Here is a 495,692-nt window from a genome sequence, read left to right on the forward strand (position 1 = left end):
AGTAATAGGAAATTCACTTTAAAATATCTAAAAAAATAAAAATAAAAAAGGAAATTGACTAAAATATACTGACTCAGTCGAGAGCAGTTTGGCCTCTTGTGTGAGTTAAGCCAAGAAATGAAAAGCCACGGGATACCAAGACAGCCCCCTCTTCAGTCACACTCCCTATGTCTGGAACCACATTGACCTTGATTTCTACATATGGCTTCTAATTCTCTGCTGCCTGACTTCCTTGGCTTTTTCTAGCACCTGCTACCTCACCATTCTCTGGTGCCAGTCACAAACAGAGATTCAGTGACAGCTATTTCATGTCAACTACAACTTCCTTGGAGAGGAAAGCTAATGGTTCGGTCTGGGTCACACATCACAGCTGCTCCAGATAACAGTCATGCAGTAACAAACATGGCTGCTAAATGATTCACAATAGCCAACATGTGGAAACAACCCAAGTGGTGAATGGATGAATGGATATAATGTGAAATATACATACACACACAATGGGATATTGTGCAGGCTTAAAAAAGAAGGAAATCCTGCCGTTTGCAATAACATGAATAAACTTGGAGGACGTTGTGTTAAGTGAAATAAGCCAGACACAGAAGACAAACATTGCATGAATCTCACTCATCATGGAAACTAAAAGAGTCAAACTCACAGAAGTAGAGGGTAGAGTGATGGTTGCCAGGGACTGGGAGTAGAAGGAGAGTGAGGAAATGGGGACATGTCAATCAAATGGTACAAACTTTCAGTTATATGTGAGATAAATAAGTTCTGGAGACTTGATGTACAGCATGGTGACTACACTTAATAATGACATATTGTACACTTGAAATTTGCTGAGAGGAGATCTTAAGTGTTCTCAACACACACACACACACAAACACACACACAGAAAATAATAACTGTGAGGCAATGGATATGGTAATTCAGCCCTCACAGAAACACACAACATATGTTAATATGTTAACATATATTAATTGGCTTGATTGTGGCAATCAATTCACAAAATAAACACATACAAAACATCATATTGGACTTTTAAGTATATGCAATTTTTTTGAAGACAGGGTCTTGCTCTGTTGCCCAGTCTGGAGTGCAGTGGTGCTATCATGGCTCACTGCAGCCTCCAGTTCCCCAGGCTGAGGTGATCCTCCTGCCTCAGCCTCACAAGTAGTTGGGACTACAGATGATGCCACCACACCTGGCTGATTTTTTTTTTTTTTTCCCAATAGAGACAGGGTTTCAGTATAATGCTTAGGCTCGTCTTGAACTTCTGGGCTCAGGCAATCTGCCCACCTCGGTCTCCCATAGTACTGGGATTATAGTCATGAGCCACTGCACCTGGCCATAATTTTTATTTGTCATTCAACAGATTTTTATTTGTGTCAATAAAGCTGGGGGGAAAAAACTCACGTGGCTGCCAACACTCCAGTCAGAGCAGGAACATAGGAGGAGGGGACTTACTTAGAGGAAGGATACTATGAGGTCTAAGCAGACACCATAAGGAGATATTCTACAACCACTATCTTAAAAATAAGAAAGCAGAGACACTGAGAAGGTGAACAATTTATCCAAAGCCGCTAAAAAGAGAAGCCAGCAGGATTTCAGCTCGGGTCTGTGTGACTCCTAAGCCCACGTTGTTAAGCTTTGCTCTCAGCTTCCTGTAGAGCATTCACCGCAGTTCATTGAATCACCGTCTTCTGATTTTATTATGTGAATTCAGATACATACAACTCCTAAGTAAATGAATAACCCATGATCATCATAATCCTCAACTCGTTTAGACATTTTAAAAATTTTTCAGTTAACCTGTCTTCTCCTTAAGGATTTATCCAACATGAATACACACTGGAGAAATAAGTAAGATTTAAAAAGGCTTTCTATTAATTTAGTGGATTTCCCAGAAGTTGAATCTTCTGGGAAAAAATGTTTAACTCATTGATAGGCAGAAATCTACCCATTGAGTAGGTAGGTAATATGGTTCCTCCAGAGGTGCCTTTTTTTTTTTTTTTTTTTTTTTTTTTTTTTTTTTTTTTTTTTTGAGCTAGGGTCTCACTCTGTTGCCCAGGCTGGAATGCAGTGACACTATCTTGGCTCACTGCAACCTCCACCTCTCCTGCCTCAGCCTCCCGAGTAGCTGGGATTACAGGTGCTTACCACCACTCCCAGCTAATTTTTGTATTTTTAGTAGAGACAGGGTTTCACCATGTTGGCCAGGCTGGACTCAAACTCCTGACCTCAAGTGATCTGCCTGACTCGGCCCCACAAAGTGCCGGGATTACAGGCATGAGCCACTCACTGCACCCGGCTAACATTTGTAAATTCTTAAGGCCTGCTATTAGCTGTAGTTAGAGACTTGTAATTCTTCTTCATAACCAAAATAAAGGAACGCCCCCTGAACCAGCTGGTGTCTTAGTTATGACACTTCTGTTCTGCAAGAAGTGAAGGTGAATGGATGGTAAAGTGTTTTCTGCTATCAGAAAATAAAGATTTTATGATTCCGAGAAAACAAAAAGTAATAACAGCAATTCCAGGTGAAAGATTCTGAAAAATGGGTAAGCTTTTAATATTACCAGAAGAGGAGTGATTCTGCTCTGTGGTGCTTGAACCTGTCTAAATGGAAACAGGCTGTCACATAAAATCAGCATGAGTTCATACATGCGATGGCTTTTTGATGTGGATTGACTATCCTGTAGGGCCCTCTAGGGACTGAACTGTAATCTCCAAAATGCGTTTCAATCAGACCCGAGAACGAGAGGTGAAACCACTGTGTTCAGGTGACCCACGTCTTCAGCTCAATCTTCAAGAGATTTTCTGCAATATGTCATTTGACTTCATTCCCTAGGTACAAAACTAATATTTGACGGAGGAAGGAAAAGGGACACCGTCATATTTTCTTAAAGGATTATTTATTTTAGTGGAGAGTAGCTATGAGGGGACTGAAGTTTCATAATCACCACTATCTAATAACCTGCACTGTGGCTACATCAGATTTGCTCTTCTCTAGAAATGAAGGATTAGCAGAATTGCAGGTGCTGAAATGGCAGTTTAATAGAAGCTTCTATTTTCTACCATTTAACAGAGGTGAGAGCGGTTGACACTGCATGGGACACAAAGGTGTCCAGTAGAATGCATAATGCTGACAGGCATGTGGAAATGTACCTGCTCTAATAGATGATTCTTTCTTGTTATCTACAGAATGCTACTCACAAGCTATAAACTACAGAGAGTCAAAATATTAGATTGCAACCACGGGACACATTAAAAGTTAAACCGGCTGGGAGCGGTGGCTCACGCCTGTAATCCCAGCACTTTGGGAGGCTGAGGCGGGTGGATTACGAGGTCAGGAGATCAAGACCATCCTGGCTAACACGGTGAAACCCCGTCTCTACTAAAAATACCAAAAATTAGCCGGGAGTGGTGGCAGGTGCCTGTAGTCCCAGCACTCGGGAGGCTGAGGCAGGGGAATGGCACAAACCCGGGAGGCAGAGCTTGCAGTGAACCAAGATCATGCCACTGTGCTCCAGTCTGGGCGACAGAGCAAGAGTCCATCTCAAAAAAAAAAAAAAAAAAAAAAAAGAAACCAAGCTCTCCAGATTGCTAAATGGTGACTTGGTCTGATAGTTATTTTGAGCTTTTGATTTTCGAAGGTTTCTGAGGGTACTTTGGGTTGCTCATGGGTCAATGTTCCTCCTCTTTTTGTTTCATAGGGAAATAAAATTCTCACCTCCTGGGTGTGGGGACAATTTCATGTCCTCAAAAAATTAAGTGGCAGGGAATAGTGGAGATTCTCCAGCTTGCTCAGGATTCAACTTGTAAAGCCTCCAGTATTCATAAATTTCAGCTCACGTGATCTTTATTGTAGACAATTTTAAAAATTCTTGCCTGGATCTCTTTTATGAAGTGGGTCTTCTGTGCTATAAATGATTTAGTGGGAACTCAAAAATATTTATTGATTCGTAATTTCATAAATGTGGTGCAAGTGACTGGGGAAAACGAAAAAATAGTGCTTCTTTTAAAATAAAATAACACTCGACAAAAAGTTAGTTCTTCTCCTCTCCCTTCTCAGGCTAGATATTGATCCCATGATGTTCTTGGCATTCTGAAATACAGTAATCCAAAGGAAATATTTCTTTCTTTCCATGCACATATGTATGTTTGAATGAATGTAAGCTACCTTCTGTGTTTTCAACTGATTCTGAATTACTGGCAAAACAGCAATGATAGCTCTGCCACCAGCCATTTGACTAGCATGAGTAATAGTGACACCAGGTTATAAAAAGTAATTATGACTTCTTCCCTTTTATCTTTTTTCCATGAGGTCTTCAGGGTGGCAGCTCTTAACCAGTAGTTCAAAAGAGCAACGTTTACATTTTGATTTAAAAAGAAAAAAAAAGTAACTCTCCACCCAAACAGTACTGACTCAATATTACAAAAAGAGATTGTTGAGAAGAGAGATTATTTAGAACTGTCTTCATATGCCTAGCAGCAGCCTCTTTTTTGCATATTAGTAGTATACTAAGTTGAATTTGGTTTATTCAAACTAGAACTATTTATCAAGTGACTTTTGTAGCCTGTGCCACTTGTACATATAGCTTGAATCCTTAAAAGGCGCATAGTAAATGTATATAAATTTACTTATAAAAGGTGCATGGTAAGTGTATACAAATTTACCTATAAAAGGTGCATAATAAATGTATATACATTTACCTGTAGAAGGTGCATGATAAACGTATATAATTAATGTTATACATGCATAGTAGCAGGTGGAGTGTTGCACAGAGCGGACGGGAAATGCGTTGTGGAGTGAGTACCTGCTCCTGCAAATGACTGATCTCACTTAACTTCCTGTCGCTGTCAAGGAAGGAAAAGCATTTAGGAAGGGGGTGAACACTTGAACTCCTGAGTAAACAAAAGAAGGCTGTCAAGACAGGAAACTGTTGTATTCAAAAGATGCTAAGGGCAATTAATTGTAGAAGCCGAGGAAGCCCTCAATTTCACACCATGTTGTATTCAAGAAATAATTATTACTGTGGAAATCCGTTTCTGACCATTCGTTTTGTGTTATGTGAACCCAAAGGTATCTGAGACGTATCACAATCAATTTAGAAAGTTTATTTTGCCAAGGTTAAGGACACGCCCGTGACACAGCCTCAAGAGGTCTTGAAAACATGTGCCCAAGGTGGTCAGTGAACAGCTTGGTTTTACTTTTTTTTTTTTTGAGACGGAGTCTTGCTCCGTCGCCCAGGCTGAAGCGCAGTGACACGATCTCGGCTCACTGCAAGCTCCGCCTCCCGGGTTCCCGCCATTCTCCTGCCTCAGCCTCCCGAGTAGCCGGGACTACAGGCGCCCGCCACCTCGCCCGGCTAATTTTTTGTATTTCTGTTAGAGACGGGGTTTCACCGTGTTAGCCAAGATGGTCTCCATCTCCTGACCTCGTGATCCGCCCGCCTCAGCCTCTCAAAGTGCTGGGATTACAGGTATGAGCCACACCGCCCGGCCAGTTTTACACATTTTATGGAGACATGAGACGTCAGTCAACATGTGTAAAAGGAACATTGGTTCGGTCTGGAAAGGCCAGACATCTTGGAGCTGGGAAGAGGGCTTCCATGTCGTAAAGTAGTTAAGAGGCAGTCGGTTGCATTCTTTTGAGTCTGATTAGCCTTTCACTGAATACACAATTTACCTGTGAGAGGAGGGTAGAGGAATACTTGCTCAAGCCTTAGTGTGGCTCAGTGAAACAATAGGGCAGTGGAAGCAACCAGATAGGCATTTGCCTCAGTTGAGCAGAGGAATGACTTTTAGTTCTGTCTGTCCTTTGTCCACAAGGAATTTTCTTGTGGGTAAATCATGAGGGAGGGAGGTAGCTTGTTTATCTTTGTGGCTTTGTTATTTAGGAATCAAATGGGAGGCAGCTTTGCCTGATGCCGTTCCCTGCTTGACTTGTGCTTTTGGCTTAATAATCTTGGGACCCTGAGATACGAGTCTCTAGGTCCCTCCAAGTATATCCCAGCTTAGCACATTTGCAAGAATTAATCAGACATGGATCCTATGCTCAAGAGTGCAACACACTAGTTAGGGAAGTAAAATATGTAAGAAGTAATTCTAATAAAGCCTGGAAGTGAGCCACAGCGTGTGAGAAATAGAGGGGGATAGCCCAGCTATGCTGTGCAGGTTTTCCTGCAGATCCTCCGGGAGGGGACCTGCTGTGGGTGGTGGAGTTAGCGAAAGAGCTCCACCGGCCACGTCTCGAGGACCCACTGCAGACTTCAGCCAGGGCAATGCACTCCCTGGGCTGCTCCCAGCCAGTGAGGATGGGACACCTGAGCCAAACCATTCTGCCCCAGTGCAGGACTCTAACAATCTTTGCTCCAGGGCACTCCATCATCCTGGCCAGACTTTCTCAGAGCTGCGCTGGAGTCTGAGCTTCTTCCTAATTACTCCTCCTTCCTCTTCTTTCACAGGTGTCGGACTGCAAGCCTGGCCTGGAAGCTCCGCCGACTCTTGTTCCTCCTCTCCTTTACCTTCTACAGGGAATTCCAATTCCCCTAATAAATTTCTTGCATGTGTTACTCTATATTGATATCTCTTTCCTGGATGACATGAACTGATACTGAAGGCTAAAGTCTTTGAAGGTAAGGAAAAGTGATCAGTTTTCATTCATTTGCAGAGATTAGGAAAGAATACAAAGATAAGGGAACATTTGAGCCGGGCCTGTCTATGAGGCAGATGGGAGTAAAAGTAAAACAAAGTCTTTGGCACATTTAAAAATATGAAATAGTTTATATTCATGAATGAATTCTAAGACCATTCTTTTAAACTGTCATAGTGATGCTCCATTTATTTCAACACCAACTGGTATGATTTGCATCTGTATCCCCTCCCAAATCTCATATTGGATTATAATCCCCAGTGTTCGAGGTGGGGCCTAGTGGGAGGTGCCTGGATCATGGAGTGGATCCTTCAGGTATGGTCTAGCACCATGTTCTAGGTGCTGTTCTCATAATAGTGAGTGAGTTATCATGAGATCTGGCTGTTTAAAAGTGTGTACCTCCCCGTTTCCTTTCTCTCTGCTCCTGCTCCGGCCACATAAGATGTGCCTGCGTCCCCTTCACCTTCTGCCGTGATTGTAAGTTTCCTGAGGCGAGACAGAAGCCATCATGGTTCCTGTACAACCTGCAGAACCATGAATCAATTAAACCTCTTTTCTTAGGCTGGGTGCGTGGCTCACGCCTGTAATCCCAGCACTTTGGGAGGCCGAGGTGGGTGGATCACTTGAGGCCAGGAGTTGGAGACCGGCCTTGCCAACATGGTGAAACCCCATGTGTACTAAATATACAAAAAATTAGCTGAGCATGTTGGCACATGCCTATAGTCCCAGCTACTCAGGAGGCTGAGGCAGGAGAATTGCTTGAACCCGGGAGGTGGAGATTGCAGTGAGCCTGTAGCAAGGTGAGATCTCATGACTGCACTCCAACCTGGGTGACAGAGCAAGACTCCATCACAAATATATTTTTAAAAAGCTCTTTTCTTTATAAATTACCCTGTCTCAGGTATTTCTTTATAGCAGTGCGAGAACAGACTAATATACCAACCGTAGCAAAATTGATCATTGGGATTTCATGACATCTCTTTCCCACCAGGTATTCTAGCAGATGGCTTACCTTGACCCCTTCTGCCCTCCCTGCCTATGCTGTAGATGAGGGAACTACAGAGTTGTGAAGTTGCATAAATCACTGGGGGCAGCTGAGGGACAAAGTGAAGGAAAAAATATTCCACTGATGATCTCAGCCTTAAAATACTCAACTGCCCCACTGGGATTTTGTCTTTGAGAAGAGAAACCATTATTGTCCAGCACCTCACTTCTACATTAATTTTCCTAAAAAATTTACTAGCTTGCTCAAAAAGCTTCTGTGGCTCTTCACTCCCTAGAGAAGGTCCAAGAAATACAAGAATCTCAAAGTGCTTTCCACTTCACAAACAGGGCAGGTGTTGGGCACCCTATGGTTAAATAAGATCTAGAAACAGTTTGTACCATAGCATATACTGAGGGGGACTTACCACGCACATCAACACAGAGAAGGTCCTGGAAGTTCTAAAGTAAAGAAAACATTCAACTTCATTTACTGTTGTGTTTGCCAAACTTATTTGCTCACAGAGTTCTTAATTCAGCCACCCCTAATAAATATCTCACAGAATTTATCCTCTTTGAGAAATTCTGGCTTGCAAGTTTCCTTTATTTCATTTCATAAAAGTTTTATTTTCCTTTAATCATTAAAGAACGCTGTGATGGTTAATTTTAGGTGTCAACTTGACTGGGCTAAGGGATACCCGGATAGCTAGTAAAGTATTATTTCTGGGTGTGTCTGTTCAGGTGTTTCCAGAAAAGATTGATATTTGAGTCAGTGGACTGAGTAAGAAAGATCTACCCTCACCAGTGTGGGTGGGCACCTTACAATCCACTGAGGGCCCAGACAGAACTAAAAGGAAGAGAAAAGGTCAATTTGCTTGCTCACTCCTGGAGCTGAGATGCCAATTTTTTCCAATCCTTGGACATCAGAACTCCAGGATCTGCAGCCATCAGACTCTGGGATTGCACCAGTGGCCCCCAAACTCTGGATCTCAGGCCTTCAGACTGGGGCTGAGCCACAGTATTGGCTTCCCTTGCTCTCCAGCTTGCAGACAACCCATTGTGAGACTTTGAAGCCTCCATGGTCTTGTGAGCCAAATCCCCTCATAATCTTTCTTTTCTTTCTTTCTTTCTTTCTTTCTTTCTTTCTTTCTTTCTTTCTTTCTTTCTTTCTTTCTTTCTTTCTTTCTTTCTTTCTCTTTCTTTCTTTCTTTCTTTCTTTCTTTCTTTCTTTCTTTCTTTCTTTCTTTTTCTTTCTTTCTTTCCTTCTTTTCTTTCTTTCTTTCCCTTTCTTTCTTCCTCCCCTTCCTTCCTTCCTTCCTTCCTTCCTTCCTTCCTTCCTTCCTTCCTTCCTTCCTTCCTTCCTTCCTCTTTCTATCTCATTTATCTGTCTATCAAATCGTCTATCTATCTCTATCATCTATCATCCTATCTATCCATTTATCTCTACCATAATCTCTCTCTCTATCTCTGTTAGTTGTTTCTCACACTGCTATGAAGAAATACCTGAGACTGACTAGTTTATAAAGGAAAGAGGTTTAATTGATTCACAGTTCCACATGGCTGGAGAGGCATCAGGAGACTTATAATTATGATGGAAGGCAAAGGAGAAGCAGGCACCATCTTCGCAGGGCAGCAAGATGGAGTTCGTACAAGCAGGGGAAATGCCAGATGCTTATAAAACCATCAGATCTCATGAGACTCACTCATTATCACTAGAACAGCGTGGTGGAGACTACTCCCACAATCCAATTACCTCTGCCAGGTTTTGCCCTTGACACATGTGGGTTACAATTCAAGATGAGATTTTGAGTGAAGGCACAGTCAAACCATATCATTCTGCCTCTGGCCCCTCCCAAATCTCATGTCCTCATATTTCAAAATGCAATCATACCTTTTCAACAGTCCCCCAAAATCTTAACTCATTCCAGCATTAACCCAAAAGTCCAAATCCACAGTCTCATCTGAGACAAAATAAGTCCCTTCTGTCTACAGGCATGTAAAATCAAAAGCAAGTTAGTTACTTCCTAGATATGATGGGAGTACAAGCATTGGGTAAATTCTCCTGTTCCAAACGGGAGAAATTGGCCAAAACAAAAAAAATTGGCCAAAACAAAAAATTGGCCATGCAAGTTTGAAATCCAACAAGGAAATCATTAAATCTTAAAACTCCAAAATGATATCCTTTGATTCCACATCTCACATCCAGGTCATGCTGATGCAAGAGGTGGGCTCCTAATGGCCTTGGGAAACTCTGCTTCTGTGGTTTTGTAGGGTATAGTCCCCCACCTTGGCTGCTTCCACAGCTGGCATTGAGTGTCTGGCATTGAGTGTTTTCCAGGTGCACGATGCAAGCTGTCAGTGGATCTGCCATTCTGGAGTCTGGAGGACAGTGGCACTCTTCTCACAGCTCCACTAGGTCGTGGCCCAGTGGGGACTCTGTATGGGGGCACCAATCACACATTTCCCTTCTGCACTGCCCTAGCAGAGTTTCTCCATGAAGGCTCTGATGCTGCAGCAAATTTTTGCCTGGACATCCAGGAGTTTCCATAGATCCTCTGAAATCTAGGTGGAGGTTCCCAAACTTCAGTTCTTCACTTCTGTGTACCCACAGGCTGAATACCATATGGGAGCTGCCAAAGTTTGGGGCTCACAGGAGCTCACACCCTCTGAAGCAACAGCCCAAGCTGTACTTTAACTCCTTTTAACCACAACTGGAGCTGGTACAGCTAGGATGCAGGGCATCAAGTACCAAGGCTGCACACAGCAGCAGGACCCTGGACCTACCCCCATGAAACCATTTTTTCCTCCTAGGCCTCTGGGCCTGTGATGGGGGCAGGGCTGCCATGAAGTTCTCTATTATGCCCTGGAGACATTTCCCCCATTGGTTTGGTGACTAACATTTGGCTCCTCGATACTTATGCAGATTTCTGCAGCTGGCTTGAATTTCTCCCCAGAAACTAGATTTTTCTTTTCTATTGCATTGTCAGGCTGCAAATTTTCCAAACTTTTATGTTCTGTCACCTCTTGAATGCTTTGCTGTTTAAGAATTTCTTCTGTCAGGTACCCTAAATCATCTCTCTCAAGTTCAAAGTTCCACAGATCACTAGTGCAGGGGCAAAATGCTGCCAGTCTCTTTGCTAAAGCATAGTGAGAGTTACCTTTATTGCAGTTCCCAACAAGTTCCTCATCTTCATCTGAGACCACCTCAGCCTGGACTTCATTGTTCACATCACCATCAGCATTTTGGTCAAAACCATTTAACAAGTCTTTAGGGAGTTCCAAACTTTCCCACATCTTCCTTTCTTCTTCTGAGCCCTCCAAATTGTTCCAATCTCTGCCTGTTATCCCATTCCAAAGTCACTTCCACATTTTCAGGTAGCTTTATAGCAGCACTACACTCCTAGTACCAATTTACACTGCTATGAAGAAAAGGGTAATTTATAAAGGAAAGAGGCTTACTTGATTCATAGTTTAGCATGACTGTAAGTCTCAGGAGACTTACAATCATGGCAGAAGGCAAAAGAGAAGCAGACACCTTCACACAGCAGGACAGAATGAGTACAAGCAGGAGAAATGCCAGATGCTGATAAAACCGTCAGATCTTATGAGAGTCACTCATTATCATAAGAACAGCATGGGGGAAACCACCTCTATGATCCAATTACCTCCACCTGGTCCCATCCTTGACACACAGGGATTACATTTCAAGATCAGATTTTGAATGGGGACACAGCCAAACCATATCACTATCTATCTTCTTATCCATATATCTATCATCCAACAAATCATCTATGATCTATCAGTCTTCCTATCTTCCTATCATCTATTTATTTATCTTCCTATGTATTTATCTATCCATCTAAACATCTATCTGTCTCTGTCTACCTATCATCTATGTCTATCCTCTATCTTCCTATCTATCTCCCTATCAAACTAGCTATTAAATCATCTATTTATCTCTCTGTTTATCAAATCATCTATTCTCTCTCTCTCTCTCTCTCTGCCATTGGTTCTGTTCCTTGGAGGACCCTGACTAATACAAACACACATTAATTAAAATTAAGACTCAAAAATATATGAAAGAGAGAGGCAAAATCATCTCTGATATCTTGTCATATGATACTATTTAATTATGGAGACCTGCTTTTCATATATTTCTTTATATCCATACACATATAGAATGATGCATAGATATTGATATGGTTTGGCTCTTTGTCCCCACCCAAATCTCATGTCGACTGGTAATCCCCACATGTCAGGGGATGGGCCTGGTGGAGGTGATTGAATCATGGGTGCAGATTTCTCTCCCCTGTGCTCTTCTTGTGATAGTGAGTGTGTTCTCATAAGATCTGATGTGTTAAATGTGTGGCACTTCCCCACTCAGTCTCTCTCTCTCTTCCTACCATGTAAGAATTGCCTTTCTTCCCCTTCACCTTCCACCATGATTGTGTTTCCTGAGGCCTCCCAAGCAATATGGGATTGTGTGTCAATTAAACTTCTTTTCTTTATACATTACCCAGTCTCAGAGAGTTTTTTATAGCAATGTGAAAACGAGTTAACAGATATATATATATTTTTTAATCTTGGGTCTCTTTCTCTCTCTTTCCTTCCCAAACATTGGCATTACTACCATCTCTCCCCGCCACCAGCAGAAGCAGGGTACCTTGTGTACCAAGCTACTGAGCATCCTTCTAGACCTTCCTTCATACTTTTGTACAAGCATAAACACAGATACAATGTGATTTAATTTTTTTTTATTAAAATGAAATCATATTATGGAAATTCCCCATATCTTAGCTTTCTCACTTAACAATACATTGAAAAATTCTTCTGATTTGATCCATTTAGATCTAACTCATTTTAAAATTTTATTTTATAAGTTTATTTAAAGTTTTTAAAATTCTTAGTAGAGGTGGGAATCTCACTATGTTGCCTGGTCTGCTCTTGAACTCCTGGTCTTAATTATCTTCCTACCTCAGCCTCCCAAAGTGCTGGGATTACAGGCATGAGCCACCATGCCTGGCCATAACTCATTTTTAATAGCTTGAACAATTGTACATGGTATGGAGGTATTAATATGTCTTTAGCCATTTTCCTATTCATGGGCATTTTCTTTTCTAAAAATTTCTACAATATTGCTGTAAAACCTCCCTGATCATATATTCCTATAGATTGTTGCTTTTATTTTATTTCCAAGGGATGGATCCATAGAATTGGAATTGCTAAAACAAATTACACACACACACACACACACAAACTCACGCACACACAACTTGAATTTTGATGGATACTACTGGATTGTTTCTCAATAGGTTGTGACAGTTCATATTTCCATCACCAAATATAAGAGAATCTTTTTTTCATGTGGGTCTCCAGCCATAGGCATCTGTAATTCCTCCTTGTAATTGCCAATATTATGGGGCACAATTATGGCTATTGTTTTAATGTGCATTTACTTGTCTACCAGGGCAATTAACATATTTTTGCCCTAGTAGTTGTTGCAGATACTATCAGTGTTCTGTCATGTCCTCTCACTCTTACCTTTTCTGTAAATGCCTGCTGGACTTCCAGCTGCCAATACCTGCATCTCCTTGCTAGAGGGCTTTCGTCAGCTGTGACAACATCTAATACTGCTGTCTCTTAATTGTAAATCTTCCATTCTCTTTTCCATCCCTTCTGTGGTAATTTGTTTATTCATGATTTTTCCTTCCTCTGGGATCAGTAGTGGCAGCTTATATTTTGCTCAAAAAATATACATTTCCTCCAGGTTTTGACCTTTATTTCTATGCATTGTATCTAGGATATTCTTAAAACTATTTTAATGCCTTCCTTATCTATGGTCATGTTTTCTTTCTCATTCCTAAGCTTGTATATCTCTGTCCTCTTTAATTCTTGGTTAAACTCATGAAAGTTTGTCTATTTTTTTGGTCCTTTGGAAGAACTGGCTTTGGGATATATTTAACCTATTATTACGTTTTATATCTTTTTGTTATCTTAATTCCTTTTTGTGATATTTTTTGTCTTTTTTTATTTCTAATTTCTTAAACCAAGCATTGCATTTAAAAAAATTTATTGTTTCTTCTATAATCATGGAGGCATTTGTGCAGAAGGTGCTAACTGCAGGTCTGGCTGCTAAACTGCACACATTCCCAAAAAAGGCCTGTCTTTAAGATCAGCCTTAGTTGGCTCCTGGGAGCTGAGTTCTGAGATGTTGAAATATTCTGCAGGATCAGAGAGTTTTGCATGACTGAGGTCTGGGGCTACCTGGTACTAGTTTAGTCAGATTGTTTATGCTAACAATGTGATTTATGGGGATGCTTATTTTTGCTATTTTTGCTCTGAGAGGCTGAGGTCAATCATGCATGTACTATGTCTATGTTACTGACTCTGCATAAAAACCCTGGATACCAAGGGTAAGTTTCCCTGGCTGGCAATACTTTGCAAGTATAGTCACACATTCTTGCCAGGAGAATTAAATGCATCTGTGCTTCTCTATTGGGAGAGGACATCTGGAAATTTGCCTTGGTTTCTCCTGGACTTTGCTCCATGACCTTGGCATTTTGCTGATTTTAATCTGCATCCTTTCCCTGTAATAAGCCATAATTGTGAGCACAATAGCTTTTCTGAGTCCTCTGAGTCCTTCTAGTATATTCATAAGCCTGAGGGTGGTCTTGGGGACCCCCAAAACTGCTTTCAAGGTTGTAATCTCCCACTGAGTATAGTTTTCATAGTGTACCAGATGTTTTATTATTATTATTATTTGAGATAAACTCTTACTCTGTTGCCCAGGCTAGAATGCAGTTGTGTGGTCTCAGCCCACTGCAGCCTCCACCTCCTGGGTTCAAGTGATTCTCCTGCCTCAGCCTCCCAAGTAGCTGAGATTACAGGTGTGCACCATCACACCCAGATAATTTTTATATTTTCAGTAGAGATGGTTTTCACCATGTTGGCCATGCTGCTCTCAAACTCCTGACCTCAAGTGATCTGCCCGCCTCGACTTCCCAAAGTGCTGGGATTACAGGCAGGAGCCACCATGCCGGGCCTGTGTGCCAGAGGTTTTAGAATGTAGTGGCTTTCCTTTCACTGGTCTACCTATAGCTGATGATTTTATTTTGACTTTTCTCTTCTATCCAAGATTTACGTAGAAGTGGATTTATTATTTTCTGAGTAATAGAGGCATAGTTTTATTTTTTGCCTAACTATATCAGATTATGATCAAGGAATATGGTCTCTTAAAATTTCTTCTTTTGAAAATGTGTTAGTTTTTTTTCTTTGTTTGAACAAGCAGCTTCATAATTAAATACTGTTTCTTGACTATTACATGAAAGCAGATAGAATTCCTATATACTTCAGATACTCTATTTCCCTACTGCTTTTATTCATGCACCAGAAAGAAGATAAATTTAGACTACTTTTAATTTTACTTAACTCACTCCCATCCCCTCAAGTCCTAGCTTTCGCCAAATTTATAACTTTTAGTACAAGACTGTTGTTAGTATTTCACTCACAGTGCGTGGAAGAAAGAGGCTTTGTACTGTATATGGATCAGATCTGTAAGAGGCAGCTTAAATCACTTCTATACCTGTTGGGAATAGAACTGGTAAGGGAAGAAAAAGCTCTCTGAAAAATAGGAGAACAGGCACAGTGTGGCAGATTCATTATCACAAGGCCAGAAAGTTCACATCCTGAGTAGTAGGTTACTTATCACAAAACTGATGAGTTAATTTACAGCTGAAGTGAAGAAAATCAATTTCCCATAACAAACGTTTTAAAGCTTTGTGGTTAAACTATTATATTTACAGGTCTTGTTGTCAAACACTTAAATTTCTCAGGAATTCTTGTTGTTGTTTATTTTTCTTATAAGTATCAGTAAATTTAGGGACAGCACTTCTAACTGAGTTAGCATATGGTTTGTTCTCCCAGACCATGAATGCTTTTAGTTTCTAGCACTGTTTGTCTGTTCAGAGTGCTCTCATGGTCACCAGGATATAAATATTCTTTACCTTTTTTTTGTTATTGTTATCTTGCTAACGTTGGAAGTAAGAGCTCGGGGTCACAAAGAAAATGCACACTAAAACAAAGAATTTCTCAACAAGGCAAATTTACTTCCGCAGAAGGGTGCTGCTCATAAACCTGGCTGCCACGAGAGCATGCAGAACAAAAGAGAGTAGGGGTTTTTCTTCCTAAGGCAGATTCTGCCTCTGTGTCTTTCCCCCATTGGCTGGGGTTGGACCGCACAATGTAAACTAACCCCAATTGGCTAAACATGTAAACTTTCTTAGATAAGGTAGGCACGTGATAGAGGAGAGAGGGAGAGGAGGAAGGGGTCACCTACAGGGGACTAGAAAGCTAACCTATTCCCACATAAGGAAAGGAACGTGGACTGGGGCTGTGGCATGTCTAAGTATATTTAGACAGGTTAAGGCACAGCCAAAGTGGGGGTCGGGGGCGGGTACTTGGAATTAGAGAATAACGAACGGGGGACCTGGGCAAGCTGTTTGGAGAGGAACCTAGCTGTATCTAACACTAAGAAAGGCAATATTAGCACAGCCTTTAAGGACTTAAGTTAGCAAGTCTAATTTCCTCACAGGGCTTCTCATCAAATAAAATGGCAAATTAGATTTCTATGACTAAGATCAGTCAAAAAAATTAAATGCATAATGTCTAATTTTTATATTCTACCTTTCTCTGTTTAGACTTAAAAATGTATACATTTTTTGAAATGCTCATTATTGGCCACTATTTAATCTTCTTTCCCCCTTTTTCTGTCTGATCTCTGAGATATTTTGTTGTTTGGCTAAAAGCTTTTTCTTGAATATTCTCGACTGTTCACAGATTATATAGTTTTGGAATTCTGGCATATTTATAAAAGTCTTTGTTTTCCTTGATGGGTGAATGATATCTTAGATGGAAACACATTTCCTGGATTTTAGTCTGTGGGTGTCCATACTCTTCCATGTTCATTCTACAGATAAATGTAATGCTAATCTCATATGTGCATGTATACATTATTAAATTTTACGTCTAGAATGTTGTAAAAATTTATTCTTCATTTTGGAATTCAGTAATTTTGACAAAATGCATAGAGATGCCCTAGAACTCTCAATTATTGAATTTTAGACTCAGTTGAGGTAATAGGCACAATAGTGGTCTTCCAAAGATGTCTAATCCCGATAATTTGTGAGTATGTTCTATTACAAGGGGGAATTAAGATTGTGGATGGAATTAAGGTTACTAATCAGATGACTTTGAGATGGGGAGGTTATCCTTGATTATCCAGCTGTGGGAGGTAGGAGGGTCAGAGTCCTGTAGAGATTTGAAGATGTTCCTTTGCTGGCTTTGAAGATGGAGGAAGAGGCCATGAGCCAAGGAATATAGGTGGCCTGGAAAAGGTAAGGACACGGAGTTTTTCCCTAAAGCTTCATGTAAAAACACAGCCCTGCCAACAATTTTGTTTTAGTCCAGTGAGACCCATTTTGAACTTCTGACCTCCAGAACTGTAAGATAATAGATTCGAGCTGTTTTTAAGCCTCTAAATGCATGGTCATTTGTAGCAGCAGTAATAGAAATCTCATACAGTTGATCTGGCATCAAGAGGGAAACAAATCCTGCCTAAGCTTCTTCCTGTGGGCCTGGGTAGAGGCTTTGCTGACATCCTCCAGGTCTGCTAATGGCTTGCAGGTGCCAAACTGCAGAGAAACAGCTGGAAATTGGAGTCCAGAGAAGAGGACAGGAGGAAAGCACTCTGGAGCCCTCTTGGTAAAATCCTTGTTACTTAAGCTTTTCAACCTTCTCTCCTGCCATTCCTAGCACCGTATCTTCATGTTAGCCCTGGGCTTCATTTCTCTAGTAAAACCAGGCTACATACTGTTTCTCCATGCCATTTGTTTGAGTTGAAATATTCTTTTGTGTAACAAATGTAGAGGTTCCAGGCAAGAGAGAGGAAAACAAAAACACCAAGATCTGAAAAACAAACAAAACCATTGTCAAGTATTATTCTTGCTGTCTGGGAGATAAAGCCAGAGTTATGGGTCACAGAGATTTTGACATTCCCTGAACTGTGTAGGGTAAGAGAGCCTCTACCTGCAGTAAACAAACAAATTAGTGAGAATAATTAGCATGACCTACAGTAAGACCAGGGTTAGGCTAAAGAAAATAACTGACTAAATAGAGTTAAAGCCATGCCTGAGACTTTCAGTGAGGGAATTAAAAAGCAACAGATCTAATTAAGTAGTCTGGTACACCATTTGGAATTTGGAATTTGCTTGTTAATTAGAAGCCTTGCTCTATTTGGCAATAATTATTGCTGACTGGAAAATGTATACATGCAGCAGTACTCTTTTTAATGAGGGAATGCACTCTCAAATATACTTCTCTGTCAAAAGTACATATTACCACAGGCAAAAACAAGATAAAAGGCATAGGAATATGTTTCCAGATATCAGACAGCAGTTTAAGAAATGTAAGTAAAATAACATCAAATGTTCAAGGAAGAATAAGCTATGTCAGATTTTGTTTGGAGGTGAGAAGATGGTGAATTGCAGAGGAGAGAAACCCACCAGGGATGAGCTAACACTGGATGATGAGGGGAGATGAGGGTCCTGTCTGAGTCCAAGAGTGGGCAAGAGGTGGTTAGATGAGGAATTAGAGCCCATGAGTCCAATCAGCCTGCTCATCATTGCAAATAAAGTTTTATTGGAACACAACTAGCTCCCACTGGTTGAGTCATCATCATCTACAGCTGCTTTTGTATTACAGCAGCAGGGCTGAATAGTTGTGGCAAAGATCATGTGGCCCCCAAAGTTGAAAATACTTACAGTCTTACCCTTTACAAAAGTAGTTTGCTGAGCATTGGTTAGAGGAAGGTCTCTGGTAATAGTTCTCCATAGAAGCATTGAGATTAGTTGTGAGGTACATTGGGATTCAGTGGTACCTAATCATAGTTCAATTGCCCAAGTTGACAAATGATTCAATTTTTAAAAATTAAAATAGAGCGGATGCAAAGTTATCTCCATGAACAGCTCTCATATACTCTCCCTGGGAAAGAAAGAGATAGTAGGCCAGGTGGCTCATGCCTGTAATCCCAGCATTTTGGGAGGCCAAGACGGGTGGATTGCTTGAGACTAGAGTTCAAGACCAACTAGACAACATAGTGGGACCCCCATCTCTAAAAAAGAATGCAAAAATGAGCTGGGCAAGGCGGTGCACACCTGTAATGTCAGCTACTTGGGAGGCTTAGGCGGGGGGATTGGTTGAGCCCAGGAAATCAAGGCTGCAGTGAGCTGTGATTGTACCACAGCACTCCAGCCTGGGTGACAGAGTTAGATCCTGTCTCAAAAAACAAAAGCAAGAGAGAAGAAGAAGCGGAAGAAGGAGAAGGAGAAGAAGGAGAGGAAGAGGAGGAAGAAGAAGGAGGAGGAGGAGGAGGAAGAAGAAAGGGGGAGGGGGAGGGGAAGGGAGAGGGGAAAGGGGGAGGGAGGGGGGAGTTACAGCTACCAAGAATTTTACATTTCACGAAGGGAAGGCAGGCAGGCAGGCTGGGTTACAGCTACCAAGCAGAATTTTATATAGAAAGAAAGAGAGAGGGAAGAAAGAAAGAGAGAAAGAGAGAGAGGGAGGGAGGGAGGGAGGGAGGGAGGAAGGATGGAAGGAAGGAAGGAAGGAAGGAAGGAAGGAAGGAAGGAAGGAAGGAAGGGGAGGGGNGAAGGAAGGAAGGAAGGAAGGAAGGAAGGAAGGAAGGAAGGAAGGAAAGAAGGAGCGAGTTACAGCTACTAAGCAGAATCTTCTATTCTCTGGACATGAAATGAGAATGAGACTCTTATCACGTGACTCACTCTCAGGTTAATCCCAGCACTCCTTTTGAGTGAGTCACATAGTAGACATGACTCATATCTATCGTGAATATCTGCTCAGAAAAAACAAGCTGAAAACTGCTTCCCTAGAGAAGCCTGAATTAAGGGTTTGGGGAAGTGTGTGTGTGTGTGTGTGTGTGTGTGTGTATGTGTGCACGTGTGTGAGAGAAAGGTGTCAGTGATGAGGACACCCGGGGAACATTTCTTATTCAGTAACACAGCCTGGGCTCTACCAGGCTCACCCTGAGTCTTTCAGCTCTGATTCAGGGGTCATTCCAGGGATGCCTGTTTGACAGCCCCTGCTCCTGGTCATCCATCCAAAGGTCAACATCAGGTTTTCCTTTCGATCCACTGAAAAGGCCTAAAGGTGATTTCAGCTGTTCCTTGTATCCCAAAAATGTTCTACCCTCTCCGTTGGAAGTTTAGGGTGGTGAGGGTGGCGGGGAGATGGGTATGGAGTTGGGGACATAGGATGAGAGGTTTAGAGAAAATGCAATGTCTGATTGAGCAGATACCTAAGAGTGAATCTGTAAGGTACACGGATGTGCTTTGGTCAAGAATTAGGCTGAGGCGGACATCCAGGGCTGCATGACTTAGTGAGTTTAGGGCACAGGCGCAACACTCCACTTGTTACATAACCTGTTTGTGTAAGCTCATACCTGTCTTTGAGCCATTATTGTTTGAAAAGGTATAACTGCCCTGATGACACTGTGCATATGGCTTGGCTCGGCCCAGCACAGAACGGAATGGCTCGACATGGCTCAGGCTCTGGTGCCCAGAGCGAGTAAGGCTACTGATCCCTGTAAGGGAGAGTGGGTCACCTTGAAGGCGGGCAGTGGGGAGCCAGGAACCGGCTTGTGCCCAGAGGGAAAGACTTAAGCTGCTCTCCCTGTAAGGCAGAGCTGGCCTTGTAGACCAGAGAGTGCAGCTGCAGGTGTAGGGTCGGCAAGAGCCACAGAGCTGGAGCAAACAGCCAAGATACAGGTGGACAGTGTGAGTAAGCTGCTGATGAGACAGCTGCTGCATAAAACCATATTCACCTGCCTGCGGCCTCCTGAGTGTTCTTTCGGCTATCTGCCCATCCACCCACTCCCCTCGAACCTCAGCTGGGGCTCACACCTGACAATCATTTTCTGTTAGTTCCTGCTTACTTAACTGATACCAGATTCTTCCGGTTTGGGGAATAGAAGGAGGTGGAAAGAATAACGGTAAAATGGTTTCCTAAAAAGTAGGATGTCACAAACTTTTCCCAAGGCAGACCTGGGAAGGTATTGAAGGCAGAGACCGGATCTGGGGGGAGAAATTTTGAAGCTCATAATTTTATGAAATGCTGAGCTATTTACCTTCAATGCGACCAGGAAAAACAGAAGTTTTATGTCAAAATACGTCATTTTTTTTTATAAAACAGACCCCCTGCTTTAGATTACAGAGAGATACTTGAGTTTGTCTTGATTACTTTAGTCTTGTTTTTTAAAAAATCATATATGTAAATTCCATATGCTTTAAAGGTTGGGACTTTATCGTATCTCATGTTAAATGCATCTGTTCTAGTGCCGGGTAGCACTCAATAAATGAGTTGATTGCAATTAATCACAGACACTCCACAAACGGTCATTTAACAAAGTTGAGCAGTGCTTATCCAGGTGTTTAATATGGAGGAGTGATTTCATTCCTGGAGGTGGGGGAAGAAGCTAGTGCTGCATTTGTGAGATCTGAAATGTTTTTTGATATCTACCACCATAAACGTATTGTTCCAAATTCCCCCTTACACTCATGGTCTCCAAAAGGAAATAGAAAATGGGAAAAATTCACTATATATATATGTGTGTGTGTGTATATACATATGTACATATACATACATATATATACCATATATGTATATATACATATATGTGTGTATATAAACACACAATAGAATGTGTATATATTGTATATAAACACACAATAGAATGTGTATATATTGTATATATACAATAGAAATAGAAAATGGGAAAAATTCACCATATATATGTATAGATACATATATACACACATATATGCACCATATATGTATCTATACATATATATGTGTGTGTATATCTCTATACACATACATAGTATATGATCTAAGCTCCTGGAGAGCAGTCTTTATCTTGTTCACTGTGTATTCCCAGCACTTAAAATGTTATCTGACACACAGAAGAGAACAAGTTTTTTCTTTCTTTTCTTTTTTTGTTTTTTTGTTTTTTTGAGATGCAGCTTTGCTCTGTCGCCCACCTCGGCCTTGGCCTTGGACCTACCTGCCTCGGCCTCCCACAGTGCTGGGATTACAGGTGTGAGCCACCACGCCTGGTCTATTTATTTGTTTTTGAGACAGAGTCTCTCTCTGTTGGCAGGCTGGAGTGCAGTGGTACAATCATAGCTCACTGCAGCCTCAACCTCCCAAGGTCAAGCGATCCTCCTACCTCAGCCTCCTGAGTAGCTGAAAGCACAGGTGCACACCACCATGCTCAGCTGATTTTTATGGTTTTTGTCAAAACAGCATTTCACTATGTTGCCCAGGCTGGTCTCAAACCCCTGGGCTCAAGTGATCTTCGTGTCTCGACCTCCCAAAGCCCTGGGATTTCAGGCATGAGTCATCGCACCTGGCCAAGGCTAAGTACTTTTAGAATTGTACTCTTAACAGACTTTTTTTCTTGTGTTGCTGTAGTTTTAACTCCTTAAGTCAAATATTCTGATTTCTGAATGTCTTTCTGCAACCACAGAGAGCACTTTACCAGATATTATGCAGATCAAATTTAAGATGTGAATAAACAATAATACAGAAGTAGACTTTATATATATTCGACTTCTCAAGAAAGTGTTCCTTTACTTCCCTTACTTTATGCTGTCGCATCTTATTTATTTTGCTGTATCAATTCAAAGATATCATCTCCGTGTTTATTTTCACAGGGGAGCCTGTGAGATTGGGGGAGCTAGTGTTTCTTTAGGGAAAAAGAAGCAGTGGGCTGGGCATGGTGGCTCACGCCTGTTATCCCAGCACTTTAGGAGGGTGAGGTGAGTGGATCACTTGATGTCAGGAGTTCGAGACCAGCCTGACCAACATGGTGAAACGCCATCTCTACTAAAAATACAAAAAAAAATAGCTGGATGTGCTGGCAGGCACCTGTAATCCCAGCTACTTGGGAGGCTGAAGAAGGAGAATCACTTGAACCTGGGAGGTGGAGTTTGCAGTGAGCTGAGATGATACCACTGCACTTCAGCCTGGGTGACAGGGCGAGATTCAGTCTCAAAAAAAAAAAAGAAGAAGAAGAAGTGGCGATAACAATGTACTCTTTACTTTACACAGCAAGGACTTTGTGTAAAAAGAGGGCATTTACGTAAGTTTGAGGTAAATATAAAAATAACTTCCTCAGGCTTCCAAAACCCTTCACTATGCCCCATATTTTCTCTTTAACAAGAAATGAATAAAAGTGAAATCTAGAATGAGGTTAGTATTTTAGAAGTACCATGATCCCATCTGTTTGGTAAGAGAGAAATAGTATAACCTTCACATTTTGAAGTTCTTTCAAGAAGATTTGAAGTAAGTACAAGAAGGAATATGGGTTCATAACTTTGATCTAGTACAAGTCATAGATATGTTAGGTTTCTGTAGGAGGGATGGTGTGCACCATAGCTGAGCCCGGTGTACATCATTCTTTTATAGCTATACTTAGTGTACATTTGCCTTCAAATTTGAGATATCCATTAACCTGAGATTTCTATATTTATGTTTCAAGATAGCTGGAAAGAGCAAGAATCAACAAAAGGTGATAATTTAATAGGAGACAGTTGTGTCGTATTCTTAGACTAGTGAGTGGGGAAGACTTCAGATTAGAAAATAACCAAAAGTAAGACTTTATTATTATTATTATTTGAGAGGGAGTCTCACTCTGTCACCCAGGCTGGAGTGCAGTGATGGGATCTTGGCTCACTGCAACCTCTGCCTCCTAGATTCAAGTGATTCTCCTGCCTCCGCCTCACAAGTAGCTGGGACTACAGGTGCACACCACGATGCCCAGCTAGTTTTTGTATTTTTGGTAGAGATGGGGTTTTACCATGTTGACCAGGCTGGTCTCAAACTCCTGACCTCAAGTGATCCTCCCACCTCAGCCTCAAGACTTTTATTTTAACATTGAATTGGAGACTATAGGGTGAATTTTAAGGAACTGAATAAAAATTACCATTTTCTTTAATAAAAAAGTTGTACGATGTTTATATTTCTAAATAAGAGAAGGTTACACTATTATTTTGAGTTTTTCTGTTTGACGATCTTCAACTCACTCATTTCTGGAGTATCAAAATAAGGTGGGAGCAGGGTCCTACCAAGTTGCTGGGCTTCTCTATTTGAAAAAAATGAAGAGTTAGAAAGAATCATAAAGTTCATGTCATTCCACACTTTGAAGTTATTTCACATAAACTTTAAATTTTTAAAAAATCACCGCAAATTGAAATAGAGCTCAAGGTTAAGAAAGCAATTAGAGGGTTTGGAGGAGAGGCAGGAAATAGCTATTTGACTGAGCCAGTTTCTGAATAATGCTATAATTTGGATTTAATCTTCTGGCCGTATGGTTAATTATGCAGTCTACTTTAAGACTTTATCAAAATATTGAATACTTTCATGGAGTTCTTGATTGCTAACTATAGATTATAACATGCTAACATGGTTTTATTTCTCAGGTTTTAATGAAACTCTTATTCTTGAAAGAAAAATTCAGCATATCGATTCTTCTTTACTCATAAGCTCTGCAATATCAAAATAAAACAAACTGGCTTCATTTTTTATATTAGTAGTGTTTTGATATAAAATTCCGTTAATTTTCTAGCTAATAGAACAGCAGTGTGTTCTGATTCAAAATGAGACTGGCCAGCTTTGTTGTGTGTATTTGATGGAAAATAATTGCCCTCCCTGCATGTCACCTAGCTAAATGGATTTTATCTCATTTCTGAGATGTTTTATATACCATAATCACATGGAACTTGAAAGGGACATGAAAGCTTGCCTGTGCTGGCAAATCTCACCTTCTTTGATTTTTTTGAACCATTATTACATGTTAATTTCCTTCTGTGAGTTTTTGCTCTTCCATTGATTATAAACCAGAGTCTATTTGTTCCAATGTATTAGTCATCAATAATCATGACATTTATAGATGGGTGGAACTTGGTAATTTTTAGTGATTTTTCATATACATTGCCCCATTTGGCCCAAGGGGGCATTCTTCTTCATTTTGCAGAAGGGAAGGCCACAGCTCAGCAGGATCAAATGGCTCCATGTAGACCCACAGTGGATGAATGACAGAGCCAAAAGCCGTGTTGTATCTCCAGCCTTGAGGATTGGTAGAGCTGTCTCATTCCACATGGCATGAGTTTTTAAGATGTCCATCATAAAATGCCAGCAACAATAATCTATGGTAATCATCATAGATGTTAGATTGAAGCTTCAATCTTCTAGAACCACTGCCTCTAAGGAAGCTCTAGTGTATCATACAAAAGTGTTCTATTTCATCTTTCGGTGTACTTCAGGAACTAGAAGTTTTCACACTAGAGATTCTCCAGAAGATACTGAATTATTTAAACCACTGAAAAGCGCCATGAGAAGAGTGAGGGAACCACTTGAAAGATTAGTTTAATGTGGAAGGATAATGGAACAATTTGCTGAGTTTTAAACCACCGCATTAGCAAGCCAGTTGCTAAGCTAATTAAGCCTCCAGCCCCATGTTGTGCCACTGAAAGCTGAAGTCCTCAACCAGTTGCCTCATTTCCATTCTCCTGCTTTGAGAGCCTGCATTTCTCCCAATGAAGAGGTAAACAGTTTCTTCTCTGGGAAAGCAGGGGGCTGCCCGCCATTGACTTTCATGCTGCACCCTTTTGTGCTTATTATCCTATAAAACGGAGTCCTTGTCTCCTGCCACTGAAGTGTACCTAATACTTGGATTGTTGTGAGACGTGCACACTTTGCCTATGTGAACTGTGCATTTTTGCAAAAGTGTATCACTATTATAAAGGGCCCTGTCCTACTCTGTTGTTCATCACACGCAGGATGTATAATAAATGTCAGCTGATGGAGTGGTGATTCTTCTAAGACTTTCCAGCTCCTTTTCTTAAGCTGGCAAGCACCTGTGCTAGGTGTTTTTATGTGTGTTTATTTTAAAAGAGAAGAAGGAGGCTTAAAGGGGAGAGCAAAGAAGCTGGCAAGCACCAGCTTAAGAAAAGCGTTGGCAATTAAGATAGTGGGAGAGGCTGGGCGCGGTGGCTCATGCCTGTAATCCCAGCACTTTGGGAGACCAGGGCAGGGGGATCACTTGAGGTCAGGAGTTCAAGACTAGCCTGGCCAAAATGGTGAAACCCTACCTCTACTAAAAATACAAAAAAATTAGCTGCGTGTGGTGGCATGCGTCTGTAGTCCCAGCTACTCAGGAGGCTGAGGTGGGAGGATCACTTGAACCCAGGAGGCAGAGGCTGCAGTGAGTCCAGATCGTGCCACTGCACTCCACCCTGGGCAACAGAGAGAAACTCTATCAGAAAAGATAGTGGGAGATAGGGCCGGGCACAGTGACTCACACCTGTAATCTCAGTACTTTGGCACCAATCCCACATTTCCCTCCTGCACTGCCCTAGCAGAGTTTCTCTATGAAGGCTCAGACCCTGCCGCAAATTTTTGCCTGGACATCCAGAAGTTTCCATACATCCTCTGAAATCTAGGTGGAGGTTCCCAAACCTCAGTTCTTGACTTCTGTGCACCCACGGGCTGAATACCACATGGGAGCTGCCAAGGTTTGGGGCTCACTCCCTCTGAAGCAACAGCCTGAGCTGTACTTTGATCCCTTTTAGCCACAGCTGGAACTGGCACAGCTAGGATGCAGGGCACCAAGTCCCAAGGCTTTGGGAGGCCAAGGCCAGTGGATCACGAGGTCAAGAGATTGAGACCATCCTGGCCAACATGGTGAAACAAAATTAAATGCAAAAATTAGCTGGGTGTGGTGGTGTGCACCTGTAGTCCCAGCTACTTGGAAGGCTGAGGTAGGAGAGTTGCTTGAAGCCAGGAGGCGGAGGTTGCAGTGAGCCAAGGTTGCGCCACTGCACTCCAGCCTGGCAACCAAGGTGTGAGCCCCAAACCTTGGCAGTTCCCATGTGGTTTTCAGCCTGTGGGTGCACAGAAGTCAAGAATTGAGGTTTGGGAAACTCCACCTAGATTTCAGAGGATGTATGGAAACTCCTGGATGTCCAGGCAAAAATTTGCTGTAGGGTCGGAGCCTTCATAGAGAAACTCTGCTAGGGCAGTGCAGAAGGGAAATGTGGGACTGGTGCCAAAGAACTGAGATTACAGGCGTGAGCCACTGTGCCCAGTCCTATATCCCACTATCTTTTTTGGTACAGAGTCTCTGTTGCCCAAGCTGGAGTGCAGTGGCATGATCTGGACTCACTGCAGCCTCTGCCTCCAGGGTTCAAGCGATCCTCCCACCTCAGCCTCCTGAGTAGCTGGGACTACAGACGCGCACAACCACACCCAGCCAATTTTTTTGTGTGTTTTTAATAGAGGTGGGGTTTCACCATTTTGGCCAGGCTAGTCTTGAACTCCCGACCTCAAGTGATCCACCTGCCGCGGTCTCCCAAAGTGCTGGGATTACAGGTACAGGTATGAGCTACCAAGCCCAGCCTCTCCCACTATCTTAATTGCTAATGCTTTTCTTAAGCTGATACTCTGTCTCAAAAAAAACCAAAAACAAACAAACAAACAAACAAACAAAAAACACCGTAGTGGGAGATACCCACTGTGGAATCAATGCTGCAGCAGTCTATACAAGTAAAGTCAAGAGAAGCCAACTCAGGCTGCTTTCTTCTTCCAAAACAATGGTTTGTTTACTTCTTCATGAGAATTCGTTCTACAATGCATACCTCCATGAGAAATGACTCTCCTTAGTATTTCTAACTCATGAAGGTACATCTCATGGAACTCATGTCTTGACATGAATTTCTAGGCAATATCAGCTCTGAACCTGTCTACACCCCAGATTCTGCAAAGCAAAACAAAAGCAAAAATAAAGGAGGCAGCGGGGAAAGAATTCCTTGAATAATCCATATCATAAACCATCACACAAAAACCACACTGAACTTCTTTGAAGCCTGAAAGCTCTGAAGCTGACCTCTAGATAATTAGCTATTTACATTCTCTAGAGTTCTAATTTAAAGCAGAAATGATGGAAAAGAAATCAGATGAGAAAGTTTGCTAGGTTGCCAGACATAAAAACCGTGTGTGTGTGTGTGTGTGTGTGTGTGTGTGTGTGTGTGTATAAAATCTTATTTTCCTTTCTGAAAATCTGGAGCAGGTTTTTTTTTTTTCTTTTGAGATGGGGTCTTACTCTGTAGCCCAGGCTGCAGTGCAGTGGCATGATCTCAGCTCACTGCAACCTCCACCTCCTGGGCTCAAGCTTGAGCAGGTTTTCTGAAATGATCATTCACTCCTGAAAAAATGCATTTCCAGGAACCACAGTATAAGATACATCAAGTCCATGAATCCATAGATGGACCATTGTTAACCCTCAGATCAGAGTCATACAATTTAGTCTGCCTACTAAAGAAAAGAGAAGAGGAAGTGGAGCAACACCTATTAAGCCCTCATTTGAGGCCCTCTCTGTGCTAGGTGTTTTTATTTGTGTTTGTTTTTAAAATGAAGAAAGAGGTTTAAAAGGGAGAGCAAAGAAAGATGACTTAGAATAACCAGAATGCCAAATGCTTGCTTGAGTTTACAGCTTGACTCTATCACAAGGTAAAGGATATAACCTTAAACTAGAGAACACTCTTTCATATTCTCCACTCTAAAATACAATCTCTATTTAGACAACTAATGGTCTTTAAAATGCCTCATCAAGGAAGCTGTGGAACACATTTAAAATGTAGAGTTGTTTTTCCTTTCTTTTTTCCAGGTAATAAACACTTGACATTTAGAAAATGCAGTTCTAAATTTAAGAAGCACACCGCATTTTCAGCTGTGCTCACAGTCACATACGTAAATATTTCTTATCAAACAGGCTTTTGTTTATTAGTGTGGGAGTTACTGTCAGCTTTAGAAAGGGAGATTACTGCCTGTAATCTTTCTGTCTGTAAACAGAGAATAAAGTGATATTCAATTTAAAATTTTGGAAAGAAAGATAACTAACTACTTTGTAATTCCTTACCCTGCCTTTCTTAGTGCCTCATGTACCTTGCACAATTATGAATCCTAGTTTAAATTGTATTCTCTCACATCATCACAAGAAGGTTGGCAGTAGCTTTAGAAAAAAAAAATGCAGGCTTGGTTCATCAGGGTCTTAGTGGCAAGCCAGATGTTGTGCGAAGTCAGGGACCCCGAATGGAGGGACCGGCTGGAGCCATGGCAGAGGAACATAAATTGTGAAGATTTCATGGATATTTATCACTTCCCTAATAATACTCATAATTTCTTATTCCTGTCTTACTTTAATTTCTTAATCCTGTTACCTTCATAAGCGGAGGATGTATGTCACCTCAGGTCCATTGCGATGATTGCATTAACTGTACAAATTGGTTGTAAAACATGTGTGTTTGAACAATATGAAATCAGTGCACCTTGAAAATGAACAGAATAACAGCGATTTTAGGGAACAAGGGAAGACAACCGTAAGGTCTGACTGCCTGTGGGATCAGGCAAAAAGAGTCACATTTTTCTTCTTGCAGAGAGTCTATAAACAGACATGCAAGTAGAAGAGAAATTGCTAAATTCTTTTCCTAGAAAGGAATATTAATATTAAGACCCTAGGAAAAAATTGCATTCCTGTGGGGAGGTCTATAAAGGGCCGCTCTGGGAGTCTCTGTCCTATGCGGTTGAGATAAGGACTGACATATGCCCTGGTCTCCTGCAGTACCCTCAGACTTACTAGGATTGGGAAACCCTGCCCTGGTAAATTTAAGGTCAGACCGGTTCTCTTCTCTCAAACCCTGTTTTCTCTTGTTTAAGATGTTTATCAAGACAATATGTGCACAGCTGAACATAGACCCTTCTCAGGAGTTCCTGATTTTGTCCTTGCCCTGTTTCCTCAGAAGCATGTGATCTTTGTTCTCCATTTTGCTCTTTGAAGCATGTGATCTTTGTGACCTACTCCCTGTTCTTGCGTCCCCTCCCCTTTTAAAATCCCTAATAAAACTTGCTGGCTTTAAGGCTTAGGTGGGCATCACGGTCCCACTGACATGTGATGTCACATATGTGATGTGACTGGCTGACACTTAGGGAAAATAGAAAAAACCTATGTCGAAATATTGGGAGTGAGTTCCCCTGATATCACAGGCTCCAACTCTGGCTATCTTGAACTGCATTTCCAATTTATTGGAATGAGATGGGAGTTGGAGGACCAGGCTTGGAAAAAACAGCCAACAAACCTGGGGAAACTAGAGAGCTGGAACCACACAAAAGAGCACGCTGTGTCTAGTCCACAAATCATCAACAATGTGGCCATGAACATGAACCTCAGCCATCCCTCTACCTTCCTAACACTCATTGAAGATTTGAAGTCCAATGAAAGAGTCCTCCATCCCTGACTGCTTTTTGGTAGAAAGAGGAAGTGTCTGTTACTTAGATTTCAGTAGAAAGACTTCCACACTATGGGAGATTTCCTAAAAGGGAGAATAGGGTACTAACAGAAGAGTAGTGTGGCTGTTGGACGATGCTTTGGATGACATTATATCCTAAACATTCAAGGACAAGCTTATCTGAAATAGAGAATATAATGTATTCTTATATTTTATCTTATCTCTTGTTATAAGTAAAATGTTTATTCAGAAACAGAATGCTTGTTCCTAGGTACTGCAAGGAAAAATCACCATTCAGGTACAATTCTTCTCAGCAAGGTAATTTTACTTTCTGCAGAAAGGGTGCTCCTCACAGATGGAATAATGGCAAGAGCACACCTGAATAAAGGAGGGAAGCAATTTTTATTCCTTACACAGCTTGTCCTTTCTACTGTGTCCTGTCTGCATTGGCTGGAGCCAGACTGCACAATTTAAACTGAACCTGATTAACTAACACTTAAAACTTTTCTAAATAGGTGAAAGCAATTGAGAACAAAGGAAAAGAGGAAGATGTTTATGAAAAGACTTAGAAAAGTAATAACATTTCTAAATAAGGAAGGGGAATAGGCTGCGAGCTGGGACATGCCTGTGAGCACGTCCAGCACAGATATCTTGGTTAAAGTACAAGGACATAGAATGTACTCATTCCTTTATATCTAACAGCTACATAATATAGGGATTAACAAAGTGTTATTAGTACAAAGCAAGGAGGCTTGAAGGATGCTAGTCTTTAAAGAAACTATGATTTCTAACACTTATGATTTATTCTTTAACAAGAAGGAATAATTTGAAGAGGAATTTTTTACTTTCTACATCTCTCTTCCTCTGGCAATGAACACTGTTAAATCAAGTTTAGCCTAAAGCTACCTCCCTACTTATTTTAAGTTCAGCCTAAAGGTTTCGCTGTACACAGTGAACCATAACCTAAATGGAATTGTAAACAGAGTGTAGCCTACTCTTGCACCAGTCACCAAGTTGTGGCCAATCACACTGGCCAACTGTTCAAACCATGTTCAGATAAGGCAAATGCCAAGCAACAACCAATCCAGCTGTTTCTGTCCCTCACTTCCGTTTTCCGTATGTCACTTTCCTTTTTCTGTCCATAGATCCTCTTCCACCACATGGCTGTCCTGGAGTCTGTGAGCCCACTCTGGCTCAAGAGGCTGCCCAAGTCATGAGTCATTCTTTGCTCAATTAAATTATTTTAAATTTAACTTGGCTACAGTTTTTCTTTTAACCCCACCATCCCTACAACCAATTTAAAAGCAAAGAAGGCTCTTGGCTATGATCTAGTTCAAAGTCCTCCTTTTACAGGTAAAGCAAGATTCTGAGAAAACCATGGTTTTGCTCAACATCACCAGTGAAAAGTAACAGTGCTTGGCCTTGAACTCATTTCTTCTGAGCCCATAAACAGTGACTTTTTCCATCAATCATGCTCAAGTCTTAATCATCCAATAGTGGTAAAAACAAGGAGCATTTTCACAAGCCCAATTAAATAGTACTTTCTGCTCCATGAGGCTCTACCATAAGTTCTGTGGGAGTGAGAAGATCTTTCATTTGCCAACTCCATGGTCTTAAACAAGTTGCTTAATTTCTCTGAATTCCTGTTTCTTTGCCTATAAAATGCATACATAAATAAAGACATACTCACCCTTCCTACTTTACACCATTGTTTTACAAAATGATGGTGATAATATGTAAGGAAAACATTTGTATACCTTAAAAAATTATCCATGTGTAAAAATACTTTAAAATATCATTTAACTACTTAACAATAATTAAAACATGACTTTGAGGTGGGCACGGTGGCTTATGCCTATAATCCCAGCACTTTGGGAGACCAAAGCAGGCAGATCAGTTGAGGTCGGGAGTTCAAGACCAATCTGGCCAATATGGTGAAACCCTGTCTCTACTAAAAAAAATACACAAATTAGCTGGACGTAGTGGCACACACCTGCAGTCCCTCAGCCTCCCTCAGCTACTCAGAAGGCTGACCCAGGAGAATCGCTTGAACCTGGAAGATGGAGGTGGCAGTGAACTAAGATCACTTCACTGCACTCCAGCCTAGGTGAAAAGAGCTAAACTCCGTCTCAAAAAAAAAAAAAAAAAAAAAGAAAAGACAAGAAAAGAAAAGAAAAAGCTGGGATCTAGGTAGAGGAGTCGGGGGAGTCTAAGGAGCTACCGAACCTAAGTCAGAAAACACTGTATCAATATTAATATATTAATATCCCACTGTATGGCTGGGCATGGTGTCTCATGCCTGTAATCCGAGCACTTTGGATCTTTTGGATAACCTGAGGTTAGGAGTTCAAGACCAGCCTGGCCAACATGGTGAAACCCCATCTCTACTAAAAATACAAAAAACTAGCCAGGCACAGTGGTGGGCACCTGTAATCCAAGCTACTCGGGAGGCTGAGGCAGGAGAATCACTTGAATTTGGGAGGCAGAGGTTGCAGTGAGCTGAGATCGTGCAACTGCACTTACAGCCTGGGCAACAAGAACAAAACTCCATCTCAAAACAAAAACAAAAACATAAACAAAAAACCCCACTGTCGTTAATAGCAACTAATTTTGAGGGCCGATTGTATGGCAGGACTCGACTGAGTTTTCTAATCCTCACATTGCCTATGTCGTAATCTCCCTATTGTGCAGATGAATCCTGCAGCCCAGAGATGCCATATGACCTAGCCCAAAGTCATCCACCATTCTGGTGGTGGAACTAGGTTAAGCCTGCATCATACTTCCTGCAAAACAGCATTCTGTGATGTTCCACTGCTTGCTCTACCACACTCTTCCCCAAAGCTATAGTGCTATACTTCAAAATTAAGGGATGACTCGTGCCTGTAGTACTAGCTACTTTGGAGACTGATCGCTTGCGCCCAGGAGTTCAAGACCAGTCTTGGCAACACAGAGAGACTCCATTCTCAAAAAAAAAGTGGGCTGGGGAGAAATAACAGCTGCATTATTTTGTCTAAAAACAATTTTTTTTCTTCCTATCTTTTTTTTTTTTTTGAGACGGAGTCTCGCTGTGTCTCCCAGGCTGGAGTGCAGTGGTGTGATCTGGGCTCACTGCAAGCTCCGCCTCCCGGGTTCACGCCACTCTCCCGCCTCAGCCTCCCAAGTGGCTGGGACTACAGGCGCCCGCCACCACGCCCAGCTAGTTTTTTGTATTTTTAGTAGAGACGGGGTTTCGCCATGTTAGCCAGGATAGTCTCGATCTCCTGACCTCGTGATCCACCCGCCTCGGCCTCCCAAAGTGATGGGATTACAGGCTTGAGCCACTGCGCCCGGCCCTAAAAACAATTATAATACAATCATGTATTGAGTGGTATATGTGCTAATGTCTTATCTGTATTATCTCATTTAACTGTTCACAATATTCACAATATGCTCTGAGAAATCTGAGGGTGAGAAAAGTTAAGGAAGTTGTCTATGACCTGGCAGATGGCAAGTTGCCAAGTCAGGATGCAAATTCACCCGTGACTCCAAATCCCATTAGCTTAATTGCTTGCCATTGCCAGATTCTACAGAAAACCTAAAGCTGAAACAGAACAAATTACTACTGGGATTTAATTCTGTCACCCTGGCTGGAGCAACCAGGAACTTCTGGACTCAGGCGATCCTCCCACCTCAGCCTCCTGAGTAGCTGGGACTACAGGCATGCACCACCACACCTGGCTAATTTTAAAATTTTTGTAGAGATAGGATCTCGCTATGTTGCCTAGCCAGGTCTCAAACTCCGGGGCTCAAGTAATCTTCCCACTTCAGCCTCCCAAAGTGCTAGGATTACAGGTGTGATCTATCATGTCTAACCTATGGGGGCATTTCTGATTCAGAACCCAAACACCTCTTCTCTCTCATGATAAGTAGAATCTGTATATTGGGAATGGATATGAAATAAATTTTTAGTATGTATGTATGTATGTATGTATGTATGTATTTATTTATTTGGAGAGGGAGTCTCTTGCTCTATTGCCCAGGCTGGAGTGCAGTGGTGCAATCTCAGCTCAGTGCAATTTCCACCTCCCCGGTTGAAGCGATTCTCCTGGCTCAGCCTCCCGAGTAGCTGGGACTACAGGCAAATGCCACCACGCCTAGCTAATGTTTTTTGTATTTTTAATAGAGATGGGGTTTTGCCATGTTGGCCAGGATGGTCTTGAACTCCTGACCTCATGTGATCCATCCACCTTGGCTTCCCAAAGTGCTGGGATTACAGGTGTGAGCCACTGTGCCTGGCCAGTTGTTAGTGTTTCTCCATTAGGCAAACCCGTCTTCCCTGGGAGTTTTCTTATGCACACTTTGTTTATGCTTTGAAACAACGGAAATTTTGAGAGCTATTTCCCCTCACATAGGAAGCCAATTGACAGGGATCACCTCAATGCTCTTGACCACTAGTGGAGATTGGACCCCACAGATTCTCGCTACTCAGTGCTGTTCCAGGCCAGCATATCAACATCTCTTGGGAGCTTGCTGGAGATGCAGTATCTCAGGTCCCGCCCTTGGCTGCTGAACCAGAACCTTTGTTTTAACAAGATTCCCTAGTGAGACGAGTGCAAATTAAAGTTTGAGAAGTACTTTCCTATATCACAACTTGATCAGTCAAGAAGCAAATGGTCCCAGGACATTTCTATCCTTTAAAGGTAACAACAACCCCATTACTGAGTTTTTCTTGTGTGTGTGTGTTTTTGTTTTTTGTTTGTTTGTTTGAGACGGAGTGTCACTCTGTTGCCCAGGCTGGAGTGCAGTAGCACCATCTCGGCTCACTGCAGCCTCCACTTCCTGGGTTCAAGCAATTCTCCTGCCCCAGCCCCCTGAGTAGCTGGGGCTACGGGCACATGCCACCATGCCCAGGTAATTTTTGTATTTTTAATAGAGATGGAGTTTCACCATATTGGTCAGGCTGGTCTCGAACACCTGACCTCAGGTGATCCACCCGCCTCAGTCTCCCAAAGTGCTGGGATTACAGGTGTGAGCCACCACACCCGGCCTTTACTGAATGTGTAATGTGAACCATAGGCACTTTGAGTTTGTGGTCTCTAATTTCTGATAGAGTCATTTAGGGCACGTATCCTCAATTCTCATTTCCAGCTGAGAAAGAATGAGATTTGGGAGACTAAGTAACTTAGTAGAAATTACACAGCCAATAAATGAAAGTTCCTGGATGTGAACACAGGTTTATCTTCCGACTAAGCAATGTTACTTCCCATTCTTCTTGCTGTTTTTCAAAGCACCATTTTTGATGAGGTAGGTCCTGGGGTCATAAAGAGAAAGGAATTTTGTTCATTTTACTCTTCCCTGGACTGTGTGAAATATTTCAGGTATGCAGACTAAGTTAATGATTGTCTATCCGGTGGATTAAAGAACAGACAATTCAGAAATAGTCTTGATGGTCATAAGTTAATTTAAAAAATTTATTTAGAAGGGATCCTCAGGAATGCCTAATTGTATCCATTGGATTTTAATTATTTCAATTCCATGCAACTAAATGTGGCCCTTGGAAAAGGCCTGTGACTTCCGAACCCACCAGTAGATGTCAGTATTTCTTTGGACACCACAATGGTCTCAAGTTTTTGCCCTACCAGGCTCTTCATAAGATCCACTGTGTCTGAAGAAGGAGCAGTGACTTTTTTTCTACGTTTTTACTTGGTTGGAACAATCTTCTGAGGCCAACATCTTCAAGGGTGTTAGTGACCCCAAGGCAGTACTCTCTTGCCCTCTCTCTTTCCCTGTCTCTGTCTCTGTCTCTGTATGTGTGTGTCTCTTCTCTTTCTCTCCCTATTTCCTCTCCCCATATCCCCACATTGACTTCTTTTTTATGAAAAAGATTATTTTCTCCCATGAAGATATTTCTGTGCAGATGTTGGAAAAGGACATTTGAAGACACTAAAGCCAGATTTTGTCAAGGCCTCCGGCTGGTAAACCGAGCAGATCCCACTCTCCAGGAATAAAGCAACTATTACGTTGGGGCTAAAGTTATTGCTATTACTTTTAATGGCAAAAAAGCGTAGTTTTTTTTTTTTTTCCTCAACCTAATACTACCATGCTAAATGCCAATTCAAAAAGGATTGCCCTTTGAAGGAAAAAAGTCACAAGTCAGCCGGACGGATAGCTCACTTGAAGTATCATCAGAGTTAGCTTAGGTAAAGACTGTAGCTTTCTTCTAAGGTGTAATTTGTTTCTCAAAGAATATTTTATATGCAAATGTTTTCTGGGCTCTGTTCTGGGGCTTTATTAAGTGTGTAAGATGGCTGAATAATTGATCAGGTTAACCGAAGACTAGAATTTAAGCTGACAGGCATTTGATTTTAGATGCTCGTGTATCATTTGTGTGGCTTTCTTATGCATCCACCAGCAGCGGGTATGCTAAGACAATTATGTTCTTCCCACTGGACTGCTTTTTCTTGTTTCCTTTTGAGAATGATCCTGCTTTTTTTTTTTTTAAGGAAAACCTTTGCTTTAGGTTAACCACATAAAATTATTTGACAGGTATCTGAAGAGACTCCCTTCCCTGACAAGGGAGGTTATTAGTAGCTTCTCAGTGAGGAAAAAAAAAAAATACCCTGAGAGGGATTAAATAAGAGAAATACTTTCTGAGTCGTTAGATGCTAGACAGGTTAAAATACCAGAAAAGTACACTGTAGCATTCAATTTGGCACAAGGTAATGACTTAATGGTTTTCTCGATTTCTGATATTCGGTGTGGAACACTTAAGCCCTTTTGAGGCCTGATTAGCAAACAGTTTTATTTCCCTTTGCAGAAGAGGATGTAATCAGCTGTTAGGTGGACAATTCAGAAGTGCTTTAGGATTATTCACAAAGCCTGTTTTATAATTTAGCAATTATGTAGCTTGATGGTGAGAGTCATTATGTTCAAGAAGTTTGGAAATTGAACTAGTTCAGTGTTTCCCAGAACATCATCTATTTACAAGCTAGAGGGTTTTTTGTTTGTTTGTTTTTGTTTTTTGCTATTAATATTCTATAGTGGTTGAGGACACATAGTGTGTAACTGCATTCAGAGCCCAGCTTTGTAATTTACTAACCGAATGACCTTGTCAATATTTCTTAACTTCTATAAACCACAGTTTCCTTATCTGCAAAATGGGGGTGATAATGCTTTATTTGTAGGATGATTGTGAAGTGTCTATAGTGATATTAGTTCTCTATCCCCATCCTCCACTCTGAGGGTTGGTTTTAGGTATGTATGGGGGAGACTGGCCTACGCAGATTTGATCTACTCTTTCAAAATAATCACAAATTATGCACATACACTGTGCCAAGCAGTATGACCTGAACGCCGAAGATACTCCAGTGAACAAGACAGAAGAGGCTTCTACTTGTATGAAACTTACATTCTAATGGAAGACACAGAAAATTGTAAAGTAAACAAACACATAAATATGTAATAACATAGATAGTAATGAGTGTGTTGAAGAAAAGTAACGTAGGATAAGGAAACAAAGTAAAGAAGAAGATCGAAGAAAGTCACTTTGAGTAAATGACTATGTTAGTCCCTTCTCACATTGCTATAAAGCACTACCTGAGACTGGGTAATTATATAAATTACCCAGTATAAATTTATAAAGAAAAGAGGTTTAATTGACTAACAGTTCTGCAGGAAGTACAGGAAGGGTGCCTGGCGAGGCCTCAGGAAACTTACAATCAGAGTGGAAAGGGGAAGGGGAAGCAAGCACGTCTTCACGCAGCAGCAGGAGAGAGAGAGAACATGAAGAGGGAAGTGTCACACACTTTTAAACAACCAGATCTTCTGAGAACTCATTGCTATCACAAGAACAGCAAGGGGGAAGTCCGCCCCCATGAGTCAATCGCCTCCCACCAGGCCCCTCATCCAACACATGGGGATTACAATTTGAAATGAGATTTAGCTGGGGACACAGAGCCAAACCATATCAATAACATTAAAGAAAAACGATAATTTTAAAACTTTAGCTGGGCCTTCATGAGGCTAAGGAGGCCATCAAAAGATGGCTGGATATGTAATGAATTTCTTCTCTGAAATGCAGAGAAAGCCAAGGCACAGTCTGAAAAATGAGATTGAACACAGACACTGTTCTGTCTCAAGATGTAATATTTTCTCCTTATTGGAGGCTCAGAGGAATTTTTGCAGATTCTGCTGCATTTACAGAAATACTCTTCTTTAATAAGAATTAGTATGTGGCCCTAATGACCAAACGATGACTATAGAAGTTCAGAGCTCCCTTTGAGAAATGGAATACAGCTGATTGACAGTCTCAAGCTGTCATACCTCTGCTTTCTTTCCAAACTAATTACACCACTAGGCTGTTCCCACCCAATGACATAGCCTGGCATGTACACTGGCATAGGACCATTTGCCTGATGAAAGATTCCTCTAAAGGGCAACTTTTGTTCAGGACTCCCCATTGCCCTAGCCAAGACTTTTCTTACAGAAGCTCTGTAAGCTCAGACTCTTCCAGATCAATTCTTCCTTTTTCCTCTCCTTTTACAGATGTAAAACTTACGCTGTGATCTGAAAGCTTGTCCTGCCTACTTCTTCTCCAGCTTCCTTTATCTGTCACAGACTGTATTAGTCTGTTCTCATGCTGCTAATAAAGACATACCCAAGACTGGGCAATTTACAAAAGATAGTGGTTGAATGGATTTACATTTCCACATGACTGGGGAGGCCTCACAATCATGGTGGAAGGCAAGGAGGAGCAAGTCATGTCTTACATGGATGGCAGCAGTCAAAAAGAGAGCTTGTGCAGGGAAATTCATTTTTAAGACCATCAGATCTCGTGAGACTTATTCACTATCACAAGAACAGCACAGGAAAGAGCTGCCCCTATGATTCAATTATCTCCCTTGAGATAATTGGTCCCTCCCACAACACGTGGGAATTCAAGATGAGATTTGGGTGGGGACACAGTCAAACCATATCACAGACATTTCATCCAATAAATCTTTTGTGCATATAATCTTATCTTGGCTTCTACTTCTTAAAAGACCTGAACACACACAGTTGAAACCAGGAGTGATCAGAGAAAACAGCTGGTAAGATAAGGTCTGCAGGCCTGGACTGATGGTGGATGAGGATGACAGAGCTGGGCTGAGGACAAGTGTGAGGATGGGGTGTCACTTAACCATTAGAAGCCAGGGAGTCATGATTCATGATGACCATAGTGACCAGCAAGCTTGGAAGAGCAGCCAAACAGGCTTGGCCCACAGAAAGTTGTGAAGACGGTTTATAGAACCTGGCTCGTTTAGGGGAAAAATAGACAGTCAATCAGCAAGGGGGCTTCTTAATTTCTACAACAAGAAAACACGCAGGAATGGAGGAGCAGAAAACTAATGGTGATCACCGAATAAAAAGTTTTCATACCTTGCTCAGTTCTCAGACTTTAGTCAATTTTCAGATCTAGAAGCTATTGGCTTAAGAGGTAGCTGGAGCCCTAAGAGAAAGAACTCTGCAATGTTGCAGCAACAATCCCTGTAATGATTCCCAAGTCTTTTCTCCAGAGAAATCTGCAGCTGGTTACCTGAGCAACTGTACACCAGGGTAAGTGGAATGTCTAGACCTTTTGGGTACTTTTGGACACAGGCTCTCAACTGATTATAGTACCCAGAGATGTGAAGCAACACTATGGCCCCTCTGTTAGAGTGGAGGATTTGGGGACAAGGAAACAAACAGGGTGCTGGGTAAAGTCTAATTCAGAGGGGGCCCACTGGGTGCATAGACAAGTCCACTCATCATTTTTCTAGTGGGCAACTGTACAGTTGAAATGAATGTACTTGACAACAGGAGTATCCTCACCTTGAGACATTAGCTTACGAGGTAAGAGCTATCGTAGTAGAAAAGGTCAAGTAGAAATCTGAATCTTGCCCCCTCCCCGGTCAAGATAGTAAATCACAAACAATATCACATACCAGGGGGATGGCAAACATAAATACCACCGTTAAAAACCAAAGGAATGCAGGAGTGGTGGGCTCTATCCTATCTCTGTTCAATTCACCACCAGCCTGAGCTTTGCAGAAACTGACTGGATCCATGAAAATGACGGTAGACTAATGCACACTCAACCAAGTAGTAGTCCCTATTTTGGCTGTGGTGCTGAAAGTGGCATTGCTAGAACAGATTAATAATGTCTCCAGTAAAGAGCGTGCTGCTATTGATTTGGCAAATGTGGGTTTGTGGTTTGTTTTTTTTTTTTTAGACGGAGTCTCGTTTAGTCACCCAAGCTGGAGTACAGTGGTGTAAACACGGCTCAGTGCAACCGCTGCCTCCCAGGTTCAAGTGATTCTCCTGCCTCAGCCTCCCAAGTAGCTGGGACTACAGGCGTGTGTGCCACCATGCCTGGCTAACTTTTATATTTTTAGTAGAGATGAGTTTTGCATGTTAGCCAGGCTGGTCTTGAACCACTGACCTCAGGTGATTCGCCCACCTCAGCCTCCCAAAGTGCTGGGATTACAGGCATTAGCCACTGCGCCCAGCCTCTATTCTTATCAGAAACAGTTTGCATTCACATAGAATGGACAGGAACATTCATTTACAGTTTTGCTCCAGGCTCCTGTTAATTCCTCACTCTCATTCATGGTGTAATCCAAGGAGATCTAGACATCCCACAGAATATCATATCCATTCCCTATATCAATGCCACCATACTGATTGAGCAGGACAAGGAAGAGGCGGCCAGGACACTGAAGGCCTTGGTAAGAAACATGCACAGCAGAGGGTGGAGGATAAACCCTGTGAAAAGTCAGGGACCTGCCCCTTTATAAAGTCTTAGGGATCAGAGATTAGGGAAATGCCTGGCTATTCCCTCCAAAGTGAAAAGCAATTGCTGCATCTTGCATGCCTCTCCCCAAAGAACAGCACGAAGACTGTTAAACCTCTTTGGAACCTTCTTCGTTTATGGAATGCTGCTCTGGTCCATACACCAGGTAACACAGAGGGCTGTCTGCTTTGTGAGTCCAGAGCAAGGAAGGGCTCTGCAGCAGGTCCAGCCCATGGAATGAGCAGCCTTGATTCATTGGCCATAACATCCAGCCGACGTTTTGGTGTTGGAGGGGTCCTCAGTGGGAAAAGAAGCAATGTGTCATTTACAGAAAGCCCAAACAGGAAAAATACTGTGCAGACCCCTGGATTCCGAAGGAAGGTCATGCCATCTACAGAAAACCCCAGCATTGAGGAATAGTTACCGTTACTGCATCTTAGTAAACATGAAAATGATACATCCCAAGTTAAGCCTGAGCAGGGCCAGAGAGTGCAGGTAAGCTGCAGGAGCAGGCAGCCCGGGTCCCCAAGTCACCATCCGTGGTTGCATTAGTCCCCCTTCCCCAGCTCACACCCATGGCCCTGTGGGGAGAGATGCCACACAACCAGATGAATGAGGAACAACTTGAGTTTGGTTCACATATGGGTTGGCTTAGTTTGTGGGTATATGACGAAAATGCCTGGGGGTTCCATTGCTGTCATATTCAGAGGCCAGTGGGGGCCGATAGTGGGGGCCACTATGGACAAAATGACACAGCCAAGATAGTGGCGGCCGGGGATGGTGGCTCATGCCTGTAATCCCAGCACTTTGGGAGGCCAAGGTGGGCGAATCACCTGAGATCAGGAGTTAGAGACCACCCCAGCCAACATGGCGAAACACTGCCTGTGCTAAAAGTACAAAAATTCGCCGGGTGTGGTGGCACCTGCCTGTAATCACAGCTACTCAGGAGGCTGAGACAGGAGAATCACTTGAACCCAGGAGGCAGAGGTTTCAGTGAGCCGAGACTGCACCACTGCGATCCAGCCTGGGCGACAGAGCAAGACTCCATCTCAAAATAAATAAATAAATAAATAAATAAAAGACAGTGGGGAGGTGAAAAAAGTTTCCCAATGAGCAGGATGCAAATGGTGCTTCTGGCATAGAAGGGGAAGGAACCCAAGGTAAGATTATATAGATATTCCTAGGTTGAGACCAATAGCATGGCTAGCTGGTCAAAGGCCTGGAAAGAAAAGGACCGGACCATTAGACGCAAGGACGGCTGGGGTAGAGGCAGGTAGACGGACAAAATGGAGATGCACAGTGATAAAAACATTAACATGTGATCCAAAAAATTTTATACACAAGGTTTTTGTATCACATGTGAATGGCCACCAGAGAGCGTCCCACCACGGAAGTCACACTGAACAGCTGAGTGGACAAAATGACACGGCCAATTAATATTAGCCAGTCTCAGCATTGATCTCCCTGGAACTGGGAAAATGTGCATAAAAGTGGAGTGGACATGGTAGCTGACAAGAGGCTACCCATGGGCCCAGTGCTATGGACCCCCGTTTCCCAAGGATAGGCTACCTACTGCAGACACTGATTATTAAAGTCAAGCAAGCCCGCCTGCCTCTGGGCCATGTGATAGCTTTGCACTTAGTATGCATAACCAGAGACCCCAAATCTCTCGATATTCTCTGAGCAGCTGGCTTGATTACATAATTTATCTTCTCTAGCTTTGATCTGAAGACAGTAGTCCATCCCTAGCAGAAATCCATTTACAACATATCTTTAGAACATCCAAAAAAACAATACTTGAAATTCAACTTTGCGTCATTCTAGTAGGCTCACATTTTATAACCCCAAACTTTATTTTAGAAACCTATTATAAAGAAGGTCTGTTAACAAAATTATAAGAATGCAGAATTGCTTTGGAATAGGCCGCTTTGTCCTTTTTCTGATTGACCTTCTTTAGATAGTTGTTGGCTACCAAGTCCTGCTTTTGTTGTTGACTTTAGCACAAACAATAAAATCTCATCCACACAATATTGTCAAGAGAACTTTATAGTCAAGCCAAGAAATGTCATTAGCTCATGGTACTGAAAGCCAGGCACAGGTCTGAATATATCAAATTCTTGAATACAACAGACTGGAACTGCACGGGTGACATTCTGTTTAAATTTTGCTCCACGGTAACTCATGGCTTGAAAGGTGACTACTCAGAATAGGCAGAATGATTTGCTAAAGCACATGGCAATTGGAACAAAAATTGTCTGTATCTGTCAAACCCCATAGGGAGAAACATTTTGAAATGCGTACTACCTGGAGCCGATTGCATTGTTTTATAGGCAGTTCATCCTACCTGCCACCTGGGGACAACTTCAACCTATCCATTTCTTTTTTTCTCATAGTAAACCGATTTATGATCAGTGAATCACAGAGGAGAAGAGAATTTATCTGGAGGTGGTAAGGAGAACATTCAGTTATCTGACTATACTCATAACCTCACATACCCTGGATTCTACAATGGTAATTTATATTATTCATATCTAATTGGAATTCAAAGATAAGATTTGTGGGGTGAAATTGGCAACAAATAGGAACAGAAACATTTTTAAGATTGTTAAGCATAACATAGGCTTTCCAGAATTAACTTCAGATTATATATTTATCTAAAATTAATTTTGTTTGTAGTTGGTGGACCATTAGGTATGAAATTTGTGTATTGTCAAAGAAATCTTTGAAAAGTCAAAAAGGGACATTAAAACCATCCATTCATCATCCCTTTTCCTTAAAGAAGGAACGCTTTTCTTGAGGTCAGAAGACAGAGGAGAGAAAAAGAATGTTGGGTACGTGTTACAGAAAATTGTCAAAAAAACTTTTGGGTATATAATGCTGGCATCTCCCTTTTAAGGGTCCTCCTCAGGGTAATTTTCTAATTAATGCACGTTAGAGCAATGCTCACTCTATCAAAAATAAAATTTCATACACGTGGGTTCATTGTTGAGTACTTTATTACGTTTCCTTGGTGCCTGTTTCCGTACCAGTCTACACTATTACATGTTACTACAGCCCTATCAGGTAGGATGTGTTTTTCTATCTTGATATTCTCCTTATCCTATCTTATCCCATTCTTATCTTATCTTACATATCTTATCTTATCCTATCTACAGTGTCTTATCTCCTCTTGGCCTTTTGCTTTTCTTTATACATAATTTATCTGTAAATAGTTTTGGATTTTCCAAATAAGGAATAGTAGTATCATTTGTAATTCATGACATTTTAATCTCTTCTATTACTATGCCTTTTACCTCTTTATTTTTTTGAGACAGGGTCTCATTCTTTCACCCAAGCAGAAATGCAGTGATATGATCATAATGCACTGCAACCTCAACTTCCCAGGCTCAAGCCATCCTCCCACCTCAGCCCTGCCTGCACTGAATAGCTGGGACTACAGGCATGGACTACTATGTCCAGTTAAATTTTTAATTTTTTTGTAGAGATAAGATTTAACTGTGTTGCTCAGGTTAATCTCAAACTCCTGGGCTTGAGCAATCCTCCCACCTTGGCCTACCAAAGTGCTGGGATTGCAGGGATGAGCCACTGTGCCTGACCCTTTTTTTTTTTTTTTCCTGTGGTACAATATTGGATAGGAGTGGGGATGGATAGTGGGTATTCTTGTTTTTTTGATCTTATAGGGACTAGTTATATTATTTCACTATTGTTTTTTATATTTACTCTTGGTTTCTTTCTTTTTTAATTTTTGAGACAGGGTATCACTCCCTCACCCAGGCTAGAGTGTGGTGGCACAATCTCTGCTCACGGTAATATCTGTCTCCTGGGTTCAAGTGTTTCTCCTGCCTCAGCCTCCTGAGTAGCTGAGATTACAGGCATGCACAATCATGCCCAGCTAAATTTTTTTGTGTGTTGTTGGTAGAGATGAAGTTTCACCATGCTGGCCATGCTGGTCTTGAACTCCTGGCTTCAAGTGAACCCCCACCTCGGCCTCCCAAAGTTTGGTTTCTTATAGATCCTTTTACCAAGTTAGGAAAAGTCCTTATATTCCTATTTTTTCAGAAGTTTTTATAATGATTAGATGTTGAATTTTATGGAATATTTTTTTCTATATCTCAAGCTGATCATGTTACAGCCCCGCCAATACACCACAATGTAGCAGTCTCTCATTGTGAGGTATCACCTGGCGTTCTTTGTCTCAAGACCAAGAGAATTAAGGAGTGTGGACACAAAGGGTGAGGTTGGAGCAAAAGTTTAATAAGCAAATGAAGAAAACTCTCTGCCACGGAGAGGGGGCCTGGAAAAGGGTTGCCATTTTTACAAATGAATGCAAAAGCTTTTATAAAAAACTGATGAGGGCTAGGCATCTCGTTTGCATAAGGTGTGAATTTCTGGTAGCTCCACCCTGTCCTCCTAATGTGCATGCAGGCCATTAGGTTGAGTTACTCCTTATTGCTTTGTTCCCTTTAGTGTGCACATGTTAGAGGGCAGAATTTTCCACTGCAGGCATGTCTGGACAGGTCACCTGTGTAGTGTTTCTTATCTGTATGGTTGTAGGCATGTCTTAAGCAAGCCCTTTTATGCAAGTTCCCTTATCTGTGCCTGCAGCTTGAGTTTTCAGGCTGTTCTTTTGTTTGAAAGAATTCAATTGAGGACCCACCATAACTGCCTGCCTGACAGGTTTTTCTTTTCTCCTCTCTCCATCACATGATTTTCTGCTTTAATTTTTTTTCTTCCTCTATTTTTTTTTTTTTTTTTTTGGAGCAAGGGTCTCACTCTGTTGCCCAGGCTGGAGTCCAGTGGTGCAATCACAGCTCACTGCAGCCTCAAGCCCTGGGGCTCAAGCAGTGCTCCCACCTCAGCCTCCTAAGTAGCTGAGACTACAGGCATGAACCACCATGCCCATCTAATTTTTAAAAAATTATTTTCTTTTTAATTTTTTAAATTTTTTGCACAGATGAGGTTTCACTATATTGCTTAGGCTGGCCTCAAACTCCCAGGCTCAAGTGATCCACCCACCTCAGCCTCCCAAAGCACTAGGATTACAGGTGTGAGCCATTGCATCTCACCATTTTTCTCCTTTAATTTCTTAATGTATTAAATTATGTAAATCAATTTTGAATATTATTACATTTCTGAGCTGTATCCAACATGCATATTATCTTTATACATTGATAATACATATAAACATTTAAAAATATATTGCTAGATATGTGTAGTGGCAAGGAAAATAGATCATGAACATCTCTTGTTTCAGGGAGCATCATTAAGTGACAGCTCCACCTGCCACCCTTCTGGATTTATCACTACATCTGGGTCAAAAGCATGTTTCCCCCAGGCTCCTCCCAACAATGACTGCATGTGGTAAAGATCATGGTACTGACCCATTCCTGTGGGACATAAAATTCCTCTAAGCTGTGACTGACTTAAGGACCCCTTCATTGCCTTTACCAAAATTTTCTTGAGTCTGCCCTGCAATCTGAGGTACTCCTATTCCTCCATCCTTCCCTCTCTCCTTTCACTGGTGTCAGACTTAAATTAAAATCTGAAGTCTAACCTGTCTACTCCTACTTCTTCCCATTTATCCTTCTCTATAAGTATCTTGTACATCTAAGCCCACTTTTTGCTTCTCAAAGAACCTTAGTCAACACAATTGTTTTACTGATACTGCATTAGGATATTTGCCTCAATATCCCTGAATAAAGTTAGCAGGCAATTTTCATCTCCTGTTGTGTCTCTGTATAGTTTTGGAATTAAGGTTATGCTACTGTTTTTGTCCCCTTCAAAATTCGTGTTGAAACCTAATCCCCAATGCAACAATATTGAGAGGCATGGGCTTGAGGGGGTGATTGAGTCATGAGGGTTACACTCACATGAATGGGATTAGGTTTCTTACAAAAGGTCTTGACAGAGGGAGTACAACCCTTTTCACCCCTTCCATCTCTTTTGCCATCAAAGACACAATGTTCCTCCAGAGGGGAACATTACAGCAACAAGGCGCCATCTTGGAAATGAAGAGCTGACCTGACCAGACTCGGAACCTGCTCGCGCCTTGATCTTGGACTTCCTAGCTCCAGAACTGTGAAAAATAAATTTCTGTTCTTTGTAAATTACCCGTTCTCAGATATTTCGTGATAGTAGCACAAACAGATTCACAAATATAGTAAGTGTGATAATGTTTCCTCGTTTTCTGATCTGGAAGCATTTATGATGACTTGACTTTGTATATTAAATGCTTGGCAGAAATTAACTGTTAGGTCATCTTGGTCTTTTCTTTTAAGAAAGACTTTTAACTATTGACTCGACTCAATGGTAATGAGACTATTTAGACTTTTCTTTTTTCTTTTTTTTTTTTTTTTTTTTGAGACAGTTTCGCTCTTGTTGCCCAGGCGGGAGTGCAATGGCACCATCTCTGCTCACTGCAACCTCCGCCTCCCGGGTGCAAGCAATTCTCCTGCCCCAGCTTCCTGTGTAGCTGGGATTACAGGTATGCGCCTTTAGGCCCAGCTAATTTTTGTATCTTTAGTAGAGTCGGGGTTTCACCATGTTGGCCAGGCTGGTATTGAACTCCTGACCTCAGGTGATCCACCCTCCTAGGCCTCCCAAAGTGCTCAGATTACAGGTGTGAGCCACTGCTCCCAGCCTATTCAGATTTTTCGTATCTTCTTCAGTCAGTTTTGATTGGGCCTTCCCATTTAAAAGATTTATGGTGTTTCATTAACCTAGTTGAGCTATCCCACAATAAGCTCATCTTCAGTCAAGGAGCACACCAAATGCATATGACTTTTGTACCATCAAAAGGTGAAAAAATCATAAGTCAAACAATGGAAAAATAGGTTGTGTCTATGGTAGCTTGTATTTACCAAAATTGCACACACTCTTATCTCATCTAACATGCTCTTCTGTAGTATGACCTTGCCACTCCCCCATGAAGAAGTGGAATCTGTTTCTCTACCGTTGAATTTAGGTGGTCCTTGTGACTTATTTGACTGGTAAAACATAATGATAATTATCCTGTGCCATTTACAGATGCAGCCCTTATCAAACCTGGACATTTCTGCTTTCTGCCTCTTAGCAGTGAGTCACAATGCCAGAAGCATAAGTAACCTGAGATCTTGCTGTGAGATGCCTAGGCCCTGGATTCTGAGAAAATTAGTAGAAAGTAAAAGAAGTCAGAGAGCACTGAAGAAAGAGAAGAATGAAGAAGACATCTTACAAGTCCAGTACAGTCTGCTTCACATAACCACAGCTCAGCTGCCATCTCATTGTAATTGCATGAACGTTCCCAAGTAAACTCTCCAACTGAGCCAACTCATAGAACCGTAAATTGTTGTTTTAAGCTGCTGAGTTTTGCAGTTGGATGTTTCAGACGGGCAATAGATAACTGGAATGCAAATGCTCTTCAACTTACGATAAGGTTACCTCCCAGTAAACAAATCCTAAGTCAAGGAGCATACTCAATGCATATCTCTTTCACACCATTGTAAAGTGGAAAAATCATCAAACCATCGTAAGCTGGGGACGTCTGTACCTCTCCTCTCCATAAAAACAACTATAATATGTGGAACACACACACACACACACACACACACACACACCCTGCCCCACCACACACACACCCCTACCTGTTTGAATGCCTATGAAAGCAAACAATGCAGTCATAAATTGAGCTGGAGAGTTATACTCCTTGAAAGAAGAAAAATATCCAGGGTAAAATTCATATTTGCCTGGCTTTTCTCATGAGGGTAATTTCCAAATGAAGGAGAGAGAGCTCAAACATAAAATGGAATTCTTATTGGGCTGAGGGGACAGAAATTCCTTCCAATTATTGGCCGCCTCCTAAACTGCATGTTCAGGAAGAGACTCCAAGAAACACAGCAGAAAACAGCACCCAGAAAGCTGAAAGATGGGCAGAGATTTCAGCACCTGAGTAGTGTTGGAGAAACAGAGGTTAGAGTTTAGCTCTGCCAAGGTGGAAGGGCTTTGATAAATGTACGCAGGTTGTAGTTGAGACCGAGAAATACCCCACACTAGGGCTAAAGAACACAGCTGGGAAGTAAGTACCAGTAGTAAGATAATGTTAAAATAGATCAGCCCTAACAAAGGCTAGAACTAACTCTGGCCAGGATCGAGGTAATGCCTGGTTTTCCCTTTGCCTGTAAAAAAGAAAACTTTTCTTGTTCTTTAGAGGAAGAAAACATCATCCAGGTCCTAAATAAGTATCCTTTTTTTTTTTTTTTTTGAGATGGAGTCTCGCTCTGTTGCCCAGGCTGGAGTGCAGTGGCCGGATCTCAGCTCACTGCAAGCTCTGCCTCCCAGGTTTACGCCATTCTCCTGCCTCAGCCTCCCGAGTAGCTGGGACTACAGGCGCCTGCCACCTCACCCGGCTAGTTTTTTGTATTTTTTAGTAGAGACGGGGTTTCACCGTGTTAGTCAGGATGGTCTCGATCTCCTGACCTTGTGATCCACCTGTCTCACTCTCCCAAAGTGCTGGGATTACAGGCTTGAGCCACCGCGCCCGGCAGTATGCATTTAAAATGTCCAGCATTCAGGAGAAACTATGAGACATGCTAAATAAATAAATAAATAAAAAGAGACACCAAATGATCATAACAAAAACAGAAGGTGGATAAATGTAATCCACATGTTATTCACGTATTGACATTAGCAGACAAAGACATTTAAACCAATATGAAAAATAAATAAAATAATATAACTACAATTTATATAATTAAGAACATAAAGGAGAAGATAACAGAAAAAATATCTCATATTCTGGAGAGACAGAGGCCTATATTGAGTTATGAACAGCATCGGGACTGGCATCTACTGTCTGAACTCCAAGGACAGAACATGACCCTCCTTCAGGTTATGTTGTATCAAGGAGAATTGAACTGAACTGACCTGGTGGTCTGCTTTGTGACATTTACCAAGTAAAATGGGTAGGCAGTACTGGTCAATACTCCTGGGGAAGATAGCTGTTATGTGGGGATTGGAATTAATGTATTACAGTTGATTTAAGAAGTAGACAGTACTTGCTTGTAAGCATGTCCTGTAGGCCTTACTTGTGCTGTACGGCTTTTGTAAAACATATATAGTACACCTTATGCATCTTCCTTATGTTCTCTGTTCTTTCCCACTAGGCTGATAGACTGAGAACTCAGTAAGGGAGGACACTTTATTATTGTACAGCCAGCACCTAGCACAGTGCCTGATACATACAAGAAACTGAAACTTCCTAAGAAATCGGCCTTCTGGTACTGTGGAATGAGAAAAATTGTCATTGGCGGGTACCCTACTTGTTGACTGTTCCAAGGTCTTTGACGGTTGCCTGCTCACCTCCTACAGTGCTCTAAATGAAGTATTTGCTTGACATGAAAGATCTTTTGTAGAAAAACTCCATGGAACTGACCTCAAACAGCCCTGACTCTAGACAAGGGATCAAAAAAAAAAAAAAAAAAAAAAAAATGGAGAAGCTGGGCAGTCACAAATGATCAACAAATCTGTAAGCCATGCATTCCCTATCAATGATTTTGCAAATTTACAGCTTTGGAAAATGTGTATCACAGACCTATTGTGAGTACAAATGAGGAGAGCATTTCCCAATGTTTAACGGTGATCCTAGAATGAGCTGAAGTGTGTTTTCCCAAAATTCATACGCTGAAGCCCTAACCTCCAGTACTTCAAAATGTGACTGTATTTGGGCCGTGTGTGGTGGCTCACACCTGTAATCCCAGCACTTTGGGAGGCCCAGGTGGGCAGATCACTTCAGATCAGGAGTTCCAGACCAGCCTGGCAAACATAGCAAAACCCTGTCTCTATTCAAAATACAAAAATTAGCTGGGCATGGTGGTGTGTACCTGTAATCGTAGCTACTTGGGAGGCTGAGGTGGGAGAATCGCTTGAACCCAGGAGGCAGAGGTTGTAGTGAGCCAAGATTGTGACACTGCACTCCAGCCTGGGTGACAGAGTGACTCCATCTCAAAACAACAACAACAACAACAACAACAAAAAGCAATTGCAATGGTATCTGGCGATAAGGCCTTCAAATACGTGACTAAGATAAAATGGAGCCATATGGGTAGGCCCTAATCCAATAGGACTAGTATCTTTAGAAGAAGACACTAGGACACAGACCAAACAGAATGAGGGGTGACCATGTGAGGTCACAGGGAGAATGTGTCATCTGCAAGTCAAGGGGAGAGGCTCAGAATAAACCAACCCTGCCAGCACCTCTATCTTGGACTTCCAGCCTCTGTCACTCTGAGACAATAAAATTCTGTTGTTTAAACCACCCAGTCTGTGGTATTCTGTTACAGCAACACTAGCCGAGTAGTACAGACCCTTCTTCGTGTAGCTGGTCTGGCAGGTTGGAGAGGGAGCCTTCGTGTGGGCATAGTGTCTGCTTTATCCTTGCTTCCTTCAAAAAGCTCATGAGTAATCCTTAGGATCAAGCTGTCTTAGGCTGTTTGGGCTGCTGTAACAAAAATCACGTGCACTGGGTGGCTTTTAAACAACAGAAACATTTCTCACAGCTCTGGAGGCTGAGAAGTTCACGATCAAAGCGCCAGCAGATTCCACGTCTGGTGAAGGCCCCTTCCTCCTGGTTCATAGAAGGTGCCTTCTGGCTGTGTCCTCGCATGATGGAAGGGACAAGTGGGTTTTTAAGGGTCTCTTTTTTTTGAGATGGGGTCTCCTCTGTCACCCAGGCTGGAGTACAGTGGCACCTTCTTAGTTCACCGCAGCCTTGAGTTCCTGGGTTCCCGTGATCCTCCCACCTCAGCCTCCCAAGTAGCTGGGACTATAAACACATACCACCATGCCTGTTTTTTTATTTTTTTATTTTTTGTAGATATGGGGCCTCACATTGTTGCCCAAGCTGGTCTTGAACTCTGGTCTCAAGCAATCCTCCTGCCTCAGCCTCCAAAAGTGTTGAGATTATGGGGTATATTTTATTTTATTTTATTTTATTTTATTTTATTTTATTTATTTTTTTGAGGTAGGGTCTTACTCTGTAACCCAGGTTAGAGTGCAGTGGCATGATCTTGGCTCATGTAACTTCTGCCTCCAGGGCTTAAGTGATTCTTCAACCTCAGCCTCCCGAGTAGCTGGGACTACAGGTGTGCACCACCACATCTGGCTTTTTTTTTTTTTTTTTGTAGAGACAGGGTTTCACCATGTTGCCCAGGCTGGTCTGAAATTCCTGGACTCAAACAATCCACCTGCCTCAGCCTCCAAACGTGCTGAGATTACAAGCGTGAGCCACCACGCCCAGCCTGGAGTTTCTCTTATAAGAGCATTAATCTCATTCATAAGGGCTTCAGCCTCCTAAGAGAATTATATCTGAATACCATCACATTGCAGGTTAGGTTTCAACATAAAATTTGGGGGGGACACAAACATTCAGACCATATTTGGAGTGAAAGTCTTTCTCCCTCCCCCATCACTACACACACTCATTCCCTTAGTCTCATAGCCTGGGAAGAGGTTTTGTTTTCTTAGCGCGTTTGTTAGCAGCTAGTTATGGGAAGACAACTCACTACGTTTTAGGCTAAAAGTAGACATTTGTTTCATTCACCAGCAGCCTGTTCCATCTGTCACTGTGAGAAAACTTAGCGGGACTTTACAGTCACATAAGTTCCATGGATTTCACCATCCCCTTAGTAACTTTTTTTCAGACTTAAACACTTTATGCCACCATTTCCTTCTCCCCTCACCCCTACTTTTTTCCATCTCCTTTAATCTTGGATTAACGTTATACATAAAAGAACCAAGCATTAATCTCTCTTTAACCATAGGTGGTGAGAACATAGTTGCTTTTTATAAATTTTTCAAAGTGGAAGATAAGGAAAAATGCTAACAGTATAATTAAAGATAAAATAGAAGAAGACTGAAATAGATTTGAATTCTTATGAGATGGGGCCCCTGAAAAGCTTTTCATTATGGTCTAATTTCTGACAGTCACAGATAAGGGAGGCCCACTCCTCTTTTCCACTTCTGGGGTGTGACTTTAGAAAGAGCTGTAAGAGGTTTTTTAAAAATTGAGATTCAGGGGGTGTATCTCAGGTTTGTTACATAGATATATTGTGTAATCCTGGAGCTTGGGCTGCTATTGAACCCGTCACCCAAACAGTGAACGTAGTACTGAATAGGTGGTTTTTCAACACTTGCCCTCCTCCCAACCTCCTCCTTTTTGAAGTCCCCAGTTTCTGTTGTTTCCATCTGTAAAGGATTTTTTTTTTGAGGCAGAGTCTCACTCTGTTGCCCAGGCGAGAGTGCAGTGGCACAATCTCAGCTCACTGCAACCTCCGTCTCCTGGGTTCAAACAATTCTCATGCCCCAGCCTCCTGAGTAGTTGAGATTACAGGTGTGCACTACCACAGCTGGCTAATTTTTGTATTTTTAGTAGAGACAGGGTTTTGCCTTATTGGCCAGGCTGGTCTTGAACTCCTGACCTTAGGTGATCCACCCATCTTGGTCACCATGCCTGGCCTTCATCTGTGAGGGATTTTTTTTTCTCACACTTCTTGTTCTTTTATTTGGACACAATAGATTGCTTTTTCACAGAACACCCTATTTATACTAACCTATAATTGATTTATTCGTGCTATTTTAACATGAATTAAAAGATAGCATTTTAAATTTTTGTTTCAATGTCAAATGCCATAAATATTAACAAATATTAACCCAAATAAACAAAAACTCTTTAAGGTCCTCAATAATTCTAAGTGTCTAAAGATATAATTAGATCAGGAAGTTTGAAACCACTGGTGTCCCTATTGAACCTGAATGCTGACGTAGACCAGGTCCAGTACTGCCCTGCTCGACCAGGACCTCAAACCTCAACCACACTCAGGGACTAAGTACTGACTCCTTGCTTATTGCAGGGACACATGAGGCAATCCACATCCACATCCACATGAGTCCATGTTCTTCATTCATCTTCGTCCCAGGTCCAGGCCTGTGGGTGTGTGTTGTGGAAATCCTGGGCCTGGGTGGAAATGAGCCATCATCTCCCAGGACCCTTTAGCCGCTATGGTGGGACTTAGCCATCCTTACAACATTGGTGCCTCCCAGCTCTCTGGTTCCACTGCCTCTATCTCTGATCTGCATATCTGGTTCCCTCTACCCTCTGGTGGTCCTGTGGATTCCTCTCTCCTCTCTCATCCTGGTGAATCCTGTTGGCCTCATTCCAAGTCCATAGCATCTGGTGCCAACTGGCATATTGGGCTCAATGTGGTCATTCTGATGTAAACAGCAGGTTCGCTGCCCAACAGCTTCTCACACTTTCCTCTTGGCTGGGAGCTATGAAACAACTAGTTCCCATGCCTGGATCCCATCCCATAATTACAAGCAAAGGAACTACTAAAGCGACGGCCTAGTGAGGAGGAGAAAACTGGGGCTGAGGGCTGGAGTGGGTGTGAAAAAGGCAGCGGGAAGATGTTCTCTCATGTGACCAGAGGGGAGGAGGGCATGTCTTCCATTAGGAGTGTTGTGCGGTGGCTGCTGAGATGGCCAGAGCTTATCTGCACGGCTGTGAGTCCAGGGAATTGATTCTATAGGCTCTGCTGGGTCCCCACTCTGTGAAGTGTCAGGCCCTCGTCAGGCACCGTGACCCCACTGGCTCCTGTGAGTACAGGGCAGATGAAGATGGGGCTGTCATCAGACCCTATCCTGAAGAAGGGCCTCACAGGCACGGAAAATGCTGAATGAGGACATGTGTAGATGTGCGATCTGTCCCTCATGTTGTAGAAGGAGACATCTCCAGCTTCGAAGTCCAGGAAGATGGCCACCCAGCAAAGGGACTCCTTCAAAGGGAGAATCCTATCAGGGGAGGACAGGGCCCGGTATTGGTTTCCAAACACCTCCAGGGTCCAGAAGCCATTCTGAGGAATCAGCAGGACCTCCCCTTTCCTCTCAACACTGTCTCCACAGACCCCCACAGTCCACACCATCACGTTTTCCACCTCCACCTCCCAGTCATGTTTCCCTGAGGCGAAGCTCTCCCATCCCAGGACACAAGGCTGACTGTCGAATCTCTCTGGGTTGTCAGGCACTCTGCCTGTAGGGGCCCTGTCTCACACTTCTCTGGTCCTCTGACAGGAAGAGCTTGGGATGAGTGGTGTCTGGATCCAGGACCACATCAGCAAACAGGAAAGGTCCGTGGGCCCGGGTATCTGGTAAAGCTTGGATTCTTTGGTGCAGCATGTAAGAATGTTCTCCATCGCAATTCTTCTTGAAGTTGCTGTGCAATTTCTTTTCCCTCTTGTTCAACTTCCTTTTCCCCTGACAGAATCTTTTTTTCCCTTTGAAGTTTCTTGATGCAACAGATGCTCACAGCCATGAAGATGAGGAAAACAGCCAGGATGACAGCCAGGGACACCATCCAGGGAGTTGTGGTCAGGATGACAGCAAGGGCCACCATCCACGGAGATGTGCTGGGCATAAAGGATTCTGGAATAAAAACGACAGTTTCCTTCTCCTGGCCGAGCAGGGTGTTTTTGATAGAGCAGAATACGTTCCTCACAGACTTGTCTCTGATGATCACAGCTGTGGTGACCACGAAGAGGCCGTCTGCATCAGCAATGGAAACCTCCTTCAGGGTGGGCACGATCTCACCGTAGAGGTCCCTCCACGCTGTGAGGGGCTCTGGGTACCACCCTCCAGATATGCACTGCAGCCAAATGCTCCCATCCTCTTGGGCCTTGATTTCAATGAGGGGCTTAGAGCCAAGGCCTGCCACCACGAGGCGCAGGATGGCCTTGTCATAGGACCAGCCTTCTTGGAAGTGACAGTGGTAGATGTCATTCTCCTGGGCTGTGATGTTGTGTACGACCAGGGCCACGCTGCCCCTGCTGATGCCTTTGTTCACAAAGGTGATTCTTCCTCGGTACTCCTCCATCTGCTCCTCTGTTCTCTCTCTCCCACCCTTATACACAAACACTGCAGCGGAGAACTGAGACCAGAACCACTGCACCTCCATGTCCTCAGCATTTTTCTCGGGTGACAGATGGCAATGTAATGTAGTGTTTTCTCCCACCATGGCCAGGATGGGACTAGCTGGTCCCACGACAGTAAGCTGGGCTGAGATCAGTGCACACAGGCTGAGCAGGAGGAGGAGGAGGGAGCCTGGCAGGGAGAAGTGCGGAGCAGCAGCCGTGTCCATGAGCACCCAGGGCAGGCAGGGACCAGAGGCCTCCCATTTAATCACGATGTTTGGGGTTGCAGGACCCGGGATCTGGGACCTGTTGCCTGGGTGTCCAAAAAGTCCCAAGATTCTGTAAGGGATTCTTAAGGGTGGGAGTCCACTAATCTCAACAGGTATGAGCAGAACTTGCTGTCCTGGTTCCTTTCCCGCAAAAGAAAACTGTGGCTTGCTTTTTAATTTTGTTTTTTAATCATAAGGGGTCTGGTGTGTGAAGAAAACCAACACAGGTCTGGGGTCTTCCCTGGATGACCCTTATAAGCCAAAGGTGGGATAGAAGTGGAAGAGGAGACAGGCATCATAGGGTTAGGAGACTGTGGGTAACAGTGGTGAGAATGGTTAAAGAACGGAAAACAGAATGAAAAATCAAATAGAAAGTTTCGTAAGCGCCCAAAGACCTGGACGTTTACACTGATAAAATTAATCATGCCATTTTCCATGTCAGTTGTTTGAATATGGGGGTTGAAGGGACAGACACATTCAGGGAACCCCACGATGAATTCCCTTTCCTATAAGATTATGCTAAGGGTAGCATGACCTGACCACATACAATCTATTGTCCAAACTGTTATTATTAATAATTATGCTTACACAACAGTCAGAAACCAAGAGTGTCCCAAGTAAACTAGAATGTAAAGTCACTCTGGCTAGGACTTACTTCAGCAGCCAATCCAATCCTTTTCTTTTTTCTTTTTTTTTTTGTAAGACAGGATCTTGCTCTGTCACTCAGGTTGGAGTTTAGTGGTACAATCTCGGCTCACTGCAACCTCCACCTTCCAGTTTGAAGCAATTCTCCTGCCTCTGCCTTCTGAGTAGCTGGGATTATAGGCATGCACCACCACGGCTGGCTAAGTTTTGTATTTTTTGTGGAGACAGGATTTCGCCATGTTGGCCAGGCTAGTCTGGAACTCCTGACTTCAAGTGATCCACCCGCCTCAGCCTCCCAAAGTGCTGAGATTATGAGCATGAGCCACTGCATCCAGCTCCAATCCTTTCTTTAATCATGCAGTACCCACAGTAACGGAAATGATGAAGGTCACAGTGAATATTCCTGCAAACAGGCAGGGCTTTCTGAGAACCATCTCACTAGGCAACTCCAGAGAGAAGCAGATGCAAACACAGAAAAATTACAGCAATGTCTACCACATTATTCTAGGAGGAGAGAAGATAGTAATATTTCCAGAATTTGAAAGTTAAGAGAAGTCTGAGAATGTACCCGAAGGAGTTTTCACTCCAGAACACACATTATTGGCCATTACTACACTATTGCCTCTCAGCAATACCTTCTCTCATCTATTTATGTAAGTTATATGCTCACACTGAGTGGTTTCTAGAGAGTTTTCCATGACTGTGCCACTTCATTTTTATTGCTCTGGACTTTGAAACCATGTGATTCACATGTAACAATCTCATCTCCCTAGAAGAAAAGGTAGGGGTTTTTATTTAGTGCCTAATGCCATTCTTCAAATACAAAGGTCTTTAAAAATATCTGTATCTATGTCTACATTAGACGGATCAACGAGACAGAAAGTTAACAAGGATATCCAGGAATTGAACTCAACTCTGCACCAAGCGGACCTAATAGACATCTATAGAACTCTCCACCCCAAAGCAACAGGATATACATTCTTCTCAGCACCACATTGCACTTATTCCAAAATTGACCACATACTTGGAAGTAAAGCACTCCTCAGCAAATGTAAAAGAACAGAAATTATAACAAACTGTCTCTCAGACCACAGTGCAATCAAACTAGAACTCAGGACTAAGAAAATCAATCAAAACCGCTCAACTACATGGAAACTGAACAACCTGCTCCTGAATAACTACTGGGTACATAACGAAATGAAGGCAGAAATAAAGATGTCCTTTGAAACCAACGAGAACAAAGATACAACATACCAGAATCTCTGGGACACATTTAAAGCAGTGTGTAGAGGGAAATTTATAGCACTAAATGCCCACAAGAGAAAGCTGGAAAGATCTAAAATTGACACCCTAACATCACAATTAAAAGAACTAGAGAAGCAAGAGCAAACACATTCAAAAGCTAGCAGAAGGCAAGAAATAACTAAGATCAGAGCAGATCTGAAGAAGATAGAGACCCAAAAAATCCTCCAAAAAATCAATGAATCCAGGAGCTGGTTTTCTGAAAAGATCAACAAAATTGATAGACCGCTAGCAAAACTAATAAAGAAGAAAAGAGAGAAGAATCAAATAGACGCAATAAAAAATGATAAAGGGGATATCACCACCGACCCCAAAGAAATACAAACTACCATCAGAGAATACTATAAACACCTCTATGCAAATAAACTAGAAAACCTAGAAGAAATGGATAATTTCCTGGACACTTACACTCTCCCAAGACTAAACCAGGAAGAAGTTGAATCCCTGAATAGACCAATAATAGGCTCTGAAATTGAGGCAATAATTAATAGCCTACCAACCAAAAAAAAGTCCAGGACCAGATGGATTCACAGCCGAATTCTACCGGAGGTATAAGGAGGAGCTGGTACCATTACTTCTGAAACTATTCCAATCAATAGAAAAAGAGGGAATTCTCCCTAACTCATTTTATGAGGCCAACATCATCCTGATACCAAAGCCAGGCAGAGACACAACAAAACAAGAGAATTTTAGACCAATATCCCTGATGAACATCGATGTAAAAATCCTAAATAAAATACTGGCAAACCGAATCCAGCAGCACATCAAAAAGCTTATCCACCATGATCAGGCTTCATCCCTGGGATGCAAGACTGGTTCAATGTACGCAAATCAATAAATGTTATCCAGCATATAAACAGAACCAAAGACAAAAACCACATGATTATCTCAACAGATGCAGAAAAGGCCTTTGACAAAATTCAACAGCCCTTCATGCTAAAAACTCTCAATAAATTCGGTACTGATGGAATGTATCTCAAAATAATAAGAGCTATTTATGACAAACCCACAGCTAATATCATACTGAATGGGCAAAAACTGGAAGCATTCCCTTTGAAAACTGGCACAAGACAGGGATGCCCACTCTCACCACTCCTATTCAACATAGTGTTGGAAGTTCTGGCTAGGGCAATCAGGCAAGAGAAAGAAATCAAGGGTATTCAGTTAGGAAAAGAAGAAGTCAAATTGTCCCTGTTTGCAGATGACATGATTGTATGTTTAGAAAAGCCCATCATCTCAGCCCAAAATCTCCTTAAGCTGATAAGCAACTTCAGCAAAGTCTCAGGATACAAAATTAATGTGCAAAAATCACAAGCATTCTTATACACCAGTAACAGACAAACAGAGAGCCAAATCATGAATGAACTCCCATTCACAATTGCTTCAAAGAGAATAAAACACCTAGGAATCCAACTTACAAGGGATGTAAAGGACCTCTTCAAGGAGAACTACAAACCACTGCTCAGTGAAATAAAAGAGGACACAAACAAATGGAAGAACATACCATGCTCATGGATAGGAAGAATCAATATTGTGAAAATGGCCATACTGCCCAAGGTAATTTATAGATTCAGTGCCATTCCCATCAAGCTACCAATGACTTTCTTCACAGAATTGGAAAAAAAACTGCTTTAAAGTTCATATGGAACCACAAAAGACCCCGCATTGCCAAGACAATCCTAGGTCAAAAGAACAAAGCTGGAGGCATCATGCTACCTGACTTCAAACTATACTACAAGGCTACAGTAACCAAAACAGCATGGTACTGGTACCAAAACAGAGATATAGACAAATGGAACAGAACAGAGCCCTCAGAAATAATACCACACATCTACAGCCATCTGATCTTTGACAAACCTGACAAAAAACAAGCAATGGGGAAAGGATTCCCTATTTAATAAATGGTGCTGGGAAAATTGGCTAGCCATAAGTAGAAAGCTGAAACTGGATGCTTTCCTTACTCCTTATACAAAAATTAATTCAAGATGGATTAGAGACTTAAATGTTAGACCTAAAACCATAAAAACCCTAGAAGAAAACCTAGGTAATACCATCCAGGACATAGGCATGGGCAAGGACTTCATGTCTAAAACACCAAAAGCAACCGCAACAAAAGCAATAATTGACAAATGGGATCTAATTAAACTAAAGAGCTTCTGCACAGCAAAAGAAACTACCATCAGAGTGAACAGGCAACCTACAGAATGGGAGAAAATGTTTGCAATCTACTCATCTGTCAAAGGGCTAATATCCAGAACCTACAAAGAACTCAAACAAATTTATGAGAAAAAAACAAACAACCCCATCAAAAAGTGGGCAAAGGATATGAACAGACATTTCTCAAAAGAAGACATGCATACAGCCAACAGACACATGAAAAAATGCTCATCATCACTGGCCATCAGAGAAATGCAAATCAAAACCACCATGAGATACCATCTCACACCAGTTAGAATGGCAATCATTAAAAAGTCAGGAAACAACAGGTGCTGGAGAGGATGTGGAGAAATAGGAACACTTTTACACTGTTGGTGGGATTGTAAACTGGTTCAACCATTGTGGAAGACAGTATGGCGATTCCTCAAGGATCTAAAACTAGAAATACCATATGACCCAGCCATCCCATTGCTGGGTATATACCCAAAGGATTATAAATCATGCTGCTATAAAGACACATGCACACATGTTTATTGTGGCACTATTCACAATAGCAAAGACTTGGAATCAACCCAAATGTCCATCAGTGACAGACTGGATTAAGAAAATGTGGCACATATACACCATGGAATACTATGCAACCATAAAAAAGGATGAGTTTGTGTCCTTTGTAGGGACATGGATGCAGCTGGAAACCATCATTCTCAGCAAACTATCGCAAGAACAGAAAAACCAAACACCGCATGTTCTCACTCATAGGTGGGAATTGAACGATGAGACCATTTGGACATGGGAAGGGGAACATCACACACCGGGGCCTATTATGGGGAGTGGGGAGAGGGGAGGGATGGCATTGGGAGTCATACCTGATGTAAATGACGAGTTGATGGGTGCTGATGAGTTGATGGGTGCAGCACACCAACATGGCCCAAGTATATATATGTAACAAACCTGCACGTTGTGCACATGTACCCTAGAACTTAGAGTCTAATAAAAAAATTGATAAATAAAAAAGAAAAAAAAAGAAAGAAAAAAAAATCTGTATCTATGGATAGATGGATATAGGTATAGATATCACAAACACACACACAATAAAGCAGAGTGTTTTCCTATATTAAAACTTGGTGAACTGGGCTGAGTGTGGTGGCTCATGCCTGTAATCCCAGCATCCTGGGAGGCTGAGGGAAGATTGCTTGAGCACAGGAGTTCCAGACTAGGCTGGATGACCCATCAAGACCCCAGCTCTACAAAAAATTTAAGAAATTAGCCAGGTGTGTGTTTAGTTGTAGGAAGACAACTCACATTTTAGGCTAAAGTTAGACGTTCATTTGTTTCGAATACTCCTAGCTACTGAGGAGGTTGAGGTGGGAGGATTGCCTGAGCCTAGGAGTTGGCTGCAGTGCTATGATTGAGTCACTTTACTCCAGCTTGAGTGACAAAGTGAGATCCTGTCTTAAATAAAACCTCGGTGACCTTTTTCCATTTCTCTGCATCTTGCTAGCGGAAGATAAGTCCCTATATCTTGACAACTTCCTATATGTTTTAACTCTCAAAGTGGAATTTGTGTTACTATATGCTATATGTACTAAAAAAGTTTTTATTTTTTAATTTTAGGAAGTCTGTTTGTTATTATTAAAATCACAGAGCTGAGCTCATTGTATAGAGACCTATCTTCATTTTGGTACAAGTTATTTTATTCGACAGCACCTATTTGTAAATGTTTTTAAGTAATAATAAAAAGAAGTGATGTCTGTCAAAAATGACAAAATTAAGAACTACATCTCAAGCATAAATAACCTGAATTTATCAAGTTACGTGATTGTAATGACAAATTAACTAATAGGACCAAATAGAGAATTGTTTAGCTACTATCCAATAAATAACACAACAAAAGAGTTTTTCCAAAGATTTATTGAAGCAGAAAAAGTTGGTCAGATACTTGCTGGAAAAAAAGCAGTTTTAATGATATTCAAAATACCTTTTAAAAAGTATTCTAGCACAAGATTTTTCTGTAAACTAGATTATGTTGTAAACTTTTTTCTAAATCTTTTAGGAGTGTCGGTTGTTAAGAACTAGAGCTTATTCCTATTCCAAATCTATCTTGCGCTCCTGAAAAACTGCAGAAAGGCACTTGAAAGCTGTTTCTTTAAGATATGGATTTCTTTTTTATTCTTGCTGGTAATATATTGCTGCACCGAGTGTGTGCAATTTTTATTCAAGGTCATCATGATGCTGAGAAGTTTCGTTGATAACCTGTTTAAAAAAAAAAAAAACCCAAATAAATGTAATGCCACATGCCAAAGATTAAATTATCCTATATATCATGGCAAATAAAAATCCTGCTAAATATATATAATTTATTGTGCAAATCAGACAGTTATGTTGCTTCTGCATGAGTGAAAGCTAGAAGCAGCAGACACACAAGACTCTTCCACTACAGGCAATATAAGGATCCAATGGAATGTTGTAACTTACAAAAAGAATTTTTTTTTTTTAAAAGTGTGTTTATAAAGGATGGTATAATAGTTGTACACAACACAGCCAAGTTTAAAAGCAATGAAGACATATTAAAACTAAATGATCATATGGCACATGCTTGTATTATATAGATGGGTTCAGGAATCTATAAAGTATGGAGGTAGGAAGACGCCATATGTCCAGGATCAAAGCATTCCCCATATTGACGTAGTCTAGTGAAGCTGTTTCTTGTAGCTGCTTTAGGAAGTGGTTTAAGGAAGCTTACTCCCACTTCAAATTAAGCACCAAAGCAAATCACTAATTTTGGAGCGTAGGAAGATTGCTATCTCAGCTTCACATCCAGGAGCCAAATAATTAGTTGGCTGTGTGTACTGCTGAAGAAGGAGCCTATTCTTTTTTTAGTAGGCATGAATGAAACCTGAACCTCTCAAATTAGCCTGCTGTATCTGAGATGCAGATCCATTGATTTAAAACATATCAACTCCTGTCTGAGATTACTCTACATTTTACTTAAAAGATACCAACCTGTCCATCTCTAGTTTCAACCGTCTTAATCAGAAGTGTCCTTTTTGAGTGGGTGTCCACCAGAGGGAGTGAATCCAGATTAGTTTCTAAATAAACAAAAAGAGGCCAAAAATGAGTACAAATGACTTTTTTCTGAGAAAAACCAAGTAACCATTTTAGTGAAACAATTATGATTTGTGGCAGAGAGACAATTGTGTGAAGTGCTACTCCCCAAATAATTTTTGAGTGGTCTCTGTTTGCAAGCCCAGGCCCTGACACACTTGAGAATCAGGATGAGACAGCACTTGCAGCAGGAAGAAGGAAAAAGGAGTTTGCATTTAACTTAGAGCATAGAATGCAAGAGTGTACTTGGGTTTGAAAAGTAGATGTTTTACAGAGTTTTCTCTTATATGGCATTTTTCAGATATCCTAAAAAAAAGAATGCTTTGACATAAACACCATGGTTACAAGCTGCTGACGTTTTTCTTAAAGGGAAATAAAATGCTTACCCCTCAGGTTCAGGGAGGAAAAGTTTGGAAGAGGCAGAGAAATCCTATAAACAGATGAAGAGAAACAGTAAAATTGTAGGCACATAACTTCAACCACTAGGAACAAATTAATGCACTTCTTGTTTTTGTCATGTAAGAAAATGTACTGTTTTAAGTCATAAACTAGGGATTTGTCTCAGAAACATTTTCCTACGACTGGTCTTGTTAGTACATTTAAAATATGTTACTACATTTTTTCCACAGAGGCATGAACAGGAGTAGAAGAGTGGAGGCTTTGACAGATTTGTGGGTTCAAATCCCAGCTCTGCTGTTGGTTAACCCTTACTTCAGCAAGTTATTTACTCTCTCTCAATTCAAATTCCTCCTCTACAAAAAGTGGAAAGTAGTTATCTCAAAGAAACTTTCTAAAGACTAAATGTGACACTGTGCTTAGAGGCCAGTGGCACAGGGCCTAACAAATGGTCACCATTAGTTCACGCATCCAAGTCTGAGTTCCCTACCTGCTCTCCTCGCCTTCCAGCAGCTTCCTGTAGGTGGCAATCTCAATGTCAAGGGCCATCTTAACATTGAGCAGGTCTTGGTATTCACGAAGGTGACGAGCCATTTCCTCCTTCATATTCTGAATCTCATCTTGCAGACGGCCAATAGTGTCTTGGTAGTTAGCAGCTTCAACGGCAAAGTTCTCTTCCATTTCACGCATCTGGCGTTCCAGGGACTCATTCTGTAGGAGGTGAGAAAGATCTCTGGTGTTATTTCTCAGAAAACCCCAGCTGTTCCCAGAACCATTTACAGACCTTCTGCAATAATTTCCATTAGTGGCAAATGGCGACCACTATAATTTTTGGTGGAGAATACAAGTACCAAGTCCTTCATATTAGAAGCAATGATATATGCAAGCTAAAACCTTCAAGAGTTCCATCAAGTCCGTTTTGAGTCTGTCTTGATAATTCATTTTCTTTGCATTAAGGTATAAATTTTTACTCACTCAGCATTTTGTTCAGGTTATCACCATGAGCTTAGTCAACAGAATGAGTCATTATTTTCCCTCTTTTACTGCAGGGTTGGTACTCACGGTTCCTTTAAGGGCATCCACTTCACAGGTGAGGGACTGCACCTGTCTCCGGTATTCATTGGACTCCTGCTTTGCCTGGCGTAGGGCGTCATTGTTCCGGTTGGCAGCCTCGGAGAGGTCAGCAAACTGTTAGGAAGAAAACAGAAATGTAGATTGCTCACATTCAAGTCTTTTGATTCTCTTAGAAAAAAAAATCATATTTCTCACTGAATGTCTTCCAGTATAGGTTTAAATTTCTGTTTTGAAAGTCAGGGAAAGAGCAGTGGAGTACTGACATTAATATTTTCAAAGTTCACTCTACTATGCTCATTTCAACACAGTGGACGTCAAAGGTATGGCATTGGGGTTTACTTGGAGGCAAGGTTAGGGGGAAGGGAGTCTGCTATTCTGAATGAGGTGATGTGGCCAGGTGTGGTGGCTCACACCTGTAATCCCAACATTTTGGGAGGCTAGGGCAGGTGGATCACATGAGGTCAGGAGTTTGAGAGCAGCCTGGTCAACATGGTGAAACCCCATCTCTACTAAAAAGACAAAAATTAGCCGGACATGGTGGTGCTTGCCTGTGGTCCCAGCTACTTAGGAGGCTGAGACAGGAGAACCACTTGAACTTGGGAGGCGGAGGCTGCAGTGTGCCAAGATGATGCCACTGCGCTTCAGCCTGGGCAGTAGAGCAAGACTCTGTCTCATAAATATACATATATATATATAAAGGAGGTGGTGTGAGTGGTGGGAAGGCCGTGGTGACAAACACAATGTGAGCAAGAAGTCAAAGCCAGCTTTGCATTGGAGCTAGAGGATATTTAGGAATCGCACACAGGTATGGGGTTTTGAGAACACAATGCTTTTCTTTTGTTCAAGCCACACTGATTTGTTTCCTACCTTGGACTTGTACCATTCTTCTGCCTCCTGCAGGTTCTTGGCAGCCACACTTTCATATTGCTGACGTACGTCACGCAGGGCAGCCGTGAGGTCAGGCTTGGAAACATCCACATCGATCTGGACATGCTGTTCCTGAATCTGAGCCTGCAGCTCCTGGATTTCCTGCAAAAAGAACAGACAGAGACGGTCAGCTGTGCCAACCGTGGGGGCTGCCTTACCCTCATTCATTCCCCAAAAGTCACTCCACTAACCTCTTCGTGGAGTTTCTTCAAAAAGGCAATCTCTTCTTGCAAAGATTCCACTTTGCGTTCAAGGTCAAGACGTGCCAGAGACGCGTTGTCAACATCCTATTTTGAACAGAGAAAAGACAGGACATGGAGGATGTAAATGTCTATGGCTTATCTCATTTATTTGTCTTAGATTAACCATCTGAACCTAGTCTCCTTACTATAGAAAAGGTGTTGACACATTTTATGACCCTTGAATAGGTTTATAAATCATTCAGTGCTATAATATGCTGTGCTTTCTCCTGCTCACTAATATATTTTAATTGTGACCCCTTGTGTTTTACTCAAGGTGGTGATCGGACAATTTTAAAATAAATAAACGTCCACACACATGGTAAACTGCACTCAATCATGACTGAATCCACATTTTACCAGTGACATTTTAAAATTACTTTTTAAGGCTGGTCATGGTGGCTCTTGCTTGTAATCCCAGCACTTTGGGAGACCGAGGCGGGTGGATCACTTGAGGTCAGGAGTTTGAGAACAGCCTAGCCAACATGGCGAAACCCCATCTCCACTGAAAATACAAAAATTAGCTGGGTGGGTGGCACACACCTGCATGTCAGCTACTTGAGAGGTTGAGGCAGGATAATTTCTTTAACCCTAGGAGGCAGAGGTTGCAGTGAGCTGACATAGCGCCACTGCACTCCAGCCTGGGCAACAGAGTGACACTCTGTCTCAAAAAAGAAAGTAATTCCTTTAATTTAATTACTTTTTAAATCTAGAAAATCTATGCCACAACATTGTTAAGATTTGTTTTGTAATTTCATGGAATAACATGATGATAGAGGTGGACAAATTTTCATAACTTCATGTACACTTCAGTACATGGAGAACAGAAACTTGTGCTTCAAGAGTTTTAGCTTTTTTTCCCCACTCAAATCTTTTGAAACTTATCCTTAGGCTCCAAAGCAAATATGTAGTCATGTGGCATCCATTGTACAAGGCTAGATTTATATTCAATAATAACCCAATTCAGGATATGCCGCCAAAGATTCAGTTCAGGAAAAATTGGAAAATAAATGTAACTCTGAACTGTACTTTCTCTGCTTTCTCTGATGGATTTTTCTTCTAAAACTCCTGTGACTCATCCTACAAAGGCGTGTCTTTTTCACTTTGCCACTGTATCCGTTCAGTTGGCCTGTTTCAGAATGACTGGTCAAACTTGCAGAGAATGAAACTACATGAAGGATTTTTGCTGATTCAGCTGTCCTTCTATGTTTCCATTTGTAAAGCTCAACATTCCAATTCAGAACATGTAATCTTGCAACTAACATTTTATTTCCTCTCAAAAGGATGCGTGAGGATTGTTTATCTTGTCAGCAATTATATTTGGAGTTCAGTTTATAGCCTTATGGTCTTAAACTGTTGAGACTTTTCTATCACCTTAGTGGAAAAATGAATGAAGAGTGGGTGATAAAAAGATTAGACTTGATGAAAACATTCAATTTTACTTGCTAAGCCCTAAGAAATACATAAAAGATATTTTACTAATCTCCAAAGAAAGATCGATGTGGTATTATTATTACATTGAAGAGAATGAGGAATTTTGCTTAAAGAGAATGAGGAATTTTGCTTAATCTCGAAACAGAGGATCTTTTGTATTGATGTTGTTTTACGTTAACTCACTACTCTACAGAAAACATTACAGGTATGATAATCAAAAATGCTCACGGACTAAAATGAACCACACATTGCTGTGGTTAAATTAATTTGGTAAATGTATTTCAGTTTCAAAATGTTGTACTACACTATTCATCTGAGAGTGCTTTGTAGTTAATCCCAGTAAATATTCCAGGGAATAAAACTATAGACTATAATGGGGATCTTCTGGCTTCTGGATTCCAATTTTAAGTCAAAAATTCTGTAAGTCCATCCAATTTTGGTGAAAAAAAAAACGCACAAAAACCCTTTAGTTATTAGATATTAGCCTTAGATTTATTACTATTATTATTATTTTTTATGGCGAGAGTGCTAAAGAATACAAGAATCCAATCAAGAAAGGACTTTCAAAATGTGAGGTATGTTTGTAGCTTTAAAAACTTTTTACATTACATACTTCTCAAGTCTGGGCCAGATATTAGATAACGGATGTTAGCAAATACTTGTGTCCAATTAGAACCGTGCTTACATCACTACATATTCAATAAGAATGTAGCCTGCTGCAAAGCTTCCCCGGGAACACAAAGACTCCTATTATTTCTGTCCACAGCCACCACATTTGCCAGAATGTCTGTATCTACATTCCATAGTGAAGCCCATAGAAACCATTAATACCCCTCAGCCGAGGGGACAGATGGCTTCTTTTCACCCTTATTAGATCACAAAATAGTTGTGCATAGCGATACTTCCATCGAACTTTAATGCCACAATAGAAGTTGCAAAGAAGAAAAGAAACTTGCTGGCTCCATTCCAGTTGGAAACTAAGTTTTCTTATCTTCCAACACGTTTTCCATTTTAAACTGTAGGGCATAACTGCGCTTTTTGTGACCTTGTAAAAATTAAGCAACCTGACTTTGGCAAACCACAATCTAAAATTGTGACCGTTCGAAACCAGAAGGTCAATGTGTTGCAAAACTGTGCAACATTTTGGAAACAAAGTAAAAAGTTAAAAGATTTTTCTTTATGTCCCAAGGAACGGCTTAGAAATCATTCAAGGATCGCTTGAACCCGGGAAGCAGAGGTTGCTGCGAGCTAAGATCTCGCAACTGCACTCCAGCCTGGGCGACAGAGCGAGGCTCCGTCCCCCAAAAAAATCGTCCAAGCGGTTTTATTAATATTTTTTCTAATAATGAGAAGCTCCAATCTGTGGTCTTCCCGCCACTAGAGGGCTTTACGCGCAGCCCTGAAGTTTTGCACTTTTTAGACGTGGGTTAAGCAACTTTTAGAATTGCTCGTGGGTTGTGTTGGATGGGGTCAGGTGGCTGCGAGTGGGAAGAGAGCCTACAAACCTGTCTGAAAGATTGCAGGGTGTTCTCGGCTTCCTCTCTCTGAAGCATCTCCTCCTGCAATCTGAAACAGTTGCGCATTAACCAAAGGGGAACTGGGAAACCGCCAGGGGCGGGGCGGCCACACCCAACCACCACGTAGCCGCGCTGCGCCTCCAGAGCCGCTGCGCCACCTCGGCGCAACTAGCGCTTGCAGCTTTCAGGCCTGTGGCCCTCGGCAGGTTTCAGTGGGACCTTGGGCACAGCGCAGAGGGGCAATCACGGTCGCCGCACAGACCTGCAGGACAGCGCCGCCATACCCACCCCCGAGAGACCATCCCTTTGTCTCGCTCCCTCCACCGCCTTCCCCTCCTTCCTTCGCCCGCCCGGCGATTGGCCGCCCGCCAGAAGGGGCAGGAAACTTTATAAAAGTTTGGAGGACTCGCTCTCATTGTGCCCAAGGGCCTTCAACTGCACACAAAGTGGTAGTTTTAAGAAATCTGTAACTTGAAACGGAGCGTCCTTGGGCAATGTGTGGGGACAGAGGGGGAAATGCGAACTGCAAGGTCTGGGTTCTGGGCGGGGCTGCGCCGCCACAGCCACAGCCGCTGCTCTCCGCAGTCCCCCCGGCAGGCCTCCCCCGGGCCTCATCCCCCAAGGGCGTGGCAGCCCTGGCGGGGGCGGGGGACGTTCCCCTCTCCCTCCAGCCCCCTCCCGAGGCCCAGCGACTTGCAAGGGCGCAGCCTTACTTCTCCCGGAGGCGCATGATGTCCTCGGTCAGGTTGTCGCGCTCCACCTCGACTCGGGCTTTGTCGTTGGTTAGCTGGTCCACCTGCCGGCGCAGCTCCCGCATCTCCTCCTCGTAGAGGTCCCCCAGGCGCGACTTGCCCTGGCCCTTGAGCTGCTCGAGCTCGGCCAGCAGGATCTTATTCTGCTGCTCCAGGAAGCGCACCTTGTCGATGTAGTTGGCGAAGCGGTCATTCAGCTCCTGCAGCTCCACCTTCTCGTTGGTGCGGGTATTCTTGAACTCGGTGTTGATGGCGTCGGCCAGCGAGAAGTCCACCGAGTCCTGGAGGAGCCGCACCCCGGGCACGCTGCTCCGCAGGCGCACGGCAGAGGAGCGCGTGGCATACACGCCGCCCGGGGACGAGGCGTAGAGGCTGCGGCTGGTGCTGGGGCGCAGCGCGCTGCCCAGGCTGTAGGTGCGGGTGGACGTAGTCACGTAGCTCCGGCTGGAGCTCGGCCGGCTCGCGGTGCCCGGGCCGCCGAACATCCTGCGGTAGGAGGACGAGGACACGGACCTGGTGGTCATGGCTGCGGAGGGTGGCGATGGGCTGGGCTGCGGCGGTGGCGCGGACTGGCTCCTAGAGAAGAGGCGGACAAGGGCGCGGTGGGTGTGGGTGGTGGGAGCGCGGCTGAGTCTCTGGCGCGGGGACCTCGGAGCGAGAGTGGCAGAGGACTGGACCCCGCCGAAGGCGCTGTTTTTATAACCGCATTAGGAAGGAGGGTCCCCTCCCACTGCCATCCCAGCCGCGGAGCGCGCCAGCCAATAGGGACCTGGCGAGAAGCGGGGAGGGTGGGCGGGTGGGGTGGGGGCGCCCTCCAGCCTTTCTCCTCCAGGGCCCGGGACTGGGCAGGGTCCCGTTACTTCAGCGCTGGGCTGGGACTTTTGGGGGCTTTCCGGATGATAGTCTCAGCTGGGTTCACCCTGGGGTGCTGAAAAAGGCGGGGTCGCGCGGTGAGGGGGGATCCGCCCGGGACTGAACCAGAGGGGTCCGGTGGCACCGCGCCAGAGGGGCGTGGGAGGAAGCGCGCGGCTGCCTCGGGGCTGCGGTCAGGTGGGGAGACCCGCGAGCAAAGGAGCGGGAAGAGGGAAGAGTAAGGGATCCGGCAGATCTGAAGTCGCTGAGAAAGAAACAAAGAGCGCCTGAGATTGGAACGCGGGGTGGGGGCGCGCACAGCTCAGGAACGCAGGGCTCAGGGCCCCGCGCAGCCTCGCTCACCGCCGGCTTGGAAAGGGGGGCTGCTCCGGCCCGCGCCTCTGTCAGTCGACTTGCCTTAGCTGGGAGATGTTGGGGGGAGGGGAGGCTCTATCGAGGGACCTAACGGACTCAGTCCAGCTTCGGACGGCGGGAGTTGCCAGGCGGCGGTGGCAGAGGAAAGCCCGAGGGAGAGGGGTGGGGTCGCTGAGTCACCGGTGGTGACTCACCGCGCCCTGCTGTCCCGCCGATTGAGGGCTGCTAAGCGGTTTAGGGGAAACCGTTAGACCAGATTGACTCGAGTCTCCGCGGCTCCGCGCGTGCTGCTGGTTCCCAGTCCTATCAACTTAGAGCTGGGCCATCGCTTTGATGTGTGCGGTGGGGCCCTTTGGAGGACAAGAGCGCCTCTAAGTTCTTATAACTCGCTAAAGCCTGACTTCGCTCGATGTGCGGACTTTTTGTTAGTAAGAAACTTCTGCAGCCTTTGAAGAGGCGCCATACGTGGGCCTCCCGGATCACGATTGCACCGGGAAGGTTTTTCTTGCAGAGTCCCCGCCCCCGTCCCTCCGGTCTCCTCTCGCTCTTCCCCCTCCCCCCGTGAAACCACACCCAACTTTTTAAACAAGATCTGAAAATTCTGGGTGAAAGAGGAAACTCAACGTCCGTAGTTTCAAAATCGAACTCAGTGATCAGTGGTTTTCACCCTGGTGGAAGTTATTAAAGGTATAATTTGAGCCAATGAAATAATTAATTAGGTGTTGCTTAAAAACCCCAATTTGATTAATGAGTTCAAATGAAAGGCAATTATATAACACAAATGACAGAATGTTTGGCGGCAATAGATTTGTGTGTTAATTTTAGGACAGCAATGCACAGTGCAGGGTTCACGGTGATTTGTCTGGGAAATGTCACAGGTCCTGTTTTCCAGAAGAATTCGTGCAATTGACCTTGGGGTGAGGGGGGATAAAACTGTCTACGGAGCAAAAAACTTCGTGTCCCAGGCACGGAGGGAGTGTTCAGATTCGGTCATCTTAACCTTTCTAGGGAAATCACTCAATTCAAGGGCTGTTGTTTCAATATTAGTAACGAGCAGAGCTGAGTACTCACCAGCCAAGGGAGATAAAAGGAGGCTATGTAAATCAGTCTTCTTGTGATTTAGTAGCAATTGAAAAAGCACAGGTTTTTTGAGTATTTAGATTTATGGTGTACTGAAAGGATTAACTACAGAACCACTGTAAAATCGATTCTGCAGTGGATAGGAGGGAAAAAAATGCATTTCTTTCTTTCTTTCTTTTTTTTTGGTGGGGGCAAGGGGTACTGCAGGTTACCTGGTATTTAAGAAAAATAATTTAGAGGCCAATGAAGAGCTTCTTCTGACTTCTTCGGACAAGCCTCTTTTAGGCAATATTTTGTTTACCTTATCCCGGTTCATTCTTGCAAATGGTGCTGCCAAGGTGGAATTACAGGACTCTCTACTGCCCAGCTCGCCTGCTGGGGCTTTCTTTTATTCTCTCTTTCACTGGGAGGCTGCAGGTCATTCCCCAAGAGCATTCCTGGGGCTGGGTGCCCTGGAGGACAAGCCTATGCTCTGAGTTACATCTTGCTTTCTGAGAGCCCTTTATTCAAGCCACTGCTCAGCAAATGTCACCATTGTGAGTTTGCCTGGAACCCTTAGAATGAGAAAGGCGATCTCCCTATGGGAGGAAGAGAGTGTGGAACTCACTTCTACATGCAATGCCGATCCCAGGGCAATGCGGTGGCACTGTCAGGGGGCGCTTGCTGACTGACTCACTATGGAAAAGGAGGACAAGGCATTGGCGCAGTGTGGCACTGTGCCCTGCTGGTGCCCATAGCTGACTCCTCAGGGCTGTGGTGATGTCTCCTGGAATGGGCACCGGTTCTCTTCATCATCTCAGGGATAGATAGCTCTTCCTTCCAACCTGTCCCCATTCTGAAGTCTCAGGGCTGTGACAGGCTGCTCTCTTGCCACATACATGTTTGTTTGATGCATATAGAGTGTATAAAAGTGTAAGTGTTCTGTAATCCCAGCACTTTGGGAGGCCAAAGCAGGAGGATGGCTTGAGATCGGGAGTTTGAGAACAGCTTAGGCAACATAGTGAGACCCCATCTCTAATATATATATATATGAGAAACAAAAAAAATTAGCCAGGCATGGTGGTGCACACCTGTGGTCCCAGCTACTTGGGAGACTAAGGTAGGAGGATTGCTTGAACCTGGGAAATTGAGGCTGCAGTGGGCTGTGCACACCACTGCACTCCACCCTGGGCAACAGAGTGAGAACCTGTCTCAAAATAAAGTATATGTATGTACTACACACACATATACATACACACATATACAGCGTTCAGTGTGTGCTTCCTATTAGAAAATACCATTGTTTTTAGTGGACTGTAAGAGAAGTGAAAGCTACAAAAACACTTTCACTCATTAATGTAGAATTCATGAGACTTAAGAATTCATTTCATTCTCAGATAAGATATACAGTGCCTCAATCAATGGGTGATAGTCATCAGTCAGGGATATCAATGAATCTGAACTCACATCCTTGAGTGAGACAACTCAGCCTGCTCTCTATGCTACTATGTTCTTAGGTATCTTTTGGGTACACAGACATAGCTTTCACGGGTTTTGTGTTTATTTTTTGATTGCTATGAAAACCTATCTCAGAAGTATTTTTAAGTGCTGGACTAGGAAGCTGCTTTCAACACAGCATGATGTGAGTTGCATATAAATAAAGACATGGTGGTGTAATTCATAGGCCAGGCATAAACACTACCACATCTAAATTACCAACAGTGATTTTGGAATTTGCAAGCTGTCATGATGTCAGTTGAATTGGGTGACTTAAACTGACGGACCAGCCAGCCGTGTGGACAGAAGCTTAGTGGCCTATGGAGGCTTTGGGAAAGCTGGTTAGCCGTGCCAAGAGAACAGCATCTAGCAGGACTGTTTGGATGGAATGTTAGAAAGAAGGAGGAGGGTAGAGTGAGAGGGTGAAAACCATATCAAAACCTAAAATCCATGGAAATACAGGTAATAATAATAGTATAACTACTTTAATGTTGATACCAACTGGATGACAGGCACTGTGTATACATTTAATTTAACTTAACGCACTCACACCCTCCTGCAAGATAGACTTGATCATCCACTTCACTAATGAGGAGTCTAAGATACAGGCTAACAATTTTCTTGCGGTCGTATGACTAGCAGGGGAGGGAAGAAGGGGACAAGAATTTGAATCGAGGCCTTTCTGACTCTAAATGCACGTCTGTTTTCTGTTTGCCTTGATAACAAAATTTTGCTTATTATCAACCAGTTCAATTCACAAATATTAAGTGCTGGACTTATTATTTAGGGACCTACTACGTTCCAGGAACTGAAGAGATGGGATGATTAACACAGATCTTGCTGCTAAAGGGCAGATTTTTAGAGGAATTTGGCAGACATCTACAACACCATGTTTATGATGTAAAATGATGTAAAAAGCAAAATCAAATGATGTAACAGTGATCGTAATATATAAGAAGGGAGTTTGTTTTCACCTGCATTCTAAAACTTTACTTTCATTTGTGAGTTAAAATTTTTCACGTAGATTCCGTTTTGCCTCTTAGGAGGAATCACATGCAAGATTGGGTTTAGCTTCCCTCACGCCCTAAAACCCATGAACCACCATCGCTTCCCTTGCCAGCTTCCCTGTCTATTCAGGGCAACGCAATGAAACAACAAGATTGGAAACTTTCATCATTGCCACTTTCTAACTCTTCCATCTCAGATCCAATGGGTATCATGCCCCCCTCTTTCTGGATCCACTCCTCTGTTACGTTGCTGTCACTCAGATCCAAGCCATTTCGTACCTCCTTCCTGCAATACTGCAATTGGCTTCCATTCCTCCATCCTTTTTTTCTTCCACCAATGCATCTATCTTCAAGCCATCACCCCTTTTTCTTTAAAAAATATATATTTATATATATATTATTTATATATATATATATTTAGAGACAAAGGCTTGCTCTGTTGCCTAGTCTGGAGTGGTGCAATCATAGCTCACTGCAGCCTCTTAACTTCTGAGCTCAAGCATTCCTACTGCCTCAGCCTCCCAAGAAACTGGGATTACACGTGTGTGCCACCCATGCCCAGCTAACTTTTTATTTCTTGTAGAGCCAGGATCTTGCTATGTTGCCCAAGCTGGTCTTGAACTCCTGGGCTCAAGCAATCCTCCAGCACTGGCCTCCCAAAATGCTGGGATTACATGCATGAGCCCCCACAGTTGGCAAAAAACTTCCTTCTTTAAACTTCTTGGTGGGAATTGCTCATCTCCTCATTAGAATGTAATCTCCATAAGGGAAGGCAGGAATTTTTCTCTTTTTTGTTCACCATTGTATTTCCAGTGGCTAGAGAAAAGCCAGGCACATCTGTTGAATATATACATTAATACATGGGTAGTTCATAGAAGGAAGAAATAGTGTGTGGGGCTAATATTTACTGGTGCTTATTATGTTTAAGCATTGTGCTAGTCACTTTAGACATGACTACATTTAATCTTCACAAGGTATCATGATACACAACTTTTATTCATTTACTCCAAACATATTTATTGAATATTTGCCATGTGCCAGGCAGTCTAGTAGATACTGGGGAAGGGACAAAAGCAGGTATGACCCAAAGCCTCTTGGAACATAGTGTTGAGTGTGTATATGTATATGATGCAGAGAGACAATACTCGTAAAGGAACAAACAAAATAATTGCAAGTGGTGATAAAGACTGTGAGGAAAACAGAAATTTTGCTGCAGAGGAAGTTGAGGATCATAGTTAACTGGTGGCCTTTGGAAGCTATGTTAAGTATGTATATCCATCCTCATTTCCCACTGTTCCCCCCAGGCAGCAATTTCAGTAGAACCCTAAGCTCCTTATTCCATGAATATAGTACATTTCCCCCACCCTCAGGTCTTTCCTCATATTCCACTCAACAGATAGATGTATTCATATTTTTTTGCACTGCCTGCAATGTATCTTAGTATATTTCAGTAAGATACTTTTTATGCCTCTAGGGATCTCATAGCCTTGTATAAGGATTAGAAAGCAGATAAAGAGTTGGAATACATAGCAGAATGTGGTAAATGAGTGCTGTTGCACAGATAGGATTAAATGCTGAAGAGTTTAGATGGAGAAATAATCATTGCGGCACTATTCACAATAACAAAGACATGGAATCAGCGCAGGTGCCCATTAACAGTGGATTGGATAAAGAAAACGTGGTGCATATACACTGTGGAATATTATATAACATAAAAAAGGATGAAATCATGTCCTTTATAGTAACATGGATACAACTAGAAACCATAAATCTAAGCAAATTAATGCAGAAACAGAAAACCAAATACTGCTTGTTCTTACTTCTAAGTGGGAGCTAAACATTGAGTATACACAGAGACAAAGAGGGAAACAATAAACACTAGGGATTCCCAAAGTGGGAAGGAAGGGAGGAGGCAAGGACTGAAAGACTGCCTATCAAGTACTATGTTCGCTATTTGGGCAGCGGGATCATTAGAAGCCCAAACTTCAGTATCACACAACATACCCATGTAACAAACTTGCACGTGTACCCCCTAAATCTAAATTTTTTTTAAAAAAACTATAATACTATACCGAAAAATAAGTTACATATTGTTGAGAAAACAAATGATCATATCTACTCGGGGGAGAACAGAAATTGTCATTAGAAAAGATAGTATTTGAAGAATGAGTACAATTTCTACAGCTTCTCAAGGCAAAGAAAGGTTGCTCTAGTGCTGACCAAACAGTATAAGCAAAAACTGTGTGGGTGACAGAGTGCTGAGGACATTTAGGGAACAGGAATAATCCCAGGGTTGCTGGATTATGGAGTATTTGTAGGGGAGAAAGGGAACTGAAAGTTAACGTGGGACCATGCGTTGGATGGGTAAATGCCAGGAAGAGGAGTTGATAATTAATGTGGTGGGCAGTGAGAATGCACTGTGAATTTCAACTGGGAGAAAGACATGCTTGTAGCTGTATTTTAGGATTGGAAAACGAGGCTGATTTGAGGTCTGCTTGAGGTAGATCAAGTGAATGGTAAAGGGAGCCTGAGGCGGAGATGATTTTAGCAATTGTGATATTTAAGGGCGAGGGGATAAGCAAAATCGAGTGGGCTCTGAGCCTTGTGAACAGGGTAATTAAAAGAATAAATGCGGCCGGACGCGGTGGCCCACACCTGTAATCCCAGCACTTTGGGAGGCTGAGGCGGGCGGATCGCGAGGTCAAGAGATTGAGACCATCTTGGCCAACATGGTGAAACCCTGTCTTTACTAAAAATACAAAAATTAGCTGGGCGTGGTGGTCTGCGCCTGTAGTCCCAGCTACTCGGGAGGCTGAGGCAGGAGAATCGCTTGAACCCGGGAGGCGGAGGTTGCAGTGAGCCGAGATTGTGCCACTGTACCCCAACCTGGCAACAGAACAAGGCTACATCTCAAAAAAAAAAAAAAAAAAAAAAAAAAAGAAAAGAAAAGAAAGCATAGATGCCTTCCAGACAGAAATAATTGAAATAATTAGTTGGAAAGTTAATTTGAGTTGAAAGACAGTTAATTCAGGTACCTTAACCTGGTAGTGTCTTCCCTTCTCTGGTCTATATAAATTGTAGTCTCACGGAGGTGAGCTATAACTGGACGGCATGGTTTTACATTATCCAGCAGTGGTCCCCAGCTTGTTTGGCACCAGGGACCGATTCCATGAAGACAATTTTTCCGTGGACCAGGCGTCGGGGGTGATGGTTTCGGGATGATTCAAGTACATTACATTTATTGTGCACTTATTTCTATTATTACATTGTAATATATAATGAAATAATTCTACAGCTCACCATAATGTAAAATCAGTAGGAGCCCTGATTTCCATATAATTTCCTGCAATTATATGGTCCCATCTGGGGATGATGGGAGACAATGAGGGATCATCAGGCCTTACATTCTCATAAAGAGCACACAACCTAGATCCCTTGTATGCACACTACACAATGGGGTTCACGCTTCTGCAAGAATCTAATGCTCACCGACCGCTATCAGACCAGGCCCAGGGTCTGCAGCATTTCTAAGCACTTTTAATCTGTTCACCTAAAGGATTAAAGTAGACGGTCTTATATTGTCATTTAGCTGCTTTGAGTGAATTAGTCTTGTTCCCACAGTTAGTATAAAATCATGAACTTCATCACGATTCTCTAAAGCAGTGTTTACAACATTAGAAGGGAAAGAAAAACCATAAAGACACTTTCTGGGAGATATTTTTGAACATGTGAGGGGGAAAACACAGGTAACAATTCCCTGTAGATTTTAAGTAATTTTCAACTTCATCAAAGTCTAATTCACAGTCTGTGACAGAGGAAAGAGAAGGGGGTAAGTATGTAGGGAAAACACAAGAGTTTAATTAACATATGGAGGAGAAATCTAGTGCAAAAATAAATTCCAGCTGATGTTGGACAAAGAACTAAAGCCAGATTTTCAGTATGAATTCACTTGATCAAAAAACAGTAACAACCACAAGCAAACAAAAAAAATCATCAATCCAGTTATAAAAACCTCATGTCATTTGAAAGAGCCCGAAATGACATCATCCCAGTTTAGTTACTGGCTGAGTGAGACTACCATAAGAAAACTATCAGGTATTTGCCCAGTGGCCTATAATGTTGTTTTTCTGTTTTTCCTTTTTTTTAGAGAGAGAGAAAAAAAGGTTATGCAATTGGCATCTTGGGAATTTACTCTGTCTCCTTTGAGGAGGTCATGTAGTTCCCAAGTGGTAGAAGTTTTTTTCTCAAGATATTTAGGTAAGGGACCTAATAATAATTTTGTTTAATAGCACAATTTTCTTTTTTAACTTTTATTTTAGGTTCAAGGGTACATGTGCAGGTTTGTTATACAGGTAAATTCGTGTCACATGGGTTTGTTGTATGGATGACTTCATCACTCAGGTACTAAGCCCATTGTCCAACAGTTATTTTTTCTTACCCTCTCCCTTCTTCCACCCTCCACCCTCAAGTAGGCCCCAGTGTCTGTTGTTACCCTCTTTGTGTCCATGCGTTCTCATCTTAGCTGCCACTTATAAGTGACAACATGCAGTATTTGCTTTTCTGTTCCTGCATGAGTTTGCGAAGGATGATGGTCTCTGGCTCCATCCATGTTCCTGCAAAGGACATGATGTCCTTTTTTCTTTATTCTTTTTTTTTTTTTTTTTTTTTTTGAGGCAGAGTCTCACTGTCGCCCAGGTTGGAGTGCAGTGGCGTGATCTCGGCTCACTGCAACCTTTGCCTCCCAGGTTCAAGCAATTCTCCTGCCTCAGCCTCCCAAGTAACTGGGATTACAGGTGCATGCCACCACGCCTGGCAAATTTTTGTATTTTAGTAGTGATGGGGTTTCATCATGTTGGCCAGGCTGGTCTCGAACTCCTTACCTCAGGTGATCCACCCACCTCGGCCTCTCAAAGTGCTGGGATTACAGGTGTGAGCCATTGTGCCTGGCAGATGTCATTCTTTTTCATGGTCGTTCTTTTTCATGGTTGCATTGTATTCTATGGTGTATATGTACCACATTTTCCTTAACCAGTCTACCATTGATGTGCATATCAGTTGACTAATTTTCTTTTAAAGAAAAGAGAAATTTTTAATATAAATTTTTATTTGCCTTTGTGGTAACCTGTGACATTGGAAGGGGATTATTGACCATCTATATAGTCATAATCTCTTTCCTATAAATCTGCGAAATATAATGGAACTCCATCTTACATATTTCAAAACTGATTAATGAATTGACTGATATTTCCAAAAATGGACAATTGGGAGATGCTTCAACTCTGGCATATCACATTCACTCAGCCAGTGAAATGATTTTCTTCAGTATATTAAATGTTATATTTAATTGTGAATATGTTTGATCAACTCAGAGTTTAAAATAAACCTCTCAGGCTTTGGTTTTTGTATATGGTGACAAAGATCAGTATGATTTGCAGAGGTTGGAAATGGAAATCAAAGACAAATTCCAAAAAAAAAAAAAAACACAAAGTAACCCTAAATGAAGCCATGTAGCAAATGGAAGGAAATATAAAATGACATAATGACAATATGCAAGGATGAAAAGATAAGCAAATTCATTAACATTACAATGAGATATAAGTAAAGAAAGACCATTCAGAGTTAACTGTAGCAGAATAAAGGATTTGGCAGCCCTCTTCATAATTCTACCATGACGATTTCTAAACCACTGAATAAGGTTTTGTATTTCTAATTAACTAAGTACTAGAAATATGTTCTCTAATGTGACTCATATGGATATGTGGCATATGGACAAAAAATTCTGGGGTACTCAAGCTTAATATAGATTAAGTACATGTTCTTTGTAACATAAATTATGAGAAATTGTTCCAATACAATATTGTAATTTACTCAAATGGCATCTGTAGAACTTCAGACAGGTGTGATAGAACACACTGCAGAGATATTTATGTGTTTGATCAGGGTTTTTCTTTTTCTTTTTTTTTCTTTCTTTTTAAGACAGAGTCTCACTCTGTTGCCCAGGCTGGAGTGCAGTGGCACTATCTCGGCTCCAACCTCCGCCTCCCAGGTTCAAGCGATTCTCCTGCCTCAGCCTCCTGAGTAGCTGGGATTACAAGCGCCTACCACTATGCCCGGCTAATGTTGTATTTTTAGTAGAGATGGGGTTTCACCATGTTGGCCAGGCTAGTCTCAAACTCCTAACCTCCAATGATCCACCCACCTCGGCCTCCCAAAATTTTGTAGTTACAGGCGTGAGCCACCACACTAGGCCAGGGTTTTTCTTTTGCCAACTCTAGAATGGCTTTCTCAGTCCTTGACTAATGCTAGGTCCCTGAGTGAACCCAAAATGATGATCACCAGGCAAACTCTGATATCATTGCTAAAACTGGAGTCTGACCTGGAGAGAAAGGTTAATGGTAACCATAATGATTGCTTTCATATATTGAGTGCCTACGACATATGAAAGCAATCATTATGTACTGCCCATGGGTCAACTTATTTAATCCTCATGACAGCCCAGTTTGACATATGAAGAAACTGAGGCACAGAGAAGGTAAGTAGCTTGCTCAAGTTTATCCAGCCACGAAGTGGTAGACCCGAACACAGGACTTCTGGCTCCAGTCTCCACACTCTAAACCTCACCCGTACTGTGGTACTTTATATGCCATGGTAATTTTGTACTACCACTGGAGACGTCCCCAGATCTCTTTAGCATTGTTATCATGATGTTTGTCTCTTTGGTCTACTTTTTTCCTGTTCTGATGCAGCAACAGGACCCATTTTGATTCAGAGAATATGGTGCCCTTAATGAATCATCAAGAAGTCCATAGACAGTTTTAGGGGTTTTCTGTGGAGATCTCATTTCTTAATTCTGACTCAACCCACCTGAATGAATGGATAATTATGGCATTTGAATCTTGCATACAATTAAGTGAATAAAAATGCTTTGCCCCATTTGCTAGTAGAAAAGAAAGAAAACCACATTTTTGGAACACATTACTTATACCAGTTAAAAACAACTTCTCCCTATACTTACTATTAGTTTGATTTTTAGGGAGATTTATTAACATTTTAGCCCTTCATGGTAGTACTACTGTGCAATCCAAGAATTATGGGGGAGTGTTTGGAAATGAGAGGAGGCTCAGGGAATTATGGGCAGCCAGGATTCTCAAGGCCAAATCCAGACAGCGTTACTGGTAATACATATGTGCTTACTATCCAGTTTTTAAATGTTCTCGTGCATTACTAATCTCATTGCTTTTGTATATCAGATTTTCCTAAGTGGTGCTCATCAACACCAGATTTATTTTAAAATAGAGCATACTTAATGTACTTCACATGTCTGCAAGGGGAACAGCAGCAAATACCACAGTCCCATGGTAAATATAAGGGAAAAAGAAGGCATATATACATTAAAAAGTCTAATGAATGGCTCATACCTGTAATCCTATCACTTTGGGAGGCTGAGGTGAGTGGATCGCAAGGTCAGGTGTTCGAGACCAGCCTGGCTAACATGGTGAAACCCCGTCTCTACTAAATATACAAAAATTAGCCAGGCGTGGTGGCAGGCACCTGTAATCTCAGTTACTGGGGAGGCTGAGGCAGGAGAGTCGCTTGAAACAAGAAGGCGGAGGTTGCAGTGAGCTGAGATCGCACCACTGCTCTCTTGCCTGGGCAACAAGAGCAAAACTCCATCTCAACCACAACAACAACAATAACAACAAAGCCTGATGAAATCCTAACTCAGCAGTGGCACAATTACTTCGTAGATTGGATTATTTTGAAAAGAACAAGCAAACCCCATTTGGTGGATGTATTTTGAGTCTTTTTATTTTTTCTGAGACAGGATCTTGCAATATCACTTAGGCTAGGATACAGTGATTCCATCACAGCTCACTGTAGCCTGGAGCTCCTGAGCTCAGGCAATCCTCTTACCTCAGCTTCTTGAGTAGCTGGGACTACAGGCACATGCCACCATGCCCAGATAATTTTTTTTTTTTTTTTTTTTTGTATTTTGTAGAGACAGGGTTTTGCTGTGTTGCCTAGGCTAGTCTCAAACTCCCGAGCTCAAGTGATCCCTCCTTGGCCTACCCAAAGTGCTGGGATTACAGGCATGAGCCACCATGACTGCTGGGCCTGTATTTTGAGTCACCGGCTCCCTGCTAGGTGCTAAGGACACAGAAATGAATACCACCGCTCCCTTCCTCTCAGAGGGCTCCCAATCTGCTCCTCTTTTCTCTGTTAAATCATTTTGCCTTTAAGTCTTGCATAATGATGTGGCCACATTGAGACCTAGTTGAATAGTTTCACAATAACTCCCTTAAGTCAGAGGGCCTTGGTGAAATAACATTGACTTTTACTCTGAAATCCATGGAAATGCAAAGTTTACTGTTTTGTTCTCCTTGATAAAATATAGCATAATAACTAGTTGCTGGGTTACTACCTAAAACACAGGCCCCAAACTGCAGCTGGGAAGGACAGTTAGCAATTAAGTAAAGGAAATGACTATGACTAGTGGGTTTGAAACCCAACACACTGCCCATATCCTTCTTAGCACAGGGAGGCATCGATGTTACTTAGGCAACTTTTTTCACTAAGGAAGTAGTTTTGGTGACTCATGCTCATACAGAATGACTTATTTCAAGACCTGGGTGTTCAGTAACCTTACCATTATGCTTCTGTTTTCTCCGTTTTGGGCTCAGACAGCAAAACTCCCTTTGGATGACATAGATTTATTACTTAGTAGTATATCATGCATTGGCTGTCCCACATTTTGAAATTTAACGGAATCGTGGTGATCAGAATAAAAGGTCAGTATTTCCTACAATATATTGATATGTTAAAGGTAGATCTAACACCTTATTTTCTAAGCAGAAATATTATCTTATTACATATCTTATGAAATGTCTAAGTTGACATTGCTTGCCAATTGTTTTTTACTTAATGTAACAGTGCTGTTTCAAATACTAGTCATTATTTAATAACTAAAATGGAATGCTGAAGAATTTTATACTATGACATAAAATGCCTTATTTTTTTCCCCAAATATATGAAAAATGGAATTAAAATCCCCACCGAGGGTTGCTATTACAAAAGGAAGAAATCCTAAGGAAATTCATTGGCTAGGTTCTTGGTTCAGATTTACAGCCTACCTGCTTGATGGCCCAACAGCATTTATTTCTTGACAATTGACATATTTTTCTGTTAAAAATAGCTGAGAAGTTGTAGAAAAATTAGTTAATTAAAAGAGTTATAGGTTGCTAATGTGTTTGGAGAGCTATATGGAAGAACTTACTGTTGACAGAAAAAGCAAGCCACCAGCCAAGGACCTGAGCTGGCTTCTGGGGTAGTGCAGGAGCAACATGGCTTGGGTTCCAGGGTATGCTGGGAGCCTTGGAAATGCCATCTTAACAATGTGGTCAGCCCAGGACTTATTGAATCACTAGTATACTTTTTGTCCTAATTCCAGAAATCATGCCATAAATCTCAAAATTTGGACAGTGTTACTTGAGCTGTTTTTATTTTGCTTTCAATTGAGTCCTTTTCTGGTTTTAATTTTGTAGCTGGAACAGCTTGAAAAAGGCAATGAGTCATGACAAATATTTCTTTTCTTCTCCATATAGAAGCCTTCAATGTGAGGCCCAGGCATTGGGTATCATGTGTGCAATTCATGAGCCTTGGCATCTGAACACTTTTCTGGAAGGATCCATCAAGACAACACATTGGGGATGTACTAGTGAAGTGATTTTCAAAATGTGCTACTTAGACCTATAGCATCAACATCACCTGAGAATTTGTTAGAAATTCCAACTGTTAGGCTCTACTTTAGACCGACTGAATCTGAAACTTGGGGAGTTCGTGGGGTCCAGCAATTTGTGTTTTTACAAGACTTACCAGATGATTCTGAGAACCACTGTGCTAGTGAATTGTTACTGTCTGTGGCCACGTAGAATATGAAAAGTAAAGGGTTGGAAAATGGGGAAATTGATGAGTGTTCACTTATGAGGAAATGAAGAATAGATAGAAAAGAATGAGTTAACTTTTGGAATTCAAAAAAGAAGCAATTTGTAAAAGCCAGGAATTTGATTTGTAGGACAATTGCTTGCAGAATATTTGCTTTCTCAGAGAGGGGCAATCCAGATCACTAGGTTACTGTGAAATATATTGGTATGGTTCTAAAATTCTAGAATAATCTCACTAGTGAGAAAAGGCATACCTTTCCATATTAGGACAAAACTTCAAATCAGGTTTGTAAAATCCTCTAAGATTCTTGTATCCCATTGCCATGGCCAACTTGTTTGTCTCTGGACATCCCAGTTTCTACATCTGAAAACCATATGCATTCCTGCTCACCATGAATTATCTCATTGAATGAAGCGAGAGATTCAGGATGTGTAAGATCATTTATGAAGCATTTGGATTACCAAGAAATGTGAAGTATAAAGATCAAGAATGATTAATGTAAACACTGGTGGTAAAGAGGTGTTTCGAAGTTGATACCAAAAATGAGTTGCTTATTTCAGTCTCTCTTTGATATATCTGCCTTTTTAGTGCTGACTCTATCATGTATTCACTATTTGATTTTAAATGAATCACGTGTTTAAAGCTTTTAATCTGTTTCCTCAACAAATATATAGTTTTAATACTGTCTACTCACAGGACTGTTGTGAGAATAAAATTGATTCAATTGATTTTCCAAAAATATGTGGAAATATAGTTTTTAAAAATAAAGCAATACCATTTTTGGATATGCTAGTGCTGTGATTGTTATTTTATGTCTGGGTTGAGGAATCCTAAAGGATTGTTGACGGAATGACATCATCCAGGGATTTGGAATAAGAGCATACATCAGCAAGTTTTCTGATTACAAAAAGTAGCTATGTTTACTTTTCTGTCAGTTCTCCTTCAGTGGAATGTTTCAATTTTCTCATGAAATGGGGGAGATCCATTTTTTGAGAGCTCTGTTTTATTAAAGAAAGCAAGTCTGGTGGCTCATGCCTATAATTTCAGCACTTCAAGAGGCTGAAGTGGGAGGATCACCTGAGCCCAGGAATTCAAGACCAGCCTGGGCAACATAGCGAGAACCCATCTCTATGAAAAATTTTTAAAACTTAGCTGGGCATGGTGTTGCATGCTGTAGTACCAGCCACTCAGGAGGCTGAGGTGGGAGGATCAGGTAAGCCCTGGAGGACTAGGCTGCAGTAAGCAATAAGCTGTGATCATGCCACTGCACTCCAGTCTGGAAGACGGAGCAAGACCCTGTTTGTTGTTTTTTAAAAAAAAAAAAAAATGGCCCGGGCGTGGTGACTCACACCGGTTATCCCAGCACTTTGGGAGGCTGAGGCGGGCGGATCACGAGATCAGGAGATTGAGACCATCCTGGCTAACACGGTGAAACCCCGTCTCTACTAAAAAAATACAAAAACAAAATTAGCCGGACGTGGTGGCGGGCACCTGTAGTCCCAGCTACTTGGGAGGCTGAGGCAGGAGAATGGCGTGAACCCGGGAGGCAGAGCTTGCAGTGAGCCGAGATCGCGCCACTGCACTCCAGCCTGGGCGACACAGGGAGACTCTGTCTCAAAAAGAAAAAGAAGAAGAATTAAAAAAAAAAAAAGGCAAGTTTGATACTTCGTATCCTTTGACCTGAGAAAATATATTTCACATTTCATTCATTCTTTCAGGGAAAAAAGTGGGACTCGGGAGTCAGAGTAGCCAAGCAAAATTTCTCAGCTCCTCTGCTTACTAATAATACTACCTTGGAATAGCCTCATTTTCTTGATATAAAAAATGGAGGTGATAATAACAGCTGTATGTGCATGAAATGAGAAATGTATATAAAATACATAATCGATTGTCCTAGAGTAAATAACAAACGTTGATGGTTGCTGATGATATTATTAATCTATGGCATAAAGAGGAGAGTAAAGAACCTGTGTCCAAAAACCAAGGGTAGGAAGGAATAAGAAAAGAGAGCAGTTGAAAAATGATTATTTTACAAATGAAAATTCATGCAGCTCCTATGACTTTTCCAGTCATTTATTAAAACCAAACCATTCTTTGATCACTTCTAATGAGAAAAGTGATCATAGTAATTTACAACGCTCACATGTACGTAATTTTCCAAGTTTCAACCTTGCCTGAGAGTTAACATCCTCCCTCCTGTGGTTTGACTGTGCCTTAGGAAAGGGAAGTCCTGGGTTTCTCACTCTCCCTACTTGGATGCCTCCCTTCCTCCTTCCTCATTTTGCAAACTAAGGTTTCTTGCCACTGCAGGGTTAGAGCTCACAGAGGGAAAGAGGTGCAGGAGATAAGAACACTCTTACTTGACAAGGGCTATTGGTGATCTGGTGTTTACACCTGGAGGTTTGGCATATGCTTAAAGCTGGCCCATTTTCTAGCAGGTGCTTCTTTGGGGTTCTCTCTCTCTCTTTCTGTCTCTGTCTCTTTGTCTCTCCCTCTCTTTCTCTTTCTCAAAGCTCCCCGACATGCAGACATGCACTTGTGTTCTGCTTCTCCATGACTGCTGCCACAGCCCCTAGGAGTCATTCAGTGATACTCCCCTTGTTCCTTTTTCATGACACCTTGTTTCTTGCAGGTGACCCCTTGAACAGGGCTTAAGAGAGCTTGCTTTCTTGTATGGCTCAGATCTATCCAAGGGAATTAATTTGCCTCCCCAAACTCAAAGGTTATAGGGTTACATTTTAAACTCTCTGGGTGGTTCTCTGGATCTCCTTGTCTCAGGCTTGAGGGGAGAAGCAGACAGCCCCTGTAGCATGCTGATAATTTTCTCCAAAGACCTTCTCTTTGTCTTCAAGAATCTTCAACTCTTTTATACCTTCAGCATAAGTATAAGGTTGTAAGAATTACATAACTATTTCTGTACCCCTTCCTTCGAAAAATTTGCATTATACTGCTGTATAATTTCACTTTGGAATATGTTTCTAGTGTTTGGGTACCTTAGGCAAAATATCCTAATTTTCTTTTTCCTTTTTCTTTTTGGGAGACAGGTCTCACTAGTCACCCAGGCTGGAGTTCAGTGGTACAATGATAGCTCACTGCAGCCTCAAACTCCTTGGCTCAAATGATCCTCCTGCCTCAGCCTCCTGAGTACCTGGGACTACAGGCACGCACGGCCACACCTCGCTAATTAAATTTTTTTGTTTTGTTTAAAGGCTGGTCTTTAACTTCTGGCCTCAAGGGATCCTGCTGTTCTGGCTTCCTAAAACACTGGGATTGTAGACATGAGCTCCCATACTGCAATGGCCAAAATGTGATCTTTCGGACCATATTAAAGGTAAAAGGGGGAATAAATCACTTTGTGGATGCCCTGACTTTACAGACCATCATCCTGTAGGAGCTGAGGCAGCCAAGGAGAAGATGCTTTACACACGCAAGGGTTATAATTATGACTTTCATGGTACCTGATCTAATCACAAAATAGAGCTTTAAAGGTGAATTATTTTTGAAACGTCCATATTTAGTATTTTCCTCCTGGGTAGAATTTTGAAAGAGTGCTTATCTGAGGCCTGACATATTGTTTTGGGAGCTAAAATGTGTTTAAAATGTAATGTTCAGAGGAAGTTAACTGTTAACTTTTCTCAGTTGTAAGATGATTCCAGATTCCCATGTATATTAAAATACATCAGTCTTAAGACAAATTAAAATGCATTATGTATTTTGTTTAAATTATTATATTTTGCACTTCAGGCGTAAATATTTTTAAATATGACAACTCCCACATAAACATATGTATACAGCTGTGAGCTCGTGTCAAAAATGTCTGTGACTGCCTTGTCATAGTTTTGGAGATGAACATCTTTATTAAAAGACATTCAACAAAGTTAAAAAAAATTTTTTTTAAGGGGGAGGATGGAATCAAAGTTAACAGAAGAAAGTGCCTTTAATTTTTGTATATTTTTGTAATTTGTTTTACCGCTGGATATTAGCATGTATTATTTTTAAAATTCAGAAAAATAAAGTCAGCATTTAAAAAGGGTATATATCTTTAATGTGTTTAATGAAGCACAGAACTGATAATGATAACATATTAGGTGAAAAAGAGCAAGGTATAAAACATATATGCAATAAGATTCTGATCTGGGTAAAATACAATTAGTTCAAAGACTATGGGGGAGAAACCTCAAAATACTAGCTATGGTCGGGCACAGTGGCTCACACCTGTAATCCCAGCACTTTGGAAGGCCAAGAAAGGCAGATCAGTTGAGGTCAGGAGTTCAAGGCCAGTCTGGCCAACGTGATGAAACCCTGTCTCTACCAAAAATGCAAAAATTAGCCAGGTGTGGTGGTGCACGCCTATAGTCACAGCTACTCAGGAGGCTGAGGCAGGAGAATCACTTGAACCCAGGAGGTGGAGGTTGCAGTGAGCTGAGATCACTGCATGCATATTTTACTATTAGCAAAAAAGAAAAAAAAATGGTCAGAAGAGAGACTTTTGCAGTTACAGTGAGCTTTCAGTACTTCGGACTTTTCCAATGTTTGTTTATTAAGTTCCTTTCACTGTAGGTGATAATCAAAAATTTATTTTCCAAATAATAATGCCTCATATCTCTAGGGAAATAGTAATATGATAAAACTGCTTTTCGATTTTAAAACTGTGAACTCTAAAAAGATATATAAATAATGCTGTTTTTTGCATTCTTTTTTCAGCCTATTCTAGGATTTGGTCCTAAAATGAAAGGAGGAAAAAAAAAAAAAAAAGACATGCAGATTCCTGACATTCTTTCCTAACCAGAATCCTGTCGAACTCCTAATATGAAATCCTTCCTCAAAATATATACTAACCCCCTTTCATTTTTATTTGATGACTTCCAGCCTATTTTTTCCTCAAAAAACTAGTGTTATCGTCTAAATTCCCTTCTTTTAAAAATGTGGTCATGTGATTTGTAAATAAATCTGTTAACCTGCAGAACGTTAACTTATGTGACTTTGAGCAAATGACGTGAGGTTTTCTGCTTATTTGTAAAAAAGTGAATATTAAAAAAGAAAAGCTGATAGGTCTAAAATGGGTTAATAAACATTTTAAACATTTATAAAGTTATTTGAAACATACAAGTCATTGATATTTTTCTATTAGTCAAACATACTTTTTCTGTCTTTTGGAATGTGGTCTATTTTCGTCAGCCAGTATTCTCTGAGTGACTAAACATAGCACCAATCCCATTGGAAGATTTATATATTTTAACTTAGCAGTAATTACCTTAGATGGAAATAAAACATTTTAGTCCTGATCTGCAGGAATAAGTTTAACTCTCTAAAGTAAAGGTTGATAACCTCTACAACATGAGGCTAGAGGAGAAAGTTTGAAATCTAAAATGTGCTTGTATGTTGTAATATGCTTACATAAGTGACTTTGAAACTGTTAAGAAACTTTTTAATAATTTTAAATAATACGAAGTTTTTTTTCTTACAGAGTGAATAGATACAGTCATGGCAGTACTATGAAAGTGTTATTACATTTTAGTTATATTTGTCATTATTAAATCATATGAGAACAATTCTAAGTGATACTGTTGTCTACCTAAACTAGTACCTAAGTAGGGTAAAATTAAAAGTCTTTGTCTTTGAATTTTCTCTGGGTTTTAGTTTATCAGTTCCGATGATGTAGCAATGCAGAAAAAAAGACTATGAAGGGGTGTGTGCCTGTGTGTGTGTGTGTGTGTGTGTTTTCCGTTTCCTGGTGGGACTGGGTCTGATTTGTGTTCTTTGGTTACCTTGAGCGGTTGTAAATGTTCAGATAAATTACAAAAGGAACAAAGTACTAACAGCTCTCCAAGGTACTAAATTGTGTCTCCTGTATTTTCAACGTGGGTCGTGTTTTTCCACCTGAAAACAATAAGGAAACACATCTCTCCTTAGTTTTTGCATATTTTAATATGCAAATTAATCTCTTGGGCATATACCCTTTATGAAAACATACTAGGAAAATAATTCACTCTATTGTTAGAAGAAATGGGTTATATATTATGACAAAGTTGTTCAGAAAGTGAAAGGAAACCAATATTTATTGTTCTAGGCACATTATTGAGATATATACACACACACACACACAAAATGTATGTATGTAGACAATGTATATATGTACATTTCAATATATACGCAATGTATAAATGTGTATATATGTATATATCAATATATATTTACACAGATATATATACACATATGATACACATGTATATGATATATATGCATATATACCATATATACATTGTGTATATATTGAAATGTACATATATAGTCTATATACACACATTATATATATAGATAGGTACACATATAAATATATATAGAAATGTACACATATATAATTGATATGTGTACAATTATGTCATATACACATGATATATATATATACACACACACACACAGTTACCTTGTTATCAAATATGTGAAAAAAGGGAGTATTTGAGGCAGGATCCATGGTAATCCATCTAGTTCTAAGGACCATAATCTTTGTACTGTATTAAGCTGTCTTTTCAGGAGTGATTGGGCAGGGGATCTGTTATAAATGTTAGTTTGTGAGACAGTCTCTATTTTGTGCAGCTATGTTAACATTTTTGTCTGGCTTTTATAACATGCCTTGCCATATCAGATCAAGTTTGCTTCATAGATCTCTGAAGTTGCCCTCAGTCCTCAGGTCAGCCTGTTCTCAGGAAGTGACATATTGTGGCTCCTGGGGTTGCTTTGGTTTAGATCCCTGGCCTTGCCTCTGGGTGTTGGGGGGCAGCAGGCAGGACCAACTGAGCCTACTTAGTATCTTTTATACTAAGTTATAGTGTAGCTCTTGCTCTACCTCTCTCTCTTTGCTCCCCATTCCAGAGGAGATTTTGTTTGAACAAAAGGCTTTATCTCTAAAAATAGTTTGAAAACCAGTGTATCAAATAGTCCTTAAGATACTTTCTAGTTCCAACTTTCTGTGAAGTTAAGAAAGCAGTTTTAAAGAATGGATCCCACTATATTTACTTTGAAACATCATCTTTTAAATTTGCTGCAAAATATTCTTAAATTGGGAATTTCAGAAAGAGCCTCCAAGAGGAAAATCCATGTTAAAAATCTATGAGTACTTTGAAATGGCAGTGTGAGGCAAACTGCATGGTTTCTATTTTATTCGGCAGAAAATGTATAATTAAATTTCTTCATGATCCTAATTTTTAAAAACATGTTTTCTTTTTATTCCTTCTGAGGTAAGTGTAAGATAACATTATTCACTGTCAGAAGTCACTAGAATATACTTTATAACAGAAAAGTACCACTTCTGTTTGGGTGCGGTGGCTCATGCCTGTAACCCAGCACTTTGGGAGGCCATGGTGAGTGGGTCACTTGAGGTCAGGAGTTTGAGACCAGCCTGGCCAACATGGTGAAACCCTGTCTCTGCTAAAAATATAAAGGCCGAGCGTGGTGGTGCACACCTGTAATCCCAGCTACTCGGGAGGCTGAGGCAGGAGAATCACCTGAACCTGGAAGGTGGAGCTTGCAGGGCACCATTGCACTGTAGGCTGGGTGATAGAGTGAGACTCTGTCTCAAAAAAAAAAAAAAAAAAAAAAAAAAAAAAAAAGTACTGCTCCTTAAAGATATCATGAAGTTCATTTTCCATCTGTTCTTTTTCTCTTGAAAGTTTATCACATCCACTGACAGAACACATCTGGTGTTCCCATTTCTTTTCCTCCATGACAGTTTATCAGTAAGGCGACTGGATAATAGAGAAAGGGAAAGAATGTTTAGCTGCAAGGTTTGCTTTGAGTTCGTTTTGCTCCATATTTGGGGGGGGACATTTATTTAAAATTGGTGCTCAGTATGCAATAATTGATGCACACATTCCAACACTGGTCATTTATTGATGGGCTATTAATAAAGGCTGTAACTAATAGGCACTATCACTGCAGAGCAGCTCTGCCCGATATAACTTTCTGTGATGATGGAAATATTCTGCATCTGTGCTGACCAATATGGAGCACTTGGTATGTGCCTCGTATAATTAACTCAATTTTAACGTTAACTAAATTAATTTAAACAATTTACCAAATGTGGCTACTGGTTATCCTCCTGGATAGTGAGAATCAATTAAATTAGAAAAAATGCCCTATGCTTAGGAAATGAAAGTATTCAATTGCATTTTTTACTATTGGCCATTTTATGGTCTGAAATAGATTACAAAGTTATACACTTTGCAAGTTTTTTGTTTGTTTGTTTGCTTGTTTGTGTTTTGAGATGGAGTCTCGCTCTGTCACCCAGGCCTCCCAAAGTGCTGGGATTACAGGCATGATCCACTGCTCCAGCTGCTTTAAAATTTTTTTTTTAATTGCAAATCTCCTCAGTGCCTAGTGTATGAAAGAGTCAACACATGACTCGCTGCTATTAATACGTTGCCCTCCTCTCCACCCCAGATCTCCCCAATTCATGCATCCTGGTTAAGGTCACTGGAAAAATTTTCCCTGAAGATTGTTAGAGCTGTAGCTCTAGCCTTCACAGCTGTCCTAGTTCTTCTGGGAGTTAAGAGTTAAGCGGTGTCTAGTTTACTATGAATTCTACTGTCTATTCTCTGACTTCCTTATTTCCATGCTCAGCACCTCCTCAGTGAGGGCTGAGGCAGCTTCCAGACTTTCAGTCTTTACTCCACGATGGTCTAAGCGGAGGACCCCTGAACACTCCTAAAGGGTCCAAAGCTGCCTAGAGCCCTTAAATGTCTGTAGCCATCTGGTACGCTCTACCATATGCTGATCTGACTATGCTCAGTTTGTTTCATGCAGTTTTGGCTCCTAAAATGGGTATCACCAAGCTAGACTGTGACCGATGCGAGGGATCTGAATCATGCCATGTGAAAGTTCATAGCCGACAGGACTGAGAATGCATCACTTAGTGGATGTCATTGTATAGACACTCTTTATTTAACATATATTTATTTGTGTTGTGCTAGGCACTGGGCTAAGTGCTTTTAATCTTCATAGCAATTGCGTGTCCTATTGTTTATATATTTTAGAGGTGCACTTGGGCTCAAAAGGATGTAGTGACTTTCTCCACGTCACTAGCTAGGGAGCAGCAGCAGCAGACGTGTGCTTCCTGTCTACACTGTGGCTCTCAAGCTTGCATTCTTAACCACAAAGCAAATCATTATAGAAGAGGAAAAAATCTTTTTTTTTTTCTTTTTCTTTTGAAATGGAGTTTCACTCTTGTTGCCCAGGTTGGAGTGCAGTGGCACAATTTTGGCTCACTGCAACCTCTGCCTCCCGGGGTCAGTGATTCTCCTGCCTCAGCCTTCCGAGTAGTGGGGATTACAGGCATGCACCACCACGCGTGGCTAATTTTTGTATTTTTAGTAGAGACGGGGTTTCACCATGTTGGTTAGGCTGGTCTCGAACTCCTGATGTCAGGTGATCCACCTGCCTTGGCTTCCCACAGTGTGGAGATTACAGGTGTGAGCCACCTCGCCCAGTCCACAACCGACTAATTTTTGTATTTTTAGTAGAGATGGGTTTCGCCATGATGGCCAAGCTGGTCTTGAACTCCCGACCTCAGGTGATCCACCCGCCTCTGCCTCCCAAAGTGCTGGGATTACAGACATGAGCCACAGTGCCCAGGCAGAATAGGAAGAATTCTTTAAAATCAGTGCAGAGGGCAAATCTAAAATAAACTGAAATTTAGGAGACTATAAGGAAGAATTTTCTTGTAATTCCAGCTGTTCACCGTGAAACATTTCATTAGCAGTTTGCAAGCTAAGGCTTACTGCCCACGGATCAGGAAAATAGTAGAAGGCATTCTTAAATAAGTGGGAGCTCGGAAGTGGTAAATAAGCTCTGTGGTCCTTTCTAATTCAAATTTGTAAAATGTACTCTCTTGAGGACATTTCTTGTTGTCATTTTCTTCTCGTATGACTTTTTCATTTTCCATGCAATTCATAAAGACCATTATTTTTCAGTGTAAAACCTAAATGCAACTTGTTCGTGACTGAAATTGGCATAAACAGGGTGTCCTCAGCCTGTAAGTGAGCCTGTGTAGGAATCCACATCATGTTTCACTGAGAAATAGAGTGGCCTGGATCATGGAAATTCAAAGATGATTGGAAAAAGCATTTTCAGCACTTGGAAAACTTTATTCCATTTTATTAGATATTAATGATCAGTGAAAGAATGCATAGGGGAAGAAGATAAAAATGTCATCAGATTCCAAGCCCAGTGTCTTTAATAATTAAGTGTGTGCTATTACTCTTTTAATACAATCCTTAGTATTGTGATGTGCCCCTTAATTATTTCTGATATGCTTTATATGTGCCTTTATTTTCCAGGTGTTAATTAATGTGTTGTTTTTTTTTAAAGAAATGCATTTTCTGCTTTTAGAGAAAATGTACTAAATATACTAACATTCAAGTTTTGATATTTGTTTGCTTTTTTAGAAGTATGTCTAGTTTCTGTAATTAAAATATAAATAGTATTGTACATATCATTGAGGATGACTTCATGGGAAACTATGGGGCTAGAGAGCTTTTCTTCTCTTTTATGAGCCCTCAGGATTTGCTTTGGGAAAAAGTAATCAATATATACTTTCATTCTGCTCACCCCACTTTTCTCCTGGACTACTCCCTATTGTACCACTTCCACCAGCCCTCCCGCTCTTCCACCAAATCACGTAATTTGTGCCAGTGATTGGAAGACATTTGCATACATAATCCCAGGGGGCCTAATATCTACAGATGCTTCCATGGAGATAGTTGTAGATTATGATTATGAAGAGAGTTTTCATTCTTGAAATAATTACCATATGAGATAAGCTTTAGAGAGGAAATAATACATAAAGACGTGGCACATATGAGGTCAAAATTGGGCTAGAAGAACTGGAAGGATTGAATGACAGGTATAAGGGTGATCTGTATTTCAGAAGACGAGGGAGATTGAGGAGTCGTAATGTGTCAGGATATTTTAGGCTGGGAGTCCAGAAGGAAGGTTCCACTTGAAGTATAGATCTTGAAGAAGTCTAGGAGATTTCTAGAGAAGGGAAAGAATACAAGCAGAGAAGTGAAGTGAAGGGTATGTTTGGGGAACACCAAGCAGTTTCATTTATAGCAGAGTTCAAGAAGAGAAAAAAGGAAGAAAAGTAAGTTCAGGGCTACACTGCGAAGATCCTTAAGTATCAGAGTAAACAGTTTGTAATTAGCCTGTGTGGGGAAGGGGTTTGAGGCTCCTTCCTCTGAGGAGGTTGGTATTTTTCATTAACTCTGCCACGTTTCTGTACTGTCTCTCCCCTACAGGTAAGGTCTTTTGTCACATTTATTTTGATTTATAGCATGAATGCTGAAAATTCCAGATTTGTTTAATATATTGGGTTTTGGCTATATATAAGTCACTATGACTACATAGCTCCCTTTACATTTTATGTACTGATGTTTATTTCTGGTACTATAGGTAATAAATATTAGAAAAGTTGGCTTCGTGCATTATACATATGTCAGTGTGTACATGATTTCTATAATTTAAGTTAGTTTAAGAGTACATTTGCTTAAAGCAGGTAACAAGTCTTCTTTCTACATTTTTCAAATTGAATAAATAATTAACAGGTTGCCAAATCAGGTCTCATTTTTTTCAAATTTGAATTCAGCCATGAATGCATTTCTTGGAACGAAAACACCCTCAGCAATCCATCTCTTTCTGTTCCCTTCTCCTTTATCTTAAAGATGAGGAAACCAGGGTCATCTCAAAGTGACACAATCAGTTAACTGGCAATGCCAGGGCTAAAGCTGAGTTATCTGGTATCACCATACCCCTCTTGTTATCTGAAAGTGACTAACAAAAAGTAAAGCACATGGCCAATGCACATTTACAATTAAAAAAGTTAATTTCACAGACAACATCAAAATGAACCAGTGAATTCTATAATTTGGATGCAGTGGTTATACTTTTATTTGTTAACAGCATCACATTAGCAGGCATGCAACATTTCTAACATATCGGTTATTGTTATTACAAGTGGTACCCCCCAAGTTCCCCCTAACGAAAACCTGTGGTAGTGTTGGGAACAAACTGAAAAACACTTCACAATGGGAACATTTTCTATCCTCCATATGGGTACATTATTTTCATTTATAAGTGACTATAAGCACCCCCCCAAATTTCTAAGCTCCCCCCAACTGACTGAGTGAACCCCTCCACCAAGCAGATTCCAAAGAATCCTGAAAAACTAGTTCAGGCTATGATGGGAAAGGGAAGCATGACATGCCTCATTATACTCTCCTCTCTTTGGAGTTCAGGCACAATTGATCAGCATTAATATTAAAACAAGAGATCTTCATACTGACAAAACAGACTCTTCTTAGCAATAAGATACCAAAATTCCAACTTGACTCTAGTAAAGCACCATATGAAAGATAGCAGGCCCTAAATCAAAGCATTTGACCCTAAAATAAATTTATTTGACATATTTTGAAATGGCCCTGCACAGCCATCTCTTGTGGGGTAAATCTACATTCTATAGAGACTCCCTTTTCCTTTCCAGGTCTTTTCCTGATCCAAGAGAGATTTAACTAAGAGTCTGGCATCTTTTTACATGTGATAAGAGGCGTTTGCCAATTATTCTCTCCGAAGCCTGTTACCTATGAGACTTCATCTACATAATAAGAACCTTGGTCTCCACCTTATCTTAACCCAGACACATTCCTTTCTGTTGATTCTGGGTCTTTAGGTCACAACTTAATTCTTTCAATCAATCGCCAGTCAGAAAATCTTTGAATCCACCTGTGACCTGGAATCCTTCCCCTTTTTGAGTTGTCCCATCTTTATGGACCAAACTAAGTACACCTTGCATATACTGATTAACGTCCTTATGTCTCCCTAAAACCATATAAACCCAAGCTGTAGCCCAACCACCTTGGGCACATGTTCTCAGGACCCCCTGGGGTTGTGTCATGGGTCACCATCCTCACCTTGGGCTCAGAATAAACCTCTTCAAACATTTTACGGAGTTTGTCTTTTTTCATCAACATGAGCCTTTAACAATTGGTTACTGGACCATCCTGAGGAATCAAGGCCCTAGCACTTAAAGACCCATAAATAATCCTACATGATATTCACTGTGTATTCTATGTAGGTGAAATTTCCAAGCTAAAACATAATTACCCGCACTAATAGACACAACAAACATCCTCTGTATTATTGGCACGCACACAGGTTTTTCTCTGCTGCTAGTGGACTTGTGTCCTTACTTGTAATTCTGGAACCTTCTCTAGGAGAGAGGCTGGTCTGATTTATCTCTATTGACCCAGGGCAGGCAGGACACAAGGCACACTGTGGAAAGACTGTTTGAATGTTCAGGCTTCTAAGTGACAGAAAAGCAGCTTGCCTGAAAAATGATTTTTTTTCTGGCTTCTAACCAGTGTTAATTCACTTAGAAACCAAGGCAGTTTTCTCCCTTTACTGAACTCTGGATTTCTTTTCCACTCAAGGCCCCTGACACCAAAGAAGGAAATGGAGCGTAAATCAGGCTACAGAGTGGCTGCCATTCATTCGGGAAGCCTTATTGTTTTCCGTTCTTTGTTCCCCTCTCGACCCCTGCCAACCCCCAGGCCGCGCGGCCCTCTGAAGCCCTCAGCCTGGAGCCGCAGGAGAAGGGGGAACTGAAACGCTGCGGAACCAGAGGCTGAGGGAGCGGTGCGATCGAGGGAGGAGGAGCGACGGACCGGCAGGCCTAGCTCCGGGGCTGCAGCGGCTGAGGCGCGGGGATGGAGCCCCTGCGGGTGCTGGAGCTGTACAGCGGCGTGGGCGGCATGCACCACGCGATGAGAGGTGAGAGCCCATCGAGCACCCCTCTCTATATTCGCTCCCGGGGGCTGGTCGGAGCACCGGCGCCGGGAAGGGGCGGAGCGGCGAGACGCTAGGGGCTGACGCTGTGGGGCGGACACTGTGGGGCGGACTGTGGGGCGGACTGTGGGGCGGCCTTCGGTTGTCTTGGAAACCGCTCCTGCGCGCCGCCCTGTCCACCCCTCCAGACGCTGACTCCCTTTTGGCGCCGAGTCTGGTCCGAGGGGCCGCACACGGCGCCTCCAAGGGCTCATTTGGGAGTTGGGATTCGCAAGGCAGTAAATCAAACTCAAAGGGTATCAAAGGGGCGAGCTCCCCGCCTGGTGCCAAGCCCCCATTCTAAGTGTGCAGCCACCGAGAAGCATGGAGACTCGGTCCTTCATCCTGGGGGACTTCCCAGCTGGGAGGGAGAGAGTGAGCTAGCAGGGGCTCCCCTGGTGAGAGATGGATCTTGGAAGGGGTAATAGCTACAATTAAAGGTGGAAGTTTGCGAATGCTAAATAGGACAGTAGAGGAAGCTTGGAGAACTTGGAAGTCTGATCGTTGGAAAGAAACGTGTCTTCTATAGTTCTGCGTTTAGATGCCAAAGAACTGAGTTCCAGCCTGGTGGCAGTGTGACGTTGGGCTAGTTAGTGAACTGTGATGAACCTGTTTCCTGGTTTTAAAAGAGAATGATGATTATAAGGATTAAAGTCTGTCAAGTGCTTGTTAGTGCCTGATACATTGTAGCCACTCCAAGTATTATACATTGTTATCGCTATTACTTTAAAACGACATCACGAGATATTATCAAGCAAACTGTTACTTTTTATGCACGTCTTTGATTTTGAGATTTTTGATTTCTTTCGTGCTGAGTTGGAACTGAAAGGTTTACTTTTGGTGATAGTCCCTCAAAATTATTTATTGAGCTCCTATTCTGTGCCAGATTTTGTGCTAGGAGCTGGGGATGTAGAGTGACAAACAGGCTTTGAAGGTGCATGTTTATTCTTAAATTACTAAGACAACCACCAAACTGAAGCTCCCCTGCTTCCTTATTTAGAACCAAGGCTAACAAGAGACTAAGTGTAAGATACAGACAATATTTAATGGGTTTAGCATATAACTTTTTTGAGCAGATTTATTGAGTTTCAATTCTAGACTAGGTTAATGATCAAGTTTTTAATACTTATTTGCTGGCTATCTTTATTTCTCATATTAAAACTTAACAGCATCGAAACAAAGCTCTAGTACTATTTACTCTTTGTTAATTGTCTAAAGTGATATACTGTCCGCGTTTTCCCACATCTTGAAACTCCTTAATGAATTGCGTAGTACTTTATCCTAAGCTGTAATTCAACCACTCCTTAAGTGTGGAATATTTAGATAATTCTTCAAGTTTTTGCAAGTACAATGTGCTACAGTTACATTCTTGAGTGTAATGCCGATTTTCTCTTTAAGCATGTTTCCTAACTGTTGGAATGAATTAATTCAACAGTAAGACTTAACTGTGTGCTAGTTACTAAGTGAAAAACTATGAGAATTTTTCAGGCTTTTGAGAGAGAGGATAGCAAATTGCTTTTCAGAGATTTTGTATTATCAATTTTTAATCCTTGCTAATTTGTTAGGGGAAATTGTGTAATTTTAAGTTACTGTTTGGGGATTAATGAAAGAGTAAAATATCTTCTGTCCTATTAGCCAGTGCAACGTGAATTTGTACACATTTTTCGATTGCCAGTGCTACTGTTGTGAATCTAAGCTATTATGTTCTCTAATTTAAATTATTAACCTAGCTTTCCAGCTTCTCTCCTTCCTTCCATCTGCCTCCCTAATCCATCTGTTTTCCTTCTAGCAGGCAGAATGATCATTGCAGAGTAAACCAGATCATTTTACTTCGCTGCTTAAGTGGTTCCCTTTGAGGTTGGAATCACAGTCCCATCTTCTTAACAGGCTTGTGAGTTCTGGCTTCTGTCTCCTCTTCAATTTTATCCGCCACTCCCCCTCAGCATCCCGCTTCACCGTCAACATCCAAAGCTGAAATTCTAATTAAACTATTCCCTGAATTCTTTCCTCAGCCTCTCTTGTCGAGGCTCATTGGTTTTCTTTCTCTCTGCTCCTCAAACCCTCAAAGTTCTTCGAAGTTCTGGCCTTTGCTTTTGCTGTTGCCTTATCCAGAGTGCTCCCTAACCCCAGACTTTTTCACTCCAGCTTCATTTCACATTTCATGTCTTAGTTCGTGTGTTGGCCTTCCCTGGCCCACCCTGTGATCCAAAGCAACTTTCCTAGCTCCCTGTTCCTCTCTGCTCTCATCTTTTGGGTGGAAGTCTGCATATTAGGGATAGACTCTTAATCATATTGATACACATATTTTTCCACACTCGTTTGCCTTCCAATGTTCACTTATTTGGTGTACTAAAGTTTAAAATTTACCTGTAATAAAATGCATTGCTCCTTTCCGGGTGGTTTTTAATATAATAATAAAGACTAATAACAGCAGCTAACTCTACTGTTTATTAGGGATCTTTTAAATTCAGATCCTTTTTTAAGTATGTAATAAACTAATTAGTGGTAGAACCTATATTCTAACCTAAGTCTATCTACCTGACCTTTTGACCATGCTATGTTGCCATTGTTCTGGTTAGATCTACTAACTTCCTTGGATCTATACGTTAAATAGTATAATAAGCAGCGCAAAAGGAATAATATTGAACTTCAGTTTTGACTGATTTCTAGATAAGGTTCATAATGGAATTTTTTTTTATTGTGGTAAAACACAACATGGATTGTATCATTTAAACTATTTTTAAGTGTATAGTTCAGTGGCATTAAGTACATTCACAGTGTTGTCCTACCATCACCCTTGTTCGTTTCTAAAGCATTTTAATCATCTCAAACAGAGCTCTGTACCTATTAAACAAAAACTCCGAATTCCCTTTCCCTCAAGTCCCTGGTAACCTTGATTCTACTTTGTCTTTATGAACTTGTCTGCTTTGTGTACCACACATAAGTAGAATAATACAACATTTGTCCTTTTGTGTCTGGCTTATTTCACTTAGAATAATGCTTTCAAGATTCATTTATTTTGTAGCCTGTATCAATATCTCAATTGTTTTTGTGGTTGAATAATATTCCATTGTATATCTGTACAATTTTGTGTATGCATTCATCTGTTCGTAGACACTTCAGTTGTATCAGTTACCTGTTGACCATTGTGAATAGTGCTGCTTTGGATATTGGTATATAAGTATTGTCTGAGTCCTTACTTTTTAAGTTTTGGGGTATAGACCTAGCAGTGGAATTGCTGGATCATATGATAATCCTGTTTAACTCTTGAGGAACCACCAGACTGTTTTCCATGGCAGCGGCACAATTTCCCATTCAATTTCCCATTGCATGAGCACTCTGTTGCCTCCATCTGCATATTCTCCACGTGTTATTCCATTTTTAAAAAATCATAGCCGTTCTGATGGATATGAAATCATATCCCATTGTGGTTTTGATTTGCATTTTCTTAATAACTAAATATGTTGAACATCTTTTCTTTTTCTTTCTTTTCCTTTTTTTTGAGATGTAGTTTCACTCTTCTTGCCTAGGCTGGAGTGCAATGGCGTGATCTTGGTTCACTGCAACCTCTGCGTTCCGGGTTCAAGCGATTCTCCTGCCTCAGTCTCCCAAGCGGCTGGGATTACAGGTCCCTGCCACCATGCCTGGCTAATTTTTTGTATTTTTAGTAGAGATGGGGTTTCACCATGTTGGCCAGGCTGGTCTCAAACTCCTGACCTCAGGTGATCCACCCACCTTGGCCTCCCAAAGTGCTGGGATTACAGGTATGAGACACTGTGCCCGGTTGTTGAGCATCTTTTCATGTGCCTGTTAGTCATTTGTATTCTTCAATACAGAGAAGTGCCTTTTCAAGTCCTTTGCCCATTTTGGAATTTTCTTTTTGTTGTTGTTGTTGAATCGTAGGCTTTATATATTCTGGATCTTAATGTCTTATTAGATATATGATTTGCAAATATTTTTCCCCACATTACTGACTTTTAAGTTATAAAAAGTATATTTAATTTCTTTAGCAACATGATAGATTTACCTCAAACCCAGTGAACATTTAAAAAATATGTCAATAAAAGTTTTTCATCCTTATCAGCATATCTAATATGCTGTTGCATTTTTACAGTCACTACATAGATGCTTCTATATTTTCTAAATTTCGTTTAACTTTATTTTGTATCTATATGCCCATGTGTTTACATGGCTTAAATGTAACATCCTTTGCTGTTCCTGTACAGCCTCTAGCACAGTACCACACTCTTTGTAGATTACTATTGAGGTTACTATTGAATTGATAATCATTCTGCTATAGTTTTATCAAATGATGAAGGTTTATTTAGCCCAGATTCTTTTTTTGTATTATATGTAATTCTTAGTTGCAACCCACAGAATCCACTGTAGCTAACATAATCAGGAAAAAAAAAAATCTGGAAACTCACAGAATCTCCAGGACACCAACAAACAGGTTAGGTGAACAGAAGCACTGCCCACACTATACTGTGGGTATTTCCACAGTGAAGCTGTATCCCAACATCACAGCTTACACCAACGGTGCTGGGGTCTGGAAGCCAAAAGTGCCGTCATTTTTCCCGAGAGGTGGGTACCTCTTACCACTTCCCTTGCCAGAAAGATGGGTTTCCTCATTTGTTTAAGTCCTTACATTGCTACCTCTGAATTGAAGTCTCTCCTCACATTGCTGACTCTAAACTGAGGTCTTATCATGTAGATGCATGTGGTTGATAGGCACTACATCCCACTGTCAGACAAGGGAAGCTGAGAAGGTGAGTTCTGGCTTCTATTTGGGGAAGGAAAGATCCATATTGTGGCAAATTTTCAAACACAGGAAACATAGGCAAAGATTCTAGATGGCCACAGCATAACAATGTCTATTACATTTTTAAATATATATTTGACCTATACAGAAACTACTTATGCACACTTTGATATTTATGTCTGCACAGTCTACAAAGTTTTGGCTAATGAGAATCTTCCAAGTGAAAATATCTTCTTTCAGAAAGCAGTGGAAGAAGTAGTGTCATGGGTTATATATCAGTGGAGCCTGCAAGGTCACCTGCAAATAAAATTCTGTATTTTTCTCATTTTAAAATGTAGTAGCAGGAGAAGAGTAAAATGTGGTTTAAGGTGGCAAATGAAGGAAAGCTCTAGTTGGATGACTGTTTTCTATATAGTCAAATATTGGAGTCAGCCTTTAAAGCAAAAAGGCCTGTCTGCCAAAGAGCTTCTAAAGCTCTTCCAAGGAGTTGGCTTTGAGTTTTACCCTGTAATACTTCATTGTGTTTAGTAAGAATTACTTAGCCTTAATATTTTCTTTTAAAATGCTAAGCCTCTCATTTGTCACATATTAATTATTCATTTTCCTGAATCTCTTTTGTCTTTGTTCCTCCACGACTTATATGCCTACTTGGGAGTCTACCAAACTAGTTTGTAACTGGGTGTGTTTGTAACTGAATCAGGCAACTACATTATGATGAAGTGTATTTGTATGTAGATATGAATGTCACCTAAGGATATTTTTATAGCATCAGTTGTTAGGGGCTGGAATATAAACCGCTTACTTTTTTTTTCATTTATACATACCTGTCTTTGGGATTATAAAATTTTCCTTTTTATGCCTATTTCCTCATAGTTACTCTTATATAGCATGTCAGATTTAAAGTGAAGCAATGTAAAAAGTTGTCCCATTAAAATATATTTATCATTTCTTCTCTGGTACCTGTGGAAGTTAATAAACTTGAAATACAAAAAAGAAATATGTAAGATGAATTTTGAATATTCAGTAAAAGAGAACCTTAACTTCCCATTAGACAATTGAATTACTTATCTTTTCTTGTGCTGAATAATGTGTGCTTACTTCACTGCAAAGTATTTTTTGGGGTTGGGGTAAATTTTTTTTTTCTTTTTCGACTTCTAGATTCAAGGGGTACATGTTCAGGTTTGTTACTTAGGTGTATTGTGTGATGCTGAGATATGGGGTATGAATGATCCCATCACCCAGGCACTGAGCATAGTACCCACAGTTAGTTTTTCAACCTTTGCTGCTCCCCTTCTCCCTCTTGTAGTCCCCAGTGTCTATTGTTGCCACCTTTTTGTCCATGAGTATCCAATGTTTAACTCCCACTTATTAGTGAGAACATGAGGTATTCAGTTTTCTGTTCCTGTGTTAATTCGCTAAGGATAATGGCCTCCAGATGCATCCATGTTGCTGCAAAGGACATGATTCGTTCTTTTTATGGCTGCATAATATTCCAATGATGTATATATGCCACATTTTCTTTATTCAGTCCACCATTGATGGGCACCTCTTTGCTATTGTGACTAGTGCTGTGGTGAACATGCGAGTATATGTGTCTTTTTGGTAGAATGATTTGCTTTCTTTTGCATGTATACTCAGTAATGAGATTGCTGGGTCGAATGGTAATTGTGTTTTAAGTTCTTTGAGAAATTTCCAAGCTGCTTTCCACTGTGGCTGAATAAATTTACATTCCCATCAATAGTGCATAAGTGCTCCCTTTTCTCTGCAGCCTTGCCAGCATCTGTGGGTTTTTTTGACTTTTTTTTTTTTTTTTTTGAGTTGGATTCTTGCTTTGTTGCCCAGGCTGGAGTGCAGTGGCATGATCTTAGCTCACTGCAACCTTTGCCTCCCAGGTTCAAGCAATTCTCCTGCCTCAGACTCCCGAGTAGCTGGGATTACAGGTGCCCACCACCACACTTGGCTAATTTTTGTATTTTTAGTAGAGACAGGGTTTCACCATGTTGACCAGGCTGATCTCAAACTCCTGCCTCAACCTTCCAAAGTGCTGGAATTACAGGCGTGAGCCATCATGCCTAACCTCTTATTGTCTTTTAATCGTAGCCATTCTGACTGGTGTGAGGTGCTGTCCCATTGTGGTTTTGATTTGCATTTCTTGAAGATTAGTGATGATGACCATTTTTTTCATTTTGTTGATGGGCCACTTCTTTTGAGAAGTATCTGTTCATGTCCTTGCCCATTTTCTAAATGGAGTTGTTTGTTTTTTGCTTGCTCAGTTGTTTAAGTTTCTTTTAGATTCTGGTGTTATTAGACCTTTCCCGGATGCATAGTTTGCAAATATTTTCTCCCATTCTGTGGGTTGTCTGTTGACTCTGTTAATAGTTTCTTTTGCTGTGCCAAAGCTCTTTAGTTTAATTAGGTCCCACTTGTCAATTTTTGTTTTGTTGCAATTGCTTTTGAAGACTTAGTCATAAATTCTTTTCCAAGGCTGATGTCCAAAGTGGTGTTTCCTAGGTTTTCTTCTAGGATTCTTATTGTTTGAGGTCTTACATTTAAGTCTTTAATCCATCTTGAGTTAATTTTTGTATATAGTGAAAAGTCGGGGTCCAGTTTCATTCTTCTGCATATGGCTAGCCAGTTATCCTAATACCATTTATTAAATAGTGAGTCCTTTCCTCATTTTTTTTTTTTTTTTGTCTACTTTGTTGAAGATCAGATGGCTGTAGGTGTGTAGCTTTATTTCTGGGTTATCTATTCTGTTTCATTGGTCTAATATGTCTGTTTTGTACCAGTACCATACTGTCTTGGTTACCGTAGTCTTATAGTATAGCTTGAAGTCCAGTAATGTGATACCTCTGGACTTGTTTTTTTTACTTAGGATTGCTTTGGCTATTCAGGCTTTTTTATGGTTCCATATGAGTTTTAGAATAGTTTTTTTCCAATTTTGTGAAAAAAATGATGCTAGTAGTTTGATAGGAATAGCATTGAATCTGTAGATTGCTTCAGGCAGTACTACCATTTTAACAATATTTATTTTTTTAATCCATAAGCATAGGATGTTTTTCCATTTGTCACCTGTATGATGTCTTTTAGCAGTATTTTGTCGTTCTCCTTGTGGAGATCTTTCACCTCCTTGGTTAGATGTATTCTTATGTATTTTTATATATTTTTTGTGGCTGTTGTAAATAGGATCACATTCTTGATTTGACTCTCAGTTTGAACATTATTGGTGTATAGAAATGCTTCTAATTTTTGCATATTAATTTAGTATCCTGAAACTTTGACGAAGTCATTTATTAGTTCCAGTAGACTTTTGGTGGAGTCTTTAGAGTTTTCTAAGTATAAAATCACATCATCTGCAAAGAGAGATCGTTTGATGTCTTCTAACTCTGTTACCCAGGCTGGAGTACAGTGGCTCAATCTTGGCTCACTGCGACCTCTGCCTCCTGGGTTCCAGCGACTCTCCTGCCTCAGCCTCCTGGGTAGCTGGGACTACAGGCACGCACTACCATGCCCAGCTAATTTTGAATTTTTAGTAGAGACGGGGTTTCACCATGTTGGCCAGGCTGGTCTCGAACTCCTGACCTCAGGTGATCCTCCTGCCTCGACCTCCCAGAGTGCTGAGATTACAGGTGTGAGCCACTGCACCTGGCCCCTTTATTTCTTTCTGTTGCGAGATTGGTCTGGCTAGTACTTCCAGTACTATGTTGAATAGGAGTGGTGAGAATGGGCATCCTTGCCTTGTTTCAGTTTGCAAGGGGACTGCTTCCATCATTTGCCCATTCAGTATGATGTTGGCTGTGGGCCTGTCATAGATGCCTCTTGTTATTTTGAGGTATGTTCCTTTGATGCCTACTTTCTTGAGGGATTTTTATCATGAGGGAATGTTGGATTTTATTGAAAGCTTTTCCACATCTTTTGAGAGGATCATATGGATTTTGTTTATTCAGTGTACCTTGATGTTCAAATATGTCTAGAAACTCTCCACACAACATCTTTCCTTGAGACTTTCTCTGATACATAAAATGTATCAGAGGTTTTGAGAAGTAAAGTAGCTGTTTGGCTTAAAACAGTACTTCCCATATGTATTTATATTTGGGCAAGGATCCTGCTGCTCCTGCCCCCCGCCCACCCTTTTGTTTTGCGGGGAAGGAGAGCACACCTACATTGTGAAAACAGTGTTATTTAGTGCATGTTTCGGGAAATGTCTGATGGGCAACAAAAGGGCAGTGATGGAGCTGTGGGAGGAGATGCTAGGGTTGTGAAAGAGAAGAGGCGCCAGGGCTGTACATATTAGCCAATTATGTTCACAACCTGGACGAACTTTGAAATAAGCTTCTCTGTAATTTTTCTATTAGGCAGGTATTGTCGTTCTTACTATCTCTGTTTTCTCTTAGAATGCCCAAAGCTGCACTACTGGTTTCTGTCCCCTTCCAAAACTTGCTACTCTTGTAACCGGCCTCATCCCAATCACAGGTGGCTTCGTTCTTCTAGTTGCCCACGTCTGAGCCTTGGAGTCATCTTGTTTCTTCTTTTTCACCCACATCAGCCAGTTCTACAGGCTCTACCTTCAGACTGTACTTATAACTCTATCATTTCTCTCCATTTGCACCTTTTCCACCTGATCTATAATCTCTCTCCTGTCTTGTCAGACTTAATTTTTGCGCCACTCAGATTTGCTCGGCCCCACCTGCCTCCTGGCCTGGGGCTGCTTGTTCAGTGTCACATCCTGACTAATGCCACCTTGCCTCATCTGATACTGTCAGGGGGTGATGGCCGAGCTCGACCCTCAGAATGATCGTCGACCCCTGTACCTGGACTCAGGTGAAGCGCCAGGCTGTGGGCATGTACTCTGTCTGCTCAGTAGCTGTCTAGAGGAGTCAGATCACAAAACCTAACATGTGTGTAGGTAGCGGGGAGGTGGGAAGTCACGCTTTAGGGGGACTTCTGATCAGTAACAGACAGGATGAGAAAGGAGCCAGCAGATACAACTCTCTCCCTTCTCCCCCTATGGTGCTGCTTGCTCAAATGCCAGTGAGAAGATGGGAAGTGCTATTTCAGACCCAGTAGTGTCTCTACTGCAGGGCTTCTCATCATCTCCCACAACAGATACAGCCCTCCCCTGACAGCTCTGAGGTGTGGTCATCCTGTCCAGCCTGGCTCTCCCAAGTCCCTCATGCCAGATCAGTTGGCTGGGTTTCCTGGGAAGCACTGACCAACGTGCTAATGCACTCCCTCCTTCCCTGCCTCACTGCCCTCACTCTTGCCGCTTTGGAGGTTTCCTTCCAGATAAAGCATCTGCAGCTAAGCTTTGCCTGAGCTATGTTTCTGGGACCCTGGACAAAGGATTATTGCAGTAGCTTCTTTACTGATCTCCTTGCTTCTGCTCTGGCATCGCAAGTTTGTTTTCAGTAGAGTGGCCAGAGTGATCTTTAAAAAATGTATCTGATAAGTTATTACTGTGATTAAAACTCCTGAGGAGCCTCTCCGACCACTCAAAACCCAGAGTCCTGAATGGGTCCCCAGGCCTGCTTGGTCTAGAGCCCCTTTCTCTCTGGGGCCACATCTCCTGTGGCTGTCCCCTTGCTCACTCTACTCCAGGCTCCCTGGCCTCCTGGTTGTTCTTCCTACAAAACCAGCTTGTTCCCATCTCTGGGCCTTTGCAGTGTCTCTTCTCTCTGTCCTAGAAAGTGCTTCTCCCTGATATCTGTCAGGCCAATCCCTTCATCTCCTCCAGGCTGCTGCTAAAGAGACATTCTGTAACCGACCTACATAAAACTAGAACCACTCCCTTCTCCCATGCTCTCTTGCTCTGGTTTTTAGTTTTCTCCATAGTACTTTTTATTGTTAGGCGTAATTTAAACTTGTGTGTTTATTGTCTCTCTCCTCTAGAATGTAGGCTCCATGATAGGATAGGCTTTGTTTGGAATATTCCTTATATATACTAGATGAATGAGTGAATGAACAAATGAGAAAATGAACTCCAGGCATGCTTGCTGTGAAATATCTGCAGCTTGAAGGAGATGTCATCCTACTGGGATAAGTTTAAACTTAAGTATTAAGTCTGAATCATGAAGAGTTTTTGTAGGCATGGTTGTGTGTGAGATTTAAATAGATAACAAATATTTTTCTGTAATATATGATAAAACTTTTTTGTTCTTTTTATTTAAGACATTTTAAATATTGTCAAAATAATCAGGGCTTTTGAGAATAAATTGGTCTTTACTTACTGTAAAATTTAAATCATATGCTAACAGTGAGCTATGGTCAAAATAATTAAGTGGTTTTTTTTTTTTTTTGCTCTTTTATTCCTGTCAAGAAATATGAACTCTTTATTTTTCAAAGTTGAAAAGAAGTTGATGTATGAGAGCAAATCTACACACAATTACATGGTGATTATTATCATAATGATAAATGAGGTCAAGGTTACATGTACAGTTTGGTGTCTGGAACCTGTTTAGAATCTCTGTTGCCATTTGCTTTCCCATGGAGCATTATCAGGAATATTGATGAAAAGTGCTACCCAGGAATAGTGCCAGCCAGCTCTGATCTTGTCTAAAAGCATAAAATTGTATCTCATTTTTAGGGACTAGGTAAAGTGTATGTTGGAATTTAAAAAATTACCATTACTTCACCTGGACCAATGATTTCTTTTACTTATATCCACTAATTATTTTCATTCTGAGACTTTAAATCACCGCAAACCTAGCCAGACCTCTTTGTCTAAAGTAAAACAGCTCTTTTAGAGAGTTGAACATTAATATTAAATAGTTCTTGTGCATCCATTAGTGATTTTTGTTCAAACTCAATAATGAAGTTAATTACCCTCTAGTACTCAATGAATGAGACTTAAGAAACAAATGCCAGAGTCTTTTAGGACATACAGTACTCCATACGCTTTGGCAGATGCCTTCATGAGAGTTGAATTTTGGTCCAAAAAGAACCTATAATTCTTGATAGGATTTGTGGTTTAAAAATTCTAGTTAAATTTAAATCATATGTTAGCCTATGATTTTAGCATCATGTTAGCATATGATTTTAAATTAACTAGCATTTTAAAACTATGCTAAACTTTAATAGGTCACTAAGGTTGATGGTAATAAAGTACTAGAATCATTTTTCTACTTCTTCAGAACGGATGTTATTCTTGTGTTCTCAATTTATTTTTGTGGTTATTGTTTGCTGAGATAATTGTTAAAACTATATTATTTGAATATTGAAATTAAATGATGCTCTTTGTTGATTGTGACTTAATCTCTAGCTTGTTCTCTATCCAGTGAGATTTCTTTTCATTAATTTTGAACTGTCAGAATGTTGGTACCATGGTTTGAAGAAAAGATGTGACTCTACCGTTTTTCTAAATTTTTTATGACTTTGGATATCAATATATGGCAAAGGCACTATATTTAAAATCCAAGGGTTTTTTTACTATGAAGACATCATCTTTTGTATTTCCTTCATGATTGTAAATTCAAAAGACTTGTGATCCCATTATTTTAACTAAGAACAAAAACAAAATACAAACATATATACATATATGCTTACAGATATGTTTGGCATAAATTCTTCTATATGAGATACTCATTTTACCTGAAAAATTATACTTCAAAAACAGAGTATGGCCTTATAATTTAGTCTTCAGAAAGGAAATCTCTTCATATTACTCAATTACTAAACTTCTCAAAAATAGCAAATCAGTAAAGTACTGCTTAAACTACATTAGCCTGAAGAAACTTAATACCAGTTCTAGATGCTTATTGAGGTTACTCAATGGAATTGGCCTAATGCCATCCAAATGAATTTAAAGATCTAGAAGTAATTTTTAGGGGGATGACCTCACAATTACAAGTACTAGATGTTATTGTAAACAAGCCTTTTGAAAATTATAAAGCAATACAGTAGGTGATTAGTTTGCAGAAATCACAGATAGCTACTGGGTATTGTGGTGGGCATAGAATTTCCAGTGACATCATTATACATGAACTCAAAAAGGGCTAGATCTCAAGTAACTTTGACTGAAGGAAAGTTGGTGTGTCCTTGAATACTGTTAGATGATTTAAAAGGTGGCCCTGTTGATGAGAGTGACCCTGATTTCAAAGCTGCACATGAGAAAGTAGAATAAAATCATTTCATGAACTTTGAGTAGAAAATATACAATATTTCCAAATGAACATGCTAAGATAGTGTTACATAAAATATGTTGGAGGCTTCTCCTTGTGTGAAGCTCTGTGGGAGCAGGGATTCATTGTTTTATCATCTCTGCCTGGAGCCAGAGCCAGCGTCAGTCATGCTCAATAAATATGTCTTGAATTCATAAATGAACCTGGTTATAAACTCATAGGAAATACTTGCTGAAAATATTTTGCAGGGCATGAATAAACACTTGACAGGGTTGGTAAAAGGTTTTCATAAGCATTGTCCAGTTCAGTAGTCAGGGGATAAGAAATTCTTTCTCTATTTTTTAAAGATATTACCTTGAATTATATCTTTATAAATTCATAGCAGATCCTAAAGATCACCTCAGATGGCTTCTTCAAGCACATATTTATTGAATACAAGTTGGCCAGACCTATTAAATGGGATAAATACCCTTTTCCCTTCCCATGTTAACATCTAAGAGCTGTAATTCTTCATGCCAGTTAAAAAAAAGTTCAAAAAACAGTTTGTTTTACTAATGTAGAACTTAATTTAAAAATAGTAATTAAACTGAATATAAAAAATAAAATATGTTGAAATTATAAATCATACAATATGAAGTCATTTGATTATTTTGGCTACATCCTTAAACATTTATATAATGAAAAAGACCAGAAATCTAATTTTGGATATTTTCATGGGAAAAATAGGGGATTAACTTTTATTCTATTTGTCTTATATTTGGGCACATACAGTGTGTATGTGTGTAATGTATTTGTGTTTAGACACAGAAAAAGGTTAAGAAAGATGCACAGTGAACTGTTCTCAGTACCAAAAATTGTATCCTCTACCCTGCCTCCCTATCCTCCTGCCTGTTTTGTTTTTCACTTTAGCACTTATTACGGCCTATCATATTTTGTATTGTACTTGTTTATCTTTATAATTGACTGCCTCCTCTTCTAGAATGTAAGCTCCGTGAGGGTGGGGATTTTTTTTGTTGCATTTTGTTCTATTTTGTTCACCATTGTATCCTTGGACCTAAAAGCACCATTGTATAGTGGATGCTCAACAAATATTTGTTGAAGTAATGAATAAGCTATAGTACATGAACAATTTAAAGGTTGTTGATGATATTGTCAAATTATTTTTTTAAAAGGACATACTAGTTTATATTCAATAATGTCTTTGTGACCATAAATATGCCAATATAATATGTTAACCTATATAATTTAGTAGGTGAAATTGTATCTTAATTTTTGATTACTAGTGAAGTTTAATATTTAAAAATTATTATTATGTGCATTTCTTGTTTTTTATTTTTAGTAGTATTAGTAATACATTTGTTAAAAAATTGGGACACACTGAAAATATTCATTTATTCAGTACCTAACTATGGAGTGATTTTTCTTTGTTGCTTACTGTGTTGTATGGTGAGGATACAGCATTGAACGAGACAGTCATGTTCCTTTTTCCAGAGATTATGCTCTACCAGGCAATACCAATGCTATACAAATAGAGAAGGAAATTTTTAAAAAATCACCAATGATGCTAATGCAGAGATAGACACTGCATTATATTTTTATATATAATATAATGAACCCTTAGATTATAATTTTAATCTTTATTCTAATGTGACCATGAACATTAAAATAAATTATAGCTTTCTTTCTTTACTTAGAGTATCTGGAATATTTTCCCTTGCCATTAAATGTAGAATTTATAAACTTGGTTTTTAATGGTTGTATGATACTCCACTTTAGGGAAGTACCGTATTTGTTCAAATTAATCGTCTATACTGGGACATTTAGATCATTCGTAATTTTGCACTATTATAAATAAAATGACATCACTTATCCTATATATAAATATTTTCTTTACATCTCTAATTATTATCTTATACATCTATGAGTTTCCTATTGCTGCTGTAACAAATAATCATTAACTTAGTGGCTTAAAGCAACATAGATTTATTATCTTATAATTCTGGAGGTCAGAAGTCTTAAAATCAAGGTATTGACAGGGCTGCATTCCTTCTGGAGGTTCTAGGGGAGAATTCATTTGCTTGGCTTTTCTAGCTTCTAGGGGCTGCCCATACTACATGGCTCATTATCCCTTTTTGTGTCTTTGAAGCCAGAAGTGTAGCATCCCAAAGCCTTCTCTTTGACCTCTACTCCATCTCCAAATCCCCTTCTCTGATTTTAACCTTCCTCAGTCCTTCTTGTGATTATACTGGGCCCACCTGCATAATTCAGGATAATCTTCTCATCTCAAGTTTAATCACATCTGCAAAATCCTGATTCCCATGTAAGGTAACATTTTCACAGGTTTCAGGGATTAGGATGTGGACATCTTTGGGGATTATTATTTTGCCTGTCACACCTTAAGAAATGTGCCAAAATGTAAAACTAAAAAATCCAAAGTAATTTTTAAGGTTTTAAATGTATACTGTTAAATATTCCTTGAAATATTGAGTGTTAATTGATACTCACATCTACATTGATGATTTTTATTTATTTGTTTGTTTATTTATTATACTTTAAGTTCTAGGGTACATGTGCACAATGTGCAGGTTTGTTACATATGTATACATGTGCTATGTTGGTGTGCTGCACCCATTAACTCATTGTTTACATTAGGTATGTCTCCTAATGCTATCCCTCCCCCAGCCCCCCACCCCATGACAGGCCCCAGAGTGTGATGTTCCCCACCCTTTGTCCAACTGTTCTCATTGTTCAGTTCCCACCTATGAGTGAGAACATGCAGTGTTTGGTTTTCTGTCCTTGTGGATAGTTTGCTGAGAATGATGGTTTCCAGCTGCATCCATGTCCCTACAAAGGACATGAACTCATCCTTTTTTATGGCTGCATAGTACTCCATGGCATATATGTGTCACATTTTCTTAATCAGTCTGTCACTGATGGACATTTGGGTTGGTTCCAAGTCTTTGCTATTGTGAGTAGTGCCGTAGTAAACATAAGTGTGTATGTGTCTTTATGACAGCATGATTTATAATCCTTTGGGTATGTGCTAAGTAATGGGATGGCTGGGTCAAATGGTATTTCTAGTTCTAGATCCTTGAGGAATCGCCACACTGTCTTTCACAATGATTGAACTAGTTTACAGTCCCACCAGCAGTGTAAAAGTGTTCCTGTTTCTCCACATCCTCTCCAGCACCCGTTGTTTCCTGACTTTTTAATGATCGCCATTCTAACTGGTGTGAGATGGTATCTCATTGTGGTTTAGATTTGGATTTCTCTGATGGCCAGTGATGAGCATTTTTTCATGTGTCTGTTAGCTGCATAAATGTCTTCTTTTGAGAAGTGCTGCATTGACGAGTTTTAAATCAAACCTGGTCCTTTCTAGCATTTGATATTCTCATTTTTAAAAAGTCTTTGCACTTTCAATAATAATAATGGCAAACATTTATTATATGCCAGACACTAATCAAGTGTGTTATAGTTATTATCTCATTTAATCCTCAGAAAATCCTTTGGCATGGGTACTTTATTATCCTCTGAATAGGTGAAGATACTGAGGCTTAAAGACAAATAAATTTGCCTAAATCACACAACTGGACATAGCCAAGCTAGGATTTAAATGCAGAATTCTAGCAGAGAAAGAGATGAATACACAAACAGATATCCATATTCTAAACCTTCATCAGGATGTGTGAATACACACACACAAAATAAAACATTCCATAAGAATGTCCCTAAGACAACTATGATAAAAAATAAAATAATAATGCCTAATGTTGAATACTGTGTGGCTTAGTGGAAAAAGATTTGTGGAGAATGATATTGTTAGGAGGATGCTTGGAAAGGGAAAATGAGTGAGACAGTTGAAGTCCGTAGGTCTTATGACAAGCCTATACTTTCTGGCCTACTGCAAAATTGTAAAACTTAACTCTTCTTTTAGAGGTATCTGTAGCAGAAATTATACTGCTAGTGTTTTGCAGGATAAGATTTGAAATTTTATTGAGTAAATGATGAAAAGTATAGGCTTTCAAGGAGGGTTAACTATAAAGCAAAGAAGGCTCAGAATGGCAAGACGAATTTAGAGAGGATTTTCTTAGGCTAATTTTAGGGATCTTTGTGACTTAATTATTATATATTATACTATATGTTATAAAATATTATTAAAATAATTATACTTTTACAAGTCTTAAAAAAATTCAGTTAACTAGATATAGAGTACTAACATTTATATCACTTTTGATTTTTTCCATTGACTTTTCCTTAAATATGTCAGAAATGATCAGCTTATAAATTATGAGAAAGCATCAGTAAAGAGGACTGTAAACATTTTATAGTAAGGAACCATTCATGAGTGGTCATTCACTGAAAACAAATTTATGTAAAACAAAATCAAAGTCTTTGTTGTTCACACATGTAATTGACTGGATCCCATGTGTTTCTTTTATTTCTTGACTTTTTAAGTAGTTTGTATCTTTCGACTTCTATAAGCGTGTGAATAGGTTACTTTCAGCCCTACATTTTTTGGTCGTATGCTAGCTACTTGCTGATCTTTAAAAGACTTCCATAAAGTAGTTTAATTTTTATTTTTTCTTTTGATGGTCGTTGAGTTGGCAGATAAAATAATGCACTGAGTTATAATTGTTGTAATTATAATGAGTTATAATTGTTTACTGGTGTGTATGTGCCTGTGACGGGTCACAGTGCAATTGGCATGCTTTGAGAAAAGAGCCAAACCTTTCTTGTCATCCTTATTACTTTCCTTTTGTTGTTTTTCAGGGTCAAAACCAAGAGCAGTATTGAATTCTTTTGTTTGATAAAAATCATTTTTTTTGGTTTGCTTTTTGCCAATTATAAAAATAGTACATTCTTGCTGGGCACAGTGGCTCATGCCTGTAATCCCAGCACTTTGGGAGGCCGAGGTGGGTAGATCTACGAGGTCAGGAGTTCGAGACCAGCCTGGCCAATGTGGTAAAACCCTGTCTCTTACTAAAAATACAAAAATTAGCCGGGCATGCTGGCACACGCCTGTAGTACAGGAAGCTGAGGCAGAAGAATCGCTTGAACCTGGGAGGTAGAAGTTGCAGTGAGCTGAGATCGTGTCATGGCACTCCAGCCTGGGCAACAGAGCAAGAGTCTATCTCAAAAAAATAAGTAAATATATAAATAAAATAATAGTATATTCTCATTGTAAAAAAAAATCAAATTATTCAAAAGAGTTTAAAGGAAGAAGTAAGAATTACCTCCAAATCTCACCACCAGGAGTTAGCCTTTGTTGATATTTGCCATTCTCTGTCTTAAGGTGCACACATACACATACACTTTAAAAAACTTGAATTTTTACTCAACAAGATATTCCATAATTGCTCTATGTAGTAAATAATATGGACATCGCTTTGTGACAGTAAATATGGATGTTATCTTTGTAACATCTCTATTTTCATACATGTATGTAATCTTACACTTGTATCTTTACATACTTGTCTACATTTTTCCTTAGCAAACATTTCCAGATGTAGTATAACTAGGTCTAATAATCAAAAGAATTATTTCAATTTATACTACAAATGACATGAGGGAGAGCACATTTTCTTAAATCCTTGCTGGCATTATACAGTGTTCATTTATTCAATCTTTGCCAGTCTGCTAGGTAAAACTGATTAATGTGGATTTCTGTCATTATTGGTGAGGTTAAGCGTCTTTTATATGTTTATCGATCATTTAAAATTCAGCGTTTTTGAATTGCTTGTAATGAAATTTCTGTTTTAACTGTTTTACCTTCAGGACTTGAACTTTGTAAGAATTGGTGAGACTGGGCAACTGAAAATATTCTGTGCTCCTTAAAAGACATGGGAACTATAGTTTATAAGTAGTTCTCTCTCTGTATTTGTTGTATTTAGTATCCATATGTAGAAATAGGTAATTGGGTATTTACTCCCCAAATTGAAGACACTTGACCTTCTTTCTTCAATTTAGGACAGTTTTATCAAGAAGAATGCTTCTATTTTGTAGATGCATGGTTAATTACTTACTTACGGGACTTTTGCATTCATATTGCTCTATTTGCCAGTTTGGAATTTGAAATGCTTCTCCTCATAGGAACAAATGGCATATTCGTGTGTGTTCACTTGAATGCCACTTAGAAGTGTTATTTGCGAGTGACAGAAACTTAGCTCAGACTGATTTCCTAAAAGTTGTAAATGTGGACTCATTTAATTGACCAGATCCAAATGTAGGCCCAGTTAGGGGTAGAGCTTGAAGCAGTGACTCAAATCATGTCACCAGAAACCAGTTTTTTCTCCATGTATCTCAGCTTTGTTTCTTCTAGGTTGGGTGCATTTTTATATATATTCTCCCCTTATTGCATCAAAATGGCTGTAGTAGCCTCTGAACTTATATCTATCCAAGGTTAAACCTGGTAAGAAAGATCAAGCAACTCTTGCTATTAATAGTTACAAAAGAAATAGCCAGCAGTCCCCTCTTATTGTGCCTAATTGGCTTGTTTTGAGTTGCATGCCCATCCTGAAACCGGTCTAGCTAGTCTTACTGGCTCAGACACTTGACCCAGACTTCTAGAAGCTAGGAAAGAAGGATTTGATGCCGTCGGAACCACTTCAGCAGAGTATGAGTGAGGTAAGATTCCCCCAAAGAAAATTTGGGACTATTGCCCGAAAAGGAGGGCCAGATGCTTGTAAAACAGAAAACAAATGTCCACTCGTTTTGTATCCTCACTAGAGTGCTCAGTACATAATAGGTAATCTCACAGATATTTACTTACTGCCTGACAATAGCATTATTTGGACTATATTTAAGATATTTGTAAGATAAATAGAATTTTGTAGGTTATCCTGGGAACTTCATTATAGGTGTTTCCAAGGTAAAAAATTTGACCTAAATGTCAAACAGTTACTAAAAATGAGCATTGAGATAGTCATATAAGATCAGACTTATTAAATACTTTTTAAGCTAGCAGTGTTCTCAGAAACAGGACAACAAGGAGGGTAATCAATAATAATTAGGAGTTGATTTTAGGAAGTGTAAATTCACTCATTCTCTTGTATGTATTCAGTCAGTAGACGTTTATTGAGGGCCTATTCTGTGCCAATTACTGCAATGCCTGGGTGCTGAGAGTACCCATATGAATGAGACATGGTGTCAGCACTGAGATGATCGACCAGTCTAGTGAGAGAGCCACTGTCCTGGGAAAAATGTGACAGAAGAGTGAACTGGAGTGTGATGAGAGTGCACAGATCACCCTTCATGGTCCATCATGGCAAATGAAGCTCAAGTCATTACATCTGCTTTCCAAACCTCCAGTGGAAAGACCAGAAAGCACAAGGAACTACTACTCTCTTCCTTTATAGAACACTCTCTGAGAGTCTGATGCACTTATTCTGTCTCATTAGTCGAACCTTAGTCCATGGCTGCGTCTAGCTGTAGAGGGGTGGCAGATATCCTTTTAGCAGGGTGCATTGCCACAGTGAATAAATTTGATGTTTGGTTATTGAAGAGGAGGAAGAAATAAATGTTGGGATATGCAGATAATTTTTGCAGAGATAGTATAGCTAGAAATCATATTTTTGAGTCATTAGTAAAACATATTAGTAAAATTTCATTAGCAAAATTTAATTTGATATAAAATGTACTTCAAAGGGACTGAGCACTAAGGAGAAATTGTGAAGTTCCTTGAGTTCTATAATAGGAAAAAGGTGATGTTTGCTATCCACCTTTCATACTGTTTCTTAAGTACTCATTTGCTTAGTGTTGAGTTTAGCATATTGCTAGGTAGTTTGAAATGGGAAGAGCGACAAGGGATTGAAGATTGATTATCATCAAAAAAGGCATGGGACTATTTCACCTAAGGTCCAGCTCTGTCTGGGAAATATGTTTCTCTCCTAATAGACAGTTATAAGTAGAAGGAAAAAAATTAAGCATTAATGCAGTGTTACTTCATGTTGATTCCTACAAATCAGGTTTTCTCTGCACTGAATATGGAAAGAGAATTTTTTTTTTTTTTTTTTTGAGACGAAGTTTTGCTCTTTTGCCCAGGCTGGAGTGAAGTGGTGTGATCTTGGCTCACTGCAACCTCTGCCCTGTGGGTTCAAGCGATTCTCCTGCCTCAGGCCCCCGAGTAGCTGGGATTACAGGTGCCTACCACCATGCCTGGCTGATTTTTGTATTTTTAGTAGAGACGAGGTTTTGCCATGTTGGCCAGGCTGGTCTCGAACTCCTGACCTCAGGTGATCCACCCGCCTCAGCCTCCCAAAGTGCTAGGATTAACGGCGTGAGCCACTGCACCCGGTGGAAAGAGAAAATTTATATTGTTTGTCATAGTTTACTTAGAGACTTACTATTTTTATTCCTTAGTAGTTATTTTAAAAGTAGTATCTAGGAAAGGCAAATTAATAGACAAAGATAACCGTAAAAGAGCACTTCTCTTGAATCAGTTCTTTAGTTTCTAACCAGTGAATTAGGGTGAAAAGGCCAAGATCTTTGTCAATAATGGCAGGTAGTAAAAGATGATCTGAAGACCTACCCTTCTTACCTAAATGCTCATAGAGTATTAGGGGTAGAAAGTATCTTTAGAGGTTTGCTTTAGTGGGACTATCTTCCTCCACATTGGATAAAACAAGTAATAAATATCCTGGGAAGAAAATTTTTTTGCCCTGTCTGAAAAAAATCCTTTCCCCAATCCCTCCGATTTCTCTCTTTCATTCTAGGGTTTGATAGCAAGGTCAGGAAAGCTTTTCCCATCAATGGGATTAAATTTTAGCCCGTTTTCTGTTTTTCCTTTTTTTTTCTTTTTTTAAGTAGAGATTAGAATCAGCTAGTTTTTGTCATTTGTGAAGATCTCTTCCTACATTACTCGAAACTCTTTCAAAAATATTTCTCCTGCAGTTCATCTGCCAGATGAACAGTATGAGTCTTAAGCTTTTCTCACTGGTCTAATTTTCTAACCTTAATGATAACGATTGTTTTAATTTTGATTTTTGAATTTTAATTAGAGTAATCATTATCATTATTATTTTATCTATTTAATCTATAATATTCCAGATAAATGCCAAGCAGTGAATATGAATTTTAATAATTATTGAGCATCTACTATATCCTAGGCATTTGTTACCTATATTCTTTAGAGACCAGTTTATGCCCCTGGAACTTGAGGTCCCTGCATCCTCAGGACTAACGGTAATGCTGGACTATGTGGCCTTTCTGTAGCACCTGCTGAAAGTGGATAACTAAATTGCTTTTTCTCTTCTCTTCTGCTGAGGCAAGCTTCAGGGCTGGTGCGAGGTTAGGGGTTGAGGGGCTGGGGAAGCTGTATTAGCTACCTCATGACATCAACATGACTTTAAATAGACTTTCCTAGAGACGTACCAGAAAGATTACTTATGCCTTAATTTTCTTTCTCAAGGTCCTCCTCAAAACTCCAAATTGCATTATATTATCTGACATGACATCTTTATTTTCCATTCCATGTAAATTCCTTCAGTGTGCTCCTTTTTTTTTTTTTACATTAATTTGCCATATTTCTCTCTTACACCACTTCTCTGGCTCTGGTGTGTCTTTTGGTATTTTGTTGAAAAATAAATTCTCCTAAGATACAGTGTCAAGGATGTGATAATTTCTGTTGCGGGAAGTCAGGGACCCCGAAGAGAGGGACCAGCTGAAGCCATGGCAGAAGAACATAAACTGTGAAGATTTCATGGACATTTATTAGTTCCCCAAATTAATACTTTTATAATTTCTTATGCCTATCTTTACTGTATCTCTGAACATACATTGTGAAGATTTCATGGACACTTACCACTTCCCCAATCAATACTCTTGTGATTTCCTATGCCTGTCTTTAATCTCTTAATCCCGTCATCTTCGTAAGCTGAGGAGGATGAATGTCACCTCAGGACCCTGTGATGATTGCGTTAACTGCACAAATTGTTTGTAGAGCATGTGTGTTTGAACAATATGAAATCTGGGCACCTTGAAAAAAGAACAGGATAACAGCAATCTTCAGGGAACAAGGGAGATATGACTTGGAGCCTGACTGCCAGTGAGCCAGGCGGAGCAGAGCCATATTTCTCTTCTTTCAAAAGCAAATAGGAGAAATATCGCTGAATTATTTTTTTCAGCAGGGAACATCCCTGAGAAAGAGAACGTGCCCTGAGGGTTGGTCTATAGATGGCCCCCTTAAGGCGACCGCTTTTTATGGTCGAAGCCGAAGGGATGAAATAAGCCTCGGTCTACTGTAGCGCTCCCAGGCTTATTAGGACGAGGAAATTCCCGCCTAATAAATTTTGGTCAGACAGGTTGTCTGCTTTCAAACCCTGTTTCCTGATAAGATGTTATCAATGACAATGTGTGCCTGAAACTTCATTAGCAATTTTAATTTCACCCCATCCTGTGGTCCTGTGATCTCACCCTGCCTCCACTTGCTTTGTGATATTTTATTACCTTGTGAAGCATGTGATCTCTGTGACCCACAGCCTATTCATGCACTCGCTCCCCTTTTGAAAATCACTAATAAAAACTTGCTGGTTTTACAGCTCGGGGAGTATCACGGAACCTACCGACATGTGATGTCTCCCTCGGATACCCAGCTTTAAAATTTCTCTCTCATACTCTTTCCCTTCATTTCTCAAACCAGCCGGGATGCCTAGGAAATAGAAAAGAACCCATAGTAAATCTCGGGGGTGGGGTTCCCCCCGATAAATTTCATAGGTCCCCAGCAGTTCTTATCCATATTTTGGCCGGTGGTCTCTTATATTTAGTCAGGTATTAGTAACAATAATAATCTAAGGTATGTCTTCACACAAAGTAAATTTTTTGTTTTTTGACTATTAGCTGAACTTCTATGGAAACTTTCTAAGGAAATTGGATGTTTGAAAAATATTTTTAATGTATTTTTTATTTTATTCTTGGAAATAATTTATCAGCAATTTTTAAAATGCAAGAACTTTTTTTTTTTTTCCTTCCCCGAGACAGAGTCTCGCTCTGTCATCTAGGCTGGAGTGCAATGGCACAATCTCAGCTCACTGCACCCTCCGCCTCCTGGGTTCAAGCGATTCTCCTGCTTCAGCCTCCCAAGTAGCTGGGATTATAGGCGTGCGCCACCATGCCCGGTGAATTTTTGTATTTTTGGTAGAGATGGGGTTTCACTATGTTGGCCAGGCTGATCTCAAACTCCTGACCTCAAATTATGCACCCTCCTTGACCTCCCAGAGTGCTGGGATTATAGGTGTGAGCCACCTCACCCAGCAAAGTGCAAGAACTTTTAAAAAGAACCAAGCAGTATACTTTACTAGTAGTGATAAAACATTTGGCAGCAATATTAAGTTCAGATCCTTATAGGTCTGTACGTTCTTTAGTACTTTTATTCCTAACTGAGCCAGCACTTTGAATGAAAGGACATTGGATGTATTCAACCGATATTTCATCTTATAACTAGATGTCAGTGTTAACATACCTGATTAAATGTCTCAGGTATGAGTATAATGAGTAATTCAGTAGTTACTCAACTATATGAGATATATATTAGAAAAAAAATAATAAAGAAGGAACAGAATTTTAAAAATGTCTTTCCTTATTTCAAAGTGGACTAGTTATGCCTTAATTTTCTTTCTCAAGGTCCTCCTCAAAACTCCAGACTGCATTATATTATCTAGCATAATATCTTTACAATTACATTTTTTACATTTGTATTTACATTTTGTAAATATTGATTTTTTCCCCATATTAATAACTACACAAGAACAGTTAAATTTTTTGATTTATTTGGTTAGGAAAGTCAAGAAAAGTGTGAACTTGCAAAGCTTTTCACTACTACCAACCAAAAGTTCTTCCCTGCAGCTTTTCCAGAAAGAATCATCAGAAAAAGAAAGGAAAGTATTGCTATTCGTGTGTGTGTGTGTGTGTGTGTGTGTGTGTGTGTGTGTGTGTGTTTCTTGTCTATTTTGGTAAGAAGCATATTGAAAGCAAGAATTATGTATGTATCCTCAGTGACTTTTCTAACATCTCACCTAGAAGTCTCTCTGGAAATAACTAAATCTACCTTTTAAATTTAGTCCTCATATAAATGGAAGTGTGATGTCCTTATGTATTCCTTACAGAGCCAATCTGACAACCTTTTAAAATAATTTGTATTGTGTTTCTCAGCCAAGCATGGTGGCTCATGCCTGTAATCCCAGCACTTTGGAAATCTGAGGCAGGCATATCACTTGAGGTCAGGAGTTCGAGACCAGCCTGGCTAGCATGGTGAAACCCTGTCTTTACTAAAAATATGAAAATTAGCTGGGTGTGGTGGCATGTGCCTGTAGTTTCTGTTACTCTGGAGACTGAGGCAGGAGAATCAAATTGCTTGAACCTGGGAGGTGGAGGTTGCAGTGAGCCAAGATCACGCCACTGAACTCCAGCCTGGGCAACAGAGTGAGACGCTCTCTCAATAAAATAAATAAATAAATAAATAAATAAATAAATAAATAAATAAAATAATTATGTTTCTCTAAGTAGGATATCTCACCTTTTTTTTTTTTTTTTTAAGTCAGGCTTCCTGTTAATAAATATGAAATCCTGAATAATAACTGAAATATCATGAATAAAGTCTAGGCAAAGTAATATGTCAAAGTACTGAAAACACATCCTCTTCCTCTATTTCAATGAGAAGATATTCACAAATCCCTTTCCCAAATTCTGCCTCCTGTTTGAGAATTACTACTCTTGGATCACTCAAGTGATGGAGCTCACATAGGCAAAATTCTATAGAATTATGTTCACTTTGACATTTTTAATTATACATTTTCAAAATCTATATATGTGACTTAAAAGTAAAGAATTTTGGAGATTATAGATTTAAACCATATACTAAGAAATATCAAGACAACTTGTCTTTGGAGCTCAAGTTAAAATTTTGACAGAATTGACAGATTTGCTTTTTAAAACTTATCTATAAGTTTAACCTTTTCCTTAGAAACAATAACTGCCCCCCAATTCTATTTTGAGAAGGCAAGTTGAATTAGTGTCAGTAATATGTTAGTACATCCATTTCTCTTAGTGGAAATAACTTTTTAAGTTATGTAGTAAGTCCTAATTTTATAACAGTCTAAAATATGTGCATCAATGCATGCAAGCAGTGCATGGGCTTATTGGCTTTGAAAATCTATTCTTTCCTGAGAAAGAACTTTCAGTTCATCAGTTTTTGGATCACTATATGAAACACTCATTTGGCAGTTGATTTTTGTCAGTTTTTGTGACCTCCAGGCATATAACACAAGAACATAAAATTAATTATTGATTATAGTACAGATTCAGCACATCACTGTACATTTTCACTTAACCTGAAAAAAAGATAAAAGTCCTATTAACCAACGTCAGGCAATCCCAGTTTGCTTCATATATAGTGGAAATACAAGCAGGCTACATCATGCTGATTGGAACATATTTAACAAAATAGTAAAATAGTACAATGAAGTCTATTTAATTGTCAGCTCTCTTACAGTAATTAGTAGTAGCTTAATTCTTGACTTGAATTATGATAGTTTTGTGATTTTGCAAATTGATCCTTATATATTAGTATTTTCTGTTGTTTAGAAGCCTTTTTGATTTGTATTTCAAGATCTGATGACTTTAACAGATATGATTTATAACCTTAAATTTATTTTATACTAAGGCCAGTAACTAGTTACTACACTTAAATGCAGAAGAAGCAGCTGTCTATGGCATTACTAATTAGACCACCAAGTTTGCAGCACACAGGGAATCTTACTTTTCAGCAGGATACCTCGGGGATAACTGGTCCTAGCTGAGTGTCTTGAGCCTAGCAGCCATTTAGTATAAATCCTTGGGGACATTTGTGCCTTTCTTTTCTTCCTGGCTTCATCTCTTCTAGGCCTCAGTGGAAGGTTATGATTGTTTTCTGAGTGTATGTGAGCCTTTCTCCTTGCCCTGTCTCCTGTGGTCTGCTTTTATTTCCGGGTGTCTGCTGCATGAGTCCTAGTTTCTCACACCATTCTTTTTTTTTTTTTTTTTTTTTTTTTTTTTCCTTTTTTGATATTTGGGCTAAGCTAAGCAGCTAACTATTAAGCAGCTAATGGTGTTAAAGAAATGGCTACTTGGAACTACTATATAATATTGTATTGTTTTCTCTGATGATTTTCTTAAGTCTCAAATACTTTTATTTTTAAAACTTCACACTTTTTCCTGACTTGGGTCAGGGCATGCACATAATTGGTTTTATACATGTTTGGGGAAAGAGGGTGGTCATTTAAAAATACAGCTATGGCTGCAATTGTGGAGTTCCAATTCTGACTAACATTAAAGAATATGCTAGAATTCTCTGAATCTGAAAACATTTTGAAAATGCTTTTCTTCACCAGCAAGACAGAAGGGCAGTGAAGACATTCCTTTATAATTATTTCCCTTATTCTTCTTATATTGTCTCCTGGTCTGTCAACATTTAAGATGTTGGTAAATGAACCATTTACATTTGGATACCAATTAATTGTTCATCTCATTTAAAAACTTATGTAAGCTTTAATTGGGTGAATTTTGTCAAATGTGAATTACATCTCAATAAAGCTGTTACTAAAAAAAAGAAAAAACTTAAAGCATTTTCAATGGTACTGTGAAGCAGCTTTGTATTAATGTGAGAAGGTACAGGACAAATGGTAATTTATTTATATAAAGTTCCAAATCATAGGGCTTTTAGAATATGCCTCACTTTTCAATTTTTGGTTTAACTTAGGAAAACTTTCTATTTGACTTATAAGTGTGTCTCTTAATGAGGGAGGAAAGCAAATATAAGAGGTAAGCACTAAAATATTTAAATCTTATCTTTAGCATTGGAATGCTGTTTAGAGAGATGAACCAGAAGTCCACATCCAAATATTTCACTTCATGCCTGGCTTCCCCAGGCCTGACCTTCCATTGACAGTCTGAGATCAGGCTAATGCATGAGGAAGTAAGGAAATGGATTACTAAATTCTGCTATTTTGATTTCTTTCTATAATGAACTTAAGGACTTTTCTTTTCAAGATACTCCATTTGTCATTACAGAAAGCTGTATACCTGCACAAGTGGTGGCTGCCATTGATGTCAACACTGTCGCTAATGAAGTATACAAGTATAATTTTCCTCACACACAGTTACTTGCCAAGACAATTGAAGTGAGTAATTGTCATTGTTTTAATAAGTATGTTGCAAGGGAAATGTGATTGAAAAACACTGGCAAATACTGGTTTCTGGTGGCTTAATTGGAAGATAAAGCATATATAAATTTAAGAGTTCAGGAGAAGGGAATTAACATTTTATATCCTATCAGAAGATAGCATGCTTTAAAAAAAATGTCCAGCGGCCGGGCGCGGTGGCTCACGCCTGTAATCCCAGCACTTTGGGAGGCCGAGACGGATGGATCACAAGGTCAGGAGATCGAGACCATCTTGGCTAACACGGTGAAACCCCGTCTCTACTAAAAATACAAAAAACTAGCCGGGTGTGGTGGCGGGCGCCTGTAGTCCCAGCTACTCGGGAGGCTGAGGCAGGAGAATGGCGTGAACCCAGGAGGTGGAGCTTGCAGTGACCCGAGATCGCGCCACTGCACTCCAGCCTGGGCGACTGAGCGAGACTCTGTCTCAAAAAAAAAATGTCCAGCTATAGAGAGGGAGATCAATATTTTGGCCTCTCAGAGAAATAATTGAAATGTAAGGATATGCTTGACTTCTAAATGCTTGTTCTGTGGTGATATCAAACTTCGAAAAAGTATTTACTTTTATTAAATACTTACATAGTATATATAGTATGCAGTAAGAACAAGGGAGAAAGTCATTGGCTTTTACTGAATCCTTCTTATTTTAGCAAACCTGTCAAGGTTAACCTTTTTCACCTGTGGTAACTTCAGCACAAGTATTGAAACACTGATTTATGTTGAGTTATTTTTAAAATAATGTGAAATTGGCCGGGCGCGGTGGCTCACGCCTGTAATCTCAGCACTTTGGGAGGCCGAAGCAGGTGGATCACGGGGTCAGGAGTTCGTAGACCAGCCTGGCTGACATAGTGAAACCTGGTCTCGACTGAAAATACAAAAATTAGCCAGCTGTGGTGGCATAAGCCTGTAGTCCCAGCTACTCAGGAGGCTGAGGCAGGAGAATCACTTGAACCTGGGAGACGGAGGTTGCAGTGAGCCAAGATCGCGTCACTGCACTCCAGCCTGGGCGATTTTGTCTCAAAAATAAAAATAAAAAAAAGAAAGAAATTGTGTTTTTTCTCCTAATTTATCATGAAAAATTTTACAAACAAATTTTCTCATGAAGCCATAATTTACATGCAATAAACACGTAGTTTATTGTATGTAATTTTAAGTGGGCAGTTTGAGTTTCGACTCAATCATCAACTGTGTAACTACCACCACCACAATCAAGACTTAGAACATTTCCATCATGCTAAGTTGTTCTTAGTGCCACATTTCCGTCAGTCTCCAACCTCAACCCAGGCGACGATGGATCTGCTTTCTTTTCATTATGGATTAAGTTTTCCCTTTCTAGTGTATCACAAATAAAATCATAAGAGTGTAATTCTTTTGAGTGGAACTGCTTTTGTTTAGTGTTGATGGTTTTGGAATTCATCATATTTTGTTGTATATCAGTAGTTTGCTCTTTTTTATTGTTGAGTAATATTTTGTATAATAGAATATCATATACTACAATATGTGTCTCTATTCACATTATTATAGACATTTAAATCATTTCTAGTTTTTTACCATTACAAGTAAAGTTGCAAATATGTACAAATCTGTGTGGATCTTAGTTTTCCTTTATTGTGGATAAATACCTAAATTTATTAAACTTTATGAGAAAATACCAAATTTTCCAAGTTTTTGAAGTGTTTTTACCATTTTACATTGTCACTATTAATGTTTAACTGAGAAATTTCACATCCTTACCAACACTTGATATTGCTGGTCTTTTGAATTTTAGCCATTTTAGTGAGCATGTAGTGGTATTATGGTTTTTAATTCACATTTCCCTGATGACTAATGAGGTTGAGTATCTTTTTGTGTGCTTATTGGCAATTTGTATATCTTCTCTGTCAATAAATTTCTTGCCCAATTTTTATTATTTGGGTGTTTGTATTATTATTATTTAATTGTGAGAGTTGTTTATCTTTTCTGGATTTAAGTTGTCAGAAATATGCATAACAAATATCTTCTCCAATTCTGTAGCTTCTCTTTTTATTTCCTTAACTATGTCTGTCAAAACACAGACGTTACCATTTTTGTTTTTTCTTGTAGAGGACATGTTTTTTGTGTCCTAAGGAATCTTTGCTTACTCAAGTTTTCTCCTGTTTTCTGAAATTTTATAGTTTTAGTTTTACATTTAGGTCTTTGAACATTTAAAGTTACTTTTTGTGTAGATTGTGAGGTATGGGTCAAGATTTATTTGTTTTCTTACAAGGGGACATAATGTTGTCCCAGAACCATTTACTGAAAAGAATGTCCTTTCCCTAATCAATTTCTTTGATGCCTTTATGTTAAAAAATCATGTATGTGTGGTCTATTTCTGAACTTTCTCTTCAGTAGTATTTATGTTTATTATTATACCAGTAACACTGTTTTGATTGCTGTAGCTTTATAGTATATATTGAATTCAGGCAGTGTTATGTTCTTGAACTTTTGTTTCTCTTTTTCTAGGTTAATTTGGCTGCACTATTCTTTACATTTCTGTGTAAATATTAGGATCAGCTTGCTAATTTCTTAAAAAAAAAAAACTGATTGAAATTGCACTGATTCATTTTTGGAGAACTGACATCCTAATAAAATGGAGTCTTCCAGTGCACAGATATGGTATCTCCTTTTATTCAGGTCTTCTTTAGTTTTTATCAGCAATGTTTTCTAATACTTAGTGTATAAGTCTCACACATATGTTGGTTAATTTTTCCCTAAATATTTGTGGGGTTTGGTGCTATTACAGGTGAGTCTTTTTGAAATTCATTTTCCAATTGTTTGTTGCTAGCATATAAAAATATACTTATTTTTGTTTATTGCTTTCTATCCTGTGGCTTCTATATTCACATATTAGTCTCGCTGGCAAAAATGAATTTTTAAAGGATTTTCTCCATATGCAATTATATTGTTTGAAAGACAATTTTACTTTTCCCCTTTCAATTTGTGACTTTTTTTTTCTTATCTTATTGCATTGTCTGGGATCTGTTGTACAATGTTAACTAAAAAGGGTTAAAGTGGATATCTTTGCTTTTTTCCAGATGTTAGGAGTGTAGTATTTAGTCATTTGTCATTTAGTATGATGTTAAAGTTTTTTGTAGATGCCTATTATCAGGTTAAGAAAGTTCCTTAACATCTGATTTCTGAGAATTTTTATTATGAATTGGTGTTGAATTTTCTCAAATGTTTTTTGAATCTTTTGATGTGACTATATTATTTTTCATTTTAATGCTTTAATATGGTAACTATATTAATTACTTTTTTGAATATTAAATCAATCTTGCAATTCCTGGAATAAATCCTACTTAGTCACGATGAATCATCTTTTTAATGTAGTACTGGATCCAGTTTGCTAATATTTTATTAAGAATTTTTGCATTTACCTGCATAATTTTTTGTGTGTTTTCTTCATAATGTTTTAGTATGGTTTCAGTATTAGAATAATAGTAGGGTCATATTTTCTGGAAGAGTTTGTGAGGAACAGATATTAGTTCCTCAATAAACATTTGATAGAATTTTGTTAGTAAAGCCTTTTGGTCCTGGAGTTTTTTTTTTGTTTTTTTGTTTTTTCCCCTTTGGGAAGGTGTTTATGAATTTAATTTTTCAAATTGCTATAAGGTTATTGAGGCTATCTATTTGAAAGTGTTTGTTTGCACATATACTTTCATCCTTTTAATTTTATCCTAATTATATTTTTATATTTAAGTTAGGCTTATTGTAGGCAGAATATAGTTGGATCTTTTTTCTTATTCAGTCTTATAATCTCTGCCTTTTAATTGGAGTTTTGTAACATTTACATTTAATCTTGTTATAATATGGTCGAGCTTAATTTAACTACCTTGTTACTTGCTTTCTTTTTCTCTAATCTGTCTTTTGTTTCTTTTTCCCTCTTTTCTTGCCTATTTGGATTTTTAAAAAATTTGTTATTCTTCACTAATGTCCTTTTTAAGACAATTAGTCATAGTATTTATTCAATGTAAACTGAAATTTCTTTTTAAATATCTACATATCTATATCTATCTTTGTTTTTTTTTTTCTTATTGGATTCTCTAGGGTTTACAATATGCATCTATTACTTGTGGAAGCCCACCTTCAAATAACATTATACCACTTTATGTTTAAATTTTCACAGTATACCTCCAATTTCCCCTACTGGTCTATTTTGATATTTTGTCTTGCATTTTACTGCTAAAAATGTTATAGCCACCAACATACATTGTTACTATTTTTTGGATTAAGTAGTCAAATATCTATTACAGAATTTTTAAAAAGCACAAAAAGTCTTTTACATTTATCTATATATCTACAATTTTCAGCTTTTTTTTTTTTTTTTTTTGAGACAGAGTCTTGCTGTGTCGCCCAGGCTGGAGTGCAGTGGCCTGATCTCAGCTTACTGCAAGCTCCGCTTCCCAGATTCACGCCATTCTCATGCCTCAGTCTCCTGATTAGCCGGGACTACAGGAACCTGCAACCACACCCGGCTATTTTTTGTATTTTTAGTAGAGACGGGGTTTCACTATGTTAGCCAAGATAGTCTCGATCTCCTGACCTCATGATCCACCCGCCTTGGTCTCCCAAAGTGCTGGATTACAGGCGTGAACCACTGCACCATGCCTCAGCACTTTTTATCCTCGTGTTTTAGATCAAAGTTTGCATGTGATATAATTTTTCTTCTTCCTGAAAAACCTTCTTTAGTGTCTCTTATTGGGTATATATAGAAAGGGACAAATTACCTTGGTACTTTTGAGTAAAAAAGTGTTTTATTTTGTCTTCATTGTGAAATATAATTTTTATGGATTTTTTTTTTTTTTTCTTTTTTGGAGAGACAGGATCTCACTGTGTCGCCCAGGCTGGTCTCAAACTCTTGGGCTCAACTGATCCTCCCACATCAGCCTCTCAAAGTGCTGGGATTGCAGGCATGAGCCACTGTGCCTGGCCCACTGAATCTTTGATTGCATTCATTTTGAAAGATATTTTTGTAAAAATCTGTTTTCTTTTAATACTTTCCAGTGTTAGCTGGGTTGCTTAATTTCTGACTTAAGGTCTGTAATAATTTCTGTTTTCATTCCTCTTAATATATTGTGTCTTTCTCTGTCTACATTTAAGATTTTATCTTTATCACATGTTTTGAAAAGTTTTATTTTGATGTGCTTTTTATGTTTTTCTTTATTTGTAGTGCTTGGACCTTGTGGTGCTTTTCTTATTTATAATTTTCATCAAATTTGGGGGTTTTGACTATTATTGCTTCAAAAACAATCTCTGATCTCTTTCTTCACTTTCTCCAGTTACATATTGTAGAGTAAATGCTAGCTACCGAAGACAGAGTGATCCATGATAAAGATCATTAATGCCTCTGAAGAAGAGAATGACTCCAGTGGAACAAAAACTCTTAGTAAAAATAGATAAAAAATTTCCTAAAATGAAACTTACAATATAACATCCATGAGCGCTTCTGGAACAGATGATTCCATCACTTAATCTAGCTAAGCAAGAGATGAATCAAAGTAGAAAACCCAGGAATGAAGCTGCCATGTTAGGAGGAAAACTATGGTTAGAAAATAGGTGTAAAGCTTTGCAGTGTAGAAGTAATAATGTAATTTGAGTGGGAAGAGGCAGTGAGACACAAAAAATATGTCTTTGCAGATAAATGAAGCTATCAATTTTTTAGGACATTATTCGGTGTTATTACTGTCAGGGTCTCAGCAGAGCTGGGAAAGAGAAAGCTCAGCTGTCAGAGCATCAAAGTAGCTAATTAAGGCAACAAGCCAAAAACAAAGGAGTTAAGCCTTCACTCACTTACGGTGGTGTCACTGGCAAGAATCTAAATGCAGAGACAACGCCACTCTCCCGGTTCCATTTACCCATGGATCTGTGTAGATGTGAGGGCCCTCTCACTGTTGAGGGAATCCTTGGCCTTAAGGGAAGGGCAAGCAGGGAGGGTTAGTAGTGGAAAAGTGCTGGGGACTGAGTCAGGGTGGCACACTCTTCAAGTGTTGTCAGGGTCTTCAGGGTTTCCCACACCTCCCCACACAAGGAGGCCTTGGCAGAGAAGTTCTGCTCGAGGCCTCAGATAAGGAGACCTCGGAATGAAGGCTCTGGGACTAAGTATGCAAATGTTCCGAGAGCATGACTGCTGGCCTGGTTGCCCGAGACCTTGACTGCACATACACACACACACACACACACACACACACACACACACATACACACGTCTAAACCCAGTAACATACCAAATGGTGAAACTTTAAAAGTATTCTCACTAAAATAATAAAAAGACAAGGATGTCCACCATTAGCATGACTACTTGATATTGTTGTGGAACTGTTAGCTAATGCACTTACACAGAGAAATATCATATAAATAGAAATAGAGATTTAAAAATGTGATTGAATATGCCAGAAAACACTAACAAGTTAAGCAAAAATAGTATCTGAGGAATACTTAGTGCTTTAATAAGGAGGCTGGCTACAAAAATATGCTAACCTATTGCATACTATATACAAACAAAAACCTACTAGGAAACATAATAGGAGAAAGTTCCTATTTTTAGTAATGACACAAGAATCTATATAACAAGAAATCTAATTCATATGGAGGTTAAAGAGACTTGAAAATGATGAAAGCGTACTGTGGTTTTGGATAGGATGGCTGAATATTGTAAAAATATTGGCTCTCTTTCACTAAAACTTCAATAAAATAGTCAAAAGTTGTTGTTTTCTAATCTGCCAAGTTCTTCCTAAAGTTCAAATGAAAATTAAGTTTAAGAATAGCCAGGAAACTTTCTGAGAAAATAAGCAAGAAGGCAGGCAGAGGGACATATACACCTGCCAGTCAACACGGGATGAACAATGTTAGCACACTGACCTGATCTAATATTGTCTGAAAGCAAAAGTGTTTTCCTTAACTTGTATAGTCATATAATGTAAAAAGTCAATTTCCATTGGCTTTAAAATATTTAGTCATTAAAGATAACCTGTGTATTTCCGTGACTGCTTTATTTAATCCAAATACATTTTCATTGACCTAGAATACCAGGTTAAATAAGTTGTGAATGGTTCAATTTAGTGATGAATTTTTGCCTAATTGCCTTATCAGTTGGCCTACACTATCAAAAAATCACTATTTTCAAAAAATGCTCATCATCACTGGCCATCAGAGAAATGCAAATCAAAACCACAATGAGATACCATCTCACACCAGTTAGAATGGCGATCATTAAAAAGTCAGGAAACAACGGGTGCTGGAGAGGATGTGGAGAAACAGGAACACTTTTACACTGTTGGTGGGACTGTAAACTAGTTAAACCATTGTGGAAGACAGTGTGACGATTCCTCAAGGATCTAGAACTAGAAATACCATTTGACCCAGCCATCCCATTACTTAGCACATACCCAAAGGATTATAAATCATGCTGTCATAAAGACACATACACACGTATGTTTCTTGTGGCACTATTCACAATAGCAAAGACTTGGAACCAACTCAAATGTCCATCAGTGACAGACTGGATTAAGAAAATGTGGCACATATACACCATGGAATACTGTGCAGCCATAAAAAAGGATGAGTTCATGTCCTTTGCAGGGACATGGATGAAGCTGGAAACGATCATTCTGAGCAAACTATCGCAAGGACAGAAAACCAAACACCGCATGTTCTCACTCATAGGTGGGAATTGAAAAATGAGAACACTTGGACACAGGGTGGGGAACATCACACACTGGGTCCTGTCATGGGGTGGAGGGGTGGGGGAGGGATAGCATTAGGAGAAATACCTAATGTAAATGATGAGTTTTAATGGGTGCAGCACACCAACATGGCACATGTATACATACGTAACAAACCTGCACGTTGTGCACATGTACCCCAGAACTTAAAGTATGTATATATAAAAAAAGAATCTGTTAAAGCTGTAACTTTTTTAGTGGCTAGCTGTATTAGAGACATTGACTCTGTTTACTTCCTTTTGATTCTAGACATAGGATGCCACTGGAATAATTGCTATGAGAGATTGTTGTTTTATTTTTACTTTAGTTTTAGGAATTTAGCTGTTATCATTCCATGTCCAGTTGCTTATCATAATGGCCCTGTATATACAGGCTGTTGAACTTGAATGCGATGTGCTAATACCCTGCCCCGTGTGTTCTGGCTGACTGCTTAGTGTAGAATTTTCAGATTGCTTTCCTTAGCACTGCGGAGTCGAGAAGTGCTTTAGGAAATTTTCAATATCTAATTTTGATTTCATTTTCACAGATGTATCTGTAATTATTTAAAATCCTATGATCAAAAACTGATAAGACATGCACATTCAAACTGTTAATACAATGGAGACAACTGACATGTTCCCACGTTAACTCACTCTTTACAGAATTCAGAGTAAAGCTTTTCCTGCTTTATTCATGTGCTTGAACTTCTTAGAAGTAGGTTATAATTAGGAAGGTTTTGATTCTGGACTGATTTCTTTAAGTTTCTAGCTAAAGATGTGCACTGAGAGTGCTTAATGTGAGTTGGCAAACCCCTGACGTGTGCTTCCCTGTGTTTGTCTTCTGAGATATAGAAAGGGAGCAAACATAGCACAGTTCTCAGCTAGTTAGCCCATTAGGAATTCTTTTGATTCATCTTGTCAACAATCATTTGAAGTTCATTGCACACAACTGCAAATATTTGTGGCTATCTGAGAATTAGGCCCTTTTCCATTTGATAATATATTAACAGATGTATATGAAAGGGATGGTGACTGGTCTGCATATCACATTTGCTAAATAAAGAACATTATTGACAGGTAGGTATTTAAAAATTTCCTAGACCCCATCCCCATGAAAATTGTCAATTATAAAATAAGGTTCTCCATGTTTTACTCCAGAAAACAGCAGTGTTACACTTGAGGCGTGATACAGGCCAGATGTGCTTAGGATCCAGGAAACAATTGTTCCAGCTCTGGGCTGGTGCTGGGAACTTGGGGGAAGTCACTTAATTTCTTATAGCTTCAGTTTACTGCCCCACTTCCTTCACAGTATTGTTTTGAGAAGTTAGTTAGCCAAAGTTGATTTGACAAGCATTGTATTATAAACTGTTTCAGTTTCTGATATATTTAGTTATAGTTAGTATTTTCCTTCTTCCCTATTCTATCCGTTTTTATGTTTTTGTTCCCCCAAATGTTCATTCCTCAGGGCATTACACTCGAAGAGTTTGACAGATTATCTTTTGATATGATTTTAATGAGCCCTCCATGCCAGCCATTCACAAGGTATGTGTCATAAATATTTCAATGTTGTATCGGTCCATTTTGATGCTGCTGATAAAGACATACCTGAGACTAGGCAATTTACAAAAAAAGAGGTTTCCTAGACTTACAGTTCCATGTGGCTAGGGAAACCTCACAATCATGGCGGAAGGCAAGGAGGAACAAGTTATAGGCAGCAGGTAAAGGGAGAGAGGTTGTGCAGGGAAACTGCCCTTTATAGAACCATCAGCTCTCATGAGACTTATTCACTGTCACAAGAACAGCACAGCAGAGACCTGCCCCCACGATTCAGTTACCTCCCACCAGGTCCCTCCCACAACACGTGGAAATTCAAGATGAGATTTGGATGGGGACACAGCCAAACCGTATCAAGTGTTGAGAAAGTGCTTTTGAAGGACTTACTAAATCAAAGTATACCATAGTGTCAAGCATGGACACTTTGAAGTTTATTAGCTGCATTTCATAGTTTGGAAATTTTTTCATAAATCTTTTTATCTACTTATGTTTGTATGTATTTATTTTTAAATAATAATTATTGGGACAGGGTCTTGCTCTGTCACCCAGGCTGCAGTACATTAGCATGATCACAGCTCCCTGCAGCCTTAATCTCCCAGGTTCAAGCAATCCTTCTGCCTCAGCCTCCTGAGTAGCTGGGACTAAAGGTATACACTGCCATACCCAGCTAATTTTTAAATTTTTTGTAGAGATGGCATCTCACTATGTTGCCATGGCTGGCCTGAAAGCCCCGGGCTCAAGCTATCCTCCCACCTCGACCTCCCAATGTGCTGGGATTACAGGCGGAGCCACCGTGCCCAGCCTCCATTCATATTTATAATTAAGCATTAATCACAAAGGAAATAGCAATTGCTACCAGATGAGCAAATTAATTTGGTCAAAAGCAGATATGCAATACTGTAGGATACCTCTTTTATACTTACCTAAGACACAATGTTTATTTCCAGCCCAAATTACCTTAATTCATTTAAACTAATGAGCATTCAAGAATATCTTTCTAATACTGATTAAGCAAAGTGAATTTCCGCTATAAATATTCAAGTCCTAAATTGCTTAATTGTAGAATTTAAAAGCTAGTTAAGCATGCACTTGTGAACTTTACATTTCTTAAAATTCATATGTACATTGAATAATTCTGACTTTTCACAGCAACATTATAATCTCTTCATTAAAAAAATTATATATATGTGTGTGTATATATAAATATTTGGCTATATGTTTCAGGAAATTATATCTTCAACCAAATCTTGACTAATTCATCTTCATTTAGATATTTTTAATAAGAGTCTTTTGAATTATTTTAAATGATAATAGCAGTAGTAATCCTCTAAGTGTCTTACGCAGAGGATGTCATTTAATTTAACAAGCTTATGGGGTAGCCATTGCTGTTATAATGATTTTACAGATGAGAAACTGGGGCATAGAAAGGTTAGTTTTCTCAAGGATATACAATTAAAGAATGTCAGAGCCAAGATTTGTCAATCATTTTATATATTCCATGATTTTAAGTAGAATATAATATGTAATAAGCAGTCTAATTCAATGAATGAATATTCTAATGCTAAATTTCCATCTAGGTTTGGATTTATTTAAACAATTCTCTAGGAAATGAATTTCCCAAGGATTTATTGTTCACCTCCAAGCCAGGCATTTTTTTTTTTTTTTTTTTTTTGAGACGGAGTCTCACTCTGTCACCCAGGCTGGAGTGCAGTGGCGGGATCTCAGCTCACTGCAAGCTCTGCCTCCCGGGTTCCCGCCATTCTCCTGCCTCAGCCTCCCGAGTAGCTGGGAGTATAGGCGCCCACCACCTCGCCCGGCTAGTTTTTTGTATTTTTTAGTAGAGGCGGGGTTTCACCGTGTTAGCCAGGATGGTCTCGATCTCCCGACCTTGTGATCCGCCCGTCTCGGCCTCCCAAAGTGCTGGGATTACAGGCTTGAGCCACCGCGCCCGGCCAGGCATTATTTTTGATGCTGTAGTTCCTGTCTTTTGGGAGCTTATAGTCTAATGGGAATGGCTGACAAATAATTATCTTATAATGTTATCTTAAATTATCTTATAAGTTATATAATAAAAGAATGCTGAAAGTGTCACAGGAGTTCAGAGGAGAAAAGGGCTTGCTGCATACCAAGAGAAGGGAATTCTTTCAGAGGTGATGTCTGAACTGTGTCTGGAAGTAGATTAGGAGTTTATCAGAGCAGGCAGAGGCCATTCCATCTCAGGGTGGCTCTAGTGGAGTATGAGAGTGTGAGAGTGTGGCCTGCGGAGTACAGTGAGCAGGTTATACCCAGCGGAATGCAGCTCCAACTCTGTGAAGCCTCAGGTAATACTGCAGAGGGCCCCGTAGCTTTCCTACTCCCATCTCCCCCTTGTCTTAGCACAGCTCCAGCTGCTGATGGCAGGAGTAACTGATTCTGTAGTCCTCATGTGAAAGTCTGACAGGAAAGGACAGAATAAGAACTGAAGATTTCTGAGAAGTCTGTTCACATCCAGTCTAATCCCATAGCTGAACCTCAGGTCCACTGATGGTTTTGGTCCTGCTATCAGGTGTGAGGAAACTGACCGACGATGCCAAGTAACTTATTTAAGACTCTGAAGATAAATAGGATGCTTTTGAACCCTGGTCCTCTGTTCCTGCTGCTCAGGCTCAATTCAAGTCTTCATTTCTGCTTTATCTTTGGTCATGTTGTGAATCTTATTTGTAGGATCTACTTGCTAGCCCAAATACTGCCTGTTTACATGACTCGTTTTGACCCTAGTTACTCTAACCTCCTGCTTATAGAATCTAGCCTTCAGCTTAAGTCTCTCCTATTTACTTTGGACAAAATTGTGTTAGTTTTACCTACTGCTTTGATTGTCTTAGATTGGCCACCAGTGCCATTAGCTTCAGGTTGCTACTCCATTCAGCAGCTCATTCATCTGAACTCTCGTTATACCACCAAGGGGAGAGCAAAAAGTATAGTCAGTCAGCCAGCACGTGTGTGTGTGTTTTCTAAACAAAGTGATTTTAAGAGAACAGTTGGTTTTATTCTGCATTGACTTCTTGTTCTTTTTTGATTAATATAAGTCATTTGTCATATTGTTTTATAAAGATAAATTTTAAGTGTACTTGTTAGGTATGTAAGGATTTTTTTTCTTTTCAACCTCTGCCTTCCAGGTTCAAGCAATTCTTGTGCCTCAGCCTCCTGAGTAGGTGGGATTACAGGCGTGCCCCACCGTGCCTGGCTAATTTTTGCATTTTTAGTAGAGATGGAGTTTTGCCATGTTGGCCAGACTGGTCTGGAACTCCCGGGCTCAAGTGTTCTGCCCACCTCAGCCTTCCGAAGTGCTGGGATTACAGCTGTGAGCCACCACACTCGGCCTAATTTTTGTATTTTTAGTAGAGACAGTATTTCACCATGTCAGCCAGGCTGGTCCCAAACTCCTGACCTCAAGTGATTCACCTGCCTCACCTCCGAAAGTGCTGGGATTACAGGTGTGATCCACTGCGCCTGGACCCCTTTTTTCTTTTTAAATGAATAAATGTATTTTTTTTCTCTGTAACAACAAAGATGACCCTATTTTTTGTGAGCACCAACTTATTTTTATTCTCTGTTTTGACTTAAAAAGTGATTTGACATCTTTTTATCAGATTATTGATAAACTTTTTTTGTGCGTGTGGTTTTTTTACCGCTTTAGGATTGGCCGGCAGGGTGATATGACTGATTCAAGGACGAATAGCTTCTTACATATTCTCGATATTCTCCCAAGGTAAAAAGTTTGGTTCCTGTACAAGCTTACCCTTAATTTGAAACTCCAGGTCTGGAAGAATGTGATGTTTGTCATTTTATAGAGGATAGCCATTTATACATGCTGCCTTGAGATATTGTGCATGTCATTTATCTTCTCCTACCATGACTAATAGAATAACTGCAAATGTTTCACAATTCCACGCTTGTCACCACAGTAAGTGACAGGGAATCACAGCCTAATAGCTAGCTTCTACTGCCTCTGTTCATAGTGTTGATGCAAATGGTGCTAATGTTAGTGAATGCTGTTACCCATGGCCTAGAAATAAGTGCAAACCCTTAAAGCCACCCTTCTATATGAGTAGCAGCCCTTTCAGTTGTCACCACAGAGGCTCTGTGTGAACCCATGTTTGAGATAAACTCCAATGGAAATTAACATTTTAAATGTTAACTTTATCAAGTGTGCCATGTTTAAGGGAAAAATGAATAAAATATAAGTTGTCTCCAGCCTTATAAAATTCCATTTTAAAAATAGTTCAGAAAATTACTTACCTCATATTTCCCACAAGTAATGATTTTCTTTACTTTTTCTTCTTAGTAATGAGATATTTAGAATTCCATTTGTTTGTGTTTTTTTTTTTTTAGATTACAAAAATTACCAAAGTATATTCTTTTGGAAAATGTTAAAGGTTTTGAAGTATCTTCTACAAGGTAAAAAAAAATGTGTTTGTCTTGCATACACATCTTAGACTTGATATATCTTATAGTAGGAACTGTTGTGAAATAAAAATCTTAAAAACCAGTGCATACATTCTGACATTTTATATGTTAAATTCATCAGTGTTGATTTTGACTAATAATATAAAGTATTACAAAGTTTTGTTCAACTGATTCTCTTCTCTTTTGATGTTTTCGAATTTTTCTGGAGTAAGTGGTTAGTAAGAATGGCATTTCTCAATTTTAGCCATTTATATTGGTGCTTATTTCTGTGTAAGTGGAAATGTTTTCAGTAAGAATTGGTCCTGTTGGCAAGTATTTTCTGCCCTACAGCTGGATGCAGGAAGAATCCCTGTGTTGGGGTTCTTTCAGATGGTGGCTCAGCTGGAGAGAAAGCATCACCCCAGTCCTTGCGTCAGCTGCTGTCTGTAACAGTGCTCCCATCTGACTGGCTACCTTGAAGAAGATAGAGTTCTAGTTCCCATGGCAGATTGATCATCACTAGATTAGCAATTCTAACTTTCATCAATTTGGATAATTTATCTGGCAGCTTTATTTATTTGTAATAAAGAATTATCTATATCTTTTGATTCAATATTATTTCTCAGGTGCTGAACTTAGTAAAAACGTAGGTCATTATCTTTCTAAACAAGTGAAGTTACAGTTTTCACTTAAAATGAGGTTTTGTGGACCGGGCGCGGTGGCTCACGCCGGTAATCCCAGCACTTTGGGAGGCCGAAGCTGGTGGATCATGAGGTCAGGAGTTCAAGACCAGCCTGGCCAAGATGGCGAAACCCTGTCTCTACTAAAAATACAAAAAGATTAGCCAGGTGTGGTGGTGGGCACCTGTAATCCCAGCTACTCAGGAGACTAAGGCAGAGAATTGCTTGAACCCGGCAGGCGGAGGATGCGGTGAGCCGAGATTGTGCCACTGTACTCCAGCCTGGGTGACAGAGCGAGACTCTGTCTCAAAAAAAAAAAAAGAGTTTTTGTGTACATTATTTAAATAAGAACCACCTTTCCAAGTAACGAATGAAAGCTTTTTTTATTCCTCCTTTTCAGAGACCTCTTCATACAAACAATAGAAAATTGTGGCTTTCAGTACCAAGAGTTTCTATTATCTCCAACCTCTGTAGGTACCACAGTTATAAATGCTTACATAAATTATAATTTAAAGGCTTTTTTTCTCAAAGGAAATTTGATTCAATAAGCAGAATGGCTTTATTTTGGATAATATTATAGGTAAACTCTGAAAATAGTTTAGATTATGGATCTTCCTTCCCAAAGAGTTGAGTGCTTGCATATAAATTCATTCACACATATTTCATGAAAAAAATTATATAGCTTGAAAGAGAGACTATATTTTTCTTTTAGAGAGCAAAGGATAGCATATTTTAAAATATGTCAAGTTTGGTATTTCCAAACTCGGTGTTAATAATGTTAATAATTAATAATGTTAATGTTTCAAAATAATCCAAAATAGAAAACAAAACAAACATGTAGTAACTTTCTAACTACTGCTTTGGGGACATAACATTAAGTTGAAAACACTGCTTCCATTTCATGGATAAGAAATTTAAATAATTGATCATAATAAGACAAGTTACTTGACAGATTTGAATTTTGCAAGTGTTGCTGTCAGCTTTTTATTGTTCTTGTTAGTTTCTTGTGATCTTTAGTCATATTATATTGTTCTTTGCCCAGAAATTAATAGAAAACCCATTATAAAAATTCAAGATACAAGCTGTGGAAATTGGCAACATATTTGATTTCTTTAAATTTATTTCATATTTATTGCCTTTTAGTTTGTAAAACATAGTGAATCATCCTTTTTAACAAAATGAGGTAATAAATAGCCAAGAATAGCTATATTTGAATTTTTAAATTATTACTATATTATCAATAATGAATGTAAAAATATCTATAGTACGTCTTAGCTGGGAAATATAAAACGGAAGTGACTTGTAGATATATTTGTCAGCTTCAATCTTTAACTCATTCAAATAAAAGTACAAAGTAGCAGCTTAATAGTTTAGAATATACTACAATGGAGTCTTCTACAAATCCGTAGCAAATTTTGCTCTGGTAGAAGCTAAGTTTAGACTCGTATGAGTTTTTTGTTGTTGTTGTTTAACTTGTTGCTAAAGTTAGTACCGCTCTCTTTAATTTTCTAGAGTAACTAACTGCTTTGCTTTGCTTACAGCTTGGCATTCCAAATTCAAGGCTACGGTATTTTCTTATTGCAAAGCTTCAGTCCGAACCATTACCTTTTCAAGCCCCTGGTCAGGTATTATTATTGGAATTTTATTATGAGTGTTATGACTTATTTATTGTAAATATATATTAGTCTGCTAATTTATTTTCAAGAACTACTTTGTGTAAGTGTCTCTGTGTCCTGTGGAATGTAAAGTATAGACCATGCCCTAGGTCCCTCTTCAAGGCCATTTTCCTCTTGCCACTTTTATTGGTTTAAACAAAACAAAAACAAAAACAAAACAGAACAAATTTTCTTTTCCTCATTGGAAAACAAATGAGTTAAAAAACTTATCATTAGTATTGTTATCTTCCTCCTTCCCCCATAAGTTCCCTTTTGACTGTTGACTGTTTTGCATTTATCATTTTATCTTTCCCATAGAAGCTATTGGTTACTTTTGATAAAATTTAATATTTTATCTTAAAAGTGGCTTACAAGTATTTTAACACATTTGTTGCATTTTCTTTAAAGCCAATGCTATTTAGCTTAATTGATTAAAATATAGTAATGATTAGTACAAGCTAGAATAAAATGCTCAATTGCTACAGATAGAATCTCTAATTATGTGAGCAGTTTTACATGCTTAGGTCAAAAAACAGGGATGGATAACTGAGTTTTGGCGTTTCAGTGAAACTCTCCTTAACTTTCATAGGTAAGGACACAAAAGTCATGTCTACTAATAAAGGATTGGTAGTGTCACCTCAATCCCCTTATCACATAATACTAATATTGCTCCCTTTCCATAGTAGCCAATTCCAAATGTAGAGTTAATACACCTTATACATTGTATTAAGTTAATATTAATTTTATACATTGACTTCAAAGACTTCATCATTAAAAATTCCTGGAACGGTTTTCCTTTTACAAAATAGGACTTTATACACGGTTATATGTTTTGCAGAAGCAAGTTTTTCCCATGGGACTCATGAGTAGAAATAACCTTTCACAGTGAAAAGCGCTTTTCTTTTTTTAATTGCTAGTTTTCCTTTAGATCATAGCTATGTTTCGGTTTTTCCTTTTTAATGAAGGAGTATGGCAAAACTTGATCCAAAACACGTTTTCTGGAATTATTAGTGTTGCTTTCTAAACTTCTTTTCCAAATAGGATACAAGTATGATTTATCTATATTCAGTACACTTTCTATTACTTTATTGAATGTTTTTATTAATAAATACTGTAAACACTAATCCATGAAATAAATCATCTGTAGCCTGATGACAATATAGCTGTATGATTAATAACTTGTAATAATTTGTGCAAATACAAGTAAACCACAATTTCTGTCTTTTAATGGCAACTCCATAAAGACTAATGAGGTTTTTTTCATAATGTTGACTGGACATTATTAATTTCTCTTATTTTTAATGAAACTTTTGACAATTTGTTTATTTTTATGTAATGCCAGGTACTGATGCAGTTCCCCAAAATTGAATCTGTACATCCACAAAAAGATACAATGGATGTAGAAAATAAAATTCAAGAAAAGAACATTGAACCAAATATTAGCTTTGATAGCAGCACACAGTGTTCTGGAAAAGATGCCATTCTTTTTAAGCTTGAAACTGCAGAAGAAATTCACAGGAAAAATCAACAAGATAGTGATCTCTCTGTGAAAATGCTAAAAGATTTTCTTGAAGATGACACTGACATGAACCAGTATCTTTTACCACCAAAGTCATTGCTGCGATATGCTCTTCTATTGGACATTGTTCAGCCCACTTGTAGAAGGTCCGTGTGCTTTACCAAAGGGTAGGTTTTAAAGATCTATTCGTTCTGTATCCAAAATAACCAGGTTTTTAAAAGCTATTGTTTCTTTAAGTTCTTCTAAAAACAAGGAGCATTTTATAAAATGTTTTTGCTAGAATGATGTATTTTCCCTTAATTGCCTGCTTCATGTTCCAATAGAACACAAGTAAAAATTCCGTTTGGCAGAACATTATGTGCACCACCCACAAAAGTGCTCATAAAAGACAATGTCATTTGTTTGGTGACCTTCATAGGAGCTTAAATACCCATAGTGGAAACATGGTTTCTGTAGACTATTACTTGCTAATTCTTTTTTTTTTTTTTTTTTTTTTTTTGAGTCGGAGTCTCACTCTGCTGCCCAGGCTGGAGTGCAGTGGCGCCATCTCTGCTCACTGCAAGCTCTGCCTGCCGGGTTCACACCATTCTCCTGCCTCAGCCTCCCGAGTAGCTGGGACTACAGCTACCACCTCGCCCGGCTAATTTTTTGTATTTTCAGTAGAGATGGGGTGCTAATTCTTTAGCACTTCTGTGGTACATCGTATCTCAAAAGAATTGTGTTCACTCTTATGATCAATGTATAATAAGAAATTAAATTTTAATCTAAAGAAGTAATATTGAGTCATCTGGAGAATATTAGAGTAACTTTTAAATTTAAATTTTATTCAGGTTTTTACATAAGTGATATATGCCCATGGTTCCCCAAAAGATAACTAAGATTGTAAGACTCCATTCCATTTCTATCTCTTGACCATTCAGTTCTTCTCCCCACATACAACCAATGATAGCGGTTTACTGTATAATCTTCCAGAGGTATTGTATCTGAAAGTGTATTTAAATATCCATCTATATTTATCCCCCTTTTTAAGTAAATGGCAGGATACTATATATATGCCCCTTTTTTCACTGCACAATATAAATAGAATATTATCGCATATCAGTACTTAAAGGACTTTCTGTTTTCATTGTATAGGTATATTATATAATTTACTGGCTACCTATTCATGAACATTTAGAGGGCTTCCTTTGGGTTATTTCTTGAACATTTAATACATTTCTCACTAATTTTTTTAAACCTAGAAAGGGGAAAATTAGAGCTTTTTAAGAAAAATTTTGGCTGGGCATGGTGGCTCATGCCTGTAATCTCAACACTTTGGGAGGCTGAGGCAGATAGATCACCTGAGGTCAGGAGTTTGAGACTAGCCTGGCCATCATGGTGAAACCCTGTCTCTACTAAAACTACAAAAATTAGCCAGGCATGGTGGTGGGCGCTTGCAATCCCAGCTACTTGGGAGACTGAGGCAGGAGAATCACTTGAATCTGGGGGGCAATGGTTGCAGTGAGCTGAGATCACACCACTGCACTACAGCCTGGATGACAGAGTGAGACTCTGTCTCAAACAAAAAGAAAAATTTTGCCAAGGATCTCTGTCTCTGCTTTCTGAATGCTACTCAACCTCATTTGATAGGTAGTTGTATGATTTGTCAATTCAGGCTTTCTGTTCTTACCTTCTAGCTAGCTATTAATATCTTGTATGATATCCTGTACCCCAATATAACCATACCAGACTCATTCTGACTTTATTATACTCTGCCCTTGTACTTCAGGGGAAAGAGTTTATTGCTTTCCATTACCTTGAAAGACTTCACTGGGCTGTTGTCAATTACCAAGTTCAATAGGTTCTGTTTAGGACTCTCATAAAATAAGACTTAGCAATTTTGTAATAAACAACCTTGAAATTCTTTTCTAATTATACAGATGACATAAAAGAAGCCTGATTGTAAAATTTATTTTGGTATAGATACTATGTGTATATACACACATATTTATATGTGTAATATATATGAAAAAGACAGTTTGAAAAAAATTGTTTTTTTCCTGGTTTGACTTTTTCCCTCTAATTCTTATTTTAAACTGTTTTATTTGTAAAAAAGAAATAATGCTAAAATGTTGAACGGCCAGCTTGGCAATAATCTTAGAGAAAGACATACTGCTAATGACTTGCATTTCTGAAGTGTTTTATATTTTCTGTGTAGTTTTTTTATATAATGGTCTAAGTGATCATAAAATCGTACTGTATTAAATGACAAGCAGACATAGGCTCAGTGGCACTGTGTTTGCCATGGTGTTAGAGGGCAGGGTGGTGGGTTCCTGAGAGGAAATGATGGTTCAAGCATGATGAAAATGGCAGCAATTTCTTTTCACCTATACAGCATTTGGGTTAATGTGGCAGGGGAGCCACTATTGAATTATATTTGAATATAAAGTGCATCCTTTCCAGTGGTGAACATTCAAGATGGGACAATTAATACAAAGAAATAACAACTTATAGTTCATAATTCAGTGGTGTCTATTCAACTAGAAAAACTGTGCCATGTTTCATTTTTGAGACATTTATTATTTATTATTATCATTTACTTTTTGAGACAGAGTCTCACTCTGTTGCCCAGGCTGGAGTGCAGCAGCGTGATCTCGGCTCACTGCAACCTCTGCCTTCCAGGTTTAAGAGATTCTCCTACCTCAGTCTCCTGAGTAGCTGGGATTACAGGCACTTACCACCATGCCTGGGATTTCACCATGTTGGCCAGGCTGACCTCAAACTCCTGACCTCAGGTGGTCCACCAGCCTCGGCCTCCCAAAGTGCTGGGATTACAGGCATTAGCCATTGTGCCCGGCCCATTTCTGAGACATTTAAATGGAACTATCTTATGTCTTTTACCTAGTAATTTTTTACCTACAAATGATATTTATGTGACATTATTCCAGATATTTCAGAAGGATGTAACTGTGTAGATTGATTAATTCATTCAAAAATATTTAAGAAATATAGCATTAACACATACATCAGGTGCTGCATAATAGTTGTGTTGATTTTTCAGATATGGAAGCTACATAGAAGGGACAGGGTCTGTGTTACAGACTGCAGAGGATGTGCAGGTACTACGCATGTTTTAAAACTAAAACACTTTAAAACTTTTAACTAAAATTGTATAATACTTTGAGAACATTAAAATAATTTTATGCATCCAACTGGCCATCAATATATATTTTATTCATTCATATGGATATTCATATATATATTTTATTACTGTTGAATAAATCTTTTTCTTGTTGCTCTACATGAGTATATGCACAAGGAATGTTTTATGTTTTTCTTTTTCTTATTTTTACCTTCTGCTTTTCTTTTATTCCATAAATAGTAAGTTGAAATTCAGCCTACAATAGTTAATGTTCTGTAAAATGTTGTACAAACATCTTAATATTGGAGCCCTCCTTTGCAGTACACACTATAAACTTCCTTTTAAGGAAAAAAAAAATCTTAGCAATGTGCTTTATGAATACTTTAGTTGTTAACTTTTCATGTTGTCATGGTTGAATACAAGTCTAATATATAGCAAGTTTTATATTTTTTTGAATACTTTTAAAGTGAGATCACATTATCTTTTATACTGATTCAAACTTTTAACTAATAAAATTTACCCATGGTAAAAATTCTGTTATAGGCAAATGAATGTCTGGATTGAAGAAATTATATTTGCTTAATGTATTTAATCATTTTAAGGAAGTATCTTGATGAAACCAAGTATAAAAATGAAAGTTTTAATGATTCTCCTGTTTTATTGTAAAATCGACTTGGTTGTTTTGTCAAGCTTCTTTTGCATTTTTCACTATATTTCTTTTATATTGTCATTTATTGTTTATACTCTTATGATTTTATTTTAAGGGCTCAAAAATGACAGACACCCTGAAAAATATCCTGATCTGTTGAATGTTAACCTTTTTTTCTTTTCAAAGTTTACATTGCCCTTATCGAGCCAGTATGTAGTCTATTGCACAGAGCCAATTTGCCCTGTGCACTTTGCCGCTGTGTGTTAGAGCAGACTGTATGTCCATCGAGTTTAAACTGTCTCACAGCAGAAGATCTTAAATCCAATTGCACATTACTTTTTTAGTTATCTTGGGTATTTTCTTACAGATTGAGAATATCTACAAATCCCTTACCAAGTTGTCACAAGAAGAACAGATAACAAAGCTATTAATGCTTAAACTGCGATATTTCACTCCTAAAGAAATAGCAAATCTCCTTGGATTTCCTCCAGAGTTCGGTATGTGGGATACATGCAGAATTCAGCTTTCATGTATTAAAACTCTCAAAAATCTTTAGGGACTTGTGTGTCTAGGACTTGCCTCAACAAACGGGCTCAAGAAACCTCTTTCCTTTCCTGATCATGCCTTTATGGCATCTTTCTGCCCTCTTTCCCCTCATGACTGCCTCATTCGGTTATTTCCTGATTCATTCTCCCTCTCACTAGCTCCACTAGTGGGCCACAGAGGTTGGCATGGCTAGAAGGGTCACATTGGCAACTCCTCACCTCTTTCCACAGATGGCTGTGCATAGCATCCCCTTTCCAGCTTATTTTCTTTTTCAGAGGTTCTCTCCTAATCACCCCACAGTAGAGCTTGTGAAAGAATGCTTTCGATCACCTTTTTAAAAAAATTAAAAGGCAGTTGAGGGATTATTTTGGAAGGGTGGGGGATGTATTGGTATTTATTCTCCTCAGATACACCTGTGTCAGCTGTGTGGCTCTATCCTTCCCTACAAGGGGTAGGTGGAGAAAGAGGAGGTGGAGAGGCTGTCTAGGAAGGAGCTTTGATAATGGAACGAAAGGGGGACTCAGAAGATGAAATTGACACAGGAGATGAATTGACACAGAATTGAAAGTTTGGGGATCTACAGCAAGGAATCTCAAGAACAAATGGGAAGATTTAGTTGTAGAGTCAGAAAGTCAAAGACCTAACTTCACTGGCAGTCCAGGAAGTCCAGGGATTGGTGCTCTGAAGAGGTTGTACACACTGCTTTGGCCTTCTCAGAGATGCCCCAGCCCATCTCCCTGATCCCACCACCAGGGCCAGTGCTCTCAGCTCTAAGGAGGCTGTGGGTTTCTCAGGCCTGGGGTGGGCATGCTCCCAGTACCTGGCTGATGGACTGGGAGAAAGATTGACCTCCCTAGCATGCTTCCCTGGCTAGAGAAGGAGGAAGTGTGCTTTTGAGGACTCTGATTGAGAGTTCGAATGCAGAAAAGTCAAACTTTGTTAAGTCCAATACTTTTATAATATTAATATGGCACTATTCCTCAAATAAATAACAGGTTTAATAGATCATGTTTCAAATTCTAAATAAGGGATTTAAGCTGAGGTTTTGGAACACAACTGTTTTGTACATAGGGAACAAACTGCCAATGTAATTTGACTACCCTCTTGGTAATTGGTTCTCTGAGCGTAGTCGCAGCAACCAGGTTTATTTTGTACTCCCTGCCTCTTTCTTGGTGATCTCATTTTTGTCCCAAATATCCTGGGGAGTGTTGTTTAAGAGAAACACAAACTTTCCTTGTCGTAGTTTATGTCACAAAATGAGTGAGAGCATTACAAAACAAATAAAGACCTGAGAATTAGACTCAAGAATTCTCATTCCTAGTCTGCTTTCCTAGCTACTATTTTTTTTTCCCTTTTTTTCAGATAAGCAATTAGACATACTGTTGAAGAGAGAAAAGAGATTAACTATCTAATTAAAACGAATTCCTCAGCTTTATTCCAGTGCTTTTTTGTTTTCAAAGGGCCGTAGTCACTTTGGTAATACTGAACCTTGCTAAGGAGTACAGAGCCCAGAGTCAGACTGAGTGATTTCATATCCCAGCCCCACCTTAACCGTTCCCTTCTTTAGTTTACTTGTCTGTAAAATGAGGATAATCATAACTCCTACTTCATAGGGTTATTGTGATAGTTATATGAGTTAATGTATACAGAATTCTTATATAATATCTGAGACATAATGTAAAATTTGTTTTAGATTTCATTTTTAGAATGAGCCATTTATTTACTTTTGTAATATTTATTTCATAAATATTTTTCTCCTTGTTTTAAAATTTTAAGTGGGTAAAATAGAATTTTTCAAAACTCTCTGAATTACATGTGTAGCACTTAGAAAAACAGCCTTTGAAGTTACTGAACCTCCTTTTGAAATACATGGTATGTTTGTGGAGTTGAGCTTACCCTGATGTCACCACTGAGCAGCACCATGACACAACTGTCCCTGATGTGTGTTTCCAACATTATTGACTCTGGGTCCAAAAATGGGCATTGTTTGAGCTGTTTGTCTACTGGCAATGATGGATCTGCAATGAACGCTCTGTCCTGGTTCTGTGACACCTGGTGGTGTGTGTTCTGCAGTAGTAGGCTTTTGAAGAAAAACACTAACCTGCCCTTATGGGTGAAAGCTGATATCTTGACCTTGTCCATTCTATATTTCTTTGTTTTTGGGGATTATTATTGTTATTTTTAATGTATCTAAGTTTTTAAAAAGTTGTCTTTTAACTTAAAAAATTATGTCATGTTTTCCACAAGTTGTTAGGTTGGTGCAAAAGTAATTTGCCATTACTTTCGGTGGCAAAAAGTGCAATTACCTTTGTGCCAACCTAACAGTTTAGATTTAAAGAAATATGCACTGATGCAGACACATACACACGCACACACACATAGATATAATTTGTACAAATCTTACTTGTTTGTTTTCAAACCTTTCTTTCCTTCTGATGTAATTGTAATATTGCAAAAGGTCGTCTCTGGGATAGTCTAAAAGCCTGTTTGTAGGTACATTTATACCTTTGGCTACTTTGAAGTAAGTAAGTTTAGATAAGTAATGTGCTTACCTAAGATATTATCTTTAGAATAGAAACTTTATGATCATGTTTAATTGCAACAGTAATTGCTGTTATTTTATTGCAGTTAATAAAATGTCAAGCGTCGATGAAGCAATTTTATTGTAACTAATTCTACCTTCCTGTCCTCACAAGTATATGAAATTTTGCTATTCTTTTTTCTTTTTTTTTTTTTTTGAGACGAAGTCTTGCTCTGTTACCCAGGTTAGAGAGTGGCGTGATCTTGGCTCACTGCCAGCTCCACCTCCCAGGTTCACGCCATTCTCCTGCCTCAGCCTCCCGAGTAGCTGGGACTACAGGCGCCCACCACCACCACGCCCAGCTAATTTTTTGTATTTTTAGCAGAGACGGGGTTTCACCGTGTTCGCCAGGATGGTCTCGATCTCTTGACCTCATGATCTGCCCGCCTCGGCCTCCCAAAGTGCTGGGATTACAGGTGTGAGCCACCAAGCCTGGCCGAAATTTCACTATTCTTAATACTCCTAATTTTTAAAAAAATTTTCCTAAGTTATTTTTCCTTTATTTCTTTGCTTTGCCAGAGTATGCTGAATGTGAAATCCTGACATTATAACTAACATTATAGTGCACACTCTTGTACATGGACAGTCTTTCATGCTGATATTTGCAAAGCCTTCTTCCAGCGTATGAGGGATCCATGGGCCTTTTTGTTTTAAGAAAGGAGTGTAGCAAATGGAAGTCCAACATGAGAAAGGCAATTTGTGGAAGCAGAGTGTAAAAACAACCGTGGGGGACTCGTATCCAGAATACGTAAAGGACTCTTACAATTCAACAATTATAAAAAGAGAAATCCAATTTTAAAATGGGCAAGGATTTGAGTCAATATTTCTCCAAAAAGGATAGATAAATGGCCAATAAGCACATTAAAAATATGTTACTTAGTTATTAGGGAAATGTAAATCAAATCACAATATGATATTATTTCATACTCATTAGGATGGCTAAAATAGAAAAGACAAACAATAATAGTACTGATGAAGATGTGGAGATATTGGAACCCTCATCACTGCTGGATGTGAATGTAAAATGGTGCAGCTGCTTTGAAGAACAGTCTAACCGTTCCTCAAACATTAAACATAGACTTACTGTGTGACCCAGCAGTTTCACCCCTATGTATATATCCAAGAGAATTGAAAATATATGTCTATACAAAAACATACGTGAATGTTCATAACAGCATTATTCTCAACAGCCAAAAAAGTAGAAACAATGGAAATGTCTTTGAATGAATGAATGAAAAAATAAAATGTGGTAAATCTATACAATAGAATATTATTCACCCACAACAAGGAATGAGGTGTTAGTACATGCTATGACATGAATGAACCTTTAAAACATGTTCAGTGAGGCCGGGCGCGGTGGCTCAAGCCTGTAATCCCAGCACTTTGGGAGGCCGAGACGGGCGGATCACGAGGTTAGGAGATCGAGACCATCCTGGCTAACCCAGTGAAACCCCGTCTCTATTAAAAAATACAAAAAACTAGCCGGACGTGGTGGCGGGCGCCTGTAGTCCCAGCTACTCGGGAGGCTGAGGCAGGAGAATGGCGTAAACCCAGGAGGCGGAGCTTGCAGTGAGCTGAGATCCGGCCACTGCACTCCAGCCTGGGTGACAGAGCGAGACTCCGTCTCAAAAAAAAAAAAAAAAAAAAATGTTCAGTGAAAGAAACCAGACACAAAAGACAACATATTTTAAGGCTCAATTCATATGAAACAGAAAGTAGATTAATGGTTGGGGGCATGGAGGTAATAGGGAGTGACTGCTAATAGGTACTAAATATTTTTTTGAAGTAATGAAAATATTCTGGAATTAGACAATGGAGATGTTTGAAAAACTCAGTGACTATACTAACAACCTCTTAATCGTACACTTTAAGTGGGTGATTTTTATGCTATGCAAATTATATCCATAAAATGATTATTAAATCAAAGAAAGAACTGTGAAATAATGGCAGCCATAGCTTTTTTTAAAAGTGCACTAATACGTGGATTTCTCTGAGTTCTGTGGATATTTTATGTGTACGTGTGTGTGTGCTGAGCATAACACATAATGTGATATGTTGCTATCTCACTGTGTAGGCAGTATAATGTTATAGAATATTTTTGGCTCCAAATTCTCTTTTGTTAATAAAACTTCATGGAGACCTTAGTGATTTATTTATGAAATGACCGCTGTGCCCTTACTAAAGGATACATCCTTTCATCTCTGGAAATTGTGATTACAAATGATTTCTTTAAATTGTTCTTTGTCTTTTCTAGGATTTCCTGAGAACATAACAGTGAAACAGCGTTATCGCCTACTTGGAAATAGTCTCAACGTGCATGTAGTAGCTAAACTAATCAAAATCCTATGTGAATAATTTCGAAATAACTGTGAAAGATGGTCATATGACATTCCTTCATTTTTGGAGAGTAATTCTGAAATTCTATTTTGGACTAATTCTGGTGGAATTTAGCTAAATTATTTCAATCTGTCTTTAATAAGAAATTTGGATTTTATAAAAAAATCCACTTGTTTCTTCAAATTTATATTACTGTATTTTATAAAATACAAACTATTGGTATGCTTTATGGACAGTATATTTGCATATGAAACTGGTAAATATATATGTGAAATATTCTTTTTAAAATGATTTCATAAACAAATCAAGGAGCGCTAGAATTTTAGTGTCTACGTGAGTATCTTGTGCAGTGTCATAACAGGCATATTTTTATGTTAATTAAAGAAGTTTTTTATTTCTAATTTTAAAATAATGATTCTAATTCTAGCCCATTGAATGTTTTATTTAATTTCCAATCCTGTAAACACTTCTTTATTTCATCTAAACAAATGCATATGATATGTAAACCAAATTATCATTATTCAATTTATACAGCAGTCTGAAGATTATGTCAGGAAAAACAATCCTAAATATTTGATTATCTCTCCATCAAGCGGTACAGAAACTGTTGGTGCACATTATCTACATTTTCCTCAGTCTCTGTCTGAAGGACAAAACTCATTTTTCCTTCTTCATTTTGTATGTACTTTCCTTTAGTTTGCTATTATCAAATCTTGTTTTTGTCTTCTCAGCTTCTGAGTTGAATTTCCCTTTGCACGCTGAGGAATGTAGCATGGCATTAAGATTTCAGGGAGGAAGCTGCCCTCTGATCCCATGCCATATGACACTACTGCCCTTCCCCCAATTGTTCCTTATTGTGGCAACATACACTCTGAATTAACTTTTATGACTTTTAACTTTCTCTGTCTCTCTTCCTCAGTAGACCTCTTGGAATTAGGGTTTCTAATCAAACTAAGTCTTGTATCATAAATTCTGTGGTTTGTGATAAAAGCAAGTGACAAAGAGAAGAGAGATGAAAAGAAACAAGTCCAGAAATCGTATTACAAGATTTTAATTCAAATTTTTCTTCTTAAAAATCAACTATTTTGAGGTGGATAAATTGGAAGTTTGTGCATTGCTTGTGGGAACGTAAAATGATTCAGCTGCTGTTGGAAAACAGTATGGAGGTTTGTCACAAAACTCAACATAGAAGCCGGGCGCGGTGGCTCAAGCCTGTAATCCCAGCACTTTGGGAGGCTGAGACGGGCGGATCACAAGGTCAGGAGATCGAGACCATCCTGGCTAACACGGTGAAACCCCGTCTCTACTAAAAAATACAAAAAACTAGCCGGGCGAGGTGGCAGGCGCCTGTGGTCCCAGCTACTCCGGAGGCTGAGGCAGGAGAATGGCGTAAACCCGGGAGGCGGAGCTTGCAGTGAGCTGAGATCCGGCCACAGCACTCCAGCCTGGGCGACAGAGCGAGACTCCGTCTCAAAAAAAAAAAAAAAAAAAAAAAAAAAAAAAAAAAAAAAAAACTCAACATAGAATTACCGTATGATTCAGCGATTCCACCTCTGGCTATAGACCCAAAAGAATTGAAAGCAGAGACTTGAACAGATATTTGTACACCAGTGTTTATAACACCATTATTCACAGTAGCCAAAAGGTAGAAGCAGCCCAAGTGTCATCCCATTCACCCTTGAATGGTTGCATGAAATGTGTTCCGTGCATGCAGTGGAATGGTACCAACCTTCAACAGGAAGGAAATTCTGACATATGCGGTGACACAGATGAACCTTGAGTACCTTATGCGAAGTGAAATAAGCCACTCTGTGGGAAGGGAGAATGGGTAGTTAGTGCTTACTGGGTACAAAGTTTCTGTTTGGGGTGATGAGAAAGTTTTGGAGGTGGATGAGGAGGATGATTGCACAACAATGTGAATACTTAATGCCACTGCAACTGTATATTTAAAAATAGTTAAAATGATAAATTTTATATTATGTATATTTTACTGCAATTGAAAAAAATCATACTCTATTACCAATTTTTCAGAACTCATAGATAAATATGAATATAGGGAAGCTATAAGCCAGCCCATATACAGAAACTATCACTATCTACATTTTTCATATGTGTTCAAAGACAGAGCCTATTACAAGTCTCATAAATTTCAGTAAACAATCGGAAATTATTTTGGCACACTTTCATGTAGGTTCTCTTCACTGCTGAAAGATTCTAAATAAAATGGTTTAGAGTTTTACTGTAACTCTATGAATAATTATGCTATAATTATAGTATCCTACATTCGGTTGAGCAACATTATGCAAAATAAGTGTCAAGTTACTGTTCACCAACTATAAACACTTGAAAGGCCTGTAGAGACATTTGCTTACAAACTGGAAGACAGAAGGTAGCTTTGTGGAATTTTTTTTTTTTTTTTTTTTGAGATGGAGTCTTGCTCTGTCGCCCAGGCTGGAGTGCAGTGGCCGGATCTCAGCTCACTGCAAGCTCCGCCTCCCAGGTTCACGCCATTCTCCTGCCTCAGCCTCCCAAGTAGCTGGGACTACAGGCGCCCGCCACCGTGCCCGGCTAATTTTTTTGTATTTTTAGTAGAGACGGGGTTTCACCGTGGTCTCGATCTCCTGACCTTGTGATCCGCCCACCTCGGCCTCCCAAAGTGCTGGGATTACAGACGTGAGCCATCGCGCCCAGCCTGCTTTGTGGAATTTTTAAATTATGGAAATGTATTCACAGAAGACGGTGATTCTTGCCCTTAATTCATAATTAAAAATATACAGTAACAAGCATAAAACTCACATCTTAATGAAGATGTATCTACCAGTGTCATTCAATTAGCAGATGTATATGTATGCATAATTAATTTGGAAAATGTTATTTTATGGAATATCTGCTATATGCTTTTGGTAATAATGCTATATATAAAATTTGCACTGGAAATTCTTTTTCCTGATCTTTGGACTTGTACGTTTATTCAGATATTGGAAAACATAGCTTCTCATTTTCAAAAGAATAATGTGTAATTCAATCTTCACCATACCTAACAGTAAACTGATTTTTCATTCCCCTTTTCCCATCATTCCTGCTCTTTTAAATGGCTTACCAGATAATTCTAAGGTATTTATTACCCTGCTTCATATTTTTAGTATGTCTTCAGGATCCAAAACTAATTCTAAAAGATGATCAGATCATTTAATGTAAACAAAATGAGTCATAATTAGAAAATGATTTTGAAGAGGTGGGTAGTCATTGTAGGAGGGGTCAGAGCCTGACAATCCTCAGTGGCAGGCAAGAAAGAGGAATGACAGCATCACCTTCATAGAGGACCCTGGACATGGTGTTCTGGCTATTAAATCAGACCTGCACCACGGGCACTGCCCTGTGCCTGGAAAGGTGAGAAAATACCTCCAACCTTCAGCCAACTTTTCTTCCTCAAAAAGTAGAGCCTTCTACAGAGGCAAAAATGGTAGTTGAAATTGTGAACAGTGAGGGTCCGTGCAGCACTTTTTTAGAAATTTGAGGGTAAACTGTTGCTTGAAATGATCCAACTTTTCAAAGAGGTAAAGTTATTTAGTAGAGAGGCTTTTAAGTTGCCCTGAAAAGCTGTTTTGCTACCATGTGGGATGTAAAGTTGGATGGAGTTAGAGGTGAGTGCAGGCAATTCAACGCATTGGTAGGGGTGGAATTCCTCAGCAGAAATCACCATCTGGGTTTTGCTCCCATGTCAACCTAGTTCAGGTCTAGAGTGATTAAGTTGGAGACTTCTGAGGAGAGAGAAATGAACCAAAGATAAATAAAACTGATTTAATTTTAGCTATAGCAGAACGGAACAAAGAAGCAACCACATTTCATCTAACATCAAGCACCTACTAAAGGATGCATTCTGCAGGCCAACTGTATCCGCATCCAAACCAAAGTCACTGTGGTTGCTCTTTTGCTTTAATAAGAGTTTAGAAACAAGAGGTTTCTAAATAAGCCAAGATAACACAATAAGGACCAAGTTTTAATCCCACATAGACAAAGAGATTAAAGTGAGTTTTCCTGAATTGCTTATGTTATGAGCAGAAGGTTACCTTGTCATAGTTTGGCCTTCGGCTTGAAATTCTGACTCTTTTAGGCCACCAGTTATGACACTGACTTACTAATAGCTTTGGACTTTGAAATTGAGTGAGGGTCATATAGTGTCAGCAGTTTTCTTGTAGCCTGTGATTGCACTGAGATATAATTTTTAAAGACGTGGCCTTTGGACCTCTGTCTACTAGTTAATCTCTCCCATCTACCATTCAAATGTGCTATATACAACTATCATATCAACTTCTTAGCAAGCACTTTTCTGGTCCTCCATCACACCCACTGAGATGTCTAGTTATGCCTTTCATTTGAGAGTTTCCCCCTTTTTTTTTTTTGAGATGGAGTCTCGCTCTGTTGCCCAGGCTGGAGTGCAGTGGTGTGATCTCAGCTCACTGCAACCTCCCCCTCCTGGGTTAAAGTGATTTTCCTGCCTCAGCCTCCTTAGTAGCTGGGATTACAGGCGCGTGCCACCACACCTAGCTAATTTTTGTATTAGTAGAGATGAGGTTTCACCATGTTGGCCAGGCTGGTCTCAAACACCTGACCTCAAGTTAATCCACCCACCTTGGCTTCCCAAAGTGCTGGGTATTACAGGCATGAGCCACCGTGCCCAGCCTCCCTTTGCATGTTTTTTAAAAAGGTATTAAGCATCTTGCACATGTTCTTTGGTTTCAGTTTGCATGAGTCAACCTGTCTGCATCATTTTCCCTTTCACTATTTCTTGTCTTTGATGGTAAAATTTTAAAGCTTCAGTTTAAAAAAAAAAAAAAAGTCTTTTTTGTTGTTGTTTCTATCTTCCGTTTCCTTCTTTAGACTGTCTAGGAACATTTTAAGGTACTCATGCTCTTCAAAATCTTACACAATCAAGATCCAAACTCCATCACCATTCGTGTCTTAGCTTGTGAATTTCTTTCTTTTTAAATAAAGTTGTTCAACAAATATGAGCATGTGCAACGAGCTGTTTTGGCTTTGTATTCCCCAAGTTCTCATATAAATTGGCTTTATATTTACCATAGATTCTGAGTCTTGCTTTCCGCCACATCCAGCACTTACTGAAGTCTCCCTCAATTACACCACACTTGACTCCTAAAGCTTCCAAAATCTCATTTTTCCTATAAATATGAGACTGGAAATTTTCACAAAAACTAGAAGATAGGAATTGAGTTCTCCCATAGAAGAACTCTCCTCTGAATAACCCTAGGGTTTTTCACTTCTTTGCTTGTACCTAAGCATGGCTTCAGTGTTTACTTCAAATATTTGCTGTGTATTTTGTTTGCATTTTGATTTCTGTTTTTATCAGGACAGATTGAAATTATAAGAGTGTACACAGAGAACATGTTTGTTTAGCTAAATTAGCACTATAATCAGATGAGATCACCTAGAGGGTCAGAGGATGAGAGTGAAAGAGAGAGAAAGAGAAGAGCAGAGGCTTGGAGCTGACTTATCTGAAGATTCAATCCTCAGGTCTCTTTCTACCCTTCACTTTTCAAGACACTTTTCTCAGAGATGCTCACCCTTTCCTACAACTTCAGCCATTTTGCCAGTGACACCCAGATGACTCTAAATCTGCTGTTTTCCTAAGCCCTATTCTAGAATCTTCATGCTGGTACATTTTTAACTTGGATATCTTGCTATTCAAGTTGTATCAAATTTGCATCAAATTTAGCATGTTTGCAGCCTCAGCACTCTCCATTCTATAGTCAGTTCCACTTTAATATTTATGGTACGGTTAGTCTCCAAATCTTCCAAGTTCAAGCCTCATAACCAAAGATCGTCTTCACCTTCCTTCTCACTCTGCATTCCATTGGTCAGCTTCTGTTAAAACAGCCTTCCTAAGGCAGGCCTTCTCTGAACCATCATCTATTTTTAGGAAATCTTATAAAAAGTCACTGAGATTTAAGAACACCCACACATATATTTGCAATCATATTTGTGTGGTTGGTTAAACATGTCAACATTTAACAGATTTGAGCCTTCTAAATTTAATCTAGCATGAATGTCGTTTTTACTAAAATATTTGCTATTTTACTCACTTAGCTGGTTCCTTACACAAGTCCAGTTAAATTTCACATATGGAAAAATGATTGAAAACACCTAATGGAATGCGATACTCCTTGTGTAGTAGAAATGAGTTGAGTTTCATATTTGAGAGCCGATCCTATGAATGAATAGACAATAAACTGAATAGTTGTTAGATCTGGGTTTTAAAAATGGAAAATGTTTCATGTTTTACAGAATGTAAATGTCCACAAGGGCAGAGATTGTTAAGACATTTTTTCCCCCAGTGACTTAAAACAGTACTGGCACGTAGTAAGCACTCAATAAATATTTGTTGAATGAGTGAATATAGGAACCATACTGGAATCGGTATTGAAGCTACATAGAAAGCATCACACTGCGGAGTTCAAACAGTGTCTTTAAGTTGTTCTCTTTAAAACTATTTAATTTGTCTGTTACTGCCACTTCTTCTGTGCCCAGAGGAACAGCCAAAGTTACTCAAGTCCGGAAGACAAGATTTAAAAATAATTCTGGGGTAGGCTTTTGGCTTTTGGAAAGTAGTGCAAATAAAATTTTTTGAAATACTGTATTCTGACTTCTGGTCTTGACAAGAGAGTGTAGATTTATTTCTCCCTGCTTCTCCCTGAAAAGTACAGTTATAAACTCTGGGTAAGTATAATTATAAAATAATGCAAGAGGAATCAGAAGGAGAATTCTGAAAGGCGGGAACAGGAAGACACACTGGCGAGGGACCCCAAGACTAGAGGAACAACATGGTTCCAAGACATCTGACCCCTCACCCAACAGAGGAAGGTTACCCAGGCTTGGTGTTTCCCGACCTACAACCAAACAACAGAAGGCAGCCCAGAGAGGCTCATTCCTGCAGAAGAGGGAACTGAAGTCTAGTCAGTAATACCAGATGAGTCTGGCTCTACCAGCACGGGGGATATATCAGGAACCCCACTGACAAACATCTAGACCTGAGACTAGTATATTGTGCTGAGAGATGAGCACCCAGGGGCCTCTGGCCAAAAGCATCTAACCCAGGAAGATTTTTTGTTACCCTGAGCCAGAGACTCCCTTCTCCCAGAGGTACCATGGGACCCGGCTTGGGGGAAAATCCTTCTTTCCCTAAAGTAGCATCATGAAGGACCATTCGGGAGCCCCAGCAGCACCAGATAAACCAAGCAGACCAAAATAACACTGCAAAGGCTTTAAAAACTAAATTACCATTGGAGTCATAGCCCACAAAAACTAAGCCAGGGCTTGCATGCTAAACATAAATGGAGTGACTGCCCACTAAAAATAAAATATTAAAATAACAGGCAAAATGTTCAGGATACGAGGTAAAAAAGCCTGTCATACCAAGAACCAGAAAAATCACAACTTGAATAAGAAATGATGGTCAACAGATGACAATACTGAGACAAATCAGATGTTGGAATTACTTGACAAGGATTTTAAGCAGCTCTCATAAAAATGCTTCAACGGGTAATTACAAATTGTCTTGCAACAAAAAATAGAAAAAGCTCAGCAAAGAAATAGAAGTTAACAAAAGAACCATTATGGTAGGTGCACTATATGCCAATTTTTAAAAATAGAAATAAATGGCAGTTATGTAACTGAAAAATACAATACTGAAATAGAAAACATTCTGTGGTAACAGATAATTTGATTAGCTCCTGGACATTTTGTCTGTTACATTAACTTTATTTTCAGAAATTTAATTTTGATGTATCTTGGCATGAATTTCTTTCAAAGTGGCAGATATTTCAAGGTGAATGTAATGTCCTGTTTGGTATTCATTCAACTTCTTGAATCTGTACATTTATATCTTTTGCTAAATTTGAGATCAGTAGTAGAGAGGAAATGACAGAAGATAGAAATCAGTGAACGTGAGGACAGATCAGTAGAATTTACCTAATCTGAATGACAGGGCAAAGATATGCTGACAAAAAAAAAAATTAACAGAGCCTTGGGGACCTGTGGGACAATAACAAAAGAACCAACATTTATATGTTTGGGGTACCAGAAGTAGAGGGGGAAAAAATGGAGCTGAAAGAGCATTCAAATAAATAATGGCTGGAAACATCCCAAATTTGGCAAAACCTTAAAAGCAGCTGGAAGCTGGGTGTGGTGGCTCACACCTGTAATCCCAGCACCTCAGGAGGCCAAGGTGGGCAGATCACAAGGTCAGGAGACAGAGACCATCCTGGCCAACGTGGTGAAACCTTGTCTCTACTAAACACAAAAAAACTAGCCGGGCATGCTTGTAGTCCCAGCTACTCGGGAGCCTGAGGCAGGAGAATGGCTTGAACCTGGGAGGCGGAGACTGCAGTGAGCCGAGATCACAAGACTGCACTGCAGCCTGGTGACAGAGTGAGACTCTGTCTCAAAAATAAAAATAAATGCAGCCGGAGAAAAATGACACGTTGCTATGGGGTGGGGGACACAATTTGGATGACAGTAGACGTCTCATCAGAAACCATGAGGACCAGAAGGAGGTGGCATTGTCAACTATGAATTCTGTATCTAGCCAAACTATCCTTCAAGAGGTCTCTCTCATATCTATATATGTATAGATACACATATTCCTCTATGCAGCTCTTTACAATTATTAGGGAGAGCAGGTAGTTACATGGAATTAGGCTTATGTGATATGTGAAATAATCAAAGATGAGAGGAAGAGACCTAACGTATAACTAATGATTATAACTGTGAAGTTACTCATCTAAAAATAGATTGGAATAAAATAATGATAGCAGTTATGTTAGGGTAATAGCATTTTAATTTTTCTTGTTTATATTTTTCAATTGAATGTAATCTTTTGTTGTTTTTGTTTTCATCAATGTGGCATAATGTTAGTTTTATAATTTAAAATGTTCTTTCTTTCAAAACACTCGATTTCAAGTCTTTACTGTAGAGTCTGGTCATTGTAAGCTTGTAAGTTGCTACTTCATTTGCATCTTGATGCTGTGTAATATAATCTCCTTCCCTGCTGACTTTTTTCCTCCAGGGCAGATACTACATCTTGCCCATTTGTGTATCCCCAGTACCTTGCTCAGACGCTGACAGATAGTGGGTACCTAATAAATAATTGTCCAATTAACTGATTTAGATATCAGTATGCTGAGTATGATAATAGAATTGTAGGTTCTTTCATGGCTTGAGGGATTGTTTGAATAATTCTGTCAGCTAAAAAGGCAAGAAGCACTGAGCACAGTGCCTCACACCTGTAATCCCAGCACTTTGGGAGGTCGAGGTGAACGGACCATGAGGTCAGGAGTTCGAGACCAGCCTGGCCAACATGATGAAACCCTATCTCTACTAAAGGTACAAAAAAAAATTAGCTGGCATGGTGGCATTTGCCTGTAATCTCAGCTACTCAGGAGGCTGAGGCAGGAGAATCGCTTGAACCTGGGAGGCAGAGGTTACAGTGAGCTGAGATTGTGCTATTGCATTCCAGCCTGGGTGACAGGGCGAGACTCCGTCTCAAAACAAAAAGTGTTACTGGAAGAATATTTAATGCCAAAATTGTGTATAACTCCTAGCGTATTGTTTATGTCTCTTCTAAACATAGTCTAGGAATTGTTGACAAAGCTTGATTTAGCAGTGTTTCTGTAATAAATATAGTCCAAGTCACTATGAAGAAAACATACAAAGGTTTTTTTATAGATCTTAGAATAATGGCACTGAAAAAGACAGAAGTGAGGTCATCTCATCCTTTCTGCCATTGATGACAACACCTTAAATCTTCCCATAGATCTATGTGGCACTTCAATTAACAAATCCCCTGGGAATGATGCCCCTTTGTAAGCCATCAGCCTTGTTAAATCACTCCTCCCACCATAAATCACATCCATAATGCAAAGCTTCCTCTCACAAGATAAAGATGCCTGTGTGTACTGCTTCTGTGTCTATCTTCCCAATTAAAGGTACAAGAGGCAGAGTCTGAAGAGCGCCAAGTATCCCCAAACTTTGTTTTCTTTTTCTTTTTTTTCCTTTTTTTTTCTTTTTCTTCCCAGAAGAGAACCAAACTGTTTTTTACTTCCCTCCTCCGTGGTGACACCCTCACCTCTCTTGCTCTCCTCCCCTAATATAACACAAAGTATTGTCACAAAGATATACTTTCCCCTTTTCCTAAGATCAGATCCAATATAAGTTGTTTGCAGTTACTTACCACCTACGTTTCTTCTGTCATTCATGCTGAAGTCTGAGTGCAATCAGACACTTTTCTTTGATTGTCGTATGAATGGTACCTAAATATTTCACTTCACTGCCTTGTTTGGGGGAATTTTAGGGGTCACCAAGTAGAAAACTCATTTTGTCCTTTTTAGGTTGATTTGGAACAGGATGGCAGCAGGGTTCACTTATGGTAAACTCCGGTTCACTGCTTCACACCTTCTTGGAAACCAAGCTTGGATTAATCCAGTGGAGTTGCTGAAGTTGCCATTCTGGGAGCTGTTGGAGGTAGAGAAAGCTCTATTGATTTTTTTACTAGCTTTTGGAGCCTTTAATCCTAGCACTTCATATCTCCTCTGCTATGGCTGATCCTTAACCACTCCCTGTCTCACAATGACACAAGACCCTTCAGTGCATATTTTATGTTTTCTGTAACATTTGCTTGAGTTACAATTAGGAAGCTGGGTGTGCACACGTGTGTATACATGTGCCATGAATACCCCTGTGCTCCTCCTCCAAAGCCCTATTCCCCTGTTGCATTTCTCCCTCTGGATTTGAATTTTGTTATTGTATTCTCATTTTTTGTGAAGGGATTATATTACTTAAAAAAAAATTGAAAAAAGTGGAAAAGTTCTCTAAACTCTCAACAATCTGCTTTCTCAGGAAAAGCTCTGCCAAACCTCCATAATTTAAATGGTAATGATTAACTCATAATTCTTTTTCATTCTACTCAAAGATAATTGTAGTCATTGTAGTAATGAGCATGGAGAACAAATGCCTGCTTTATGTGCCCTGAGCCAAGACCACACTGCTTTCAAAAAGATCAGTTCATCACAGAAGTGGACTTGGTAATTTCCTAGGTGGTAATGCACTTCCCATGAAATGAGCAAAAGAATAGTTTTAAATGTACATCGATTTCCATAATTATTTTATGTAATCCTTCATGGAAAATGAATGAATTGGAACAATGCTCTATTGCCCCAAAATTTTGCAGAAAATCACAAAACTGACATATGTAAATGTATCTTTTAAGCAATGTTATGTCCCTGAAAAAGAGAATGAATTAAGTGTCATGAAGGTTAAAAGATCGTTCTATTCACAAATGTTTCCATTAACGACTGAAAACCAGATTAATTCTACAGTGTTCTGTTTCAAACTGATATGAAAATGAAAAGGGACTAAAAAAAGCACAAAAGCCAGATTGAAGCTATAAAATGTAATGGGAGCTAGCATTTGGGGTATGAGAATCTTGCCAATTTGTCCATCCTCCAACGCACCTCTGCATCTCAACCCTCTCTTCATTTTTATGACTCCCACATTGATCCAGCCCTCCAGATAAATTCAGCTGGCCTAGCAGAAATATCACCTAAGGATTATTGCACTCAAGATAAAAGAACAGCCCCCTATTAAAAAGATTAAATTAACATTCTTTAACCTGCCACTTAAGGCCTTCTATCAATGTCTCTTCCTTTACCCAGCCACTTTCCTCCAAGGTCACCCTGCTGGACAAGTGGAACCACCTCTTTTTTTTTTTTTTTTTTAAAGGTGGAGTTTCGCTCTGTTGCCCAGGCTGGAGTTAAACAGCGGCTCTCAGCTTGCTGCAACCTCCACCTCCTGGGTTCAAGTGATTCTCCTACCTCAGCCTCGCCTCCTGAGTAGCTGGAACTACAGGCATGTGCCACCATGCCCAGCTAATTTTTTTGTGTTTTTGGTAGCGACGAGGTTTCACCATGTTGACTGGTCTCAAATTCCTGACCTCAAATGATTGGCCCGCCTTGGCCTCCCAAAGTGCTGGCATTACAGGCACCAGCCACCGGGCCTGGCCAGTAGAACCACTTTCTATAGTGTGCCCATAATGGACCTTGGACATCTTTCCTAGTTTGGTACCTGCTGTTTTACTTAGCATGTTACTGTGTATTCTGTACCATCTTGTCACACTTGTCTTTGTAATGTTGCCTGACTCTGGCTCTCCAGATTTGTGCATTATGACTTTATTGTAAATCAGAGAAAGTCAATAAATTTACTTCTTTAGAATTTCCCCCATGGTCAAGGACTTCATATATCTCCACTAACTGCTTATTAAGGCTCTAAAACAATGGAATTTGGATAAAGCTGGTAGGAATAAAAAGTGAATTTTGGTATAAAAAATAGCAGTGAAATATACTAATGTGGTAATGAGATGCTCTTCAAGAATTTAGAGAAAAAAATAGAAAATAGAAAATAAAAGGGTAAGTAAAGTCTGTACACTTAGTATAAAATCTCCAGCCACCTTTACTAGTCCAGGTAGAAAACTGAAGAATTTTTTTCTGGACAAAGTGAACGTCTCCAGGGAAAAATGCCTTCAAAAATGGGCATTTGGGGTTCTCCAGTGAAATCGTCAGTTTGCCATTCAGTCACTCTGTGGCAAAGCCTACCAGTTATAAACACCACCCATGCACACAGAGCCTATCATTCACTCTGTAATGTCTTATTTTTAAATGTCAATGAACATATAAGGATCCATAGGTATTTGAGGAAAGCCTCTAGCATCAAATAAAAGACCTAAACCAGCAAACCAATGGGAGAAAAACAAATTAGAGAAAACAGAGCCCATACAGGAAACAAGAAAACGTCAAAAAGCAACTATCTAAAAATTACTAGATGATGTTACAGCTACAAAACGAGAACAAAAAAGGGGCTTTCAAATTTAAAATGATAGCAACATTTTAAAACAAATTACTAGAAAATTAAAAGATAAATACTTTCTCAGAAAGTATAACAAAACAAGACAAAGAGGTAGAAAACAGAAAATTATTTAAAAATTGGAGACTCAATCTAAGAAAAGTGTAGAAATGGAAATGCAGACGCAGTGGCAGGGACCACTTGACTCTCTTCATGAGTGAAAGTGTCTTCGTGCTCCTAGGTCACTTTAATGAGTGTACAGATAATTGGCAGGGAGGGGGATCTTTTTAAAATGCAGATTCTAATTCAGCAGGTTGGTGGTAGCACCTGAGATTTTCCATTTCTGACAAGCTCCTGAGTGATGCCTGTGCTGGGTCCGTGGACCACACTTGGAGTGGCAAAGTTCTACCCTACGGCATCTCTACGTCTTCCCCACTCCCATCTTAGATGATTAAACCACTTGCAGGGAGTGAGGCCTGTGAAGCAGCAAAGAGTGGTGGATGTTCCTTAGAGCTCTATGCATCCAAATCTGAACTATCTTTCCTCCAAAATCTTCTTCCCCTGATTATTCTCTTACTCACTTCATGACGTCTCTTTCCTTCCAATTTTCCAAGCAAGAAACCTCTGCATTAACTCGTTAACTTCCCCCTAGTTCTTTTTTTTTTTTTTTTTTTTTTTTTTGAGACAGAGTCTCCCTCTGTTGCCCAGGCTGCAGTACAGTAGTGCAATCATGGTTCACTGCAGCCTCCGCCTCCTGGGTTCAAGTGATTCTCCTGCCTCAGCCTCCCGACTGAGACTACAGGCGCATGCCACCACACCTAGCTAATATTTTTAGTTTTAGCAAAGACAGGGTTTCACCTATGTTGGCCAGGCTGGTCTTGAACTACCGACCTCAAGTGATCTGTCCACCTCAGCCTCCCAAAGTGTTGGGATTATAGGCATGAGCCACTGCACCCAGCCAACTTCCCCCTTTAATAGTTCTAATGAAATATTAACTGCCCAAGTATTTCTTTAGGATATCCTGTTTTCTGAATATCTCTCTCACTGTCTCCTCATCTGACTGTCCATTGCCTTAAGCCTCCCCAGGTCACCTCTCTTTAAATGTACTCTAGGCCAGGCACGGTGGCTCACGCCTGTAATCCCAGCACTTTGGGAGGCCAAGTTGAGCGGATCAGGAGGTCAGGAGTTGGAAACCACCCTGGCCAACATGGTGAAACCCCATGTCTACTAATAATACAAAAATTAGCCAGGCATGGTGGTGTGTGCCTGCAATCCCAGCTACTTGGGAGGCTGAGGCAGGAGAATTGCCTGAACCCAGGAGGCAGAGGTTGCAGTAAGCCGAGATCATGCCACTGCACTCCAGCGTGGGTGACAGAGTGAGAATACGTCTCGGGGATAGGGGGATGAGAAACATGTACTCTAACCTCCTTACCAACTCTGGGTCTCAGACGTGGCTCCACAGAGATGCCTGTAAAATGCAAACATGACCATGTTAATCTTTTCCCTAAGAGACTCTCATAATTCTCCAGTATTAAAAGTAAATAAAATCTAAGTTCATTAAAATGATATTTCAAGGTCCTTCTTGATTTGGCTTCCTGTCCATTTTTCAAACTTTATCTCCCACATATGCACGCTGCTGTAGCCCTGCCGAGCTACTTTCTACTGAAAAGCTTTGTATATGCCATTGCTCTTCCTGAAACTCCTCACTCCACTATTCACCTGGGAACTACTCAGATGGACTCCTGGGAAGCCTGCATTTCCCTTCCAGGCAGAGTTAATTCTCTCCTCCGTTATTCTCCAATAAAGGTATCTCTCTCTCTCCCCATTCTGTTTTTGTCCTTAGCCATATTCTGATTACCATGACCCCTTCTTAACCCTAAATTCCCCTCATGTGAAATTCTAGTATACTGGGATTAACTTTCATCTATGTTTTTGATGGCTATGGGAATTTTTGTTTGTGAAGTCTGTAGGAATTATTTAAAGGAGCAACAAAGAACTGAGCGTTCAGAATATAAAGGGAGGAGAAGTGGATGTCACAGAAGGAGAAAAGGTTGCACAGAGATATCTTGAAAAAGATTTAAAAAAATAGGAGAAAGGAGTAGTTCATTCTGATTCTTATAACTACCTTCAGGTGGTTTTGGAAGGAAGGAGGGAGGGAGAGAAGGGAGCTAAGATTTCAGTGAGAAAGGCTGTGGAGCCAGGATGAGGAAGAAAGAGAAAGGTGAGACCACGGGACAGGACCAGGAGCAGAAGTCAGCAGGTCATGAATTATGGATGAGCCGTACACTGAACATTTGGATACCACCCTCATTCCATGTACCATGTATGATATCAGCAACAATGCAAAATACATTTGCGTGCACCTTGCTGAAGAAGTCAAAGAAAGTAAAGGCTGATGAGTAGAAATCAAGAGTACAGCAGACACCACTATAAACTTAAAAGTCTACAACATGTCATTGATGTCATCAGCGTTCTGACCTAAGGGTTTTATTTTATTTTATTTTATTTTATTTTTTGAGACAGAGTCTCACTCTTTCACCCAGGCTGGAGTGCAGTGGCGTGATCTCGGCTCATTGCAAGTTCTGCCTCCTGGTTTCAAGCCATTCTCCTGCCTCAGCCTCCTGAGTAGCTGGGACTATAGGCACCCACCACCATGCCCGGCATGTATTTTTTTGTAGAGACTTTTGTATTTTTAGTAGAGATGGGGTTTCACCATGTTAACCAGGATGGTCTCGATCTCCTGACTTCATGATCCGCCCGCCTAGGCCTGCCTCCCAAAGTGTTGGGATTACAGGCGTGAGCCCCCACCGCGCTGGGCCCTAAGGGTTTTATTTTAATGAATGCATACAAATGTGCATAAGGGTTCCTTAGGTAAACTCTCCACCTCCTCCAAATGCTGAGCAGCCCCCAGAGCAGACCCTCCCTGTTCAAGGGCTCCATTGCTAGCACCCCACAAAAAAGCTTCCTCACCCTGGTTACTCAGTTCCACTCAAGGATGATACTGTTTCTTTTGGATTGCCTGCTCTTAAAAACTCTTGGATTTAAATGGAATCTTGCTTTTTACCCACCAATGTAGAGTTGTTCTGTGCTTCCTGGAGCCACCTTGCCTTGTTCTTAGACACCAGTTAACCTTTGCCTCACACCTCTAACTCCAGGTCAGCTGTCATCTGCCTCACTCAAAGTCCCCAATTCATCTCTCTGCTCCGAAATCCTCTTTTCTAGGAGCGATGATCAGACGCCCTTGCTTCTCCTTGTACCCAAGATTATAAAGACAGCTGTGAATTCTTCTTATCATTTTTTCTTTTAAGGAACCTAAACCCAAGAGAGGATAGAGGAGGGTGAGGATTATTTTATTTCTTTACATGATATTCATAACAGCTTATATTTAATGAACACTCATTTTGTGCCAGAAACCGAATGTGCTGAACATTTTACATATCTTCAGTGCTGTTATTATCTGTCTGCTGATGAAAAAACAAGGTTCCATGGACAGTAAGTGATGGGGCCAGACTTTGAACGCACATAAATGAGCTTCAAGCCCATGTTCTTAACCTTCAACCATGTGGTCTTCACTAGACTGGAGCCTTCAGAGGAAAGAATCTGCAATTTATTATATTTCATATTCCTATCATCTTATAGATGGCTAATATGTAAAGGGCACACGCAGAGTATTAGTGGAATGCATTCTAGATTAGGGAACAGACAGGAGCGTTACTAGTCAATGAAAGATAGAATTTCAGGTCTATAGAATGTTTACCTTGGGGGAGGAGTAGAGGGAGATTATTTACCATATAGATCTGAAGGTCATAGATTCTAAAACTACTTTAATTCATCTTTGCTGAAGAAATTCTGAATAGAGTAAGTAAACAGAATGACAGTGGCTTGGAAACAGCAATTGATTTTTATATTGCTTTTCACAGAGTCAACATATGCAGACAGTCTGACTTGCCTATTGATCTGAGCTAGAGTTGAGTGAATGAGCTGGTTGTAAAATTCCCTAACTCATCACTAAAAGTCAGTCAGACCTTGAAAGACTGTTACTTTCTTTTTTTTTCCTAACATGGAGGACAATGAGTAATTGAATGCCCAGATTGGGAGCTGAGAGATTATCTTTACTTTGTTGAGTAATAAACACATAACAAAACAGGAAAATCCTTTCAAAGAGGAAGTCCTCATTAAGATCGTGCTAGAGGCCTTTTCTATTCACTGGAAAGATTAGCTGAGTTCAGTGGTCTTTAAGAAAGTATAGTCATGAAAATAGTTACGTCCAGAGCTCAGAGAGTTTGAATTGTCCTTTTGGTTGGAAGATTCTAGCCCAGCCTATTTTATCCTATTCTAAACTTGCCAAAAATTTCATATTGTCAAGCTTTCCCTCCACCCCATGCCAAGTTGTTAAGCTTTCAAACAAATTTATTATGATAAATTTCATCTCTATTGATGTAAAGGCTATTGGACATCTTTTCTTGGCATTTAATTTAATACCAAATTAATATTTTGTATCATCCTGATATATGAAGACATTTATAAATATAGAAGAGAAATAATTTTAATCAGTTTTATTGTGCTATAATTACATCTACCAAAGATTATCTATTTTAAGTATACAGCTTTATGAGTTTTGACAAATTTATACAGTCATGCAACTACCACCACAATCATGATACAGAACATTTTCATCACCCTTAAATGTTCTCTCATGCCTCCTTGCAATCAGTCTCCTCCCTGATTCCTGTCCTCTGATTTGTTGTCTATCAATGTAGTTTTGGCTTTTTAAGATTTTCATATGGAATCATACAATATAGAATCACTTAGGAAGTAGTCTTTTGTGTCTTACTTATTGTTGTTCTTGAAAAATATTTTTAAGCAAACAAAATGACATGCCACAGGTTGGCAGAAAAATATTCGCAAAATATGTATTTGAAAATTCTTGTATGTAGAATATATGAACTCTTATATTCAATAAAAGACAGGCAATGAAATTTTAAAAAATAGGCAAAAGATCTAAACAGACAGTTCACCAAAGAAGGTAGACAAATGGTGACTATACATAAAAAGATAACTAACATCTTTGGTCATTAGGGAAATATAAATTAAAATCACAGTGAGACACCTATGTTCACACAAAGACCTGTTCACGAATGTTCATAGCAGCTTTATTTATAATAGTCCCAAACTGGAAATAACTCAAATGTTTATCAACTGATGAGTAGAGAAGCAAACTATGGGATAACCATATGATGAAATACTACTCGATAATAAAAGGGAACCAATTGATGATATACACTACAGCACAGATGAATTATAAAAGCATTGTGTTGACTGAAAGAAGCAGATATAAAAGACATATAGAAGAAATTTGGAAGGTTTAAAAAATTTTTAAAAGCAGTGACTATTTGAGTATCGCAAGTAAAGTATTATATGCTATGATACATAATGATCCTGTCCTCAAAGAGCCTACATAAGTAAGACACAAAATAAGTAAAACACAAAGAAGCTTGTCCTGAAAGAGCCTGCATGGGTATTAACCAATGCAATGGTAATTACCTAGAGATTTTTCTTAGAAGTGAGATTTTATAGCTCTCCCTCAAGTTCAGTTTTGTCTGTGTGCTCATGGAAAGTTTGAGTGCATCAGTAGTTGATTTTACAATCGAAATGTAGAATATTTTCATCACTCTAAGTGGTTTCTGTAGTCCCAGCATAGAGTCAGTGGGGACATTAATGCTGCATGTCCTCAAACCATATATCCAGCTGGAAGGGTGTACAGCACAGTGTAGAAAGTGGGAATGGATTCCACAGCCATCCATAGGTCCCACAGGGATGAGGAAAAGTAAAAATTCCTGGAGCTGAGACAAGGGGCTTCACAGATCTTGGCAAGTAAGTGTCACTATTTTTCAGGTTACAACCTAGATGTGGTCTCCTCATAGAAGCCTGTCCTGGCCACTCACAATAAATATGAGTGACTTCTCCCCACCCCCATCACTCTATGGCATGTCACCCTCTTTTATTTCCCTCAACATTCATCAGTACTTGAACTACCCTGTTAATATCTTTCTTTACTTTTGTTCCTGTTTTCCTGCTCCAGAATTCAAGCCCTTTGAAGACAAGAATCTATGTCTTTTAGTAACCGCCATATCCCAATTCATAGCATTGAATCTGAATCTGGCACAAATTAGATGTTCTCAGTATGGATTCGATGGAACCAAATACAATTAAATTCCAATGGGTTAGATAGCAATGAATAGTAAGGATGTGGAGACACTGAATAAAAATGAATCTCTAAACAACTATTTCCTCATCTGTTTTAAGGACAAAATGATATATGAATTACTCCATACAATGTCTGGCACATAGCAAGAACTTGAAACTGTAGCAGTTACTAATAATAATGAGATAGGGATAAATCACCTCATTGTAACAGTAGATAAAACAGACCTATTCCTCCCTTGGTTCCATCACTCTAGAGAGAAATTTCTTTTCTTCTTTTTAGAAAGTGTATTTTCTTTATTTAAACGTATTGTTGCTGCCTTACCCTTTTTTTTTTTTTTTTTTTGGTCACTGCCCAAGAATGTTGGGAGTTAGAACCAAAACCCCAAACTTGAAGTCTTCTTTCTGTTTTTCATGTCTTAGATCCTAGAAAATTTAGAAAAGTTTTAGTTCTGTTTGGTTTTCTAAATTGAATGATGTGGTTTGACTGCATAGTGTCATGGTAGAAAGCAGATTTGGACTACTGTAACTTTAAACTCATGTATTCAACCCAAAATACCATTTGTTGTATTAAATCTGTTATTTTTTTTTTTTAAACAAACAACAAAACCTCAAAATACCCCTCATCACTTGACCTCAATATCAGCTCAGGGAAATAGCTACTTGCAAGCCATTTTTGTTTTTGTTCTACGGTAGTGGCCGAATAGAACAGGTATAAAACAGTGTTACATTTCTCCATAACATCAAATGGCACAGCCTTATTTAAGAAGATAATTTTCTAGAGATACTATTTAAGATTTTAGATGGCACTTCAAAGTTCATCAGATTGTCTTTCTGAATTTTTGAAAGGAGCAAATCTACGTGAAAAAGTATTTTTTTCTTTTCTTGAGACAGTTTCTATAGCAAGCAGTTCCTGTCCCATTTTCCTAAGTATGGATTCATTATTTAAAGATTGTTATACAATACACATAACATAAAATTTACCATTTTAGTCATTTTAAGTGTATAACTCAGTGGCATAAGTATATTCATATTTTACAACCATCACCACTATCCATCATCAGAACTTCTTTTTATCTTTCCAAAGTGAAGCTCTGTACCCATTAAACAGTAGTTTCCCATTCTTTCTTACTCCAATCCCTGGCCACTATTCTACTTTCTGTCTTTCTGAATTTTAGCATTCTAGAAACCTCATGTAAGTGGAATCATATAGTATTTTTTCATGTAACTGATTTATTTCTCTTAGTTTAATGTCTTCAGTTTTGTTCATGCCGTAGCATGTGTCAACATTTCTCACTTTTTCAAGGCTGAATAATATTTCGTTTGTGTATATACCATATGTCATTTATTCATTCATCTGTTGATGGACACTTGCGTTACTTTCACCTTTTCTGGCTATTGTGAATAATGCTGCTGTAAACATGGCTGTACAAATATCTCTTTCACTTTTTCCTTTCAGTTCTTTTAGATATATACCCGGAAGTGAACTTGCTAGATCTTATAGTGTTTCTGTGTTTTATGTTTTGAGGCATTGTTATACCATTTTCCATAGTACCTCCACCACTTTACATTCCCATCCATAGTGCACAAGTGTTCCAGTTTCTCTGCATCCTCACCAACATTAGTTATTTTTTGTTTTCTCAGTAATGACCATGTTAATGGGTGTGAAGTGGTATCTCATTGTGGCTTTGATTTGCATTTCCCTAGTGATGACTGATGTTGAGCATCTTTTCATGTGCCTTTTTTTTTTTTTTTTTTTTGCCATTTTTCTGTTTTTTTCAGAGAAATGTTTTTTTGGGTTTTTTGCTCATTTTTTTTTTTTTTTTTTTGAATTGAGTTTTTTTTGTTTTCTGTTGTTGTGGGAGTTCTTTGCACATTCTGGATATTAACCCATTATTGTATATATATGATTTGCAAATATTTTCTTCCATTCTGTGAGTTGCTTTTTCACTCTGTTGATGTGTTTTTTGATACACAAACGTTTTTAATTTTGATGTATTCCAATTTATATATTTTTGTTGTTTTTTTCTTTTTTTGCCCACGCTTTTGGTATCATACTCAATAAATCATTGCCAAATCCAACATCCAAGGTCATGACTTTTTCTACTTTTCTTCTGAGTTTTATATTATAGTTTTAGAGTTTTTGAACCATTGTGAGTTAATTTATAGTTTTAGCTCTTAGACTTAGATATTTGAACTTTTTGAGTTAATTTTTGTGTATGGTATGAAGAGAATAACTGGCCAATTCTGTTCTGTGGCAAATGCAAACTGGTCACATCGCCACATATCCTTGGTCCCTTCCTTCCTTGCATCCCCTGTGGAGGAGTTTCAGTTCTACCCTCCATGCCTTCTCTGGACTAGGGTGCATTCCTAGTCCAGACTTCAACTTCTTTTGCATGTGGATATCTAGTTTTCCTAGCACTGGGTAGAATTGGAACTCCTCTGCAAGAGAGGTAAGGAAGGAGGGGAGCAGAGAAAGGTGTAGATAATGACCAGTTTACTTTTGTTGAAACACAGTTACTTCTTAAGCAAAGGTTGTTTTCCTGGATGTTTTCAAAGCTGCTTGTTACTGTTTCAAAGGTCAAATAGATAATGATTAAGTTGTGCATCACTTAAGGTAGATTTTGACCTCTCACAAGTTGAAGAGTACTGAAGATCTAAGATCATTTACATCCCTCTGGAAGAAAAAATAACATAGCCTTCTAGGGCAAAGAAGGAAAAACTGAATAGTTACAGGATATTCCGTGGTTCAAAGTACACCTGCCTGGTTTGCTGTTCTCCAAAATCCCATACTCAGTTGGTTGGAGTGGCCTCACTCTTACCTGCCAACCCGGGAGGTTGGTGATGAGCATGTCTTTACCTTTTCTTTGGAGTTTGGTTACCTTATTGACTTTTGCTGAATTAAATGGCGAAGCTGGAGGACTTGAGCGGCAGAGACAGAAAAGAAGCGCCAATCTCCAACAGTAAGTAAACACATGGGTCATTCCTACTCAGGGACTAGGCTAATTCCTCACCAGTTTTCCCAAATAGCCAGATAAACAAAGGTGCAATTTTTCTTGAGGAAAATTATGTTGAGAAGCAAACAGGGAAAAACATTTAGACTGAGGTATGAAATTGCCTTCCTATGCACAAATTATTATCTGTCGTCTTGCAAATAATCTGTTTGCAATTGCCAGGGGGTATCTCCGAGAAATGTGCAGACAAAGAAATGGCAGATGAGCAGGGGCAGTTGGGTTGAGTTGATCAAACAGTGAAGATGTATTTGGCCTGTAGTTATTCAGTAAGAAACTTTGTTATTTTGGTTTAAAAATTGTACCTGCTAGTTACTGATGCATTCTCTGGTTTGAATTATATAGGCCTCGAATGGCTACAGAGAGGGGAAATTTGGTGTTTCTTACGGGGTCTGCCCAAAACATTGAGTTTAGAACCGGATCCCTGGGAAAAATTAAATTAAATGAAGAAGACCTTGGCGAATGTTTACATCAGGTAATACCCTGGAAATATTTTGAAGTCGTTTTTGTATATCCATATATGATCACTTAATTGAACAAGTCTAGATTAATCTGTACCTGGAATCTTTTCTAATTATTATTTTTTATTAATATGTAGTAGATGCACATATTTTCGGGTGCATGTGATAATTTGATACATTCCTATAACGTGTAAAGTTCAAATCAGGGTAATTGGGATATCCATCACCTTAAATATTTACCTTTTCTTTATGCTAAGAACATATGAATTGTTTTCTTCTAGCAATTTTGAAATGTACAATAGATTAATGTTAACTATAGTCAGCCTACTGGCCTGTCAAACACTGGATCTTATTTCTTCTATCTTACTATATATTGTACTCATTAATCAACCTGTCTTCAACTTCCCTCCCCCTTCCTAGTGTACCTTGAATCTTTAGCATAGAGAACATAATTGGACATCAGACATGTTCTTGTAAAGGGCAATGGCCTGGCTTAATGGTGGGTAGAGGGAGTGTGCTAAAAGAAGGAAGCTCATTGTGCCAGGCAGTGCACCCTAGTCCAGAGAAGACATGGAGGGTAGAACTGAAACTCTCCACAGGGCATATGAGGAAGGAGGGGACCAAGGATATGTGGAGATGTGACCAATTTGCTTTTGCCACAGTACAGAACTGGCCAGTTATTCTCCTGCCTTACTGGGTGTTTTCAGTTCCCAGGAATCACTGCATATTTCAGCCATAATGTTAGAAGTCAGCATTATTCAGAGCTTACTGTGGGCCATCCACTGTGCTTAGCAGTGTATGGATGTTATCTCATTTGACCTTCACAGCTGTCCAATGAGGTGGCCTTTATTGTCACCCTAGTTTTATGAGAGGTAGAGAAACCCTGAAGCAGTTAAGTAACTTGCCCAGGACATGCGATAAATAGCTGAGCCAGGACTTAAAACCTAAACAGTCTGCTTCCAAGCCAGGTTTCTTAATAAGCACCCTAAACTGGTATTATAGGAAAACATACAAATGGAAAATACCTTGATCTATTGTTACTGAAAAGGATAAGTGGAATTAAGCTGTGGCTATTTTAGCCCAGTGTTTATTACACGTGGTGTTGTTTTGGTTTTTATAATAATAGGCAAGATCTTAGTGCTTAAAGTAGAATACTACTCAAGTTTTTAATTATATTACTGTAAGATAAATATGATATTTTCACTAGTGCTCTTCATTTCTTCTTCTTTTTCTAAAATTAGATCCAGAAAAACAAAGATGATATTATAGAGTTAAAAGGGAGCGCAATTGGTCTGCCTCAAAATATATCTAGTCAAATCTATCAGCTTGATTCCAAGGTAAGTCTGACATCCACATCGTAAGAACTGATGAGTTCTCCCTAATTCAATGTTATAAGTAACCGTTTTGTAGGGGATATGCCAATTTTGCGTGCTCTTTAGAGATTTAGCATGTAACTACCACACTGTTTGGTTAAATGGCGCAGCTCTAATGGAGGCTGTAGAAGTGATGGGCAGAAGGCAGGAAATGCTGTGCAAGCACTGGTTGCAGAAGTAGGCCTTGGGCCAGGCACAGTGGCTCACTGCAAGTGAATGGATAATTAATATCAAAAACTGCCATAATCCCAGCGATTTGGGAGGCCACAGAGGAAGGATTGCTTGAGCCCAGGAGTTTGAGACCAGCCTGGGCAACATAGTGAGACCCTGTCTCTACCAAAAAAAAAAAAAAAAATTAGCTGGGCATGGTGGCATGAGCCTGTACTCACAGCTACTTGGGAGGCTGAAGTGGGAGGATGGCTTGAACCAGGGAGGTTGAGGCTGCAGTGAGCTATGATCATGCCACTGTGCTCCAGCCTGGGCAACAGGGCAGGACCTTGCCAAAGAAAAGAAAGAGAGAGAGAGAGAGAGAGAGAGAGAGAGAGAGAGAGAGAAGGAAGGAAGGAAGGAAAGAAAAAGAAAGAAAGAAAGAAAGAAAGAACAAACGAAAGAAAGAAAGAAAGAAAATAAGCCTTGCTGAAGTTTTAAGAGCAACCTTCTTACTGGTGAAATGGATGTATCACTGACATTTATGAACATTCCCATAGTCACTGTGTACAGAGAAGTAGTCAGTCAACTTAACAGTGGGTTGTACTTAAAAAAAAAAAAAAAAAAAAAAGGCTAAAAAAAAAACCCCCAGAAATCTATGTGACAGGACGGAACAGGAAGGAAGAAAATCCTGAGGGGAGAGGAATGAAGAGGAAAAAGGCAATAAAAGCAGGAATGAACAGGCAAAGTGTGTCCCTAGCAGAGGGCATTAGGACAATATGTCAAGGCTGTAACATCACCTGTGCAATGCCTTTGAACCAGCTAACTGAAGCTTTTTCTTCCCCAATGGCAGCTGGTGGATCTTGACAGAAAATTCCAAGGCTTGCAGCAGGTAGGTCTCATCCTACTACACATCCAACATCTTTCACAGAAAACATACTAGAATCATTAATAGAGCCACTATTCTTATTTTAAGGGTGAATGGATGATTAATATTAAAAACTTGCTTTTTCCCATAACTTACTTCTCATCCCAGCATATGCTTCCCAGGATGCAGACGCAGAGCTGAGTCTAAGACAGATGAAATGATAAGGCTGAGGTCTCTGAGCCTGTTAGGGCTTCTAACCCTGAGTTTGCAGCCCACAGCCCACATCCTTTACCATCACCCTTTAGCTCTGTGTGCTGTGCTTGGTCAGCTGGTGATCTCCCAACTTGCTGATTCTCCCATCAGGGACTGGGGCTTGGAAAGCAAGCATCGTCTCTGACACTAAGCTCAGAAGTCTAGGTGTATCACAAAATATTCCAAATTTTCTTAACACTACATTTGCTGGTAATTAAACTTGAACAGTTTCTTAGAGAAAGCATTCTATAACTGTACTACAAACTTGGAGACTGATCTCTGTAAACTGAGGCTTCTTACCCCTTTTGTAGGAAGCTGGCCTTTTTAAGACTTTCATGGAAGCCATAACCTTCTATGCAGAGAAATGTACAGAATCTCTTCATATTTAAAATTTTGCATAAAAGCCTGGGGATTCCAGCATAAGAATGTCAGCACAAATATTTTTCATCTGTTTTGCTCATACTTCAAGCATTTCCCTCTACTTTTAAGTTTGATCTGTCCCACTGTGAAGGACAGATATAAAAAAAGGACTCATACAGATTGAGGCAGGTTCCACCGTTCCGGCAAGGATTGCCGCTGCAAACCTTTTTGTCATTTGATGAACAAGTTCGTGTATTCCTTTTCTCCACTTAGATAATACATTGACCCCTCAACTGTCATTTTTTAGAGAGTAGTTGAGTGAAAGAAAATGAGTAAAGAATAGTGCTGTGGACCATGACACTGCACTCAAGTTTTGTCTCCTGGAGGGCTTCATTATTTTAGCCAAAGGTCAAAGACTAGAGGCCATGCTCAGCTGGTCCTCCTACCCCCATCCCTCAGGAGGAACATTGAGTGATTTTCAAATGTGAATGCCTTTGTGCCTTTGGATAGGGTAAGTGCTCTCTGGCCACCACAGTCCCCACCACTCCCTATTGTCTTCCTCCTGACTGCTGATTTCATTTTCTACTGGGCCCCTTTAGGCTTTTAAATTTTTAGTCCCCAGACAGTGTTGCTTTTGTCCAACAGAAAACCTTTCAATGAGTTTGTGGTTAATGTTCTAAAGAGCATTCTATGATGGACAGAGCCAATTGTGCTAGCACAAAGAGAATAATAGAACAATGGAATAAAACAGGTTCATGAAGAGACCCCCAGATGTATGGTCATCTAATTGATGACCAAAGTGGAGAAGGAATGTGCTTTGCAAAAAATGGTATTGAGTTGGCTCTCCTTTGGCTTTCTATTTCATCTGTAAAATGAAGGAAACAGATGGAATTTTCTTTGTGAGTCACTATATATATAGTATGTTGTGTTTGTATGTGTATGTGTGTGCCTATAGACACATATGTAATATATATGTGTGTGTGTGTATATATGTATATGAAATGTAATGAACAGTTTGCCCCTATTTTAAGTTTTTAAAAGCAGAGGATTAGGTTGTGTACGGTGGCTCATGCCTGTAATCCCAGCACTTCAGGAGGCCAAGGCAGGTGGATCATGTGAGGTCAGGAGTTTGAGACCAGCCTGGTCAACATGGTGAAACCCTGTCTCTACTAAAAGTACAAAAATTAGCCGGGTGTAGTGGGACATGCCTGTAGTCCCAGCTACTGAGGAGGCTGAGGCACGAGAATTGCTTCAACCCGGGAGGTAGAGGTTGCAGTGAGCCGAGATCATACTACTGCACTCCAGCCTGGGTGACAGACCCAGGCTCCATCTCAAAACAAACAAACAAACAAAACAACAACAACAACAGCAAAAAACCCAGACAATTGGACTGTGAGTGAAATTCATAAAATGGCTATCATTACATAATCAACTGTTCCCTCTAAAGATGTTTTCTCTGGCCGGGCGCGGTGGCTCACGCCTGTGATCCCAGCACTTTGGGAGGCTGAGGCGGGCAGATCACGAAGTCAGGAGATCGAGACCATCCTGGCTAACACGGTGAAACCCCGTCTCTACTAAAAATACAAAAAATTAGCCGGGTGTGGTGACAGGCGCCTGTAGTCCCAGCTACTTGGGAGGCTGAGGCAGGAGAATGATGTGAACCCGGGAGGCGGAGCTTGCAGTGAGCGGAGATTGCGCCACTACACTCCAGCCTGGGCAACAGAGCGAGACTTAGTCTCAAAAAAAAAAAAAAAAAAAAAATCAGAAAAAGAAAAAAAAAAGTTTTCTCTGCACCCAAAGGCAATAAAAATCTTAGAAGATTGAAACTGGTAGCTGACATAGGGTCAGATTCCCCAGGTTATGTAGATGTAGAGGTAGACAAAGGTAGGTTTGTTTGTGATCTGGGCTGAAAGCAGTCAGGTGAGCACCACGGTGAAGGCTGTGTCTTAGCTGGCTACATTTCAAACAAAGGGACTTGGAGCAGAAGGAGTCCAGTCACCTTAACCCATGGGAGGAGGGGCAGCAGCAGCAGATGCTAATGTTTCAAAGGCTCACCTGGAGGGACCAAAGATAAGAATGACAGGAAAATGAACCGGAATCTCCATTTTCTTTTCTTTGTGCAATGGGAACATCCATTATTATTTTCACACTTGAACCTTTACTCTTGTCCACTGAGGTCTCTTTCTCAGGGGAATAATACTTTTCCAAGACAAAGTGAGAATCTTCTCCCCTCAGACTTCATCCCACCCATGGTCAAAAGCATGTTGAGAGTTAAGGAATAGGAACAAGATTGATAATAGGAAACGCTTTCTTTTTTTTCACAAGAGAGGTGATTTGAAGATCATAAGTAATGGCTTTAAAGTCTGGAGGGTGACCCCCATTGACTAAGAGTTAAATGTAATCCCACGTACACACCTGCATGGTAACATGCCTTTTGCTGCTGCCGACTGCAAGTCATCTCATTGACTGTCCTGTCTTTGTTTCAGACTGTTGACAAAAAGGTTTGCAGCAGCAATCCTTGCCAGAACGGAGGAACCTGCCTCCATCTGCATGATTCCTTTTTTTGTATCTGTCCCCCACAGTGGAAGGTGAGTCACTTGCTCTTTGGTTAAGAATGATGGCGGGTCAGCATCTGTGGTTTCCTTGGAATCATCAGGCATATTTAATTCTCCATCCGAAGTTTCTAGGATTCTGTGGCCTCCAGAATCAAAATGAAGTACACCATGTATGCTAAAATCCAAACAGTGGTGAGTTTGATTGTATAACACAGTGAATACTAAAGCCATTGAAAGGAGAGGTTCATGTGATTGGATAACTACCTGGAAGAGCACAGTATTTCTGTTAACATTAATTTAAATCGTTCAGCATTGGACGGTACCAAACAAATCTTGACATACCTATGTACATTTTGTTGTTTTCTATGTTTGGTCTTTTTTTTTTTCCTGATAATGGCGAAACTGTCCCCAGCATGCACATAAAAAAAAAGTAAGTATTCCCAGACATAGCACCCCTGTGAACTGAGGATTCTATAATGTTTAGATAACGATTCTCCTCCTGTGACTGCTGTGATCTTATGAAGAGCTCTTTGGTTCTATTAGGTGAAATCTGAGTTCCAGAGGAAGAATAGCCAGGGATTAATATTAGTATTTATTATATTTGGCTTTACTGAGGACTTATTTACTGTCCATGTATAAATCCTTAAACATATCATGTGAATGTTGGCCCCAGATACCTCTCTGACCTTTGGCACCTGACTTTGTTCCTTATATGATCACAGGGTCCTCTCTGCTCAGCTGATGTTAACGAATGTGAGATTTACTCAGGAACACCCTTGAACTGCCAGAATGGAGGCACATGTGTTAATACAATGGGAAGTTACAGGTAACCTTTTTTTTTTTTTTGATAAATATCAGGTATATTTTTGAAGGCCTAAAACGTCCCATAATTAAGAGCATCCTAAACTAATTATCTCTATTCCAGCAAAAATTGATACTCCATGAGGAAATGTTTAGCTCTTACTTAATGTCTACATAGCTATTTTTACTTAATTGAAGCAAAGCTCATGAGTCCTTTACTCTCACCCCGTGAAGAAATCCTTGCTCTAACATCCCCAAGGAACTGGAAGAAGGCTGCCGTGATTGGCACAGAGAGTAAGCATGGCCTGGTACAAGAGGAGCTGAAGCCTTAGGAAGAGCCAGAGCATCGAACGGGAGCCATTGAATGGCCTCAAGTAGAAAAGGGGACATCCCACCACACCAGTGCACCCCGCTGTACTCGTTCCATGTATTAGCAAGCTCGTAGTTTTGAGTAAGGAGAGCTTTCTTCAATGCTATGTCAAAATGTGACCATAACAAGGTCAAAGATGAAACTGAGGTTCAATGAATGAAGTAACTCTCTCTGACCACAGTCATCATTACAGCTCTATCTTCTCTTCTGATTTATTCTGTCAAGTGACTTATCCACAGACTTCTCCTGCTCAGCTCAGGCATCACTTTCTGCAGGAAACCTTCCCTTCCCTTATTAAGCGGAGTGAGGCATCTCAGGGCCTCTGTGTTCCCATCATGCTCTAGGGATATCTGTCATCAAAGCTTTGCTGGGGACACACACATTGTGTTTCTAATAATGAAGTCCAAAAATTTAGGGCAGATCAATGGCAAACTTACTTTTGTACCGTTCTTTAAAGTCACCTTTTAAATTAGACATTGTTTTTCCTCGTAGTTTGGTTGGTCTCTTTTACTGTGTGATTTTTAAAAGATTAATAAATAAATTCTGTTTTAGAATGAACAAATCCTTTCAATTCTCTGGAGTAGAATCTCACTGGATTAAAGAGCAATTATTTGCTCTCTCACTGGTGTCTCCGCTATCTTGTTCTTCAATTTCCTCCTAACAACATCCATTCTAGTCTTTCCAGCAAAAATGAGTGCAGTAATTTTGTTTGTTAAACCATTGCTGTTCTTAACGCACACTCCTAAAAATGCAGTCACATGCCTTCTCTTTTTATTTGATACTTTTGTTTTTTGATCTGATCTTTAAAACTTTTACTCATTCCAGGTTGTAAACTCAAATCATTCAGACTTCTATTAGATACGTCTATGAGTTCAATCATTATGCAAAACTAAAATTAACCACTTCTGACTTAAATTTAGTATTATGTTATTAAAGAGCTTTTTGCTTCCAGGACTCCGTTACTCATTTAAATGAAGCCTCTTTTCCCTGCTTTTGTTAGGCTTGGGTTGGAAGCAAAATGCAGTCTAGTCTTTCATTTCCTTGAAGCCATTGTCTCCTGATTTCCGTTTATGGGCATTTATCAAAGAGGATTGCTATGTAGAGGTATCGGTGGCAAATGTCCAGGCTTCTAGAACTTCTGCTTTCTGACTTTCCTGATATCTAGGAATGTCATGGAGGTTAGATTTCACTCCTGGTCTTCCTTTATCGTCACTGTCTTTTGGAGTCTTGTGGGCCAATAGAGAGACAAGTATCGGCAAACTGCGATGAGATCCATAGAACAAGCGAAAGTTGTTGCTGTTGCTGTTTTCAGCATATTATTTTTTTTCCCCCTGCAAAATTAAAAACAAAACAAAAACCCTTTTACTATTCACCACTCTTTGCAGCATGTCAGAGGTTAGAGTTCTTTATCCAGACACATACATATGATGGAATGAGAGCTGGGAGGGAAGGAACCGTTTATTTGTTGAAAGCTGCATTTCTAAATGACAGATTCAACTTTGCAAAAGCAGTACCAAATTCTGTCTTGCACTCTTTTGTAAAGGACAGCAAGAATGCAGAAGAACTGATGATGTGTGGATGGCTTTGAAATGATCTTGATTCCTAGTCTCTGCCCTTCATAGATTTATTGGAGGACATTAGAGAACACAGCATTTAAATCAGGTTTCTTTCTCTTGGTAAGGGAATAGTTTCTGAAACCCCATGAATCCCATTTCATTATCTACACTTTAAGTCCCCTAATTCAGGCATATGTTGGAGACTTTTTGAGGGAATACAAGAAAATAAAAAAAGGTGCATGAGCCTAAGATTCAATTATTGCTTTGTGTAATCCACGTGTAATGAAACAAGTGGACATTTAGATACTTTCTTGAGTTCTGTTAATTATGTGAGGTTAAATCCTTGTTAATCAGGAATTTCACTGAGGCTAGAAAACCCTTTGGGAAACTTCAACACACATCAGCTAAAAGAAAACTTGAGCCTCAGAATCATCTGGACCTGCAAAAATGTAGTCATGCCATCGAAGTTCACTTTGGAGTTTGAACCTCCTTCAGTTGCTTTAACTCTTTGAGCTCTTTTATTTGGACGGAAAAAGGAGTCTTTAACTGGATTAATACTTTGCCATTGTAAAGACCTCTGAAAAGGTGCAAATACTCATTCATGGGAAGCCCTGTTTCATACCTGTTTCATAGGTAAACTTCTGGTAGAAATTCTTTTTTAGAACAATGATTATAGCACAAGAAACATCATTTTCTGTTTCCACTGATTCTTTTGGCTTGAGGTCTAGACCCAGAGCTTCAGACAACTAACACAATGATGTTTCATGACTTCTCTATGCTGTTACTGCCTCTTTGTTCTGAAAACTTGATTCTTATTGTTTCCCTGCTTACTTTGTTTTGTATTGTTTGTTTTTGTTTGTTTGTTTTTGAGACGGAGTCGCGTTTTGTCACCCAGGCTGGAGTGCAATGGCTGCAACCTCCGCCTACTAGGGACAAACGATTCTCCTACCTCAGTGGCCTGAGTCGCTGGGATTACAGGCACCTGACACCACATCTGGCTAAGTTTTGTATTTTTAGCAGAGACAGGGTTTCACCATGTTGGCCAGGCTGGTCTCAAATTCCTGATCTCAGGTGATCTGCCCGTCTCAGCCTCCCATACTGCTGGGATTACAGGTGTGAGCTACCACGCCTGGCCTCCCCTGCTTACTTTGGATTTAACACAGCCCTTAGGATCTGAACTTGCCATGCATGGATGGTGTGTGTTGTACATTTAGGGCTCAGATCTAGAAGGCTTTCCAGAAAAACAAAAAGTTGAGTTTGTCTGGTTTTCCAGAAACGTGATGATTAGTAAATTTTATTTCATTTATTTCCATTCATATCACTGGTAGATTTTACATCATACGGGGCTTAAAAAATGAGGATAATCTGGTTTTAGCTCAGGTGGTAGTTAGGTATTAAACTTATTACCTTTTTCAGTCCGTCAGTAAAATTAGTATTGAACCATGGACTCAACACAAGTTAAACTGTGACTATCAAAGTGTGTTAAACCTCTTCTCAATTGCCAAAATGCACTTGCAGTGTTTTCAAAGAAAAGCCTAGCTTTGTTCTGCTGGAAGCAAGTCGGTAATAAAAGGTCATTAGAAAAGACATTTCTGCTAAATCAGTAACTAATAACTATAGCAGGGATAGTTGTAAGTTCGTTTTAAAAATACAATATATGGCTTTTATTTTCACTTAGGGAGGTATCTAAGTAATTGTTCATTTTTTAAAGGCCATATCAAGACATTTGAGAGTATATTTTGCCTGTAAACCCTGTTATGTTAACAAGGCACATAAGGCTGGGCACGGTAGCTCACGCCTGTAATCCCAGCATTTTGGGAAGCCGAGGCGGGTGGATCACCTGATGTCAGGAGTTCAAGACCAGCCTTGCTAACATGGTGAAACTCTGTCTCTACCAAAAAATACAAAACTTAGCTGACATGCTGGCATGCATCTGTAGTCCCAGCTACTTGAGAGGCAGAGGTGGGAAGATCGCTTGAACCTGGGAGGCAGATGTTGCAGTGAGCCGAGATCGCACCACTGCACTCCAGCCTGGGCACAAGACCCTGTCTCAAAACAAAACAAAACAAAACGGTGCATAAAAATGCAGCATCTTCATATAACTCTACTTACCAGAATGTAGGAATGTAACATGCAGAAACAGTGGTGCAGGAGTCAAGTAGACCTAAGTGTCTAATTATCTTCTGCCAATTACTTATTTTGTGGTTTTGGGAAATGTTAGTCTGTAAAATGGGATTAATAATACTTGTCTTGGAGGATCATTTCAAGGAATCCTATGGTTTACTTGACTTTCTTCCTCCCTTTCTCTGTCTTCTCACATCATCTAAACTTAAATGAAAGAAGTGTACTTTGTAGCTATTTAGATAACAGAATAGGATTAATGCCTACTCATCTCCCAGTGATAATAGCAAGGATGAAGGAAGAGAGAAATAAAGAGAAAGGATTTAACTGCAGGTCCATGAACCAGAATCTCCTCTCAAATCTTGCATCATTTTGCAATAGTTAAGCACTTAGTGATAAAATAAAGACAATCTTCTTAGCACTTCCTACAGGGGAATGCCTTTAGACTGCAATATGACCATAGTTCACAGAGATTACCAGTATTATTCCATAAGAAACCGAGGCAGAGGGAGTTAGTACTTTGTATGGGTGAACAGTTAACAGGAAGGACCAAAATTTAAACCTAGGCAGTCTTATCCCAGGTGTTCCCAAACACTCAGATCTCCCAGATATAGAAAATAGAAAGCTAGTAACAGTTGGTTTAAAAATTCTTCGGCAGGGCGCAGTGGCTCACGCCTGTAATCCCCGCACTTTGGGAAGCCAAGGTGGGTGGATCACCTGAGGTCAGGAGTTCGAGACCAGCCTCTACTTCCAGCAAAGAGACGTCTGCTAAATCAGTAATTAATCAGTTGGCTTCGCCAATGTGGTGAAACTCCATCTCTACTAAAAAATAAAAATAAAAAATTAGCCAACTGTGGTGGCACACACTTGTGGTCCCAGCTACTTGGGAGGCTGAAGCAGGAGAATTGCTTGAACCTGGGAGGCAGAGGTTGCAGTGAGCTGAGATCACGCCACTGCACTCCAGCCTAAGTGACAGAGTGAGACTTCATCTCAAAAATAAATAAATAAATAAATAAATAAATAAATAAATAAATAAAAAAATAAAAAAAAGATTCTCAAGCATTTTTGGCAGGTGTTGGGACTGGTGGCGAAATAAACTGTTAGTAGTGAAGCCTCCTGGATCAAATGCTTAAATATGTGTCTGAACTGTTTTAAAGTTCCATAATCCTCAAGAGTCTAATTAAATTGTCTGTACAAATATTCTATGTAAAGATGGGGACAAAGAGGAAAGAAAACAATGTGAGAAGGAAAATAGAGAGAGATGAGGGGAAGATAAATGGCTATGGGTGGCGATGGATAATTCAATTTCTCCTTAAGTTTAATCATTTATGGTTATTTTCCTATGGCTTTATCTTAATGAGAAAGGCAACTTTGGAATGCTCAGAAATGTCATGTATTAATGAAGCAGCTTTTATGTAAATATGTACTGATGTTGTAAGTTGCATGGAACATATTTATACCAAAAAATATTCATTTATTGGAAACTCACATTTAATTGGGCATGCTGTATTTTTATTTACTAAGTCTGGCCTCCCGACATGAGTGCATGGATGATGTTCCCCGCATTCTTACTCTCCATCTCTGGTCACACTCATTGCTCTCCTCTTCCTTAGAAACTGCCAAAAAGCTGCCACCCCAGCAGTTGCTTCTGGGGCCCACCACGGGCAAGCTGAATCCTGTGCCTGGAGTTTGGTTCTTGATGCCTTTCAAACAGCCAAATGCTAATTTCCCACACTGTCATTCATACATTGTCATCCATGGACATTACTAAGCTCCTTGTACCTTACTGTGTCTTGTTAAAAGAGCTCTTCTCCTTTGTAGAATGGCATGGGAGGGAGGCCTGGCCATGCAGGCGCTCCCTGTTCCTTGTCTCTGACTGCTGGCACCATTAGTCATTTCCCCCATGAGAGCTTTTCTTGCCAATTCTGCTTGAGTCCAGCAATTGGCAACCTCTGGGCCTGGCCCTCCCTCTCATCATATGTGCCCAGGCACGTGCGGATAGGCTTAGGCTCCTGGGACTCCTCTTCCCTCCTCCTCCCCCAGCTCCCATACTCAGACCATAGACATTCCCATTAAGCTGCAAAAATAAGGCTAAAGCAGCTTTAACAATGACAAGGGTTTAAAACAACATTGCTTATTTGATTATTATTGGACTAAAATCTTCTAGTAACAAAGCACCCACTGCTAGCTTCGGCATAATGTAATAATTACCACATTTTGTTGGAAATTCAAATGTGCCTATGAAAGAATGTCACTGTGTTATATTATATAACTACACTTTTTACGGATAGAAGACATACTGCCCTTTGTAATATAATAATAACGATCATAGACTGTGGGGTGTGGACACTGGGTTGCGTGTGGGGTTATATAATCCTAGGGAGCATTTGGGAGTTATCAGTGTAGCCCACGTTGCCTGTGCTTCGTGGCAGGTCCAATTGGACAGATGATGAATGGATTTGCTGATCTCTCCCTTTACCTTCTTGAACTAACTCTATTACCTTTGGCTGATACACATCTGACCTTTGAAAATGCTGTTTGATGACCTGATAACACAAGAATTTATAGTGCTAGGCTTACCAGGTGATAAGTTGTGATTCTCTAACATTGTATTTACTCAATCCACCACTCGGAGCAGAGCAGAGCGATTTTCTCCCAAGACTCCAGTCAGTAAATTTGCATTTCTGGCTTACGATTCCATGTTAACATCGTTGATTTGTAATTTGAATTATTTTCCTCACTGATATTAAGAGACAGGCACTGCCCCCAAAGCACAAGCCCTTACACTGTGCTCTTGTGTAACCAACAGTTGTCACTGCCCACCTGAGACGTACGGACCGCAGTGTGCCTCCAAATACAATGACTGTGAAGGGGGTTCTGTGACACGCTGTGTCCATGGCATCTGTGAGGATTTAGTCCGCGAGCAAGCTGGAGAGGTGGGTCCCTTCCCTAAATGTGCCTCATTGCAGAGAGCCATGGTTAGTAGCTCCTCCTCCTCCTATGCCCACTGTATATAAGCACTGCCTGGAGCTTGTAGAGGTGAAGTCACTTCCTGCCTGTAAGTGGGACGTAGGCGAGGAGGGGAGATGAACCGTGCAGGAAATAGGACCCAGAGATTAAGATGTCATTACGTAAAATAGGACCTTTTTTTTTTTTTTTTTTGAGGCAGAGCCTCACTCTGTCACTCAGGCTAGAGTGCAGTAGCACGATCTCAGCTCACTGCAACCTTCACCTCCCTGGTTCAAGCAATTCAATTCTCATGCCTCAGCCTCCTGAGTAGCTGGGATTACAGGAACATGCCAACATGCCTGGCTAATTTTGGTATTTTTAGTAGAGACGGGGTTTTGCCATGTTGGCCAGGATGGTCTCGAACTCCTGGCCTCAAGTGGTCCACCCACCTCAGCCGCCCAAAGTGCTGCAATTACAGGCATGAGCCACCACACCCAGCAGAAATAGAATCATTTTTATTATCCCGTCATGACTCTCTCTGAGATAAGACCTTCTCTTGGCCTTGTAAGTTTTATTTTAACAGTGACAAAACACAGGAATATAAAAGGGCCAGTCTTGTTGGCAACATGTGGTTTCAAAGAGTCTGACTTTTCCTGACCTGAGTCTCTGGAACTGCTGCAGACTCTAAGAGCCCACTCCCCAGAATACCCCTCCATGCCCTAGGTCCTGATGACTTTGACCCCTGACCCTTAAAGTTGTCCAGTCTTGGCTGCCTTGGCTCTTCATGAGAACTTCAATTCTTTATTTTTAGTTCTATTTTTTCTACCCATGTGATGGAAAATAGTTCCCATCCAATGATGGGGATGGAAGGGTTGAGGAGGCGGGTAGGAGGAAGAATTTTCCAAAGAAAAACAAACAGAATTGAGTTTCCAAGGTCTGTGCCTACATGGGTGTTTTTCCCTCTAAAAACATAGCAGGCTGAGTTGATTGACTTTAATTATATTGACTTATGGTTCTTGATTGTTGTTACTCTTTCCCTGGCATCTTTGGGAGAAATTATAGCTTGCTTTTACTCTGAAATAAAGATGTTTCCCTTTTTGCATGGTCTGGTCTAAATGCTTAATCATATGGGAAGGAAAAGAGAAGCCAGTGGATTGGCTGTATGGAAATGAACGTTAGAGGATAAACAGCTTGGGGCTTGATGAAATGTTCAAAGGCTTTTCTTGCTGATTTTCATGATTGTCTTTATTCATGCTGTTGTCATCCTGCCAGCCCAAGTACAGCTGCATCTGTGATGCTGGGTGGATGTCTCCACCAAACAGCCCTGCCTGCACGCTGGACAGAGACGAGTGCAGCTTGCAGCCCGGGCCTTGCTCCACACTTGTGCAGTGTTTCAATACTCTAGGCTCTTTCTATTGTGGGGCCTGCCCAACAGGTACGTTCTCAGGGCCATATGCCAGGCTCTGCATGCCAGGTTGGCGAGGTGCTAGAATCAATTTTCTTTCACTATTGATGAATAAGAAGACCATTCTTAGGAGGTGTGCAAATCCAGTTTTGTGTCCTGGTTCACTAGCTTCTGCTCGACGATCTCACTGCTATCACAATTCCACGACAGAAGGGGGAGGCTTGTCCAAAACTGTGCTAGAGTCAGACTTTGGGGCAAGGTTAGCCATAGAATTTGTAAGTTAGACAATGCATTGCAGTGACCGTCAACCGACCGGATTTGAGATCAAAAGAAATACTCTAGTCCCACCTTTCATACTAACCAGATGTTTGTACACATGGGGAAATTATTTGACCTCTTTCCATCTCCACCACAGTCCAGTAGCTCTTGCCTGGGTGTGTCATTACCGTATCTTGTGGACTTGACGTAAACAGAGATATCCAGCTCCATCACAGCCCTGCAGCAACTGAATCTCTAGGGACACCGGATGTTGAGTCATGGAAAACCTGGGCTCTGTTAGTCAAAGACTGCCTGGGTTTGAATCCAAGGGCATCTTTTGTTCTATGAGATAGTCATCATACATTCCACACATATTTTTTGTAGGATGCCTACTGCGAGCAAAGCACTGTGCTGGGTGCATTGGTAGGCAATTAGCCAGACCTCAGGTTTATCTGCCCTCCAGGGGTGTTCTTAGAAATGGAGCACAAAGATAATGTAATAATAGCTGGTTTTCTTTTGCTTTGTTTTTGTTATTGTTTTGAGACAGAGTCTCTCCCTGTTACCCAGGCTGGAGTACAGTGGCATGATCTCAGCTCACTGCAACCTCTACCTCCTGGGTTCAAGCAATTCTTCTGCCTCAGCCGCCCGAGTAGCTGGGATTATGGGCGCAAGCCACCATGCCCAGCTAATTTTTGTAGTTTTAGTAGAGACGGGGTTTGCCATGTTGGCCAGGCTGGTCTCAAACTCCTGGCCTCAAGTGATCTGGGATTACAGGCATGAGCCACCACGCACGGCCTGCTTTTTATTTTTAGTAAAAGTGTTATTAAGGCACTGTATAAGTAATTTTTAATTCTTTTAACTACAACAAAACCAAGACATGGTAAGAATAAGTATTACTCACATTTTAAAATATGATAACTTGAGCTTAAAGAGGTTGAATAACTTGCCCAAGATCACATAGCTTTACAGATAGCCAGAATTGAAACCCAAGTTTCTTGGCGAGTTTCTTCTCTCCAAGAAACCCCACAAACCTATTGCCCAGGTAGTGATTTTTGGTTTAGTGGTTTTCTGTGTGTATATATTTAGATCTTGTAAAACTGGAAAGAAATGGAGAAAAACCTATGAAGACTTTTTCCCTCTTAGTTCTCAGGGGCAAGCATGATTGCAAGCAATCACATTTTGAAGGTAATTTATCATGCACAATCTTTAAAAACTATAAATTGGAAAAATAAATTATTTAAATTAGAGGATTGGCAATGTGTTTTTACATTCTTCTTTTTATTGTTGGAGAAGAAAAAGAGAAACAATTTTGTTCTTGTTTATCACTCTATTTTTCCTGCAATATATAGCAGTTTCATTTTATAAGCAGCAAAGCAATATATGCTGCTTATAAAATATCACTACAAAAATACGGAAAAAATAGAAAAAAATACCTTTGATCTTATCACACAGAGGACCATGATGAACATTCGGGCATTTTTTTCTTCCAACTTTTTTCATGTATGCATTTTGCCATGCACTAATATGATAATTGTCTTAGGTAGAGTCTTAGAAAAGGATTCTGCTTAAATTAAAGAATATAAATATTTTTAAGTCTTTAAAGGTTTTTAAGGATTCTTATAATTGTAATAATTTGAATTATAAAAGTAATAAAAATCTACAACCATTGAATAAAATGGGAACCACGAAAGTAAAATTATTAAATCTCATCTTCCTAATGACACCATTAGTCATTTGTTCTCCTTCCTCTTTTACCTTATTCTTCATTCGTACAAGCACATATGCAAGAGTTTAAAAAATTCTTTCCCAAAATTAGGAGTATGAGCCCAATCCTCCATATGATTTTAACAGTTAGTTTCTTTTTGTTTCTGTTTTTGAGACAGGGTCTTGCTCTGTTGCCCAGGCCAGAGTGCAGTGGTACAATCTTGGCTCACTGCAACCTCTACCTCCCGGGTTTGAGGGATTCTCCTGCCTCAGCCTCCCAAGTAGCTGGGACTCCAGGGGTGCACCACCACGTCCAGCTAATTTTTGTGTTTTTAGTACAGATAGGGTTTCACCATGTTGGCCAGGCTGGTCTTGAACTCCTGGCCTGAGGTGATCTGCCCACCTCAGCCTTCCAAACTGCTGGGATTACAGGCATGAGAACCACCTTGCTCAGCCACGTTTAGTATTTTAATTAATGTATATATAAAAATTCTTTCAGTGTTTGTGTGTATGCACATGTAGGTATATAGGTGTGCGCATGATATTAAAAAGTGTTTTTAGTGTTCGGTCACAAAGATGAGTCATAAGGTGTTCGGCTATGCTTCTATTGATGCTTGAGGGGTTTTTCCCAATTAAACAGCGCTGCAGTAGACATCCTCTTACCTACATCTTAGTGTGGTGGTAGTTTTATCACAATAGGCTGAGTTTTAATAAGTGCAATTGGTAGTCAAAGTCTGTGTATTTAAAAAATGTTAGTGAATACAGCCAGAGCTCTTTCCAAATAGTTTATATCAATTTAATGTCTAACTATCAGCATATAAGAGGAGCCCATTTGCCCACTTTGTTGCCAGAATTTGATTTTAAGAATTCAAAACAACTTTTGCCAATCTGATAAGCATATCTCATTTTTATTTTATAGTTCCTTAGGTGGAGAAAGTTTTAATATGTTTTGACTTGTATTTCTTCCTTGTTGACCTGTCTATAGAGCTAAACTTTTAAATCTTCTTGTTTTTCTAGGCTGGCAAGGAAATGGATATGTTTGCGAAGATATCAATGAATGTGAGATAAATAACGGCGGCTGTTCTGTGGCTCCACTTGTTGAATGTGTGAATACGCCTGGGTCTTCTCATTGTCAGCCCTGTCCACCAGGTGCTGCCTCAGTTCAGTGTCAACCTCCTGACCCCAGTACAGGGAACACAGACATTTGAATATGGAATCTTGTGCTCCATTTAAAATATGATTTCTGGCTGAGCACAGTCGCTCATGCCTGTAATCCCGGCACTTTGGGAGGCTGAGGTGGGTGGATCACATGAGGTCAGGAGTTCGAGACCACCCTGGCCAAGATGGTGAAACCCCCTTTCTACTAAAAATACAAAATTAGCTGGGCGTGGTGGCGCGTGCTTGTAATCCCAGCTACTTGGGAGGCTGAAGCACAAGAATCACTTGAACCTGGGAAGCGGAAGTTGCAGTGAGCTGAGATTGCGCCACTGCACTCCAGCCTGGGCAACAGAGTGAGACTCCATCTTAAAAAAATAAAAAATAAAATATGATTTTTGTCTTAGAAGAGAAAATAGTACAGAAAGTTTTGTTTATCTTGTGAATTCAGGACACATTAGTATAACACTCTGATAAGAAAGAAAAAACATTTTGAATATCAATGGAAAACAACAAACTTTACAAACTGTCAGATAGCTACAGAGATAATGCAGAATTTGAAAAGTTTTCTGAGTGGATCACAGACTTACTGTTCCATTGCCCTCACAAATAATTTATTAATATCGTGCACTCCTGAGTTGTTTTGTATACCAAGTTTACTAAACCACAGTCATCACAGTAGGCATATTTAGTAATTGTTGGTTTCCCTCCTTTTCTGGAAAGAAGTCTTTTCTGCTATTCTCTAACCTAAATCAAATTACTATCCAAGAAGTTCAGGGAGTACTAAGGGATAAACTGAAATCTTGTATGTTTTAATAACATGGAACTACAGTACTTTGGGCCGCTATAATAATTGACGTCTAAGAACATCAGAGTCACTGTAACATAAAAATATTAACTTTTTTAGTGTCAGCACTTTCTAAGTCAACCAGCAGTTTTATACATATTTTTTCATTAGAAACAACCCAGAACATTGTTTAGGAAATCAAGTTACTAATTCTTGTTATTTTTCATATTTATGAAATTTCATTTGTTGATGACATTTTATACTTATTTTTTTGTTTTGATGAGAGAGGATCCCTGATTGGTCTGTTTCATGATATTTGAATCCTAGACAGGCATTGTCCTCCCATCTTCTTGACATTGTTTCTTATGCCCTGGCTGTTGTTCTCATCAGGGTACCAGGGTGACGGAAGAGTGTGTACACTCATAGACATCTGCTCAGTCGGTAATGGAGGCTGCCACCCAGACGCCTCATGCTCCTCAACTCTAGGTAATGACTCATTTCTATCTTTGGCTTTGGGCATTGTAATAAGACCCTCTAAACCAATTCAACATCTTACACACAAAATCCTCTGTTCTCAAAATTATTATTTTGACCTTCAAGCCTAAAATTAATCCATGTCATGAAACTACATGTTTGAGTTTCTTTTTTTTGTTTGTTTTGAGACGGAGTCTCGCTCTGTTGCCCAGGCTAGAGTGCAGTGGTGCAATCTCGGCTCACTGCAAGCTCTGCCTCCCGGGCTCACGCATTCTCCTGCCTCAGCCTCCTGGGTAGCTGGGACCACAGGCGCCCGCCACCACACCCGGCTAATTTTTTGTATTTTTAGTAGAGACGGGGTTTCACTGTGTTAGCCAGGGTGGTCTTGATCTCCTGACCTCATGATCTGCCCGCCTCGGCCTCCTAAAGTGCTGGAATTGCAGGCGTGAGCCACTGCACCTGGCTGGATTTCTTAAAAATGTAATAAGCTATGCTCTTTAATGGTCTGCTCTAATTTAGGAAATAAGGTAATTAAGCTAACTAATTAATTAATGACTGTATTCCAACAAGCAGGCAGGAGAAAAGAAGGAAGAAGGCTATGCCACCTTCTTTTAAAGGACTCTTCCATTTCTAGGCTGTTGCTTAGAACTGAGCAGACTGGCTAAACCTGGCTGCAAAGGGAGGTTAGAAAGTACAGTCTATATTTCGGGCATCCTGAGTCCAGCTGAAATGAGGAGTTCAGAATGAAGGAAGGAGAGAATGGATCTAGGGTGGCAACCAACAGTGTTTGCAATACTACATAAAAGGGTTTAACCCTGTAATTTAACAAAATATATACTGCTGAACTTTCTCCAAGAAAGGTTGTATCAATGTATGTATTCACCGACAGTATATAAAAATACATATTTACTCTTTGACAATAATAGATATTATTATTATTTTTAATCTTGGTCAGTTTTATAGGCAAAATTAGTTTTTCCATTATTTTCATTTATACTTTTTGATTACTAATAATTAATATTTTCCACATTTTCACTGGGCATTTTTTTATTTGTTTATCCCCTTTACTGTCTTTCTTTCTTACTGATTGGCAAAATCTCTTTATGTACTAAAGACATTATCTCATTATATGTCTTATGTTTTATAAATGTTTTTCCTGGTATGTTGTTTTTCTTTTAATCTTGTGGTGGTATTTTCTGTAAAGTTTAGAATTGTTATGTAGTCAAAAAGATAAATCTTTTCTCTAATAATTTCTCCCTTCGCAGTCATGTTTAGGAAGGCCTTCTTTACTGAACTCTTTAAAAATTGTCAAGTACATGTTCTTTTATACTTTTATGGGTTTCCTTATGGTAAGATATTTTATATTTTTAGAATGTATTTTTTATCTATAGCATCAAATAGAGATCTGGCTTGGTATTTTTGCTCAAATAAGTGGACCCAACTCCATCTCTTGAATAATCGTATCTCTTGCTATTTCAAGATACCACCTTTATTTTTTATTAATTTGTCATATACTTTCATATATGGAAAAGAATATATATGTGTATGTAAACACACACACACATACGTGTGACTAAATGCTTATTAATTGATTATCAACATACCAAAGTGGTTAGGAGCATGACTTCTAGATAAAGACTGCTCTCATTTTTCCCTGGGCTCCACCACCATATTTTAGCTGCTTGTCCTCAGTCAAGACACTTAATCTCTATGCTTTAGTTCTCCATCTATAAAATGAGGATAATAATAGCACCTGCCTCAGGGTGCTTGAGATGATTAAATGAGTCCTTATATGTAAAGTGCTTGTAACAAATATTATTACAAACTTAACTCTTTCTTTAATATGGAAGACGGTCATAATGTTGATGACATGAAGTATTAATAGGACTTTATGTACTTTTAGGCTGCCCTTCTTTACTGCAACCTGTAAGCTCACCCTGGGAACCTTAAAAAATTTCTAGGCAGAGCTGCAACAGTTTTAGAGCTTACTTAGTCCATTTTTCCCTATAAATATGTTTTTTTCTTTTTCTTTCCTTCTTTTTTTTTTTTTTTTGAGTTGGATTCTCGCTTTGTCGCCCAGGCTGGAGTGCAATGGCATGATCTCGGCTCACTGCAAACTCCATCTCCCGGGTTGAAGCAATTCTCCCACCTCAGCCTCCCGAGTAGCTGGGACTACAGCCATGTGCTGCCACACCTGGCTAATTTTTGTATTTTTAGTAGAGACAGGGTTTTACCATGTTGGCCAGACTGCTCTCGAACTCCTGACCTCAAGTGATCCGCCCGTCTCGGCCTCCCAAAGTGCTGGGATTATAGGCGTGAGCCACCGCGCCCGGCCCAAATATTTTTAAAAGAAGTAGTTAACTATAAAAAATGCATTTCTAGGCAATTCTTTATTTAAAAAAGATATTTGTGTTTTTAATATTGAAATGGAATCTTGCAAGTAATATAAGCTGAGAATATAAAAAACTTATATTGTCATTCAATTCTACTGTAAATCTGTCACATTGTATAATTTGTTCTATTTTCTAAATTATTCAGCAGGGTTTTTCTATCCATCTTAAACAGTTCTTGCTGATGGAGAAATGTAGTTAAGCGTCACATTGATTTCCTTGTATTATTTCAACCATTGTACAATATAGTAGAACGAACATGTATTTCTGCAATGAGATGTGGCTTTTTGCTATTAAGTGAGAAATCTGGAAAAGTCTCTGGATATTAAATTTAGTACAATTTTGTGATGTCTATGATGAGTATTTTTTTACTTAACATTGTGTAAGAAAACTGTCAAGACACTGAATGCTCTAATACTATTGTTAGCTACTATCTCATGTACATCATAATTAATCGTGGATGTTAATTCATGTTTTAAATAGACTCAATCATTTCAAATTCCTTTCAACCAAGTTCCTTCCCAACCCAATTCAATTGCCATTGTTTTAACCTTGTACCATGGTGATGAGGAGCTCATCAGAAGTGTGGGAGAAGTTTTGGCGCTGGTATTTGGTTGATGTCCCCATATATTTATGTTACTGTATTATCTTCAATCTGTGATTTTATTGCAAACATCTTTTAGAGACTTGAGTTCATTCTCTGATGGCTATTTAGCCTGTTTAAAACTGGCAGCATACGGGCCGGGTGCGGTGGCTCACGCCTGTAATCCCAGCACTTTGGGAGGCTGAGGCAGGTGGATCACGAGGTCAGCAGATGGAGACCATCCTGGCTAACATGGTGAAACCCCGTCTCTACTAAAAAACACAAAAAATTAGCCGGACGTGGTGGCAGGTGCATGTAGTCCCAGCTACTTGGGAGGCTGAGGCGGGAGAATGGTGAGAACCCGGGAGGTGGAGCTTGTAGTGAGCCAAGATCGCACCACTGCACTCCAGCCTGGGCAACAGACCGAGACTCTGTCTCAAAAGAAAAAAAAACAAAAAACAAACAAACAAACAAACAAAAACCACCTGGCAGCGTACAATCTGTACGTCCAGATAACTGGGGAAATGTGGCCTGCCCGTGTAAGCTACACGCCCATGCAGATGTGCCATAGGCACCCTACACATGAAGGGGGCTGCTTGCTCTCTGGGCTCCTCTTCATTCTAGCTGTTTGTCCTTGGCCAGGACAGTCTGTCTGTGCTCTGGCTTCATCTATAAAATGGGGATTATAAAAGAATATCTACATAGGCCTTTTTGTTGTTGTTGTTGTTGAGATGGAGTCTTGCTCTATCGCCCAGGCTGTAGTGCAGTGGCGGGATCTTGGCTCACTGCAACCTCCACCTCCTGGGTTCAAGCAATTCTTCTGCCTCAGCCTCCTGATTAGCCTGGACTACAGGCCACCACGCCCAGCTAATTGGTTTGTATTTTTAGTAGAGACAGGGCTTCACCGTGTTGGCCAGGTCAAACTCATGACCTCAAGTGATCTGCCTGTCTCGGCCTCCCAAAGTGCTGGGAATACAGATTCCATCGTGCTCTTTATTATTATTATTATTATTATTAAAAATTTTTTTTTTTGAAATGGAGTCTCATTCTGTCACCCAGGCTGGAGTGCAGTGGCGCTCTCTCAGCTCACTGCAACCTCTGCCTCCCGGGTTCAAGTGATTCTCCTGCCTCATCCTCCCAAGTAGCTGGGATTATAGGCGTGCGCCACCACACCCAGCTAAATTTTGTATTTTTAGTAGAGACAGGATTTCTCTATGTTGGCCAGGCTGGTCTCTAACTCCTGAACGCAAGTGATCTGCCCACCTCAGTTTCCCAAAGTGCTGGGATTACAGGTGTGAGCCACTGCACCCAGCCCTCTATTGGGTTCTTGAAAGGATTAAATCAGTGTAAATCCAGTGCTTGCAACAGATAAGTTTCATCCTAAGAATCTCCTTTTCTGCTGTTAACTCCTCCATGATAAGGAATGTCTGTCTTCCCCAGGTGCCCCTCACCCTTATGCACAGCTCAGGACCATCTAACATATGGGCTGACAGCACTGATGTCAACCCAATACTTCAATAATGTATTGACCGCATTTAATGGCTTTCTTATTTTAAGATAAGAAATAAAAAAATAAAGATTCTAATATTTTCTCCTCATACCTTGTTTTATCTGCCTGTCAAAATATGCAGACTGGATGTTGGTGGATCCTTGTTTATACAGCATATTGTGAGTTTAGATGCTGCATCGGAACAGAGGAGGAGAACTGTATTTACACGTTTGTTTTTATTTCTGAACAGGATCCTTACCTCTCTGCACGTGTCTCCCGGGTTATACTGGAAATGGTTATGGGCCAAATGGATGTGTGCAGCTCAGTAATATTTGCCTAAGTCACCCCTGCCTAAATGGACAGTGCATCGTAAGTCCTTTGTTCTTCCTGTGGACAGAGAGTACCTGAGAATAATTTTAGTTTCCCGCCTATAAAATGTATCGTTATAGGATTCAGGAATGTTAAGATAATGAGTCAAGTTTCAGATAAGGAACTGTGGAGAACTCTCAGATAAAAGATAGATAATGATTTTAGTTCTCAGGAAAAAACATTGAGTTAATTTTTTGTCTCAGTGGTTTATGAAATACTAAACTACACCTGCAGTTTGATCTAAATAAATCTGACTTATACTTAACAATTACCATTTAAACTTATTAATAACAAGTTAGACTACTAGACAATACCTATATATAAATACATATATATTTGTAGCACCTGTTAAATATATCAATAGGCCAGGCATGGTGGCTCACACCTGTAATCCCAGCATTTTGGGAGGCTAAGGTGGGTGGATCACGAGCCAGGAGTTTGAGACCAGCCTGACCAACATGGTGAAACCCCATCTCTACTAAAAAAAAGTTAGCCAGGCATGGTGGCACGTGCCTGTAATCCCAGTTACTCAGGAGGCTGAGACAGGAAAATCACTTGAACTCGGGAGGTGGAGGTTGCAGTGAGCTGAGATCACACCACTGCACTCCAGCTGGGGTGACAGAACGAGACTCCATCTCAAAAAAAAAAATTATTTTATGTATAATTATATATTTTATATATAATTTTATATATAATTATATATTTATAGTAATTATATATGATATATAATTATATATTTATAATTATTATATTTATAATAATATAATGATTAATTAATTAATAATAATATAATAATTATTATATTTATAATAATATAATTATATATTTATAATAATTGTATATCATATATAATTATATATCTTATATATTATATTATTATATATAATAATTATATATATAATTATATATATATCTCTCCATGGCACCACATTCCTATTATTTGGTTTGATTCAAGTTTATTGTCTATCCATTTGTTTTATGGTATTATTATTTTTTTTTCCTTAGGACACAGTCTCTGGTTATTTTTGTCAGTGTGACTCAGGTTGGACAGGTGTCAACTGTACAGAAAACATCAACGAGTGTTTGAGCAACCCCTGTGTGAATGGAGGAACTTGTGTTGATGGCGTTAATTCTTTCAGTTGTGAATGCACACGTCTCTGGACTGGACCTCTCTGTCAGGTTCCCCAGCAAGGTACAGTCAGCATTTCTTATGCCACAGATGCTCACAGCATAACAGCAGCATCCTTTAGTGAGTCCCTCAGCAGATTCCTCTGCTGAACCCACTTTTTTGTCCAGTTGCTCAGATACTGAGAAGTAAATCTTTCCTTGCAGAAATGGTATACAATTCACAAGGTGAATATTTATAAATCTCACTGTAAGCGAGGCACTTTTCTTCCAAAGAATAATTAAATTAGTATTTGCCATTTGCACTATGCCCTTTTTGAATATAAAACATGCTAAGGTATTGTCTTTCATGGTTTTCTAAGGGGAAGTTTTGTGAGGAGCAGCCACTTAATTTCCCTAGAATACTGCATTTAATCATGGCACTCTCCCTTTCCATGATACACAGTGGCTTCCCGTTGCCTGTTAAATAGAGACTGGGATTATTTTTCGATGATCTTCTATAACCAAGTCTCACTGGATCCATCTAACCTTATTTTTCACTAGTTCCCTAGAAATACCTTCACTCAAGCAAGTTTTCTTTCGTTACCGGACCCCTGTGCCACCATGAGTATTTTCCACTGTGTTCATTTATTTGGGATGTTTCTCCCGACAAACCTCCTCACGTATCTTCCCTGTTTCTCATCCAGATGTGTCTGTCCCTCAGGAGCACTTCCCCCTCAACTTCCTCCATAAAGTCACTTTTGACTCTTCTGCCCCTCATTTGAGACTCCTGATTTGGAATCAACACATTTATTGAGAGGTTGTTATATGTTTAGGACAATAGTAGACCCTATGGAGAAATATGAAAGCATAAAATACTGTCTCCACTTATGAACCGCTCACCTTGTGGTTGAGGAGACAAGACCAACCCCAATGGGAGAACAGATACAAGAATTAAAGATATGAGCTACGTTGTGTGGGGTGAAATCAGGTGTCACAGGGACATAGGGAATGGGAATCAGTGGAAACATAGGACGGCAGTTCATGGAGCAGGTGATGAGGCATCAGCTGGGCTTTGAACAAGAGGTGGGATTTCTGTGGAAGTTTGCAGAAAAAGGGGACAGAAAAGAGGGAATGCCAGGGCTTTTGTCTCCAACCTTCATTACTCATATTTTCTCTAAATGTATCAGCAGCAGGGTTACAGTTGCCCAACCTCTTCCTTTTAGGAAACTCTGAAAAGCACAGTTCATGTTTTCCTTTGCAGTTTGTGGAGAGTCCTTGTCAGGAATAAATGGAAGCTTCAGCTACAGGAGCCCGGATGTTGGTTATGTTCATGATGTTAACTGCTTCTGGGTTATCAAAACTGAAACGGGAAAGGTAAATGTAGTAACTCCTGTCCAAATACATATTATATTTGTATATATAAATATGGAGTATGTGTATATATTACATAAAATACATACAATGATAATTCAACTATCATATATTGAGTGCTTACTAAGTACAGAGTGCCAGGATTTTGGCTAGACATATACCTACCTTTCTATAAGTGTACATTAATTCTTTGAAATAAGTAACAGGGGTTGGGCGTGGTGGCTCTCGCCTGTAATCCTAGCACTTTGAGAGGCTGAGGCGGGTGGATCGCCTAAGGTCAGGAGTTTCAGACCAGCCTGGTCAATATGCTGAAACCCTGTCTCTACTAAAAATACAAAAAAAAAAAAAAAAAAACACAAAAAAACAATTAGCTGGACGTATTGGCACATTCCTGTGATCCTAGCTGCTTGGGAGGCTGAGGCAGGAGAATTGCTTGAATCCAGGGGGTGGAGTTTGTAGTGTGCAGAGATTGTGCCACTGTACTCCAGCCTGGACAACAGAGTGAGACTCCATCTCAAAAAAAAAAAAAAAAAAAAAATGGTAACAAGGGCAGGCCTCGTGGTTCACGCTTGTAATCCTAGCACTTCACGAGGCTGAGGTGGGCGGATTGCCTGAGGTCAGGAATTCAAGACCAGCCTGGCCAACATGGTGAAACTGTGGCTCTACTAAAATGACAAAAATTAGCCAGGTGTGGTGATGGGTGCCTTTAATCTCAGCTACTTGGGAGGCTGAGGCGGGAGAATCATTTGACCTCAGGAGGCAGAGGTTTCAGTTAGCCGAGACTGCGCCACTGCACTCCAGCCTGGGCAACAGAGCAAGACTCGGTCTCAAAAATAAATAAATAAATAAATCCTCTTTTTATAGATGAAATAATGAAAAGTAGGTGAAGCTAACCATTTTTTGTTAACACTTCTTAGCTTGTAATTGGAGTAGTTGAATTTCAAAGTCAAGTTTATCTGGTTCCAAAGTCCATGCTTTCTCCGGTATGAATGATTTTCTACACTGGTTGACTGACTGCAAGCCACTAGTTAATTTGTAAAATCATGTTACTGAGACTGTATTTTAGAAGATGGTCACTCAGTATTATGTTGAATATTATGCAAAAATGGCCACTGATATGAAGATAGTTTTCTTATCAAGTGTCTTCACTCTGCTGTGTTCTAGGCTAAGTGCTTCATTACAGCATTCCATTTTTAACTCTCATAACCCTGAAAGATAGAAATTATTATCTTCATTTTGCACATGAGGAAACAGAGCCTAGTGCCACTGAGAAGTGTGTCCAGGTGCATGTGGTTCGAAAGTGGCATGCAGTGACTCAGACACAGGCCAGTCACCTCCAAATCCTGTCACTCTGAGCCGCTGCATGAACGCTTTTCAAATTAAGACCCAAGTCCAAGGTTTTTAGTGCTTTTATACCCAACATTAATTACCCAGGCAGTTCTAAAGATTGTTTCTCAACCACCTCCTGGACTCATAAAAATGAAGTGGTATGTCTGAATAGATAAAATTTTCCCTTGAAATCCTATTAACTTTTTCCAGCAAACTATTACAGAGGGCATTGTACAAGGGTCAAAAAACATTTTTTTCCCTTGAGGAGGGAGGACTATTTGGGACCTGGTAACCTCACACTAAAATAAACTTCAAAATAAATTTCCCAGTGGGTATGCTATGTGAATTTCCTTCCTTCCATTTAGTTTTCATGAATTCTATTTCCTGGCATTGAAAACATTCTTTTGAAAAAAATATTCCTAGGTGAGAAACTTGTAATACTTTTGTTACCAATTTGTAAGAAAATTCATCTTGTTTTTTTCTTGATTATTGTGATTTTTTATCTTCTCACTTATAATGGACATAATATGGTAGAAAATATATACAAATCGGGATAGTTCAATTAACAAACATTTGAGTTTTGTTTAAACTGTTTTAAGAGAGAAAGTCATGTAGTAGTAGGTAACTGATCTTAAAATACCCTACCACAGAATTTCAAAAATTCCCGATATTCTTTTTCATTAACTGAATATTGTTGTGATTTTAGGTTCAGATGAAAATTAAATCTGACAGCCTTCTTTTGATTGTTTATCTCAAATGAGGTTGTCAGTACATTATAAGTTATATTACTGTATTTGAAGTCTGTATTCTAATCCATTCGGACACATTTTTGTGTTTATTCTCTTCTACTTGTATGCTCAATATTTTTCCTATTACCTTCTCATTCTCTACTCTTGGTATTACTCATCTTTTAATTATATCCAGTCCCTGAAGCCTTCCAGGCCTTGCATGTCTACATCCCGCCTACTCTGCCTACACCTGAGCGTATCGGTCTGGGCTGGCATCAGAATCTTAGCCCCTCTGGAATCAACATCCCTGGCGGGCAGTGATGAACATCTGTGTGTTTGTTACAGGCCACAGGTTATTCAGGGAGTCAGGGTGTACATTCTTGTGAATGGTAATATTAGCCAGTTAAACTTAATTCAGGTAGATTTTCAAATCTCCAATTTATTTTACTGCTTTAAAAACAATGTCCGTTATACATTTGAAATACCTTGGTCTGGTGGACTTGACAAGTGTAATGAAATCAGGGTAAATCTATGTTAATAACATTAAGATTTTTTGATATATTTCGATATTAGTTGAAGTTTGTTTTTAATGATATTTAGCACAAGTCATTTAATATGTAGATTGACATCTGCACTGGTGGATAACTAGGATATGATAGATCTAGCTCTTGAAAGTGCCTCAGTATGAATGCTGCCTAGGAAGTGGGAGAAATACTTTAAAATTCACAAGGAAGTAAAAGATAATATATATGGCCTTTGTATTTTTAGGTCCTGCGTATCACTTTCACTTTTTTCCGATTAGAATCCATGGAAAATTGTCCACACGAGTTTCTTCAGGTTTATGATGGAGATTCCTCTGCCGCTTTACAACTTGGAAGATTTTGTGGCTCCAGCCTCCCTGATGAACTCCTCAGCAGTGACAATGCTCTCTATTTTCATCTCTATTCTGAACATTTAAGAAATGAGGGAGGCTTTACAGTAAGATGGGAAACACAGCAACCAGGTATGTATGAACCTGGAGAAAAAAAGAAGCAAAATTTTGAGGTTATTCAGTTTTCTTAATCAGTGTTAGACTTTTGGATACATGACATGTTTTGGGATCTGAAGATATATAATATTTTATAATTATTTTATTTTATTCATTTATTTATTTTGAGACAAGGTCTCACTCTGTTGCCCAGGCTGAAGTGCAGTCGCCTGATCACGGCTCACTGCAACCTTGACCTCCTCTGCTCAAGTGATCCTCCCACCTCAGCCTCCTGAGTAGCTGGGACTACAGGTGTGCACCACCATGCCAGGCTACTGTTTTGTGTGTTTTTTGTAGAGACGGGGTTTCTCTATGTTGTGCAGGCTGGTCTCAAACTCCTGGGCTCAAGCGATCCATCTAATTCAGCCTCCCAAAGTGCTGGGATTGCGAGCATGGGCCACTGTGTCCAATCATAATTACTTTAAAATCAAATCAATCTAGAATGAATTAGAATATATTTTGTGGCTAAAGACAACAAAATTAGCATGAAATAGAAGGGATTAAACATGAGTCTTAGTTGGTCCCTTGTCAAATTACTGAACAGCCTTTTTATAAGCTCTACTAGTAGTTTACTGCAGAAATATTGAGGACATTGTCCACTCCTTCATGTAGTATTCCTTCATCTTAATGACCACTCAGTCGTTTTTTCTTTTTGTTATTATTTTGTTTTAATTATTCTATTTTCTTTCAAGTTTTTACTATGAAAGTTTTAAACAAATAAAAAGTAAAGAGATCAGTATACCAAGCCCACAATTCATTCATCAATACATCTGTGGATCAATTTCAGCATTTTCCCATCTTTTTAATTGGTGTTTTTATCTATCCTGATGCTGCCTAGACTTAACTTCTGAAGCTTGAAATCTGAGAGTGTAATTTCAACTTTGCTCTTTTCAAAGATTTTGGATATTGTGTATTTCCATATAAGTTTTTGAATCAACTTGTCAGTTTTCCCAAAGAATTTTATGGGAATTACATTGAATCTATAATTAACTTTCGAAGAAATGACCTCTTAAAAATACTGAGCCTGCCAATGCATGAAAATAAACTGTTTTTAAATTCAGTTCTCTTTTAATTTATCCTGGCAATGTTTAATAACTTTCAGTGTGTAAGTATTCCATATCTTTTGTTAGATTTATTTATAGATATTTGATGTATTATGCTTAGTGAAACATTAATTTTCTTTCTTTCTTTTTTTTTTTTTTTTTTTTTGTCTCTGTTGCCCAGGCTGGAGTGCAGTGGCGTGATCTCAGCTCACTGCAAGCTCCGCCTTCCAGGTTCATGCCATTCTCTTGCTTCAGCCTCCCGAGTAGCTGGGACTACAGGCGCCCGCTGCCATGCCTGGCTAATTTTTTGCATTTTTTAGTAGAGACAGGGTTTCACCATGTTAGCCAGGATGGTCTTGATCTCCTGACCTCGTGATCCACCCATCTCAAAGTGCTGAGATTACAGGCATGAGCCACCGTGCCCGGCCTAGTGAAATATTAATTTTCTAAAGTTTAATTTTTCACTTGTTATGTAAAAATATGTATTTTTTAAATATTTGATTTTGATTTCATATGCATTGTTAAATTCATTCATCAATTCTAATTATTTTTTGTAGATTCTTTTGGATTTTTTAACATACATAATTACATCTTCTGTGAATGAAGGATATTTTTCCTCTTCCTTTCCAGTCTTTGTAACTATTATGTCTTTTCCTTGACTTATTGCCCTGATTAGGACCTTGAATACCACACAGAATAAAAGTGTTCAAAAGGAAATCCTTGCCTTTTCTCCAGCGGCACGGGGAAATGCTCAATATTTCACTGTTGAATATGATGTTAGCCGTAAATTTTTGTAGATGACTTTTATCAGATGAAGGGTGTTCTTTCCTGTGTCGACTACTATTGCTGTGTAACAAATTTCCCACAAATTCAGTGTTGTAGAACATTAATCATTTGACTTTGTTTCTGATTTTGTGGACCCGGAATATGGAAAGAACCCAACATGACAGTTGCTACTTGAAATCTATTCAGCAGTTATAAGCAAGTGTCAGCTGGGACTGCAGCTGTCTAAAGGCTGGACTGGGCTGAATATCCAAGATGGCCTACTCCAATGGCTACCAATTGATGCTGGCTTTCAATGAGAGTTCACCTAGGCTATGGACCTGAATGTCTACATATGGCTACTCTAAAAAGGTGGTCTTAGAATAGTGAAACATTTTTCGTGGCAATTGGCTTCTCTCAGAGCAAGCATTACAACAGAACCAGACAGATGCTGAATGGGATTTTTTCAGCCTGTGTTTGGAAGTCATTGTGTTATTTCTGCCATACTCAATGGGTTAAATTAGTCACAATGTGACGCAAATTCAAGGGGAGGGGACATAGGCCCACTTCTAAATGGGAGAGGTGTCAGAATTTATAAACAATTAAGAAACACACACCTTTTGTTCCTAGTTGCCAAGAATTTTAAAAAATCATGAATGAATGTTGAAACATATAAAATACATTTTCTGACTCTATTGAGGTGATCATGTTTTTTGTCCTGTATTCCGTAAATGTAGTGAGTTAAATTGATTGATTTTGAATGGCAAATCAACTTTGCATTCATCAAATATTTTCCATTTGTTCATGGCAAGTTATGCTTTTTATACATTGCTAGATTTTATTTGCTAATATATAGTTTTAGAATTTTTATATCTATATTTAGGAGATATTCTTTTGTAATTTTGTCAAGTTACAGGTAATACCAGTCTTTTAAAATTAATAGAAAAATGTCCTCTCTTTTTATATTCTCTGGAAGAATTTGTGTAAGATTGGCAGTATTTCTTCCTTAAATGTTTGAAATAATTTACCATAAAGTTAATTGAGCCTGCAGGCTTCCTTGTGAGAAGGCTTTAAATTATGATTCAATATATTTAATATGGATCTATTCAGACTTTACATTTCTTCTTTTTTCAGTTTTGGTAATTGTTTTCTCAAGAAACTCATCTATACCTTCAGAATATTTTCGTACTATGTTTCAGTGTTCGTGGGCTCTGTAGTGATGTCCTCTGTTTTCATTCCTGATATTGATAATTTATGTTATCTTTTTTACCTTGATAAGTCTTACTAAGGGTTTGTTAATTTTCCTAATCTTTTCAAAATTCCAACTATTAGCTCTGTTAATGTTTTCTGTTGATTTTTATTTCATTGATTTTCCTCATGGTTTTATCATTTTCTTCCCTTGTGTTATTTTGCACTTAATTTACTGTTAGTTACTCTCAAATTTTTTCCTAGCTTCTTGACTTGGAAGCATTGAGAAATGAGTTTGAACTTTTTAAAATTTCTAATGTATGCACTAAAGCTAATGCATTTTCCTTGGAGAACTTTTATTTGCATCCCACAGGTTTTAATATGTATGTTTTCATTAGCATTCAGCTGAAAGTATTTTCTCATTTTTATTTTGAATTCTCTGTGACCATAGGTTTTATTAAAATTGTACTGTTTATTTACTGATGTGATCACTAATCATGCAGTATATTATTTCAATATTTTGAAATTTGTTGAGATTTACTTTATAGACTAAAGTCTATTTTGGTGCATTTATTGTATGGACAGGAAAGAATGTATATTCTGCGATGGTTAGATGTAGTCTTCTACCTATGTTAACTTAGTAAGTTGGTAAACAGTGTTTTTCAAATATTAAATTTCTTTACTGATTTTAAAAAATATTTGCTTTATTACTTAGTGAGAAAGTTATAGTAAAATCTCAAACTATGATTATAGATTTGCCACCTTTTTGTTCTGAAACTTTTGCTTTATGTATTTTCTTATATTATTTTTATCTTCTTTTCCCAATATTTCAAGCATTTATGCTTTTCCAGCTTTCCTGGAGCCTAATTGACAAATAAAAGTTATATATATTTAAGATGTACAATGTAATATTTTGATATATGTATACCTTGTGAAATGATTACCACAATCAAACTAACATATGTATCATACATAGTTACCATTTTAGTCAATATGGTGAAAATGTTTAAGATCTACTCTCAGCAGTTTTCAAGTATATAGTACAATATTGTTAATGATAGTCACCATGCTGTACATTAGAACCTATTCATTCAAGAGAACATAAATGTTTTACCCTTTGACCAACATTTCCCTATTGCCCCCACTTCTCAGCTCCTGGCCACCACCATTCTACTTTCTGCTTCTATGAGTTTAACTTTTTTTAGATTTCACATATAAGCGAGAGCGTGCAGTATTTGTCCTTCTATGTCTGGCTTATTTCACTTAGCATGTCTCCCTGTTTCATCCATGTTGTCACAAATGACAGAATTTCCTTTTCTTTTTAAGGATAAATAATATCCCATTTATGTCTGTGTCTGTGTTTGTGTGTATTTATATATTGCACATTTTTCTTTATCCATTTACCTGTTGATGAGCACTTAGATTTATTCCATATCTTGGTTATTGTGAATGTATTGTGAATAATGCTGCAATGAACATGGAAGTGCAGATAGCTCTTCCAGATATTTATTTAATTTTCTGTGGATATATAACCAGAAGTGAGATTGCTGAATCATATGAAAATTTTGTAGCTCTGTTTTTAACTTTTTGAGGAACCTCCACATTGTTTTAAATATGGCTGTACCAATATACTTTCAATCAGGGTTCCCTTTTCTCCACATCTCATCGATACTTGTTATCTTTTACCTTCTCGATAATGACCATTCTAACAAGTATGAGGTGGCATCTTATTGTGATTTTGATTTGCATTTCCCGGATGATTACTATGTTGAGCATTTTCTCATGTATTTGTTGGCCATTTGTATGTTTTCTATTGAGAAATGTCTATTTGGATCCTTTGCCCATTTTTTTTTTTTTTTTTTTTTGTTTTGTTGATATTGAGTTGAGTTTTTAATATATTTTGGTTGTGCTTTTGTGGTCATATCCAAAAAAATCACTACTCAGACTAATGTCATAGGGCTTTTCCTGTATGTTTTCCTGGATTAGTTCTTCAGTTTCAGGCCTTGTGTTTAAGTCTTTAATTTTGAGTTGACTTTGTATGTGGTGTGGGATAAGGGTTCATTTTCATTTTTCTGCAAATGGATATCCAGTTTTTTCAGCACCAATTATAGACTATCCCTTACATGTTGTGTGTTCTTGCCATGTTTGTCAAATATCAATTCAGCATAATGTATGGATTTATTTCTGGGCTCTCTATTCCGTTCCATAGGTCTATATATCTGTCTTTAATGCCAATACCATACTGTTTTGATTACTACAGTTTTGTAATATATTTTTAAATCAGGTAGTGTATTTTTATTTTAAATATATTTTAAAATTAGGATGCCTCCAGGTTTGTTCTTTTTGTTCAAGATTGCTTTAGCTATTTGAAGTCTTTTGTGGTTTCATATGAATTATAGGATTCTTTTTCTATTTTGTGAAAAATACCATTGGAATTCTGTTAGAGATGGCATTGAATCTGTAGACTGCTTTGCATAGTATGGACATTTTAACAGTATTCTTTCAATTTGTGAACACCAAATATTTTCTTTTTTTCATTAACGTGGTATAGTTTTCAAAATGCAGATATTTCACTTTCTTGGTTAAATTCATTCCTACGTATTTAACTTTTTGTCACTATTGTAAATGGGATTTTCTTCTTAATTTCCTTTTTGTATAGTTAGTTGTTAATGTATAGAAATGCAACTAATTTTATATGTTGATTTTATATCCTGTAACTTTACTGAATTAGTTCATCTATTAGTTCTAAAAGTATTTTGGTGGAGTCTTTAGGGTTTTCTATGTATGAAAGATCCTGCCATTTGCAAACAGACAATTTTACATTCTAATGGGATCATTTTTCTTCAGCCTGAAGAACATATTTTAATATTTCTCACAGAGCCTGTCTGCTGAAGTCAGATTCACTCAGCTTTTGCTTAAGAATGCATTTTTCACCTAATTTTTGAAGGATATTATTACACATAGAATTTTAGGTTGACCGTTTCCTATTAGCTCTCTAAGAATGCCACATCAGTGTCTTGTGACTTCCATAATTTTGAGGGGGAGAGGAACCTCAGCAATAATTCTTGCTGTTCTCCTGAAGATAATGTGTCTTTTCCTCCCCCCTCACTGCTTTTTTGTGTGTTTATACTTAATTTTCCACAACTTGATTATGGCATATCTAGATCTGGTTTTCTCTGTGTTTATCCTGCTTGAGAGTCACTGAGACTTTTGAATCTATAGGTTGCCTTCTTTTATACAATTTTGAAAATTTTCAGCCAATATTTTTTCAAATATTGCATTGCCACTTTTTTCCTCTTTCTTCTCCCTCTGAGACTCAAATTACACATATGCTAAAAGTTTTGACTGTTTCTAATAGCTCTTAGGGTTTTATATCCTTGCCTTCTTTTTTTGCTCTGATTCTATTTGGTTATTTTGTTTTGGAAAGTCTGTAAGTACAGTAATTCTGTTTTCTGCTGTGTCCAATCCACCATTAAAACCCACTCACCATGTAAAGAGTTCTTGTTTTCAGATGCTATATTTTCCATTTCTAGAATATCCATTTGATTTTTTAAATATAGATTTTAATTATCTGTTGAAATATTCTTCATCTATTTTGTCAACCTTTTCCTCTAAGTTTTATCATAGTTATTTTGGAGTCATTGTTTGGTAGCCTCAGTATCTGGAATGTTTCTGGCTTTGCTCAGATTGCCTGTTTTATTTATTATTGGTTATTGTTTTTTTTTTTAACTACTTCCTCACAGGCCTAGTCAGTTTTTATTGTGAGCAGGACATTGTACGTGATATGTTGCAGGGATTCTGGATTATATTATCTTCCTCTCAGAAGGGTTGGGTTTTGTTCTAGTAGGCACTTATGTTCCTAGCAGATCACTTTCATTCAATCAAGGCTTGAATTTACAGGGGACCTATTTCACATTTTTTGTGAATCCTGGTGGATTGCCATATTTCCTAGAACATGAATCTTACTCCTGTAGCATACTTTTCTGGCATTTTAATTCAGTTCTCAGGGTTTTCACAAAAGTATCTCCTTTCTGCCTGAATGAGGTAACACATCCCTTCAGTATTTATTATGCAGCCTCTCTTCAATTCTTAGCACCTTCCCTCCCCTCAAAACTGTTCTCTGTTAGACCTGCCGTCTTCTCTGTGCATTTGCAGCTTGCAAGTGAGCTAAGGACCTAAGGAAATGCCTGTACATTTTTGGGGTGCCATTTCCATGCAGCTGCTTTCCTTACAGTATGCAGCTCCAAAACCCCAGATGCTTTGGTGGCCCTAAATCATGAGCTGTTTGTTTACCGTAGCAAGGGTGTTGCCGTCTCCTTGGGCTTCACTTCTTTGAATTCTTGAGTGTGTATGGGACATACTTCATCTACTTCTCTTTTCAGAGATTACAGTCCTTTGCTGTTTGTTCTCAATGCCTGAAAATGATAAAAACTAAAACAGTAATTCCTCACTATTATCAAACATTAATCGTTGTTCATTTTTTCTTAAGTGAGAGCAAGTTTATTAAGAAAGTACGGAAATAAAAGAATGGCTACTCCATAAGCAGAGCAGTGGCACGGACTGCTTGACTGAGTATACTTAACAGTTATTTTGTGATTATTTGCTGAACAAGGGGTGAATTATTCATGAGTTTTCTGGGTAATAGGTGGGCAATTCCTGGAACTGAGGATTCCTCTCCTTTTTAGACCATAGAGGGTAACTTCCTGCTGTTGCCGTGACATTTGTAAACTGTCATGGCACTGGTAGGAGTGTCTTTTAGCATGCTAATGCGCTGTAATTAGCATACAGTGAGCAGTGAGGATGACCAGAGGTTGTTTTCCTCACCATCTTGGTTTTGGTGGTTTTTGGCTGACTTTTACTGCATCCTGCTTTATCAGCAAGGTCTTTGCGACCTGTATCTTGCGCTGACCTCCTATCTTATCCTGTGACTATGAATGCCTTAGACTCCTGGAAATGCAGTCTAGTAGGTCTCAGCCTTATTTTATCCAGCCCCTGTTCAAGATGGAGTTGCTCTGGTTTGAATGCCTGTGGTTTATTTCTCCACTGCCTTTTACAAGGGCACCTTTAATCCTAAGGGTTGTAGAGGGACGACGGTCCATTTGCTGTAACTCCTTCAGGATAAATAAGGGTGATGGTATTCCTGCCTAACTATTAGGGTCTCTTGTATTCAGGGTAGAGAGGAACTTATTCAGAAAGTGTCCGTATGGTGAGGCCCACTCATAACTCTGATAAAAGGTGATATCTGCAGTCGGCCAATTGGTGCTGCAGTCTGTTTCCTGTGGGTTGGGGGTTTCCTCAGTATTGTCCCTGTGGAGTTTGCCAGGAAGATGTTATCAGAAAGGAGTCCTGATCTAGACCCCAAGAGAGGGTTCTTGGACCTTGCACAAGAAAGAATCTGGGGTGAGTCCATAAAGTGAAAGCAAGTTTATTAAGAAAGTAAAGGAATAAAGAATGGCTACTCCATAGGCAGAGCAGCCCATTGTTCAAATTTGTTTGTGAAATAAATGGGTTGTTTGTTCTGTAGATCATCCCACATCTTGGATTTTGCTGTTTGTATTCTACATGCCATTTGTCATGTTGTTTGTAAACTGATACTTATACCAAAAAGTTTGGTTAAATCTAGGGGGTTTATTTGGTAAAAAATAATCTTTTCAGGAGCTATATGAAATCTGCTTGTCTATTATGACGTTATCATTGGTCAGAGTGTTCTGATCTCCTCAGGTTGAACTTCCTATTAAAAGCCTCTTTTGCACTTCCTCTAACGCTTTTAGCATTCTTTAGGTTCATTATTTATGAACCTAAATAATAACCTCATATTTATGAGTTATTCTTTGCCACCTACAACATGATCATAGTTTGATTTTATTATTTCTTATTTATTTATTTATTTATTATTTGAAGTTCTTTAATAGAATCGAACTTACTCATATCAGCTATTTGGTTGCTCTCATACAGAGATCATGTAGGAAAGGTAGGATAAATGCTTGATTTTCTCTCTTTTTCTTTCTTTTAAAAGTATTCAAATTAATAACCTGGTTCCTTAGCATTCTTCAAAATGGTCACTTACTCCATTTTATTTTGTTTTGTTTTTGATATCTGTACATTTATATATTATATCATATTTGATGTGCTTTAATCAATTCTAGGCGTTTAAAAATGTTCCATTTTTCGATATTATGTTTGTTATGTTTGTTAATAATTTGTTTTCAAAACTCTGGAAAGTTTTCCAGTTAGTTTCTGAACTTCTTTAACCAAACTCCAGTTACCTTTGAAAGCTTCTTTGCTTTCTGATCTAAAAAGATGTTCTAGGCTCTTCCTGCACATTATTTACTCTCAGGACTGAAAACCCTGATTTCCCTAAAGAGCTGTGACTCTTCCCATGGGAAATGGTATTTAGATCTCACAGTCTGGGTGCTACAGATGGCTATTGTTACTGGGTGTGTCATTGTCCCTAGACCTTTTGGTGGACAGAATTAGAAAACACTGTTTTGTTGTTTTTAAAGAAAAAATACACTATATATTCATAGTGATCTTACACTATTGAGATTACAGAGTTGCATATATATATATATATATATATATTTATTATTATTATTTTTTACTTTACATTTGTACCTCTTCTCTCATACAGTGAAAATCGTGGTTCCCAATGACATGAACATGTTATTTATGTACTTAGTCCTACTGTATACATTTTCAAAATAGCAATACTAATGTTATTACTAGTAGTATGATAACTGGAAACCATTTAAGATTTCTTTGCTCTTTTTTGTGTATTTAAAATATGTTTTGCTTGAGCAGTATAGTCAAATTACAGTGTTTAAGGTCCCCTGGAATATTTCCACTCTCTATGATTGTCAGCTCAATGCAATTATTTCATCAGTTTCACTTCGCTTGTGATTTTAAAGAGTTTTTTCATTTCCTTCGAATTTTGCTTTATAATTATGTGAAATATATTTATAGTTCCAAAGCCAAATCAGTGGGCTGGTAGATTGAGAGAAGTCTAGCTTTTTTTCCTGTCCCTTCCACTCTGTTCTTTCTTCCCCCTTAGAGAATAGTTTTTATTAGTTTTTGATTTATCCTTCTATTTAAAAATAAGCAAATGATCACATATAATTGTATTTTCCTCTGTCTTAGATGAAAGGGAGCATAATATACACACTGGTCTATAGTTTGCTTTTTTTCACATCATATATCCTGGAGATTACTCCATAATCAGAGCATAGTATGCTGCTATGTGATGTCTCATTTTCTGTTCAATCAGTACTCTATTGATGGACATTTGGCTTGTTTCCAGTCTTTTGGTCATCTTCTTTTTAGTCTTTTATTTTTTATTTTTGAGACAGGGTGTGATCATGGCTCACAGCAGCCTCAACCACCCAGGCTCAAGTGATCCTCCTGCCTCAGTCTCCCCAGTAGCTGGGACTACAGACACACACCACCATACCCAGCTAATTTTAATTATTTTTATTTTTTGTAGTGATGGTGTCTCCCCATGTTGCCCAGGCTGTTCTTAAACTGGGCTGAAATGATATTCCTGCCTCGGCCTCCCAAAGTGCTGGGACTACAAGCATGAGACACCATGCCCAGCCTTGTTTCCAATCTTTTGGAATTCCAGATGTTACTGCAACAAAATACCTTATTCACTTGTCATATTGTATTTTTGCCAATGTACCTTTGGGATATCTTTCCAAAGGTAGTATTGTTTGGTAAAAAAACAAAAAAATGAAATGCATACGTTTTTGCTAGCTATTGCTATATTCTCTTATGCAGTGATTGTACCATCTTGCATTCTCTAGCAATGTGCGAGAATGCCTATGTCCCCACAGCCTCTCCAATAATTTGTTTTCAAAACTCTGGATTTTTAACATTCTGAGCGGTAAGAAATGGCATCTCAGTGAAGCTTTTATTTGCACCTTCTTTGTGATGAGTGATGTTGAACATCCTTTCATATGTTTAAGAGACACCTGAACTTTTTTCAGTGCACTCTGTTCGTATCTCTATTATTTTTAGAAGTTCTGTATATTTTGGGATAATAACTCTTTGTTGTATATTGCATTTTTTTCTTGTCATTAATCTTTTACTTTGCTTATGGTATTTTATGCATTTAAAACTGGTAACTTTTAAAGTATTACATTGGGAAATGCATCTTCTTCTGAGGAACTGAGATGTTTTGTCAGTAGGAACAATGAGACTCATGGAACTAATGTTTTTCATTTTTTACTTTGACAGCAAAATTTTTATTTGAACAACCTGTATAGCTATGTAAATTTCATATCTTGCTAATCTAAAATGTCACCTTATCACACTTATTTCTAATGTCTGTATTAGTACATGATAGTTTTTTATTATTTAGTGTTTCTATCATTTACAGTAGCATTTCTCATAGAAATCTAAGTCACTATAAATTCTTTGTTAAATAAATGTGAGTATTAATGAAGAACAGGTTCTTCCAGTCACTGGTCAGCAATGTTAGGAGGCTGGTGTGATATAATGAGGATGGTAGTGGGGTCAGCATCAGAAAGCCTGGCTCAGTCCCTCACTTGCTCCATTCTTGGAACACTGGCTCAGTCACTACAGACAGTTGAATTTTTTCATTTATAAAATGAATGTTTTAACTATATGATAGTATTAAGAAACCTTCTCAAATGAAATTTAGGTAGCACTTAACCATTTTAATATGCAAAGTGATCTGATTTGTTGAAACACATAGGGGTTGGCAGAAGTTCTGGAATTCTTTACAATTTCACATACAGAAATTAATATCCTCAAAGTGAAAAAGATGACTCTACAATCCTGGTATTCATCCCTCAGATGGTCCAGCCCTGTTTAAATTGTGTCAGCATGTGATGGCTCACAAGCACAGAGCTTGACACATGGGTGATTCATTTATTTATCAGTTGATACTTCTAGACTTATAACGTTATAAAACTGGAAAATATAAGTCTTGTTTAATTTATGAGGGTGTGTAAAACCACTCATAGTTATTTAAACAAAGTTTGGCTTCTTACACCAAGGACTCTGATCATTCTCCATGAATTATAACATCTATACAAATGTAACATTATTTTTCCTTCTTATTTTAGAGTGTGGAGGTATACTGACTGGTCCTTATGGTTCTATTAAGTCTCCGGGGTATCCTGGAAACTATCCCCCAGGAAGAGATTGTGTCTGGATTATTTCAACTAGTCCTGACCTCCTGGTAACATTCACTTTTGGGACCTTGAGCCTTGAGCACCATGATGACTGCAACAAAGATTACCTTGAGGTAAATAATTATATTTAGATAGAACATATCACAATATGATTAGGACTCAGGGCACTATGGTCTAGCCATGCCCATGGATGATCCCAAAATATTGGCAATAGTTAGGTGTATTTCTCAATAGTCAAATCAATATCTAAGTCTTGCGAAGTCTCTATTTTTGATTGTGCCTGTTTGTTGCTTCTTCTTCTGGGTTTCATTTGAATCTGGGAAACAGATTACCTTGCCCTGCTATGGTGTTACCTGGAAGCCCACACCCCTGCCATGAGAATGCAGAATTTATGAAATAAACACTCAGTAATAGCCATCTCCTTCAATGCAGATTCAAACCTTCAGTTGTCTGTGGCAAACTGGCAAAGTCTTTTACAATGTAACTGTAGTATTCCATGAAGAGGCCAGGCACAGTGGCTCAAGCCTGAAATCCCAGTACTTTGGGAGGCCGAGGTGGGTGGATCACTTGAGGTTGGGAGTTGGAGACAGCTTGGCCAACGCGGTGAAAACCCATCTCTATTAAAAATACAAAAACTACCTGGGCCAGGTGGCAGGTGCCTGTAACCCCAGCTACTCGTGAGTCTGAGGCAGGAGAATCGTTTAGACCCGGGAGGCAGAGGTTGCAGTGAGCTGAGATCATGCCACTGCACTCCAGCCTGGGTGACAGCGTGAGGCTCTGTCTTAAAAAAAAAAAAAAAAAAGAGAAAGAAAAATGATAGTGATTGTGTTGAACTGGTTTAGGTTCCTGGAATAAATTAATCATTATTACTGAGAGGAGAGGTATCAGCCGAAGCTCATTCTGCCTACCCAAAAAGATTAAAATATGGAGGAGAAAAGGCTCCTATACACAAATGCCATTTATATGTAGGTGTATCAAAAAGTGTTGCTCTTCATTTGTAGACTGAAAAGATAATGGAGAAGATTGAGTTCCTAGGTTGTCCTGTATTTTTTTATCACCATAAATCTCAGCCACTTGCAGTAATGCTAAAAAGACAATATGCATTTCCAAGTCCATTAGAGAAGAATGGAGTTCAATGGAATTATTCATAAAGGATAGAAGGATGTGGCTGTCAAAAAGGGGCTCCGCAAGTAAAAGTCATTAGTAATTCAGCAATAATGGATTTGAAACCTTTGGGAATGACTGGAAGATCTGTCTCTCTCTGGAAAATTTCTGCAAAATGGTCATTTAAATGTTGACAGAAAAGTGAGTTATCTTGAAATTAATTTTCAATAAATTCCATCAAGTTAAAATTAGAGGCTTTAAGAAATTCCTACACATTCATTTCTGGAGACCATATGATAGAAAGTGTCAACCACTCTGACAGTATTGAAATGTCTCTCATTTCTCTTTAAGCTACAGTATTTCAAAGAACCAGTTAAATATTAGAATAAAGTAATGCTGCCATATAACTTTGATCTCAGTAAAAAAAGTAATTTGAGGCCGGCCGGGCACGGTGGCTCATGCCTGTAATCCCAGCACTTTGGGAGGTAGAGGCGGGCGGATCACCAGGTCAGGAGATTGAGACCTTCCTAGCTAACATGGTGAAACCCCGTCTCTACTAAAAGTACAAAAAATTAGCTGGGCGTGGTGGCAGGTGCCTGCAGTCCCAGCTACTTGGGAGGCTGAGGCAGGATAATGGAGTGAACCCAGGAGACGGAACTTGCAGTGAGCTGCGACCATGCCACTGCACTCCAGCCTTGGCAACAGGGAAACTCTGTCTAAAAAAAAAAGAAAAGAAAAGAAAAGTAATTTGAATAGAAATTGACCATATTAAAATATTCTTTAGTTCATTGACTCCTCGATGGTCTATATAGTATAGAATTTGCAATTACAACAGAATTGTAGAGAGATTGACAGGATTATAAAATAGATTAAAAACCAACAATTAAAAAAGGATTTCTAAGGTCACATCATTATCATTGTAGTACTTACTATCAAAGTTGCATTTTTAGATTCACTAACCTGTCTTTGTATTGTGTCTAATCTGATGGCACTTCCTCTCTACCTCTGATTCTTCTGAAACCTGAACCAAGTTATGAATCAGTTGGCATCAATGGTGTTCCTTCTTCTGTTTTCTTTGCTTATATTCATTTTCTTCTAGATCACTAAGAATTTATAATGAAAAACAATCAAAGGGGAAAGATATTTGATTAGTAACATCATGAGAAAAATTCAAACTATATGTCCAGCCTTGGAATTGAAATCCAGTCACAGGCCAGGAGCGGTGACTCATGCCTGTAGTCCCAGCACTTTGGGAGGCCAAGACGGGCAGATCATGAGGTCAAGAGATTGAGACCATCCTGGCCAACATGGTGGAACCTCGTCTCTACCAAAAATACAGCAATTAGCTGGGCATAGTGGTAGGCGCCTGTTGTCCCAGCTACTTGGGAGGCTGAGGCAGAAGAATTGCTTGAACCTGGGAGGTGGTGGTTGCAATCAGCTGAGATCGCGCCACTGCACTCCAGCCTGGTGACAGAGCAAGATTCCATCTCAAAAAAAAAAAAAAAAAAAAAAAAAAAAAAAAGATTCAGACAGTGAGAAGGCATTGGGGTGATGGGAGAAGGAGACACCCTTTGCTGAACCTTAGCCATAAGTTAGATTTGGATGTGATGGGTAAACTTCCTTGAGCGATCACTTTTAAATGACAGATTTTCTAAAGTTAATATCCAAAGTGACCTAGTTTGTTAAAAATCTGACCACTTTCAGATTAATGATTCATCCTTTTGTTTTAGATTCGAGATGGTCCTTTGTATCAGGACCCCGTTCTTGGGAGGTTCTGCACCACTTTCTCTGTCCCACCGCTCCAGACTACTGGCCCGTTTGCCAGAATTCACTTCCATTCGGACTCCCAGATTAGTGACCAAGGCTTCCATATCACCTACTTAACATCACCTTGTAAGTAACCTACCAGTTGAGAGCCTAAGAGGGACTTGAAGGCCAATGCTATGCTTACATCTGTTTTATATTTTAATGTGATTCAGAGGATGACTGACTGTCTTAGGCCAAGAACATTTCTTTATACATATTTCTCTCACAGCTTCAGATTTTTTCTTTATCTTCCCAGTGCTCTATTATTAATACTGCAATATCCTTTGATCCCTAAATTATGGGATCCACATCACTATAAAGATGTATGAGGCACCCAAACTTAAATAATTCAGGACGCCAGTCCCTCGTGGTGTTTGATGTTTAGTTGTGAGAGAGGTTTGTGCATGTGAGCAGTGCGGTCTCTCTGGATTTTATCCTCGAATCGAGTCCAGCTGCGCAGGGGCTGGGACTGGCTTCCAGCATCACAGTGTCCCAGACTCTAGAGCTTCACTTCCAGCCAAATACTGTTAGCTGTTAGGAACTCACTTGCTTTGATACCTTAAAACAAACAAAACAACAAAACATAGGAAATACTCTATGATTTGGGTTTTTTTAGGGAAGTGGAGGATTTTGTTTATGACATCTATTATTGTGCCCTTAATAAGCATTCACAGAAAAAATACCTTTTAAGTTTCAATATCAGGAAGAGTAACAATGAACATCTTTACTTGTCCCCTTTCTTCATTTCCTTTTCTTTCTGCAGAATCTGGTGCCAACCTCCTGTTCCCCTTTCAATTGTTTTCTGTGCAAATCAACTCCCCCTGGCTACATCTTGCTATTGTGTATTCATTTTTTCTTTAATCTGCTTCATGTATACAGTTATATAGTTCATTTTGTTACATTTTTTATAACCATCTCAAATCTTATTGGAATGAAACAGAGCACTAATGTATTTAAAAAGCAATTTATGAAGAGAATAGTAGATTGGAAGCTAGATGACACATCTCTGCATCTATTTCTTTAAGCCACTGCAGGAATGTCCCACAAACACATCAAATTGAAAATCTTAAAATTAGAGGCACAAGCCTATGGAGGGTGAATAAAGCGGGTATGTGCTTGTGTGTGTGTGTGTGTGTGTGTGAGTGTAAATTTTTAGAAACTGGATCCAATGCCTGCGAGCCAGAGCAATGCCATTGGCATGACCTGTTCGTGTCTTCCCTGTTCTTAGCGGATCTGCATTGTGGTGGGAACTACACAGACCCAGAGGGTGAACTCTTCCTGCCTGAGTTGTCTGGGCCTTTCACTCACACCAGGCAATGCGTCTACATGATAAAGCAGCCTCAAGGAGAACAAATACAAATCAACTTCACCCACGTGGAGCTGCAGTGCCAGAGTGACAGTTCTCAGAATTACATAGAGGTAACTTTTACTACTCAATCGCCCTTAGATGACATTCATCAACGTTTTTATATTCTGCAGAGTGATGGTCTTCAAAAGATTGTTGGGCCACCAGCAGCCAGATCACCTGAGATCTAGTTAGAAATGCAATAATAACTAAGCTCTAACAACTAAGGTGCAGGCAAATAAGTAAGGCTCATAGGATATACTAATGATATACAGATGTATTATCTAGAATAATTAATACAGGAAAGAACTGAACCCAGGAAAGTGAAGAGATTTGCCCAGATGACCCAGCTAGTCAGTGGTAATGAAGTTTAAGTGTTGAATGATCCTTGTTTTGGAGGTTAGGGTTTTTCCTTCATTTATTCTGCTTGCTCTCCTCCAGATATCTTTAATTGTGATTTAAGTGTGGGTAATGATTGTAATACAGGGAATATTTGAAATAGAGACAGGCTGTTTTTGTTTGCTGGACCTGGTATTTATTTTGCTTAATGATTGGTCAAGCCACAAATTAAAGTGTTGAGCAAGATAAAACATTGTTTTTTGGGCACAATCATTTTACATAAACTAGAGAAGAATTTACAATTTGGTTTGTTTGTGCAAATTAAATCCATTTATTCATCCAGGAAAAACCTATGTGACCTCCTGTCCTCTTCTTTCTACATTTAGACAGAGGAAACAGAACTGTAGCATAAGATCTAGAGCTAGTTGAAGAAGTACATTGGCCATAGCACTACAGCAATATGTATGTATATATGTATCAATTTTTTTTTTTTTTTTTTTTTTTGAGATGGAGTTTCGCTCTTGTCGCCCAGGCTAGAGTGCAATGCCGTGATATCGGCTCACCGCAACCTCCGCCTCCTGGGTTCAAGCAGTTCTACTGCCTCAGCCTCCCGAGTAGCTGGGATTATAGGCATGTGCCACCACACCCGGCTGATTTTCTATTTTTAGTAGAGACGAGGTTTCTCCATGTTGGGCAGGCTGGTCCTGAACTCCCGACCTCAGGTGATCTGTCTGCCTTGGCCTCCCAAAGTGCTGGGATTATAGGCATGAGCCACCACACCTGGCCTGTATTTTTTTTTTTTAATGCTCCATTTTTTTGTTTGTTTGTTTTTTGTTTTTTGTTTTTGTTATACTTTAAGTTCTAGGGTACATGTGCACAACATGCAGGTTTGTTACATATGTATACTTGTGCCATGTTGGTGTGCTGCACCCATCAACTCGTCAGCACCCATCAACTCGTCTTTTACATCAGGTATAACTCCCAATGCCATCCTCCCCCCTCCCCCCTCCCCATAATAGGCCCCAGTGCATGATGTTCCCCTTCCTGAGTCCAAGCGATCTCATTGTTCAATTCCCACCTATGAGTGACAACATGCGGTGTTTGGTTTTCTGTTCTTGCGATAGTTTGCTGAGAATGATGGTTTCCAGCTGCATCCATGTCCCTACAAAGGACATGAACTCATCCTTTTTCATGGCTGCATAGTATTCCATGGTGTATATGTGCCACATTTTCTCAATCCAGTCTGTCACTGATGGACATTTGGGTTGATTCCAAGTCTTTGCTATTGTGAATAGTGCCGCAATAAACATACGTGTGCATGTGTCTTTATAGCAGCATGATTTATAATCCTTTGGGTATATACCCAGTAATGGGATGGCTGGGTCAAATGGTATTTCTAGTTCTAGATCCTTGAGGAATCGCCATACTGTTTTCCACAATGGTTGAACTAGTTTACAGTCCCACAAACAGTGTAAAAGTGTTCCTATTTCTCCACATCCTCTCCAGCACCTGTTGTTTCCTGACTTTTTAATGATTGCCATTCTAACTGGTGTGAGATGGTATCTCATGGTGGTTTTGATTTGCATTTCTCTGATGGCCAGTGATGACGAGCATTTTTTCATGTGTCTGTTGGCTGTATGCATGTCTTCTTTTGAGAAATGTCTGTTCATATCCTTTGCCCACTTTTTGATGGGGTTGTTTTTTTTCTTGTAAATTTGTTTGAGTTCTTTGTAGGTTCTGGATATTAGCCCTTTGTCAGATGAGTAGATTGCAAAAATTTTCTCCCATTCTGTAGGTTGCCTGTTCACTCTGATGGTAGTTTCTTTTGCTGTGCAGAAGGTCTTTACTTTAATTAGATCCCGTTTGTCAATTATGGCTTTTGTTGCTGTTGCTTTTGGTGTTTTAGACATGAAGTCCTTGCCCATGAATGGTATTACCTAGGTTTTCTTCTAGGGTTTTTATGGTTTTAGATCTAACATTTAAGTCTCTAATCCATCTTGAATTAATTTTTGTATAAGGAGTAAGGAAAGGATCCAGTTTCAGCTTTCTACTTATGGCTAGCCAATTTTCCCCAGCACCATTTGTTAAATAGGGAATCCTTTCCCCATTTCTTGTTTTTGTCAGGTTTGTCAAAGATCAGATGGCTGTAGATGTGTGGTATTATTTCTGAGGACTCTGTTCTGTTCCATTGGTCTATATCTCTGTTTTGGTACCAGTACCATGCTGTTTTGGTTACTGTAGCCTTGTAGTATAGTTTGAAGTCAGGTAGCATGATGCCTCCAGCTTTGTTCTTTTGACTTAGGATGGTCTTGGCAATGCAGGGTCTTTTTTGGTTCCATATGAACTTTAAAACAGTTTTTTTCCAATTCTGTGAAGAAACTCATTGGTAGCTTGATGGGGATGGCATTGAATCTATAAATTACCTTGGGCAGTATGGCCATTTTCACAATATTGATTCTTCCTATCCATGAGCATGGTATGTTCTTCCATTTGTTTGTGTCCTCTTTTATTTCACTGAGCAGTGGTTTGTAGTTCTCCTTGAAGAGGTCCTTTACATCCCTTGTAAGTTGGATTCCGAGGTATTTTATTCTCTTTGAAGCAATTGTGAATGGAAGTTCATTCATGATTTGGCTCTCTGTTTGTCTGTCACTGGCATATAAGAATGCTTGTGATTTTTGCACATTAATTTTGTATCCTGAGACTTTGCTGAAGTTGCTTATCAACTTAAGGAGATTTTGGGCTGAGATAATGGGGTTTTCTAAATATACAATCATGTCCTCTGCAAACAGGGACAATTTGACTTCTTCTTTTCCTAACTGAATACCCTTGATTTCTTTCTCTTGCCTGATTGCCCTAGCCAGAACTTCCAACACGATGTTGAATAGGAGTGGTGAGAGAGGGCATCCCTGTCTTGTGCCAGTTTTCAAAGGGAATGCTTCCAGTTTTTGCCCATTCAGTATGATATTGGCTGTGGGTTTGTCATAAATAGCTCTTATTATTTTGAGATACATTCCATCAATACCGAATTTATTGAGAGTTTTTAGCATGAAGGGCTGTTGAATTTTGTCAAAGGCCTTTTCTGCATCTGTTGAGATAATCATGTGGTTTTTGTCTTTGGTTCTGTTTATACACTGGATTACGTTTATTGATTTGCATATGTTGAACCAGCCTTGCATCCCAGGGATGAAGCCCACTTGATCATGGTGGATAAGCTTTTTGGTGTGCTGCTGGATTCAGTTTGCCAGTATCTTATTGAGGATTTTTGCATTGATGTTCATCAGGGATATTGGTCTAAAATTCTCTTGTTTTGTTGTGTCTCTGCCAGGCTTTGGTATCAGGATGATGTTGGCCTCATAAAATGAGTTAGGGAGGATTCCCTCTTTTTCTATTGATTGGAATAGTTTCAGAAGGAATGGTAACAGCTCCTTCTTGTACCTCTGGTAGAATTCGGCTGTGAATCCGTCTGGTCCTGGACTTTTTTTGGTTGGTAGGCTATTAATTATTGCCTCAATTTCAGAGCCTGCTATTGGTCTATTCAGGGATTCAACTTCTTTCTGGTTTAGTCTTGGGAGAGTGTAAGTGTCCAGGAAATTATCCATTTCTTCTAGATTTTCTAGTTTATTTGCGTAGAGGTGTTTATAGTATTCTCTGATGGTAGTTTGTATTTCTGTGGGGTCTGTGGTGATATCCTCTTTATCATTTTTTATTGCATCTATTTGATTCTTCTCTCTTTTCTTCTTTATTAGTCTTGCTAGCAGTCTATCAATTTTGTTAATCTTTTCAAAAAACCAACTCCTGGATTCATTGATTTTTTGGAGAGTTTTTTGTGTCTCTCTCTCCTTCAGTTCTGCTCTGATCTTAGTTATTTCTTGCCTTCTGCTAGCTTTTGAATGTGTTTGCTCTTGCTTCTCTAGTTCTTTTAATTGTGATATTAGGATGTCAATTTTAGATCTTTCCAGCTTTCTGTTGTGGGCATTTAGTGCTATAAATTTCCCTCTACACACTGCTTTAAATGTGTCCCAGAGATTCTGGTATGTTGTATCTTTGTTCTCGTTGGTTTCAAAGAACATCTTTATTTCTGCCTTCATTTCTTTATGGACCCAGTAGTCATTCAGGAGCAGGTTGTTCAGTTTCCATGTAGTTGAGCGGTTTTGATTGAGTTTCTTAGTCCTGAGTTCTAGTTTGATTGCACTGTGGTCTGAGAGACAGTTTGTTATAATTTCTGTTCTTTTACATTTGCTGAGGAGTGCTTTACTTCCAACTATGTGGTCAATTTTGTGATGTGGTGCTGAGAAGAATGTATATATCTGTTGATTTGGGGTGGAGAGTTCTGTAGATGTCTATTAGTTCTGCTTGGTGCAGAGTTGAGTTCAATTCCTGGATATCCTTGTTAACTTTCTGTCTCGTTGATCTGTCTAATGTTGACAGTGGGGTGTTGAAGTCTCCCATTATTATTGTATGGGAATCTGAGTCTCTTTGTAAGTCTCTAAGGACTTGCTTTATGAATCTGGGTGCTCCTGTATTGGGTGCATATATATTTAGGATAGTTAGCTCTTCCTGTTGAATTGATCCCTTTACCATTATGTAATGGCCTTCTTTGTCTCTTTTGATCTTTGATGGTTTAAAGTCTCTTTTATTAGAGACTAGGAATGCAAGCCCTGCTTTTTTTTGTTCTCCATTTGCTTGGTAGATCTCCCTCCATCCCTTTATTTTGAGCCTATGTGTGTCTCTGCACGTGAGATGGGTCTCCTGAATACAGCAGACTGATGAGTCTTGACTCTTTATCCAATTTGCCAGTCTGTATCTTTTAGTTGGACCATTTAGTTCATTTACATTTAAGGTTAATATTGTTATGTGTGAACTTGATCCTGTTATTGTGATATTAGCTGGTTATTTTGCTCGTTAGTTGATGCAGTTTCTTCCTAGCATCGATAGCCTTTACATTTTGGCATGTTTTTGCAATGGCTGGCACTGGTTGTTCCTTTCCATGTTTAGTGCTTCCTTCAGGGTCTCTTGTAGGGCAGGCCTGGTGGTGACAAAATCTCTAAGCATTTGCTTATCTGTAAAGGATTTTATTTCTCCTTCACTTATGAAACAGTTTGGCTGGATATGAAATTCTGGGTTGAAAATTCTTTTATTTAAGAATGTTGAATATTGGCCCCCACTCTCTTCTGGCTTGGAGAGTATCTGCCGAGAGATCTGCTGTTAGTCTGATGGGCTTCCCTTTGTGGGTAACCCGACCTTTCTCTCTGGCTGCCCTTAACATTTTTTCCTTCATTTCAACTTTGGTGAATCTGACAATGATGTGTCTTGGAGTTGCTCTTCTCAAAGAGTATCTTTGTGGTGTTCTCTGTATTTCCTGAATTTGAATGTTGGCCTGCCTTACTAGGTTGGGGAAGTTCACCTGGATGATATCCTGCAGAGTGTTTTCCGACTTGGTTCCATTTTCTCCCTCACTTTCAGGCACCCCAATCAGACGGAGATTTGGTCTTTTCACATAATCCCATACTTCTTGAAGGCTTTTTTCATTTCTTTTTCCTCTTTTTTCTTTAGACTTCTCTTCTCGCTTCATTTCATTCCTTTGATCCTCAATCACTGATACTCTTTCTTCCAGTTGATCGAGTCGGTTACTGAAGCTTGTGCATTTGTCACGTATTTATCATGTCATGGTTTTTATCTCTGTCAGTTCGTTTATGGCCTTCTCTGCATTGATTATTCTAGTTATCCATTCTTCCATTCTTTTTTCAAGATTTTTAGTTTCTTTGCGCTGGGTACATAATTCCTCCTTTAGCTCTGAGAAGTTTGATGAACTGAAGCCTTCTTCTCTCAACTCCTCAAAGTCATTCTCCGTCCAGCTTTGATCCATTGCTGGTGATGAGCTGCATTCCTTTGGAGGGGGAGATGTGCTCTTATTTTTTGAATTTCCAGCTTTTCTGCCCTGCTTTTTCCCCATCTTTGTGGTTTTATCTGCCTTTGGTCTTTGATGATGGTGACGTACTGATGGGGTTTTGGTGTGGGTATCCTTTCTGTTTGTTGGTTTTCCTTCTAACAGTCAGGACCCTCAGCTGTAGGTCTTTTGGAGATTGCTTGAGGTCCACTCCAGACCATGTTTGCCTGGGTATCAGCAGCGGAGGCTGCAGAAGATAGAATATTGCTGAACAGCGAGTGATCCTGTCTAATTCTTGCTCTGAAAGCTTTGTCTCAGGGGTGTACCCCGCCATGTGAGGTGTGGGTTGTCAGTCTGCAGCTCAGTTGAAACTGCAGAAATCACCCGTCTTCTGTGTCGCTCGCACTGGGAGCTGGAGACTGGAGCTGTTCCTATTCGGCCATCTTGCTCCGGGGACCACAGTAATAGCACCTGTATTTTTTTTTAATCCAGAAATTTTTATTTCAGGTCATTTCAGAATGGGTATATTTATTGAATTTAGGTTTTCTAAAGTATATTACAAAGTATATTAAAGTTTTACACTATGGAAGAATTTCAAATATTTTTATGTAAATCAAAATTAAATTATCAACCCCTTTTTTTTTTTTTAACTTTTGAGAACAGCAAAATAGCTCTTCATTAGAGAGTGCTTGCTATACTCTGGGCACTATTATAAGACTTTAAAATAGTATAACAAGTTAAATAGATAATGATTATTGTCGGCTTACTGCCTGCCATGTGTGGTAAGTGCTTTTCATGAGTTAATTCATTGAATCCTCACAACAACCATTATTATTTCTGTTTTAATCTTAGGAAACTGTAGCCCAGAGAAGTCACTTGTGCACAGTTACATGTCTAGCAAGTAGTGGAGCTGGGATTCAAATTTAGGAGATCTAGTTATACTGATCTTCAGTAAGAACAGAAATGCAATTGTGCGACTTTGACTACAAGAGGTGTCTCATCTTCCATAGGGAGAAAGGTCTTGTGAATTACCCAGTTCCATACCTGGCTCTCCAATCATGAGACTTTTAAAACATGAAGCCAAGCATCATGATTTTCTCAGATAGGCAAGAATGTAACTCTAATTTTCAGGGAAATTTGTGGCCCTTTCTATTAAAACCTTCATGGCAGTTCTGTAGTTCTAAAGAACTATCAGTACCTCTGAATGGTTCCTTCTCTCTGGCTTTGCAGAACACTAGAACTGAATTTCAGTGAGTGGTTCCATGAACTCCTCTGGATTGTTCTGAAAAGTTAGCACAAATAATCATTATTAGAAGATTTAATTTCATAAACCGGAATGGTGGAATGTTTTGTAGCCAGAAGGTGATTAAACTTAGTTCACCTAACTTTTTATTTTAGTTCATTTGTCAGATGACTGTATAATCTTGGACAATTCTTTATCTGGATGTTTCAGTTCCTACTTCAGTAAGATACCCTATCTATTTCTCTAAACTTTAGGGGTAAAATCAAGGAAATAAATGATAAAAGAAGCTTGAAGAGTTAAAAAATATTATTCAAGTGCAAGGTTTTTCTGGACCAAAGTTTTAACTCTAGCCTTGAATTTATCAGTTCAGAGACAGCCAATGTGGCTCTCACGGTTGGCCAGCAAGGTATCTACATTCTGGTGTAACCATATATCGTCAAAGTCTTGACCACATTTCCCTCAGGGATTGTTGATGGAAAAAAAAAAACTGTATTATTCAGAAGGACAGGTCATGTATGGTGATTTAAATATTAATAGTTTGATAGATTTTTCTATTATGTCTTTGACCAACCAACCTAAAGGAATACAACCAGTGTATCTGTAGAATTTTGGCATCAGCAAGGACCTTAATTTTACAAATGAGATAATTGAGGCTCACAAAGGTCAAACTCTAGTTATTGTCAAAGTAGAACTTAGATGTACCTCTATGAGATTCTAGATAGACATACATTGACTTTGGTTAAAGCTCTTGTGTTTAAATCATCTGTATCCATTGGGAAAATTTGTGAACTGAACTCATTTTCTAAAAAGTGTATTCACTTCTCTTGATGTTCTTCAGATAGTGGTCATAGAAGAAAGTGACACAGGAACCAAATTCTAATGATGTTATTATGACTCAATATATTGTTCCCTAAAATGATGACTTCATTTTTTAAAGCTATCTCTAAAAAACGAAAGATTTATGAAAAAGAATTTTAAAACGAACGTTGGTATTTCCAATACTTTGGTGGTTTAGAGGGGGATGACTTTGTCCTTTACTAACTCCATTGATGAGTAAAAGCAGTCCACCCAAAATTTTAGAAAGAATGGAGAACAGAAAAGAAATTCTACAGACATGTGGGAGAATGATCCTAAGGACATTTACTTTGAGTGTGAGTAGGTGTACTTTTAAGAATCTTAGATCTTCTCTTTATGTGGTTTTAGGTGCCTTGGTTGCCGGGCAAACATATCCTTCAAATGAAAATTAAGGTACCATTGCTGAGTGTGTATCTTTCATGGATACTGTGGTTCTGAAAGACTTACTTTTGCTCAGCAAGAGAGTTCCATAAGCATTCATTAGAGAATAGATTTTAACTGCAAACGATAAGAATAGTATTGACCTAGTGTAGCATATCTTTCTTTTTTTTTAACACAAGAAGCAAACATTAACATATTAATTCTTAGATTTATATATCTCTCTCAAGTGAGGTTTCTACTTTTAAAGATACACATTACCTATGGAAGATGTGACATGGCTACAAATGAATGAATACAAGAACAGATCAATTGTTAGTTCATCTGTTTTTGTCGAAGAGAGCTTTTAAATTGTATGGAATAGTTCAATGAAGGTGATGGAAGCATCTTTCCAGAATAAAAAGCAGCACCTCACATTAATATTTCATAAGTGATTTAAGTCATCAGAACTCTGAGTGAAGGACACATAGGTAGTAATGAAAGTTTAATTTTTAATCCCAGAGAAGGGAAGTCATAGGCTGAATAATAAATTCAGAAGGCTATAGGATGTTAAGGTGAAGGCTTGAGGTAGAATACGAAGGGAAATGAGTAGAATTGTTCACCCATCAAATCTCCTTGACCAATCCCGAAGTATCTGGCTCCTCTCCCCTAAGACACTGAGGAACTGGAAAGGGAGCTCTACTAGAGAGGCTGATAAGGGGCAGGGAGAGTGATGTGCCTTCTGGAGAAAGAGAAGGGCTTTTGAGAAGTTGTTCTTTCTTAGATGTGGAAAGCAAACACAAACAGAAAACTTGAAAACATAATCAATAAGACAGGAAGGAGTAATTTACATTGAATTTGATTTCTGAAATCCAGGGAATATAACTGTTCTACAAGTGGCATTGAACCCCAAATTCATCATATTTTAGACCTCTATGACAATCCCAGTAAATTAACAAAGCAGAAATTGTACACCTCTTCACAATATAACATAATCCAAAATTATTGATAAACATTTTAAAATGCCCAAGTGTGTGGAAGTATGTGAACTCTCTTCAAAATAATCATTGGATTGAGAAAGAAATAAACAAATGAAAGACTATATAGAAAATGACAAACAGGAAATGCTGTGTACCTGTGAGATGTGATGAAACTCAACTCCCTGGTAAAATCTTTAAGATTTAAAAGAAGAGAACCAATATAATTGGGAAAGTGGGAGAGCAGAAGCTGAGGCAGGAAGGTCTGTCCTCCTCCGTCTGAACCTTTTCTTTCACCACCTTCCCCTCCATCCTTTCCTCTACCTTCTCCTCCCCTCCAACTCCTGCTTTGCCCTAAGCAGCACTCCCGCATCTCCTGCATGTCTTTAGATGAATGCAAATTCACAAAGGACCTCCTTTTGTGACTTCTTAGGCATTGAGGTGATTCCGCTATGAGCTTGGGATTGGGTGGGGGAGAGCCAGGAATTGTGGAATGCACGAGGCACTTGCTTCCCTCAAGTGGACCTGCCGCTTAGAGTCTCATGGCTGCAATTCACAGAATACACACCTAAATGTCAGAAAAAGAATAAGGCCTGGAGGAAGCAAACACACCACGTAGGCTGAATAGTCTTGTGTTTTTCAGTTAAGTACATATTTGAGATTAATTGTAGGTCAGAAAAACATCTTTCTAGAGAGGGTAGGATGAAAGGAAAAGGGGGAGATGCTCAAGAGTTTGCATTCTTGGCCGGGCATGGTGGCTCATGCCTGTAACCCCAGCACTTTGGGAGGCTGAGGAGAGAGGATCACCTAGGTCAGGAGTTTGAGATCAGCCTGGCCAACATGGTATGAAACCCCATCTCTACTAAAAATACAAAAAAATTAGCTGGGTGTGGTGGCGGGCACCTGTAGTCCCAGCTACTTGGGAGGCTGAGGCTGGAGAATCACTTGAATCGAAGAGGTGGAGTTTGCAGTGAGCCAAGATCATACCACTGCATTCCAGCTTGGGTGACAGAGTGAGACTCCATCTAAAAAAAAAAAAAAAAAGTTTGCATTCTTGAGCATATTGAATTTAGGGTTTTGACAGAGACTAGGAACATTTGGTTAGACTCTGAGCTCTGTTGTTGTCAGCACAGCTTTTCCACAACTGCTGGGCCATCCTGATGCTTTTTAGTGAAGGAAGAAGATAGGCCATTCCTCTAGTGAAATAATTTTGCAGGTTGGAGTAGTGGGAGGCAGGAAAAAGACTGAGAGATGATAGAACACCTAATTTGGAGGTGTGAGAGGTTGTAGAGAATACATTTTTGCTGTGTTTGAAGGAGTTGCATGCTCATGTAGAAATTGCAAACCCATTGAACATGCGTGATGTAGAGCAGTAAGTAGGAATAAGGGGATGTGGATGGATCATTAATCAAGAACATTACAAACTCCTAGGTCAAATAGAGGGTGTGGCTAGTACTTTTCTGATATAAGATGGAAACAATATTGCATGGACACGTGATACAACCCTTCAGCTCTCTGCGTTACTAAAGGCAAGATACCTGTAAGCCACAGCTTCCTCATGTGTAATAGGGATAGTAATAGTGCTTTCCTAAAAGGGAGTAAAAAAGACCATTCATTCACTTATCTATTCATTCTCTAAATATTTATCACACCACTTAGGTTCCAGTCACCAAGCTGGGAATGGGTATGTAAAATAGATATTAAATAAGTAAGCACACAATACATAATTTCAAGAGGGGATAAGTATGGGCAGGAAAGAAACAGTACTGTGAGAGAAAAGAACAGGGCTACTGACTTAGTGGAGCAGTTTGGGATTGCTTCTCAAGGGTGTTTATATGGCTAACTCGTTCTCATCTGTAGACCCTGTATGTGGGATCTGCAGATGAGGAGTGTGTAATGCAAAGAGCTGAGAGAAGGAGGACTCCAGGTAGAGGTGCTAACCCAGCCCTAGAGACTGAAGTCAGAAAAAATAAACTAAAATAATTGAAAATAGACCAGGGTGGCTGGAATCACACAGGGATGGAAGAGAGAAATGTGAGTTAGGCAGGAGCTAGACCCTGAAGGGTCTTCAAGGCCGAGATAAAGAGCCTGGGTTACATTCTATATGCAAGGACAAACAATTAGAATGTTCCTTGTACAGTGCCTGTCACACAATGAATGCTCACTAAAGTTAACATCATGATGATAATGATGATGACGACGATGATGATGATGATGATGATGGGGAGGAGAAGAGAGGGCAGGAGAAGGTGACCTACTGGAATTTGCAATCATAAAGGAAGGCACTTCTAGGTAAAACTTACTCACATGTTTTTGATTTTGGAATATCAGATCTTAAAAGATCAGATAAAGGGTAAATTTATTAATAGAGATGTTAGAAGGGACACTTTCACACAGCATGAAAAGGCTTAAAATATCAACTCTAAAATCATGAAACATACTAATAAAGAGCAAAGGATAATAACAAAAGTAAATGATTTTGAGATCCTAAATGGCTTCTCTCATCTCTTATCCTCCTCACGCCTTATTCTCTCATCAGAGGCAGGGCCTCATTCCTCTCCTGCTCACCCAGATTAGCCCAAGGCTCCTCTCTAAGATCCAGTCTTCACTTAGCTAAGACTTATGTCAGTCTGAAGCTCACTTCATAGAAAGCCACATGTTAAACACTACCATACGGTGTGGTTCTGTTTTCAGCTCTCAGATGGACTAAGCGTAAGTGCCAGCATATTTGGTTGGCTTTGAATTAAAATTTAATGCTTCTTATTTTAGAAATTGTAGTATAAAACCAAATCTGGATTCATAGCAGAGGAAGACAAATGAGCATGCATATTAAGACAAGGCTTTGGGACTTGACTCGTTCCAGATGTTAAAGCTCACGATTCACTGGGCTCAAGAGCCCACATTTAAAATTTCATGTAAATGGTGTTTCTCAGCCCAGTAAATTTTAGTTCTCTCTATAGAAAATCATTCCTTTACAAAAACTTGTTTTTTTTTTTATGAGTAGTTTGTCTTCAGGAACTAGTTTAATCTGATGAATGTAAAAATTGGAAGCCATTTGGAATACACCATAGGCAAAACATCCTGGGACCTGAAACCTTCAGTGTTTCCTGGACGAATAAGGCAATCCACAAGAAATCTGAACCTGGTCCATGAAACACTAGAAGTTTGAATTGGTCCTTGTTGTTTCCTTGCAAATGCGATTCACTAAAAAGAATGAATTCACTGTGACTCTTCTGCAAGTGATCACGGCATGGCTTCACCTGACTTAGAAAAATTCAGTTTTTCTGAACAAACCAAGCTCAGATATTAGTCATCTTTCTCTAGGTTATGCTGCAATAACAAACAATTAGTAACAACAACCAGAAAGATAAAAAACACTAACAAACCAAAAGCATCTGTGGCTTCCAACAATGTATGTTTATTCTCTGCTCACGTTAGCATGTTGGTTTTGGATCCGTTGCAGTTCTGTTTCCTATGTCTGTTTCCTGTGTCTTCACCACCCCGAGACCCAGGCTCTAGAGCTTGTGAGGGGAAAGGTAAAAGATGGTTGAATTATGCAGTGACTTCCAAGGCTTTTACTTGGAAATTGGTGTATCACTTTTGCTCATGTTCTGTTGGGCAAAGCAAGTCCTATGGCTAAGCCCATAGTCAATGGGAAGAATATGTATTAATTCTCCCTATAGCGATATTGCAAGTCACATGGCAAAAAGCATAGATAGTCAATCCTTTTACAGGAAGGGAAGTGAATAACTATGTAAAATAATGCCATCCATCCCAGTTCATGAGCATAAAGGAAAGAGATTTTTTTTTTTTTTGGTGGGGGTGCAAATTTATCAAATCCTAGATTATTGAATGCAACACATGCTGCAGAAGTAGGTAGGGTCACTTTAGAACATTTGATGAATTTTATTCTAGTATCTCTTTCAAAGGAGTCATAGTTAAAGTATTGCCATGTCTAGGATCCAGGGAGAATATAGGCTTTCAGAATTAATAAGATTTCATTTCCACAGAGAGAGAGAGAAACAGAGCCAAAATCAATTGCACCTTCTAGGTTCAGGGCCCTTGAGCCCTATAAGTTCCTCTTAAAACATTTGGACTACAGCTGCCTTTCTCCTTGCTAAAATCCTTGAATTTCATTAGTCAGGGCCCAGGGGAATGACCCACTTTAGCTTGCAGCAATGCTATTTGGCTGTTTTTTTTTTTTTTTTTTCTTCTTGTCATCTTCTAATGGGGAAAATAGAAAAGAGAGACTACAATCTTCGAGGAAGCAAATAGAACCCTGGAGGATTAGAGAGCAGGAAGATAACTTACTCTGTGTTTTATGCTTTCTAGTTTTCAAGAACTGCAGTATGTCTGTATCTCTAACAAAAACTGAACCATTATACTGTACCTTAAAATTAATGAATCAACAAGAATTTGTCAAATACCTATTTGCAAAGTTTTTTTATTAGATGCCGAAGGGCAAACAGAAATTTTCCCTTCCCTCAGAGACTTGCTATTTGATTAGAAATTTAGCATAACTTTACTATGATATGTGAAATTTGTGTTACAGATGTTGTAAGAGCTCAGAGAAAGGAAGTAGTATGAGCCTGAGTCAGTGGAGAGGCATGTGATTTTTCATGTCTGTGTCAGACTCTATCATATGGCTGAATCATAGTTTATTTAATCATCTCACTATTATTAGGCCTTTAGAATGGTTTCAATTATTGTTATTAAGAGCATACTTGGATGTGGATCTGTGTGTGTCTTTTCCTGCATGTTGAATATCCTTGTGATACAGCATTAGAAGGGAAATACCCTTAATACATATTGTCAGGTTATTTTCCAGAACTTTATACTTCCACCAGTTATGGATGAGAGTAACTGTATCACCATATCCCTACCAGCTTTGAATATCATCCTTTTAAAATCTTTCCTTTACTGGCTAGGCGCAGTGGTTCACATCTGTAATCCCCGCACTTTAGGAGGCCAAGGCAGGCAGATCACCTGAGGTCAAGATTTCAAGACCAGCCTGGCCAATGTAGCGAAACCCCATCTCTACTAAAAATACAAAAATTAGCTGGGTGTGGTGGCGTGACCCTGCAGTCTCAGCTACTTGGGAGGCTGGGGCAGGAGAATTGCTTGAATCTGGGAGGCGGAGGTTGCAGTGAGCCGAGGTCATGCCATTGCACTCCAGCCTAGGTGACAGAGTGAGATTTCATCTCCAAAAAAAGGAAAATCTTCTCTTTACTGCCTGTTCTGCCTGTTCTCCTTGGCCTAGATAACTCCTACTCGACTTTCAAGTCTCCGCTTAAAGGTTATTTCCACTGAATTTTCCAAAATCCCCTGGGTAAGTTCAGAGTCTTTGGTTAACCCAGTGGTTCTCTACATTTTAAGACTTTTTTATATCACCCCTTGATTATTCAGAAATGAAATTCACTGATATAACCCCACTAGACACATTATATTTAAAAATATGTAAAGTTGTAAGAGTAACATTAAGAAAAAATAAAGTAACAGAATAAAATCACCTTTATTTCAGTATCTGAAAAGCTAGGCAAGCTGTACTTGAAGACAAAATAAATTAGTCGATTGTCTGGACCCTAAATTGCTATGAACATGACAGTACAAATGCAGGCTGACACAGTTTTGTGGGTTGGTGAGTAATTTTTCAGAAATAGTGACCAACTCTTGACAGATTTCCAGGAGAAAGAATCTTCAATTTATACTCTACTTGTAATCCTGGAAAATTCAGCATGCATTAAAATTGCACAAAAATACTTTGTGCTTAATATGTAAAATAGAGCAAGATTTTACACCCAACAACAGAACTTTCACTTACGTGAGTGTCACACAGGCTCAGGAGAATTCTTGCGGTGTGTGATTCTCCCATTTCAGGCTGCCTTGTGTCTTTGGTCCCTTGCTACTCACTAAATGCCAGTAATGCCCCACCATTGCTGTGATCATCATTAACACCAAACTAAAAAGATACTCTTGCACATTTCACCAATGCTAAATCGTGGTCCCTGCTGAGAATCATTGGTTAGGTAACAATGAAGCATCCTGTGCTTCCCCCAACATGACACTCATCATGCTTTTCAAAAATGTTCCTGCCTATTGTAAGTTCCCTGTGAACGGTGACTGTTTCATGGTGCTGTCACCAGCACAGGTCCTGACATTTATTCATGCCTTGATAATGCTAATGAAGTGAATGAATTAATATTTGGATGGCTAGATCCTTCAGAATAATTTTACTGAACAGCGGAGGTATGCATATCCATTGAATAATTCCTACCCAGAGTAACAAGCCTCCAGTGTTTCACCTCTAAAAATGTCCAGAATAACAACAGCTATCCTTAGTCAACATTTTCTATTACCAAGCATTTGGCTAAGGAATTCTCACTATTGTTTCAGCTGTTTGCTTCAACAACCCCATGAGCTTAGAGTAACTTGCTTAAGGTTATTGAGTGAGGTGGTTTATAAGTGACAGAGGTAGGTTTTGAACCCAAGTCTATAGACCGTTTTCATGGCCACTATACTATAAGGGCTGGCTATTGGGCCAGGTGCGGTGGCTCACGCCTGTAATCCCAGCACTTTGGGAGTCCGAGGTGGGTGATCAGTTGAGGTCGGGAGTTTGAGACCAGCCTGACCAACATAGAGAAACCCCGTCTCTACTAAAAATACAAAATTATCTGGGTGTGGTGGCACATGCCTGTAATCCCAGCTACTCAGAGGCTGAGGCAGGAGAATCGCTTGAACCCAGGAGGCGGAGGTTGCGGTGAGCCGAAATCATGCCATTGCGCTCCAGCCTGGGCAACAAGAGCAAAACTCCATCTCAAAAAACCAGTAGTCTATTATATGAAGGAAATTTCTTTTTTCTTCTAATAAAACAGGAATGCTAACAATGTTTTTTGAATTTATGGGGCTATCATATGGCTTATCTTATTTGATCTACTGAGGAAGTTAATTTATAGTTTATAATTTCTAACCTTTCTTGCACTATTATTATTCCCATATTTGATCCAGTATATAAGCTGGCAATGGACTGTGAATTTATTTTTCTAGAACTGTGTTTAGGATTTATGTATCTATATTAATAGGTGACATCAGTCTATAGTTTTTATTTCTATAATGTATGTTGGGATTTGGTAACAGGTTTCTGACAAAAATTAGTTGGGAATTATTCTGTTTGAGGAAGGCTTAGAATAAATTATACGTGGGAATTATCTCTTCCTTAAAAGTTTAAAAGAATGTACTAAGTAGAGCATCTTATGGGAGATTTTCCTTTTTGGAGGTTGAGGGTGGGATGGGAATAATTATTTGATAATGTTTTCAATTTTATTCATGACTTATATCTGTTGAAATCTTATTTTTCTTCTCCTTCAGATAATTTTAATGTTATACTTTTTCTGAAAATAACCCATTAAAACATTCAAATATATTAGCATAGAGTTGTACATAGATTTCATGTTTAAAAAAATTCTTAGTATCTGTGTCTTTGTCATTTTTAATTTTGTATATTTGTGCTTATATTTTATTTTCTTATTAGACTTGCCAGAGATTTGTCTTTTATATCCCCACTCATAACCTTCCTCAAAAAAACAGTTCTTGAATGTATTTATGAATTCCACATTCTTTTGTATTTCATTTATTAAGTTTTGCTCTTATTTTTATTATATTCTTCCTCATTTTACGGATTTTTTTCTAACTTAAAAAAATTGTACGTAGAGCTGGGTCTCACTATGTTGCCCAGGCTGTCTCCAATTCCTGGTCTCAAGGGATCCTCCCACCTTGGCCTCCCAAGGTGCTGAGATAATATGTGCGTGCCCCCGTCCCCGGCCTTTTTTCTAAGTTTTTAAGTTGACTCCTTACATTCTTTTACTTTCTCTCTCTTTCATCAACTTTTCTTTTTTTCCTTTTTTCTTTCAATGGCAAAAGTAGTTTAGTCCATAACTTTCTTTGGATTGCAGATTTGGCTAACACGTGTGTTTTTTCATAGGTAATATTCTCATTTTTTGTTGTTTTCCAAGTAGTCTAAATTGTGAATTTATTTCCTCTTTGATACTGTGAAAATTATTAGGAGGACATTGTTTAAATTCTTATGCTTTTGGGCTTTATTGACTTAAGATTTTATCAGCATTTCATGTTATTGCATTGTGCTTAAAAATGACCCACTGCTTTCGAAAATAATAGAAATATGTAACTCAAATTAGATTATCATTCATTTTGAATCTGCCGTTTTTTCATCTCCAAGTAATGCCACCATTGCCGACGTAAGTGTCTTGATTAGAATTACATCTCTATTTTATTTTTCTCTTTAGGTTCGAGATGGTCAAATCTTACTTGGAAAAGTCTGTGGCAATGGAACCATCTCTCACATTAAATCCATTACTAATAGTGTCTGGATCAGGCTTAAAATAGATGCTTTTGTTGAAAAAGCTAGTTTCAGAGCTGTTTATCAAGTCGGTAAGGAAACATTTAATTTTTAAATGTCTGATTTGCCTGATTGTAATATTTTAATTCTTTGAAATAATTTAGCCATTTTATGTCCTCAAGTGTTAAGTGGAAAATATTCTCATAGAAATGTTATATTCGGTTATCTCCTTAGGCAGTATTAGATTTTGCAATAAAATTGAGATAACATTAATGTATGGACAAACACTACTATAATTTTTATGCTTACAGCTTGTGGGGGTGAATTAACTGGAGAAGGGGTCATTCGCTCGCCTTTTTTTCCTAACGTATATCCTGGAGAAAGAACCTGTACGTGGACCATCCAGCAACCCCAAAGCCAAGTCATTCTCCTCAACTTCACTGTCTTTGAAATTGGAAGTTCTGCCCACTGTGAAACAGATTATATTGAGGTAAGAGGGATAAAATCTTTGATTTTGTATTTGGTTGTATATTATAAAAAATATTATGGGTTGTTGTCTTCAAATCTGTTACAGGAAACGAAAGTAGTTTATATAGACCAATATGTCTTATGGATATATATGTGAAAATCCTCAACAAAATACTGGTTCAGTGAATCTAGCATAAAAAGAGGATTTATATACCATGATTAAGTTGGATTTGTCCCGAGAATTCTAGGTTGATATAAAACCCCAGAATCAGTTAATGTAATACATGGTACCAATAAAATAAAGAACAAAAACTCCAGGATCATGTCAACAGATGTGAGATCTGGATTTTGCGAGATTTGACAAAATTCATCATCCTTTCATGATGAAACATGAAACAAACTAGGAATAGAAGGAACCTTCCTTAATCTGATAATGGACATTCATTTAAAAACCCACATCTAACATCATATTTAATTATGAAACACTAAATGTTTTGCCCCTATGGCCAACAAAAAGACAAGGATGTCCGTCTGTTCTCACTGCTTCTATTCAGCATTACGCTGGAAATTCTAGCTAGAGCAATTAAGTAAGGAGAAGAGAGAAAATGCATCCAGAATGAAAGGGAACGAGTAAAACTCTCTCTATTCACAGATAACATGACCTTGTATATAGAAAATCATAAGGAATCCACACACTTAAAAAACTATTAGAACTAATCCATTCAGCAAGTTGTGGGTTATGACATCGAAATATAGAAATCTTTCTTTTTCTGTACACCAGCAATGAACAATTTGAAAATGAAATCAAGGAAACAATTCCATTTACAATAGCATTAAAAATAATAAACATCAAGGAATACAGTTTTAAAAATAAGTGTAAAACTTGTTCTCTGAGACTATAAAACATCCTTGAAGGAAATTTAAAAAGACCTAAATAAATGGAAAGACATTTCATGTTCATGGATTAGAAGACAATATTGTTAAGATGGCAATACTCCCTAAAGTGAACTAAAGATTCAATTCAATCCCCATAAAAATCACAGCTGCCTCTTTCAAAAAAATGCATAAGCTGATTGTAAAATTCATATGAATATGCAAGGGAACCAGAATAACCAAAATGTTCTTGAAAAATTACAAAGTTGAAGGATTCACACTTCCTGATTTCAAAACTTAGAACAAAGCTACAATAATCAAGGCAGTATCTTATTGAAGTAAGGATATAAATAGAGATCTATGGAATACAATTGCAAGTCCAGAAGTGAACACATACTTTTATGGCCAATTGATGTATGAAAAATGATGCCAAAGCATATCAATGGAGAAAAATCATTTTTTCAACAAATGGTGCTCAATAGCCACATGCAAAATTATGGTGCTGGACCCCTTCCTCATAGCATATGCAAAAATTAACTAAAAGTGGATTATAGACCTAAATGTTGGAGCTAAAATCATGAAACTCTTAGGAGAAAACATAGAAGTAGTCTCTATGCCCTTCAGTTTAGGCAGAGCCTTCTTAAATATGACGCAAAAAGCACAAACAAAAAAAGAAAAAAAATAATAACTTGCTCAAAATTAAAAACAAATAACTTGATTTTTAAAATGGGCAAAGGAGGCTGAGCACAGTGGCTCACACCTTATCCCAGCACTTTAAGTCAAGGTGGGTGAATTACTTGAGCTTAGGAGTTTGAGACCAGCCTGGGCAACATAGTGAGGCCCCATCTCTACAAAAACATTTAAAAAATAACTGAGTGTGGTGATAGATGCCTGTAGCCTCAGCTACTCAGAAGGCTGAGGTGGGAGGATCACTTGAGCCTGAGAGGTAGACGCTGGAGTGAGCTATGATTGCCCCACTGCATCCTAGCCTGGGTAACAGAGTGAGACCCTGTCTCAAAAACTAAAATGCCAAAAACAAAGGAACACACCCATAGGATGGCTATAATAAAAAGAGTCAGATAATGGTGTTGACAAGGATGTGGAGAAATTGGAACCCTTATACACTTCTGGTGAAGATGTAAAACGGTACAACCACTTTGAAAAACAGTTGACAGTTCCTCAAAAAGTTAAACAGAGAGATACCATCTGATCCAGCAATTCTACTTTTAGATATATTCTCAAGGGGAATGAAAATATATGTCCACACAAAAATTTGTATGTGAATATATCTACAGTCATCATCTATAATGGCATATACAAATAGCAAAATGCAATCATTATTTTTGATTTTAAAAGTAGAGATAACTTAAGTGTCCATCAACTGGTAAATGAATAAATAAAATGTGGTATATCTTTACAGTGGAATATTATATGGCCTTAAAAAAGAATGAAGTAATGATCCATGCTACAACATGGATGAACTTTGAAAATGTTATACAGTGTGAAAGAAGCTATTCACAAAAGACCACATATTGTATAATCCCATTTTGTTTCAAATGTCCAAAATAGGCAATCTATAGAGACAGAAAGTAGATTAGTGGCTGCCTGGGGCTCTGGTTTCAGGGGAATGGGGAGTGACTGCTGAAGGATATGAGTTTTTTTGAGGGGGGGTGACTAAGATGTGCTAAAATGGATTGTATCCTCAAATTGATTTGTACTCTATTAAAAACATTTCATAAATAATTATTCTTGAAGCAGTTTTCAAAATTGATATACAACATAGTTGAATATATCTTCTCTGATTTTAGATTGGTAGCAGTTCCGTTTTGGGTTCTCCTGAAAATAAAAAGTATTGTGGTACAGACATGCCTTCATTTATAACATCTGTGTACAATTTTCTTTATGTCACATTTGTGAAAAGTTCTTCTACTGAAAACCATGGTTTCATGGCTAAGTTCAGTGCTGAGGATTTGGGTAAGAGATTGTCTCTTTTTATTTTCCTCCTCTTAGGCTTGTATCAGAATAAGTGAATGATAGAAATAAATTGTATGAAAATCACCTATACTGTGAAAAATTTTAAAGTACACTCAAAGACAAAGAATATATATTTTCTAACCAACATTTATATCAAAAGTTAATTGTTATTTATTAGTAAGAGAAAAATCAAGTTATCTTAAGTGGCATCTAAGAAACATTTTTCCTTTTAATCTTTGAAGAGGTTATTATCAGAGCATTTTAATTTGAAATCCAGGTAGCTTGGTTACTTGCTGTGGTAATTATAATTTTTATTTCAACAGCATGTGGAGAAATTCTTACAGAATCAACAGGGACCATTCAAAGTCCTGGCCATCCAAATGTCTACCCCCATGGTATCAACTGTACTTGGCATATATTAGTCCAACCTAATCACCTGATTCATTTAATATTCGAAAGATTTCATCTGGAGTTTCATTACAATTGCACAAATGATTACTTGGAAGTTTATGACACTGACTCTGAGACATCACTTGGAAGGTAAGGTTATTTTTGTTTGTTTGTTTAACAATAAAACTTCACTGTTTTCCTGCTTCCGTGAAGGATCTTAAAAGCGACCACGTTGTGTTATAAAAACCAGGTGAGATCCTCATGCTTCTTAATGACCATTTCTACATCACTACTCTGTAGTTTTGCCCTGTAGACATTAAATTTTGACATCTTTGTATATTTCGTGAAGTCAAAACCAAAATTAAAATAATATGTATATCCACAAAACTTTTTTCCTTTCCATTATAATTCCTTGCTTTTGCTCCTCACCCCCACCCACAGGAAACCACGAATCTACTTTCTATCCCTGTAGATTCATTTGCATCTTATCTAACTGGAATCATACTATATGTACAGCATGTTTTTCTGGCTTTCCTCAATCAGCATAATTTTTTTGTTGGATGCAAAGATTTGTAGTTTTATCAAATTGGAAACATTTTTGGCCACTGGTTCTTAAAATACTTTTCTATCTTTCCTCCCCATTAGGGACTCTGATTTCATATATATTATGCACTTGAAATTGTTCTACAACTCACTTGATAGCCTGTTCTTTGATTTCAAGCCTCTGTTCTGTGTGTTTTACTTTGGAAAGTTTCTATTACTATATATTCAAGTACACTCATCTTTTCTTCTGCAATGTTTAATCTGCTATTAATTTACCAAGACATTGTAGTTTTCATTTCTAGAAGTTCAATTTGAGTCATTTTATATATAGTCCATGTCTCTACTTTACACATGAATTTTTTTTCTCTAGCTTTAAAAATCTATGAGATACAGTGGTTGCTATTTTAATGACTTTATCTACTAATTCAAACATTTGGATTGTTTCCTGCTATGGTTTTATAGATTGATTTTTCCTCTCTTTCTGAGTTATACTTTCCCACGTCTTTTCACATCTGGTAATATTCGATAGGACACCAGCCATTTTCAGTTTTCTGTTTTTGGCTGCTGGACATTGTCATATTCCTGTAAGTATTCTTGAGCCTTGTTCTGGAAAGCAGTTAAGCTACTTGGAAACAGGTTGATCCATTTCAGTTTTGCCTTTGAACTCATTTGTTTCCTGTCTCCGAAGGTTTGTTGTCCTATATTGCTTGACCTCCAGTGTTTTGAGAGCCATTGTTTTATATTTTTTTTGTCCAGGATTTTTGTTGTTTCAGGTGCATAGTTAAATCTAGCCCCGTTGCATTTCTGTTGGAAATGGAAATCTCCTGGTATTTTAAAATTTCTTTTTCTTGCATTTTATTTTCTTTATTTCTCATTCATCTTTCTTATCTTAATCTTTCATCTTTTTAACTTTCTTCTTTTTCTTTTTTGGGAAGGTACTTAACATATCACGACTGCAAAATACAGAACGTTTGCTGAATGGCATAAACTATAATGATCGTCCTCAAATTTCAAATACATGGGCATATATGGAGGCATTTAAAATATCAATTAGTTCACCTACTTTTATTTTGATCAAGATATTAAATATTTTTTTCACACTGCAATGGTATTATACACCAAATTTTCTTTGTTCTTCTCCTTTAGCCATTAACTTATCCATTTCCTGTACTCAACATTTCCTCTTTTTTTGGTTTCTATATTTGTTTTCTTTATCATTTCTTTTGGTTAATTTTACCAAATGTGCTTGATTTGAGATTTCTATTTTATTGTCACTTCTTCCTACAGGTATTTCTCTAGATAAAAGCTCATGGCATTCTGTCTTTTATCATAGCTCTCTTTTTAACATTAATAGAATAGTTTTTCTGAGCTAAACTGTTTTGTTCACAGAAATGTGGCATGGCTGAATCATCACTCTTATCTCTTTATAAGTGAGCTGTTTAAGGACAATAGATTCCCTCTATAGGGATTACAATTCCAGGCACTGTTCTAAGTGCTTTATATACAGGATATCAACTCATCACATTCTCAAAACAACTCTATGAAGTAGGTACTGTCATCACTCCCATTTTAGGGATGAGGAAGGCAAGGCACAGGGATTGCGTGATATATGAGTTTAGATTAGAGAGATGACTCTATGATTGTATGATATATTGTTTCCCTTTGTTGTATATGTTTATTACATTTCTGTTAAGAAGTGTATTAATATGCTATATGGCAAACTAGTATAGCTTTTACTTACTGTTTTACTAAACTTCTCATACATGACAACTCACATAGCCAGTCACACACCTAAAACCATTTCAGGGATATAATCATGAACAGGACAAACTTTAGAAGTTTGCAAATTTTTTTTTGCCTGAAATATATTTGTGTTTTAAGGTTGATGAGAGGTAGAGAACAAAACCTATTATTATACTTATATGTCCTAATTTTTGGTACATCATTTTCAATATACCAAACATTTTAAAATACACACATCTATCCTTTCTTGGTTTGGAATAGATACTGCGGAAAATCGATCCCGCCTTCTCTTACAAGCAGTGGTAGCTCATTGATGCTGGTGTTTGTGACTGACTCCGACCTCGCTTATGAAGGATTCTTAATAAACTATGAAGCAATCAGTGCAGCAACAGGTAACAAAATAGCATTGCATACTCGTTTTATTGACTTCATTGCAAAACAGTGCTAATAGCTAAAATGCAATGAGAATACAACATCCTCAACGTGTGGCACACAATGAGAGCTTGATTTAGAATAAAGGATAGTGACTTAAATACCTTCCTTATTAAAAGTAGTGACTAGATAAGAATAGTGTATCAATATTAAATCTTCTCATTTTGGTAATTGTACTGTGGTAAGAGCCTGTGCATGGGATTGATGAAGGAGTCATATTTTGTTAGGCTCATGTGTCCCTAGGTTGTGTTCTTTTTTAGATACTCTGAGCTTTCCTTTTGCATCATTGTATTAAAGGACCCAAATAACATCCAGCAGAGACCCATAGTAGGCATATGGTGACTATGCTTCCAAGCATTTCTCAGCCTCAGGATTACCCCTGCAGCATGGTACAATTCACTGAGCTCCCTCCAGAAAGAACTGGTAGCTTTTCCTATGTTGGGATACGCACCCTCTGACACACTCTTGCATCCTGAGAACCCCAGATGCTTATCTTTTAAAGTCCCCACTCCCTAAAATAAATAAAAGTTTAAACATCTCCCACTCAAAATCTTTACCCAATTTCTCATTTATTTCTCCTTCAGAGGGGCTGGCCACTACTCTTCATTTCAGGCAAAACTCTGCAGCAGTTCAAGTTCTATGTTTGAAACCATGGTTTTAGATTTCTCCAGAATCCTGAGTGTGAGAGAATCCATCAGTACTTTTCCCCCAGGTGTGAACCTCTGCAGGAGCAGTTCATTATCCAGCTCAAGCACAAGCACATGTGAAATGGAATCCCTGGCAGTTACAACAGGCTATCGTGTGTGATTGACGTATTCACTGGACTTCATTCAGGTGGTTAACATCCAGTGACCAAAACTGGTTTCTTAAGAAGTTATAGGGTGCACACAATTTTTCATGCTGCTGTAGTTTTATCTGTCTTGTATGTTTGGCCCCAAAGCACACTGAATATTAGATCAGGATTTGGAGCAAGTCACTTGAACTCTCTGGGTCACAGTTTTCTCATCTGTAAAATTAAGGAATTGGATTTGGTAATCCTTGAGATGACTTCTGGCTTTAATCATCTATGAACATAATTTTAATTTGCTGCATGGATAAACTGGCCGTATCTTAGATAACATATAATACAGGCAGGGCCTCCTGAAAATGTGGAAATCTTTGTAATGATATGCAAAGTAAGACATACCTTTGTAAAACAATTCTATTGCCACCCTAGCTTGTAAGGCAATATTTTGTGCAGAAAGAACCAAGAGCAGTTAAAATAATTGGACAGGGAGGATATTAGATTTTAGTTGTAAAAGTTTTCAGAAAGACAAGATACAGGTAAAATAAAAATGAGTCAGGAAAAGAGATAGAAGCAAACTGTACGGGAAAGGAAACTATAAAGAAAAGCAGAAGAAAAAGCAAGTGATAAAAGCAAAGGGGAGGCAGCATTTTCATAGAAACTCAAAAGATTCTCCAGCCGGCTTCCCTGTGTGATAATCGTTACTTTGGCCTCTATTTGGTCTGCACAAGGCTGAAATCACAGGCTAGGGAGTGTTCGCTTTCTGTCCCTGGGCTGAGCCCGGCTGGTCACCGTGCCCGCTTGTTGTTGGATGAACTCATAGGTCTGACTAACACAGTCAGGCCATTCTAAATAGCAATCAGATGACGAGATCCAGAAAAACACAGCACACCTTCTGTTTATAATTCTGGAGCCTGCCACAGTTTCCCATAGATCAAGACATGAGCGATTGGCTCTCATGCGTTGCTGAGGGGGGGGCGCCCTGCAGCAATTTTTAGGGAAGGGCTGGTGTCAGAAGACTGAGCCGGGGTTGGGTTGGTGACACCAGGTGGTAGGCTAGTCCTTTAAGGCAGTGGCTAGACCTGGAAGGCAGCCGGGGTCAGAGTGAGCTGCTGGTGTGGAAACACAGAGATGCTAGGACTCATTCTTTTCAGATGTCATCGTATGTTAGATACTTTCTGCAGAATAAAATAGCATCAGGGAAAAGCATCAAGGGAAGCTCTGTCATTGGCCCTCATCTTACTTTACTGCTCTAGCAGAAGTTATTTCCAGAGCAGTAATGTTGGTATTTTGTTGTTGATTTCTAGCTCCTCGGCCCCACAGGTGCGAGTTTGCCTGCTGAAATCTTTCCTGTCTTCATCTCATAAAGGTTAAGTTTCCGGATTTGAGTTCGGATACTTTTCCATCTGTAGTTTGTGCCGTGTGGCTATGATGTCAGCCCCAAAATATGTGTTTGAGAGAAAAAAGATTGGCTTCTTGTGATTACTTAGACTTCCTCCCTTGTTACTTTGTTTCTGCCTTTATCCAGATGTGCCTGGGAAAATAGAAAGAAAAGAACTAACAAGTACAAGGTTAGCAGGTTAAAACTCTTACAAAGTTTTTAATGACTACAAGACTCAGCTTTAATTTGACATATTAGATTTTGCTCATTCAAACTACAAAATATTTGAATTCTGAGAGAATGTAATTGACTAATGTTATCAATTTAAAGTAAAATTGTATATTCTATTAACATCTGTTGCATATACATTAATATATAATCCTGCTAAGAGGGAACTTTAAAAGTATAAACAGGAACAGAGAAAGGCACCTGATTCATTTTCACCTTTAATATTAGAGGAAAACCTATTTAACATCTAGTCCAGTGTTTTTCAAACTATAATTCATGACTCATTTGTGAGTCATGACATTAATTTATTCGGTTGCTACTTGTGATTGTTAAAAGTATGGAGTAGAATAGAAAGGAATAGGAGAGAAAGTATCAGAGTTTATCATACCAAGTTAGGTGTCGCTTCATGAGACCCATTTGCAGTATCTCTGTGCGCATGTATGGTTGATGTAAATGTATTTTTTAGGGTATGTCAATAAGGTTTGAAGCACACATCTATTCCAGGTACCTTAATTTTTAAATAAGGGAGATAGAAATCTAGGCTGTTGAATTTATCCTCCCAAGAATACATAGCTAATTGGTTTGAAAGTCAGACTAAACAATTGAGTCCCGTCTTAGAATCCATTTCTTTTGCCATGTCTAGATTAGCTCTTAGAAACGCTCTAAATGAACTGCATATAACAGCTAGTAACATTTAATTCAGGGCTATCACCAAACTGGGGAGGACTTTTCATATTTCCTGCAAAGAGAAAACTTCACAATTATCCAGGGAAATGGCCAAGGATGATCACAACATCAACACAGGATTAGAGATGAGCCCTACTGGGCTTTCTTGGCCTCCCTCCTTCCCAAGGCAGGGTTCCCACCTAGTCATTAGTGGGTGGTTAGGGCTGTTTTTTATCAGTCATCCTGAAATGAGCTCAGAAGAGGCATCTAGGAGTGCAAAGTTAAGAAATGATGACAAGCATGCCCAAAGAGGGCTTCTTTACAATAAAAGAGTAAAGAGAGTTCTGTTTCTATTTTAAAACTTCAGTTTCGGAGGGTAGTGTTCTCAAATTCTAGTGTTCATAAGAAATTTGAGATGAGGGATTTTCTTTTTATAAATTCAGGCATCTGGGCGCCACCCAGAAATTCTGATTAAAATAGGTCTAGGGTGCTTGTTAAACGCCAAGCAATTCAAGGGGTTCTAAAGAAACTTTGTAGTTTATCAAGGACTCTGAAGGTCAAGTCTTAGCATGTGAATTGCTGTAGAATTACAAGGGAGATATGATAGTGGGTTGGACGGTACAACTGCTCATGATAGAAAGTACTATTCATGACACAGGGAAAGGGGATGCTGTAGGGAGGTCAGAAGTCTTGGTCCTACTCTCAACCTTGACACTAATTTGGAATACTTTTGGTTCGTTTGTTTTTGTTGTTCTTGTTTGTTTGTTTGGTTTGTTTTTGTTGTTCTTGTTTGTTTGGTTTGTTTGTTTTTGTTGTTCTTGTTTGTTTGTTTGTTTTGTTTTGTTTTGAGATGGAGTTTCGCTCTTGTTGCCCAGGCTGGAGTGCAATGGCAAGATCTTGGCTCACAGCAACCTCCGCCTGCTAGGTTCAAGTGATTCTCCTGCCTTAGCCTCCCAAGTAGCTGGGATTACAGGCATGGCCACCATGCCTGGCTAATTTTGTATTTTTAGTAGAGACAGGATTTCACCGTGTTGGTCAGGCTGGTCCTGAAATCCTGACCTCAGGTGATTCCCCCGCCTTGGCCTCCCAAAGTGCTGTTATTACAGACATGAGCCACTGCACCCGGCCATAATTTGGAATACCTTGGACAACTCACAAGCTTCTCTGATTCTTTCTGTCCACCTTGAATTCTGTATTCTTTGCTATGAGAGATTCAGCTATTTTCCCTCTGGAAAAGGTTTTATAGTAAGTCGATTCGTCTTTTAAAGATTTACTTTCTTACCGGCTACTGTTTTCTCATAATTTTGTATGTACAGGTGTCCCAGCACTTCTCCACTCAGTTCATTTATCTTGTTTGTTACATTTCTTACTCCTTAGAATAAAAATGCAACAAAACACTTCATCGTGATATTCTGAGTTCCCTACTTGTCTTCATCCTTAAATTGACATTTCCTGTGTAGAAAAACCAGGGATTGTGGCCAGGTATAGTGGTTTATGCCTGTAATCCCAGCACTTTGGGAGGCCGAGGCGGGCAGATCACCTGAGGTTGGGAGTTCAAGACCAGCCTGACCAACATGGAGAAACCCAGTCTCTACTAAAAATACAAAATTAGCCAAGCGTGGTGGCTCATTCCTGTAATGCCAGCCAGTTGGGAGGCTGAGGCAGGAGAATTGCTTGAACCTGGGAGGTGGAGGCTGCAGTGAGACAAGATCGCACCACTGCACTCCAGCCTGGGCAACAGGAGTGAAATTCCGTCTCAAAAAAAAAAAAAAAAAAGAAAAGAAAAGAAAAACGAAAAGAAAAGAAAAACCAGCGACTGTTAAAGAGAATAGGATTTGGAAAGAGAGGACTTGGGTTCAAATTTTATCTTGGCCATGTCTGAAATAAGTATCTTTTAGAATTTAATCTGTGGGAACTTGAGATCTCTCATCTATACCTCTCTAAAAAGAGGGGTGATAATGCCTGGCTGTTTTGCAAAGTTGAGAAAGACAAAATGAGACATTCAAAGTGAAAATTACATTATAGTTGTAAAGGACCATGACTTTGCCAGATATAAAATATGATTCTCAATGTTCTTTTCTCAATTTTACAATAGCTACTTTGCTTATTTTTATATGAATCTGCACTGGTCATCTGAGAGGGAAAAGAAAAAGCAATGACCATGACCACCTAGCAGAAAATTGTGGCAAAATGTTGAGTTTGATTGAGAAGGCTTCTTCTTTCTTAAGGGAGAAACTGAACCTGTAATTATATCTTCCCTTGGGTCTTCATTTTGAAGGATGCTAAACCAAATATGTCTGTGGAAGCAGATCCTGGGTTGGCTGTTTATTTAGCACATTCCTAGAATATCTGAGGTCATATGGATTCATTCAGAACCCAAACGTTTCATAAGTGATTTCAGAAAGCATAGCCTAAAGATTGAGCCTCAATGTAATTGGATAATCACATAAATCATCCCATAATGCAAAGCAGGAAGGAGCTGGAGCAGTTCCCCATAATCTAGGGTCTCCCTATGAGATGCATTCCTCTCTCCACAGGATCAGTTTATCCTATTTCTGTGGCTCAAATTTTATGGGACTGATATCATTGTTGCTTTGTGGTTTGGAGGGTTATATATGTTTCTCATTTTCCCCTTTGATAATGAGCTGAGTCCGTGTTACAAAAACTTATTTGAAAAATTTTAGTGAAGGCAGAGATACATTGTGAGTTTTAGAAAAATCTAGTTTTGTGATTTTTGTAATGGTCCACGGAAGGCATTTGTATGTTTTCTCTTTTCTTTCTTTACTTTTTTTTTTTTTTTGAGGTTGGTCAGAAAGAAAAATACGTGAGTTCTGCCAACAGTTGTCTTTGATCTTCAGAGATACGCTTTTCCATTGCTAGTTCAGTTGAACTTAGGGGAAAGAAGAAATGTACTTTGATTTTTCATTTCTTTGTAAATGTCCTTAGACCATAATAAAAGGCTAAACTGATATTGGATATGAATTTTCCTTTGGCTATATAAGATAAAATAAAAAGCATAGATACATTTTTATCTTTGCATTTTGTATTGATGTAATAATAAGCATCATGCCAACACATAAATATCCTTGCATGGAAACACATTCTAATTTAATCGTTTGTGCTTTGCTGAAAATCACAAGAGGAAATCAAAACTTGGTATTGATATTTTTCAGTATTACTACTATTCTAGAAGGAACCATTTATATTGTCAAGGGAAGAAATGTAAACATCTACAGAGTTCAGTGATAGTTAAGAGGAGTTTTTAATTTTTCAAGAAATATATATATTAAGTTCAGAGAATAATAATTTTTCTCTCTATGAAATTTGAATCTCATAAAACTAACATCAAATTTTAAGATTAAATATTCTAGTATTTAATATGTATAGCAGGGATCCCTTCAAATATGGTATTTTATTTCTCTATTTCAATTTTATGTATTATTTATTAGATATCTGAATTATTTATTGGACTTCCTCTAGAGAGTGCAACCTGTCTGTGCACAGAACTTTCAAGCTTTTAACATAATATGGATTTTTTTCCTGTAATTTCAGTAAATTTATCCATAATTTTCAGAATTGTGTACACCCCTTTAACCACCTCTCCATTCAAACTATCAAATACTTCTGGCCCTCCAGAAGGGATCCTCATGTTCCTTTGATTAGTTTCCTCAACACCCTCTATGTCAGCAACCACAGACCTGGTTTCTAGCAATACAGAATAGTTTTAACTGTGCAAAAGGCAGTTGTGAACAGGAAAACATAGTATGTCCTCTTTTGTGTCTGGCTTCTTTTTTTTTTTTTGAGACGGAGTCTCGCTCTGTCGCCCAGGCTGGGGTGCAGTGACGCCTCAGCCTCCTGAGTAGGTGGGACTACAGGCACGCACCACCACCACCCGGCTAATTTTTGTATTTTTAGTAGAGATGGGGTTTCACCATGTTGACCAGGCTGGTCTCGAACTCCTGACCTCGTGATCTGCCCAACTCGGCCTCCCAAAGTGCTGGGATTACAGGTGTGAGCCACCGCACCCAGCTTGGCTTCTTTCATTTAGCGTAATGTGTCTGGAATTTTTTCAAGTTGCTGGATTTATCTGTTCTTTTCTTTCTATTGCTGACTAGCCTTCCACTGCATGGATATATCGTAATTTGATTATCTGTTCACCTGTTGTTAGACAGTTGGGCTTTTCTCAGTTTTTAGCTATTACAAAAAAGCTACCATGACCATTGACATGCAAGTTTTTTGTGGACTTATTCATTCTCTTGAGTAAAATACCTAGGAGTAGAATTTCTGGGTCTCATATGATAATCATATGTTTAACTTTATAAGAAAGTGCCAAATTGTTTTCCAAAGCGGTTATGCCATTTTATATTCTCACCTATATGAATGACAATTCTGAGATAGGAGTTGGGGCTCAAAACCAGACCACATGGAAGACTGGCTAAGACGGGAAGAGACAGAAGCACCTCTTCATAAGACATGCCCAACAGCTCCATGACCGTTTGCCATTGCCATGAGAACACCCAGAAGTTACCATCCTTTTTCTAGAAATTTCCAAATAACTCACCCCTTAATATGCATGTGGCTGTCAATATGACTGCACAACTGTGCCAAGCTTCTTCTCTCAACACGTTGCGTATGGGGTAGCCCTGCTCTGCAGGAGCAGTCACGGAGCTGGAACACTGATACCTCAGTGAAGCTGATTTTTTTCTACCACCAGCTCCCCCTTGAATTCTTTCCTGGACAAAGCCCAAAACCTTCCTAGGTGGAGTCCCAATCTGGGGGCTCATCTGCCTTACAGCGATTCTTTTCCACATCTTTCCCAATCCTTAATATTGCCAATCTTTTCATTTTTATCCTCTGGTAGTTGCATAGTAGTATCTGATGGTTTTATTTTGCATTTCCCTGATGACTAATAGTGCTGAGTCCTTTTCACATGCTTTTTGACAATTCATTTATTTTCTTTTGTGAGGTGTTCATTAAAACCATATTGCTCATTTTTGTTTGTTTCTTATTAATGAGTCATATGTTGTATATTCTGCATACAAATATGTCCTTTGTCAGATAAATGTATTGCAAGTATTTTCTCCCAGTGTGTGGCTAAACTTTTCTTTTCCTTCTGGTATCTTTTGAAGAACAGAAATTCAATATATCCTTTTATCCCTTTTATGCTTAGTGCATTTTGTATCTTGTCTAAGGAATATTTGACTACCAAAGTTATCAGGATCTCCCACATGCATCCTTCTAGAAGTTTTATAGTTTGAGATTTTATATTTGTTCTATGATCCATTTTGAATCAATTTTTCTATATGGTATGAGTTATGTATCCAAGTGTGTTTAGCAAATGGTATTTAATTGTTCGAGCACCGTTTGTTGAAAAGATTCACCTTCACCCCCACCCCCACTGAATTGCTTTTGCATTTTTGTTGAAAATCACCTGCCTGTGTTCATGCGTAGGTGTGCTTCTGGAATCTCTATTTCATCACATTGATGTACATATTTACATATGTACTATAACAATAGGACATTATATTAATATTACATAATTTTATATTGTATATTAAAATCTGGAAGTGTAAAACCTCTAGATTTATACTTCTTTTTCAAAATTGTTTGGGCTATCCTAAATTTTTTGTATTTCCATATTCATTTTGGAATCAGCTTTTCAATTATATAAAAAAACTTGAGAGTTTGATTGAGATTGCATTGAATTTACAGACCAATTTGGGGTGTAAAGGTCATTTTAAATTCAGTCTTCCAGTCCATGAACATACTTTACCTCTCCATTTATTCATATCTTCCTCCGTTTCCTTCAGCAATAAAGTTTTCAGTGTAGAGTTTGTGCATATTTCCATTAAACTTTTTATCGAGCATTTCATGTTTTTATGCTGTTATAAAATGACATGCCATATTATATTATATATGCTATTATAAAATGACATGCCATATTATATATACATATTATAAAATATAGAATTTTAAAATTTTACTTTCTGATTGTTTGGCTGATATATGCAACATAAATGGATTTTTGTATACATATCTTGTATTCTGTAGTCTTGTGAAACTAGTTATTAGTTCTAATAACTTAAATAAATCCTTTAGTATCTACTACATAGATGACAATAACTGTGAATAAGTTAAATAAGTTTTATTTTTTCCCTTCTCTCTTTTTCTGTCTCTCTCTTTCTCTGTGTATGTGTATTGCTGTGACGGCTAGACCTTTCTGTGCATTCTTGAACAGAAAGGGTGAGGTTGGCATGGTTGACCTTTTTCTTACTTTTGACAGGAAAGCATTTAGTCCTTTACCACTTAAGTATGATGTTAGCTTTGGATTTTCCATAGATGCCATTTATCAGTTTGTGGAGTTCCCTTCTGGGCATACTTGCTGAATTTTTATCCTGGATGGCTGTTGGATTTTTCTTCATCTTTTGATATCTCTCAAAGCTTTTCTTTTTTATTCTGTTTAGGTGGTAAATTATGTTGATTTAGTTTTATATTGTCAAATCAACGTTATATAATACATCTGAACTCCACCTGGTTCTGATCTATTATAATTTTTATGTATATTCAGAATTATTATGCTAAAATTGTGTTATGGATTTTTGCATCAATGTAAGACATACTGAACTGTAATTTTTTTGAATTTCTTTGTCTGGTTTAGTATAGGAGTGATATTGGTCTTGTTAGAAAATATCTTCTCTATTTTCTGAGTTTGTGGAATATAAACAACTTATTCATTGTTTGATACAATCTCACCAGTGAAATTATTTGAGCCTGTAGTTTTCTTTGTAGGAAGGTTTTATATTACAAATTTAATTTCTTCAATTAATAGAGACTATTAAAGCTTTCTATTTCCTTTTGAGTCAGTTATGGGAATTTTGAAAGAATTCATCTATTTTATGTAGGTTGTCAAATTTATTTGCACAATTTTTTGTAATGGTGTCTATTATTTTAATGTCCAAAGATTCTATAGTGACATCCCCTCTTCATTTCTGAAAATGCTAATTTGTGTTTTTTCTCTTTTTTCTTTGATCAGTTTTGGTAGAATTCTATCACTTTTAATAATTTTCTCAAAGAATCAATTTTTGACATTATTTACTCTATTGCTATTGCATTTTCCATTTAATTGATTTCTGTTCTTATATTATCTCTTTTCTTTTTATTATTGCCTTAGCTTTTTTCTAGTTTCTTTAGATAAAAATTAACTACAGATAGATAGATACAGATATAGACTTTAAGCACTACCTCATCTCCCCAATTTTTTTTTTTTTTTTTTTTTGAGACGGAGTTTCACTCTTGTTGCCCAGGCTGGAGTGCAGTGACATGATCTTGGCTCACTGCAACCTCCGCCTCCCGGTTTCAAGTGATTCTCCTGCCTCAGCCTCCCAAGTAACTGGGATTATAGGCACTGGCTGCCACGCCCGGTTAATTTTTGTATTTTTAGTAGAGATGGGGTTTCATCATGTTGGTCACTCTAGTCTTGAACTCCTGACCACGTGATCCACCTGCCTCAGCCTCCCAAAGTGTTGGGATTACAGGAGTGAGCCACTGCGCCTGGCCACCTCCCAGATTTTAATGTTTTATTTTCACTAACTTCCAGTTCAAAATATTTTCCAATTATCTTGTGATTTCTTCTTGGATCTATGGATTATTTGCAAATGTATTATTTAATTTTCAAATATTTGCAGGTTTTCTAGTTGTCTTATTGATTTATAATTTCAGTTTTATTGTGGTTAAATGATATGCTTTCTAAGTTTCCAATTGTTTAAAATTTATGGAGAATTGTGTTATAGCCTCGTATGTGGTCTATGCTGCTGAACATTTCATGTACTCTTGAAAAACTGCATTGTCTGCAGTTACTAAGGATAGTGCTCTCTGTCAATTAGCTTAAGTCGGCTGATAATGTTGGTCAGATTTTCTATACCCCTATTTATTTTTATCTGTTTCATTTTCAGTTACTGAGAGAAAGGTGATTAAATCTTCAGCTCTAATCATGGTTTTGTTTTTTTCTTTAATTTTTGCCTTTTCACTTTCCTTCATGTATTTTGAAACTATTACTTCGTGCATGCACATTTAGGATTATTATATTTTACTGATAAATCATCCCCTTTGTCATTATGAAATGTCTTTCTGTAAATCTAATAATACTGTCCTTCTTGAAGTCACTTTTGTTTGATGTTATTTCAGTGATTTCAGCTTTCTTGTATTTACTGTTTATATGGTATATCTTTTTTCATTCTTTTACTTACAACCTAATTTCACCATTAAATATAATGGTGTCATTATATATAATGTGCATGTATAGAAAAAACATATAATTGGGTCCTGTTGTTTCTGTGTTTTAGCTGAAGTATTTAGACCATTTACAACTAATGTAATTATTGTTATGGTTGAATTTAACATACCATTATGGTAGTTGTTTTCCATTCTTCTCTTTTTATGTTGCCATTAGCCTGTCTTCATTTTGGTTTACAGAATATTATTAGTATTCCGTTCTATTTCCTTCATTGTCTTTTTAATGATACTTTTTGTTTTTGTAGTTTTACACTAGGGCTAAAAATATACTCCTTAGCTCATAAGCAAGTTTTCTTAGCGTTAATATGCAGCTGCTTTACATTTCATACCTTCTAATTCATACCTGACACTTCATATTGTACACATTCTCCTTTATACTTCACAAGTGTAATAATCTCCTACTAGTGTAATTCCATCTACCTGTCCTTCTGTGTGCTGTTTTAGTTATATCTTTTACTTCTCTCTATATTATAAATTCATCTTACTATTATTTTTGCTTTAAATCATTCATTCTCTCTCTCACTTCTTTTTTTTTTTTTTTTTTTTTGAGACTGAATGTTAGTCTATGGCCTAGGCTGGAGTGCAGTGGCATGCTCCCAGCTCACTGCAACCCCCACCTCCTGGGTTTAAGCAATTCTCGTGCTTCAGCCTCCTGAGTAGCTGGGGCTACAGGCATGAGCCACCATGCCTGGCTAATTTTTGTATTTTTTTTAGTAGAGACGGTGTTTTACCATGTTGGCCAGGCTGGTCTCGAACTCCTGACCTCAAGTGATCTGCCCACCTCGGCCTCCCAAAGTGCTGAGATTACAGGCGTGAGCCACTGCACCTGGCCTACTTCTCTCTATATTATAAATTCACCTTACTATTATTTTTGCTTTAAATCACTAATTCTCTTTTAAGGAGATAATGAAAAGAAAGCCTAGCATATCTTATTAGATGTTTTTCATAAAATTTAGGAGATTTTTAGCCACTATATCCTTCTCTTTTTTTGACCCATTTTTATTTTCTTCTCCTTCTGGTTCTCTAATTGCATGTGTGTTAACCTACTGTTTTTTCTTTGTTTTTTTTTTTTTAATATCTGTTCATCTTCCTGGAGTTCTTTTCTCTTTGTTCTTTAGAGTAAATTAGGTATATTGATATATATTAAAGTGTACTGACCTTTTTTCTTCTACCTACAGTTTACTACTAAACTCATCATGAAGTTTTCATTTCAATTAGTGTAATTTTAAGTTATATAATTTCCATGATTTCTTTTAGTAATTTCCTCCCTTTTTGGGCCAAAATTTTTTATCTGTTTATTTTTTAAGGCTTTTTTCTTTAAGTCTTTGAACATATTTTTAATAGCTGCTTTAAAGTCTTTCTCTTTTAAATCTAACACCTAGATCATCTTTGAATCACAAGATCACATTTTTTTTCTCAACTATGACCACATTTTTCTTGACTACTGATGACATTTCTTGATTCGATTCATATTTTCTCATTTTTGTTTTGTTTTGTTTTGTTTTGTTTGAAATGAACTCTCACTCTGTCGCCAGGCTGGAGTGCAGTGGCACGATCTCGGCTCACTGCAACATCCGCCTCCTGGGTTCAAGCGATCCTCCTGCCTTAGTCTCCTGAGTAGCTGGGACTACAGGCGTGTGCCACCATGCCCAGCCAATTTTTTGTATTTTTAGTAGGGATGGGGTTTCACCATGTTGGCCAGGATGGTCTCGATCTCTTGACCTCGTGATCCACCCACCTCGGCCTCCTAAAGTGCTGGGATTACAGGCATGAGCCACCATGCCTGGCCCATATTTTCTCATTTTTTTTTTTTAACATTTATAGTAATTTTGGGATTTATAGTGGACATGATAGGTTGGGGCATGATATGGGTGTCCCATATCATGAGGGTAAATTATGTGTTGTAGACACTCTGTATTCTCTCCTCCTCTGAAACTAGTTTGATATCTAGCTGATTGCTTTGTATCTGCATAGGTTTATATCTTTATTCGCTAAAGAATATTTGTGAACATCCCTGTTTCTTGAGCCCCTCTAACTTGGTAGGTCTCAGCCTCCAACTTCTATGATTCCTGCAGGTCTTGTTAAGACTCATCCTTTGGTAGGGAAGTTCTAGAGAGCCCTACTCTTGGCCATGGTCTTCACTTGTAAGATACGGCCTTTTAGGTGTCTCATATGAATGCCTGAGGTGTTAAGGAGGTATCCCCATTCTGGAATGGGAGAGAACTCTAAATGATCTTGTTTCTGCTTTCAGCCTAGTAGCAGCTCCTGTCTGACATGGTTTTTGAAGTCTCACCTTATGTATTCTCAGCCCATGCTTAGCTAAGAATCCATGGGAAGCCCTGCTCAGATGCCTGGCTTTCCTCTCTCTATACTTCTTCTCTGGAGAATTTCCTTATAGTTCCAGCTGCTTTGGCAATCCTAATCTTCGCATCATCAGCTCAGTAGGACTGTCATTCACTACATGGGATTCAGCTCCCTTCTGTGGTCAGGAAATTCTGCATAGGTAGAAAACCAAGGAAATCAAGAGTCATACATCATGAGTTTCCTTTCTGTCAAGAATCACAATCTTGTACTGCAGATTGTCCAGTATTTTGTTCAGTTTTACAGTTCTTAAGGAGAGGAGCTAGTTTAGTACAGTTGCTTGTCATAGTTGGAAGCAAAAAATATTAAAGAACCTCAGCCAACCAGGATAGAGTATAGGAAGGAGAGAGAGAGGAAAAATGAGGTGAGAAAAATAGAGGGATTCATAGGATTGGGGTATAGGGGTAGCTTGAAAGAGAAGAACTGAATGGAGTAGGGAGAGGAACTTAGATGCATGTACCAGTCCCCTTTGTTTCCAACACGTCATGTAATAATATTGCAACAACTACTTACTAGGACCTCATCTGGGCCAGGTACTACAGTGATAGTAAATAATGGTTAATAAGGTCTTATTCATATCCCAAGGTTTAGTAAGGTAAATATACTCACATAAAAACAATTACAAAATATGTCTGGGACTCAAATTGCTATTTACATACAATTTTATTATGCGAGATAAATTAGTTCTGCTTGGTTGGGAAAGGTCTCAGCCAACCTTAAATGATGGGTAAGAGTGTATATGTTAAACCGTGTATTGGCAGGGGTTGTGGGGCAGCGGGTTAGGTAAAGGGTAAAGCATTTCAGACAAAGTGAATGGTATAAATATCATTGGAATGCATCAGGAACTGTAGTTTACTTTTGTTCCAGCAACAGAAAAGAAACTTGGTGAGTAAATCAAAATTTCAGTAAAGATTAACAGACTCCCACCAGTTGTTCCAGAATAATCACATGCATGTAAGCAAGATGAAGGGAGACTACTCATCGTTGTTGCCCCAAAATATCTTTAATTCAGGTTCCACCACCTGAGAACCTGATCACACTTAACATTCTCCCACAGACAAGTTGCATTAGAGATATGCAAGACAATTGTATTTCCTCTCTGGGAATACAGTGAGTAAGCGAGGAGCATTGTCTCTTTAAGAACAAGCGAATGAACAGATAATTTCCTCTAAATATTTGATTTACTGGCTAAAGCTCTCTGTGTGTGGGTCAATGAGTCTGTCTGTTCTGTCAACTCAGGGATACTGGGTCACTGCTTTCATTTGATGTCCTTTTTTTAGCTTAGTAATTTTCATTAGTGGGTCTGAAATATTAATAGACCAATGCTATACTCCTCCTGCTCTCTTTATCCCTCTTTTCTACCTTTCTTGTTGTCTCCCTTCTGTCTCTCTTATTCCCTTCCTCTCTGCCTTCCTTTCCACTTGTGGAAATTTTTTGGCAGACTACAGAAAAGCATACTTTTCTATACTTTTGGAGTTAAACATAATCTTTGGTGTTAAATGTCACTGTGAATTCCTTCAATACAGTAAAGCCTTGATAGCTTGCTGTTTAAAATAGAGTAAAATCAAATATCTGGCGAATGCCCATTACTTTGAGGGCTATACACAGATGGTAGAACCTATAATACATTCTATGCATCTCTATGTTTTCAATACCAGTGATTCTTCTTTTCTGAGTATGATTATATAGCAGCAACTAGGGAAACAGCATAACTAAACATCCTTATTATTATTCATATTATTATTATTTTTTTGACTCACAGTGAAACACAATAGTTTATTGTATCCAAAACCTTTCAGTAGGAGACCTCTGTCTACTCCTATACCCTAGATTTAGGTTATGGCTGGATGCAATTGGAAATACATTAAAAATGCATGTATTTGCTGGGCATGGTGGTGCATGCGTGTAGTCCCAGATGCTGGGGAGGCTGAGACAGGAGAATCGCTTGAACTCAGGAGGCAGAGGTTGCAGCGAGCCAAGATCCCGCCACTGCACTCCAGCCTTTGCGACAGAGCAAGACTCTGTCTCAAAACAAAAACAAAAACAAAAGCATTCAAACCAGATTTTATTTGTAAAATATTTCCGATTTGGAGGGCATAGGAGATTGAGTGGGTGTTAGTAAACACAGAATCGACTGAATAGGTAATGTTAAAACTATTAAACCAGAAAAGTTTTTAAAGAAGATATTTATTTAGGACTTCAAAATTGTCCAGGTACTATCCTAAATGTTTTATGAATGATCTAACGTCTTCCTTATAACGTAAATGACCACCATTTACTGAGCGCATATCAATGGGCCAAGCCCTTGTAATGCATTATCTTTAACTCTTAAACCTACACTCAAAGGTAGCAACCCTCTTCATTTGAGAGATGTGGGAACTAAGGCTTAGAGAAGTACAGTGACTCTCCCAAGGCTGCAGAGCTTGTCTGTGTTTGAGAGGTTTTTCATTCAAGATCACTCTGGTCCTTGAGCCTGGGCCCCTATTGTTCACCCCATGGTGGGGGTACCTGCTTTGTCATTTCTCATAAATACGTGCTTTGGCGAAAACCATTTTAAAGGAAGCTTATGGAAAGACAAGACTGAATTATTTCTAGGCCCTCCTGCAGTAGATCCTAATTTTTAATGTGTATGGTAATTTGCAAGGATTAGAAAAAAGTAACACTTTCAAGATTTAAAGGGTTGTTTACTCAAGACATATGTAACAATTTCCACTCCACAGCTTAGATTTACTGTTGGTAATTATTTTGTCTTTAAGATTACAAAAACTGTTTCAGAATGAAATCTTTATTTGCACATCCAGAATGGCCTATTGAAAATCAAGTATAGACACAAATTAATGAAATACATATTACTGGATGTATTATAAATGTAACAGTATTTTCTATTTTCTCTCGTATGGTCTGTTTCTGTTCACAGCGTGTTTGCAAGACTACACAGATGATTTTGGGACATTAACTTCTCCAAACTTCCCCAATAATTACCCCAACAACTGGGAATGCATTTATAGGATCACAGTGAGAACTGGCCAACAGATTGCAATGCACTTCACAAACTTCTCCTTGGAGGAAGCCATTGGTGGAAACTACTATACAGATTTTCTGGAAATCAGGTAAGCACTTTTATTTATTTCATTATAATCTTTTCATTATTTATTCTCATTAATAATCTTTCCTAGGACTATTAAGGAAAAAATATGGTCATTCTCTGCAAAGCTCCCTGCTGTGCACTTTCTTGCAAGAAATAAAGTTTGTCATTTGGAGCCTGACTTAGGGGAAATACAGGAATTGCGTAAGATTCAGTGGTTATTTTGAAGTGATTCTTTTATTGGAAATACTTGAAAATAAACTCCAGATTTTATCTGGGCAAAGAAACAGACGTGCTACTACTCTGAAATGATGTAACTTGCTGCTGTTGAATACCTACTTTAATTATGTAAAATCGATGTAAATTTTAGGCTGTTTGCTGTTCATTTAATCTAATTATATTATAAAATGATGGCAGGATAGCAGTCTTAAAGTTTTCACAAAGTTTTCCTGTTCAGGTAATAGAAGTCTAGGCTTGTGAATTTCAATACAAGGCATTATTCTTTCTTACTGTCACTTTGAAAGAATGTATTTTAAAAGTTATATTTGCAGTAAAAGTAAGTTCACTTATATATTGTTATCTCTCTATGCCACTACTTTGAGTTAAATTAGGCTAATCATTCTGGTGGGCGTCTATATCAAATATTTTATTTGGGATTTAAAATCTGGAATCTTATGTATTATAATAAATGCTATTCTATAATATAAGGTAAGGTATTAAAATAATAAATCATAATTGGACCCTATCATGCTAAAATGACATAATTTTCTTAATTTATAGCAGTTACTCACTGTACTTCGGCGTTGAATAAATCCCTTTTTTGTTGTTTGTTTGAAAAAGCTAGATTATAAACTAGATTTAAGGCACCAAGAGTTTTTAGGAAAAAATTATTTCCAGAATTTTGCTAAATATATCAAATATGATGTATTACATTTCAAAAATTTCCAAATCAGAAGGAAAACATTGGAAGATTCTCTGTGAAATACAGCAGTATGTTTATATTGTTAATAGTACAGTTTCTTTATCCTGTTTTCTCTGATACATTTGCCAGAGGCTTTATTTGAAAGGTGAAGATTAAACACATTCTCTCCCTTTGCAATTGGTTATATAAAACACCATGCCAACCATGAATAATGGTCATTCTTTATGAAGTCATTCAAATACCATTTAAAAAAATTTAAAAGTTAAAATCGTGTTTTTTAGAGTAAGAGTAGTGTTTGAGAGAAATTGCTTCATCTGATAAACTGCTAATGTTTGCAATCCCAAAGTTCAAATTATGTTAAATGTTTATACAGTAATATTTTCAGTAACCCAATACATTTTAATTTCTGTATTCTGCCAGAGATGGAGGCTATGAAAAATCACCATTGCTGGGAATATTCTGTGGCTCAAATCTACCCCCAACAATCATCTCTCATAGTAACAAACTATGGTTAAAATTTCAGAGTGACCAAATAGACACGAGGTCTGGATTCTCGGCTTACTGGGATGGGTCGTCAACAGGTAAATAGCAAGAGCTTACTGGAGAAGCCGATCTGATTGGTTTCTTGATTCTGGGATTGTCGTGCTCTGTTCACCACTTGTCCATTTTGCCCAGCTGTATTTAAACTTCAGTATTGCAAATATTTTAAAATTAATAGCAGCCATTTCCTTTTAATAGACAAAGGGAGAAAGTTCTAGTTTCTTTTTATCAATAAATAAGAATCCTGGTTAGAATAAGGAAATTGCATTAATGGAAATTGGGGCTGGGTGCTGTGGCTCACTCCTGTACTCACAAACTTTGGGAGGCCGAGGCAGGGGGATCACCTGAGGTCAGGAGTTCAAGACCAGCCACCAACATAGTGAAACCCCATCTCTACTAAAAATACAAAAATTAGCCGGACGTGGTGACAGGTGCCTGTAATCTGAGCTACTGGGGAGGCTGAGGCAGGAGAATCGCTGGAACCTCGGAAGTGGAAATTGCAGTGATCCGAGATCATGCCGTTGCACGTCAGCCTGGATGACCCAGTGAGACTTCATCTCAAAAAAAAAAGAAAAAGGAAATTGGGTTTGTAGGCTAACTACTCTTTCATGATGCTGTTTTGCTGTATAACTTGATTTAAAGGATAGCAGAGTGGCACCAGTTTAATACAGACAAAAGGATTCAATTTCCCCAAAAGGAAAAGGGTGTGTGTCATTCCATTTCTTTCTCCTCTAGGTTGCGGGGGTAATCTCACCACTTCAAGCGGCACATTCGTATCTCCCAACTACCCGATGCCCTATTACCACAGCTCTGAATGCTACTGGTGGTTGAAATCTAGCCACGGCAGCACATTTGAACTGGAATTCAAAGACTTTCACTTGGAGCATCATCCAAACTGCACTTTAGATTACCTGGCTGTATGTATAATGTTTCCATTGTGTCATTCCCTGCTTCCATCTCACCCAACACACAATGCGCTTATTTTTATTTTGGAGATTCAAGAAAGGGGAGCATCTAAACAGAACATCCATATAAAAATTCAAACAAAATAGAAACATACAAGAAATTTGGTGAAAATGACCATCTTCGAAGAATTGAATGGCTCGATACACTAAGTATTTAAAATATATTGACCATAGACTATTAAGATATGCTGAAAATCTCCTGAAAGGGGTTATGGGATTTATTATAATCATTATTTATGTAATTTCCACATATGCATTGAAAAAATCACAATTTAGAAGAAGACAGTTTTGATGAAGTAGAGAAGATAATTTGAGTCATTCAACTAGGACTTTTCACAGTACGGCAATTCACCATTGTTCATTTGTTAAAAAGCTAAATAAAAATGTATTGAAATGTCATGAATCATAAACTATGGAATCAAAAACAAGGAGGACAATTGATATCAGCTGTGGCATTACAATGTGTATTAGGCTTTCATTTTCAATCTTCAGCCTTCAATGTAGGCTCACACGTTTATTACTGCTGCACATATCCACAGCTTAATTGCCTGAGTTTATGGCCTGAATTTATAAATACCTAAATATAATTTGTAAAGTTATTTTATTTCATGACTATTCTTTTGTGATGTCATATATATAACAAAAAATATATTTATTATATATAGATATATATTTATTTTATGCATATCTATGTTTATATATAAATATATAATTAATATTTATAATAATATATATATTTATATATAATTACATATCATATATTTATAATATATATACATAGTAAATATATATATATTATATTTCTCACTTCTGGATTATAGTCCTTTACATAATGTTGATAGTCTCAGCCATCTAACATTCAAAATGTTTTCTTAAAGGTATATGATGGCCCGAGTAGCAGCTCTCATCTGCTAACTCAGCTTTGTGGGGATGAGAAACCACCTCTTATTCGTTCTAGTGGAGACAGCATGTTTATAAAACTGAGGACAGATGAAGGTCAGCAAGGACGTGGCTTTGAGGCTGAATACCGGCAGAGTAAGTGTGAATACTGGCAGAGTAAGTGTAAATACCGGCAGAGTAAGTGTGAATACCGGCAGAGTAAGTATGTATACTGGCTGTTCAGTGCCTAGAGTGGGCCTTCAAACTCTTGAAACAAACTGAAATAAGTGTAATGCATTGGTGTGAGCAATTGAACTTCATCTTAGTTTCTTACGTGAAAAATTTAACTCCATTTGAGGGAGAAATACTTATGTATTAAATTCAATCTCATATAACTAAAACATCTGGCAAACTATAGAAACTTAAAAGAGTATTTAATATGCCGAGAGAGTTGCAGTTCAACGAAAGATCAGTGTAACAGACTAATGACCAATAGCTTTTCATTTGCATCACACATTGCAATCTTGCAGTGTACATTACATTATTCCAGTGTACATAGTATTCTTTCACACTACTCTCTACCTTAAAAGGTACCTTAATTTTATTAAGGAAAACTGTGGTCCATGTGATTTGTGCATGGAATAAGCATGTTCTTTACAGTAGAAAAATCTGGCTATTGTACAGACGCCATTTTAAATCTACTTTTCCCATATAGCAACATGGTGGAATTAAAGGAACATTGAGCAAAATGTCAAGGGGCCTGGGATTTGTTCTGGCTCCTAACCCTTGAGAAGATCACTTTCCTTTGTGGTCCCACAGTTTCTTCTTTTAGAAAAGGAGATTAAATTAGCTGGTCTCTAAACCTGCATTCTAGCTCTAGAATTAAATGCTTTTTGAAGTTAGTTCCAAAATGGACATTCAAGAAAAACTGTCAGTATTTTCTTGAATTTGTTATTTGATAAAGACTTTTACTTTATCAAAGTAAAGTCTAGGTTTTGGAAATATAATTCTACTGAATCAAAATTTATCCATAATTTTACACAATTATCTTTTCCCACAGAATCAAAATTTATCCATAATTTTATGCAATTATCTGAAAATGGAATTAAAAGTCACAAAATTATTATCTGAATACACAATATCCCTTGAATTAATTGAAAGAGTAATAACATTTAACCTTGATTATGTATGAATTTTAAGATTCACATTCATTTACATCTGGGGATTAGTCTGAATCTTAGATCATTTTGAATATTGAGTTTTAATATATAGCTTTTTTCTTCAGAAATGTATCACTAGTGTATAAAAAGGTTTCCCAAATTCTATCAGAGATACATCTGTTTTACTATATAATCGTTTCTCTAATTTTATTACTGCTGTGCTAATCTATTTCTTGGTTATAATCAGATTGTTTAAGGGTTTCTTTTTTTCTTTTTATTTCTGAGATATTTTACTTTTCTCTCATAATTTCAGAACCCTGAAAGTGTAAATGAGTGCACATAAGAGGAAAAATCAGAGCAAACTAGTGAGATTATCTGTAAAATTTGCCATGGGAAATTGGAGATTTACAAATAGTGTAAGGTCTGAGTGCTGAGAGCAGCCCATGTGGTTTACCGGAATATATTTTCCTGGGCCCTGTGTTGCCCCAGTCATCGAGGCACGTGATCCCTATCTGCCTAATAGGTGTAACTTCTCACAGGCTTCTAAAACAATAAGATTATTCTTTAGAAATCCTTTCTGTACAAAGCTGTGACCTAAAGATTTTCAAACAGAATGGGTTTAAGTATTCTCCCTGCTCCAACAAAGCAAAGTTTGAAGAGCCACAAATGTACACTTTTTTAAACCAAAGTTATAAATGGTGTTCTACCCACCTTCAGAAAGCATGTTGTAGTAGGAATACATCTATGAACCCCACTTTCAGAGACAGCTCATTCCATATAATGTTTATTTCCCATTCTCTTTTATTGCACATCATAGAGATAATATATTCCTTGTTTAAGTCATTAGGATCAGCTGAATTGGGCACCCAGGATTAGACATACTTAGAGGTATCTAGTTTGGTTTTGTTGAAAACTCAGCTCAAGAAAATGCCACCATTGGATTGAAGGCTTTTTTTTTTTTTAATTTCACATTTTCATTTCTTCTTTAAATCCTTTATACTCCGTCTATTCGCTTGGTACTTCCTGATGACTAACTAGAGGAAGAACGGAGCCTTTGTTGTGAATTTCACGCAGACTTTTGAATGTTCAACAAAGCCATGTTGTTACTCGTTTTTAGCACTCACACAAGATTTTGGGTTTTTAAACTGTTCAATTTAAAAGTCAGAATTTCTGTCCCTTCCAAATGTTAACATTAAAAAAGCAGCAGCACAGAGCGTTGAATGCGCTTCTCTAACAAACAAATCGGACTGATCCCTGAATAGAATCAAGTTATTCTGCTCTCCACAAATTCAAGGGAATTCGATGCCTATTTTAATATGACTACTTAATTTTCATGACTCTTTAGTTTGAATTCACTTCAGTATTATTTCACATATCTTCTAAATGGAAATCCTTTCACTATGAAAATATTGTACCAAATATATATGTGTGTGTCTGTGTGTGTGTATATATATACAGACACACACATTCACATCATATATATGTGTGTACATACATATATGATTTTTATCTTTTTTTTTTAAAGGAAAATCTCGGAGCAATTATGATGTATATAATAGTGGTTCTTAACAGTCATTTTTTTTTCCAGCATGTGAGAATGTGGTAATAGTCAATCAAACCTATGGCATCTTAGAGAGTATAGGGTATCCAAATCCTTATTCTGAAAATCAGCATTGCAACTGGACCATCTGGGCAACTACAGGCAACACTGTGAACTACACATTTTTAGCTTTCGACTTGGAATATCACGTAAACTGCTCCACAGATTATTTAGAGGTATGTATTATAAAGCTTAATTGATCACTGCATTTTCAGATCAAGTTAGAATCCATCATGCTTTTTGGAATCAAATCCCTAATTCTGCCCCACACATCTATAACACACCAACTACCCATAGTATTTGAACAGGTATATTTCATATTTAATGTATTAAATTGTGAATACAGAGAACTACCTATGTTTTTAGGTTTCAGTGTAACTTCTGGACTGATTGACCTCATATTATTTAACTTACATGGAAAGAGAGTAATAACCTCTATTTTTTGTTGATTGTTTTTATGTTTGTTCTCAGTGTATAAGAGATCAGAAAATGTTTGGGTATCTTCGATTTATTTAAGATGTCATTTGCCTAGTATGAGGTATCATGGTTTTGATTATTGTTTTTGTTTTTAAATGTAAGTTCATTTCAGTATATTTTTATTTTTGTAAAATTGAAGTTTCAATTGTTATAATGATGACCACTAGTAACATTTTATTGAACTGTCTGTATGCAATTTTAGGCAATAAATGTTGCTTAAATATTAGGCAACCTTGAATATAAGGTGATCTGCTATTTCTGCAATAAGAAATTTTATTTTAAAAAGCTTTTTGATAACTTGCATATGTAACTTTTAGGGCTATAAATTGAGAGATTATTTTGGCATCTACATTTCATCATCAGTAAAATCACTTTTTGGGTCATCTAACACATTATCTTTATTTCTGTCTATATTGTTAATACATAATACTTCAAAAACTCCACATATAATGTTTGCACTAGATACCCTTTCTGAAGTGATAAGTACTTGCTCTGATAACAGAACATTTTTTTTCCCACCCACCCACCTACCAGCAGCCTGGTGACTTAAGGTAGTTCTTTTTAAGGTGGTCAGTGATTTTTAGAAGTCTTACTTACAAAGACTTCAACATCCATTGCTTGCAGTTCTGGGGTCATATTCTCAAAAAAAAAAAATATGTTGTAATATGTTCTTAATTGTGTTTTTACAAGTTCTATAGGAAAATTGGCATTGGTTGAGGTTGTTTGAGGTTAACATATAGTTTCCAAATAGCACTTTTGTTTGTGAAAACAAAGCATTCTGCACTTTGAGAGACTCTGTGAGGTCCTAACTATAAGGAGATTCCCTTGTTTTTCAGAGATAATTTTTTGGGAAAAAATTTTGCTTTACATCTACAAAAGTACAATATTATAGAAATATTAGCCATAGCGTTTACCCATTAGAAAGTTTTGTTTACCAGTATTCTAAGAAAATATGACACAACATAAAACAAACTTACAAGCACATACTTGGCAATGGTTTTAAAGTCCACCTTCCTTGACCTGGAGCTCGACTGATCTCCTTTCATTTACCTAGATTAGGTATCCATTTCTTCACATAGTGAGACCTTGTTCATGTTTTAGAAAAAGCAGAAAAGTTGCTTTCAAAGCCCGTTGTTTATACCGTGAACACAGCAGTTGGTCATACCTCTTTTTACCAGTTAGGACTATCCTGATTCCCTACTGGACTGTGGGCTTCTTGAAGGTCGTGCTGTCTCCTACTAACTTTGTCCCAGTCACTAATTATACAGGTGGGACATTACAGGAGTTCAATCAGTTCAAGTTGAAATGAGTATCACAACCATATTTTAGTATCAGTTGAATGATAGCTACTAGTTAATGAGAAAGATTGAATTCCAAACTGGCGTTTTTGTATGACCTCCTACACATTCAGTGCAATCCTACAGATTTGAGCACAAACCGAACTAGAACTCATGACCTTGCCGAGCGTTGCACGTGTAACAGTGTGCTGGGCACCATAATCATGATTTGGTAAAGTGTAATGGAGAAAGCTACAGAAAGGAGGATGCTTTTGAATTAGGCTTTAAAGGAGGCTTTGGCAGAAAGAGTGGGGAGGAAATGAGATGAAACATTTCCAGGACCTGAACTCCACTTCTTTGAACTCATTTGAGGATGAAATGGTAACAAAAAGGTGTTTAAAAACTCAAATTAAAAAATGCTTGTTCCAGCAACTGCAGAGTAGCTCATTAGAGCCCCTTATGGATGACGTGCCTGTCATGTTATGGTCATGCCATTTCTCTTGTGCAACATTGATGGTGAAAGAGCAAAAATACAAAATGAGAACCAGAAGTTCAGAGAGGCCTTCCAAAGAACGGCGCCGTTGCCAGAGGGAGGAGATTGTTTTCCATCTCTGCGAGCCAAGAGGCCAGACCAGAGCAGTAGCTGCAATAGCTGATCTATGATGGAAATTTTAACACACAACCAACCATTAACAGAGAGAAAACTCACAAACACAGAAATCTAGCTTCCATTATTTTAATCGCTTCTTCTAGTTACAGGGTTTTTTTCAACTGACTTCCCCAAATCCCAATTGGATGACTGTTATTATAGCCAGAATTTAGTTAGTCTGAATTAATAAAATGGAAACTATAAAAAGACTCAATAGGTGCTGGTCAGGCACTATCCCGGCTTGATGAGAGGTAGGGATTGGTAAAGGTTCCATTGGAAACCAAATCCATCCTTTATTATTTCACCCTCTGGGCAAAACAAAATGTTTCAGATCCAGAAATAAAATATGCAGTGGGAGAAGGGACTGTTTGCTTAAAGGAGTAAGACCATTTACCCATGCAAACATGGGGAATCAACCTGAAGAGTTCTGGCTGTATTTTACAGCTTGATTTCAGTCTTCCATTTTATTTTGAGTCTGAGTTTTCATGCAGAAGAAATTTCAAACGAGTGATTGAATATAGAAATGGAAATGGTAGATTTGGGAGAAATCAACACGGAGATGTATAGGAAGCCCAGATATTTGCTAAGTCAACAGGGAGCATGTGTGTAGTGAGAAGACGAAGTAGGAACACTAAGAGGTGGTTGTGGCTGGGTGTGGTGGCATACGCCTATAGTCCCAGCTACTCAGGAGGCTGAGGCAGGAGAATCACTTGAACCCGGGAGGCGGAGGTTGCAGTGAGCTGAGATCGCACCATTGCACTCCAGCCTGGGTGACGGAGTGAGGCCCTGTCTCAAAAAAAAAAAAAAAAAGAGGTGATTGTGTCATGGGAGCCAAGGGAAGAGCAGTCGAGAGAGCTCATGGTTCAGAAGGGTCCCTTGGAGATAAGTGTGACTCTGGTCAGAGCAGTGTTTGTGGGGTGGCGAGAGCAGGAACCAGACAGTGCAAAGAGGCATGAAGAGGAGAGAGTGAGTGTAGACTGAAGTCTAGCTCCCTGAATTCTGAGGCTCTCTGTAACAAACCAGAGTAAGTGATGGCTTCTTTTCTCCAATCCTTATCCTTCATTTCCCTAACTGGTCCTCATCTAGTTTGCCTGTGTGGGACATACTAGGTTGCATGTTCTCTTGTATGTCAGTTCCTCTTTAAATGTGGCCCCAGAATTGGATGCAACAGTTCAACTAAACCTGGCTAGGCCCAAGTAGGTTGGAACTATATTATCCAGTTCATATATTTCTGGTGTTGTATGCTGAAGTTAAATGGGGTTTATTGTAGCTAAGTCATAATGTTGGCCTATATCAACATTTATAATCTCCATATCACTTTTACACAAATTATTATGACTTTATAGCCTTGCTCATATAATTTTAAAAAATCTAAACAGAGATATTGTTCCTAATGAGTCAGATTTGATTTTGTCTGAGAATCATGACCTCCCTAAATCTTCATTCATTCCTTTTCAGAGCATTATTCATTTGCATATAGACTCATTGGCCACTGACCTAGTACTTCTTCAAAAATAATTGATAAAAATGTCAAACAAGATTGCATCTATTTCAAATACTCTTAAACAACAGGGTCTTTTGGTTAAAATTGATCTGTTATTAAGTGCTTTTGGAATAGCACTATTCAAACTACTAGGTAATAAAAGCTAATATCTATTCAGCATGTATTATTTGCTAGATAATTCTCACAGCAACCCTGTATTATAAGAAATATTATCCGCATTCGTTAGGTGAGAAAAGTGAGACAGATATAGATTGTCCATATTCAGAAAGATTGTAAGTGTCAAGGCAGGCTTTCTAGCAGGCACTGTGACTCCACACCGATGCTCTCAGCCATAACACCACACACCGCGGGGGCACTCTCAACTTCCTGTTACTCTCACAGGGATCGTGGGGGAGTGTTCCCGCAGCCCCCAAGTCTACCATTCTATTGATACTCTCGCGAAGAGAAACCAATGTTTTGCCTGACTCCATAAATAAGCAAGTGTCATTTATTATAATTACCTCTTTCTTTGCTTCATGTTGACAAATTATTTTTAGTGTCTAATTTAGAATTTTTCCAAAAATTACTCTTAATCTTACTGACCTACGAGATTCTAGAATGAATCTTTCCCCATCTTGGAAGCTGCAACGTTTTCCCTTCAGCCCTCTGGCAGCCCTGCTGGTTCTCCTTGCCTGGGCTTGCACTCTTGGTTGCGGCACCGAAACACAATCTGAGCCACATGAAGATGACAGGCACGTGTGACAGTCTGGTTACTCTGAGAAGGCTCACACCTCCCCCCACACAGGAGAGGCTGAGAAGCCCAGAGAAGGTGGGAAGCCAAGGCAGTGAGGTGGATTCTCCACTCCCACTTCCTGAGGCTCTGCTCCTGCTCCCTGACTATTCCCACCCATTCCCGTCTCTCCCCAAAGGCTCCCTCTGAGTTTCAGCAACCTCAGAATTTCAGCTTCAACAACGTGGCCACTCCAGCCTCGACCCTACAGGATCATTGACCTTAAGTGCTTGCATACAACCAGACTTTCTTGTGGTGACAAATCCCCAGCACAGGGAGCTCACGTGTTTGAGCTCGACAGCAAAGGCCTGGGTCTAGCCTGCCTATGGACGGTACCCCTTAGGGCAGTGCAACCAAGCCCTCCAGCCAGTGATGTTCACAGATTATGTTCTGGGCAGAAGCAGAACCTGTGAGCAGGGGCACGGATTCTGCTGAAACGCTAAAACATTTTTTTTTTTTAATTTAACTTTTAATTTCAGGGTATGTGCACTACCCTAATAGTAGTACACATACCCCGAACTTATTTATTATATAGATAAATTTGTGTCACGGGGGTTTGTTGCACAGATCGTTTCATCACCTAGGTATTTAGCCTAGTACTTATTAGTTTTTTGGATCCTCTCCCTCCTCCCACCCTCCACCCTCAGGTAGGCCCCAGTGCGTGTTGTTTCCCCGTCCTGTGTCTATGTGTTCTCAGCACTTAGCTCCCACATATAAGTGAGAACATGCAGTACTTGATTTTATGTTTCCTGCATTAGTTTGCTAAGGAAAATGGCCTCCGGTTCCATTCACATTCTTGCAAAGGACCTGATCTTGCTCTTTTTTATGGCCGTGTCAAAATCATTAACTATGAATTAAGCACCCATGAATTCACCAAGATTACAAAATCAGCCCTGTGACGACTATACCTTTCAGTGCCGTGGAATGTAATTCCCTTAAGCCTGGAAAAGTTCACTGAAAGGAGTTGACTGTTTTATCTTCTAAACTGGAATTCCATGTGTCTTCTTCCAGTTTCAAAATCAAACTAGGCATGTTTCTACCTCCTCTTCATTGACATCACACTCTCTTCTGAAAGCATCAATCCCATCCATGTTTCCATCTTTCATTTGCCCTAGTCACAGCCTTAAAATTAGACATTTTTTTCTAATGTTCAACAATATTTTTCTGTGCCATTTCCCAAAGTTTAGCTAGTTTGTATGTGTACCCATAAAATGGTCAGAACGTTCCCATGTAGACCCTTGGGTTTCTGCTTAGATTGATTTCTTTAGAGGGTTCTCCTTTTTTTGCACCCCTGCAAAATTATTCCTGATTTTGTAGTGAGAATTTAGGTTTTCAGAATTTGCCAATTTTCTAGAATTTTCTTTCATTTTTCAATTGCTTTTTCATTTGTTTTTTACTTTTTTTTTTTTTTAATCTATAGGTTTATATCTTGTTTTGAAGTTTGAATCCCCAAAACCTTAGTCCTGTTAAGTGGTCAGCCATCACAGGCTCTAAGTTAAGGCAAGGGATCACTGTCTTCTAATGTTTTGGTCACTTCCGTATTAACAACCACTTCTTTGCTCGCTGGAATTAATACAGAGTTGCACTTCTCTTCACTGTCTCCTTTATATGAGGAGAGCATATAAAGAATTCAACAAATGCTACATTTTTTTGGGAAGAAGACATCTCATAGGTGTCCATATGGTTGAAACGGTCTCCCTGTTACCACCCCTGTAGATCTCTTTTGGTACTTTAGTGTTGATAGATTTCCTTTTCAAACGATTGCAGTCTGTACTGAAAAGAAGCTGAGGTGGGAAGATAAAGTCCTTATAACTGGTTACCAAATCTGGCTGCATTCCAGAATCATCTGGGGATCTTGTTAGAAAAATTTATTCCTAGTCCTCACCCCAGACTTAATCAGATCCTTGAGGATTCCCCAAGAGCAAGCTTTGCACAAGCCCCTGGTCTAGCACTTGAGACCACTGTTCATAGCCCACTTCCACCAAAATAGCCTGTTTTATCCTCACTTCAATGCTGTCTCCTGGGGAGGGAAAAGTATCTTAATAGGCATCTTCTTAACATACATTTGCCTGCTATTAAATGTTACTTTCCAATGAGGACTTACTCTTCCATTGCTATGGCTGAGTTATGTATTTTATCTCACCAAGGCCTGGTCATACTGTTATTACATTTACCTCATTATATTAAAAATGTCAGATTCACTTTACAGTTTTTGTATTCTGATTCTAAACTTTCTCTCCCTTTTCCTTATCGGGCACCTTGGTCACTGTCATCTTCCATTAACTGATTTTCTTATTCCTTCCCCTTTTCCACTAAAGTCCATTTCAAGTCCTCCTGATTGTGTGGGGGACTTCGATCAAAGGCATTTCCCTCCAGTCTTTATAAGGTGCATTTCATCTCTTGCCAAATCCTTGCTGATGTCATCCTGTTCACCCCAGATGCTTATATCACAGTTTATTGCACTCCCATGTCCTCCTTTCGGTTGCAAAATAATGCATTCCAAGTGGACGAATGGATTAAAAAAAATCACCACTATCCCTGAATCTTTCAGTTTCACATCCATATTCTCCATGTCTATAGCCTGAACAACATTTTCCATATACCACGACTGAGAAACATCAGGCTCATGGGATATTGTCAATACTTAAAGTGATGCTAGCTGTTATGGAGAACTCATACATTCGCAGATGCTTACTGCAACACTAGGTTATTTCTAATCACATCAGAGTCAAAGGCAGGTACGTGTTCCTGGCTTCCATGTGGTAGTTCATGAAACCAAAGGAAGGGGAAGTCAATTTGCGGAAGCCACATAACTGTCTCTGCCACAAATGTTGATAGATGTTTCACAAATAGAGACCTACATTCTAATAAATCTGGGATATGCCAAATTAAACACAGTTAAGCAGGGTTTGTTGTTTTGTTTTGTGTTTGCTGTGGTATTTCCTCAGGCTGTCACTATCCTAAATATACATTCTTCATTCCTTTATCCATGCATCCAGTCAGTAGGATATATTTTAGACACCTAGGCTGTGGACATATGACTGTTTTATCATCAGTTTTCCTTGTAATAATGGAGAAAACACACTTTAATCAATTTATCACACAATAAAAATTTAACCTCAGACAGTGTTAAGTGCTGGGAGGGAAAGTTATGGTGTACCCAGAAGGCATGAGATGGGGACTGAACTCCTTTGTGGGTCAGGAAAGGCCTCCCTGAGGATGAATAACACACCAGGTGCCAGGAGGCTTGACATGTGAGGGACTGGAAGGAGAGCAGTGTGAGGCTCTCAGGTGGACAGGGACCTGGCCTGCAGAGCAGGGTGGGCACGTTAAGAGTTTCGGTGACCTCCTGGAGAGCAGCAGGAGGTCTTTCAAGGGTGTGGTCAGATCTGCACTTTTAGAACAATCACTCTGACTGCCAGAATAAACTGGAGGGAGGTAAGAGTTATGGTGAAGACCCAGTAAGAGGTTTGCTATAGGCCAAGGGAGAGAGAGGGCTCCAGGTCTTCACCATTGCTGGGCAAGAAGCATGTGATTGAAGGATTTAAGAGAACTTAGGAGGTACAATTGACAAAGATGGATGAACAACAGGATGAAGAAAAGGGAGACATTAGAATATAGCCTGATAGAACTGCATGCAGGGACAACCACCAGGGGAGATTAGTCCCAAAGAGATCATCTTTGCCCAGAAGTCTGATTAATGAACATCTATTGGACATTTGTATTCCACATTCTCAGGAAAACATTATTCTAGAGATATTTTCCAAGTTTATTTCATTTTCCCCTCATACAAACAAGCAAACTTTGAAGTTCATGAGGTATCAGAGAGTTCTTCGCATCTCAGATGTTTATTTTGAGAATTGCAATAATATTTGTCATTAATGGAATGCCCGTCATGTGCTAGACACTACTACGGATACTTTGATAGATATAATTGCCTATCCCCGTAGTAGTCCAGTAACTGAGTATAATTATGCCCACAGGAGAGCAGGGACTGAGATGGGAACCATATCAGCGCAGGAAGTGTCATCACTGCAGAAAGTGGTGAACCTACGTTCACACTCAGTGCTGCATGAATAGAGTGTGGGCTCTGGAGTCCACCTGGCTCCAAAGCTCTTTACCAGCTGTGATCTTGGGCAAGGAATTTAACATCTGGCCGCTTTGGTTCTCTCGTGTGTAAAATGAAGATAAGAATCCAGACACCTGGAAAATATTGAGTCCTCAGGAAATGCTTATTACTCCCCTCCACGCCCCTTCTGGAGAGAGCCCAGCTCCTGCCTGGCCATTCAGCTTCTTCCTGGGACACTTCAGGAAATGGTCCTCACCCTTACACCAGCCGACCTCCATCTCTTGGAAATGCCTTCTCCATTCCTGGTGCCCTGCCAGTTAGGAGCGGTGGCTCCTCCCTGGCGAGGTCTAGCTTCCTTTCTGGGCAGAGTTCACATTTTGTTTTCTTTCTCTTCTGAGTTCCCTAACTTGATTCATGGACATCTCCATAAGGGCTTTACTTTCTCTGTGTGCCCTCAGAATCTGTTTAAAGGCAAATTTCTTCTGTCCTTGTAAGGCCTTGCGTCGTCTCTAATAAGTGAAGCGTAAATCAACGTTTGTGTTTGCAGTGCACATCACTGCTGGTCACATGACGGCATAACAGATTCCAAACAGGTGCCAAGGACAATTCTTCAGTTTCCAAATTGCTTGGTTTAAAGGTAAACCCCAGTCTTTAGCTCCCTATTGAAAACAGCTCCAGGCACTGTGCTTTCTATTGTTTTAGAGGGGAGTTGCTGGTATTAGAACTGCCTCAGCCAGCACTCTTTTATCTGCTGACTATGGTGGGATACTAATGACAAAGATGTAGTAAGTCCTCTAGCACTCACTCACAAGAGAATGTCTTCTGGGCACCCAGACACATGATAGAATGTGCTAAATTGGTAGTCTCTGTACCTGCTTCAGAGCGAAGCAGGTAACTTCAGAATGAAGTTTAAACCCCAACTCCACTACTTAGTAGCTAGGTGACCTTGGGCAAGTTCCTTAGTGTCTATGTGCCTCACTTTCCCCTTCTGTAAAACGAAGTAATAAGAGTCAACGAGTCCATATATGTAAAGAGCCAAAACAAAGTCTGGCAAATAGCAAACACATCTATAAATGTTCACTGTTATTATTTGCACTGATGCTGATGTAGGAGAAACACCTTAGTAAGGTGTAGAGAAATTCACAAATAGAGAGCCTTCAATTCTGTAGCTTGAGACATAATTAATGATTCATTTCTAACACATTTAATTTTCCTCGTTTTCTGCCTGTTGCCTGCTTGGTTAATGCATTTTGACCCTTCTCACTAAGGATAAATGACAAATGATAAAACCAACAATTTTTGTCCACTTATTTTACTCAAAGCTCTGTTAAGAAAAATAATGAAAACATTTTTAATTTCAATGACTAACAGGAGCATTCGTATTGTCCCTATCTTTTTAAAAATTGTTTTGGTTACTCTCTATTTTTAGAGAGAATAAAGACTTGCTGTATCATTGAGTTTAACAACGATTATTTTATTTCATTTTATTTTATTTTATTTTTGAGACAGAGTCTTGCTCTGTCACCCAGGCTGGAGTGCAGTGGCGTGATCTTGGCTCACTGCAGCCTCTGCCTCTTGGGTTCAAATGATTCTCCTGCCTCAGCCTCCTGAGTAGCTGGGATCACAGGCGCCCGCCACCACACCTGGCTAATTTTTGTATTTTTAGTAGAGACGGGGTTTCACCATGTTGGTCAGGCTGGTCTCGAACTCCTGACCTCAGGTGATACACCCACCTCGGCTTCCCAAAGTGCTGGGATTACAGGCATTAGCCACCACGCCCGACCAACAATGCTTATTCTTAAGAAAAGAATTGCCAATGAAGTAAATAGGAAAAATTCTTCTTGAGTAGTTGATGCCTTTTGAAATATTAAATTACTAAACCTCTACCTACCTCAGTTTCCAGAACTCTAAAATGGGGATAACAATACTATCTGCATTACAGAGCTGCTACGAGTTTTAACTTACAATAATGACCAGCACGGAATAAGTGCTAATACATGTTACCTATGGTTATTTTAACATAAACATAGCCTCATGGATTATTTTTTGCTCTCTGAAGCAGGAGACCCCAATCTTTTTGGCACCACGGACCGTTTTAGTGGAAGACAGTTTTTCCACGGACCGGGGTGGGGTGGGAGGGTGGTTTGGGGATGATTCAAGTGCATTGTATTTATTGTGCATTTTATTTCCATTATTCTTACATTGTAATATATAATGAAATAATTATACAAGTCACCATCATGTAGAATCAGTGGGAGCCCTGAGCTTGGTTTCCTGCATTAGATCCTGCAGTGACAGATCATCAGTCGTTCCATTCTCATAAGGAGCGTGAAACCTAGATCCCTCCCATGTGCAGTTCACAATAGGGTTCATGCTCCTATGATAGTTTAATGCCACCAGTACCGGTCTGGGGATTGGGGTCCTTGCTCTACAGCATGTTGCGGTAAATAAATCTGTGGTTTCCAGAGCAGCCTGCCCAATTGTAATTAACATCAATTGGCCCCACTGTGTTGAAAGTAGTGCTGCTTCTCCTGCCTTCCAGTTTTCCTGCAAAAGCCACTGGGATTGTAGATAACATCCTGTTTTCCAGTTGGCGAGACGCAGAGAGGCAGATGAGATTTCGGCTGAGCAGCAGTGGATCTGAGCCGACTTTGATTATGGCTCCACCTCCAACGCTTCCTGGGCAGATGAGTCATGCTTCCTGGAACTGTCTGTCAGAGGAAGTTTGCTTCTGGGACTTTTGCATTTTGCTTAGAGCTTAGAGATAAGCTATTACAATTCTAAGTTCAGCTGCTATTCAAAAACATGCATAAAAGCTGGGAAGAGTGTACCAAACATTTCAATTTATATCTTAATACCAGATATGAGTCTAGCTCCGTACTAAGCATGATACCTGGATTCAAAAAAAGTTTAGAATGAAATATATCTGTTAGTGAAGCCAGATGCTTTGTAGTGTCATTGAGTTTAGCATGAGGCATTTTAGAAGAAATTTTGGTTTTAAGATTGCCTGAGGAAAATGTGATTTTTTTAATTACAAAAAATCGAAAGGAGAAATGTTATTTCAGTGTGATCAAAATCCCTTTCCTTAAAAAGAAATGCTGATCTTTTCTGAGCATCTTTCACAATGAAGGATTTTCATATGATTGCATTAATTTGCAGCAGTTAATGAACCAAACATTCCAACCTTCAAAAGAGCCTCTGCTCTCAGATTCAAAAGAAACTCTGCGTGTTTCCTCTCTTCAAACGTGAAGAACAGAATTAGGATGAATAATAATTAAACCTAAAATAATTTCTAAACTACCCTGAAGCAGTAACAATTCCATTAGATCCTCAGAACTTGAATTGTCCTATGCACACTGCCTTTGCTCGTTGACCTCAGGTTGCTCTTCTCCTCAGACTGGCCAAAGGCAGGGCGACCGAAGGGTCTCTTCCACCATCAGACAGTCTCATGGTATGAATAAGCATGCATTGAGCAAAATGCTAAATGTTAAACACTGGTAATCACAGTTGTGGATTTCAGTTAACTATATTGACTTTCTACTTTTTAAAATGGGAAAGATTTCCAATTGCAACATTACAGAATTTTGTTTAAACACAACATCTTTACCCTGCAGTTCCTACATTGGCTCTTTATTTATTTGTTTGTTTGTTTATTATTTTCTCTTTCTTTCTTTATTTTTTTTGAGATGGAGTCTCACTCTGTTGCCCAGGCTTGAGTGCAGTGGCACGTTCTCAACTCACTGCAACCTCCGCCTCCCAGATTTGAGCCATTCTCCTCCCTCAGCCTCCTGAGTAGCTGAGATTACACGCGCCCACCACCACGCCTGGCTAATTTTTGTATTTTTAGTAGAGACGGGGTTTCGCCATCATGGCCAGTCTGGTCTCGAGCTCCTGGCCTCACAAGATCCACCCACCTTGGCCTTCCAAAGTGCTGGGATTATAGGCGTGAACCACCATGCCTGGCAGGCTCTTTATTTAATAGACTCTCTTTTCCTGCTGTCACTGTCTACAGGGAAAACTCGGATGGCAGTCCTCCGGGTTCTTCCAGCTCAAAGGTCTATGATTTCACATTGTTCTATGAACCAGGTTCTTCTCTGTTCCTGAGACCGTCTGCAGCAGGTGGTGAGAATTTTAAGAGGCAGAATAATAATAATAATAAATGTTCAGTGTTTTACTGTAGCAGGACAATTGGTAGAGGGAAGGCCGAGGTTTATGGAATTAAATTTTCATGTATACACAGGAGAGTATGCTTGGCTTTCAAAGCATTTCACTTACCACTAGGGAGGGATTTAGAAGCCCTTGCTCCATCAGTGACTATTGAAATTTATGTTTACATGAAGCTGTCAGTCCCTGAACATCTGAAGACATTATTATTTTTAAAAACTTTTAATTTTATGTGGGTACATAGGTGTATATGTTACGGGGTACATGCTATGTTTTGATATAGGCATGCAATGGGTAATAGTCACATCATGGGAATAAAGAAATAATTTTTTATAAATAATTAGTCTAATTAATAATAAACTAGTTATGATAAAAGGAAGCATTATAGGCAAAATATGATTTTAAATTAATGCTGGAGCAGATTACCTTACATGGTAACATTTCAGTGGATTAATTTTTACGTATAACCTTGAGATACATAAGAAAAGATTATGGAGATAGACAATATAATATTTTTAGTAGGCCCGGTGTTTATTTGAAATTCTGAAAGGGTTTGAAATTCTGAGATTGGAGAAGCATTACTAATGCATATCTCTATTGCCACGTCAATAGGTCCCCAAAGATATTGCTTTAAAAATAAATTTATCAGATCACAAAGGAATTCATAGTCATTATAGGAAATTGGGAAAATGTAGAAAAAACTAGATTAAAAAATCCTAAATTATATCACTATTACTAATATTTGGTGGTATTGATTTCCTGTCATTGCTCCTTGTATATTTATTTTATTTTAATATTCAAAGGAGATTATTCTGTACACACTAACCCATAATAACATTTTTCACCTAACAATAGCTTGTGACTATTTCCCCATGTTATTTATTATGTCATTTTCAACATTGCACATCCCATCATCACAATATAGCCACCAATTCTTGTTGTGAAACACTTAGAATCTTTTCAAATCTTTACCATTAAAAACAGTTCTGAGATAAGTATCTTTGTAGTTAAATGTTTTCCCACATCCATGATTAGACAATGATTTAAAAAATAAACAGACCCAAACTGTGGCATCTAACAGGAGTAGTATATAGAAAGCAGAAATAAAAATGCAAATTCACTAGTAAGAGCAGACAGCAACTAGCCACCATATAGAAAGGAAACACTGGTTTTTATATGAGACAGACCTGTAACTCAGAGTGACACCAAGTAACTCAAAATGTGGTCTTTCAATGGGGTTTTTGCTCTCATGCAAAGCCCAGCATTATGAGTAATGGTTACTTTCAGATGACATTTCATATTTCCTGCCCCACCCTCTCGGCACATGGCAAGGCAGCTTCTCCTGTGCCTATCTCAGGGAGCATGCTATAAGTGGCCATGCACCTTATGGAGGGGACTTAGCCTCCTGAGGGCCATCTTGGAGTCAGCTGGGATTAACCATGCTCTGCTTATCAGCCTTCCTCTATATTTGCCTCATTTATCCACCATGATTTGATTTTGCATTTGCCCCCTTGGGCATGACTTGTCCCAATGGGAGCCCTGTATCTCCTCTGTGATTCTTATTATTTCTTTATTTATTTTTTGAGACAGAGTCTTGCTCTGTTTCCCAGGCTGTAGTGCAGGGTGCGATCTTGGCACCGAGTGATGCAAGCTCCACCTCCTGGGGTTCAAGCGATTCTCCTGCCTCAGCCTTCCAAGTATCTGGGACTACAGGTGTACACCACCATACCCGGCTAATTTTTTGTATTTTTAGTAGAGACAGGGTTTCGCCATGTTGCCCAGGCTGGTCTTAAACTCCTGGCCTCAAGTGATCACCAGCTTTGGCCTCTCTAAGGGCTGGGATTACAGGCGTGAGCCACCACGCCTAGCCTCTGTGATTCTTGTTTTACAATTTCTACTGTTGTTGCAGAAACATTTCAAAGCCCTTCAAATTTAAAGTAACCTAAACTTGGATAAAGTTCCAAGTTTTTCCAGGAGATGTGAGTGTAAACTTCAGTATCAACATTTTTAACGATCGCCCTATTGAGGCCTCTCCGTAGATCCTGCTGTGGTGGTTGTTTGGGGTGGGGAACGTCCTAGCAGATGCCCTGAGAATTCCCTAGGTCCCATCCTTCTGGAGCTCCAGTGATTCAGCAGTGGGAACTACAGGGCTGGGTAGGACCCAGAGGGGAGGGGAGGCTGCAACAGGAAGAAATGCTTCTCACTTTTAGCACGAGAGCCACTTTGCTTGCCAATGGACTCTATCCACCTCACCATGGCAGCCTTAACAGCCTCTGGTTTTCTAACTCCTTTGCTGCTGTCCCCTGCATGATCTGTCCTCTTGCAGTCCCCGCCACACACAGAGCATACTTATCTCCAACCCACACATGATGATTCGCCTTGGTTTCTGCATGGCTGTCCGGGATGCCTTGGTCTCCACAATGCCCAAGTTGTCATGGCAACACACTGCAAGGAATGGCCTCCACCTCCTCACTGAATTCATCACTTCCCCATCTGCCCTGCCAGTGATGATTTCTGTGAACTATTTTACATGAGTCAGCTCCTGTTCTCTAATCCCCAACATCTTTCTTTTCTCATAGCTATTTTGGGGTGGTTTCTCTGGAAAAAATGTTGATTCCCTTTGCCTCTGACAAAGTGTTAGAGTAACATTTTGAGCACATTCCACATGCCAGGCCTCATAGCAAACCTATTACACGGTTTATCTCATTTGCTGTTGGCAACAATATTATGAGATAAGTATCATTATGGTGCCAAATTTATAGATAAAGACATTGTAGGTTGAAGAAGTTCAATAATTTTCACAAAATTGTGTTCTCTAAATTTTAGAACTGGACTATGAACACAGAGCCTGGCTCTGGCCACATTGACATTAATCTAGTACATTCTACAATAAAATGACTTTCCTGCTTGTGATTGAAATATAATATTCTATTAGTGACACTGACTTCAAAATGCCATTCTATAAAATCATTGAGTATAGTTCTCAAAAATTTAACGATCATCTTTTCATTGACTAGAATGTTTATTCTGTAGAAAGAATAGGGGATTCTCTACTACATCTAAAATTTCTCCTCACAGCAGATGAATTATTTCAATTACATATTAAGCTCTAAAGAATAGAGATTTTTTGGAATTTGCAAAGATTTATAATTGGAAATGGGCCAAGTTATTCTCCAGAAGTTTCTCCATGCTTTAACGATATCATCCTAAAGAAACTCTTGAGTTGCTTTTTCTACATGGACTATATTTAATTCTTAAAATTGATCTATAAAAAATAATTTTCTTCCAGAAAACCTTCCAGGAAATAAAAGAAACAATATTTACAAACAGTATGAATTAGATGTCAATCTAAAACAGAAAAGCTGAGTTTTAATTGTCACTCACTGAGATTCTAAAATGAGTTTGGGGCTGGGCATGGTGGCTCACACTTGTAATTCCAGCTCTTTGGGAAGCCGAGGTGTGCAGATTGCTTGAGCCCAGGATTTCGAGGCCAGCCTGGGCAACATGGCGAAACTCCGTCTCTACAAAAAATAAAAAATAGCTGGGCGTGGTAGTGCATGGCTGTAGTGTCAGCCACCAGAAGGCTTAGGCAGGAGGATGGCTTGTGCCTGGGAGGGTGAGGCTACAGTGAACCTTATTGCACCACTGCACTCCAGCCTGTGCAACAGAGCAAGATCCTGTCTCAGACAAACAAACAGAAAAATAGTTAAGAAAAAAATTAATCTCTACATCCCAAGCTCATATATATAATTAATTAAAATTTTAATTTATTACAGTTTTAAATTTGTAGCCATAAAACAATTTAGCAAGCAAGGCACTTAAAAGGCATATTTTTGTTCTTGGAGATCCTGCAATTCATAAAGTTGACTTCTACTGAAGGGACAGGTGGAGTGGAATGTGTGGGTCTCTGCTCACTTAGAACTTGACTTGCAGTGACTCCTAAGTACCCTCAATCTTACAAAAAAATTGGATCTCTATCAGTGATTGACCACACTTGGTGTCTTCAGTTTTATATCCTACCCTTTGTTATGGGTCCTTCCTATTTAGAAGTCCATGGATCATTTCCTATTGCAACTGGAGTCTGAATTCACTAATGGTATTGTAAACTACGTGCCAAATTATCAAACCCGCACAAAGGAAGTAGATAGAAACTGGTTAAGTGTGGCTCAGGCAAGAGATTTCCTTCCTCTCTGAGTGTGTCAAGAGGAGTTGAGATATTTTGGGGTAGGGTGGGGGTGGGGGGACCTAAGCCACGAAAATCCTAAATGAATAATCTCCTTAAGAGAATAACAAAAGATTTCACCCAGGAAGGTTTTGTAATACACACATCTCCACATCTGAAGATACATTTAATGGCCAATTTGAAAATGTAAGCATTATTTTAGTAATTTAGAAAAATACCCGTAAACATAGTACAGAAATTAGATCTGCATATTCAAGGTGAGAATCACAATCTTTCTTAGGTTTTACTAGTTTCCTTTCTGTAACTCAGAACTTCAAGTATTGCTCACTCTGAGTAGATCTTTAGGCTCTCTAAAAGCAGGGCCACTCCAGCGTGCTTGTCAGTAGTTGCAATGAGTCACAGCTGGAACGTCCTGTGGTTAACATTCTGCTCTGAAAACAGAATCAGAATCCGTGAGACGGGTTTCCATGGTAACCTGTATTTGTATACTTTGAAAAATGCCTGTTCCTTTTTGTGTGGTTTTGGGTGGTCAATTTGTGCGAGAATGAATTGTGGAGGTGACATTACCCATGTGTGTGAATATAAACAAAAAACCTGATTTTATTAACTACAAACTTTAAAAAATGAGTTATGAGGTTTTTTTTTCCTCTTCGAGACATTGTTCTACACATTTATTTATTACTTGATTGGGCATTATATTTAAGCATTTTCATAAATGTCTATTTGATGTTTATTTTAATGCATAATTTTCTCCCCTTCAAAGGCAAAAATAAAAGAATTGTCATTCATCAGTGTTGCCCCCCAAGCCTACTGCCTAACCCCTCCACCCCCACCCAGTGCTTTTACAATGTGTTATAAAAGACCACTGAACAGCTGAGATTCAGGGGTCTCCTTCAATGCATAATCCCATCCGGAAGGAAGGAAGAAAAGACAATCCCTCTAAGTCACGTGAAAATGCCACGTCTCTTAACCTTGCAGAGCTGAGAGGCAAAAATGCTATGTTGTTCATGACCTTGTGCAGAATTGAAATATGATTCCTCAACATGTTGCGAGCTAGTATTCCGTAAGACCCATCGAGCTTAAGGCGATTGTAGTTATGGAGAAATCTTATGTTTTGTTGGATAAGGGTTATGATGGCTTAGCTTGGCTCGGAGGCCTGACAAAAATGAAATAATTTATGCTGCGGTCACTAAATTACAATCCAAAGGTTAAGATTTTGGGGGTGGAAGACGGTAGAGCATTGGCTTGCTAATTACTTCACTACTTGGGAGCAGTATGTTTGTTTCTGTGCTAATTAGTTTAGAACTGGACTTCATGCCCTAGAATTAAGAAAAACTCTAAAGCTGAGATGAATCTCCTGCAGGGAAGCAGGGATTTAGAAGCACAGACTGCAAGATTGGCCTCTTGCCCTCCCGTTTCTCCGGCTGCATGAGAGGGTGGGACTGAGCACTAAGGTGAAAAGCTTCTGTTCCGTTTCGTTTTCCTCTTCTTTTTATGTTGCTTTATTCTTCTCTCATTCTCCCCTCTTCATTGTAGGGGAGCTTTCTGATAAATGTGTAGAATATTAGAAACTTGATAATAAATATACACATTCAAAGCAGCGTATGAAAAACAGAAAAAAAAAGGGAAGCTACAGCAATAAACCTGAAAAATAAAACTTATCTTTATTCATTTGCTTAAAATGCTTAGGTTTAGTACTTCGGGGTGTATCACATAATGGACTTCTGAGCTTGTCTTTTTAAAAATCTCTGCCGACTTCCCTGAAACCTCACAAGCACGTATGATGAGCAGCCGATTTGAGAACTCAACGAGACAGGTCAAGGTCTAAAAATCTGCAATTTATCCTGACCTTGAACAAGGCCCTTGCCTGGTTCTCCCTTCTACTGAGTGGCACAAAGGATCCAAATCCTTTATGCTCTAAGAGGAGCCTGTTGAAATTGAGGATTGTATGGTATTACTACCTATCTAACTATACAGAGTGCAAGTAATCATGCAGATTGGGTCCTAGTAAAATAGATACAGCTGGTGGGGGAATCACTGGGTTCATTCATTGGAGATGCATGGGGAAGCTGCCTTTATCAAAGGCCTGCTCTGGGCAGTGAGGGGAAGGCCAGAGGTGGTCTGTGCTTTAAGGCAACTCACAATCGGTAGGGGAGGTAAGACACACAAGCCCATAACAAGAATGCCTGGGGATGTGACCATTTCCACAAAAGAAGCACAGATGAAAAGCTAAGGACTTTCAAAGGCAGACTAATTTATGCCTGACTGCAGGGATTAGGGGCGGCTCCATGGAGGTGCTTTGTAACATTTGGTGGTAAAGTTCTCCACACTCAAATCAATATGTTTCAAACAATATTTCATGTCATAACATTTTGTTCAATGAAAATAATTTATCAGTCTGGAATTTATTGAATCCAGATTATACATTTATGCACGGATATGTGCAAACACACAGACATTCACATATACTCTTAAGTAGATGTACTCTCCAAGGGAATCCTCAAGGAAATCCATGAGTCCATTGCCAGGTATTTTCTGTTTCACTGGCACGGGCAGCTTATCCCAAGGGTAACTGGAACAAAGTGTTTAAAGGGAACATGAAAGCGATTGGGTGAAAATGTAATGGCCTGAGTCCCAAGGAAGCCAGTCTTGTTGGATTGCCATTACCTTTCTCAAATGAAGAGATATAGTAGAGAGGTTTTCAATTTTTATTTTTCAGTTTGGAGATATACAGCTGATAAAATCATTAAATGAGGTAGGTTAAGGGGACACAACCTTGCACCCTCCATTTCTCCTTGAGGATGTATAAATACCTCAATGGAAAATTGGGCAAAGACATCAGTAAACAATTTCCAAGAGAAGAAATCTAAATGCCCCTAAACATGAAAAAAAAAAAAAAAAATCCTTCAATGTCAAAGTAATCAAAATAACACAAATTAGTACAATTACCAAAGAGCAATTTTTCACTACCAGTACTAGTTTAAAATGTGATCGTCATCACAATTGACAAAGCTCTGCTGAAAGAAACACCTCTGTTAACTGCTCGTGGGAGGATAAGTTGGTATAAACTTTCTGGTAAGAAATTTAATAACATTTTATAAAGAGCCATATGATTATACTGTTTGTTATTCCCTTTCTAGGAATCTTTTAAAAGAAACATTTAAAGTATCAAACAGCTATTTATATCAGCAAAAGATTGGAAATATCTTATATGAAACAACAATAGAATTATAATATAAATACATTATATTTGTGACATTTTATGCCGAGGTTTACACAGACAATTTATGATATATTCAATGAAAAACAAGAAACACAATTAAGTACGTAGCTCAAATGTATAAACACATATATACACCTGCACAAATAGGTATATTACACATATATACAAATGAAAAAAGTATCAAGAGAAATTTTTGGATTTAATGAAATATTAACAGTGTTTGTCTTTAGTCGAATCAATGTTTGTATTTTCCTTTTTCATACATTTCTAAAATGTTTGATTATTTTACAGGTAGCATTTATTTTAAAAATTATATCTTGAGGGGATGGCTACCCCATTTTCTATGACATGATTATTACACATTGTATTACTGTGTCAAAGTATCTCATGTACCCTATAAATATATACACCTACTATGTACCCATAAACATTTTAAAATATTTTAAAATTATATCTTACAATTATAATAGCTGCTATTCATTGAGCCCCGCTATGTGTTGTTAATATGTGAATGCCTACTATTTCCCTATTCTGAGCCTGAATTATACTTTGGACTTGATATGTTGACATAAAACCAAAAGTTACTAGTTGGGTTTCCAAATTTATTGGGCTTAGGAAGCAGATCCATCTCTAAAACCCTCTCTATGCAATTTTCAATTTTTAATTCTTACGTTGAGTTCTGTGTACTCGACCCACCTCAGCAGATTTATCTCAGGAACAGCTTTTGCTACTTGGGTAGACTTGGCTTTTTCCATCCAACAAACCATGTGTTTTTACATGGGGAAGTTTCTCTTCTATTTCAGCTCTATGATGGACCACGGCGGATGGGACGCTACTGTGGAGTAGACCTGCCCCCTCCAGGGAGTACTACAAGCTCCAAGCTTCAAGTACTGCTCCTTACAGATGGGGTTGGCCGCCATGAGAAAGGATTTCAGATGCAGTGGTTTGTTTATGGTAAGCCGGGTGCTGATCTCAGTTGTATTTGCAGTTGCTATTTGACCAATAATTTTTTCTTTCTTAGTTCCAAACTTAGAAACAATACCATGAACAAATAATGGAACCCAGATAGTAATCTCATGCAAGAGTTTAAGAAATATACTTAGACACTGATGGAACTTGGAGAGTTAAGTCTGTTAGGATTAAGAGAGGAAGTGACATCAAAGTGGAAAGAATTTGGTTAATTGTATTAATTGTAGGTGTAGTAATAAATTACCTTAGATAAAGAAAGAAGCAGAATGAAGTTTCTAGGGATGAAGAGTTGAACCTGGGTATAGCAAGTTAACTGCAAGGTGGGGTGGGAGTATCTCAGGTGCAATGGAATAGAAGGAGATTTAAGGCTTACCTTGACGTTAAGCAGAGAAGGGATAGGGATAGATGAGAAAGAATGAAAGTCAGTCAGACAGGGATGGGGAAAAGGAAGGGGCAGGGTTGGCCTGAGAGGAGGAGGATTTGAGCTGAGATGCACAAAGCCAGGGGCATGTGTTGTACTTGTCAAACAGGAAGGGGCATATCTGGATCCCACCTACAAATTGGTGGTTCAGGAAGCAGATAGGGATCATCATTCCTCTGAAGATGGAAGGTCTCCTTTAACAAGAGGTCTGAAATTACTACAAATCTCAGGTGGGCCAATCTGCAAGTGGAGAGCCCCAGAGCAGTGGTTCCCAAAATGTGGTCCCTAGAGAGAGCATCAGTGTTACCTGGAACTTGTTAAAATTCAAATTCTTGGGCCCCATCCTAGGCCTACAGAATCACAAACTCTGAAGTGGGTCCCAATAATCTGTGTCTTAACTGGTCTCCCTGGTGATTAAAGTTTGGAAACTACTGACAGGTGAAGCCAGCTGAGCTTCTGGGTGGGGTGGAGACTTGGAGAACTTTTCTGTCTAGCTAAAAGTTTGTAAATGCACCAATCAGCTCTCTGTGTCTAGCTAAAGGTTTGTAAATGCACCAATCAGCACTCTGTAAAAACACACCAATCAGTGCTCTGTGTCTAGCTGTTTGTAAATGCACCAATCAGCACTCTATAAAAACAGACCAATTAGTGCTCTATAAAATGGACCAATCAGTGCTCTCTGTCTAGCTAAATGTTTGTAAATGCACCAATCAGCACTCTATAAAAACAGACCAATTAGTGCTCTATAAAATGGACCAATCAGTGCTCTGTAAAATGGACCAATCAGCAGGACATGGGTGGGGCCTAACAAGGGAATAAAAGCTGGTCACCGGAGCCAGCAGGGGCAACCCGCTTGGGTCCCCTTCTACGCTGTGGAAGCTTTGTTCTTTTGCTCTTCACAATAAATCTTGCTGCTGCTCACTCTTTGGGTCCGCACTACCTTTGTGAGCTGTAACACTCACTGCGAAGGTCTGTGACTTCACTCCTGAAGTCAGTGAGACCTCAAACCCACCGGAATGAAGAAACTGTGGACACATCTGAACATCCGAACAAACTAACTCTGGACACACCATCTTTAAGAACTGTAACACTCACCGTGAGGGTTCGCGACTTCATTCTTGAAGTCAGCGAGACCAAGAACCCACTGGAAGGAATAAATTCCGGACACATTTTGGCGACCCAGATGGGACAATCACCAAGCGGTGAGTACCATCGGACCCCTTTCGCTTGCTAGTCTGTCCTATTTTTCCTTAGAATTTGGGGGCTAAATACCAGGCACCTGTCAGTCAGTTAAAAGTAACTAGCACGGCCGCTGGACTAAAGACATGGGTGTCAGACTTTCTGGGAAAGGGCTCTAAACAACCCCTAACTCTTCAGAGTTGGGAGCTTTGGTTGGCCTGGAACCAGCTTCCACTTTTTCTGTACTTCTGGGCTGAGCTGAGGGTTGACAGAGAGGAAAGCCATTCAGCTCCAGGGTCCCAACAAGTTGGTTGACCCTGTGGCCATGAGTGGAACTCGCAAAGTCATGTCACCCAAGCAAGACTTGTCCATCTATCCTATCTATCCTGACCCTTGCCTCCTGGGTCCTAATGCCTGTCAGACAAACTTCCTCTCGTTGCACTTCTCCAAGGCTAGTCCCGCTTCTAAAAACCACTCCCTGTCTCTTGTGCTTTTCTAGTTTCTCCTGTAAGAATGGTTCCTAGTATAAACTCCAGGACTCTGTTACCTTCTTTAGGCACCAGTCAGAAAGACATAATTTTTGCTGAAAGCCCCATTGTAGTGGGGACTATCTGGAATTTTAGGATCCCTCCTCAGACAAGCAGGCCTAACAAAAGCTATTGCTGAAGCTAGGATATGGGGAGCCTCAGAAATTGTATCCTTCCTATTCATATAAGTGAGGACAAAAGGCATCACTCTTCCAACTCTGGAAATCCCTTCCCTCCCTCAGGGTATGGCCCTCCACTTCATTTTTAGGGCATAACATCTTTATAGGACACGGGTAAGGTCCCAGTACTAACAGGAGAATGTTAGGACTCTAACAGGTTTTCGAGAATGTGTCAGTAAGGGCCACTAAACCTGATTTTTCACAGTCCTCCTTCTGGTCTAGGAGGACAGGCAAGGGTGCAGGTTTTTGAGAATGCATCAGTGAGGGCCACTAAATCCGACCTTCCTCAGTCCTCCTTGTGGTCTAGGAGGAAAATTAGTGTTTCTGCTGCTGTGTCAGTGAGTGCAACTATTCTAATCAGCAGGGTCCAGGGACCATTGTAGGTTCTTGGGCAGGGAGAAAAACAAACCAAACCAAAACCGCGGGTGGTTTTGTCTTTCAGATGGGAAACAGTCAGGCATCAACAGGCTCACCCTTGAAATGCATCCTAAGCCATTGGGACCAATTTGACCTGCAAACCCTGAGAAAGAGGCAGCTCATTTTTTTTCTGCACTATGGCCTGGCCCCAGTATTCCCCCTCTGATGGGGAAAAATGGCCACCTGAAGGAAGTATACATTACAATACTATCCTGCAGCTTGACCTTTTCTGTAAGAGAGAAGGCAAACGGAGTGAAATACCTAATGTCCAAGCTTTCTTTTCATTGAAGGAGAATACACAACTATGCAAAACTTGCAATTTACATTCCACAGGAGGACCTTTCAGCTTACCCCCATATCCTAGCCTCCCTATTGCTCCCCTTCCTATTAATGATAAGCCTCCTCTAATCTCCCCTGCCCAGAAGGAAATAAGCAAAGACATCTCCAAGGGACCACAAAATCCCCCAGGCTATCAGTTATGTCCCCTTCAAGCTGTAGGGGGAGGGGAATTTGGCCCAACCCGGGTACATGTCCCCTTCTCCCTCTCTGATTTAAAGCAGATCAAGGCAGACCTGGGGAAGTTTTCAGATGATCCTGATAGGTACATAGATGTCCTAGAGGATCTAGGGCAAACCTTTGATCTCACTTGGAGAGACATCATGCTATTGTCAGATCAAACCCTGGCCTTTAATGAAAAGAATGCGGCTTTAGCTGCAGCCTGAGAGTTTGGAGATACCTGGTATCTTAGTCAAGTAAATGATAGAATGTCAGCCAAAGAAAGGGACAAATTCCCTAGTGGTCAACAAGCCATCTCCAGTATGGATCACCACTGGGACCTCGACTCAGATCATGGGGACTGGAGTCGTCAACATCTGCTAACCTGTGTTCTAGAAGGACTAAGGAGAATTAGGAAAAATACATGAATTATTCAATGATGTCCACCATAAGTCAGGGAAAGGAAGAAAATCCTTCTGCCTTCCTCAAGCAGCTACGGGAGGCCTTAAGAAAATATACTTCCCTGTCACCTGACTCACTCAAGGGTCAACTGATCCTAAAAGATAAGTTTATTACCCAATCAGCTGCAGATATCAGGAGAAAGCTCCAAAAATGAGCCCTCGGCCCTGAACAAAATCTGGAGGCATTGTTAAACTGGTAACCTCGGTGTTCTATAATAGGGACCAAGAGGAACAGGCCCAAAAGGAAAAGTGAGATCAGAGAAAGGCCGCAGCCTTAGTCATGGCCCTCAGACAAACAAACCTTGGTGATTCAGAAAGGACAAAAATGGAGCAGACCAATCACCTGGGAGGGCTTGTTATCAAGGTGCTTTACAAGGACACTTTAAAAAAGATTGTCCGGCCGGGCGCGGTGGCTCAAGCCTGTAATCCCAGCACTTTGGGAGGCCGAGACGGGCGGATCACGAGGTCAGGAGATCGAGACCATCCTGGCTAACACGGTGAAACCCCGTCTCTACTAAAAAATACAAAAAAACTAGCCGGGCGAAGTGGCGGGCGCCTGTGGTCCCAGCTACTCGGGAGGCTGAGGCAGGAGAATGGCGTGAACCCGGGAGGCGGAGCTTGCAGTGAGCTGAGATCCGGCCACCGCACTCCAGCCTGGGCGACAGAGCCAGACTCAGTCTCAAAAAAAAAAAAAAAAAAAAAAAAAAGATTGTCCAACAAGAAACAAGCTGCCCCCTTGTCCATATCCATGATGCCAAGGTAATCACTGGAAGGTGCACTGCTCCAGAGTGCAATGGTTCTCTGGGCCAGAAGCCCCCAATCAGATGATCGAACAACAGGACTGAGGGTGCCCGGGGCAAGCACCTGCTCATGTCATCACCCTCACTGAGCCCCGAGTACATTTAACCATTGAGGGCCAGGAAATTGACTTCCTCCTGGACACTGGCATGGCCTTCTCAGTGTTAATTTCCTGTCCTGGACGACTGTCCTCAAGGTCCGTTACCATCCAAGGAATCCTGGGACAGCCTGTAACCAGGTATTTCTCCCACCTCTTCAGTTGTAATTGGGAGACTTTGCTCTTTTCACGTGCCTTTCTTGTTATGCCTGAAAGTCCCACACCCTTATTAGGGAAGGATATATTAGCCAAAACTGGAGCTATTATCTACATGAATATGGGGAATAAGTTACCCATTTGTTGTTCCCTACTCAAGGAGGGAATCAACCCTGAAGTCTGGGCATTGGAAGGACAATTTGGAAGAGCAAAAAATGCCCACCCAGTCCAAAATCAGGCTAAGAGACCCACCACTTTTCCTTATCAAAGGCAATATCCCTTAAGGCCTGAAGCTCAAAAAGGATTATAGGATATTGTTAAACATTTAAAAGCTCAAGGCTTAGTAAGGAAATGCAGCAGTCCCTGCAACACCCCAATTCTAGGAGTACAAAACCAAACGGTCAGTGGAGACTAGTGCAAGATCTTAGACTCATCAATGAGGCAGTAATTCCTCTATATCCAGTTGTATCCAACCCCTATACCCTGCTCTCTCAAATACCCGAGGAAGCAGAATGGTTCACAGTTCTGGACCTCAAGGATGCCTTCTTCTGTATTCCCTTTTACTCTGACTCCCAGTTTCTCTTTGCTTTTGAGGATCCCACAGACTACATGTCCCAACTTACATGGATGGTCTTGCCTCAAGGGTTTAGGGATAGCCCTCATCTGTTTGGTCAGGCACTGGCCCAAGATCTAGGCCACTTCTCAAGTCCAGGCACTCTGGTCCTTCAGTATGTGGATGATTTACTTTTGGCTACCAGTTTGGAAGCCTCATGCCAGCAGGCTACTCTAGGTTTCTTGAACTTTCTAGCTAATCAAGGGTACAAGGCGTCTAGGTCAAAGGCCCAGCTTTGCCTACAGCAGGTCAAATATCCAGGCCTAATCTTAGCCAGAGGGACCAAGGCCTTCAGCAAGGAACGAATACGGCCTATACTGGCTTATCCTTGCCCTAAGACATTAAAACAGTTGTGGGGGTTCCTTGGAATCACCGGCTTTTGCTGACTGTGGATCCCCAGGTACAGCAAGATAGCCAGGCCCCTCTATACTCTAATCAAGGCTACCCAGAGGGCAAATACTCATTCTAGTAGAGTGGGAACCAGGGGCAGAAACAGCCTTCAAAACCTTAAAGCAGGCCCTAGTACAAGCTCCAGCTTTAAGCCTTTACACAGGACAAAACTTTTCTTTATACGTCACAGAGAGAGCAGGGATAGCTCTTGGGGTTCTTACTCAGATTCATGGGACAACCCCACAACCAGTGGCATACCTAAGTGAGGAAACTGATGTAGTAGCAAAAGGTTGGTCCCACTGTTTACAGGTAGTTGTGGCGGTGGCCGTCTTAGTGTCAGAGGCTATCAGAATAATACAAGGAAAGGATATCACTGTCTGGACTACTCATGATGTAAATGGCAAAGTTGGTGCCAAAGGAAGTTTATGGCTATCAGACAACTGCCTACCTAGATACCAGGCACTACTCCTTGAGGGACCGGTGCTTCAGATATGTACATCCATGGCCCTCAACCCTGCCACTTTTCTCCCAGAGTATGGGGAACCAATTGAGCATGACTGCCACCAAATTATAGTCCAGACTTACGCTGCCCAAGATGATGTCTTAGAAGTCCCCTTAGCTAATCCTGACCTTAACCTATGTACTGATGAAAGTTCATTTGTGGAAAATGGGATACGAAGGGCAGGTTATGCCATAGTTAGTGATGTAACCATGCTTGAAAGTAAGCCTCTTCCCCCAGGGAACTAGTGGCACTTACTCAAGCCTTAGAACTGGGAAAGAGAAAAAGAATAAATATGTATACAGATAGCAAGTATGCTTATCTAATCCTACATGCCCATGCTGCAATATGGAAAGAAAGGGAGTTCCTAACCCCTGGGGGAACCCCCGTTAAATACGACAAGGAAATCATGGAGTTATTGCACTCAGTGCAAAAACCCAAGGAGGTGGCAGTCTTACACTGCCAAAGCCATCAAAAAGGGGAAGGAGAGGGGAGAACAGCAGTATAAGTGGCTGGCAGAGGCAGGGAAAGACCAGCAGAAAGGAAAAAGAGAGAGACAGAGGAAGAGACAGACAAAGAGGGAGTCAGAGAGAAAGTCAGAGAAAGAAAGAGAAGGAGATAGAGAGAAAGAGAAGGAGATAGAGAGGAAGAGACAGACAGAAAGTCAAAGAGAGAGAGAGAGGAAGAGAAAGATAGGAAGTCAAAAGAAGGAGACAGAGAGGAAGAGACAAAGAAAGTCAGAGAGAGACAGAGAGAGGAAGAGACAGACAGAAAGTCAAAGAGAGGAGGAAAGAGAGGAAGACACAAAGGAGTCAAAGAGAGAAAGAGATAGAAGTAGTAAAGAAAAAAACAGTGTACTATGTTCCTTTAAAAGTCAGGATACATTTAAAACCTGTAATTGATAATTGAAGGTCTTCTCTGTAACCCTATAACACTCCAATACTATCTTGTTGTCAGTGTAAACAAGGGCAGAGCCGAAAACACTGAGGCCACTGACAACTGGTAGCCTTCCTATCAAAAATCCTTAACTCAGCAGGTTTCCTAACAGGGGATCTAAATCTTAATTACCATACAAAAGTCCAACCAGACATAGGAGGAACTCCCTTCAGCACAGGAGGATAGATGGTTCCTCCCAGGTGTTTAAGGAAAAAGACACAGTGGGTGTTCAGGAAACTCTTATAGAAGCAGAGTTAGGAAAATTGCCTAATAATTGGTCTGCTCAAACATGGGAGTTGTTTGCACTCAGCCAAATCTTAAAGTACTTACAGAATCAGGAAGGAGTCATCTATACCAATTCTAAGTTAATATGGATGGAATGAGGTTTTATTAATAGCAAAGAAAAATTAAAATCCCAAGCTTACAAAGGTTTTCTACTAAAGTTTGCTAAAAGTTAACAGTGTAACAAGCATTATCCTACTCCCACACACTCTCAAAGGATTTCTCAGACAGTTTGCAAGAAATAACAAAATCTATCCAATAAGGATAGTAACTACAATCCCAAATAGACTGTGGCAGCAGTCACTCTCCAAAACTGCCGAGGCCTAGACCATCCTCACTGCCGAGAAAGGGGGACTTTGCACCTTCTTAGGGAAAGAGTGTTGCTCTTACACTAACCAGTCCGGGATAGTACGAGATGCCACCCAACGTTTACAGGAAAAGGCTTCTGATATCAGACAATGCCTTTCAAACTCTTACATCAACCTCTGGAGTTGGGTAACATGACTTCTCCCTTTTCTAGGTCCTGTGGCCGCCATCTTGCTATTACTTGCCTTCAGGCTCTGTATTTTTAACCTCCTTGTCAAATTTATTTCCTCTAGAATCAAGGCCATCAAGCTACAGATAGTCTTACAAATGGAACCCCAAATGAGCTCAACTAACAACTTCTACTGAGGACCCCTGGACCAACCCACTGGCCCTTTCACTGGTATAAAGAGTTCCCCTCTGGAGGACACTACAACTGCAGGGCCCCTTCGTTGCCCCTATCCAGCAGGAAGTAGCTAGAGCAGTCATTGCCCAATTCCCAGCGGCAGTTGGGGTGTCCTTTTTAGAGGGGGGATTGAGAGGTGAAGTCGACTGAGCTTCTGGGTCAGATGGGGACTTGGGGAACTTTTCTGTCTAGCTAAAGGTTTGTAAATGCACCAATCAGCACTCTGTGTCTAGCTAAAGGTTTGTAAATACACCAATCAGCACTCTGTAAAAACACACCAATCAGCACTCTGTGTCTTAACTAAAGGTTTGTAAACGCACCAATCAGCACTCTGTAAAATGAACCAATCAGCACTCTGTAAAATGGACCACTCAGTAGGACATGGGCGGGGCCAAATAAGGGAATAAAAGCTGGCCACCCGAGCCAGCAGCGGCAACCCGCTTAAGTCCCCTTCCACTCTGTGGAAGCTTTTTGCTTCTGCTCTTCACAATAAATCTTGCTGCTGCTCACTCTTTGGGTCCACACTACCTTTATGAGCTGTAACAGTCACTGTGAAGGTCTGTGGCTTCACTCCTGAAGTCAGCGAGACCACGAACCCACCAGGAGGAACAAACAACTCCGCACCATCTTTAAGAGCTGTAACACTCACTGTGAAGGTCTGTGACTTCACTCCTAAAGTCAGCAAGACCATGAACCCATTGGAAGGAAGAAACTGTGGACACATCTGAACATCTGAACAAACAAACTCCGGATGCACCAGCTTTAAGAACTGTAACACTCACCGCAAGGGTCCGTGGCTTCATTCTTGAAGTCAGCAAGACCAAGAACCCACCAGAAGGAATAAATTCTGGACACACTACTGTCTTACAGTGATCTATCCCTGGAATGTGTAGTCCTTGTGGGTCTCATAGCAGTAGTTCTCAACCATGATGCTAGAGCTCATTGGTGTATTTCAATCAACTGGAAAGAAAAGTGGAGTTGCAAGATTATACCAGGAATCAAGCATAGACATCTAAGCTGTGGCCCTACTGTCAAAATCAGGGCTGAGCTCTAGCTGAGCACACATGAATGTGTGCAGTGGTTGACTCTTAAGGTTGTTCACATTCTGGTGCACTCATTATGTGAATGTCAGAGCTACATATAACTGAATAGCCCTATTATACACTTAGGAGAGCTGGGTGTTCTGAGATTATAAACTGGGCTCTGAATGCATTTCTGTTAAAATATGTGTGGGGCTTTCAGTATTTAAAAATAGTCAGTGGTCATCCACAGAGCTACTTGCAGCTTGAAACGTACATTATGAATTCCCAAAGTAAATGAGTTGTGATAATTAATCTTGTAGAAGTCCTGGACCTTCCTCTTCATCAGGTGAGTAGATATTTATTTATTTATTTATTTATTTATTTATTTATTGAGATAGGATCTCACTCTGTCATCCAAACTGGAGTGCAGTGGTCTGATCATAGCTCACTGGAGACTTGAGCTCTGAGGCTTAAGTGATTCTCTCACCTCAGCCTCTTGAGTAGCTGGGACTATAGGTGTGTACCACCGCACCTGGCATTTTTTTAAATTTTTAGTAGAGTTGAGGTCTTGCTATGTTGCCCAGGCTGATCTTGAACTTCTGAGCTCAAGCAATCCTCCTGCCTTGGCCTCCCAAAGTGCTGGGATTACAGGCGTGAGCCACTGCATCTGGCCCAAGTGGGTGAATTCAACCTAAGTCAACTCATTGATCCATTAAATGCAGGGATTTGATTGATTCATCTCTATAATACAGATCATCTGTAGTATTACATGATTCTAACTAGAGACAGTGTGAAAAGAGACAGAAAGGACAGGAGAATCTTGGGAAATGGCCCAGATTTTCAAGGGCTGGGACATTCTCCAGAGCATACATGCTTCCCAGATGCTCCTGTGCACATGAACCCTGGGGATGTTGTTGGATAGAGGATGGCAAGGCCCATGAATCTGCATTTCTAATGAGCTCCCAGGTAATGCTGCTGGTGCTGCTCTGTGGACCACTCTGAGGAACAAGGTGAGAGCAAGTGTTGAGACTGGAGGAATGAGATCGTAGAAAGACAGTATCCCTAGGGACTGGAGAAACCTTCTGAGATGTTGAAAGGGCACCTTGTACTGTTTGTTTTAATGACAGTAGGATAATGGCAAGATCTAAAGCAGAGAGAACTTTCCCCCAGGGACAGAAGTGTAGAAGGTAAGAAATGCTAACCAGGAAGCCTGGGCTCAGGGTGCTGGAGTGTGTTCTCAGCCCTAGATGCACCATTGGAATGGTCTGGGAGTTTTAAAAAGTGCCCATGCCTGGGTTCCAGTCTCCAGAGATAGGATTCAATTGGCCTGCCATGGGGCCCTGACTATTGCTAATTTCTAAATGCTCCTTAAGTGATTCATCCATACAGTCAGGATGGAGAGTTTGCGGGGGCAGTGATTTTGCTGATTACTTTCTCCTAGGTGGCTACTTCCTGTCCCCTCCAGACTGTTCTAGCCTTACTAACCCAAGGCCACTCTAAGGAGCTTGATTGAATGGTCATTGCAGGCTGCGCTCAGATTACTGTATCAATGGGCTCTTCCGGCCAACATGCTAAATCTTCTGGTGAAAGCTCTGAGTTTTATGTTGGGAACATTTTTTTCCACCAGTTCTACTTGGAATCTGTCTTCCTTTGGGAAAGTCAAAGGCACCCTCTGTCTATTCTCCTTTCCTGTTTACTATTTCAAAACTTTCTCCCAGTTGCTGGAAACTCGGAGCCAGAATTATGCAACAAAGTGTTGCCAGTTAAATGTTTTTTTAACTCTGTTTTGCTCCCAATATGTAAATTATACTTGGGAAGAACTTTCTGGAAAGGAATTTTTAGTCATTTAGATCTACGCAAAATTGATTATAATATTCTATAGGTATGCAATACCATGGTACACAGAGTTTAATACTCTGCATCTGAAGTAAGTCTTTAGTTTGAGATAACCTGAGAAGGGGAGCCCACAGAGAGGGCGAGCTCTTCCGTCGGAGAGGTCCCACCATTTTTGATCCATTGGAGGTGAATACAAGAGGTAAATTGTGAGGTATCGTTCACGCATTTGTTCATTCCGCAGACACTAAGGATGGTACTGAGCTGAGATGGGGAACGCAGAGTGACTCAGACCAGCAGGCTTGGTTCCTACTCTCACAGAGCTAGGCTAGGTGGGAGAAGCTGACATCACACAAAAACACATTTAAATAAATAGAAAATCAAAACCGTGAGTAGTGCCAAGTGGGCACACACAGGGCATCTGTCCTGGGCCTGGCAGGAGGTCAGGGATGATCTCCATGCAAATGAGACCTCTGAACCAAAACCTAAAAAATAAGCAGGAGTTAACTAGGCAAGCAGGAGAAGGAAGACCCTGTGACAGGAGGGAGCAGGAAGAGCCCGAGGGACCTGAGAAGTCAAGAGGCTGGAACTGAGTCCAAGAGGAACAGCGCTGCCAAGGCGCTGCAGAGCTAAGCATATAATGTGGCTAAGCACACATACACACACACACACACACACACACACACACACACACACACAGGCAGGGATTCTGCAGCCATGGGGCCAAAATAAATTTAAAAATTACTCTCAATGCTCAAGGTACACACACACCATACACACATACACACACGGGCAGGGACTCTGCAGCCATGGGGCTAAAAAAATATAACAATTTCAATGCTCAAGAGACACACCACACACACACACACAAACGGGCAGGGACTCAACAGCCATGGGGCTAAATAAATGTAAAAATTACTCTCAGTGCTCAAGACACACACACAGCTCTCACACACACACACATTTGGGCAGGGACTCAGCAGCTATGGAGCTAAATAAATGTAAACATTACTTTCAATGCTCAAGTGTAATTGTATTTTTTTTTTTTTGAGATAAGATGTCATTCTGTTTCCCAGGCTAGAGTGCAGTGATGCGATCTCAGCTCACTGCAGCCTCAACTTTTTGTGATCAGGTGATCCTCCCTCCTCATCCTCTTGAGTAGCTGGGACTATAGGGGTATACCACTATACCCAGTTAACTTGTATTTTTTGTAGAGATAGGCTGTCTCTGTTTTCCAGGCTGGTCTCAAACTCCTGGGCTCAAGCAGTTTGCCCGCCTCGGCTTCCCAAAATGCTGGGATTACAGGCATGAGCCACTGAGCTGGTGATAATATTCTTAAATGCATTTGTGTGAGTGTGTGTAACATGTCAGAAGGAAAAGAATTAGGCTTCTCTCAGCACTGCCCCGCAAGGGCTGTTCTCAGAATCAGGTGGAGGGCTCAGGACAGCCCCCCTGACGCTGGCCCTGGAGTTGCTCTTCCTGCCCTGGCCAGGTCAAGTGGCTTTAAACTCCTACCCTCTATTCCTCAGAATCCTATCACCTTGCAGGCCCTTCCCCCCACCGCAGGCTCCCCTCTGACTCTTTTCTAAGCTGTGCAGTACGATCTCCAGACACCAGGCAGAGAATTCAAACTCGGCAGTGACATTGTCTCCTGAGCACTGCTTCTGAGGAAGAGTTCCTACACACTGCATTCATTTCCCCAATTCATGCATAAGTGCATTTACAAAATATGCTGCTTTGTGAATGACACAAACCTTCTATTGGCTTTAAGAAAACGGATCTACAACCAGGCTTTATTTGTGGGCTCTTTCTGAACGTGGCCCTGTAGACATGAGACGAAGTAACATTGCAGGGCCTTTTATGCGGGTCCTCAAAGAGGGCCCCACCCTGGAAATAAAGAAATGGCCACAGTCGCCCTGTCTCTCTAATCAGTTCATGGTATTCAGCTTTGACAGCATTGTCCAGAGGCTGAATTCAGCCTTGGGGGCCTCCGTCTGGGTTGCCGGGGGAGGGCGTGGGGGGTAGGGGTGGGGAATACAGAAGTTTCCGCAGGCTGTGTGAAAAGCAGCCTCCCAGCCAGCTGCACAGACCCCCTCGCCTCTTCTGATCGTTGCTCCCAGAGGCCTTCTTTCACTTAGTGATGGAATCCAGCATACAAACAAGGTCAAGGAGCTTTGTGAGCGAGAGAGTGACATTTGCAAAGGGAGCGAACCCTTCAGCTGGGAGCTCGCGGGGGCAGGACTAAGGGGCATGTGATCAGGAGGTGATGTCACTCAGGATTTCCACAAAGGAAAACGTGGCCTTTTCTTTGGGAAGATAGATGACATCAGCCTCTCAAATGGGGGCTGGGTCCATTTTATCTTCCTTTTAGCTATTAATGAGATTTCTGAAGCCTTGAGAAGTTTCAGAAATTAGTTTGAAGAGAACATTTTAAAAACCATGTCAAGATCTTTTATGACTGGCTCGGTTTGGATGTAAGCCAGTGCCTTCTTGACTACCTGTGGGCATGAAGCACTGTACCAAAGGGCTTTTTAAAAACATCCTTAGAGCACTGGCAGAAAACTGCCATGAGGTCAGCAGTGTTTCTCTTAAAGTTAGACCTTCGTTCCAGGTATCTTCTTTCAAATGGTCTTTCATTAGTCTTGGTTTATCACTGGTCTTTCACGGGAATTCCTTCTCATTCAAAAATTTTATTCCTTTTGTGGCTTAGAGTACATGTAGTAGGATTTCTGGGAGGTTCACCCTTTGAAGACAAAGGTTTTATCTTTTGTAATTCTGTTATTCACTTGTCTTGTGTAAGAATGCCTTAGGGTGTGAGGGTGGGTAAGCTGGGCTATAGGAGAAGATCGAGGCCCAGCCTATAATGAACAGGCAGCTACAACTGTGAATCATGTTAATTACATGATTATTTACATGTCAATTACACATAACCTCTGCAAGCAGATATTTTTTGAGAACAAGTTTTTCATTCATTCAGCCAACCAGCCAGCACATATTTTGGGCTTGGTGTCTGAATATAGACAGTATTAATTTGCTTGGGCTGTCATAACAAAAATGCCACAGACTGGGAGGTTCAAGCAACAGAAGTGTGCTGTCTCACAGTTCTGGAGGCTGGAAGTCCAAAGTCAAGGTGTCAGCAGGGTTGTTTTCTCCTGAGGCCTCTCTCCTTGGCTTGTGGATGCTGCCTTTTCCCTGTGTCCTCACATGGTGTTTTCTCTCTGTGTGTTCATCCTGATAGCTCTGTATGTCCAAATTTGCTCCTTACAAAGACACCAGTCAGATTGGATTAGAGTCCATTCAGCTCCATTTTAACTTAATCACCTCTTTTTAAAGGCCCTATCTCCAAAGGCAGTCACATTCTGAGGTCTGGGAGTTAGAACTTCAATGTATGAATTTCGGCAGAGATACAATTCAGCCCATAACAGAAAGGAAGCAGATCACATTCTTGACTTTGGGGAGTTAGTCATCGGGTAGGCAGGGCAGGCAAACCAAGTGTAGAAATATATACATAATCCAGGATGCCGTGGGAACGCAGAAAAAATAGCTAGGTCAGCCTGTGGGATTTCAAAGGACCCTCCAGGCAGCTTTGACATTTGAACTGAGTTTTAAAGAATGGGCAAGAATTGATCAGACAAATATCTGGGAGAGGAAAGTATTTCTAAGTAGAAGCAGCAAGGCATGAGGGTACAAAAGTTTTGCAAAGTGCAAGTCCTTCAGCTAGACCACACATTCTCTGCATTCTCCACTGGGGAAGTATCAACTCCAAGGAGGTAAAATTGGCTCTTGGTAGGGGGATTAAGAAATTCTTACTCTTTAATGTATAAAGCATAAAGATATACAGTACATAACAGATATACAATATACTTGTATTAAATTTTCATGGTTGAGAATTTGGAAAAAAATGTCTGAACAGTCTCCTCAGGGGGCTGATAATGAAGAAAAGGTGAGAAACACTAGGGAAAGGGAGTGATAGAAGTTGAGGCAGGACAGGTTATCAGAAACCAATTGATAAGAAACATTGCCAGAATTTGGATTTTATTCTGCCATCAGGGAAAGACCACCAAGGATTTTTAAGTGGGAAATTCAGTGATGCAAACACAAGTACACTTTAGAATAAGAGTTCTGGTAAGTAGAGGGACGCCTAAGAAGAGGAAGAGACTGAGAGTTTGAGTGACTTGTTAGGGGGCTATTATATCAGAGCAGGGAGAAAAGAAATGAGTAGTGGGTGAGGCAGTGTATTAAAGAGCTGTTTAGGGCCGGGCACAGTGGCTCACACCTGTAATCTCAGCACTTTGAGAGGCCAAGGTGGGTGGACCATGAGGTCAGGAGTTTGAGACTGGCCTGACCAACCCCATCTCTACTAAAAATACAAAAATTAGCCAGGTATGGTGGTACGTGCCTGTAATCCTAGCTACTCAGGAAGTTGAGGCAGGAGAATAGCTTGAATCTGGGAGGCAGAGGTTGCAGTGAGCCAAGATGGCAGATCTGATGGTGGAGTAGATGTGTGTCAGTCTGGGGGAGAGAAGAAGGAATCATGGACAGCTCCAGCTTTCCTGTGGTATATGATTTGACACATGTTGGTGCCATTATTCATAGATAGGAAATCCCAGAAAAAGACCATGTTTGGGGGAAAATTGTGAGCTCCGATTTGAACATGCTGCATTTGAGATGTTCAGGGGATGTATCCTTTCAGCAATGGCCGGTGTGAGTATAAAAATTAGGTGAGGATTTGGGCCAGAGAAAGAGACATTGGAATAAACTATGTGTTGGTGAATTTGGATTGGGAGCATGATGAAATATATATCCAAAACTGTGCAAGGTATTTTTAGGCATATGAAAGAAATACCACGTTAGTCTTTGTCTTCAACCTGTGCATGATCAGTTAGGAAGCAGGTGTAGAAAACTAACAGAAGTGCTGAACTGTAAGGTGCCTATTGCAAGGCTAGTGAGGAGGCTGGAAGTCACTGGGGAAAATCTTCATGGACTCTGTGAGATTTTAGAGCCCTTGAAGAATGATCAGGACAAGAATTGACAGATGGTGCCTGGATCAGCATGAGCAAAGAAAGAGATAGAAATAAGCCTGATGTAATGAAGACAATGGGGTATGAGGCTTCATAGACCTCCTGGGCTAGATTCTTTAAAACTCTCAAAGCCAGCCAGACAAGTGTGAACTTAATGTAGTAAGGAAAAGGGAACCACTGTTGTTTTAGGTAGTGGAGTGGGAAATGTCAAGGGAGGAGATTACAGTTGGAGAAATCATAGATCACAGTGATAGAGGCAACCCCAGGGGACTATTCTGGGTCCTGGATACTGAGAGCGGGGAATAGAGGTCTGCAGAGCCAAGACAACTGACGATCAAAGGGGAGTAACATTCTGATAAATCCTCAGCAAAGACACTCAAGGGCTATGTGGCCAGTGCTGTGATAAATCCTGGCCCAGAAAATATTAGACCAATTGCCACATTCTCTCTTCCTAATAATTTCTTCAAAGTTATAACTTTGAAATACAGACTCATGATTACCTGAGTTTTCCAGTTTGAAAATGATTTTAGGAGTCTTTTTTGTTATTGAACAAGCAACTTTTGTTGAACAAAAAATTTTATTGAACAAAAAAATGTTGTTCAATTTAAAATTTTTATTATTGTATGTCCTTGATGCCACGTGGTGAAATAATTCACAACAATCTGGAAGTATGATGTTGGGCAATGGAAGTGATTTATGAATTGTAGTCAGCAAAGATTCTAGGGCAGGTTCACAGGGCTGAGCTGTGAATCACACTGTCTGGTTCTAATCTCAGGCGCAGACCTTTCTCTCCGTAGGTGATGAAATTGCTTTCACAGTGTCGCTTCCTGCTAGGCTGTGATAGACATAACGTCACACAGAGAGAAATGGTAAAGTACCCATCCATCCGCCTCCAAAGTAACCTCAAGAATGTGATGTCAGATAAAGAAATCCTGCTTGGTTTTGGTAAAAATTTAAGTAAAAGAGAAGCTTTTAAAAACAACCAGCTCTGTTTAAGTTAAGAGATATTTCCCTAAATGCTGACTGTTCTTTCTCTCACATTTATATATGCTATATCCCATCCTGCGTATGATGGCTTTTTCAGCCTATTTGATATTTTGGGCTTTTGACTTTGTGATAGTCTTAAAATATTTTTAAGCATGGAGACTGGAAATGAGTTCCATCTTAATGTGGAACCAAAGCACAGGTTTCTGCATTGTGATACTGAGTCTGATTTTTATTTATGACAAATTTTCACTTACATCTTTTCTGCAAAGAAATTCTTAATGGACGATGCTGATTTCTAAGAAATCTGTTCTAAATAACTCCTTGTTGTAAAGTTGGGATAATGACCAAGAAAATCCTGCAGTTCTTTTGGCCTTGACTTCAGAGCTTCTCCAGCAAGGTCCCAATGATCAGAGGCAGCGTTAAAGCTATGCATATGCAGACCTTTCAGAATGAGTGGAAAAGCTCACTCCTGACATTTCTACCTCCTTGACGACAGCAGTAAATACACATCCACACAGTTGACCTTCATCTCATGTTGGCTCTGAGTCTCTTCACCAGCAAGGGCCTCTCAGGAGTCTCGCCTCCCCATTCCCATGTCGCCACTGTTTGAAAAAGTTGGAGTTCTATTTCTATTGCCACTCTTTGAAACCGTTATAAAAAGAAAAAAAAATAACCCTCAAACCACCATGACCTTCCCAAATCATAGATTGCACAATTTGTAATCACAGTCCTTGAGATCTGGGCCAAAGGAAGGGCTTTCTCGAAACTTCTGTTTGTGTTCTCGTTCCCTGGCAACAATATCCCAAATAGAGGAATGCATGTACTTTGCAGGGGATTCCACACTTTTTCGTATGACACAAAAACTGAAACCACACTTTTTTTTTTCAGTTTCAAATATCATAGCAACCAAAAATGAAGTGTAAAACTGAGTTCTAAGCCAACTCAGAACAAATGTGACGTTCAGCGTAGAACCTGAATTTTTGTCCCCAGAGGTTTCTCTTTTTGACTATTGACTTAAATGTTGCCATATTTGTCTCAAACATTACATATCCAAGGGCTTGTTTTGTGTGAATGCACTGTGTACTCAGAGAAACAGAGAAAGCAATGCCAGCAGCATTGTCTCACAAACAGAACAAATCTGGTGGAGGACAGTAACTACCACTTATAAGAGTTAGTAGAATTTGATAATCTGTAGATCAGTAATGACTATAATATACTTTGTCCCTGACTTTTTATCCTTCCAATTTCACAGGCTACTCACATAATAGACTATTTTGACCCTGTGTACCAAAATAACGAAATTGAAGGAATACAGGATAAATAATATAGATTTTACCACCTAAATGTAATCTTAAATTTATCTGAAGACATTATGATAAAAATAAACTATATTGCCATATAAAGAGTGAATGAAAATATGATTAAATGCTTAGTGCATTGGTTTAATTGGCATCTCATTCACTATTACTGTTGTTGATGTTATCATTTTAAAACATGACTCTTAACATATGTAAATTAAAAATATGATCTCATGTCTCATCCCAATAATTCTCTGAAATGAGCATTATCATTCCCTTATTGTGGGTGAGAAAACTGAGGAAGGAACCTAAGAGAAGTTAAGTAATGTGTCCACACTCACGAATCCACCAAGCAATAGAATCAGAACACAAAACCCAGTGTGTGGTGTCAACCTCAAAGGCCATGTGATAAATAGCACCACGGTGTCTGAAAGCAAATAATTTTTCCCCACAACTTTTTGTTGCAAAAAAAGATCAAATTATACCACAATGCAAAGAAGGTCAGAGCTTAGAGTAGGTAATTTTATAAATTCCTGTAATAATAAATATTTTTAAAGAGATATGTGCAGTTTTTCCCAAGTAAATGGTGATCTAGTTTCAAAGGCTTCCCACTAAATGATGCAGTTCATTCTTTCTTCAGGTTCAAGTAGCAATAATATGTGGGTTGTAGTGGAGGGGTGCATTGCTTGGCAAAAGACAAGTTCCAAATAGCTAATGTTATTTGCAATCCTTAAACACAATTTCTGCTTTATTACTCATTTATAAAGTGCTGTTCTGGAGCTGCTATATGTTGCTGATGGAATTGACTGATCTGGGAGAAACCACGGAGATCATCTAGTCAGTTACCAAGGTTTAGTTACACAAAGTCGCTTACAAGAGGGAGAAGTTATATTAAAGTAAAGAGTGAAAGGGTAGCTGCCCCCGGAACAGCTTGGCCGGGCTGGGGTGGACCATGGGACCGGGGTGGAGCATGTGAGGATTTGGGTAGTTTAGTTGTTTTGCTTTCCCTAAGCTAAGGACCCAGGCTGGCTGGATGCAGGATTTGCCTTGCGAGGGGCCTGCAGCACGGGATGTTGTAATCACAGAAAACAACCTTGAGGTTCAGATTTGGACAGAGTTTAAAGGGTCACAGAACACCACTGCCCTGGACGTGGTGCTGCCCACATGTGTCCATTTCCCTGGGTGGAGCCCACTCCCTGCAGAAGGAAGGTTAGAGGTTGGGGGAGGTGAGGGAAGGAATCAGGGAGAGGCCTGCAATGTAGGGCCCTGGAGGCTCTTTTTCCTGTGAGAGCCCTGTGTACCAAAATAATGAAATTGAAGGAATGCAGGTTTGAATAAATATTTCTAAATAGAAGTATGACTGTTGAACTTGGAAACTGCCTACAGAGAACATGTTTTCTCTGTCTTTGTTTGAGGGATTTCATAAAGAAGCTTTCAGTAGCCTTCGGCATGACGACTTATTTCAGGGGAGATTAGTACAGTTATCTTAGTCTCATTTCTTTCCTTGGATCTTTTTGTACTAAACTGTGTTTAGAAGTCTTCAATCATTTCAAAAATATCTAAGGAGAGGGAAAAGAGATTGATTTCTCCTGAAGAATTGTAAGCAAGGGATTTCTACTGGGAAACCATTTTTTAATTTGATTGAAATTAGTAGCTTAAAAGGAAACTGATAAGGTTAATCAGAGTGAAAAGATGACAAGATTGGCTAACTTCTCTGGGTTACGATGAAAGATAGTATCCTTTTATACAGGAAATTAAATTTATATTACACAGAAACTCCAAAATTATGGGTTTTTTGGATTTCTTTCTCTTTGATGATGTACTAAGGGGAAACACATCAGTATTTAGATCTAGGCCATCTTAGATAGTCAGATGGCTATGACAGTCTTAACTTTGAATATTTATATGACATCTTGAATAGGAATGTAAAGGTCATTTTACAGCAGTTAACAGCATTGATTTCTAAGCTTCTTGTATCTGTTTTCCAAGTCACTGACTTCATGCAATGACTTATTCTTTCATTCTTTTTTATTGTGTCTCTACCATTGAAACCTGACGTTCTACTTTATATCCACTGCTGTATATAAATTAGTCGAATAAAATGGATTATCACAAAATATGGGGCAGGGATGAAGTCTTTGTGGAACATGAAACTTTCTAAACCTTTATTGACTCTCAAATGCTAGCAATTGTTATGACTTAACTCCCTCGTTCTCGGGTTTACCTATTTCTTCCTGATGTGATACCTGGCCTTGTATTTGCTGCTAGTTTTCTCAACAGTAGACCTTTTCTATTTTCATGAAAATTTTATCCTTGACCAACCATCTTCTAAATCTCAAGATGACAAATAGGAAGTAATAATTAAAAGATAAATACAGAAAGTTTACAAATGCACACTCTTTGGATACCACAGAAATAGTTGTTACCATTTTGTACCTACCTGGGAATTTGGCCACCTCATTTATCAGGAAAAGAATGAGGATATATTAGCTTCCTAGGGCTGCTGTAAATAAGTACCACAAACTGGGTGGCATGGGACAATAGAAATTTATTCTTTTTATTCTGGAGGCTGGAAGTCCAAAGTCAAGGTGTTGGCAGGGTCATCCCTCTGAAGGCTCTAGGGAAGACCCTTCCTTGCTTCTTCTAGCTTCTGTTGATTGATGGCTATCTTTGGCTTTCTAAGACTTGTAGATGTATAATTCCAATTTCTGTATCTATGCACACATGACCTTCTTCCTTCTTGGTGTCTGGGACCAAATTTCCCTCTTCGAATAAGGAAACCAAGAATATTGGATTCCAGTTCCACGCCAATCCAGTATGACCTCATTTTAACTTGATTACATCTGCGAAGACTCTTCCCTCCAAAAAGGCCACAGTCACAGGTTCCTGGTGGGCATAAGTCTGGGGGCACAGTGTTCAACCCAATACAGGGACAACTCTTTCCTCTCCTGGAGTCACCATGTTTTATCCTCTTCTTCCTTTTTTCTGTCTTCTTTATTCCTTATTTTTCTCAGGGAAATTTTATGTTCCTTGGCCTTTATATTACTTGATTTTCTTCTGTGATTTCATCTCGTGATCACTCCAGTTTGTGTCTCCGTCCTCACAGAATACATGCTATCTGACCAAATCCCTCAGAAAATTCATCTGCACATGCTTCATGTCCTTATGAATTTGAGGAGCTCCACCCTTGGCCTTGTGTTCAGAGAGGACTAGTGACCCCAGTAGGACAGATGCCTATCACTTGGCCACACACCTGTGAAATGTTGGGGAATTAACTGGTAACATCAAACCAGGAATTACTGACTTTTTGTGGTTCTCATTACATGTCAGTCACCTTTGAACAACTTTGGCCATTTTAAGGAGCCCACCACCATGCCCAGCTAAGTTTTTATATTTTTAACAGAGACAGGGTTTCACCATGTTTGCCAGGATGGTCTCGATCTCCAGACTTTGTCATCTGCCTGCCTCAGCCTCCCAAAGTCCTGGGATTATAAGCATGAGCCACCATGCCTAGCCCACAAGCTGCCTTTTTACACAATGAGGGCATACTGGCCTCGCCAATGAGGCACATCTCAAGGTCTTGTGGAACAGAAAGAGTTTTTATTTTTAAGTTATAGAAAAAAGCTAGTAAAATATAAATTGACCATTTTAATGGAGCATGTGAACATTGTCACTAATTATGTTTAAAATTTAATTCTCTTTTACCGTGCCTTGGCTTTTTGGCTTTGTGTTAACAGCAACTGTTGATTTCTCAGGCATTTCCTTTAGGAATGAAAGGATAAGGGTGGGAGGGTGTCGGTGTTGGGTCACTTCTCTCTTCCTTTTCTCCCATCCTCCTTGGGCTTTAGCCATGTCAATTTCAAGATGGCATTCCTCCTGATGCCATCAGTTTATGGCGTATAGTGCAAAGTGGTGACTGCATTTGAGCAGTCACAGGGCAATACAGCATTTACTTTTTAAACTTTGTGCCTCGGATTCCATTTAGCTGTTTCATTGCTGGTTTGCTTTTATTAAAGCTCTCATTAAAAACACACAGATATGAACTTAAAGATAGTACCTACATAGAAGGTTATTATTAAATGTTTCGGTACTGGAATTTTATAACTCATGGTTTGTTTTGGACAAAAACCAAAACAATATTAGCAAAGTTCTTTTATGAAGGTATTTTAAGTTATCTACACAAGTAAGCAGGTTTAGCAACAGCTTGTAACTCTTGGTCGTTATGAGTTCAGCAGCTCAATGTGCTTCCTACAGATAAAGCAAGCACTTCCTTTCAGCTGATGACTGAGAGTTTGGAGGAAAATCAAGTCAAACAGATGATCAGTCACCAGTACTAAAACTTTTATAAAGATTAACTCTTTAAAACTGAAAAACATAGGCTTCTCTTCAGGGCATTATTTTATTCCAGTTCAGCTGATGTCTAATGATGTATTCTGTTAGATTTTGCCTCAAAGTCAATTAAAAGAGTTTTGCTTTGTTTACATTTTCCAGGTTGCTATGGTGATTGTCTTCGGTGGAGGGACAGGACAGTAATGAGGGCAGTGTTCAACATTGTTAGTTCCATGCCTTTAAGCCGAAGTTCTCGGCAAGGCATGGGGGGAGAGAACAAGAAGTGGAGGTCAGGATGGGGGTGGGTTGGTGTCAGAATAGGGTTTTGCACCCACATCTGCCATTCAGTAAGTGATATGAGCATGTTCCACAGCTTTCTTGAACCTCACTTTGCTCACCTCTACAATGGGCCTGACATTATCATTGTTACCTGCCTCATGTTGTCATGATTAATTTCAAATAAAATAATGCATTTCAAATAAAAATAATTCAAATAAAATGAAAGCACTTGAGAACTGAACTACCATACAAATATGGATTGTCTTTTAAAAAATTTCTATGCACTTTAATGAACAACCAATTTCTTACCTCTTCTCGAGCTATTCATGATAGCTTTTTAGCTAGTAATTCTTCTAGCTCCAAGTCTTTGTCTCAAATCTGGGGATAAAGTCTTGTGAAGATACAAAACACGGCCAGGTGTGGTGGCTCATACCTGTAATCCCAGCACTTTGGGAGGGAAAGGTGGATCACTTGAGCCCAGGAGTTCAAGACCAGCCTGGGCAATATAGCAAGATCCTGTTTCAAAATAAAAGAGTAAAAAAAATGTAAAGATAGAATACATAGCATGTATGAAAGGATTATGATATGTACAACATTTAGCTAAAAACTTTGGATTGTTCCATTTATTCTATGTAACAACCCTATGAAGTAACTATTCATACTGCTGTAGAGGAAAGAAAGGTTAGATTACTTATCGAGGAACTATCACAGCCAGTTTAGGAACCCATTTATCTGAACCACAGCCCATGCTTCCTCTGTTACACTATAATGTTTCCAAAAGTTTTGCAATCTAACATGCCAATTAAGCAGTTCTAAAATCATGTCTACTCCATGAATACTTTCTCTTACCAAAGTGACAAAGAGCCACTGTGTCTATTTCTCTCAAAACTCTTTATTCCTCATGTCACTGTTCCCTTCTTGGTGGGTATTTTCATCTTTTTTATTTTTGAGATGGAGTCTTGCTCTGTCGCCCAGGCTAGAGTGCAGTGGTGCAATCTCGGCTCACTGCAACCTCCACCTCCTGGGTTCAAGCAATTCTCCTGCTTCAGTCTCCCGAATAGTTGAGATTATAGACGCACACCACGACACCCAGCTAATTTTTGCATTTTTAATAGAGACAGAGTTCCACCATGTTGGACAGTCTAGTTTTGAACTCCTGACCTCAGGTGTTCTGCCCACCTTGGTCTCCCAAAGTACTAGGATTACAGGCGTGAACCACCACGCCTGGCTGGTATTTTCATCTTTTACATTTTCTTCTTTATGTAGACCTTGAAAGGCTTTTCTAAATCATTGTCATCTATTTTAGATTACGAATGACCAGTTTTAAAAACTTCTCTATTTCTTTTACATTTTATTGTTCATTCAACCAGACAGGTAACCGGATGATGACAAGGATGTTGGTGGTCTAAACATCCCTGCCTGTGTTATTTCCTGATGGGTATTGGTTGATATAACTTCTTTCATTTCCAGCATTTCCAGACTTGTGTATTCTCCATCTCTTTTTCCCATCCCTGTTTGTGATCCCTTTGTCATGCATCTAGAGTCGCAAATATGACTGGTAATGGCATGATGAGATATTTATTCTTATTTGTAACTTACCAGTGATTAACATGTAAAGGATAGACTAGAATTCAGATTGTTTTCTTCAAATAAAACTTACTGAAATTACTCTTGGTAAACTGAAAGAAAAGCAAAAAGAGTTTAATAACTTGCAAGAAGACATGTGGGTAATAGCACTTTTTATGTCTATAAATGTCCTTCTTTTTTTCAAGAGATATTAAATACACTTGGCTTCTATAGCACTGCTTATATTATGGGCTGATGCTCAATAAACACTTATGAGTGAATGAATGAATAAATACATGGAATTGGGAAGCTATTTTATCTCTTTCAAATTTTAGAAATACAAAGAGAGTTAAGTTTCTACCATAATTACCAGAATTAACTTTACCTCCTAGTACTTTATAATTTTGACTAAAAATTACCACTAATCTATCCTATTTTGCATTTGCTGTGAATTTTTAAATCAAATGTTACCTTTTGATATGTTAAACCTCAGAGGTAGTGAGAGCATGAAGGAGAAAAAGAAAACTTCAGATATTTCAAGCCCTAACAGTTTCTTTCTCTCTTTCTCATAACCATACAATATTTTTCCTGACAGAGTATCACTTATAAAGTTGAAATTTCTCCACTGGGCGTGGTGGCTCACACCTGTAATTCCAGTACTTTGGGAGGCCAAGGCGGGTGGATCACCCAAGGTCAGGAGTTCAAGACCAGGCTGGCCAACATGGTGAAACTGCATCTCTACTTTTAAAAAAAAAAAAAAAAAAAGGAAAAGAAAAAGAAATTTTTCTTTAAAAAACATACACACATGTGCTATTAACAAGAAATACTTAAAAATAAAATTTTGCTCTGTTTATTAAGCAAACCTTATTATTTGCTTTAAATCCTAGGAAAAAAGACATTGTGGGTCCATATAACTGAACTGTAATTTTTTAAAAACATTACTGAATGCCACACATCTGTATTACCATTCCAGTTTACAGTGACTAATTTAAGGATATTAGTATCCTGTTATTTGCAAAGGAATTCACAAGGAAACCTAAAACAATTGGAAAAGACAATGGAAAAATGTTACACAGAGTTTTAGATGAATCAACTGTGGCAAAAAAAAATTGAATCAGATTGGCCGATGAACTAATGCTAAGTAAAAATGCAGATATGAGCTATCTAAGCTTTCGTTTCCTTCTTATCTTTTATATCATGTGGCTATAAAGTTATTTTCCTCTAGATTTTTTCCATTGGATAATTTATTTGATACCACTGATAGAAAGAACCATCTGAACTGAAAATGCAAGCTGAGAAAAAAATTTGAGTAACAGGCTTGGCTTACCTATAATGTATTTTAGTAAAAGGTGGTATATCTTAACATGAGTTACATGAGCCACTGTGTTGTACCACTCCAGGAGCATCGTGTTATAGAATGTCCTGTGAGCAGTACTCCACTCCCTGGATTTGGGCAGTGGTACAGGAGATATGGACAATCTGTGATGATTTTGGCTTCAGGAATATTTGCCATGTGTTGTTGTAGTCGGACAAATATTTTCTCATCTTTTATGGTACTTGTGTTTTTTTAAGATTCACCATAGTCTATAAACAATGTCAGCACATCTAATTTTAAACAGCTTTTTCATAGCCTTTAGAAATAAAAGCGGGAACTTTATAGGAAACAGGAAAGATATTGCTCTGTGCAATACATTTAAAGTCTGAAAATGCAGAGGTTTTCAAGTGCAAGGAGACTGAGAAGTCAAGAAGATAGTAGTGCTTTGAGCTAGAGTCAGATTTCTCTGCCGAATCAATATTCTTAGAATTCTCAGTGCTTCTTGGTGCAGTGGGAAATTCTGTATGGAGGTTTTCTTTTTTAACTCCTTAACTTTTAAAAGCTTTTCTTCCAACTCACTGTATAGGAGGAATTTGCATAGAGTGGATACTAGACAAGATCTCAGACTTGGTGTCTGTCTTTAGAAGCCATGGTAGTTTAATGTCATTCATGTGAAAAATGCACATTTACTCATAATGGAGTGAGGAGGCGCTGTTGTTTTTATTTATTTTATTTTATTTTTTTAATTATTATACGTTAAGTTCTAGGGTACATGTGCACAACGTGCAGGTTTGTTACATATGTATGCATGTGCCATGTTGGTGTGCTGCACCCATTAACTCGTCATTTACATTAGGTATTTCTCCTAATGCTATCCCTCCCCCCTCCCCCACCCCACGACAGGCCTTGGTGTGTGATGTTCCCCTTCCTGTGTCCAAGTGTTCTCATTGTTCAATTCCCACCTATGAGTGAGAACCTGCAGTGTTTGGTTTTCTGTTCTTGCGATAGTTTGCTCAGAATGATGGTTTCTAGCTTCATCCATGTCCCTACAAAGGACATGGACTCATCCTTTTTTATGGCTGCATAGTATTCCATGGTGTATATGTGCCACATTTTCTTAATCCAGTCTATCATTGATGGACATTTGGGTTGGTTCCAAGTCTTTGCTATTGTGAATAGTGCCACAATAAACTTACGTGTGCATGTGTCTTTATAGTAGCATGATTTATAATCCCAGTAATGGAATGGCTGGGTCAAATGGTATTTCTAGTTCTAGATCCTTGAGGAATCGCCACACTGTCTTCCACAATGGTTGAACTAGTTTACACTCCTACCAACAGTGTTAAGAGTGTTCCTATTTCTCCACATCTTCTCCAGCACCTGTTGTTTCCTGACTTTTTAATGATTGCACATGAAAAGCTTTGAAGAATAAGAGCAGGCAATTGGAAGAATTTACCAACCAATAAAGAATATTCCAAAAAAAAGAATGAAAGAAAAAGAGGCCCGGAAATGTTAACAAGAGCAAAAAACGTTTTGTTATTCACCAAAAATTGCTGTTGGAAAACAAGATAATCTCTTTTCTAATTTTGTCTCTCACAAGCCTTCCTTAAATTTTACCTCTTCTGCAAAGTTTTCTCTTCCTCTCCATACTGAAATCTCTGTCTGAATTCCTGCAAACAATGTGAGAGCCTGTGTGGTATAGTAATGAAGTACTAAGATACAACCAGATCACCTCAGTTAGTGTCCTAATATCAATTAACCTTGAAAAATCCACACCACCTCTGTTTGCACTGATTTGCTCATTTAAGAAATGGATCCTAACAGTACCTGCCTCATGTGGTCCTTATGAGTATTGAAACGGGAAATACATGGAGAGCTCATATGAGCACTCAATGAAAGGCGGCATTATTCTATTGTGTGCCGCAGGCTACGGCATTTGATTATTTGTTGTCATGGTCTGCCTGAATGGCTTTCTAAGGCATGACATATCAACATTCTTAAACACATGCTGTTGTCTTTTTCCTTGGTTGGATTTTTCTATATCCATTGTATTTTTTTTTTTTTTTTTTAATGTCAGTTTCCTGAGTTAGGACCTATATCATTTACTTGTTTATTTCCTACAGTCTTTGGTACAAAGCTAAGGATTTTTAGCACCTAAAATTCTAGTTCTTAGATCTGCACGGGACTATGGAATAATGTATTAGCTACAAGGATACTGAAGACCCAGGGACCTGAAGTTCACGACCACGGCTCACACAGCCCGTTGTACTTCCTACTATGTTATGTAATTCTTGCCTCATTATAATAAAGAAAATCTAAAATTAGAGTGACTTTTTAAAAAAAAAAAGTACAAAGGTTTGATATGGTAAGAAAAAGGATTGAGCATTATTGTACTAAATTATATATAATCAGTGTTTTATTTTTGGATGTATAAAGTTAATAAGTTGTAGCCATGATTTTTTTCTCGTTGTTCTATAACTGCATAATTATAACTTTATTGTAACTTAATGGTTTTCTCCTAAATTAGGCATTGTATATTTTTGATGAACTTTCGGTGAGTTGAATTTGTGAATTATCTTCCACGGGCTGCTGCCCACTTTGAAATGACTGAGCCTTGCTGTTTTAACAGGTTGTGGTGGAGAGCTGTCTGGGGCCACAGGCTCCTTCAGCAGCCCCGGGTACCCCAACACGTATCCACCCAACAAGGAGTGTATCTGGTACATTAGGACGGCCCCCGGGAGTAGCATTCAGCTCACCATCCATGACTTCGATGTGGAGTATCATTCAAGATGCAACTTTGATGTCTTGGAGGTAGGAAGTGAGATGGTTTTTTCAGTACATCCCAAAGTTTGGGGTAGAACAGGAAATCACTCTGCCAAGATTCCGAATTCTTTCCAGTGGTCAGCAGTGTTCTATTCTTAGACATTTTAATGAGCATCAGCCCTTCGGTGATCATTTGGTAGACATGGGATTAATATGTGGTTCGGGTTTCCCTGAAGCAATGCCTGAAGGCCTTGGCTGTAGCTGAGTTAGGTGATGCCGGGAAGCAGGAGCCCAGGACCAGTGAGTGAAGGAAAGGGGGAGGGGAACCAGCAGAGGGAGCCCCTGGGGGCAACTTGGACTCTCTGTGCTGGGAGGCTCTGAAGGACCATACTGGAGGCACTCATCCCCCTACTCTGGTTCCCATTGGTAAGGACTGTGCTTGGGATGGCTCACACCTCACCCTTGCCGTCTGAGAAAGCTCCCCTAGAAAAAGCATTCGCGTGGCGGAGCATAGGGACTGGCCCTGCCAACAAGCACAGCGACGGCCTGCCAGAGCTGCTGCTGCTCTTCAAGGGGCGCCAGGGCCATCTGCCTCAGAGGGCTTTTGCAAAAAAATGGCCACCTAGGTAGCGTGAGGCATTTGAAGATGAAAATTTTCCCAGCGCTACTGCAAAGGGTATGTCTCGGATCATTAAAATAGTCTTTGAGAATCTTGAGCCCAAAAGTTTATTATAATCAATTTTTAATTGCAGGAATCTAGTCATTAGAATATGCGTGTGTGTGTATATATATATATTTTTAAATATATAGTTTTAAAATATTTTGTTATAGTTTATAAAATTATATAAATATTTGTTATAATTATATAACATACTATATAATTACATTATTTATATAATATTCTTATATAATTTTATAACATATATAGATGTCCCAGATATATGTAATATTATGTAGTATATTATATACTTACATTATAAATTATAGTTAATAATTACAAATATTAACATTTATTATTATAATAAATTATATTGTTCTATATTTTAATGTAAGTATACCATATACTATATAATTATGTCATATGTTATATATAGTTACATATATGTAACACGTTTATTATGTATACTTTGAACTTTGACCTGTCTGCAAACTTTAATGTCTTCCAAATACACACAAAAATCCTGTCACCTCAGCTCTAGGGACTGCTGTAGCACAGCATGACAAGGATTCTATATCCAGTACAACCTAAATTCCATGAGGCTAGATATTTGTTTGCTTTGTTTTACTGTTATATTCCCAGCTCCACAGAGTACCTGGCAAATAGTAAACACTCAATAGAAGTTTGTGGAATGAATGAAAGCATCAAAGTCTCTGATTGGCACACCATAATAATGTATATTTAGGGTACTTTACAAAGGAATTTTTGCCTCCATGTTCTCATTTAAACATGAAATCATTCCATGAGGTAAGAGGGGAAGTTTATTCCCATTTTACAGTGGTCAAAACTAAGTCTCAAAAAGATTAATGGGTTTTTCCATGACCACATGGAGGGGGAGTGGAAGAGCTGATAACTGAAGCCAGTCACTGTTCAACACTCCAGTAAACCCTGAGACCATAGATGGGTGCAGGGTGCAAGGGGTTGATATGAGTAATATGGACGTTACAGGAAACTTTAACAAAAACTTTAATTATAAAACAAGTTCTTACCTTGAAAAGAAATGAAGTCATCCCCTCAGTGAGAATCACTAGGAATTACTTTTAGCAATTCATCACGAAATCATTCAATCACTACTTTCAGTAATTCGTTACTTTCAGTAATTTAGTAAAGTCATCCTTCTCGGTGAGAGTCACTAGGAATTACTTTTAGTAGCTCTAAAAGACTTACCAGTTTTATCTCTGATTTCATTTACTGTAGCTCTACGGACAATTTGCTGTTGTCTGATGATAGAGCTACAGTAAATGAAATCGGATAGAACTAGAAAGTCTTCACGGAAGGACTGCTGCCGAGTCATGACTCCATCTCAGAGGAGAAACAAGGTGCCTCCTGAAATTCACACTCACAGCACAAAGTAGTACTGGTATCCACGTGCAGAATGTTCAGATGGCCTCGCTCACCAGCAAGGATATTGCTTGGTTGCACTAAACCCCTTATCACTTACAAAGGGCTGGTGGCGGATCTTCCACAGCTATGTGCCCTGTTCCAAACCCTTTATTTTCATACTCTAAAGTGCATGTGATTTTTGCCCACTTAGCAAAATACAAATGGGCCAGTTGTGTTTCGTGTGTCACGCCCATCGTGGGAGAAAGTAGAGACAGGGGCTGTTCCCTGAAAGCAGGCCTGGGGTCTGAGGGACGAAATCAGGGACTCCAGGCAGAAGCAGCTTTCAGGGAGAGCCCTATGCCTGACAGAAATGGCTGTGAGAAGACACATAGTCTGCTTGGGGCTTATTTTTATTACGACAAGCTGACATTGCAGTGGCCTCCCACGTTCCACCAAAAGCAGGGCTTGGGGGACTATTTTGAGGCCCTTAAATATTTGGGGAATTTTTTTTTTTTTTTTCTGAAAGCTAAAATGAGCAACCCTCTGACACTTTGTTCAAAAGCCTTGTTTTGCTTTTCTGCAAATGCTCAACTCATGTGGAAACTGCTGTAATAAAATTGGGCTAATGGCGGTGGAATGGTTTTTTTCACCCCTCCCTTGCTGCCAATAACATGTTAGCAGTGGGTTTAAAGGTTGTTACCCATGGTGGGCATGTGATCTAAAAACTTTGCTGACTTTCTCAGCCTGCACGTGAGTGTAGGCAAGTGGGGCCTTACAGTCACTAAATATTGGGCTTACCTGGATTTCACAAAATTTATTCAGGAGTCATTTTTTCCCTCAAAAATCAGAGTCCAGAAACCAAACAGCCCGTTGCAAAAAGCAATAGCTGTTTGGTTACTCATAACCCCGGAATGCTGACTTGATTGTAACAATAAATGGAGCTAACAGAGCAGAAAGAAATGTTCAAAACAGATTAAAACCATAGGCTTTGAAATGTTCTCCCTCCTGAGCATTTGCTAAAACACATTTTTAAATCTGTGATCATCAGACCACTTCTTTTCCCCCCAAAGTTTAGTCATATGCTGTAGTTGAATGAACCACGCCCTGAAATGCTTTCCTTCTTTTTCTTCTTTTGAAGAGTCATGTGCTAACTATCGATTTTATTTGTGGAAGCCAGAAGGACCATTGTTTCGGTCATGGAAACACTCTGCCTGATTTCGCTTTAATCTCTGAGAAAGTCTTTAGAGAGATTCTGAACTGGCATCAGGCAGAAAAGGAAATCCACTCCTTGAAGCAGTAAACCAGGACAATTGCTTGGTGTGGACAGTTAGCTCGGTCTGGCCTCTCTGCGATAGGCTTTTGTGAGCTCAGCCTTGCAAGAAGGGAAGCAAATAATGTCCAAAGTGGCAGTGTTTATTCTTCTAGAGGCTTCTAGGTCCAGCCAACTCATACCCATTATGTCTGTGATCTCAAGGGGATGTATGAGCAGAGAAAACAAAGAATATTTTGCCGATGTGTGAGTTTTCTTTGTTAGAACTTAACACTTGCGCTCAGTGGTCTCTCCAAATACGTGCTGTTGATTGGGCTGGGGTGATTGGGAACACATGCTGTCAGTTTCATGCTCTGGGGACTGTTCCCTAGGCGAGGAGGTAGGGAGATCTTGAAAATGGGAAAGAAAGCTGACTCTACACACCAAGCAAGCTTGCTTCTGCCATTTGCATATGTGTACGTGTCAGGGGCCACACAGGGCTCTTCCTAAAGTCCTGCTTTTGATGGGACTTGGGGGGAGTGCACAAACATCAGCTCCTCCTAATAAAAATAAGCCTGAAGCAGTTGGTCTGCTTCATTCCTTTGCAATTACTGTCCTTGTGCTCAGCCCTCTGTGGAACAGCAGTTTCATTCATTTTGGCCTTTCCCGGATGGCTGGGGGGAATTAATCAGACAAAGAAATCATTATAGATTCAAATCACACACTCCTCCCCAAAGTAGGCTTCTTGTTCTCACTCCCTCTCCCCAGAGAACACTTGAGTGATTTTCCTATCAGTCAGCAGTGGGCCTTGAGGGTGGGCAAGGGCCGGGGGTGCTGAGGAATCAGGGCAGAGTGTCCCGAGGTGGGGGAAAGGCACAGAGGGAGGGTGGGAAGGCACTGTGCCCAGATGCCCCTGAGAGCTGCCTTCCTGGCTCTGGTCCTGAGTGCCTGTACATGGAGGGCTGAGGTTGCAGTTGTGAAGGTCTCAGATACCAATGTCTTTGAAAACTCTCTCCCAAAGATGGTCTTTCTTTTACAAATTGAAGTTTGAAGACCTGAAGATGAGAAGTCAGCATCTTCTATTTGATTCTCATCCTCCCTTCGCCACCCTCCCCAGACCCACACATACACACAGGAGACAAACAGGACCCAGAGGAGACTGAGAAACCTGTCTGTGAGGCCTCCTGTAGGCCTGGCCTAGGCTATCCGTGGCTGCAAGATGCCCTCTGTGAGCCCAAGGGGACCCTTTCCGGAGGACGACATCACTGGGGTAGTGGATTCCAGTCAGACAGACAAGTTTGGCAAATTTGGAGGAGCCTACGTGGTCTGAAGTCATGTGCGATAGATCTAGAAGTGAAATAGGAGAGTTCCCTAGCCACCCCTTCTCAGGACGTGTGACAGGGGTGTGGCTCATCTGTTCAGCTGCTGTGCCCTCAAACCCGTTATGGGAGGGGGAGCACACAGACTGGCAGATGCAGGAACCCAGGCAAGATGCTACCCACGGTAGGGTCTAGTAGTGGGTGCCTGTGACTCTCAAAGCCCCCATGGGCAGGGTACAGTGTTCTTTTAGCTCTGCCATCCACAGACAGCTTAAGTGTTAACCAGCTCAGTGACTCTTGGTACTCGCATTCTTGTCTGGCCTCCAGGAAGAATCAGGTCACATATGGTCTTGAAGGATGGTGAATGTGGAGATTTTATTGGGTGATGGATGTAGCTGTCAGTGGAATGGATGGGGAACTGGAAAGGGGATGGAGTGGGAAGATGATCTTCCCCCCTGGAGTTCGGTTGTCCCACGGATGATCAATTGTCTGACCATCCCCAGCCAAACTCCTCTCAACGTTCAGATGCTCCTTCTCCTCTCTCCTTCTCTGCCATGTCATTCTTCTCCTCCTCTGCTCTTCTGTTCATGTGCTCATCTGCTCGTGGACCCTGGGGTTGGAGGTTTATATGGGTACAGGATATGGGGACGTGGCAGGCCAAAAGGCAACATTTGGGTGTGAAAACAAGAATGCCTGTTCCCATTTAGGGCTGCAGGTTTCCAGGCTTGGGGGTGGGGCTTTGCCAGGAAACCACCCTCTTCTACCCAGTATTTCCCTGTCTCCTGTCTGTATCAGAAGGAGCCATCTGGAGACTAAGGCAGAGTCTAGGGCAATCCCTGAGCAGAAAAGCGGCATGCACTTTGTCAGGTTCCTGGGCGTGGGCGTGCTGGGAGCAGGCACAGGGAGGGTGCATAGCATCCCCTTCCTTAGGCTCCAAAACACACCCAGAGAGCTGGTATTTCCATTCCTAAAGAAGCGTAAGCGTTATATTCAATGTGTGGTCTTAGAAAACATTGTTTGCAGGTTAGGAGGAAATTCCTAAAAATATAACTGGGATATTGGTAGCCCTCAGTGAACTCAACTTTCATAAGAAAATGGCTTTATGCTAAGACTAATCATGTGTGCCTATAAGAGTTAGAAAATCAGACATTTCTTTTTTTTCATGTCCCCCTAAAATTCAGAAAATAAGACTTCATACTATATGATCTGTAATGTTTCTGCTAGAGAAATCAGGAAATCCCATGAAGACATGAAAAAGACAAAAAGAGGAGATAGGGAAGATTCTGGAATAATCTACTCCATCCTCCTCTGCAATTCTGGCTGATGAAACAAGCAGGCATTTTATGGGTGATTGACCTTGTGTGTTCCTAAGGCAGAGGGAGTGCCTTTGAAAACTCAGCTCGAGTTTATAGTGCATCCCCACCCAGGGAGGCTGAGATTTCACTCTCTAATCATCGTAGAACCCAAGGAGCCAGGGGTTAAAATGAGCCAGGGGAAGGGCCTGTAATTGCCTAAAATATTTTTTAAAGTCTTTTTTCCTGCATCCCATGCTAGATCTATGGAGGCCCCGATTTCCACTCTCCCAGAATAGCCCAATTGTGTACCCAGAGATCACCTGAGAACCCCATGCAGGTGTCCAGCACTGGAAATGAGCTAGCAATTCGATTCAAGACTGACTTATCTATAAACGGGAGAGGCTTCAATGCTTCATGGCAAGCAGTCCCTGGAGGTGAGTGAAGAAAGGAGGTTTCCTAAAGTACTTAAGCTAAGCCTTTGTTAAATTTCGTGAAATGCTTGGGAACACGTATGAAGGCTATGCCCTGATTGATAAGTTAGTGACGTCCCAAAGGGAAGCCTACTGAGACCTGACATGTGCACTTCCCTAAAATACGCGATAAAGTTTAACTTCCTAAGGGTCACCGCATATGTGAAAACAAGAATGCAAGTGTGTAAGTCCATGGTGAGAGCGGAACTAGAGTGATAGGCCAGACCCACTCTCCAAGGGCTCGTACCTCTTAACCAGCCTCCATACCTCATGCCATAGTACAGACCTTTGGATTCTTGGCAAATATCAAACTTGCAAACATTGAATTCGTGAATCCCAAGGAATTACTGTGTGTTCTATGGTGACTTTCTGCCCAAGATTTTAGGTAGTCTAAATAAATTACCTGTTGTGTATTTTTAAACTATAATAACAAACTATGGCATGAAATAGTTTAATAGATGTTAGCATATACAACTACTAGAGAGAGTCACATTTGCAGAAGGCTTACTGTGTACCAGGCACTTTTCTAAATATTTTATGAGGATCTCCTTTAGTCTTTACAACCACCCTATGAAGGAAGTCCATTTCATATCCTCATCTCACCAGTGTGGACACCAAAGCTTAGAAAGGTCAGTGACTTGCCTGAAGTTCCACAGCTAGAAAATGTAAAAGCACATATGTGATCCCAGGCTCCCTTATGGCCACACTTCTTCAGCAGTACCATAACCAAGGTAATATAAGAGCTCTCCCCTAAAGTTAATTATGTAGGAATTTAAATACACACACACACACACACACACACACACACACACACACACACACACACTGTTTAGATTACCCCTAAATCATTCTCCCTTATTAGAAAATGGTGCCAAATTTTTCCATTATTGGTTTATATTATCATAAATCCAAGAAATGGTGGGTCATAGAGAAGACATTGCAGTAACAGGTATCTGATAACATCAAAGGAATTTTTAAAGACCTAAGTAACTGTACTATATCCAGAATATTAAATTTTTAAAGGGTAGATATTAAATTATTTTTAAATGCATGCACTACTAGATTATCACAATTCTTGGAAGGAAACATATTATTCTTCCAGTATGCTATATTTTTAGAGGACAATGAAGAAGCGGTGTTCCATGGCTTTGTGAAAACGTGATTTCATTTGTGTTTCCTTTTAGTTATTTTTAAAAATAACTTTTGGCATCTGTATTTAAAGTGTTTGAAGTATTTTTCTTAGTATCATCCATGTCATTCCTTCTTATTCTGTTGGGATAAATGACTTAATGTGGATATCAAGTTCTTCAGCGTTTTTAGCATAGACTAACCAAAATTGATAGTCAAGCAAAGTAGGTATTGATCTGTACAACCAGGTAATGGATGATTGTAATGCATCCATGATTCCTCTCACGAAATAATTGTGTTCTGCACTTCCAGGTTGTGGTGGGATTTTCCAGGCTCCCAGTGGAGAGATTCATTCTCCAAATTACCCCAGTCCTTACAGGAGCAACACGGACTGTGCTTGGGTTATTCGGGTTGACAGAAATCACCGTGTTCTCTTGAACTTCACTGACTTTGATCTTGAACCACAGGACTCTTGTATTATGGTAAGTGACGTAAATTCCAAGCATTGTCTCCAGTCAAACCTGGGTCAAAACACTGCCATATAAGCATATTTAGTGAATGTATTACTTATGGGTGTTTTTAACGTCAAATCATAGGAAACCAAACTATTAGCAACTTAAAATATAAGGACATTTATGCTTTACCTAAAAACAAATCAGGAAGTAGATAATTTCAGGGTTTGTTTAGCAAGTCAGTTTCTGCTCTACCATGATTAGCATGTTGACTTTTCATTGTATGACAGTATGAAGAGTATGAAGAAGTCATGGTCAAAAAATGGCTGCAGTGGTTTTTATCTGAATGTCCTACCTGAGTCTACCTCTGAAAAAACAAAGAAGGAATAGTGTTAACTATTTCTGTTTTGTATGTGTTTCTTTTAATAAGGAAAGCAAATTTTCCACAAAAGCCCCCGATATATCATTAGCCAGAACTGACTACAAAAGAGATCCAGAAAGTATCATGGAATAGATTTATCATAAATGTTTTAGATCAATTATTATTAAGCCTCTGGGATTTTCACAGGATTCTGCTTCTCTTGAGACCAGGATATCTTGATTTGCTGCTTGAACGAATCCACGTTCTGATAGAACAAGTTGGGAGACGGGAGTATGGGAGAAGGAATATGGCTATGAATTGGGCAGATAACAAAAAAAGTTTCTGCTACTGAGATGGGAGAATTTCCTTGACTCCTGCACAGGACTTGCGAAGCGGGTGGCTTATTTGCTTGGCTGCTTAGCTGAATTCAGGAGGGAGCACACAAACAGACGAATGCAGGAACCGGGGTGAACGAACCCTGGAACTGGCTGGTCCCTCCTCTCTGGTGGGAGCAGGCTCTGTGCATGGCCTGTGCAGCATCCAAACACGTTACAATGCTCTTTTAGCTCTGCCGTCTTGGAGAGGGTGTCTGCGACCCCCAGAGCCCCAAAAGGCATGTGTTACAATCAGTGCTCTTTTAGCATTTGCTGTCCATGGACAGCTAAGTGTTAACCAGTTCAGTGGAGGGTCAGGGTGACAGCCTTTTACACCCTGACCTCTTGGTACCCGAGTTCTTGTCCGGTGTCCAGGAAGAATCAGGTCACATGAACAAATTGAAGGGTGGTGAATGTGGAGAACTTTATTAAGACGTAGAAGTGGCTCTCTGCAGTAAGGGGAGCTTGAAAGGGGTTGGAGGAAGTGGGTTGCAGGAAGATAATCTTCCCCTGGAGTCTAGCCTTCCTTGGCTGAACTCCTCTCTGACCATAGTCTCCGATGTCCAGCTCCTTCTTCTCTTGACATTCAGACACTTCTGTCTTCTGTGTGTGTGTGTGTGTGTGTGTGTGTGTGTGTGTGTGTGTATGTGTGTCTGCTGAGTCTGGGGCTTGGTGTTCTTATGGGCACCAGATGGGGGCAGGGAAAACCAAAAGGCAACATTTGGGTGGGAAAACAGGGATTGGTTTTCACTTTGAGTGGCAGATCCAGGCTTAAGGGTGGAGCACTCATCAGGGACCTCAACCTCTTCTACCAAGCATTTTCCTGCCTCCTGTCCCATCACTACTACCAACACTTTTAAGGCATTCCTACCTGAAACTAATGCTTTATGCTTAATATAAGAGTGAATGAAGTTTTATTTTGAAGGTTTCTTTTTTCTTTCTGTTTTTAATTTTTTTGGCTACCTGATTTTCTTTTGTTATTATTATTATTATACTTTTGATTTTCTTTTGTTATTATTATTATTATGTAAGTTCTGGGACACATGTGTAGAACCTGCAGGTTTGTTACATAGGTATACACATGCTATGGTGGTTTGCTGCACTCATCAACCTGTCATCTGCATAAGGTATTTCTCCTAATGCTATTCCTCCCTTAGCCCCCCACCCACCAACAGGCCCTGGTGTGTGATGTTCCTCTCCCTGTGTCCGTGTGTTCTCATTGTTCAACTCCCACTTATGAGTGAGAATATGTGGTATTTGGTTTTTTGTTCCTGTGTTAGTTTGCTAAGAATGATGGTTTCCAGCTTCATCCATGTCCCTGTAAAATACATGAACTCATCCTTTTTTATGGCTGCATAGTATTCCATGGTGTATATGTGCCACATTTTCTTTATCCAGTCTATCATTGATGGGCATTTGGGTTGGTTCCAAGTCTTTGCTATTGTGAATAGTGCTGCAGTAAACATACGTGTGCATAGTAGAATGATTCATAGTAGAATGATTTATAATCCTTTGGGTTTATACCCAGTAATGGGATTGCTGGGTCAAATGGTACTTCTGGTTCTAGATCCTTGAGGAATTGCCACACTGTCTTCCACAATGGTTGAACTAACTTACACTCCCACCAACAGTGTAAAAACGTTCCTATTTCTCCACATCCTTGCCAGCATCTGTTGTTTCCTGACTTTTTAATGATCACCATTCTAACTGGCGTGAGATGGTATCTCATTGTGGTTTTGATTTGCATTTCTCTAAGGACCAGTGATGGTGAGCTTTTTTTTCACGCGTTTGTTGGCTGCATAAATGTCTTCTTTTGAGAAGTGTCTGTTCATATGCTTTGCCCACTTTTTGATGAGGTTGTTAATTTTTTTCTTGTGAATTTGTTTAAGTTCCTTGTAGATTCTGGATATTAGCCCTTTGTCAGATGGATAGATTACAAAATTTTTCTCCCATTCTGTAGATTGCCTGTTCACTCTGATGATAGTTTCTTTTGCTATGCTGAAGCTCTTTAGTTTAATTAGATCCCATTTGTCAATTTTGGCTTTTGTTGCCATTGCTCTTGGTGTTTAAGTCATGAAGTCTTTGCCCATGCCTAAGTCCTGAATGATATTTCCTAAGTTTTCTTCTAGAGTTTTTATGATTTTAAGTCTTACATTTAAGTCTTTAATCCGTCTTGAGTTAATTTTTGTATAAGGTGTAAGGAAGGGGTCCAGTTTCATTTTTCTGTATATGGCTTGCCAGTTTTCCCAACACCATTTATTAAATAGGGAATCCTTTCCCTATTTCTTGTTTTTGTCAGGTTTGTCAAAGATCAGATAGTTGTAGATGTGTGGTGTTATTTCTGAGACCTCTCTTCTGTTCCACTGGTCTGTATATCTGTTTTGGTATCAGTACCATGCTGTTTTGGTTACTGTAGACTTATAGTATAGTTTGAAGTCAGGTAATGTGATGTCTCCAGCTTTGTTCTTTTTGCTTAGGATTGTCTTGGCTGTACAGGCTCTTTTTTGGTTCCACATGAAATTTAGAGGTTTTTTTTCTAATTTTGTGAAGAAAGTCAATGGTAGCTTGATGGGTATAGTATAGCATTGAATCTATAAGTTACTTTGGGCAGTATGGCCATTTTCATGATATTGATTCTTCCTATCCATGAGCGTGGAATGTTTTTCCATTTGTTTGTGTCCTCTCTTATTTCCTTGAGCAGTGGTTTATAGTTCTCCTTGAAGAAGTCCTTCACATCCCTTGCAAGTTGTATTCCTAGGTACTTTATTCTCTTTGTAGCAATTGTGAATGGGAGTTCACTCATGATTTGGCTCTCTGTCTATTACTGGTGTATAGGAGTGCTTGTGATTTTTGCACATTGATTTTGTATCCTGAGACTTTGCTGAAGTTGCTTCTCAGCTTAAGAAGATTTTGGACTGAGACGATGGCATTTTCTAAATATACAATCATGTCATCTACAAGCAGAGACAATTTGACTTCCTCTCTTTCTATTTGAATACACTTTATTTCTTTCTCTTGCCTGATTTCTCTGACCAGAACTTCCAATACTATGTTGAATAGCAGTGGTGAGAAAGGGCATCCTTGTCTTGTTCCAGGCTACCTGATTTTCTAACAAAAAGTTTTTCATCTTTCATTTGTATATATCAACATTTCATTCAAATACAAACCAGATTCTCTTCATTACTGGATCTTTCTATTTTAGCTTCCTGATCATTTCCTACACAAGTTCCAACTGGCTAGTTTCTTTCAAATTTAACTGAAGAAAACTCAAAGGTTGTTTTACGTTTTTCCAAGTAGTCCATTTTAGTGGTATGATTTCATATTTTACAAGATTAGGTTATTAATGAAAGTTAAGTTTATTTGTCACTGTATATTAACCATCCAAATGAGTCTTCAAAGTCTAAGTTGGCTAAGCATCATGAAGACTGAAGGTGTAGAACATCCACCTACTCTCCTGACAAAGACCATTTTGAAATTTTGGATGACATTTACAAACATCTTTCTAAAAGTAGCCAGTGGTTCATAAGGTAGTGTGAAGTTTCTGAGTGAATATCTGAGAGAGGTGTGAGTCTAGTCTTTGGGACCATTTTTGCCTGCAGGGCCTTTACTGATCCACAAAGGTTTAGCAGCTCTTCTGAGAGCCTCTCAGGACAAAGAGGACCAAAGTTTGAGTCCAGAGCTTTGTTAGGGTGGCAGTCTTGGTAAGCCATTCGTGTCTTAGGTAAAATGAAAGGAAAACAGCCTTCACTGAGACTGCGTTCAATGTTTGAGTTACCTGAGTGAATCCCCAAACTCTGAAGCCATGAAATAATGAGAGTGAATCTTGTATTTCTTTTGCATCTAGGCACTGGACATCCAGCAAACACAATTTAAAATCTTCTTCAAAGAGAGATATTAGCATTCTGGACATCATTTCTACCTATAATTTTTCATGTGTAATAGCCGATGAAATAAGAGCGTTCCCTGACCTCCCTTGCAGGACATGCAATGGGGGTGTGTGTCGTCTGTTCAGCTGCTGCATGTTCAAACCCCTTATGGGCAGGGGAGCATGCAGACAGGAGTGCAGGAGCCAGGGCGAGTGCTTTTGGACTCCAGGCTCCATGGTAGCATCTAGGGGTGGGTGCCTACAACTTCCAAAGCCCTAGTGGGCATGCTACAGTGCTCTTTTAGCTCTGCCATCCTCAGATGGCTTAAGTGTTAACCAGCTCAGCGTCCTCTTGGTAGCCGGCTTCTTGTTTGGTGTCCAGGAAGAATCAGGTCACACATGGACTTGAAGGATAGTGAATGCAGGAGTTTTATTGGATGATGGAAATGGCTCCCAGTGGGATGGATGGGGAGCGGGAAAGGGGGTGAAATGGGATGATGATCCTCCCCCTGGAGTTCACTGTGCCATGGCTAATTTCTTGTTTGACTGAGCCTGGCTGCACACCTCTCAATGTTCAGATGCTCCTTCTCTTCTCTCTTTCTCTGCTGTACTGCTCTTCTGCTCCTCTGCTCTTCTCCTTATCTGCTCATCTGCTTGTCTACTTGTGAGGCCTGGGTTTAGGGGTTTATATGAGTACAGGATAGGGGGGTGTGGCAGGCCAAAAGGCAAAATTTGGGCATGGAAACAGGAATGCCTGTTCCCATTTAGGGTCATGGGTTTCGGGGCTTGAGAGTGGGGCCTTTGCTGGGAAACTGCCCTCTTCTACCCAGTATTTCCCTGTATCCTGTGTGTATCACCAACACACTATCAAAGATAGTCATGTACATGAGGGGACAATATAACAAAAATGAGATGTGATATGAGTAAGAGACAATAGAAACAAATCCACTAATATGCCAGATACTAAAGTTACCTGGCACACTTGCTAAACAACTATGATTACTCAACTTACGGAAATAAAAGTCAAACTGAGAACTTTCAGTAAGGAACTGCATACTATATAAAGTGACACTGCAATATGAAGAAGAACCAACTACAAATTTGAGAACTGATAAGTACCATAGCTAAAATTAAGACCTCAGCAGACGGTTTTTTGGGGGGATTAGACAGAGATGAAGAGAGAAATAGTGACTAGAGAGAAATAGTGAACTGGAAGATAAGTCAAGAAGCTACTCAGAAAAAAGTGTGGATGAAAAAAGGATGAAAAATATATGAGAGGTTAAGACACATAGAGGACACTCAGAAAATGTATAACACACACTTAATTGGAGTCTCACAAGGAAAAGTGAGATATATGGAACAGAAGCAAACTTTGAAGAGCTACTGACTAAAATTTTTCCAAAACTGGTGGAAGTCATCATTAAAAAAAAAAAAATTAGAATCTGAAGGAACCCAAACAGCAAAGCAGGATAAATAGAATGACATACTTTTCTAAAAAAAAAAAAAATTAAATAACAAAGATAAAGAAAAAATGTTACAGTCAGCTAGAGGAGTAGGTAGGTGGGGGATTGCTTCTTAGAAAGTAGAGACTAAATGCTGACTTTGCAACCAGCATTGGAAGCAAAAAAAATTTTTTTAAAAGACAATAGAGTGATATATTCAGTTTAAGGAAAAAAAAGAAACTACCAGCCAGGAACTCTATGCTCTCCTAAAATTTCTTTAAGAATGAAGGTGAGGCTGTGTATGGCAGATCACGCCTGTAAACTCAACCCTTTGGGAGCATGAAGCAAGAGGATCAGTTGAGCCCTGGGAGTTTGAGACCAGCCTGGGCAATGTAGTGAGACCTTGTCTATACAAAAGAGTTTTTAAAAATTAGCCAAGCATGGTGGCACACACCTGTAGTCCCAGCTGCTTGGGAGGCTGAGGTGAAAGGATCACTTGAGGGTGGAAGGCAGGAGTTGCAATCAGCACAGATCTTGCCACTGCACTTCAGCCTAGGCAACAAGCAAGACCCTGTCTGTTAAAAAAAAAAGGGGGAATAAAAGTGAAATAAATATTGAAGCAAAAGAAGGGTCTGGCCCAGGCGCAGTGGCTCACATCTGTAATCCCAGCACTTTGGGAGGCAGAGGCAGGCAGATCATGAGGTCAGGAGGTCGAGACCATCCTGGCCAACATGGTGAGACCCCGTCTCTACTAAAAATACAAAAATTAGCTGGGTGTGGTGGTGCGTGCCTGTAATCCCAGCTACTCAGAAGGCTGAGGCACGAGAATCACTTGAACCCAGGAGGCAGAGGTTGCAGTGAGCCGAGATTGCGCCACTGCACTCCAGCCTGGCGACACAGCAAGACTCTGTGTCAAAAAAAAAGAGGATCTTTAAGAGAAGTTTGAATGGCCCAGAGACAAAACTACTCATAGTTTTGACTATGGTGGGTATTGCTCTACCACTTGCTTCCTGCCTCATCTGCATGGTGTTCTTTTCTCTGATACAGTGCATAACCCATGGAATTTACCCATGGAATTTAACATAGAAAGTGTGTAACCAAACCAATGCCTAGGTCAAAAGCAAGCCAGCATGGCTTGGTTTTTCCCTCTTGTGATCATGAGGCAGGTTTTCCACCTACATGGGACACGAACACACAGACGAGGTTTTCTATGAACACTGCTATATTTCAGCATGCAGCTGGGCTTAGCTTAACAAAGCACAGCAGGAGGAAACAGACAGCGGGAAGTGAAACCTCAAATGTGATCTGGTCTGAGGCATGGAGATGGAAAATAAACTCAAAACTAAGTGCCAGGAGGAGTTTGGGCTGGTAGATAAGGCAAAATATAAAATGTAATAGTTCAAACAAGTTGTCAGAATCATATAATACTGTATGAAGTACAGTTGACTCTTGAACAATGCTGGGATTAGGGTCGTTGGCCCCCCGCTCCCCTGCTGTGCAGTAAAAAATCTACATACAACTTTCAAGTCCCCTAAACCCCCAAAACTTAACTACTAATACCTATGGTGGACAGAAGGCTTACCATTAACATAAACAGTCAATTAACAGATATTTTATATGTCTTATATATTACATACTGTATTCTTACAACAAAGTAAGCTAGAGAAAATAAAACGTTATCAAGAAAATTGTAAAGAAGATAAAATATATTTACTACTTATTAAGCAGAAGTTGATCATCATAAAAGTCTTCATCCTCATCATCTTCACATTGAGTGGGCTAGAGACGAAGAGGGAGGGGGCGCTGGTCTTGCTGTCTCAGCGGAGGCAGAGACAGAAGAAAATCTGTGTTTAAGTGGACCCAGGCCACTTAAGAGACGGAAGAAAATCTGTGTCGTTCCAGGGTTAACTATAGTTGGAAAATCCCAGCCAGTGGGCCGAAGAGACATTAGAAGCAAATACCTCTAAGCACCCAGGCAAGACATTAAAATAAAAAGTGAGCTACACCAATAGTGTGAGTCAGCATAGTGCCTCAGCTAAGAAATCCAGCTCTAATATAGGCTGGATCTGGGGTTGAGCCTGGACTTTGTGATTTTCTAACAGTGTTCTTTGGAAGAAAGTTAATCTTTCAGCTTCAGTTTCCTTAATGGAAATGGGGATAATAAGAGCACCTGGGTCAGATTTATTGTTAGGTATTTGAGATAATATAGATGACCTGCTTGCTGTCACATGGGAAGTTCTCCACTTGTGCTAGCCATTATGATGCTGCTGCTAATGAGTGTTTTGGGGGAGGTTAATTCAATAAGGACTGGAAGAAGAGGCAGCATGGAATACTAGGAGCAGAAATGCGCTTAGAATTCAGAGTCAGACATGAATGCCCGTGTTCATCACAGCACTGTCCACAATAGCAAAGACATGTAATCAACTTAGATGCTCATCAATGGTGGATGGGATAATGAAAACGTGGTACATATACACCAGGGAATATGACACAGCCACAAAAATGAATAAGATCATGTCCTTTTCAGCAACACGGATAGATCTGGAGGCCATAATCCTAAGTGAAGTAACACAGGAACAGAAAACTAAATACTGCATGCTCTCACTTAGAAGTGGGAGCTAAACACTGAGTACCTATGGACACACACACAAAAAACAGGCACACTTGGGGTTGGAAGCTGGGAGGAGGGAGAGGATTGAAAACTACCTATCACATTCTGTGCTTATTACCTGGGTGACAAAAGAGTCTATACACCAAACCCCCATGACGGCAATTTACCCATATAGCAAACCTGCACAAGGACCCTTGAACCTAAAATGAAAGTTTTTTTAAAAAGGAAGTCAGGGTCAGGACTTGCCATCTGTAATGCTGGGCCTCAGGCTCTTAAGAAGAAGAGCCTACTTTTGACTCTTTCTCATAGTAGAGCACCTAGGATTTAGCATGCCTTGGACTCAGTGCTGTGGAATCATTGTGAAAATGGCCAGCATGACTCATTTGGGCCTGGAAGCCAGGGAAGCTTTCACACTGGAGGTGACATTTAAGTGGCAGAGGCTCACCAGTAGAAATGCAGCAGTGAGGCCAGGAGGGGAGGCTGCAAGGGAAGGATAGGGTAATGGTACACACACATTTGGGAATAAAAAAGGAGAATGTTATCCCTGGAGTGTGAACAAATGCTGGGGAGCATGTGGAGACCAACGGGCTCCAGAAGACATCTGAGTTCTCTTCTCTCCAGTTAAGAACTTGACATTATCCTGTAGGTAGTGTGGAGTCCGTGAAAATTTTCTGTAAAATAGGAATAACAATGGGCCGGGCGCGGTGGCTCAAGCCTGTAATCCCAGCACTTTGGGAGGCCGAGACGGGCGGATCACGAGGTCAGGAGATCGAGACCATCCTGGCTAACCCAGTGAAACCCCGTTTCTACTAAAAAATACAAAAACTAGCCGGGCGAGGTGGCGGGCGCCTGTAGTCCCAGCTACTCTGGAGGCTGAGGCAGGAGAATGGCGTGAACCCGGGAGGCAGAGCTTGCAGTGAGCTGAGATCCGGCCACTGCACTCCAGCCTGGGCGACAGAGCGAGACTCCGTCTCAAAAAAAAAAAAAAAAAAAAAAAAAATAGGAATAACATACTCAGAGCTGTATTTTATAATGACAACAGGCAGCAATGTATGAAGAATGGGTTGGCAGAGAAGAAGAAAGATGGTAGCACATCTGTTTGGGAAGCAATGGAAAAAGCTTGGATCAGAGGTGATAAGGTCTCATAGTAGGCAGTGGTCTTGGGACACATGGAGAGCACAGGGACACGTGGAGAACTGTCATGGTGGCCGTCACTAGACTTAGAGGCTAATTACATGGTAGTGGGTGGGGCTGGTGATAGAGATGGGGGAGGGGAGGCTATTTGCTTGAAGAATGAGTGAATGGCCAGGAGTGATGGCTCATACCTGTAACTCCAGCACTTTGGGAGGCCAAAACAGGAGGATTGTTTGAGCTCAGGAGTTTGACACCAGCCTGGACCCCATCTCTGCAAAAAATGAAAAAATAATTAGCCAGGCAAAGTGGCATATACCTGTATTCCCAGTGACTCGGGAGGCTAAGGTGGGAGGATGGCTTGAGTATGGGAGGTCGAGGCTGCAGTGAGCTGTGATCACACCACTGCACTCCAGCCTGGGTGACAGCACGACCCTGTTTCAAAAAAAAAAAAAAAGGGGTGAATGATGAGGCCATTAACTGGGTAAAGGGAGTAGATGATAGTGAGTTTGACTTGTAAACTTTTGGGTTTAAATATTATGTAGTTTGACATAAGAGTTCAGTGCTTGGGATAGAATCTGAGCTGGACATATACAATTGAGGATGATTTCTGTATATTTGGGTGGTTATTAAAGTTGTGGGAATAGGTATGATCACTTTTAGGAGTATTTTATCAAGACAAAGGGGCCAAGCCAACTCTTGGGGAAAGACTGCCATGTAAGGGGCAGATGAAGGATCAGAGGAGAGGAGGCTGAGGAGGTGCGCTGAGTGCTCGGCAGAGAACCAGAAGAGAGTGGTAGCATTCAAACCATGAGGGAAGCTGAATTTCAAGGGTAGGTGATCAAAGGTATCAAATCCCATGCAGGATACCAACGAGCATAAGGATTGCAACAAAGCCCCTGAATTCTGTCTTTAATAACCTGCAAAGAGCAGGATTGGGGTGGGTGGTGGTAGAAGACTCAAGGTCACAGTGGTTAGGAGGTGTAGGAGTTTTTGAGCTTTTCCTCAGAGTTATGGAAATGAGTAGCATAAGGAGAAAATGGGCAGTAACCAATGGGTTAATCAAAATCAGTGGAGAGTTGGTTTTTTAAAAAGCTAACGGAGAAATTTAAGGTGTGTCAAGAGGAAAGGGTGCTGGTGGAAAAAGAGCAGCTGAATGTAAGAGCCAGGCGAACAATAGAGAAAATCATGTTTTCAGGACAGAGACACCAAGAAGTGCCAGATTGGTTCTATTAATTTCATATTTTTTAGAACAAGAAATTGAAACACATGGCTTAGCACAAGATCTTTCTGATTTATAAATTCATTATGTTAAAAATTGCATAAATTGTATACAAACTAAGTCTTTTTTTCTTGGATGATTTATAAATCAACTTTACAAGAAGTTAGGGAAGTTTTAAAAAGAAAACAATACTGTCTAGGTAAGTTGGGGTGGAGATCTGCTGTATATTTGCCAAATGGAACCACTTAAGGGGACAGGAGGTCTGCAGAGGTTTGGAACCAGACCAGGCAATGCCCTGGCAAGGCTGGAAGCTTGGCTTGCAGTTATAGTTAGTTGTCCAGGGATTCATGAAGGCCGGCATTGAAGCATCAGTCCTGTATCTTTATAGCCAGACGGACACTGGATGTGAAATGGACCCCAAAGTCCAATATCTTACATAATATCTCTGCAGTCTCAGTTCATACAAAGCCAATCATTCATTTTGGAGACATAAAAGTTAATGTCCTGGTCCTGTTGCTTAGACAGAGTTATTACCAAAGAGAAAAATATTCAGTCGCCAGTGATGCTATTAGATAATGTTTGGGTTCAGGAGATTTTTAATAGAGCTCAAGTGTACTCTTTAAATACCGATGAAAATTATGCTGGAATAGGACCAGCCATCCTGTTTTTTCAAAACTTCTATAACAATTTGGGTTGTTAGAAGAAGAAATAGTAATTTAGCTGTATGTTAAATGTGATTTAACATATGGTTAACTGTCATAAACATATAGATACATAGAATGTTAAGGTCGGAAGAAGAAAGCTTAGAGTTCGTTTGCTGTTGTCTCCTAATTTTTTTAAAAAGACATTGAGGTAGAGTTGGGGCAGTGCAAAAAATAAAAATAAAAATAAATTTAAAAAATTAAAAAGATACTGAGATCCAGAAATGTCAGGGTCAAGGTTAGGTAGAAATTAACAGCAGGATCAGCACCAAAACGAAAGCCTTATGCTTCCTACGAGGTGAATAATATTTTGATAAAATATAAAAATTGCAGTTATGTACAGGAAACTGAATGGCAGACTGGAAAAATAGAGGGAGAAAATAAACTTAGGGTCAGGCTGGAGCCACTTTGACTTTTTTTTTTTGAGATGGAGTTTCACTCTTGTTGCTCAGGCTGGAGCACAAAGGCGCCATCTCAGCTCACTGCCTCCACCTCCCAGGTTCAAGCAATTCTCCTGCCTCAGCCTCCCCAGTAGCTGGGATTACAGGCATGTGCCACCATGCCTGGCTAATTTTTTGTGTTTTTAATAGAGATGGGGTTTTACCATGTTGGCCAGGCTGGTTTTGAACTTCTGACCTCAGGTGATCCACCCGCCTCGGCCTCCAATTAGAGGCGTGAATGCTGGGATTACAGGTGTGAACCACTGTGCCCAGCCCACTTTGTCTTCTGTATCTGATGAACCCAGCCTTCATTCGTCAATATAAGGAAAAGTGTTAAGAATTCAAATATGAAATGGAAAGTGTCCTTGCTTTGAAGTCAGGAGGTCAGGGTTTCCTTCATTACTTTGCTCTTTGGTGCCAAATATGTACCAGACACTGCCAGGCACTTGTTTCTGGACATGGCACCACCCCTCACTCTTTTCATGGCTTGGGGTTCTTAGTTTGCTTATTTATAAAATCAGGTGGCTGGGGAACACTAGCAGAAGGAAGAAAACTAAGGAGGAGGATTCAGTTAGGAGTTGCATTTGTAGGTAAGAAAAGGAGGATAAGATGGCGGATGAAATGGCCACTAAGGGCCCAGTGACGTCAGTGGTGGTTTCATCCTCAAAGTTGAAGTCAGCCTCAGGCAGCCACCAGGTTTCACATGACCTCTGGGCCACAAGACTATCCCCACACTCTTCTGGGAATACAATAGAAAGCTCTTCTTAGAGTAGGCCTAGGCCCCATAGGTTCCAAATGGAGGCAAGCTAAGCCCACAGGTAACAGTCTTGGTATCGTGGAAACAAAGGCAAAATTCACCAAGTAGAAGAAACAAATGAACATTTCAAAATGGAACAGTAGACTGGGCACGGTGGCTCAGGCCTGTAATCCCAACACTTTTGGGAGGCCGAGGCGGGCGGATCACGATGTCAAGAGATCAAGACCATCCTGGCCAACATGGTGAAACCCTGTCTCTACTAAAAATACAAAAATTAGCTGAGCATGATGGCAGGCACCTGTAGTCTCAGCTACTCGGGAGGCTAAGGCAGGAGAATCACTTGAACCCAGGAGGCGGAGGTTGCAGTGAGCCGAGATCGTGCCACTGCACTCCAGCTTGGCGACAGAACAAGACTCAGTCTTAAAAAAAAAAAAGGTGGAACAGTAATACACAGCCTCCATCCTCTTTCATGGAGCCCACAGCAGTAGTCTTTAGATCTCCAAAGCACCAATCTTTTTGATGCATGAATTGTTAACAGATGCATGACTGAATAAATGAATTTTTGTCATCTCTACTCCTGCAATGATCCGTGCTTTGGTGGAACATCTCGGAGGACGCCATCGGGAACGTGCTGTACTGAGTTCACTCCTTGGCACGGTTATTGATATACAATCTTCTTGTTGTGAGCCACATGAGGACTTAGATAGCATCACAGAAGTGCGTTTTCTAGAATTGCATGCTGCTATGATGAAAAAAGGGAAAAACTGAACTTGTTGACTTCTCTTGAAATGGTAATGGCGTCGTGGGGAGCTAATCAGGAAGCTGGACTTGCAGGCAGGTTTCAACACATTTGGTAATATATTTGCACTTTCTGTTCAGTCACCTTCGAGTGTCTGGTGTAATTAACCTTTGGCTCTCCTCAATGACACATCAGGAGTATTTCTTGCTAAGGAAGCTGTGGGACCCATTGGCTGGGGATGGCCTTGTCTGGTCAGCACGCAAGTGGCTTCATTATGTTTCCTTTCACGAAGGCTGAGTGTCAAAGTGACCTCCGAGTGACAGTTTAATTGCTTAATTAGAGCCTTTCTTCTAAGTCTTAGATTCATGTAGCTCTGCAAGCTCTTATTGATCTCCTAGAAAGGCTGCTTGTAGCTCGGTGTGAGAGCAGGAAGAGGAAAGTCCATTTAGCAGCAGCAGCTGGCCCCTGGAGATTCCTGACCTCTGCTTCCAGCATCCTCTACTCAGCTCATTGGAATGTCTGCCTTGTGAGAATCAGCAAGGAGCAGCTCAAAGCAAGCCGACCATGGTCCGGGTCCTGCCTCTCATTTGGAGGAAACACAAACGAGGGCTAACAGAGCCTGGTACCAAAAAGAAAAAGCAAAAGCAATGTGATTAGTAACTTCTGAAGCTTTTTCTGGCTATCTAGGATAAAGAAAGAAAAGTCTGATGTGATCCGGAAAAAAAAAAAAAAAAAAAAAAATCCCTGTGTTCCCACCCAAAGCTGCAGCGTCTGTTGTTGTTCCATTATTTGACAATAAAATGCAGGGTGGAACAGGGCAGATACCTAACGCAGCATCCTCTTTTGTTTTATTTTTGTAATACACCACCCCATGATGTGTTTCCTTTTAAAACACTGATCGTTTCCAAAGCAGAGCAAACAGACACAGGAATAATAGAATTCGGTGTTTCAAAGAGATGATGGAAACAATTCTTCTTTAAATATTTACTGTTTTACAAATAAATCCAAGACAGAAACCAGTCTCTCTCTCTCCCCTCCTCTTCCTCTCTCCCTGTCTCTCTTTTCCTCTCTCTCTCCCTGTCTTTCTGCCCCTCTTTCTTTCCCTCTTCCTCTCTCTCCCTTTCTTCTTTCCCTCTCTCTCCCCCTCTGTCTCTCCTTCTTTCTCTCCCCGTCTATCTCTCCTTCTCTCTCTCTCTCCCTCCTTCTCTTCTTATCTTTCCCTCTCTTTCTTTGTTCCTCTCTCTCTCTCTCTCTCCCTTTTTCTTTCTTTCTCTCTCTCCTCCCTCTATCCCTCTCTCTCTCACTCTTTCTTCCCTCCCTCCTTCACTCCCCACCACAGGAATTTTTGTTTCCATCTGATACTTGAGGATGATCTTTTTCAAACGTTTGTCTTGTGACTTGCATTTGTTAACACGCTTAGCTTCTTTGCATCCTGGTGCAGGTGCTGTAGTAACAACCAAATGCTGAGCCAGTGTTTTGCATCTGCAAGACGAAGGAAGAGTTGAGTTGAAGCCACAGCTCTCAATCTGTGGACACGGGTTTGGTTTGGCTTGGTTCCCATTTCAGCTCAGACTCTCCTTAAATGTTTATTTGTAAAAGTAAAATGAGCATCTTGGATTTCTTCTCATATCAACATTTCCAGGAATCTTGGAGTCAGTGCTTGCAAGAACTGCAAATTTTTAGAGTTTATAGTCTCTTGTAAAACATGAAGACTGAGTGGGAGAGTGTAGAACAAAGAAATAGGGGTGAACACATCGTGACATGAGATGTGGGGTTGTAAATTGAACTAACTATTGAATTTCCAAGGAGCATAACTGGAAAAAAAATCACTGACAAAGGAAACTGATGCTTCCTCCTTCCCCAGCCCCAAGAAAAGATGCTGTAATGAGTAATATCTTTGCTTTCCTTCCGCACTCACATTTATGACTGTAACAGCTTGTATAATTTCCTGAGGGATTTCCCTCCCTATCACTTAATGTTTCCTCTATTTTGGGGAAGTTCATATTCCAAAGCGGGAATTTCATTAGCAGCTACACCGCCATATTATAACATATGAAAATACCTCATGGACTCTTGATCCTTCAAATGGACTTTGCACCTCCATGTGAATTCTCTCTCCTGTGCCCTAAATGTCTTCTCCTTCACCACATTTTTGCACCCTGTTAAGCTCAAAGGCAATCCAGGGCTTGAGACGTATGTTACCATCTGGAGTTAAAAATGTAGTAAAGTGGGACTGGCGCAGTGGCTCGTGCCTGTAATCCCAGCACTTTGAAAGGCTGAGGTGGGTGGATCATCTGAGGTCAAGAGTTCAAGACCAGCCTGGCCAACATGGTGAGACCCTGTCTCTACTAAAAATACAAAATTTAGCTGGACGTACTGTTGTGTGCCTGTAATCCTAGCTACTTCGGAGGCTGAGGCATGAGAATTGATTGAACCTGGAAGACAGGGACTGCAGTAGCGGAGATCGCACCACTACACTCCATCCTGGGCTACAGAGTAAGACTCTGTCTCAAACAAACAAAAAAGTAAAAAGGGTCCAGTTAAGAAAGAGGCCACACTAGACCAGAGAATGGCGGTTGGACCAGAGAAGGACAAGGAGGAGATTCATATCTGAATCCCGGAATAGAATCAAGTTTATGTGGCAACGATAGAAGTTCTGGGTTTATTTATTGACTCCAGACACTGTGCTCTTTGTTACCCATTCTGCTAAGTGAGCCATGCTGGGAATCCCATGCACGTTCAGTGGAATGGAATGCAAGACAGATGCCAACCACTCGGAAAGCTGCGGGAGCCCAATACAAGACTTTCTCAAATGCTACTGAGGATGCTTGATTGCAGGTCGAGATACAAAGGAGGAGGGACTCCCACCCTATTTCCAGAGCTGCCATGGTCATCTTTCTTGGAGACTGTGACTATCTCACTTAGCTTCACAGAATCATAGTCTCTCAATATTCTAACTGAATGAATACAACTTGATTTCACCTTTTCTCTAGGTTTAATCATAATTGGTAGGTTGTCAGACAGATGGGGTTTGTATATTGGCTCTGCTCTACTAAGCCTGTGATTGGGCAAGTCAAATATGTTTTCGGAGGTTCACAGTTTTCCCTGCTGCAAAGTGGAACTGTAAGAATTGAATGTAAACAAATGTATTGAAAGTACCTATCAGTGTCTGGTTCAGATAAGTGTTAGCTGCTATTCCTAATTTTTCTATTACAATGACTCCTGCTTCTATTACTATTAACGCTATGTTAAAGATCTTAAGTAATCTTTAAAAAAAATTTTCTCCCTGAGCAAGATGAAACTTAGTAAACGAGAAGATAAAAAATCCAATAGAAAAAAAATTCTCACTTCCTACTTTCCAACAATCTTGGGGAATATATTTGTGTCTTTTTGTTTTTTGGGTTTTTTTTAGAAATAAAAATACAGGTATTACTGAGGAAGCTACAATTCATTTTCCCCATCAGTCATGAGGAGTGCAAATGATGACTGACATTTCAGTCAGGTGGTCACGAGTCATTTAATCACTCCAGGGTTTTGATTACAGCAGAGAAGGGCAGCCGCTGAAGCACTCTGCATCACGTCCATGTCAATCACGTGATCTTTAGTTCTTAAGCAAAGCATTCGTGATTACTGGTCTTTATTTCGTGCAATTTAAAAATGTATGCTCAGCTTTACTTTTGTATTTGATGTTACATTTTAGAAGTGCACACTGTGCACTGGCAGTTGTTTTGAGACTGAATGGAAGGAAGACACAAATATAAGGCAGGGGAAATTTCAGGCTGTCATAGTGGCCTAGGCAAGATGTAATGAGGCCCCACACCAAGACACTAGAGAGGGATGTGGGTGAAGTAGAGGGAAGGAGCCAAGCGATACATCGACAGAGAGATGGCAGAACATGCTTATCCATTACATGTAGCAGGGATGGGGGGTTCCCAAAATGGTCTGGCCATTGGGTACATGCTTCTGGCATTTACTGAGGCAAGAAATGTAGGTAAAGGAGAAATGAGAGGGACGGGAAGAGGGCTTCAGTTTGAGACACTGATTTTCAGCATTTGTGGAACATACAAGAGATGATGTCTACGATACAGTTGGCTATATGAGCCTAGGGCTTAAGAGGGAGGACTGGGGTACAGTTATAGATATTAGGCAATGAACAGATGCTTTGGAGATCTTAAAACAGAAGCCACGTCCATTAAACTTGATACATTCCTGGCAGCAGCAAGAGGCTAGATTAACTGGCATTAGTAGCCATCTGGCTTGGGTACTGCGGTGTTCTTACATGAATAGTGCCCTTTCATGTCTGTATGTAATCACTTATGCGTCTGAGTGATGAAACACTAAAACACTTTTAATATAGATTTTATTTTTAAACCTTACATGCTCCTCATATTAAATTTGTAGAATACAGAAAAGAAGAAATAAGAAATTAATGCCATCCTTAGTATTAGAATATAGATACAAACTATTGAAATTTTGGTTTATTTCCCTCACACACATACAAATATATACACTCACTCATGTACACACAAACATGCATAGTTAAGATAATATTATATATAATTTTATATCCTGCCTTTTTCACTTCATATTATTTGAATAGTTTTTAAAATAGTTTCTTTGGCTAGTCAATCAAATGGACGTGCTGTAATTCAGTTAGCCACAGGTTTATTATTGACCATTTGGATTATTAATGGGTTTTTTCTTTTCTTGTTATAACCATGTTATGAGGACTATCTTTATATGTGAATCTTAGTACATTTCCTATTATTTCCTTTATATAGCTTTTCTTTTCTTTATTGAACATTCTACTATGAAATATTTTAAGTAGGTAGAGAAATACAGACTACATGATGCATACAAAATATATAATGTACTGAACTTCTCCCTGTCCAGACTGGCCAAATCTTCATATTTTGCCACATTTGCTTCAAGTTCTTTTGTTTTCTCCCAAACAGAAACGGACTGTTCAAGACACAGGTGAAGTCCCATGTGCTCCTATCATTGATCCCATGCCCTGTTCCCTGTCCCAGAGGAAACTGCTAATGAGATTTCTGGTTTATGATTCCCATAATGGTTTTTATAGTTTTTTCATTATATGTGTATATCCATACACACTATGAAATATTATTTTGCATATTTTAAGACTTTATGTACGTCATGTAACACACTACATATCCTTCTTCAACTTGCACTCTTCACTCATTGTACTGTTTTTCACATTTTCTACCTTGTAATGCATACAGATCTAATGCATTCTTTTGGTCACTACACATTCCATTTGATGTATGCACCACAAGTCATATGCCCATTCTCCTGTTAATGAACATTTAAGTTGCTTGCAATATTTTTCCTTAGCAACTTTTTGTACCGAATTTTCTTGTAGCAATATCTGTGTATAATGACGTAAGACTGTCTCTAGTGTAAACCACCTGCAGAAGTGGAATTGCTAGCTTTGAACTTTTCTGTATGTCATTAAATTTCATTAGAAATTTATATATGAGGCCGGGCACAGTGGCTCATGCCTGGAATCCCAGCACTTTGGGAGGCCGAGGTGGATGGATTGCTTGAGGTCGGGAGTTTGAAAACAGCCTGGCCAACATGGAGAAACCCTGTCTCTACTGAAAATACAAAAAATCAGCTGGGTGTGGTGGCGTGCACCTGTAATCCCAGCTACTCGGGAGGCTGAGGCAGGAGAATCGCTTGAACCTGGAAGGTGGAGGTGGCAGTGAGCTGAGATCGCACCACTGTACTCCAACCTGGGTGACAGAGCAAGACCAAGACTCTGTCTCAAAAAAAAAAAAAAAAAAGAAAGAAAAGAAAAGAAAAATGTATATATGAGAATTTCTGTAATGAAATGAGAAAAACTTACCTTCATACTTGTAATCATAGTTTCCACAAAACTTTCAATACATTGTCTTATTTGATCTTTACAATAACCTTATGGGGCAGCAAGGGGAGATCACCTACCCTCATTTTTAGATGAGGTGTCTGAGGTAATTACTGCAAAGAGCAGTACAGCATGTGACTTGAATGCATCACTGGACAGCCTCATTCTTCAGAAGCCTTTCTTCATTCTTTCCTCAACTCTTCTTCATTCCACACCCGCAGACTTACCCCAGAACTTACCAGCTTAAGACAACAACATTTACAGTTTCCGTGGGTCAGGAAGCCAGATGCCACTCGCCTGTGTGCTTCCTGGCTCACTCACGTGAATGTACACAGGGTTCAGTTCCTTGCAGGCTGTTGGCTGAGGCCTCCCTTGACTCCCTGCCATGCAGGCCTCTCCACACAGTATCTCAGAACATGGCACCTTGCTCGCCAGGGCAATCAATAGAGAGGGCAAGAGAGAGTCCAACAAGACAGAAATTACTAGCAAGAGGGAAGGCACCATCTTTTCTCACCTCATTATGGAGGTGACAGACTATCACTTCCGTTGTTTTCTATTAATTAGAACAAATCACGAGGTCTATCCCATACCCCAGGGAGATTACACAGAGGCATGAATACCAGGACGTGGGGATCACTGAGAGCCAGGTCAGAAGTTGCCTACCATCCCCCACCCCTACAATCTCCAGTTGGAAAATTTTCATTTATTATTTCTCCCACTCCTACCTACCCATATTTCTGGACAACGCCCCCACCTCTTGGTTCTCTTTTCTTTTCTGCCTCCATAATCTTTCTAATTCCCTACTTAATTTCTTACACAGCAATTTAGCTCCCACTTTGTCTTACTTTAATAGTAGAGGCTAACATGTACCACATGCTTACTACATGCCAGTAAGCATTTATATCTTTTAGTATTTATATCTTTTAACTTGTTCTTATGAACAGTATGGGCTATATATTCATTTTAATCTCATTTTGCAGATTAAGAAACTTAGCAACAGATGAGGAAGCAAAGAGAGGGGGGCAACTTGTCCCCAACAATGTAAAATAACATCTCCCCTGCTATACTCATGTTCTGAGAGCCTATGGAGGTATTTTACTCAATACAGACTGCTTTTCCCTCTAAAAGGAATCCTGCCACCAACTTTTAAATAATGCAACATACTTTTAAATAATGCTTATTTATACAACAAAGGTGTGTATGAGAAGTAAAAAGTTCCCTTACTTGACTTCTTTATTTTCCCACATTACCATTCTTTAGAACTCTGATCATAGGCCTCCAGAACTAGGAATGTCACCAGGAAGGGTTGTCCGTCTCTCACTTGAATGGTTTTCCTCCTGTGTTACTTGAATGTGACAAAGGTAACATGTGACATGTTACCTTTAGAAATGATGGACATTTATGCAAATCTCCTCAAAGTATTGAAGCATCAAGTATGAAAATTAAGACCAAGCACTGTGGTTCATGCCTATAATCCCCTCACTTTGGGAGGCTGAGGTAGGAGGATCGCTTAAGCCAGGAGTTCCAGACCACACTAGACAACACAGCAAAATCCCCTCTCTACAAAACGTTTAAAAATTAGCCAAGTGTGGTGGTGCACACCTGTAGTCCCAGCTATTTGGGAGGCTGAGGTGGGAGGATCCCTTGAGCCCAGGAAGTCAAGGCTGCAGTGAGTTATCACACCACTGTATGCCAGCCTGGGTGACAGGGTAAGACCCTGACTACAAACATAATAATTATAATAATAATTAAAAGAAATTTCATAAATGTTTGGCTTAGTTCTCACTTCTGGCTAGAGCTGAGGATGTGGAGGGGACTTGATAGCTCCATAATATATCATGTGTTCAGAATACTCTGGGCCTTGGGGATGGATCCGATGTCCTCTGCCCACCTTCTGCCTCTGCCTTCTCTCACCCTGCTGGTGAAGGGTCCCTGGGAGCAGAGTGCATGGCATTGGCTGTTCCCTGTGGTGGGGCCCCTTCATTCGCCTTCAGACCTGGCCTATAGGAAGCCTGCCCAGAAAGCAGCCGAGCTGACCTCCGTCCCGCTGGGAATAGCCTCTTACCCACAATTGTGTCTACTATGTGTTTATACCATTGACTCCATGAGGGCAAGGACAGCTTTTTCTTAACTCTGGGCTTTCCTCAACCCTAGTCCTCAATTTTTAGAGACCAGCAACTGTCATACATATTCATTTATTCATTTGTTCATCAAACATTTATTGCCTGTTAAGTGCCAGGTTCTGTACTTTTTAAAAAGTCTCCTATTTTTATATAATAAAGTTAAGCTTTTTGTTTTTGTGGGGTTTTTTTCGTTTGTTTTGTTTTGAGATGGAGTCTTATTCTGTCACCCAGGCTGGAGTGCAGTGGCACCATCTCCATTCACCGTAGCCTCTGCTTCCCGGGTTCGAGCAATTCTTGTGCCTCAGTCTCCCGGGTAGCTGGGATTACGAGTACACGTCACTATGCCTGGCTAATTTTTGTATTTTTAGTGGAGATGGGGTTTCACATGTTGGCCAGACTGGTCTCAAACTCCTGACCTCAGGTGATCCACCTGCCTCGGCCTCCTAAAGTGCTGGGATTACAGGCATGAGCCTCTGCGCCCTGCCTGGTGTGTATTTTGAATATGTGTGCTAGTATCTTGACATTTTATATAATTCTGGATATTTTACAAAAAGACTGGTCAACTTTTCTATAGAAATTAAATGACCACTCCACTAGATCTGCCTCTGTTTTAAGAGCTTCTGTAGTTGGAATTCTCCTGGGGACAGTGGCCACTTTTTATCTGTGGCTTCAACTTCAATTTTTTATTTTATTGCTATCATCTAGAAATGAATTAGTTGAGATGTACAAAGTTTTATTTTGTTTATATATTGCCCTGACTTTTACCACTTAAGTAATGATCAGAAAATCAATGCTGAGGCCTAGCAAACTCTTGGCAGTGGACTTAAGTAAGAATTATATGTTATATTAATATATGTGTATCCAATAGTAATATCATTTGCTAGTTTTGCCTTGGGAACTAAATGGAAGTTAAGGGGAAATTCATATTGATAATTTTTATGACTTTAGAATTATAAATGAATGGGAACAAGGTTTCTCATATTTTCTTCTTTGAAGTGCTTTTCTTGTGTAATTTTATACATTGAAACTTTAAATGTGAGAATTTTTTTTTTTTTTTGAGACAGAGTTTCACTCTTGTTGTCCAGGCTGAAGTGCAATGGCACTATCTCGGCTCACCACAACCTCCGTCCCCCAGGTTCAAGCGATTTTCCTGCCTCAGCCTCCTGAGTAGCTGGGATTACAGGCATGTGCCATGACACCCGGCTAATTTTGTAATTTTAGTAGAGACGGGGCTTCTCCATGTTGGTCAGGCTGGTCTTGAACTCCCAACTTCAGGTGATCTGCCCACCTCAGCTTCCCAAAGTGCTGGGATTACAGGCGTGAACCACTGCACCAAGCCTGAGAATATTGATTTGATATTATAAGTGTTAAAAACACTCAAGTAAAAGAATTTATATTTCAAACTCTGTTAAAAATATTCTCCCTCCTTGATAGCCTGAGGTTTTAAAATTTCATAAAATGACAATTAGGTACATAAAATATAATAACTATCATGCTGTGGTTTGAATGTGTCCCCTTCCAAAGTTCATGTGCTGGAAGCTTAATGCCCAATGCCACAGTGGCAGGACGTATGGCCTTTGGGAGGTGTTCAGGTACTGAAAGCCTTGCCATCATAGATGGATTAATGTTGCTATAAAAAGGGCTTGCAAGAGTAGGTTCTCTCTCTTCTGCACTTCTGCCACTTGACTACATGATGTTCCTCCCCGCAAGAGGATGCACCATTCAAGGTACCATCCTGAAGCAGAGAGACCCGGCTCTAACTTGCTGGCATCTTGTTCTTGGACTTCCCAGCCTTCAGAACTGTGAGAAATAAATTTCTGCTCTTTATAAATCACCTGGCCTCAGGTATTCTATAGCATCAAAAAGAAGCAGACTGAGGTGTGTCATGAGCATTTTAAAGAGAAGTAAACATGGTAAATCTAGAATTTGGAGAGAGAAGACTCTGCTACTCACCAGTGATGTGAACTTGGATGAGTTACTAGCTTTCATTGAATGAGACAGTAGTTTAATAGCTTACACACTTGCCTCCTTGTCTTTATTTTTATAGAAAATCACATAGGTTAGGATGTTTGTGATGGAGCTTGTAAAATTATAACCTGCTCATCACATTTGGGGTGTCATTGGTATATAATTTCAATCTCAGGACTCATGGAAACCTTCTTTTATTTGAGATGGAGTCTCACTGTGTCACCCATGCTGGAGTTCAGTGGTGCAGTCGCGGCTCACTGCAACCTCCGCCTCCTGTGTTCAAGCAAATCTCATGCCTCAGCCTCCTGAGTAGCTGGGATTACAGGTGCCCACACCATGCCTGGCTAAGTTTTTTTTTTTTTTGTATTTTTGGTAGAGACAGGGTTTTGTCATGTAGGCCAGGCTGGTCTCAAGAAAACCTTCTATTTTTGATCCGTTCCTTATGAAGTATTACTTCAGCCAGATGAAATTTAGCAGAGGTCTTGTAATTCCAGGACCTCAGGGGTTAGGGGTAGGGGAAATAGCTGCAAAGTCTCTAAAGCTTCTAGATGTGCCCCTTTCAAAGGATCCCCAAGGAAATGGGGCATTCGGGTGATTTTCAGAAGATTTCAGCCGTAATGTTTTAGTTTACTTTTGTTCCCCTTATTTCCTCCTGTCCCTTGAGAGGATTCCAACCACTCAGACTAAAAACAAGGACTTTGAAAGGGAAGAAACAATATGTACTTACTCCTTGGACCTTTGAATTTGGGAGAAAATTTTTCAAAAACCAGAAAGTCTTGTTTTGTGAGTCCATGGACTTGCAAAATCTTAGAGAGTTTTTTCTTTCTTTTCTTTCTTTCTTTTTTTTTTTTTTTTGAGAAGGAGAAGCCTATAAACACCATAGAATGCATTGTTCCACTAGTTTAAAAAATTAAGAAATGCTAGACACTTAGGTTGATTCCATATTTTGGCTATTGTGAGTAGTGCTTCAGTTAACATGGAAATGCAGATATATTCAACATACTTATTTAATTTCTTTTGTCTGTTTAACCCCAGAGTGGGACTGTTGGATCATATGGTAATTCTATTTTTGATTTTTTGAGAAACCTCCATACTGTTTTTCGTAATGGCTGTATCAATTTACATTCCCATCAGTAGTGTGTAAATGTTCCCTTTTCCCCACATCCACACCAGCCCTTGTTATTTTCTAATTGGGATAAAGTGGTGTTTCACTGTGGCTTTGATTTGGATTTCACTGGTGATTAGTGATGTTGAGCATTTTTTCATTTACCTGTTGGTCATTTGTATGTCTTCTTTTGAAGACAAACAGACTTATCAATGGATGAATGGATTTTTAAAATGTGATATATATAAACAATGGAATAGTACTTAGCTATAGAAATGAATACAATCCTGTCATTTGTGGCATCATGGATGAGCCCGAAGGACTTTATGTTAATGGAAATAAGCCAGGCACAGAGAGACAAATATTGCATGGTCTCACTCATTTGTGCAGTGTAAAAATGCTGATCTCGCAGAAGTACAGAGTAGAATAGTGGTTACCAGAGGCTGGGGACAGTAGCGGGGAGGAAATTATGGGGAGATATTTGTCAAAGGTACACAATTAGAGTTAGGTAAGAGGAATAAGTTCTGATGTTCTGTAACACAGTAGGGCACCCACAGTAAACAATATTATGGCTTATAAATATTATACTGTGTTAAAAGTAACTAGAAGAGAGGATTCTTAATGGTCTCACCACAAATAAATGATAAATGTTTGAACTGATAGACATGCTGAATACCATGATTTGATAATTACACAATGTATATGTGTATTGAAACATCACATTATACCTCATACATATGTTCGATTATTATGCATCAGTTAAAACCAAAATAAAAAATAAATATAAACTATATATATTCACAAAATTGAATACTAAACTTTTATAAAAATGAAAAAATGCTATTCTAAACAAATAAATGAATAAATTATCTTGAGAGAAGTAAATAGTCTGTGCCTTAATATTCAATTGGTATATTCTCCATACTCTATAACCACAGATGTTCTAAGAAGGTATTCATTATCCTTTGATATTAAAACTAAGAAAGTATTAATAGAACATTACTTAAAGCTTAGGATGCTGTACCTATAACCATAGGACAGCATAAAACCAAGTATAGAGACAATAAAGACTTGAATTAAATCAATGGTGGTAATATTTGAGAGTAGACTCAAGTGTGAATGTAGTAAGAGTTTTCGTAGTGATGGTTTACATGTCATTTTGTCTACTGTTTACAGTGTTCAGCGTGATAAAAGGAAGCATTCATACTAGATTGGAAACTATAATTTGAATTGGTTAAGAAAATGGAATTTAGTTTTTAATCAATCTTTGTTGAATGAAAATCAGTCATCAGGTTTCATTTATTGGAGATATATATATATAGAGAGAGAGTTAAATTTTGAACATTAAATAATAAAAAAGAAAAGGTTTGCTGCTCCAGAACAGACCCACATTTGTTTTAAATTTTTTATTGTAAAAGCTTTAGCTCCTCAGAAAGTTAAAAATCCTATTGATATTTGATTCATGGGCTTGTATAAGCCAAACTGAGAATATCCTGCCCATCATACCTGTGGCTAAAGAGAACATACAGAATCATATCTGTGGCTAAACAGAACACTGATTATAATCATCAGCAGATTTTTAAAGTCACTTGAGAGTACCTTCCTTCCATTGAATCTCTGAACTTTCTATTTTTTTCCCCAAGATTTTCTTATGAAATATAAGTGGCAATTTGTTTTAAATGAAACGGCCATATTTTACCTTCATGCTTTCAGTCTCACTCTGAGGGTTGGCAGGTTGATGCATGCATCCTGCTCAGTTGGTACCTTGCACTGAACAAGAGGAAAGGGTTTCAGTTCTGGACTCTGGAATCTAGTGGTCTGATTCAACATGACCTGCTCCCTCTTAGGAATTGTGTGACTTGGACCCGTTACTTAGGTTCTCTGTGCATCTGTTGTCCTGTTCTTAAAAATGGAAAGAAATTGAGGATAAAATGGGACAGTGTATGTGAAGGGCTGAATCCAGTTCCTGGCACATGGTAAGCACCTAATGAATGGGAGTTATTATTAATCATCCATGCGAAGGAACTCATTTCCCCCTGATTTACACATAAGAGTATTCAAAAATTCATCTAGACACTGAGTTCCAAGCAAATTAGTAAGCTTCAACTTCAACAAATCAATACAGAGATTTCAGGTATATGTGATGTAGATTCCATTTCATTACATGCACGGAGGGTCAGCTAGGTCTCAGCATGGCCCTAGGCAAGACGAGACCAATAGTTAAAAGGAGAGAGGTAATTTTCTTTTCTTTTTTTTTGAGATGGAGTCTTGCTCTCTGTTGCCTAGGCTTCAGAGCAGTGGTACAATCTAGGCTCACTGCAACCTCCATCCTGGGTTCAAGCAATTCTCCTGCCTCAGGCTCCCAGGTAGCTTTGACTACAGGTGTGCACCACCACACCTGGCTAATTTTTGTATTTTTTATTAGAGACGGGGTTTCACCACATTGGCCAGGCTGGTCTTGAACTCCTGACCTCAGGTGATCCACCTGCCTCAGCCTCCCAAAGTGCTGGGATTATAGGCATGAGCCACCATGCCTGGCCAAAAAGAGAGAGAGGTAATTTTCTAAATCAGCCTCATATCACTCCTATCATTTGAAAAGAATTCTACCATTTCTTTTCTCTTAAGCATTACCCTATCACGAACCCTAAGCAGAACAAACAGATCTAACAAATGTCGGGATTCTGACAACAAATGCTCATCACTCATCATTATTTCTCATCTGTTTTCTCATGTGTCTATTCTTGCATCACACATTTCCAGCACATGTTGTGGGCATGGCCTTTGAGGTGACTACACTGGGGTTGGGGAGGAAGGGGAATGTGGAAGGGTTGGCATTTATGAAGTTATCAAGAGATCTAATAGTGGCTCTGACCGAGGAACTCCTGCCGAAATTCATGTCAGCATCCCTAGAAATGACCAAAGACTCAAACATTCCCATGAAACTGTGAGACAAGACAAAAGAATAAAGTCAGTTTCCCCAGACCCAGCAAACGTGGGATTTTCCACTAGCACATCGGCATGCAGGCAGTTCATGGAATACAGGCCTTCTAGATGTGAATCTGAAGCTCTGAACCACTGTTTGCCCTGTCACCTTTCTTGTAGGCATACGATGGCTCAAGCTCCACAATGTCCCGCCTTGCCAGGACGTGTGGAAGGGAGCAGCTGGCTAACCCCATCGTGTCCTCAGGAAACAGCCTCTTCGTGAGATTTCTATCTGGCCTTTCCAGACAGAACAGAGGCTTCCGAGCTCAATTCAGGCAAGGCAGGTACCCTGCGGATCTTCCCAAGCACAAGAGAAATCTTCAGTGCTCTGTTTGGTGCAACAGTGAAATGAGACCTGTGCTGAGAAATTGATCACAGCCTTCTACTTAACATGTAAAAAATTAAATAGAACAAAAGAACTGTGACTTACATTCATCCCAACTCCTGATGCTTGAAACCTTCTCCTTCTCTGACTTCCTTTGGACCTGCATCTCTAACAAGTTTTCAGAATAATACTGTTTAAAAGTGCTTTTAAGACTAGAAACAGTATAGAAAAGCTTTTATCCAAATTCACTGATCTAGCACTACCCAAGGCTTTACACTACAATGGGATACACTGCTATCAATTACGAGACTTGCTTGTAATGTAATCAGATTCCAGCCCCCGGAAGCAGTGGTTTCCCTCATTTCTGAGTCCTGCCATTGTCCAACTGAGGAGTCACTGTTGTTTTCCATTTATTTTTCTTTGTTCCCTCCCTTCCTCCCCCGCTACCCTCCTCTTCCTTTTCCTCTCCTTCCCTTCCTTTTCCCCCCTCTCTTTCCCTCCCCTTCCCTTTCTTTCCACAGGGTCTCACTCTGTCACCCAGGCTGGAGTGCAGTGGTGCAATCACGACTCACTGAAGCCTCAACCTCCCAGGCTTAGGCAATCCTCCCACCTCAGCCTCCCAAGTAGCTGGGACTATAGGTGCACCCCCATACCTGGCTGTTTTTTCTTTTTTAGAGATGGGATCTTGCTCTGTTGCCCAGGCTGGTCTCAAACTTCTGGCCTCAAGTGATTCTCCTGTCTCAGCCTCCCAAAGTGCTAGAATTACAGGCATGAGCCACTGCACCTGGCCATTGTTTTTGTTCTTAAATCACCACTTCTCCAAGACCTTTTTATCCATTGCCTTTCATCTGCTCATTCTGAGAGATGAACCCCTTATCCCATCAGAGATGACTTGTATTCAGATGATTCAGAACATTCATTACAAATACATTTAGTCTGTGTAGTCGTTATGTCTATCTTAGTCAACTCACTTATATTCTGTAGTAAAGAGCTCTGGATAGGGACAGTGCCTGGATCGAGGTCTCCCAAATACATACCATAGACCTTTAGACTTTGGAGCAAGACAGACCATATTCTTGTTGATTTTAAAGAAAAACTAGTTTCCTAATAGTTCTTTTGCATGTTATTATTCACTTGTATGTTGTTTCATAGTAAAAAGTCCCTGCTAGCTTTCATCTGGACTATGACAACCTCCTCAAAGTCACCTACCCTTACCCCATCTCTCTCCAAAGTCACCTGTAAAAGCCCTGCTCTGATCATGCCATTGGAATGTTCAGTGTGTGTCCTGTCTCCACCTGGCCTGGAGAATGAAGCTCAAGCTCCTGCAGATGTTAACCAAGGGCCCCAGAACCGCCCTGACCTCTCTCCAGCATCAGTCACCCACATCCCTCGGGCACCCCACGCTCCAGCTGAGCCTGTATAGATGCAGTCTTTACCCTCCTCTGTGTCTGCTCAGGCGGTCCCCTCCCTGGCCTCCCTTTTCTCACCCTCCAAGTCCTAGTTTAGCCTCAGCCTCCTCCTCAGCGAGACCTCTTACGCCCTCCAGCGGTGACCGCCTCTCCCTCTTCAGGACTCACATGGAATTTTGCTCTTCTCTGATAATCTGCAGTCATCCTTAGGAAGCCTTGTTCAATTGAGTATTTATTTTCCTGAAAAAAAAAAGAGGTCATGTATAAGTAGATTATCCCTATACCTGTGGTTTATGAGTGGGCCGTGTAAGTGAATCCATGTAAGAATTTTGTTTGAATGACTTAGGCAATTCATAGCCATTTAATCTGTTGCTTTCTGCCACTTCCTACTTCCTGTAGTTGAAGAATAATTGTTAAAAATATAAACTGTATAAAATATAAACTCATGGTTTATGTGCAGCTCTCCTTACGGAGAACTTTCTTGGTATGCATTTTAGAAATAAGAAGAAAAATCACTGATGGTTTTATTCAGCAGATAATTGTTTTGTACGGTCAGCAGAAATGAAAAGCATATGACATGTATGTGTGTTTGTGTGTTCCCCAGCCTGCGGAGGCCACATCCTCACCAGCTCATTTGATACTGTTTCCTCTCCACGGTTCCCTGCCAATTATCCAAACAATCAGAACTGCAGCTGGATCATTCAAGCGCAACCTCCATGTAAGTAAAAAAATAAAAAAGAAAAGGCATGCAGGAGAGAAGGTGCCTGTGGGAAGGTCAGTCTATGGGTAACCTTCTTATCTCAGTGCTAACAATCGATGGCCTTCCTCTTCATCTTTTGCAAGTCCCGATTCCTGATGTGCCCAAGAACAAGCATTTCCTAATCTGATAGGGAAGTCATTTTTACAGTTGCTTCTAAATTTAAAAACCTTTTTTTTTTCATTTCAAGGCCTAGCAAAGGTTAAAAACACACACACACAACAACAACGCAACACACCTACAGCCTCGCTGTATTAACAGGCATATGCAGGCATGTGAGATTGGGGGTAAACCAAAATAATCGATAAATAGTGTTTGACATGTGTGCCTTGAGTGTAGCTGATGCCCAAGACAGTTGCTGAGTGAACAAATGAAGAAGAGCCACAGACTGGAGAATCAGTGACTCACGGGCCAGAATGCAATGCACACGCCTATCCATCAAAGCAGACATTCATAAAACCTGGGCTCTCCTGCAAGGTACTATTCCAGCACAGGCCTTGAATAAACATTGAATAAATGCTTACTTTCTTTTCTTTCTTGGAACCCTAGAATCTTATTTTCTGACCCGGTAACAGTCCGTTGGTAAGACAGAAAGAGAACATCAGGCAATGCCCCTAAAGGACATGACAGAATAGCTGCAAAGCAGGTGATGCTTGGGGCCCTTCTGAATCCTGTTTCAGGGGAGCCCTGCCCTCCTTTGAGGTTTGCAGGAAAATACGGTTTCAGGCATAATGTAGGAAAGACTTTAAGTTCTTCACTCTACACAGCAATTAATCGCTTGTGTGAAAATAGGGAAGTCACTTAAGCTTATCAGGCCATGAAAAAATAATCTGCAAAATGAAGAGTCTGGCTTAAATATTCTCTAGCACTTTCCCTTGGTATGTCAGGAGTTAACAAATTGCTGGTATCTTTATTGACATGCATAAGATGTGGAGGCCGATGATGTAATCCTTAGCCAATTCAAACGGGAAGGTGGAGCCCCAAAGAAAGTTGCCAGCCAGCCAGAAACTGAGCTGTAGATAAAGAAGCCCCCTCCCTTGAACAGAGCCATTTGTGCCTGAGGATTATTTTCTAATGAGTTGTAAAGCATTTAGATGAAAGATCTCACTAGTTCAAGAACAGCAATAGGAAAAGATCCTGTTCCGAAGATTAGAGAGCTTGAAGAACAACAAAAAGAAAATGTATCCAGGGGCTTGCTGTTCTGCAAAGCTTTCTTGATAAATGTCTCTGAACCTTAGGGCACTAGCTCTAGCCTGAAAATAAAACTAAGTGAGCTAAAATGTGACAGCCAGGGAGAAAAGAATGCATTATTTGCAAGCACATGCAAAGAAGCCGAATTTAAGGAAATGAATCTATTGAGAAAAATGCTTATCAGAGAAACACAGCAATGGTGATATAAAAACTGGAAAGATGGCATTTTCCAACAAGATATTCCCTTATAGTGCCTAGAATGAACCTACCCAGGAGTCCTCTTATTTACCACTACCAGCGTTTCAGATGCCACAGGCACTTTGGAAAGCATCTATTCTGTTACTCTTCAAAGGAAACCATCTAGCATAGAAGTTATCCCCTTCCCTCTCTTATCCCTTCAACCATGTGCAAGTCTGCCTCATTCATTACTTCTCTGCTGGAGAACCCTTACATGAAATTGTCAGAAGTAAAATTTATCTCCCTGTATGTTTTTTAATTTTAATTTTATTTTGTAAAAAATTTTTATTTTTAATGTTTGTGAATACATAGTAGATATATATAGTTATGGGGTACCTGAGATGTTTGGATGTAGGCATGCAATGTGCAATAATCCCATCATGCAGAATGGGGTCTCCATCCCTTCAAGCATTTATCCTTTGCATTACAAATAATCCAATTATACTCTTTTAATTATTTTTAAATGTACAGTTAGTTATTATCAACTACAATTACCCTGTTGTGCTATCAGATAGGTCTTACTCATTCCTTCTATTTTTTATACTCATTAACCATCCCCACCTCCCCATCTTGCCCCATCTCCCTGTACGTTTTATTTGCCAGTACTGTATTAGAGAATCTTCTCTTTTTTCTTCCAGTAAATCATATCACCCTCTCTTTCACCCACTTTGAACTTGAAAGAAGCACAACGTGCACACGTGACTTTGTAGAAATTTTGGACGGCAACCACGAAGACGCACCCCTCCGAGGTACCTCGGCACTCACTCATATACATCTGTGGTCTTGGCTGTGCTTTATTTATAGATCTACATATTTATAGGCTGCCGTTCTAGGTTAGAATGTTTCCAATAAATAGAAAGAGCAGCCTAAGCCAAGTAAAGATGATTAGAGGGTAAGAAAGTAGGCTTGAATGTGAGGTTCAGGGAACTCAGCCTGTTGATTAATATATTCAAACATGTGAATAGTTTGTGTATATGTTTTAAAAGATTTAAAAATTGCAGCTGCTTTAAAGAGTAGTGGAATGCAGCCCATCCCAGCATTACAGAGCATTCTGTCAGAAATTTCTTGTTAATATTTGACCAAGTTCTTACATTCAAATGGAGCATGTTTCTTTCAGCCTTGTCCTTAGTGGAAGCAAAAAAAACAAAAAACAAAAAACAAAAACCCGCTTAATTAGTTAATTAATTAATTAATTCCATTAAAAATCTGTCATTTGTTTGTTAGACTTCCCAATAAAATTAAAGAGTGCCACTCTCTAGTTTCTAAAATATTCTCAGCCAAAAAAACAAAACAAAACAAAACAAAACCACCTCAGGCCATTTAAGCTTTCTCCATAAACTTCCTAACTTTTGAATTTTGTTGTAAAAACCTCTCGTCCTGCACTAGAAGACAAGGTCTGTCAGGGAGGAGACTGCTTTGCCTGTTGCCTAATTCCCAGTGCCCAGGACAGTGTCTGAGACAAAAGCGAGCAGTCAATGAACTCTCCACACCCTCTCCACACCTCTCACAGCATCGCCGAGGTCTTTGTTAGTAAGCATTTGACAAGCATAAGGACATATTATTTAACAAACTGTTACATCGCAATACCTTGTGCTGAGTACTGTTCTCAGTATGTTAGAAATAATAAGTCAATCCTTTTAACCTTATGAGATAGGTTTCATTATTTTCAATATGCCCCTTTTCTCCAAGTGGGGAAACTGAGGCACCAAGCACTTCAGTAACTTGCCTAGGATCACACAGCTAGCAAATGACTGAGCCAGGAGCTGAATCCAGGTAGCCTGGCTCCAGCATCCACACTTTCCTGTGCTACAACATATTGAATATTAGTGCATGTATTTGTACGGGTCCAACTGGGCTGGAGATTTTTGCTTTAGGTATATGTGTCCCTTGGTCGTCTAAGTTTTTCCTCTGGTCCTGTTGTTCTTGATCATGTTTATAAATCACCTCTCCTATGTATGGCTCCTATATATAGTTTATTTTAAATGATCAGGTATTGTCTCAAACACTGACCCTGAATGAAGTGGTTCTCCTAGTGGCAATTTCTTCCCTTTGTTTTGGTCTCTTGTAATTCTAGTAAAGATGTATTTCCTAGAAATAGTGGCCTCTGCCATGTCGTCATTCATTCTCCTTGTTGTTATTTCATTATCTAGGCCGTTACTGTGGCACTGACATGCCCCATCCTATCACATCCTTCAGCAGCGCCCTGACGGTGAGGTTCGTCTCTGATTATAGCTTGAGTGCTGGGGGTTTCCACGCTATGGTCACTGCATCAGTGTCGGGTAAGAAACCTTAGCACCTGGCTCCAGCAGTTAACAGGGATGTGGTAGAAATTCTTGGTTTGTTATTTGGGACTCTTTGACCTTCGTAGTTGGGAGCTAATTTCCTGAGATCACCTCTGGACCAAATCTTACCTTCTTCCCAATTAAGTGAACCTGTTGTCAGTTCTAACAATAATGAACTCTAAAAGTGTGGACAATTGGTTGGAAATGTGGCTGTCTTTTCAGCTACACCCCACGCTCTCAGATGACTTGATGTTCTTTTGTTTGTTTTGTTTTGTTTTTGAGATGGAGTCTCACTCTGTGGCCCAGGCTGGAGTATAATGGCACAGTCTTGGCTCACTGCAACCTCCACCTCCTGGGTTCAAGTGATTCTCCTGCCTCAGTCTCCTGAGTAGCTGGGATTACAGGCACCTGCCACCACACCTGGCTAATTTTTGTATTTTTAGTCGAGACGAGGGTTCCCTATGTTGGCCAGACTGGTCTCGAACTCCTGACCTCGTGATCTGCCAGCCTTGGCCTCCCAAAGTGCTGGGATTACAGGTGTGAGCCACTGTGCTCACCCTGGTGTTCTTTTTGGCTTGTTAAGGCAGCCCCAACCTGGGGAGGAGAGGAACGGGGAGCCGCCCAGGACTGGGTTTCTTAGCCTGTTAGCTGGGAGAGTGCTGCTGGTCACTGCCATCTTCCTTGTTACTAGTAGTTAAAAGCTACAGAACACCTAGAAGATGGTGAGTGCATTTCGGTGCTCTACTGAGAGGGAAAAGCAAGCATGCTGCCCTGGCTTCTAGGCCAGGGTTGAATAGAATCCTGGTCACAAAAGTCAAGTGGCTGTAGGATAGTAAACAAGTCTTTTATTCTTCAAAGTTACCATTCACAGGTAGAAAAGGCTTTGAGAAAAGACATTGCAGAAATTCCTTCTAATCCACCACACTGCTTGGCCCTTGGTCTTCAGTTTGCAGAATCATTCCCTCCTTATTTTATATGACATGTTTTAAAATGCGAGATGGACATGTTGTCTATTCTTTTATATCGATATGGCTCTAGCATTCTTTCTCCTTTATTTTATAGTGTCTGATGCAGTCTTTGCTGTGATACTCACTTTATTTCTGTTTTCTTCCAGCTTGTGGTGGAACGTTCTACGTGGCTGAAGGCATCTTCAACAGCCCTGGCTACCCAGACGTTTATCCCGCTAATGTGGAATGTGTCTGGAACATTGTCAGTTCCCCTGGCAACCGACTCCAGCTGTCTTTTATGTAAATCCTTTTTATGGTGTATTGTTTCAGTGCTAATGAATCTGTAGGAAAGAAGTCCTGGTGCTAATAAGATGGGCAACTTACAGTGTATGTGAAATTTAGGAAGTATTTTTCCAAATTTCCTCTATTTCAGTCATAGTTTGAGTTATAAATAGCATGAAGATTCTGTTGACCATGGTTCTTGAGTCCTGTCTAACATTCCCAAAAGAGCATTCTTGAGCCCTTGGCAAATGAATCTGTGGCCCATTCATGTTCAGAGTACAGGAATCTTATCTTTTTTTGGAATTAGACACATGTAGGTCCTTCCAGAGAATCACTAGTATTGTTTATTCCAGCAGAGCCCTCCCATCTCAATTAAGCATTCTTTACGCTTATATCTTATCCCCACCTCAATCCACCTTTCCTTCTATTTCTATCAGAAGAATGGTTTTGGGGCCAGGTGCGGTCACTCATGCCTGTAATCTCAGCACTTTTGGAGGCTGAGGCGGGCAGATCACTTGAGGTCAAGAGTTCGAGACCAGCCTGGCCAACATGGCAAAACCCCTCCTCTACTAAAAATACAAAAATTAGCCGGGAGTGGTGGCAGGCACCTGTAATCCCAGCTGCTTGGGAGGCTGAGGTGGGAGAATCCCCTGAACTTGGGAGGTGGAGGTTGCAGTGAGCCGAGACTGAGCCACTGCGTTCCAGCCTGGGCAACAGAGTGAGACTCCATCTTGAAAAAAAAAGAAAAAAGAATGGTTTTGGAAGTTTTTTAACTTCCAAACTTAAACTTACTTAAACTTTAAACTTAATTTTTTAGGACACTTTCATATTCCTCATTGCACTATAACACTTTTTGAACAGGGACTATAAACATGGAATTAGTAGTAGGATCCTATAACATTCTGAGTGGTCTTAGATTTAATTAGACAGCAACAATAATATCTCTTAGAGTAGATGTAAAAAGCACACATTTTAATCAACTAATAGAGAGGTATATGTGACATGTCACATGATAATGGATGCTTATTATATGTTGAGAGATAAGATCTTGGAATTTAAATTGCTGTTTTGAATTAGAAGTTATTTACCAGTCTATGTTACATATTACTAGGCTGTGGTTGGGACTGCTAATTCTGTTTTGAAGGGAATATAAGTAACTTATTGTTGAGAGAGGAGGATTGTTTTGAGGACCCTGGCCTGTTTATTTAAAAGTCTTACTTTTCTTCCAAGACTTGCTAATCTGTGCATCTGGAACTGATTAAAAATATGGGACAACCATCCTATTTGTGGACCAAGTTCAAACATCTCAAGTTGCTTTTTTTAAATCCATCAATCAGACAGAGCCTCTTCAGGGTACAAGTGGCCTTGTGTTAGGACAAAGACACCCTCTGCGTGCTGAAAGGCAATGCAAGTTTAAGCTGCCTCACAGGAAGGAGGTTTTGGTTTGTCTTTTTTTTTTTTTTTTTTTTTTTGGAGACACAGTCTGGCTTTGTTGCCCAGGCTGGAGTGCAGTGGAATGATCTCAGCTCACTGCAACCTCTGCCTCCCGGGTTTAAGCTATTCTCCTGCCGCAGCCTCCTGAGTAGCTGGGATTACAGGCACATGCCACCATGCCAAGCTAGTTTTTATATTTTTAGTAGTGATGGGATTTCACTATGTTGGCCAGGCTGGTCTCGAACTCCTGACCTCAAGTAATTCACCCACCTTGGCCTCCCAAAGTGCTGGGATTACAGGCATGAGCCACCACACCTGGCCTGGTTTGTCTTCGTCTTCACTAAGAGCACAGAATTCTGGATGGGAAGAAATCTATATACTTTATAATGTTTACCGGACATATATTTATTCCTTTACTCAACAGATATTTATTAAGCTCCTAATACGTGCTAGGCATGTAGTTGGCTCATGCTACTCTCCTATGAGGTGCTTTCTATATATTGATCAATAAAACACCATCATTGTCCTTAGAATAAAATTCAAAGCCCTTCGCACAGCTTTAGAAGGCTTATCAGAATTGCCACATAAAATGATTTTTTTTGGTCTTTTCCTCTGTGTGTCTACCACATTCACGTTGTTGACCGCTCTCATTCAGCGGTTGCCAGGAACTGAGCTAGGTGTTCAAGACAGATAAGATTTCGGGTCTTGACAAATTACTCATAAACCAACATTAAGAAGCTGTTTAATTAAATTCATTTTATTTCTGTGGGATAATAATAACAAGTTTCTATAAACAAATTTATAGTAATTTCAAATTTCTAGAACTGTGAAGATAAAGAAGATGTCAAATTTAAAACGCATACCACACAGCTGGTGCTTAGCAAATGTTCAGTGACTTAATTCTCTCAATCTTTACCATTTCTGAAGCATCTTCTGTGATGGTTCACAAATAAATCCAAATGGGCAGCACTAGGCTCTCCTTCCAGAGGGTGGGAGATTATACACACAAAAAGCAAGTTCCATCTATTTTAGTGCTTAATAGACATTACATTTTAATTACCATATAGAAAATCATAAGGGCTCAGCTATTTCCTTTCTTGCCTGTAAGAAGTTAATTTTGATTACTCTGAGTTACTAGCTTGAGTTTTATCTTTAAAATGGAATTTTTAGACTGCAAGATGCCTCTTTTTTTGCAGTTGATTAATGAGAAGGCAAGGCCTGTGAGTTATTTCTTCCCTGGTCTAAATTCTATCCAGATGGGTGCTTGGAAACATTACCCTGGGGTGTGTGAGAGCATATGAGAAGCATATGTATCACATCAAGTTCTAAAACATGGGGCTGGGATTGTGGTGAAACTGAGTAGGGAAGAGGACTGGAGAAATTATGGTTGAATCTGCAACAAAAAGAAATGGGGAGAAATAAAACCTAAAAAGGAGTTTTTTTTGTAAAACATATATTTAACCATTTATTACCCATAATATGACTAACAATGTGAAATATGCTAAAATTATTTTCTTCTGCTTCTCAGAACGCAGAAAGGGAAGAAAGGGAGATCGTTTTCCTCAGAAGGTAAATTACATGCAGCTGCCTCTAAAATCTTTCTATTCAAAGTGCAGTGCAATCTTTCTGACCAGTTAGTTCACCCCTGTGGTTTGGTAGGCAGGGAATTGACAGAAATTGTATTTTATGCTTGCGGAGTGCTTTTAGAAAGTGATTGGTCTCGGTTCAAGAATCAGAATGAGATAATAAGAAACAGTGATTGTACTATTTTTGTTCCACATCCTACATTTACTAACAGATCTAAGCCAAAAGGTAGAATTGCTTATAAAATGTAGCAGCCTAAAGCAAAGACTTCCAAGAATAATCAAGCTTTTTAAAAGTTTAATTTAATCCTTATAGGTATTTCCCTACCACCATGTCCAATGGAATGTCTTTTCTGCCATCTAGCACTGGATTACACTAGTCAAGTACGTAGAAAAGACCTTCACTTTGTAATCTTCTGGAGCATCGGACAGAATGCTAATGTGCATGTTGATCACCTAGGATCTTGCTGAAATTCATTTTCTCACTGAGCTGGTTGGTGGGGCCAGATTCCTTGTTTCAAACAAGCTCTCCGGTGATGCTGATGTTGCTGGACTATGCACTGCACTTTGAATAGAAAGATTTTAGAGGCAGCTGCATGTAATTTACCTTCTGGGGAAAATGATCTCCCTTTCTTCCCTTTCTGCGTTCTGAGAAGCAGAAGAAAACAATTTTAGCATATTTCATTGTTGATCATATTATGGGTAATGAAATTGAGCCTGAATGTGTGCACCAAACTTGGCAGTCATCCCAAAGATGGATTTAGACCAATTCCTTGCAAAAAAAATGATTGAAGATACAAATATTGTGTTATAAAGCATCAGATTGTCAGAGGAGACAAATGTGTGGTTTGCTTTACCTGATGTGGATATATCCTGATTTCAATGATCAATTATAGCTTGCTGTAAAAGTTCCATCTAGAGTAGTCCAAATGGTCTATACTGTAGTGACCCACCTTGGTGGGATTGTGAGAGCCACCAGCTTACCACCAGGCTTACTGATTTGGTTAGAGACCTACCGATGCTAGTATCTGGCTTGAGAGGAGGGTAGAGCAGAGCTGACCAGTTACTTCACCCCTGTGGTCTGGTAGGCAGGGAATGACCAGAGATGTACCCAGTATATTGACTAGTGGTAGGGCTTGAGGTGGCCAGAGCCTTCAGGCTGCTTATCTCTAACCATTCTCCTCCATTAGCTGAGCTAGAGCCCCAGGGGAGCACTATACTTAGCATAAAGTAAAATCTTGCAATGGATAATGTTGAGCGTTAACGGAAAGATACACATGACAGAGAAGTACATTTTCCCTTTCCTTTCCTTTCCTTTTCCCTTCCTTTCCTTTTCCCTTCCCTTCCTTTCCTTTCCCCTTCCCTTCCCTTCCTTTCCTTTCCCTTCCCTTCCTTTCCCCTTCCCTTCCTTTCCCTTCCCTTCCTTTCCCCTTCCTTTCCCCTTCCTTTCCCCTTCCCTTCCCTTCCTTTCCTTTCCTTTCCTTTCCTTTCCTTTCCTTTCCTTTCCTTTNCTTTCCTTTCCTTTCCTTTCCTTTCCTTTCCTTTCCTTTCCTTTCCTTTCCTTTCCCCTTCCCTTCCCTTCCTTTCCCTTCCTTTCCCTTCCCCTTCCCTTCCCTTCCTTTCCCTTCCTTTCCCTTCCCCTTCCCTTCCTTTCCCTTTCCCTTCCCATTCACCTTCCCCTTCCCTTCCTTTCACTTCCCTTCCCTTCTCTTCCTTTCCCTACCCCTTCCCCTTCCCCTTCCCCTTCCCCTTCCCTTCCCTTCCCTTCCCTTCCCTTCCCTTCCCTTCCCTTCCCTTTTTCTTTCCCCTTTCCCCTTTCCCTTCTCCTGTTTGAGTTCGTGCTTTCATTTATTTGGGGTATAAACCTAGAAGTGAAATTGCTGGTTCATATGACAATACTATGTTTAACTTTTTGAGGAACCACCAAACTTTTCTATAGGGATGCACTATTTTACATTCCCAATAGTAATGCATAAGAGTTCTAATTTCTCCATATCCTCATCAATACTTCTTATTTTCCATTTTAAAATAATAGTCTTCCTAGTGGGTTTGCAGTGTTATCTCATTGTGGTTTTGATTTGCATTTCTCTAATGACTAGTAATGTGGAAAATCTTTTCATGTTTTTATTAACTATTCATAAATCTTCTTTGGAGAAATGTCTATTCAGTTTCTTTGCCATTTTAATTGAGTTATTTGGTTTTTAATTTTCGAGTTGCAGGAGTTATTTTATATTCAGGATACTAACTTGGTCATGTGTTTTTATTTTCTTTGGGTAGATATTTAGGGGTGGAATTTCTGGGCATTAATTGGATGTGCATTTAATTTTATGAGAAACTCCCAAATAAGTATTCAAAGTGGCTATATCACTATGCAGTCCCACCAGGAATATATAAGACTTCAGTTGCTCTGCGTGCTTGTCAACAATTGATCTTGTCAATCTTTTAATTTTAGCCCTTATGATGGGTGTGGAATGATATCTGACTGTGGTATTTAAGTTGCATTGCTCTGATGAGTAATCATATAGAGTACTTTTCACATTCTCAGTAGCCATTTTCTTGTCTTCTTTTATGAATATCTGTTCAAGCCCTTTGTCCACTTTTAATTTGGTTGTTTGTTTTTTCATTATCTGTAGGAATTCCTTTTATATTTCAACTATGAGTCCCTTGCTAGATAAATGCTTTACAATTATCTCCCGTTTCCCCACCCCAGTCTGTAGCTTGCCTTTTCATTTTTTTAAATATATATATATTTTTCTAGAGAGGATCTCACTCTGTCGCATAGGCTGGAGTGAAGTGGCACAATCACCCCTCACTTCAGCCTCGATCTCCCAGGCTTAAGCAATCTTCCTGCCTCAGCCTCCCAAGTAGCTGGGATTATAGGCACAGGCCACCACATAGCTACATTTTATTTTTTGTAGAGAGGGGGTCTCACTGTGTTGCTCAGGCTAGTCTCTAACTCCTGGGCTCAAGTGATCCTCCCACCTCAGCCTCCCAAAGTGCTGAGATTATGCTTGCGAGCCACCACGTGCAGCTTATTTATTTTCTTATTCATGTCTTTAATGAAATGTTTATCAATTCAAATTTATTAATTTTTGTCTTATAGTTAGTGCTTTTTGCATTCTGTGTAAGAAATGTTTGCCCATCCCAAGGTCACAAAGATTTTTCTCCATGTTTTCTTCTAGGATATTTATGTTTCTAGCCTTTATATTTACATCCTTGAGAAACGTTAAATTAGTTTCTGGGTATGAAGATAGGCAGAAATAGAGGTTCTTTTTTCCCTATCTCTCTGTAAGGATATCCGTTATTGCAGCACCATTTGTTAAAATGACTTTTCCCCTTGATTTGTCTTGGCACCATGGATTGAATTGGATTGACTATGCATTTATGGGCCCCTACTGGAAATTCTTTCCTATTCCGTTCATCCATTTGTCTACCCTTACACCAATACCACTTTATCTTGAGTAGCTCATGTTTTTAAGCAGTAAGGCCAAGTTTTGAAAATATTCACGAGGCACCTACATGTTCCCGACTCTTTATATATGTTCCCTATGAACATCATATGAGGTAGGTACTGTTTCCTATCTTCAAATCCCCATCACATCACAGTCGCAGAATATAAGACAAGTTGAATAGGTCACATTCAAGCACTAGCCTGTGTTGTTACAAATCCCATAATTTTGCTGCCTCTCCAGAAATTAAGTACATACGCCTTTGCAGGGCATTTAAGTGCCACCTAAATGATCCCATCATATTGCCCCAGTTACATGTTTTAATCGTTTCTTTTTTTATTATTTACCTTCAGCCAACTCACACCTCGTCTTAATGGTTTCTTAGAGGTACTCAGTGTTTTTAACAAATCAGGTATCTCTTGCAGGTTTCTGAATATGTCTGGCCCTTCTCTGCACATGTGCCTTGGTGGCATGATTCTTTGCACACCATCTATATTCCTTATATCCAGCTAACATGTATATTTCCATCTCGAAAAATCTTCCCGAGAAGCTATTGCAGAGCCCCACAATCAGATGTGATGCCTCTGCTTTGCAGTTCTTAAAGACCACTTTATAGCTCTGATGGCACTCATGCTATTCTGCCTTATATATATATTGTTTTCTATATTCGTGCCTGGTTTTGCCCACTAGGAAGAAAACTCCTTGCTGGAAGTATATTCATTGTCTTTGTAGCTATTGAATACGCATTTCAACAAATCCGAGTGAAAGAAATTTTTTGAGACAGCTACATAATTTCGTGATCAAAGTTAAAGAAAGTTTAAAAATAGTGAACAGGTTAACCTAGCATGTGATCCAGGAAAATCCCAAAGTCTATTCTCTCAATTTAATCCCTACAAATATTTTTTCCCCAAATCAGATCTTTCCAGTTGGAAGACTCTCAGGACTGCAGCAGAGATTTTGTGGAGATCCGTGAAGGAAATGCCACGGGTCACTTGGTGGGACGATACTGTGGAAACTCCTTCCCTCTCAATTATTCTTCCATCACTGGACATACCCTGTGGGTCAGATTTATCTCAGATGGTTCTGGCAGCGGCACGGGCTTCCAGGCCACATTTATGAAGAGTAAGTTGTTTCTATTTTAGTGATAGCTTACAAAATATGTCTTACAAACTACCAATAATAATTTTCTCAGTAATACATTAAGCAAGAACAATCCTAAACTCTCCACTGTTTTCCTACATTGTCTTTGTGAATTACCTTATAACATATTAGAAAAACTAAATTATATATGAATGGCTCAATAAGGGCAAGGGAGAGCACTCTCAAGGGTTCTATTGTTCTTTTTAAGCTCTAATTTCTACCTAATGTTAAATTAGTTTTTTTCATGATATTGTGGTAGAGTCTTGTAATATATTATAGTTTGGGTTTGGTGTATTTATGTCAAATGTGTTTCATTGGATTTCATAAACTCTATATTCTTCACATTTAAGACATTTAGTATTACTTTGGGATTGGCTTAAGTGCTCAAATATAACAATAGGGTATTCTTCTAATAGTGTAAAATGTTAAATATTTTTATTCTGTAGCTCAACTTTTCCATTATTGGCTATTTCATATGTGATTTCAAACTATGAGTTTTTCTTGTAAATTTTTTAAATGTTCCATTCTTTTGAAAAACAAAGTAAAATAGATAAACCATAATTAGAGAGTGGGGCTGCTCACCCCACCTTCCATGTCCCCAAGTTCCCTAGGGTTCTGGGAACCCCTTTTCACTTGGGAAGTTGTGGCCTCTTTTCACACCATGCGACGTTTTAAGGACCTTTTCTAAGGAAGTAATAGATAGCTCAGAAACCAAAAAGGAAGCAGTATTTCTTTCAATAGTCAGAAAAGAAATCACAGTCAATTAAAAGTCCATGCTTTTCAACACCCTTTGCCTTTTGTTTTTATCATTTGATTAAAGAGCAATTCTAAGTGGGTCTGATTTACTACTCTGTCTTCTCTCCTAGTATTTGGCAATGATAATATTGTGGGAACTCATGGGAAAGTTGCCTCTCCTTTCTGGCCTGAAAACTACCCACATAACTCCAATTACCAATGGACAGTAAATGTGAATGCATCTCATGTTGTCCGTGGCCGAATCTTGGAGATGGACATAGAAGAAATACAAAGCTGCTATTATGACAAATTAAGGGTGAGTTTCCACATGCGATCAATGTTCATAAATATTGGTGAATTGCTATTGGTAAAAATACATCCAAGGTAACGTCTATTCAAGCATTTGCAAATCATGTGGGATAGTCTGCTCTAAATCATGATTAGAGCAGACTGCCTCTAGATTACATGGACAAAGGCAGTTTCAGTATTGTATTGATTATTTTCCATTTCATATCTAAGGGGTTTTTTAGGATTATTATTATTTTCCTGTTGAGCTTTCTCTAAGAATGCATGTGTATCCTAAATAAGTATTTATTCTGTCTTCTTCCCACTGTCCTCTTTGTTTTTATGTTAGAGTATTAAAAGTTTTAAGGATCATACAAAAATAAATATAAATAGGAAAATCATGGTGATCATTGCTATCCAGACACTGGCTACTGTATCAATTCCAGAAACACAATCAAATTCTTACAGGGTATGATTCTACCTTATTCATCTTGGATTCTTGGTCATGAATCCAACCCAGTACCTGCTGGATATCCAATGTGTATGGGAATGGCTATTACATAATTTGTTTGGTAGAGGATTTTATAATAACTGTTAATATGAATTTGTGCTGAGCTATTTAAAAATTATCACAAAATATACCTCGAAATAGGTCATTTGAGATTTAAAAACCAAAAGCAGGAGATTTATTAAGTGCTTTGAACATGTGAGCCCTGCAAGTTTTGGTTATTTTGTTGTCATGAATTCTTCTTTCCTTCTGTGGAAATATGGACTCCTTTAGGGTACCTGTTCACTTTCTCTCGGTAAAGCTTTTCTCTTCTTGTTATTTTCCCTTCTTTCCTCCTAATTCCTCCCTTTAAAGCCCCAAAGCACATTTATTAAGTACTGTTGTTAGGCAGCCATCCTGGTTCCTATTTTTCCATCCACAGATTTTACTGTAAATCATCTTATGAGTGATTCCCACAGCGCATGTTTATTAATATAATTCTGCAACAAAGATGCAAATGTTTTCAAAACATTAAATTACTTTCAATAATATTTTATATTCTCTGGCGGTATCTGTTTTAAGCTAAAATAAAATGTTTACTCATTTGTCATTTTTTTGGGTTATAACATTGTAATAATATAAGGCATCTTTTTTTTTTTTTTTTTTTTTTGAGACGGAGTCTCGCTCTGTGCCCAGGCTAGAGTGCAGTGGCCGGATCTCAGCTCACTGCAAGCTCCGCCTCCCGGGTTCACGCCTTTCTCCTGCCTCAGCCTCCTGAGTAGCTGGGACTACAGGCGCCCGCCACCACGCCCGGCTCATTTTTTGTGTTTTTAGTAGAGATGGGGTTTCACCGTGTTAGCCAGGATGGTCTCGATCTCCTGACCTCGTGATCTGCCCATCTCGGCCTCCCAAAGTGCTGGGATTACAGGCTTGAGCCACCGCGCCCGGCCAAGGCATCTTTTTTATTTTATCTTTTTATGAAGAAAAATATAGATGATTGCCTAAATACAACGCTCTATTATCTGTTTTTATGTGCAGATCTATGATGGGCCTAGCATTCACGCCCGCCTAATTGGAGCTTACTGTGGTACCCAGACTGAATCTTTCAGCTCCACCGGAAATTCTTTGACATTTCATTTTTACTCCGACTCTTCAATCTCAGGGAAGGGATTCCTTCTGGAATGGTTTGCTGTGGATGCACCTGATGGTGTTTTACCTACCATTGCTCCAGGTGTGTTTGCTAATAAATGAAGTTCTTTTTAGGACTGATATGTGCAGGCCACTGTTTCAAAGGGTCCTATCATAACAGGGGCCAGATATAAAAAATAAGAAGTACAGCCCCAAAGCCCTTCCACCTTATGTTCAGATGTTATTTTAAATTCATAAACACTACCTTTTGTAAAAATTATACATTTCTTTCTAAAAAATGCAGGCTTCCCATTACATTGTTTATATTATAATAATTAGGGGCTTGATATCCATAAGATCGTCTACTTACAATTTCTAGAGACCACTTTAGAAATCCCTGAAAATCTGATTTGCAGATACTACATATGTACATTCACACACAGACACACACACACACACACACACACACACACAATCAGTTAGTTAAGGATCAACTCGTCAAAGTAACTGTTTTTCCTCTGCATTTTATTTCAAATGTACTTTCAGAAATGCTTCAGTTTCTCCTTAGCTGGTTGTAAATTTTCATGTTTCAAAGTAAAATGGGCCTAATTTTAAACTTTTATTTTACTGTTTTACATTCCTAATCTCCTCAGTGAAAGTAATATTGAGGTAGCATTGTTTGGGGAAACATTTTTTCTTGAAAATTATTTAAATGAGGCTGGGCATGGTGGCTTGCACCTGTAATCCCAGCACTTTGGCAGGCCGAAGTCAACGGATCACTTGTGGTCAGAAGATCAAGACTAGCCTGGCCAACATGGCAAAACCCCATCTCTACTAAAAATACAAAAATTAGCTGGGCGTGGTGGAGTGCATCTGTAGCCTCAGCTACTCGGGAGGCTGAGACATGAGAATTGCTTGAACCAGGAGGCAGAGATTGTAGTGATCCGAGAACATGCCACTGCACTCCAGCCCGGGTGACAGAGTGAGACTCTGTCTCGAAAAGAAAAGAAAAGAAATGAAATTTATGTAAATGAATTTGAGTGTTTCTTATGGATTTGAGGATTGACATAGAAGAAATTCATCAGATATTTCTTGGAGGATAGTCTAAGTCCTTGAATACTTGATTGGAACACAGAATCAGAGTATCTCATTGAAGAATATTCAAACTCTGAACTTGTTCTATGACTTAAAAGATTAGCCTGTTTTCTTCTAACTTCTTCTATCGGCAGAATAATGAAGATAATTTGTACTTATATTTATTTAATGTCCCTTAGTATTCCATTCTGAAATGTTGTTCTTACCTCTCTAATAAGGTGCTTTCATGATATTGAATACAAATCTCTTCCTTAAAATATTGATCTGTTTAAAAGCAAAGAACCATCAGCAAGATTGACAAATGCAATTTAGAGGCAACATTTAATTCTGGATGGATATATCCAGACCTCTTAGAAATAAACTTCAGTTAAGCTTTCTTTCATATTTACAAACCTCAAGGTAGGAAAGGAATTACTTACTTGTGTAAAATATTATACCAACAAATTTTCTTCTAATATTTTATTATGAAATTGTATAATTATATGATGTAAGTGGACAGGTGAGTAAGAGAGCTATAAACCTTATTTTCCTTAGTCAAGAAGAAAAAGGAAAAAGGAAAGTAAGAGGTCAAGAGAATTTTAGAGTTTACTAATTATCTAGATGCTATAAGTGATTATCTTGTAATGATACCACACTGTGAAAGTTTCATTAAAAATTAAAAAACCTTAATATTTTGAAATATATCAACTTATTGAGCATTGTCCTATCAGCATTTCTTTTTTTTTTCTTTTTTTTTTTTGAGATGGAGTCTCACTCTGTCGCCCAGGCTGGAGTGCAGTGACCTGATCTCAACTCACTGCAAGCTCCGCCTTCCAGGTTCATGCCATTCTCCTGCCTCCGCTTCTGGAGTAGGTGATACTACAGGTGCCCACTACCATGCCCGGTTAATTTTTTGTATTTTTAGTAGAGATGGGGTTTCACTGTGTTAGCCAGGATGGTCTCGATCTCCTGACCTCGTGATCCGCCCGCCTGGGCCTCCCAAAGTGCTGGAGTTACAGGCATGAGCCACGGCGTCTGGCCTGTCCTATCAGCATTTCCTAAACACACATATATTTAATTTAAATCAACACATATTTATTGAGAATTTATTATGGATACACTGAGGAGACTAAGAAAGGAAACTGAGATACAGTCTCTGCTCTCCAGGAACTTCAAAGTAATGGGAACCAGGCATAATGACTCGTGCTTGTAATCCCAGCTCTTTGGGAGGCTAAGGCAGGAAGCTTGCTTGAAGCCCAGGAGTTTGAGAGCTGCCTGGGCAACAGAGGGAGAATCCATCTCTACAAAAGATTCAAAAAGTTAGGTAGGCATCGTGGTGCATGCCTGTAGTCCCAGCTACTCGGGAGGCAGAGGCAGGGGAATTGCCTGAGCCTAGAAATTCAACGCTGCCCGTGAGCAGTGATCATGACACTGAACTCCAGTGAGACCCTGTCTTAAATCAATGAATAGTAAAAATAAATAATAAATAAAAGAGATTGGGAAAGAAAAAGCACTCATGTCAGTTAAATAATGGTATCGTAATTAAATGGGTAAATGACAAAGCAAGTGGTACCAATAGCAAATAAGCAAGGGAAGGAAAATGAGCTTACTGTGGATGAGGGTCAACTGAAGGAAATTCAATGTGTCACGTAGGAAAAAGAGTTGGTGTATCAGTCAGGAAAAACTCAGCCATATGGCGGTAACAAAGAATTTCAAACTCTTAGGTGCTGAAAACAACAGGTCTCCTTCTACACGCTCCTCTTGTGTTAACTGGGTGCCTCTCATCATCCATCACTTCCTAACTCAGGCTGTTGGAGCTCCCATTGTCTGTGACATTGCCTGAGACCATGGCAGGAGGCAAAAGAGCCCTTGGATGTCTCGCTTTAAAAGTGCTCAGTGTAAAGTAACACATGCCTTTTGCTCATAGTTCATTGACCAAAACTGGTCAAATGGTCTCTCCCAGCCATTTGCAGAATGCAGTTCTACCATGTGTTTGGAAATGGAGACAAAGGAAATATCTGGCAAACAGCACCAATGACCCACAGTCATTATAACCACATTTTATAAATTCAAGATAAGAAATATTTCACATAGAGGAAAACCTTAAAATTTGAAGATACTGGATAACATTCAGCATTCAGATTTTCCGTGTGAAATTGCTTTAAAAAAATCTGTAGCCTACATAGTAATAGGATAAAGAAATCAGGACCTAGTTCTACAATATTTTATATTCACTTCCTGTTGGCCTTGATAAGATGCAAACATATTATGGTATAAAAGTCATAAACTTCTGAAATGGCGAAGAATAGACCTCTGAAATCTATTCCTCCATAAAAGTGATGGCAAAAAAAAAAAATTGTTAAAATCAACTTTTTGAGAACTCTGGAAATAGACCAAAGCCTTACAACAATCTGAGGCATATGTATTCAAGAAAAATCACTGAATCTCAGTAAGAGTCGTTTTTCTGGCATTCTCTTCCTATTGCCATCTCTCTTTCCTCCTAGCTTTGTAGTAGCCTCATGACCACAGTAGCTGTGAAAATGAGCAGCTTTAATAGCCGTGGGTGGTGGGGCAGCAGAGGTCCAGGAAACAGCCCATATCCGCAGCACTGCCCTTATTCCAGTTTAGCGACTTACTGCAAAACTGCATTCTCAGGTCTTGTCTTCACAGGACCTGGGCAAGAACTCACTCTTGTGTAAACAGCCCTGTCCCTGGGGTCTTTGCTGAAAAAAATCAGCAACAGCTGTTTCACATCACAACCGTGTGAGGCAGTGACACCAGTTACAGCTAATGAGAAACTGACCAGGAAACTTGAAAGGAAAAAATGGGGAAGGAGATGTCCACTGGGGCTTTGAAAAGCTCTGACATGTTTCTGGAAATCTAGAAGGCCACACACATAAGCCCAGCTGTACACATGCCCAAAAACAGACCCTGAGAAGGCCCTAATCTGTCACCTCAAAGTTGCCTAGATATAAATTACGTAAGTAGCTACGCAAAAATGATAACGAAACATGAGAAACACGGGAATGAATACAGTTCTACCTCAGTAATACAGGGGGTCCTCTACCTGTCTTTATTGATGCCTGAATAGTCAGCACTCAGTGTTAAATGGGTTATATAGCAAAATTATGGTGAAAATGGAGAACACAATGCATTTTTTTTTTACATCAAAGATCAATTACAGAAATTGCGGCTCTCTGAATCAGTGGGTTAAATACCATATTCATTGATTTCTCCGAGAAATGGTTTCAACTGGTTGCTTCTTTTCAGTAGAGGGCTGTCACTTGCAGGTGAAAAAGTGCTAGCATCTTTTCCATTAGGGCTGTGTCAAAGATGTTGCTTTCTATTCTACAGGTGCTTGTGGTGGCTTCCTGAGGACAGGAGATGCACCCGTGTTTCTCTTCTCCCCGGGCTGGCCTGACAGTTACAGTAATAGAATGGACTGTACGTGGCTCATCCAGGCTCCCGACTCTACTGTGGAACTCAACATCCTTTCCCTGGACATTGAATCTCACCGAACGTGTGCCTATGATAGCCTTGTGATACGAGACGGTGAGAACATTATAAAGAATGCTGAGTTTCCACCCTGACACGTATTTAGTTCTAGTCCATTATCATCATACTTGCGTACTGCCTCCATCTGTTTGGTTTGGAATTACACAGATATTATGGTCAAGGAAGGTATCAGTACCAGAATTGGCTACAACTCCTGAAGGACATAGGAAAGTATTAAATTACCTGTTGCAAAATGTCAGGAATAGCACATTTCTATAAGGAAAAAAAGGCTTTTTTAGAGGCCTAAGAAGGAAAGAATAGTCTGAATGTCAACATTGTTCACCTCTCCTATTGAGGTGCCTCTGAGATAAATATTGATATTTTATATTTCTGGCTTTAAGATCCAAGTGAAATAAACACTTGTAATGTGACTGGACACAGTGGCTCACACCGTAATCCCAGCACTTTGGGAGGTCGAGGCAGAAGGATCACTTGAGTCCAGGAGTTCAAGACTAGCCTGGGCAGCAGAATGAGACCCTGTCTCTAAAATAATAGTAAGAAGAATATAAAATAGTAATATATTCATTTCTCATTGTCCCCTGAATCTGGGTCGAACAGGTAGAATTAAGGGGTGATATTGTTGTATTCTTTCCTCTGTACACAGGCATGGTGTTGCTATGTGACATAAAGTTAGAGACATAAATATTGCTGATGTATGCCTTATATAAAATTGGGCTTCACAATTTGCATGGACTGGAATGAAGGAGGACAGCAGAAAGGCCACATCCTCCACATCAGTATTTCTCAGTGTGGCCCCCAGATCTACAGCGTCATTTGTTAGATGTGCACATTCTCAGCAAAAAGAAACGTGTTTGCCTTTGCCCCACAGGTTGTTAGTGTGCAAGATCTTGTCTCCCTTATCCCCAATCCCTGGACACTTGCTGAGTGAGAAAAAATCGAATGGCGGAGGTGCTTTATGTCCCTTCTGTAGAGGCAGGACACTAAGTAGAGAGTCAAGTCAATCATACACACATTGTGAGATGTCAAAGCATGACTCTCCCCCATCTTCCCATCAGCAATCGGCTATCAGCACGTTGCACAGAGAAGCATCAAAGCACCAGAACGCTCTCTTCCCATCTAAGCCTTCCTGTGCATATTGAAATTTAAAACTTTTCATGTAATGGAAAGGATGTGTGTCCTTGCACACATAATTCTAGTGTTCAGAACCTACTAGAAGCTTTAAAAAATATTTTAAAAAAATCTTCAGTAGGTAACTGCATCAATGAAGTAAATTGTGGTTATTCTTTTAAAATCACATTCCACTGAGTTGTTTTTGCTCCATCACTAACTTCTCTTGGAAGCCGGGAGCCTGGGGAGCAGTCCTGTTTTCCTGTATGACTTTGCACAGGTCACTAAGTGGCTCCAAACCCGTTCTATCTGTGAGATAGACAAATACCTCCCTCACAGGCTTTTTCTGAGGATTAAGGAAAGTAATAAATGCAATCTTTTAGCAAAAGTACAAGCATTTTGTAGATGATGAATTTGGAATAGTTCAGATTTCAGTTTACTTAGATGGAAATTTCTGAGAGAGGTTTAATCAATGTCCTTGCTCAGGCACAGAGTGGCTTGAAAGAGCAAAAGAAACTAAGGTGCATGCCAAAACAACACAAATATTTTAAATTGGTTGTGCGGCCTGTCCATATGGATTCCTTTTTATGCACTGGCGATGTGAGTAGATGCTCAATAAGGTTCCTTCCTTCCTCATTTGTTTAATTATTTATTCAAGAAATAGTTATTGAGTGCCTAGTCAATTGGTGGGTATTATAGTTATTTACACATTGTTAATATATTTTTATGACTAAATTTTAAATCCCACTTCAATTATTTGTTCTTTGCCCAGCCAGCCTTTTGCTTCTGAGTAGCAGAAGCATGTCACATTCTGAAGCAAATATCTAAAGCCAACTGGCCACAGACAAAGGTACTTATGTGCTATTCCTGCTCATGCAATTGGCCCGTCATCGCAGGCCTTTGGCTGTATGGAGGCTGTGAACCTTCCTGGGCTACCCCAGAGAGAGTCATGCAGCATTCTTGGGAGAACCGAGTCACTGTCTCACCTCCTTATTCATTTCATAGAGTTGCCATGGTTTGAATGAATCAGTTTCTTCCAGACCACATACCTACCAATTCTGCAACCAAAGATTCCTCCAAACTGGATTCTGTGATACTACATTGGTCCCAGAAAAACTTTTAAATAGAAAAGAAATTGTATAAAAAAATCAGTAATCCTTTAATCTAGTTCCAGATCTTAAGCATACTTTCTTCATGACCTTAGATAAATCATTTAATAGCATGGTTTGGGGGCATCTGAGGTTAATCTGCAAAGGTTAACATCACTGTTAACTTCTATGCTCTATGCCTTTGCATACAGCAAAGTGACTTGTATCTCCTGTTAAGATTCAGTTCCTCATATACAAAATGGGGATAAAAATAAATGCCTACCTAATAGTGTCACTGTGAAGATAAAATCAGATAGTACATATGAAGCACTTAAAGGGGTATATAGTAATTGCTCTGCTCAATAAATGTCAGTCTTGAATAATCTTGGGGCCTCAGTTTCTATATCTGTAAAATGAGGAGATTGGAATAGAGAAAGAATTCCCAAGTTGCCTTCTAGTGCTAGCCTTTACCGTTCTTTGACTTGCCCTCCTCTTTAAAGATTAGGCTCAATCTTTATGCAATCTATATGTTGAGGTTTTTGAAGGCTCCAGAAATACCCCAGTACTCAGTATGAAGACTGAAGGGGTTAGGGGTGGGGCATGTAACAAGCCATCTGTGATTTTTGGGTTATCTTCTCACTAATGAGTAGGCTAATCAACAAGCAGTTATTTTGAGATAAGCATCGTTTCACCAGATGATCTGGAATGAATTTTAGAAAAGAAATAAAAATCAGTAGATTCAACTCAGTTTCATCCAGTGATAAAATATACACGTGAACTAATGACATATAATAAACTTCAAAATTTTGTAGTACAGGTAATCAGAGAATAAGTCAACAAAAAATAATATTGGGTGAAATGTATAGCAAAATAGCATGATGAAGTGCACTTACTATAAATGCAAAGGAAGTTTAAGAGGTACACTTTTGAACTGTAAAGAACGCAAAAGTTTCCAGAGATCAGAAACCCTCCAAAGAATGCCATTTTGAGCATTTTGTATTTATAACTCTGCCGTTACATTTGTAATCACAAGAATAGAAAATAACTTATTTTCTAAAGTAGTTAATAATGAGTGAGTTTCAAGTCGTGGTCAGTGCCATGAAGAATCCATGTTGCTGGTTGTATAAAAGGGCATAGTTGCTCTTGTTTCATATTCTATTTTTGTTTTTTATAAACTTGAAATTTATTAATTCTCTGCCTTAGGACAAAAGAAAAAGAAAAACAACATATTTTCCCAGCCAAGGAATCCAAGTCTGCTATAATCCCCTTTGTCCATTTTGGTTTCAGCTGGCACAGGGGCTTTGATCAAAGCTTATATCCAAGATAATCAAGATGAAAGGAGACATGAGGTGCCCCTGCTGTGCTTTGTGTCTCTGTGGGGGTGGGGCACACTTGCTGGAACTCTTCTCTCACCCTCCACACAAGTGTGTGGTTGTTTTTATGCCAAAACAAACAAAAGCAATGAACAAACACAAATGAAGTTTTGTTTAAAAAAACCCACCAGCGCTGAAGAAAGGGCATGTAAAATTGCATACCTTTTGGTGAATGATATTGTAACATTCGTGTAGGATCTGAGGTCAAAAAGCCAACTTTTTTTTTGTTTACCTACTTGACCTTCAGCAATCAGAATAACTGAGGTCAGAGTCTCTAATCAACACACATATCATCACTGCACCTCCATCACTTCCCAATCCCGTATACTCTGATTTCGAGTTTTAGTGACAGGGAGAACTGGCAGCCACTTTTTAGAACAACAGTGGAAACTGTCGAAGAAGTCTTTATCAAAAAGAGTAAAGAACCCAGCATTTTGGGAGGCTGAGGAGGGCGGATCACTTGAGATGAGGAGTTGGAGACCAGCCTGGCCAACATAGTAACACCCCCGCCTCTCCTAAAAGTACAATAATTAGCCAAAAGTGGTGGTGTGCCCCTATAAAACCAGCTACTCAGGAGGCTGAGGCAGGAGAATCGCTTGAACCCGGGAGGCAGAGGTTGCATTAAGCCGAGATTGTGCCCTTGCACTCCAGCCTGGGCAACAGAAGAAGACTTCATCTAAAAAAAAAAAAAAAAAAAAAAAGGAGGTGGGGTGGGGGTAAAGAGAAGGGCAGGAAGCACCATTGCAAGCTGGAGCCAGAATGATATCGCCCCTGAGGGGTCCTTCTTTTTGAGAATCCCCTTATCTCCTATGAATCCTGATGTTCTGAGAAAAATGTGTGAGCTGCTTTGTCTAAGCAGCAAACGATTGTAGAGTAGGTTCTCAAGACTGTGTTTTCACGTTGTTGCCTTTCTTTCAATGTAGGAGACAATAACTTGGCCCAGCAGCTAGCAGTTCTCTGTGGGAGAGAGATTCCTGGGCCCATTCGGTCTACTGGAGAGCACATGTTCATCCGCTTCACCTCGGACTCCAGTGTAACCAGGGCAGGCTTCAATGCATCCTTTCACAAGAGTAATGAGTTCAAATATTTTTTTTAATCCCATGTTATCTCATCTCCTCTCTTTTCCTCTCTCTTTCTCTCTTCCTAATATAATTTTCTTTGGGTGCCAGGACACAAAACAAGTCAGAGGACATGGGTCTCTGCCCAGGCTCTGGATGGCTGGCCCCCCTTACGTCAGTGCTGAGTCCTGATCCAAAGCACTGGGGCCAAGTCGTACAAAAGTGTGCTGCCTTCAGGTCTCTGGGTGGGGCATCTTCACTGCAAAGGAGGTGTGTGCAGGAAATGCATGAGAGAGAGCTTTAGAGCAATTTTTCAGCCTAGCTGAGAGCTGGAACTAGATAGATAGAGTACAGCCCACATCCATAACTCATCGAAGGAGCAAAACGTCATCATTTATCCTCATAAATTACTTGGTTGAAGTCATCCATTTGAGGGTTGGCAGGAAGAGTTTGTTGCTCTTGAAATATGAATTTGATGAGTCAAAAGCGGGCACCATGTATGGGATGCCATCATGCACAGTATGATTGAGACTTTTCAAACTTGACATGTGAAGTCCAGTAACAGCCTTAAATCCAAACTAAATGAAAGGTAATAAAGTAGTCCATGGAAGAGTGAAAGACTCTCATGTTTTTAATCGAAAAAATAATTTTAAAGTAGAGTCTCAATCTAACATTAAAAATTAATCTAGTATTTCCTCCTTGCTTATATATCCCTTTTATAAAGTAGGGAGCAACTGAAGATAAATTGTGTTCCTCATGCTCAAGGGAGGCAGGCTGCATAGTGGCTTAAGAGCATGGGCTTTGGAATTAGACCTAAGATACATTTTCGCCTCTACAATTTAACTAGCTGTGTGAGCTGTCCTACCCTTCCTTGCTGATAAGCTTCTAGTCCCTGACAACTGGAGAATTAATGCCTGCTCCTTTCATTCTCTTCCTTCATCTCCTGCCCTCTCATTCTCATGTATATATTAATATGTATTGCAATTCATTATACAGACATACATGTATGCGTATGTATATATACATACTTGACATATATATATACACATACTTGGCAACTCCTGGTCTAGAATATATTTCAAATTTAACCTGTGAATGGTATAATAGACTTTGGAGACTCAGAAGCGGGGAGGATGGGTGGGGTATGAGGGATAAAAACTACGTATTGGGTGTAATGTATACTAGTCAGGGAACCACTGCACTAAAATCTCAGACTTCACCAGTATGCAATTCATGCATGTAACCAAAAACCACTTGTACCCCAATTAGATAGATAGATAGATAGATAAGAAAAAAATTTCACCTTTGAAAGTTGAACACTTTATTCCCACCCTTTTCCACGCTACCACCCCCCAATTCTACACTCTTCACAATCTTAGCAAATGGAAAGTACATTTTTCTCATTAAGTCAAAAATCTTTATGTTATTTTTGACTTTTCTGTTTGTCTCACACTTAACAATCAACAAATCACACTGGTTCTACCCTAACAATGTATCTAGATTCCAACCATGTCTCTCCATTTCTGTTGCTACCAGCCTAGCCCACACACCTATCATCTCTCCTTGGCCTCAGGCAGTCCCCTCCTTATTGGACACTCTGCTCCTGCCCTTCCCTGCCCTCCAACCCTTATAGTCTAAGGACTGCACAGAGAGTGATATTTTCAAACTTAAGTGAGATCATGCCATTCCGATGCCCAAAACCCTTCAGTGTCTTCCTCTTCTTACTCAGAGTAAGTCTTTTCAGTTTCCTGCATGACCTAGCCATGCTACCTTTGGAATCTCTCATTCTGCCTCATCCATTCTGACTTCCATCATGTACCTCTAACACATGATACCTTTACACTAACTGAACTGGAATGTTTTCTCCCCCATAACCATCTGGCTTGATCCTTCATTTCATTCATGTCTCTGCGAAGATGTTACTCCAATGATATGGCTTTTATAACTTAACTCTAACAATAAAGTACCCTTCTCCCTCCTCTCATCCATTTTTCTTTATAGAATTTATCACCATCTCACATATTATGTATTTGTTTATTGTATGTCTTTATGAAAGCAGATAATTTGTCTCGATTACTTACCTCTATATCCCAGATCTCAACGACCACCACAAACTGAGTAGCCAATAGCACGTGCTCAATTACATGCTTGTTATAATAATCATTTCCTACACTCTGGCTTTATTTTCAAGCATTTTTATTGCCTACACTTTGAAAACCCCCCAAGAAAACTAAGAAAGCATAAAAATCCAGTTACCAATGCTATTTAAATAACCTACCTTTGTTTCTTTGTGGGAAGGCTGTGGTGGATATTTGCATGCAGACAGAGGGATCATCACGTCCCCCAAGTATCCGGAGACTTACCCAGCCAACCTCAACTGTTCTTGGCACGTCCTGGTCCAAAGTGGCCTGACCATTGCTGTCCATTTTGAACAGCCTTTCCAGATTCCAAATGGAGATTCTTCTTGCAACCAGGGGGATTACCTAGTGGTAGGTCTTGCTTGCTACCCTTTCTAATTACATTTTCCGTATACATCATTCAGAAAACAAAATGATAATTTTTCTCTCCTGGGACATACATGGATAAGAATTACGTACTCCTCCTTTTGCAGTGTAAAGGAGTTGATGCAATTTTAATTTGTCTTTCCAGCTGAGAAATGGTCCTGATATCTATTCTCCACCCTTGGGATCCCCTGGAGGAAATGGTCATTTTTGTGGCAGTCGTGCTTCATCAACTCTGTTCACCTCAGATAATCAAATGTTTGTTCAGTTTATTTCTGATCCTAGTAATGAAGGGCAAGGATTTAAGATCAAATATGAGGCAAAGAGTTTAGGTAAGTATTTTCACTGAGAATTATATCTACTTTTCCTGCAATTGCTTGATCTTCATTGATTAAACAAGTTTGAGAAAAAACATATAAAGTTTTCTTTTCTGAACTAACAGTAATAGAATTCATAAGAATGCCTACTCTCAAGTACTTACTGTATTTGTTACATTCAATATCTCATCGTGACTACTTTTCAAGTAAAGCATCATTATTTCCATTTTAAAAATAAGTAAAATGAGGCTTGGACTTTTCCGAGGCCACAAATCTAATTAGTGATCAAAGTAAAATTTTCCATGAGTATAAGATAAACTATTCTTCTTGATCCCTGAAATTCCTTAGACCTTTCCATTATAAGATGTCTAACTGTAAGTTAATTCTAGTTATAGAAACATTGTAAGAATTACATTTGCCTTATTTTGTAATAATTTGTGTGCTGTTTTAAACAACACATAATCTTTTGATTCTATTATTACCGATTTAATTACATATTACATGAGATCCTTAATTGCTTGTACTTAATTACACTTGATTATAATTGCATTTAATTCTACTGTAATGATTTGATTCTAGTGACATTTACTTTTTAGTAATGTTTAATTGAATAAATAAATAAATAAGTAGGCATCACTTTTTAAAAAGGGAATAATGTCAGTAGAAAGTAATATAATAATAAATTTTTGCTTTGTCCCACCAGAAGTTAGATAATATAGATTTCAAAATGATCCTATGACTTGAATCCCAGATTCCTATATATATATATATGTATGTATAAATGAAATCATATGTTTTATTGCACATTGTATGAGATTTAAAGTCAACATGATTTCTTTGTTTGGGTAAAAGAGATGAGTAAGAGTCTTCACCAACTGACACAGAAAAATAATCGAATAGCTTGAGTAAGGTTCAAAACACCAGGGAAGGAGCAGCTTTGGTCACTTCCCAGTGCACAGAGCTCTGGCACAAGGAGGGAGCTTTAATGCAGCTCGGTGGCCACCTGCACCATTGCTTTCTAAGCTGCGATCTTCTCATCCCTCCCTCTATCGATGCTGAGCTTTGCAGCTGAGTCATGAATGGGCAGTTTTCACTTGGTAGCAAAGCATTTCAAGAGTAGCAGTGTCTTGAGTCTAGTGAGTAGGTGTCAGCCCATCTTACATAACTCTACTTTTCTGTTTTTGTTTATTATAGACTCAGTCTTTTTTTTCTTTCTTAAGACAGGGTCTCTCTCTGTCTCCCAGGCTGGAGTACAGCAGCACGATCTCAGCTCACTGCAACCTCCACCTCTCAGGCTCAAGTGATTCTCCTGACCCAGCCTCCCTAGTAGCTGGGATTACAGGCATGCACCACCACGCCCAGCTAATTTTTGTATTTTTGGTAAAGATGAGATTTCACCATGTTGCCTAGGCTGGTCTTGAACTCCTGAGCTCAGGTGAGCCACTTGCCTTGGCCTCCAAAGTGCTAAGATTACTGGAGTGAGCCACCGTCCCCAACCAATAGACTCAGTCTTGATTTGTATTTTTAAAGTCAACATTTAGTGGTAATTCAGATACACTAAGTGATACACTAAGGGTGTATTTGACATTGCACCTCTTCTGTTCCTTTGTGGATTCACTGTTCATGTAGTATGGTTATGGCCATTACTTCCTCCCTGTCTTTCTTAAAGCTTATTATGACTGCTGTTAACATCAGACTTAAAAGTCTGAATTTCACAACCTCTTGTTGGCAACCTGAAACAACAGCATCACTCTTAGTTCTCTCTACTTAACCAACTCAACCATGTTCCATAACTATAGCCATCCTCCTACTTCCCACATCTATCTGGCTATCTTCCCACCATATCTACTTCCATGCCACTCCCATTTCTCAGCCTTTAACCTAGGTCCTTTTGTGAACATTTTTTGACATCAAATCACCTAGTTTTATACCATTTTTCTCCAGAGACGCTCCTTCGCTATGGTTGATTGAGATTTCTAGGACCCTGTGGTAGATGCCTTTTATTCTCACCTGATTAATAGGCCTATTGATTAATTAATCAAACATTTACAAGGTGTTTCACATCATGCAAACCACCAAGTTCTGCCAAGGAGTTCACAGTATGGTAGAGGAGACAGACAAGCAAAGGCACAATTAGAACATGATACAGGGCTAGGCATGGTGGTTCATGCCTGTAATCCCAGCACTTTGAGAAGCCAAGGCAGGAAGATCACTTGAGCTTAGGAGTTTTAGACCAGCCTGTGCAACATAGAAAGACCTTCTCTCTACCAAAAAAGTTTTCACAGTAGCTGAACATGGTGGTGCACTTCTGTGGTTTCAGCTACTCAGTAAGCTGAGTTGGGAGGATCACTTGAGCCCAGGAAGTTGAGGCTGCAGTGATTCATGATCATACCACTGCACTCCAGCCTGGGTGACAAAGCAAGACCCTGTCTCAATGGGAACAAAAAAAAAGAACATGGTATATGGTATAATAAGTGCGAGAAAGAGGAATGCACAGAATAGAAACACCTACTTCAGCCCAGGACATCAGAGAGGACTCCAGAGGAAGTAGATGAAGAGATTTGCCAATCAATGATAAAAAGATGTGAGTGCATAGAAAGTCTCAATGTTACAAGTCATATTCAGTAATTTGAAAGAATTCACTACTGCTAGAGAACAGAGTCAAAAAGAAGTAAACATAATAGTGATGAACCAGGCAGGAATCACTGTGTTCAGGGCCATGGACGCCACCCTAAGTTAGTTAAGATGTTAATCAAAAGGTAATGGGAGGCATTGGAAGATTTTGCTCCAAAGCCTGAACAGTGTGATCATATTACAAACACTAATGTAGCTGCAACACTGAAATCACTGGAGGCAGGGAAGACTAAGGAGAGAGAGACCAGATGAAAGAGTAATTTAGGGAAAAAAATTACACCCTGAACTAAGGCAATGGCAGTAAGAAGGTAGGAGAGAGGGCATATCAAAGATATTATAAATATGGGATTGAGTGAATTTGGAGGTCAGTTGGATGTGAGGCAGGAAGGAAGGGATGGGAGGAGCCTTAGGAGCAGTTGTTAGGTTTTTGGCTGGGTGGATCCATTCATCCCGCAGACATTTATTAAGAACTTTTCATGGGGCAGACACTGTATTAGGTCCTGGGGATGTGTCAGTAAACAAACAAAATCCATGTCCTCATGAGGCCTAATTCTAGTGTTAAGATGCAGACAATAAATAATTAAAATATATAAGATGCCATATGGTGAAAAGTATCAAGGAGAAAAATAAGGCAGTAAGGTGGATACAGAGTGTCCTTGGGAAGAGGGCCGATGCTGTCATCAGCAGACTCAGGTATGGAACTCTGGTTGATGAGCAAATGAGAGTGTTCACTTGAGACATGTTCAGTTTGAAATCTCTGAATTACCTCCATTGGAGATGCCCAGTAAGTGGCTGGAACATAAGTCTGGAGGTCAGAACAGGGGTCTAGACTGAATCTGTAAATACGGGAATAATCAACAGACTGCTTATCGTTTAAGTCATGAGGATGTATGACAGCAATTGGGGGATTATTCAGAGTGAGATGAAAGGCCTACAGGAGGATTCCTGAGGGCCTCCAGCAACATCAGGGAAGCCCTGGAGAGAGGTGCCCAAGAGCCAGAGGAAGAATGATGCGAGGAGTAAAAGGAGGAGAAGAGCTTGGTGTCACAGAAGCCAAGGGACAAAAATGTAAAGAAGGACAATGTGATCAACCGTGTTAAATGCTGTGGATATAAAGTAAGAACTTAAAAAGTTCTTTGGGCATATAACTGTAAGGTGACTTGGTAGAACATGAGAGCTTTCATAGGGTTGAAGAAGGAAGGGCAAAAAGAGAGAAAGAGAGAGACACAGAGACACAGAGAGAGAGAGAGAGAGAGAGATTAAATAGGGCAAGATCCTGGAGGTGACAATAGGATGGGAACTTGATCCAGAGATACAGGAAGATAATGTACAGAGGGAAAAATAGAGTGTAGAGATGCAGATGAATTTATTGAGGATAGTAACAAATTAGGGGTAACAAATAGAAGGGATTCTCCTCTGATTTCTTCTACTTTCTTTGTAAAGTGGAGCCTAATGTAATGTGCTTAGAATCAAGAGGAAATGGGGAAAGTCAAGGGTTTAGGGAGTAAAGTTCAAAACAACTGTTGTAGTTTATATGAAAAGTAATGGGTGAATTGCTCGGCGGTGTTGAGATGGGAGAACATATATTTGCAGGGGCATCAATTTCCATGAACAAATGGCTTGAATTGAACACAGCCACAGAGTTGGTATTTTGCAAGGGAAGTTTGAAGGAAAGCAAGGGAGTCGGAGCTCATCAAAGGGATTTGCAATTTAGAGTTTCAGAGTTGGGGGAGTTGGAAGTATTGACAGAATTCAGGATGTGACTGTAAGTGGATGAGTGACAGTGGACATAAATGTTGCTAGAGTTGAGCAGATCAAGTATGTGTACGGCTAAGTGATTGGACAGGTTAGTTTCATTGGCATTGTAAGTACTTTTACTCCTATCTGGTTTGTTTGTTGAAAATGCCAAAGAATATTTATTGATAATAGAAAAATATTTTGTGATAATGCTTTGGTTTTTTAGAACAGAAATATTAAAAAGCTCCTTTATCCTCTGGCATAACATGGCTAATAAATTGTCTCACACCATTGATCTTGTTTCTCAAATGCATCTAAATCCTGAAGAAACATAATGAATGAATGCTCCTAGAGTTGTGCAAAGATATATCTGCTTAGTCTTTTAAATATACCAAGATCATAGCTCTGCATCATTCTTCTGTACTGAATGCTCAGTGGGAGGCTGTAACTGCTAGCATACTTACATGCTTATCGAAGTGGTGGATATTTATTCATGCTTCTGTGATGTTCTGCCCCATGCACCCTGTGCCATAATCATTTGGTTGGCTTTAAGAAAGAATTAAATTTCCAATGAGAATAGATAGATGGTCTGGCAAATTAAAAAGTGTCACACCTGGTAGCTCCCTTGATAGCAAATTGAGAATTTGTTTGCTGGAAAAGAAAATGAGGATCATAATAAATGAAGGGAAATAGAGACAAAATACAGAGAAGTTGACTTTAAAAGATGATTTGTGGCCATTGGTTGCATCCCCTTCACCAGATCATAGACTGATTTAATTGTGTTTGCTGACAGCCTGTGGGGGCAATGTCTACATCCACGATGCTGATTCTGCTGGGTATGTGACCTCCCCCAACCACCCTGATAATTATCCCCCGCACGCTGATTGCATTTGGATCTTAGCGGCTCCACCGGAAACACGCATACAGCTGCAATTTGAAGATCAATTCGATATTGAAGTAACACCCAAGTATGTCACTTCCATTTTCATCTTTTTTCCTACCCAAAGTTAGTATTTTTTAACTGTCATGTCTCAAAACAGTCCATTTCTTTCAGTAGCACATACTGCAAGGAAATCTAGGGGAAAAGGGAAGTGCTTAATGGCTTAGGCCTGAAAATACAGTCGGCCAGTCACTCTCCCATCAGCTGAGCAAGTTATGTACATGGATACTGTCCCTTGTGACCCTAGACACTTCCTGCAAGGGACACTGAGGGTGGCTACTTGAGATTGATGTTATCCATTCTTCCTCCCACAGGAAATATATCGTGTTTCTGATAGATGAATATTTATTTGCCTAGCCTCATATTCGGTGTCACAAATGATAAAACATCTGTTTAACAAATGGGAATTTGTGTGGTGTGTCACCAGGGGTCACCAGTGTCGGAACAGTACTAAAGCATGCACAGTATAATTTCTCAGTCTTTATTTAATAAGAGCTCTGAAAGGATTACAAAACAGAGAGTAAGTCTTACTATGTTGAAGAGAAAGAAAAACTATATAGATTGTAAAAAAAAAAAAATTTTATCTTTCCTTGAACAAAAGCATGTGTACATTTGCATGAATGCAGCTGTGGTGCAAAACTTGGATATAAGAGCTTGTGTTGCTATTTCTGGCACTGGGTCTAATACTACTCTTCCACTCATGGTGCATTAATTGGCTCATGTGACTTCCTGAAGAAACGTTAGATACATGCTTATCTACGTTTATGTACACAGAAAATTCCAGTTGGGACGCTCCATTAGTCCCAATTACAGAGCTGTTAGAGAATTTATCTTTGTCATGTGAAATGTATCAAATCATTATGTGGAATAAAATACTTGTTGTTTTTTGAAATTCATAGGGACTAATTTGAAAACAACATTTATATTTGTAAAACCAATACAGAATATGGAAGGGAAGTGAATATTCTTGAATGTAGAACATGTAAAACCTGTCTTTTGACCTACTAATAAAAGAATGTGTTATTAGGAAAAATATCATACAGCAGTTTAAAGTGACGTGGCTTACGCTGATTCTATCATAGTCTTTTATGCTAGGAAACGATGATTTAATAATATCTTCAAAGAAAGTAAGTGAGATTGTCATTATCAAAATAAGGCATTTGACCATGTAAATTTAACAGAATTTTGTTTCCACTTCAGCTGTACTTCCAACTACCTTGAGTTGCGGGATGGAGTGGATTCAGATGCACCAATACTTTCCAAATTTTGTGGGACATCTTTGCCCAGCAGTCAGTGGTCCTCAGGAGAGGTTATGTATTTGAGATTTCGATCTGACAACAGCCCCACACATGTGGGATTCAAGGCCAAGTATTTTATAGGTAATAATTTTTTTGAAACTTTTATTTTAGGTTCAGAGGTACATGTGCAAGTTTGTTATATAGGTAAATTCATGCTTGGAGGTTCGCTGTAGAGATTATTTCATCAGCCAGGTACTAAGCCTATAACCTAATAGTTATTTTTTCTGCTCTTCTCCCTTCTCCCATCCTCCACCCTATCAAATGAAAAAAACATTCCATGCTTATGGATAGGAAGAATCAATATTATTAAAATGGCCATACTCCTCCCCAAAATTTACAGATTCAATGCGATTCCTATCAAACTATTATGACATTCTTTACAGAACTAGAAAAAACTCTTTTAAAACTCATACGGACCCCAAAAAGAACCCAAATAACCAAGGCAATCCTAAACAAAAAGAACAAAGCTAGAGGCATCACAATACCTGACTTGAAACTATACTACAGGGCTACAGTAACCAAAACAGCATGGTACTGGTACAAAAATAGACACATGGACCAATAGAATGGAATAGAGAGCTCAGAAATAGGGTCTCACACCTACAGGCATCTGATCTTCAACAAAGCTGACAAAGGCAAGCAGTGGGGAAAAGATCCCTATCCAATAAATGATGCTGGGAGAATTGGCCAGCAGTATGCAGAAGATTGAAACTGGACCCCTTCCATATACCATATACAAAAATTAATTCAAGATGGAGTAAAGACTTAACTGTAAAACACAAAATTATAAAAACCCTGGGAAACATTTTTATATTAAATAAAAGAGTTATTATAGAATGAATATGTTAAAACATTTTTTAAAACCATGACTTTTTAAAAATAAGTCTTTCTATTTGCCTAATTTTAAAAATATTTTAATGCTAGAAATAAGTAAGGTGTGTAAATGTTTGAAACCACAGTCATTAGTCAACTTTAATTTCTCTTTTAATTTTCATTTTAAAACATAATCTTAGTAATTTGAATATTTTCTCTAACTTATTTGTGAAGAAATATATGTAGTTAAACTCCTGTTTCTTCAGCTTACTATGAAATACAGTAGTTCTCTCTTATCCATGGTTTCAATGCCCTTGGTAAACAGAGGCCCCAAAATAGGTACACCAAGATATTTTGAGAGACCACATTTACGTAACTTTTCTTACAGTATACTGTTATGATTCTTCTATTTTATTATTATTGTTGTTAATCTCTTATTATGTCTAATTTATACAGTAAACTTTATCATAGGTACATAAATAGAGAAAAAAATAGTCTATATGTCTGTATAGGGTTTGGTACTATCCAAGGTTTTAGGCACTCACTGGGGGTCTTGGAATGTATCCCCCAAGGAAAAGGAAGAACTGCAGTATGTTTATTACTTTAAGTAATAAAACTATTTAAGAACCAGATAACTATATTTAGAACAGTGTCTTTGAATTCCTCATCATATATAAAATAATTAAGCTTTTTTTTCTCTGAGTCTCTAGTATCAAATCAGTCACTGGATAAAAAGCAAACATGTCAGTGGGGCATGGTGGCTCATGCTTGTAATCCCAGCACTTTGGGAGGCCAAGGCAGGTGGATCACGAGGTCAGGAGTTCAAGACCAGCCTGGCCAAGATGGTGAAACCCCGTCTCTACTAAAAATACAAAAATTAGCCAGGCATGGTGGTGGGCGCCTGTAATTCCTACTACTCAGGAGGCTGAGGCAGAGAATTGCTTGAACCCGGGAGGCGGAGGTTGCAGTGAGCCGAGATGGCACCACTGCACTCTAGGCTGGGTGACAGAGAGAGACTCTGTCTCAAAAAAAAAAAAAAAGAAAAAGAAAAGAAAAAAAAAGAAAGCAAATATGCCTATTCCGCATTTTGATTTCCTTATTTAAAAAATGAGCAGTAACTTTGCTTGTTGAAGATTCACTAAGATTCACTATAATATGGTCACAATAGCACATAATTTGATATCTAATAGGTCTAGACACAAACCAAATATTTAATACAGTGAAAGTTCAGAAAGAGTAGTGGTAACAATGTTTAACTACACCATAGATCATGTTATATCCTGAGTCAAGCTGCATATAATTCAATTACCTATCACACCCAGTTAATAAGACATAATTGAAGAGTAATTTTCAAGGCCTTGAGATATCAGTTACTGTAGTGAACTGTTTAGTTGAGAGTAAAACTAGAAATGGCAGGTATCTCCACAGTACCTCTTCCAGCTGAGCATGGGTTCAGTCTTTAGGATCAACACAGGGTACTGGGCAGGCCAGATCAGCCTATCAGTTGGTCTTGAGATGAAACTTGTGACTAATAGCTCTTACATAGTGTCCCAAAATAATTAATGTGACACTACAAATATTCCATTTAGTTGTCATCTTCTGTTTCCCATTATTGGATTAGACTTGTGTTATCATTTCTGTTTACATCAATGGTAGAATTCAAATAATGAGGAAAGCACTAACCATTTTCAGAATTTTAAAAACTTCAATTCAGAGTCAATTGGCACCTAAAAGTTTTCAAATGTGCTGGTGAAATGAAGAAAACAAAATTTGTAATAGAATCACTCTTGCTTGCTTGCTTGCTTATTTATTTATTTATTTATTTATTATTTTTTGCAGCTCAGTGTGGGGGAAGAGTAACAGGGCAAAGTGGTGTTGTTGAAAGCATTGGACATCCAACACTTCCATATAGAGACAACTTATTCTGTGAGTGGCATCTCCAGGGGCTCTCCGGACACTATCTCACCATCTCTTTTGAAGATTTTAACCTTCAGAATTCCTCTGGCTGTGAAAAAGACTTCGTGGAGATCTGGGACAATCATACTTCTGGTTAGTGAAATATATCTGCTCTCTTTTGGGTGTTTATTTTCACATGTACTTATTCAGCCTCTGAAGTTTCTTCACTTCCAAGAAAGGCAAAAGCATGTCTATACTCTGCAGAGAAGTACAGACTAATGAGTTTTGGGCAGTACTGGCGATTCTCTCCCTCCATTCTACCATTAACAATGGATGCCCAGAGCCCAGGTGTCATATAGCCCCCCCTAGAGGCCACTTGAGGAGAGCAACGGTATTGGGAAGGCACCTCTTGCTGCTGAGACGTCCCATTGCCACATGATGCGGTTATTTGAGGGGTGTTCTATAGCTTGAGAAGGGGAAGGGGCCATGCATGTCTCCTAGTGGTAGCATAAGGCAGATATTTGTCACTCTGTTGTCTCAGATCATGTTTTCAACCAAATGAGCAAGGCTTCCACATTTCGCTGAGATATTCTTCCCCTAATTGGTTGCATTTTTTTCACTTCTTCATATATTTGAATATGTTCATTTTTATTCATGTTTTCCTGTTTGTCTTGACAGAAATTAATGTTTCTTCATAGACAGGGTCTTGTTTATTATTATTTTCTTTGTATACACAGGACACCTCGAATAGAGGTTAAAAGAAATCAATCACCTGGACATGTATATTTAATTATTTGCCTCTCACAGGAAACATCTTGGGCAGATACTGTGGAAACAGCATTCCTGACAGCGTAGATACTTCTAGCAATACTGCTGTGGTCAAGTTTGTCACAGACGGCTCTCTGACTGCCTCAGGATTCAGACTGCGATTTGAATCCAGTGTGGAAGGTGAGTGCATTGATTCATTCAACACAACATTGAGCACTCGCATTGGACAGACACTATGCTAGGCACCGCTGTTACAATATTTGAAAAACAAAACAAAACATGACCCCTATTTTCTTGGACCTCCATCAAAAAGTCACAGTGATAAATGAAAAATCACAGCTGTGATCAATGCTATAAGGGAAAATAACTAGTATCACGAGAGTTATAATAAGAGGATGAGAGTTATACTGTAATGCCCACCTTAAGAAAGTCCTGTAGTTACTCAGAATGTGTCTTACTGCAAACCCGACAAACTCAGATGAAATAAACATCTTGTTCAGAAAAACTGGGTACTTAACATTAACTTTCTGATTTTCCTCTTTTTTTTTTTTTTTTTTTGTAAACCTGAGGTCTTGCCTTGACCTCCCAAAGTGCTGGGGTTACAGGTGTGAGCCACCACTCCTGGCCAATTTTCTTGATTTTTTTTTTTTTTTTTTTTTGAGACAGAGTCTCGCTCTGTTGTCCAGGCTGGAGTACAATGGCATGATATCAGCTCACTGCAACCTCTGCCTCCCAGGTTCAAGCAATTCTCCTGCCTCAGGCTCCTGAGTAGCTGAGATTACAGGCACACACCACAATGCCTGGCTAATTTTTGTGTTTTTAGTAGATATGGGGTTTCACCATGTTGGTCAGGCTGGTCTTGAACTCCTGGCCTTGTGATCTGCCTGCCTCAGCCTCCCAAAGTGCTACAAGTGTGAGCCACTGCGCCTGGCCCGATTTTCCTGATTCTTAAGTTCATTACATTCACTGATCTCTCATTTCTTGGGCCATGATGATAATTAAATTGCTGCCTGTGGACTATTATCCATGGAAGGCAGGGTTAAGTATTAATAGAGATAAAAAGTGAATGTATATGTTCACTAAAATCCTTATGCACATAAATAAATACAGAGAATAATTTTGTCTAGAAGGCTAATTTTTAGAGCTTTCCTGATGAAAGACATTTTGATTTGATTGGAAGTTTTCTTGGCTTTTTTCCCCCACATCAGAGTGTGGTGGGGATCTTCAGGGCTCTACTGGAACATTTACTTCCCCCAACTATCCGAACCCAAATCCTCATGGCCGGATCTGCGAGTGGAGAATCACCGCCCCGGAGGGAAGGCAGATCACCCTAACGTTTAACAACCTGAGGCTGGCCGTGCATCCGTCCTGCAACAATGAGCATGTGATAGTAAGTGTTCCCTGCCACCTGACATGTTATATTCCATCGTTTAAAGAGTTTACTGACCCATAAATCATAGTCAGAAAGCTAGGTCAGGAAAATTGCCATCTATGCAACTATAATTCAGATAAATTCTAAGTATTGTTGAGAGAACAAAATCACAGTAACCTGTCAAAATAATTGTAAAAGTTGTTTTAAGAGACTATCAGCTATCACTCTGTGCATCAGGGTCATAGAATAAATTTTAAGAGTGAATGATCATGACAAATAGCAAAGCTGGGGAGGCTGTGGGAAGCTAAGCCTACAGCAGCACATAGCTGAATGGGACCAGAGTCACAGCACAAACCACCACGAAAGTTCTGAGCAGATGGGTGGTCCTGCATAATCACTGCTCTTTCCAGGGGTGCAGAGGGCCTCTTGGTGGGAGAGCACTGCTACGTGACCTCCACGTGGCAAACTCCAGTGGTTTCAGATGTGCCCTCAGCACTCTCTGCTTCCTGCAGTAAAAGAAAGCACATGAAATCCCTGAGTGTGAATAACAGATTGTTAACTGTGAAGTACTATACATACATACGTGTGTGTAGATAGGTAGATTGGATTAATATTAGTAAATTTCTCCACCCAACTTGCCCCTTCTGCAGTATTTGTTATCTCAGTAAATAATTCCAAACTTCTGGTTGCTCAGGTCAAAAATCTCGATGTCTATTTTGGAATCCTTCCTCTCACATCTATAAGCAAGTCCCATTGGGTGTATCTATAAAACTGTCCACAACTGAACTACTTCTCATCGTATCTACTACTACCACCCCCGCCGTTCACTTGGATTATTTTAGGAAGTTCCACCTGGTCCCCCTGGTTCGGTTCTCATCTCCCTACATTCTCAACACAGCAGCTTCTGGTGGTTGTAAACCTCAATCAGATCATGTTGCTCCCTTTGAAAATCCTCTAATGGCTTCTCATCTCACTCAGAAGAAAATCCGAAATTACACCTGTGGCCCGCCTGGCTGCCACTTATCTGCTGCCCCTCCCTCTTCTACCTGTTTGTCTTATCTCAAACTCCTCTCTGCTCGCTGGGATTCAGCCACCTGGCCTCCATTCTGTTTCCTGAATGCGCTGAGATGCTCCCCATCTGGCTGTTGCCCTCATCTGGAATGCCCCTCCCCAGATGGCCTGCTCCACACCCTCACTTCATTGGGGTCTTTGCTCGAATGCCTTTTAATCCATAAGGTCTAAGTACCTTATATTACAGACCTCACCCTGGCCTGACCCTTCTCTGCCATGTTGTTTTACAGCACTTCACACCTGCTGCCATACATTATTTTGATTTGTTCATCAGTTTATTGTCTGCTTCCCCCACTAGAATGTAAGCATTCTAGCCATGGCTTGAGAATATGGCTTGAGGTCAAGCCATAGTTTCATTCACTGCTGGGGATTCACTGAATCCCCCGTGCCTGTACATAATAGAGATAAATAATTGTTGAATGAATGGGTATTAGAGGTACTATCATTATACTTTAGTAACAAGCCGCTTTTGTTGTCAGTTTAATTGTCTCCTGTTGGGTAGTGAATTTCAAACATATGAAATATCTTTGTATCTTATGACCACTTTGTATTGCTGTAAAATGATCTCATTCAACCTTCAAATTTTACTTCCAAGTTCTAATATCTGAAGGACTGAACTGTTGTCTTTCAAATCTTGAAAATGAGAAACCAAGTGGGTTTTCTTTTATTTGAGAGCCAGGAAATTTTGGACTAAGATTGTTTATTGTAAGAAACTTTTTTTTCGTATTATTGATTGAATATATATAAACAAAGATGAAGTAGAAAAAATACTAACCACTCCCACTATACCGTATTTTGATTCATTTTCTCATCTCTTCTTGGCAAAGCATACTTTATATACTTGTAATCATGTGATACAAATCCGCTTGAATTCTGATTTTAGTCCATTTTTCCGGTTATAAATATAATGGATGCTTATTGAGCAATATTTAGAGAGTTCAGAAAATAAAAAATATAAAGGTATTTTTAATTCTACTCATCTATTACTAAAATTTTGATGTATATGCTAACAGTTTTTTTACTTTTGAAATTATTTTCGTAGTTTAAATCATACTGAATATAATGATTATCAGGAATTTTACGAGTATTCGCATATCCTTAGGAAAGAGAATATGAACAGTCACAGTTTTAGAGCTCAAATAAAGATAAAAGTTATAGCCACAACCACAATTCCAAAGCAGATCTTACTTGTCATCTCCCTATCCCTTAATTATCAACTTATAACTCTTGCAGCTACTGCTGGTCGGTTTTATGTCATTATTTCTAAATAATATTCCTATTCTACTACTCCTTGCATTTTTTGGACATTATCTATCCACATCCTACTCTGGAAGATGAAAATTACCCCCCTGTCACCACAAACACACATGGGGTATCCACAGTTTACATGCTTTCCCAATTGTCTCCCAAAATACGTATGTCACAGCTTTTGCTTAAATTGTCATTCAGTTGACATTACCATGATTATGTAAACACCATTCACAACTGAGCCAAGTAGTGTACTATGGCAACATTTGCTTCTGTTTTCCTAAGGAATAATAACCGTGTCCTCTTTACATTTTCTTGGGTTTTATGCATTGATCACCAATTCTTCCACACCCTTTCCACCCCAGGTGTGCATCTTTACCTTCTGTAGTAAAATATATGAGTTCCATTTCTTTTTCTCAGTAATATCCTTCCTTGAGCCTTTGTCCATCAGTTGCAAGCCTGATGCTAGCTGTCATTTCAGAATTTCCCTTTGCCATTACATATGCAAGCTCCTTCATTCTTCTCCTGGGCTAGAAAGCTGGCTTTGTGATGCTATGCACGTCCCTTTCTTGGTTAATTTCCTCTTTTGGTGAGGCATACCCTCTTGTAGCTCCCCAAGGAAATGGGCAAGGGCAATAAATTTTTTGAGAAATGGTATACCTGAAATTATCTTTATTTTACCATCAATCTTTGAAAAGTATATATTTAAATATTTTATATGTTTGATATATTAATATATATGAATATATTAATAATAATTTTGAAGTTTTGTGTTGCTTATTTGGGGTCAGTTTTCTTCATGTTCCTATGTCCTGTTTACTAATATTGGTCTCTGCCTTTTACATTAGTCACTTCCCTAAATGTCTGCTGATCCTTGGCTATTCATTCATATTTAAGAATGAATTACCGAAAAGATGACTGGCATCTCTGTATGCATGAGGAGACCCTGACTCTTTAATTAGGGAAAACTACAAACCTGCAAATGTCTTATCCACAGGTCTTTGCTCTTGGGGAGGTTAAAACTCCAGCAAGGAATCACTTTCAGAATTAATTTTTTTTCTGAATCTTTAGTATAATGTCCAGATTCCTTTTTTGAAATATATTTTTATATGTTCAGTGTTTATTTTGGTTCCTCTTTACTCTGCTCCAAACAAAGACATGTGGGTTGGCCTTTGCCCCCACTCTATTTGATTGAGAACTTGCCCAAAAGAGGAAGAAGAAAGATGAAAGAGGAAGAAGAAGAAGGAGAGGGAGGAGGAGAAGGAGGAGGAGAAGAGGGAGAAGAAGAGGGAGAAGGGGAAGGAGAAAAAAGAACCAGAAGAAGGAGAAGGAGAAAAGAAGGAGTAGGAGGAGGAGAATGAGAAGGAGAGGGAGAAAGAGAAAAGAAGGAGAAGAAGAAAGAAAAAAAAGAAAAGAGTGAAGAAGAAAGAAGATCTGCTGGTGCAGAGGAGGCAGCTTTAACTTTCATTTGTTTGCTTCCTGGCTAATACCATATCCAGCTGAACTGAGCCTAAAATTTCTCTAAACCCACCTGCCTATCTGACTCTCTGTACAGATAGAGAAAATGAAAAGCTATGCCACCTGTGTCTGATTTTGTCCCTGCTCATAGCAAATCCTAAATCTCACGTGCCTGCTTCCTATCCATTTGTACTCTGAGAGTTGTAGTTTCTGAGTACAAAAGGGATTAGAGGACAATGATGGGAATTGCATTCTGGTTGCGTCTAACAGCAGAAGTCCATGTGATAAATGGATGACTGTAACATGTTCAGTCATTGTGATTCTATGCCAAAGGCAGACTCAGAGGCAGGATAAGAGCCATTGATCACGGTTTCCAACATGTCCCATTAACCTTATAGTTGGTTCTAATCCCTTTTGATTCCAGCAATGTGGTGTCCATTCCTGTTTTCAGCATTATAGAAATATTAGTCCTCATCTGTTTCTTTATGCATTACTTCATCGTTTGGAATCAGAGGGATGGTTTGAATCCCAGTTCTATTATTACTAGTTATTTGAACTTCAGCAAATTACATCATCTTTCTGAATTCTGGTGTCTTAATCTGGAAACAGGGATACTGTTATCTGCCTGGGAGGGTGTTGTGTTGATTGGATAAGACAGGCTGAGTGGATGATAAGCAAAGACTGGCATTTTTGTCTGCTCAGTAAATGATAGCAAACTCTTCTTCTGGTCCAGCGACCCGGAAGACACTTTAGACCAGAAGCCCCCAGAGAGATAAATTTGATTAATTATAGTAAATTTAAAGAGATCTTTTGTTGTGGAGTGCATTCTCCTTCTGCATAATTGTTAGTGCCATAGTCTGAGTCATTATTTCTAATCTTAAGTCATTCAAATCCTTTTAAAAATGGGAATGTCAGTCACTCAATCAATGAATTATTTTTCAGTTATTTCATCTAGATTTTTTTTGAACTGTGAAAACCAGGCCTGCAAATTCATTTGATTTTGTAAAGCATTGGAAGAATAGTTTGCCAATTATTGTAACTATGTGAATGACTACAGTTATTATTTACTATTTTAGAGTCAATAATAATCCATTCTTAGAAATTCAAATAAGTAAAGAAATTGAAGCTTTGAATCCACAACTAACGGGGAAAGAACTATGTTTAATTGCATATGGAGATTGATTTTTCATGTTACTTTTCAAGGTATTTAAAAATATCTGCTTGCTGGGTACTGTGGCTCACACCTGTAATCCCAGCACTTTGGGAGGCCAAGGCAGGTGGATCACCTGAAGTCAGGAGTTCAAGACCAGCCTGACCAATATGGTGAAACCCCGTCTCTACTAAAAATACAAAATTAGCTGGGCATGGTGGCGCATGCCAGTAATCTCAGCTGCTTGGGGGGCTGAAGCAGGAGAACTGCTTGAACCTGGGAAGTGGAGGATACAGTGAGCCGAGATCACGCCATTGCACTCCAGCCTGGGCAACAAGAGAAAAACTCTATCTCAAAAAGTAAATAAATAAAAATTAAAGTAAATAAAGAAAAATGTCTGCTTTATTATATACATAAAATCATCAGCTTCACTTCCAAATAACAAAGGTCCTGATGCATCGTTAAGAAAAACTGCCCATCAGTGAGCTCTGCAGACCACGTTGTAAGCACGATGGCTCATCTCCTTTACACTGAGAGCACGGTTTCCACTTGCAAAGTGTGTAGCAGCTTTTAATCTATCACCACATGGCAGGAAGGCATTACTGCAATACTTTCATTCTAGTGAAATCACCCTGTGGTCACAAAATGTACTCAGGGTAACATAGAGGCTTGTGGCACTGGGATAGAAACCTGAATTGTTAGGTCATTCATTTTGGGGCAGGGTTCCCATAGAAGGAAGTGGGTCTGGGCTGGGAATATAATCTTCTAGGAAATATACAGTAAGATTGATTGTGTGCCTGCAGGTTAAATTCTTTTTCCAACAGGTATTCAATGGCATTAGAAGTAACTCACCTCAGCTAGAGAAACTGTGTAGTAGTGTGAATGTAAGCAATGAGATTAAATCTTCAGGAAGCACAATGAGAGTCATTTTTTTCACGGATGGATCCAGGCCATATGGCGGCTTCACTGCTTCCTATACCTCCAGTGAAGATGCAGGTAATGTAGGATGTTGTAAAGGCACCTCATCTTATTTTTTATTTTTTTAAATTATACTTTAAGTTGTAGGGTACATGTGTACAATGTGCAGGTTTGTTACATATGTATACATGTGCCATGATGGTGTACTGCACCCGTTAACTCATCATTTACATTAGGTATATCTCCTAATGCTATCCCTCCCCCGTCCCCCCACCCCACGACAGCCCCAGTGTGTGATGTTCCCTACCCTGTGTCCCAATGTTATTGTTCGATTCCCACCTATGAGTGAGAACATACAGTGTTTGGTTTCCTGTCCTTGCGATAGTTTGCTGAGAATGATGGTTTCCAACTTTATCCATGTCCCTACAAAGGACATGAACTCATCCTTTTTTAAGGCTGCATAGTATTCCATGGTGTATATGTGCCACATTTTCTTAATCCAGTCTATCATTGATGGACATTTGGGTTGGTTCCAAGTCTTTGCAATTGTGAATAGGAATGCACCTCATTGTAATCAGGTGTACTGCAGATGCCCCCAGCTACTGTCAATGGCAGCAAAGCCATCCATTTTCCCTCTAGTGATACTTGGAATCTTTGACATAAGACAAACACACATAAGCAGATCAAAAATGCACTGCAGACAGAAAAAAGCTTTCTGATTTCAGAAAGAAACTGCTATGGTGAATTTAAAACTTTTAATGCTGTTAGATGAGCTTCTAGCACAGTTTCAGGTCATGTTACCATGAGGGTTGGTGACCTGTTCCATCGTTCCTGGTCAACTCTTTTGTGCTGAAAGAAACCATCTACCTCCTAGAGGGTAACTTAGTCTCAGAGAGGAATTAATTTTGCTGGGGACAGAACAGACTTTATTGTTTCTAGTCATCTATCCACACACGTATTTCCAGTGAAAATAAATGGGAGGTTTGATATGATATAGAATATTCCAAAATTAAGCAAGATATGGCCTCTAATTATAAATATCCTCCTATTTCCTGGATTGGTGTTTTTAAAGGTTTTAAAATGTGGAAGGGGGAGTGAATATTAAAAGAAAAACGCGGCCGGGCGCGGTGGCTCAAGCCTGTAATCCCAGCACTTTGGGAGGCTGAGATGGGCGGATCACGAGGTCAGGAGATCGAGACCATCCTGGCTAACACGGTGAAACCCCGTCTCTACTAAGAAATACAAAAAAATAGCCGGGCGAGGTGGCAGCGCCTGTAGTCCCAGCTACTCGGGAGGCTGAGGCCGGAGAATGGCGTGAACCCGGGAGGCGGAGCTTGCAGTGAGCTGAGATCTGGCCACTGCACTCCAGCCTGGGTGACAGCGCGAGACTCCTCCGTCTCAAAAAAAAAAAAAAAGAAAAAGAAAAACGCTGTTATTTCATTGGTACAAGAAGCATCTGTTCCTTTATTAAAAGGGGGCAAATTCATTGGCAAGTCAATGTCCTATTATCTGTTGGATTTAAGTTAATTTATTAGATCAAGTGGAGAATTGCTAATCAAGCCATTAGGACCTGCCACCATTATATTTATGTATTCCTCTAAATTAAATATTAATGAACAGTCGGCCTCAATATTTGAACCTATTGATACAGAGCCAAACCCCAACCACTTAATCTGTAGCAACAGGAAAATAGAGAAGTTGTTGACTTTTGCACATCTTTCCTTTATAAACTTGCAGAAACTTCCATAATTTGCATGCCTTTTACCCATAACCCTGACTGCATCTAGAAAAACAAATCAAAGCAGTAGTGTTGATGTTTTAGTTACTGTTCCTGTATTGTTTATCTCTTCTGTTGTGGCCTGAATCTTACTACTACTTTCTCTGTTGCCTTCTGTTTTCTTAGTGTGTGGTGGGCCTCTTCAAAATATTCCTGAAGGAAACTTTACTTCTCCTGGCTATGATGGAGTCAGGAATTACTCAAGAAACCTGAACTGCGAATGGACTCTCAGCAATCCAAATCAGGAAAATTCATCCATTTCCATTCATTTTGAAGATTTTTACCTAGAAAGTCACCAAGACTGTCAATTTGATGTCCTTGAGTTTCGAGTGGGTGAGTTCTATTTAAGAACACATTCTCCTGTTTATCTACAATATTCTTTTTATCTTTTTGTTGTTGTTGCTGCTGTTGTTGTTTTCAGACAGGAGCTGGCTCTCTTGCCCAGACTGGAGTGCAGTGGTGTGATCATAACTCACTGCAGCCTCAACCTTGCAGGCTCAGGTGATCCTCCTGCCTCAGTTTCCCAAGTGGCTTGGACTACATGTGTACATCACCACATACAACTAATTTTAAAAATTTTTTGTTTAGAGATGGGGTCTCCCTATGTTGTCCAGGCTGGTCTCAAACTCCTGGCCTCAAGTGATCCTCCCTCTTTGGCCTCCCAAAGTGCTGGGGTTACAGGCATGAGCCACTATGCCTGGCCTACAATATTCTTCTTATGCTTGGAGACCACTAACAATGAAGGGAATCAAATGACTCTAACATAGGTACACACAATCCAAAAGAACTCTGTTCAAAGCCATAATTCTGTGTGTGCCCAGCTGAGGAAAACGAACCCCAGGAACAGTGAGTGACACGGATCACTGTACAACTAGACCCTGTGTTACAGTCACTTCGTTTCCTGGCATGTGACTCTTGCCGAAGAGAGAGTCCACTACTATCAAGACTCCTTTCCAAGGAGACTGGGACTTAGCATGCTCAGCATGTGTTGGCAGTTTCCTGAACTTCCAGGATTTATGAAGGGGCTGTGAAATTCTCCTGAGGCCTTAGGAGTTAAAAGAAGTTTTGCAATATACCAGATGGAGAAACACATGGAAGCTATTTGGGGAAATAACCCCAAAGCAGTCATTTGTCTTGGTTTTCGTGATAGAAAAGGATTGCGGTGTACTCAATAAACCATAATTCTCTGAAGAATTTTTAAACCTCTGTATTCAAGGAGGATGAATCAATTTTCTTTCTTCCCTATAGTGAAGGTATAGATTATTCATTAGGTTGCTTCCATGATTATGCTGACACTTTTTTCTCAGTAAATAAACAAGTAGATAGAGGAAGACAATAATATTGTAAATAGTATGTAATCATCCATACTGTCAAAGTTTTGCTGAGTTCTGTGTTATCCCAAATTTTAAGAAAAGGAGGTTGAAAGCAGCAGAAGCTCATCAGTTAGTTGGTGGAGAAGTCCTTGAGAAACTGAGAGGTCAATGTTAGTCACATCTGAGAACCTGAGCGACAGGATTTTCAAGAAGGAGAATTCGATAGAGCCTATGCCCACAGACCAAGGGCCTCAGCTGGAGAGTCCTCCCACCTCTCTGAGGCTGAGGAGCCTAAAAAGGCTTATGAGGGAAAGAGAAGTTGTGGTTTGAGGATGTTCTCCATGGAATTCTGATAAACCCTCACCCCCTCTACCTGGTTCAAAACTACGGGCTTGTAGTCTTAAGCAAAACAGCTGTATCTCAAATTTCAGTCAGCTAAATGCTGTCTTCTCTTTATTTGCTCAGGTTTAGTTAAAATAGTTTGCTCAGTTAAAATACTATATATCATTGATTTAGAAGGTCAGTGATGTTTATCTGACAGAATAAAAAGAAAGCAGATAAATGAGAGCCCTGCTGATGCTCTATACATGTTCATCAAACCCTTGAAAAGTAATCTTCATAAAAAATATCAGGCTCAGATCTGACAGCTCTTGGCCTGAGTGCCGAATATTGTGTCCTTTTTAGTTGATTGAATACAGTGAAGAAATCTTTCCAATTTTAGGCAATGATCACTTTATCTTGAGGATATATTTGATCACTGTTGGTATTATATTTCTTACACCCTACAAAAGGTGTGTCCAAAAGTGCCATTTTAATTCATTGTATCTCTGTTTAAATATGCCGAAATAACTATGAAAACACAAATTGGAACACAATGGTATCCACAATAGAGAGAGGTTCATTTCAAAATTGCTTTGATTTTTTGTGTTTGTTTTACCCTGTTGGAGGGACTTTCTTTGGCGGTTGACAAAGACAGAGAAACATTGTGCAATGTCTGCTACTAAATCAGAATTTAAATGTGTGTCAATTAACATCTTGAAATTTGTTCTCACCAAATTCATTGAATGTATTTCTCAAAAGCTATATCAATAATGAAACTTGGTATATTATTTTGTTCAGGTGATGCTGATGGGCCCCTGATGTGGAGACTTTGTGGTCCTTCAAAGCCTACATTGCCACTGGTTATACCTTATTCTCAGGTATGGATACACTTTGTCACCAATGAACGTGTAGAACACATTGGATTCCATGCGAAGTATTCCTTTACAGGTAAGAGTTATAATTAAGATCTTGATAAAATTATTTATAAAGATTAATGATTTTTATAAAGATTTCTTATATATTTATTAGACATTTCTACATAGCTATTAGTTTTTTAAATATTATCAATGAGATTTTCTACATTACATTTTTTAATTGGTTGTGGCTGATATCTAGAAATGTTATAATTTGCATACATGTATCTTTAGTCCAAAGATCTGGCTGTCCTCTTATTAGTTTTAATATGTTGTCTATAGATTCTCTTTTATCTTTCTGTATAAACAATCATGTCTTCTGCAAATATTAGTTCTTTTTGCTTTCAGCCGTAATACTTCATTTCATTTTCTTACATCATTTTGCTAGCTAGGGCCACCATCAGAATATTGAACAGAAGGAATGATAGAGCATCTTGTTTCTGACCTGGATGTGACTGTCTATGACATTTTATTGTTAAATATATTGGTTGCTCTTAAGTTTCCAATAAGTATCTTTTGTTAAAGAAAATCCCTTCCATCTTTAGTGTGAAAAAGCTTTTTTAAAATGTAAATGGGCGTAAGATTTTATCAGATAATTTTCTGCATCCATTGAGATGTTTCAACTTCTTCTCCTTTCATAAGTTAATATGACAAATTATATGAAAGATTTCTTTCTCTTGGTAAACCATCCTTGCATTTTTGGGATAAATCCTATTTCGTCATGCTGTGTGTTTTATACATACAATGGATATTATTTGCTAGTGTTTTGTGTCGGATTTGCATATGTGAAATTCACAGTTTGTGCTGGAAAACCCAGCCCTACTCCTGACTGCTTCCTTTGGCTATGGGAAGTTTTCTAGTCCCTTTTCGCAAGTATGCCAGTTTGTTTAGATTCCCAACTTCATGTAAAAGTCTCAATTCCAGTCCTTCCTTCTGTGGAGACCCAGAGCCATATCTTCTCCTCCTACCTGGTCACCAAAACCTCAGAGCCCAACCCTGGGACCCACGCATGCTTTCTTTAGCCTCTCAGACTGTCACTCTTTGAGTTTCACTCCTCTCACTTGGAGTACACTTACTGCTGCCAGATTTTGGAGAGCTGCTTTTCTTTCCATTGAGTTGGCTATGAATCAAAATGTGTTTTAGTTATGGTTTTATCTAACATTCCTTTGTGTTATAACCAAATGGCTGGTTGAAAGGAGGAGTGAAATTGATTATCTACTCACTCAACCATCTTGCCAGTTGACTTGCCTTCATCACATTCAAAGAAAAGAGTCAGGTTTCAGTAAGCGGTATTATTTTTATTGAACGTCAGACCATATTATGCTTCAGAAATGTATTTGTTTTTCAATTTTCAATTTTTTATGCTAATACTGTATGGAATTTTGTTATTCCTAAACTTCTACCCAAATTTACTTTTCTTCTATTTAATTTCATTCATTTTATACATATATACACACATATATATACACATAAAATATACATATACAAAAAATATACAAAATATATATACGTGTGTGGTGTGTGTGTGTGTGTGTGTGTGTGTATGTGTATGTGTATGGTTTCTTTCTTTTGAGATGGAGTCTTGTTCTGTCGCCCTGACGGGAGTGCAATGGCATGATCTCGGCTCACTACAGCCTCCACCTTCTGGTTCAAGCGATTCTCCTGCCTCAGCCTCCTGAATACCTGGGACTACAGGCAGATGCCACCATGCCCAGCTAATTTTTGTATTTTTAGTTGAGATGGGGTTTCACCATGTTGGCCAGGCTGGTCTTGAGCTCCTGACCTCAGGTGATTTGCCCACTTCGGCCTCCCAAAGTGCTGGTATTATAGGCATGAGCCACCATGCCTGGCCTGATTATGTTTCTAATCACAATATCTGATGGCTATGATTACCACTTACTTTGGCTTTACAGGTTCTTGTTTTTACTTCTGTGTGATTGAGAGGGTTACAAATCTCATTTCAGATTGTGGCGGAATACAGATAGGCGAGAGTGGAGTGATCACAAGCCCCAACTATCCAAATGCTTATGACAGCCTGACCCACTGCTCTTGGCTATTGGAGGCCCCACAGGGGCACACCATCACTGTGAGTACTAATGACTGGGTGAAATGCTTCTGAGACCATAGAACCACAATAGCCTGTCGTGCATGGAAATGGAGCTCTTTTAGTAAGCAAGTGATTAGAGAAGGCTTTGATTCTACAATGAGATCACTGTTTTTCCCTAACATTCTCTCACTAGAGCACCTACGTTGGCATCTATAATTAATGAAGAGTGAAATCTCTTTTTTAAGCATAGGGAAAGATATACATAGAAGATAATTCTACATCTTAGAGAGAAGTGTATTCATTTTCTTAATATGAGTTGCCATCCCAAACTAGGGAAATGTCTTTTCTCAAGTTTTCCGAGAGAACCTTCAATAAGGAAAATGAGTAGAGGAGAAAGGAGAATTAAATAAGAGACAAAAATACAAAATTATAAAAATTAAAAGAAAATAAAAGGATTTGTAAGGGCCTTATCTACATCAAGGTTGATAAAAGCTCACTGAAAGCTCATTTCTTTTTTCTCCTGCAGCTCACATTTAGTGACTTTGATATTGAACCCCATACCACTTGTGCTTGGGACTCCGTCACTGTGAGGAATGGTGGGTCCCCTGAATCACCCATCATAGGACAATACTGTGGAAATTCAAACCCTAGGACAATACAGTCAGGTTCCAATCAGCTGGTCGTGACTTTTAACTCAGACCATTCATTGCAAGGTGGTGGATTTTATGCTACGTGGAACACACAAACTTTAGGTAAAAGAAACGTTTGCTGCATTTGATTTTTTTTTAGTGATGTGTATTATGAACTCATGTACATTTTGTACCTACTTTACATCAGACTTAATTCTAAATATTTGCACATGTCGTGTCATGTAGCAACCCTGGTGGGATAACAATGTCAATACCTGGCGTCTCTATTTTGCATAGGCAGAGACTGAGGAAGCATGGTTTCATCATTTCCCCAGATACATAGCTGACAATTGGTAGTCAGGATTTGAATAAAGGCAGTTGAGTCCAGAAACTTTGATCTCAACACTTCCTGATGCTGCCTTCGTCGGCAAAAGGGTATGGCACAACTGCGAATCTCAAGTAATAGAAAGATGAGTTGGAATCCCAAGTGCTTGATATTATCTGGAGCCTAGAAGCAGAACGCTGAGTGGTGGTGAGCTGAGGGCAGGAAAATAAGTCCACAACATAAAGAGCCTTGGTTTATATGTTATCCCTTGAACAATGGGAAACTATTGAAGAGTTTTGAAAAGCAAGGTGACAAGATGAGATTCGTAATTTAGAACAAATTCTATAGTGAATGGGTGGGTACTGAGTCAAAATATGACAGATTTCATTCTAGAAGAATAGTTTTTGTGCATAGAAAGTATAAACATTGTGAAAATTCTTAGAAAATACAAGGACTTGTATCAGATACTTTATTACGGGTTTCCGGAAATCTTGAATATCACACAAGACAATTCTTTCTGGTAGAGTCACAGTTATTATGAAGCTCTTTGTAGACTGAGTCAGACTTTCCCTCATTAACAACCACTGGCTGTTGCTGAAGTCAGAAGGGAGTTTTAGGTGAATCCCTGATTTCCAAGGGTTTCACAGCAAAAGATTCAGAGAATACCTCTTTAACTTCATTTTGTTTTGAGTTCATATTTTTCTTTGCCATCTCTTAAGTACATGTGTTAAAAGTATGAAAATTCTAGATTTTTCTTCCTTTGAATCCACGTAATTAATTTTGATCCATCAGTCAGTTTCAATATGAATGAGCCAGATTGGTTAATAAAATAATTTTCCCCAATTCAAAATCACTTTCTCTAGTTAGAGTTAGAGTAAAGTTGCAAATGGACTGTAGGGTAATATTCTCATGTGTTAATGGTAATAAAATACAAAACTGCATTGCCAGGTTACATATACTACATAGCCTCAAAGAGAATAAAAATACAGCTCTTGTTTGAAGACATGATGGAAATCTATCCTCTTTATGGCAAGGATTAGTGTTCTCAGTTGAGTTTAATATTATTGTAACACAACTGTAACAGCTGAAATTTTCTCTCAATTTAACTCACCTTTCCATTTATGGAGAGAGCTTGCTGTGCACCTGACTGGAAGATGATCACTTGTAAAAAATGATGAACTGAAATCTCACATTTAGAAATGTTCCTTCTGTAGAAGTCTTGAGTTTCCAAAATTACATTCCTTGCAGATTGATGGCTTTTTACATGGCAATATTTCAGGTTGTGGTGGAATATTTCATTCCGATAATGGTACAATCAGATCCCCTCACTGGCCTCAGAATTTTCCCGAAAACAGCAGATGTTCCTGGACGGTCATTACTCACAAAAGTAAACACTTGGAGCTCAGCTTTGACAACAACTTCCTAATCCCCAGTGGTGATGGACAGTGTCAGAATAGCTTCGTGAAGGTTAGTACACTTGTTCATTTAATTGGAGCCAAGTTGGTTTGGTGAACAATAGTGTTTAAGCTAGAAATGATTCATTGTCTCTTAAAGTAAGAACATTTTGCTGCCTGGATTCCTTGGATGAAAAGTGAGAAAGTGAGAAACGTCAACTGTTAGGAGTTAACGTTTCTTTTCTTTCTTATTTTCCAATAGATCCTAAAGGGAAAATGCCCTTTATAACGTAGGGTACTGCCACAGGCAAAATTTAAAGCATGCCACAAAAATTATGAAATGTTGAAGAAGCAGCTAATGCCAGCCTTCACCTTGGGCCTTAAGAGCCCACAGGCTGAAAAAACCATCAGAAACCCATGTAAAAATGATGGGAATGGGGCATCAGGAGAGCAAGGCTCTTTCGAAATCTAAAGTTATAAATACTGCTCGTGTGGCAGTGGCTTGTCGCTTTCCACTGACTTGTGACTATGATGACTGTCTTAGAAATTCTTTTCGTTTGTTCTATTTTGCATCTTCCAAGTTATATCTCTAAAAGGCTGTGCCCCCCATTCATGTCTCTCATACCTACCACCTGCATGTTCTTCTCTGAGCTACTTAAACAATTGGCCTTTAAGTTATTCAACTGTAAAATGAAGAGCATGATTCCTTCTTTAGTAGGGCTATTTTAAGCATTGGAGGTAGTACGATGTAATAACATAAGTAGTGCTAAGTACTTGGAATATAAAATCACTTAATGAGTCAAAGTGGCTTTTATTGTCAGTGTTATTACTTCATATCAGCTCTCAAATGATGATATATATCTCATTGACCCATGCTTGCTGTTTAAATGGAAATCTCATATGTATATAACATATGTATATAATAAAATACATTTAATATATACTTTTCTTAATTGCTTTTTCCATGAACTAAATGAACTCTCTTCTCATGAAATGAATCAATATCAAGTATTCAGACTTAAGTAAAACTTTCAAGTTCTCCAGTTGTAAAACTGGAATATGGAAGATGACCTAGGCTCATTCGTCCTCTGGATGGAATGGGGGTCCCTCTGACAACATCGGGCAAGCCCAGTGCTGCTGGCGAGTGGGATGGATTAGGAACACTGCCAAAAATAAGTTGCCATATGGGAATCACTTGTCTTCTCCTAACGGGCCTAAGATGCTTGTTTCTACCAAGCATCTCTGTGGGTGGGAGGAACCAGTAAAGGGACCCAGCTTCAGCAAGCAGCCCCTGCAGGAAGCCACTTAACACCTGTAAACCTGAGATTCTCTTCACCCACCCAGAGACACCAGGGCAGGTGGGGCTGCAGTCACAGAAAGGGGCCCAGTCTGGGAAGCCTCTTTGTCCCCACAGGCCAGACATGCTCCTCTTCCACCCAAAGACATTGAGGTACCCAGGGAGCATTAGTAGGGGAAAATTACTATACCCTTTGCCTCCAACTGAGAAACACACAGAGCCCCTCAGGTAGCACCAGCAAAAGCTAGTGAGAGCCCTAGTAGCACCATGTAAACCAAGCAGACCAAAATTCCACCACAGAGTATGTAAGGCCACGTGGTAAACATAAACAGGGTGACAGCCTGCTAAAATAAAAGATTTGAATAGGACCTAAAGTCTCCTAACATAATAAATAACATGTCCAGGATACAATCAGAAAGAATACATTGTATCAGGAATCAAGAACATCACAACTTGAAAGAGAAAAGAATCAAGTGATGTCAACAGTGAGATAAATCAGATGTTGAAATATATGACAAGGATGTTGAAGTAGCTTCCATAAACATGCTTCAACAATCACTGATGAGTTCTTTTGAAACAAAGAGAAAATATCAGCAAAGAAATAGTGGTTGCAATAAAGAACCAAATAGCAATTATAGAACTGAAAAATAGAATAACATACATAAAGAATATGCTGAATAGGCTCAAGAGTAGCATGGAGATGACAGAGAATAGAATCAGTGAACCTGAGGATAGAACAATAGAATTCACCCAATCTGCACAACAAAGAGAAAATAGACTGAAAAAACAAACAAACTAGATCAACACAGACTTAGGGACTCATGGACAATAACAAAAGATTCAACATTCTCTCGAAGGGAGAGGAGAGAGTGTAGCTGAAAGAACAGTCAAAGAACTAGTGGCTGTAAACTTTCCCAAATTTGGCAAAAGAAACACACCTATAGGTTCAAGAAGCTGAGTGAAGCTAAACCAAGATAAACACAAAGGAATTTAAGTTCAGACCTATCTTAATTAAACTGCTGGACACTGAAGGTAAACAAAAAGTCTTGAAAGCAGTCAGAGAGAACTGGAACATTACCTAGAGAGGAAGACCAGTTAGAATAAAAGCAGATTTCTCATCTGAAACCATGGAGGCCATGAGGAATTGACACTATATTCTTCAAGTGCTGAAACAAAGAAATTGTCAACCATACATTTTATATCTGGAAAACTATCTTTCAGGAGTAAAGAGGAAATAAAAGCTTCTCATATGAAGGACAACTAAACAAAATTATTACTAGGAGACCTGCCATTAAAGATGGGCAAACAGAATTTCTTCAAACAAAAATGAAATTATTAAAGAATCTTGGAGCATGAGAAAACAAAAAGGAATGTGGAAAAAGAAAAATATGTATACATACAATAGAATATCCTTTTCCTCATAAAGCTTGTGAATCATATTTAATAAAACAAGAAATTATAATGCCCTCTGATACTCAATATAATGATATGGAAAAGTTGAAAGGGGATCTAAATGGAAATCACATTTCCACAAGTGGTCAGAGGTGGATGCTGGTAGACTACTATAATCACGTAGGCATATTGTCACACCCAGAACAACCACTACCAAAACTGTATGAAGAGTTGTACAGAAAAATGCTAATATCAGTCAAAATGGAATCCCCAAGAAGTCAAGAAAAGAGAAATAGAGGACCAAAAAGCATATAAAGTAAATAAAAAACATATAATAAAATGTAGACATAGAATTTATATATATATATATATATTTCAGCATTTTAATTGTAAATAGTTTAGTTAGACCAATCACAATACAGGTTACCAATCCAAAACATGACCTAAGTGATAATAAACTGATTTCAAATTCAACCACATAGGTACATGAAAAGTAAAAGGATGGAAAAGGATGCCACGCAAAGGTTAACCAAAAAAAGCAGGAGTGGATATATTTATATCTGATGAAGTAGACTTTAGAGTATAGAAAATTACAACAGAAAAAGAGGAATCTTACATAATGATAAAAGGATCAATCCACCAGGAAGACATAATGATCCTAAATGTGTATGCACCAAACAACAGAGGCACAAAATACATAAAGCAATAACCGATAGAGCTAAGAAGGGAAGTAGACAAATCTTCAGTTATAGCTGAGGACTTCAACACTCTCCTCTCAGTAACTGATAAACGACTAGACAAATAATTGACAAGGATATAGAAGAACTCTACAAAACCATCAATCAATAGGATCTGATTGACATATGTGTGTGTGTGTGTGTGTGTGTGTGTGTATAAAATACACCACACAGCAACATCAGAATACACAATTTTTTAGGAACTCTTGTAACATTCCAAGGTAGATCATATCCTGAGACATCAAAAAACCTCAACCAAGTCAAGGAATTGAAATACAGAGTGTGTTCTTTGACTATATTAAAACTGAACTAAAAAAAAAACAGTAACAGAAAGAATATCTTGTTAAGCACTGAGCTGAGTTGGAGAGAAGTGAACTGCCAAGTGCTGGAGTAGCTAATTAAAACAACAGGCCAAAATGTAAGTAACAGTCATGTCTTTCATCATTTTCTGCTGTGGTATAAGAGGCCAAACAGGAGAAAGCTCTGTCTCCCTTAATCGTCCATTCTTTCCCATGGGAATGCCTGGTAAGGGTCAGGTGGATCAGTGTAGATGTAGAAATGGTCTCATTGCCAAGTAAGCCCCAAACAAATGTGTGCAGGATCTGGGTGCTAAAAATAGTGAAATGCTGGCATAGACCTAAATGAAAGAGATAATTATAGTTATGAATTGGAAGACTCAACATAGTAAAGACGTCCCTTCTCCTCAAAATGATGGATAGGTTTAATGCAATTCCTATCAAAATTTCTCCAAAGTCTTTTGTAGACATAGACAACTTTTTCCACAACTTATATGGAAGGCACAGACCCTTCAATGGCTAAAAGAATCGTGGAAAAGAAGAATAAAATGGGAGGAAGAATTCTACCTTACTATTTACCTAGGCTTACTTATCTTAGTTACAGTAATCAAGACAATATGGTATTGGCTGAAAACCCAGATGAAAATAGAGAACCTAGAAATACACTCACACAAACATGCTGAATTGATTTTTGACAGGTGCAAAAACATTCCAATGTAGGGAGAATAGTCTTTTCAACAAATGGTACGACAGCAATTGAACATCCACAGGCAAAAAATATGAATCTCAACCTAAACCTCACATTTTGTAGAAAACCTCACTCAAAATAGATGATAGACTGAAAAGTAAAATATAAAAGTTTCAGAGAAAAAAAATAGTAGATGTCTTCAGGACCTGGAGATAGGTAAAGAGGTCTTAGATGAAACAGCAAAAGAATGATTCGTAAGAGAAAAGAAAATGATGAATTTTACCTCATTTAAATTATGCCATGTGAAATATTTTCATCCAGTCTGTAGCCGGTCTGTTCATTTTCTTCACATAGGCAATGTACTACTATGTAGAATATATAAAGAACTCTGAAACTCAAGAGTAAAATACAAACAATCCTATTAGAATATGGGCAAAAGACATGGACAGATATTCCACCAAAGAGATTATACAGATGATAAATACCAGAAAAGATATTCAACATCATTAACTTCTGGAGAAGTATGAATTAAAACCACATTGAACTATCACTACACACCTATTGGAAGATAAATATTTATCAATTGCATAATGTTTACCAATTGCACTCTGGGCATTTATCCCAGAGAAATGAAAACTATGTTTACACAAAAACTTGTGTATGAGTCTATATAAATAGCACCTTTATTTGTAATAGTTGAAACCAGCACTAAGGCTTTCAACAGGTGAATGGTTAAACAAATTATGGTACTTGCTTACCATGGAATGTAATTCCTGAATAAAAACAAACTATTCATAGATTAACAATTTGGACAAATCACCGGGGGATTATGGAAAGTGAAAAAAGGCAATCTCCAAAGGTTACATACTCTGCTGTTCCGTTTATATAATATTTTGAAATGATAGTATTTTAGAAATGGAAAACACAGAGGCAGAGGTTAGAGGGAAGAAAATGTAGGAGTAAATTGTGTGTGGTTATAAATAACAAGAGCAACTTAAGGGTTCTTGTGGTGTTGGAATTTCAGTATCTTGAATGCAGTTGTGTGCAACTTGTATATAACTTAATACACACACACACACGAGTTCAAGTAAAACTAGGAAATTGAGTAAGATTGGTGAGTTTTATCAATGCCAGTAACCTAGTTGTGATAGTATACTACAGTTTTGCTAGATGTCAGTGTTTGGGGAGCTCAGAAATGTGTACAAGGAATTTCTGTGTATTATATCTTACAAATGTATGTGAATCTGCAATTATGTCAGTAAACATTTGTTTAAAAAATACTTGAATGATAAAATATAACCTACAACCTGACTGAATTGTATAGAACACTAAGAAAAATCAGGACGTTTTTGACGTGATGACAATTAAGTAACATTTTGTAGGTTCAATATAGTTTTGATGAGTCCTCTGTCATATAGCCAATGAAATGAGTTCTTGATAGGCAAGGCAGAAATGAATATTGAATAACTCTTTACCATCATTGTCAACATTATCATCATTATTATTAAACTTATGTTCCTGTGCCAAAAGGTAGAGATGTCAGATCTATAATTAATGACTTCAGAAAAGTATAAGCACTTAAGCATTCTTGGATTCCTTCATTAAAGAACTTGAGGTTCTTTATTAAGTTTCAGTCCTTCTTACTTTGCCTGTTTAGTAATGTTTGTAAAAATATAGTATATGGCCCAGGCATGGTGGCTTATGCCTGTAACCCCAGCACTTTGGGAGACCAAGGCAGGCAGATCACTTGAGTCCAGGAGTTTGAGACCAGCCTGGGCAACATGGTACAACCCCATCTCTACAAAAAAATAAAAAAACTAGCCAGGCATGGTTGCATGCACCTGTAGTCCCAGTTACTTGGGAGGCTGAGGTGGGAAGATCACCTGAGCCCAGAAGGTCGAGGCTGCAGTGAGCTGTGATCGTGCCACTGCACTTCAGCCTGAGTGAGGAAAAAAAAAAAAAAAAAAAAAAAAAAAATATAAATATATAAATATATATATATATATATATATACATACACACACACACAGATTATCTCTTAAAAATTATGTTTATAATTTTATGAAATGTGGATAAAAAAACTGCCATATACTGTTTCCTTGGATAGTTGATTAGGGGGAAATCTAATTAGAGGTCATTAAGTAAAATTGAGGATGTGCATTTTTTTCCTGACATTTTTATTGATCTTAGGCATTTGGCAGAATATCTGCACTTTTGTTCTCAGTAGGTCCAGCGCCAGGCACCTCCCTTATCTAATAAATGGCTAATATAATTTGTCTTCAGTAGGATGACTAACAGCTGGATACCCAGTGCTTAAAAATCAGTTGAAATGGTATGGCTTTAAGGAGCTGAGAATTATTAAACCAATGCTATGAATCAGTGCTATTTCACATCTCTTCCTATGGACTGATTTCCCAGTAGAAATGTTTTTAATGACTTGATGTTTAATAAAGCAATAGCTCTGGGTGAGGCATATCCTTGAAAAAAGATGTATTTGGAATGAGTAATTCTGTATCATTCCAGTCGAAGAAAATGTTGAATAATCAAGTAAGATTAATACACATTCAATTACATCCTTGATTGAGATAATTCTCTGTTGGGAGAGAGGTTGTCCTGTGCACTATAGGATGCTTAGCGATAGTCCTGGCTCCGCCCACTAGATTCTACCCACCACACCATAGAAAAATGCCTCCAAACCTTGCCAGAGGTCCCAAAATTGCTCCTAGTTGAGACCTCTGAACTAGGACGAGCTTCTCTGGTTAATATGTTTAATGTTTCTTTCCCCCAAGTTATGTATATTCATGTGACTCAATATTGTAGATACCATGATGGCCCACCTGAACTAGGGCAAAACCTACCTGATTGTTTTCCGGCATCCTTTCTGACTCCTGTTTTCCGAATTGTAATGTTTTCAAAAAACCACACTTCCTGGTGGCTCCTTGCTGTATTCAGAACAGTGGCCCGAGTCTCTAACGTGCCCTGCAGCCCCTTCTGCAGCCTTCCTCACCGCTTCCCCCTTGGTTTTCTCTCTGTTCTCTGAACTAGCCGTGGCCCTTCCTGACATCGGGGTTCCCTCGGGGCAGGCTCACCTCCCCCAGTTAGGTAAAGCCACCAATTGGATATGCTCAACAGCTTCACCGTAATGCCTTGTTTATAGCTGGAATTTTGCATGTAAATTTATGGTTCTGTGGTTAATGTCTCTGTTTTTCCCTGGACTGATAGGAATTGGTTTGATTTGGAATTTTGGTGCTCACCATGTATTTCCCAGCAACTGTTTTTTTGCATGAGTATACACATTCAGTCATTTGAGGTGGCCAGACCAATTAAGTGACAGCCCAGGTCTACTTGGGAGTTGCCAACCCAATCTTTGGTGAATAGCACACACTGAGTGGATGTCAGCCTTTCATCGAAATGGACCTTACAATTCCACACAGCCAAGAAGTGCTCTGATTTATTCCAGTTCATGCTGATTATACGTGTACTTGGAATTCATGCCCACTTTCTTCATGCACCACAATGTACCTCTTGCTTGGTGGCATTGTCCAGCTGCGACTACAATTTGCTATCTTCCCAGGAGCAGTACTGAGTTCCACCTGGCTGCTCCGTCTCCCTCAGCACCCGGGAAGCTCGGCTAGGTCAAGGCAACTAGAAGTTAGGAGGAAACCAAACAGTGATCCAGGAAGCTGGATTTTTAAAAAATCACCACCCAGCTATGCAAAAAGGAACGCCATCGCCTTAGAGAAGTCAAGAACGGGACATGCTATTTTAAAAGCAACTTTAAAAAAAAAATTATTCTCAAAAGAAAATACTGCAGATTTGTCCGTGTTTTCTTTACTGTTATGCTTAGTTCTGTATACGTGTGAGTGCCATTATTTTGAAACCTAAGTGCATTAAAATATTGATGGGAAACCCTCGAGCATTAAAGTTCTGTGTACGTTCCTGCTAGGTGTGGGCAGGCCCTGAGGAGGTCGACAAAGCCCTGCTAGCCACCGGCTGTGGGAACGTGGCTCCGGGTCCCATCGTCACACCGAGTAACACATTCACTGCCGTCTTCCAGTCTCAGGAGACGCCAGCTCAGGGCTTCTCTGCGTCCTTTGTTAGCCGTAAGTAACCCTAAGAACCAAACCCAGAGGTCTTTGAGGGGGTGTGGTTGTCGCAGGCCGGCAGGGTTGGCTAAACCTGGGCGTCTAGGGGATGAACGTGGGGGTCTACGGGGAGGATGAGTCACCGAATCCTGAGAAGACACCTCTCTTCCAAATATCAACGAGAACAGAACCGAATTGAGAAGTGAGATAAAAGCCATGAGAGGCACTAGCCAACGTCTAGAAATAAGCCTGGCACCCAGAGTGGGCTGATATTGGGCAGAAGCACAGGTGGCTAGTTAGTTAGCAAACAACCAAGTGTGGCTGGCCTGTGACACCTTGACTGCAAAATCCCCTGGGGGGCTTGAAACACATGCAGATTCCTGAGCCTCACCCCAGGCCTGTCTGAATTCAGAATTTCCATAAGCAATGTCTTGTGTGTTTTTTTTTTTTTTTTGAGACGGAGTCTCACTCTGTCACCAGGCTGTAGTGCAGTGGTGCAATCTCGGCTCACCGCAACCTCTACCTCCTGGGTTCAAGCAACTCTCCTGCCTTAGCCTCCTGAGTAGCTGGGACTACAGGCTCGCACCACCATGCCCAGCTAATTTTTTTTTTTTTTTTTTTTTTGTATTTTTAGTAGAAACGGGGTTTCACCATGTTGGCCAGGATGGTCTCGATTTCTTGACCTCGTGAACTGCCCTCCTCGGCCTCCCAAAGCTGGCGTGAGCCACCGTTCCCGGCCAGTCTTGCATGTTTTAACTCTAGTCCAGAGGGTTTTCATGCTCAGTCAACTATGGGAGCCAGTTTCTTTGGGACTGTTCCTTCCTAATTTTGGTTGGGAAGGATGGATCTACTTTTCTAGCTACTGTACACTATTAGATTTGTGGAAAATGTAGCAGTTTTCAAATCAGAGAAGCAAGGGTGTGTGTCTGTTGGCTGAGTTAAATCAAGTGTAGCTGACTCGTAGCAAACCACTGTTTGGGGAAAAGTTTGAGGAAAGGAATTAGAGGAAATAATACAATAGACAGGTGTTTCAGACTGAATCAGAGAGTGCTGGAAAGGAAGTACTGAAAGACAACCCCAGACTAAATCTTAGGTCTGCAGGTGGTCCACTGTGTAAGTGTACATGTGTGTACTTGTGTGTGTTTTAATGTCAATTTAAAAGAATACAGATATTTTCATGCTTGATAGATCAGAGAGTGAAGTGGATTAACTAGTCAATGGTTATATGTAAACAAATCATTTTAGTGCTGAAAAGATATTTCTTTTTGTTTCGAAAACCAGGGATGCATGTAAGAATTTGATAAGAGTTGAGATTAATAAATCCAGCTAGTTTTAAAAAGCAACCATTGTTTTGGCTAGATTACAATGGTAATGAAAAGAGCAGTTTTCTAATAATAAGACATTTTAAAAACATTAATTGTGTAAAGTACTAATCAAGTGCAAATCATTTTTTATCAGTTTTATTTCTTTATCTACATAAACCATATTCGATCTTTGCTCATTTATCCTTTCTTAATACCTTGATATTAAGGCAGTTGCAGTAGATTTGTGGTACGATTTCTAAGACTCAGCCCATAAAACTCTGCAGCATTTTCTAAAAATATATAATATTCTTATTATGCACATATGTGTGTTTTTAAATCAGAGCTTTATTCTCTTCGTTCTTGCTTCTTCCATTTGGAATATGTCAGGGAACGATGTCTCTAGAGAATTTAGGAACATGCATCTTTCCTTCACTGACAAAATAGATACATGAAAAAAAAAAAGGTCTGATGATGACGTTTTGTTCCCACATAGGATGCGGAAGTAATTTCACTGGCCCTTCAGGTTACATCATTTCTCCAAATTACCCAAAACAATATGACAACAACATGAATTGCATCTATGTCATAGAGGCTAATCCTCCATCAGTGGTCCTCTTGACTTTTGTGTCTTTCCACTTAGAAGGTAAGTTTATTCTTTTAAAAAAATTATGTTTAATTGACAAACATTTTATATTTATAGCGTACAACATGTTTTGACATATGTACATGTTGTGGAGTGGCTAAATCCAGTTAATGAGCATGTCTACTCACTCATTTACCACTTTTTGTGGTGAGAGCATTTAAAATCTCTCTTAGCAGTTTTTAAGTATTCGGCAAGTACTTAAGTATTTCAGGTATTCAACCTTGTTGTTAGCTATCAGCACCATGTTGTACAGTAGATCTCCTGAACTTATTCCTCCTGGCTGAAATTTTGTATCTTGTGACCAGCATATCCTAAATCTCCACTCCCACATACCTTCCCAACCTCTGGTAACCGCCATTCTACTCTCTGCTTCTATGAGTTCCACATTTTTAGATTCCTCATGCTAGTGAGATCATGTAATATTTGCCTTTCTGTGTGTAGCTTGTTTCACTTAGCACAATGTCCTCCAGGTTCATCCATGTTGTCAAAAATGACAAGATTTCTTTCTTTTTTAAGGCCAAAGAGTATTCCATTGTGCATATCTACTACATTTTCTTTATCCATTCATTCACTGATGGACACTCAGGTCGATTCCATGTCTTGGCCATTATGAATCATGCTGCAATGAACACAACAGTACAGATAATCTCTTTGACACACTGATTTGATTTCCTTTGGATCTATGCCCAGAAGTGAACTTGCCAGATCATATGGTAGTTCTATTTTTAATGTTTTGGGAAACTGCCATGCATATTTCCATAATGGCTGCACTAATTTACATTCCTATCAAGAGTGTATAAGGAAAAGTTCCCTTTTCTCCACATCCTTGCCAAAACTTATCTCTTGTCTTTTGATAATAGCCATGGAAGATAAGTTTATTCTTAAGTAAACTCTAACTGATTCTTCAAAAATGAGTGAGGAGTAAGTAGAGGCAGAAGTCTAAAACTCACCATTTAAAGAAAGTATTGAAAATATGTTACAGAGTAGATTTAATGTAAACATGATTAAAATTTCATCCAATTTTTAAAACACAAGTATTATTCTACGTATTCCATCCAGAAGTAAAAAAATATATAATGAAAGAACTTTAGGAACACAAGTATTGCATAAATTGCTTAAAGAAAATAAGTCTGAAACGTTTCATGTTAACATAGCTTTTAATTTATTCATTTGCGTTTAAAGTTTATACACATACATGTGCACACACGCACCCACATTCGTGCACACACTATTAACCAAACCAGTGAGAGAAACTGTCTTGTTGAGTCAACATAGGTGTTCAATAAATATTGAATGAATGAGTGAATTAATAAAATTAATATAGGCTGGGTGCGGTGGCTCACGTCTGTAATCCCAGCACTTTGGGAGGCTGAGGTGGACGGATCACCTGAGGTCAGGAGTTCAAGACCAGCCTGACCAATGTGGAGAAAACCTGTCTCTATTAAAAATATAAAATTAGCCAGGCATGGTGGCACATGCCTGTAATCCCAGCTACTCAGGAGGCTGAGGCAGGAGAATTGCTTGAACCCGGGAGGCAGAGGTTGCGGTGAGCCAAGATCGTGCCATTGCACTCCAGCCTGGGCAACAAGAGCAAAACTCTGTCTCAAAAAAAAATTAATATATGTGCCCTGCTTTTATTAAATATTACCATGGGATGTTCTTTCTTCTGCTTCATCTCGGTCATCTTCATCTTCTCAGTCCTCACTCCTCAGTGCCTGAGCTCCCGACCACTAGCGCCCCTCTGTGTTCATTCTCCCGTTCTAGGGAATGGGCTGTTGGCAGAGGAAACAGTGGAGATGCTGATTTGGGCTGGGCTTTGACTGACAGTAGACACAACTTGGTGTTTAATGGAGGCTTTGACACAGTGGAAAGGGAATCCCTTCAAATAGACGGGTAATTTCAACCACTCATAACCATATTAATTTTTTTTTACATATCAACTTTCTATTTCTAAACCACAATTTATCTGCAAATTTGTCAAGCTACCTTGGTATATTCGAAATTTCTTACTCTTGGGCCAGTCTCTCATGGCAGTGAAAAGTTACACTTTGCAAAATGTTCTATAGCATTCAACATCTGGAAAATCTATGGTTTATAAAAATGACATGTCAGAACTCATAAATGGATAAATGTAACAAAACCTTTCTCACTTAATCCTTTTTCCTATGACCTCACTGCTTTTTCCTATATCTCTGCAGTTGTAATTTTTGGCACATGTGTTTGCTTAAAACAATGCCAAGTATAAATCAATGTATGTCACTGTAAAAACAGAATATAAAGTAAAATGGCATCTTTTCAGCATTTGCTAGCACAAAATCCCAGTACCATAAAAAGATGCCCATGATATATGAAGGCTTGAGGGAGGGTAAAATAGTTTGTATAGGATGATCCACTTTTCTTTTTAAAATAACATGTGTGTGAATAAAATCTATAAGGCTATTAAACCAGTACATCGAGAATTGTCACCACTGTGTGACAGATTTATTCGAGATGCTTATTCTTTATAGCTTTTATGTTATTTTTATAATTGAGGACAATTATTTTAATAGCAGGGGAACAACATGTGGCTTGGATTTTGTGTTTGTGCTCGTTAAGTTAAATAAACAGTGCATCTCACAAGACCATATCATTCAGACTAAGAAAGGAGACTCTAGTAATTATACTATAAAGCCACAGAAAGCACTGCTGATACCAGTGATATATGTATTATTATAAGAGACTCTATAGTGACCTGAGGCAGCTCCCTGAGCTCAGTTGATCAGGTGAGATAAAGGGGAGCAACCCTGGAATATTTCACTGTAGTACAGGGAAAGTGAGCACAGCATTTAGGATGGATCTTAATGACAAGTCAGCCACTTACTGCTATTCAAGTGGCTTTGTGCAAATTACTTCAGCTTCATTTGTGATACTTACCTATATATATAGAGCACTTTGCTATATATATGTGTGTGTGTCTAATATATATATATGTATATGTATATATGTATATATGTATAATAGTAGTTCTGAAAATCAGATAATGTTAGATTGATTTCTGCTTCCACTAGTGGATTTGCCAATCCTCACCCAGTTGAAGACTGATTCTTTTCTAAGATGATATCCTTACGACAATGCCTTGTGACATTTCCAGTGTTTAAGTGTTCAGCATTTTCAAACTGCTGCCTGAGTAATTTCTGGCTATAGATTCATCGAATTACAATGATTCCCCAAAAGGGTGGCATTAATCAAATTTATTTTATAATTAGGTTCTTATCCTTAACCATACCAATGCTGACATTTAATGAATACCATCACCAAGCTAGAGATTCGCTAGCTACAGTAAAAGTAACCTTTCCCCAGCCCTTCTAAAGTGAGCCTGAGGGATTCATGTGCAATATATTGTGATGAAACTGAGAATTGCTCTCAGGGAAGGTCATAGCTTTATCGAAGGAGCCTTGGCCTTTCTAGCTGCTATAGGCGCTTGGAACTGTTTCTGAGAGACTCTGTTCAAATGGCTAAGCATTTCTGAGCCCAGGATCCCAGCAGAGCCAGTGTTGACTTAGGTGGTGATGAAGGTTCTAGATCTGTCATCTTGGTGGACCATTAGCACAAAAGGTGGAATTGGCAAGGAAAAGATGTGATATCCCAGGCTACAAAATACTGTGAGGAAACACACTTGTCCCTGTACGGCATCTACTAAACATTGACAACTGCTTAGGGAAGGTTTTATTATGAAGGGAAAAATACAGATTGTTGAACCACACGCTACTCTTAGGTTACAAAGGCTCAGTGACCTACTTTCCGCTTACCACAAAGTAAGTTGCTCCAAGTTTAATGTTGGTCTAAATTTCTCTAACTTTCTCATTACATTTCCAATACTAGACATTCCATGAACTACAGAGTATTGATGTTTGTCCTTATTTTGGAGTCTGGTATTATTTAAATAAATGCTTATTTTATTTTCCCAAATATTAAACAGTCCAAAAATAAACTTTTATGTTCTCGTTATTCATTTAGCCAACTAGATGCCCTCAATCTGCTAAAAAAAAAAAAAAAAAAATTATAGATCCAGTTTTCTTCACAGATAAAGCACTTCATGAGGCAAACTGAAGCAAGCCAGTGCCTTCTAAACCTGATCATTCTTTCATTAGAATTAGATAGTACGCCAGGCACAGTGGCTCACGCCTGTAATCCCAGCACTTTGGGAGGCCAAGGTGGGCGGCTCATGAGGTCAGGAGATGGAGACCATCTTGGCTAGCACGGTGAAACCCCGTCTCTACTAAACAAAATACAAAAAATTTGCCGGGCGTGGTGGTGGGCGCCTGTAGTCCCAGCTACTCGGAAGGCTGAGGCAGGAGAATGGTTTGAACCCAGGAGGTGGAGCTTGCGGTGAGCCAAGATTGCACCACTGCACTCCAGCCTGGGGGACAGAGCGAGACTCCGTGTCAAAAAAAAAAAAAAAAAAAAAAAAAAAAATTAGATAGTAACATTAATTCACCTTGGTGATAATGAGGAATTTAGAAATTCTCAATTTAAAAATTCTACATGCAGTAAACTGTAAACTCAGTTTTTCTCAGATCCAGTAATTCTTGACAAGTATTGGAGGGTGCAGCAGAACTTAGCACGTGAGATGGAAGCACCAAAGGGACAAATGCCTTTGCTCATTGTCCTCTAGAGATGGCTTCAAAGCCCCAAGATGAGTGTGCCCAGATTCACACCTAATATTTGCCTAAATTCTCTTTGGTTAACTTAAGTCCCAATTTATGGGCTATACCTAATGGAAAGCTTAAAGAAAAAAAGTTAAAAAGAAATAGTTTTAGATTTTTCTTTTTGACTTTTTTCCCCATCAAGAAGCACAATAAATGAGTTTTGCCAGTTTTCTTTAAAATGTTTTGAAAACTAGTATTGCTCAACTACTGTTTCTTCTCTTTGCTTTCTCAGTTGTTTCTAAAGAATTCAGAATGTGGTCGCATTTCACATTATTTTAGAAAAAATTGGGCGATGGTCCTTTTGAAACGTTTCCTATTGATATTTTATTCAATTGGCAGAGCACTAGAGCGGATGGTGTCGTTTCTGTGAAATCCTTTGTTTGCCTGTGTTACGCTCGAATTTGCTTTAATTTGTTTGACCTTTGTGCACAATGGAACTTAGCTGTATGCTAGTACCTGCTTCCCCCTCCTCTGAATCATGCCTCCGTAGGGGAGACCAGTCTGCCAGCTACTCAGGGTAAAGTTAACAAGACAGATGACAGATCTCAGTCACTGCTGCCCGGGAATTCATGTGCCTCTGCCTAGAACCCGTTTCTTTCCCTCCCTCCCTCCCTCCCTCCCTCCCTCCCTTCCTTCCTTCCTTCCTTTCTTCCTTCCTTCCTTCCTTCCCAGAGGCTTGCTCTATTGCCCAGGCTGGACTACAGTGATACAATCTTGGCTCACTGCAACCTCCACTTCCTGGGTTCAATCAAGTCTCATGGCTCAGCCTCCTGAGTAGCTGAGATTATAGGCACCAGCCACTATGCCCGGCTAATTGTTGTATTTTAGGCTAATTGAGGCTGGTCTCAAACTCCTGACCTCAAGTAATCTGCCTGCCTCAGCCTCCCAAAGTGTTGGGATTACAGGTGTGAGCCACTGTACCTGGCCCCTAGAACCCATTTCTATTTTCTGAAAATACTCAATGTTATCTACAACATGAAAATATTCCAAACAAAGGGCTTTCCCTCATCTCTAGTCTTCTTTGGTATCTCTGCCCACCCCCTTCCCCGACTTTGGAGAAAAATTGTGGTGCGACTCTAAATCCAGCAAATTTATTCTATTTGTGGAATTACTCATCCTTAGTTTTCCTTCAATTCTCTCATAGTTCTTAGAACTATGATGAAGTTTGGAATTAGACGTTGCTCAGTAATAAATCCCAGCAAAATAGAACAAAAAATTAAATTTTACTACATGGCATAGAGCCTTGCCCATTTCAAACAATGAATATATTTTAAAGTTTTTAGGAAGGATGGAAAATGGTCATAAAACAAATTATAGGGAATCATTTTACAGCTTAGAGATTTCAGTAGTAAATGTCTATCAAGTCACTTGTTGAAGATAGAGTTAAGAATTACTGGAGCTCCTGGTCCCATGACGTGGACTCTAGTCCACGGAGAAAGTATTGTTCAATTTCAGGGTGCTTCTCTTCCTCACAAGTTCGCATATGTCTGATCGAATGCCGCCTCTTGGTCATAAACTCAACTTTGATATCCATCTTGCTCCTTGAAGAACTTTTGCCAAACCTCAACTAAGTTTCCTTCTCTCCCTAGAAGACAATCACCCCAATTATGAGAGTTTTGTGTATATTTTGATTATACATGCGATTGGCTCTTCCAATAATGATGAGAAAGTGTTTAATGTAATTATTTTCTGATGCCTTTAGTCTGTTACCAAGCACCTTCTCACTGAAGAATCATGCTGATATTTTTGACCTAATGCAGTGATGGGATATATAGAACTTTAGAATTTGATGTATGTGTGTAAAGTACTTAATGCCTAGTGACACACATATCTCATTTTCTTGCATATTACTTTGTTCGTGTTAATTTTTGATATTTTCTTAGACTTTAACTAATTTTACCGACTTCTAACATTATGTACGTGTTTGATTTCTTTTGGACAAAATTTGAAAGGGCATAACATCCTACCTTAAATAAATAACTACTAGAAAGGATACAAGAATGTTTTAATCCATGAAATAAGCTGCCAGATATTATAACTTTTATATTTTACTGAATCAGGCTTTGAGAAGGAGCAGACTGTCTTAAATAATTGGTTTAGTTAGTTGATATTCTATTGCCATCTACAAAAAATCTAAAATCCCTTCTCAACTTCCTCTGCATTTCCCCAACAAACTTCCTTATTGTTCAATATAGGCATTTAATAAATTGTTAATGAGTTTTAATTATATCTCGTTGATAAACTCATTGACATAATCTCGAGCTTGATTATGTAACTGCCATTTCATGAATGAACTTTCTGTATTTCAACTCGTTCCTTTAATCAACTATTTGTCAACATAATCAAGTATAAGTGACACTTTACTTTATGTTTCACAGCCTTTTCACTGTTTTCTAAGACAACTGCCACTGTGATCAACTATATCATTAGCCCAACAACTGAACAACTAACTCTTTAATACTTAAAGAACACATGCATAGCAGCCTATTTGATCAAATGTGGGACCAAGATTTCAATCCAGCATCAGCAGTTTTTACCTACATTCTGTGATTTTGGTTTTATAACTTGATATATTGTTGCTAAAGATATTTCTATAACTAATGCACAATTGTTTTATTCTCAAACTCATCTACTTTAAATTTTTGTTAGTTCCAGTGGAGCTTTTGATGTCTTAAAGACAAATACTGAGGTTATAACTAGGGTACATAATTTGGCAATATTCAAGCCATGAATCTGAGTTTAATTTATTTCTTTTTTGTCCTCTTTTTCCAACATCATATTGCTTCTAATTACATGAAAAGGCCATTGAAATTCAGTCTTTCATGCTTTCAACTTGTAGATTTATACCCAATTAGAAATATTTCTATTCCAGCGTTTTCAAAATAAGGGAATTCTTTGAGGTTAATTTAAAAATGTGTATCTTGAATTGATACCTCAAGATTTCTGCAGACTGAATAGAAACTTAGCTAAGGAGCTGAATGTATTCTTAAAATGATTTAAGAATGTGTGGCAACTCTTTAATGCACAGATATACTTTTTAAAAGTATTTATCAAGATTCTTTGAGTGGCAAATTATCTTCAAGTTAGCTTAGATACAAAGTAGGGTTTATAAGAAAGATACGGGGTGTTTTCATTTCATCAAAGGAAGGGCTTCTAGAACAAAGGAAACCAGGGACAAGAATCTGTCAGCATGCTCTCTCTTCCCCACTCTTTTTGCTGCTTTCTGCACAATAACTTCTTTTTCCCTTATGGCAGCCTGGCTTCCTTAATGTGTCAGGAAACATGGCTGCAGACATTTTTTAAGTTTAGTATCTTTGGCTCCTACCATAGACTCTTACTCTGTTGCAGTTTGAACACATCTGATTGGCCTGTATTGGGTCTCATGCCATGCCTTGCCATTGATTGACTGGAATTATCAATCAATCAGTCAACCATGGTCAGGATGGTGGGGTTGTGTAAACAATAGCAACAGTGACTCTAATCACAAAAATATCTACCATATCCATTAGGAGGTTTTATGTCACAATTAACAGGAAACTTGATTCAACCTGGTTTAAACACAAAGGAGCAATTCATTGGTTTTTAATTCTGGAAGGTTTCAAAGTTGGGTGTGCTGCAAATCTCTTAATTCAGCATTTTAATTATGTCATCAAATATTTGACTGTTTCTGTTTTTACTTTGTGCTGCTTCAGTGTGAGCCTCACCCTGAAGCTGGCTCCTCTCATTGCTGTAGGGTTGCTGCTCTCACAGTGGGTACTCCTCACCCACATCAGAAAGAGAGATGGCTTCTATCCCGTGGTATGCTACAGTTGGCGTGCACCACCTTGCATGAGTCAATTTTGCTCATCTATTCCTATTCTGCGTTTAATGACTTGTTGTTAATAGCTTGAAATTGGCTATCATGGGAGTGTTTATACGATGGAAATTGGCAAATGCCACAAATCTCTCGGAGGGTTGGTTGTTATATTTACCAGCATACTACTGCCTGTATTCCAAATTCCAAATGTCAAACAAGGCTGTCGAAATTCACCTTTGTTGAATTGGATTAGGCCACACATCCACCTTTGAACCAAGGTCTATGGCCAGGGGACTTGAAATTATAAAGTAAGTGTTCATAATGATTTTGTCAGCGTGCTCTTATAGGAAGAGTATTCTAACAGCAAACAGCAAACAGGATGTCTGATTTCAGAGTCCACTGTGCCATAGTATGTGTTTACATAAAATAATGTAGTTTTGGTCATTCCCAATGGGGAATTTGTAAGTAGGTAAATTTTCTGTGTTGGGGTGATGTGGATCATTAGACATATGTTCAAGTTAGCATCTCCATGAAATAAAATTATTTTGTTCTTGTGGTTTGTAAATGAAAATGGGAAAATATTTCACATCGTTAATCATCAGAGCAATTAAAATTAAATATCACAATGAAGTTTCGTTTCACATGCACCAGAATGGCTAAAATTAAAAAGACTGACAATGTCAAATGTTGGCATCCCTGCAGAGCACTGGAAGTCCTACACATCCCTGGCGAGAATGTATACTGATGTAACTGCTATGAGATATAGTTTGGCAGTTTCTTGTAAAATTAAATACATACCTAATTTGGGGGCTAATAATTTCACTCCCAGTTATATACCCAAAAGAACTGAAAATACCACGTGCCCACACAAAATCTCACACATGAATGTTCATAGCAGCATTACCCATCATAGCCAAAAGGTGGAAACAAACCAAATGTCTGTCAACTGATGAATAGATAAACAAAATGTGGTATCGCTATAAAAAGGAATATATTCAGCCATAAAGAGGAATGACGTACTGACACATGCTACAACATGGATGGACCTCAAAAACATTACATTGAGTAAAAGAAGCCAGCCGCAACAGGTCACATATTGCATGATTTTATTCATGTGAAATGTCCAGAATAGACAAATCCATAGAGGCAGAAAGTAGTTTAGTAATTGCCTAGGGCGGGAGACCATATACAGGAAGGATGATACTGGAGTGATTGATAATGGGCATAACATTTTCCTATGGGCAATGAAAACGTAGAATTGGGAAGAATGTCAGATGCCAAAAATGCTGTGGGAGAGTAAGCCGGCAACACCGATCTAGGGATCATTCGATAACCTGAAAAAGAATCTTACCTTAGTGCCAGTATCTAACTTCTAAAAACTTATTCTGATGAAATAATGAAAAACTTCCTCAAATATTTATGTACAGGAATGTTTTTTTCAACAATATCTTTATTTACAGAAATGTGGAGAATATAGAATTTCAAGCAATAAGGGATTGATGGAACATGGGATGGCACATTGATATGTTGGAATTTGATATAGGCATTAATATGTTGGCACAAAAGTTATTGCGGTTTTTTTCCATTCCTTTCATAATAATATCATGTTTTATTTTATTTTACTTGAGATGGAGTCTTGCTCTGTCGCCCAGGCTGGAGTTAAGTGACGCGATCTCAGCTCACTGTAACCTCTGCCTCCCAAGTTCAAGTGTTTCTCCTGCCTCAGCCTCCTGAGTAGCTGGGACTACAGGCGTGCACCACCACAGCTGACTAACTTTTGTATTTTTAGTAGAGACAGGGTTTTGCCATGTTGCCCAGGTTGGCCTCGAATTCCTGAGCTCAGGTGATCCGCCCGCCTCGGCCTCCCAAAGTGCTGGGATTATAGGTGTGAGCCACCATGCCTGGCCCTAATATAATGTTTTAGAAGAATATTTAATCACAAACAAATGCATGATGGATGTAATTTCATATTGATACAAATTAGGCTACAATATGGGTGTCATTTCATATTAATACAAATTAGGTATGATCCAGTTAATATTTTAACAGTATGTGTTCACCTACAAAAATCACTGGATATGTTGTAGTGGAGAAATGTCTCTTTAATTTCTTTTTTATTTTGTTTTATATTTTTCTTTGGTGGATGGTAGGCTGGAGCATATATTCGCATTATAATTAGCAAACAAAACAATAATATGTATTTTATAGTCCTTAAACTCTTTTGCTAATAGTGTTTGTGTGAACATCTAAAACGGTTGTTCAGTAAAGAGTAAGGAGTTTCTAATGAGAACTCCATGGTAGGAGTCCCTTATCTGGACATAAGCTTGGAGCAAGTTTCCTCAGTAGCAGCGCTATTGACATGTTGGGCTAGGTAGTTTTTTGTAGGTCCCAGAGGGTCCCGGGTGTAGGGGCTGCCCCGTGTATAGCAGCATCTTCAGGAGCATCCCTGGTCTCTCCTCCAGTCTACAGTGTGACAGCAAAAATGCCTTCAGATAGTGCCAGGTGTTCTTGGGGAGGCAACACGGTCCCCAGTTTATAGTCACTGAATTAAAGGAACCGTATCTAAAGAAAGGAAATTCTGAATTGTTTCAAAGTGGAATGTGTCTATTGTGAAGTTCTACCTGTTTTCTCATACCTGTGCTTGTTTCGTAGTTAGAGTAAACATCGTTTCAACAGGAAACTAAGTTAAATATCTCTTGTTTCTCATTTTAATTTTTATAGCAATTGCATGAATCATCATCACATTTTTGTTTTTACGTTTACAGCATTAATTGTTTGTATTGGTTCTGATCATAATGTGGTTGTTTCATGCCTTGTCCAGCTCGTTCTGCTGTGACAGGAAGCTGCGTCAATGATGGCGTGCATATTATCAGAGGTTACAGCCTCACATCCACCCCATTTGCTACTGTGTGTGGGAATGAGATGCCAGCTCCCCTCAGCATCCCCGGGCCGGTTCTGCTTCACTTCTACTCCAATGAGCAAATCACAGACTTTGGATTCAAGTTTTCCTATAGGATAATCTGTGAGTAGCCATAATGACAGAGTTTGGAATTTTCTTCTTTTCTGAGTAATTTATACAACGAGTTTTCACAATAATTCATACAGCACCAACTTGAAGATTCAGAGAATTTAAGAGGAAAAAATTGTCAATGAGGTTCATGGTAAAAAAAAAAAAAAAAAAATACACGTTTTTTCTTAAAAAGAAGAGGACCTTTTTTATGAACTTTGGCTAGAACTACTCTGAAAATCAAATGAAGAATTGACCTTTGTTTTGTAATTTAAGTTAAATAAATACTACTGCTATTTTTTTGTTTTTCATCCCTTATACAAAATTGCCTGTTAGTCCAAATTATCCAGATGCCTGTTTTATTTCCCCAAGTCATTTTGCTAATACAATAATTAATATTTTATATATTTAGAAGAAATATAAGAGAATGTCTTTACAATCTGATAGGAAAGAATATTTTAAAACACTATACAAAAAGCACAAGCCCTAAAGGAAAAGATTGACATATTAAACTATGCTATAATTTACAACTTCTCTGTATCAAAGGCAAAGAGAAAAGAGGAGCAACGGACTGGACAGAGGCATTTGTTGCTACCCGGAACATTCTAAGGTTGCATTTCCCGATCTTAAATAGTCTTTTCCCCTCCTGCCTGGTTAGTTTGCTGACAATATTTTTATACTATCTAATGGACATCTCAGCTGCAGTCAAACTGGCACATAAATCTTGTAACATCTTTCTTGGTTCTGTTTCATCTTTGCTCCACCAAACCCACTGCTAAAGGTAGAAAGCGAAATAGTTTCCCTTGGAATAAATTACCGTTCCCATCCACAGAGAAGACTAAAAACATGTATTTACTTCTGAAAAGGGCCTCCATAATTTGCTCACATTAGCTGCTATCTGCATCCTGACTCCCACAGTCTGTAAAGTATGATTACATATGGCCGTGTAGCTCTGTTGGCTCAAGCAGAATAGAACCGCGCAATTAACATTTCCTCTCCCGTCGTCTTGTTGAATAAAGAGAAGGATTGATTTGTTTTATTCTTTTGGCACAAGTGCTGCTTTGGAGAGGTAAACTCCTGCTTTATTTTCTTCTCTTTAATCCCTCATTTTCCTACGAGGAAGTAGTCAAGATTCAACATATTCTAGTATAAGAGTCCCACTTAAAGAGTGTCGTTCATGTTAAGACTTCAAATGCTGATATTGTGCAAAGATGGGAGTTATTTAGGCCTTGATAAACTTCCAGAGACCACATAATTGTGTATAAAGTGAAAAGGAATGATTGCTACCCGTATCTGACATGTAATTCACTTACAGATGGACCTGGGGGTTGAAACACACAAGTACTTACAGGCACATAGAGAAGACTGCTCCCTGCAAGGTGGGCTCAGCTGAGGCAAAAGCAGTAAAGAAATAAAGAGCCTGACATGGCAGCCACACTTTGTTCCTTATTTCTGAGGATGTAAAGTGGAACGTGTCCATTGATAGTGTAGAAACCATGGAAATACTTCACAATGCGTTAACCCCATTATAATTTTAGAATCGTAAAACAAGATATATATAGATAGGTCTTTCCACTGCAGTGAGATTGATCATCAGGAAGTACAATCTGATCCTCATATGTAAACCCAAGCAAAAATAATCATTTTATATTGTAGATAAGAGGGCTTTATTACATTTTTATGTCTGTTGTTTTATTGACTAATGGGTCTAGCTGAAGGCTCTGAGCTGTTAATTGCTGGAATCCTGGAGAGGAATGGGCCTGGCCTCCTCCTGCTTGTTGAGGATTGAGGATCAGTGATATTAATACAAACTGGGGCAAGTTTAGTCCTTACCAGTCTCAGAACTGACTGCAAATACACCAGACTGGAGAGCTATGCACTTGAGCCCACAGAAGGAACTAAACTGGAAAGTTCCAAAAAGATTTCCAGTACTTTACCTTATAATATTCTATCCCTGACAGAAGAGACATGGATCTCTACAATTTCAGATTTCCAGATCACAATCTTTCCTAGATCTATATGCCTAGAACATCATTCTGGTTGCCTTTTCCATACTTTGTTACTGCTGTCATCCCTCTCTCAACCTGTCATTGAAATACAGGGAAGGGATGGTGACACTCCAACAGGTGAAATGTTCCTTCTCGTCATTTTCACTCTGGCCATTAATGTGACTCAGACTGATTCCTTTCCAAGATGTGCCTTTAAATATTCTTCCCTGTTTCCACCCTCTTGCTGTCTTTCATTTTCCTTCCTAGTGGAAAAATCAGAAATATGTGTAAACACAATGAAGGGAGATACAAGTCGCTTTAAGAAAAATAATTATTACCTCTCTTACAGAAAAATGTACAATAGTATAGAATCTCTTAAAATCATTTTTCCATGCTGGGACTAATCATTGTTCTCTTTATATTCCCTTGTCTTCTGTTGCAGCCTGTGGTGGTGTGTTCAGTTTCTCTTCTGGAATCATCACAAGTCCTTCTTATTCATTCACAGACTACCTAAACGATATGCACTGTCTGTATACCATCACCGTTAGTGACGACAAAGTGATCGAGCTCAAGTATGTAAGACAAATTGGGTTTCTTAAGAAAATCCTTTCAGCATTATTTGTAGAAGAGCCATTCCTTTATTGATGGAGAGCACTGATTCTCATCGGCAGTCTGAAGGGAAATCTACACAGAGGAGTGAGGTTCCTAGATGATAGTTCAACCTGGCAAATGACAGTCCCCTTCTCCACACAAGCCAGTAGTAACTTAGATGATAGTTCAACCTGGCAAATGACAGTCCCCTTCTCCACACAAGCCAGTAGTAACTTAGATGATAGTTCAACCTGGCAAATGACAGTCCCCTTCTCCACACAAGCCAGTAGTAACTAAGGGCAAAAAACAAGCACTTGCCAGTTAGAACAGCCATGGTAGTTTCCCAACACTTGCGAAGGAGCGTCATAAAATGGATTGTCAAGGTGTAGTACGCCCATCTTGAAATCAAAGGAGAGAGGAAGGGCAAGAGAAAGCTGTTGCCATTGATGGGTATTTATTATACACAAGGAACTTTGATTTGCACTTGCCATAATTGTCTCATTGTATTCTTAAAACAGTCATATGAGGTATATATAGATTCTAGATTAGGAATTGTATAGATTATTCCCATTTCACTGATGAGGAAACTGAGGCTCAGAAGGATCAAATCACTTTCCACAAGTAACACACACATAGTCAAAATGTGTATTCATGCCAGTCTTCCTCCAAACACCATGTCCTCAGTGTTTCCCAATACTGTCTCTCAAAGGATACATTTTCTTTTCTTTTTTTTTTTTAATTTTTTTTCTGAGACAGGGTCTCACTTTCTCACCCAGGCTGGAGTGCAGTGGTGCATTCTCGGCTCACTGCAACCTCTGCCTCCTAGGTTCAAAAGATTCTCCTACCTCAGTCTCCCCAGTAGCTAGGATTACAGGCAGGCGCCACCATGCCCTGCTCATTTTTGTATTTCTGGTAATGACGGGTGTCACCATGTTGGTCAGGCTGGTCTCGAACTCCTGACCTCAAGTGATCCACCTGCCTCGGCCTCCCAAAGTGCTGGGATTATAGGCATGAGCCACCGCACCTGGCCTCAAAGGATACATTTTCTAACTACTTAAGAAATCTATTTTCATTTCTGTGTCAGAACATCTCAAAACTGATGCTCTGAGAGATGGCTTGTGTCATTGATCACTTTTCTCCCCAGTCTTACCTATTCCCAACAAGACTGATGAGGGCAATGTAACCTCCCATTCTCCGGAATGATAAAGTTCAAGACCGTTTTCACCTGACAGCCTACTTCAGTGATATACGTACAGCATGTGGTGGGAAACTGAACGGTAATATAGTTTATGGTCATATAGGACTTTCCATATAGAAGCCTGATGGGCTAAGGCCACACCTACCTACCTACCTACCTCCCCTCTATTTGTCTGTGATCACTTTCCACCCTAAAGATCCTGTACTCCCTGCGGTTTACTTCCAGAGGCCTCGTGTATCAGTTGGCTCTCAAACTGAAAGATCTCTCTCATCAAGCCTGATCTGGTCCCTGTATCAGGCAGTAACTGTGCTATAGGCTGGGCCTCGAAGAAAACTGCAGCTCTTACCTGGACTACTTGTAGGAAAACAGAGTGTCCTTTAGGTCCTGGGGACAAAAGAACAGAAACTGTCAGATGGCCAGGAGCAGGAGGCCTATGAAGTACGCCTGCCCAGGCGTGGAAGTGTGAGGGGGAGCCATTCGCTACTGTGACCCACTATTTGTTTTTTATATGTGTAGGATTATTGCCTTGTTCTGTTCAGGTGGCTTTAACAAAGTACCATAAACTGGGTGGCTTATAAACAACCAAAGGCCGCAAAAGTCCAAGATCAAGGCAGATTCGTTGTCTGGTGAGCTCCTGTTTTCTGGCTCATAGAAGGCACCTTCTTGCTGTATCTTCATGAGCTGGAAGGGCCTCTTTTGTAAAACACTAATCCCATTTGTGAGGGGTCCTCCCCTGTGGCCTAATCGCCTCCCATAGGCCCCACCTCCTAATACCATTAGCTTAGGGAACATATGAATTTAGGGGAACACAAGCATTCCGACCATGGTATATACACCACCTCATAGAGGTATGTTATATATTCTCTCTCTCTCTCTCTCTCTCCATATATATATATTTACACATATATAATCTAAATTTTTTTTTCAGTTTTCAGTCTGGATCCTGGAGCTCACCATAATCAAATTTACATCTGCATGTTTATTTTATTTTATTTTATTTTATTTTATTTTACTTATTTGTTTATTTGAGACAAGCTCTCACTCTGTCACCCAGGCTGGAGTGCACTGGCATGATCTCACCTCACTGCAACCTCCACCTCCTGGGTTCAAGCAATTCTCCCACCTTAGCCTCCCGAGTAGCTGGGACTACAGGTGTGTGCCACCAGCCTGGGTAATTTTTTTTGCATATATATATATATTTTTTTATTTGGTAGAGATGAAGGTTTGCCATGTTGGCCAGGCTGGTCTTGAATTCCTGACCTCAAGTGATCCACCTGCCTCAGCCTCCCAAAGTGCTGGGATTACAGGTGTGAGCCGCCACACCCAGCCTACATCTGCAGGTTTAGAAAATTATTTATTGTGCACTAAGAGCCTACATTCTATGAAACAGATAAGAATCTAGATGTGGTAGAAGATACAGACCTTAATACAATGTAAATCCTTCTACCAAGGCTCTCAAAAGATTCTGGCTACACAAGTTTTTCTGTTAATGGGCTTTTTCAGATCTCTTCTGTGCTCTCCTGGGAAAATGATGTAAAATAAAAAGCCAAAGCAGATTTAAGTCCTCTTAGAAACTCAGATTTTATCTTTCTTTGTGGATTCTTATTGTGGAAAATAAATGTGTTGTCTGTAGAGAATGAAAATGAATGCAGTGTTGTTGAAAATTATCTAGCTGTTGTTCTTCCCTGATCTTTTACAATAACATTAGATGTTATATGTGGTAAAAGAAAATCAATACATTTTTCATCTTGTTCCTCATCATCAATCTGAAAACCTTCAACCAACCAAAACCTTTTAGAAAAAAAAATTAACAGTTTTTTTTCCTCAAGGCTGTTAAAAGGAAGCGTTTATTATATATTTTCAAAATTATTCCATATTGTGAGTTATTTGTTAGAGCTACTGCCAAAATAAATTGAAAATGCAGGCTGGGCATGGTGTCCCATGCCTGTAATCCCAGCCCAGGGAGGCCGAGGTAGGTGGGTCACCTGAGGTCAGGAGTTCAAGACCAGGTTGGCCAACATGGCAGAAACCTCATCTCTACTAAAAATATATATATATAATAAAAAAAAAGCGAGGCATGGTGGTGGACACCTGTAATCCCAGCTACTTTGGAGGCTGAGGCAAGAGAATCACTTGAACCAGGGAGGCAGAGGTTGCAGTGAGCTGAGATCGCACCACTGCACTCCAGCCTAGGCAACAGAGTGAGACTCTGTCTCAAAAAAAAAAAAAAGAAAAAGCAGAAGAACCTACAAAAATGAGGACAGGATATCAACTATTATTTTTTTAAACAAGTTTTAAAAATAAGCTATAAAAACCCACCATAAAACTTGAAAGTAAAACCATGTAGGAAGCCTTGCTTGTTCAGGAACTCTGGAAATCGTTATTCAAAATGACAAAGAATAAGGCCCAAATTAAACACAGTATAAGACAGAGAAAAGTTTAGGGATGCATGTGTCAGGATAGGTTATGCATATGGTAACAACTCCACGGCACAGCAGCTTAACTCAACAAGTTTATTTCTCGTTCGAATGAGCATGTTCAGCGTGGGCTGGCATGGAAGCTCTACTCATCGTGGTCATCCAACAACCCAGGCTGATGGAAGCTTCATTTTTACATTTGCTTTCATGATCGTCACTGCAGTGGGAAGGCAATGTGACAAAGCAAGTAGTCATTTGTAAAACTTCTTCCATAAAGTAATATGTATCCCTTCTGCTTACATTTCTGTGGTCAAAGCAACTCCTAGCAGCCATGTCAAACCTCATAGTGTGCGCCTAGGGCAATTCTACCTGTGCTGGGGAGGCAGAGAGCTGGGACCATGTGCAGAAGTGTCAGTGACCACCACAGAGATCTTAAATGTGAATTTCCTGTTCTTTACCTGACCTTAATATAAACTTCATTTTAGAAGAGGAAAATAAGACTGTGAGAAGGAGAATGGAGCTATGATTCTAAAACCAGCATATCTTCTGTTACATTAGCATGCTTCCCATAAGTTCTACTTCACTCATAAAATAACAAGGGAAGAGTAAATACGGTATTTTTAATGAGACCTAAAAAACTAAAGTATTGCTGGGATAATAAATATCTGTTCAACTTGTCAAAATTTGATCTCAGATGGACTTTAATATGCCCTAGACTGTGAATTCCTTGAAAGGTAAGACTGTATCTTATTCACCTTGACATCCCCAGCTACTATCACAGTTTTTGGCATATTGTAATTACTAAAAACAAATTTGGCTAAACTTTTGAACTGATCAGTAAAGTACTGTTTGATTTCTAATATTTCCTATCAAGTGAGTCTTGAATGCTCTACTGGTAGTTTTTTCCTTGTCATTTTTTGCAACAGCTAAAGCTACAATTTAATAGAAGTCCAGATGGAAACATCAGCATTAACAAGGTACATTTCACAGGTTCAGTGATTTTGATGTGGTTCCCTCCACCTCCTGCTCGCATGACTACCTGGCAATTTACGATGGTGCCAATACCAGCGATCCCCTTCTTGGCAAATTCTGTGGTTCCAAGCGCCCACCAAACGTGAAAAGCAGGAATAATAGTATGCTCCTGGTATTCAATACAGACTCATTTCAGACAGCAAGAGGCTGGAAGATATCTTTCCGGCAGACACTGGGTAAGAATTCTGGGCTTGTAAATCCAGTTTTCAGGACTGTTACCTTTCTGCTTTACTTAATTTTTTCCCCAACTGACTATGGTTGCTTTTCCTTGAAGCTTAGAAGAATATGCCATGTAAGGGCTTGGTTTTAAAAATGTATGACATATTTTAATGTTGTAAAAAAATCACTCAACAAATGTACCCAGCACTTTGGGAGACCGAGGCGGGTGGATCACCTGAGGTCAGGAGTTCAAGAACAGCCTGGCTATTGTGGTGAAACCTCATCTTTACAAAAATACAAAAATTAGCTGGGCATGGTGGTGTGTGCCTGTAATCCCAGCTACTTGGGAGGCTGAGGTGGGAGAATTGCTTGAACCTAGGAGATGGAGGTTGCAGTGAGCCAAAATCACACCATTGCACTCTAGCCTGAGTGACAGAATGAGACTCTGTCTCAAAAAACAAAACAAACAAACAAACAAAAAATCACTTCGGTAGCACAGTGGAGGAAGGCTAGAAGAACCTACAACATGGGAAGGAAGAAACTTATGATAGAAATCTGGATGGGAAGTGTCAAAGCCTTGGATGAACCCAGAGGGGAAAGAGATAAGGGGAAGGGCAGAAATCTGAGAGATGGAAGGCAGAATATATTGGAAGCACAGTGTTTGGACTCTGATGATATTTTAATGAGGATGTGAATTGAGGATGACTTTCTATAGGTAATTTGTTGGATGGTGGTGCCTTAGGAGACTAAGATGTAAGGGAGAAATGTTATATGTAATTTGGGGTATTTTAAGTTGGAAGACCTGTCTAAATGGAGCTGTCTAGTTGGAAGCTGATGTTTGAGAAAGAATTTGGACTGGAGAGGGTGATATAGGGGAGCAGGTAAAGTTAGGTGAGAGGATAAACTGAAAATATGCCCCAGGTTACTCCCACTGCATGTGAGAAATAAATTATCCACGTCAAACACTGCCTGTGAGAAATAATCACCCAGATCCAATTAACTTAGAACTTTGAATAATTTAAAATAAAAGGTAGTTAATCAATTACCTGTTTGGCTATTCTAACAGCATCAGTGACACAGTCTAAGATCATTAATATTCGACTCTGGAAAGTGTTTTGATCCTTTTCCATTTGAATATCGTTGTGATTAATGTTCTAAAAATGCACAGCTCTCCAAACAAATCTCATACTCTGTGACGACTCAGAAAAATCCAGGCAGTTTTCTGTAATAATAACCCTGATTCACTTTTCAAACTTTCTCTTTCTCCCATAGTGTGGATAAACTTTGTTTCTCTGATGCAAAACAGGGTTTACCTTCAACTTCTTGGTATTGGGCATGCGAATTTTTTCATGCATTATTTGAGGAAAGCAATTAGACATTGTGTTTTGAAGGCTTCCCGGTAAACCACACACCTCAAGACAAATTGTATCAGAAAATCCCTTTGCCACCTCCCCTACTTAGCTGTTCCAACAGTAACTTGAAAGCAAGTCTCATGGCCAGTCAGAGAGCGTTGCCCTAATAGAATCGTGTAAGTAAAGTAGCATACAAAAGACAGAAGGCTTTTTGAAAGAAAAATTAATTTTCCTTTGGAGTTACTATTTTTTTTTTTTTTTTTGCACAGAAAAAGGATATATTCTTGCCTTTAGCACAGACTTTAGACCAAATCTCATATGTGTGCATTTGCTTTGCTACCTTTCAAGCTGTTTTTCTTTTTCCTAATATATTCTCACAAGAAAATGGTAATTGTTGTGTTAACACTCCCCTCGCTGCTGTTATCTGCATGAAGCTTCTCAAGTGAGCCAGGGTTCCCTAGCCTCATTAAATTACTATGTCTTTCCAAGCCACAAAGAAGACATTTTTAGACCTATTGTGATTTAACAGAAGGAAAAGTCTTACAGTGTCAGAAGCATTGTCTATGCGTGAGTCATTGAACAATTACAGTCACTTACTGTTTTCCGCTGGCCACAGTTAGAGAAAAGGTTTAAGTGGAGAATGTAGAAACGGAATTCCTTGCCAGCGTCCTGTTACTCCTGTATTTCATGAAGATGATTTTTACCTCTTTCTCATCTGCATAAATGCCATCAGCCACTTGGAAATACTTAAAAAGTCATTGTAATTACTCTTCGATGGTAATATTTAACTGAAAACCTAAGTATTATGATTTTGCATTGCAGTGGTCTTACAAAGCTTTCAAAACCACACTGATAAGTTTATTGATCATTCTGCATAACTTTTAAATTTTGTTTCATTGTGGTTTTTGTTGTTTGTAGTGAGGAGAGGGGGAAGGAACAATAAGAATTGCTTTGATTGTAAGGTTTATAGAGTCTTTTAGTTATAGCTCTGGATGAAAACAAACTCGGCTAATAGGATGCCCCTTTTACCTCCAACTCATTTACGTAAAACAACCCTGTCTTTCTCCTAAAGAGAGGAAAATAACTTTGTGGGCCAGATAGTAGATTTTCATTTACAAGACTGTTTGTTCAGCCTGGAAAACAATATCTTCACTTAGTAAATAATTGATGTGGAGAGGAGACCATTTTAGTCTATGACATTTCTGTTTCGATCTTAACTAAAACACTAAGTAGGGTTTTGCAGATTTGCTATTTAGATTATACACTTGGCAATGTTTTATGTACATCTGCTTCAATTTTTCAGGAGTCGATGAAGAGACTGGCTTATATAATTATGTGACTATTAGGTTAATTTCGTCTTGTGCATTTGTTATATTTGTATTGCTAGTGAGTCACAGCAAATCTGGGGGAACTATCCCTAGTTGCTAATTACTAAACATTAGTGAAATTGGGTCTCCTTTTTCCTCACAAATTCTGCTGCTGGAGGCCCGTGTGCGTGGGATGTGAGGTAAGGAAAAAGCACATTTGGCAAGCAGGAGCTGATCTCTAACTGCAATGGACATGTGCCTGCTTGTTTCCCCCATGTGCTCCAACGCTATATGAATAATTGATCCTGAATGGCTGGCAACCAGCAAAATGATTACACTGGGCTGCAGCAATCTGTGAAACTGAAATAATCTGCAAATCGGACCATTTTTCTTAACCGAGTTCGTAGTTTGCATCAGATTGTCAAGGGCTTCTATACTCCTATAAAGTTTAAAAAACTGTTGGTGCTGTGGATTTGGCTAAGTGGGCATGGCCTGTAGGCAGAACGGATGCTTTTAAGCACCTTCTGTTCTGTTAACTTTTGCTGGTTTAGTTACTGCCTCTTCCTTTACCAGTAAGGTGGCTCCAGCCTTGACTCTGCTTATGTGTGTCCTGCACAAAGCACTTCACACTTGCAAATGGGTTTTTAACCATCAGAGTCTCCAGTTCTTCTTCCTGAGGGGGTCTCATACCAGAGAGTTGCTTGGTCTATTCACAATATACACGTCACACTACACACCAAACTTCTACACATAGGGTTAGAGCAGGGGCTTTCAGTAAACTTATTTATTTACTGTGCAGTACCATCGTTTCATTTTTTTTCTAAAATGATGTATTCTATAACACTGCAGCAAAACTTCAGTGTAAAAAATGGAACTTGGCTCTATTAGTTGGGAGGTCTGCAGGCATTTCAATTAGTGAGTTACCAAGGAGAGACTGAGGGGTGTCCCCTGCAAGACAGCAGGGGGACAGCACAGGAAGACAGATGGGGAAGACACACCCTCAGGGACAAGCGGTGGCAGTGCCTGTGTGTCTGGAGTTGGTTCCTTCCTTCAAGAATGAAGCCACAGACCTTCGTGGTGAGTGTTACAGCTCTTAAAGATGGCATGGACCCAAAGAGTGAGTGGTAGCAGGGTTTATTGTAAAGAGCGAAAGAACAAAGCTTCTACAGTGTGGAAAGGGACCCGAGTGGGTTGCTGCTGCTGGCTGGGGTGCCCAGCTTTTATTCCCTTGTTACCCCCTCCCATGTTCCATTTTTGTCCTATCAGAGTGCCCTTTTTTCAATCCTCCCTGCGATTGGCTACTTTTAGGATCCTGCTGATTAGTGCATTTTACAGAGCACTGATTGGTGCATTTTACAATCCTCTTGCTAGCTATAGAGTACTGATTGGTATGTTTTTACAGAGTGCTGATTGGTGTATTTTACAATCCTCTTGTAAGACAGAGAAGTTCTCTGAGTCCCCACTTGACCCTGGAAGTTCAGCTGGCTTCACCTCTCACCTAGACTCAAAGCTCCCAGCCAGCCCCTGTTACCCAGATCACACATGCTGACGACAAGGGCCACTGTCTGCCTTCCTCCACCTGGGGTATTTGTCACATGGAGAATGAGTCAGGTTACATTAAGGTCAGACTCAGAGACCTTTGCTAAGAGACCAAGGCAAAAATACCCAAGCACATATGTAACAAGGACAGAATGAATTACAGTCCAACAAATGTAGAAATATGGTCAGGTAGGCTGGGCATGGTGGCTCATGCCTGTAGTGCTGGCACTTTGGGCAGATCACTTGAGGTCGGGAGTTCAAGACCAGCCTGATCAAAATGGTGAAACTCTGTCTGTACTAAAAATACAAAAAATTAGCTGGGCATGGTGGTGCATGCTTGTAAACTCAGCTACTTGGGAGGCTGAGGCAGGAGAATTGCTTGAACCCAGGAGGCAGAGGTTGCAGTGACCTGAGATCGCACCATTGCACTCCAGCCTGGACAACAAGAGCAAAACTCCATCTCAAAAAAAAAAAAAAAAAAAAAAAAAAAAGAAGCTGGGCATGGTGGCTCACACCTGTAATCCCAGTACCTTGGGAGGCCGAGGTGGGTGAATTACCTGAGGTCAGGAGTTCGAGGCCAGCCTGACCAACATGGAGAAACCCTGTCTCTACTAAAAATACAGAATTAGTCAGGCACGGTGGCACATGCCTGTAATCCCAGCTACTCAGGAGGCTGAGGCAGGAGAATCGCTTGAACCTGGGAGTTGGAGGTTGTGGTGAGCTGAGATTGTGCCCAGCTTGGGCAACAAGAGCAAAAAACTACATCTAAAAAAAAACAAAAAAATATGTCTAGCTGGAAAGAGCTGATTGATGCATGATATCATTGCCAGCTGGTATGGCTTTAGAAAAGCCCTATAACGTTTTGGAACTCAATTTTTAATCTACTAAAAAACTGATCAATTTGAAATATTACAACTGTTTATCTTTTAAGAATGTGGTGGGGATAAAGCAGATAATTTCTGGAAAGCACCTTAGCTGTCAGAGTGAAAGACTCCATGTATTAGAAAGTAATATTGACATCCCAAATTTTCAAGCCCCCCCCCAACCCTATTTCCAAGGTTGGGGGATGGCTGAGGGTGGGGTGGGCAGGGATCAACATTCTCAACAGGACCACATCATGCTACAATGATTTCTTGTTTTTTCCTACCCACTTTGCACTGACACCTAACCGTCAAATCCTAAAGTACATTTTATAATCTAAATCTGAAATCAAAAGCTACATTCTGATTAAATCCTCAGGCCTTGCAGAGGCCTGGTGCACAATTGTTGCTCCATCAGTATTGTCCATATGAGTGATTTACAGAATAAATGGATAAATTGTGCCTACTTCAAAATCATATTTTATAATGAGATATAATAATATACCATATAGAACACATTAGATTTTATCTAGATTCAGTTCATTCTCAAAATTCAATCCTGGTTTATATAACTGTTGGGTAAGCTGTACACAGAGAGGTAAATTGAATCACTTTCATCCTCAGAGAATTAGGAATCCCGGATCACACTCAATATTTAGGTCATCTGTGTTTGTCGCCTATGGGTTTTCGCCTATTACCTTAACATCTGGAAAATGTCTCTCAAACACGCTAAAGGAAGACAATGGGAGTGGCAGGAGGAAGTTGAAGGGGATAAAAGAGAAGGAAGAAGAGAAGAAAGAAAGAAAGAAGGAGGCAGAGAAAGCTGAAGAGGGTCTAGGGCCACAAAGATGGAGAACATGGTCACAACAAATGGAAAAAAAATCTAACGTGTCCAATTCAGACTTCTCCTTCTAGTATGAGTTTCCCAGTTTTGGTGTTAAATTTAAACTTTATGAGGCACATATACAATACAACAATACAAGAATAAACTTTAAAATTCAATGGCATAAAAAAATATATGTATGTGTCTCTGGTTACCTCTTGGCAGCCTGATTGAAGTTGGCAGCTCACGTTACTGTTAGAAGTATAAATGCAATAAGGAAGTTGAATTGTAACTTGAATAATTTGATAAATCACTGATCAAATAACCCTCAGTTTAGCAATAATGAGGGTATTGCTCAAAAGCAACCAAGGAATGTCATTTTTCTGGTTTCCTAATGTCATTTGCTCCCTGTGATGAAGTCTGAGAATGAGATGAACTGAAACTGTAAACCCATTTAAAGAAAAACCCAACTAAGCTGATTTCCGTCCTTTTTCAGCCCTGTACCTTTTACTGGTGATTAAACTTCCCTTGGGGGATGATACTAAAGACAAGGTTATCTTCAGGTTATTCTTTGTGGGTTTTATGGGGAAAGGATTTTTGCTGAGCTGAGAATGTGGGAACGGGATAAAGAAACCAACAAATGCTTGGTTCACCAAAACTTTACAAAAGCAAGTAGACAGCAGTTAAATACCAAATCAGCAAGAAGAAAGGAATGGTTCTTAATAAATATATTTCAACACCGGAGTCTGTGCCCCCACCGATGACTAGATTGCCACTCCTGGTCTTGAAGGGTGGGGTTGTCCTTGTGAAAATAAAACCAGATGGTACTGTGGAGACCAAACTAAGTGATACAGTGGAGTTAATGGTAAATTATAGGATAACATTTTGAAAAACACTGAAGGGAACAGGTGCTGGGAAGAAGCACTTATTCTGTGTAATCTAAAACACAAGACGCAACCTAGTTTTGTCGCAGGTAACTGGTTATTTGGGGTTAAATTATTTGTACCCATAAATTCCCTATAATCATCATCATCCTTACTCAGATCAGCCTGGATTTGATATAGTATTCCCAGGAACATAAAAACAAAATATAGGCAGTCAGCAAAAAAATTTTAAAGCGTTCTTTTGTTATAAATAAATTAAGAAATATAATAGTGGGACTGCGTTCTTCTCTTCATTCTAATATGTGAAAAGTCTGTTAATGTTACTTGGTAGCTGTACATTTTGCTCGCTCACAAGTAAAGACTTGTCAGGAAATTCCAGAGCATCATGAAAATAACTGCCTGTCCCTGAGTCTGTGCCCTACCAGAGGTAGCATGAGCTGCTTGACATATATTACTTCGTCTAATCCTCAGAACTACCTCATAAGACAGGAATTAGCCCATTTCGCAAAGGAAGAAAGAAGAATTTCAGAGATTAAGTAATTTGTCTGTGGTCAAAGGGTTTGTAAGAGGTGAAGCCAAGCTTTGAACTAGGTTTGACTGTCCCCAAACTCATGATTTTCTTAATAAGCCTTCATTGCCTCTGTGGCAATTGATAAAAATACCCAGGGATGATTTTTTTTTTTTTTTTTTTTTTTTGAGATGGAGTCTCACTCTGTAGCCCAGATTGGAGTGCAATGGCACAATCTCGGCTCACTGCAACCTCCACCTCCCAGGTTCAGGTGATTCTCCTGCCTCAGCCTCCTGAGTAGTTTGGATTACAGGCGCATGCAACCACACCTGGCTAATTTTTGTATTTTTAGTAGAGATGGGGTTTCACCATGTCAGGCTGGTCTTGAACTCCTGACCTCCTGATCCACCTGCCTTGACCTCCCAAAGTGCTGGGATTACAGGCGTGAGCCACTGTGCCCAGCCCCCAAGGAAGTTTTTTAACAGAAGTGTATGCAAAAGGGCACTGGAAGCATGTAAGAAAGGATCTATGGTACTTGGATGTTCGGTGGAAGAAAGGACACAGGATTGTTAGAGGATGCACCTCAGAGAATGTGAGTCCTGAATTATGGTGCAGTGGGTAAGATGGTAAACATGGAGCATCACATCCCAGATACAAACTCGGTTTGTACATCTCAATGAGGTTGATCTTGGACAATTTATTTATCTACTCTGTGTCTTTTTTTTTTTTTTTATCTGTGAAAACAGTACACTAATAATAATGACCTTATAGGATTCAGTGATTAAATTAGAAAATACTTGTCACTCATTTCACATGCGAGAATTTTTAGCTATAAATAGTATTACTTTGGAAGGATAAGAAGGCATTCATTTACCAGGCATGCTGGCTCACGCCTGTAATCCCAGCACTTGGGAGGCCAAGGTGGGCTGATCACCTGAGGTCAGGAGTTTGAAGCCTGGCCAACATGGTGAAACCCCATCTCTACCAAAAAATACAAAAATTAGCTGGGCATGGTGGCACACACCTGTAGTCCCAGTTACTCGGGCAGCTGAAGCAGGAGAATCACTTGAACCTGGGAGGCAGAGGTTGAAGTGAGTCAAGATCACACCACTGCACTCCAGCCTGGGTGACAGAGTGAAACTCTATCTCAAAAAAAAAAAAAAAAAAAAAAAAAAGAAAGAGGCATTCATTGGGAAAATGGACAATCTATGGAGAAAAATAAACACATGTACAAAGTTACAGGTGCATCCCATTTCAATGGATGCCCACTAACCTGAACATTGGTAATGCTTTGGGGCATAAGGCAGAGAACAAGAGGTGCTGAGACAGGAGAGATACGCAAAGACCAGACATGAAGGGCCCTGTATCATGTGCAAGGAGGAGCCATTAATTGTTTTGAGCTGGAAAGTGCTATGATCTAGTCAGATTTATTTTAGAAAGCACATCCTAGCACCTGTGGGGGTGATGTTTTGAAGCAGCATTCCAGGGAAAAAGTTAGGAAAGTATTGCAATAGTTTAGGCATGGGATGATAAGAGCAGTGGTACCATGAAAATAAAGGAGATTGAAAGGAGAAATCCTCAAAATATTGAATCAATAACACAGTGTTCCATTTGAGAGAAGCCGCTTGGGAAAAAGAAATAATAATGCTCCTAAGGTTTCTGGACAATATCTTGTGACACCACTATTCAAATAGAAAATTACTAGGAGAGGATAGTGCTTTGCAGAATAAAATAATAAAAATTTTGGGTTTTATCTGCAGAATTTGGTACCTTTAGGATATCCAGCTAGTGTTCAGTAAGTAGTCAGATAAGAGAGTTAGAAGCTCAGTAGAAACATCTTGGCTAGAGTTTTGCTCTTTTTTATTTTGAAGCCATGTAATGTGGCACGTATATATTTATAATTATTGTATCTTTCTGGTGGATTGACTCATATCATTATGTAATAACATTTTAAAATACTTTTTGCCTTAATTTCTACTTGTTCTGATTTAGTATAACTTCCAATAGCTTTCTTGTGGTTCATATTTGCATGATATATTTTTAAGCCCTTTTATTTCAACTTTTCTCTATCCTGAAGAATATATTTGACTTTTGTTTGGCAATGTCTTTCTATTGGAGAATTTAATGTGTTTATATCTGATAAAATTACTAACATTATTAGTTTTAAATAGACCTTTGTACTATTTGTGTTTTGTTTGTCCCACCTCTTCTTATTTTCCTTTAACCATCTTTTCTTTTTAAAATTAATCACTTTTTTATTACTCCCCTTTTAAAATTATTATTTATACATCCTGTTACTCTTGTTTCAGTAGTTACCTTAGAGATTACAGTATTCAACCTTAATATGTTAGAATCTAATTTAAAATTGATACTTTTACCATGTTATAATCAATAATCAATCCAAGGACCTTGGAACATTTTAAACCCATTTACCTACTTCCTGTCTTTTGTGCTATATATGCCAAGTATTTTAATTCTACATTCATAATAGGTACACAAAATATTTTTATTGTTTTACACAATTATTAATAATGTAAAATTACCATTGCTATTATTTTTCTTTTCTTCCTGAAATTCTATGCTTCCATATGGGATTAATGTATTTCTTCTGGAAGACCTCTCTTTTGTGTTTCTTTTATTGGAGATCTTCTGGTAAAAAATGTTCGTTGTTTTTGTTTTTTGAAAATGACTTGATTTTCTTAAATTTCATGGGATTCTTTCTCTGAATATAGAGTTCTAGTTTGCCATTTATTTTCATTCAGGACTTTACGATGCCATTCCATCGTGCTCTGGCTTGTATTATTTTGATTAGTAAGTCATGGCTTTCTATAACTAGGACCCGCATCCCTCCCTGGTCATCTCATTGTAGAGTACCGTTATTGTTGCTGTTGTTGTTATTTAATTTTATTTTAGCCATTCTGTTAGGTGTGTATTAATATCTCATGTGGTATTAATTTGCATTTCCCTAATGGTGAGTAATTTTCATGTGCTTTTTTGTCATCTATACATCTGTTCCCTGGTGAAATATCTATTTATATCTTTTGCCCATTTTCTAATTGAATTATTTATTTTTCTGCTGTTGGGTTTTGAGAGCTTTTTATCTATTCTCAATCAATGATCCTTTGTCAGTATGTGGTTTGCAAATGTTAATTCCAAGTCTATATCTTGCCTTTTAATTTTCTTGCATTATATTGGCCTTTCACTGAACAAAAGTTTTTAATGTTGAAGTTCAGTTTTTCGACTTTTTCTTTTATAGATCATGTTTTTGGTACCAAGTCTAAGAATTCTTTGCCTACCCCAAAGTCCCAGAGATTTTTCTGCTGTTTTTTCTAAAAGTTATATGATTTTACATTTTTCATTTGTGTCTATGATCCATTTTGAGCTCTTTTTGGTTTAGATAGGAGATTTAGGTGGAAGTCAATGTTTTGCCTCCGGATGTCCAATTTTTCTAGCACCATTGGTTGAAAAGGCTGTCCTTCCTTCATTGAATTGCATTGGCACATTTGAAAAAAATCAGTTAGGCATACTTGTATGGGTCTGTTTCTGAGTTCTCTGTTCTATTCTATTATGTGCCTAACTCCTCACCAATATCACACTATCTTGATTACTATAGCTACATGGTAAGCCTTACTATCAGGTGGAGTGATTCCTCCCCCTTCATTTTTCTTTGTGAAGATTGTTTAAGCAATTTGAAGGCCTGTGCCTTTCCATATAAATTTTAAAATAAAGGCTGGGTGCAGTGTCTCATGCCTGTAATCCTGGAGCTTTGGGAGACCAAGGTGGGAGGATCCCTTGAAGCCAGGAGTTCAAGACTAGACCGGTCAATATAGCATGATCCTGTCTTCACCAAAGATAACAAAATTAGCCAGGCATGGTGGCACTTGCCTGTGGTCCTAGCTAACTGGGAGGCGGAGGCAGGAAAATCCCTTGAGCCCAGGAGTTCAAAGTTGCAGTGAGCTGTGATCACACCACTGCACTCCAGCCTAGGTGACAGAGGAAGACTCTATCCTAAAAAACATAAATAAATAAAAATAAAAATAAGTTAAGCTTTTAGATGTTTGCAGAAAAACCTTGCTGAGATTTTTATAGGAATTGTGTTAAATCTATGCATCAATTTGGGGAAAATGGATGTCTTTACTATGTTGAGTTTTCCAATCCATGAACATATATGTATCTAGACTTATTTAGGCCTTCTTTTATTTATTTCATTATTTGGTAATTTTCATCACATAATCTTGTATATGCTTCATTAAGTATATACCTAAATATTTCATTTTTTTGGAATGATTATAAATCGTATTGTTTTTTAATTTTGGTCTCTACATGTTAATGGTTAGTATATTAAAATTTGATAGATTTTTGTGTATTGTTCCTTTATCCTGAGTTCTCGTTGAACTCACATATTAGTTCTAAGAATATTTTTCTATATTACTTGGGATTTTCTGCAGATAATAGTTACTTGCAAGAGTGGCAATTTTATTTCTTCCTTTCCAGTCTCTCTCTATATTTTTCCTTGCTTTATTCTGGCAAGAATTCTAATACTATGCTGAGTTAGAGGGGTGTGAAATAAATATCGTTGGCTTGTTCCTGATCTTAGGGAGAAAGCATTTAGTATTTCACCATTAAGTATGCTGTTAGCGGTAGGTTTTTGCAGATGGTTTTTATCAAGTCAAGAAATTTCTCTTCTCTTTCTAGTTTGCCAAGAGTTTTTATCATGAATGTGTGTTGGATTTTGTCAAGTGCTTTTTCAGCATCAACTAACACGATCTTAGTAAATTATTTTTTAAATTTCTAAGTTGGAAATAATTTTTTCCAGTATTTTTTTTCTTAGTAAATTTTTTTTAGTAAATTATTTTTTAATTTCTTAGTAAATTATTGTTCTTAGTAAATTATTTTTTTAATTTCCAAGTTGGAAAGAATGATTCTCATAAAATGCCCTGGGACTAACGATATATACATAAAGCATTTTCAGTGATGTCTAAATAATACAAGATAAATTAAAAGATGATAAAATTTTCCTTCTCCTAAGTTCTTTATGCAAGTATTGCTTTTTTTCTATTAACTGTAGCTACTGATTAGCTTGCTGAAATTACCTGTCTTTTAGTAAATTACCATTCTTTTAGTTTTATGATTCCTAAATATTACCATACTAAATACACATTTTAATTTAGATTAAGCTGGGTTTCAAATTAGAATAACTAAAGTGAGTCAAATTCAGTGAAGCTACCAAAAACAAACAAAACAATAAAAAACCTCATTACAAAAACTACTTTTTTTCTTGTATAACATAAATATTATACCTAAAGTATTGTACACATCGGAGTTTAGGAAGTAAAATAATAAACACTGTTTACTTTTAGAGAAAAAGACAAAACCAGTTTATCTGAAATGTAGTTGAATGTTGTTACATGAATACACTGCTTTGGGGCAATTGTGTGTCTGGAGCCTTATAAATCACAGTATAAATGCACAGAAAATGCATTTCTAGCTCTGCATCCCTGTGTGGTAGAAAAGAAGCTGTCTAGGTGTGCTCGCATTTCCCTAAGGCACCAGCTTTCAATGGCTTTGTATTCTGCTTCCTGTAGTTTCCGGTAAAGCTTCCTTCAGCTGCAGCCTAAAGCCACAGATGGCTTGCTGGAAACAGGAAAGTGCCTGAAGTCAAGCCACTCTGTATCTGCTGATACAGCACGCTGTGCACCTTCTCAGCAGTGGTCAACCAGAGACAGGGAGAGATACTATCCAGACAACCTCAAGAAAATGTCAGCCATAGTCAATTCTCCAAATAACGATTAAAAAATGTATCTAACTCCACTGAAGCCTTCGAGATGTTTTATCTTAGAGAATGTAACTATTTTTTCCCTTATCAGATGGATCTTGGCTTAAGCTTCACTCTGAGGTTTAGTCATTGGAAGGTAATAATTCGGGATTCGGTTACTGACTTTTAATTAAGTAGATTTAGACCTGGATCTCACTCCTTATTATGGGGTTGTGTTTCCCATATTCCTTTAGCCAAAACATGTATTTTCTCTGAAGAAATGGCTCTTTTGTGTGAGAGAGATATTTCCAATTCAGGGAAGAAAGTTAGAGTGACATTTGTTCTTGGACACAGGGTGTGTCATCAGAGAGTGACTGACACACCTGATTGATGAGGCCGGTGCTGATGGATGAGAGCTGTCTGGGTGGTCCAAAAATGTGTAGCAATGAGGAAATGATGGATTGGTGAAGCTAAACATATCAAGGTTAAGATGGCTTATACATTAAAAAAAAACACAATTTCAAAATATCAGTATAGTAAATATATATGACTTTCTGATGCATGGGACTCTATTTCATAGTCACAGAGGTCGCCCTTGTTGATATTCCTCTACCACTGAAACACAGAAAGAGTAATGTGGCAATAGCTCCTTTGGGGAAAGAACCCTTCTTTTGTTAATATTGATCATTACATTTTCTCAAAGACATATACACTTACATTTCATTTTGCATAGAGCAGTTTTGCTATATTTAAGCAGTAAAGTGGGGGAATTAGAGCAATTGCTATTTCCTGCACTACACAAATACCTGTTCACTCATGTAATATGATATTCACTTCGATTATTTGACTATTTTGGCCAGGATTATCTGATGATAATTCTTCTCCATTTTCTTTATTCTGTGTGTATATTTCATGAATTGAGCAATGAGCTCTATTATAGTTTGATAGCTCAAACAAACTGTTAATATTAGTGTGTGTATTAGTCTGCTATTACCATGACAGTGCTGCATAACAAACTATCCACAATTTAGTGTCTTATAATGAAAGCATTCGTTTCTATCATTTACGGGTCCACGGACTAGCTTGCCTGCCTCTGTTCCAGGCTGCAGGTTGGCTGTAGTTGGCTGTAAAGTTGAGTCTGGGTACAAGTCTGCTCCACATGAATCCACTTTTTCTTTGAACCAGCAGTTACTCAACACATGATATCTTAGTGGATCACAGGAGCACAAAGTCCTAGACAACAATAAAGACAAGAACAGAACATAAGCACGTTCAAGGCCTCTGACTGCTTCATGACCACTAATACTCATTCTAAAGCAAGTCGTAGGGCCAAGCTTAACATCAAGTGCACAGAAAAATATACTCTCCATTTTAGTGCAGTGCAAAGAGAGAGACTGAAGACAGAGGGACTGAAGAATTAAAAATCAGTCAAATAAGCTGGGCATGGTGGCATGCATCTGTAATCCCAGCTATTCAAGAGGCTGAGGTGGAAGGATTGTTTGACTCCAAGAATACAAGACCAGCCTGGGCATCATAGCAAGTCCTCATCTAGAAGGAAGGAAGGAAGGAAGGGAGGAAGGGAGAAAGGGAGGAAGGGAGGAAGGGAGGGAGGAAGAGAGGAAGGGGAGGGAAGGGAGGGAGGGAGGGAGAGAGGGGAGAGATAGAAAGAAGAGAGAAAGAGGGAAAGAGAAAGAGAGAGAGAGAGAGGGAAAGGAAAGGAAAGGAAGAAGAAAGAAGGAGTGAGGGAGGAAGGGAGGAAGGGAGGGAAGTAGGAAAGAAGGAAGGAAGGAAGGAAGGGAGGAAGGAAGGATCAGCCTATCTACCACTCAATCCATGGCAAACACATCAGTGATTTAAGGATACTTGTTTCGGGTTCCCTGGAATGCGGGTGTGCTGCCGTACGGCATTAGTCATAGCAGTAGTACTACATAATAAGTGTGTGTAATGGCATTCACTGTGCCCCAGTGCAATTGCCATCTTGCCCTTATGAACTTATTAGTAACAATTAATAAACAAGTAGTGATAAAATATATAGCTTGAATGTTTATAAATAACATTTAGTTTTTGAAGCTGATGTATTAATAGAATAATGCCCAGCAACAGCATTTTCCTGTCTACCTACCTCCAAATCTTCAGCACTCCTACCTGCAGCCCTCACTACAGCAATGTCCTTTCATCTGGTCTCATCTCCTTCAGTCCCGTTCCCTTACTTGTGAAATGCTGGTTCTGGATCAATTTTTAGATAAGACTTGATTAGCAAGTACATCCTGATTCTACCACTTGTTTGATTAAAAATCATTCAAATAGATCCCATTAACCACAGAACACAGTCTGACAGCCAAACTCTGTATAATCCAGCATTGGAGGCCCTCTATAGAAGACCCCATCGTGTTTTCCCAAATCCTGGTTCTCATTATTCTCCTTCAGGTGCCCTGTTGTTTTCTCAGAGTTATGCTTGCCCATGCATATAATGTAAATTCTTGCCCATTTAGCCTTGGATCATAAGATTCTTTCAGACTGGAATTGCCAATGCCAATTCCATTTCTACATGGTTTTATTCTATTTATGCTTCAAGACCCAGATCCAAGTCACCTCCTCCTTGGAACAGTCGAGATCCTTGTAGCCCAAAGTAATCTTCATCTTTTTGCAAGATGTAAGACTTTTCTGCTGCTTTTACTGAACCTATCATTTTCTAAATTTGTGTCATCATTATTTATCTATGTCTTAGCACTACTAATGGACTATCATTTATCTTTTTCTACTTAAATACTAAATATAGTTTCTTGAATATTAAACAATATGTAGTAAATAAATGTATCAATCCATTCACACCCTCAGTCATTGTTCTTCTGTACTATGCATGCTAATAAGCTTAAGTGGTTTCCTTAAGTAACAGTCAGTTCACACTGGAATCAAAGCTGCTCAAACTCCACAAACTCCAACTCTGTAGTTTGCAGGCCCCGTTCAGATGAGCAGAATCATTAGCCACGTGTGGTGAAGCACTGCATATTGCTTACGTTTCAGAATAATTTTGTCCCAGATGCCCTCTGTGAATACATCAGGAACTGGGCCTTTGGAAGCATTTCAACTTCAGGAAATGTCTGACTGTGCAAATACTGTATGGTTTCACCTGACTTAGAAGCTATGGACAGGCCAAGCCTCACCTACTAAGTAATGTACCTGTAACAAAAATCACCCTGTACGTTTGCCATCCATTGGATTTACAGAGTTGAGGAGAGCCACCATTGTTCATGTTTCCTGCCAAGTCCAAGTACAAAATCTTAGCGCCCCCTAATGTTGAAAGCAGTCCTTTCGCTGTGAGCAGAAAATGGAATGAGAAAAATAGACTGAAGGCCAATCCCAGTGAAGTTTAACTCTGGAACTAGCCATGACCTATGTTTGTGTAGAATGCAAGCTTTACAGACACGACTTTCAGCACCAATTTAATCCCTATTCCTACTAGGGCTATTCTGAGCTTATTTCATCCTCACCATTGCTTTCAAAATTGTCAATAAATTGTTCATCCCTTTATGCTCTTCTTAAATCATTTCTGAGCTATCTGCTTAGGCCATGGAGTAGACAAAACTAAATCTTATGTTCTGAGGATTTTTTTTTGTATTCTTTTATGGTAGACCGTTTAATCGTCTTGAGATTATTCTTTATCTCTCCTTTGCAGTTTTATTCTGAATTATACAATTTTTACCTCAAAGAAGGCCTTTTTCTTCTATAAAGATTTTTTTCTTTAGCTTCTCGTGTTTTGGAAAAGAAAAAGTTAAATATAGAGTGTGGCTGAATATAAACTGGACTGCAGTGTTAAATGCCTCTCAGCCTCTTTCTATCACACTGTGTAAATACAAGATTTCTTGGCAGCAATTTTCTTGGTGTGTTGGGTAAATTCTTCATAAATTCAGTTTTCAGTCTGACAGTGTTCATAAAAGTGGAACATAAAAGTAAAACATGTGCACATTTTCTACCAGTTTTATTATGCAAAATACTTGATTTTGTATAAAATTGAATTTTTCAAGGCTACGAAAATCTTCAATAAATCACATCAGCAATCCCCAAAACGTATATAGAACCCCACGTGTTTTCCCACTTCTTTCAGCAACTCTGAGTAAGAAGGAGACACCTGAAGGCTCTGCTATGGAAGCAAAGAGCGAGGGAGGGAAAGATGGGGGGAGGGAGGGGAGAGGGAGGGACGGGGTGGGGTGGGTTGGGGAGAAGGAAGGAAGAAAAGAAAGGAGGGAGGGAAGAAAGGAGGGAGCCCAGGAGGGAATGATCTGATCATGTTCTCAGAGTGTGACAGAAAATGGAAACTATGTTCTTCTTAAAAACGCTCCGTGTACAATGTGAGGTTCGTTCTGTTCGGTCTGCATAGTGATGTGTCTTTGTTTTAATGCAGGGCCTCAGCAAGGATGTGGTGGTTATCTGACAGCCGTGAATAATACCTTTGCCTCTCCTGATTCTGATTCGAATGGACTATATGACAAGAATTTAAACTGTGTATGGATCATAATTGCACCTGTAAACAAAGCAATTCACCTCACCTTCAATACATTTGCTCTGGAGGCAGCAAGTACTGGGCATAGATGCCTTTATGATTATGTAAAGGTAAGCCTGTTTTGTTTTTTTAACAGAGTCTACTCATCCCAGACTCTAATATAGTGTATTCCAGTTTATATCATTACAGGAAGTCCTGAAACTTGTGAGTACAGGTACTACTGCTTTTTAAAATGACCTATACTTCATTCATGCAACATTTAATATTATAGGTGCTCTATCTTCGTATCAAATTAATCTTTAATATGGGTGACTCAGATATTTTGTGTGACTGGCTTCTAACATTAGCATTTAAATCTCCTGTTCATCAGTGTCTTGCAAGAGACGATCTATGGGAAGGTTGGTTTTTTGGAGAGAGATACTCAAAGGATCTTTGGCAAATCCTGAAATAAACAATGTCAGTGACACAAATAATCACTTCTTAATTTGTCTATTTCTTAGGCTTATAGATTTGCTTATCACATTATGTTTAGATATTAAAATGGTTCTGAAATCCCATTAAAAGTCAATCAAGGCTGGGCACAGTGGCTCACGCCTGTAATTCCAGCACTTTGGGAGGCCAAGGCGGGCGGATCACTTGAGGCCAGGAATTTGAGACCAGCCTAGCCAACATGGTGAAACCCTGCCTCTACTAAAAATACAACAAGTTAGCTGAGCATGGTGGCAGGTGCCTGTAATCCCAGCTACTCGGGAGGCTGAGCCAGGAGAATCATTTGAACCTGGGAGTTGGAGGTTGCAGTGAGCTGAGATCTCGCCACTGCACTCCAGCCTGGGTGACACAACAAGATTCCATCTCAAAAAAAATAAATAAATAAAATAAAAAAGTAAATCAAGAAACCTCTCTTCAATTTTTAATGACTCTTTAATATTAAATTATTATACCTATCAGGTTATATGGGTTCAGATTACAAGTGTTAAGTAGCATCAATCAATGTTTACTACTGCACTCTCAGGGGAAAAAATAAAAAGTATGGCAAGATTTCTATTTATGAGGAGCTTAAGTCTGATTAGAAAATTATGGGATGACACATGCAAATGAAGAATGCACAGTTCAGGAGAGTCAGCATTTAAGCGCTAATGAATGCATTTGACGCAGGCTTGAAGCAATGTGCAAGCTTAAAAGGAAAGAAAGTTCATGAAGTTCTGTCATGATCAAGGAAGACTTGATAGAGCGAGGGAAAACTTAAGACAGGAGAGAATTCAGGCAAGGTGAACATTTTCAAAAAGTCGTAGAACTTGATATGTGCATGTTCTCGAAAGAGTAAAGAGGTTGGCTGTATTGAAGCAGAATAGTGCTAAAGAGTAGCAAGAAATAAGATGGCCTATGTAAAGAAATACCAAGATTACAAAGGATCCTGAAAGTCAAACTAATGACTTTAGACTTTTTGTGGCTGAAAATAAGGAGTGGTTGAAGGTTTTCCAATGAGCGATGTGATAAGAGCAGTAGCTAGGGAAGACTAACCTGAAATCAGTAGCTGTGGGAACTGGAAGGAGAGAAAGCTGGGAGGGCTCCAGAGAGAGGTCCCTCCTTGGTGAGGAGGTGGATCAGGGGTGCAGCCATGGCGGCAATGGCAAGAAGGATGCAAGATAAACTCAAGTTCTAGCATTGCAATAAACTTTAAAGAAAATTATTTTAAAAGAAAAGGAAGGAAAATGTGTGGAGGGAATACCCATTTGAGCACTTAATTATATGCTTATGTTTTTACTCTGAAAAGGGCTAAGGTTGAGAGACCAGAAAAATAACAGTGTGGTTTTGGTGAGAGCAAAACAGACAAGTGACAGTGCAGTGGGCAGAGAATGGAATGGGGCTCCAGTGAGAAGACAGCTCCATGAATAGAGAGGATGCAGCAAAGAGCCTTCGTTCCATCAGGAGAAAGCATGCTTTCTTAGAGGGAGTCTGCATGGATTCCAGAGTCAGGCTCTCAGCTCCAGGAAAGGTATCCAGGGAGGCAGTTGGAGAAGGCAAGAGGGGCAGGAAAAGAAACAGATGTGGCATGAAAAAATAAATGTGAAGACCAAGAAGAGTGTAGTATCCCTGAAGTCAAGGGGCAGGGGGATTCTTTTACAAGGCATGGAGGGTCAATACAATTAAATTGTAAAGTAGAGGCCAAGAAAGGAAAAGATGAAGACCAGCCTCATTGCTCTGGATGACAACCATTTTAATAAAGTGTTGGCACAGAAGCTGGATCAGAGGAGTTCATGAAAGACTAAAGATAGCAAGGGATGTCAATTCCGGTTGAATTCTCCTTTCCTAAAATGAGACCTGGCTGGCCGGGTGCGGTGACTCAACATCTGTAATCTCAGCACTTTGGGAGGCAGAGGTCGGCAGATTGCTTGAGCTCAGAAATTTGAGACGAGCCCTGGCAACATAGTGAGACCCTGTCTCTACAAAAAATACAAAAAAAATTATCTGGGTGTGGTGGTGTGCACCTATGGTACCAGCTTCTCGGGAGACTGAGGTGGAAGGATCCCCTGGACCCAGGAGGTAGAAACTGCAGTGAGTCGTAATTACATCACTGCACTCCAGCCTGGGCAACAGAGTAAGATACTTTCGGGGGAAAAAAAAAAAAAAGACTGAGAGAGACCAAAATGAGTAGAGCAGTCCTAAAGCTGAATTCAAAACTGTTGAGAGCTCCCCTGGTTTTACAGAAAGGTAAGAAGGTTTAGAGACAGACGGTATGAGAACTCTAACCCAGTTTTGCTGTCAGACAAATTTCCTGATCTTCCCGATTCCTCATCACTTCATCTGTTTTTCTTTAAATCACATAATAGTACCTAACGTGAAAGGCAGTTTTGAGGATTAAAATTACGTGTACTAGAGCATTTAGCACTGTACCTGACATAAATTGTAAACAAAATTACCTCCCTTTTTTTCCCCCCTTGGAGTAATTCCAAATAGGCATGGGCACTATGGAATTTCTTTTTCTTAAAAACTAAAAATAATGGATTTGCATATAAAATTACAATTTTAAATTCTTATGGAATGTTTTGAGTATGGCCCTGCTAGAAGAGTTGATTGGATTTACTCTCAAGATCCATTTATATGGAGTGTGATTTGATAATGTCATCAAAACAGCTTGTCATTTTCTGAATTTCCGCAATTCATTCAGGTCAGAAACTGCAATATCAAAAACAAGGAGTTATTTTCTTGCTTCAAAATAAAATATCATTTTTTTCAAATAAATTCTGTTCAGAACTATTCTTGTTTTCCCCCTTGGAAAAGCAATTTCCTTCAATTGGCAACATTTCCAACTACCAGTTAACTGGCAGATCAAAGAACAGCCCTTGGAATGTGGAGCGTGGAGCTTTCTTTATTAAAGAGATTTTTCTGTGATAAATGGGACATTTGATTCCTTTTAGATTTGTTTTAGAGATTATAATCAAATCACTTATTAGAAAAGCTCATTTAACTGAACTCTGTGTTAGCTATACAAGTAAAATCATACCAGTTCCATTATTCATTCATAATTCTATCATGATTGTTTGTGAAAGGGTTGACTTGGAGAGTAATTACAGTAACTGAATCACCTAGTGAATTGTGCATGGCACTGAGCGGTCTCTGTCGAAATGCACATCATATCCATTGCAGAAGGAGTTAGTTGGCAAGGGTATGTGCCAGACCCTGTGCCAGCATCACTGGAGATGTAGACAGTTAAAGACAGATCTTGAAGAGTTCAAGCTCCTTGAGGAGCTACTGGTGAAGTGTAGAAGACTAACATGTAAGCAAATAATATACATTTAAATAATTACATTTAAAATACAAAGAAAATACATTTAAATAATGGACATTTTTGTCACGTTGTATAACATGTTGTATAACATGACCAGGATCATAAACAGAAACAACATAGAAGGGCAGAGCAGAAGAGGCTCTGATTGGCTGTGTTTTGGGGTTCAGGAGAGGCTTTCTAGAGGGGGATGGCTGAGCTGGGATTTACAGAATGAAGAGAAACTCACTCCTTTTTGTTATCCTTTACAAAATTGAGAGGAGCATGAACCTAGCTGACTTTTTCTGCCAGGAAATATGGAACCAGCAGAGAGATGTCCTCATCCTAACATTGCCCGGTTTTTCCTCAACCCCACCAGTGTCCCTTTTCTTTCTCTTTTTCTTTTTTTATTGAGATGAAATTTCTCTCTTGTCACCCAGGCTCAAGTGCAATGGTGCGATATTGGCTCACTGCAACCTCTGCCTCCTGAGTTCAAGTGCTTCTCCTGCCTCAGCCTCCCAAGTTGCTGGGATCACAGACATGCGCCACCATGCCCAGCTAATTTTTGTATTTTTATTAGAGACGAGGTTTCACCATGTTGGCCAGGCTGGTCTCAAACTCCTGACCTCAGGCATTCCACCTACCTTGGCCTCCCAAAGTGCTGGAATTACAGGTGTCACTGCTCCTTTTCATAGCCAATATTCTGTAATGCTTCCTTTCCCACCTGAGGTGAATGTCATCTATGGTATAACCTACCCTTAATGAAATTTCAAAAAATCACTATACTGCTGGACGCAGTGGCTCACTCCTGTAATCCCAGCACTTTGGGAGGCTGAGGCAGGCAGATCACCTAAGGTCAGGAGTTCAAGACCAGCCTGACCAATATGGTGAAACCCCGTCTCTACTAAAAATACAAAAATTAGCCGGGCATGGTGGCGGGTACCTGTAATCTCCGCTACTCAGGAGGCTGAGGCAGGGGAATCGCTTGAACCCAGGAGGCAGAGGTTACAGTGAGCCAAGATCAAGTCATTGCACTCCAGCCTGGGGGACAGAGCAAGACTCCATCTCAAAAAAAAAAAAAAAAAAAAAAAATCACTATCCTATCCTAAAGGCAATGAAAAGGAGAAATAAAAGGAAAGTATATAAAATAGTGTGTCTTCGCATATGTAAATACTCTAACACTGCTACACAAAGTCACATAATAAAATAGATTCCTTTTATATATAGAATGGTGGTGAATAAAAAGTATAAATTTAAACAAATACGAGTGGGTTGTATTTTCAGCCCACATGCCAATAGCAGCATCACCATCTGCAACGTGAGTTTCCAAAATGGTGGAGAAACTCAAACATTTCTAAACCAAAGTATAGTCTTCCCTCAGCTTACACAATAATTGCTTTTCTGGAAATTTGGTGCATATCAAAACTATGCAAAAATATTTTTGTGTTTATATATAAAATGGATTTAGGTTCTGGGATCAAATAATTATAAACAAGTTTTTGGGTTTTTTTTACACAAATGTCTGACAGGACATTCAAAAGTTATGTGGGACATAAGTTTTCACTTTGCGAAACTGTCCTGTGAATTACTAAGTGTCCGTTATAGCCCCAAATTATAGTGATGACCCAAAATCCACTACACTTGTGCAAAGCACTCCCTCCGGGGTGGTACTGACCTCGCTGAGAAGGTCTAACTTAATGCACCGGGCTTAACCATTCAGTCTGTGTCAGACACTGGAGCCGAGGAGGGGCCGTCCATCTCTGGGGAGAGGATCAGCAGTCTATGGAAGGCATCACGTTCCTGTCCACATGAGGTCATGCCTACTACTCATTCATTCTTTCATTCAATCGGTGTTAATTAGCATACCTACTCTATTCTAGACATTGCTCCAAGAGCTAGAAAAGAACATTGAGATTTTAGAAAACAATACTAGGAAAACTCCTTCTCTTGTAGAGCTGATTCTAATCATTGCTTCTTTGTGGCTTTTTCCCAGACATCTGGAACTAGTATAACTTTTTTTTCTCCAGAAGATTCTGAAATGGGTCAGAGTTTAGCCCCAAACCCAAAAAGTCACGCTCTATTCTTCTTCCCATACTAAATTATGCCCTGGAGTGTTGCCCAGCAGACCCCAGCAGAGGTTCTGCCATAAGATCAAAGAATTCATGAAGACACTCAAGATTCTGCTCCCAGGAAGAATATCAAAATCCTCTTGTGATCAAATTCCCAGGGAAAGATTCAAAGATAAAGTCCTAAGGATATTAATGTATGAAATTATTACATTTGAAAAGAATTATAGTCCAGTATCAAAATCTATTGTGCTTGTGCATTAAAAGTTCATAGAAATTAAAATCCGAAAATTTTCTTTTCCAGTTTTTGTAACTGCTTAACTCAATAGCTGGGTGAAGTGTGGGATTTTGCCATGGTCGTAGCAGAGCCTGCCTGCCACTAAATTATTTGTACAATGCCTTCAGGATCTTTAGCAGATTCTAAAACTATCAGAGTTCTAAAAGTCGAGAAAATATAACATTCTTCTCAGCACTTACCCACATCCACAAGACTTAGAACGTAATTCAAGCTCCAGGTCCATCGCAGTTGTACCAGGAAATGTATGCTCCCAGAATGCCGCCCGTAGCTGCTTATCATGGTGTGATCCTAAAGGCATCATTTATATCCCAGTTTATATATGATTCCCCCTCTTCATCATTGGATAGGCGACCCCGCAACGCACGGTAGGGCAACCTGGCAAAAGTCTGTAGCGGAGATTTAGTGTTATCAGAGAACAAGAGAGCAGATAGAGATCTTGGGCTTGACGCACAGGAGTTTAGAGCCTCCTATGTCAGTTATCCCGAGGCCACAAGCTATTTCAACTCACTCAGGAGAAATCTTACTGTGGCAATGAATGAACTAACACAAGACCAGCTTGGGGCCAGGCATATATGTCATTTCCTTCCATCCAGCCCTGGCTTCTGCCTCCTACCTTCCTTCACATTTACCAGTTATCCATGTAAAACCCAAATCCGATCTTACATCATGTAGGATCAGATCCAGACTCCTTGGATGAAATGTATGAACTTCACAGCTTTGTTTGTTGGACTTCGTCATTTCTCCTGTTCTCTCACCCTAGCCTCCAGTCCCAGTGAAGGGGGTCAGAAGCTGTTGACACATGCCATGCATTTCACACTTCCATGGCCTGGCATTCATGTCTGTCTGGCTGGGATACCCTTTCTGTTTGGTAGGTCTGGAAGGTTTTTTTTGTTTTGTTTTTTTTGAGACAGAGTTTCGCTCTTCTTGCCCAGGCTGGAGTATAGTGGTGCAATCTCGGCTCACTCTGCCTCCCAGGTTCAAGCAATTCTCCTGCCTCAGCCTCCCGAGTAGCTGGGATTACAGGCATGTGCCACCATGTCTGGCTAATTTTGTATTTTTAATAGAGACGGGGTTTCTCCATGTTGGTCAGACTGGTCTCTAACTCCCGACCTCAGGTCACCCACCTGCCTCAGCCTCCCAAAGTGGTGGGATTACAGGCATGAGCCACTGTGCACGGCAGGTCTGGAAGGTCTGTACTTACATTTAAGGGCCAACCCAAATGTCTGTCTCCATCAAGTGGGTTCTCATGATACACTCCCATTCTTTTATTGTAGCACTTATTTTTCTCTATTTTGTATATAATTTATGTACACACATATTTATGTGTATATATGTAGTATATGTGCATATATACACAAATATATGTATTTGTGTATTTAATTTGTAGACCTTTACTCTCCTTTGTTCATGAGAGAGTCTTATGTCTTGAAGGTCTAGAAAGGGCTTTATACATCCTCGTATGCATAGGATCTAGCACAGAGGCCTGGCACACAGGTCCCAGAATAAAAATGCTTGCTAAAATAAATGTGATCATAAAGACAGCAATGATTATTATGAAATTTTAACTTGTTTACCAGAAAAAGTGCATAACCTAAAACTTGGCAAATGTGTTCTTCCATGAAACAAAGGGGTGAAGATTAGGAAACTCGAGTTTCATCTGATTCTGAAGTAACTAAAATCATGTTTAAGTTGAAAAGACAGTGCCATCTAGTGGTGCATTTCTTTTTCTTTTGCAGTGACGGCTTTTTGTCATTCCTGTCTTATATAATCCTAGCGCTTTAGAATAATGTCAGTGGTCATGGTCTTGGCTGTTCTGAGGCCTTGAACACATCATAGCTCTGTTATGAATTTAATATTTGGAGTTAGATACACACAGATACTCATTTTAGAAATACAATGAAGATTACTCAGAAGCAAACGTTTTCTAGTTATGTGTTTGAGAGAAATCCAAGCACCCACTATTTCAATGGATGTTTCTAGAAGGATGCCATGGCTCGAAATTGTCCTGGGTGCTGGTGACACTGCAATGAAGAAGTCAGACAGAGTCTCCATCTCCTCACCCGTGGGACTTACATCCTTGTTGGGAAAGAGACCGGACAAAGCAAATAAACAATAAATAAGATCAGTTTTGATTATAATAGGAAAATAAAACAGGATGACACTGGGGAAGGGCAACATTCAATAGCATTGGCTTCTCTGAGGAGGTGACATGTGAGGTGAGGGCCCATGACAGGGAGTCGTTAGCTGTGCGGACTCAGCTTCAGCTGAAGAAGGAAGAGCAGCAGGAGCAGGGCTGTGGGCAGTCCTCCTCCTGGGATGAAGGAAGTGCAGCCAGCCGTGAGGTGCGGGTGGCCTGGGAAGGAGGCACAGGCCAGAGCAGCCGGGGCTTGCAGACCGTGGGAAGGAGCTGGAATTTTACTTTAGGTGCAACGGGGATCTGCCGGAGCATTTTAGACAGAGCAGGAGCATCATCTCATTGGAGTTTGCAGACATGCAGGCAGTTCAGTGGAGAACACTATGGTTGCTCCAGAATTAGGTCTATTAAGATGTTTCAGTGGAAACAGGTGAAGGATGATGGTGGTCACCTGGAGATGGAGCCCTCTGGGATATATTTTGAAGGTAGAATGGAGTGGTTGTGGAGTGAAGAGAGAGACAGAGGAATCAGAGATGACTAAAGTTGTAGGCTTGAAACATTGAGGTAAAGATGGCTCAGGGAGAACAGTTTTGGGAGGGCTAGTGGGAGAGAGGAATCAAAGCACTTGCTTATTTATTAGATTTTTATTGAGTTCCTCTCATGTGCAGACACTTTTCTAAAAACTGGGAACATGGCAGTGAGCAGAAAAGAAATCTGTGCATTCTTGGAACTTATATTCTCTTCAGAGGGAAAGACAATGAAATAAGCAAGTTTAGCCTGGACAACATAACAAGACCCCATCTCTAAAAATTTTTTAAATTAGCTAGGCATGGTGGTGTGCACATGTAGTCCCAGGTACTTGGGAGGCTGAGGTGGGAGGATCAGTTGAGCCCAGATGTTCAAGGTTGCAGTGAGCTGTGATTGCAGCACTGCACTCCAGCCTGGGCAACAGAGTGAGATCTTGTATCAAAAAAAAAAAAAAAAAAAAAAAAGCTAAATATGTAGTATATAGAAGAAGATAACACTTGTGTGGAGAAAAATCAAGCGGCAAAGGAAATGGGAATGTTGGGAGAGTCTACATCAGGAAGGCCTTATTGAATTGGGGATATCTTTTTTTGTTGTTTTTTTGAGACAGTATTGCACTGTCACCTAGCTGGAGTGCAGTGGCATCATCTCAGCTCACTGTAACCTCCACCTCCTAGATTCAAGCGATTCTCCTGCCTCAGCCTCCCGAGTAGCTGGGATTACAGGCATGTACCACCACGCCCGGCCGAGTTGGGGATATGTGGGTAAATACCTGAAGGAAAGTACGAGGACAAACTATGTGGATATACAGGGAAGAGCATTCCAGGCAAAGCGAACAGCAAATGCCATACCCAAGAAGTAAAAGCATGCCTCGTTTGGCTTGAGACGTGGAATGAACAAAGTGGAGACAATAAGAAATTAGATCAGAAAGGTGAGGGGTGGGAGAGGAGAGAAGGCCATTGTGATGGCTTTGGCTGTTCTGTTGAGTGGATGGGAAGCAGATAGGAGGGTTTCAGCAGAGCAGTGACCTGGTCTGACTTACATTTTAACAGTATCCTCTGGCTGACATTTTGAGAACAGACGAAAGAGGAACAAGAGCAGAATGAGAGGCTTCCTGGGAGGCTCCAGTGATCATCTAGGCAAGAGATCAGAGCAGCTTGGGCCAGAGTCTTAGTAAGTGTGGAGATTAAGTTAGCAGTGGGTGAGCGGACTCTCATAACATTCTTTTTAAAATCACATATTACTTTCCCAAAGAGGAAAAAAATGTTAGACATCATACCAGGTTTTTACGAAAGTCATAATATAATCAATCCAATTATAATTCTGTTCCTAAGTTACAACCACCTCTAAGAACATCAATGTAAAATGTTTAATCGTGACCTATCATGACTTCACATCCAATGTAGTGTGAAATATGCAACTTTTTTGTAAATAATGGAGAAGTAATGAATTGTTTTTCTTCTCAGTTATACGATGGGGATAGTGAAAATGCGAACTTGGCTGGAACGTTTTGTGGTTCCACCGTGCCTGCTCCTTTTATCTCTTCTGGTAACTTCCTTACGGTTCAATTCGTCAGTGATTTGGTATTAGAAAGGGAAGGATTTAATGCTACATACACCATCACGGACAGTGAGTAAATAGAAGCATTTTTATAAGTTATGAAATACACATGTATTTATGCACTGAAAAGAATGCCCCGCTTATTATATCGAAATTTCAATGTTAATTACTAAACTCAATGTCAATTACTATCTAAACTCAATGTCAATTGCTAAACACCATGTTAATTACTCTATGTTTAATCTGTGGTACAAATTTGATACAATCTTTAGTCAAGGATATAAACCTTGAATTCTTAATAGAGTGATGAAAATATAGCTCCTCTGGGGTGGGAGGCAGGGAAGACAGAATTTTAAAGATTGCCTGAGATGCGACATGAATAAAATGTCTCCTGTGTTGCTTTTTCTTCCCTCCCCAGTGCCTTGTGGTGGAACATACAATGCAACTTGGACCCCACAAAATATTTCATCACCCAATTCATCAGACCCAGATGTCCCATTTTCCACCTGTACTTGGGTCATTGACGCCCCTCCACATCAGCAGGTCAAGATAACTGTGTGGGCGTTACAGCTGACCTCGCAAGACTGCACGCAGAATTACTTAGAGCTTCAGGACTCACCACAGGTAACAATTATAGGATGAATGACTGTCGCATCTAGTGACCTTTTCACCAGTATTTGCAAAACACTTGAAGTAATGAAGCCATGATTAAATAATTTTCTAAGTTAGTTCCAGCTTAATGTGTTTTTCATCTGTACACAAAGCCTTCCAATCAGGTTTCGAGAAACTTGAACTTGGTCACGTAGGTCCAGAGCTCTCAAAGCTTCATGTGCCTAAGAATGTATTAAGATGCATCTTAAAAGTGCGTCCTCCCTGGCCCACCCTCAGAGACTGAATCCCCATTTATCTGAATTTTTGACAAACACGTCTGGTGTTTTGGTGCCAATACCAGAGCTCCAGAGACCATGCTTGGAGAAATACTTATAGTTAGTGGGATTTACGTATAGGTTGAATTGAAAGGGTCAATACAGAACACAAGAGAATCAGTAAAGAGGCTGTTTGGCACTAGTCTCACAGGTCATAAAAGGCTGGGCATGGTGGCTCACGCTTGTAATCCCAGCACTTTGGGAGGCTGAGGCTGGTGGATTACCTGAGGTCAGGAGTTCTAGACCAGCCTGGCCAACGTGGTGAAACCCTGTCTCTACTAAAAATACAAACAATTAGCCAGGTACAGTGGTGTGCGCCTATAATCCCAGTTACTTGGGAAACTGAAGCAGAAGAATCATTTGAACCTGGAACCTGGGAGGCGGACGGTGCAGTGAGCCAAGATCGTGCCACTGCTCTCCAGGCTGGGCGACAGAGCGAGACTTCGTCTCAACAACAAAAAGACACTTTGAACTTTAAAAAATGCTGAGTCTGTATTTCCTCTGGAATAAGATGTTGAGGATACAGTTGGACACAAAGTGGGATGTTGACCAAAGGCCCAAAGATTTTTGTGAATCATCATTATCATGATAGGTAATTGAAATAATGAGAAGAATGAGATTATCTGGGAAAATATGTAAAGGGAGTGGCCATGAACTGAGGATGGATACTGGGAGAACATCTGAGAATACCTGGATTGTCTTTCTGCAGTTTGGGGAGCAACTAACCCTCCCCAGTTCATTCCAGTAAAATGTCATGGTCAAAGCCCTGTATGCTGGACTAGTAGAGTCCCATCTGTCATCTTCTGAGTTTTCAAGGTCCTCTTCATTATAAATCTGGGGTCCCCTGCTTCTCACGTGGTCTTGCTGGGGAGAGAAAAGTCCAGTTTGACTCCAGTGTGGAGAGGTGTGAGATGTGCTGGCGGCTGAATAGGCCCTGGACTTGCTGAGTGTTGTGCAAAGCATAGACACTGAGATGAGCTCCCAAGGTAGACAGGATGCTAGATTATCGTTGTTCTGTTGGTAATTGTTTTCAGGACAAAATCCCTATTACCCAGTGGTACCCTAGAGGACTTAGAGTCAAGCGGAACAAGGCCCTTTGGGTGAAAGCTCTTTCAATTTCCCCGGCTTCATGAAGCTAAGACAATGGGGATCAGGGTGGACCACTAAGTGGGGCACAGAATGGCACTTTCAGGGCACGAGGCACCAGCTGGAACATAACAGCAGCTGGAGCAGCCTTGAGTAAGATCCAGTGTTTGTCATGATTGAATAATGTTTTCCACTGAATGAATACAGGAAACAATAAAGGGTTCAGACTGGGTAGGTAGGGAGGAAAGACAAACAATGACGGATGAGCCCCGAGAAACTAGGATTCTCGGGGTATCCAAGAGTACACAGAGCTGCCCTAATTGGCAGATCATGAAGGAATGATGTGTAGGGTGGTTACAGAGGATGTACGGTGGTTAGCTGGCATTGGAGATGAACAGAGATGCAGAGATGGAAGTCACTGGGGTTAAGAAATACAAAGTGAAGGTGTTTAATGGCTTGTCTGTAAAAACACCAAAACCTCTAAAGGGTTCAGAAGGGAAATTGGGGCAGGAGATTACTGTGAGCTGAGACACCTCAAGTCTTTCATAAATGAAGGGAAGTAACTGGGAGAAAAGTAAATGAGAGTGATGAGAATGGTGAGATTATCTTTGGCCAGAGGTAGAGACCCTCGAAGGAAAACCAGCTTTGAGACGAGGATGGAAGCTGCGGTGGGGAATATGGAGCATCCCTCTCTTCCCCTGAGGCTGGCCCCCCACCCTTCCTACTCAATGAACTGTGGAGCATGGGAAAGAACAGCCTCTACCAGGAGGCTGCTGGAGAACCAGGTTTTGCTAAGGCCACAATGTGGAAAGGCGGGGGATGTATACAGAGAATGACTGACAGTGTGTTTAAAGTTCACAGGATACAGCAAAGTTAGACAAGGACCAAGAGCAGGAGACAGTGGGGAGGAGGGGTGGAAGCCCCGAGCAGTTACAGGAGTTTTGCAAGCAGAGACAGGTGAAGTCTTTCAGTAAGTTCCTAAGGACTGCAGATATTAGAGACATTCCTGTGACAGGGAGGCTGCAAATACCCTGACTTTGGTACAACTTGTTTTTACCCAAGAACTGATGGGCATTCGACTGCATTCACTCCAGGCTTTTGAGAGGTGAGGAGGGTTGCCCTAGTGTTACAAAGGGGAACCGGGACCTCATGACAGGCCCTGGCTGGCTTGGGGGATGTGCAGTGGAACCAAAGGCTCTGACTAGATTTGCTAAGGGGCGGCAAGGGCTGGATCAGGGCGATGGTGGTGGTTAGTCCCATGGAGCTCAGGACAATGGCAAAAGCCCCAGGAGGAGAGATCCAGTGAGCTCTCAAACAGCCCGGCGATCCTCAGAGCAATGGCACAGGCCTCAGCTAGGAAGTCGCATGAGAGGCGAGGGGTCTTGTTTTCAGCAGGGAAGTGTCTGTGGTTTCAGCAAAAACTTTGCCTCCCCTCCTCCCGCCCCTCTGGGAAGGTACAATTTGTGTCTGTTCCAAGCCCAATGTGAGTCTTCTTGCAGAGCCCTTCCAACAACAGAGCTAGTTTCCATGGTTAAATAAGCCATACTTTTATATGCAGTCTAATTTCTGTTATGGCCTGTTCTCTTCTAAAACTAAATCTAACATGATTTGGCTCCCATTTCACTTCAGGGTCACGGAAATTCAAGAATTCAGTTCTGTGGCAGAAATGCTTCAGCTGTGCCAGTGTTTTACTCTTCTATGAGTACTGCAATTGTCATTTTCAAATCTGGAGTTGTAAACAGAAACTCTAGAATGAATTTCACCTATCAGATAGCAGGTGAGCCCTGGAACTTCATCTTTTATTCAGAAAAGCTGCCATGATCATTACAATTATTCCTAGAATAATTACAATTATTTCTAGAATTGACTCCTGTGAGTAAATTAGGATTTGTTAACAAAAACCACACCCATCTCTTAACTAGAACCCAAGCCCAATTTCGCAAATTACTAAAGTTGGTTTCTAAAGAGATAAAGAGAATATAATACTAACCAAGATGGTTAGAATGCTAGCATTTTCTTCGAAGTATATAGTTGATTTTAAAAATATACCAGTTGTCTTTTTAATTATCCACTTAACCACATTGAATATACATTTTTATTTACAAGAAATATATATATTTATTTACAAAAGCTTTACCAAAATATAATTCTCATATCATACAATTTACTCATTTAAAGTTTATATTTCAAAGGTTTTTAGTATTTTCACAAAATTGAAAATCACAAAATTGAAAATCTTAGAAAATTATTTTGTAAAAATCAAAAATCCTTGAAAGGGCTACCTGATTACTATCACTGAGAAGTTTATTTTCACAGAACACTTTATTTAGTACTTATTTTGAACTGATTCAAATGAAAGCTGCCTTTGGTTAAAACAAACAAAAGTACTTTTGGTATTTTTTTTACCAAAAACAAACATAAAAAAGGTAGAGAATGATGTGCCACAAATAACTCACCAATGGATTTAAAATCCTTGTGCAAAACTCGGTCTTGGAGGTAGCATCCTTGCTGAAAAGAGAGTCTGAATGCTAGCCACTTCCACCTCCGTGTGATCAGAAAAGTTCAAAGGATGCTCGAGTATTCGTCTTTAAAGGAGAAGCCTCCTGTGTCGTGCTTCCCGTAGGGGTTTTTTGTGAACGAGCTGCTGCATTGCACCTGTGTGTGCCGCTTGCCATTCACTTCACTGCTCAGGGTCTCAATTATCTCAAAGATAAACAAAGAAGCTGGATTACTTTTTTCTAAAGTGTGTTTAAATGTAATGATCTTTTTGAAAGATTTCTGTGAAGTTGAAAGAGCACTACATACTGGAATGCATACATTAATTATGCATATTTTTCCTCTAAGATTGCAACAGAGACTATCACAAGGCATTTGGCAACCTGAGGAGCCCTGGATGGCCAGATAACTATAACAATGGCATGGATTGCACCATTACTGTCACGGCCCCCCAGAACCACACCATTTCTCTCTTTTTTCATTCATTTGGCATCGAGAACTCAGTTGGATGCAGAAACGATTTCTTGGAGGTAACATGCATTTGAATATCATTTGAATGAATTATTTAAAAGATGATGGATCACTTAAGATTTTACATCTTTTCTCTAGTGCTGCTAATACTGTACGATTCTTATTTTTTTTCATTAATTTATTCATTACCCTTTTATTCCCTAAACATTTACAGAGCACCAGTCCAAACACCAGAAATTGGGAACCTCAGGGCCCTCAGGAGACTCCTAGTCTGGTGGGAAGGACAGATGGGGTATAGCCAATTACAGTACAATGTGTAAAGGACTAACTGGGTCCAGCATGGGTAGGAGTCCCTAACTCAGTCTGGGAATTAGAAGGCTTAAGAGAGCAATATGTAAGTTGAGACATAAAAGAATCAGAGGGAAGTCTAAAGACAACATGCTGATTCTTCAAATGAAACTGAATGATACTAAATAGCTCACGTCATTTCCCTGACAGCTACAGTAAGTTTGGGGCATTGTCAACATCCTCTAAAGACAAGTGTTTCCTTGAATAAGTGCTCCCTGGTCACAGGAGGTGTGCTCTGTCCTTTCTCCACAACTCCAGAGCTTGAATTTGGGCACAGAAGTGACTTTGCTGTTTGCCCATCCTCCACCCACCCACCCTCCACTCCCACCCCAGGACACACAGAGAGAAGCCCCCCTTGCACCTGGAGCAGGCAGAGCCATGCGCCTCTTGGGCTTGAACCTTTGGGGTCCTCCAGTGCCCCCGATGAACTCCCTCTGTGCTCTTTCTGCCCCATCACCTGCATTGGGCATGTGAGATGGGACATGAACATCATTGCTCATAGGCAGGAGACAGTCTGAATAAGCCTCATCTGATGTGGACCCAGTGTGTGGAACTCAGCACCTGTGTTTTGCCAGAAAACCCGAGAGCTCACGGGGTTGTAAGCTTTGCAAGCTCTGTTGAAAATGCATTCATCCTTAGGAAATGTACTTAGGTGGAACCTAAGAGCCAAGAGCATAAGGATGCTGAATTCTTCCATGAGTGGAGTTTAAATCTAAACCTCATCCTGACCGTCTCTCAATTGGCTTTGTTTCACCACACAAGAGTCTTCAGTAAAGTTTCCAAAAAGTGTGCTTGTTCATCTACACCTGATCTGGAGTTGTATTTTTTATTTTATTTTTTTTTCTCACTGCCTCTTTGATCAGGACTTCATTCAAAATAAGCTGCCCAAGATGATTTGATCTTTGTAGCATAAACAAATGTACCGGTGTATGCAGCAGGCTCCTTTCCTTCTGTGGGAGGATTCTTTCCAGCGGGCTTCTGTTCAGCTGCTAGTTTCTTGGTAGCTTCAGCCTTCGTGCCCAACAAAACATCTTCAGCTTCTTAGCACCAAGGGCCTTCTTTCTTTTCTTTCTTCTTTCTTTTCTCCCCTGCAACCCCCTCATCTGATTTGGCTTCTAGGGCTGCTGTCACCTTCTGCCCAGCCTGGCCAGGAAGGGTGTCCCGGCACATGGTCTTTGCATATGGGTTTAGCTTCCACATGATTCCTGATGCAGAGTTTTATCATCCTGGAAAGCTCTCCCCTTTGGAATTCATCTAAATCCTTTATTAATCAATAGCCTTAACATATAGCGCCATAAATAACACTCAGAGGAAGCTCATGCCTTTTCTAAAGAATACTCGCCATGACAGTAGACCGAAAGATGTATGTAGCAGGAAGGAAATGAAGAGACAAATACAGTTATTCTTTGTGCCGGTCAGGTTATTCAACTTGGACCTATGTACCTCCCCCACCATGGAGATCCAAATATTTATATGAAGTGTAAAGCAGAAAGAATGAGGGGAGTGGGATCTGGAGGAAAGATGGAATAATCTCGTTAGGTTGGAGTCGCAGTGCAACTAACTCTTAACTCACTCCAGCTTGAATGGACCATTATTGATCAGAGTCAGCGTTTGCCATTTGCCTGATAGATGCTGGGAAGCAAAGCCTTGCTTTCCAGCCATGGAGAGTGAGAACTCCTCCTCCTAGCTGTCCTTCATTACTCCACAGAATGGATCTGAAACTTCCTGTCCCATAAGCAAAGAAAGGAAACCACCACTTAGACCTCTAAAATGTGGCTCTGTCTGGCTCTCAGTGGGAAGACTGTAGGCATAGTTTCTCGGCAGTTGTACCAGGAAGCCTCAGCATTCCGTTCTTGTGAACTGCAGTGGGAACGGAAATGTCTGACTGAGGATTCTTACTGTGTTACTCCCAAGCGAGGGCTGAGCTCTAGACCATGCTTGGAATCTGCTAGTGTTTTCCTGCCTTCACCTCCCCTTTCAGGATCCTCTGATGTCCCAGAGATGCCTGCTGCCCTCGGTGGTCCCATTCCTCCTAGGAGAGGACGGTGAATAAGACAAGTTGTCAGCAATGTCAGTGGAAATTAGTATCTCGCTGCTCCTCTCAGAGCAACGGCATTTTAAAAGAGGACCCCAAGGGAAAAACACCCAAACTCAAGAGCATGGTGCTGGCAGGTCTTATATATGGCAGCCCTCCCATCTTCCAGTGGATGACTGGCTACTCTGTCATGGCAAGGCTACTTTGTTTAAACACGTAGCAGAATAATCCCCAAAGCACTAAAAAGGCATTATTCTCTCCCATGGGCTACTACACAGACCTAAAAGGAATCTCACCTGATCAGCACAGCCCAGCAAGATGTCTTAACTCTGTGACTTAAGATACCAGCAATTAACCAATTAACCAAAGTTTAAACCATGGAATTATAAAGGGAACAGAGGAACTTCCAGTATTTTGAATACATAGATCAGTAAAATCAGCATTTCCACATGCCAGTCTGGTTCCAACATACATTGCCTGTGTAACGTTTCTGTAAGAAGCGTTGAGAGCCCCCCTGGAAGAAGGGCTGGTTGTGAATGCAGGGTAGGAGCCCGGCTGGGGGACAGAAAGTGGTTCAGTTCACAGTGTGGTTCTGTCTCCCCATAAAACACCAACTCATCTCCTGTTTTTATAAGTGTCTACTCAAAAATAAGTTGAAACAAAAAAGCAACGAGGCCTCGGAATGTGTTTGTAAAACACATTTAACAACAGACATTGTATAGATTTATAACTCTGTCCTTTGCCCATATAGAAATTCCTTTCGTTCTGAACTTCATTATACTTTGCATTGTATTTTCTCATAGCCCCTTTATAGCCAAGTAATTTTTAATTAGAAACATGTGCGCACACACACACACACTGAAAAAGGTGTAATAGTTGACTGGAAACAGAGCAGGCAACCCCCCACCCCTCCCCACCTTTTAAAAATTCACTTTACCTACATTCTCCAAAATGTTTGCCCATAAGCAAAGGCTGCAGGATCAGAGCACAGACTATGGCATAAAAAAGCTGCCTGGTGTTTCAATTACTATAGGTTAACAGATATTTCTGAATCAGAATGCAAATGTTTTTGATCTACACGTGGAACATTTTTCCCCTTTGCAGGTGAAGGTGACTTCTGCATGTATTTTCAGAAAACCCTTCATTCTTAACTATAGAAAAGACAAAGCTTTTCCAAACAGTGTCGTCATTCCAATTGTCTCCCATTTTAATGTATGTACCTTAGAGAAGAAAATGTAAGGTTAATAATGAATGACTCCTTCCTAAAGGTGAGAAATGGAAGTAACAGCAATTCACCATTACTGGGCAAGTACTGTGGAACTCTGCTGCCAAACCCTGTCTTCTCTCAAAATAATGCGCTATACCTACGGTTTAAGAGTGACAGTGTAACTTCTGATCGCGGATATGAAATCATCTGGACTTCATCACCCTCTGGTAAGACATTTGCACTTTGTACGGGAAAGCAGTGTGAGAAAACCATGAGGTGTCTCATAGAAAAAGGCAAAGTAACCTTATATTTTTAGCTACCTGTGTACCTCATTAGTTTATGTCAAGAATAGAGATTTTTAACCATGAAAGTACAGATTACTTTTTTTTTTTTTTTTTGAAATGGAGTCTCGCTCTGTCACCCAGGCTGGAGTGCAGTGGTGTGATCTTGGCTCACTGCAACCTCCACCTGCTGGGTTCAAGTGATTCTCCTACCTCAGTCTCCCAAGTAGCTGAGATTACAGGCATACGCCACCACGCCCAGCTAATGTTTGTATTTTTAGTAGAGACAGGGTTTCCCCATATTGGCCAGGCTGGTCTCAAACTCCTGAACTCAGGTGATCCACCCTTGCAAAGTGCTGGGATTATAGGCATGAGCCACCACGCCCAGCCAGATTACTTTAAATTCTATATTTATTCATTATTTCTGTTTACAAAGGAATATATATTGATATATGAAGCATATATAAGGTAAGGTATGAAGATTTAAAGATTCCTTGGTAAATTAAATTTTGTTAGACTTTTTGACTAAGGAAGTTCTTTGAGAATTTAAAGAAAAACTTTTACCAAAGATCCAACTTATGAACACATTCTGGCATATATAGAAGTGGTTGTGCTTCTCGCAGGCCCTGGCATTTCCTGGCGGTACTGGAGAGAAATCGCTTTTTTAGGGTAGTGAGTATCTTCTCACATTTTTGGTTGGCTGTTTCTCAAACAACTAAAGAAAATTTAAGTCATGTCAATACATTTAATGCAAGAGAGGAGAAATACCTTTATGAAATGTCCCGAAATACCAAAATACCTTCAAAATAAGAAAGATAAACAGAACTCACTTTAAATATCTTAAGAAAAGGGTTCTATTAAGACAATTGTGGGTAATGGAATCTTGGCACCCAAAGGAAGCTTAAAGATGACCTCCAATGCTCAAATTTTATCGACGAGCAAATAAAACACCAAGATTAAGCTAGGTGCTGTGGCTCACGCCTATAATCCCTGGGAGACCAAGGCGGGTGGATCACTTGAGGTCAGGAGTTCCAGACCAGCGTGGTCCACATGGTGAAACCCTGTCTCCACTAAAAATACAAAAATTAACTGGGTGCAGATCCCAGCTACTGGGGAGGCTGAGACTGGAGAATCATTTCAACTTGGGAGATGGAGGCTGTAGTGAGCCAAGATCACACCACTACACTACATCCTGGGTGACAGAGCAAGACTCCGTCTCAAAAAAAAAAAAAAAAAAAAACCCACCATGGACCCGGGAGGCAGAGCTTGAAGTGAGCCAAGATCGTGCCACTGCACTCCAGCCTGGGCGACAGAGCAAGACTCCATCTCAAAAAACAAAAACAAAAACAGAACCCACCAAGATTAATGAGTTGCCCAAAATGCTCCACTAGACTGAGATGGAGGTGGGATTAGGTCGTGGTGGTCAGAGGCCCAGCCACCTGCTCTGGAACTGTGCCAGCCAGCTTCTTCCTGTCCCCGAGATGACCTGGATCTCCACAGATAGGCAGTCTAAATCATGACAGCCTTCGTATACAGATTAACAAATGGAACAAATTTACACCAAAACTTGAAGTATTCGACCTTAAGTATGTCAGTGATTAGCCCAGTAAAGTCACTGTTATAATGAAGTCATTCCTGCCACCACCTACAATAACACACTCCCTCTTGGTTTAGCGCTGAATTTTACTTCTAATTTTACATCACTCGCATCATTAGCATCAACTCAGGGCACCCAAACATCTCTACATCATCGAAAGCACACAGAGAACAACTTGATTTTCTTCCGCAGTTTATCAAGGGTTTTTTTTTTTTTTTTTTCCATTCTGCTCTCAACACCCAGTTTTAAAGTACAGTCCTGGAGGAAGTTGTCCCTGGGTCGTGAAATGCACGCAAAGGCACGTGTGTGGAGGATGGAAGAGGTGGAGGTGGCAATGGGAAGACAGGGGAAGGGAGGAGAAAGGGTGCAGCCCAAAGAAGAGGAACAGGAAAAGGGGTTTCTGCCTCCATTATTCTCGCAGAGAGTCTCAGCACCTTAAGAAAATAAAATCGTATTGCCTCACAAGCCAGACTGGACGGCTTATATGTTGTTGAATCAAACTTCCTGTCCTGTTTTCCTTGCAGGATGTGGTGGAACTCTTTATGGAGACAGAGGCTCATTCACCAGCCCTGGCTATCCAGGCACGTACCCAAACAACACGCACTGTGAGTGGGCCCTAGTGGCTCCTGCTGGAAGGCTTGTCACCGTCAACTTCTACTTTATCAGCATTGACGATCCAGGAGACTGTGTACAGAACTATCTCACACTCTACGATGGGCCCAACGCCAGCTCTCCATCCTCTGGACCATACTGTGGAGGCGTGAGTAAAACACACATTTTATATTCCCATTTGTTGTTTTTAGACAATGAGAGTCACTTAGTGTAGACTTTTTTTTTTTTTTTTTTTTTTGAGACGGAATTTCGCTCGTCACCCAGACTGGAGTGCAGTGGCACGCAATCTCGGCTCACTGCAACCTCGCCTCCCAGGTTCAAGCAATTCTGCCTCAGCCTCCTGAGTAGCTGGGATTACAGGCGCCAGCTGTGTGCTTTCTGTGCATCACGCCACCACGCCCGGCTAATTTTTGTACTTTTAGTAGAGACGGGGTTTCGCCATGTTGACCAGGCTAGTCTCGAACTTCTGACATCAGGTGATCTGCCCGCTTCGGCCTCCGAAAGTGCTGGGATTACAGGGGTGAGCCACTGCTCCCGGCCTAGTGTAGACTTCTAAAGGCAGACACTTGCAGAGTAGGAAGCACAGCCTTTAACAAATTGAGCAGTTTTCCGACTTGCCTTTCTATTCTGGGAGCATGAGTGCCATCTGGTGGACATTGCGTTAAATTGCTATTAAGAGTTACCAAAATCGGCTCTGTGTCAGATCACCTGTGGAGTTACTTACATTAGACTTCCAGTTCCCACCAAAACCCACTGAATCGAGATTTCCCAAGGAGGAGTCACAACATGCTGTTTTTTTTAAAAAAAAGCTCCTCCTGTGACGTCAGTGCACTGCCTAGGGTTGAATACCCATGTTTATTTCTGCATAAATAGAACTATAGAAAATGTGGACACCGGGCTCTATTTTATCTACTTCTTGCTGAAAACTGCAGTAATTCTTTGAAGAAATGGTGACTGATAGTTTGTTTTTGTAAAGCTCTGGTATCTTCCCTAAACAACAACTCAGAATCTGACGTTGATTCAATATTGCAGGCATCTGTGCTTACGATCCTCTTATTTGATGTGCAAGTAGATATTTAAAGACAGTAAAGGCTCACACCTGTAATCCCAACACTTTGAGAGGCCCAGGCAGGTGGATCACTTGAGGTCAGAAGTTTGAGACGAGACTGGCCAACATGGGGAAATCCCGTCTCTACTAAAAATACAAAAGTTAGCTGGCATAGTGGCACACGCCTGTAATCCCAGCTACTAGCGAGGCTGAGGCAAAAGAATTGCTTGAGCCCGGGAGGCAGAAGTTGCAGTGAGCTGAGATGGCGCCACTCCACTCCAACCTGGGCAACAGAGCCAGACTCAATCTCAAAAAACAAGAGAGTAAGTAAGGGAAAATTGGCTGTTGGCAAGCGGGTATCTGTTTCTGATTTTTCTGCCGTTTAATCATCTTAGGCTTTGTAACCAAACTAGACAGAAAACTGTATCAGCTGGAAATCTAGATGGTTTTTAAAATAATAACTTACTGTTTATAAAATTGATAAATGCTGTTTTCAGAAGTGTCAGAAAATAGACTAATTTTTCTAAAACCCTGGGCATTCTCATATATTCTTAACACCTTTCTTTGAATATATTTGCATATATTTTTCATGCACATTTTTTACTGTTTGATGGTGTGTTTTTTCCACTTACCACTATATCATTAGTATCTTATATCAATAAAAACACTGGTGCATCATATTTAAGTTTTGGAGAGTATTCCATTGCATGAGTGTGGCCTAATTTATTTAACGAAGCCCCTCTAAGTGGACATTTAGGTCTCTTGAACTTTTTGCAACTACAGACAACACTTAATAAACTTTTTGGTAGTGATATCTTTATACATATAGTTATATTACTTGGTGAGAAATGGTAATCGCAGGACCAGCAGACACTGTATTACGGGGATGCACAGAAAGCACACAGAGAGAGACCCCAGTAAATGTGCCACACATCAGATTTAGAAGCTAATCAGCTCTTAGACATTGGAATTGAAATTTACAAACATTTCAAAAGGGAGGAAAAGAGACAATTTTAACAATACAGTGACTTTATATTGGTGGTTTTTTTTTTTGTGGGCGTGGTTTTCAGCGGCTTGCAAACATACAATCCCATTTGATCCCCAGAGTGACAATACCATAAGGTGGAAAGAACAAGTATATCCTGGTCTTGTATAAACCGAGTCCAGGTTTTTACTGAACAAGTATAAACCGAGTCACTGAGAGAAGTGACGGCCATTTAATCCAATGCCACGTTAAGTTGAAATATATAGCGAGATACATCAATTTTTTAAACTGTTGGTGTTCACAGTATTTTCTCAGTTTTACATTTTCTTTTATGAATGTGGATATAATTTCACATGTAATTTTTTTTTTCTTAAAGGTACCACCGATTTCTTTAACACTTTATAAATGTTAAACATAAATGAAAAAATGTAAAACATAAGTATAAAACATGAGGTCAATTTACATACAGACGTAGCTCTTATTTTGCTAATATTTACATACTTACAACTTTTTGTAAGTAATATTTTGCTAATATTTACATACATACAACTTTTACATTTTACATACATATTTACATGTATATTTACATACATACAAAAGTTTACAACTTTTGTATGTATACTCCTTTGGTATACAATTCAACTTTTTATATATGTAAATATGCATGCAAATATGTATGTTAAATGTAAATTTGTAATATTTACATACATACAATATTTACATACATACAATTTACATACAGAGGTAGCTCCTCATTTTGCTAATATAAACACAAACCATGATTTGGAGATATTTTATATTATGGTAAATACCATTGTTCACAGGGAAATCCTATATCCCTTGCAGCTACAGAATATGAACATCTAGCAAATGAAAGAGTAACGGGAAAAACAAGGAGAATCAAAGGGGATTCTAAAACTTCTGTTGACTGTCCATACTAGTTTGTCAATATAAAATAAGTTGTTGACATTTGGAAGCATTTTAAAATGGAAGTAAAAAGTAGACGTGCATAGGAATAAAAATATGGTATATTCCTTGATCTATCTCTTACAGAGAAAAATCTACACTCACTTGAGTAAGTGAGTGTCTTGGAAATAAGTCTGTGTTTTGGTGACTTGGGGTAGGGCTGAGGCAGGAAAAGCCAGGAATGTAAGCATCGTGAGAGCAGGGCGTTTTGCCTGTTTTGCTCATTTTTTAATGTCCCTACTACTAAAACCAATACCTGCAGCGTGGCAGTGCCTTGATCAATATTTGCCAAATGAATGACTAGAAAGTGAGAGACAACAGGGACACATCTATCCCCCCAACACACACACAAACACACACTGTTCCACAGAAGTATATGAAAATAAATCTCAAGAGGAAACGACAAACATTGAGGATGAAAATAGTATGTTTTACTTAATATAACCATTTTAATTTCATATGTGTTTCAGAAAAATTAAATTTGCAGTAAGAACTTGAATAAGAAGTTCAAATGTTTTGATAACAGTTTTATTGAGATATAATTTATAGACCATACATTTACATACATACAATTTACATACCATATAATTCATCTCCTTTTTTTTTTTTTTAAATTTTTTATTTTTTTTTGAGACGGAGTCTCGCTCTGTCGCCCAGGCTAGAGTGCAGTGGCCGGATCTCAGCTCACTGCAAGCTCCGCCTCCCGGGTCTACGCCTTTCTCCTGCCTCAGCCTCCCGAGTAGCTGGGACTACAGGCGCCCGCCACCTCGCCCGGCTAGTTTTTTGTATTTTTTAGTAGAGACGGGGTTTCACCGTATTAGCCAGGCTAGTCTCGATCTCCTGACCTCGTGATCCGCCCGTCTCGGCCTCCCAAAGTGCTGGGATTACAGGCTTCAGCCACCGTGCCCAGCCCAGTTCATCTCCTTAAAGTATACAATTCAGTGGTTTTTAGTAGATTCACAGAGCTGTGTGCCCATTATCAGCACAGCCAATTTTGGGACACTTTCATTACTCATTACCCCCCAAAAGAAACCCTGTACCCATTAGCAGTCCTTCCCCATTTTCCCTCAACTCCCCACGCCCAGAAATATTCCTTTGTTAAGTATTTGCATTCATTCTTGGCAAGGTTACTTCAAGAAATATATGCAGGTTCACCGTAAATTCTATAAAGTTTCTTTATGTAGTACTTTGTTTCTAGGCTAACATTTCTAGAAAAACGTTCAAATATGTGAAACATATAATTTGATACTTTTTGTTTTTTCAATTTTAGGACACCAGCATAGCCCCCTTCGTGGCTTCCTCAAATCAGGTCTTCATAAAATTTCATGCTGATTATGCACGGCATCCCTCCGCTTTCCGATTAACTTGGCACAGCTAAGCGGGTAACAACTCATGTTCACTCAGCACTTCCCCTCTGCAGCACGCTGGACAGGACTCCGCCATCTTTATACATGACCCCTGCTGATGCCACAGAGAATAAGCTGAACTTTTATGGTTTTCACCAAGCCATGGATAGAATCGATATTTGTAGGCCAGGCACGGTGGCTCACGCCTCTGTATTCTCAGCACTTTGGGAGGCCGAGGCAGGTGGATCACCTGCGGTCAGGAGTTTGAGACCAGTCTGGCCAACATGGTGAAACCCCATCTCTACTAAAAATACAAAAATTAGCCAGGCATGGTGGCGGGCGCCTGTAATCCCAGCCACTCGAGAGGCTGAGGCAGGAGAATTGCTTGAACCCAGGAGGCAGAGCTTGCAGTGAGCTGAGATCACACCACTGCACTCCAGCCTGGGCAACACAGCGAGACGCCATCTCAAAAAAAAAAAAAAAAATCAATATTTGTACATTTTCTCGAACATAGAACATAGCTTCTGTAGTCTTGAGTGTGCATTTCATTCTAATATTTTGAGCTGAAATTTAAAAAAACTTTGAAAGACTTGGAAATGATTATGGCATATATGATATACATTTTTAAAAGTTAATAGTAATAGCCAGGGGCAGTGGCTCATACCTGTAATCCCAGCACACTGGGAGGCCATGGTGGGAGGATTGCTTGAACCTAGGCGTTTGAGACCAGCCTGGGCAACAGGGTGAGACCTTATTTCCACAAAAAATCAAAAAATTAGCCAGGCATGGTGGCATGCTCCTGTGGTTCCAGCTACACAGGAGGTTGAAGCAGGAGGATCACTTGAGCCCAGTAGGTTAAGGCTGCAGTGAAACCCTGTGAATTAACCACGGTACTCCAGCCTGGGCAACAGACTGAGACCCTATCTCATAAATGACAACAAGAACAGCAAAAGTTAATCATAATATAGAAGCATAAATTTCTTGTGAATGTTCAATTAGGCATAATAAACATTATTGAATTGTACACAATTATGCTGCATTAATTTTTTGACTTATTAAAACTCTGTCTTCCACTGTGGGGCATATATAAATTTTCAAGTTTAATTTTTGTATTTTGGCAAAGAATTCAATATATATATGAATCTTCCAGAGCATCAGTTCTGGAGCCAAGCTGCCTGAGTTTGAATTTTAACTTTACTAGTTAAGTGCTTACATAATCTCTCTGTGCTCAGTTTCTTCATTTGTATAATGGGATTATTTTACCTGTCTCACAGGGTTGCGATAATTAAGTATATATGTGTAAGGACTCAGAACAATACCTGATGCATATCAGGTAATTAGTAAATGCTAGCTTCTATGTCAATTAGTAGTAGTATGACTCACCTCCCTACCATACAGATGTACCTGCTTTCCCATACTCCTCCAAAGTCTCAGCTATGTTTACCTTTTGTCATGCCCCTAGGTCAATCTGAGCTTCTCCAAAGATCTTGCCTTAACTGCAGAGAAATTTGCTATAACCTCTGAATTCTCTATCTCCCTCCCATTTGCCTCAAACTTCTGTTTCTCCTGGCCATGCTGAGAAACATTTCTTCATTTATCCCCAGGACCCTGTACTCTCCCAGTTATTTAATTTCTCTGAGTATTCTCCACTGTCTTGTAGAACAGTGGCCCTCTTCCCACAGCTCCACTAGGCGGTGCCCCAGTAGGAACTCAGTGTGGGGCATCCAACCCCGCCTTTCCCTGTTACACTGCCCTAGTAGAGGTTTTCTGTGAGGACTCTGCCCCTGCAGAAGGCTTCTTCCTGAAAACCCAGCTTTTTCCATACCACCTCCGAAATCTAGGCAGAAGCTGCCAAGAATCGACCACTCTTGTACTCTGTGTGCCTGCAGGTTTAACACCACGTGGAAGCTGCCAAGGCTTGTGGCTTTCATTCTCCAAAGCAGCAGCCCAAGCTTTACCTGGGCCCCTTTGAGCCACAGCTAGAGCTGGAGTGACCAGGGTGTGAGGAGTCCTGTCTTGAGGCTGTGCAGGCAAGCAGGGCCCTGGGCCTGGCCCATGAAATCATTCTTTCTCCTAGGCCTCTGGGCTGGTGATGGGAGGGGTTTCAGCAAAGGTTTCCGAAATGCCTTTGGGGCCCTTTCTCCATTATCTTGGATATTAGCAGTGGACTCCCTTTTAGTTATGCAGATTATCTCTAGCAAGTGGATGCTCCACAGACTGCTTGAATTCCTCTCCTGAAAAAGCTTTTTCTTTCTCTGCCATATGGCCAGGCTGTAAATCTTCCAAATTTTTATATTCCGCTTTCCTTTTTAATATAAGTTCCAATTTAAAGTCATTTCTTTGCTCCCACATCTGAGCACATGCTATATTAGAAGTAGCCAGCCCAAATCTTGAACACTTTGCTGCTTAGCAATTTTTTCCACCAGATATCCCAGGTTGCCACTCTTTAGTTCAAACTTCCACAGATCCCTAGGGCATGGACAGAATGCAGCCAAGCTCTTTGCTAAGGCATAATATGTGTCACCTTTGCTCCAGTTCCCACTAAGTTCCTCATTACCATCCAAGACCTGGGCAGCCTGGACATCATTATCCATATCACTATCAGAATTTTAGTCACAACTTTTAACCAGTCTCTAAGAAGTTCCAATTTTTCCCTCATCTTTCTGTCTTCTGAGCCCTCCAAACTCTTCCAACCTCTACCCATTACCTTGTTCCAAAGTCAGTTCCACATTTTCAGATATCTTTATAACAAAACCCCACTCCTGGTACCAATTTTCTGTTTTAGCTCATTCTTGCATTGCTATAAAGAAATACCTGAGACTGGGTAATTTATAAAGAAAAGAGGTTTAATCGGTTCACAGTTCTGTAGGCTTTATAGGAAACATGGTGCTGACATCTACTTGGCTTCTGGGGTGGCTTTGGGAAGCTTATAATCATGGAAGAAGGCGAAGGGGAAACAGGCATGTCACATGGTGAAAGCAGGAGCAAGACAGTGAGAGTAGGGGGCAGGTGCCACACATTTTTGTGACCAGATCTCATGTGAACTCAGAGCAAGAGTTATCACCAAGGGGATGGTCCAAGCCATCCATGAGGGATCCACCCCCATGATCTAAACACCTCCCACCAGGCCCATCTCCAACACTGGGTGTTACAACTCAACATGAGATCTGCACAAGGACAAATACCCAAACTCTATGATATATTTATGCTCGACCATTGCCTATTCCTTAACACAATATGTTAAGTGAAAATAAACATTATGGTTTGCCATTTAACCAGAAGTAGAAAGTTCAACAGCACATCCTCATCTCCAATGCTGCCAGACACGTAACTAGGTGAGGTAGATATGAGCTTCCTTTTCATAAGAAAATTCAAATGCTTTTATAAAGTTTTTCACTGCCTCTAGAAAAGCAGAAGCCTTTACAAAGGAGATTTGCTTTATGTTAAGTATGCAAAATCAAGGGTTATTAAGAACATGAGACCAAGTGAATGAAAGAAGCTGAGGAATATATCACTTCATCTTACTCTAATACTCAAATGCCAGAGAAATTATTTCTGGACAGAGTATGGAGCCACATAAATAAAACACTCTCACCTTAAAAATTCAGCTACTTGGGAGGCTGAGGCAGGAGAATCACTTGAGCCTGGGAGGTGAAGGTTTCAGTGAGCCAACATCGTGCCACTGCACTCCAGTGCGGGTTACAGAGTGAGACTCCATCTCAAAAAAACAAACAACAACAACAAAAATTCCTGCTCCTTTTTTGTATTATGGATAGATATATCAACTTTATGGGTGACAATTCTATTGGAAAGGATGGTGAATGCAATGAATAACACCATCAAATCCAAAAGGTCTTGATGAGCTAGAACAACGGGCCAATTGTAACAGATGAAATGTGACAGATATAAGATCTTCCTCTTTTATCAAAAAATGAATTGCAAAGGTACAGAATCCAGGGAAAGTTTAACAATAACATGAAATAACATAGTACTTTTCTGAAAGCAAGATTAACATGATGTCGCTGTCAAAAAAATGATGCTTTGATCATGGACTGCATCATTAGAGTAACGGTATCATTTCCACTCAGAAGGACACAGTTTTCTAGGAGGCATATTGGAATATCTGGGAAGTGTGTACCTGAAATTGAGGAAAGCATATTTTAAAATTAAAAATACAGAAAGAAGAGACAAAAAGAAGCTTTACAGAATCTTCCAGGCTAGGCATCTAGGAAATAAGCAGTGATTCTTTAGTGGGTTAGGGAATGGTCAGGCTTGGGAGAATGATACTTTCATGTATAGCAAAGGGAAGTAGTTATTGAGTAATTCAGTGTTTGAGTAATTCAGCTGGAAGAAGGAGAAAAGAGTCGACTCTACTCTCATTAGTGAGACCCATCGTATATCCTCTGGTTCTGCTTTACATTTAATTCGCTTGTTTCCAAATGTTTATTGAGCATCAGCTATGTGACATGTACTAAATGTACTGAGGATAAAGCAGAGAACAAGACAGCCATACAAGACTATCAGCTGATGTCTCCCGACTTCACAAAGCACACTTCCCAGCTCCATCTGCTTGATTTCCTGAGCCAGTCCCGAAGCAAAAACCTTAATATTCTTATCTGGTGAAGCATACATTGAGCCAGCTTCCCGGATCTAATGGCCAAGGGATAAGTTTCCTGATTCCAAATTGTGTCACCATGAAGTTTCACTGCTAGCAATCAGGACCCTGAACAGACTAACAATCATCCTAGCAAATGCATCAAACCTGAGTTTGGGTGTGGGAACCCTGATTGATAGCTGGTCAGTCAGAAGTATAGGTGACAGTCAACCTAAATTGTTGTTGTGGAAATGAACACTTAACTTGTGGGATTTGACTGTAAGTTGAGGTAGACAGTATCAGAATTCAGTTCAACTGTAAGACACCTAGCTGGTATCTGCTGGAGAATTGTCTCATGTGTGGGGGAATCTCTGGTGTCAGAAGTGTTGAGCCTGTGAGAGTAGCAGAAACAGTTTGGTTTTTCCTGTCTCAAACAGGAGTGAAAACAAATTCCTATGAAACAGGAGTGAATGGAGGCATGCAGCTCAAAATAACTTCGAGAGAGAAATGCAGGAGGGCTGGGATGCTCTCTGTTCCAGGTGTTTCTGGATGTGGGGCTGGCAGGTGCAGTGTGAGGGGCTAAAACCAAAGTCACGAGTTGCCCTAACTGGCACTCACAATCCACTGTTTCCCTCCATCCCCAAAAGGTAGCCAGGTGATGATCTGCAAGCATTACGCTGGGTTCTTACTTCTAAAGAAATTCAACTATCAGTCTAGGGATCTAGGAGGAAAACAATACACACAAACAAGAGACCACTCCAGCTATCTAGAAAAACCAGTTCAGATCTTCACACTTGAACTCAAAAGGACAACCAAGAATCAATCACCAGAGAGGGGAAGAATCTTTTCTAAGGGAAAGACTAGATAAATACACGTAAGAATGGACCCTTGAAGAAACATAACTGAGTGAACAGAAGAGAGGTTTAAAAACTATTATCCTCAGTGATACTTGAGAAGAGAGTACATTCATGAAACAAACGCAAGGTTTTATTATAGAGAAGACTGTGGCCGGCAGTCCAATAGGACTGGTGTCCTTAGAAGAGGAAGAGACACCAAGAGTGTGATTGCACAGAGAAAATGCCCTGGAGGGACACCAAGAGAAGACAGTCATCCACAAGGCAAGGGGAGAGGCCACAGGATAAATCAAATCTGCTGGCACCTTCATCTTGAACTTCCAGGATTGTGAGAAATTTCTGTCGTTTAAGCCATCCAGGCTGTGGTATATTGTTAAGACAGCCCTAACCGACTAACACAGGTACTAATGTCTTCAGCCTACATAGTCAAGATTCACTATTAGAAATGGATGGAACAAGAAAAATTCTGATTTTTTCAAAACAGGACTTTTGCTTTAAAAGAGTTAATGATTCGAGAAATAAATATGTTAGGAGATTACCTTGCCAACTAATACGTATAGATGAAATTATGAAGTTAGAAAATCATCAGTGGATGCTAAAACTAGTGGGTAAAAATTAGATGAGGAATGGGACGTGATCAAGTAGCACCTCCCCCCAGCATTGTTTTTAATCATAAAGAAAAAAATAGTAACTTTATGGTGAAGAAACCTGGCAGACACTACCTTTCCTAAGTGAACATCACCTATACTGGGAGTAACCGATGTCATCTGTACCTTGGTATCATACAGTGGAAAAGACACATCGCTTTAGTGGTGTGTCTCCAAAATTTCATAACCTGAAAGGGAACATCAAACTCACTTTAAAAGGATATTCCACACAACACCTGGTCTGTACTCTTAGATAATGTCTAGTTCAACAAACGTAAAAGCCAAGAACGGTTCCAGATCAAAGAAGACTAATGCAGGAATGACCCTTTCATCTGGAACGTTTTTTACGCAATAAATGTTTGCTTTTAAGAGTGCAGATCCTTTTTTTATCCAATTGGTTCGGAGCTATAATTACATGATTTTACCACATCTTCTTAAGGCTTTGATCCCTGCTACAATCTACAATATATACATGCATATGTGTGGTATCCGTCTATCATCAATTTAGGTGACAATAGGAGAAAAGTGCCTGGTGCCAATCTTTATTCCATAGTATGAAATAGTCTCTCAGGACAGGGTTTTTGGTGAAAGAAGCACAGGATATTGCTGGGTGACTGCGACTGGGTCAGGAAATAGTGAGGCAGAGGGCAGCAGTTTTGCTAGATCTTAAAACTTGGTTGCTTTTGGAAGAGGAAGCGGGAGATTCCTGGAAGCCAGAACGTCATGTCTCACAGATGTAAAAGTCATAGTTGACACATCGCTTTGGTGGTGTTTTCAAATGACTTTTGAAATAGTAGGGTTTTACTTGTAGCTTCTAGCCCTGAGGGTAGTTCCTGCTGCTCAAGAGCAAAAGGGTCTGGGGTAAAAGCCAGCCTTAGAAACCTATCAAAAAAGATTTCCAGCGGGGCGCTGGGGAAACGCAGACAGCGCCGGAATCCCTGCCTCGAGAAGCTCTCCCTGCCTGCAGAAGCTCTTAACAGGGCGGGATGTTACGTGCCCCACAAGGACCCTCAGAGGCACATTGTGGAGATGGGACGCATGGTAGCAACTTCTGGCGAGTGGAGCCGCTATTACAGAAGATAAATATACGGAGCCAATTTACTGCCAGGTTTCGCAACACCCACCCTCAGCCACCACCCTCCCTGACGCAGTCACGCCACAAACTTCCCCGCTTCCGCCCACAGCCCTCTGGGCTTCAACCATCAACTGAGCATGCGCCAAGTCTAGTGCGCACGCGCCAACTTTGGCCCAATCAGAGTTCCAACCCGTGGGGTGGACGCCACGGGGATAAACTAACCTCAGCGTAGGGCGGGGTCTCGAAGCCGAATAACGAACGTGATTGGTCAGCCTCTAGCACATACTTTTAAGGGCGGAGCCTGGCTCAGAAGCCACGTCTAGCGAGCTGTTCTCCTAATATGGGTAGGGTCGGGCGTGGAGCTGTCAGCTGAGCTGTGTGCGCCTGCGCGGGGCGCCGAGACAGGGCGTGTTCGCGGTTCAGTGCCGGTGTTTCGGGGAGCGAGGGCATCTCTCGCAGCCGGAGTGCGTCCTGCTGAAGCCTGTGGTTGCACGCCTACCCTCTTAGGGGCTACCTTCCTCGGTGAGTGTGTGCGGCGTGGCACTTGGGGTTGCTTCTCGCTGCGTTGCCGGAGCGGGGCTGGACCCTTCCCACTCCCCTGCCCTACCCCATCCCCTCCCCGCACCCGGACCAACCCCTGGGACGCCCTCGGACGCCCACCCGCTCCAACCCTGGGGAAGCCTCAGAGTGGCAGCGAAGACCTCTTTCCTTTCCGCCCCTGCGCTTGCTGCCATCGCCCACGTGTTTTGTTGTTTGGTGCAGACCATGTCCAAGTCTCTGAAGAAGTTGGTGGAGGAGAGCCGGGAGAAGAATCAGCCCGAAGTGGACATGAGTGACCGGGGCATCTCCAACATGCTGGATGTCAACGGCCTCTGTGAGTTCTCGGGCAGGACCCTCCCGTGGATGAGCCGGAAGGCTTTCTAAGTTTGCCAGTTCACTGCTGGTCCTGCTGTGAGCGATTGTACTGGTTTAGACCCTAGCCCCTGCTTGTAAACATCACTTGTCAGGGGCTTCGCGCAGAGGGTTTGCAGTAGGATTTGTTCTGTTCCACCTGGAAAACGATCCTGAGAGTCCACGATGAGAATCACAGACAGCTGTGCCTCATCGGTTGTCTCTGCTGTATGGCGCTGAGGTGGATTTTCCACGTAGTTTGCTTAATAGCCACTTTATTTTTAATTGAGAATTAATTTTGAGTCCTTCCTGTCTCCTAATAGTCTGTGTCCATGAACAAATGACACACAAAAGTTCCATGATTAATAAGCATTCTTGTGCCTGGAGCAGTTTAAGCATATCTTGAATCTTTACATTCTTCTGCGTATTTATTCTCCGAACTTGGTTCAGGCTTTTCTTACCTCCTCAGGCTGTGATGAAATCCTCCTAAATTGCCCTCTTGCCTTCAGTTTCACTGCCCAGTTTAATCACCGGGTCACTTTCAGTGTTATTTTCCTGTAATCCCCGTCGGTGGTGTTACCCTCTCCCTTAAAATCAGGGATTGCAAATTCACGTGCCTCCAAGTGAGGGCGGTCAGGGGCGGTCATGGACTAGGTGATAGGTATCCCACCTGAAGGGGCCAGCTGCCGCACCTGCTACTCTGACACATGTCGCCATAGGAATGTTAGCCCAGTGTGCCAGATTATTCTCTTAAAGGAGTCAAGATTCTATATTTTTATGTGAAATTTGCTAATTTTTAGATGTTGGCTAGTAATTTCAATATTTGAAAAACCTGTGATAAGTGAGATAAAGCACTTCCTCGGGCTGACGTGACTTTGGTTTAAACCCTCTCCATACTTCTCCAGGTTGTCTGTTACCGACGGTAATGCTCCAGGTTTCTTGGTGTGATGTACAAGGCCTTTCTGAGTCTGAACACAACCTTACCCTTCCATGCAGTTGGCATTCCAGCCATTCTGAACCTATTGCTCTATCTGGACCAGAGCCTACTTGTTCAGACCTTTGTGCCTTTACGAATTCTGTTTTCCCTCCTTCTCAGTCTTTTGCACCCGAAATCCTTTTACTTATAAGAGTCAGCTTAGACTATCACCACCTGTGTAAAATCTTCTCCGTCTGCACCAAGCTAACATAGCCACTCCCTCTCCTGTGAAGTTGGACATGTGCGTTGCTTTGTGACTCCTGTCACATAGGATTGTATGGTTATTTTTTTTTTTTTTAAATCTAGAAGTCTCTCTTCTCCGCTGGGACTTTGGGAAGACAAAAACCGTGCAATATTCATGCTTGCATTTTTTTTTTCTTTTATAGTAGTGCCTGGAGCACAGCAGATGCTCAAAAATAGTTGAGGAATGAAGAAAATGAAAGAATGATGGATTAGGCCTGTGAGTTTGAGATATCAGGTCCAGGATGTGACGAGAGAAGAAGGGAGATGTTCAGGACACCCGGAGAGGTGATGGATAGCCATTTAGGCATGGAGAGAACAGCAGAGTCGGTTTACTGTGAATCCATGGTTTTCACGGTTTGAAAACCTGCCTGCGACAGAGGTTGGAGTTGACGCTCTTGATATGTCTTGGCAGAAGGAAAAGGGAGGAAAGGTAGATTTGTGTTCCGTAGGCTTTATGGAAATACGTGCCATTAAACTGAGTTTGTGTACTAGTGAGCGTCTCAGCGTTGGTGTGTGTTGGTCTCTTGCAGTCTGTAAGGGTCCTTGCTGTCAGCAACTGAGCAGATGCCTCTGGAGTTGGATATCTGAGTGTACCATTGCCTCTGCCTGGCTCTGCCATGACCATGGTCATTATTGGGGCACTGTTGGTACAGAGGAGAAAGAGAAGGGGATAAGGAAGATGATGCCTTGTACAGCAGGACTCTTGGCCCCACGGCTTTCCTCCCTCCAGCGCTCGTTCTCACTGGGTAGATGAGAGGCTGCTTTCAGCAGAGGAACTTTATACCCTTCGGCTTTTGAAGAGGAGACTTTATGTAATATTTAGAAATGGGGAGAATGGCTTAGCTATTTCGGTTCAGCTCTGTTATCTCTTTGAAGCTTTGGCTTTTATTAAGGAAGAAAAGATAGCCACTTGCTTCCTGAAATATATTTCTGGTATAACATTGGGTGGTGAAAAGCGAGACCATTCTTAAATTTTCCTAAAGAAGGAGCTAACAATGAATAATTGTACTTTTTGGGAAGTTGGGTGGAAGTGAATTTGGAGATTTCCAGATTCCACCTCCTCAGGCTTCTGTAGCATTGATCCAAGGCTGCTCTCTGCAAACTCCCTGACCTTGGGACTCCTCGGAGCCTAGAGGGTTCCAGGATGCTCTTCGGAGCCTGCACCAGGGCTGTTCTCAGCAGTGCACGCACAGTGACACACTGCTTAATATATACAAGTAGCAAAATACTTCACATGGCTCCATTAATTACAAGTGTAAGAATTCCCTCCCCCCGCTCCTCAGAAAACAGGGTGTCACTCTGTCACCCAGGCTGGAATGCAGTGGTGCAGTTACATCTCACTGTGGCCTCAACCTCCCAGGCTCAAGCAATCCTCCCACCTTAGCCTCCTGAGTAGCTGGGACTATAGGTACACACCACCACGCCTGGCTAATGGTTTTATTTTTTATTTTTTTGTAGAGATGGGGTCTTGCTATGCTGCCCAGGCTGGCCTCAAGCTTGTGGGCTCAAGGAGTGCCCCCATCTTGGCCTCCTAAAGTGATGGCATTACAGATGTGAGCCACCACACCCAACCTACATGTTTCTTTACTGATAAAATCTTAGCTGGAACCAGGAAGTTTTATATATTAGTATCCAGCTTAAACACAAGGAACAGTTAACTTGCATGTACAGAGAATAGCTGTTTCTTGCATCTCAGGCTTTCTCTTCATTCTTACTTTGTTTAATTTCTCAAGAGGTAAGAATTAAGCTTTGAAGATAAAAGTAAGGTTTTGTACTACTAAGCGTACGAGATGCCCGTCTTTCTTCTTGGGAGAGTTGTATGTTCTAACGCAGCACTTCCTTAGAGACAGCAAATTACCTTTGAAACATGTTTTGAGGAATTTAGGTACCAAGAGCTTTCTGACGGGGAAAACTTCTTAGGCTGGAGACAGATATCAGACAGGTTCTACAGTTTTCTGGTAGTCCAGCCAGATTCTAGAAATGCTCACTTCCTACCAGGAGAGGCAGAGGAGTACAGAGCATAGGAGGGGAACTTAGATTTGGATAGACGTGAGTTCCAATTCTGCTACTTAGTACTGTGTAACCTTAGAGAAGCTACTTAACCTCTCTGATCCTCAAGTTCCTTAACAAATGGTAACCTAAGTAACCACTTCATAAGACTGGCTTAATGGTTCATGTTAAATACAATAATGCACATTAAATGTTATTAACTAGTTAGTGTTAGATCCAATAATGTACATTAAATGTTAACTATTAATATGAATATCCAGCTATGGGCCCTATGCCTCAGACATACCCAGTTCCAACATAGTCAATGGCCCGAACCAAGAATTTCGCTTTGTTGACTCCACTGGGTAAGGCATTTGTATCAGGTGTTGGAATTTTTTGTGTGGCTTATTAGAACCTGTAGTGTTTGGTCCTTTTGCCTAAGGTTCTAATTGATATAGATAGCTCTTTATTTAAAATTTGTCCTAATTTATTTCTTTTCTATCATTTTGTTTTCACATGGCAGGTAATTTGCACACATATTCTCCTTAAAGCTTCCAAGAAGACCAGTGTGGGCAATAGAGCGAGACCCCATCTCTGGAAAACTTAAAACATGAGCTGAGGGTGATGTGCGAATCTGCAGTCCCAGCTGTTAGGGAGGCTGCCGTGGGAGGATTGCTTGAGCCCAGGAGTTTGAGTTTGTAGTGAGCTATGATCGTGTTACTAGGCGACAGAACAAGACCTTGTCTCTTAAAAAAAAAACAACAAAAAAACTTCCAAGCATAATCGTAATGCTGCTGATTTTATTCTTTTTATTAAAGAGATTTCACTGCAGAAACTCTTTACCAGGCAGCAGCTGTCTTCATCTGGTTGATAAAGTTGATTTTGAAGGGCCCTGTAGTCAGCTTCCATTTCCATAGAGACAGAATCCCAGCTGTAGCCGGAGGAACTTTCTTTCATTTCTCGTATTTAAGTGTCTCCTGATTTTTTTAATCTCTTCAAGTGTATTGCCCTCTCTGGGTGGTCACGCCTTTATCTTTTTTTTTCCAAGTTAGACTAAAATATTTTTCAGATAAATCCTCGAAAAGAAAACAACCTGCTTTCAAGGGAGTGGTCTTTCTAAAGGAGCGGGCAAAATAATAAACAAATAAGAGCATGGGTTATCTGGAAGAGCTATCTCAAAAGTCTTGCTCAACCTGGAACACATGCTATCCATGTAGACCTGCTTTGGGGGAAAGATAAAAGAGCCAGGGAGAACCTGTAATTTTAGCTATAATCCTTATTAAAATCTTTTTTAAAAATTTTTTATTTTTATTTTTTTCGTTTTTGAGACAGAGTCTTGCTCTGTTGCCCAGGCTGGAGTGCAGTGGCGTGATCTCTGTTCACTGCAGCCTCTTCCTCTTGGGTTCAAGTGATTCTCCTGCCTCAGCCTCCCGAGTAGCTGGGATTACAGGCATGCGCCACCACGCCTGGCTAATTTTTGTATTTTTTTTTTTTTTGAGACGGAGTCTCGCTCTGTAGCCCAGGCTGGAGTGCAGTGGCCGGATCTCAGCTCACTGCAAGCTCCGCCTCCCGGGTTCACGCCATTCTCCGGCCTCAGCCTCCCGAGTAGCTGGGACTACAGGCGCCCGCCACCTCGCCCGGCTATTTTTTGTATTTCTTTTTTTTTTTTTTTTTTTTTTTTTTTTTTTTTTTTTTTTTTTTTTTTTTTTGAAAGGGGGTT

At 39.7% G+C, this 495,692-nt stretch overlaps 5 protein-coding genes and 1 long non-coding RNA gene across 15 annotated transcripts in view; 4 read left to right on the forward strand and 2 right to left on the reverse strand.

Moving 5' to 3' along the window:
- Positions 1-53,916: 53,916 nt before the first annotated feature.
- Positions 53,917-56,097, reverse strand: LOC112631253 (butyrophilin subfamily 2 member A2-like). The gene is given in 3 exon segments (XM_025396071.1): positions 53,917-54,889; positions 54,891-54,980; positions 55,036-56,097. Coding segments are annotated over 3 exon segments (1,554 nt in total). The 5' UTR covers positions 55,998-56,097; the 3' UTR covers positions 53,917-54,387.
- A 5,939-nt stretch (positions 56,098-62,036) lies between these two features.
- VIM (vimentin) lies at positions 62,037-71,590 on the reverse strand. 2 transcript variants are annotated; one of them, XM_025396073.1, is made up of 10 exons: positions 71,009-71,590; positions 69,549-70,258; positions 68,824-68,884; positions 65,837-65,932; positions 65,586-65,747; positions 64,707-64,832; positions 64,135-64,355; positions 63,635-63,678; positions 63,147-63,232; positions 62,037-62,396 (listed from the first exon to the last, which is right to left on the reverse strand). In XM_025396073.1, the coding sequence occupies exons 2-10, from the start codon at positions 70,109-70,111 to the stop codon at positions 62,355-62,357; spliced, it is 1,401 nt and encodes a 466-aa protein (XP_025251858.1). In that variant the 5' UTR covers positions 70,112-70,258; positions 71,009-71,590; the 3' UTR covers positions 62,037-62,354. The 2 variants fall into 2 exon arrangements, with proteins under 2 accessions (XP_025251858.1, XP_025251857.1); XM_025396072.1 differs by having other exon boundaries at positions 69,549-71,590.
- On the forward strand, positions 69,549-85,104 carry LOC112631255. The gene is made up of 3 exons (XR_003121092.1): positions 69,549-70,189; positions 83,059-83,166; positions 83,980-85,104. It is a non-coding gene; the product is annotated as an uncharacterized LOC112631255 (long non-coding RNA).
- Positions 85,105-97,639: 12,535 nt separating this feature from the next.
- TRDMT1 (tRNA aspartic acid methyltransferase 1) lies at positions 97,640-153,988 on the forward strand. 7 transcript variants are annotated; one of them, XM_025396787.1, is made up of 11 exons: positions 97,640-98,140; positions 126,113-126,222; positions 135,443-135,519; positions 139,208-139,279; positions 139,903-139,968; positions 141,037-141,106; positions 142,178-142,261; positions 143,634-143,956; positions 146,851-146,908; positions 147,948-148,077; positions 152,962-153,988. In XM_025396787.1, exons 1-11 carry the CDS (start codon positions 98,077-98,079, stop codon positions 153,060-153,062), a joined length of 1,155 nt encoding a protein of 384 aa, XP_025252572.1. In that variant the 5' UTR covers positions 97,640-98,076; the 3' UTR covers positions 153,063-153,988. The 7 variants fall into 7 exon arrangements, with proteins under 7 accessions (XP_025252572.1, XP_025252571.1, XP_025252573.1 ...); XM_025396786.1 differs by having other exon boundaries at positions 143,634-143,977; positions 152,962-153,273; XM_025396788.1 differs by lacking the exon at positions 152,962-153,988 and adding an exon at positions 149,489-150,772 and having other exon boundaries at positions 143,634-143,977.
- A 20,964-nt stretch (positions 153,989-174,952) lies between these two features.
- On the forward strand, positions 174,953-483,732 carry CUBN (cubilin). Its single transcript, XM_025396458.1, has 67 exons — positions 174,953-175,120; positions 175,514-175,643; positions 176,871-176,966; positions 178,003-178,041; positions 181,116-181,217; positions 181,907-182,010; positions 188,842-188,968; positions 190,254-190,416; positions 193,366-193,497; positions 194,681-194,776; positions 199,477-199,595; positions 200,601-200,787; positions 201,964-202,076; positions 204,899-205,133; positions 217,237-217,418; positions 220,140-220,302; positions 221,444-221,634; positions 239,519-239,663; positions 239,883-240,061; positions 242,721-242,886; positions 243,210-243,426; positions 245,824-245,954; positions 262,624-262,816; positions 264,134-264,294; positions 264,989-265,170; positions 266,097-266,253; positions 268,846-269,033; positions 289,976-290,126; positions 318,580-318,761; positions 324,877-325,051; positions 326,528-326,697; positions 354,496-354,655; positions 356,714-356,827; positions 358,933-359,043; positions 360,445-360,573; positions 361,691-361,823; positions 369,188-369,393; positions 370,278-370,462; positions 371,957-372,149; positions 376,475-376,672; positions 381,128-381,274; positions 383,561-383,751; positions 383,912-384,095; positions 389,245-389,419; positions 390,592-390,770; positions 393,342-393,551; positions 394,206-394,346; positions 395,375-395,556; positions 401,290-401,461; positions 403,287-403,493; positions 405,593-405,742; positions 407,673-407,794; positions 408,282-408,507; positions 409,989-410,176; positions 418,460-418,616; positions 420,396-420,545; positions 431,851-432,051; positions 434,467-434,596; positions 439,221-439,438; positions 456,852-457,060; positions 467,206-467,368; positions 467,718-467,923; positions 470,941-471,088; positions 472,156-472,337; positions 475,930-476,095; positions 478,271-478,506; positions 482,628-483,732. Exons 1-67 carry the CDS (start codon positions 175,002-175,004, stop codon positions 482,733-482,735), a joined length of 10,872 nt encoding a protein of 3,623 aa, XP_025252243.1. The 5' UTR covers positions 174,953-175,001; the 3' UTR covers positions 482,736-483,732.
- Positions 483,733-490,157: 6,425 nt separating this feature from the next.
- RSU1 (Ras suppressor protein 1) overlaps positions 490,158-495,692 on the forward strand; it is a 237,890-nt gene continuing 232,355 nt past the window's right edge. The window contains exons 1-3 of one of the 3 annotated variants that reach the window (XM_025396280.1): positions 490,158-490,217; positions 490,315-490,395; positions 490,636-490,747. In XM_025396280.1, the coding sequence (XP_025252065.1) occupies positions 490,639-490,747 (109 nt within the window). In that variant the 5' untranslated portion in view covers positions 490,158-490,217; positions 490,315-490,395; positions 490,636-490,638. Of the gene's footprint in view, positions 490,400-490,635; positions 490,748-495,692 lie in introns of all 3 variants that reach the window. The other 2 variants (XM_025396282.1, XM_025396281.1) reach the window with 2 other exon arrangements.

This window comes from Theropithecus gelada, chromosome 9 (assembly GCF_003255815.1).
Source record: "Theropithecus gelada isolate Dixy chromosome 9, Tgel_1.0, whole genome shotgun sequence".
Taxonomy (NCBI): Eukaryota; Metazoa; Chordata; class Mammalia; order Primates; family Cercopithecidae; genus Theropithecus; species Theropithecus gelada.

Excerpts from the sequence above, each read along its gene's own strand:
- VIM (XM_025396073.1), bottom strand. The coding sequence starts at position 70,111 with ATGACCACCAGGTCCGTGTCCTCGTCCTCCTACCGCAGGATGTTCGGC. Across the intron at positions 65,933-68,823 it reads CCCTGCAATCTTTCAGACAG|GATGTTGACAACGCGTCTCT; the intron begins GTTTGTAGGCTC and ends TGTTCAAAATAG. Across the intron at positions 64,833-65,585 it reads AAGAATGGTACAAGTCCAAG|TTTGCTGACCTCTCCGAGGC; the intron begins GTAGGAAACAAA and ends TCTTCCTAACAG.
- CUBN (XM_025396458.1), top strand. The coding sequence starts at position 175,002 with ATGAGCATGTCTTTACCTTTTCTTTGGAGTTTGGTTACCTTATTGACT. Across the intron at positions 202,077-204,898 it reads TCAAAACTGAAACGGGAAAG|GTCCTGCGTATCACTTTCAC; the intron begins GTAAATGTAGTA and ends TTGTATTTTTAG. Across the intron at positions 393,552-394,205 it reads CTGGGACAATCATACTTCTG|GAAACATCTTGGGCAGATAC; the intron begins GTTAGTGAAATA and ends TGCCTCTCACAG.
- TRDMT1 (XM_025396786.1), top strand. The coding sequence starts at position 98,077 with ATGGAGCCCCTGCGGGTGCTGGAGCTGTACAGCGGCGTGGGCGGCATG. Across the intron at positions 146,909-147,947 it reads AGACTGCAGAGGATGTGCAG|ATTGAGAATATCTACAAATC; the intron begins GTACTACGCATG and ends ATTTTCTTACAG. Across the intron at positions 148,078-152,961 it reads TGGATTTCCTCCAGAGTTCG|GATTTCCTGAGAACATAACA; the intron begins GTATGTGGGATA and ends TGTCTTTTCTAG.